General features: G+C 46.1%; 3 protein-coding genes across 3 annotated transcripts; 2 read left to right on the forward strand and 1 right to left on the reverse strand.

Moving 5' to 3' along the window:
• The first annotated feature begins 18,747 nt into the window (after positions 1–18,747).
• Positions 18,748–476,565, forward strand: CACNA1H (calcium voltage-gated channel subunit alpha1 H). Its single transcript, XM_065412515.1, has 35 exons — positions 18,748–18,833; positions 267,607–267,718; positions 270,541–270,674; positions 279,241–279,338; positions 294,028–294,187; positions 315,547–315,862; positions 334,076–334,168; positions 336,750–337,539; positions 343,817–344,226; positions 385,717–385,868; positions 387,178–387,363; positions 389,495–389,612; positions 391,982–392,137; positions 401,380–401,470; positions 404,417–404,625; positions 408,134–408,568; positions 409,985–410,085; positions 410,660–410,783; positions 410,924–410,992; positions 411,161–411,345; positions 416,465–416,591; positions 416,910–417,035; positions 418,768–418,857; positions 420,275–420,488; positions 432,450–432,601; positions 438,022–438,131; positions 439,237–439,370; positions 440,997–441,067; positions 451,555–451,633; positions 456,648–456,769; positions 457,267–457,605; positions 463,857–464,012; positions 469,054–469,240; positions 473,466–473,644; positions 475,375–476,565. The coding sequence occupies exons 2-35, from the start codon at positions 267,626–267,628 to the stop codon at positions 476,563–476,565; spliced, it is 7,197 nt and encodes a 2,398-aa protein (XP_065268587.1). The 5' UTR covers positions 18,748–18,833; positions 267,607–267,625.
• Positions 476,566–512,191: 35,626 nt separating this feature from the next.
• B9D1 (B9 domain containing 1) lies at positions 512,192–521,015 on the forward strand. Its single transcript, XM_065412455.1, has 7 exons — positions 512,192–512,266; positions 512,679–512,747; positions 514,307–514,418; positions 515,127–515,223; positions 515,861–515,923; positions 520,609–520,676; positions 520,870–521,015. The coding sequence occupies exons 1-7, from the start codon at positions 512,192–512,194 to the stop codon at positions 521,013–521,015; spliced, it is 630 nt and encodes a 209-aa protein (XP_065268527.1).
• A 5,250-nt stretch (positions 521,016–526,265) lies between these two features.
• Positions 526,266–534,901, reverse strand: LOC135884541 (melanin-concentrating hormone receptor 1-like). The gene is made up of 2 exons (XM_065411961.1): positions 534,823–534,901; positions 526,266–527,305 (listed from the first exon to the last, which is right to left on the reverse strand). Exons 1-2 carry the CDS (start codon positions 534,899–534,901, stop codon positions 526,266–526,268), a joined length of 1,119 nt encoding a protein of 372 aa, XP_065268033.1.
• Positions 534,902–558,833: the final 23,932 nt, after the last annotated feature.

The raw sequence follows: 558,833 nt of genomic DNA on the forward strand, positions 1-558,833 counted from the left end.
AGTATCATCTTTAATATCCTCATCCAGAAAGGCTCTGGAGACGTCATTAGGCACAGCTCTCTCTTTGTAGATCCAGGCTAACAACTGCTGAGTTGGTTGCCTTGTGTAAATCATTTGTCACTGGATGTGGGGCATAAGCTGAGGATGGTGCGTGGCACAAGGGTGAGTCAGAGGAAGAGATGAGGTTTCTAACTATTTCAGAGGGCACTAAGGAGCCATTATTCCTTTAAAGGCAAGCGCACGCTTACCGGCAGGGTGAAACTTGATTCCAGGTGTGCAAGGCCCAGGCTTGGCCCATCGTAACACGTTAGGCGCATACCAGCTAGGGAGTCATAAAGCAGAGGGGGGAAACCTCTTCCTACTCCCATCGAGGATAACCTCAAGAGTGAGCGAGCGGAAGCGTCCTATGATTGTGCAGAATGCAGTAGCTCTGGCACCGAAGTAGCCCAGAGGGACAGGGGCTGGAGAAGAGCTGATACTTCTACTGTCCTGCTCGTTGGGTTAAGCATTGGATTTGACCGACCCATCTCAGTGTATTAAACTGACGTTAAAGCTGATTACTCTGATCCTATGTGGAAAGGTGTCTTGCGCTGGCCCTTCCAGACGAGGACTGAGCTAGTTTTGGCAGGGCATCTTCAGGGAAGACTCACCGTCGCATACCTGTTCTGCGGCTAAATGGCTGGCTGAATTCCCCAGTGCTGGCAATGCAGCCAGCGCCTTTCTCTGAAGCTGGATTCTAATGGTGACAGGAGAGGGAGGCAATAAGGATGTTTGCAGCTTACCCAGATATCAGACCTACCCCGAAGATAATGCATGGTGTGCTCTTTAATGGAGACTTGGATTCATTCTCTGCAGTTAGTACAGTAAGTTCTGAGCAACAAAAAGACACCATGCTAGCGTAGTAATCAATTCCACAGCATCTTTCAGTGGAATAATTGGAACCCATTATTAACATTTGTTCTTTCCTTTATCAAGAATCTCTGAACATTTTTTTTTCTTTCCACCCTCTCCCCCTTTCCCATACATGTTGCATTATAAATTAATCTCATCAACTATGAGCAGAGAATAAGCCTGAAAAATTGCAACAACTTCTAAAGAAAAAAAAAAAGGAAAAAAAATCCTGCAAAGGGCCTTTATACCTGTTACCTGAAAAGAATAGTTGTGTGTGCAAATTAGCTTCCATTCACGCCCTAGGCCTTGCATAATAAATCCTAGTGGACAATAGCTGATTGGAAAAACTCTGGTCCTTTTGATAGATTGTTTTAAATAAGTGTGCTCTGTCTCAAGGGAACTGTTAATGCAAGAGGGGTCAGTGGTGGATCTCTTTTGGAATGAAATATGAGCGGGATTGGAAAAAACAGAGGCTTAATGTTTTGCATTAGGCCTCCGGGGACACGAAACACTGACTTATAGACCAAGTAGGAAGTGTTAACTAATAAAGATGTCTCCATCTGCAAATCTTCAGTCCTGCCTGCTCAAGGTGTCTTTTAAATTGCTCTAATATGAATGTGACACATGCTATCTGGAAAGATCACGCCGAAATCAGCAGACCAGGTGCTGTAGTTGCATGTTGTCACCTCACCATTAGCCCATCTCTCCAGCTTGGAACCAGATTCAGAGGTGATGTGTAAGGTGCTGGAAGGTGTTGGTCAGTGGATGTAAGTTTAAGGCTATGTCTACACTAGAAGATGTTTATCGGTACAGTAACACCGGTATATTGTAACAGCAAAGCACTCCTCATGCAAATATAGCACACCAGCAAAACTGTGTTTTTTACCAGAATAGTAAAATCTCTCACACACATCCCACAAGCAAAACAAGCTATACCAGTAAAAGTGCAGTTTTGCTGGTATGACTGCATCTACGTTAGGGGCTTCAACCAGCAGAGCCCTGTGGATCAGCATTCACACTTCTTCACAGCCCTGACCGGCATAGCTATGCCAGCAGAGGTATGTAGTGTAGACATGGTCTAATGGAGTTTTAACAGTGTAAAAGTGTTTAGTTGTGTTGGTTCACATGTTAAAACCCAATTATAAATTCAAGGGTAGACGCTTCACAAACATTCATTCCTAGTCGGGTTTAACTAAGATGCAGCAGACTAATTCCGGATTGGCCACAAACATTTATTTGTACGGTAGTATTCATAGTCATGCTACTTAACACATGTTCAGAAACATCTAAAACTCCAAGTTCTGCCGTACTCTCAGGGGAGTTAAAGCTGTTGTAACTCCCATGATGAGGGTCACAAAGTCGGTATCAACACAGAATGGGAGCTACTGTATTTGACTTTCATGACTGAACCAAGATCATTTTAGGTGGAAGCAAATGTAACATACAGACGCTCCTCGAGTTACGTAAACCCGACGTATGCAAATCCAAGCTTACGGAAAAAGTTCCGTAAGCTAGAAATAGGAGGGGGTTTTTTTCGTTTTGGTTTGTTTGTTTGTTTGTTTTGTGTAATGGTCGGAGATACATTTCTGACTTACACAAAATTCGAGTTACGCAAGGCATTCCAGAACAGAACGCTTGCATAAGTTGGGAAGCGTCTGTATAAAGATTAACAAATTTATTTGAGCGTAAGCTTTTGTGGGCTACAGCCCACTTCTTCGGATGCATAGAATGCTATTATGCTCAAATAAATTTGTTAGTCTCTAAGGTGCCACAAGTACTCCTGTTCTTTTTGCGGATACAGACTAACACGGCTGCTACTCTGAAACCTGTATAAAGATTAGCTTTGCAACCGTTTGTGAAATGATTTTTCCCCCCACAAAAAATGTCTATGACCATTTTTTTAATCAAAAAATGTATATGACACTTTTTGAATTTTTAATTTTTTGACAAACTGATTTTTTTTTTTTTTTTTAACAAAAGACTTTTTGGTGACGTTTCCATTTTGTCAAAGTCATTTTGTGCCAAGAAAAACCCACATCTATTTTTATGGAAAATCTTTGACCTGCTCCAGTTTGCTTATACAATCAGAGAATAGAAACACTAGCATGTGACCTGCATGACCAACTTCACACCGCAGATGTAGAATCACAGCTAGAAACGACCCAAAGGAATACTTGCAGCAAACTTTTTGCAAGCAATTTACAGACTGAGAGATGTTTGCAAACACTGTTCACTGAACAAATAAGAAGAACAAATGAATTTGGAAAAAGTCTGTTCATGGAAAATTTGTGAATGGGGAAAAATGAGTTAGTTGAAAATCAGCCACTTGCAGTTTAGTTAAATCCTTGGTTACTAGGAGTTCTGTGAGCCAAGGCTCTGAGACTCAACGGTGAGCTGTATTGATTGAGTAAAATTCTCAAGTGCTTGAGAATTTTTCCGATGTCTGTGCTGCAATAGCAAATAGTAATAACATTAAGTAAGGAACACCTCAGAACTAGAAGGTACAGCTGGTTGGTAATGCTTGAGAGAGAGAGATATTAGGGGAAAGCCACAATGACTTGTGGTGATTCAAGATGCAGCTATTTCCTGATGTCCTGACAGGAAGGCATCGGGGAAATAAACAGTGAGGTGGCAAAGTTTGAAGATAATTCAAAACTCCTGAAGATAGTTAAGTTCAAAGCTGACTGTGAAGAATTACAAAGGGATCTCACAAAACTGGGTGGCTGGGCAACAAAATGACAGATGAAATTCAGTATGGATAAATGCAAAGTAATGCACATTGGAAAACATAATCCCAACTATACCTACAAAATGAAGAAGTGTAAATTAGCTGTTAGTCAAGAAAGAGAGCTTGGAGGCATTGTGAATTGTTCTCTGAAAACATCTGCTCAATGTGCAGCGGCCGTCAAAAAAGCGAACAGAATGTTGGGAACCATTAAGGAAGGGACAGGTAATAAGACAGAAAATATCATAATGCCACTATATAAATCAGTTCAGTTCTGGTTGCCCCATCTCAAAAAGGATATGTTAGAATTGGAAAAAATATACAGAGAGGGAACAAAAATGATTAGAGGTATGGAACAGCTTCCATATGAGGAGAGATTAAAAAGACTTGGGACTGTTCTGCTTAGAAAAGAGCCAACTAAGAAGGGATATTATAGAGCTAAGAAATCATGAATGGTGTGGAGAAAGTGAATAGGGAAGTGTTATTAACTCTTTCACATAACACAAGAACCAGGGTTCACCCAATGAAATGTAAGGAAGTACTTCTTCACACAATGCACAGCCAACCTGTGGAACTCAGTGCCAGGGGATGTTGTGAAGGCCAATAGTATAACTGGGTTCAAAAAAGAATTAGCTAAGTCCATGGAGGATAGGCCCATCAATGGCTATTAGCCAAGATGGTCAGGGATGCAACCCTATGCTCTGAGTGTCCCTAAGCCTCTGATTGCCAGAAGCTGAGACAGGATGACAGGGGATGGATAAGTCAAATTGCCCTCTTCTGTTCATTCCTTCTGAAGCATCTGGCACCAACCACTGTCGGAAGACAGGATAATGAGCTAGATGGACCTTTGGTCGGACCCAGTGTGGCCATTTTTATGTTCTTATGAGGAAATTCACCTCAGCTTCTCCTGGCTTGGTGGAATATGCAGCCCAACCCTCAATTGTCTTTATCCTCTTCAGCCAATATTCGGTGCCTATTACTGGATATAGTGAGGCAGAGTGCCCTCCCTCTGGACGCGAGAGGGAGGAACCATTACATTCCCCTGATGGGCGCAACTAACCCCGCCCTGCCCTCCTCTCAGGAAGTGCAGGGGCAAGGCAGGAAGTATAAAAGTAGGGCTCTGCAGCTTAGTTGTTTGCTGACCAAGGAAGGAGACAGATGTTCCCACCAGAGAGCTGAGCCCTCCTGTTAAATCCAGGACTGGCTGTGGAGCAGCCCGCTGCCCTACTGGCCCAGAAAATGGAAGGCCCCACGGAGATACTGGAGGAAGCACCGCCCGACAGGGAGACTGTGAGCCAGAGCCCGGCGGCGATGGAGCAATGCCAGCAGAGTCAGGTAGGAAGTAGCCCAGGGAAACCAGACAGTTGTGCTTCCAGGACGTGAAGCAGTGACCTTACATTTCTTCACTGACCCAGGAGTGGAACCATCCGTCACTGCCAGGGCTCTGGGCTGGGGCACTGTGGAGTAGGGTGGGTCTGGGTCCCCCTGCCGCTGCCCCACACCTGAGGCTGGCTGCATATTTACTGTAGGCCAGAAGGCCTGCACCAGACTGTTTGTTGCTTGCCCCAGCAGGGAGGCTATGGGACAAAGACTGTGTGTAATAAAGCAGAGTGGCCTCCCTCCGGACCTGAGATGGAGAAACCATTACACTGGAGATAAATGCACCAACGTTAAACCATATTCATTGCTCCATACCTGTTAACATTGGTATGTACACTGTTGTTTTAAACTTTGCAGTCTCCTGTTCTCTACTTAGCTTCTTCCATCCACCTGTTCTCTGTCCTGAAGTCGTCATACTTAGCCTATTGCTGCTAGCTTACCTGGTCTTTTATTTACTTGCTTCTTAGGCCTTTAAATAAGTACAGCTTCATTTAGAGGTGTGGTGAAAGGGGACAAGGATGAGATGGAGCTAGATTTGTAATATTCATCTGTCTTGAATTTGCGGAAACTTATGGTATCTCTAAATCTTCAATGCAGATTCGGTTGCATGGGCTTCCATTCAAGTCAGTGGGAGTTGGCTATAAATATGTACAATGTTTCAGAATGTGTATCCCTGTTAGTGAACTGGCCTTCTCAGCTGTCTGAAAAGTTGTCACTGCAATGGCTATTCATAGCAATTAGATGGTGGAAAAGTCCAACTGCTCCAGCTCCTTCATGTGCTTTGCCAATGCGGGATTGTTCCTTTATAGGTATATTCTTGAGTGCTAGCTTCAATCTACTTCTAAATTACCCAAGCAATGGCACGTATGCAGCTTTCCCTGGGGGAGCTCTTCCACTGTCTAATACATCTCACCGGTAGCTAAGAGTAATGGGATGAAAGAGAGCAATGAATAATGCAGGCTCAGCAAAAGATCTCCGTTTCCACTTGGATCACCCTAAACAATTCCATTTTGCCAATGCGGTGCCATTCAAACACTGGTGAGATGGTCCTCCTTTCTCTCCATCCACTAGCTTAATAATTTTATAATTGTGTGGTCCAGTAGGAGATCTGTCTGGGTTTGGTCGAGCAGCATCTTCTAAGTCTGCTTAGCTCGCGTAGCCCTATCTTGCTTTTCCAAAAGCCAGGTTGCTATGAGTTAAGTGATCATTATACAGATGGAAATTTTGCAGACAGCAGACATGGATGGGGCAGCTTCAGAGCCAGTTCTATAGTTTTAGGTTTCCTTCATGGCAAGATTGTGCCTCACCCCACGTGGATGCACAAGTGGAAGGAGATAGTACGAGGGGCATCCTGCCATTTGTGCATGAGCTGATCACATGTTCAGTCCCGTTGGTGCAAGGACCACATCAGGCTAATGTTGCTGCTGGTGGCTGGCTCCCCAAAATGGAGTAGGGAGTGGCAGAGCTATTAGGAAATGCTATGTCTTTTTCTAGGGTGGCACAGAAATCCCACTTCCCCAGAACTCCCCAGAAGCCTGTGAGATCTGAACTTGGTTCAAGCACAATGTGTCCTAGAGCCTCCACTGGGATGGTCTATTGCTGCTGCAGGGCTATGCGTTAAACTCACAGTATGGCCCTAAAACTCCCCTCCATTCCATTTCTGGTGCAATAGGGATAGCTGTGACAGTCTATACTATTATGGTTACCACTTTTACAAGACTATGATAAATTTTGTACAAAATATGCCTCGTGAGGAATCATTTGGAAACTCATAATCTGCTGAATATTATTGTCATGGTAAAATATGTGTCTCAACATTGTATGTAAAGTAATAAGTTTCTGCTGTACGGCATCTCTGTAACATGTTCCAGAATTAGAAAGACAGGTTCAAACCAGTTTTTAAGAGACAAAGAGAATCCAGCACCCCAGCCATAAGTTAAAGAGTGATCACTAGCTTAAGCAGCCATTCTTCAGCACCCAGAAGGTGTAAACAAGAAATTTGGGGGAGGGATAGCTCAGTGGTTTAAGCATTGGCCTGCTAAATCCAGGGTTGTGAGTTCAATCCTTGACGGGGTCATTTAGGGATCTGGGGCAAAAATCTGTCAGGGATGGTACTTGGTCCTGCTAGTGAAGGCAGGGGACTAGACTCAATGACCTTTCAAGGTCCCCTCCAGTTCTATGAGATAGGTATATCTTCATATGTTATTTTTTACATTTCATCTCAGAGATGGCTCAAACCTCACGTACACAAGAGACTGTTTGTCTGCATCTCAGTAGGGGGTAATCCTCAAAGAGGAGGGAGGGTATAAGAATGAGAAACAATGACCTCTACTTTACCTCTCCTCCTCCCATCTCTCTGCTTATAACATCGACTCTCAAAGAACTGAACTAAGGCTGAAAGGAGACCTGCCTATGAAATTTACAACAACATATGGTGAGACAAAACCTTTGCTTTTAAGTTCACTTAGCTTGGTAAATTAGGTATTAACTTGCGTGTTTATCTTTTATTACTTTCGTAGCCAATTCTGACTTTTATGCCTTATCACTTGTAATCACTTAAAATCTATCTTTCTGTAGCTAATAAACTTTTCTTATCATTTTATCTTAACCAATGTGTCTGGATTAGAGTGTGTGGGGAAACTCCATCTGGGATAAAAAGGCTGGTGCATATATCATTTTCCTTTGTTGAAATGATGGACTTGCTATGAGCTTGTACTATCCAGGAGGGTACTTGTGCAGTACAAGATGCACATTTCCGGGGTCAAGGCTGGGACTAAGAACATGCGGGTGTTGCCCTCTAAGTAATTTATGAGTGGCTAGCTAGTAGCACTCCACACTGTGTAGCGGGGAGAAAGTTACATGCTGGAGGCTGTGTGCGTGAGCACAACCTGAAGAGGTGGCTGTTCAGCAGCTAAGCAGTATAAGAGGCATTCCCAGCTGCAGAGCTAAGAAGACACAGCTGTTCAACAGTCCAGCTTGTACCCTGGGGAACGGCACGATAGTCAAACAGTCTATTTTCATGTGTCTGTGTCCCCCCTCTCCACCCCTTTGTTCGGGGAATAGTTTTCCTAGGGTTTCTGTGACAGGATTCCCTTTGGACTTGCAATGCCAAGGGCGATGAGGGTTTTGCCTGGATGCTCTTCATCCTATTTCCCTTAGGATATGAACTAGATGAGAGTGAGATTGCACTGGGCGAGCGTTCTTCTGCGCCAGCTGTCGCAATCAAGCATGTCTTGTTTTTGCTGGTTTTCTAGATTGGGTATTTAATAGGGCTGGGCCAACAGGAGTCTAACCGAACTGAAGCAAATCACCCCTTTTGCGTTTGTGGGTTAGGGGATGTAGAGAAGTGTTGAGGTGTGTTGCCATATAATTATATTCGGGTCATGATACAAACAACATCACATGGCACTCAGAGGAGACACGGGTGGCTGAATCTGGCCCTAAGTGAGGTCTTAAATCTCTGCACCTGCCTCTCAGCCGTTTGTGTTGGAAATGGATAAAATGCTCCCGATGCACATGAAGCTCTAGAAATTGCATATGCAAAAGTAAGTGCACAAATGCACATGGGCCTCATGTCTTACTTTATGAATATCTGGCTTTTGATGGTCACTGAAAAGCAGTTTAGCTCCTGTTCAAATTCTGGGTTAGGGTGACCAGATGTCCTGATTTTATAGGGACAGTCCCTATTTTGGGGGCTTTTTCTTATATAGGCTCCTATTACCCCCCCACCTCCGTCCCGATTTTTTACACTTGCTATCTGGTCACCCTATTCTGGGTATATTCTGGTTCTTTATCCAGAAGCATTAAGATGGATAAGTAGTTATCTCACTGATTGATATGATCTGTTCTGGCCCAAGTTATGGCACCCTCTTCCCTGGATATATAAGTACCCTTGAGGGCTAGTTTTACAACCATTGTTCTTTCATCTTTGTGTTTAGTGAGTTAACACAGTTCTGTCAGAATGGTTCATATTATTGCTATATGCTTGGTATGACTCTTTCTAACAGTGCTAAACCAATTATTCATTTGACTACAACTGTATAAAAAGATTTTGATAGAATGAAGTATTGGTCTCACAATAATAAAATTCTTTTAAGTGCTAAGTTATTTATTTTTGTCTGAAGCGATGCAAGGATTCTTTGAGGTAGATGTTGCTGTATATCTTGTAGAGTCAGCTACTCCACTTGAAAACTGTCCACATGGCTTCCAAATGCTTTTCATGGGCTTGCTGTAGCTTAATACGCTCTTGCACTGAGGGAACCAGAAGCTGATGTAAATTTCACCAAGTCAGACTTCCTCAGACTCCCCTCTAAATATGTCACTGTGAATTAAGAGAGGAAGATTGTTCTTGTAATTAAAGATTGGGACTCAAGGGACCTGGGTTCCACTCCTGGCTTTGCCACAGATTCCCTATGCAACCTTGACCAAGTCACTTAATCTATGTCTACACTTTTGGCAGCATTTGGCGTACAGGCACTTAGTGAAAGGCTCTTGCAGCAGGGAGATGCTGGAGACTTTGACTGAAGTGAGGAAAGGCTCTGGCAGGGAGAGGTGGCAGGGAAAGGCAGCAGCAGGGAGATGCCAGAGCCTTTCCCCACTACTGGAGCCTTTCCCCACAGGGTCCACCCTGCCAGAGCCTTTCCCTATGTCAGGGAAAGGCTCCGTCAGTGGGACATTACACTGCTAAAAATAGCACTGTAGACATGGGAAACACTACTTGGGCATGTAGAGAGCTGTGCACAGTATAGACCCTGGGTGTTTAGGATTGTAGGGCACTGGGAAGCAGTTACTCTGAACAAGATTTGGGGGTCATGGTGGCTAATCAGCTGAACAGACTGGAAACAAGACATACATTTCTCCATCACTGACCATTTTAAAATCAGGATTCAATGTTTGTCTAACAGATCTACTCTAGGAATTATATTGGGGAAGTTCTCTGGCCTGTATTATACAGGAGGTCAGACTAGTTGATCACCAGGGTCTCTCTGGCATTGGAATCTATGAATAACACTACAGGGCAGGAATCCGATTGTGCTATTTAATGTGTTGGTAACTTTCCTAGTTCATTTTGTCATTAGTCTGATATTCTCTGTTTCTCAAAAGACAATCATTAGGAGTGTATAATATTCTACTTACCTGTCTGTGTGTATAATGACAACATAGAGAGCTCAAACAAAATTAATGGTTTCCTGTACAAAACATTATTTAATATAGTCAACCAGTCTGTTCCTTTTAACATCATCTTCCTAGGCAATTGGTTAAAACTAATAGCAGCTATTTAAAAGATTTTTCTCCCATAAGATTTTGTTCTTGGTACAACAAAGGTCAGCTCATCCAGCAAATATAATTGAACTGCACCATCAGCACTCTGCCTCAGTGATTTCAAATTCTCTCTGTGGCATCATAAATGCATTTACAAACAAGAATGAAATCAGTTACAATAATTTCTCCTCTAAAAGGGACTGACCCAGAATGAAAACCTTTGAAACACACAGCTAGGTTTAAAATTCTGTACAAGTAGCTTCTTTAATTTAATTTAATTTATTTCTCCTTAGAAAAGAGATGGAAAAGAGGAGTTGATAAATGTATATAAAATAATGAATGGTCTAGAGAAGGTTGATCAGGAGCTTCTGTTCTTCCTGTCTCATAACACAAGAACAAAGGGACAGGCAATGAAATTGAAAGGTGGGAAATTCAAAATTGATAAAAGGAAATACTTTCCCACACAATGCATAATTAGACTGCGGAACTCATTGCCACAGGAAGTTGTTGAGGCAAGGAATTTACGATTCCAAAAGAGATTGGATATTTGTATGGCTATCAAGAATATCCAGAATTATCATAATTATAACAAATGTTGTGGAAAGGCTATTAAACCTCTTAAACCAGTCTTTAACTATTAGAGATCAGGATGAAAGTTAATGTGGGTGGCAGAGTATCCCACATCTCTCTTCTTTTAAACCTTCTGTTGAAGCATTTGGTACTGGACACTGTCAGAAATAGGATACTGGACTACAGGGACCTCAGGTCTGATCCGGTTTGGCAGCTTGTGTTCTGATGTATTTGAAATGTTGAAATATTGTATGTTCAAATTAAAGAATATAAACAGGTCTTTTATGTGATGGGTGGATCCAGCTCTTAAAGATGGCATGGTTTGGGCTTTGCCAGCACACACCCCTGAAAATTGCTAGAGGAAGCCACCTAGTGAAGAAAGAACCTCTTCCACAAGATAGGAAACTCAAAACGGTGAAATTTGACCTCATGGATCACTTAAATCTCATTTAAGCCCTATTTTAGGGGTTCAGGTGGGACTTCAGGTCTCTGCACTGCTCATGTGAATTTCACACACTCTGCCTATTGAAGTCAAAGCTCCTGTCCCAGCAGTGTTAGCTGTCTGAAAATCGGTAAGCTGCTCCATAAGAGCATCAAAGACTAGGGTGACCAGATAGGAAGTATGAAAAATCGGGACAGAGTGTGGGGGGTAATAGGCACCTATATAAGAAAAATCCCCAAATATCAGGACTGTCCCTATAAAATCGGAACATCTGGTCACCGTATCAAAGACTGATATGAAACTTAATGAGGTGGAAAAAATTACTCACTAAAAATACTGTAGGTAAGGAAAAGGAGTCAGGTCTCCTGTTACCATTGGATATGGACATAAGTAGTCCTAAGTAGTCCTCTTCATTCCAAATGCTGGGACTACACAGTTAGGACAATGTTCAAAAGCACCTTAGAGTGAGCAGTCTGGTTAATTATGCTAGGAACTTTATTCCATGCCTACGGAATCAAGAATTTGGAAATAAATTATGAAGAAATCCTTCATAGAGGCAGTGAAGAGGCTGCAGGTCAAGGTGTCTCAGCCATGGAGAAGCAGATTCAACCACTCATCATTCAGTCTATGTGAGAGGAGAGTTTCTTCTGGGTGATTTTAACAGCAGTGAGAAGGATTTCTTGCTAACCACTATTACATGGGTTTCTACTTACTGCTGATTCATGTGTGCTAATGCTGCAAAGAGGGATAAACCATCCTGACAATTTGCAAGTGGCTACAGTATTTGCTGTTGTACAATCAGCTAAACTAGTCATGGCACAACGGGCAGAAAATCTAAACCACAGAGAGGTGAAAATGCAGAGTGTGGGGCTACATCAGTGAAGTGCATTTTGACGTTGCTGTGTGTTATTAAACAGCTACACCGTTCCTCACCAGAATAGGGAACATTTCCAGTAGTCCAACCATGACACTTGTACCCATCTATGGAGCAAAATTCTATGAGCTATCCTGTAGATCTATTTACCATAATGCAGACTATAACGCATAAATTAATCTGGGTGCACCTCTGTCACTCACATTGAAGGAAGTTCCACATAGGAGGGGTGGCGTAAATTGGTCTAGCTCCATTCAAATCAACACAGCTATGACAATTTACACCAGCTGAGAATCTTCCCCGTGGAATGAGTGGGGTATGTAATAGAAATCGGCTGTCTGGATAAGAAATCTACAGTGTAGATTGGAGAGGAGAGTTTTAGCCTCAGTTTGTAAAGCAGTCTGAGATCCTCCTGGGGAAAGGTTTTATATGTATGGAAGATTGTAACTCCACTGTGTTCAGAGGAGTTACTCTGGATTTAGGAAGCAAGGGGCACTTGGGACCTTGCAAAAATTGCTTCACTGACTATTGAAGTTCATCCACCTTTATTGGGCAGCTGTTAGAGAGGTGGTTTTGCCCAGTAGATAGAGCACTGGATTGGGACTCAGGATATCATGGTCCTATTCCTGGCTATGCCTCTGGCTTTCTGGGTGACCTTTGGCAAGTCACTTCCCTGCTCTGTGCCTCAGTTTCCCCATCTGTAAAATGGGGATAATGATGCTTACCTCGTTTGTAAAATGCTTTGAGATCTACTCAGAAAAAGTTGGATATAAGAGCTAAATATTAGTATTAATAATTACAGCAGCATTGAAATGTGCTCCTCCAGAATTCAAGGGCACTCAACATCTTATGAGACATGCTCAGCATCTTACAGGTTCAGTACCTAATTCTGTACAAAAGTCCTGCTCCTGCTTCTATTCAAGTCCATAGGTGGTTTGCCGTTGATTTCAAGGAGGAGGAGCAGAGTCTGAGTGAGAACAGAATTTACCCTGTTGTTATGCTAGTGGATATATGCAGTTTAGCTTATTGAAGTGATAGACAAGTTGTTCTTGATGGTATAGACAATACATTTAACGAAATCGAAGAAATATCCCTGAGGATATTTTAATCTTACAGAAGAAATGGAAGATTAGTGTTGAATCTGAAAAGTGAATGTCAGAGAAGTAAAAGTCTAACTTCTTCAGGGCACCTATTTATCTATCTATTTTTAAATGCATTTCAACATATTGTGTCGTTTAATTAAAAATACATTTTAGCACCAGAGCAGCCAAATTATCATGTTGCCTGCCAATCTTTTTAAAAAAAATTCTGCTCAACATTTTGAATTTATTACAAATTCATTGTTTCTAATAGAATTTTCCTTTCTCTCATCAATGTATTGTTTTGCATTTCCCTTCTCTTTTGATAATCTTTCCAAATAACTTTTAAGTGGTCCTCCATCTATTTAGCTAAATGAATTCATTCCACAGATACTCATTATTTTGAGAATGATTTATGCAAGCACTATTAGCTAGATTGTCCCTTGTTTGAAGGCTTTTCTGCAATCAGAAAAACCCAGATTTGAGTTAGCTAGAATTAGATCCAGTAAAAATAATATTACATAAAGCACTCAGGACCTTCTATCTGACTGAATATCTATAATGCCAGCTTAATAGGCATACAGATATAGAGAATCTTTCAAACTATGGGAATGGCCTAATGATCTCATTTTGGCTTCAGAAAAACGGCCGTGTCCAACCCTTGAAGTCAAATGCAGAATGGTTTTTCTTCAGATTTTTTGAATTCACCCTTGAAACTCTATGAGATGAGGTTGCGAAATCATGTGCATTCAAAGAACAAGGCATAAACTCCACTACATTGGTTGATTTGCTGTCTGGATTTCACTGGACAAAATCAATCTACTGGCACCCAGCATATTTTGTAGACTTAAGAAAATACTCCTTTTGTAACTGGTGTATAGTAGCAGAGGACAAGTGGTATAGTGGTAAGAACAGGGGATTGGGAATCAGAATGGTTTGGTCCAGTCCTCAGCTTGCTGTATGACCTTAGGGAAGTCAGCTTGATTCTTATCTGATCATGGTGTTAGTTCTGATTTAAATTATTGTAACAGATCAGAACTCAACCGTGTGTGCCTTAGCCTATCGGTCTGGATAGATTTCTTCTTACTTTCAAATCTGCAGGGTTGTTGTGAAACTCAGATGATGTTTAATAGCCTTGGATGAAAAGTGCTGGGCAAGGTCACAGCAGGGAAGCTAAATATGTTTTTTTCCTTAAGGAAAATCCCAGAGACAATTGACAATTCTGTTATAAAGTTCTACCCTATCCTTATCTTTAAAATGGGAAACATACTACTAAGCAAGCTTTAATTCCAAATAACTACAGTATATTGCAAGAGGTGGGGTTAAATGACCTCAACCAATATGTTGGATGTAGTTGTAGGAATAGAGGGCTGGATCCTTGGCTGTTGCAAATCAGCCCCCTTCCCCCCCCAGTTATGCCAATTTCTACCAGCTGAGCTTCTAGCCCAATATTTTTGCTGACAACTGTATCAAGTGCTGACTGCTTTGTTTCCCTGTGATGGTTTATTTTCCACATGGTGGAGCCTGGTGCCACTGTCTTCTTTACATTCATGCATCTCAGACATCAGCACGGACAGAATCCACCCAAACACTCTCTCAGAACAATGCTGCTTTTGCTGAGGTGCTTGTGTGCACGGGTGATAGTGATGTATATGTTTCGCATCCTCACTCTGCATTGCACACAGACTGAAACTGACTTGCATGAATGCCAGCCTGTGGCTGTTTATTAAGACCAGCTAAGAGCATTACACATCTCATTGAGTTCAACCATGATCTTGCAAGCCAAGTGCCCGTCCATTTTATACATGTGTATCCTAAATTCAGTATCAATCTGTACAAGCCTAGCAGTTCATTAATGAAACACCAGAAGCCAACCTCTGCTCTGAGTTGCACTGCTGTAAATCTGGAGTGATTTGATTGTAGTCAACAGTTACTGTGGGGGTAAATCTGGAGTAAATGAAGGGAGAATTTGGCCTACTCTTTCTCCCCACTGTGTGTGGATTAAAGTCTGAGGAAGCAAACAGTTTTGCCACCATCACCAAAAGATCTCTTTATATCAGCTACTGACTTTGGTACTTATCCTGCTTCCTTTTTGAGTCAAAGGCAAAAATCCCCTTTGGACCAGGATTGGGTCCATTATTCACAAGGCTTATTCAGATCCTCCAGGTACACATAATAGTACATAACCATTACCATTGGTGTATACAGTTTATTCATCTTTCAATAAGACGACGTTAAAACCTTTAAAATGACTAACACAAACATGCTCTGTCTGGCTATGGAAATGATTTCTAAAGGCTTGTGATAGTGATCTGACATGCAGTGCCTGCCTGGCAAAGGACAGGGGGAAGCTGTTTGGTCTGTGGACAGCTGGTTGGGGAATACCTTTGAAGATGGATTTGTGAGTTGCTGGAGCTGGCACTCATGCTTTCATAGAAGATGCACTTAAAGAAAAAGTCAATGAAATGGAAAAGGTTTTCTTGCGGGAGACCATCACGAATAGCTTGAGCTACTCCATCTCTTTAGAGTGGTCTTCGTTTCTCCATGTTTCCCCTTTAGTAAACCTCTTTGGCTTCAGGGGAGGCCGGTTTCTTGCACTAAAAGCACAGGGTGATTTACAACAGGAAAATCATTTGTTTAGGCTAGCAGCATCCAAATCAAATGCAACTCTTCCCTTCTAGGGGGTAGTTTGTTTGCCCTACTCAGCTTGTAAAAATGTGGGGAAACTCCAAGCGCAATTTCTTTCTCGCAGAGTTCATGTTTGTTTTCCAGACCGTGTTTGCTCAATAATAAAGTCGCCACATGCTGTTAATCACAACCTGCAAATGCCTAATAAAACAGCCCTTGAAAAGCAGGCATGTGTGTGTAAAAAACCAATTCTTGCTCTCGCCATTGCAGTTAGCTCTTTCTGCTTTGAAACCTTCGTGACCTCCCTTTTCAATCAATCCCCAGTTGTTAACCATGAAGAATAACACCGGGAACTGCATTTGCAAATTGAATGTGGTGGTATATAATGAACTCATCCTTTAAAAGATTCCAGCTGAGGGGAGTGCATCAGGCTAAGATCTTTTTATTTCTCCTGCCCCCTCCCCCTGCTTTACATCTATCTATTATTCATGCAATTTGAAATAACTCAAAAGACTAAAACTTCCTAGGCAGAGTGTATAAGGGACAGTGCCTCTAACAACTTTTTATCTGTTTATTCTGATCCCTGGAAGCTAAGCCCCTGGGGAAGATTAGCTTCTTAGCTAAAAGCACTGCAATTTATTAAAATGCCCAGTCCTCCAACTTCAGTTTATATATTTATTTCTTTAAAACATTTACTGAATTAATTCCCATCTTGGTATGAGAGCTGCAAAACAAGGGGCTGTGAATTCCTTGCATCTATTCAAATTACAGGTTTTTTTTTTTTTTTAAATAAAATACAAACCTTTTTTTTTTTTTTTTTATAAGCAATCACCCTCTCTAAGCGATGAAATGAATCAGGAACCATCCTTATGGAAACACAGACACTGATTAAAAACATGACGTGACCGAATGACCTCCTTCAGGGAGAAGATGCTGTGTTATGGGGCACAGATCTCAAGCCTAGCGTGCCAGGAAAGTCAAAAATCCCAACAGCCACCGTGCTGGAAATACCTCCTATGAATATCAGTAAGTAATATAAGGAACGAGTATAGCTTGATATAATTATAGCATGATTAATAGCACTATAGCTGTTGTCTCCTCTCCAGAAATGTGCTTGGCTTTCCAGGGACGGGGCCTGATTTTTCCTCTCCCTTGCATTGGTCCCGAGGGGGAGTAACTGTTCCGAAGTCAACCGAGTTACACGCCTGCGAAACTGGCCTAAGTCGGAGGAGAGGGACCGCAGGCGGGCTGAAGTTGAGCGTTATGAGGACCGGCTGAGGACCAGGCGGGAGCGCCCTGCAGCCAGCGGCTTGCCCCCGAACCGCGCTCTGAGGCCAGCCGCCGCGATGAACTGGGTGACCCGGCCGCCCCGAGGCATCGCCCGCTCCACGTGTTCCGGCGCCGGGGGAACAAAGGGCGGCGGCGAGGCGGGGATGGAGAGACGCGCGGAGCCGGGCGCACGGGGCCGCTAGCCGCGCCGCTCCGCTCCGCGCCCCACGGGCAGCCAGAGCCCGGGAGATCCCCGCTCCGCCGGATCATTGTCTCTCCCCGGCTGGAAGAGAGACGGTCCCCCCTCCACGCTGCCTGCCATCCCCGCCCCTCTGGGATCCCAGCCCCCGGCTCCCCTCCCCTCCTCCTTTCTCCTCCCTCCCCCCAGCTCAAGCCGAAGTTTCCTGTTCGCACGGGCGAAGCTTTGCAAAGAAGCGGCGGGGCTGGGCTGCTTTCTCCTTGGGATTATTCTTGCACGAGGATCCGCCCGGGAAGATCCCCCCGCCTGCACCCCGCTCCCCCGTCCCCCCCATCCATCCACCCCCTTTCGCCGAGGGGCTGCCAGGGGAGAGGGAGAACTCGCCCGCATCTGCCCAGGACCCAGCCCCCCGCCTTTCCCTGCCGCGGCCGGATTTACAAAGGTGCCGTCTCCCCAGGGCGAAGCCCCGCTCCTTCCAGCCGGAGTCCGGGGAAGTGGATTGCTGCCTGGTCTCATGTGAACTGGAAGTCCCGGCTATGCTGCTGGGAAACCAACCATCCGCGAAACAAAGGTGAGCAGCAGCCCCCTGCCCCCAAAGAGAGGCACCTGCGCCCCCCACCCCCATGAACAAGCCCCTCTGGCCCCCTCCCCGATCCGGCGCTGGTGGATGCTGGCCAAGTAGGGCTGAGTCCCCTGTGATGTGTCTGTCTTGGGGGGGGGGGGTCACTCCTCCGCTCAGGACCCTGACAAAGTTGGCTCCAGCAGGCTGGGGTGGGGATGGGAGCGGGGAAGCCCGTCTGGCCGCTGCTCCAGGTCCATCGCTGGGATCAGTCGCACCCCAGCCTGGGGGTGTCTTTAGCCCCCGCCGACCCTGCCCGGGCTGAGTTCAGTCGGGGGACCCCATTTCCCCCTTTCTTCTGTTTTCATCAGCGGGGAGGCTGAAACCATGGGCAGCCCAGATTTCCTGTAGCCTCCCCCTCCCTCCCTCCCTTTCTATCTTCTTTCTTCTCTCCCACTTCTCCTCTTTTTTCCTGTTCCTCCTTCTATCTATTTGCTCCCCCCTCCCTTTCTCTCCCTTGGATTTACCAGTGCTTGGAGACACCCCCCCCCCCGGCGCTTCTCTCATCCAGGTGGAGGGTGCGCCCCACCCTGGCCCTGGGGTCTCCAGCGATGCCCGAGTGACTTTGCCCCCTGCTCCTTGCCCTGCAGGTCCTGGCTGCTATCATGACTGATGGCGAGAGGAGAGAGCCCTTCCAGCCGCTGGCGAGCGACGAAGTCCGGGTGCCCATAGCCTCCCTCCCCAGCCAGGCAGCCCAGCCCGGGGAGGACGAGGATGCGCTCAGCCCTTGCAAGTCGATCCAGGGCAGCCTGGGCTCTGGAGGCTCCTCTGCCCGGGATCCAGCCCAGGAGGACGAGGAACAGGTCCCTTACCCGGCCCTGGCACCCACCGTCTTCTTCTGCCTCAAGCAAACCACCCGGCCACGCAGCTGGTGCCTCAGACTGGTCTGTAACCCATATCCTTTCCCAGGAGAGCTGCCCCATGCCCAGCTTGGGGCGTGGGGTGTCCTGCTGCTGGGTGCTTCCCCTCTGCCCCCCACCCCGAGGGCCATCTGTGTCCAGCACCTGGCGGTGGAGTTTCAGGCAGTGCTGGGGGAGCGCCGGTTGGTTTGGTTTGTTTCTCTGGATGGGTCAGGTTCCACCCTTGGAGTAACTCAGCTAAGTCCATGCAGTCAGGGATGATTATGGCAGACAGAGAAGCGTGGCAGGCTGCAGCCTTTAAAGCCACTTGGTTTGTGAATCCTTCAGGAAGAGACATGGTTGGTTCTAGCAGGAGTTGGTTTGAGGAGCAGGTCCTAGCCTCTTTGACCTAGAATTGAATGCAGCTGTTGTTAGGGGTGCACCTTTCAGAGCAAACTGATCCTACACCTTGTGCTAAACGGAGTGGTCTTTGCTACTTACAGAGAAAGATGAGCAGCAGTGGCTCGCATCAGCAGTGGGATTTTAGTGTCTCTTCTATTGTTCTGATTATTATTTATTGTACTGCCAGAGAACCCAAAAGCCTCCAGCAGGATCAGCATGTGTGTCCTGGTTAATAGGTCAGATATTCAGTTAAGGTTCTCCCAGTCCTGCTACTGTATAGGAAGCATTAAAGTATACTTCAAGCTACAAAGAAAGAAATAAAGCCCTGGTAAAATTCAAGAAGAAAAACCATAAAAAAAAACACACCTGGCCTTGTGCACATTAAGTCTTTTCTTGGATGCAAATAGAAACCAAGCATAATAGGGGGAAACGATTGAAAGCTAACTCATTTTAGGACCTGCAAAGAAACAACAAAATCAGAATTCCTTAAACTTTACCTATTTGTCCAGGGGAGTGGAAAAGAGTAAAGTTTAAAGATAGCTCCTTATTTGTGTTAAAAGCTGTGGGGAATTTGAGACCAGGAGTAACCCTTTAACTGTTTATATAAGAGATCTGTGAGTGCGTGTGTTACTTCACATTGGAAAATGAAACATATTAGAATTGGTTTTGAGAAGCTGAGTTCACGCCTGACTTTTCATTCTGGGTTCTGAAAGCTTCTGTTTGATTTTTTTTATTCTTTATTTTATTCACAACTAGGGATGGAGAAAGTGCAAACAGTCTTTCTAACTCCCCTTTTGTTCCCCAATTGCACCCCTCCAAATCCACCCCCCCTTCAAATAAAAAAAAAAGCAACGTGTTCTTAGTTGTGACAACTAGAAAACTGAATTTCAGGAAAATGCAAGAGACATCTTGTATGAAAGCAGAGTTGTTAGTTTGTCTTGATGATCTTCAGAATTGAGCTTTTAGCTTTGCTGCACATGTAAACGTGTCATGTAGGTGTAGCACTGACATTGTGCAGATAATTAATGCTTACATTTCCATTGATATCTGCCAGTAGGTTGCTGTCTGTATCCTGCCATTGCTATTATAAGCATTATTTATTAATATGGTTATTATTGATTTAGCTTTAGTTAACCAGTGTGCAATTGAGATCACTTTTTTTCCTAAGAATCAGCACCAACTTGTATGCTGTCATTCGAAGGAATTACACAATCCTCTTCAGAAAGCTGCTGTAATCCATTATTAAAAGAAATCCTTGGAGAGAAAACCCACAAACTTTATACCTCTGATTCTCCCCCTCACTTAAAGTAGCTTTACTCCAACTTTGAACCAGGCGGAGAGCAGAATTGGGCCATGTAGCTATTAAAATTGAATAGAGCAGAAAAGTGAAAATAAAACAAAGTAATGGCTCTTTTCATTGATGATTTTAGCTGCATAAATATTAAATATACATGATGATTCTACACCAAAAAATGTAATAAAACCAATGGTCAAGGGTAGCTTTTTATATCTAAGCAGTACAGTGAGTCAAGAGAGATTCTTCCCCATGTCCCCCGAGTAGGTTATCATGTTTCAATTTTATGGGGAGAAGAGGGGGGGAAGCCCCCTCTTCAGATTCAAGGACTATCCTTGTCCTTTATATTACCTATCGGGTTGATAATATCAAAATCCAAAAAATAGCCTTGACAAATTAACCTGCAGCTGTTTTAAAAAAAAAAAAAATGAGAGCGAGAAACCAACATCTGTCTTATGGGAGTGAGTCTTACGTAGCAGTGTTTTCTTTGGAACAGTAGTTGCATTCAAACCATTGTGTAGCATTACTGTACTTTATTCTTCAATGGAGCTTGATTATTTTTTTTGCAACTTTTCTCTAATCTTTCAATTGTATTTACAGGAAACAAAATTCCCTTAGCAAATTATCTGTGTGACATAAATGTAGACTTCGATGGATAATTGTGATGTTTGGTTACTAATGAGGCAGATCTAATCAAAACAATGTAAGCTTTATGCTGTAGTGGTATTGGCAGGTGAGTTGGTGTGGGGGGGGACTTTATTTTAACAGAACAGTGTTTGCAACATATAAAATGGTAACAAGTATCACTAGTATAAATCTGTACTGGAATTTCTCTAGTTTTCACTATTTCCAGTTGCTGGCAGTTTCATTCTATGTAGTGAAATTAATCTTTAAATCCTGACTGTAACTTTTTTAAAGACAGAGGGAGGAATAATATTTATTGATGACCATGTCTCTGAAGATATTTGGCTAGGCTTTGTCAAGCACCATAAAAGTTAGTAAAGAGATCTTCATCTTGCCCGTGAAACAATGCTCAGTCCAAATGACTGTACTGAAGTCTAAGGACTGCATGCATTTCAAATCACATTCAGTTGAAGGTCATCAGCTTTGGAAGGAATGCAACCAAAGCATTTTTGTGAAACTTAAAAAGCAGCCAGATGGAAAGACAGATAGATGAGGGGAGTGGATGGGTAGACAGAACAAGGGCCAGCACTCGATGAGCACCTGTCTTGGAAAAACTTAGCTTGAAAGAAATGTCAGATTCACAAAGGTGGTCTCTAACCAGTTATGCAATTTATGTGACTCTCCCTGCCTACCAAAGCATGAATCCATAAACCACAATACTGAGCAGCTTTGCATTAAAAGTTTCCTTTATTATGAAAAGAAGGGAAGCATCTTTACATTCTTTTTAATGGCCGAGTGAGAATATCTCTGTGGAAATGCCATGTCACCTGGGATGCACTATCCCCGTAAGCAAAGGAGTACGTTTCATAATTGTTATGCTTTTCCTTAAAGCAAACGTAGTTCTTTGTTCAATTTGACTTAGACAGTGATTTATTTGTAGGGAGGAAAACTAGGGAAGTCCTTTCCTGGCTAAATTATCTGTTTGTCGATTCTAAATATTTAATGACCCAGGGAATTTATGTGCCCATTGAAGCAGGCAGTCCACTTTCCTATCCTCTGTATTTTTATGTAGTTTGCATTATCATTTGATGAACATATTCTGCTAAGAGTTCTTTGTCCAGGCCTGCAGCTCGGAGACCTGTGTGTGGCTCCCCGCACTACTCAGCAAAGGAATTTCACCAACGTGCCACTGGCCTGTGAGGGATTTATACTCATCCAGCAACCCACAAAGTAGTTCTTATTAAATTGAAGGCATCTTATTATATTTTAATGGTCATTTCCTCTGCAAATGAACCACCTTCTTCTATTACAGAACAGACCTTTCCTTTCTTGCAGTGCAGGCTTGACTTCCTCTCAAAAGGCCCAGTATAGTGTCCATGAAAGCCAGTGGGAATCCTTCCACTAATATCAAGTGAGCGCTCGGTCAAGCACCATATGAACAGTGTATTCTATGTATATATTTGGATCTGTACTGAAAACACCAAATGCTTCTGCAGCTCAAGAAGATTTAATGAGTCCAAAGTGTGGGTAGGCTTCTGACTTATTGAAACCTTTGTCAGTCTAGCTCAATTTAGCTGTGAAACCACCCCAACAGCTCTAAATATTTGTGGATAGCATGGATCTAGGACTTACACCTGCTGTAGGTCATAAGTTATGGGCCAAAAGCATGGCTTGTTTCTGTGGCTTAAGCAGAGGGGGTTACCACAAGGCTTACCAATAGCTAAAAAAAGATTTTGCATGGTTTTCATGTCAGACAGGTGTGCACAGGATCAGTTACTGTAGGGATCGAAGGTCAGACATTCTGAACATGTCTGGCAGGAGGCATGTGCCCCCTGGAAATGTTTGTGAATTGTACAAAAATTGGGGTAATGTGTAGAGTACAGTTAACAGATGCCACATTTGTAGGCTTTTTTTTTTTTTCCAGTGGTTGCTCTTGATTCTGCAAGTAAACAGCAGCTAGGAAGACCCTGCATAGATTCCCCTAAAAGCTTGAATGTTTGTCTGTTAATACGTGCTTTGAAGCCTTACGAAATCATGGAATGCAAAAGGCCTGCAAATGAACTATGTTATTCCTATATGCAAGACTTAGTCAAACTGTTCTGTGCATTAAAGTTTCACCAAAAGTGGAAAAAACATCCCAACTAGATTTATGTTTGATTAATAGTGTGTTCCTATATGGTTGCTTTGTCAGGCTATTGCTTTATAGCATAATTCTTGTCCTATAGTTTAGTAAGTTATGTTTTGAATATAGGAGATAAGTCCTTTAAAAAAACTCCAGCGTTACCTTTCAACTCTATTTCAACAATAAATTCATCATATATGATAGCACAAAGCTAATAAGCAGCCTGAAAGTAACTGTTGTGAGTCTGAGCATTGGTTTAAATTTAATCCTTTACTATCAGGTCTAAAGAGTTTTTCCCCTCTGTCATTATTGATTTACTTAGTTTTGCTTTTTATTTAAAATATAATTGGAAGCAAACTTACTTATTTCTCTCAGTACTGGATCTCCTACACAGGTTTATTTATAGAGGTCTGTGGGTAGGACTTTGTGTATGGTAGCATGTTCTCTGGTATAGTGTTGGGTTTGCTTTTGAGTTTTTTTTTTCCTGGTTCTTATTTACAATAAATGACAGCTCTATAGAAATAATCCGAGTTTGCTTTTTAATGTAGATTTTACTACTGGTCCCATTTCAGTAAAAGATGGTCAATCTGTATCTGAGTTTGGATTTTGATTGTTTTGAGCTGTTGGCTGACAAACATGTAATAGATGGACCAGTTTGTGTTGCTAATTTGCAGTCAACATGGGCAAAGTATGCGATGGACAGCGGTTTAATTTGCTGGAATGTGGAACGCTGATTTTATGGCAATCGCTGTTGTGTATGCAACTGAACAGAATACTTGCTGTATCATTGGCTGTAGGAACATCCTGTCACTCAACGTATAATCCCCAGTAGTAATTAAATCTGTGAATTTTGACAGAAAACTGTCTCAGCTTTGTGGTTCATATGGGTCTGGTGAGATGAGAACAACTTTTGACAACTAAATAGCTACTGTAAAAGGCCCATTTCTGCATTCCTAAATCTGAGAAAACCCCCATTGACTTTCATCTCACAAGTGACTAGGAGTGTGATCTATAGCCCATTGAAGTCAAATGGACTTCAGTGGGCATTGGGTCAGTCTGTCTAGGGTAGCTATACGGGCCCATTACCTTCAAATCTGAGCACCCCACTATCTTTAATGTCTTTTCCCTCACAACACTTGGTTCAAGCCCTAAAAAGAACACCCAGAGGAGCTTTCCATATAGGCATTACAGGGTCTGGGCCAAAGACTGCAGTGCTGCTCTGCCTGTTATTTCAGAGCATCCCCTAGCATCTAGTTCCTAATGCTACTTGCAGGAGGGATGCAGATCAAATTACTTCAGGCACTTTGGCTAGATGCTTTGTTTGGTCTATTTTGAGAAAAGAAAAAGTGCCGGAATTAAGAACGTAATCAGTTCTGGATGGGGAAAAAGCATGTTTCATTCAACAAGGTTCAGTTCTTTCACTCATGAAAGACTCAAGGCTTGGCCTCCCCCATCCTCACAACAGCAGCCGATTGTTTGGGTTTGTTTAAGAAGTTTGCTGCTCGGCCAAGTTCACGAGTGTTGTCTGACAGGCGCCTTGAATTTGTGTTTCTTAGTTCCTTATCCCACTGTTACTATGAACAGTGGTTACTATGGACTCTGTGATATACAACCATATACACGTGTTCTAACTACGTAATTGTTTAGCCTATACGTCACATTTTAGTTGAGGCACGAAGAGAAAGAATTGTCAATTTCCAGGAGTTTAAGCCCAAACTTCAGTGGTGTGTGCATGTGTGTTTGATTTTTAGAGAATGTTGTATCAGCCTTGATGGGCCGTTTCATGAAATCTTTACTCCACTTTTAATCTGTGCTTGCTAAGTCTAAACTCCGGCTGACTCAATGGGCGTTCTGCCTGAGTAACACCTGAATCAGAATTTGCCTAATATAAATATTTACATGTCATTTAAATAAAATATTTAAGGTGCACTAGAAGAAACCATCATGTAACAAATGTATTGACGGGCCTAACCCTGAGAGCCGTTGAGCATCCACAGCTCCTGTTGAATTCAACAAGAGGCGCAGGTACCACACCCTTAGTTGAAATCTTCCGCTGGATTACAAGCAATTACAAAACACCAATTAAAAAAAAGAAATCCCATGTAAATTACAATTCTTCTAAAAATATGTTGGCCACATGAATCTCTGTTTTTTAAATTCATTAATTTCAGTGGGTTTTACATCAAGAAAGGATGGGCTCTAGATAACTAATCAAGTAACTTTTTTAATATCAAAGAGAAGTGCATTTTAATAGGGCTAAATGCAAATGTATACACCTGGGAACAAACAATATAGACCATACTTACAGGATGGGGGACTCTAGGGTGACCCGACAGCAAGTGTGAAAAATTGGGACGGGGGTGGGGGGTAATAGGCGCCTGTACAAGACATAGCCCCAAATATGGGGACTGTCCATCTAAAATCGGGACATCTGGTCACCCTAGGGCAGTGGTTTTCAAACTGCGGGTTGCAACCGAGTACTGGGTCGTGGAATGGAAGGCACTGGGTTGCGGCGGCTCTAGTCAGCACCGCCGACCAGGCCGTTGAAAGTCCTGTCGGCGGTGCTGCCCGGCTAAGGCACGCTAGTCCCTACCGGTTCTGACACCATGCTGCACCCCGGAAGCGGCCAGCAGTAGGTCCGGCTCCTAGGCGGGAGGGCCATGGGACTCCGCACACTGCCCCTACCCCGGGCACCAGCTCCACACTCGCAGTGGCCGGGAACTGGCCAATGGCAGCTGGGGGGCAGGTGCTGCATGGAACTGCTTGCGTGCCTCCGCCTTGGAGCTGGACCTGCTGCTGTCCGCTTCTGGGGCGCAGTGCTGTCCGCAGTGCCAGGAAGTCTGCCTTAGCACGCCCGCTGACTGGGAGCCGCCCAAGGTAAGCCCATGCCCCAACCCTGCGCCCTAATCCCCTGCCCCAGCCCTGAGGCCCCCCCAAACCCTGAGCCCCTTCCTGCACCCCAAACCCCTCATCCCTGGCACCACCCCAGAGTCTGCACCCCCAGCCCAGAGCCCTGACCCTCTCCCGCACCCCTACCCCAGCCCAGAGCCCCCTCCCACACTCTGAACCCTTCATTACTGGCCCTACCCCGCAGCCCTCACCCCTGCACCCCAACCCTCTGCCCCAGCCCTGAGCCCATCCCACACCCCAAACCCCTCATCCCCAGCTCTGTTGGATCACGGGCATCAACAATTTTCTTCAACTGGGTCGCCAGAAAAATTTTTTGAAAACCACTGCACTCGGGGACTCTATCCTGGGAAGCAGTGACTCTGAAAAAGATGTGGGGATTGTGGTGCATAGCACAAGCTCCCAGCGTGATGCTGTGGCCAAAATAGCTAATGCGATCCTGGGAAGCATAAGCAGGAGTACCTTGAATAGGTGTAGCTCTGTGTTTTGGTGCTTGTGTGACCACTGCTGAATCATTGTTCAGTCACCTCTCAGAGCCATTGTTTTAGGCTCTTTTCAGACTCGCACAGGCATCAGTTTAAGTTCAGCTCCTATTTTGAGGTGTTATTTGCACCCATAAGGGCTAGACACTTGTTTTTAAATGAAAGCTGAGATTCTGGATCATAGCTTTGCAGCAAAGAGTGAAATTCTGTGGTAAATTTTGTGATCATAGAATATGCTGGACCATATGTATGTAGTGAACCCAGATATAACCGTGTTTGTGCTGGTGCATAAGAATAAGAAAGTGAAATTTATTATTAAAAAAGGTGAAACTGACAAGACCGTTTTCATTATTTAAGCTGAGTGAAGCGCACAAAGTAAACCAAGAGCATAAATAATGAAAATTAAATGAGAGCTTTAATATTATTTTGGTGTTCAACATAAAAGTTGTTGTTAATGACACAAGTAAAGTTTTTTTTTTTTTTTTTCCTTTCAAATATATGGGCCCAAATTCATTCCTGGTAGAACCTCATTGATTTACACCAGTAATGAAGATGATCATGAATTTTATGACCTTGACTGTAGTCTCTTCTCTATCCCTAGTGGATGTTTAATTTAATTACACGGCCACTGTAATGCATAACTGTCCACCACAGTTATGCATCTTTGGTCAATAAAGGCCTAAACCCAAATTGCAAAAGGTGCTGCTGATTAGTATTCATTGGGAAATGCACATAAGAAACTTCTACGTATTTCCCCAGCATGCCTTAATCTAGTTACCACTGTTATTTCCATAAAGACCAATTCACCCAACGGTTAAAACGCACACACAATATTCCCAATTTATATGATCTCATCAGAGAAATTAAATTTAACCTTTTACATGTCTTTTTCATTATTGTCCTAGCATTTGAAATGGCTCTCTACTAAATTACCTACCAAAAGACGTTTTAAAGAGAATTGACTGTTACTCCAGTATCTTTTTCAAGGTTACGCCTAATCTCCTTGCTGTAATTGTTCCATATTTGTGCTTATTTTTTTTACAGTGCATCTGTAATATTTCACATCGCTAAAGCACAGAAAATTTAACTGGCTACTTGTCAGCCCACGTAGAAAACTAATCCTAAAAGATCTTGTTAAAGTTTTGCAATAGCCTTTGGTTTTTCTGCCTCTCTGACTTGGTAGGAACCAATAAATGCAATCAAGTTTGTTTACAACTGTCTCACATGTGTAGGACATGGGTATGTTTGCTTTTTCCATTGTGTCCCTGGGCCCGATCCTCAGATGGTATAAATTGGCACAGCATAGTCAATGGTGTCAAGTATCAGAGGGATAGCCGTGTTAGTCTGAATCTGTAAAAAGCAACAGAGGGTCCTGTGGCACCTTTAAGACTAACAGAAGTATTGGAGCATAAGCTTTCGTGGGTGAATGCCCACTTCATCAGACGGAGGTCTTGCGTCTGACGAAGTGGGCATTCACCCATGAAAGCTTATGCTCCAATACTTCTGTTAGTCTTAAAGGTGCCACAGGACCCTCTGCTGCTTTTTACATAGTCAATGGGACTACCCAGATTTATACCACCCATGGATCTGTACACATACATCTACTTTGTGTGTGTGTATAGTACGTATAGTTGTTATACCTTAAGAAGTTAAAGTCTAAATATTGCTTTTACAAATGGATTTTATGCAGTACTGTCCCAGGTTGGGTATAGATCTTTTCCCAAGCATCATATGTTAATTTAATTTAATTTTTCTTAAAGATTTGGTTGTCTTTTTTTTTTTTTTTTTTTTTTTGCAGGGTTGGGGAGAGTCACAGAGAATTTTTTAAAATGAGAATTAGTTTTCAAGTGATACTCATTGAACTTAGCCAAGGAATCATTAAGTCATCTAGCCACACAGATATTGTTATAGGTTTTATTGCACTATTTTACTCTGTATTTCACTATTTAAAGGCTGAAGTCAAAAAGCTGCGCCCATTGAGGTCAATTAGCAATGTTCTGATAGACCTTATTGGAAGCAGGACCTAAAATTCAGCTGCCGTGTGCTATCTAAACAGTAAGCCTGATTCGCTGCTCATGTTGGAATTATTCCACAGTGGTAACTGGAGTTATATTGGTTTACAATCTGCAGTGAGTTAGTGCTGAATCAGTCCTCTTGTTTTTAAACTATTCCAAAAGCCAAGGATCGTAGGCTACTCTCCATCTCCAGTGCCCAAGCTTGTTGGCTTTCTACTGGATTATAACGGTGACTCTTGCATCTCCATTCACTTACGCTGGCGCAAATCAGGAGTAGCCCCATTGAAATCAATGGGAGCTGTGGATGCTTAGTAACTTCCCCCCCCCCCACCACCACCACTAAAGAGAAGCCGTGACACATTCCAGGGCTGAATTCAAACCAGGAGTGCCTCCAAACCATGCAGCGAAAACCTTTGCCACTAGTATTAAAACTCATGTAAAAATATGTTAGCTCTATTTACACAGATGTTCTAAAAGAACATTGGTCCAGATTTTGCCATTAATTCTTAAGGTAGCATCTGGCATTACATCTAATCCTTTAATCCAGCTGTAGCAGCAGCCTTGTGTTTTTAAGTAAGATCATATTTGTCTTTACTTTTAAGTGAATATTTAGCTCCATGAGATGGAAGGGAATTTATCTTTCTCCCCTAATAGTTAATTTTGCGATAACTTGGAACAACTTAAAATCATCAGGGAACATACTGTATTTCTGAACCAGCAATTAGAAGTCACCAGCCTGAGTAGAGACAAATTTAAAGTGAATTATTTGCTGATTAGCTCTGTACAGTCTTCCCACAACTATTCAGAGACTCCCGTTGCATGAAATTTTATGCTGGTCACTCTAGAACTGGTCTTCCTTGGGTAGAGATTTGACAAGATGCAACTGTAGGAGACAATTTCTCTTTCTCCTTCTTAATAAAATCTGTTTTGAGCACTGTACCAGTCTGACTGGTTTGACAATGGTCTAAATGCACAGATTCAAGATCTAATTTTGCCCATTTCAATTGACAGATGGAAACTGTGTGCTTTTACAAAGCTAGTAGTGTCTAATAATTTCACTCAGAAGTAGTGCTGATGAAAGCAGTCCAAAAAGGATGTAATTGGATTTTTTTTAAGAAGGTGAATACAAGTTACATGTGCAAGTCTCGCCTCCTCTTTCCGTCATTGCCGTCCAAACGAGGAGAATGTTTGCTTGAATATCTAACATTCTGGCAAATTTTGCTGCAGGAAAAGTAAACTACAAGTTTTATGGTTCATGGTTGTTTGCAACATCTGTCAAGTTCCAGAAGGATGAAGATTTTGAGTAGCAATGATGTTTGATGAATGTTACAAATAGATAAGAGTAGGAAAATTCTTCTACCCTCCCACCCCCTTGCTCCCGAGAAGGTCCTGTGCTGAACCCTTTTGTTTCCACCACACTTGTCTTCATCCACACATTTGATATATTTGTTCAAATGGGCATAGATTAAACTCCAGGAGTTTCGGGACCCCCGACCAGGCCCACAGGTTACCTTACAAACCTAACAAAGCAGACCCCCACCTCTTGCACTAGCAGACAAAACCACTACTAACTCTGAGTTCAGATCCAAGGAACAGGTTTATTTCAGCATAGGCACAGAATGCCGCACTGCAGTGATCAAGTGGGATATGCCAGGCCAATGGTTTGGCTACATTGACATGGAATTAAATTTCAGTACACTCTTTTTATACCCAAGATGACACCATGCTTTTTATCAACACTCCCTCCTCTGATTCGTTACATAATAAATGTCTGTGCTCAAATATAAAATTCCACATTACAGACTGGATTATGTAACATGCTTACCTATTTCTTAGCAATAATAAAACTATTGGCAGGGACTTCTAGGACTTTTCTTGTTTATTCGGCTTATAGTTGGTGGGGTTCCCGTAACCTTTCATTGTAACTTTCTCCTTGTCCTGTACCCAAATCAGGGACATTTGAAGAATTGAATAACAGGATACTTATTAAACCAAATGGCTTTGTTTGCACGCCTTCCCAATAGGTTTATTCAAAGGCCACACTAAAAACTAGGGGCCAACCATTATATTGGTTATGTACTTGCTTGTCTGTTACTAGCTACTATGTTTATGTCTATGTAATCTATTCAATACATGATTAAATACACTTAGGCCCTTCCATTTTACATGAGATAAGTTCACCTAGTCACTGTCTCACCTAATTACACCCTGCTGCTCAGATTTCACCAGGATGGCATTTGGGAAGGAAAACATAAATTGACCCCTTTTTCATTGAAGATGACCGATTAGGAAAAGGCTGGAAAAGTAGCCGTGAAACGAACTAAACCCAGTGGTTTGAATATCGCGTCTGTCCCCAGGAGGACGAAAGAGGGACATTCCTTGGGGCTTGGGTTTCAAGCACAGCTGCCGAAAAGCAAACAGTAAAACATAGTACTATAGAGACACAGCCACCCTGCTCGCAGGGCCGTGGGGGTTTGTACCCCAGGGAGGCCCCCTCCCCAAGCAGCCTGGTATGTAAGGGGATTGCACCGCCTTCACTGGGATTCATTCTGTGGGCCAGTGTTGAGGGGGAGCGGCTGTGGTCCTAGCACAGTGAAGGGAGGAGCCCTTGTGTTCCTCAAGTCCTGACATGCTCCTTGGATGTTCCTTCCCCTTCACCTCTGCACACTCGTATCACATTCTGGCAATTTCTCTATCTTAGGGTTCTATACAGCCACACGTCACCGTGGTATCGGAGCACCTGCCACGTACAATTGATAGCAACAGCGCAGTCCCTCCTGCATTTCATGCAGTCTCTAGACCACCCTCCTTCCTGAGAGCACTGGACAACCTTGAACTCCGTGCAGGGGCATCCATCCTGCGAACCCTTACTTGTGAGGAGTCCTTCCTCCCTGGGTCATCTCAGTGATGTCAGCAAGATCAATGGGACAATTCAGTGAGGAAGGGCTACTCTCCCCATTGGCAGGTCTAGGCTGTAAACTAAAGAAGCAGCAACAGGTTTTGTTTTGCACCTGCCCTGATATTTCTGGAAACTCTCCCACCTAATAGGCTGGGTTGTTTGCACCTCACAGTTGTTGTATAAAGACGTCGAAGCACTTTTCACGCAGGAGGTTATCAACCAATTTTATTTCTTAGTGCACTTTTTAATTAAGGCTGCTAGTCCTAGGGTGACATCCTGGCCCTATTGAAGTCAGAGAATTTTGTCGTTGACTTCAGTGGAGCCAGGATTTCACCCCTGAAGTATAAGTTCTTGTACAGAGGTAATGAGCAGTTTTGATTTATTAAAATCAGGACCCTATTCTTCCTTTGGCTGCACATGCCTAGCTCCCGTTTACTTTAATACGACCCATGCCTATGGCTCCACGATCAGGATTTAGCCCTAAATACATTGTGTATCACCAACCTCTTATAAGTGTGTTTGTCTGGAGTCTCTAACTGTATATTGCACAGTGTAATTTTGTTTTTTAAGATAGATCAACTGTGCTGTCGTGAGGACTTGAAAGATTGGAGCATATCTGTTCATTAGGATTATTTAATTTCATAGCCTGGAGGCATCGGTGACACTGAACAACTGCTGGAAAAATTATCCCCTCTTCTTCTGCTCCTGATCCTCTTATTTTTAGGAGTATAACCATTTTGTTCTTGTTCAACAGCCTGAGACCTATAGACATATGCAGGGGGCTGGGGAAGGCTAGTAATGAGAAGAAGCACACCATGGACTAGTACCTTTAGTTTTATGTGTGTCTCCCTATTCAGAATTTCCTATCCATTTCCCAGAGGACCGGTTAAATGCCGGGGTCTGTAAAAGTGCTGGAAATTCCTTCGTCTCACTTTTCGATAAAGGATTCAATTTCGGCTCTCTCAAATCCAGTAACGGAAAAAATGAAGCCAAAAGGCCCTTTTGTTTGAAATATACGTGTGTCGTTTTTTCTCTATATCCACGATGTTGAACATGGTTTCTGCAATTTCAAGCGTATGCCTTTCCTGTAAACACGTTTATTAGAGTAGCTACAGCTCGCGTCGTTATGCTGTAGCTAAGGATCTCTCAGCCATTCCATTATAGACCTCTATTTCCTAATGGTTTTTAAGGCTGCAGTAAAAACTCACTCCACGCTGAATCATATTTCTTTTATGTGAATATAGAGTTTGTGAAAGGTACTGGATTAATGGCCCTGGAGAGTTAAAGCTCTTATGAAGACACAAAACAAGTGCAATATGCCAGTTTCACCACACTGCCCTGCCAGTGTTCCTCAGATCTACGCTTCAGTCACTATGGACCATTCAGTCCTTTGTGTCTGTGCTGAGGCCTCCAGCATCATGCCCTATTGTGATAATAGCATTTTTGTGGGGTGGTCCCTATCTGCCCTGTAGGAACTGGACTGAGAAACCAATTCATTTTGTGGATGCTGTTAAGTAGTTTTCTGATGGTAATAGCTTTTGGTCACTACTGACCAGGACAGTGTTTGAAGTGGTCACTTGGAAATCAGAGTGAAATCCTGGCCCCTTTAAAGTCCAATGGAAATTTTGCTGTTGCCTATAATGAGGCTAGAATTTCACCCTCTAATTCTGGGTGTGATTCTCCTCTTGTTTACACTGGTTTAACTCCGTTGACTTAGAATCATAGAATATCAGGGTTGGAAGGACCTCAGGAGGTCATCTAGTCCAACCCCCTGCTCAAAGCAGGACCAATCCCCAACTAAATCATCCCAGCCAGGGATTTGTCAAGCCAGGCCTTAAAAACCTCTAAGGAAGGAGATTCCACCACCTCCCTAGGGAACCCACTTCAACAGAGTCACTCCTGACTTACACCGATGTAAATGAGATAAGAATCAAGCCCTGGATATCACCATTCCCAACTCCCCGGCATGCATTTCGTACATCAAGCTACAACTTTGACGTACAAGGTTACAGGCTGGGATCCATTTTATGATATTTTGCGAAACTGGTGGAAGTGGGATGCATTGTGATGGGGAAAAAATCAGATTCTTCGCTAAGTTCAGTAAAATCAAAATATAGTGGTTTCCTACGGTTATTTTTTTGCATCATTATTGTTCAGTAATTTTGTTTCTCATTGACTGAAATTTCCCAGACGCTGCTGAGTCACAACGATACGACTCTCTCTGGGGTTTTCGTTTAGCTGAACAGTGCACTTGCTGCTGGAGTATTTGCTTCCCCACCCCCCAAATGCATATTGTAAAGGGATTTACTACATAGATTGGGTTCTCGTGTATGGACAATCAATTATGGAACTAATGAGCCTTTCATATTATTATTATTTATTTAGTTGTAATAGTGCCTAAGGCCCTACCCCAGATGAGAGCTCCGTTGTGCCAGGCACTGTAAAGGTACATTGTAAGACAATCCCAGCCCCAAAGAGTTTACAATCTGTATAGAGAAGACAGATTAAAAAAAGGGAAAGAAAGGCACAGAAGAGATGAAGAGACTTGCTCAAGCACACGGGATTAGAACCACGGTTGCCTGACGTCTAGCCTAGTGCACTATTCACTGGACCACAGTGCTGCTTTAATTTTTCTAGCTGTCTCCAATTCCCTGCACTTCCTGTAAGCTATTTTAAAATATTTTGTATCCATATGAGCAAAGAGAAATGTGGTCTTACAAATGGGCACCAGTTCTTACTATTATTTATTGGCAGTCGTATCTACTATGTTCCAGGCACTTTCCAAACGCTCGAGAAGGGCAGTCTGTACCTGGGAAGCTTACAGTCTGAAGCTGGACAAGCAGACAGAGGTTATGGACAAGGGAACAGAAACAACAATAGGCAAACTTTATATATAAATAGTATATGAACTATAGCTATTATATATTGTGTATAGCTAATGTGCCATCTTGACTCACTGCCAACTTATTGAACATCTTAGCATTGCCTTTCTGGGGACAGTTGTATGCCCACCTATTAGAGTTACATAATACTTCTGCCATCTTAAGACCAGATCCTTCTGCACGTCCTCGTTAGAACAGTACCACCGCGCGTCAAAGGGACTAATCAATTGAGTAAGGGGTGTGGGATCCGGCCTCCCCCAAGACAGGAAGGCAAACTAATGCAGATGCAGGTGCCTGCTTCTTATCACTTTGTTCTGATAGCTGTCGGTTTAGTTCTCAATAGTGGTGTCACAAAGATACATTTGAAGGCATCTGTAGTACGTTTCTGGTTATGCAGAATGGGACAGGAGGGGAAGGGTTAAAAGTCGGGAAACAGGGGAGCCCTCAGAAAACCCCTCTGGAATCTTATCTTGTGTAAAAGAGCAAATAGCAAACAATAAGTCATCCTGTCGAAGCCTGAGGTATTGCAGCAGACCTGGCATCTTAAGAACACATATCACCATGGGGTGACTTAAAGACCAAGTTCAAGTCAGCCTTAACCCTGCATTTCCTGGCTCTGACTGATATAAGCCAGACCCATCATGTTGTTTGAACACGGCCTTTGTGGTGCGGGTGATTAATTGAAACGTAAGCTTCCTCACCGTTCATCGCCGCTTCCTGCGCTCCTTCAGCCCGTTACATTTCATTCCGTCAGTTTATTATAAATAAAATTTAGATGCCGAGCTGAACCATCCATGGCACACGTCTTTTTCTTTGCAGTAGCCAAGCACGAATCAGCGTCGAGGCAATTGAGGTATTTTAATGTAACTTTTCAAACTCGTATCTCTACAAAATGTGACTTGTGTTTACAGGAGTGGGCATTTAACAGTCTTTTATCGAAACATGTGGAAATCTATCGTCCCAGTGATTGCTCTATGCAGGTGCATTCCTGCAGACAGGTATATATTGTACTGTCCTACAATGTCTGTAGATCTACTTAAGTCCCATTGTTCTGTAGACGTAGCCTTGTTTGTCTGTGTCTAGCGAGCTGCACTTTCATCATTTCCTCCAACCAGCTCTGCAAAGCTCTTTGCAACTTCTTATCACTTTGATTCCTCCTTTCACTAGCATATGTTCTTGGCAGGCAGACCAATTTCATGATACCGAAAAGTACATCATTTCAAACAGATAAGATGTTGGCGAAACAAAGTGACTGGGTTCGTTAGCTTTATGTTTGGGAGCAGCCAGTAGCAAATGGGATGGTTGAAACTCTAAAGGGATGGGCCAAATTCATCCCTGGTATACCTTACTGATTGGAAATTACTCCAGAAATTATTAGGTATTATGTTGCGGTAGTATCTGGAGGCCGCAATCAGGGATTCGGGCCTAGGCACAAATGCGATGACCCAAAGAGCTTACAATGTAAGTAAAGTGTGTATTTGGTTCATGGAGTGTGTCCTGAATCTGATCCAATCGTATGCTGGATCCTGTCCAGGTTTCATGCAATTTTTAGATGCCTCTTGGAGAACAACGCCTTATGAGAAGGACTGACTGAAATTGGAGTGGAAGGCCAAGGCACAAAATGAGATCAAACTAGCTAGAAACATAAAGGGTAACAAGAAATCATTCTACAAATACGTTAGCAGCAAGAGGAAGACCAAGGACAGGGTAGGCCCACTACTCAATAAGGGGGGAGGGAAATAACAACAGAAAATGTGGAAATGGCAGAGGTGCTTAATGGCTTCTTTGTTTCTGTTTTCACCAAGAAGGTTGGTGGTGATTGGACGGCTAACGTAGTGAATGCCAGTGAAAATGAGGTAGGATCAGAAGAGGCTAAAATAGGGAAAGAACAAGTTAAAAATTACTTAGACAAATTAGATGTCTTCAAGTCACCAGAGCCTGATGAAATGCATCCTAGACTACTGAAGGAGCTGACTGAGGAGATATCTGAGCCATTAGCAATTATCTTTGAGAAGTCATGGAAAACGGGAGAGATTCCAGAGGACTGGAAAAGGGCAAATATAGGGCCCATCTATAAAAAGGGAAATAAGGAAAACCCAGGGAATTACAGACCAGTCAGCTTAACTTCTGTACCCTGAAAGATAATGGAGCAAATAATTAAGCAATCAATTTGCAAACATCTAGAAGATAATAAGGTGATAAGTAACAACATGGATTTGTCAAAAACAAATCATGTCAAAACAACCTGATAGCTTTCTTTGATAGGGTAACAAGCTTTGTGGATAGGGGGGAAATGGTAGACGTGGTATATCTTGATTTTAGTAAAGCTTTTGATACTGTCCCGCATGACCTTCTCATAAATAAACTAGGGAAATGCAACCTAGATGGACCTACTATAAGGTGGGTGCAAAACTGGTTGGCAAACCATTCCCAGAGAATAGTTATCAGTGGTTCACAGTCATGCTGGAAGGACATAAGGAGTGTGGTCCCGCAGGGATCAGTTCTGGGTCCGGTTCTGTTCAATATCTTCATCAGTGATTTAGATAATGGCATACAGAGTACACTTATAAAGTTTATGGACGATACCAAGCTGGAAGGGGTTGCAAGTGCTTTGGAGGATAGGATTAAAATTCAAAATCATCTGGACAAACTGGAGAAATGGTCTAAAGTAAACAGGACGAAATTCAATAAGGACAAATGCAAAGTACTCCACTTAGGAAGGAACAATCAGTTGCACACGTACAAAATGGGAAATGACTGCCTAGGAAGGAGTACTGTGGAAAGGGATCTGGGGGTCATAGTGGACCACAAGCTAAATATGAGTCAACAGTGTAACACTGTTGCAAAAAAAAGCAAACATCATTCTGGGATGTATTAGCAGGAGTGTTGTAAGCAAGACACGAGAATTCTTCTGCTCTACTCTGCGCTGATTAGGCCTCAACTGGAGTATTGTGTCCAGTTCTGGGCACCACATTTCAGGAAGGATTTGGACAAATTGAAGAGAGTCCAGAGAAGAGCAACAAAAATGATTAAAGGTCTAGAAAACATGACTGATGAGGGAAGATTGAAAAAACTGGATTTGTTTAGTCTGGAAAAGAGAAGACAGAGAGGGGACATCATAACAGTTTTCAAGTATGTAAAAGGTTGTTACAAGGAGGAGGGAGAACAATTGTTCTACTTAACCTCTGAGGATAGGACTAGAAGTATTGGGCTTAAATTGCAGCAAGGGGATTTAGGTTCGACATTAGGAAAAACTTCCTAACTGTCAGGGTGGTTAAACACTGGTATAAATTGCCTAGGGAGGTTGTGGAATCTCCATCATTGGAGATTTTTAAGAGGAGGTTAAACAAACACCTGTCAGGAATAGTCTAGATAATTAGTCCTGCCACAAGTGCAGGGGACTGGACTAGATGACCTCTCGAAGTCCCTTCCAGTTCTATAATTCTAACAAGAACTTCTAATGAAAGCTCCAGTACTCTCCAGTACATTACGTTTAATGGTAATTTGGCGTTCAGCCCCCCTCCTAGGCAGCTTTGCAAATCTTAGCCCTTAGCTGGGTCTGAAATTATTCAAGCCTCAAAGAAGGTTCTTCATTTAGCCGGTTATCTGGGATGGCACTTTAAGTGCCTATTTTTATGTCATATTCCTTGTTTAGCTCTAGCATGACTGAGTGACTCGTTTATTTAAAAACGTTGTTTAGAGAGTATTGTGACTCGCTGAGGAGCGATATAGCTCTATGGCTAACCACTATCAACTAAATTAATACTCTGGTGGTTTTGACACTGGGCAGAATCCAGTTTGCCTTACTCATAAGAGTAGCCCTGTTGACACCAATGGGAATGACTCGTGTGAATTAGGGGATCAGGGTTTGGCCAATTTGCATTCATCACGGTCAGGATTTGGCACTAGTCACACATACCTTTTAAATGACTCTCAGGATCTGGGACCCAAACGTCCAGACCTTTTTGGGTCTGCTCAACCCCTACTCCATAGCATTTGGCGCTCTTTCATAAAGCCATGAAGAGATGATTCCAGCCTGTGATTATTTTTTGGCAGGAGGACCTATGAAATTATTCAGAAGGATGCTTCCCCTGATTTATGACAATACCCCAAGCGTCACCATGTAAATGGCTTTTAAATGGAATGTTTCAGCAGCTTTATAAGAATTCCTCATGCGAGGAAAATAAACACTTTGTCATTTTCCAGACTCTATTTGATTATCAGATTTGTTGCTATAAACATCAAGCTACGCTTCCGTAAAGCGAAGCCACCTGAGATGTATGACTTAGAGAACTGGACCGTTAAATAAAAACTAGCCCAACATGGGAAATCCGTGCATGATTGATCCTACCCATTCTCCCTTTGAGTAGATTCTTGATGGCCCACAATGAATGCCTGAAACTTTTGATTAATGTGGGGCTAGTTTTTCACATCTCATTCATAGCACCGAGGGGATGTGAAATGAAACACATGCAGGTTAGGCATTCTAGGTGCTTTTTATTAAAATGTGATGATGTTTCTATCTCAACAGTACTTAGCACTGTCATTCTCTTCCCTCCCGCATTCATGGACTTACTAATGAATAGTATTGGGGATCGAATTCATTCCTTAACGTGTCTATCTGGGGCACCAGTGATACTCCAAATGTATGGCTAGCAGCTAATCTATGTGGGCTGCTGATCTCTTCTGGTGCTTTCAACAGTCAGTGTGGAGTAAAACAACAATGAAATCAATAAACAGCGGGTGAAAATGTGAAACTTTTTGCTTGCATTCGTGGGGAAACAACGGGAAAGTGAAGGCCTGGCGCTGACTTATGCTGAGGCCCCTTTACATGGCTCCAGCGATGTAACGGGGTCTTAATTGGAGGATAAGTATAATTTATGCCCACTTCAGTGCATCTTTACATTGCCAGAGCAGTGGAAAGGGGTCTTGGTGTCAATGAGGATCAGGCCTTGAGAGTTGCACAGGCTACCACAAGGACAAGCAGGACAAGCTACTAGCAGGGGGATTGTAAGGATTTCCATTATCTGGGAGTTTGGCCTCATCTTCCTTCCTTCAGGCTAAAGTTATTAAGATTATGAAAGCTGAGAATGAGGTTAGAAGCGGTTCATGAGAGACAATAATGCCAAGGGATGCCTGGGTCATAAGAACCAGGAAAAACTGGCAGAAAGTGACTGAGCTGCTCATTTTGCTATGCAGGGGGTATTGCAATGAACAGCAAGTAATGAATGACAGTGGGGGGATGTTTGGTGGCTTTGAACGGCCGTGCACACAGCCTGACGCTCAATGCGCCAAAAGGACGACACCGTCGGACCTGCCAGTACCAGTGCTCGCGAATGAATGGCCTGGGGCGCTCTGCAGCACACTTGAAAGGAAATGGCTGGGGGTGCTGAGCAGAGCAAACTGCATGGGTATTTCCATCGTAATGAAGAAAGACCTTGTGTAGCTCGAGACTATTTCAAAGTCCCTGGCACAGCGTGCTCCTCTGCGGCACAGAGTATGGGAACAGGTGGGAAGACTATAGTTATAGGCAGAGAAGAGCAAAGAGAAAAATCAACCATGAAATTGGTAATTTTATGAGCTTCACAAGGGAGGGCAATGCTTGTTGGTAGACACCGTGTAATTGTGTCTCGGTGCCCTGGGTTATAGAATCCAGACGGTGTCAGTTTATCCAAGAAAAGTACTGAAGCTTTTTGACATAGATTTGCAAAGCATTTTGAAAGTCTATAGTTAATAGGAAGAGAGGCTCTGCCATCCTGGAACAGACCAATGGCCCACCTAGACAGGCATGTAGACGAAAGTCTGTTTCATTCTCCTCCTTATATGGTGATCAGTGTATACCCTGTAACCCAAGGACTGGTCACCTTTGAGATTGTTATCCTACCTGGTATCACTGCAGGGGTTTGTATTCATAGAATCATAGAGATGTCGGGCTGGAAAGGACCTTGAGAAGTCATCAAGTCCAGCCCCCTGTGCTGAGGCAGGACCAAGTAAACCTAGACCAGCCCTGACAGGTGTTTGTCCAACCTGTGCTTTAAAATTTCCCATTACGGGGATTCCACAACCTAGGTAGCCTGTTCCAGTGCTCAACTATGCTTATAGTTAGAAAGTTTTTCCTAATATCTAACCTCAATCTCCTTTGTTGCAGATTAAGCCCGTTCCTTCTTGTCCTACCTTCAGGGGACATGGAGAGCAGTTGATCACCATCCTCTTTATAACAGCCATTAACATATTTGAAGACTGTATTCAGGCCCCCCCCCCTCCCGTTTTCTTTTCTCAAGACTAAACATGCCCAGTTTTTTTAACCTTTTCTTATGTCAGGTTTTTTAAACCTTTCTATAAGGGTCTAGTTCTGTTCCCACACACACAACTGTAAAACTAGTTGAACCCTGTTGACTTCAGGGGTTGAATTGGGCTGTTTTGTAGTAGTTCCGGGAATTAATACTTTTTTTTTTATGGCAGCTGCCCTCTTGTTTTCCAGAATCTCAGCTTTAATAAAAATACACACAATGTCTTTAGCCCTTTTGGTTTCAAAGCAAACCTGTGAAATGTGACCCAAGTGTAAACTGATGCAGCCATGTCTGCCTGAGTCTGCCTACAGCCTGAAATAATCGCTCTGAATGGTGTGAAATGCCTGTTTTAATTTCAAGCCATTGTTAACACTTATGTGGGGTAGGGGCTGCCTTTTGTGGTGTGTTTGTACCGCACAAGGTGGCCTCCAGGGCAGTCGAGGCTTCTGGGCTTTATATTAATATAAATAATTATAATGGCGATGGGTTAAATGACAAAATGGCTGACTTTTGCTGCTGATTTAAGCACCCAAGGAAAGCGAGGGGTAGTCATCTGAAGAAGATGTAATCTGAAGAACATCTCATTTTGGTGCAGTTTGATTTATGGGTGGAGCTTGGCAGGATACCTTTGCTGGTTTTCTTTTCCAATTCAATGCCTGTTTTACTTCAATGGGGTTATCTGTGAATAAACCCATGTAAGGTAGACCTGAAGTCTAGGGCTGTAAGTATCTAATCCTTTCCCCCCACCTAACAATATATTGAGGATGGAAAGGGCATAAGCTAATATAGCATGTCATGTCTCTGATATGGGAATTACACCAGAATTAGTGGCAGAATTGAATGGTATCTGCTTTTTTGGATTCCCAAGGAAATTCTTCCCTGAATGCCTGGGGTGGGTCTGGAACTCTGCCCTGTGACTGTCACAGTGGTAGACCCATTGTATGGGTTGATCAGAGACAGGATTATTTGGCTCCAGAGTGAGACCCACACTGAAAGGAAAGCTGCTCTTCTATACCTTCTCTCTAGGAATAGGCAGGCTCAGGGGTGATCTGGGGGGAGCAGTGCCTCTGATACTGTTTTATAGAAATGGGAAGTCAAGAGGCACCTACTGCCTAAGGGTAGGTCTACCCAGAATTCCCATGCATCCTTCATCCCATGTGTTTGCTCAGCTTCTGTTACAGTAACGGGACTCTATACATGAAAGAACTGAAGCGCTTTTGTTGTCCACTATATCACTAAATGAGCACCTTCCCTCCCCAACTCTGAGAGGACTCTGCCACGTTACAGGGGTACGCTCATTTCGTGGGCTAGTTCTTATAGGAGGCAATGTGTCATAGTGGCTAGAGCACTGGACTGGGACTTGGGAGCCCTGGATTCCATTCCTGGCTCTGCCAGTGGACAAGGCACTTGCCTGCAATGTGCCTCAGTTTCCCTATCTTTAAAATCATTCCTCCTTTGTAAAGTGCTTTGAGATCTATGGATGAAAAGTGACACCGTATATAAGAGAGAGGTGTATTGTTAGCATTTGGACAGATAAGGATTCCCATCTTATGGAGCAGCACTATTGAGATGCACCTACAGCTGACATCTGGTCCCCCTAACATTCCCCTCCAACTACCGTGGGGATTTAGTCCCTGTTGACACAGGTCTGCTTGTGGGGATCAAGTGGGAGTATAAGTCCTGACTTTACAAGTTTGTTTTTTCTCCTTCATGTAGAGCCAACGCTGCCTGTGTTGTAAAATAAATCTGTGGCCTTTTGCTTTCTGAACAATGAAGGGCCAGCGTCTTAATATGAGTTCTGGAAGGGAAGGCGGGCGTGGCGGCTTGCCAGTACGATGTACTTATTCCCTGATGTTCTGCTTGCCAAAATAACGCAAGCCCAACTCCAATAAAGGTTTCCTATGGTTACAAATTATATCTTGACTGAGTTTAGTAGTCTCCAGTCAGTTGCAAGTTAATAACAAACAATCCTCTTCCCCAAACGCCGAATGAGTTATTGCAAGGAAGGTGACGTTTGCCCTGCGGCGCAAAGGAGGCAGTTAGTGCAGTAGTCTGTCTCTGTAGGGTGCTTGCAGTCCTGTTCGCATCCTGGTTGCAAATCAGAGACCACCTGCCTTTGCCCTGAGGCACTTCCCTGCGATATCCCAGCGATATCCCACCGATATCCCACCTGTCGCCCTCGCAAAAGAGATGGGTCGACCTAAGCTTACGGAGAGACTGATTCTGATGTGCATCAAGGAGGTTATTGACCCCTTTGTTCAGGCTGGCTTCAGGGGAGGATGGTGTACCCAAGATCAAGTCACCCACCGAACACAAGACATCGAAGATGCTTTTGAGGTGGGGAGAAAGGGCGGTGCCATTCTTGTCGATGTGTCAGCTGTATGTGACACTGTCTGGTACGTGTATGCTGACGACCTACCAACACCTCAGTACGTATATGCAGATGTGGTCACTCAGCCAGGACATGAACTCTCTGGCTGCTTACCTTTGTCAGTGGAGACTTAGACTCAGTGCAAGTCGGTGGCCCCAGGTTTTCACCTGGCCACTCAACCCCGACAGTCTGTGTTTGCCAGGGAGCCCGGTCAGTCTCCTAGCAACACACTGTGCATCAGTGGATGGTGGAGGGGCAGAGCTCAGCTACCACTTGACCCAGCAGCTGCTCAACACGTTCCACCCAATCCTGCTTCCTGCCCAGTCTGCTCTTGTGCCCACTTCAGTTCCCGCCTTCCCCTTCCTTGACGCCCCTGGCTCTGTGCCTGGTTCTGCTTCCCGACCCCAGCTCCAGCTCACTCGTTGGCTCTGGCATTCGGCTTCTGATCCCTGGCTCTGACCATCACCTCTGCTCTTGACTAAGCCCCGGGGTGTCCTGTGGTCCTGATTCTTGATTCCAGCTTGAATCAATAACGCTGCTCTTTAACCTTCAAGTCTGGCCACCCCCATGGCCCCGGCCATTAGACATGACTGCCCACATCCCAGTCATGATGCTGACAGCGTTGAGGACAATTAATTAATTTATGGAGATATACCTATCTCATAGAACTGGAAGGGACCCTGAAAGATCATTGAGTCCAGCCCCCTGCCTTCACTAGCAGGACCAAGTACTGATTTTGCCCCAGATCCCTAAGTGGCCCCCTCAAAGATTGAACTCACAACCCTGGGTTTAGCAGGCCAATGCTCAAACCACTGAGCTATCCCTCCCCCACAGGAGTGTCCATTCCCTTTCCAGACAGTTGTCACTTATTTAGGAATCAGACTGGCTCACAGTCTAACATACCGGTCCCATGTAGAATACTTAAAAAGATCACCTCCTACACTGTCTTGATCCAGAAGCAAGCAGGAGCCTCCAGGAGAGCAGAAACAAGTGTTGTGCAGTCCTGGTGGTGGTGGTCACTCCGGCGAAATATTATGCAGCAGTTTGGGGCAGAGAACGGCATGCATATCTCCTTGATTTGGAGGTGAACACAGCCACCTATATCATTAGTGGTTTCCTTAGCCACACATTAACCTTTAATTTATGTGTGTTGACTCAGAACTGCTCCCCTCCCCCAGACTTTGATGGGACGCCATGACCCTTGTAACTGCATGGAGGGCTGCGACGGATGAAAACAAGCTGCACGCAAGGCTGACAGTAGTTCCAATATGTGCAAATAAGTAGCTCACACTTCCTGCAGGAAGTTCTGCCCGCCTCCAGAAGAAAACACTTCCACCTGCACTTCCTGCTGCCTTGCCACAACTGACTGTATGATCCCCAGTGCCAATCTCGGGTGAACAGCGGCATCTCAGGCAGGGCCGCCCAGAGGATTCGGGGGGCCTGGGGCAAAGCAGTTTTGGGGGCCCCTTCCATAAAAAAAGTTGCAATACCATAGAATACTATATTCTCATGGGGGCCCCTGTGGGACCCGGGGTCTGGGGCAAATTGCCCCACTTGCCCCCCCCCCCTCTGGGTGGCCCTGATCTCAGGGGCAACAGCTATGTCCCCACAGCAGCTCTGGGATAGAGAGGCAGGCATGCTGATGAATTTCAGAAGCCCTAACTTACCTGCACCTGTTTGCAGCCTGGGACGCAGATCCTGGACTAGATTTAACAGGCTGCTGACCGGAATGGCAGAGCAGCTGCCCCAATGCGGAAATTTGGCCCATCTTCACAGTGTGACTGCGGGGCAGTGATGCGGATGATCTAACACGTGGTGGAGGCAATTAGAGTATTGAAGGGTGGACTGCAACCCCTTCCTACCCTCGATGAAGGAGCAGTCAGAGGGCTGAATGATCTAGTTATCGACTTGTGATGCATATGAAAGAAGTCGTCTTGCTAAGAAAGAAGAGGGCTTTTTTTTCTAACCACAATTTTATTTTTCAAAAATGAAAATTTTCATTGACCTTTTTCAATGTTTTCCATTTCTCAAAAAAAACAAAAAACCCCAAACCTGAAAACGGATTTTTAAAATTTGTTTCCATTTCTCTCCCTTCTTTTCCATTCATTTCCCCCCTGGTTTTCCATTTTTCCACTGAAAAGGGGGAGAGGGGGAAAAACCACAAACTGAAAAACATTTTTTTTCAGTTTTTTGAATTTTTTATTTTGTCAAACTGGAGAATTAAAAAAAAAGTGAATAAATTTAGAAAATGGATTATTTTCCCCACAAAACTTCCTTACCAGTTTTCAACTAACTCTCAACTTTCAGATCTGTTTTTAAGGCTTCCGGGACTGAGGGTCTTATTTAAAATCCATTGAAGTTAATGGGAGTCTTTCCATTCACTCTCATGCGTTTTGGATCAATCTCTGAAAGTGATTCCATTGCTGTTCAATGCCTCAAAAGACCTTCTGCAGACGTTGGTGGGTACATGCTTCATGATAAGCAGTTGTCCCATGAATTCATTCAGACGCATGTGAACACATTTGCAGAACTCTTCAAATTAATCTGTAATGACCCATTACAGGAGGGGATTATTAAATATTGGATTAACACAAACAACAAAGACGTTATAATCCTGCTAATGCCTCTTTAAGAGTAGTTCATTTCAACACCATTACTGCAGGGCTCAGATTAATCGTTATGCAGGTGGTAAAGTGGAAGGATGTTACCTGTTTTCACGGGGATGCATACAAATCACTTTTCACCTAGTTCATTTGCCGCTCAAAAAGGTGCTCTCCTAATTCTCCCAGACTTCAAGTGTTTTCTGAATTTCAAGCTGCATTTGCTCATGTTTTAACCCTGATCTGAGCAACTCTAACATTTCTAAACAAGATAAATCTTTGCAGTAACCTGAAGTGGAGCTTCTCTTTTCCCATAGGATACTTCTTGTGTAGTAGGCAGATTGCAATCGCTAGCCTTTACTCCCCTCCTGGGAGAGCACAACAGAAATAGGCCAGGGCCTCTTTTCAGATAGTTCCATTTGAACACACTTATCCTTTAGAAACTCTCTCTCGCCTCAAGAATAATGTTCCAGTGTGGGTATATTAAGAGATCCTCAGAAGTGGTCATTTACTGATTTGGGTCACTCTTACCCCTCATCCTCTTTGTCTGAGAATGTGTAACTGGTGTGTGAAGGACTACCAGGAAAATCTATATATTGACACTGGGAAAAAGATAAGGATAAAAGATGGAACCTATTTAATGCAGAGCTATCATCTGTTATCTCCTGTTCCCCAACTGTTTTAAAAACAAAATACAGAAGTTCTTATACTCCAAGGACCACTTTCTGCAACACAGCTGTGCCAGATATAAAATGCAGTACATGTTCATGCTCAGAAACCCAATAAAACTGGTAATTAGCCTCTGAAACAAATTAAAACAAAAGATACAATTTTATTCAGCGTAGTTTGTCTTTTCTGCAAACTGTACCTCGAAACATGTTGGAGAGTTAAGTAACGCAGAGCTTAAATAATAGGCGCGCAGGGAGAGCGAATTAAGTGGAAAAGATGTCTCGTGATGCAGTTAAGAAAGAACCAAAAGATTGTTAAAATGGGGAGGAGTAGAAGGAATGGTCTTGGTTATGGTCTTGGCTCTTCCACATGCTCCTTGTTTGTATTTGAACAGACCATTTAGCTTGTGTGTGCCTCAGTTTCCCCCACCTTTGGAAATCAGATACTGGGCCCATGGAAATGGGTGCGTGATAAATGCATACAGGCTGTTCTAAGTGATAGCCTCTTTCTCTGCAGGATCTTTCTCATCCAAAGACGCTAGACCATGTGAAGTGGTTCAGGAGTTCGACGCTGCGTAAGCAGAGCAGGTAGAGTCCAGGGTGAGACAAGGTCTGAAGGGACAGGCTATAGAAACCAGAAGGGCGATTTTGAACCAATCTGTTCCTCTTTCCCTTTTGTGGTTGGAAACAGGGTAGCTACTTCCCAAGGGCACTTCATTCCACTCTCGCTTCCCCCTCATCGATGCTCCAGTTCACTTTAGAGCTCAGCTGAAAGCATAACTCTTGGTTTCTCTCTCGCTTCCTCAGCTATTACTTCGAAACTCCAGAGCTGTGTTATTTAACTGTGGGCAGTACGGCGGGGATGCAGTGTGTGAGGGATAAATCTGTACTGCAGTGCCACGCGGCATTACAGGTGGAGCCACGGTGGGTGGTTTCAAATATTTCAGATGTTTCCTTACCTCCTTCCTTGCTGATGTGCCCACAAAACTGGGTGGGTCGCGAGGGCCATTTCTGAATCAATCAGTGGTTAATTTTAATGGCTCACAGAAACACGAATGCTGGGTGGAAAACCCGGGGCGCTTCACACGTTTTTGTTTGAGCTCTTGGGGGTCAAATCTGGCTCTCCTGCAAATCAGGGGAAGTTTTGTGCTCAAGAAGCATGATTGAAACTTGTGTTTCTAATAATAATGGCCCTGGTATAACCCAAAGATTAGGGTCCTTGCCACTAGCAACCCTGCTGGCCCCAGGAGGAGTGAGCAGAGGAATGTGGCTGTCACCCCTCCTCTCAGAGGTATCATAGAATCTCAGGGTTGGAAGGAACCTCAGGAGGTCATCTAGTCCAACCCCCTGCTCAAAGCAGGTCCAATCCCCAGACAGATTTTTCCCCCAGATTCCCTAAATGTCCCCCTCAAGGATTGAGCTCACAAGCCTGGGTTTAGCAGGCCAGTGCTCAAACCACTGAGCTATCCCTCCCCCCGTACCTAATTGGCTCTGGCTGGGGTGGGGGGCTATGACTTGAGTTTGTACTGTCATGGTGATCCCCCTTCATGTGGGTGGTTCCTACAGAGGCCCACACGGAAGCTGATGTCCCTTGGTGGAGTCCCCAAGGGAGGATTGCAGTGTAAACACCACCTGTCTCTCTAGGGGTGAATCCCATCTGCAGGGCAGTGGCATACATACACCAGGAGAGAATTTAGCCCAGAATATTTATTATTGAGTTTAATAATTGTGTGGGAGGCTCTGTAGGTGTAGAACCCAGATCTCCTAATTTCTGGGTAGCTGCCCTGTCCACACTGCCAAAGCAGGGAACAACAGCCTATGGGCCCTAAAGGTTCAAACACCACCGGCTGTCCCACTCACAGAGGTCCTGACTAGCAGAGCATACAGCATTCCCAGGTTGTCCCAAGCATGCTGTTTAAGGTGTGGGGAAAACACCTAGAGGTTGTCTGTGCAACTAGACGGGTCCCTGGCTTGATGTTTTAAACAGACCCTGCTGCACACTCCTGATACCTTCCCAGGCTCCTGGTTTCTGGCCCCAGCCCTGCTTTCATACCTGGCCTCTCCTGATCCTCTGCTCTGCTCCTGACTCTTCACCCTGCCTCAGTTCCACTAACTCGACTTTAACTGACTCACTTAGCGTTGGCCTGGTGTGGCTCATTGACCTTGACTCTGACCCGATCCTGTGGTGTGACACTAGTACGGACTGTTGCTCTTGGTCTTGACCCTCTAGACTGAACTTGGATCACGTCCCCTCCAACCTAGGCCCTGGCCTCGACCCGTGGTCCGTATGCCCTTCCTCTAGGATCACCAAGAGAGGCACTATTATGGCCATCTTACTGATGGGGAAACTGAACCATGAAGAACTGAAGTGACTTGCTTAAGGTCACACAGCGGGCTGGTGGCAGAGCCAGGAATGGACCCACATCTCCCAATTTGGCCAGGAGTAAATTCATCCCTGTTATATACAGGGTGGAACTCTCTTTGAAGCTTAAGTTGAACCTGCTTTTTATTAATCATATAATATCTATTTGTAAATTACTCTCCCTTACCATTTTGGAATTCAAGGGATCACTGAGAAAGAGCAAAGCCAATAGAAGACAGAAAGAAGCTCCAAACTCTAATGCCCATAATCCCATAGGGTGGAATAAAACTTTGTCAGAACTCCACCATTTTGGAGGTTATCGTGGCAGATTTCCCATAGGTCCTCCCTAATGGTCCACTAGGCTACTCTCCTCTTTGTGAGCACTCATATTCATAGTTCTATCAATGCCTGACATGAACTCGGAAGCCTTGAGTAAGTAGCAATACAGCAACCAGACTGAACCTAATCTGGATTGATGTGCTCTCTTTATAGCCTCATTACAGAGCAAATCAATGTAGAACAATGTTAAATGCAAAGCAACTAGGCTTAAAATAACTTCAAGGGATTGACTCGAATGGGAAAAAGGGCTGGGAAATCTAGCATAGATGCTGCTTCTTCCTTGTAACTTCACCATAAGGGGCCAGATTCTCTGTTATGCCCCTTTTCACTAGCACCAGTGGCTTAATCAGCCTGTAAAACAGGCCAGTTTCCGTGCTGAGAGAGAGGCCCTGGTACAGAGGGAACCCTCAGGCAGGGCCGCCCAGAGGATTCAGGGGGCCTGGGATCTTCGGCGGCGGGGGTCCTTCGGTGGCGGGTCCCGGAGCGAGTGAAGGACCCGCTGCCGAACTGCCGCCAAAGACCCGGAGCGGAAGGAGCTCCGGGTCTTCGGCAGCAGGTCCTTCACTGTGTTCAGCGGCAACGAAGGACCTGCTGCCGAAGACCCGCCGAAAACTCTCGTGGGGGCCCCTGAAAACTCTCATGGGGGCCTGGGGCAAATTGCCCCACTTGCCCCCCCCCCCATCAGCCCTCAGGTGATATACAGCCTATATACCACCTCTATGCCCCCGCCACAGCCCTCACAGCACCCTGTCAGGGTCTCCTGTTGCAGAAATGGCCATAGGCAGCCAGATTTAAATTTGAGTAGCCCTGACTCTTATTTAACTCACACTAGCGCCTGGGAGGAAGAGGTGGTCAAAACGTGCCATTTCAGAGAAAACCCAAACGTTTTGCAGAAAAGTGATCGGTTTCGATAAAAGTTTGGCTGGGCCGTTTCTCCAGGTTTCTGATGCAATTTCTAAGTGCAGGGGTGGGGATGAGAGCGAGCACCCATCTTAGAATAGCCAATCCCTGGTGATTAGGGCTCTCACCTGGGATTTGGAATCAGGTAGAGCAAGGACTTGAGCCTGGGTCTCCTGCATCCCAGATGAGTATCCTGGCTATTCTGGGGGTGCAGATCTGGCTCTCGCTTTTCACACAATATTTTGGAAGGCCTTGTGTTCGCTGAGCTTTAGAACGAAAACAACTTTGGAAAGCTCATTGGTATCCACGAAATGGAATTGTTTTCCGGTCAGTCCTGTTGGTGAGATCCCCGTCCAGCTTGCGAATCGGGCAAGATCAAAGGGGGTTTATTCACTGTACTGCTAGTTAAGGGTCCCAGGCTGAGAGGCACAGACAGTGGTAATCCCGACTTCCCCCACACTGCGCACTGCCAGTGTGTCTCTAGCCTTTCCTGGAGGAACTGCTGCATTGGGGATTGTCTGCTTTAGTGCAAAACCCGAGTGCAGACAGGCAAAGCTGTAATTTTCACCAGTTGAGAGAACCACTTGCTTGAAACCAGGGTAAGCTCAACTGGTACAAATTGCATCTGTCCTTGTCTACAGGAAGTGTTTTTATCAATGTAGCTATACCAGTTGCTGGCCACCAGTGGCTGAAATGGGGCTAATCCCAAGTGCAGTGAAAGCAAGAGGAAAGCTTTCATGAGGTTCAGAGCAGTGTATTCAGCCTGTCTGGTGGATGTGTTGGCAGAACCAAGCATGATACAATAATTGATTTTTCTTGAACAGTTAGTTATGCAAGGTGTTTAAAGCGGACACCAGCCAAACCGCAGAGCAATCTTCATTATAGCTTTGAGTTCCAAGCGCATCGTGTTACAGGCAGTTTTCTTTAACTATCACCGCATCTGCGAGTTTGTCGATTTAGAGTATAGTAAAAATGCATTGATTCAAATGTTGTTTGATACTTGGCGAGAGAAGCATGCAGTCGTTCATGGTGTCAGTTTTCATTTGAATAGGGTATGGTCTTCTTGCTTCTGAACAGAACGAGTGACCAATAACACAAAAGATTATAATTTTGTCTTGACGCTCGGGGAACGGTATGAGCTTGTGTATTTAAATTGGCAAGCATCCTTAGAATAAATATGCCTGGCACCTGAAGCTAACCCAGGTATTGCAGAATATTAAAAGCTTCATTCTGAGCCAATTTACAACAGGTGTAGACATCTTTGACAGCACTAGTGCATGGCTGTTCCATTCTTATGGCCAAACTCAGCTCTGTTTCACCCAGGACAAGGCTAGAGTGACTCCAGTTATTACTATTATTGCTTGTGTCAGTAGTGCCCAGAGGATGCAGTCATCAAGGGTCTATTGAACAAACACATTGGAAGAGACAGTCCCTGCCCCAAAGATCTGAACATCTCAGTTAAGACCAGGTGCAACAAGCTGGTGTAACAAGCAAGCAGGAGGAGAGAGAAAGTGGGTGATAGTAGGTACGTCTACACTGCGCAACTCTTCCAGTAGCATGTAGAAGACATACACTGCACATCCCCCTAGCACAGGTGGTGAGGCACTGATTAGGTAAGCAGAGTAACGACACGCCTGAACCCTGTGGGTATATACCCGACATGGCTCTCTACACACCCAAGCAGTGTCCCCCAAGTCTACCCTGCTGTTTTTAGCAATGTCATGTCCCATTGCCACAGGGAAAGATGCTGGGAGGGGAAGTGGCAGGAAACGACCCCAGCAGCGGAGAAAGGCTCTGGTAGCTCCCTGCTGCCAGAGCCTTTCCCCGCTGCCTCTCCTTTTGCCGGAGCCTTTCACTAATGTGTGTAGCTATGCACCCGCAATGTGGCCACAGCTTGCAGTGTGTAGCTACACATACCCTGTATGCCGCTGCTTGTGCTGTGCAGTTGTAGACATCGCCAGAGAAAGGAGCATATGATTATGGAGACTGGCTTTGTGCAGGTTTTGAAGGACCGAAGGATTTTTCTGGCTGTAAATAAGCCAGAGACAATAAAGCCAACATTTTCAATAGGGGCTGGTGACCTTTGGGTGTGTTTCTTGGGTGCCAGATTGATTCTTTTTCCCAGAAGTGCTGAACACCCACAGTTCCCATTGATTTCAGCAGAAGTTGGGCTGCTCAGGACTTCTGAAAATCAGGTGCAGGGTGTCTGAAACTGGGCACCTTAAAGTCACTGGTCACTTTTGAAAATTCTGGTCTAATGATGGTCAGTAATCCCGACGGGTTTAACTGGTTCAACCCTGTTTTTAGTGGGACTAGCTAAAGAGGTTCAGAGACCAATCCTACATTATCAGTAGCGTGAAATTCTGCCCTCGGTGCCAGTGGTGAGTGTCTTGAATCCCTCCTTTGTGCAATCAGTCCACCTGCATGATGAGTTGGGCCCTTGGAAGCAATTTATGAAATTGCATAAAGTGAAAGAGAAATGGGAATATTTGGTTTAAAACCTAAAAAGTTCAATCTTAAAGGTAATGCAATTCAGTGAACCAGTCTTTCCCTGGAGCAATCTTTATTCTTTGCATGGAGATAAGGAATCTTGCCAATTTTTTGAAACCTTATTTAAACTTAGTTGGTGTTGGTCCTGCTTTGAGCGGGGGATTGGACTAGATGACCTCCTGAGGTCTCTTCCTACCCTACCCTAATATTCTATGATTCCCATTGTTTTGGTGTTCTAAAAAAACCTCCGCAATACAGAGCAGTAACAAAGCCAGATACAAGACTGCTCATAAGGGGCCAAGCCCTGTCTCTGTTTTTGGCTGTGGATGTCTATAGACCTGTCAGATACTGAGCAATTAAACTGTCTCCTGAAGCCACCTGGTGGAGATACAGATTGGTTTGGGGAACATTGAGTTGTTTGCACAGCACTTTTAACTCTTGCTTTGGTCTGATGGGATTTCTTCCTCTCGTTAGATGGCAGATAAAATGCTGCCCTTGAGGAAAGAATAAGAAACCACTTTCTTAGACAAGGACTTAAAATACTTTGATTTTTCTTTTCTTTATAAGCAATTTGGCTCTGGTGCCAGGTGCCAGACTGACGGCCCTGGAGACGGAAATCCTTTACCTTACAGAACAAGTGCAGCCAAGGGCAAGCTGCCTCTACCCCACCCAGCCAACGTGCCTCAACCCTGCTTTGAGGGACCAGCTGAAGGGGTTCAGGGACCAATCCTGCTCCCGTTGCAGTTAGTGCCTGTTTTGTTATTGATGTCAATGGCAGCATAAGCGAGCTGTCATGCCAACTAAGGGCCTGACCCAGTGACTGACTGAGTACCTGGAGCTCCTGCTGAAGTCAGTGGGGGCTGAGCGTCTCTCTAAATCAGGGCCCGTCTCTCTCAGGCCTCAGCAACACTGCCAAAGAGGGTGCTAATTAATGCTGCGGCTCTGTTTTTAATGTTGAAAACCTATCCAGGGACAGAACTGTTACCACTAATTTATTTCACCAAGGTAACCAAATGGCCTTGAGATTAGAGCTGGTTGAAATTTTTGGTTCAAAACAGGGATTTTCTTTAAAAAATAAATAAATGAGTTAATCAAAATGGGCTTTTCCCCAGGAAACATCCACTTATGATATATTCTTTGGGGGTTTTGTCAAAAAATACCCTCCCCGGCCAAACTTTTTTGATTTTTCAGCTGCAGAGAACAGACACATTTTAGCTAAAACCTCCCCAAAATTCAAGGTTGTTTTTTGTTTTGTTTTTACAAAAACCTGAGAATGTTTGAAGAAAAAAATTCAACAAACACTAAAGCTCTTTTGTTTTCCTTGAAGTGATTTTACAAGAACAAAGATCAACCCATTTTACTTCGTCTCTGTCCATATTAGGTTCTGATCTGGTCCCTTTCGCTGTTGTATCTGAGCATGCTACAGTCATTTAATCTATGCACGTATCCTCACAACACCCCTGTGAGGCAGGACATGGCTGCTCTCCTCATTGTACAGACGGGGAACTGAGGCACAGAGAATCGAAGGCCCAAAGGTATTTAGATGTTGCTGGGCTCAGTACTGCAATGGCCGATGGATTTAGGAGCCTAAATCTCACTTTCAAAAGGGATTTAAGCGGTTAGGAGCCAAAATCCGACTGACAGTTGAGTGCTGGCACAGCAACACCTAAATACAGTCTAGGTCTAACTGACTTGTCCAAGGTCAAAGAGGAAGTCTTTGGCAGAACAAGAGAATTGAGTCTGGAGCTGCTGAGACCTAGGTTCATGTCCTAACCCCTGGACCAACCTTCCCCTCTGGTAGTAATGATATTCTGAAATTGGGTTGAATTTGTATCAGTAACCCTAAGGAGAAAAGACCCCATAATAATCTGTCCTGTCCATATAGTTATTTATTTATTGTCTTCAGATGTACCATGTGAAATCTGTCTCTGTGTCACACCCTCCCTTCAACCCACAAATTTCTTTGTTAAACCAAAAAGTGACTTTGGGGCCTTTGTCCTGCTCCTTTTAAAACAGTGGTCTAAAAATCAACATACTTCAGTTAGTTCAGGTCAGCATAACATTTCCCCTTTGAATTTAGTAAAGCAGGCCATTAAGGTAAATGATCATGTACGACAAATATTGCCTCCTAAAAAATTTAGCTCTCTAAAACCCTAGTTGCATAACGACAACATTTTTTAAAAGAAGGCCAGTATTAACCTAATAGCGGTGTTTAATGGGACATAATAAGTAGCGTTAATATATCCTAGTTTAATCCTACACAGGCTAAATTGTTTTTAATGCTGCTTGTTATACCAATTAAACATCCCTATTAGATTCATACTTTGGGCTAAGGCTGCCCTTTAAAAAAAAATGTGTCCTGCAATTACGGCGCTCATGCTTCTCTGAAGGCCACATTTTAGGAGACAATAGTTGCAATGCATCCATAATTGTACCAGTGTATGGGGAAGCTGAAGGAGACTCAGCAACTGACACTGATTTGTCACATCTTTATAGTTTCTTTTAAAAAACAGAATCTGGGCCTGATCCTGGGTAGCGTTTGGGAACCTCCCACAAAGTGGGATGCACACCCCTGTTGTCAGTGATGTCAAAAATAGTGATCTCCTTTCGTTCAGGTCTTTTAAAAATGGAACTATTTCAAAACAGCTCAGCACAAATCCAGGCCTATGTTTATTGGGCATAGGCGGGGTGTGACTCATAATAACCAAAAACACTGATTACTTTAAAGTAAAAAGTGTCAGTTTGAACAAAGTTTCCATGAAACTTTTTAACTTTGATATCCGTCTTCAAAAGCAGCCCTTTTCTGCACCCCTAAAGTTTAGAGAAGTTAGAGGTGGAACACGACTAACATCAAATCCTCCCTGCAAGTGTAGGATCTAACCCCTTGCAAGAGGATCTCTCTGGTACTGATTTGATCTTTAACAAGATGTTCTTTATGCTGAAATGTTTTGGCCACCACAACACGCTTTGGGATGCACCGTGTTACATTAAACTGGGTTGATGCTGTAATAATAAAAATAGCATCTTGCGCTTATCGAGTCAATGTGGATTTGTATGTTTAGAGAAATCAGTGGGATTCTGAAAGGGCTTTGCAGACCATACACCCTTGGTTATCAGAAGCTCTTGGGGGAGCAGGTGCCTAAAAACTCAGGCAATTGATGATCCACCCTGGCAGACTTTGGAATCCTGGTGAGCTGGCCAACCTTGACGAAGCCCAATGACTTACAAAACGCAGGTGCTTTTGCTAGATCCAGCGGTAGCAACCAAGCGCAGGAAGCAACCATCTCTAGAGCATCAGTAGAAAGCTGCGTGTGTAGGCATGAATATCCAGATCTCTGGGAACTTAACTGATGCCCCTGTTTGGTTAGAGGCAATTCAGAATCACTGTGCTGTTTCTGGGGTGGAACATGGCGCTATTTGATCGCAGCCAGGAACACACACAACAGAAAGGAGCGGACCATTGTACTCACATGTCACTATGTCGCCCTACCAGGGTGAAGACACTCTGCTTCAAGCTACCTCTTATCCCAGAGCCACTACTTCAAGGATGAGCTTATGAGGAGAGGCCAAATGAAAGGAAATTGGGATCCTCTTGGTTCTGACAAGTAGATTCTAATTATGGGTCTGTCCTGTGGCGTTGCCTCTCCCAGTAGAGTGGCGTGAGTACTGCATTGCAGGACAGCAAGTCAGCGTCTTTTCCTCACTTCCCCCACATCCCCCACACAGACACACAATTTTTCCAGACTCACCATTGGGAAACCCTGCAGTGCAGCTTGTAAAGGAGCAATAAATTAATTAATTAATTCAATCAATCAGGCTTAGGGGGCCTTCTGTAACTCTGCAGCTAATGGGATTGTGGGAGGTGCCCCAGGCCTTCTGGTAGGTGTTCCCCGTGCACAGAAGCTAAGGGCACTGAGCACTTTCCAGTGGTGCCTAGCGTCACCACAGGCTCAGCCCAGTGACTCACGCTTCCTACCTCTGAGCACAGTATGGAGGGGGCAGAACTCAGCGAGCTCTCTGACCATGCGCCTGTTCTTGCTAGGCATTGAGTGCCTCCAAGCAACTCCCTGCTGAGTACAGTTAATATCTTTCTGTTACGAGCTTCACAGGCTTATTATGGTGAATAATGAAAGCCTTTTCCCCAACCTTTGCCCTTTCTACCCAAATCACATTCTAACAAGTATATTCCCCCCCCCCCCCCCCCCCAAGGGTCACTTTCCCAAGGGCCCTCCTGTTAAAACAGTGAAAAATATAGGACTTCAGTATTTAATGACAAGAAGGATTTCCTGTTTGTGCCTTGGTCATTGGCTGAGTGTTCTCTCCCTTTCCTCTCCCTGTGTTCTATCGAGTAACATTATGAGCAGTCATAATAAAAGGTGGATCTGAAGATGTTTCTTTCCTTTGTCATCTAATTGCTAAATGGAAAAACAGTTAAGATGAAGCCAACTTTGATAGTGTCTGAGGTGATATTTATTTGCACCAAAATATCAAGCAATTAATTTCAAATTATATATTAGACTGTAAAATCTTTGGGGCAAGGACTGTGTATTTGTTCTGTGCTTGTGCAGCGCCTGGTACAATGGTGTCCTGGTCCGGGACTTGGGCTTCTCAGTGCCACTGCAATGTCAATAGTACATCACAATAATATATATACACAATATTACATAGAATTCAGTTAATTTGCTGGGGGCTGGTTTTGGTCATAGCAATTTAAACATTGTAATATAAAGATTTTTATTTAACATTTTGGAAACCTGGCAATACAGACAGGCATGCTCAACAGACAAACTCTCACAGCGTGAGCAGATATTGACACCATTGAGTTGAACATTAAGATGTATTGACTGTGTAACAGGGTTTGGCTGCCTCCATAGCACGCCCCCCCCCCCGTGGCCAGGGTCACTTTGCTATACCCTTCCTCAGTTTCCACCTCTTCAGGGCCCTTTAAGAACTGCACACGGGCTTCTCTCTGGGTTAACACCACCCCTGCCTGGGGCCAGTTTAATAACAGAAATATTTCTTACCAGTCCACAGGGTCCCAAAATGAAGTCCATCACCACACAACAGTCCATACTTAGCTCTGGTATCTTCTCTCATGCGCAGAGCTCATCTTCTGTCCTATTCTGTTCTCACAGCTCATCCTCCCAGCTCTTCCTAGCTGGAGCTTATCCTTCTGGCCTCTAGGCACCCAGATTTCTGGGCCCAAATTCTGTCTGGGTTTCCCCATAGGAGCCTCCTCTCTGTCACAGCTCCCTTGGTCTTAGCATCTTCCCTGCAGGAGACCTACACACACTCTGCAGTCTGCACAGTTATCTGAGCTTCCCCCACTTCATTGTAGCATCCTTCTGCTCTTTATAGGGCAATCACCCTGGTCTCTCTCAGGCGTGCCTCATTCTGTAATCAGGGTTGGCTAGCCCCAGCCCTTAAGGGACAAGCCACCTTGTTACAGACTTAATGGATGCATTTGTCAACCTTTACCTCAACAGCAACAAAATGTTGATATTTATGTAAACAAGAAGTCACTTTATCCATTTCAGATCCACATCGTGAATGATTGTCCATATTATTATTAATAGAGAGATTACATACCTCTCCCATGAATAATAATACGGACAATATTTTCAATAGTGTATGAGTTTTTCCACTTGGAACTTAAGTGGGAAGAGATTAGAGGTGCAGGAAATAAAATCCTTCTAATAGCCTTTACTGAGCTTGGTAGCACCCAATCAGGATGCAACATTTGCATATGGGCCAACCCTATATCAATTCCGTGCCACCTGTAAGGGCTCCAGGCATTGGTGCACCTGTTTGTGGCCTGTGATGCAATAGTTTAGTCTCCTGATGGCTGTAATACTTTGATCTGATTCTGGTTGTTGGTTTGGTGTACGGATGCTGGATGATGTTAAGTTGCCTGTGATACACAGGAGGTCAGACTAGATGATCTGGCAGGTGGTCCTTTCTGCCATAAGTTTTTCTGACTTCTTGAACAACACTCCAGGCTTTCATTGAACGTCAGAAAAGGAAAGCTGTAGAAGCATGTTGACTTGCTCCATGACTATTTTAGCTGATCATCAGAGACTATATCTCATGTATGTAAAAATCAAATATAGAATCCAAACACTTTTTTTCCATGGGGTGCTTTCTTGGGACAATTGTAGTTTGGCACAAACAGTTATAGTTTGCATAATACTCCAAAATGCTCTGAGCCCAATTTTTACTCTTGCTGAATAATACCTACATATTCCATGAAAACTCTCAATGAAATCAGTGAGTAAGGGTGGTAGAATCAGGCCCTGTTTTAACTTTATTGCAAACTGTAGTTTTCAGGCTATTACTCGAAGGCGATAGCAATCCACAACAGTATTCTCGCAGGGATTCTCGCAACAAATTTTTTGGTGGCCTCAGCGTGCGGTCACCAACTCTCTTAGTGGTTGCTCTGACAATTTTTTCCTAAAATACTTAATTAACTTTAGGAAAAACAAATACATATGCACATATCCATGTCAAAATCATTGTAATTTATTTAAGTAGGATTTTTTTTGCAGACTCAATAATAAAAATAATGTACAGTTGTCTCTAGTCTTTACTGAACCTAAACAGAATAGAAACACAAATAAGGTGATTTGCACATTCTTGTCTTTTTTCTTGTTGTTTCTTGGTTGCTTTTTTTTTTTTAAGATACTAAGTCTGTGAAAAGTGATACTAACAAACATACAAATATGACTTTTCACAATAGACTTACTCAGCCCTGGCAAGCCCTGGAGAGGGAGGTGGGTACGGAGGCAGCGGGGGCTAGGGGCGAAGGGGCACTGGGCGTGGCAGTGGGGGTCTGGGGTGATGGGGGGGCTGGTGAGCTTGGGGCCAGAGCCCACCACTGTGCATCCGGGGAATGGAGCCCGAAGCCCACCCGCCACCCCAGGGTGGAAGCCTGACCCCACCGCCCCCGGGAAGGTGGGGAACTCACTGGCTGCCTGCTCTTCCGCTTTTGTGTCTCCAGAGGGGGGCAGGGCCCAACCTCTGCTGGTGGCCCCAGGAGAGAGGCCGCTGCTTTGGCCCCACCCCCAAACACTGCCCAGGAGGCTGTGGCCGCAAGAAAAGCCCCTGGTGGCCGCATGTGGCCACGCTGGCTGCATTTGAGAAACGCTGTTCTAGAGTAGATGGAGGCCACAATGTTTCCTGCAGTGGAGGAAATAATTCTGCAATGTCTGATGTTTCTTCTTCTATGCAAAAGATCAAACCCGACATCTTGAGCCGAGCTGGTATGCAAATAGTGTTAAAGAAAGGATGTGCTTGACTTCTGAAAGAGTGTCCTCTCTATGCATGCTGCTCATCTGTAGCACTTCTCGGTTTTTCTGACCTAGTCTAAACACACTTGGCAAAAATAAGTTGCATGACTGATCAGTTTTTGCTCAAGATAAAATCTATTGTGACATTTGAAATGGCTCTCCATACTGGCAGGAAATGTAGGGTTTCATTTTGCCTTGAACTGAGAGGCAGTGTCATCCAGTGGTTACAGCAGGGGGTTGGGAGTTAAGTTTTCTGGGTTCTTTTATTTGCTGTGTGAATTAGTTGGGTCTTTATTTAGAAGTTGGATGTTTTGACTATTAAGGAGTTAGCTTTATTACCAGGACAGCAAAGAGGTCTTTTTAAAATATATACTCATCCATTTTACCATCCCCTCCCCCAAGGGGATTTTGACACCCACGCTCAGAGTTAAGTTGGAGTGTGGGGGGGGAATTATTAATGAGTTTAGAGCGGTTGCTATGGGAACTTCTTGCTAATGAATCTCTGGGGTTTCCTTTCTGCCTTGTCAGAGCTGCTAAAGGCTCCATGCCGGCAAGTTTCCAAGTAATAAGGTTTCCATGGTAACCAAAGTCACTAATACCCAGCCTGGCTCCTATGTCTCACCCACATATGGACAGATAAAACTCCTCGTTATGTTAGACAGGAAGATTTCCTTTTATTTAGGTTGGATTTGGAGCTTAAAACACATCACACACCCTTCCCCATGTAGGAGTTTGGAGACTTTTACCTCTCTTCCATCTCCCACAAAGAATCCCAGTCTTTCGCTCTCTCCCTAGTGTGGCACCTGAAGACCTATTGATGTGTTTTTGACACGGGCACCATTTACTGCCTACATCCGCACTTGTGACTTGGCTTCCCCACCCCCCGCTCACCCCTCCTCATCTCTTCTCCACTGAGGCAGTGCTTCGTTCTACTGACAAGACGGCTCTGTGAGCACTATGGCTTTGGGTGGAAAGCCTAGGAAACCTATGGGAATTTCCACTGAGTTCTTTGTGTCCGGCTCCACCTCGCAGAGTGAAGGAGCTGCCGGATAATTAGCCGCAAGTTAATTAATTCACTTCCTTGCGTTTTCAAAGGGCCCTATAACTAGCTCTGTGGCTACATTTCCCATCTGCGCTTCTTGAAGCATTGAGTGGAATCTTTCTGATACAGGTGGAAGAGTCAAAATATGCCTTGAATTAACGGTGGGCCAAACAGTTCTGGAGGAATATGGGGCCAGCTCCTCATCCTGGATAAACCAGCATAGCTCCATTGATTTCAGCCTGACCTCCCGGGAGGGTCCGGTACATGGGTTCTTCATTTCACACATGTGGGCTGAACCTGTGACTCCTAAGTTCACCATATTGAGCCTCCCTTTTCGTACTAGTGTCTCCTTATACATGCACAGGCCCCTTCTTTTTTTAAACCCGCGTTTGCATGACAGATCAAGGCACAAAATCGACAGGAAGCAGCTAGGGTCTGATCCTGTGAGGTGATATGCACCTCTTAGAAGGTCCTGGGCCCCTTCAACTCCCATTGTCTTTGCCTGGAGTCGAGGGCTCTCTACACCTTGGAAGTGTTCAGCGTCAAAGGACAGGGCACTTAGAATTGTGGGTATTATTTCGGTTTCAGACATTGGTAAACTGAGGCTTTGATTGGTTAAGTGACACAGCAAGGTGCTGGCAGAATCATTAGCAAACCACGTATCGCCTGACCTCCAGTCGTCTGCTTCCACTGACTCCTGGTCTGAATTCAGGGCCAGATTCACCAGTAAACTCTGGGTGCTTTGTGCTGTTCCAGTAAAGAAAAACTGGTTTAACTGGTCGAAATAAACAGGATTTTACAGCTGCTTTGGATCTTCGGTGGCTTCTGGTGAATATGGTCCACATTGTTTCTCCATGGACACAGACAGTAAAATTATGATAGGGTCATGGATAAATGAAACAGGTGCAAGTTGTCTGTATCTGTGAGGTTTCTCTTGCCCTCCAGGGCACCCCGTATACAGCAGTGGTCTTGAGTTGTAGGAAGGATTACAACTTTGTTTCCAGAACTGAAGTCTTTTCTGATGCACCATAACCATGGGCGGGTAGCGTCTGTAACAAAGTCACAAGCGGGAAGACCCATGTTCCTTTCTCATGGCTGACTTGTTATTCATAAGCATTGCAGTATACAGATCCTGTGTCAACATCTATAAATACATTTGGGGGGGGGGGAGCATATTGTATTGAGAGTCCACAAACTCCTACCGCCTGGTAAGTCTGAGCCCTTGTATAACAGATGGTTTCCGTATGGAACACAAAATCATGCGTCGAGTTCTTGCTTTTTATTTTTTTCCCAGTGTCCCCTTCTCCGATGCCTCGCTTGACTTCTGAAACCTTCCCGTTCCCCTTATGACATCAGCTGAGAGAGAACTAAAGCAGCTGGGAGCTGTATGGAGAAGCGTTGGGAGCAGTGGAAGAAAACGAGCTGGCGAGGAGGAACTGGCAGGAAAAGTCCCAACACTCTGGGCTCATCCTCCATTAATCGGACGTCCCTTTACACCACTCTGGCAGCATAAAGGGGGACACAAGCCCCAGGAGAATCCCCTCTGTTCCAGATGCTAGTACAGCAGTAAAAACCAGCCTTGCTCCCAGTTCCTGGGTCAGGGCAGAAGGAAGGGTTATGGGTGTGGGAGCGGGGTGGCCAGGGCCTACTGAGATATTGCTGTTTTCTGCTTTCCAGCACCCTGCTGTAGATATAGGAGCCAGTTGTTCAGATTCAGATTTGGACTCTACTTGCCTTGAGTTTTGGGGTGTGCTGATTTGGGGTTTTGATTGGGCTCATTTCTCATCCAATCTAAACCTCTTCATGTTTGCCTGGCTGTGCTGTTGGAAACATTTGTAACTGTAAGGTGTCTAAACTCCTTGGGTTAGGGATTGTCTTTTTGTTCTGTGTTTGTACAGCCCCTAGTACAATGGGATCCTGCTCCATGCCTGCGGCTCCTAGGGGCTACCACAATACAATTAATAATAATAATAATAGGCTATCAGTACTTGCCTCAAGCATCCCACTCTGTTAGCAGATATTGATCCTGTTGGTAAAGGGTTATGTTGACTCACTGGGGTAGGTGGTTCATTTACCCCAACGGGATATAAGGGAAGTGGGTGTGGCTCTCTGACTATAGAGGATCCCATGTGTGGGCTGAGCAGTCCTGAAGGAGGAGCTATGGGAACCGTTGTGCCCAGAGAGAAGGGTTGCATTGAACTTTATTATCTTTATGGTTAATTCTTTTGTTAATGTTAAACCCCAGGAAAGGCACAAGTCTGGCATCTGCATTGTGTGTGGAATGTGCTTCAGAGCAGATTTGGAAAGGCCACCTGCTCACACTGCCTTTGTCTCCGCTGTGCATTTCTGCAGTCTATTTTACTGTGTTGAACTTCCTCTAATTGAGAGAGGAAGTGACATTTGATTTATTTTCTATGCTGGGTTTCTGAAGCCTTTCCATCCTTATTGTCTGGCTCCTGCAGCATCATTTTCACAAGCCAGTTCCAATGTTGCTGGAGTCCTGCAAGGTTTCTTTTTGTTCTTGCTTTAGACAGCTCAAAACATATTTTTTCCTTCCAGAGGAGGAAAATGTTGAAGCGGGGACAAAGATTTTAAGTGGACCAAATGGTATATTTCTCCCCGCTTCTTTGGGATTCAAAGACATCCCTGGCCTTTAGATGATCAACTAGCCTTCACTATTCAAAGAGTACTGTGGTGTTAAAACAACTCTGTGTGTGTGGGTGGATGGATGTGTGTGGGTGTGTACACATCAGACATTTTATAGGTATATTTGTGTGAATTGTATGCAAGTGGTATTGTTTTACTCTAGATAAAACAGTTTTCTTTATAACCCCCCTGTTTTTATATGCTTTCAGCTTACCAATAAATAAATAAAATCCATATCTTGGCTGAAATTTTTCATGTTTTGGTCTCTGGCCAAAAAAATGCAGTCTTTCTAATCTTGAATAACAATTGTTCAGTAGAAAATGAGGCACTTTCCTTCCTGTTTTCAAAATGGATACATAAATAAAATGTGACCACATCCTCTTGGGGGTGTCTGTTAAACAAACAATCAAACAAACAATCGTTGCACTTTGACATGTCCCACTTGACACAGACGTAGTCCCCAAGGAAGAGTAATGTATGTCAGTTGAATAACTTTTTTGGGGGAAATGGTTTTAAAATAAGATTTAGAATCATTTGAATTAGCTGGAGAGTTGCTTTGTTAGAGGCGCTCTTAAGAGGGGGCAAGGTAGGAGCAGGTGTGCCCTGGGGTGAGGTGAGGTCAGGATAGTTCTTCAGATGAAGCCAGAGGATGTCATCTGTTATGCAGTGAGCCTTACTCTGAAAACTGCCACTCTAACCCACTGATGCGTGTGTTACAAGTCTCCTGCCAGTGTGTTACAATCCCAGCTAGGAGGCCCATTGTTTTGGCTACGTTTCCCCTCAGTTTGGATCCCTCCACTGTCTCCCACTTCTCTATAACATCAAACATAGGCTAATTGTCTTCACTTTCACGGCTCTTTATGGTCAGTCCCCACTCAACTTATAGTTTCTCATGTGCTATCAAAATGTCAACTCCTGCCTCTGATCAGCCCCCGACGCCAGCTTCCATTGCCCGCTGGTTACATTTTCAAACAAGCCCCTTAATGTTTTCTCCCATGCTGCCCCTCACGCTTGGGAGGCGCTCCCTGAAAATATCTGAAAAGCGACCTCAGTCTCCTCCTTCAGATCCATCCTTAAACCTCTCTCTTTTGTGGTGATGCCTACTTGAAATCGGCCAGGCTGCTGATGCTCTGCTCCCACTGCTTATCATGCTGTCCAGTATTGTCTCATTGTTTCTCTGGGCTCCCCTGTGGGCCTCTCTATATCCATCAAGATTGTAAACTCTTTGGGGCAGGGACTGTTTTTTCATTCTGGGTTTTTACAGTGCCTAGCACAGTCGGGACCTAGCTCACAACATGTTACAGTAATACAAATAATACATAATATAATAATAAAGAATTGACTCTCTAGCTCAAGTTGTAGCAGCGCATGCTTTTAGCACTTGGAGTCACTCGTTCAATCCCTGGTCTGTTGGCCAAAATAGGAGCCGTCATGCTGGAAAGTCAATAGAATCTCGAACCCTTGGAGCTGATGGGTCTTCTTTTCCCCTGCCATTTGTAAATGTTTTTTTCCTTTTCCCTTTTCTGAAAAACAACCCAGGAAGTTAAAAGAAGTAGCTGTTAATGCCTGTGTGTTACCGAGCAGGGCTTGAATGTGGGTCCTTCAGCACTTAAGGCCAGATTTTCAGAAGAGCTCAAAACTCTATTGTTCAGATGCTCAGCTCGCTCAGTTAAGATTTTCAAAAGATCTCAACCAACCTGCTGAATTCTTTTGAAAATACGGCCATTTATTTTGGTGCCTAAATGGGAGCTGAGAAGTTCTGAAAATCTGACCTTACTAGCATGTTTCTCTGCCTTTGAGCTAAAGGACTACTTGCGCTAGCTAGAACAATAATACTGTGGACCAGTTACTAAAGAGGGACAAAGACCAAACTATCCTAGTAAGGGTTATATGTATAGCATCTAACACCAGAAGGTTCCTGACCTAGTAGGGCTTTCTAGGTGCCATCGCAAATCAAATAATAACAAGGTTGCTCAGGTAAGCAATCAGATTAGAGAAAGGGAATGTTTTATGCATTACAATAGGAATTCATGGTCACATCTCATCCTAGATACATGTGTATGTAAGGTGGTAGGAAAAATGTTCTGTATTTATATGTGATTACCCAACTGAAGATAGTCATGATGCATGTACAGAAGGAGAAAAGGTTAAAGCTGTGCAGTTAGTCTTAACTTCCTTATATCTCATCTTCCGTTTTTAACTATGTAATATTAATGCAACGATACAGGCTTTTCTGCATTTAAAATACACACACACCATTACCATATAGTTCCTAAAAGAACGTATAAAGCACTTTTTTGTTTGTCAACTAATATTTATACACCTCTATCCTGATATAACGCGACCCGATATAACATGAATTCGGATATAACGCGGTAAAGCAGTGCTCCGGGCGGGCGGGGCTGCGCACTCCGGTGGATCAAAGCAAGTTCGATATAATGCGGTTTCACCTATAACGCGGTAAGATTTTTTGGCTCCCGAGGACAGCGTTATATCGAGGTAGAGGCGTATATATTTTAATTCGCAGAATCGTAGGACTGGACGGGATCTGTATTAGTAGAGATTGTAGTAGTCTGCAAATTTATGTAGCTGGCGTATAGTAGCAAGCTTAGTAATTAACTCTAGAGTCATTTTCAAGCAACACCATCTTTATACAGACTGTAGATTTGTGTTTAATACAAACTTTCTGGTAACAATGGTAAACAAAGTGCATTTCTTTAATAGGCAGTGTGCTTCTGTAGATGTTATAATTACCTTGCATCTTCTGTCCTATACAGAGAGCCAGCAAAGGCCAGAGCCATGAACACATGCAATGCGCGCTCATTAAGATAGGTCACCTCTTGTTCTGAGGCCGAGATATACGGTATTATTTTATGTGTCAGCCTTACGGCTGGTCCAAACTTTTCCACATAAAAAACATTTTTGATGGAAAATTGAGGGGGTTGATTGAACAAATTTTTCATGGAGAGTGTCTGCGTCCCATGGAAAAAATTGACTTTTTGTTAAAGAAACAAACACCGAAAAGTTTTTGTCCAAAAGCCAACACATTTTGTTTTTTGTTGGGAAACGTCGTGGTTTTCAGGGGAAAATTTTCCATGGCGGGCAGGGGAAAACAACCAGCGATAGTAAATATTCAATTCCCTCAAAAATGTAAAATCAAGAGCTTTCTCAGTTCAGTGTTACTGTTTATGAACAGGAAAGCAGCATCAGGTGAAGTTTAATCATGGGGGAGAAATGGGGTCAGTCAAGAGGATCCAATAATGAGACTGTAATGTGGCTTTCTCCCTCTCCCCCACCACTCCCCCGTATGATCAATACAACTGGGGGAAAATCTCAACAACACCAGCAATCTCTCATTGCCAAACAACAGAAGGATGTGTAATAGATTATTAGCTTCTTAGAGGGCTGGCAGTTGATCTACACCATGCCAGCTATAGCATAGCGATCAGTACTGATTGTAAACTGTTTACAAGCAGAGAAGCAGAATACCTAAGAACAGCTTCTGCTATTGCTGGCATAATGTACCGTGAAATCCATCAAACTGTATATTGTTTCACTGGGCAGCGTTTACAGATTGGTTAGAAAGCCAAGCCACCTCTAATCATGGAGTTTGGGTATGATAATATTTTCCCCTTCTATAGCAGCTCTGATCGGAGGATCTTGTAGCACTTTACAGACCTTAAGTATCAGACCTGATGTGCTGCAGGTATTATCCCCATTTTACAGATGAGATGGACTGAGTTACAGAGAAGTTAAGTAACTTACCCACAGTGAAACAATGGCAGTGCTAGGAATAGAACACAAGAGTCCAGAATCCTGGCTCTGTGATCTAAACTTTAGACTACAGCAACACCAGTGTAGCATAGCAATTCTCAAAGGACCCCTCATTTGCTGTGGTTTAGTTTAGTGAGAAGACATGAAATAATAATAATACCTGTCTCTTATATAGCACTCCTCATCAGCAGATCTCGAAGTGCTTTACAATCCTTAATGAGTTTATCCTCACACAACACCTTTATGAGGCAGGGGAGGGCTAGGCTGTTATCCCCCTCTTACAGCTGGGGAGCTGAGACACAGAGAAGCTAAGTGACTCACCCAAGGTCACACAGGAAGTCTGTGGCAGGGCAGGGAATTGACGTCTCCCAAATCCCAGGCTAGTGCCCCTAAGCAAGAAGGCTATCAAGCATTAATGCTGACTGTAGAAAAACCCTGTGTGTGTGTGTGTGTGTGTGTGTATACACACATGTCTGACATAGGGTGACTAATGCTGCCTTTGTGAAATAATTAATAATTTATCTGACACCTGTGGAGTAGGTACGAATTATTATACCCATCTTACAGACGAATAAACGAAAGCAAATCAAGTACTGAGGATCTCATAAAGTGAATGAGCTGTTATAAGCAATGAGTGGAATGTGGCGTTTAGCTGAAAAAAGTCTGACTCTCAGCTGTCTGAAATTGCTATGGCGCAGACTGCAATAAAAAAAAACAGATCTGAAGCCCAGCAGGTAACTGGCAGGATTCCCTTGACTTTGGTAGAAGTTCTTGAGCCAAAGGAAATCAATCCTTGCTCAAAGTCTTTCCAGATTCCCCAAATGAAGAGGACAGGAGTCTGCTTATGGTAGCTGTGTGACATGTAATTGTATGGTGACACGGTGTACAGATAATCCAAGAAAGTGAGAGACAAAAATGCCTTGTGGAAAAGGCACGTTCCATTTCAATGTTTGATCTATCCTAATTTGTACCCAGTTAAAACAATCATTTAAAAAATCATTTGCTGCCCATACCATCCACTACGAAACAGGTCTGGTTTTTTTCCCCTTGCATCCCTCGTACTGGTACATGAGACATCATCGGAATGATTCTCAGAGGTGCCGGCTGAGTACCTGTCACTCCCATTGTCTTCAGTGTGACTTGTAGGTGCTTAGCACTTCTGAAAACCGGGTCCTCAGCAAATTGAAAGTACATAGCAGTATTGGTTGAAAAGGCTTTTCTTTATGGGCCTAATCCTGCAAGATGCTGAGCCACTTCCTGGGAACTGCTGAGAGCTCACAGATCCCTTTGATGTCCCTAAGAATTGAGGGGCTCACAGGATCAGGCCCTGTCTGTATAGATGAGGTAGGCTTTAATCAGCTGCAGCGGGAAAGCCCTTAATCTTTCTTGACTTCAGCCTTGCGTGAAAGAAGCCTCATTCTCTACTGGGTTAGAGAGACCAGGCCCTGTGACCATTTGGCAAGCAGTGCCAAAGGTGAGAGAGACTGTGGAGGGTGCTGGCTTGTTGAGCTAAGAACAGGAAACTTGTGTCTAAGGGGACTGCGGAGGAACTAGCATGGCTGCTTTTTCCCCTCCCGTCAAGTCACTTTGTTGTTCTCCCCTTCACAATTTACATGAGGCTGTTTATCCTTGAAGATATCGCTTGGCTCATGTCGATTCTTTGAAGTACCAAAAATCTAATCCAATCTCATTGTTAAACAGATGTCAGGTTATTACGGGAGTCATCTCATCTGCTCTAATGTTCCCAATGAATACAACGCATTGGAAGAGATAAGAATCAGATTGGTAGCTCTCAAAACTGTCCCCAAACAAAACCTTCTGGCTTGCAATGAGAGTAGCGTATGTGATTGCTCTCTTTGCTGCACCAGACTTTCCCTTCAGTGTTTCCGCACGCTATCAGATATAGGCAACGACAGCTGTATATTCTTAATGAATGGGCTGGGCCACTGTTGACTGGCTCTCCATCTGTCTTCCCAACCACTCTTGTTCAATGTTGTCCTTTAAGGTGATTTTTGTTGTTGTTCCTCGGAGCTACCCCATGCCACAAAGCCCATTCAAAAACTCCTCCTTTTCCCCCCTTTTGTCTTGTGTGATAAATATTTCATCAAAGGCTGGTTTTCTGCTCTCTCGAGGCACTTTTCGGTGCAGTTTGTACAGTGGCTCTAAATTTATCATTTAGATTTGGAACCAATAGGGGAGTTAATAATCTTTCTCAAAGTAGCTTGGAGGTGAGTCCATCAGGATATACAGTAGCTTTCCCAGACCGGTAGAGAGGTGGCAAGTAAGTCCTAGAATCGTTTCATTGGGTAAAAGGTAATTTGGAGTCACGGTGCAGTGTTTTGATCTACAACATTCCTCCTCAGTAGATGCCTTGCTTTTCTAAGGGGCTTATTTTGAAATATACGCCTTTGCTAGTGAGCTTGGAATGTTTTGATTCTTAATTTAGAATGTTTATCTCAAGGGGTTCTAAAGTTCCAAGTATGAAAGATACAAAGACTTTCCCCCCCCCCTTTTCCCAGCAGCCTGTCTTTTCTGCAGCAGTAATCCATGCTACGCACTGTAATGTTATCGCTGGGGCACCCATCTGCACTGAATTATTTTACACCATTCACGATAGGCTAATGTTGTTCTTCCCGTACCATAAACCTATTTGATAAATGCCTATTTCTTTCTCTGCGGAAGAGCCTTCCACTGTATCGCTCGTGCGGCAAACGAGCTCCTTTAAAGATGCCCAAGCCAAAATGATGTTCCACTGGTGTAAATCTAGAGCAGAGTTGAACCTAATAGGCCAGATTTCCCCCTCATGGGTGCAGGGATTGCAAAAGGCACCCTGCAGCATCATTAATTTCTGAAGGCGGGCAGCTTTAAAATCCAATCAGGATCCATAAAAGCCTTGTCAATGGAGCCTCCCTGGGAGATTCGGAGTGCCTCTCCTGTCTCCCCCATTCCTGGGCCAGAACCATTCATTTTGGGGGATGCATCAGGTAGGCCAGCCCCCTCTCTGTGGAGCCAGGAATTGAGGGCAGTTGGCACTCCTGTAGCCCCACTCCAGGGTGGATTCACTACCTCCAGGGAACTGCAGTCTGGGTTGCACTGGCTTAGACCGATCCGATGAGTCAATCTGGCCCAAAGGAATCCCTCCAGATTTACACCAGCATAGCTGGGAGCCAGATTCTTCGCTAAAGGACTCCTAGAGAAAAGCACCCAAAACTACAGTTTGTGAATGATCTTCTGCATTTCTCAACCATTTCCATCAGGTATCTCACCATCCCAGCTAGCAATACACCTGGGACAAGCCTGCATTGGCAGGGTATAGACTCTACAGAGCCCTTTCCATCTCCAGTTTGGTGGGGTAGGTTTAACTCCCTTGTTCCTGCCCCCGCATTGAAACCTGCTGTGACACTCACCAGTCTTTGAAATCCAGAACCTGAGTCCATCCCCTAATGTCCAGAGAAAAGTAGGAAAACAGGACTACAGTTTGATTTTAGCTTCCTGATGGGGTTATTCAGAATGGCCTGATCCTGCTTTCCTTGCACAAACCGCTTCCATTGGTTTGGGGTGTCGTTGACATCCGTGGCCGCTCTGGGTGCATGAGAAGTGCAGCATGGATTTATCAAATACAAAATACCTTTCCCCAACGTTTCTGCTCTGATTCTGCCTCCCTTAGCCATATTGATTAACACCTGATTTAATGGAGTTAACTGTTATTCTACAGGGCTACTGAAGGTCACAGATTAGACCATAGGCGTGAAATCCTGACCCCATTGAAATCAATAGGAATTTTGCCATTGACTTCAGTGGCACCAGGATTTCTACACCAATGGGCTTGATCTCTTCTCACTTGCACTGTGGTAAATCAAGAGTAATGCCACTGATGTCGAGAGAATTATGTTACTATAAATGAGAGGACAATGAGGCCCAGATTTCTTTATCTTGGCAGAGGGTGGGGGGAGTTGAGTAGGCACCAATTTAGTTTTTTATTCCTGACTCCTTCTCTTATCACTTAAGTAAAAACCCCAAATTCTGCTAAATTAAAAGAGAATTCATATATTTCAGTTAGATCAAAGCCAGACTATTATTAAATACTTCAATGGTAAGAAATAGTCATTTCTGCAGCAAGATGTTAAATGGTCATCTTATGATAAATGCCACCTGTTATGAATTTAATTAGAAAACATGTAGTCTAATAATCTTTGACCAGTCTTTAGTCTAATACTGGACCACGATTCCTGTTGCTATGCCAACCCAATTTTTTTAACCTCTCGGATGTCATTTTTGATCACATCATTTTGAAAGGAGATTTTATTTTTTTTTAGGAATCCAGGCTACTCTGATCGGAGTGCAGGCTTTTAAGCTAATAGAGTTTGCACAGTTCTTGAAAAGCCCCTCTGCATTTCCATCTGCCCTCTGAAGAAAGTCACAGCATGGTGAATGGAGGACATCAGAGATAATGAAGACAAATGCTGTAAAATCACAGCAGAAACAAACAAGCTTCCAGTCTCTGTTTCTTCCTATGAATACACCTTTCCTGCAAATTTCAGTCTTGAAACCCTGAAAGACCTTGAGCTGTCTGCTCAGGTTAGTTTTGTGATATGTGATTATATAACAATGCTGCAAAGACAGTCAACATAGAGATTTCAGTGTGTGCCTTTGTTATTAAGGCCAGCTCTTTAGGCACAAAAGAACGAACCCCTTGAATTGCGGAACCAGGAAATGATAGACAATACTAACGCAGAACTAGAATAGTGTATTCTTGATTCAAGTCAGGCTTTGGGAGAATCTCTCTCTTCCTACATAATAGTCTGAATTTCAGGTGGCAATTTATTTTTAATTAGAATTTTCAGTGCAAAACACACAAAGCTTGGATTTCCTAATGAAATCTTATTAAGCCAAAACAGTTGTCTTACAGCAATTTGGTATTGCTCATAATGATAGCTCAAACCCATCTGAAATGCTAGATGTGGCAGTTCTCTGTGTAAAGGTCATGTGAAGTAGAGTAACTATGGGGTGGTTTGATAAAAGGTGCCCTTATAGATTAATTTTAAATCCACAGCACAGCTATTATAACCTATAGGTACAAGTCCTGACGTCTTCACTTAGTTCTTACTCAGACAAAACTTGTATTATATGTTTCATTCAATAATCTTGAATTTATAGAGTATCCCTTAGGATCTCTGCGTGCTTCACAAAAGATAGATTTGCCCATCAGTGAAATGCAGCCACCTCTAGGGTGAAGCTCAGCATCCTTTTAACAGCACACAGTCCCGCACATTAATTTCGGGCAAGAAGTGAAGAATATTGCATCCAATTGAACCCACCTGGGGAAGCCGGTAGCTGGGGTTACTTATGTTGGAATTTGGGCCGAACACTGGGGAGGACACCCCTACTCTTGTGAAAAAAGGCGTGTGAGGTCTTCATCAGGACATCTCTTTGCCTAACACTATGCCAGGGCATTAGTTCTGCTCTGACTTAGGGCCAGATCCTTCTTCAGCTGAAGCCAGTGGTAAAACTCCTCTTGATTTCAGTGGAACAGGATCAGACCCTTCAAAGGGCCGTCTTTTAAATCGCCAGCACTACATCCTTCAGTATCTACATTTCCCCTCTGAAGTCTCCCATTCCAGCACGGTCCCAGCCTTGAGACAGTAGCAGTGTCAGAAGAATTCCTCCCTTGCTGCAGGCAGTAGAAAACATGACATTAATATGCATGTGGTACGGTGTCAATGCTAATGATTTTTTATTTTAATGTGAAGTGCTCACACGCACCCATTTCAGGTGGAAATGTTCTAACTTTATTATAAATATATATAAATGCACCAACGTAGTGCATGGAGATTCCATTTTAGGTCTGTTCTTGTGATTTTTTTTTTTAATGTCACCTTGATGGAATTATTGCTTTGGGTTTCGTAGCTGCTTGTCAGTTGTTCTGTCTAGACAGCCAGAGAGAAAGGGAATAAGCTATAGAGTACATAAAAGAATTATAGCTGTGCTACAGTGATTTATAAAGAAATAATTCATCGATTGCTTTTGGTGATGCTCCCATGTTTTACAGTGTCCTCTGAATCCCTGGATGGGATCAGCTCAATGTTAGATTTGAGTTCCTTTTAAAGAATGTTTGGATTAAGTGGCTGAGTCTTCTGTAGCACCTTCAGCCACGCCCACCCCTTCCCCCGCCCAAATTCAGAGATTGGACTGGCATATTATTCAGGCATGGGATTTTAAAAAAGCACCTAAATCCATTGAAAGTCCATAGGAGTTAGGCACCTCACTCACTTAGCACTTTTGCAACTCTCACCCAAGCTCTCTTTTACACCTGTGTTACAATCTCTCTCTATCTTTCTGCCTCAATTCTGTTGGCACCAGCCATCTCAGTACAAAACAATGCTAACTGACCAGTGCGCCTTTCACCCTTCCAGTCAGCAGTTCATTCTGTGTAAACCATTAGCATTGTTGCATCATCTTCGATAATGAGACAGAGTTGTTGTGTTACAGGAACCCTGTCACCTCAAAGACCTTTATTTCCATCTGAATCATTTGTATTCACTATTGTTACAAGCAACACCTGAGATGACAATAGATGAAGGGGATTAGGGGGGGGGGGGAAATACCTGTTTGTTCACTTTCTGCATTTATTATTATTATTATTTATTCAGACATTTGGCATCTCTCTGTGTGTGGTCAGTTTCAGTGTTTTGCTTTGTCCATTACACATCCCGTATCACGCGTTAATTACAATGACATCGCTTTCCTGCTTTGAACTGCTTCTCTCCAGTTCCTGCAAGAGGGTGCTTACCAGTAGCGGCAGCAGCAAGGATGAAACTGAAGAGAGAGCAGGGGGAAGGAGATTGGTCTGAGCTGTTTTGTGGTTGCTCTCAGGCCCACCTGAAAGACCCTTCTAAACGTCATCTTTCTTTTGTGTGTGCCAAATAAATTAAATAATTTGTAAAAAGGAACTGGTAAAAAATCAGAACATAGGCCCTGATCCTCAAAAGTATTTAGGTGCCTATTGTCGGGGATGGCATGACCGGGATGGTAGGCAGTCAGGCCGAATGGTCAGAGCAAAAGGGGTGATCAGGTCTGTAAGCTGGAGTGGAGTCAAGAGAGTCAGAGCTATGGGACACCCGGGGGCGGAGTCGAGAGCAGAGCTGAGTGTCAGAACCAGGGATAAGAAGCCACGTGCCCCGGCCATGGGTGAGCCGGAGGCGTGGTTGGGAAGTGGAGCTGCAGGCCAGGGGTGTCAAGGATGGGAAGAGCGAGTGCAAGAGCTGGCTGTGCAGGAGCAGGTACAGGATCAAGCGCGGGTGCGGCGTGGAACGCATCGAGCAGCTGGCAGGATTGCCAGAAAACCGCCCAGCTGGTGAGCTCTGGCTGCTGCTGGGTCAAGTAGTAGCTTAGTTCTGCCCCCGCGCCCGTCAGGAAGTGCAGTCATTCAGGCAGCCCCTGCCAGGGTCAGCTACACCCATGGGGTTGCTAGGAGACTGACCCGGCTGCCGCTGGCTCCCTGATTTCAATGGGTGCCTAAATGCCATTTGAGGATCTGGCCCTGACTATTTAAAGGGCATGCTACCAAAAAATCTTTTTTTTTTTAGACAAACTTGGAAAGAAAAACAAAAACTCAAATTGGCAGAGTCCTTTTAAAATGCAAGGCCGTGCGACAGCCAGGTGTCCATGAATCATAGACACTAGTGATGGAAAAGACTGCGTATGATAGCAACGGGCTTTAGCCTTTAGAGCAGTGAACCAGGAGTCAGAAGACCTGAGTTTTCATCCTACTGCTGCCACAGACTTGCTGTATGATCTTGAGCAAGTCACTTACTAAACCTCTCTATACTTCAGCCTCCCCATCCATTAAAGTACTTTGAGATCTTCAGATACAAAGTATTAATAATTAGGATGATCATTGTTAAATTTGGCCATCTCCAAATGGACCAGTGCAAGACTACCCCCTCTGCTGCGTGATTATCTACGCTGCTTACTGTAGACCTAGCATCTTATCTGGGCAGTGCACAGATTCTATGAGAAACTATTTGAAAGCTCAGAGCCCTCCTGAAGCAGCAATGACCTGCTGGAGGAGAATGAGAGACTGGGGGTACGTCTTCACTACCAGCGGATCGGCGGGTAGTGATCGATCTATTGGGGATCGATTTATCGCGTCTAGTGTAGACGCGATAAATCGATCCCCGATCGCTCTGCTGTCAACTCCGGAACTCCACTGCGGCGAGAGGCGGAAGAGGAGTCGACGGGGGAGCCACAGCCGTCGATCCTGCGCCGTGAGGATGGGAGGGAAGTCGAACTAAGATACGTCGACTTCAGCTACGCTATTCTCGTAGCTGAAGTTGCGTATCTTAGGTCGATCCCCCCCCCCCTGCCCTGTAGACCAGGCCTTTGATAAGATAAGAGTTGCCACAGGAGACTGAATGACACTTGAAGAGCTGAAAGTGGTGGTGAAGGAGCTGAGGCTGGAAAGAGTTGACAGGCAGTGCAAGACCGTCAGGCATCAGGAGTGCTGAGGGATGAGATGGTGGTGAGATGCAGCTGGGCACAGATGAAAGGCAGTGGGCTGAATGGAGCCAACCAGCGGCGGTAGTGGGGGCTAAATATCCTGCCGTGGAAGTTGAGTGACGCTGGTCCAAGGCGCAGGGATGCTAGAAAGGGAACTGGAGCGGGAAGTGTAAGAAGCCAAAATCCCAAGCATGGCTTACGCAGCAGGAGGGATGGGGAGTCTCTGTGCAAAGAGACAAGTTGCACGCCAGGCTGATTAGTCCTGGGGAAAAACAGCAGGCGACCCCGCACCTGCTTTGGGAGTTAGGAATCTGAAGCTGTTAAAGGAACAGAACTCATGCAGATGAGCAACTTTTTTTTTTTGTTTATGGTTTTTGCTGAAGCCGCAAGGATTAATCCATAGTGTGTGGATGGTCCTGAAGTTAACGCACTGGGCTTGAAAGCAGTGGATTGGAGTTCAATTCCCAGTTTTGCCTCAGACTCCTTGTGTGACCTTGGGCAAGTTGCTTAAACTCGCTCTTCCTTATCTCTAAAATGGGGATGATGTGTGGTTTCCCACACACGTCCTTTATGTGGACTGATGGAAGGTGTGGTAGTATATGTATGTACAGCGTCTAACACAACTGGGCTTGGATCTCCGCAGATGTTGTAATACAAATAATAGAGACACTAGTTGGAAGCAGAAATACTCACTCTGTCACAGAAGAAGATACCTGATGTATTCAAATGGTATGAGCACAAGATGGATTTCCCCTCTCACCTTTACAAAGACCACCCCCCCCCCCCAGCTGGAAAGATCAACGCATTCAGCCATTGAAACACAAGATAGACTGATTGCATCATCAGAACAGCCACCTGGATTGATCAGTGATTTTTGCACTACTGAGCAACTTCTGACAACCGATTAACCCGTTTGTGGTGTCAGGTCAGGGCCAGCGCTTCCATTTAGGTGACCTAGGCGGTCACCTAGGGCACCAGGATTTGGGGGGGGGCAGCATTTTGCCGCCCTCGGCGGCAATTCGGTGGCGGGGGGTCCTTCCGTGCTCCAGGTCTCCAGCAGCAATTCTGCGGCGGGTCCTTCACTCGCTCCAGGACCCGCCGCCGAAGTACCCCGAAGACTGGGAGCGCGGAAGGACCCCCCCGCCGCAGAATTGCCGACGACGACCGGGAGCGCGGAAGGACCCCCGCCTAGGGCGCCAAAAACCCTGGTGCCGCTCCTGTGTCAGGTACATAGAATTTCTGCATTTGAGGTGAAACCCATTAGAAACCCTCCTGATGTAAATACTTAAGGATAGATTTTTTAAATCAGATTTGCACCAAGAACATCCAAAATGATCCATATACTGACTGCAGCTTTGAAAAGTCTTTCCGGAGGTGAGGTGGAATGGGGGACCCGTTAGCAGTATTCCCAAAAGCAAAGAGTACCTGTTCTCTCTGGTAGCTTGTCCCTAAAAATGTAGGGTTTCAGAGCAGGGCTAGATTTTGAGAGAATGCCAATAAACAGCCCAAGTCCCATGCTAATCGGAAGCAGAACCTGGGTTCCCCAAAGTCTAATCTCCAAAAACCAGGTTGTGATAGACTCACTCATACTGATTTCCATCTTACGTCATATGAAATCCCATTGAATCAATAGCACTATTCATGGAGTGAATTACCACCAATCTGGCCCCAAACCACTTAGAAGTTTCAGTTCATGTTCCTAGATTGAACATGTATTTCATTTGTGGGTCAACAAGATGGCCCGCGTCAATTTTGGTAAAAATAGTCCAGCTCTCACTGATCATTCAATGAAATAACCTCCTGTCAAAACATTTGAAATGAGTCCGAGCTCTGATCATTTCTCCCCAAATGTGGAAAATGAAAAGAATAAAGGTCTTTGCCTGTTTTTGTCAGAATATTGAAATTCTTCAGGCTTGTATGCATTTAATTTCAAAATTAATAGCACTGATTTGGTGAAATGAAAGATGTGTTTATTCCTTGATGAGGCAAACATGTTAATGGACTTCATAAATTGATTTTTGTATTATACTTTCTCTAATCAAACAAAAGTGTCTAGAAAACACTGTAATAAATTTCTGTCCAGCCAGGGTTTGCATTAGTGGCACACACTCATTTGTGCTAGACCCTAAACGTGTTATTAAATACGAGAAATAAATCATTAAACTGCTATTAATAAAAATTTGTTCTTGAAGTTGTAACTTCAATGAAACCTCCTTCCCCAGTAAAATCAAGGGTGTGGGTTTTTTTGAGGGGGTGGGGGGTAACAGCATGTTTTCAGCTGAAATATTGCAGCATTGTGCTGGGACATGAGATCTAGAAAGTGAAATTGAAGCTCTTTATTAATTATTATTATTATCTAAATTGTAATTGATTAGTTTATTTTTATTAATCACAATCAGTGGAATGGAAAAAGTAAAGTGCAAAAATGATGAACGGTGTGTTTGATTTTCTGTGTGCATGCGAGACATGGACCCTTACGGCAGAACTTGAACGGAAAATACAGGCCATAGAGATGAGATACTTCAGTAAAATCCTGGGCATCTCCTACTTTGATAATGTCACTAATGAAGAGATCCACAACATCATCACCAACACGCTGGGTCATATGAAGACCTTCTGACAACCGTGAAGAAGCACAAGCTGAAGTGGTACGGCCATGTAACAACATCATCTGGCCTATCCAAGATCATCCTCCAAGGGACAGTACAAGGGAAGAGAAGAAGAGGTAGACAGATGAAGAGATGGATTGACAACATAAAAGAGTGGACAGGAATGGACTTCGCGGAGACTCAAGCACTGACATTCGTCAGGGGTGGAGACAATTGGTTGATTGCTCATCAGTGATGGTGCCCCAACGACCAATGTGGTTATGGGAGTGATGATGATGATGATGGTGATGATGTTGGATTTAAAGTTCTTTTAGTTGTAATATTCCCAGATGTGACTTGTAAATGTGTTTACAGCACTTGAAAATCATGAGTCAGACCCCCCAAAATCACGAGATTAGTTTAAAAATCATGATATTAAAAAACCCCACCAATGTGGGGTTCTTATTATTTGGTTTCTGATTTCTAAGCCTATGGGATGCAATCAGATCACATTTTCAGGCTTTTCCTCTATACCTATGAGGACTAAAAATTTAAAAGAAAGAAAAGAAAAGAAACTTTCCAGAAGCGGGGTGTCACAAGCCTTTAAGGCTAGCCACGCTCAGCCTCGCCTGTGACTAGATCTAGTCTCACAGCCAGCTGTGATGGAGACTTCATTATATTGTCTCACCCCAGCTGAGGAGGATCAGAGAGAGGACCACTTAACCAGAGTGGTGAGCTCAGTCAAGGGCAAGAAGCCCTGGAGAGCAGAGTCAGGCAAGCTCCCGCTCTCTAGGACAGGTCTGGTGAAAGGCAGCTGGAGACAACCAGGGGGAGCAGGGCAGGTAGCTGTGGGTGGCCTGAGATAGGACTTATAGATAGGAGCAAGTTTCCCAAGAAAAGCTCCCGGAGTCTCCAGGGAGGGGAGCCAGTGGGGAAGCTCTGAGAAGGATCTGTGGGGAGAGGCACAAATAGCCCAAGAAGGGCAAAAGCAGGATTTGTTGTGGGATGTTTAGTTTGACTACTTGGACTTGTTACCCCAGAAGGGGACTGAACTGATCTTAGATGTGATCAGGCCGGAAGGCCAGGACACGGAAGATGCAGACAGAGACAAGCCATCATCGGGCTAAGGAAGTGACCACCAGCAGGAGCAAGAGCCAAGGAACCCTGCAACGCCATGACCGGACACAAGGAGGTGCTACGGCAGGGCGGGCAAGGGTTAACATCAAAAATGGTCAGACGTGATAAAATCGTGACCGGTGGCAGTGTCTGCTGTGATTTGTTGAAATCTCAGCCCATTGCAAGCAGGTACTGATCCTGCTGGAAAAAATATTCCATGTGTTTTGCTGATTCATTCTTGAAGGTGGCTCATTACTCCACCTGGATGTAAAGGAAGCAGGATTGTTATTTTAGAGAGAGGATCTAGGGTATGTGCTGAGCACTTCCCTTGGAGGAACCCTTGGGACACCAAAGCCTGGAGCACTGAAGCAGGCTGGATTTTATGGTCCACTTTTAGTTCCTTCTGTGCATAAGCCAAACCTCAGAAAGGAGGTAAGTTGTGACCTGATGCAACTTGTTGGGACACTCTGCTCACATATATGATGCTAAATGTGTATCCTTTCATAGAAATACCGACCAGAAGTGAATAAAGGGGAACTCAGATCTGCTTTCTGTGCAGGGAGAGGCTTGGAGGGCTGCTGAGAGGGCAGGGGCTATGTCATCCCTGGATCTGGAGGGGGAACATCGTGTTAGTCCTACTGAGGTCAGCCCTTCTCTTACTGTCCTCATTATAAGTAGCCTTCTAAGCCAGGAATGAACAAACCCACCTGTGGTTGGGATGGTTAGTAGGGTCCAGAGAATGAGGTGAAGTCCAGCAGAGGCAGAGAAATTCTTCCTCTCGCCTCCTGTTCAAACACTGTGCCCACCTGACAGTTCATGAGGTTTCTTTGCTTACTGGGGGAAGTTGAAGCTTCTAACGGCATCGGCACCTGATGGCCTTAGACCAGGTTTCTGGCCTTCAAGTGACCTGTTTTAGTAAGAGATCTCCGGGGGGGGGGGGCGGGACGACCAACTGGGATATATTTTATTCAACAGAGAACTGGCCGCCTATGGCTACCTAACATTGAAATGCGTACAGTTAACCAGCAGTGCCGCCCTCCAAACTGGCTGCAGAACCCAACTCCAGATGGTTCTTCCAAGCTTTCCAGCCTCTTGGGAGTCAAATTGGCTATTGATTTGCTAATTTTGCCGGCAATCAATTTTACCTCCGATTTGTTTACCGTTCCCTGCTGCTTGGGGTAGCGCTGACATGCTGTCTGTTCGGATGCTATCCGGCACCAGGCTATCCACTCTGTCATAGACCATTAGTTGGGGCTTCTTTTTTTTTAAATCTTTCCAGCAGCATAATCCCCATTTCAGTTGACTCAGCTGCTGCCGCAAAGAAAGGCAGTGGGCTCCTGTTTGTAGATGTCATCTAGTATTAAACATCCTCCTGCCTTGGACTTTATTTATCTGTTGATTCCTGTGCTGTAATCACTGGACTGAAGATATAGCAGTTGACATGTACGCTGATCTGACTCTAATGTTTCACTGTTTCCTCAGCTCCACCAGGGCAGTCGTTTATTATTAAAAGTTGGAGCTGTGTGTGGCTAGATCCCTGCAAACCTTGTACTGTGCCTTGCTTCTCCTCCCCTCCCTTTTATTTCCTTAGCCCTCCCCTCCCTAACTCCACTTCTCTGGGAAATAAGAAAAGGAAAAACAAGGGCGGGGGGGGAAATCAAAAGAGCTTCTGCTGCAGTCGTTAGCCAAATCTGAGAAACGGTAAGTAACAGAAAACAAGCAGCTGGCTGCTTTCCTGCCTGGGAGGTTTCCATCCACTCCAAGAAAACCATCTGGCCTGACAGTTCACCTTTAGCTATTCATCGTGCATACCGGCGGTAAGGAGAATCATCAACAAAGACGACCAGACACTGACTGACCTCCTCCTACAGACAGGAGCTTGGCATGAACAGAAAGAATCTAAGTCCTATTTGCACTAAGGCCATTTTAAGCCCCTTTTACGGGTAAAGCGGCCTTGAAGTCTTTTGGATCCCAGCGTCTGGCTGAGAGTATTGACAGCAAATCAGGTACCCAGGCCTATCGCAAAAGGCCATTGATTGGCAAAATGTGACTGAAGAACCTCACCCATGAGAGTGGGCCAGGCTAAGGAAGCTAGATCTTTGAGGTTCCCTCCACCAGCTTTCCTCGTATGGTTGTGATTGGGGGAGGGGAAGGAAGAGGGTTTGGGGGGCTCATTGCCTGCAGCAAATGCTCAGGGATCTCAGGAACCCTGCAAGTTCTGGGGTCCTGCTTCCCTCTTCATTCCACATGGGGCAGAGAAAGGGTTAAATCATAAACAAGGAAACAAAAAAACCCAACAACAATTAAATTATTCATACAAGGCTCTGTCATAGTGTGCCACACCCCTTCCTACCTCTTTCTTTTACAAAACCTCCACTTGGGGCCGAAATTATTTTGACACTGTCCATTCAGTCTTAACCTATGGAGCAGGCTTAGGGGGCAAATGGGGAAAAATAGAAGTTAGTTTTGGAAAGAAAGAAGATTAAAGTTCTGCTTCTTTATCCCTGGGAAATTCTAAGTGGCCTCGGTGCACATCAGGGTGACTGATAATGTGAAGTTCCTAAATAGCCGCAGATTTGATGCATATAATATATGGGATTACCTCTGTTTTCTGTTGCCCGTGTCTTTGAGTCAAAACTGAAGCATAAATCTTGTACCATAAATAAATCGTCCCTTGAAAAGCTACTTACACATTTCCCTGATTCTTCCCAAAGTTCTCCCAGGGGTTTCAGAAAAACACTGGCTTTTCAAACCTCAGTGGGGCTGCTTTGCCTTAAAGGTTCAGTGAGACTAAATAAATAAACTACCAACTACAGTGGCTGCAGGAGCAAGGTTCACTAGAGCTCTCAGAAATGAAATTGCATGCCGTGCCATTTGAACACTCCCCGTTCTAATGGCAGAATGCTGGGGGCATCCTATCTTCTGCAAGTCTGCTCCTGAATGCCCCTGTCAGAAAGAAACCCTGAGTAACTGCAATAGCCTAATATCTCTCCATATGCGCCCATGAGTCAGAGCCCAGCAGTCCAGTGGGGACAAACCCAGGACTCTGATCTTTGAAACAAAACATTCACGTTGTCACTGATGGGAGGGAGGACGCAGTAGGAATGGAAAAGATGAAGAGGTGAACATGAAAATTTTCTCTTCCACGATGGCAAGATTTTTTTGTTTTGTTTGATTCCCTAACTCGGAAGCTGATTGTCTGACTGACCCCAATTCAGACTCTGCCATAAAACTAGTTGTTAATCTTCTGCATTTCTGCGTTTCCTTTAGGAAACAAATAAAATAAAGACCAAGGGCCACCTCTGCAGCTGGTGCAAGTTAAGTTGATGGAGCCACATGGAGTTACACCGGCTATGGCTCAGACTGTAATGTCCAGAAGCACTGATCATCCTATTGTTAATCTGGAGAGACATTTAGTAGTTTTATTGTGAATTACTTATTTAATCAGCAGCTGGTTAGTGCGCTCTCTCTGTCTCTTCATCGTTTGCACTCGCCTCTTGAAGAGGCACCTTCTGAGTCTAGAGGGGAAAAAAATCTTTTGTATTTCATTTTTTTACTGAGAGTTGTTATCCAATTAAATTGTACAACACAGGCCGGCGACAGAGACGGGAAGCCTTCAGCGTGCTCAAAAGTAACGAAGAAGGTGGTAATGTTTTATAGCCTGCTTCAAATTAGATTAGCAATTCCTGCTGCTTTTTTTGCACTGACAGTTGCCCTTATATCTTAATCGATAGGATTGATTGGCTTGTAACGGTGCATGCAGTCACCTAGAGCATGATTATTTTGGCCAGAAAGACAGTGGTAGCAAACGCTGTGTTTTTTCCATCACTAATTTTTCCATGTGTTTGGGTGTGAGGGAGGGGGAGGTATAGAACAATGTTGCTCATAAAGGGATTGCAGAGCCTATTCCATATAATTGTGGAGATTATTAGATTTCCAGTGCATGGAAGGCAACAGGGAAAGGTGGGGGTGGAAGGGGCAGCTCTGACCTGAGTTTGTTTGGGTGGATATGCTGGAAGAGGTGTCCTGAGTGGATAGGCTGAGCATATCGACTACAAAAGGGGCTGAGGAAGGTGGAGACAGACAGAGGGTGACAGTCTGGGAACGTAATAATGATTTGATTAAGTGTTTGGATGCATATGAAGAGAGCGCAACCAACGGCTCTCCAGCTAGTCAGGTAACTCAATTGGCTGTACTCTGGCACCACTGTTATTGCTATCTTGTGGGAAAGCTTTGGATGCTGACGGTGCAAAGCCATATTCTGATAGCCTTTTGGGCTTGGTGAAATCATGCCCGTGCATTGTAGAAGTTAGAGATGGGAAGAGATCAGTTCCCAATGGGGCACGTACGTTGCAAATCCCAGCCATGGCAGAAATGCTTACTTCAGCATACTTTCTAATGTTGTTGTCCAGTCTAGTATCAGTGGCTTACTGCCAGTTCCTTTGGGAAGCTGTTCCGCAGCCTAATATATCTCGGTGTCAGGAATCTCTTCCAGGTATTTGTCCTAATAATTTTTGTTTGATTCCATCCCATTGCTCCTGTGGAACTCAATGCCACAGGATGGTCATTGGGGTCAATAATTTAGTAAGATTCAAAGAGATTTGGACTCTTTTATGGATAACAAGAATATCCAGAGTAAAAGCAGCTTGTGCAAAAGATTTTAAACTGCCTGCTTTATGTTTTAAACCAAGCTCTAATTATTAGGGATTAGGATGCGAATTTAAGGTTTTGACACCTTTCTTTGAGGCATCTGGTGCTGGCAACTGTTTGCCACAGGGTAATGGACTATATAGACATGGGTCTGATCCAGTCTAGTAGTTTCTATGCTCTTAGCTGTACCTCCTGAACCAACCTTAAGTAACTCCTCTCCTTTGGTGGTCATAACCTTCAGATGTTTGTGGACAGTTCCCACATCCTTAGTTGTCACTTAGCCAAACTATTTATTTTCTATAAAGCAGCACATGTGAATGGTGCTTTATAGACCAATGAATAAGGAAAAGGTCTCACACCTGAGGAGCTTAGTCTTTCAACTTATAACAGGGTTCAACTCACCGCCACGGCGCCTCCTGCTGGCCATCCTGGGAATTAGCTCTCATTTCACGAGAGCCCCCTTATCTAGTAGTGTCTTGCCCCTCATCACTCTCGCCTCTACCTCTAGGACCCACGTCGCTCCCCGGACTGCAGCGTCCTCTTCTGGACACAACCCTCCACTGTGCCCCACTCGGTTCTCTCCCCCCCTTCCGGGGGACCCAACAGTCCTCAGTGCAGCCACTTGCCTTGGTGGCAAACTGCAGTCTCTGGTCTAGCCACTCGCCTCGGTAGCAAACTGCAGGCCATGCACTGGCCACTCCCCTTGGTCACAAGTGGAGGGCAACTACTCCGGGTCCCGGCCCAGGGGCCCTATAGCCGGCAGCCACCTATTGCCCCTCCTCCTACTCCGCTCTTGTATCAGGGCCTCAGTCTGGCAGTCCTCAGGCTGGAGCTCCCTCTTGCTCCCCTGACCCTGCCCCAGCACTGCTCTGTCCATGGTTCTGTCTCACTCAACCCTCCTACAGGGCAGCCAGGCCTCCTCCCTCTGTTCTGCTCAGCAGCCCTTCTTATATGGGCCAGCCTGGCCCTGATTGGCTGCTCCACTAAGCCTTCTCCCCATTGGCTGGCTCAATAAGCCTTCTTCTAATTGGCTGGGTTCACACAGCTCGATCCTGCAAACCCTTGATTCACATGATTAAGCTTCACTCATGATTAGTTCCATTGATGTCACTGTGAGGTACTTGCATAAGGACCACGTGGTGTAAGTTCCTTGGGGCAGAGACTGTGTTTTCATTATACATGTACAGTACCTAGGTCAATGGGGCTCCGGTCCCTAATAGCATCTAGCCAATACTACAATTCAAATATTAAATAATATAATCAAGCAGGTGTGATCAGCTACCCAATTAGAATCAGTTCCACGGTGGATGGCAACCAGAACATGATGGAGAGGGGATATGAGAAGAGGAGGCACTGAGACTGTGTGCACATCTTTTAAAAATATTTAGTATATTAAAATTTGAGAAAATATCCGGATTTGAGTCTGGGGTGAAACAGCTCATGGCTGGGACCTTATCACTGAACAGAGACAATCCCTATATTTAACTCTTGGCAGTGGAATTAATGGGGTGGGGAGGGAGAGGTCAGAGGCAGAAAGATTTTAACACTGACATTTAATTGATAGTTGCATTGAATTGTATTGGCATTTTAGAAATTAATTTTATAGGTCTTAGTTGCAAATGCAGTCCTAGCCTCTGTCACTTCTCCCCCGGGCCTGGGCCTTGTTTTGTTTAGCTGAATGCTTCCCACTGAGAGATGCTTCTTGAACTACGTCTTGACTGTTGACAAGAAACCTTCCAGAGATCTGAATATCCGGTAACATGCCCATGTGCACCTTACATGTGCTTGTTTCTTCAATGGGGCTCGAAGGAGATTTTCTAATTAAATTATGATTAAAGAAGCGAGAACCTAGTGCACTTCCTATCTGTCCATAGCAACCAGTTGTTCCCATGGTTTGCTCTGTAACTGAGACATGGATGCATTTCTCTGATATCTCACAATGAAAGGGATAGCTCAGTGGTTTGAGCATTGGCCTCCTAAACCCAGGGTGGTGAGTTCAATCCTTGAGGGGGCCATTTAGGGATCTGGGGCAAAAATCTGTCTGGGGATTAGTCCTGCCCTGAGCAGGGGGTTGGACTAGATGACCTCCTGAGGTCCCTTCCAACCCTGATGTTCTATGAAAGTCCTTAAATAAGAGATTGTTTGTTAGCTACATACCTACTGAGGGTTGTATTGTGGGGTCCAGGAGGCCAAAGGCTTATAGTTCTGAAAGCAACTCCTAAAGCTATGTATAGCCAGGGACAACAGCTGGCCAAACATACCTTTCCCTGCCTCTTTGGTCCCTGCTTCCTCTTTCCCTCACTCCCGAATCCTGTATGTTCCTGAACTGGAACCACAGAGAAGAAGGCAATGAGGCCTAGAGTGTCTGCTTTGGTGCGGGGGCGTCTCAACCTTTTTTACTTTTGCGCTGCAGCAGGGTTTTTCCGACTGAACCAGAGCTTCTGAAGAAGTTGGCCAGAACTCAGGAGCATTTGGCAGAATGTGAAGTGCTGGAGGGCAGGGCTGGTCCAAACATTCCCAATTTTAATTTTTCTCAATGACAATGTGTCAATTTTTTTAATTCCATCAAAAAAAAAAGGAATTTTTTGACAAAATTTTCACAAATTTCCCTCATTTTTTTCCAACCAGTTCCATTTGTGAGGGGCATCCCCATAGCACGCTGCAACAGTCACAGTATCTGAACTTTAACTGGGCTAAAAAATGACCCAACCCTCAGCGTGAAACTGAAACCAAGACGGGCCCATTCCTGGGGGCCCCAACACCTCCCATTTTTAATTCTGTGCCTATTTGCTCTTTGTGGTTCTGTTCATCACTGGGATTGGAAGGGTTTGTAAGAAGAGATTTTCCTAAAAAAAGTTTGGCCTGTGTGGAAATTTCAAGAGAGCCTGTTCTTGTGAGATTTCCAGCCAAGCTTGCAGACTTGGGAAGTCTGGATAGGCAGCCAAACTTTCAGGTGTTTTACTTTAACTCTGAAGAGTTTAACGTTCGTTCAACTCATCAGTGTTTGTGTCTGTTTGTGGGCTGGTGTTCTTCATGTACATCTCCCCCAGCAGGGGTTGTGGGAGGAAGCTGTTGAATGCTAAGCAGCGTAAAACACTGAAATTCCCAGGGTGTCTCTATCCAAAGTAGTGGCAAGTGGCCCCACTCAGTGCTGTGTGGTCTCAGGGAGGGCTCACAAAATTAAGAGCCAAATGATACTGACTTTGAATCCCAGCTTTGCCACTGATTCCCTGAGTAGCCTCAGACGTGTTGCTCCATCTGTGTCTCAGTGACACCATCTGTTAAAAAAAACAGGTATAATGTTTAGTCCCCTCCTAGGGATCTTGTAAGTGTAATGACTATCTTCTTGGGACATCAGCAGGGATTGAACCCACGTCCCGTGAATCTAAAAGAGTGAACCTCTGTTTTGTCAGATAAAAGACCAAGCCCGTTCACTGGGGGAAGTAGTACGCATAAACCTCTTACATGGTTTAGACACTAGAAGGGGACAAAGACCCACACCAGATTAATGTGGATTACATGGGGATTGATTAGCTGACCTTTCCATATTACCTTTTGAATATAAGTGCTAAGTACTAAAGTGTTTCCAGAGTTCTCCAACTATGCTACTTGTGGCGCACATTGAACATATTGTACTTTTTGTGCTGAGAAAGGAGATAAATCTACTTATTTCATTCCAGTCTCTGATTCATTATTTATACCTCACCGTTTACTTTGTAAAATATCTTACTGTAGTCACTACATTGCCAACTGCCAGAAACAAACAGAGCTTTTGATCTACAATTTCAGTTTTGTCTGTTAACTTGATCTTTTGGAGGAGATGGGGGAGGAGGGGAAGAAATATTAAATTAACCAGCTCATCCTTACTTCATTTTCCACTGCTGTCAGTTGTTCCACTTTATGTAGGTGCTATCCTTACAAAGCGAGAGAAAGCGAGATCAAAACTAGAGGAAAAATAAATATATGCTTATATACATGGTGCTCCTGTGTAATTGACATTTGTTGGTTCTTCTCCTTTGAGATGTATAAATTGAAGCCTGTCTATTCTGCATACTAATTATCTATTGTTTAGCTATTTTCTGTAATAAGGAAAATAAGGCAGACTTCAAAAATACATTTAAAACTTTTTCATGGCACATTAAGTTGCTTAGCATAGCATGTACAATTCGTAGGCCTGACATCTCCATTGGGAAGGGCATAGCAGAGTCTTTCTGGAATGACATTGGCATGTTCATCCATCTACTAAATGGAAAAGTTTCTCATGGCTTTTGGCCCAAAGGCTAACTGCATAAAAAGATTCGGATGACTCATGCAGCAGGGTGTCTACTCTAGACTTTTCCCGCTGTAGCACAGATGTTGCTCTATGGGTGATAACAATAATGGAAGCGTTAGTGCAGCCAGCCCACGAGTGTTCTAACCAGTGTGTTGCCCGGCCCAGTGTCATGACACCTGACGTATATAATTATAGATGGTAAGATACTGCTGGGCTAACTGCATCTCATTCTGAAGAGCTTAAGCTGATCATTGCAGCGGTCAGGAGGGAATGTTTTCACCCATGTACCGGTATTGGCTTGGAACACTATGGGTGTTTTGATGGACCAATAATCTAATCTGGTGAGGCCATGTTTCTAACAACCAGCAGCCAGATAAATACTTAGAAGAATATAAGGAGTGTGTGTTAGGAATGTAGGACTGGAGGGATCTCCTGGGTTATCTCATCCAGTCCCCTGCTGTCGTAGGCAACCCCAGCATACAGTCCTGTTCAATCACTTTTCAAGTTCCATTTTAAAGTTAACTAGGTTGTTTCCCCCCCTGCTCTCCTATGGGGGGCACTGTTCCAGAACCTCACTCCCCTGATTGTCAGCAACTTTCTCATTTCCAGCCTAAATTTGCTGTTTGTTTGGCGCTTGATGCAGGAATTACTAGGTCAAATTCTACAGCTTTTATTATGTAGGAGGTTAGATTAGGTGATCATAATGGTCCCTTTTGGCCTTAAAATATGTGAATCTTTGAATCAATATACAGTATATAGATACATAGAGTAAAGATGGGCGAGTCCCATGGAATTTATTTTGCAGACCTCAAATGCTCTAGTTTGGATTTGCAAAACTAGAGTAATTCGATTTCACGTACTTCTATCATTTAAACGCAGGGAGTTTCCAGGATGATTCAGGAGTTTTGATCCCCCCCCCCCAAGCTAAAGTGTGGCCTGCATTATAAATTATGAATTAAAGCTCCCCAAAAGCCAGGCTGTAAATTGGAGACATATGCATCCTTTTTTTTCATTAGATTTTTGTTCTTTTCCACCCATCTTCCTTCCATTTTTCAGACTGTTTTTATTGGACTATTTATTTCTCTCCCTTTTTATTCTCTCTTCCCATCTCTCTCTCAAACAGACAACCCACCGCAGAGTGGCAAAATCCATTTGCAGACCGTAATGATCTGCAGAGGATTCCACTTCCTCTTTTCTGCTACCATGGGAATGAGCAAACAATCCAAACTCTCATCAGGCGTATTGTGTGATGGCACAGACTTCATCTGCATCCTGGAAGGAAGCGAAAAATCTGAAATGAATGCAGACACAGCCCTTCATGTCTCTATGCTCATCTGGGGATGCGACTCGCCATTTGTGGTGAATCAACAAAATATGAGCATGGACTGGAATATGCACAAGATTCACGATGTGCAGTTCCCATCAATAAAGTACCATTGGTTGAGATCATTTGGGAATTGTTCTGAGAGCCAAAGCACAAGTCCCGTGCCGCTTTGTATTACTTTTAGGTACCAACTTGGAATGTCTTGGATAGCCTCCAGTGGTATGTAGGTGTTGATCTTGAGTATCAATAGTTTCATATTAGTTGTATTTTGTGACAGCACCAATTGCCTCTTTTCACTGTATTAATTTAATTTACAGATCTATATTTTTGGTTCATGAATTTTTATGATTGCAACATACATTCTCTCGTGTAGCAAGCATGAAAGATTTATGTTGAAATAAATGGATTGGCTCAGGGTATACAGTGATTGTACAGATTGCTACTTTTTTAAACTACACGAAGAGAATTAAAAATAACCGCACACACATTATCAAAATAATGATCCAAATGCAGCGCCACTTGCGTTTGCTCAGTCCCATGGAATTCTCTGGGCCTGTGTTAGTGTCACAGAGCAGAATCGAATCCATTATATGAGCTCTTACTTCATACTAATTGTTCCAGTTATCCAACCCATGAAAGCACTTACAGATGTTACTGGAAAAATTAAGGCTGAAATTAAGGAAGAAGAATTTAAGGCTGAGATTCAGGTAAATTGTCCTGAGATAATTGAAGAGATCTTGAATGTTAAAATAGATATGGTGATCTAGGAGAAAATAAAAAGAATTAACGGGAAAGAAACAAAACAAAAGAAATTTTAACCTGAATGTTGGGCAAATTTCCTATCAGTGACAGCAGGGAAATGATGGAAACTGCAATTACTTGAAACGATTCTAACTAGACTGATCAAATCAATGGAGAATTAATGGAAAGGAACAATACAACATTGACTGTGGATAGACAAGATGGCATAACAGATCTCTTTCATCTCTGCTTCCTATAATTCTTGGAAATACAGACATAAATCATGAAAGACTGAAATAAAGTTTAGTGCCTTTCACTCTGAATTCAGATGTCACCTGGCTGTAAAATAGGTTTCTAAATCCCAGATTCCCTATATATAGTAAAATGTGAAATCTGAACAGGTTTGAACAAAAAGGTCCCCATGGCTTAATTCAGTCTGAAGTGAATGTTTTGTCTCTTCTTAACATCTGAACTCTTTCTATAATGTAAAACACCCCGCTCTCAAACAGTACTTTTGAATATTCCTTTGTTAGTTTTCTGGCCATGTTAATTGTCCAAAGGCTCTGCTCACATTCATTTCATACTGAAGAAAGTTCCATGTTAATATTCACCAACTTCTGCAGTGCTCTGGCTCGCAGCCACCTGGGGGCTATGCTGTAATAGAATCTAGCCTTGCCATCGGCGGGATGTAGCAATACACCAGTCACCCAGAAGGAGGTCAGGACATGCAATAAGCATTGTGCCTTACAACAATCAAAGGGGTATTTTAAATAAATATTCTACGTTTTTAACCATTGAACTAAAAAAAATCAGACAATTTCTTTTAAAATCTTTTTTCTATCGTTTTTAATTAGACTCCCAAGGGTTCTTTGCCTTAAGCACAGCATAAGCAAGTGATGGCAGATACCCTGCCCAACTCCAGGTGCAGCTCCCCCTCTGAGTCACAATTCTTCTCCTCTTTCCCCTTGCATGAAGAGGGTAGCAATTCGGTGCTGGTCTAGTACAGGGCTCTCACTGTTGCCTGCTAAACTGGTCCATATGGGGATTAAGTGTGCCTGCAAAAACTGCTTCCTCTTGTGTACCTGGCCTGGTAGCCCTTGCAGGAGTCTAAGGGGGAAGTCTTAGTCCCCCTTATTCCTTTGTACAGGAGTCACAGTTGCCATCTTTGCTGATAGAACTGGGGAACCTCTAGAGAGAAACATGCACTGCTACTACTTACGCTAAACTGTCCATACACTGCTATAAATGGGATCATTGATCTTGGCTTTGGCTGAGACCTATTCTGCCATGTCATCCATCCCGGACCAGTGTTTGAATGGACAAGCCTTGTACAGTTGCCGCACTTCAGAAACTTTTGAATTCCCCAGAGACTATGGGGAATGATACTTTCCTTTGGAATTATTCTTTGTCTTGCAATGTGGGTAGTACTTGTTCACTACACTGCCTTAAAGTGTTGACTTAATATAACCCAGGAATCATCCAAAAAAGTAAGAACCTTTCCCCTTATAATATGAACAATAAAAGTGAAGCTTATTTTTTAAAAAAGAAGGGACATAAATATTTATTTTTAAATGTTGTACCAGAGCTTTACCTTTGTAATAACTCACAGTACATTTTCAAATAAGTTTCCCTTTGAAATGAGGAGTTGCCTCATTTCGATGTGCAGACGATCAAGAGTCTTTTAAGAGCAAAGACTTTTCGTACAACTGGACTTTCTATTAATCAGTAGTAAGACTCAGCAGAGGTCATTTGATTTATCTGTTGTAGTGGCTGTGAAGTCACCTGCTTTAAGTTAAGGATGGGTGAACTGGTTTGGAGGTAAGAACTTACCCAAATGTTCACCTTGAAGCCAGACAAAAAAATTTGAGCTTCACAAAAAGTTGGTATAACTCCTGTGTTGTGTCTTTCCTTCCTTGAAACAGCCAGGGTGGGGAAAGGAAGTGGTGAAATACTGCTAATCATCATGGTATTTCTAGCAGTACAGAAAGCCAAGAAGTATAGAAAATCGGATGGGATCGGGATGCCTCTCTATTTCCTGCCCAGTTGTGAAGAATCAAGCAACCAAATCCTGGTTGCCTAAAGCACGGGTAATCCCATTGATTCAGTGGCACTATGTGCGTGAGTAAAGTAAGCAGGATTTGGCCGAAGGGGCTCATCTATCTTAAGGTTCTGTATAACACCTTTCACCATTGTACCTAAGCTCTTATCAGGAAGGAGATGAAATAAGGCAGTTGGAAAGAGTGAAATCTATATCCTTGGCTAGAACAACAGAAATAAGCTGGACTTGCAAAGTATCATAATTATTAAATCCTCCTTTTTTTGATGGCAGATTTGGGGATAGACTTATAAGTAGCACTTTCACTAAAGCTTTTCCTGAGGTCCCGCTGACCTTGAATTTTCTGAGATTGCTGTCATTTGAGTCCCCTGCGCTTAATGGATTCTAAATACTGTATTTTTTTTTTGGTTGCTTTTCTGCAAGTCTGATGGCATAATAACTCTGCAGGGATCCTCCAATAGGAGCTTAAAGTATTTCACCCCATTAAACAAAAATAGTATGGCGTTTGTAGTATTTGCACTGGCGCTGTTTGCACTAAACATTCAGATACTCAGAGCTGTAATTAACACCTGATTGGAAATGAGAATCAGTTGATTGAATGTCTTGTAAAATTAAAAGAGTTTTACTTAATCCTTTACCTCTGATGTTTCATGCTATGATCCTGGCAAACAGTCATCAAGATTGTAGAAGAGAGAGACTCCTTCTTAACACTAGACTTGAGAGGTGCATGTATCTTTGAGTGTTACTACTCTATACAATACAACTTTTTCTGCAAATGTAATGTGTCATATTAATTTAGGAGTGATTTGTGAACTACTTAAGGGCCAGCACTGGCTCCGTGACCTTCACAAGTCTGTTAACTTCCCTTATCTCAGTTAATCTATAAAATCGGTGGAATCAGTAGTGCCAAACCCAAGCATTCATAAACCCATGAGTCAATCCTGATAAAGATGTGATTATTAAAAATAAATTTGGATTCTTTTTATTTGCCTTCTGGCTTTTGAGCCCCTGAGGTTGACATTTTCAAGCTTCCCTCTACATATGACTCCAGAAGCTGGGGCTTTTACAAATAACACCACCAGTACCATCAGAGCTTCAATAAAATTGTGAGCGTTTGCAATGGCTCAAAGGAGGAGAAAGCTTAATATTTATCAAGTGCTTTCCTTTCATCCTATCCTGGGATGAATGGGTTCACATAAACAAAAGTATCATTATATAGTTTTTGTATTATTAAATCAGAAAGTTGCTGAGAAAGCCAGAGCGGAGAGTAGAATAGATCAGTGAGGACTGAACGGGACAAAAAAAACCCATCTTTGTTTCAGAGATATTTGAAGGGAGATCCCACTTTATTTTGCTGAGAAGCCTAGCACTTTAAAATTAAACGAGATAAAAGCAAAGCGAGCTCTAAAGAAACCGCTTGCGTTGAGCTCATGTGTCACAGCCAGTGGTGAAGCCTTGGACTTAGCTGTTGGTGCAGAACTGACAGTGTTCCTGCTACACCAATCCCCTTTCAGCTAATGAGCTGCGCCTCACACTGCTCTTTGTGTGACAGCAGCAGCTTCCACGTGTCCAGCTTGTTGACAAGCACATGCGGCAAACAAATCATACAAACAACTCCCCCAACGCCCAACTGATTTTAAGACCTCTGCTGAATTTTTGCAGGCACAGAAATCAGACAATGCACTTATCAGCTGTGGGCACACTGGAGCAAAAACAGTTTGGGAAGGATTGTCTTCTCAAGACTCTTACACCCCAGAGATGGAAGGGCCAGTTCCATTTGCTTGACCTTTTCTAACTGAGCAAATGCATAAATCAAGACGAGGAAGGTACATATAGCAGGAGACTAGAATATATGTAACAGCTAGAGAAAGAAAAGATTTATACAGTAGATGATTTTGTCCATGCCCTACAGCCAATAAAAGAATCCGTTGTACTTATCAAGAATAGGAGACTTTAATTTAAAAATCTCTGTAAATAAATAAAATTAACTTACAACATTTCAGCGGTAACGTTCATATGCTGTAAGTATTTTTCCTTAAGGCACAGTTTTATAGCCCCCATCACCATGGTACTGGAGTGTCTCACAGTCTTGAATCTTTGCAGCACCCATGGGAGGTAGGGAAGGGCTATTATTCCTATTTCGCAGATTGGGAGCTGGTTGACTAGGGTTTGAGCTACACTTGAACTATATATCAGCACAGCTGTGTTGGTCAGCAGGACTGCAGAGATTCAAGACTGTGATACACTCAGATGGTAATGGTGGCCATATAAGTAGTTGATGGGCTCTAATATGCTTAAAAATGGGGCTGAAGGAAGAGTACCTATAGCACAGGAATGTTATTACTGAACTATTCTTAGTTAAATTTATTTTATAGAGGTTTTTAAAGTAAGTCTCCTATTCTTGATAAGTACAATGGACCCTAAGCTGGCGTAGTCTTTGTAGTATAAGTGAAATCCAGGCCTGCTGGGTGTGGTGCTCTGTCTCCATCAATGAGTCTGCTGCAGCCTTAACTGAGAGCCATGTGGCTTTCACCTCATGCAGTAGAGGTTCATACATTTAGCTCCTGTGATCCCAGGTTTAATTCCACCTGCTGGCAACTGGGGGCTGTTGGCATTACCTAACCATACCCTACGTGATTTACCCAACGTCACACAGGCTGTCTGGGGCTAGGGACTGAACCGAGGTTTCCCCACTCTCACAACCAGATCATGTTTCCTTGCTAGGCTGAAGTGCAACCAGTATATAGTCCTCACCTGAACTAACCCATGGCTCTGGGAACTAGTTTTATAGTGCCTGGGCTCAATCTCCCTTTTGCCCCTGCCAATCAGCCTCAGATAATATATGGAGATATACCTATCTCATAGAGCTGGAAGGGACCCTAAAAGGTCAGTGAGTCCAGCCCCCTGCCTTCACTAGCAGGACCAAGTACTGATTTTGCCCCAGATCCCTAAGTGGTCCCCTCAAGGATTGAACTCACAACCCTGGGTTTAACAGGCCAATGCTCAAACCACTGAGCTATCCCTCCTCTGGTTTAGCATGCTGTTTGTCCCTCACATGATTTTGTTTTTTCATAGTTAAATTTGGCACCTTCCTGTAGCCAGGAGGAAGTAAGGGCTCACCACCATCTCTCGCCCAGGGAAGGCAGAACACACCAGATTTAGAACAAACCACCGCCATACTGAAACGTGGCAGATTCCTTGCGGGAAGTTGCAATGTTGCATGCCTAGCACTAGGTGACACTGGGTGAGGGTCTAAACAGGAGCATTCCCAAGCCCCATCACATGACCTAAAATGGGGTCTATCAGTAGTTACTGCTGGCTTCTCCTCTGGTTCAGTGGCAGACTCAACCCATGCATGGAGATATGGCTGAGGTAGGAACGCTCAGATCTCTGTGTTTTCTAAAATAAGTGCTTTTGGGAAAAGGGAGCAGGAAATCAGTTCTGCATCAGGATTCTCCTGCTCTGTCATTCCTCTGGAGGATTTAGACTCAACTCCAATGAAGGGTTTTGCTGTTTTGTTATTTGTGTTGCAGTGCTGCCTAGGATCGTTCTGTGCTATAAGCAGAATACCTTTGTGTATTAACCCTTTCGTAGCTCTGTCCCATGTATAATTCCCTTCCCTAGTAGCAGCTTGCTATGTAACAGAGACAAACATATCCTGCAATCCCTTGACTGTAATTTTCTCCGGGAGATTTCCTCAGCTGAAAGAGAAAACAGGAAACCCGCACCTAGCCTCAGCAGTTTGCAATGTCTCTGAATATTTTGTCTTGGCCAGTGTATGCATTGTAGTACCTATCATGCTATTGTTTGACTGCTATCATCCATTTGCACTGTTTGCTCTGACCATTACCCAGGGAAGAGTGGAGTGCAACCCTGACTAAACATTCAGGCATGGGGTGTATGGTTTGCTCTCTCTCTAGCCTATGTATCTGGGACCTGCTATGATCCAGAAGGGCTGGATCTAAACCAGCCCCAAATAGAGCAGAAGGACACCAGCCCATGTAGCACTGCTGAGAATACTATCAAACATGGGGAGCTGGTCAGGCACGCACTTTTGCTGTGTTTGTTGGTGCATTAGCAGGGAAAGAGAGAGTGTTTTCCATCGAGGCCAACCGCAAGGCACTAGAACAGGGATGTGCAAACTACGGCCCGAGGGTCGCATCCGGCCCTTCAGACATTTTAATCTGGCCCTCGAGCTCCCGCCAGGGCGCAGGGTCCAGGGCTTGCCCTGCTCCAGAGCTCCAATCGGGGAGCAGGGTCGGGGGCTTGCCCCACTCCGCATGTACCATGGCTCCGCGCAGCTCCTGGAAGCAGCAGCATGTCCCCCCTCTGGCTCCTAAGTGGATGGGCAGCCAAGGGGCTCCGCACCTCCCGTTGGCCGTGTGTCGGCTTGTGTCTGGTTTTGTCCCATTATTCATGTTGTTTTGGCAGCCTTGCTATGTTTTCTGAAGGCCTGTTGTGCTAACAGTTGAAGTCTGATAAGTCCCATCTTCCTAATCCAATAGACCTGAGGCACTTGGGGGGGGAAGGCGGTGGTGCATTTCGAATCATCCATTGGCTGAAGAGTGTGCTTCCATCCTTAGTGCTGAGTAACGCTTAAAGCCGCGATCTACTTAAAAGGCTGCCCACCAGACCTGCAGCCTGCTGTTCACCAGAGACTGAGGCTGGCACACAAGTCCCTCCATGTTAGTCTGGAAGAGCAGCTATGCAAACTGACTGTAGTTTGCCCAGTAGCCAGTGCATGAAAAGTCGGCCTAAAAGCGGCCACCATTTGTGTGTTTAGAGGGTCTGATTTTAAGTGGGTTTACCAAAAATAAAGACAGATGGCAATAAATTAACTAGGATGCTGCCTGATTGCAAATGCAGCCGTTCCTGACTTGTCTCCCCCATGCACTTGGACTGAAACGGAAAGGCCCAAAGAGCCAAATGCAGCTAGCAGAGTCCTGTCATGTATCCTGCAGCTGCCCTCTATCTCAGTGGCTCTTCTAGGGAAGGGTATGCACTGTAGCAGACTGTAGTCCAAGTCTGTTCTTCCCCCTTCTCATTGTTTTGGGGAATCCTTGATTTGGGTCTCATCACTAGTAAATTCAGCCATGAGTCAGTTTGGTTTTGTTAATCAAGAAAGAGATAAGAACAGGCAAATATTGTGGCTGTGCATTTATTTGGGGGTAGAAAGATCTGTAAATGCGACTTTAAGCTATGTACGACCTTTAGGCTACTGTCAAGCCGCCAGCGTGGTCATTGGTGTCGCTGACACTAGAATGACCCCCTACAGAATTGAGTTATGTCGCCTACTGATCCAGCAAGGGCTAATATATTAAATTAGTGGCATTAGTATTGTTAGTATTAGTTAGTGGCTGCCATTAAAATCTTTCAGGACTAACTTTGCAATTCATATCACCACAGTATTCTCAGCATTCCCCAGCTATAAGTATAGGGAATGCCGTGAATACTGCAGTAGCATTAACTTGTTGCAAAGGTAGCACTGAAAAGATTTTAATGGCACCCCCTGCATTGAGGATGCTTATGTTAGAAACTTAAAGAACACTTCTACTTAAAATTATTTGTGAGCAAGACCAGCCAGGGAAAAAAACCTTTCTAAGCACATGCAAATGAAGTTCAAGTAAGTGTTTCTTGTTTCCCTCCAATCAACTGCCTCCAATATCAAAGAGACTTTAATAAATTCCTCTCCATTAAAATAACTTGCTGTCCTTTACCTTTCCAGTTTGAGTTGCAGTGAGTTTTATTCTGTGGAAGAATGGGACACAGTCTGATATGCATCTGTGAAGAGTATGTAAATGTCAAGACTTCCTCTTATAGAAGGAGAAAAATATACTGAACGGTTAACTGTCGGAGATTTGTCGGGAGAATTTTCCAGTGACTTCACCCCACATCTTTGCCTTTTGCATGAAATGTAGATGATACAATGCGGAGAGGGGAGGACATCTCTGAAGATGAATAACAATGATAATTTAACAAGGAGTCCGGCCAATTTTACTTTTAAATCAAATTTCTACCAGGCATGCTGTGCTGCTGTAAATATCATGGCTATTTATAGTACAAGTGGAGGAAGGGACATAACAAAGATTTTGAAAACTTCAGTATTTCAACATCTCCTCACCAGAATACCATTTAATACAATGGAATCCACTTAGCGAGAACTAGGGCACAGTAAAACTCTGTTTATATTGAAGTATCTTACTTTAAAAGTTCAAAGTATTCAGTGCATTGCAACGCACAAACAGCCTTTTGGTTTGTGCTCAGTTTCCACTTACTGTGAATTCAAAGGAAAGACCCTGTAGTTAGATGGGGAAGTTTCTAAAGGGAATCAGACTTAATTCTAAGCCTGCATCTGCAGTTGCTTAGACAACATGTCAATAGGTGCCTTAGCGATTCCTAAGACAGGCAAGTCGATTTGTTCATTTCCCAGCTATTTTCCCAGCTCCAATACTGCAAAGGAGTCATCTGGGTATAGATCCCGTCTGCCGCTTGAAAGCAGTAGCATCCTGGGAGAAGAGGAGGTGGAGCTGCCGTAGTAACGAGAGATGGCGCCTTTCAGCTCTAGGTCAGTGGTTCCAATCAGCCAAGATCAATTGTGACTAAAAATTCCCACCATTTGGAGTGCTGCTCAGTGAGCTCTCTAAAACAGATCAGTGGGTGATCTCTCACCACAGTGCCAACAGTGCAAGAACCATCACAATTTACAGACTATTTGGCGTTCCTGTTAGCAACGTAAGTGTGGAGGTGTACCTCGCCTCCAGTTCAGGGCTGAGGGCAGAAGAAAGGATGAACTTTTACTGTACTTCCACCAGCTCTATGCATAAACAGGACAATTTCATTACTGCCAGCCTAAAGCTCTCATCAGCTCTCAGCTAACCCTGTTTTAAAAAGAGAAAAAACATGCGGCCATTGTTAGTTTCTTTTTGGCTGACCTTTGCATTCATGCACGTGAGCACATTTCCTGAACTTCTTAGCTACTGCCTTCTGCTGGGTGATGAAAGGGGAAGCTGGTTGTTAGACTCTTCAAATGCAGTTCAGAGTGGAGAAAAGGACCTACTAAAATCCATGCTGTGCAGGTAGCCACAAAACTCGTGTGTGTGTGTGTGTGTGTGTGTGTGTGTGTGTGTGTGTGTGTTCCGCACCTTGAAATTTCTAGCAACAGCGTCCACATGCAGAGTAGCCATTTTGTTCTTTGAGTTGCTTAGCATGTTAGAAGACATACAACATGCACCCTTTCCACCTGAGACTTTGATTGTGTTAATTTTTTGTTGTGTTTTTTTCCTTAATTGAAGCCATTTTAGACTGAAAGTACATGGCGGTTGTTAATGCTTGAAAGAAATGATTAACTTTGTGAAGCTTCATACTGTTCCCCCTTGGTGACTTCCTCCTCAGCCATGCTCATTTCACTACAAGTGAGAAGGTTACCAGCTCACAGCCAGCCGCACTGTAAAATCAGCATGGAATTGGGAAATCAGGCTGTGTTCTTTTCACCAATACATTAACACCAAGGATAAGGATTTTGCAACACAGCTTAGTCTGGATGATCTACATGGCAAAATAGAATCCTGCTTGCTCGCCCATAGCTACGTTAGCTTTTTAGTGCGAGAAGCAATATAAGTAGCTCTATGGTTTGATACGTAGATCTATGCTTAAAGAGTGTGTGTAGTAACATGGGGGTGTCACAAGGGGTCGTAGATCTGGTTAAAAAAAATGGAGCTGGGTCAGAGACGGATGGACTTTAACCACTGGCTAGCCAAAGCTGCGGCTTCTCAGATTCTGATAGCTACCCCCACTTGTTTTTTCAGGCTACTTCAAGCAATGCAGTAGACTAAACAAAAGGAAATAGCAGCATGGTCTAATGGGGTCTGAAACTGGTCCACTGAATTGGGACTTGGGAGATGTGGGCACGGTTCCCAGCTCATCCGCTAACTATGGTTTCAGGCAAGTCACTTCATTTCTCTGTGCCTCTGTCTCCCCTCCATCCATGGCCTGTCTTGGGGCAGGGACTGTCCCTCACTATGGGCATGTCTTCATTGCCAAAACTGTGGTTTTTTACGTTGGGGTGACTGATGCTGCGAGCAATCCTGAGGTAAAACACAGTGATGATGAGGCATTTTCATTTTATCGTGAGGTAAATGTTGCCTGTGGCAGCCCTAGACCCCATGTCTTCGGTTTACTATGCCTAGTTTACCTTGTGGTCAAACTAAAGTGCCTTGTCTTTGCTGGTTTTACCTCAGAATAGTTCAGGCACGTTAGTTGCCCCACAGTTAAAAAGGCAGCTTTTGTAGTAGTGAGGATGAGCTAATGGGTTTGTACCATGTCTAGTGCAATCTCAGTTACGCCTTGACTGCAATATCGATAATAAAAAAAATATTTCTAGACAGATAGCAAATATGTGGAGTGAGTAGCTGCTGTTTCTACTTTATTTTTCTGACTGCGTTTTATGGGCTTTTTAGGATGACAAACAGAGATCCTATTTTCCTCCACCCCAGTCATGGCCCGCCAAACTAATAGTAGACAGAGGACTCCAGAGGGAAAACTTATTTTAAGATTGATGGGCTTCTTTCAGCTCCATGCTCGTTTCCACAGAGCAGCCTCAGCCTGGGTCATTTGGGCTTATTGTTTCTTTTCCCTCCTCTGGATTGAGAAGGACACCATCTTGATTCCAAAGTGCTTGAGAGCATTGCCCCAATCAATCAATTCAACACTGTTTGTTCTTGGCAGGGATATTAAACAGCCTTGGTCTTAGGTTAAGGTTTGTAATAGATATTAAGCAATGTTCTGCCAAAGTGTTCAATGTCAGGTAGAAAGAGAGACTTCTCTTAGTTGAACTGAACACCTGGAGGTTCTGTAAATGGTCTTTCAGGAGCAATGGGAACACAGTTAAGGAGTTACACTGCAGGATTTGGCTCGAAGCAGCTTGAACTTATGGACCTTGCAAATAGGAATTTTTATACTCTTGTATCCATGCTGGTTTCAAATAAATGTCACATTTAAAAAGGGCAACATCTGTTCACTTATTTAAGAGTTGGTTTAAAAAGCAGAATGGCAAATGTTGACTTCTCCTTTCTAAGATCTAACCTGACGCAATGCAGCATAGCAAATTTACAGCATTTAACTACAGCCCAAGAAAGTTGGTGTCTTAAGCTTTGACTTTTAGAAGTAATCAAATTCATGGAGATGCAAGGAGAGCCAAGAAGAGGGGACAGGTTATAGGCATTTTATTAGACAGAGGGAAGAGAGGTTTCCATCCAGTCCAGTAATGGGCCGATAAGAAATAGCAAGCATTAGGAGGTTTATGTAATGTGAACCAAACCTTCATGTATCCTCTGTATATTTATTGCCTCAGGCTGCTAGGTAATCAAGCAAATACCTGGAAGAAGAGGAGAGGTAATGCATATTATCAAACAGATTTAAATTCCCCACATTTTCCTGGTTCCACTTATTTTAAAGAATTCTTCCAGACCTGTCCTACTCTGTCAGCCGCAATCACAGGAACTCACCTCAGACTGATGGCCCGTCTACACTACAATCAGGAAGTGGAATTGCATGCGTAGATAAACATCAGCTAATTTGTTCTAGGTAGATCGCACCTCCTGACTGCAGTGTGCACATACCTGGAGTGTTTCTGACAATGTCAGAGCTGCCCTACTCTCTCGCCTGCTCCTCCCTCAGAGACCAATCCTGGTGTCACCCTACAGTGCACTTATCTCCCACTCCAAACCATGATTCATGCCAGAACATGGGACTGGCAGCACAAAGCACTTCTGCAGCAGACAGATGTAAGTGCATTGAGCTCTCGATTTAGTCATCTGGAAGTGTGTGCTAGCAAATATGCAGTTATGGCTGCTGGGTTCCAAAACATTGCCCCTGGTTTTTTTTTCTCTTGGGGCTGTTGCAAAATCCATGTTATGGAGGAGTTTCAAAAGTAAAATAGTGTTTGTGACAGTTCTTGGGGTACCTGGGACCGTGGGGTACCTGGGACTGTGAGTCACCTTGTTACACCCTGCCTCCAGCGTGAGCATTGATTGTGCTTAGCTGGGTGTCAGCTCCCAGCTTTTCAGCCACTCAAGTACTCTCCTCTGGGCCATGCCAGCCCTTACTTTGCCTTGCAATTTAAGAATAGGTGCACCCTAGTCCCTTTGAAGTGCTCACCTCTGACATCCAGCCCCTGACACTGGCTGCTCACAGAACTGCCAGGCTCTCTGTTCCCAAAGGAACAGAATACACTGGCTTGTAAGATTCAAGTCATGATATAGCACTTTGCTTAATACAACAGCCTTGAGCTATATTTATAGTGAAAACAAGAATAAGATTATTATCAAAGATTCAAGTGATAGCGAGAAAGGATAATGGAAACAAATGGCTACATATAAAACACACTCTTTCAAGAGACTAAACTTAACTAATATGTTAACCTCCTGTCTAAAGAAATTTTATCTCATTCAAAGTCTTCTGCAGCGTTTTCTACCAAGGCTGGTTGTGATCCTGTTTTCATGAACGCAAACGCGCTATCTGTTTACTTCCTAGGTGCAGGATGAAGGGGTGTCGTCTTTGCCTTGCAGAGATATCTCCAAAATTCATTGTCCTTGCTCCCAGACAGGATAACAACCCGTGGCTTGTTTTTCCGTGTGCGGCTTGCCTGATGAAGTTACATCTCTTTGTTAACATTTGACTTTGTATGTAGATGGACATCCATTGTGTTAGCTTACAATGTTTAATTTACACCCTGACAGAGCGAGAGGGGAATAAGCATTTCTTGTCTGACGGAAAACCTGTTTTTCACCTCTGCTGGTGGCTAACACTTTGCTATAGAGTAAAAGAGCGTATTTTCAGTATACGTACAATAACTTCTTATATAGTTTCAGTACCCACCTTGTCTCTCTAATAGTATCTGTGTACACGTTTCACAATTATATTAATAACCAGTGTGATGCCAGCTTTCATTTGAGACCTCACATGACATTCTTTGGTAACCAGAATGTACATATCAGAATCTGGGAGGTACCTGTCACACTCTATACCCCCTTATCAGTTGGCATTAAGAAATTCTTGGGTCACTGTGTTCTGTTATAATCAGTGACAATATCCTAGTACTCCTGAGCAAGTATAAACGTGTGTACACAGTCATGGGAAGCCAATTTTGGTTGCAAAATAAGGGGTTATTAATAACCCGGGTTACATATTTTTTAAAAAAATATGAAAATGACCTTAGAAATTTTCTTTTGAGCTACTGTGGCATTATTAACAACATGAAAGTAAGAGAGCTCCGACCACTTGAAATACAGCTATGGTATTTGAGCTAAGACCCATTACATTAATTTTTAAAGTGTTTTCCATTTTTTCTTTGATTGCTCTACAAACCTCAGTGTCTGCTGCATAAGTGACACTAGATATACACACAGAACTGTATGCAATCTATCCAGCGTCAGGCAGTGCCATGTAGGCGCTAATGTTGCTATGTTTATAATAACCTCAGACTATGAATGTGCCTATTTTCCATGGTCTGGAACCAGGGAGAAAAATGGGGATGCTGTTTTCATTAATGCATGTGCTTCGGTGAGCTTCAAAACTTTTCTTCTCAGAGTTAGACAGGGATGGCCAACCACCCCCCCCCCACACACACACACACTTCAAAATGGGGAATTGGTTCCACTGCCCAAAATGGTGTAGATGAACAGAGGAAGAAAGAACCTTCTGAGAATATTTAGCAAAAGAGAAACCAGAGAAGGTGTTAGAAAGCTTGGTTCTGGTCATGGCTGTTGGACCTTTTCTGGACCCAGACAGTCCACCCAACTGTGGAGTGTGAAATGTACCCATGACATGGGCATATTGAGTTGGAGCAGGGACAGAGGAACCGGGGAGCGGGGCTAGCACCTCTGAAATGGAAATATGGCGGGCGGTGATCCATATCTTGCAAAGGGGTGGGACTGGGGCTGAGACGAGAGCGGGACCTGGAGGAGGGGCTGGAGGTTGCAGCACCACGAGATCAGGCCAGCTGCCAGGGAGCAAGCAGTCCTACCTTCCAGCCACATGGGTCCTGACAGAGACACCCAGCCTGGGGGAGGGGCAGGAGAACATGCGCCAGCTACCGAGGTGGAGTACTGAATTGGGCCCAGGCATCTGGATGTGGGCAAGGGGATATCAGTGCACAGGGTGTCAGCTACTGAAGAGGGAGGGGATGCTGTTGGAATGGCAGGAACTACTGGGACGCCAGCTTGTAGCCAGCTGCTCCTCCAGCTTCCTTCACTTGCCCTCTTATCCTTCCTTCCCACTCATAGGGAGCCCTACCCCCCCCCCCCAAATTGGCGCAATGGACAAATTCCAAAATCCTGGTGCAGTGTACGGAGTATTGTTCCACATTACGTCAGTTTCCATAGCTAGACGTCACAAGCCTTCCAGCTGGAAGGGAGGCTGGCAAGAATCAATGCCTTTGTTGGCAGTTCCATTAAAGAGATCGAGGACTCAAGCGTTTTTCTGCTGTAATTGAGATCCTTGGTGTCCCCAGACCATGGTATAAATTAGCAGGGCTTTTGGCATGGATATTGCAGGCAAAGAAAAGCAAGAACTAGCCAATAAAAATGACATGGTAAATATATTGGTTTGGAAATCTGGGCTCCCGTAGTTTTCTCATATAGCATAAAATGCCATTGATGTCATGCTAATACAACCATCTATGCAGCTATCTGCAGGGGTACAAAGCAGTTTGACCCTGGGACGTGCTCACAGTGCAGTTTCTGTCCATCAAAAGGTGATTTGTAGAGCTGGTCAGAAAAGATTTTTTTTTATTGTGGGAAATTTCAGTGTTTCATCAAAAAACTGAAAATGAACCCGGGGGAACGGGGTGTGTTTCTGTGACAAAAATTTAGACATTTTTGAGGAAAGCAGACCCTTTCTGTGGCAAATTTTCATTTAATCAAAACTCCAATATTCCATCTAAAAAGATTTGGGTGGAAAACTTTCAGTCAGCCCTAGAAATTTGCCATTTGCAAAATGACCTTGTTTGCTGGGTTTGTTTGGTTTGCACTGACAGTCTTCTGCATCGTGGTGAGAACGTCAAGGTGTTTTATGCTTTCACAGTCTATGTATTTGTGTGTCATGAATGAATTCATTCTTCTGGAAATGAATTGGTGGCAGCAACTGAAGAGGCTCCCTCGTCACTAATCTTGTTTTAACTGGCACAAATATTGCAGAGATGGGAACAAAGTCATGGCTGTAGCGTTTATAGAAAAAAAAGGTCAGTCATCACTGGTGTCCGTCTTTGCTATCTCAGGGACGTTCTTGGGGACATTATGTTTCAGATTAAGAGAGCCAACAGGCTGGCATCCGGTCTTTAAGCAGTAACGAATGACAAACTAACTGTGCATATAAGCAGGGCAGGGTTTTGACAGCAATCTGTGCCTCAGATTCGTGTCTGTAATAGTGCACTGGTTTGCATGTTCGTCACTTTCAGGAGCTTGTTTTCTCTTAATCTGGGAGGATCCGCAGGTGCATTGTTGTGTTTTGCATTTTTAGGATGGCTCATTCTTCCGTTCCTAATTAGTTTCTTTTTATCTGCTGCATACTAACCTCTTTCTCAAAAGAGCTGTAGGCCAAACTTGCATGAGATGGATATTATGCTTCATTGTTTCTCTTTTTCCCTGCTGTCAAAATGATCCAGCTCCAGCTTTTGCTGGGCAGAGTGCACATACGTACATATATTTGTATGGGTGTGTGGCTTTTGGCTATGGGGGCTGAGGGAATACTTCCCACAGGCAGTCTAGACTCATGAATCTCGGTGGCATCACAATGGGGAATTAGTTCCACTACTCAAGACATTGGCAACTCTTGAACATTAAAGACCTGGAGCTTCGGGGTTTAACTAATGTGGGTTAGGAAGATGCTTCTCTGTGGGCAGGTTTTTCCATAACTGCCTTCTGCAGAGGTGCTTATACCTTCCTCTGAGGCAGCTGGTGCCGGGCATTGCTGGAGACAGGCTATTGGACTGGATGGATCCTGTTCTGATCCAGTGTGACATTTCCTACCTACGAGAGGGGAAGGGTTCTTCAGTGACCCTGCAGCTCCATTGAGAGGAGCACTGCCCTGCCGTGTTGGCCCTTCTCCCTCTTGGTTGAGAGGATGGACCTAGCCCTTGCTGAGTACATCAGACATATCATGGCTGGAATGAGTGGAAAGCAGAATGTGTGAGTTGAGGGGACTGAACTTTTCATGGCTGATTGGGGAACAGAATTCTCCTCCTAGTCAGAAGCCCAGACAGGTGGCTCCATGCTCATTGCTAGGTGAATTTCCTAGTCACCCCCTCCGAACGGGACTTAATCTTGCAAGGCTGTAGTCGGATTCCACTCCTCCATCTCTTCAGCATGGGAGGATCAGCGCAATGTAGAAGGCAGGCAACCCCCAGGCACTGGAAGAAATTAGAACTGCTGGAGTCTTGTTTAGCCTCTGAAGTTTTTGAAAGCCGCTTGGTTAAGACAGCACAAAATGCACTGGTGGAGTTCAGAGTTGTTTCAGTCTGAGCCTTTCCCAGGGGGCTGCGAGATTGCTGAACAGACATAAAACAGGGCCAGGCTGTGAATAGGAAGAAACTATTCTGCACACAATGCACGAAAGGAGAAAAAAATCCATTGGGAAGACAATAGCAATCGTTCTGCTCCCTTGCATTCTTGTTTGTTGAGTTTTAATAATAACAAGGAAGGTTGGATATTAGTCATGGGGGTCCTGGATGCCAAGACTTCTGCCTATTTTCTAGGATCTCTGTGATTTCTTGCTACTTGGCCTCCTGTGGGGGTCTGAGGAATCTGCCTTCGCTCCTCCCATTGACCTGCCACCCCCTGCAGGAAATAAATTTGCAGCTGACCCAGAGGCTCTGCAGGAGGTTACTGATCTGTGCGCCCACTCTTTTTCTTTTGTTGCTGCTCCGTTGACTTGTTTGCATTAAATAATGTGACCTGGAACTTTATGCATTTATTTTAGCAAACTCATGATTTTTGTTGGTGTTTATTTTTTTGTTCTGTTTTTGCCCCCGTGGTACATTTTTGCCATGAAAAGCAAACGAGCAAACTCCAGTCTCAACAATGACGATACTTCGTGCTTAGTAATGATGCTTTTGGTCTCCTGCACTTATATGCCTCCTCTGATTGGTTGACTGTTCCAGGATGCAGTGTTGTTGCAGCCGTATTGGTCCCAGGACATTAGAGAGACAAGGTGGGTGGGCTTCTGGACCAGCTTCTGTTGGGGAGAGAGACAAGTTTTCGAGACACATGCAACTCTTCTTCAGGATCTCCCTCTCACCAACAGAAGTTGGCCCAATCAAAGTTGATTACCTTACCTCTCTTATTGTTCCAATGACAGGGAGCTGTCATGGGAGATCATTGTCGCAGAGAGAGAGGGAACCACGAAATACCACGAAGGGCTTAGACTATAGGACAGAAAGTTTGAACTGGATCATCTTCTTCGAGTGATGTTGAACTGGACCATGTATTCATTGAGGAGCTGGTGCAAAGAATGGAGCACTGAGGGGACATGTTCCTGGCAACTGATGTATCTGAGATACTTCTATATGGCCAGATTGGCCAGATCACCATAGTAACTTAGCATCTCACAATCTTTAATGCATTTATCCTCACAACACCCCTGTGAGGCAGGGCAGTGCTATTATCCCTATTGTACAGGTGGGGACTAAAGGCAATTAAGATGGGTTGTGAATCTTCCTTGCGCTAGCCTGCTGCGCTGTAACTGTCAATATGCACCCTGCTGACATGCGTTAACAGTTGATTAATGTGCTTCGAGCTAGTCCTACGTCAGCTGGGGTAGATCAAAATGTCTAATGAATGGCAGGCTAAAGTCACTCCCCAGCTTAATTGTTCATGTAGACAAGCCCTACACAACTTGCCCAAGGTCACACAAGAAGCCTGTAAAACGGCAGGGAATTGAACCTGGGTTTCCATAGACCCAAACTAGCATCCTAACAGCTGGACCTTGCTTCCTCCCAAAGGGCTCAGGATTTTACAGCTTCTCTGAGACAAGAGCCAGGATTTGAACCTGTGACTTCTTGTACATCAAGCTTTCCCCTACGTACACCACACTACCAAGCCTCTGCACAGTAGAAGCTTGGTTGCTAAGCAAGACAGGCTGCTGTGTTTTGTACCATTTGAAGCTTTTTCTGGGTATGTTGTTTTGTTTGTAGATACAAGATATAAAAGCCATTCTTTCAGCTCTCTCTAGGTGGTTACCTCACACTTGTCACCATGGTACCCTGCGTATAGCACTCTGATGAGCCACTAGGGAAGTACCGAATGGAATGTCTTGCTCTGTGGGGATGCTAATTACCAGGTGAGCTTTACTATCAGTGAGTTAGTTAACTCCTCTCTGGGGAAAATGTTGTGCAGTACTTGGGTCCAGATCTTAGTCCAAACTCATTGACCCTGGCCTTGTAGTCACTACATGGAGCCTAGGCCAGAGAGGTCTCTCTTTCCAAAGAATCTGCACCACTTCAGCAGACTAGCTACAGCTTCTTACTTGAGGCCATGATTTATGCCTGGCTAAGAATCTAGAGAGAGATTTTTAGACAGAGGAAAAGCTTCCAAGTAGATCTGACTTATACATCAATGCATTTCCCTTTCACGTAGTTTTCATCACTTTGCTTTATGTCTACAGATGCCTAGGGTGAAATCCTCGCTCTGCTGAAGTCAATGGCAGAACTTTCACTAACTTCAGGGATTTTATCCATAGATTTAAGGCCACACAGGACCATTGCAATCATCTAGTGTAACCTAACCCAGGCCAGAGAACTTCACCTAGTAATTCATACATCCAGTCAATAACTTCTGGTTGATATTTGCTAACTGCCAAGTATGTGCCAAAAATAGTTGTATTTTGACTCTTTTACAGCCTCCTCTTCTGCTACTAGTGGATCTTCCAGTCATTGTCATAGTCACAAATTTGGGATTATGACATCAGCGTTATCTTCATGACACCAGATTATGACTTGGGCAGGAGAAGCTGGCTAGGCGAGAAGCACCAATTGAAACCCTTTCCCTTCAACAATAGAAAAGGCACATTTCTTCCAGTGCAAATATTGTTTTTCTTTGCAGTTGTATTCAGCTTACAAATTCCCATTCATAATATGGTTTTGAATATTTCCTTTTTATGTGCTTTCTGAACAGTCTGTGCCCTGTTTGCATTAGAGAATATTAGTATAGAACTTCAGTGCAGAATGGATTGCATTAGTCTGTTCTCTGCACCTGGAGAAAAAATAACATCCTTCAATACCTTGAATAACAATACACCTCTACCTCGATATAACGCGACCCGATATAACACTAATACGGATATAACGTGATAAAGCAGTGCTCTGGGGGGGGGGGGCTGCGCACTCTGGTGGATCAAAGCAAGTTCAATATAACGCGGTTTCACCTATAACACGGTAAGATTTTGTGGCTCCCGAGGACAGCGTTATATCGAGGTAGAGGTGTACCAGTAAACCACACCAATACACTTTATGAAAACACGTGGTAGAAAGAGGCAATGTGATATAGTGGACTCAGTATGGGGTAGAGCGCTAAGAACACTAATCCCCTCATTGCCACCAATTCACTGCATAGGCTTGGGCGGTTCATGTAAATCTCTGTGCCTCAGTTTCCCCATCTGTAGCAGAGCGATTTTACCACTTGTTTCAGGCCTCCATAGGGATACTGTGAGGACTGACTGGATAAAGTCTGAGGTTTTTTTTTTCCTGAAAAAGTAGGGCTTGATCCAAAAACCCTTGAAGTCAATGGAATGCTTTCCAGTCTTTTCACACGCCTTTCGATCAGGCTCATGAAGTGATCAAGAAATAGATCCGTGCTAAGTATCAAAAGTTTTCAAATGAAAGTAGATTAAGACTCATTTGAGAAAGTAAAACTATTTATTTCTTCTAAGAGATCAGCTGCTCATATTTTTAAAGGACTGTCATGTGGGTGGACATTAGCCTTTATTTTTCAGTGTGCTGCAGGCGAAAAGAAGAACCTTTGGATGATTCTTTGTTTTGCAGAACTTTCCCTGTGACTAAAACAAAATGCTGCCGCCTCTACTACTGGGAGAAACTATGTAGTACAAACATTACCATCCAGCAGAAAGAGAGAGAGGAGGGGGACAGATTTGTTGTTTATTGAACTCTGTTGCCTGACAGACATGACATTCTTTGAGTGAACTGTGTAGGGATTTCTCTGGAGAGCAGCTGGGTTTTTTCCCCGTCTCTCTCTCTCTTGCTCGCTCTCTTTTTAAGTGCCTGGTTGCTAAGCAACCATTATGGGGATGGGGGGGCTCACAGTAGATTGCAGAACAGTGAATTTAAGCATGCTGCTGTTATTAATCATCAATGGTATTTGTTTCATATTGATGGTGTATGTCTGGTTACACATCAGACCCGCTGAAATTAGAAAGAGGAGGGTAAGGGGTGATGTGATTACCATCTGTAAGGATCTACATGGGGAACAAATATTTAATAAGGGGTTCTCCAGTCTAGCAGAGAAAGATATTATACAAGCTAACGGCTGGAAGTTAAAGCTAGACAAATTCAGACTGGAAATAAGGGGTAAATGCTTAACGGTGAGAGTAATGAACCATTGGAACAATTTACAAAGGTCATGGTGGATTCTCCATCACTGACCATATTAAAATCAAGATTGTATGTTCTCCTAAAAGATCTACTCTAGGAATTATTTTAGGGAAGTTTCTATGGCCTGTTTTATACAGGAGTGCCGACTTGAAGATCACAGTGGTCCCATCTGGCCTTGGGGTCTATGGATTGAGTTGATTTGTGTGGTCAACCTCTCCCCCACAAAAACAAAACAATAATAGCAAAGCTTGGGTAGAAATGGACCTTTTAAAAGACAGTATTTTCCTTCAGCCAGTTGCCTGGCAGAGAGAATGAACTCACTTTAACTAACAGTAAATAATGAGGTATTCCTGTTTCCTCCCCCCCACCCCCAGCTGGGTTTTTTTTTTTTTTTTTTAACTGAAGTAAACAATTTTTATGCTGTCTGGAGCTATCAAATTTAATAGCGTAGTATGTGTTAGCAAAAATAAATACATAAATAAACACATTAAAAACACCACTCTGTGCAACGTGATTGTGAGCATTAGAAGAAATGTTGACAATATAACGGGAGGTTGGTACCTTCCAGGATTTTCTAGCTCGGGAGCGAGTCAGATACGGGCAGGTGTCTGATACTGCTGCCTTCAGGGAAGGGGGGATACGTTGGTTAATATTGGTAAATCGGTTTGCAAATGAAAAGTAGTTTATGGACTTTGTCCAAAGCCCATTGAAGTCAGCAGCAAGACACTTGTTGACTTTCGTGGCCTTGGGATCCTACCTTATAAAAGTTAAGTGGGGCTTGGAACAAGGTGTGTTAATGTTTCCAGAATCATAAGTGCAGATGAGCTGATAAATTTCCTGGGCTCATATACTGCTGCTTTGCAATTTCAGAGCTCCACCAGCCATGATCTCAAAGCCCTTTAAAAATATTAGTGAATCAAGCCTTCCAGTTCCCCCGAAGTACGTTAATTATTATTATCCTCTCTTTGCAGATAGGGAGACTGGTCCTTTTTAAATACAGTATCGTGCAGCAATGATCCCAGTCACAGCAGTGGACCTTTACTGCAGAACGTTCTAGGGTTTTATTTTGTAATTGGAGGCTAAGAGAAATTAAATGGTCATGCAGCAATTCCATGTGACAGAAACAAGATCAGCTTCAATTCTGTTCTGGAGGGACCAGCTAAGGATCTTCCTCGTGCGTTCATTCCTCCGAACTACCACTTCCCACCTATTTAACTGGTGTCTTGCGTAACTTAGCCATGTCATTTAAATACTGTTTTCTGAAAAGGGCAACATGTCCAGTGAATTATGATGTTAAGTTGGGAGTCAGGAGACCTGGGTTCTAGTCTTGGCTGTGCCATTGAGTTGTTGGGAGACATCAGGCAAGTCTCTTAATCTCTCTGGATAAAGTTTTCAAAAGTGCCTAAGTGATTTAGGAGCCTTTAAAACCCTAGGACTTGTGAGAGTGAGTGTCTCTAGAATTCCTATGGGATTTTGGCTTCTAAGTCATTTAGATGCTTTTGAAAATGTTACCCTCTGTTTTCTCTCTGTTCAACAAGGAGTGATCTTTCTTAACCACCCTGAAAGTTCTTCAAAATCTACAGATAAATGCAAAGTTGTTGTTATTACTGCACAGGGACTATGGAATCTCTCAAAAGGTTGGGTTCCACCATTTCATATCCCAAAACATCAAGGGCCTTCAAAACCCACTTGACCATGGTTTCTCTTCATCTCTAGAAATCTCAGTAATAGAATCCTAGATGCTCTGACTCTCTCTGTAGAAAGGAAAGAAGAAATTAATTGAAATTACACTTCTGCATTTTCTGTATACATTATTGTTGCTGATGGCACCAGGTACATCAGGGAATTTTTGCCTGTCTCACCCACCTAGGACTAGTTACTTAGCAAATTTTTATTTCCTCTTCACCTTCTACAATGTCGGGACAGTGGAAGCAGTAGTTAGTAATTTCCTGTTTCCCAGTTTTATTAAAAGGTGCAAAAATGAATTGCCTCATAGACAAAAGCCAACCAGGTATAGCAGGGACAATGCAAACTTCCCACACGCCAGCCCACTGACACGCTTTGGCTTTTCTCTCGGGGGGACCATCTCTAGTAGTAAGGGGTATTTCATTCTTCATGGTCTGTACATTTCTTGCTTTAAAAATGCAAGCCACTGGCACCAAATATTGTCCGTTTTTGTGGCATGGACACCTACCCACCAAGAATTGGATAGTGATCCCCTGCTTGATTCACTATGGTAATGCTGTTTAGATGCAGATCCTGCAAAAGGACCCAACCAACTGGACTGCCCTTGACCAACAGGACTCCATAAGTGTCTACATGGACAGGTCTCTTTGCAAGATCGGGGTCTAACTAGGAAGCATTTAGAGGCTGTTAGCAACAAAATTGCCATCGTTCCAGTGAGTGGAGTGGAAAGTACCCTGGAAGTTAACAGTCTCGCCCAAGCCCGTAGTCTGTGCACTACCTAATGGCTTTTCAGCTTGTTGTCCTCATAAAAGCTGTGTCAGCCACCTGGTGCCGGTTGCAGCCGCTGTCTCGCGCGCTGGGGCTGCGAGCTAAACTGCGGTGAGAGTCCATTTTCTCGGCAGCTGTTGGGTGGGGAGAATTGGGGGGGGGGCATTCTAGTTGACTGCTTGGTGCTATGAAGGAGGCACTGATGAAGAGAGAACACAGAGGGTTGGGTTTCTGGAAGCAGAGGCTGGCGCTACTGCCTGAGAAGGAAGCGTTGACAGATCAGAGTGAGGGGAAAGAGAGCTGTTACCTACCACTGGCCATTTCCCAGCAGGGGTGTTACATTAGCTAAGGTGTGTTGGCGTTTAAAGCAGCTGATTAAAAATGAAGGAGCAGATGGTGAATTTGGTGTTAAGTTGTTGGTCTTTTTTTCCCTCTTGATGATGGGAAGAAAATAAGCACCAGGCTTGCGGGAAATGTCTGGGACAGAGGGGAGACCTCCACAGTGCTGAGATGTGTGTATTCTGGTTGGCTTTCTAGTCATTAGTAGCCCTGAGTAAAGCAGCATATTTGCCTCCATCAGAACGTTGGGCTGACTAGCGTCGAGTTCTTGTATGTGTTGATATGGTAGAGTTAAACTGCCGTTCTGCTGGGGCTATTTAAAAGTCAATACCGTCTTACTCAACCGATCTGTTCCCCATGCATAGTCGGAGTCATAGCTGCTTTGAGGAGGGTGAAATTCACCTGACCCAGCGCTAGTCCTATACCCCATTTCATCCCTCTGGATAGGGCTCAAGTGGAATTTCAGACTAGAGCTGTGCCAAGAACGGTCATTCCGTATTGCGGAGAATTTAGACATTTCCTTTCATTCCGATTTGGAACGAAACCCAAAAGTTTCCAATCCCTCCAAGAAACAGAATCCAAAAAAATGTCATTTTGAAACATCAAAATGCTTTTGTTTCTATAATTTCAAAAATGAATTTCCACCTGGCAGGCTGAGGGGGGAGTCTAGGGAGTGCCGGCCCATTGACTCTGAGGCTCGTGTCTTAACTGGGGCTTCCTGGCTGTCCATCAGCCAGGATGGCTGCCAACGAGCCGGGAAAGTAAGGATTCCATTGCACCCTCGCTGAAATTGAGCAGTCTCTATGAAATGAATCTACACTCTCTGATGGAGAATTTCTGACCGGCTCTACCGACGACCTCATGTACACGCTCTGCACTGGGGAGAATGTCACCACAGGTGACTAAAATGTTACTGCTTTCCGCCCATAAACTGAATGTACGCCCCTTGCTTTCTCCACCCAATCCCCCCACCCAAATAACAGATGAAATCCTGGCTCCATTGAGAGTTTGGCAATTCCCTGGACTGTTGGGAGTTTTTCAATGGCTTCACTGGGGCCCAGATTTCACTGATAGTCTTTTAATATTTACAGGCACTCATCTGTCATAGAAAACTGTGGTCAGGGGCATATCGCCACCTGATGATGTGTTATAGAGGTACAAGGGCACCATCTACATTATTCCAAGGCATCCTGGAAGAGGTGTTCAACCCATCTCGCCTCGGCCTGGGTCCAGGTGCTATGTAGGTACAAATGACCGATCTCCCAGCAAAGAGGCATTCTGCTCAATATTCTCAACCAATCAAGCTGCAGCAGGGGGTGCGTGAACTAGTGATAGGCGCAGAATTGCTACTCAATTTGTCTGCACCATTACCGGACAATAATATGGCTTCACAATACACTCTGCCATACCTTGGGTACGAAAGATGCTCTGTGGAACCCACGCTTATTCGAGCCAATTCTATCAGAATCTAGGATTGTAAGGCATGTGAATGCCCTTAAAGTGTTCTTTTTCGGGGGAATGGTTGGGGCTGTGGCAAGGCAAAGCCAGAATGTTAATAAGTGAAGATAAATTATAACATACAAAGATCAGCTTCTGTTGCCTAAACCAGAATACCTGTTTCAGTATATGGAGGATGTGAACTTTATTTAGGGATTTTTTGGTGGGTGGGTTTCTTACATTTACTGCTACTAAAAGCAGGATACTGGACTGGACAGACTTGATGCTTAGATCTTGTGTGGCTGCTCCTAATGTCCTAAGACAGGGGTTCTCGACCTTTTTCTTTCTGAGCCCCTCTCTGCCCCCCCCCCCAACATGTTATAAAAACTCCACTGCTCACCTATGCCACAGCAACTGTTTTTTGGCATATAAAAGCCAGGGCTGGTATTTCGGAGTAGCAAACAGCGCGATTGTCTGGGGCCCCATGCCACAGGGGGGCCCGCAAAGCTAAGTTGCTCAGGCTTCAGCTCCAGGTGGCAGGGCTCAGGGCCCTGGGCTTCAGCGCCCACATGGTGGAGCTTCGGCTTTCTGCCCTGGGCCCCAGTGAGTCTAATATTGGCCGTGCTTGGTGGACCTCCTGAAACCTGCTCACGGCCCCCCAGGGGGCCCTGGAGCCTGATTGAGAACTACTGTCCTAAGAGACAGGTTGAAAAGCTAGAAGAGAAGGGAGAATAAACTATGTTCTTAAATTCTAGTTTCTCTCTGTCTTCAAAGGTTGGTAATAACCTGCAGCCAAAATCATAAATATACTTTCTGGCCATTTGTACTGGAGAGTTTTCTCAGCCATGCGAAATGCAATTTCAGATGCTATGCACAATGCATAACCCGGCAACCCACCTACACACTGCAGGAGAACAAAGGCAAAGTTATCTAATAACAATTGAATATTTGGCTGGAAGCAGCTTACTTTGCAGCTTTGAACTATTGACTTGCTGGGGAACGTGAGAATTACAAAAATAAATTGTCAGTTTAAAATAGGGGACTGTGACCGGAAGAATCTGCTCCACTGAAATCAGTTTTCATCCTCTATTTCCTATACCTATTATGGCCCAAACAACCTGGGCTGGCAACCAATCAGTCTATTGTCAAGCAATAATGGTTACATTTATTATTATTTATTGCAGTAACGCTAAGAGGCCATGACCAAGTGCTGTATAAACATATAGGTGCTGAATAAACATATAATGAATGTCAATGCCTGCCTCAAATTGCTTACAAGCTATTTCTACAGAGCCTCTTATCTTGGAGGATTACAAAGCACTTTACAAACTCTTTATATCCACGAGTCACTTGTCACTGAAGTGCAGCCACCTCTGGGGTGTGGTAGCTGTTTCACAATGCACAGAAACAGTACACAAAATAAAGTTAAGAAAAATGTCCTCTCCCAATAAAACTGCAGCGGAGATTAAATGTAATTGCACAAAGTGGGATTTGGCCCAGGACTCCAGAGTTAACATCCCTAGTAATCAAGTATCAGAGGGGTAGCCGTGTTAGTCTGGATCTGTAAAAAGCAACAGAGAGTCCTGTGGCACCTTTAAGACTAACAGATGTGTTGGAGCATAAGCGTTCGTGGGTGAATACCCACTTCGTCAGAGGCATGTAATGGAAATTTCCAGAGGCCGGTATAAATATGCAGGCAAGAATCGGTATGGAGATAACGAGGTTAGCTCAATCAGGGAGGGTGAGGTGCTCTGCTAGCAGTTGAGGTGTGAACACCAAGGGAGGAGAAACTGCTTCTGCAGTTGGCTAGCCATTCACAGTCTTTGTTTAATCCTGAGCTGATGGTGTCAAATTTACAAATGAACTGAAGCTCAGCAGTTTCTCTTTGGAGTCTGGTCCTGACGTTTTTTTGCTGTAAGATGGCTACCTTTACATCTGCTATTGTGTGGCCAGGGAGGTTGAAGTGTTCTCCTACAGGTTTTTGTATATTGCCATTCCTGATATCTGACTTGTGTCCATTTATCCTTTTACGTAGTGACTGTCCAGTTTGGCCAATGTACATAGCAGAGGGGCATTGCTGGCACATGATGGCATATATAACATTGGTGGACGTGCAGGTGAATGAACCGGTGATGTTGTAGCTGATCTGGTTAGGTCCTGTGATGGTGTTGCTGGTGTAGATATGTGGGCAGAGTTGGCATCGAGGTTTGTTGCATGGATTGGTCCCTGAGTTAGAGTTGTTATGGTGCGGTGCGTGGCTGCTGGTGAGAATATGCTTAAGGTTGGCGAGTTGTCTGTGGGCGAGGACTGGCCTGCCTCCCAAGGTCTGTGAAAGCGAGGGATCATTGTCCAGGATGGGTTGTAGATCACTGATGATGCGTTGGAGAGGTTTAAGCTGAGGACTGTAGGTGATGGCCAGTGGGGTTCTGTTGGTTTCTTTCTTGGGCTTGTCTTGTAGCAGGAGGCTTCTGGGTACACGTCTGGCTCTGTTGATTTGTTTCCTTATTTCCTTGTGTGGGTATCGTAGTTTTGAGAATGCTTGGTGAAGATCTTGTAGGTGTTGGTCTCTGTTTGAGGGGTTGGAGCAGATGCGGTTGGTCTCCAATTCTTGCCTGCATATTTATACCTGCCTCTGGAAATTTCCATTACATGCGTCTGACAAAGTGGGTATTCACCCACGAAAGCTTATGCTCCAACACATCTGTTAGTCTTAAAGGTGCCACAGGACTCTCTGTTGCTTATCCCTAGTAATATCTGTTTTTCCTTCTTTGCTGGTGACCTAATACCTTCCAGAAGCTTCCAAGCTTCGTCTTTCATGTTAAATCTTTTCTTTGACTAAAGAAAACCAGAAAGCAATCCAAACGGCTTCATGCAGGCACATTGGGCAGTGTTTTGCCGACAGGTTCCAGCAGTGCGTAGTGTCAATGTGAATTCTCTGCTCAGGGCTACCTTACTGATCAGGAAATATTATATCCAGGAAAAACGTGTTCACTTGGAAACCTAGCTGCTAAGTAGACTATTGCAAGGTAGGAGGTAATGAGCATGATTAACTGCTCTCTTGCAGCACAGAAGATGATGGCTTGGTAAGTGAGCAGAGAGGTGAATTTCAAATGAAATGTTACCAATGGGGAATAGGCAAAAGTACCCCTTGCAATCAATGAGCTCCAGGACATTGTTGTAAAGAAAAATATACCAATTACGTGCACATAAAATATTGATGGTAATAATCATTATTATAACCATGACGCAATCTGTTAAAGTGAAAGGAATAAAAAGCAGGAGGAATGGGAAGCAGTGGAACAGTAGGTGGCCTAGCTGCCAGATCCTTAAACTTGCTGGCAGTGCTTATTAATAATCGTGTGAAACCATAATGAGTAAGCATGTAGCCCTTACCTGACTGAACAAGGGGAGGCTCTCAGCTGTGGGCACCAGAAGAACTGAAGAGACAGCAGCGCTGGGTGCGAGATCCCACTGTTGGTTCAAGGCACCGTTGCCTGTGGTTTACTCTGTACCTCGCTTGTTTCAGAAGGGTCCCCATTAGCCACCTCACGCGGTGGGCCTGAAGCTCCTGCCATGTACCCTGGTTGGACTCCTCTGGCCCCAATTCTCAGCTCTGGCCAAAGAGGGGTTAGCACAAATCAGGAGGAGGAAGGCTGCAAAAGTGCCCCTTTTCCCATACACCTTTTGTCCTGGGCTGTCCAGGAACTGGGCTACTTCTTGGTATAAATTAAAACAACCTGCTGGGGTCAACAGCCCCTGGAGGAGCCAGGGATATACCTATCTTGAGAACTGGAAGGGACCCTGGGGGTGATCTGCTGTCAGGTGGGGAATAGGCAGCAGGGGTGGCTGAACTCATAACTCAACCAGCTGGGGCCACCCCTCCGCCCAGCATCGCTCCCTGGATCCCAAACTGTGCAGGGAAGAAACACACACACATTCTGGGGAACCAAGACCCAGGTGAGGCCTCCATGTCTCTCCAACTCCCACCCCCATATGGCATTGGAGGGGGAAAACTACAAAGAGAAGGGTGCCACAGACTCCAGTCAGTATCTGTAGACTCCAGAGCAGAAGCAGCCAAGGTAGACATTCCCCCTGCACATTCAGAGACCTTTCCACAGTTTTGACTGGACTTTCTCTGTCCTGTGCTGACTGGTTGTTTGTGCCAACCCTTCCTCTTCTCCACAGTCTCTTCACCTCCGCTTCACTCCACACCTGCCCCTCTTCCCCTCCCTTTGCTTGTCCATTGAGCTGGTCCCCTCCTAACTAAACCCACCCCCCAAAAAAGTTTGTGGAACTAACCTGCTGGTTGTTGCCATCCCATTGTTCACTCTGCTTGTGTGTTACACCCCTTTCCCCCACCCTGTGTCTGTGTTTAGATTGTCAGCTTTTTGGGCAGCGTGGGGCACAAAGGGACCCATTCTTGGTTTGTCCTTCATAAATATCGTAATAAACACGACGATATGAAAAAAATACCCTCAGGTCCTGTTCCCCTCATAGGAAGAAGAATGGATAAAAACAAAGGGAAGAAAAAACTCGCAAAATGAGATGTAACATTGGAACCAGGTCTGAATCTCTTTTAGAGTTTTCTGGGAGGTGTCGATGACTCTTAAAGGTTGTTCTTTAGAGCAGTTGGGGTAACTGATAGGCCATGAAGAAAGTCAGATCAGGATTAACCCAGTAATTTTACTTGGGACTTTCTGTTTGGTGCAAAACAGGGTTCAGCTCCCGTTTGGATTTGAGTCCAACCATGAATCAAACCTACCAGATTTCTGAAATATGAAAATTTTGATTGGAGGGAAGGAAATTTCTCTTCCTGATATTCACATTTTGATCCAGGTCAGTAATGATTTAAAGTTACCATGGCTTTAGATAAAGTTAAAAGGAAAAAAAGGCATATCCTTCCAGTTTAATTTTGTGTCACTATTTTAGATAATAGAAAAGTTTTGGTTAGTAGAGGAGTATACACTGTGCCTTATTTTGCATGTGATACGAGAAAAATATTCGAGTAATACAATGCTGCAAGTAGTTAGTGCTAAATGAATTCCTGCATTTGCTTGTCAGAAAATTGGCAACACATTGCCTCATTGTAAACAGCAGGCTTAATGACCATATTCTTCAATATTAATCCAGTAATCAATTCTATTGAATCATAGTCTCTATACACGCTACAAAAACCACATTGTCTTGCTTTTGGAAAGATACAAAATTTGGTGGGCTGAAACAAACAGTTTTGTTCCCCTCTTTCTGTTTGTTTGAGGGCTTAAGCGATGTACAGGGCCTTGTCCTAGCCCTCTGGGCAGGGCTGAATTTCACCCTGAGTGGTTTGGGTCTGGGCGACATGGTATGTCCCATTGCTGATATGCTGATGCCTGTTTGGGCTATGGGATGTGTTTTGGAGGCCTTATTTTGGTTGTGACTGGATAGATGTCTACATCATAAAACAACCACGTCAACCGTACCCTTTCTTCAGCTGAAAGGCCATGGAGGGAATAGACAAGGGGTAGTCAATTATTTTTTGTCACGGTTCAAATTTCTTGGACAAGGTACAGTCAAGGTCCAGACTCCAGAGAAAATAATAATTTAAAAAACCTCCAGTAATGATAACAAGTAAATAAAAAGATTTCGGGGTCTATTCAAAAGTGTCTGGCGGTCCGAATTTGGTCTGCGGTTTGCCTATTGACTACCCCTGGAATAGACTTTTAGTCAGGCTGAACTCTCTTCTCATACCTGGTGGTCACTCCAGAACAGGCTTTGAAACACAATGTTAGGCACTTCCACTGCCTGTTCGGGGGCTAAGGGAATTCAGGTTCACAAAGCTTCATTCTGACGCCTTTCCCCAGCACTAAAATTCATTTCCAGAATTAGGGCTGGTCTACACTGGGGGGGGGGGGCGGGGAATCGATCCAAGATACGCAACTTCAGCTACGCGAATAGCGTAGCTGAAGTCGAAGTATCTTGGATCGAATTACCAGACGGCGCGGGGTCGATGGCCGCGGCTCCCCCGTCGACTGCGCTACCGCCGCTTGCTCTGGTGGAGTTCCGGAGTCGACGGTGAGCGCGTTCGGGGATCGATATATCGCGTCTTAACAAGACGCGATATATCGATCCCGGATAAATCGATTGCTACCCGCCGATACGGCGGGTAGTGAAGACATACCCTTAATATATTTGTTCACCTTGTCGTCAAGTAAAAAGCTTTCTGGAATTTTATAAGAATCTGTGTCTAACAACACAGACCATCTATGGTAGTTCCTGCCCAGCAGATCTGAGTTCTTTTGACAGCAATTCAGGTAGGGTGGTAAAACAGTTCCGCCTTCGGAAGATGATGTGCCTCTTTCATAGTAAATATTTATTCTTTCTCAAGTGGCAGTGCAAATTCATTACAATATAATGATGCTACAACCCGAAGAGCTTCCTTAATTAGGATTTGACATCAGTGGAAATTTTGCAGAGTGTGGTGCCCAGCATGAGCTCTGTACACATGGACACTTACATTCAAGCTCATTGTGGTATTTTTCCCATGAAGTGATCTTTAATATGCCCTGGGTCACCCAGCTTTAGTAGCTCACTGAGCAAAGTAATGTAAGCTGTAGTTATTTCTGGCCATAGCGAATTCCTATATATAAACAAGCCCAATAAATCCATTTCTCCCATGCAATCCTTTCACTTGTGCGTCTTGCTTTCCATGTTCATCCTCATGTTGGACCCAAATTTAGAAGTGGGCCTGGTGACACGGCTGTGTAGATTGACATGGATGAGAACGGCAGGTGACATGGCTCCGTCGTGCATGTATTGGAGAGGGGCAGGTGACACAGATGCATGTTACAATCAGATGAGCTTGATTTCCCCTCTCTTTCACATGGAGTTTTGCTGATATAGCGTTCCAAGGATAAATCCAGGAAGGAATCGGGAAGAAATTCACCTCTTTCTGCCGGCCATCTTCATTAGTGGGACCCATGCCCATGCTGCAGAGGTTCATTAAGCGAGCTTCCTGTTCGTAATGGTGCCTAACAACTGATTCACAACAGATACACAGTGTAAACCCATGAAGCTTCAATAGAAGAGAGCACCACACAGTCTAGTGGTTCAGGTGCTGATTTGGGAGCCAGGTGAGCTGGCTTCTTTTCCCAGCTCGGCCACTGACTTGTTGGGCAAGTCACTTTACCTCTGTGTTCCTGTTCCACCTGCCGCCTTGGTTTGTTCAGCCTGTAAGCTCTTCAGAGCACGGGCTGTCTTTTACTGTGCATGGGCATACAGCACCCAGTACAATGGGGCACTGATCTCAGGGGAGACCGCTAAGTGCTACTCTAATACAAACAGTCATCATGTGTGTCCTACCTGTGTGTCCCTGGAACATTCCTCCGCAGTGAAGCAGCCCGTCCCCTCAAGTGTTTGGTGGTGCTGTCTAGAAGCGTTGCTTCCTTCTGTGTTATGTGCCGTCCCTTTGACTATGTCTAGGGACTCCGTGTAAATCGCACCCTGGAAACTGGACCGCAAGAGGAAAAGCGGGCAACTTATACAAGGAAGTAAACAGAAACGGTGTTGAGCTTATAGGCCTCAGTATTTGCATGGTTCAATTTAAAAAGTTTTCTCTCTACCTTCGTAGATAAGCCCCCATCACAACGGAATGCCTTCTTGCTTCAGGGAAACTTGCTGTGTACTAGACTTCATGACAGAGAAGGCAGCTGCTTGTGCCAGCCTATATACGTTCTTGTTCTTTATCAGTCTCTCCCTGTCATTCACTCTGCTCCATTTTTCCCAGTCCCTCTTGAGTGGAATTCAAACACAACCACAGTCAAGTTTGAGTGGGTTTGAAATGAGGCCAAATGAATTCTCCACGCCTTGAGAGAGGGACATCTTTTTAATTAGGAAAATGCGTTGACGATGCCTGTTTAAGGTAGTATTAAACAAGACACAATAAAGTCGGTCTTGGATGGATAGGAGAGATTGCACAATAGACTAGTTTATTGTGTAAATACATCTTTTTATGCTTTCAAAATCATGTGAGGTACTCAATAGACTGTAAAAACTCCAAAGGAGCCATTCCAGCCTGATGTATTGTGTCAATCTGTTAGTATGGATATGCATATTAAAATGGGTATAAAAATGATTGCACATGATGTTGCACAGAAGGCAGTGTTCAGATCTTGAGCACTGAAGAAAGTTCCTAATCCTTATTTTCGGTTAGTGGCACTTAAAATTTCATGGAAAAATTGTAGATGGCCTAAAATCAAGGAGGAGAGAATAGCTTGGCTCAGAAGATTGGGATTGTGGTGCAGAACCTTTCGGGTCTTGGGTTCTTGGGGGTCATTGCCATCTGGCAGAGGTGTAATAATAGCTTATGTGAAAGAAGTTGGGGGCTGTTACTCTGTTCCTAATGGACCACCCCAAATAGCACTGATCTGCTTGCTTGTTGGCCATCTCAGTAGACAGGCCAAGCTCCAAAATGGGCATGAGGAATGAGCTCTTCTCCCATACAGCTGATTCTTTTCCAGGTCAGAATACAAAGTAGCTTTTCATGATGTGGCAGCGCTCTATATTTCATTTAATGGCTCCAGATCAAATGGGCCCTGTTTACAAGAAAAAAACTGTTCTTTTTTTCTAATGGCCAGCCTTGCAGATTTATCCTGGGATCTGAGAGTCAAGCTGGGTTTTTTTCCCGTCTCATGAATAATTGACTGCATAATTCTGCAGGCCAAATTATGGTGTCAGTCTTGCCTATACAATTCCTCTGTCCTCAGTGATACCTTCACAGTCACTGTTGCTTTTAGTGGCTTGGCACGGTTGTATCTGATGTGAACTTATAAGACAAGATGGGAGAGGTTGAATTTAGCAAACAATTCTATTGACGATGCACAAGAAAAGAGAGATTTTAGCACCCCCCATAGCTGCAGTGGCTCTGGATGGACAACAGGAGTGAAAAGCTGGAAAAATGTGTTTGTCACTGAAGTCAGCAGTTATGACTCTGAACATGCACTAGGGCAAATCTGTTGATTAAGAAGATGCCAGTTTTACAGGGTCATTTTTCAGCCTAGAACTACATGAAGTTAAACCAGTGTGTGGCAACTTGTGCTCCAACTGCCTGTCAAAGCTCCAGAAAAAAAATAGAAGACCCTTTCCCTGTTATAGAGAGCAGAGGAGTTGGTTTTAGGGCCTGATTCTCTACTCACAACAGTGTAACACCACTGGCTTCATTATAGTATAGTCCTGATTTACACCAGCGCATGTGAGAGGGGACTCGTGTGCCTTCTTCAAATCCTAGGGCCCACGCGTCAGACTGAAACTTTGATTTATTTCTTATGCAGCTGAAAATTGCCTCGTTTAATAGTTGGGGTGGGGTGGTAGTGTCAGAAGATGTCAGCCAAGAGGATGTGTTTATTGCAGAGTTATAAACTTCTTCAAAATAAGGACTTATAAGGCAACGCTTACCAGAAACCTCCTGACTCTCCCGGCATTCTAGGGGAGTAGGTCTATTTTAAAATAAATGCACAGCCCCAAAACTTCGCTGCTGTAGAACTGAGCAAAAAGAAAAGTATTTTGAGTAAGATCATCTTAAAGGAAGTGATACCAGTTTAGAAACGCTGCAGCTATTTGTCTAAAGTCACCCCCACCCCCTCTCTATCTAAACAAAATAATAAGTAATGAGATGACAGGAAGAAACTGATGAGCATGAAATATGTAATGACATGGATCAAGATCTATTGCTTTGCATTGGATGCAAGCTAAGCCTTGGATAAGTATTTCACAGTTATGGAATTAACAAAGAATAAATAGAAGACCCGTTGCCTGTGTTTCACTCAATAGAATGCTTTATTTACCGTGTCTTATTCAGTTGCTGGAAGTAGTAAATGTCCCATTTGGCTTCAGAATGGATTTTAAAAGGGGCGAGAAAAGCACAGGGGTTGGTCCCTGACATCTCTAGTGTCATATTCCTACTGAGGTGGCCAACATACTAATTTATTAGTAACGTGGCAGCAAAGGAACACCATAAATGTTCTGAGTCACCATCCTGGAAAAAAACATCGAGGCGTAGCATTTTCAGCATCAGTAGCCTGGAAGAGACCCCCCAGATGATGCAGTTTCTCTTTTCTTCTTGACTTTGAAAGCTGGGCTATATCTCACACAGAAGTTATGGACTTGATGCAGAAATTACTGAGTGAGGTTTTATTGTCATGTGTTGTGCATGAGATTAGACTAGATGATCATGATGGTTCCTTCTGGCCTTAGAATCTATACGTACATACATCAGTCATGCTTTCAGCCATTTAGATGTGTTTATTAATGTGTATGTATTCTCTGTATCTATCTCATCCTGTAAGGAAAGCACTTAAACATGTGCTTAATTTAAAGCATATACTTAACTCTCATTGATATGTTTTAAGTGTTTTACTGAATCAGGGACACAGCATTAATGAAGTGTGCTGGCTACATGTAAGGATTGTATCCATAGATCTTAAAGAAAAAGACCTCCTTCATCTTTCTGACCCCAACCCAGACCCTCAATCAACTGACTTCCCCAAACGGGCACCACATAACCCTCTCCAGGAAATGCCAGAGAAACTGGTTCTTGTTTTTGGATTAATTGGCACAAATTCACCTTCAAAGTCTCATGGGACTAGATTGCCCCTCCCGGTAGGAAAACCCTAGTTTAGGGTCAACACCAATGTTTGTGTCCTGGAAAAAGTGTGTGCAGAGTATCTAGATGAGCATTTACAGGGGTGTTAATTAACTGGAGTTAATTGGAAGCCAAGTAGCTCAAGTTACAAGAGGAGCAAAAACGGTAATCTCCGCAGACCCAAAGCATGGGTGAACTGATCTGGGCTAGTTTGGACTGGGATGGGGTAGAGATTTCTGTAGGAAATGAGCGCTCGTAGGGAATGCCTACCCTTCAATTAAACACCTGTGACCTCTGTCAGTTGACTGGGCTCGCTGGTTTTGGGCTGTGGGGCTGTACAACTGTGATGTAGTCATTCGGGATTGGGCTGGAGCCTGAGCTCCAGGGCCCTCCCACCTCCGAGGGGAGCTATTGAGACTGGAGGGGGCATGTGCAGCCCAGCGCCAAACTGGAAGGGACATCCTATTCCTGGGTGGCTGGTGCCCAGTGCCCTGTGCTTCTTTCCCCCTGCCCTCCAGCTTGGCAGCTGGTGCTCTGTGCACCAACATCCCCTTGCTCCACACCCAGATGCTGGTGCCCTGTCCAGTCCTCCACCCTAATGGCTGGTGCACAAGCTCCTACCCCTCCCCAGGGCTGGGGGTGTCTGCCTGGACCAGCAGAGGTTGAAAGGGAGGGCCAGGATGGGCTGGGGAGTCATCTCTGCCCCCAGCTGGCTGTCTTGACCTCCTGCACTGTGGCAGCCACTCCGGCCCCACCTCTGGGTCCCACTCTTGTCTCCACTCCCCCTCCCCTCCCACGTGTGTGCGTCTGGGCTGAACATAGCCGGGTTCCTCTCCACTCCCACCTCTGCGAGAGTAGTGGAGATGGAAAACATTGGGAGGGTGGAAACAGATCTGCCCTCCATCCCCCTGCCAGTATTTCCACTGGGGGGTGTGTGCTAGCCTGCCCCTGCCCCCCCTCCCCCGAGTTCCACCACAAACTATACAGCAGTGAGTCAGCCAAATAGATATTAGTGCCATATTTACATAGTCCTTTGTCTGACCGTAACCACACTTAAAATAAGCCCCACTTTTTATGGCATCTGGCACATGTGTCATACAATGCTGTAGTTTTACCCTTGTTATGATTCCAAGCTGATTTTTTTTTTGGGATGATTTCCAAGCTTTGCTTTCAGCAAGGAGAAACGTGGTTTTTGTAAAGAGTCGCAGAGCTGACTTTTATGATTTACTGTAAATCATTCAATTCTTTCTTTCTTCCCCCAATCAAACCTTTGTTGGACTAGTTCTGAAGGGAAAATATCACTGGAAGCTGTTTGGGGAACACAGACGCACAGAATTTTAAAATATCAGATATGGCTTTTTGTTTTGTCTTCTCAAGAGATCTTTTATGGCGGGGGGAGGGAGGGGAAGCCCCTTGATGTAACTTTGTTTTGCAGCTCTTCTGTTGTTGTTTTACGTGTCCTGATTTCAGAATTGCTGTAGAAACAGAGACATGAGCATTGTGGAAAGGGAAAGTCATATCTACAGCTGCTTATTTACAGCTTTGAGGCTGTTGAAACACCTGTGGATAATGAAACTGTCACCTGGAATCCGGAAGCCCGTGGGGGTCTGATTCTGGTCGGAACTTGCACTCGGAGCAACTTGGATTTTCCCCTGCCGCAGTTCAAGTGGAAAAGTGGAATGTTATGAATCGGTCTGGTTACAAATATGCCCTGATGGCAGTTGCTATGCTGGAAATCTTGATTTGCTGTGCAGCTTGGGACAAACTACCCTGCTGTTCGTACAGGGGCCATGTGGGGGAGACGGACAGGTCCGCAAGGGAGTCAGGAGGGCTGGGAGGGCAGGCAGGAGCGGGTCCATGAAAGCTCCCATCCTGTGGTGAGCAAGGAAAGGGATAACACTCCCCCTTGAACCAGGTCAATACCACAGCTGCCTGTTCTCCATGTGGAGATGGCCACGTAGCCTGTGTGTGTCAGACACACGGCAGGGCACAGCTGAAAGGTCGTGTGCCCTGGGGAGACTCCGTTTGACCTGTCTACCATTTTCAGATACAGTTCGGAACCCTGGATACCAGCAGTTTCCCCCCCACTTAGCGTAGGTGGGTTCCCCAGAAGCTCCCTTAGCTATCCGCTCCGCTGGATTTCCTGAGCTTCCACAGCTAGAATTTGAGACACCGACGCCCTTCCAGGCAAAGGAACTTGATCAGACGATTTAATCCTGGGCTGTGACAGTGGAAATATCAAGGTCAATCATGCACTGTCATAAAGGTTTTATTTCTCCCCCTCCCCCAATAAAACCTTCCCTTTTTATGGCATACATGTGTCAGCTGCCTTCAAACCCTCCTGATCTCTCTCTATCTGTTACTATTCAGTGGCGGGGAGGGTACCCCTTCTCTCCCGTACCACCACCACGCCCAAGAACTGGGTGCGGAAGCATTGCTTCGTCCTTCTGCAGACTGAGGGCACGGACAGGAGGGAGTTAGGCATCCAACGCCGACTGAAAGTCAGTAAGGGTCGGGAGCCTGGCTCCTGCTCTGTGCTTTTGAAAATCCCTTCCAGAGTCATATAATGTCTTGTAGGCTTACAAAGATGTCTTGCCACTAGGCGCACACAGATGGGTTCCATCAGGGTTAGAAACAATGCCGAATCCCAAATTAGCATGAAGGTTACAGCCTTGTTTAAAAATCCAGAGGCAGAAAAAGGTTTTGATATATTTGTGCAATTAGAAGAGAAAAGGTTAAGGGGAGATATGATAGCGGTCTATAAAGGTGTTATTCACCCTCTCCCACAATACAAAAACCAGGGGTCACCTGAAGAAATTAATAGGCAGCAAGTTTAATATGAAGAAGAGGAAGTACTTTTTCACACAATTAACCTGTGGAACTCATTGCCCTGGGATGTTGTGGTGGCCAAAAGAATAACTGGGTTCAAAAAGAACTAGGTAAGTTCATGAAGGATTGGTCAATGGCTATTAGCCAAGATGATCAGGGCAACCCTAAGCTTTCGACTGCCAGAAGGAGGAGGGGAAGACCGGTGGATGTCTCCAAAATTGTTCTGGTCGTACACGCCACCTGAAGCTCTGGTACTGGCCTCTGTCGGAGGCAAGACACTGGGCTAAATGGACCATTGATTTGAGCCAGTGTGGCAGTTGTTTTATTCCCTAAAAGATCATTTAAAAGCCATCGCTTTATAAAATTAAAGTTCACCTCCTTTCACAGGGCAAGGTTTATTACACAGGGACAGCTGCAAATTGTGGGATTTGGCATGTCCTTATCAGCGGATAGTGCACATTTTAATGAAGCTTTCTGTGGTAGCTGCGCTTAATGTTTGAGGACGAAAGAAGAGAAAACAGTGAAGTTGTATACTCGACTGATCCTTTCATATTAGTCTTTTGTGCAAGGGGAGTCGGGGATGATTTGTTCTGGTATTTACACCATTTTAAAGTAGAGACTTGGCTGTAATTTCTTCCTCGTTCAAGCCCTGATTCTGCAGTTGAATTTATTCAAGCCCATAGCACTGTTGACTAGAGCTAGCTGGGAATGTTTCAAGTTTTAAATTTCAGTTTTTATCGGAAAAAGCCAATTCTTTTAAACTTGCCAAAATACTTAACGGGAAAGGGTCACGTTCAACAAAATTTTCAACTCGAAAAATTGTGGGAAAAGGTGTTGAAATTGACATTTGAAAAATAATTTTAAAATAAAAAAAATCAAGGTTTCTGGTTTGAAATGACTTTTTAAAAGAAATGTAAGCTAATTATAATACAACGTATAAGATGCTTGAAAATGAAACATTTCAAAATTATCGTTAAGGTATTTTTTAAAATTTTCACTTTGAGAAAAGTTTTAAGATTTTGACTTTTTTTTTTTTGTCCTGGTTTGGGACAGGAAATTTTTCCAAAATCTCAAAATTTTATGGGACAGGAAAACTGTTTCCTGCACAGCTGTATTATTGACTTCACTGGGATTCTCCACACAGTGTTTATGCCAAGTAGGGTTGCCAGCTTTCTAATAGCAGAACACCAAACACCCTTGCCCCGCCCCTTCCCCGAGGCCCCGCCCCTGTTCACGCCATTCCCTTCTCTCTCCCACCCTTGCTCACTTTCACCGGGCTGAGGCAGAGGATTGGGGTATGGGAGGGGATGAGGGCTCGGGCTGGGGGTGCGGGCTCCAGGGTGGGGCCAGAAATGTGGGGTTTGGGGTGCAGGAGGAGGCTTCTGGCTGGGGCCGAGGGGTTTGGCGTGTAGGAGGGAGCTCCGGGCTGGGACAGGGGGTTGGGGTGTGGGAGGAGGTGAGGGGTGCGGGCTCTGGGAGGGCGTTTGGGTGTGGGAGGGGGATCAGGGCTGGGGCTGGGGGTTCGGGCACATGCGGGGTGGCGTGCTCTGGGCGGTGCTTACCTCAGGCAGCTTCCTAGGCAGAAGCATGTCCAGGAGGCTCTGCATGCTGCCCCTACTGGCAGGCACCGCTCCCACAGCTCCCATTGGCCACAGTTCCTGGCCAACAGGAGCTGCAGAGCTGGTGCCTTGGCTGGGGGCAGCGCACGGAAACTCCTCTCCCCCACACTTACTCGGACATGCTGGCCGCTTTCTGCTCTCCTGGGAACTGCTTGGAGCCAGGTAGGGAGCCTGCCTTAGCCCCTCTGCGCTGCCAACCGGACTTTTAACAGCCTGGTCAGCAGTGCTGACCGGAGCCCCCAGGTCCCTTTTCGACCGGGTGTTCTGGTGAAAAACTGGTCACCTGGCAGCCCTAATGCTAAGGTGGATCTGGCAACAGGCTCAGCATCTTAGAGACCAAAAACGAAGTCAAGATGGTGTTACTGATGGCAGCGAGGATATTAACAAAGTGTAAAAGTAGGGAGCAGTTCATAGGAAGGAACAGTGCTGTCTAGTGGTTAGAGAAGAGCCGTTGACTTGCTGTCTGATCTTAAACCTCACCAGTGAAAGAGATGTTGTAACTTTCAGGAGTGCTGGGGTTGTTAAAGTGCTTTGAGATACTCTGATGAGAGGTGCTATGCAAGTAGTAAACATTATATGATTATTTTATTGCCCATAGCTACAGTGTATCTGCTCTGGCCCATTGATAACATACAGCAATATTGTCTGGGACATTTCCATCCATAAGCATTTCACTGTCCTGTATGAGTCAGCTCCTTCTGCAAGAGATGCATTATAAACCACATTTGGGCATTACAGTTGGTTTCACTCACAGAACCCCTATGGAGACCTCTGAAGCAATCAAATCCCGACTTAAATGTACATTTTAACGAAGCTTTCCATAGTCGCTGTGCTGATTGTGTCAGGACGAAAGGCGAGAGAAGCAGTAAAGGTTTATACTTGGCTGATCCTCTAATCTTGGTCTTTCGGGCAAAGGGGTCAGTGAGATGTTTTGTTTGCACCATTTTAAAGTAGAGATTTGGCTGCAATTTCTTTGAATTAGAGAATGTTTGTGCCTGTTTCCTTTGTAAATCATAGCAGTGGCACATGCTGCTAAATCGCTGCTACAGCATTGTGTGCTCTTCTCCTCCCCTCCTGCCTAAAGTGCCATGGAGATGTGGGGTCTGATTGTCAGCAGAATGCAGATTAAAGGAAACACAGCTCAATTACAGCATTGGCTTTTCCACCGGAGAGTTCCTGCATTCCTGACTTCCTTATTAATGAAATGGAAATGGGCATTTCCACTGACAAAACAAGCCAAATACATTTGTAATGAAGTAGGGTTTAGAACGGGGGTGGAGCGTGTGTGCATGTGTGAGAAATATATTTTGATATTAAACTAGAGGAGATTTTATTTAGCAAACTTATGGCACTGAATCAGCATTACTACAGCAAAGGAAGTGAGAAAAGGATACAGAACATGAGGCTCAAGTTTCTCTCTTGCTATTGAGCATGAGAAAATTGCTGATGGTCTGTAACTGAAGAGAGTCCCCCAGGTAACCCAGAAGTATCGGTACGTGGGTAGCTGAAATGCAACTTCATTTCAGGAGCTGTTGCCCTCTGCAAAGCACTGCTTCCTGCAATACCACTTTTGCAGCAGCCTGGTGGCATTTCCAGCACCGTAGTGTCACCCTAGAATTAATGGGTGTGGGTGTAAACATTTATTTGTAAATGGCAAGTGAAAGTATGACACAAAGGATTGGCTAGCGGCTGTGTAACACCGTTCTCTAGTGAATGGACTCCAGTGATATAAAAGTCATACTTCTACTTCTGATAGATAGGTGAAGGTGAATATCACCAAACTCCTCCATTCTGCCCCCAAAGCTGCATTATTTCCTACCTGGTCATATTCCATAGCAAGGGTTCTATAATCAATATGTGGTTACAATTACAAGGTAAATACGCTACAGCTTTGCTTTTCATGCTACATTTACCAACCATTCAAATAACCAGAGCTACATTAAGGAACTATTTAATAGGATCCCTTTGCTGTACTATTTATTAAATAGATAATTAAAATCCAGGTGTACTAACTAAATTGCATTGACGTAATTATTCTCAGTCGTGCAGTGAACTTTCTGTTTATATGAATTAGTAATTACAAGTAACACAGTGTAGTTGCAATGTAATTACACAAATTACAATATCCTTATTAAGTGACTCTGTCATAGAAATCCTTTTTTTTTTTTTTAAATGTGAGACTTAGCTGTCAATAATGATGTCTATGTGTAACGCATTCGGTACATAGGTTTATTACGGTGGTGGATTCCTTCAGCTCCATCTCCTGTCGGGCCTGCTTCTAGTTAAGGTATTGCTAGATGCAATATTGTGGTTCATGATTCCGGCCATGCTTACTTATTGATTTGTTCTGATGGTAGAAAGAAGGCTAACTGCAGAATCTCGGAAACGTCTCTTATATATGTATATGTGTCTTTTCAGATCTGTGTGCATGTGAAATATGATCAGTTCCACCTCAGGGTGTAACAGTCATTACTTATGCAGGGCTTATCCTTAGGCAAAAAAATGTCCCGTGCTGTTGGCCTATTTTGATACACTTGCATTATGTTTTTGCACTGTAGGGTCGGGCTGTTGATTGAAACAGTTGAAAACAGATATAAGATACAATGGTTTCCCACCCAGTTCCCCAGAGCTGCACCCAGAGGATTAATTTCTTAATTAAACTCTCTCGTGCTTCCCCATGTCCTCCTCTCCACAAACTTGCCCTTGCTCCTGTCTTTTAGAAATTGCATTCTGAGTCCCATTGTATGTGTGATCAGGAAAGGGGACACTAATAGTTTTATGCTGGCTGATGTTCAGTGCTGGCTTTCCAGTTTACCAACTGGCCCAGTAGGAAAGGCAATAACTCAGATATAGTAAGGTAGTTTTGAGGGGATGTATGATGTCCTGTTCCTTTAAATGTCTGCGCACTCCGCACTCTCTCTGTCTGTCTCTATCTCCTTCTCTGCTGGGACCAAATATAACAAGGTGGATTATGTCCGTTGAAAGGCTTTTTGCTGAAGGCCCATCCTTCCGAGCTGTTTGTAGCCATGTTCCATACAAGGAGGACAACTTTTATGCCGTTTCACTGAGTGTACCCCAAGTGTCCATATGTCTATATTTTCTCTGATATTAAGTCCTTAATACAAGGAATGGGTGACCAGGGTGCCACAAGTACTCCTTGTTCTTTTTGCTGATACAGACTAACACGGCTACCACGCAGAAAAAAATGTTACAATAAGATCACTTGGGGAATTAACGAGTTTGCAGAATCCTGGCTGAATAGAAAAGTTTAGGTTGTAGGATAAAAATGTGTGTTCTGAAGCTATTATACTCTACTTCTGTGGTAAAGACATATCTTCAGCTTGCCACATACCATAACTACTTACATAGGTATTACACATTCCTGCAAATGACTTGGAAGCTAAGGGTCTGATTCTATAATCCTTACTCATTGTAAAGCACACAAAGAGAGGTTATTCTTGTCCATAGTGATTGAAGGCAGTGGTGATATGGACTGCAAGATTGGGCCCTGAATGTGGATGCAGAAGTCGATAGTTGAACTTGCTCTGTGGTTTTAGAAGTGTTTTATTTAAATGGCACTTAACATGGAAATACCCTGACGTGGTTAAGAAGACGAGTGGATTACCTCTCTGCCTTACAGTTGCCTCTCATATTGTAAATGAGCAACCACTCCAATACAGGTAAAACAGTGACACTCCCTTGAATTACAGAGGACTCCAATGACCCATAAATGAAAGCATTTCAGGGATTTTCTTTTCACTGTCATGCTTTGTAGCATTTCCAGCTGTATTTCCATGCACTGTTGGTGACCTCCAGTAGCTAGTGAGCTTAATTACGAGAAAATATTTTCTATAGATCTTCCAGAATATCTACTTCAGGCTGAATTTAAAACAAACATTGCCATGTTTGGAAATGTCCCTATTCCCTCCTCCCTCTACCCTCGCTGCCTGAGCTTTTGCTAAAGGGTGAGTCATCGTAATCCAGTCCCTAACAACTGAAATACCAGGCAGAGCTGCCTTTTGGTTGTTTAGGGTCTTCATTGAGGGCTACGGATATAAAAGAGAAAAGCAGTTCCTTTCCACTATCATACTAATTCTCTTCCACAAACCCCTTGTGCTCTAGCATCATTCTACCACTCCTATCCAGTGTCCTGTGTCTCATTATTGGTTCATGGCTGAAATGTTGGCTAATATGTTGCCCCAGTAAGATGTTAAACTCACTCTCTTACCACATGCACATGTTGGTTTGCCCTTTAATTACACCATGTCTGCTGGGTGTCTGGGTTTTGCTGGTCCTTCAAAACAGATTTCACTGCATAACGTTGCTTTATCCTTAGCAAAAAGCAGCAGTAAATGTTGACATGTAATTAACACATTAAAATGCTCGCATAAGAATGACACCATTTAGAAGACTCATGTTTCAGAGCCTAAACACAGATCCTAATACTTGCATATTCTTACCTACTGTGCGTAAGGATGACTATCAAGTTATTAGTCTGGAGGTGACTATGCTAACGATTTTGTTAAACCCCTAACATACCTGTTGTGAGCCAGTAACTTGCAGAAGTCTGAGCAGACTTGGGCTGAGCTGGGTGCTCGTGAAGTGAATAAGTTTTGTGCCTTTCCTCCTGAGTGCTCATTAAACATTGCATTAGGCAAAGCTGAAAGTTTCTTTTCCTCTTTGTGTCAGTGGATTTAAATGTAATTGTTAACTTACGTCTTTAATCCTCTTGGGCAGTGGATTTGGAAGGTGGATGAGAATAAAAATTAGTCAAGGCTATTATGTTGGATGCCCAGGCACTTTAATTAATGTTCTGTAAAATTACAATTGTATGAGAGATAACTTTAAAGGTATAATTATAGTGGTACAAGAATTAAACAAACTGATCTGGATGTGAGTGTTTCCAACTTACAGCCAACAAAATGCTCTTTCTCTGGCAATCAGTGGATAAAATCTATGAACTCCAACGCATGAAAGTGGACAGCACCAGTCAAATCAATCTCAATAATTCCTTGTTTGTTTTTCCATAAAAGGAGAAATAATATGATGGCAATGCAACACCGATGAAGATAAATTTCATTCAGCAGTGGACTTAATTAGGTTAAGCATATGTGAAGCATTAGAAAATCTTCAGTTTAAGACGCTAAATAAAACCACTTCAGAAAAGTGCTAGTTAATGTTTCACGGTGCCAATCCATGAAATCTTTTAAAATACAGGCATCAGGAAGAATTCCAAGGACTTATTTAGTTTTCGATAAAAGTCCCCAAAGATTACCCCCAAAGTCCAGAATGTTAGAGCAGGTCTGTTGTCTCTTGGGCGCTATGGGAGTGTAGTAAATCTTTTATTTTCCCTTCCTTCCGTATTCTGAGGAATTTTCATCAGAAAACTAGCAATTTTGAACTAACCTCCTTATTAAGGTTTGTGTGTGTACATTGCTAGCCGGCAGTAGCCCACAATGATTCATAATCATAACCTGCAGTCTGTTAGAGTTTAATTGTTTTGTAACTAAATTGGCCTCTTTGACAGATTTGTGCAGTTAGCTACATGGGCTTCAGTGCCCTTTTATGAATATGGGTATTCATATTGTGGTTAAAAATGCCACACATCTTTTTTTGAAAGGCAATTTTGCACATGTCCATGCACTCATGCACCCTTTCTCTCTCTCTCTCTCTCTCTCTCTCCTGGCTCAATGAGCAAATGCTACTTTTCTGCCCACTGGAAAACCTCCAGTAAGAAAAATGAAAATAATAAAGAGAAACAATGCCATTTTCACCAGTTCTTTTTTGAAAATTACCTATGGCCAAAGGTACCTGTGGAGATTCAAGCTGCCAAGGTTTTCTTTTTAATTGTGTCAGTAATCTTTTAAATTAAATTTCAACCAGATTCCGCCCCTCCAAATTGAAATTAAAATTTAACGATTTGCAAGAAAACTGGATGAAATTAAATGCATTTATATAATTGTAGTTAAACATTCGAGGCAATGACCTTTGACTGAAATAGTTTTGTGTCCATGTTCCCTATTCCTTGGTAGTTTTTGGTTAAAGGCTAAGAGTGAGTTCTTCAAAAATATCTAGAAGACTTAATAACGTTTGGAAATTCTTATCTCAAAAATATGCACCCTTATAATAATACGCAATCATATTTGCGAGTTTGCAATTATATATTCTAAATGAACAGTATCTTCGCAGTGGCCCATGTGACCACCGCCAGTTTATGTACACAATTGCATAATTTGTTAGCATGATTTACACCCATATTTAGGTACATAGGGTAAAATTTGCCACTGGAGAAAGAGCCATACAAAGCCTATAAACCGCTTAAATCCTTATATTGAGGGCTTAAGTGATTCACCTCATTATTGTAAATTTTAAAATGTCCCCTGGTTTCTGATACTGAGACAGGATGTGTTTGAAGAGAAAGGAGCACTTGAAAGACCATTAGGGGATTGGTTAACTCTGTTCTTTTTTATTATTTGTATTATCGTAGTTCCTAGGAGCTCTAGTCGTGGACCAGGAGCCCATTGTTCTAGGTGCTCTGCAAACACAGAACAAAAAGACACTCCCTGCCCCAAGGAGCCTACAATCTAAGTATAAGGCAAGAGACAACACATGGGTACAGACAGGGGAGTACAAGGAAACCATGAGATAATATTGCTCCATTTGATAGGCAGTGGTCTTTGCACCCCAGCGGCCTAGCCATTCTCACGATATTTGTATTTTAGCAGCAGATTATTTCCAGGTTTCATTCCAGCCGGGCACGAAGTAAGTCAACTGTGACCTCCAGGCAAGAGATTAGGAACCCTGAAGGGATGTATGTATGCCACTAAACAAGCTAGCATTAACCAAGCTTGGCCAAACACGCAGGTTACGACATTTGTTCAAACTAATGGACAGTTGCTGAAGGAATTCATAGGGGGATATTTTTATGCCGTTTTGAGGGACCTGAATGAGTTCTACCACTGCACAGTTAGTGAGGACGTGATTATTATTAAAATGGGAGCTGCTGGCTTGGGTGCGATATCTGTCAATGCGAGTCCGTGCTTTTTTCAATTGTAGAAGGCTACGGTGTCGCTTGCCAATAGACTTACCATTTGTATTGACAGGCCCTATGTCTTGTGCTAAATCTCCCTATGGTAACTGCATGCCTATAAATATGTGGGCTCTACACTAAAATACAAATATTTGAACTCATGTCCCTCCCTGATGGCAGCCAGGAAAACACCAAGGCCTACTTCACGTGTTCTGCATTCGTTGTCTGCATCGTTGCTGACAAAATTGTATTTTAAGGGTGCCCACTCCCTGCAAATATTGACACAACTGAAGAACTGTTGTTTCGTTTATTGTTTTAATGTCTCTCTCTGGCCTCAGTGCAGTGAACCATGTAAACCTGATGATTAAGGTTAAGCATGTGCTGAAGTGTTTTGTGGCATCGGGGCTTCTGCCCCTGGATTGGCATACACAATGTATTGGATGCCTGTTTTGTTAGTACCCCTCCTTGGGAAAATCCAGAACCCTAGTGCTAGAGGTGATAAGTGAGTTGGATGAATGTGCTTAGCTGCCCGCTGCTTCTCATGCGCTGACCCGTCTGCTCTCTGATGCAGCAAGTTTCAATCCCAGCAAGGGATTTCTAACAAATAATACCAAGGTGTAGTGGATTTCATCATCTCTGCTGGAGATGTTGTCAGTGAAGAACGGTTGCTGGGGCGGGGAGAAATAAGACATCTCGTTGACTGCGTCCAGCTTGCACTGTGTGAGCCGGAGGCTTGTTCCTGAGCTGACGGTATTTGCAGTTGTGCTATGGCAAGAAAATCAAGTGGTTCCGACATGCATCTTTGTAAAGGGCTGGTTTTGAGGGGAGCGAGGGAAAGGGCTTGGGATCAGGATGTGGGTAAAATAAAGAAAGGTGACAAATAAGTTGGTGTTCAGAGCACAAGACTGAAAGCCAGTCCTAGGTCCCCATCCTGCAAAAATGCTTAATTTTAAGCACCTGAATAGTCCCTTTGAATTCAAAGTGCTGCAGATCATAGAATCATAGAATATCAGGGTTGGAAGAGACCTCAGGAGGTCATCTAGTCCCACCTCCTGCTCAAAGCAGGACCAACACCAACTAAATCATCCCAGTCAGGGCTTTGTCAAGCAAATGAAGTGTGCAAGTCAGTCTTTGCAGGATCAGGGCCTTATATCGCTATATCCTCATGGCAAGGAACTTATCTTCCCTGTTAAATGCCTAATACACTATTGACATTATCCATAGCACTAATTTCCCAGCAGCGGGATGGGGTCCCTGCGTGCTTTTGAAGGAGCCATTACATTTCTCTGCCTTGGTTTCCAGATCTGCAGAGTGGGGGTAACAGAGGCCTACCTCTATCAGCTAATAAATGGCTTTCAAGATGAAAAGCACTATTCTAAATGTTGAGTTATTTGGATTATAAGCTCCTCTGGGCAGGTCAGCATCCGACTCCATGTCTTGTACAGCTAGAGCATCATAAGCTGTTAATCAAGAAGCAAATGGAATTTCGGAGTTACTCTATTAAAAAAAGACAAGACAAGGTGCATTTTAGGTCACTTTTCCCCACTCTACGCCCGCTTCTCTTAATTAATAAGAAAAAAAAAGTGTTTTCCAGTCCTTTATATTTTCTCAGCAAACCAAGATAGATGTGGCCAATGCATCTAGTTCGAAGCACAGTGCTTCTTATTTCCAGTGGATCAGCAGTCCTCTGAGGTTATGTCTACACATATGGTGGCATGTAGATTACATACGTTGCATGTCCCCCTAGCACGGGTATAAAGAGCAGTGTGGATGGTGAGGCATTGCTTAGGCAAGTAAAGACATATTAGACCGTTAGCGTATGTACCCCACCCAGCTCTCTACACGCCCAAGCCATGCCTCTCATATCTACGTTGCTGGTTTTAGCGGTGTAGTGTGCTGCTGAAGGCTCTGGCAGAGGGGAGGCAACGGGGAAAGGGTAAATTTCTTTTCCGGCCACTAGGAGCTGCCAAAGCCTTTCCCCGCCAGAGGGAAAAGCTCCAGCAGTCGGGAAAAGCTCTGGCAGGGGGAAGGCAGTGGGGAAAGGCTGGCGCTATTCACTGCCACATTCACTGAACGCAACCTGCTTTACACTGCACCCTACACACCCCCACTGGTGTAGACAAGGCAGCTGGCTGTTTTGGGTCAGGAACATTAAATCATAAACGATGCAATAAAGCAAGCAAGGGGTGGTGTGTGTTTTGTTTTTTAATCCTTGCTATTCGATCATTAGCATGGAGCAAACTTTAATACAAAGATGCAGCAATTATTAACTTGCGGAAGGGAGGGAAACAAAAGCATCCTTCTGAGCTTGCCTCTGGATTTTCTTGCAATGCTCTGGTAAGCTCTTTGGGACAGAAGCCGTCTATTCTTCTTTGTGCAGTGTCTTATTCTTGGCTGGCCCTCAGGTATGACTGCAATAGTAAACACGATTAATAGTAATGCTGAATCTGTCCATGCCAAGGAGCCCAGAACATGATTGTACATATCTTTCAGAGTGATTAGGGAATCACCTTCCGTAGAAATCTTTTGGAAACCTATTTAATTGGGCCCTAGGCAGCCAAGAGCAATAAAGAAGAATCTTCATAAATTGTTATGTACATGTGATTTTTTTTTATACCTTCTCAGCAGCTTGCAGCTATGGCAACAAATTCAAGGATAAAAAAAAGAGAAACTTTATTAAATCAATACATCAGACAGGCATCTAATATATACTGTCCTTCACCCCCAAAATATACAATTTGCTGCGAAGTTAGATTCTAGACAGATGAGATGTTTTTCCCTTCAGAAAAGGCAAATCATATGGAATAATTATATATTTTTTTCAAATATGACTAGTCCTTTTTAAAAAAAAACTCTGCTTGTTATTTAAATTGTAATATTTTGCATACTCACAAAGTTACACAAAAGAGAAGAAAAATGAGATGCATGAATTTATGGATTTCATTTGGGTAACTAGACTGTGGGACTAAAAGTAATTTAAATACATTTTCACAAAAATGCACACACAAGTATACATACATATATAGTAATTTTGTATCGTTTTCTGTTTGAGAGCTTTATATTATGTAATATTTAGGGTTGCCAACTTGGTCATATTTAAAAACCGGTCACTCCAGCAGGAGTGCAAGAACTTCCCCTGCCCCGCCTCTGCCCCACCTCTTCCCCTAAGGCCCCACCTCCAGCCACTCCTCTTCCCCACCTCCTCCCCGTCGCTCACTGCTTTTCCCCTTCCACCCCTCACTCCCGCACCTGGGTCAGGAGAGACAGGGCCGGCTCCAGCATTTCTGCCGCCCCAAGGGAAAAAAAAAAAAAAAGCCGCGATCGCGATTGGCGGCGGCAGGTCCTTCGATCCTAGAGGGAGTGAGGGACCTGCCGCCCCCGAATTGCCGCAGGTGCCGCCCCTCTCCCTTGGCCGCCCCAAGCACCTGCTTGTTAAGCTGGTGCCTGGAGCCGGCCCTGCCTGCAGAGCCGGGGCTGGGAGCTGCAGCCACCCGATGAATGTAGGTGGCGACCACGGTTGAGTAGGGGCTGGAGCTGGTGATGATCTGGAGCCTCCCCCACTCACAGTAATTGGACTTTAGGTGTCCAGTCAGTAGATCTGACCAGACACTGTCAGGTCCCCTTTTCAACTGGACTTTCCAGTCGAAAACTGGGCACCTGGCCACCCTAGTAATATCCCAAAAAATCCCTACCACCTAAATTCACAATTCTGCCTCTTATTATATTTCTCCAGCATGTTTGTACAAAGATTTCAAACAGCATTAAAATGTTAATTTAGCCTCACAGTGCCAGATAGGTCAATATTATATCCATTTTGCAGCTGGAGAAACTAAGATACTGAAACCCCAATCCTGCAGGCACTTACTGTTGTTAGTAGCTATTTGTATTGTGATCACACTTGGGGTTCCTAATCAGGGATTGGAGCCCCATTATGTGAGGCACTTTGCACATATGTAATGGAAAGACGGTCTCTGTCCAAAAGTTCTCTCAGACTAAGTACCTGAAATTCATTGAAATCAGAACTACTCAAATGCATAAGTGTTTCAAAAACTGGAGCTTACGGCTCCATAGTGACTATTCGTACGCAAAAGGGTTTGCAGCTTTGAAGCATAAGACATAGTCCTTCCAGTTCCCTATGATGAGTCACTGGCTGATGTGAGAATAGCACCCAGAAGCCCCTACTGCCCAGCCTGACAATGTGTGCAAATAAAAAATACAGTTTGAAAGACATTTTTTTTTATTCTTTAAAAATGTGTCTTGTTAGAATGCCTCTAGATTTTTTTGCAATGCTCTAGTAAGCTCCTTGGTGCAGTGCCTCATTCTTGACTGGTCCTTCGGCACAATTAATATTAAACACGATTAATAATAATGCTGAATCTGCCCATGCTCATGAGCCCAGAACATGACGACAGCTTGGAAGGACAAACTGTGAGGAATATGTTGTAAGGAGTAGAAGCTTGGTCCTGCATTCGCCATACACCTCAACTCACTGCTTTCAAAGGTATTATGGCAAAAGGATAAGTCTAAAAGAGTAACATTCCACCCTTAGGGTACGTCCAGACTACCTGCCGAATCGGCGGGTAGTAATCGATCTATCGGGGATTGATATATCGCGACTCGTCTAGACATGATATATCGATCCCCGAACGCGTTCCCGTCGACTCCGGAACTCCACCAGGGCGAGCAGCGGTAGCGGAGTCAACGGGGGAGCCGCGGCCGTCAATCCCCCGCCGTGAGGACCCGAGGTAAGTCGAAATAAGATACGTCGACTTCAGCTACGCTATTCCCGTAGCTGAAGTTGCATATCTTACATCGACCCCCCTCCCCAGTGTAGATCAGCCCTTAGAGTATGTTTGGGTACACAACGAATGCAGCAGCAGGTCCTTGGGACTGAAGAACAAAAGGTTGAACAGGACTTTGCCAAACCTCGAAAGCAAACAATTTCGGTGTGTGCAACACAACTTTCCTGTCATTAAAATGATCTTCATGTGGAAATTTTAATTAAAAAGAACATGGAACTAAATGCATCACCGTCAATTAAAATTCGTGGATCAATGTAATTCCTGCTCTGCTTCTAGGCTGAACAGGAGATTGAATAAAAATGCAGAAAACCAGAATTCTCATTTTTGCTAGAAACAAACAGAGCTAGGCCCCAGTTTGTTTAAAAAAGCACTTACGCGTGTGCTTAAAACCCTTTGGCATCCGTGGGACTTAGGTCTGATTCAAAGGCCATTGTAGTCAATGGAAAGACTCCTGCTGGCGTCACTGGACTTTGGGTGGGATTTTCAAAAGCACCTATGTGATTTAGGAGCACAAATCCCATTGAAAGTCATTCTTGGGGCACTTTAAAGGGGCCTGTTTTTCAGAGAGAGGGTGTTGAGTATTTTCTGACAATTGAGGCTCCTTTAAGTCTCAGTTTGGAGGAGTCCCAAGTCACGGGTCACTCTTGAAATTCTTGGTTATGCTCTTTTAAGCACTCTTAAAGATCTCACCCTTTGGACCAAGCACTTAAAGACATGTTAAAGTTAAGCACGTGTGTTGCTGCTTTGCTGAGTTGGGGATCTCAGGCCCAAATAAACTGAGCTCTGTTCTAAACCAAGAACTTCTGGTCCAAGGAGGTTCTAAATTTTGCAAAATGAGTTCTCTGATCCCTTGCTCTCTCATCCATCTTCTTGCAACCCTGGAAGAACTTGATAGTACCCTTCCATGTCTCTTCCGTGATTCAGCGACCTGTAGGTGTCTGCAACATTCAGGAGGTAAAAGAGAAAAATCTGGTGCTCACAGTAGACAAATATTTTTTTGAAATGCACGGCATTTTTAGCTGTGGGAGGAGGATTTGCATACTGCTGAGCTACCTGCTGTGATATCTGTGTTGTTGCTAGAAATTCAATGAAAGTGGGCAACACTGTAAAAGCTTATTGCTTTGCAACAGGAATACTGATTTCTCATACAGACTTGTTGGGTTGTTTTAAAAAAATATTGGCATACAGAGAAGGCACAAGCTCCATTTTCTTAGAAGTACCTGAAATAAATAGCCTAGGTATTTTTTATGACAGTACGGCAAGAGGCCTGATATTCTCGCTAATTTCCAATTTGATTAATGTACTTTATGTTGACCTGTAGATTGTCTGCAAATTCCATTATAGATGGTTGTCCTCTTCATTACAAATCTTAAAGCGTGGGGTAGTGTTGGCATATTAAAGAGCTGTTGAGGTACCCACATTTCAAGATGGGTTTATTGGGGGCTCTCTTCTTTGGATATGTATATAGATATACATGCACAAAACACTGAAGATCCTCGAGTTGCAAGACATTATACAGTATTTTTCTTGGTCTCATTTCGGTTTGATATCTAAATATCTCATGCTATTTTGCTAATGTGATCATTGGAATAAGAATTAAATCTGCTCCGTAGACTGTTATCTTCTGCATATTTGTGTTTCTTAAGAAACACAAGTTTTCAAAGTCTCTGTAAATGCATTAGGCCCGTTTCTTTAAATAACCAGAGATGATAAAATGTTATCACTTGAAAAGCCATCTGTTCCCCTTGTCAAAGTGGTGGAGGTGCAAATTCTTTTCGTGCTGCCCATCCTGCCTAAAGATTTCTTGGTGTCTCCTCAGTTCATTCACAGTCCAATTGTCACATTCATTTTCTGACCTCTCTCTTTGATGTGCTTTGTCTAGCTGTTCTTCTACCACCCTTGGTCCTCCCTTGCTGTCCAGTTTTTTATTTTGGAGTATGGATGGCTTTTTCTAGCAATTGGTTATCTGGAGTCTATAACCAAAGGCTGTTTTCCTTTTGAATTTTTCAGTTGCTTGATGCTTCTAAAGCATATATTTGTATGGTCCAGATTGGGGATACCAGCTGGTCTTAACCAAAAGAGGCAAATGAAATGCAGTGAAACAATTTTGCAGTGTTTAGATTTAAAGATCTGGCATTAGGAAAAGTGAGGTCAAATTGAGTTTAAACAAGACAATAATACATTAAGGGCCAAATTCATTGGTGGTATAAGCAGGTGCAAATCCATTTACTTCCTACAAAGAATTTGTCTGTTTGATTATAAATGCCAGATTCCTTTTCTTAATCACTATGCCTGATCAATTTCATTGCAACTTGTTAAATAATCCGCAGTCATTAGCCAGATTTGGATAATGCTGCATGCTACTCCCGTAGCCTGCCTTAGTCTGTAAGATTGTACACAACCATGTATGAGTGTGGTCAGTTCTTGTGGTTTAGCCATTAAGTTGTGTGCTCATTGGGAACTCTAGAGTTCTTTAACGACTTCTTTTCTCTTCCATCTGTCCCCCAACTCAGTCTAGTTTTTCTGTGCATTTTCCTCAGACCATTCTGGCATCTTTGGTTGTGGCTCTGTAGCCTGTCGACTCGCCTTTGCTCATTCTCCTGCATGTAGTGTTACCATCAGTGTAGGCTCCCTGCCCGTTTCCCCACTGATTTCCCCTCTGAGTTCAGCAGGACGCCTCTGACAAGCTCTAGTTTCACATTGTTCTCTCCCAGGCCCCTCTTGGCTCTGGCAGATGTGATGTGCTTTCTAATGAACAATAATAGCTTTTGGTATATTTGTTGTATTTGGGAAAAATTAATTAAAAATACAAATATAGGAAGAGTATTTTCTGATGTTGGTAGAGCCGCTTCCACCCTTGTGGATTCCAGAGCACTGTAGAAACTCCATGTGCAGTACCTACGGGAATCACTTAATCACTGAAAGACATCCACCGCTGGGGTGGGGAAGGCTGTGGCCAGGTGGTCCAGCTGGAACACAGTAGGCTGAACAACAGAGATGGAAAAGAGGATGTTTGCAAAAGATACGGGGAAATACCCACTCTTACTAAAATGACTGTGGAACATTCATACAGGACCTAAGTCCTTAAGGCTTCATCTACTAAGTCTCCACGTAATTAGCTCTATGGACTCAACGATCAAGATTTCAAAAGTGGCTAGTGCTTTGGGATGCCTAGATTTGACTGCCCAACTTCAGACATCTTAAAGGGGCCTGAGTTTTGGAGAATGCTGAGCACCTACCTTCTGAAAATCAGGCCTCTTTAATGCTGCATCAAGGTGTGCACCCAAAATGACTTGTCCCTTTTGAAAATCTTCCCCAATGTGTGCAACGTACATAGGAAGGATGAAGGGCTGCATTTGCCTTGCCAGGAATCAGAAATGCAGTTCCATTTTAGGTGTTTTAGATATAGAACCTTGAGGAACAGAGACCATAGTGCTTTGGCCATGAAGCTGTTACCTCCACTTCTTACTCTGAGGAACAAGAGGAGCCTGTCTTTTGAGTTCTAACATACCCATAGTGTGTGCGTGCTCTTGCTCTCTTCCCTGCAATTCATTAACTTATTAATATCAGACAAGCTAGAGATCTCTGTAAAATACAAGTCTGATCATGAAGGCCCTCTGACTGAAGCAACTTCTCTACTGAATACAGCAGAGGAAACATGGAAATGTTCCCTTTCTGGAAGTGTATTGAGGTTCTAAACCTATCCATGTTCTTCCTCTCTGGTCCTTCCTTATGATGTGAATGCCATACCCAGGAAGTGACATGTGATCATCTCATGATTGAGTAGAGATGTAGTTAGCATCCTCATGCCCTCTTGTTCTGAGAAGCTGCTGGATAGATGATCAAATGATGGGAAAACTCGTTTGGCTTGGTGAATGTGTGTTCTTTTGACGTGCGCTTAAATATGAGGTCTTCTAATGAGGATAAACGATGCTTGTGTTACCTGGGATAGAAAAGCCGAGCTCGTAATTATCGTTCATGAAGATAACTATATTGTTAATTATAGGCCCTAACAAAGTACCTGAAACTATCAGGATCATAAAGTTTACATCCACTTCACATGCCGCTAGATTACTTCCCCGGGCTATTGATTCAAAAACTGACCAGAATTACCCTACTCATATAATTTAACTTTAGACAAGAGAGAACCCTTTGAAGGCAGCCTTCATAGAATCATAGAAAATGAGCATAGTTAAGTTAAGCATCCTTAGTATTCCATGGATCGTAAATGCAGAGGATCACCCTGGAAAAGAACATTAATTAAGACTGCTTATGAAGTAATTGACATTAAACATCAATAAAAGTCTTGCTGAATAGTTGTAATTATTCTAGAACGTGGGGGCTTGAGGCTATATGCAAAATGCATTATCAAAAAGCCCGAGCTCAGCTCAGAGAAATAACATATGGGTCATTTGTCTGGTAGAAGGAGAAGTGTGAAGGATAATTAATTGGTGTCCTGGATGCTCTCCTGACCATTATCACTGCTCCACAGTCTGGTCTTCGGGCCTTATGAATTTGGATGTGTATCATACCGTGTGTTAAATAGTAGGGCTATTCCTCCAAAGAGCAAGTATACTAATACATTAAATTTTAGTAGGGAATGAATTCTGGTATGTGCGGAGGCATAGGAGCAGGGATGTAATTGCCCCTCTCAATACTGATATGACCTGGATTGTTGCGTTCACTTCTGGGCATCCCGTTATAAGAAAGATCTTGACAAATCGGAGGAAGCTCAGAAAAGAGCAACAAAAACTAGCAGGGGATGGAGGGATTGAAAAATCGAGAGCTAAATATGTCAAGCTTGGCTAAGCAGTGACAAAAAACATGTATGAAAACATTATGCAAGTATTGGAAAGGCATAAATACCAGGGGAGAGGAATCTTTAAGTGTGGTTCACAGGGATAATTGGATAAAATTAAGATGTAATGGCATGGCTTTTTAATCTAGTAGTCAAAGGCATAACAAGATCCAGTTGCTGGACGTTGAAGCTAGACAGATTCATACTGTAAATAAGTAGCAAATTTTTAACAGTGAGAGTAAATAGCCATTTGAACAACTTGCCAAGGGATGTTGTGGATTCTCTATCACTTTAAAGCAAGCCTGGATGTCTTTTTAAAAGATCTGATCTACCTCAACCCAGAGTTATGGTCTTGATTCTGGAAAGACGGTGAAATTCTATGGGCTTTGTTATGCCAGGGATCCGCATAGAGTGATTGTAAAGACCTTTTAAAACCTATGAATGTGTGAAATAAAGAGAATATTTAGTCTGAATAAACGGGGGACAAGAGAGAGAGAGTCTTACCAGTGGGCCAGATTCTGATACCCTTAACTCTGGCTTAGTAGCACCTTGCCCCCATGAGACTTGACTTCCTGGGGGTTACTTACGGAGTAAAATGTTACCCAGTGTAAAGGTATCAGAATCTGGCCTAGTGCATTAGGCTTTGGAAGCTTACCATTTTGAATGACATAATATATTGACATTCGTATATTCTTGTGTGAGAAGCATTCACATAAGACTGTCCGTAGGCTGAGAATGCCTATAGTCTCTCTTCTGTATAAAACTGTATTGTGAGCACGTGGCTGTATTCCAGGTTTTCTTGTCTAGCGCCCTGCCTCTAGTCACATTTCTTCTCCCAACGACCACTATTCCGACCACTATTCCGGCAATTACTCCGCTGTTTCTCAGCTGTTTCCTTTAACCTGCTGCCATCAGAGAGAGACAAGACACGAAAGCTGCTCTACACAGGGAGGTATTTTTTCTTTTTATTGGTGGGAGTCAGCTACCCCAGGGCCTGCAGGGAACAGCTGCTCGTCTGGGATATCCGAATGTCTGGCATAACAATGCCCCGGATCACGAGGGAGCAGTGAATCAAGAGAGCTTGGTTACTTGTATTTAATTATCTTGACATTTTCACATTTTCTGGAAACGACTCCCCGGCCTTTCAAATTTGGAAATGTAGTAGTTTTTCCCTTAGTGCTCCCTGGGGAAGGAAAGGTGATTAAACATGATCCTTATTAACTTGAGTTTGAACAAGCTTCTGACACTTTATCTATTATATAGGGATGGTCAGTATGGATCCAGATCTTATCAATGAAGACTCGCCCAACCCCTACACTTCAGGTTTCAGAGTAGCAGCCGTGTTAGTCTGTATCCGCAAAAAGAACAGGAGTACTTGTGGCACCTTAGAGACTAACAAATTTATTAGAGCATAAGCTTTCGTGGGCTACAGCCCACTTCTTCGGATGCATATAGAATGGAACATATATTGAGGAGATATATATACACACATACAGAGAGCATGAACAGGTGGGAGTTGTCTTACCAACTCTGAGAGGCCAATTAAGTAAGAGAAAAAAAACTTTTGAAGTGATAATCAAGATAGCCCAGTGCAGACAGTTTGATAAGAAGTGTGAGAATACTTACAAGGGGAGATAGATTCAATGTTTGTAATGGCTCAGCCATTCCCAGTCCTTATTCAATCCTAAGTTGATTGTATCTAGTTTGCATATCAATTCCAGCTCAGCAGTCTCTCGTTGGAGTCTGTTTTTGAAGTTTTTCTGTTGTAAAATAGCCACCCGCAGGTCTGTCATTGAATGACCAGACAGGTTAAAGTGTTCTCCCTCTGGTTTTTGAGTATTATGATTCCTGATCTCAGATTTGTGTCCATTAATTCTTTTGCGTAGACTGTCCGGTTTGGCCAATGTACATGGCAGAGGGGCATTGCTGGCACATGATGGCATATATCACATTGGTAGATGTGCAGGTGAACGAGCCCCTGATGGTATGGCTGATGTGATTAGGTCCTATGATGATGTCACTTGAATAGATATGTGGACAGAGTTGGCATCGGGCTTTGTTACAAGGATAGGTCCCTGGGTCAGTGTTTTTGTTCAGTGATGTGTTGTTGCTGGTGAGTATTTGCTTTAGGTTGGGGGGTTGTCTGTAAGCGAGGACAGGTCTGTAGATGGGGATTCTACAACCTCCCTTGGAAGCCTGTCCCAGTCCTTAACTATTCTTATCGTTCGAAAGTTTTTCCTAATATCTAACCTAAATCTCCCTTGAGGATTTCTTCTTGTCCTACTTTCAATCGGCAGGGAGAACAATTGATGCCCGTCCTTTGCGTGACCCATTGAGTGATAGGGGTCCTTATATCTGTGCACGCCTCACTTCCCAGCGTAAAGCATCGGATAACAAATCTCTGAGCACCAGTGGGGAAATAACAGGAATAATACAGAGAACCAGAGAAAGGCAGGTACCCTCTTTAGGTCCCATACCATGATACAAGTTATGTCACCTTCCCACAGTCCTAAAAAAGAATCCATCACTGGTTAGCCAGTGCTGGGTCTTGTTGGGGATTTTAAATTCTATTTTGATGCACTAGGTGGCTCATTTAAATACAAAGAGAGAAGTAGCAAATAATCATTTTCATCTGGCTGCTTGTGAGGTTTTAATTAAACACCCAGCATTGTTTCTATTAACCTTTTAAAAAGCTGCCACCTTTTGTTCTGCTAAGCCGGGGGGGCACAGCTTAAGAAGTTCAGCCTTGCCTTTCCCATTGGCTTCTCTGTGTTCTTTTCTTTGTCCTAAGTGGAAGCAGTCAGGGCTTTTCCTTAAATGCATGCTACACTCTTTGTACTTAGAGTTAGGAAAGCTACAGGCTTTATCGTCCTTGGAGCCCAAAGTCTTGCAAACAAGGCAGAACAGTCCTTTCACAGCCATTCTGTGGCATTTGACCAGATGTCTTTTATTCCCCCTACCCACACTGAGCTTCTGCTCGTGTCAATGGACATTTAGGGCCAGGTCTTTCCCGCTTCATAAGTGGCTGAGGTGGAGGCAGTGGAGTGATTTCAGGAGACCAGGGGAAATGCAATCCCCCCCACCTTAGGCTGGGCCCAGGCCAACACCACAGCCAAGAGCACGACTTTCTCTTGCTTCACACCTACACAGTTCTATGCACCAACTCCCCGAGTCTTGCTGCCCTCCACAGAAGACCTGCACTGGTGAGTTCAGGGTTAGTGCTCTCATGGTCATAGAAGTGATGGTAGGATATAGTCCTTAGGCAGACCTAACACTGGAATAAAATTCCACCAGGGATATCTGAGACAGGAATTTTGCTCTTCAGCCTTTCTTTGGGTTTTTACATGTCCATACTGGCTAAGGATAGTGTGTTCCTATATTAAGACTAAACTGGGATCAAATGCCCTTTGGGCAGTGTTCCCAAATATGTTTCACTCAGATGCACCTGTCACAGATAGACTGTGCACACACATAAGAACAGCCACACTGGGTCGGACCAAAGGTCCATCTAGCCCAGTATCCTGTCTTCCAACAGTGGCCAATGCCAGGTGCCCCAGAGGGAATAAATAGAACAGGTAATCATCAAGTGATCCATCCCCTGTCGCCCATTCCCAGTTTCTGGCAAACAGAGGCTAGGGACACCATTCCTGCCCATTCTGGCTAATAGCCATTGATGAACCTATCCTCCATGAACTTATCTAGTTCTTTTTTGAACCCTGTTATAGTCTTGGCCTTCACAACATACGTGATTATTATGTCGGTGTCATGGGAGAACATTTAAATCTAAGCTCAGGACCCAACCAATAAATAAGCAACAGTTTAATGTTGGATGATTTTTAAGAAAAGGCTTGTGTGGCCAAGAAAGCAAATTTGCTGATGTTTCCTAATTTTGCTCGTAATGTTCCCCCTCTCCCTGGAAAATTCCAAATCCCAGTGTCCTGTACTTCTAGTCCTTCTCCTGCTTTAAAAGAACGATGCTCATCCATCCAGAGACCAGACACAATACCACTTGCCTTGTGTGACCAGTCACAGCTGACCAGTGCAGCCTGTGTTTCTTACATAGAGTATCGAATCCTCACGCTCAACCATTTGCAATTCGCTCGTAGGGTATAAAAAAGCAAACCCTGAAAAAATATTTGAGTAAATTCAAACAACAAATGAATTTGGGAAAATTGCGATCCATTTGTGGCATGTTCTGAAACCAGAAAGAGAAGCTAAGCGTACTGAATAAACTGTTTGCCTTGAATTAGGAGCTCTACTCTACTGAGTACTTATAGTTACAGAAAATAAGAGAGAGAGAGAGAGAGAGAGTCTATGTGGGTATAAAGAGAGCACCATCTGATGACTGTGTTGCCATTTTCCGTACTTTTCACAAATGTAGCCTTTTGTTGATTATTGCAAGAGCTATTTGTCATCTCACTTTTCTGTGTTGAGTTGGGGGAGCAAATGGCTTGTCTCTTTGGCATGGAGTTATAACATTCCCAATTTTCTTGGTTACGAGGCTGGGAATTGTGCAGTTAACTGTCCGTGAACCGTGTTATAGGTTTGTCTCAATTTTATCCAGCCATGACATATGTTGAGGAACTCGCTCTTTTCTCTGTGTGTGTGTGTGTGTGTGGGATGCAGGACGCATTTCTATTACTATCCATGCCCCAGGGGTGAAACATAATGTATTGGGTGCAAATAGAGGGGAATCTTTCATCGTTGCTTTCCGTGATAGAGAATTAAACTAGCAGTCTTTCTGTTTATCCAGATTGTGATAAATCAGATTCCATTTAATATGCACAACTGAGGGGGAACAAAGTCAGTGAGATATGGCTCAGTGACCCTAAACAATGGCTAAATGGGGCATCTAGTCCACTTAAGTTGCACATCTCGTATTGACTACAAACTTCTTCACTGTGACTTACCGGTGTGACAGATATAACCCACTGAATCCATTTCCCAAGCGCCAGGAGGACTGCTAAATGAGTTGCTCTTGCTCTAATAGAGTTATTTCCCCCAATATACAATTGTTTTGTACAGTGCATATTTTTTTCATGAAATAGAGGGGAAATATCTCTGCCAGTATAGTGTGTTCCTGGGAATCTCTGAACAGGACAGCTGCTGAACAGGCATTCTTGAAATGGACTACAGCTAGTTGGAATTTTTTTATCCATTAAAAGTGTAAATTAAAATGCAAAACAAAATCTATTGATATTATTAGTAGAAAATTTTGACTTTTCATTGAAACACTAATCCCCCAAAATTTTCAGCAAAAACTGCTGATTTTTTCATTTTGTGTGTGTGTGTGTGTGTGTGTTAGAGAGAGAGAGAGAGAGGCAAACATTTCCTGAAAGCATTTTTTGTTCAGTGGAAAATCCACTAAATTTTCTGTAGGGGGGAGAAGGGGGGAAGTTTCACTGGAAAATTTCTGACCATCCCTGTAATGTGATCTGTGCCATCCAAGAGTGGACTTGTTGTACCAGGGAAAGGGGAAAGATAAGGAGACAAAATAGAAATATGTGAATTATTTCATAAACTTAAGACAGCCGGAAGAACTCCATTCTATGATTGAGATATATATATACGTATTATTATATATATAATGTAAGTTTATTGCCCACTACAGCAACTCCAGCTGAAATGCAGACTCATAAAGTGACTCTATACCCTGCACCTGCTCTGAGTTATCTTAGGGTGACATTTCAAAGGGGAAAACTATGGCTAAATCATTTCTCCTTTACTGCTGCCTCTCTTCTGCCATCGAGCAAATTCACATTCCGAGCGTCACACACCGAGATAACTGCAAAGCTGTTCTGGGCTTGTTTAGCAAAATGAAATTATATCTCCTTCAGCCTTTAAGGAAAAGCCATGTCAGTAGTCAAGTATAAAGAATCACTGACCCTTGTTACAGAGATAAGGGCTATAATATCAGGGCTGTTTTTTTCTTCCTCCTCCTCTTGATAGAAGTAAAAAAGTGTATCCGCCTGAAGTCACAAATCAAAGAAAACATCATTTTTATCTCATATAAGGGAAGGTTGTCAGGAGCAAAAAGTCCCTCAGACAGGTGCTCTTTTCAGCCAAAAGAAAAGTGTCAATATGGCTGCAGTACAAGGGGAGCCAATACGAGATCGCTGGGGTCAGTCTGAACGCAGACCAACTCTCCGACACTTGCTTTCCCCTCTTTGATAGACTTGACTGTTTACCTGCTATTTTGTCTTGTTTCTGGCTATCGTATGGATTGTGTCGGGTATTTATGGTCAGGGACGAATGCTGAATGATTAGGGTTGTCAACTTGGTAATATTTAAAAACCAGCAGGAGTGCCGGAAGCTCCCCTGCCCCTCCTCTTCCCCCCAAAGCCCCGCCTCTTCCCCCCGAGGCCCCGCCCCTACATCCACTCCTCTTCCCCCATCCCTCCTATCACTCACTGCTTTTCCCCTCCCGCCCAGGTCAGGAGGGACTCTCCTGCAGAGCTGGGGTGGGGAGCTGCAGCCTCCAGACACTGGTAGGAGATGCCCCGGCTGAGTAGGGGCTGGTGTGCTTGATGACCTGGCACCTCCCTGCCTCTTCCGCCCACAGTAACCGGACATTGGGTGTCTGGTCAGTAGATCTGACTGGACACTGTCAGGTCCCCTTTTCGACTTGATTTTCCAGTGGAAAACCGGGCACCTGGCCACCCTATGAATGATAGTCATTCCAAAAGCAATATAGCGTCTTTAACCATTTGATGGGTGTAGAGTGCTCTGATGGTTTGCATCTCCCTGGGGTGGGCAGGCTGGGAAGTGAACAGCTGGTGGTGTGCAAAAGCAATATGGACACCATTCTTCTTGGAAAAATCCTGCCCCGTGAGGGTAACCTACAGTACCTACACCGTGCGTCTCTGCTGTGAAGAGGCTGGGGGGTGGGGAGGAGAGACTATTTGACCTTCAGTTTCCTGGAACAGAATCCATGCGCACAATGCAAAAAATGAGGCAAGACTTCTCAAGAGGGGCTGGTGCCCAGCCACTCCCAGCCCCTTATGGAGGATTCCTCAAGCCAAATACCACAGAAAGGGCCTTAGCGGGGGTTGCGGTGACATTCAGAACGAAGCCCAGCACTCTGTAGCAGGCTGAACGGATCCATCTCCCATTCCAAACCGTGGAAAGACTCTCATGAACTCCAGTGGGGGGTTGAATCAGGCTGCGCTGTCTGTTAATAGACACAAGGATCTCTCTTGTGAAGCCCTGTCTGAGGAGAGGAATGTAAGGGATGTAATATAAGCTATTTCTTTCTCACAGCCAATGAGTATTGGCAACAAATGATAGCTAGGAATGGAGAAAGATATGACAGGGGTGGGTAGTTCCCATCTCTTTGCCCAGGGAAGTTTTTGACCGTTAACATTAATAGGAGCCGGGTGTGAGTTCCAGACAGCCCTCTGGTATGGAGAGTTTAGTCTGCTGTAAAATATGCTATCCGGAATGATAGGCTTGCATCGCAGCTCTGTGATCACAGACAGATATGGATGTTCCAGCCTATTTCACTCACTCACTTTGAGGCATAGTCCAGTGTGTTTCTGGTTGTCGCAGCTGAAATGGGATGTACTGGACCAAATTCTCCCTTTAGTAACACACGCTCCACTTTACTGACCTCAACCCCATTGACTCACCTTTATTTTCAGAAAAGTTAATTAACGGGACAGCAAGCTGAGAGGGGGCTATGTTTCCTCCCAGAGTGCAATCTGGCAGGGGCGGGGCGTTGGATGTACAAAGGGATTAGCAATCGACCTAGGATGTAAAGCCCTTCAGGTTAAGTTCACATGCTTCAATTCAACCCGCCTTCGTAGCTAGCAAACGTTACCATCTGATAGTTCTTCAGCAGCCTGTGTGAAAAGAGTTGGTGGCTTCAGGCCACTTCTAGCAGACAAGTGTCTACAGAACACACACACCCTTCTTACTGAGCACTCTTGTGGTTATTTAGTAGAGGTTAGAGACAGTGTTGGCCATAGAAACTGAATTTCCCTCTCCACATTCATAAATGGTCCTTCTGACTGAGGTGAGGCAGTGGTGTGCCGAAGTCTGTGGGAGAAGCTTGCATATTTGCTCCCTGGGTACTTATTCTGTGGATAATAGGCTTCAAGACAGTCAATTCAGCATCTTCCGTGAGCACTAAATGCACTCATAAAGAGAACTCGAAATGCAGCATTTTAATCCAGTCCCAGCCTTTATAAAGAGCACTGGAAAAAACTGCTCTGTAATGTGAACTGAAAGATCTGTGTGGGTTTATTGTTAAATTCACCTGTAAACGTAGAGCTCAATAAATTAGCAAGAGAGTTCCACATACACACACGTGCAGGCCCTCCATGGCGCTCATCAGCCAGACTTTTGCCAGCACTGAAAAATTTTTAATAATGCAGCTGGGCAGGATGGTTGTAAAATCATTCAGAGACGAAAGCCCTGGAAGGACTAAAAAAAACCAGCAGGAAGACCTTTTTGTGTTACAGCAGCTTAGAATGAGAATCTATTGACTAAAGAACTTAGGTGGGGAAATGCAGCTGATGAAGGGAGAAAGCCACCAGGAGTTTGAGATGTTCATTGAAAGATCTGAAGCTACCAATTCATATTTGTCTTCTCGTTTCGATGTGGCTCTGCTGTAGGACTGGAGTAGAAATGGGGAGAGGGACTTGGTTCCTCTTTATGAATTAAAAATAAACTAGATCAGAGATGGAGAGGCAGCCCCTTAAAAACTGGCCTGCTATATGAGCCCTGCTCCACGGAAGGCTTGGTTTTCTCCTCTTGGCGTCAGTAGCTAATCTCCCACGATCTAAATGCAGGAAGGCCACAGTGAATTACTTTTCTGAGTATTAAATTAATAAGAACCAAGAAGGAAGATACAGGACAGGCAGTTTCTTACAATGCACCTGAGTCTTGATTGGCAACACCAGTGACACCTCTCCTGAGCAGAAATTGACAGTCCATGTAATCATCTTGTGATGCGAACAAATAGCCACTCAAGACTAGCGTAAGACTCACCTGAAACCTTTTCACTTGTCATCTAATGCTGGATTTGTACCCAGGCTTCCAGGAGAGGCTAGCATGTTAATTACTCGCTCCACCTAACTTCTAACATGCGCACAGGTTATCCTTTCCAATTTGTCAGCTGCCAGGTATGTTTTTAATGTTTCAGCACTGTTTCCTTGGTAACGCTTTAGGATACGGATCACCAAGTATGTAGGGGAAACACTGAACTCTACATCCAACCTCTTAATGATACGGCAAGCACCGTCCAGTCATCGCATTAAATGCATGGCTATTTCTGTCTCCCAAATGTGAGTGCAGGCGACCTGGCTGTTATTTTTAGACCTGACACGTTGTACGTATCAAGTGATTTGCAGGATTGTATACTCGCTATATAGTTACAGGGGATTTACTACGGGGAACCCTTGGGAGTTACCATGTAAATTAAGAAGCTGGCACAACTGCCAAGAACTAGCGTGGATTTCAGCAGTCATCCCAATCCATGGCTGCACTAGGGAAGGGCTATCATGGTCAGCAAACCTACCAGCTGATCCAAAAGAGAGCCCTCCCCAGTAGCAGCTGCGCTTTCCCTTGGCTACCCTTAGACCCCCGTGAAGTGTCAGCCTGAAGAAGACTTGCACGTTAGCTTTTATTTGGTTGGTTGGTTTGAAAGCTTGCTGCTGTGACTTCTGGGGGGACCGAATTATTTCCACTCCTGCTCTCCCCACTGGTAGCAATTTTTCCAACTCGGATTGCGACCTGGTACAAGTGTCTGCACAGCCAGCATGAACAGAAAGAATGTTACAACTGTGATCTCGACGAGAGAGGAGCAGCCTAGACAAATGTATGGGCTAGTACAGTTCATGGGGAGACATGGACAGGAAACTGCGCTAGGGATGAGCTAAAATAGTGGTCATTGTATCTGAATGCACGTGGCCACCGTTATTCTGACAGAACGGTGCTTGGCACACAGCTGTGAATATACTTGGTTACTAGAATGGCTCTTCCCTTGACAGAGACTTTGTTGCTGGCAGTATTAACATTGTCGATCTTTTCTTCCTTTGAATTGGACAACACCGTATGTGCCTCGATTGGGGGTTATGGATTTTTTATTTTTTTTACATCCTTCCTAACCAAAAACATAAGCTAAGTGAATGTATTTTGCAGTTTCCAGCTAGAAAGGTTGGATCAGATCTCCCAGCTGGAAGAAATCGAGGTCGCTCCATTTGTAATAGCAGAGGGTCTGGCCCAGTGTCACTCATGGATGGGCCTTTTCTCGCTTTTCTGTGCCTTGCTTAAAGCCCTTCAAAATCACTGACTGAAACACAGATGCAAAGGGCTAGATCCTCAGTCCTCTTCTGGCTGCTTTGTACTGCTGAGCATTTGGGGAAAGAATCTGCAGTTTCCTGTTCGCAAAAATGACTCTCTGGTATTGTTCTTGAAATTGTAGATGCAGAAGAATTTAAAAGTGAAGGGGAAAAATGAAGCTAGCGTTCAGTTCCATGGTAATCTAGGTTTATTATAGCTTCCTGCCAGCTCCGTCCTCCGATCCACCACTCATTTGATTAATTTGTCAGTCTGCGTTCATGGAAAGTGAGAGAAATCACACTGGGGGTTTTCTTTTTTCCGTCTAGGAGACTGCAAAAATGTCTTGGAAATCTAGGGCATTCCATTGTGGTATAACCTGCATCTTGAAACAATCAAGCTGGATTTGTCTGCAAATATCTGGCCATCTCTCGTTCTCATACACACACTGGTTTTTCAGTCCTTTGGAACAATCCGCCACAGAGGGTGGATGAAAGCAGTGCAAGAGGCAAAAGCACACTGATAATAGCTGTTCAGCAGCAGGTGGTTCATAAAATGGCTTCATCTGCGGGTTTTGTCCTTGGGGGGGGGGGGCTCCCTCTCTTATCAGTTTAAACAGATTTGCAAATGAAATAAAAAGTCAGTGGTTCTCTCGGATGATCAAATATCCTGGCGCTGGGTAGAAGGATTGCCCTTTTGTGAGGTGTGTGTGGTGCAAACCAAGCGGCCAGCTCTGCTTGGTAGATAGGTCATTGGAGAGATCTAATCATACTTGATTTTTAACAAATGTGGTCAGCAGAGGATAACGATGAGGTCCTTTGGAAGAACCAGCTGCGCTCTAGACACTGCTACTGTTCTGACTTGATTGTTGCTCTCCTCCAGTTTTTACGTTGCCTCTACACTTGGGCGTTAACATTAGCTCTCACTGTATTGAAGAATTATTAACTAGAATGGTGAGAATTTTTTCAGGAAAACGTTTTTTGGTGGGAAAATGCCGAGTTGTCAAATCAAAACTTTTCAAGGGTCGGCTTGGACAAATTTCTGGACTAAAAAAAATTTGTAACAATAGTTTCAGAATTGTTGAAACAAAAAATATTGGTTTTCTGGATTGAAAGAATGTTCTTTTTTGAAATGCGAGGTAGTTATAGTACAACTTTAAAACAAAAATTAGTTGACAACAAAACCCTTTGAAACTGTCAAAATGAAACGTATCAATTGTCCTGAGCCAGACAATTTTTGCTTGTTTTGGTTTCCGAAAATTTTTGGAATTGACTTTTGGATCCAGTTCAGGATGGGAAAAAATTCCAAAATGTTGAACATTTTTGTGAGACAGGTAAACCACTTCCTGCTTTGGTGTATTATGAACTTCTGAAGGCCTGCTCCCAGTGAAGTCAGTGGAAGTTTTCCCATTCTCAGGATGAAAACATTATTAAATTGAAACCCTGTATCCTTAAAACAGTGTTTGTGCACACCTCAGCTTGTAGTTTATGATCAGACTCTGACTTGTCTTTTTATCCATCGTCTTTGCCACTTAGTGCCATCATGTATCTGTCTTAGCTATAATGCTCAAACTCCCTCCCATAATGCAAGCAGTGCAGTTTTACTTCCATAGATCTCTCAAAGCTTTACTGTAGCTAATTTTAAGGTTCATGTGTTTCACTTATATTGACCCTGTTCTGTATTAGGAGGCTGCGCTTTGTTATTGATGTAAAGTGCCTACCATATAAATATATCTGCTCCCGATGAGTCATGAAAGTGGTAGACCTGCTGGTTTTAGCGTGACTCTGAGTCTCCTTTATAGTACCGGCTTACTACTTTCTTCTCTCATCTGTGCAGCTGGGACCACCTCTAAATCCACAGCCTGGCTTTTCCCCTTTCCCTACCTAGTGGTAACCTGGATTGGGATAGTCACTGTTAACATCAATTCTTCATCAGTTCCAAAGGTTCCAGAAATATTTACGGAAGCGATTTACTTTTCGGGGCAGTAGGCACTGATGTAAAGCTGTCACTCCAGAAGTATCACATAGGTATCGCCCTGTGACACAGAGCATTCTAACCTAAGGTGGGCTTGAACCAGGGAATTCCCACCCAGATTTCAGAGCTCACAAAGTTTGGAGGTCCAGGGGTTTTCTTGTCCCATAGCAGAGCTTGGGTTTTGGTTTGGGAACATTTATAATTTTAACAAAATAGCTGTCCTAATTGCTCCAGGTATCTTAGACCATCACTGAACATCTTCCAGCACATATTAATCTCATGTGATTTTTACAAAGCAGCTCTTTAGGGACCCTGCCCCCTGTACCTGTTATGTCTTTAAGGTGCCACAAGGTGGCAGCGTTATTGCTGTGCCACCATTCTGTTGTTTAGCTGTTCAGCATTGCATCCTGATAGTATACATGGGTGCTAAAGGTCATCTCTGGTACTGGCTTAAATACTTACAAGATAAGTGAGAACTACTAATAGTGTGTGTGTGTGTGTGTGTGTGTGTGTGTGTGTGTGTGTGTGTGTGTGTGTGTGTGTGTGTGTGTGTGTGTGTGAAAGAGAGAGTCCTTGAAAACAAAGGTATCTGTGACACGAGTTCTCCATCAGGGAATTTTGCCACCTGGAAAAGGACTCCCCAGTAGCAAAACAAAATCATGTCTACGTAGATGTGCAAAAAAAAATCATCCAAAAGCAACATATTTTTCATTGTTACCTTCAGTTTCTTTTTGCAAAGGGGCTTTGCAGGCAGAAAAGTGCAACTCTGCATGAAAAGGAAACCTGTTTATTAAAACCAGTTTTGCCTGGGGCAGAAATGTTGCTGTTTTTTCTCCATTGGAAAAGCAGGGTTTGGTAGAAATAATAATAATAATAAAAAATCATGGCTGTAGATGAAGTTCGCTAACAGGAAGGGAAAGATACTTATCTTCGTGTCACTCTAACACTGAATGCTGTGTGGGTCTTGCATAATTCTTTCCAAAGCAGCCTCTCTGGGTATGATATTGGCTGCTTACTGAGAGGAGGGATAGCTCAGTGGTTTGAGCACTGGCCTGCTAAACCCAAGGTTGTGAGCTCAATCCTTGAGGGGGCCACTTAGGGATCTGGGGCAAAAATCGGTCTGGGGATTGGTCCTGCTTTGAGCAGGGGGGCTGGACTAGATACCTCCTGAGGTCCCTTCCAACCCTGACATTCTATGTCTAGGTTAGTACTGTGACGTTCCCATAAGCATTCTGTCTCTCTGTGTGTGTGTCCGATGCACTCATGCTGTCAGCGTTTACTGCCTTCTGAGACGTTACTCAGAATAGTGACCTGACACCATCAGTATGCCCAGGGCTTGTGAGCATTTGGAGGACTTCCCATCGGAGTCAGGAAGTGGATATTCCCTGGCTGTCACTCTCACCCTCAACCAAGACACTGCGGCTTGTGCACCGCAATGTGGTGGGTCCGGGATCTACTAAAGCGGGACAATCTGAGATAACTGGCCCATATTGGGGAAGCGTTGTTCTTCTGAAAGCACCATGGCATTTGGCACTGACGCCCTCGTTGGCAGTTTAGGCAGAGAGATCAGGAACTGATTGGGTCTGGGATGTTACCCCTTTGGCGGTGAGGTGCATCGGTGGGAGAGGGCATCCCGGGGTTATTCGAATGACTGCACAAGATGTAGGCTCTTGGTGTGGGGAGGTTGGGGAGCTATTGTAAAGTTAGAACTTGGCCTTATCGTCCACGAACAGGCATATTTTCCCCAACCCTTCAAAGCAGAGTCTTGGAATAAGGGACAAATATGGGGAGCCCAGAATGAAGCATTTTCATATAAGCAGTGTTTTCCTGCACTGATCTGCTGCGTCTCTGCCTCCTACGTTACTGTCTTGTGAATGCTTGAACTTCCTATTGTGTGGGCGTATGGGAACGCGGCGCGCTAAGGCCCTCGGTGCCAAAGACGTCAAGAATGCCAAGTGATTGAATGGGTGACGTACGGTTGCGGGGTGTGTGGGGCGGGGGGTGGAGAAATTAGGGCATATTAAATTAAGGAGCTGCTTTTCTCAGTGACTGCGGAAGGAAGGAGTGTTGTCAGAGCAGGGAATGGGAAGCAGGATTGCTGGAGTCTCTTCTGGCTCTGACACTGAGTCAGTGTGTGGCGTTGGGCAAATCACCTAACCTCCTTATGCTTCATTGTATGCATCTGTAAAACAGCAGTCAGAAGAACAATTTACCGGCCTACCAGAAGTCCTGGTTTTGGATGGCTTCCACAGCTGCAGATGTCATTGCAGTACTCAACTGACTCCTGCAGGAACTAGTAATTAGGGTGACCACCCATCCCAAATTGGGCAGGATGGTCCCAAAATGCAGAGTTCAAGTCCCAGTCCCGGGCTGAATGACTCCGGGAAAGCATTTGTCCTGGATTCCCTGCACCACTGCTCTGTGCCTCCCCAAGTGGCTGAGGTGGGCCTTAGTCCCTCCTCACAATGAGGCCCCATCCCTGCTCCTCCTTCCCCTGCCCCTCCGAGGTCCTTCCCCCTGGCCAGGGAGTCTGGGCCACTGTGAGGAGCCCTGGACCCTCCACCTGCCCTAGGTGGCACAGCCTGGGGACAGGGATATGGGCTGGGGGCTGTTCTTGGGCACCCCGATCCCCCTGTCCAGGGCAGGTGGAGGGTCTGGGGCTCCCCACAGTGGCCCAGGCTCTCTGGGCAGCTCTTACCATGACCGAGCTCCAGGTTCTGGCCTGGCCAGGGGGCGGGGCCTCAGGGGAAGAGGTGAGCCGGGGGCGGGGCCTCAGGGAAGAGGAGGGGCACATGCGGGGCCGTGCGGTGGGGCTCCTGCATCTGCCTCACTTTTGCCTTTTGAAAAGGTGGTCCCCCTCCTTGTAATTTCCTTTACCAGTTGAGGGTAGATAATCATAGAGCACCTAGAATTCATTGAAGGCACTCTATGCATGTCCAGCATTAAAAGTTAGAGGCGGGATTTTTAAAACACTTACGTGATAGGAGTAAAAGTCTGATTGACTTTCAATGCAGGCCCATTGGACTTATGCTCCTAACTCGCACCGGCCCTGGGTGCATCTAGAGAGCCATTTGATAATACAGCTCAGTGTGTTTGTCATGGGACAGCAACCGTATGTCAACAATATATGGAATGTATTTTGAAAATAACATGAGTTAAATTCTGTTCAATTCAGCAGGATTTCCAGTGGGGCCCATTGACTTTCCATGAGGCCCCTTTAAGAAGCCCAACCCTAGGCTTTTGGTTCCTGTTTAAAAATCCTAAATGTTCATTTGCCATAAAACTGTGAGGCCAGCTTTGTAAGTTCCACTTGCACTAGTTAACATCTGTTGGAGCAGATTTACTGTTCTCATACCCCAGACGTGTGTGAAGAGGGGAATCTCGAGTGTTTTTCCTAACGGATAGTCCTCCTTCTACCTCTTATTTCCTACCCGCTCTCTCTGCTTTCTCTCCCTCCTCATTCCCGCCCCCCTCTGACTCTGCTTTGGGAATCTGGGAGCAGAGGCATCTGGCAGCGTCTCCTAGCTGAGCCTGTCGTTTCCGTTGGAGTCAGTCCCTAGCTCCTGGCACCAACTGTATTCCAAATAAATAAATAAGTGCATGTCCTTTCCCATCACGAGAGAGGACTTCCACAGTTCAGGGCACCCGCACCTGTCTTCCCCCTCCGGTGGTCCAGCAAGGGGACCCCCTTTTCAGCTCCCCTGCTGTTGCCTCTCTTGAGAGGAGACACTCATCCATCACCCTGCTGACTGACGGCACAGTTCCTTGCTTTCACTGTGTATTTCCCAGCACACACAGATTGTCCAAGAACACCTGCTAGCTTTCCCTTCAGAGACTGATAACAGAGTGAGTGGTCAACAGCTCTCAGGTACCACACGGCACAGCCTGCTTTATTCCTGTGGTTAAAAGCATCACAGAGCAAACATTTAAAAACAATAAAAGAACCTACATGCCTGCTAATTGGGCCCTCCCTGGACTGAGGTCCTGTCTCTTTACTGGGCCCAAGTCCGTTTAAACTCAGGCTACTCATCCAAAAGTCTTTATTTGTCTGAGAGTCTTTGGAGAATCCACTTTGAACTAGTATATACGTATCTCTGTTGGAGGGGGGACGAGGGGGGGGAAGAGTAGGGTGACCAGATACCAAATGTGAAAATTTGGGACACTTTTTTTTTCCGGGGAAGGAGTATAGTTGCCTATTATAAGAGACAGCCCCAAATATCGGGACATCTGATCACCCCAGGAAGGGAGCAGCTTCAAAGGCTGACAATGGAGGACATGCATGGATATCCCCCTCCCTCAACAGCAGGTTCACAACTGCATTGTCTGTGCAATGCACTCCCAAGGTGTCAACCCTAATTCAATAAAGTTTAACTTTAATTCAATAAAGTTAATCCTAATTCCATGAGGTTTGTTCAGGATAATGCAGGATGTTGTCAGTCCTGCCGCAAGGTCATCCTCCACCTCCTAACAGACACCAACGCTCACCTGTATCTTCCTTCATCCTCCCTGGGATCCTGCCTTTGGCAGAAACAAACTGGCTCCAGACCTTACGCTTCTATAGGGCCACCAAAGCAAACCATTGGAACAATACCAGTGAAACCATGACACCTCACTCTTTTTCTGTAGCCTTCTAGACTGCTACATCTAACTCCATGATGTAGAATCCTCCAGGGAGATGAGATAGGAGGTGCTGCATCTGCGACCATGACCATGGCTTATTAGTTGGGTCAGGCTTTAAATGCTAGAGATCCTGCCACATCAGGTGAGCTCTCACACCTTATTAAGGAAGCCATATCCAGCTGTTTTGATTGACAGGGTGATAAGAAAATGCTGCTCTATACAAGGTTGAAGGATTTAAGGAGTTCAAGAGGTGGAAGACTAGAGAAGCCGTCAAGTCCCCAAGCTCCGCTCCAGTCTGCAAGTGAAGTGATAGGTTTCAATCTCATATAAGCTGTTGGTGACTCAAACGACCCCACTGGAAAGGAGAGCAGATGAAGAATTCAATTTAAGCAACTAGTGGGACGAGCACTCCACAGCCGCTGGTGGCTGGCTGGAGGCGATGAGTGCCAGCCAGCTGCTAATAGTGAAGCAATCCATGACCCGGAAGCCTGCATTGCTCTTAACAACCGTGCAAACATAAAAATATGTTTGCTTCTGGAGTATCAAGAAGTTTAAAGTTGAGCTGCATGTTGACCACAAATACACTTCACTGTTCGCAGCACAGGCTGCTCCTAGCAGTCAAAGACAGGGGCCTGGACTGAGTTCTCATATGCGCCTGTGACACTAAGGTCAGAATCTAGCCCAAGGACAGGAACCAACAGGACATCAGGCCTTCAACCTCGGCGCTCATTTAAGGTTATCATATTTCTTCAGGTGATGGCTAAATGTAGGGCTAAGAAACGTGACGGCCACACCACCCGCCAATCCATCAATTTGCTTAAAGGATCACAGGAGAGGTAACTGGGCAACTGCTCTATTTACTTTATTGATAAGCATTTCTGAGGCTCTGTTGCCATAATATCTGTGAGCTATGGCCCCGATAAGCACTTTTACTCATGTTTATCTTTAAGCATATGAGCAGTCCCATTTATATGATTTGCTGGGTCAGGGCCCATATGCCCATGTGTGCCAGACTGTATTTTATGTAGAAATTATAACATGAGCTCTCAGCCCGATCTTTTAACCCTCATTGACTTAATGAATTTACCTGTGTAAGTAAACGTTGCAGGATCAAGCATATGGTAGTGCCAAGGGTCCATCAGAATGGCTCATGGTTAGTCTGTTAGTTACATAGAGAATCTTACCTCCATTAGTGACTGAAGAACTGAGATAGAAAGTGGCCACTGGAGACTCCAACTCAGCCTACCAGGGTCCAGTAAGGGGAGGAGCCCACAATGGGGGAGCGAAGGATAGCAGCAGTGCTGGAAGGATCACAATGATCTGGGATTCAACTTCACTTTCCTACAACTTCCCCAATTCAGAACTTCTGTTGTCACTGACTGACTGTAATAAAAACAGAAGGGTCTAGTTTGAGCCCAGAGTTAAATTTGGGTCTGAAATCCGAGAGGCCCTTGTGAAGAGGGACAACTCAAATCCTGGTTCCTCTGAAGTCAGTAGGAAATTTCCCATTGACTTCAATGAGATCAGGATTTGGTGCTTACTGTCGTTGGACTAGATTCCAAATATTTGCTATGGGGCCCTGCCCTCCTGTAACTTCTGCATGTGTGTGTGAGCGCGCGCATGCGCACACACACATATCCACACACATGCACACCCCACACACATGCACACCCCTTGCAGACACTCCAAGTGGGTGGCAGAAGTAAGCACCATGCATGGAAGAATGACTTGGGGCGGATGTTACCTTTGGGAAGGGTGTTGCAGTGTTAACCAATCAGCATTCCCCCCTGCTGTAAGATTATTCCTGGAATGAACAGCTTCAGGGGAGAGAGAGGAAAGTAATTCCCTAGGAAATGAATTAAAAATAAATGTCTGTCAGGTTCAGGGGTGGCATAAGGCATTAAACTCCATGACCTTAAACATGAACCCTTCTGCAATGCAGAATCTTTGATTTGATTCATCTCTATGTTTCTGGGGTTTTTTTCTTCTTCGGGGTACACCTATCACTTGAGCCCTTTAAGATGCCTTGTAAATTAGCGGCGATGAGACCATTTAAACAGTGATTATGATGAGCAAAGGAAATGAAGAGCCGTATTCTGCATTTCCCTGCACCTTGCCCAGTCGTTTAAACCTGTGCAAAGTGGATATAAAATGCTATTAAATGAAAGTAACAATGATTTACATTCACTTTGCACTGGGGTAAATGACCACATGTGGGGTAAGGAATGGAGCTTCAGGACCAATGTGTTTACATAGAGGAATGTAATACCTTTTTCCTTTCACACTGGAGAATTTTTTTAAAAATCCAGCTTTCTGCTAGTTTCCATCATTTCGCAGCATCGGGTTTTATGTTTCAAAAGAAAAACTCTCGCCTATGGCATTATGTTGGCAATGGACCAATACTGAAATAATTCTGGGTAAGCTCTGTATTCATGGAACTTTCTAATGACGATGCCCAGCTGCAGCGCAGACTGGAACAATTTAACTTTTAATGGCAATGCAGCATAAGCAATTGGAGATCTGGACCATTGTATGAAATCGTAATGGAACTGGTGCTTCTCCAATCTCCAGAGTTAGGGTTAGTTTCCAGACATGGGGCAAAGATTTTGATTTTCTTCACCAAGTAAAGATCCAAAGAGTCTTGTTAACATTTCCCTAATTAGTCTGTTTAAATAATTTTTTTCCGTATACATGCATTATTTTACTACTGCATTAGACCAGTTAGCCTCATTACATTCATCACTCATCAAAATAATACCTTGTATTGATGTAGGACTGTTCAGCTGAGAACCTTAAAATGCTTTAGAAAGGCCGATGAATTACACCTCACAACCGGAGCTGGTTGACGAATCCAACGATTTTCATTCAGCTGCACAAGTGCAGGCTGAGTCACCTTTTGAGCTAAAGAATAACTCCAATGGCTGCAGGTAGCAACAGATTCCTTTAGTAGGGCTAGCTGGGAAACGAGAATCCCGTTTTCACAAAAAACGTCGGCATTTTGAAATGTATTCTCATTCCGCATCGGAACAATGAGACCTTTTGGAAATAAATATATATATATATAGTGTGTGTGTGTGTGTGTGTGTGTGTGTGTGTGTGTGTGTGTGTGTGTGTGTGTGTGTGAAAAAACATGAGACAGACACCCCCACCCCGGAATAGCCAGTGGTTGTCTTGTCTAAATGAGAGAGGTCCACCTTAGAATAGGAAGAGCAGGGACTTGAAACCCGGGTCTCCCATATCTCAGGTGAATGCCCTACCCACTGCGTTCGTCTGGGGTGCGTTTCACTCTCTCCCAACCAGACGTTCCATCCTGGAGCTGAGTGAGCTTAGTCGAAACCGATACGTTTCTGCAGAAAGTTTTCAGGTTCAACAAATTGGCATTTTTCCAACAACAAAAAAGTTGAAAAATTCCCAACGAACTCTGCTCCTTATCCTTGGGGTAGGCCAGCTGTCAGGAGCAGGAGCAGAATAGGCTTTATGGGGTACAAGCAGGTAGCTGAGATAGTGGTGTTTAGTTTAATTATGCTTGAATTTAAATCGAGGAAATACCTAACAAAGACATGAAGCAGCCATGAACAGTGCAGTGTAGCTAGGAGTTTGGGTTTGTCCTTTGCTTTAAGCTTAGATGGCTAGAAAAGCGATTGGACGCACTTCTAAAGTGCCTTACAACAAGCAGGAACCAGCATTTTTTTGCTTGGAGACTGACTGGTGTTTCACCGGAGTGACAGGAGCAGCTTTGCTGGCCAATATAAAAGTACTTCACAGTGTGACAAGCACAAGCAACTGAGCGCTTTTGAAGAGTATTTTCAGTTCTGCTTTTGAACTGGGGCCAGAAATGCCAAAATGCCACAAAAAAGGCTTTTTCGCCCAGTGCATCCCTTTCCTCATGGCTCTTCATACTGTGAATGGATGTGGATGCAACAGGAATCCTCATCAGAAAGCCTTTTCTCCCAAGATTTCCATCCCAAATATTCAGGTCAATTGGAGAGAGAAAGTTAAATATTTGGCTCATTGTACATACACCTTTTGGGGTTGGCTGATCCCTGGGTAGTGCATCCTAGATGATAAAAGGCTTGCTGCACCGTGGAAAGAGGAAATCTGGAGAGTTACAGCAATGGTATTCGATTTCTGTTTAAAAATTAATCCCTTTTGCTCAAAGTCTAGTTCTTGTCTTTAAAATTACCATAAAAAGATGGCTTGGTGAGGCTTCATGTTCGTGTTTTGTACAGCTCGGTCCCACCATTTGCCCAGTGTTTAGAGATGTTTTACTACTCATATTTATTTGTATTACAGTAGCACACATTGAGGCTGCAACCAAGATCCTAACTCCAGTGTGCTAGGCGCTGTACAAATAAGAGTCAGTCCCTGTACTGAAAAGCTTACAGTTTAAATAGACAAGACAGACAAAAAGTGGGAGGAAGGATTTCCCCATTTTATAGATGGAGAAATGAGGAAGAGAGAGAGAGAGATTAAGTGACTCGCATAAAGTCACACAGGAAGTCAGTGACAAAGCCAGAAATTAAACCCACGTATCTGAGGTCCCTAACTCAGTGCGGTACCCACTAGATCATCTTTTCCCCCTAAATTGGTAGGGTATTTCAGAAGGATGAGCCTGTCTTCATAATGGGGAAATCATAAATGTGACCTGTGATTAAATACAGTGGAATCTGAATAAAAACAGGAAATTGCAAACAGATTAAGGCAGAGAGAAGCTTCACAAATACAGGGGACTGAATGTTTTAATGAAGATTAAACCAATATCAACTGCATTAGCTTTCATGGGATTGCAGGAGAGCAATCTTATTATTAGAATATAGACTTAATAGCCCAGTTTGCATAGTTCTATTATTCTGCAATATTAAATGACAAAAAACTCCTGTTGTGTTTTTGTATCTAAAGTAACTCTCTATACCTGCCTTAAGAGGCCTTGTAGTGTTGCTGGAGCAAAAAATATTCAAAGCATTCCCCTTCCTCCTCCCACCTCCCAGAGGAGGCTGTGTTTCAGTGGTGGGATAAGTTCGCTCTCGGATTTCTGTAATTTAAGGGAATCTAGGAAATGTCAGACTAGATCAGACCCAGGGTCCATCTAGTCCAGTAGCCTGTGTTTTGACAATGGCCAGTACCAGCTGCTTCAGAGAATGGGGCAAGAAATCCTATCGAAGATAGTTCTGGGGAAATCTACCAATGAGGAAAGTCCCTTCCCAAGCCCCTTCAGTTAATGGTCGGCTTACATTCTTTCCAGATCTCTTGATTTTTATTATTTTTTAAAATCCTTACTAGTATACATCTGGCTACTCAATCCTATTAAGAACTGGGCCTCAATAATATCCGGTGGTAATGAGTTCCAGAGGCTAATTTGACATTTTGTTTGGGGGGAGGAGATAGCACGTTCTTTTATCAATTTCAAATAATCAATTCCCACAGGGGAAAATATGTCAAAAATGAGATTTTGCATTATAGCTGATGTAATCAACTGGAGTATAAAGTATGTGAGGATGCTGTATGTATTTCAGTAAGGAAATGACAGTGGTTAGTTATCAGTTTCACAGTGGGGATGGTTACAGCATGATACTATCATGCGCTTTGTCCACGGCCAGGAATGCTCTGGGCCATATAGGGTATGTCTTCACTACCTGCCGGATAGGCGGGCAGCGATCAATCCAGCAGGGATCGATTTATTGTGTCTAGTCTAGACGCGATAAATCGATCCCCGAGTGCTCTCCCGTCGACTCCTGTACTCCAGCTCGGCGAGAGGAGCAGGTGGAGTCGACAGGGGAGCGGCAGCAGTCGACTCACCATAGTGAAGACACCGCAGTAAGTAGATCTAAGTACGTCGACTTCAGCTATGTTGTTCACGTAGCTGAAGTTTCGTAACTTAGATCGATCCCGCCCCCCGACCCAGTGTAGACCAGGCCTTAGAGATCTGGTGTATGTAGGTGTAGCCAGTCTTTTCATTCCATGACAGCCTAATCCAAGCCAGATCTTTAGGGAGAACCTGTATTGTTATTTTAGGCAGTACAGGTCATGTTAGTCTAGGAGCCAGAGAGAACCACAGGGTCTGTTTATACCCAGCAGCCTCCCTAAAGAACCTCCTTGATAGTCATTTGTTACACCCAAGCTCCATCTCTTTCCTGTGACGAGCCTCTTTAGTGTAAATAGAGTGTAACAACTTGAGGTCAAAGTCAGAATCGCATTCAATGCCATTGGCTCCAGGTGTAAGTCCATTATAGATTCATAGATTCTAGGACTGGAAGGGACCTCGAGAGGTCATCGAGTCCAGTCCCCTGCCCTCATGGCAGGACCAAATACTGTCTAGACCATCCCTGATAGACATTTATCTAACCTACTCTTAAATATCTCCAGAGATGGAGATTCCACAACCTCCCTAGGGAACCTACCTGGCACCATTGTCCTTTGACTGGCATGAGATCTGAATTTGGCCCTCTTTGCATCTAGAGCCACAACCAGAGCATGCCTTAGCCCTGGTTCCCATGTAGCCACCTCTTGTGTCAAGCACTCTGAAAGAATTTCAGCCCTGTCCTAAGAATCCCTGAAAAGGCTGTGATGGAGTGAGCCATCATCCGAATTTTGGAAGGAGCCAAAGGAATATTGCTTTGCTGATTAATGGACAGGGATAATGAGTGGAAAAAACCTGTTATGCAAACTCTATAGTATGTTATTTAGAGTATCAATTTCCCTACTGAGAGACTTATAACAGGATGTTCAGAGAGGAATATTGCTGCTCTTTCATAATCATTTTAATGTCTTTTGTCAGACACATGCTGTGGCTGGATTTGAAAAAGGATGGGGGTATGTTTTGACTGTGGCTAATCTTTGCAACGTGCAAGTGAGACAGTGAGCCGTACTGGCGCGCTGAACCTCCAGTAAGAGACAGGGGCCCAGAGAACTCCAAAAAGTTTGCCTCAGTGTTTCCTACCTAGTGTTCCCTTTCTGGAGGGAGGTGCTGAACGGGCTGTGGAATGGGTAAAGGGCATGGCCTCGTGAAAGCTGGGGATCTATGGGAACCTCTCCCAGCTGTACCAAATCCACGTGCTGTAGATATAGTTACTAACTAAATTCGCTTTGGATTCCTGAGCCTTCAGCTTCTACCACTTGAGCTTAAAGGGGTGAGTTCCTTTAGCTGTTAACAATAGTAGGTTCCTTATCCTCTTCATGAATTGGCACTAGAGGGCAGTACCTCTCACTCACAGATGCGCAAAGCCAATACATTACACAACTCTGCACTCACCAGGCTCTCTCCACTGCTTTGTACCTCTCCTGGAAGGGAGGAGGGAAAGAGCTATGGCTGGCTGAAGAGATGGTCTTTGGTTCACTGGATTTTCAACAAGATGTGTCCGTAGCATATGATTCAGTGTTTAGCGGGTTGACCTGAGAAGTAAAGTGGTGAATGGGAGGAGTAAGTCCGGGGAGCCAGAGCGGTTGGGTTTTGTAGTAGGCTGCGCTGTGTGACCGCGGAAAAGTTCCTTAGCACCTCTTTGACTCGCTTTTGCCATCTTTACAATAGAGACAATACTTTCTTGCCTCATTTGCTCTTTGTCAATGAGCTAGCGGAGATGCCTTTTACAAAAGCTATAGTATGTGATTGAAAGTAACCCCCAGCCACCTGGAGATTGGCAGAAACCCTCCTCCTCTTTCCTTCATTGCTTGAAAGGATTTTTCTGAGTAGCACAGCTGAAACCAAAGTATTCAACTGACGAAAGTTTCTTCCCTAAGCCAACTTTCTATGCCCCCACAATATCACTCGCGGAGGCGTGTGGTCACCTGCTTTCAGCAGAAGAAAGAGCTTTCAGCACAGCATCCGAAATGTATTTAACAAAAACCGTTTCTCTCCCACACTTCTCACCTAGAGATTCTTTGAGATGTTACATTTTTCCTTTAAACCCATGATTGTTCCAGGGGTTGGATTAATGTGGAAAATGCACAAAGCTTGCTGTTTAAAAAAAAAAAAATCGTAGTCCTGCGTAGGAAACATGCTTTAAAATACAGGTCGCCCTCAGTGTATTTATTATTCACTGGGACAGGCAGAAAAGCAAACCCACCAGAGTCAGCCCATAGAATAAGCTTCCTCTAGGAACATTCCTGTTTAACTGACTGTCTGTGAAACAAGAGTGACGTTTCGAAAAATGCCAATATGACTTAGGAGCCTAAATCCCATTTTCAGAAGCGACTTAGGCATTTAGAAGCCTAAGTCTCATTGAAAGTCAGTGGGATTTGGGCGCTTTTGAAACTTTTACCCGTGTGGATTGGAAAGCACCATTTATCAAGGATCCTAACAACAAAGGGAAGCCATCTTTCCAAGGATGCATAGCAGTTTGTTCTGGCCCAGGTGATATTTGATTTTAAAATCACATCCTTCTGCTTCCCATGTTGCTCCTCCCCACACAAGCTTTAACTAAGCCGGACTTTTCTTGAGAGCAGAGTTCCAGCAGCACTGCACACCTGCACCGGCATTTAAGGTGGATGTAATACTTGAACCGGTGAGGAGATATCTACTGTAGTGTGTGTTTATCTAGCATCCTGGCCTGTGATCCAGACTGCCTACCCCTGAGTCTGACCTACTATTACACAAGGTGCATGGGGTATAAACCATTTATGAAAAATCTTGTATTCTGTGAGCCTGCTTCTGCTCCCATTGAAATCAATAGCAAAACTCTCAGTGACACCAATGGGTATATCTAAAGAAGAACCTCTAAGGTTCTATTTTAGCTAATGTATCATATCACCAGAAATCTACTTTTCCCTACAGTGTATTTTGTATATAAGCTTTATTTCAGATTCAGATGATGAGTCTCTCTCTTACTTTTACCCACAAAGCTTGTCATCCATAATGTTTGTAATGTGATTTTATGTATTCAGCTTTGAACCCAGTTATCTGTTATCTGTCCAAGAGTGCTTGGCAATGCAGTAGCTCTGGAAAAGGTCTCGCTGGTACTTTTGATGCGGTACTATTGCCTGGCACTTCTAGGTTTACATGTTTTATTGGTTTAGACTGTATTTAACAGTAACGATTTGATTTGACTTATCGTAATGCTGTTTTGTAAGCAGATTGACTTGGTTTGGTTTGAGTTTGTTTTATAAAAGCCCTATTCATCTCTAATCCATCATAATACTATCTCTGCAGCTTTTAACATGATTAAGTGCAGCTTGTGACGACATTGTCCTGTTCAGCTTCCCAAAGTGTATTGGATTAAACATTAAGTAAGGTACATGCTACTGGACCATGAAAACAATGCTTTTTAATGGTACATTTTGGGACAATCCTTAGTTTTCACTAAATGTCACCCTAGCACAGTTTTCCATAATTCGAGCATGAGAAGGGTAGTTTCAATCAATTTTAGCTTTCTATCCAGACCTCTAATTCTTTAGAGCGGTTGGTAACCTTGTATGGAGCACTTCCATGTTTCCATGCCTTATTGCATGATCTCTAAATATCACAATATCAAATATACAATATGTATGTGCTTAATGGCTCATTGGTGACCTATAGATTTGGTTCTCACCCTCTGTGCTAGAGACCGTGGCTTCATGACCCATGAGAATCCTGACTGGTGAAGTGAAAATTGTACAGGAGGTCAAAGTAGATGATCATTGTGGTTCCTTCCAGCATTGGAATCTATGAACAGGAGAAGAAATGAAATGACCATAGGGGCCGCAGATTCATTGGTTATTAAATGATTATTAACTAGAACTGGTCAAGACTTTAAATGCAGAAAGGTTTTTTTCCTGCCACACATTCTGATTTAGAATGTCAGGTTTTGGGCAAGAAATATTGAAACATATTGGTTTGGTTTTGAATCAACATTTCAAAAAAAATCATTTTTGTTGATCGAAAATGTGGACATTTTTCAATATTTCTGGTTTAGAACTTGCTCGGAATTTTCCTTTCAAGTGAATGTTTTTGATGTGGTTTAGTTTCCATTCGTATTCAGACTAGAAACTAATTTTGAAATGTCACGAGATGAAACTTCTATTTTCCAAACAACTCTATTAACCACATGCTGTCTAGACATAAACCATGGTTTCAATCAATTACACGCCTACCCAGTTGGGACAGAAGAAATTTGCCATGTGGATGGGGTCCCTAAGTTGTTAGCATCTGGCTGTTGGGTGGCCTAATTGGAATGAGTTGGTGGATTTAAGTTCAGTTACTAGTAGATATGAAACTGAGCTGCAAAATTGAGATGCAAAGCTCTCCTAAACGCTCAGGAGTGTTTGGAGCTGGCATTTTAATTTGGTCTATTTTGGAGATGGACCAAGTGAGAAAATCAGATCTGGTTCGGGATTTGGATTCCAAGCAACACCTTCTATAAAGTTTGCAGGGTGTATTGCTGTGGCATATTGCTTCAACTAGAGCTCTAGTTCTCTGTGCCATAGTGTCATCCACATCCCAACTGGAACTCAGCCCAGACACCAAAGATAATATGGGCAGGGTTACTGAACGCTCCACTCACCCCTCTGTTGCATTGCCTCTGTGCATTTCCCCATGACTAAGGGTGGAAGGATGGTCTTGTGCTTAAGGCAGTGAGCTAGGTTCTCAGGAGTTCCTGGTTTTATCCTAGACCTTGTGCAAATTGTTTAACCTCTCTGTGCCTCAGTTCTACCATGTGTGAAATAGGGATAATATTTCTCATAGCTTGTATCCTCACGGGAGTTATAAGGATTAACTTGTTAATGCCAATGAGATGCTCAGATATTATGGCTAGGAGGCCAGATCAGTAGAGAGAATAAATAGATGCTCTGTTAATCAAGGATTTTAGTAATCAGGGTTCTCAATGCAGCATCTTTCACCATCAAAAAATTTACTTGAAAAACAAATTAGTTACTTATTATTGTTACTACCAATGATGATAATTCAGTTCTCTAAAATTACATAACACTCTACAGACGAATGAAATCTCTGGGGCCAGTTCCTTGGTTGATGTAAATCAGTGTAGTGATGTGGCCCATGGTCTCTGCTCCCACAGACCCTACATTTCTCTGAAGATCTTCCAGATGTTTTTGAAACTCAAAATACCATCTAATTTGGGGACAATTTTTGTTTTGCACTGAGTCTTATTTTATCCAATCCATTTCACCCAACCCCCCAAAACAACGTCACTCGTTTCAGGTAGCAAAGAGTTGGGATGATTTTGCATCTATCCCACAGGTGGGAAATAGAAATGACTTTCACTGCTGGGCCTGAAAGGCTTTTCGCAGATCAGATGTTCACTGTCCATTTGGAAAGCAAGACAAAGCTTGAATCAAACTGGGTGTCGTTGCCACCTCTGGCATTACCTTACAAAAGCAAACAGGGTTGTTATGGGATGGCTCCTGTTTCACGTTTTTCCTTACCTCTCAGAATTATGGGGCAGCTTCTCTGTGTCCATAGCATCATTAATACCTGTCAGAGATAATGGAACATGACGACAGCAGGATGAAGGCAGAGCCACGTCTTTTGCCTTTTTGAGTGTAGTTGCCCTTTAGGTGAAGGATAGTCTCTTCCATAACAATTAGCACTTGTGAAATGGATTTGATTAAATTAGTTATCCCTCTTCCAAAAGGAGGAGTAATTAATCTACCAAATTACTTGTGTGCGGGGGACTTTTTGTATTGTGAACTTCCTAATGAGTTTTTTTTAAAGGGTGGAACTTACATGGAAACTGGAGTTTATTGCTTTATTTTGTGAGTACTCATAAGGCTAACGATTCTATGAAGCACCTAGGCACATGCTTTACTTTTAAAATTTCACTTAACTGGAAGCTGGTTGTGCTTAAACGCTTTGTTGAATCAGGACTATGGTGTATGATTGGTGGTCCCAGACACCAAATTCCTCTGTTTACTGATAGCACACGTACAACAGAGGCATCAGCAATGCAAGGTTTCCTAGTCAGGGTCATCACTGAAATGTAGAAGCCACCTCTAGGGGGGTTGAGGGGGCAGTTGAATCTCCTTGCCTGTTCATCCCTTGGCCTTTCTGATGAGACTGCCAATAAAGATGCCAATTAGCACCAGTTCTGGTGGTGTATCTTTTGTCATGTGGATTCCTGTTGTCAGGGAGCACCGGTCTCAAACCCTAGTCTACAGGGCTCTTAGGAGCCCATATGTTCCAACTTGCCACCCAGTGATCTGCTAGCAGTCACCAGAACTAGAAGCTGAACTCTGACAGAGCACTGCCGTCCTGGATCTGATTGCGGAACTCTGGGCATCCAGATTAGTTCCCTGCTTCAATTTAAACCAAAAGCAGGAACAGGAAGTTGTCCATGCAGCTGGGTTTCCCCTGCTTCAGACTGCTTCCTTGGCACTTCCTGTTCCTACTGCCTGACTCTGATCTCCTGGTATGTTGACCCTACTTGCCTCCTGACACATGGGCTGGTCTCTGGCATATCTCAGCCTCTGATCTTCTGGTATCTGACCACCAGGTAGGACTACCTCTGCTCCAGTCCTGACACCTGTCCACTGGGGACCAGACTGATCACACCAGCTGATTTAAAAGTATTTGTCTTTGTTGGCCTGTTTTATTAGAGGAGAGATTGCAGGGGAGGTTAACTCATGACACACAAATGTGCTAACAATGAGGGAAGCATGTATGAAGTATAATTAAATCAAAAGCATATTTAAACTGTTTTCTAAGCACTACTTATGAAGGAGCAAGAATATTCAGAGCATATTAAACTGTCAGATTTAATAAATCTTAAGAAGCATGGCCTTGGGCCAATACCAACGCATATTTCTCCAGCACCATTTAATTAAGAATGAGCATTGTTCTTTAAGCCTATTCATTGTTCAGAGTGTACGGTAAGAGCCTTGGAAATGAGCTGATTCAATGAAGACCCAGGCGCCTTCTTTTTCATATGCGATCCCTGAATCTTAACTTCCTAGAAAAAGGAAAAACATGCAAAATATAAGCCATTAGAGAGAGAAAATAGCCTCGGTAGAGTGATGGGTGGAATACAACAGCCCTGCTCAATGTGAAAGTGGCGTGTAAACAAAGGATACATTTAATACATTCGCTGAAATTAGTTCAAATGGCAGTGAGCCAGTCTTTCTATGTCCAGGATGGAGTTTGGCTTTGTTTTGGGTAGCACTGATTTGGGCGATTTAATACAAATTACTTCCCTAGTGTTTCTCTCCTCCACACCCAATGGATGCAGAGATGTGCTTCTTGAACTGGAGTTTCAGATGGGCAGATTTGACAGCCATTACATTGCATTAGTGAAAACACTCGCTTTTTCCATTGGTTACAGGTTTCCTGTATCCTGTCTCGTTGATCAAATATTTAGTAGCAATGGCAAATAGCAGCCAAGAGACCTCAAAGCTGCTAGCCATGGTTTGCTGGCCATCAAAAATCTTGTCTGTTCCCACTTAACCTTGTTAAATGTATTCCCCATTATAGCATAGTGCAGAGGTCCCTTAAATTGGTCAGTCTGCAGAAAACTAGGGGAAATGAGGTACTGTTTAAAATAATTTTATTTTTAAAATGTTATGCTTTTTAATACCCTTCTCTGATAAACGTATATGATGAATGAGTCATTAAGCTACTCTTCTGCTGGACTCAAGTTTACATTAGAGAGATTGCTATTGAGCAGTTATTTCCAGGGGCACATATTAAGTATTCTTTCCACTAGGCAAGCACCATAAACTGTTTTAGGTATAAATATCTATCAGGGTGGTTTTTCCTTACATAAAATCTTATCTATTGCCTCTTGCTTAATTAATTTCTCCCCCCGAAGGCATAAAGCCTGATTAGGACTAGGCACTGAATGGCACCGACTCCCATTGAAATCAATCAGATGGGCTGTAGTGATCAAAATAATGGAGTATTCATGGCATTCATAATGAAAGAGAAGTATCCCGGAGCCAATGCAGGGCCTGATTCTCCACTGCCTTGCAGTTTGTGGAGTCACACTCATGCAAAGTGGGTGTAAATCTGATTAAATCAGAATGGTGGCATTTTACCTCTCGCTTTTCACACATATTGCAAAGGGTGTAATGAATGACACAAGCGTCAAGGGCCTTTTAGAGAAACAGGTTCTTAGAACTGCTCTTTCCCATTCCAAAGGCCTTTGTTTCAGCACCAGGGACAGCTACTCTTTGCAATGTACTGCTCATACTAGAGCTGGTTGAATTATGTATTGCAAACAATGTATCCATTGAATTTAGCCCACTTGCTTTCAAAGGCATTTAGACATCTGTCTGGACCATTGGTGGGTTTATATCTTTCACATCCAAATGTTAAAGTGGAAATAATATTTGAATTGACGTTTCATAGTTTGGTTTTTAAGTCAGAGATTTTCGGTGACCAAATCTTGTTTAAGTTAGTGCATGCACCCTGCCACCTTGCCAACTGGTGACATTATTTGCTTATGGAGATCCCCATTGGCTTGCACATTACTGCCAATGTGTGTGAATTGACTCACCTCTTATATTCCTTTACCTTCTAATGTAATGCTTGAATTGGGAATGGCTGTGGTTCTCATTAGATTACGAACCCCTTCTTGCTGGCTGGACAGTCTTTCGGTCTTTGCTTGCATGTTGGTTGAGTTGTTACTTAGAAAAGCCACATCATCAGCATAATCTAAATCTTTTACTGTAGTGTTGCTAAACTGCTAAACCATGCAATGCCTTTGTTACATCCATCTACGTTTTTTCTCATAATGAAGTCAGTGGAAATGCCACAAAGGAGAAGTGAGAAAATGCGTCCTCGTCTGACACCAGTGTTTATATTAAACCATTCACTCACATCTGCATTTGCTTTAACTGTGCATGTTGCCCCTTGATATAAAACATGGATGATAAGTATTTTTGTTGGCTTACCATAACACTTCAGGATGTTCCAGAGTGAATTGTGATGGAGGCTGTCAAATGCTTTCTTAAAATCTATGATGTTTACGAGTGGTTTTTGCCATTCAGTGGTCTCTTCTATGACTATTCTTAGGGTGAAAATCTGTTTGACAAGTGATCTTCCAGGTTCAAATCTAGCCTGCTGTTCCCTTACCTTTGCCTCAACTGCTTCCTTTATTCTATTTAATATGATACTTCAGAAGACTTGCCTATCACTGAAAGGAATGTAACCCTTTGCCAGGTATTGCAGTGACTTGGGTCACCTTTCTTTGGTATTTTGACCATAATGCTATTTTCCCATTGTTTTGGAGGCTTTTCCTGGTCCCCTACTCTGTTGAAAAGTTTGGAGATTTTAACAATGGTCTCATCACACCTTTTCAACATTTTCCCAGTGACTTACTGTCCACTGTAGCTTCCCGGGTTTTAACTTTTTTATTGTGTCTTTCACTTCCGTTTGGTGTGAGATGTTACAATGTCTAGTTCTCGGGGTTTCATTTCTTTGTCAAAGTCTATAATTTCTTATAGTGTTGGTCTGTTTAGCATCTCTTGGAAGTGCTCTGCCCAGCACTCTTTTGCAGGTTATTAACCTGATTATGACATCATCTGCTCCAGTGGGATCTGTTGTGTTAATGTGGCATTCACACAGATGCATTGAGCCTGATTCAGTTTTCCTTTCAACTGGTGTGAATCAGGCATAACTGCACCGAAGTCAGTGGAGTTACATTGGTGTAACAACTGCATTCGTGAGAGGACAGTCAGGCCACGTGTGTCAAATTTTGCAAACCCTAATAAAATTTGGGTGCAAACAAATTACTGTGGAGTGGTTGGGGGGGAAGGGTTGGCAGTGGGGATAAGGGAACACACTTCTATACAGAATAATTCAACGGTTTTACATTTGTTTCAAATGTTTTCATCTAAAATATTCAAAGGCACTGATACAAATAGTGGATGTTGGATGGAATGGCCACTCAGTATAAGCTCAGTTCCTGGGCATTATACTGCTGCTTTTTGAGCGTACCTCCTCAGACTATTCCCATAGTTTGCATCTGATTATTTTTGTACTTCTGTTTTATTTACGAGTATTTAAACAAATTTTGGAAACTCAACAATGTAATAACAGTGGAGGAAAGCTGCTGTATGAGCTGGTTGTGTAATAATAATAATAAATAATAACCTACACTTTTCTACTGCTTCTGCCATCCTGATGGATCTCAATGCACTTTTACTTAATGTATCTAGTAGTGTGGTTCACCCGCCACTGAAATGTAGCCACCTGTAGACTGTAATGTAGCAGCCAGCAACACTGTGCAGCAGTTTTCTGTGTTCTGATAGAAAGCCCATTGAAATCAATGGAAAATCTCTTATTTATGTCACTGCACTTTGGACCAGGCCATAGGAGAAGTGAAAAATAACTTCCCAGGACACAGCAGGTAACTCGTGCAAAAATTGCCCTGGGGTCTTGAATTACCATGTAGAGCCAGGACATACTTTTCTGTAGGATACCAAACGAGGATGCAAAGTCTGGAGTAAATCTTACACTCATGCTAATCCAGAATAACTCTAAAATTACTCTGGAATTTACACAAGTGTAAATGAAAATTGAATTTGTCCCCTTCCCTTACAGACCACGCCGGTGTCCTGTTAGTGGATTACTGTCCCTCCATGATCTTGATGGAATTTCAGAATCTAGTCAGGGTTTCTTTTCAAAAACCCTGATTAGGATTAGCCTACAAATGTGTCTCTGATTTCTGTTGATGCACAGTCCCTGCACGGAATCCAGTATGCAGGGAGACACAGGGCTGTGATCCTGTCATTTAGGCTACACTGAGTGGGAACAGAACTCTTGAGTGAATTGCAGGCGACTCTTACAGGTTGACAGTACTTCTGTCCATAACAGGGTTTGGCTGAGAAATGCATTACAGGTAATGACACGGGATAGTGACAGTTGTCTAAATAATGCTTGCAATGAATCATTTCTCTGCCAAAATAAGAGTGAGTTAGAATAACTGAGAGCAGAGCTGAGGCCTGTGTGATGCCTTTTGTGGTAGCTGGTGAACATAAGTGCCGCTTGAGTTAATATCTTAAGGGCTACATCTAAATAGGCCGCATGCTGCCCTGTATACTCGTGGCAAATTCTCTAGGCAGCTAAATCTTTGCAAGCCGTTTTGAAGCACGGGCTATGTGGTGTTGCTGTAACATTTTTGAACTGTACGTGTAAACCTAAAATGGAAATTCCCTTAGATTCTGCAGAAATGGGTTTAAAACTTTAATGAATTTTAAAGCTCCACAGTTTGATCCCTCTAGTGTAGAAAATCCATCCATTCATTAAGCTTCACAAATGTACATGGCATAAAGTTGATAAGCTTCTAAGTCTATTGACTATGGTAGGAATCTTCCTTCCTACTGTTAAAATATGACTTGAAAAACTAAACTTCCTTCCCCCTCCACCTCCCCATGGGTCTATTTCTCAGTCTTAGGTAGTGGGTAGAGCTGGAGAATGAGAGTTCCTGGATTCTACTCTGAACTCAAACAGTAACTTTTGGACAAATTATTTACCTTTGTATGCCTCAGTTTACCCATGTGTGTAATAGAAACAATACCCTTTTGAGCTGTGAAGCTTAAGTAATGTTTGGAAAGCACTTTGGGGCTCCTCTGAATTAGTTCTATGGAAGTGCAAAACATTTTATAATGACATTAATGATCTGGATGATGGGATGGATTGCACCCTTAGCAAGTTCATGGATGACACTAAGCTGGGGGGAGAGGTAGATACGCTGGAAGGTAGGGATAGGGTCCAGAATGACCTGGAAAAATTGGAGGATTGGGCCAAAAGAAATCTGATGAGGTTCAACAAGGACAAGTGCAGAGTCCTGCACTTAGGATGGAAGAATCCCATGCACTGCTACAGGCTGGGGACCGACTGGCTAAGCGGCAGTACTCCAGAAAAGGACCTGGGGATTACAGTGGACAAGAAGCTGGATATGAGTCAGCAGCGTGCCCTTGTTGCCATGACGGCTAATGGCATATTGGGCTGCATTAGTAGGAGTGTTTCCAGCAGATAGAGGGAAGTGATTATTCCCCTCTATTCGGCACTGGTGAGGCCACATCTGGAGTACTGCATCCAGTTTTGGACCACCAACTACAGAAAGGACGTGGACGAATTGGAGAGAGTCCAGCGGAGGGCAACGAAAATGATTAGTGGGCTGAGGCACATGACTTACGAGGAGAGGCTGAGGGAACTGGGCTTGTTTAGTCTGCAGAAGAGAAGAGTGAGGGGGGACTTGATAGCCGCCTTCAACTATCTGAAGGGGGGTTCCAAAGAGGATGGAGCTCGTCTGGTCTCAGTGGTGGCAGATGACAGAACAAGGAGCAATGGTCTCAAGTTGCAGTGGGGGAGGTCTAGGTTGGATATTAGGAAACACTATTTCACCAGGAGGGTGGTGAAGCACTGGAATGGGTTACCTAGGGAGGTGGTGGAATCTCCTTCCTTAGAGGTTTTTAAGCCCAGCTGGACAAAGCCCTGGCTGGGATGATTTAGTTGGGGATTGGTCCTACTTTGAGCAGGGGGTTGAACTGGATGACCTCCTGAGGTCCCTTCCAACCCTAATCTTCTATGATTCTATGACACTGAATTCTTCATAAGAATGCTGATAATGGATTTCAGTGAGACTGGAAAGAAGACTACATTGGCTTTTGAGGGGTGGGGGGGGGTTTTCTAGCACTGTCATTCTATGTCTCTCTCTGTGTTTTTGAAGCACCTGGTATACTTTAGTTACAACAGAAATCTAAATAAAGTATAATGATTATTGTAACACCCCAGATCTTTGTCAATGTCAGAGCGAGAACGAGAAAACTCTAGTAATTTACTAAGGAACTTCAAAAGCAAACTAGCCAGATTTCCCCAAGATTAAACAACAGAAAGCTTAAAATTCACAACCACCCCTTACCTTTTTGTAGGCTCTGACCAGCAGGGTTCTAACAGCATCCCATGTTGATAGTTCTGGTTAGGAGCTGTTTAACTTCAATTTAGGGGAAAAAATGAAGCCCCCCCCACACACAAACACACTTTTCTTTCTCATTGCTGCTCCATAACAGACCAACAGAGGTTACTTCCCTTTATTCCTTTACAAACCTCAGCGGATCATGATTCTGGGAGGTGTAGAGAGGTACAGTGGCTCTGGCTGCGATCTGCAGCTATGCCTAATCTCTTTTGTCTTAGGTCTACAGTGTTTTAAAAGAGATCCAGGTCAGTGGAAGGTCTTCCTAGCATGGAGGTGTGCCTATAGGCTTTGGACTAACGCTCTCTTCCCCGCCTTCCCCGCTGTGTGATTATGTTGCCCCCTTCCATAATTTCAGTCTAATGTCTTCTTCGGTCCATAACAGACAAACTGGACATCTACCAGTGCTGTTTGTTGTGTTCGGCACCTGGGAGGCTAAATGCTACAGTCCATCAAGTGATTCCATGATTGTTTACAAAAGCAGGTTGTAGCATTACCATTTGTAACAAGAAGAAACACCGTATGCTGTATAACGTGTTCCTACTTGGCAAAGCATAATGCTACACACTCTGTCTGAGCTGTTTTCATAACAGCAAACCAGAGGCATTTACGGTTCTATAAAAAATCTGCCATTTATGATTGTATATGTGGAGAAAACCAATAAAATACAATCATTCTCCCAGTGTTTTCCGAAAGCTGGCTTGGCAATTCTGAGATGAAAGTACTCCTACTACATCAGATCTTCCCCATCTCCTTTAGCAGTGCTGGAATTAATCTCACAGGCCTAACAGCTGAGCATTCATTAAGTTGGTGACGCACCAAAAAAAAAAAAAAAGAGAGAGAGAAAAGAGTGTCATTTTAAGATGACAAATGATTAGAGAGTTATGGGTAGATTGTCAGAAGCAATTAGACGAAAGATCGACTATACCACACACACACAAGACATCACAAGCCTTGGGAAATGGAGTGTGATGCACCGGGTGGGTGAATACTCTTCATTTATGAACCCAAATGAGGGAACTGGGGAAATCCCTCTCTTGCTCTCTTGCACTTAGTCATTTTTAATTGCTAACATGTCTCTGGAATTATATGTTCTATTGCCAGTAACCAACTCGGAATTTTGCAACATGCTATTTTAAAGAACATTCTCCCCTCCCCGCCCCCCAGTTTTTAAGAAGACCTTGAAATGGAGCAGGGAATACTCTTCCCTTATTATTGCTACATATTTCATCAGTGTCTTTCTTGCACCATCTACATTCCTCCAAATGCTCTGGGATATTTTTAAGAATGAGCCGCGCATGCTGAACCACGTCCGTAAGCTGACACAAGGTGTTCCCTGAAGGGCGTTGTGGTCTCGGTTCTGATCTCACCATGGCGTCATTCAGGAGTCGCTCCGCTTTAATCAGTGAATGTACGCTGGTGCAAAGCCAGGGTGAGTTCAGAAGCAGACTCTGTGAATCCAGTGCATGGGGGTTGAACTGTGCCTTTCGGTCCTACAAGTGTATTGAGGCGCCGCAGTGCAAAGCCGGCTGGTGGAGTGAGCATTAAGGGAATACCGGGGGGTGATTGAAGGCACAGCTCTGAGCAAAGGGTGGACGTAACTGCTGCCCCCTGGGGGTAGCCCTGCCAGGATTGTGACTCAGGCCTCGTCTGCTCTGTGAGCTAGGAGTGTAGACATACTCATGCTAGCTCAACGAGAGCCAGCACGCGTATAAATCGCGGTGTAGCCACGGGAGCATGGGCAGCGGCGGCACGGCTTAGCTGTGCCACGTATGTGCCCACGGGGTTCAGCAGGGTTGTACCCAGCATGGCTAAGTGGTGCCGCTGCTATCCCTGCCCGTGCTGCCGCAGCTACGCTACTGTTTGTACCCGCGTTAGCTCTCCTCCAGCTAGTGCACACGAGCTGGAAATCACACCCCGAGCTCCTAGTGTAGCTGCAACCTTGCTCCAAAAGGGGTGGCACTTTACTGCTGGCCTAGACCCCACCCCCACCTCTACTACCCTGGCCAGCTCGGCCCACTTCCCCCACGCCTGCTCCAGGGAGTGAGTTAAATAGGCCAGTAGTTGCATTTACTTTCGCTCCTGGACTCAAAGTCTAGGTAACCCCTGTAAAGGATTCAAGCAGGTTCTTACCCACTCTTGGAGTCCAAATCAGAGTCTGGACCCAGAGGATTTTAGTGCCTTTAGTGTTAATTTGGGGTCTTTCAGCAGTGCGACAATTCACTTGCCTGCAGCTTGCTGCTTCTGGACTAGTGCCTGCACGTAGCATCAGTTCCCGTGGCGGGAATCTCCTGAAAGCACTTTGCCCATGTTCAGGCTCAGTCACACCTTTCTTAGCACACTCGGCTCCCCGGCTTTCACACCCCTGTCAGCCGTGCTCAGGGGCGCCGACGGCAGAGCATGATGAAATGAGACGCCCCTTTCCTGTGCAGGCAGGCAAAGGACCAGAGCTGCACTGTGAGAAAAGGAGGGTGCTGTAAAAGTAACCGCCGCAGCACTACGACTGGAGAGGTCAAATGGGCCCCATTGCTTACAGCGAGAATACATGTCTGAGGGGGAAAGCCAAGGAAAATATCTCACCATTGATGGTGCCGATTTCTGACTCTTCTTTTATAAGCTGAACGTGTGTCCAGACAAGCGAAAATCACATCGCAGCCCCTTGAGTCAGAATAGCATCAATAGTCCCTTTCTCTTGTGCCTGGTTCCATAAGCCATGTGGCACCTGCAGGAGTGGCTTATATCTTGTTTCTTTTTCATATGGTCAGATCTTCAATGCAAAGATTTTCCATACAATTAGGACTGAAAACTCTACAGCTGTGGCAATGACTTTGAACTGGAACACAAATATTTAAGGCAAATATTCCGGCCTTTGAGAGCAAGAAGGGGAGGAAAACAAACAGATTAAAGCAATGCAACGGCTAGATGAAGGAATCCCTGAGCAGAGAGACCAGACTCATTCCACACCGAAGATAAAATGTTTTAAGTGGAGTGACTCAGTAGCATCTAATTCCAGTGAACTGCAGCCGTCATCTGAGAACTGTCTCAGGTTCTGGCAGTCCTGGGGATTTTGAATGCAGGCTTTTCTGTTTTGTGTAGCTAGATCCACTGTCTTTCAGCATAGAGCGAATAGGCTTTCCTAAAGCAATTTTAAATGAACAGCGTGTATTTAATTCTTGTTTTATTATTTGAAAGGTGGTAGTGCCCGGGAGTCCCAGTCATAGAACAGGACCCCATTGTGCAAGCCGCTGTACAAATCCACAACAAAAAGTCTCTGCCCAAACAGTTTGCAATCTAAGTATAAGACAAGAGACAACAGGTGAATACAGACAGACAAATAGGGGAGAACAAGGAGCAGTTAGAACATATTGGACATCATCATGAGCAGTGGCCTTGGCATACCAGCTGCCTAACCACTGTCACGTTTTTTTGTAGGCATGGCAGTTTTCTAAGGAAGCATGACAAGCCATGGGCAACCCAAAAAAACTGCAGCACCAAAACGTGGCCGTGTAACCACAGCTTCCCCGAACCTCCTGTGCCTATGTCATCAGAAATCTCATGGCTGTCAGATTCCTTGTGAAATTCCTGGTGCATCCTTCCATGAGAAGAGCATTTGGCCTCACCTACATGAGAAAATGGCACTGATATAAGTAAATTGGTTTAGAAACTGATGTAGTTAAATCAGTGTCCTTGTATGGACGCTTTCATTTACATGTAAGAGTGCCATTTAGAGACTTCCCTTAAGTCCGTTCCTTACAGACTTGAGCTAAGCCTGGTCTACAATAAAAAGTTAGGTTACCCAGCTACGTAACTCAGAGGAGTGAAAAATCCACACTGCTGAGAGACGTAGTTAAGCTGATCTAACCCCCATCTTCCATCGACCTAGCTGCCACCTCTTGGGGAGGTGGATTACCTACACCCACGGGAAAACCCCTGTCTGGGATGGTCTAGATAATACTTAGTCCTGCCATGAGTGCAGGGGACTGGACTAGATGACCTCTCGAGGTCCCTTCCAGTCCTACGATTCTATGATTCCATTGGCATATATCGTGTCTACACTGAAGTGCAACAGTGGCATAGTAGCATTTCCAGTGTAGACAAGCCCCTATTCTTAATAGAAAGTTAAAGCAAAAACAAACAAACAAATAAACCCACCCTCTGCTACCTCCCTTGTTTTGCTCTTTTCTGTAACCTGAAGAATCTGCCTCCCCCCACCCCCATCTGAATCACTGACTTAAATTTCGTATGCTGAGTTAGGTGGGTTGGGGGAATCTTAAGCGAGTTTCTATCTTCTCCTTTATTTTTAAACCTTCAGTAAACATTGCATTCAAGATTCCACCCACCTCTCTGTGGAAATTAACTCAGATTTCTGTATATTCTGCAAGACAATATACTTCTGTCATCATTCATAACGTGATTGTAGGAAAAAACGTAAAAGCAGAATAAATCATGAGACGGGGAAAGGAAATGGGGTGTGAAAATATTTTTTTTATTTATTTACTTCATCGTTGTCCCTGGGTATTAACATTTTATGCCACTCAAATTCACTTCCAAATCTGAGAGACAGGGAAGTCGCATGGAGGGTTTTATGAAGAGATGCTGCCGTGAAGCTTTGTTTATTATTAATATTAATCATTCAGAAGAGTTTGCAGTGACTTTGGTGAATTCAGGACGCGCGTGTGTGCATACTTAGTTGGGTGCAGTACTTAGTTTTCTGCTGGGAGCCTGCAAGCCACTTGGCGCGAGGCAACAAGTTTGCATCGCTGACTGCTGAAAAATACTGCGCAGCTGGGTTCCATTTGGAACATCCTTCAGATGAGCAAACTTGTTCCACAGGAGCTGGAGAAAATGAGCTACAGGTGACTAGATTTGAACTGGAGATTTTTAATGAGCCCCAAAGAGAACTTGTACTTGTTGCGAAAGAGACATATGATCTTGTCTGCTGCAGAAACTGACTCAGAAATGCTTAAGTAGCTCCTGAAGGCTGTGGGGACCCCGGTGTTCCCCTCAGCAGCACCTCCCGTTGTGCTGGGTCATTTCAGTGCCCGAGTTTGTGCTTGGGGCTGGTCAGGACACAAGTTCAGAGGCTTAGTCCAAGCAGTTAAAGTTCTTAAAGGTGAGATGCAAGGGGAGAAGAGGGGAGGCATTTGCCCATGCTTCTTTCTTCTTGATGAATTAAAGGGGGGCTGAAAGGTTGGGATGTGGTGGGGCGGGGGAGGGGAGGGCGTGTCTCATTGGTTATTTTACATCCAAAACTCAGCTCTTGCCTACCAGAGCTCGTACTGGTGACTGGAGACGTGGTGAGACAATGACGTAACCTCTCGGGAGAGTGAAAGCTGCAGGAATTTGGCAGAGAACGGAATTTCAGCCAGACTGTTTTATTTTCTGTGTGTGACAGCTTTTGGTTAACGGTTATTTTACTTCAACGACTGACTAACTTCGGAGAAGGGAAACCTCCGTTGAAGAGTTTATGGCCCCTTCCCTTTCAGTTGTGATGCGAGAACTCATGCTCTGAGTCATCCCATCAGCCCTCCAGCATGTTGGTATTTCTGAGGTGCAAAGAATGCAGCATCCCCCAGCCCACTCCTGGGGGAGGCGAAGGAGCAGGAGAGGGGAAAAGAGAACTAATTAGAAACAATTTTCAGGCCCTCTTTCTATATCAGACACAGAGAGAGGCTGCAGTCCCACTTTATTAAAAATCCTTGGTCACATCAAAGCCCCTGATTCAGCACATAGGTCAGCCAGGACATGCCTCATGTAGTTCTGGTGCTGCTGATGGAGTTCTTCACAGGTCTACATGTCTGTGCTGGCAGGCTCGGGGCCTTAGCCCACTATGTATGGCTGGGGATGTCCTGGGAGCAGGCTTTATTATTGCTATAGAGCCCTCAAGCCTGCTAGATTCATCACACGAAATTCACAGAAGACTGATTCCTGCTCCAAAGAGCTGAAAATCTGGGGCTTTGATCCAACAATTTACTCTGGGGGCGGTGGGGGTGGCGGGGAGGATCCCTGCATTTGTTTGGAGACCCACTGAAGTCAATGGGGCACTGCCTGGGCTCAGTTGAACACAAGTTGCAGGACCAGGGTGGCAGAATCTGCCTCGTCACGCCGGTTGAGTAGTGCCTCACTCGCATTACTCAAAGTACCGCGCGGTCTAAGTAAGAGTGGCCAAATACGTGCCAGACAAGTGAGGAATAAAACATCCACTGGAGAGGGAAGAGGGGAGGAAAGGACATGAGTTTTATGGGAATATGTGTTTGCTCAATTTTAATATATGTCCAGCTACGTGGTGCCCACATAAAATGATCATGTCTATAGGCAGTTGGTGCAGAGATCAGGGTCTTTCTAGGGATGCTGTGAAATTCCCCTGGAAGACTTCCACAGCCATGGTACCAAAAGTAACACAGAGAAGGATCAACATAGGAGTTTCCTTATAGCATAAAGGTTCACTTTTCCCTTCCCCAAGTCTGAATAATGGGAAAGGACCCAGCCCTCCACCCCTGACTTAAAATAATATAAAATGGTCAAGAAAAGGAGGCGGCTCATATGTCTAAATCTGGACTTTCCAAACTGATGGTCAGATCCTTAGCTGGTGTAAATTGGCAGTAGTTCTACTGAAGGTCTGAGGATCTGGCCCTGGAAGTCCCAGATAAATCAATTATCCCACCTCTCTCCTATCCTCTGCCCCTCCCCGTTGTAAACTTCTACTGAAATTCAAGTAGTATGCAAAGGTATCGAGGTTTAATTGGTACTGTCTATATGCTGAGCTCACACTGAACCTAGTCACTTACCCCTCTGGCAATCTTATCAAGAACAGAGTTCTGTTATTAAGGCTCAGCTTCTGGAGACTTTGATAAACTTATCTCAGATTGTTACAGTGAAATGAGAAAAGGATACACATGCACCTCCATATACTCACGCTGCCACAATGGAAATGCAATTTTATAAAGTCTTATTTCATTCGTTTTATGACAGTTTGATTTAGCTGAATTGCAGCGCGGTCCAGGTGCCGGAACATTCATGTGGGTTAATATAGGTTTGGCAATGTTTCCTCATTTCCAATTCAGCAGAACTGACGGCTTTTGCTGTGAATGGAAATGAAATGGGTGCTGCTGTATTATTTTCCCACAGGGACCAGTCCCCAGTCTCCATAGCATTTAACTTCAAAAAGGCGGTAGGTTTAATTCACCTCTGCAGTACCCCAGCTTAAGGATGATGTAACTCCATTGTTTTCATAGCAGAGGTTAGAGCAGAGCCAGGCAGCAGTGAATCAGCATCTGTATCTGGATAAGAACCAAAAGTCTGGAACCCTTACAATGGGTAATTAGGCCCCGATCCTGCAAACACATATGCCCTTCCTTAACTTTACTCACCTGAGTAATCCAACTGACATCAATAGTGATTGCAAGATCAGAGACCTTACTTACATTTTTGTTGTCTTTAAAATGCCCCTATCCATCGTCCTTGGCAAATGCAGATTAGTTAACAAAACGTGTGCAAAAACCTGTCCCTTTTCCACGCAAACTGGGCTCTCCTCTTTCGACCACTCCCACCTATTCCACTCAACCCACCACAGACACATCTGCCACCAATAAAGCCTGAGAGAACACAGAAGCTTTGCAACACGCCCTGGACATCAAGACCTTTTGGCTGTGGTGGGTTACAAGGAGAAAGAAATTCCATAGCGGCAAAAACCTCACCGCTTCCCCCCGCCGCCACCACCACCTTACAATAGCCTTCTCCCATTGTTCATAGCATTTCTATGTAAGGTGCCAACCAGAAATGCTATGAGAACACTCATTCTTATAAGAGAACTATAAGCTTTACTTGTATCTAAGGGATTTTAAGGTGATGTGCACGTTAATTTAGCCTCTCCACACCCTTGTGAGGGTAGATTGATATAATTATCCTGTCATATAGCAGGACTATATGAGGCAAGGCAGGTCAAGCAGCTTGCCCAAGGTCTCATAGCCGGCCGAGGGTAGAGCTGGGAGCACAACCCAAGTTTCCAGATCTCCAGTGCAGTGTGTCACCGTAAGATCTCCCTTGTGATTACGGTCTTGGCAAGCAGCCTTTCCATCAGCCATTGGTCACCTTCACCTTTGGTCCTGGCCGGAACTAGGAAGTGCAAAGATAAAGCAACTTTGACTGAATGATTCTACAACTCACAGGTTTGGGGAGCATTTTGTTGTCTGTATCAGAATCCATGGGTTATTTTTCAAGCCAAAGAGGAATGTAGATTGAACAATTGGCCTCACTTGCTTTTATTTATTTATTTTAAGATGCAAAATGACCAGGAATGACATCTGTCCCATCTCCCACTCCCATGCTATCGGTCAGGGCACATTGCCATGGTACACAGTGTACTGGCACAACTTAATTGGCTCTATTATCCCCTTCAGCTACTGTTATGACTGGAGCTGACACAGGTCCCTTCATCTCTCAGCGGTAGTCAATATCACAATTATGGGCTAGGGTTGAAGTCAATTATATCCATTATATCCTTCAAATACAGCTCATATTGCCACTCTGTCTTTTGGAGAGTGCTGTCCTTCCAGCCCTCCGTTTATTATTGTTTTCTTTAACATCAAAATTACACACCACAGCTACTTTCCATCAAAGTAAATTCCTCCCCCTCTCCCCTGATTGGCAGTGGTTGCTTTTCGTTCACGCGTCCCGTTATTAACTGCATCGGTGGAGACACTGATAGCTGACAACTTTACCTCCATGCAGATGCTTGGGGCCTCACTAAGGTTCCCTTTTTCATTAACAAATCTAGCAAATAGGCTCAGCGTGTTACAGCAACACCTATGGAATAAATATAGCCGCATTGCTAGGTTCCCAGTTCAGCCAGGGAACAGAGAAAAACATGTAAAGGGATTTTGATATTTAAAGCACAGTAGAATCCCAAGGTGAGTGGATGAGCTTCTTTCAGTGTAGCACATGTGCTTGTGATTCTAACTCAGGCCTCGGGTTATGCTTATTTGAAAGGCTGTGGTACAGAATCTCTTTTGATACCTCATCCCCATGAGGTAATACCTTCCCCCTATTGAGCCTTAGGAATATAAGAGTAGCCCCCACACCTGCTGCTGTTGAATACATTCCTACCAATTACCAGAGTGCTACTTTGCAGAGGCAGCCCTTCCATTAAATCTAAAAGACCCTGTAAGGCTGCACATGAGTGGTTGTTCTCCCCCTGTAAATCATGGGGGAAGGGATAGCTCAGTGGTTTGAGCATTGGCCTGTTAAACCCAGGGTTGGGAGTTCAATCCTTGAGGGGGCCACCTAGGGATCTGGGGCGAAATCAGTACTTGGTCCTGCTAGTGAAGGCAGGGGGCTGGACTCGATGACTTTTCAGGGTCCCTTCCAATTCTATGAGATAGGTATATCTCCATAATTTTTTTATTTTTATTTTTGCATAGGTGTTCCATTAAAATCAGAGCTCACATGCACTCTTTACTGGAGTAGTGTTGGCTGGAGCAGGGTTCTGCTGGAGATCCCTTTCCAAAGGGGAAACCACTTGATTTGTAGTGCCCGAAATGAGGGGATGAAGTAACAGAAACTCATTGCTGGAGTATTTCATAGCTTCATTGATTTTTCAGGTGAGAAATGACCATTAGCTCATCTTTGGGATAAACAGTGCTCTTTCAATGTTGCCACTGGGTCTGGCTTTGCTCATGTATAGGAGCCATTGTAAATAAAGCCACCTCTAGGGTGGAACGCAGCGGCTGTTTGTTCTCTTCTGTGGTGTTGCTGTGTGCTGTTAAGAGGGCAAAGACATGAAGTCTAGCTAGTGGTGGTCAGAGGGAAAAAGCAAGGAGGAATAATTTAGAAGGAGAAATGCTAACAAAAATGTTCCAGGCTGTTATGAAAATGTATAGTCTTCTGTTTGAGTCTAGGATCTGAAATGCTCCTGGGAAAGTGCAGTCAAAATGTAGTTTGTTTCTCTACTTGAAAGGTGAGCAAACCTGCTGCTCCTCGGAAGAAATTCCCATTAATTTTACTTAGCATTTTCAGGAAGAATAGTCCAGTCAGTAGAGCAGTAGCCTAGGAGCTGGGAGATATGGACTCAGTCCATGCTCTGCCATAGACTTCCTGTGTACCCTTAATCTTAATCTGTACAATAGCACTGCCTTACCTCGCAGGGGTGTTGTGAAGATAAATATCTTAGCATCTGCTCAAACACTATGGCAACAGGGGCCATATAATTACCATCTATCTATTTTTTCATAACCCCTCTAGAAAATTGAAAATTAAATCTCTTGCCTTGTGCCTCAGCAGATATAGAGAAAAAAAATACAAAACACTTCCATGCTGGTTCATTATTGTAGGGTTGCTCATGAGAGCCCGAGACAGTCCACAGCAATGTGTTGTCTGGTTGTGTGGGGCAATGGACTTTTCACACTGCTTTGTTATTGCAGGCGTGTTGAGGACCCCTAATGTACGCACACTGGCTGGTTACTGTAGTATTGCTCATGGTTGCTAGACTGGGCACTAATGTGTGTTGGAAGAACAAAAATATAACCAGTATGTGTGAAGGGAGAATGTCTATACCTGGTCTTGGCAAATGGAAGGAACAAGAACTAAGAAACGTTTGGAGTTTCTTAACCCACTCTTGATAGTAGGATATATGTCTAAGTGACAGTATAGCCCCATTCTGTCTGGGGAGAAATTAATCTGTTTTTGAGGAGAGGATGACACTTGAAGATGATCAGCGAACGAATACCACCTCCTTGCAGGTACCGTTCTGTTTGTCTCAATTACTTATGTAGCTGGGGGATTGCCAAGTGGCTCCAGAAGATGATTCATTCTGCGACTATCATTGTTGTGCCTGGCCAGTCAAGATGCATGATTGTGCAGTACCATTCCTGGAGCTCCCTCTTGGAGCAGGGCAGCTCTTCTAGGAGATGACCATGACAATTGCGTGCTTGAGGGCACAACGTAGCAAAAGCAGTAAATGTAGGGGACCGTTCACAAATACCTGAATTCCACCAAACTGACCTCACATACAGGTCTGGACCTTTAAAATTAACCCTTGTCCTGCTGCAAGGAAGTATCTTGTTACAGGAAGTAAGAGTTTTTCAGTGGCATTCCCCAGCAAGACAGGTAGAATGGGAAAGAGCCATGATGTAAGAACTCCTTTTTCAAAACAATTCTCTATTGAAAGCTGAAAACACCTTCAAAGCTTCCAGCAGAAAATTATGACCCTTTCCGAGCCACTCCATCTCCGAAATGCTGTGCTGTTAGTGCTGCAAAGCCTTTCTTGAGGACTCTGTTATTAGGGCCAAATTACAAGTTCTGTTTCAGTCAACATTGCTTTGGGAGCCAAGGATATAATCAAAATCCAATTCAGCACCCTTCCTACGACAGTGTCAGCGCATCAAGAGAGGGTTCCGTATGCAGACACCTGATTGAAATAAAAGTATTTTCATAACATGAAAGCAACTCTGATGAGCCACCTATATTGAAAATTCACTTTGCTTTAATGAATCAGGTCTATTACCTGGCTCGCGAGCTCTCATTGAGAGCATTTATTGTGAACTAATCACCCTAGAATCTAGCTGTTCCGCCGCTGTATTTTTTAACTGGTAAGCAGGGCCACCGAGAGCGGATTTGGGCCCCGGTGAAAAAAAATTTGGGGGCCCCCCAGCAAGGGCGGACCGGCTAAACAGGGCCAACGAGGGGGGGGGGAAGCCAGGCTCCGGGCCCCCTTCCGGACCGCCAGGCCCCGGTAATTTGTATCGGCTCTCGTCGGCCCTGCTGGTAAGCCAGTTGTCATTGCTAGGCCAGATCCTCAGCGGATGGGTAAATCATAGGGTGACCAGATGTCCCGATTTTATAGGGACAGTCCTGATTTTTGAGTCTTTTTCTTATATAGGCTCCTATTACCCCCCACCCCCTGTCCTGATTTTTCACACTTGCTGTCTGGTCACCCTAGTAAATCAGGGTAGCTCCATTGGTCTGTTTTGGCAGGAGCAGGTATCAAAGAAACACAGAAATTAGAGATGCAACATACGAGTTAAGTTGGCTTAGCCATCTCCCGCCCCAGCCAAAACAAGATTCTGCTTTTGCAGCATGTTTGCCAATGATCTGGTCAGTCTAATTGACAATGTCCCATGCACTGGGACTTCCCCTACTTTCCCGGGAGGCAGTTCCATAGTCTAAACGTCAGAGTTAAGAAATGGTTCCTGCTATTCTGCTTAGCCCATAACTCACTTTTCTTGCAAAACCCCATTGATACACCCTGAAAACAATTGTTCACCCTTCAAAAGAGTGTACAAAGAGAAAACAGGGACTTGAGGCTTGCTGGGTTACATTGTGTTCCTTTAATGAATGAATGCTGCAGCCTCACCAGACAATTTAACAGTCTGGTTATCTACAGGCCCTGCCATTTAAAGGTGAAGAATTTACCACACAACAGTTTCTATGATAACAATTAGAACTAGTCAGGAAACTGTTACTTTTTGGTAGGTTTTCTGTGAAAAACCAAGAACCTGAAACTGAATCTTTGGGGGGAACCCAAACTGGAAAATGTTGGCCTGTTGGGAACATGTTTTGGGTTTTATTGAAAACTTTTGCCCAGATGCCTGAAATTTTCCAATTTTAGGCTGATTACAATTTTTCAGTTGTTTTGTTTTTTGGCAATGAAGAACCTGACTGTTTTGATTGACAATGGACATTTCCCATGGAAAAATTCCATTTTGAATGAAAAATTTCAGCGAGCATTACTCAGTGCTCCCCTTTGCTCAGAATAGGAAGTGAGTGCACTCACAATAGGTGCAAACACAGTTATAGAAAAAGTAGGGGATGAGAATGAGTGAGAACTTGATGCAGACAGTAACAGAAGGGCATAAAGCTAGGGAAACATGTCCCCTTGATGGAGGTGCTTCTCACCAGTAGATGCTCCTATCTTTCTCCCTGGGATACACCCAATACCCCTATTGATTATGTTTCTCATTGAACAATAGAAATGGAAACCCTGAGAGATACCCTGTGTTTCTGGGAATCTGTGTGACTTTGTGTACCACTCTGCTAGCATCTGAGAAGACAAGCTTCATCTCTCACCGTTTTCTGGTGCCCTGTGGTACCTCAGCATCCAGTCTGTGGCTCAGTACCATTCTGGACATCTGGATAAATATTGCCAGTTGCCTTGGAAGCTGCAGGACCTCACAGTCTACCATAAATCACTACATGCCCTAATTGGCTCCTTGTTGGCAGTCTCACGCAGTGAGGCTAAGAGCTGGCTGGCCTCTTGAGGATGACCTGCCCTGGAGCTGCTTCCTCCAGATCACGGTTGAGTCATGTTGGCAGGTGGAAGTGTGAGAGAAGCTTGCATAATTCCTCCTGTGAGCGCAAAACCCCCTTCTGGAGGAATGTGCAGGGAACTTAATCAGGCCACATAGACTCCTCTAGCAGATCCTGCAGCTAGGAATAAACATGCAGTTGAAATCCCTTATTCTTTGGAGAAATAGAAGATGTGAGTCTGCAAATTGAATGCTCCCTTATTACCAGTCCCAGCCCTTTTATTTTGCATGGTAAATACATGGCTATGAAAGGTTGGCACATCCAGGAGTTGTCCTACAGTGCAGCGTGGGATTAGTATCCTGCTTCCTTGACAGGTTGGAAAATGTTCACCCTAATGGGAGGCATCTCTTCCACTTCATCAGGTTACAGTGGCAGCCGTGAAGGCTGCTGTGTGGCCCTTTACTCCCCTAAAGCCATATTTTGTAGGTTGTGTATTTGCTCCACCCGCGTACAAAGCAGACGTAGTGTTTCTAAAACATTCTGTGGCTTGGTCTGTGGAAGAGGAGTCTACTGCTCTTGAGTGAGGCTCAGCGAGAGGTTGGCTAAATGGATCCTTCTTCCGCTGTGATGGCTGGGGACTATCTGTCTTGGACAGATAACTCATACGCATTATTGTTGTTGAAGGCATGTCATGATGATATTACATCTAACCCCATTAGCTGAATTGCAGGTGTCTGCCTCCGACCTACCGCTGCTGGAGTGCATAGCCCTCTTTGCTAAGAACTGCTTGCTGTGTAATATTCTGCTTCTTAACAGTCCATGACACTGCACGTTATCAGGGGCTGCACCCATTGCGTGGCTCTCTCGCTTCGGGGCTGAGGGGAATTTACAACCCAGCAGAGCCCATGTTGTACGGTACAGACACAGCTGGTCTCTCAGCTCAGTTTCTTCATGTCATATCCAGTGATAGATTAAAGCCTATAACGTCCAGCCTATATCAAAATCACCCAACCCCAGCTGGGTCTCTTAACTCTTTGGGGAGCTATTTCCTCCCACAGAGGAGCCCTGATTGCTCCTGGCTTGGGGCTCACTACCTATCTATATATGATAACCAGGCCAGAGGCTCCAGTGTCCTCGGGCTCATTGAACCAAGGGGGCAGATTTTTAAAGGTATTTAGGCACCTATCTGCAATGTTAGGCACCTAACTATCTGTTAAAAGCTGGCTCCAAGTGACTAAAGGATCCACCTCTCACTTCCCATGCCAGCCGACATCCAACTCCAACGGGAACCTCACGGCATCAGCCACGCTAGCCGCCACACTCGGTGTTTTCCCCAGCTCGGGTCCGGTCTCCCTATTTCGATAGTGTCAGCGTCCTCCCAACTGTACCTGGAGAGATGTGGAGGTGGCAGAGGGCTCACTGCATCTCACCACTGATAGCTCAGCCTGGGCCTGATTTTATTTTGATCCCAGAACAGATTTTAATGATTTGGTCTGGGAGGGCAAAAAGGAGGACGGTGCAGGGGTCAGGGGGCTACCCTGGGACTCGGGAGACCCAGGTTCAATTCTTTGTTCCATCACAGACTTCCTGTGTGGCCATGAACAAGTTGCTTAGTTGCTCTGTGCCTCAGTTTCCCCTCTATAAAATGGGGATAATAGCACTGCCTTATATCACGGAGGTGTTGCGAGTGAATACAGTAAAGATGGTGAGGTGCTCAGATACTAGCAATGGGATGAGTAACGGTAGGCTGTGTGAGTACCATAAGTAGATAAGAGAGAGGCTGGGAGCTGCCCAGATATTCCCTGCATTCTGGTCACGACTTCAGAGCTAGACAAGGTTAGGCAGCTGGTGTGCTGTGACTGCTGCTTATCATGCTGTTGTAATTGTCTTGTTGGATCGTCCAGTTTCTAGTCTTTGCTGGTAAGCTCTGCGGGGCAGAGACTATGTCTCTTTGTTATATAACTGTACACGGCCTGGGGCAGCGGGGCTGGGCTTTGCGGCACTAGCACAATACAAATAATTAATACTCTTAATCTGATGTCCATCACCTTAGCATCTGGGCCCCTGCACAGTCTTAATGCATTTATCCTCACCGCCCCTCCTTTTTGAGGTAGGGAAGTGCTATTGTATCCCCATTGCATAGAGGTAAAGAGAAACTGTCTGATATGACCAAGGGAAGTCTGTGATGGAGCAGGGCACTGAACCCAGAATGCCTAAGTCTTAGGCTATTGGCCTAACCACTGAATTTCAGTGACAGAAATTACACCCGGGGGGGGGAAAAATAACCCTCTGCCCATTCAAAGCTGGATTGTTCCATTTTAGGTGGTAAGGAGCCTCTCTTTTGTGGATAGCATCGTTTCTGGAGGCGGATGAAACGTCCCCTAAGCAATGTGGTGTGGTTATTTTAAAGAACTTGAACAAAGTTGTAAATTCCCAGAAGAAGAACCATTGAGGGGAGATTGAGATCATAATATATACACACCCATAGCCACACTACCTGCACACACAAGGCCTACAGACAAAGCAATGAAAGGCACCTATTTTCCAGCACAGCCAAAAAGATAACAAGCTGCAGCTAAACATTTAGATTTACAATAGACAGCCCTGCTTTCTCCGATAAAAAGGCAATGGAGATCTTTTACGTAAAATAAAACCATTTGTTCCCAAAGCTTGCAGCAGAAAGTGCTATAAAATGTCAACTATTGTCAACAATAAAGCAAAAGGCCAGAATTGGATAAATGGGAGATTGGGCCAGAAACTGATGGGAATACACAATCAAGAGGGCTCTTTTTGTGAGGAGGATAAAACCAGGGACAGGAGCAGTGCCTAGAACAGAGGTACCCAAGTAGCAACTTGCTAGGAGAATGAGGGAGGCACCTAATTTGCACATATTTGCATATTTTTAAATAAACCAGACAAATTGCTTTCCTTGTGCTTGTACCTGCCTTTATAGGCAGAAATTGTCGGTTGGTTGCATTCACTGGGAATAGAATCCTGCAGACGATCAGATTTGCCCTCATACATGGGAAGGGTGGCCACCAGCTGCTTTGCAGGTTGCCTTCTGTTGTTACAAGTCCTCAGGCTACAGTTTGGGCTTGCTTGCAGTAGAGGAACCCTTTGCATTTGTTTTCTGAGACTCTGCCTTTCCTGTTTGGGCAGAGCTGGTCTAGTATCTAGGCACCAAAGATGGGAGAGTTTAAGTATTAGCATGGTCCTGGTTGAGCTGTGTTCTTTGCTCCACCATTGGGAGGGGTTACACAGATTCATAGGCATTCGTGTGTGCACTTCCGTCTCTGCAGAGGGAAGGCACATGCACATGGATGCATCTTTTGAGAAAATGACCACCTGCAACCCGCAATACTCTGTTTTCTGTCAAAAAAAATTTAAAATACTGATTTGTAAATGTCACTGCAGTGCTTCCAGAGAGTTGTAGTTCATCTGCCTCATGCCCCCATTTGCCTCTGTGGAGCAGGTTTCCCAGCTGGACTTTATCTCCCATGATGCTCTGTGGTCAGGGTCTCCCATTGTGCATTATGGTGGCTCAGCAAGAGGGGAAACCATGGTGCATCATGGGAGATGTAGTATGGCTAGGGAGTCCAGCTCGTATTGGAGAATTGGGGGGGACATGAAGAAACCAAACTACAACTCCCTCAGTGGTGACATTTACAAATCAAAGGTTTTGTTTGGGATTTTTCACTTAAGAAGTTGAAATTTCCAACGCCGCTTTCCAGCCAGCTCTACTCATTGTTGGGGGCTTTTTCCTGCCATTCATCCTTCATGAAACAGAGTCTGATTTCCAGCTGAATTAAACCCTGCAAAACTTAGACCTGCCAAACCTTTTAAACAAAACATCTGCATTGTTTCAGCTTCTGACTGCTCTTCTCTCCACCACGGTCTTATTGTAACACCGCTTGGGCATGGGGATAGCTAATGTCATTGCTGGCTCCAATTCCTTTCCCTGTGAGGACTTTACACTCCCTGCCCCTGAGTCAAACAGCAAAAGCCTCTTGTCATTTCCTTTTCTGTGATCCCCCTCCTCCAAATTCCTTTTCTCCCCCACTCGCGCATTCTTTCAGCAGGCCAGGTGCTTCCTGATCCAAACACCCACTTCAGACAGTGTGCCCCGGGATTCCTGATGTGTGCGCTCCAGAGGTGTAAATCATGCTGCAGCTTCTCCGCCATTCCAGGCTCCTCCAGACACATTCCTCGCCTCTGTGCATGCTCGTCCAGACGTGCCTGCCTTCGCACTCTGCTCCATTGGCTGGGAGAGCCTGGCATTTGCAAGGGTGGAGAGCCTAGGAAGGAGGATGGTGTTACAAAAACAGGGAAAGAAACTAAAATCCCACAGATGCTCAGAGTGGGAGAGGGCGAGTGAACTACATTATTGGCTTTAATAGAAACCTGAATGATGGGGTGTCTGTTACTATGCTGTCTGCACAATATTTCAAGGGTGGGTTGCAAATGGCCCCAAATATTTCAGTAATCCCAAGTGACACCGGCAATTTCAAGTCACTGATGGAGCTGGAAGCAGACAAGTTCTGGACTCCAGCTTCTCACAGTTGCTCAGTAATTCTTGGTGTAACGCTAAGGCATCCGTCAATGTTTGCTCTGTATTCTCTCCCACCCCCAGCACCCATTCCTGGGGGAATCCTGCCCTGTTTCTCAGGGACTTTCCTGTTTCATGTCATGTTGTTTGTTGAGGACAGAGCTCCAAAGAAAGGAATGTGTCGGATCCTGATTCAGTGGGGAAATACGGACTCCACTCTATTTGTAGGGCTGTGTTCAGCATATATTAAATATTTTATTTCAACAACTGCAATTGGTGGCACACCTGGGTAGACCTGGTGCCTTGGTGGGGGTGGTATCTTGGTTGGCTAGGTAACCTTGAAAAGGGATTGGGTCCCTCTAGGAGGCATATGTATTGGGGGTGGATGTACTATGAATGAGGAGCTCCCATGTTTCAATGATTGATGGGATCACATGGGAGGACATATGTGGGGCTTCAAGGTAGCACATAAGGGAGGTGCATGCAGGGTGAGGCAGGTATCTGTGGGAAGTATTGGAGGATCAGGTATATCAGTGAGCAAGTGGGGAGCGTGTATGGGAACTGGCTATGCCACAAAAGGATGGGAGCATGTGTATTTGGTGGGGGAAGGGAAGGAGGCAGGACACATGCTAAAGAGGAGCATGGCAGGAGCACAACAGACATGTCTCTCCTAGAGGGAGAAGAGCACTGAGCCAGGGGATGGGGAGAGAAGGAGCGTGGGGGGGGGGGAAGCAGTATTTCAGAAGCACAGAGGGGAGTTGTCTCCAACAGAAGACTCCCCTTTACAATCAGGCAGTTTCTGGAGAGAGAAAGGGGGGAAAAGACATCCAACAGCAGCCTGCCCTCTAACTATCCCTGAGATCGGAGCCTGGTGGCCCACTTCACCAGATCCTCAGGCGTAGCTTGTCTGGAAATGCCTCAGTCAGAGGAGAAACAGAACAGGCCATTTTCTCGAGTGAACCCACGTTCGTCCACAACGTGCACGGCGAGATACAACCCCCTGAACATTCTCCAAGTTGCTCCTGCAGCTCCTGGCTTCTAGACTCTCTAATGTATGACTGATGATTGGGGGCTTCTTATTATTTTTTTTTAACTTCTTTCCTTGCCAACTCTTTGCAATTCCTGGGAGGAGTCTCCCTTGATTTCCCTCCCCACAGTCGGTGAACATTCTTTCTCTCTGGCTCAGACAAATCCCCTGGCCTCTGGTGTAGCGTGTCTGCAGGAGGAGAGAGCCCCTCTCTCTGCATTCTCCAGCTCCGACAAAGTTTACGAGGAGCAGTTAGAGAGGTCTGCAACACTTCAGGCAAGCTACTCGCCTTTGTTTAGTTCCAGGCACTGGATCAGTCATCTAGCCCAAAGCAAGCCCTGCCAAAATGTGCAGGTACGATGGTAAAAATGAAGCAGGGCGGCTCGCTTTCTCTGTGCGTGTCTCACGCAGTTAACTTTAGGTAGTGTTTTCTGGCCCCGACTATGTCAAAGTCAAAGAGGATTGCTTTCTTTTTATAGCAGACCTGCCGAAATAATCTGCTTGGAAACGAGCCTCTTTTTGCCTGGCTTATGGCTGATTCACAGAACAAGAGAGATTGTTTGGGTTGCTAGCTGGTTACTCATGCGGTTTTTGGTGACATCCCCTGAACCTTAGATTTCTAGAGCATCTTTCTTTCCAAATTCCTTTGTTTGCTCTAGACCTCCTTTTCAGCCAACCACCTTCTGGTCTCTGATTTTGCCCACACAACTGACTGCACCTGGGAAATCAGGCATGGGGGGGAGGGGGTTGTGCGTGTGAATTGGGACAGCTAGTCATCAAGCTGCTGAATTTTCACATGGAATGGCTGTGTGCGTGCAGAATGTGGTTTTCTGCACTCTCACTTTTACAGGCACTATTGGCTGAGCCTGCAAAAGTGGACACCAGGGATGACAATTTGGTCGTCTTAGTATGGGCATTACTTTGCCTGCCTGCAAATAAAATGCGGCACTTCTAGGATGGTAACTAATCATGGGGAAAAAATGTTTGTGCAAGACGAGAGCCTGACCAAATTTTCACCCCTTTGTCTAATTAAATGCACACTATATTTGTCAAGCTCAATTTGGTTTAGCTAAAGAGGCCCTCTCCAGCCCCGCCCCCGGCTTGCTATGAATCCTTTCACCCCTCCATCCACTGACTATTGTCTGCCTTTACATGCCTTTACAGGCTAGGGCCCAGATTTTTAAACGTAATTAGGTGTAAAAAAAAAAAAAATTAAGGGAGATATCTTATCTTCTAGAACTGGAAGGTCATCGAGTCCAGCCCCCTGCCTTCACGAGCAGGACCAAGTACTGATTTTGCCCCAGATCCCTAAGTGGCCCTCTCAAGGATTGAACTCACAACCCTGGGATTAGCAGGCCAATGTTCAAACCACTGAGCTATCCCTCCCCCCTAAGCTACCTTCAGTGTTGCCACACCTAACTGGTTTAGGAGCCTAAATATTTTCAAAAGGGATTTAGGTACTTGGGAGCCTAAATCCTAATGAAAGTTGACAGGATTTTGGCTCCTAAGTTCCTAAATCAGTTAGGTGTTGCAACGCTGAGTGCAGCAACGTCTAAATTTAAAAATCTGGGCCTAGGTAACTCTGCGCCTGGCCCCAGTGTCTCTGCTTCGAATTCTCACATGCAACAGGATCTGAAAGATCCAGGATTCATGTGTGAACCAGAAAGCCCAAGCTTAGTACAGAGTCAGCTTGCTTCTGCTACTCATCGGTAAGACTAGTGGAGAATGGGATCCACAGCGTGTCATGGACGGCTGGGTGGGACGGAGCCTTCTCTAAAGATGTCCACCTGGGGGAAGAAGCCACCCAGAGACTCCAGCTTAAGACTAACAATGAGAGCGGCTGCTTAGACCACCTTGAAAAGGTCCTGAACCAGGAGGAGGGTACATGAAGCAGGGCAGAGAAAGCATCAGCAATATTAAGAAGGGGCAGAAGGGAGGTTGGTAGGAGCATGAGAGACTTAAGATGCTCATTTTATGCGGTTTATCCAAGAGAAGGTTAAGAGGAGACTTGATCATGGTCTAAAAGTATCTACCTGAGGAGAAAATTTCCAGTAGTAGAGGGTTCCTTAATCCAACAGACAGTGGCATAGCAAGATCCAAAGTCTAGAAACTTTGAAGTTTGATCAATTCAGACCAGAAAAATATGCAAACTTAACAGGGAGAATCTGACACATCCTTCCTTAAATTCTTCCAGTGATTAATTACTCTATATCTTTAAATCAAGACTGGATGTCTTTCCAAAAGATAGGCGCTAGCTCAACCAGAAATCATAGGCTTGATGTAGGAACTATAGGGGGAAATTCTACAGCCTGTGTTATTCAGCAGTTTGTTTGATGATCCCTTCTGGAGTTAAAATCTATGAATCTAGTAGGGAGGAGCCCTTCTAGCCCTTGGGATAAATGTTATTTAGATTATTTGTAAAAGAGGGCATACTTTTATCAACTCAGCCCAACTGCTGATACTGGGAATGTGGAAGCTATTGCATGCCATCATCACTGCACACCCTCATTAATGGGAAGGGCATGTGAAGAATAATGTCCATGGGAATAAAAGAAGGAATGTAGATGGGCACAAAGACATTGCTTTGGGAATTTTTCCAGGACGATGGTACAACAACTTTCGATTAAGATTCTAGGGATAGCCATTCCAATTGCCTCCCCAACTGGCTTTAAATCCACTTAAATTTGTGCCTTAAACCTGGTCTGTACCTAGGTTTAGCAACATCTACAAGCTATGATCTGTTTTTATAGTGGCCTATTAGAGCCTCAATGGTTGAGAATTTATTGCTAATGTACTTTATTGCATGATGATTTGCAATAAGCCCTTAAAGAATGTGCAGCCATTGCTTCTAATAACCATTTAATAAATATTCATAACGCACTTCTAAATGGCACCTTCATTTATAGATTCATAGATTCTAGGGCCAGAAGGGACTCTGTGATCTTCTAGGCTGACCTCCTGCATAACACAGTTCTGAGAACTTCCCCAAAATAATCCCTAGAGCAGATCTTTTAGAAAAACATCCAGTCTTGATTTAAAAATTGGCAGCGATTGAGAATCCAACATCAGCCTTGGTAAATTGTTCCAGTGGTTAATTACTCTCACTGTTCAAAAAAATTACACCTCATTTCCAGGCTGAATTTGTCTAGCTTTAACTTAGTCACTGGAATATGTTAATACCTTTCTCTGCTAGATAGAAGAGCCCATTATTAAATACTTGTTCCCCAGGTAGTTACTTATAGACTGCAATCAACTCACCCCTTAGCCTTCTCTTTCTTAAGCTAAATAGATCGCGCTCCTCGAGTCTCTCCTTATAAAGCCTGTTTTCTAATCCTTTAATCATTCTCATGACTCTTCCCTGAACTCTCTCCAATTTAGCAACATCTTTCTTGAATTGTGGACACCAGAACTGGACATGTAAAATGTTCCCCTTATTGCGCTTTGTTGAAATGACACAAAGGCTGCAGTCTTGTTCTAAGTTTGTTTTGGCGGTAACATTGTGTGGCTCTAGCATAAGGATTGGTGGTTTTTCTGATACCCCTTCCCCCATAGTGTAACACTATGGACCCGCATGTAACCCTCAACATCCTCAAAGATGCCCAGTTCTTGAGCCCTATAGAAAACTGGGTCTAGTTTATATGGGTTCAGAATTCAGGCAGTTTCAGGCTTTCTGTTCCATTGAGATTAGAGCCAGCTGAATAATGGCAAAAACACCAGGGTATGTAACACAAGCGACTCCCTGCTATTCAAGTATATTAATGAATGAGCTAAAGCAAGTTCGCTGCATTACTGTTCAGAGGGTCATTTGGTTTGCTGTGGAAGTATTTTGCCAATTGTGGGGTATTTGCGAAAACATTATCAGATCCCAATAGTTTCACGTGTTTTGGCACAAATGATTATTCATCTGGAAACAGATACCATCATGATATCTAGAATCCCAGATCTTCTCTAACAAGAGACATTTATTAAAGAAAACAACTTCAACTACAGACACAAATAGTTTTCCACAGGGCTCAATTTCCAGCTTCTTCTCCCTTGTTTACCAGGGGCCATGCTTTGCCTGGAACTCTAAAGAATGCACAAAGACATCTGGTGGCTGAATACTATACTGCAAGTAAACATTTTGTTACACATACTAGAAGTGTTTGCCATTGTTGGTGTATTCTTGTTTGCTGTTGAAAGTGTGCTACATAGGTAATTTTGTTAGCATCTATATACATTCATTGTGTTACCTTGATATGTAGAAATCTTCGGGTTTCATTTATAATGTGGCCCTTACCTTTGTTCAGTAAGTGTGTTTGATAGGCTGCTTCTCTTTCCTAGATGTGCTAATAAGGGTTTCCTCAAAACTTATAATTAAATTTCATGGCAGGATTTCATCCGGGAGTCCCCAAAGCTATATATGAGACTCTAAGGCTGAGACTTTTTCTTTTGCTAGTATTTATTTAGGCATGGGTGGAAGGTGTAGATTTATTGGGTATTAGTTGGGGGCCCGAGCCAAATCCCTTAACTCTCTCCTGCCCAAACTTAGTTTTTGACTCAAACTTTGCATCTAGCCCCTATCTCTGTAAAGCGCCAACTTAAAATCCAGCATCAGAACACCAGCATCTATCTTTCCTCCCTAACCTTGGGGGGCAGTGTGAACCAAAATTTGCAGCTCTGGCCCACACTCTATTGAACTGCCAGTCCTCATTAGTGAACAGATTCAGCCTTTCCTCTTTTTCTTTTCTCTCCTAAACCTATTGATAAAAGAAAGGAGAGTGAGAGAGAGAAACTACCATTGCTAATTAGAATGAAGTGGGTTCACACCTACAACAGTGAGGCGGTTGTATGTAAATATTGTTGACAGACTCTCCAAACTCTCTGTAGTGTTGATTCATCAACATTTAGGAAACTGTGAATACTTAAGAAAAAGAATAAGATAAATCAGCATATTTTTAGCCTCCTTATTAAATGTCCGGCTTGGAATGCCGTGGAAGGGCTTCATGTAAGGGGAGTATCAAGTGCTATCTGAAGCAGGCAGCTCTTGGGTAGTAAATCACAAAGGCAAGGCAGTAATTGTCTGTCATACTGCTTTCTTTCTTCTTTTAATTCCCATTATTCATCACCCAGAAGGAGAGAGTGAGGCGACAGCGCGATAGAATAAGAGCAAACACTGCTCTGGGGCTCTCTCAGAGACAACGCAGGTTTCCATAGAATCATCGCCTCCAATTGTTCTTCCTTATGGCTTGGTGCCACGGACGGAAACTGCGGTTACTAGGTAACTGCACCGTATCAAAGAAAATAGTTACTTGTGTATTGTGTGCGTGCACGTGTTTGTAGGACGGGCATGAAATACTTTCCTCATCTGTTGTTTGATTAAATACTTTCCTATGCAGTTTGTCAGTAGATAATGAAGCAAGCTGACTGCATTCTGCATTCATGTCTATTGCAATGAAACAATATTAGGCCGCATGCAAATTTTAGGTGACTTTTCTAATTCCGTTTAAGAAACATTGTTAAATATAACAGGAGTACTTGTGGCACCTTAGAGACTAACAAATGTATTTGAGCATAAGCTTTCGTGGGCTACAGTCCACTTCATTGGATGCATAGAATGGAACATATAGTAAGGAGATATATATACACATACAGAGAACATGAAAAGGTGGGAGTTGCCCTACCAACTCTAAGAGGCTAATTAATTAAGATGAGCAATTATCAGCAGGAGAAAAAAAACTTTTGTAGTGATAACCAAGATGGCCCATTTCAGACAGTTTGACAAGAAGCTGTGAGGATACTTAACATGGGGAAATAGATTCAATGTGTATAATTAGCCTCTTAGAGTTGGTAGGGCAACTCCCACCTTTTCATGTTCTCTGTATATGTATATATATATCCTTACTATATGTTCCATTCTATGCATCTGAAGAAGTGGGCTGTAGCCCACGAAAGCTTATGCTCAAATAAATTTGTTAGTCTCTAAGTTGCCACAAGTACTCCTGTTCTTTTTGTGGATACAGACTAACACGGCTGCTACTCTGAAACCTATTGTTAAATATGTTAGGCCACATGTCTGGCGTGACTTAGAAGCGCAGAAAGTTATGTAGAGAAACTTTCTGAATTTCATTTTATTCTTTTCAAATTCACTCCATTATCACAAATGAAATGTATGGGTTTGTGGGCACATAAATAGCCATTGTCTACTACTGTTGCAGACAGCCATCCCAGCAGAGGGGGAGCACAATGTAACCAACAGAGCTTATTTCTCTTGCTATGTTGACAATGCTGGAATACGCACGTAAGGAGGTAATAGCATTATTGTCTGGTAGTCCGTAAACTCACCCAGAAAAACATCAAATGGAAAAGAACTAAGGCAGAAGGGAAAGAAACTTGAATCATTTAGGATCCTGAGAGGCTTTTACAAACACCGATCCATGCCTTAATCTTCAACCACCTCGATTGTTGTGATTGCCTTCTCTTTGGCATCTCGCAGTCTACACAAAATATCACAGCAAAGTCTATTTTCCTTCCCCCATACTCTGATCAATTCAGTTCAGTTCAACAAGACTTTATACAAGTGTTGCCAAAGTGTAAGAAAAAGACCGATCCTGCAGGTGTCTGTCAGAGGGTACGACCCACCCAGGACAGGGTTACACACTGGCTTTGGGGTAGGGTGACCAGACAGCAAATGTGAAAAATCGGGACAGGGGGTGGGGGGTAATAGGAGCCTATATAAGAAAAAGACCCAAAAATCGGGACTGTCCCTATAAAATCAGGACATCTGGCCACCCTACTTTGGGGATGCCATTTAGTATTACTGTCCCTCTTTGATCTGGTGGCAGGTTGCTACATAGCATGATGCCATCTCCATATCATGTTGCCACCTCTTTGAGCCTCTCCACTGACTGCCTCTCCAGTTCTTCCGCATAGTCCAACTCGTCGTCTTCACCTTTGGTACAGCTACCTGTTTTACATCTCGTCTCTCTTCTCCTCCTCCTGCCCTTACACTCCTCCTTGTCCTACTTTAATCGATCCCTTTATCATCTGCCTCCACCCTCAGCTTTGCACCCTTTTGATTCATGTCAACAAGACCTTCTTTGTCTTCAAATCCCTCCTTAAAAACCTGTGGATCTAAAGGCTCCCAAAGCTTTATTCCTCCAGAGAACGTCTCCACTTGCTATTGACCTATTATTCCAAGAACTTTGCCTTGCTGGGTTAGACGGTAAGCCTAGGAACCTTGTCTTTGTGCACTGCAATCATCATTAAAAAGTCAGGTTACCACGCAGGATTGTCTGAAATGCTGCGGTTTTTCCCTTTCCTTAGAATAGGAAATAACTGTGGGATATCTTGGATTACCACCATGCAGTGACTGTCGGTAAATGCCTAAGTGCTGACTTGGAGCAAGGGCATTTGCAGGTCTCTGATGTTATAATAAATAACAAACAAGTTTTAGAAACTTAAACCTCAGTGAAAGTAGTTGGCAGCATCCTGTTAACATCTTAGTCCCAGGTTCTCAGAGCCAGTGCAGATAGTGACCGACCCAGGGACACAGCACTACAGACCTCTGCTGGACTCTGTCCCTAAAGCCAGTTTACCCGGCAATGGGAGGATCATCCCCACATATGGAGACCATCCAGTGGCAAAGAGTGGAGCAGCTCGTACAGCCACCCCTCCTCCCCGCTGTCAGGGCTTCCTTATACTCCCTGGATGTTACATCAACCCTTCCACACCAAGGGAAGCCAACCATAATTTAGGGGGACTGGCTCAGCCTGAAATTAGGGGAATTGTAGTAAAGTAGAGTGGCCTCCCTCCAAGCCTGAGATGGAGGGACCACTACATTATCCCTGGTGGGCAGAGCCAAACCGGCTCCACTGTCCCCCCCTGCCCCATGCTGGAAGCAAAGGGGAGGGACAAGAAGTATAAGAGGCAGACCCTTCAGCACAGTTGGGCCATAGCCAGCAAAGAAGGCAGACGTCTCTAGCCTGCTGTAGGACTTCGGACCAGACCCCGAGCCACGCAGCGCAATGCCTCCGGAGGAGACCGAGAGTGGAGAGGAGCTGCTTGGACTGCCGTCCGCCACTTAGCACAAAGAGACCAAGGATCCACATGCTACGGAGCCACATCAATGGGCTGGGGCAGGAAGTAGCCATGGGGAACCAGACGTTAGTCAAGTCGTGCTGTCGCAGGATGAGTCCGCGTGTTTTGGCAGGATCCCTGCTGACCCAGTGGCAGGGGATCCCACCACTGCGAGGGCCTTGGGACGGTGGAGTAGGGTGGGCCCGGGTCCCCCGCCCTCTCTCCTGCTGCAAGCCCCCAGACTGTGTTTGCTGTCTGCCTTAGCCAGAAGACTCAGGCAAAAGACTGCCCTTTGCTCTGTCCTACCCGAGGGACAGAGCCCTAAACTGGGATTACTGTTTGCCTTAACCAGGGGGCTTGGGCCAGAAACCTCTAACTAGCTTCTGTTTATTGCTGACACAGCGAGTCAGAGTAGCCTCCCTCTGAACCTGACATGGAGGGACCACTGCAGGAATGCATAAGCCACCTCTGTTATAGATCAGGATCTGGAATTATCTGAGGTGAGAAAATAATAGCAAGATCCACATTTCAGTTCTTTGACCTTTTGTCTCATGAGAAGGGAAAAGTTACTTTTCTTGATGCAGGATTTGGGGCCAGCAAGGTATTCTTTTCTTCTAGATACGGTGTTTTTGTTTTTTTAACGTGGCCAAGACCAGCAAGTGCAAGAAGGAAACAGTAATAAAAATTACAGTTCTAAGCACAAAAACATGCCCTCCTACCCAGTGGAAAGGTATCATTTTCATTAGTTAGGAAACAAGATTTTCTCCTGCCGTCATCGCCAAGGGGACAAGTGACTGCGTGGAGTTTGTATATTCAGCATCGCTGTGTTCAAAAGCACAAAATCATACTGCAATATCCTAGACTAAGCAAGCTGGATAACTGGATCGAACAGTTTGGTAGAAAAAACAACCAGCTGAGTTTCTCATGAAGGTTAAGGAATTGGTAACGCTTGGTATTAAAGAACAGCAGATAATTTTACTGAGGAATTTTTTCCTTGTTTTCTGCTTGCAAATAGATTGTGAAAGTCCCTGATAGGCTTGTTGTTCACAACAATTCATTAATTTCTTTAGTGACTAATTCTCGGTTTGCAGATTGCCTGCAAATGGCAAATGTTCACGATTCAGAAAGTGCTGTAAGTCACATGGTATTGTTTCTGTTCCCTGACTGGAGGAGTTATGTAAGTAACCAACATATTGAGAATTTCACATTCTATAAACATTTTGAAAACTGCTTTCAGCGACTGTTCGGGCTTATAATTTGCATTTGTGAGGATGCGTGCCAGGCAAATTTGTGAAAAGCAAACATGAAAGGATAGTGAATAGAACTGGCTGAGGGGAAACATTCTGATTTGGAACAAACCTCCAAAATTTCATAATTCTCCTGCAAGGGAGTGGAGTTCCAGCCCTGTGGCGGTCTGCCTGGTGGGCTGTCCTGGAGCTGCAGACCCTGGAAGCTTTGGGTTCTCCAGCAGCTCGCCAGTCAAGCTGTCAAGAAAACCAGACAGATGCCAATTAGGAACCTGCCTGTCAGGCAAGGTTCTGTCAGAATCCTGTCTGGTTTCTGCAGGAACTTCATTTAAATCCCTCCACTTCACTGAAGTATTTTGATTTCAACAAATCAGTGAATTCCAACAAAAAAAGTCCTTCACTGGAATTTTTCTGACCAGCTCTACTGGAAGTCATGGCAGGCTCTAAAATTGAGTGGGTAAATGTCATCAAAATATTGTTACATTTCCCCCATTTTTTTAAATTTGAAAATTTTAAAGTTTGAAATGTCATCAAAATTTGAAAATTTTTGACCCACTACTGATACAAACACAGTAGAACCAACACTCAATTTCAATCTCAAACAAATATTCACCCCCAAAATGTCCCACAATTCATGCAACTCTGCTCAGAAGAAAAGTGTTTTAAGGAGAGATTCTGAAGGGTCTTGAAGGAGGAGATGTGAAGCTAGTAGTTGAGGGAAGAGATGAGAGGAAATATTGGAGAGATTTAGAAGAATGGGGGCAGTCTGGTGTGGGCAGCAGAAGAGACTATTTTGGCAGCAGCATTTTAGCTTGACTGAAAGGGGGTGCAGTGGGAGGCCAGAGATGAGTCGGTTGGAGTAGAAAAGATGAGAAGTGATCAAGGCGTTGAGTAAAAGGACAGATCTTTGAGAAGCTGCGGAGGAAGAAAAGATGTTCCAATATCCTGATGGAACTTTCATTGACCAATTGCAAGCAAGAAGTAGGGTGTCAAAAAGTCCAAATATGGAGCTACGTGGTGCTTAGGACCATCTTCCCTGAAGTTACTTCCTGGAGCGATGCTACCATGCCAGGCAATGAGGTGCATCCTACAAGTATCAAATTTTGGGGCACTACTTGCAGTAGCAATCTCAAACTAGCTGACAGATGCAGCAGGCAACCAACACCCTCATGGGTATCTCCAGGGGTTGAGAGGTGTCCTCAGGAAGCCAGGAGAGTCACTCCCGAGCCATCTCATGCAGGCAATGTGACATCAATAGCTACAGCATAATATACATGCTGTTCTTTGGCATTCCTGTGTTGCTGGCTATCAGACCAGCTAGATGACTAGATATGGGTCACTTTATAATTATAGGAGCTCAGTGTTAGCTGATGTTAGAGATGCTAACGGGCTAAATGTCAGAGTTTAATCTGGGCTTGTTACATGGACTCAATGCGGTAACAGTACCTGGCCCAGGTTAGGAGCCAAGCTCACATCAGGTAGCTCTCTGGAACTGCCTATATTGCCAAGAGATGACTCGTTTTCTTAGTATTGTTCCAAATAGAAAAACAGAGAGTCTGTTCTCAATAGAATCTGATCTGGATTCTGCAACGCTTTCCCTCTCCCCAGTGGTGTAATTGGGGGAAGGTGTGTGGGCGTTGTTGAACAGGCATGGGAGACGGAGGCGTTGGGACTCGCCGCTTGAGCTCAGACGTGAGGGAAAGGTAATTCGCCATCTCCCTGCAGCAGCCCTCGTTAGCATAAATCCTATTTCATCAGTCCGGCTCTGCGATACTGAATATACGCACTTTCTCCAAGCAACAGGAAAAAGAAAAGGTGAAAAGCTTAGCTGTGTGAAGCACAAACTTCAATGGCTGCTGGATATTATTTGTGTTCTCTGTGTGTGCTTGTGCGGTATGTCTGAGCTCCAGCTTCATTCGATGGCACTGCACTGCAGGGTGTTGGGACGTAGGTGAAAGCACATATGCATTAACATTTTGCCTCAGCCCTTTGGGTTTAGTCTCCATGCTGAAGTATGCATGTACCATCCCTGTCCCATTTAACTCCCGGGGGAGTCTCTGGCATATACCAATGGGAGAATGAGACCCCTTTATATTATCACATCCATTCTGCAATCCAAGTCTCTTGCTCTTGGGTCAAGTACACACCAGGACGGAGCATCTTTTCAGAATCACATAAAGAACACAGGAGGAGAAAGCAGGCAAGTCAAAGCCACATGAGGTGCAAGCTCCATATTCATTAAGGCTGCCGATAACTAGACTAAATGAGCTTTGGGTACCATCAGGTCATGAGGGTTTTCAGCAGGTCAAGTGCACTGTCGCTTGGTGTCCTAATTAGATTGAATGCAAGCATTTTTTGGTGACCCCTTTTCTGACATGTCTGCTACTGGAAAAGACAACCCCCCCCCCCCCAACCCCACTGTACAAGTGGTTTTGAAAATCCACCTCGTCAGTTAACAAGATGGCAGTCAGCAGGTTAGTGCTTCAGTGTAAAGACAGGAACAGCTCTCCTGAGAGAAGCAACCACTACAGTATATAGGGTTACCCATTTCAGCAACTTTCCAGGGTCACTTTTTAGTTGGTTTATCAACTGGGAATGGAAACCTGTCTTCCTTTCCCTCTTACTCTGTTTTCACTGCAGACAAAACAGAAATGAGATCAAACTGCAGGAACCATTGGCTGGCGATCTCTGGTTGGTGTTACGGAGGAGGCCAGACTAGATGACCATAACGGTCCCTCTGGCCATATAAAATCTGTGAATCCATGAAAATTAAGGTTTAAATTAAATAATGAGTGCGGCTGGCTCAGGGGATCGGTCACTGGAATACGGAACTCTTTTTATAGACTTTGGGAGAAGGGGATGGGATCGGGACTTAAATCTAGGTCACCGGTTTATATCTGGCCTGGACTGGTAGTGGCTGAAAACTCATCACCGTCCGATGGCTTAGATATGAAATCTGTCTACCTCAGTACTTAGATAATGAATTCACCTGGTTTACTAGGGCGCTCCAGGAAGCATTTGTGTCCCCGTGAGTCCATCTGGAGATCTGGTCTGTTCCAGTCTGGCTAATTCTCTGTTCCTAGTAATTGTGTCACTCTCTGGCCCTAAAAGTCTGCTTCAAATTGATGTAAACCTGGAAATCCAGAGCTCTGAGTGACTTTCTCTCCTCTTGACCTTCCCTGTTGCATTCCCAAGTATTATCGTTGCCTGAGATCACACACTGTCCTGAGGCCCAGACCCTGCCCCACACAGGCAAAATACATGCCAAGTCCCTGTTCTTTGCTGCTGAGATCAAGCCGTAACATTATGTGAAAGCCAGGTTTGGGGGCCGAATTTTTGGATCTTTAATCCTCTTGCACAGCAGCAATAAAGGAGAGATTGATTTCCTCCCTATTTCCGTTCGAATCTTTGTCACCCTGATGAATCCCCGTGGAACCACTGTTTGTCATTTACTTCCCTCTTTTGTTTGAAAGCTCTCTTTCTTTCTCATTACACTTGGTATCAGATGGGCAGGGATCACTAGGCCTGCTAACACTTTCCAGGTTTATACTCTCTCTCTCTCAGAGGTTTTTAAGGTCAGGCTTGACAAAGCCCTGGCTGGGATGATTTAGTTGGGAATTGGTCCTGCTTTGAGCAGGGGGTGGGACTAGATGACCTCCTGAGGTCCCTTCCAACCCTGAGATTCTATGATTCTCTCTCTCTCTCTTTCTCACATATGTCTCATCGATTTCACTCCGAATGACAAAACCTGACATGAGAGATAAATCCACAACTGCCTCCGCCTTGGGAAACTCTGAACTGCCTCTCTTTCCCTCTTTTAGGGCCATACTCTACAAATCATTGTGGCTTTAGTCTACTTGCTATAGATAGTCGGGCATTTGGTCCAACTGTCTTCTTTCCACTGAACCGCTAAGAATCAGGCACCACTGTATAGTTACAGTGCTCAGTACACGTATGCGTTCACCAAATGAGCCAATATATTCCAGATAGCTAGAGAGAGAGAGATAATGAATTTCAGCTGTTTACCTCTTTAAACTCATTTCTGTGTAGATGTAATTATCCTGCCTCTTCTAAGAAAGGTACCATTGATTGCAGAGCTGAATTAGCATTTTGTTGCAGTTGCTCCGACAGTCGCCTGCGCTGGTACGAGAACACTTCATAAATATTAACTCGTTCCAGGCGTAAATTACCACCTTTCCACTCCCCAATGTGGCACCTGTATAAGCAAAGACTTGGGTCACATTCTGGCCTGTGCTCAGAGTTCTGTGAGCCACTCCCGCGGTGCAAACTACCTGAAAGCCAACCTAACTGGCTACCTTGGGAGTCCCTCTGTGTAAGGGGACCCCCAGGCGGCGTAGAGCCAGCGTAACTTCTGTGATCCAGCTGTCCCTGATTACTGGTACTTGGCCCCAAGATGTGGGGATTGCAGTGTAACACAGAGCCACCACTGTCCTCCCACTCCTCTAGGCCCTGAGCCAAGCACAACTTGACTGGCACAGAGATCTGGTCTTACATCTGCATCGGCAAGTAAGGTTCCAGGCACATCCTTGTCAGGAGAGCTTCAGTAAGTCAGCACGAACATGGAGAAAGGCATTGACAGAAATTCGTGAGTGGCAGGGGAGTGTGGGAAAATGGGAAAGAACTAAGGATATGTAGCTGGGCTAAATAATGCCTGGATTAGATTGGCGTGAGGGAAGCACAGCCAGGTCTGAGGGGTATTCTGGATATTTTGTGGGCGTGTTTATATTTTGTGGGGGAAAGTGGGTGGCTGTTTTGTTTTAGGCTACAGAGGCCTATTGAGCAGAAATCTCTTTAATTCTCTGCTTTTCATGTGTTTGATTCAGTATAGGTGGCTTACGAAAAATGGTAAGCCATTTAGGGGGAAGTTTTTCAAAGTCACACAGGGCAACTCTTCACCCAACAGAGATCCACTTTCAATATGATCTGGGCACCTACCTGCCATTTGTGCCTGTGCCCATCTCCCCGTTGCAGGTTTTCGGTAAGTTCAATACAACGAAATCAAAATCAAATTGTTTAGTATGGTCCAAGAGGGAGTAAATTGGCCAAAATTCAGCCAAGGTTCATTTAAGCTGCATGCCAGGAAAATTTTCCTAACGTGAAGGCTCTGTCTATGCTGGGGGATTTTGCACTTTAATAGCTCTGCCAGCGTAACGATGCTGGTGCAACACCCCAGTGTAGGTGCACGGCACCGCTATTGCGTGTACCAGTGCAACTTACCCCATAAGACACATCGGTCCCGTGTGTCTGCAATCGGGGTTTGTACTGGTGTAATTCATACATATAGAAATTCTCAGTGTGACTTTCTGTATTACAGACAAGCTGTAAGATCTGTTAGAACATAAGAACGGCCATTCTGGGTCAGACCAAAGGCCCATCCATCCCAGTATCCTGTCTTCTGACAGTGGCCAATGCCAGGTGCCCCAGAGGGAATGAACAGAATAGGTAATCATCCAGTGATCCATCCCGTCACCCATTCCCAGCTTCTGGACTCTGTTGGACTCTGGAAGTGCCTTATAATAGAATGGTGTTAGCCCCACTATAGAAGGCATTGAAAACTGGATTGACGAAGCAGTAGGAAGTATGCTGGACAGCTCTGCTCAACATGGGCTGGAGGTTGTGTGGCCCAGTGGATACGGTATTGGGCTGGGAACCAGAAGACCTGGGCTCTGCCACAGTCCTGCTGGATAGTCGCTTCGCCTTATGGCTAATGTTTCTCACCGCCTTTTCAAAACATTTTGTGGTCTAAGGATGACAAGGACTGTGTAAGAGTGAGATATTGCTTCTGTTAAAAGCAGTCAAGTTTTTAATAAAAGCCAAACCTCTCCTCTTAGACCCAGCTGCCTGTACTAACCTACAACAGCCAATTAGGTGAAATGACAGGGGTGACCTGAGTTAATTATACCTGCTCTGACACCCAGACATGGGCCACTCTGCCGTGAACTATTATTTCCATTGAGGAGACCCGTTGTGACCTGTGACATGCAGCACCTGTTCTGAGATACTGTGAGTAAAGTAAATTGATTTCCTGCCACCTCTGGCTCTCTGCGGAAGCCCTCCATCAGGTGTTGCTATGCAATCAATGAGGTATCTTGCATCTCTGTCTCAGGGTTATTTCCCATGTTGCCCCAGCCAGGGAGCATAGATGATGTATCCAAGTGGATTTTCCTCTGGCAGAACGTATCCTAGATTCTGTATCCTCTCCATGGAGCAGCAAGTAGCCGTTCTGGCTAGGTTTACAACTTAGCAACCTTCTCTCCCTCATCATTGCAAACTTTATGACCTGTGAAATTGGCTTAAGTATTGATCGGTTGCCCTTGTTTATAAGGCAGAGGAAGGAATGAAAGTGTTTCCACTTTACTGCACTGTGAGTATGAACTCCATGTTGTATCTATTCTCAACAGTCACCCTCCTTGCATGTTTCTTTGTCTTGATTTACCAAGGTGTCAGAGGGGTAGGAAGAGAGAAGGAGGGTTTTAAGCAGACTCAGGCACAGAGAAATGTTTAATGTACACAGCCTACCGGCATTAGTTATGTGGCTTTACTCAGGCTGAAACCCTAATAATAAACATGCTGCTCTACCATCTTACAAAGATTGTTCTTCATTATGCAGCATGATCCTCTTTAGCTTTGTACTCCATATGGTCTGGAATTTTTACCCATTAACTTTGTAGGTATATAAGGCATGGATCAGGAAGGACTCTCCCATGGAAAACGCAAGCTTCTACATACATCACTTGGCATCTCCGATGAATAGGAAGAAAAACTGCAATCTCAGTGCTTTGAGGTTCCTTTGATTTTCATCAGCTGTCATAGAAATTGGATTCCATCTCAGCCATTCACAAGATGTTTTCTTGAGCGGAGAAATAGCTCCAGCAGGAATATGATAGGCCATGCAATGATAGTCAAGCATGTTGTATTGAAATAGTATTTAGGAGCTCCAGTCAGAATCTGGGACCCACCCTTGAAGTCCCAGGCTTCATAGATTCCAAACCCAAAGGTGTATTGGCCTTGGCTATTAACTAAGATCGTCAGGGATGCAACCCCATGCTCTGCGTGTCCCTAATCCTCTGGCTGCCAGAAGCCAGCACTGGATGACGGGATGGATCACTCAATAAATTGCCCTGTTCTGTTCACTCCTCTGAAGCATCTGGCACCAGCCACTGTCAGAAGACAGGATACTGGGCTGGATGGCCCATTGGTCTGACCCAGTGTGGCCGTTCTTTATGACCATTGTGATCATCTAGTCTGACCTCCTGTATAAAACAGGCCATAGAACTTCCCCGAAATAATTCCTGGAGCAGGTCTTTTAGAAAATCATCCCATTTTAATTTTAAAATGGCCAGTGATAGAAAATCTGCCATGACCCTTGGTAAGCTGTTCCAATGATTAATTACTCTCATTGTTAAAAATGTACCCTTATTTCCAGTCTGGATTTGTCTAGCTTGAACTTCCAGTCATTGCATTGTGTTAGACCTTTCTCTGCTAGATTGAAGAGCCTGTTATTAAAGATTTGTTCTCCATGTAGGTACTGATTGACTGTAATCAAGTAACTCCTTCATCTTCTCTTTGTTAAGCTAAATAGATTGGACTCTTTGAGTCTAGCACTATAAGGCAAGGGTTTTTTTATCACTTAATCATTCTCGGGCCTCTTCTCTTAACCCTCTCCAGTTTATCAACATCCTTCTTGAATTGCGGGCACCAGAATTGGACACAGTCTTCCAGCAGCAGTGGTGCCACTCCCCTTCCCCTTTTGCCCACATAATCCTTCCTAAATAGGTTATATTCATTGATTGTAACATTTGAATCATGCGACTCATCCCTTCAGGTTTCAGTAATACCAGCTAGATTGAATTTATGCTCATAAATGAGCAATTCCAGTTCCTCGTCTTTGTTACCCACCCAGGCTCCTAGCACTGGTGTAGAGGCAGCAAAATAATTCCTTCTCTTCATGTCCTTTGGTTCCTTGATTTATTTTGTTCTCAACATCTGCATCTTGTGTTAAATAAGTGCGTGTGTCCTTAGAACACAGGGATGCTGGTGAATTCTCATCACTTTTGTGCCATGGTTGCAATGCATGGAATCTCGTTGTGGGGAATCTTGCTGTTCTAAAACCCAGCACTGCTCGCGAGGCCACTGACAAACTTCCCATTGACTTCAAAGGAAGCAGGAGTTAATGGTCTCTGCCTGTGTGTCTGCCAAATCCTGAGATGCACAGGACATCTGCAGCTCCTACTGAGTTCAGAGGGAGTTGCAAGTGCTTAGGACTGCTTAGGACTTGACTCATCATGTTTGTGTGTCTTTTGCCTTGCTGACTCTGTGTGACAACAGGTGTAAGCGATCTCCCATCTTACTGGACACAGCAGTAGAAGGACTGGTAGGATACAGCAGCACCCTAAATTAACAGAAGTAGCAGGGATGCTACCATGCCGCAAATGCTGTGTGCACCCAGATTGAGTGTCATCCTCCCCCACCTCTCATTCCCCCTTTCTTCTGGGAGCTGCATGCTAAGCGGGTAGATTCTTCTGCTTGGAAACACAGAGGTCACTTACTGACACTTCGGTGCTGATTACATAATCGTGTCAGCCCTGTGCTGTCTGATGAATTTATTTCCCTGCTAGAACCCACTAGCCCTGTACGTGGATAATCCATCATTTTAATTGCTCTCAGAAAACCCAGCTGATGGGCACTTGCAGCTGCTAGCTTACCACCCAGTGGGGCTGGAATTCCTAGGCTTTAGAATATTCATGAGCTCATCGGGTTCCTATTTGCATTTTGCATTGAGTGCATTCGTCAGGCCTGGCCTGAGCTGCTTGTCAGTGCTCTGAAAAGTTCTGCACACACCCTCCCCAGTCAGTTGCTTGTGTGTCTAGCTCTGTGAAGTGGAACTTTTGGGGTGGTTTGTTTCTTTTGGGAATGGATCAATTTTGTGTCTTGGGGGGCTGGGGGCAGAGGGAATTCAGTGGTGCTCTCAGGTGAGGAGGGAGAATGGCCCAGTGGTTAGGGCACTACCCTGGGACTTGAGAGATCTGGATCCAATCCCCTGCTCTGCCAGTGGGACCTTGGGTATGTCACTTGGGGAACCAGGCACAGAGAGGCCATCTGTACAATGGGGATAGCCCTGCCCTACCTTAGCTGGAAGTTGCCTTTGGCTTATGACCGTCATTTCTGGTGCACACTATATTCCTCTGGCCTTGGCTGTTTGCTGTAAAACGAGAAAAGGCCCATTCATCAGAGCTCAGATCTGCAATAGGATTTAGTGGTGTCCTGCAGGGGTCTGTCATGGCTCTGGTACTATTCTGTATTTCATTAATGACTTGGATAATGGAGTGCAGAGTATGCTTATAAACCCATGCTGGGAGGGGTTACACGCCCTTTGGAGGACAGGATTAGACTTCAAAACAACCTTGACAAATTGGAGAATTGGTCTGAAATCAACCAGATGAAATTCAGTAAAGACAAGTGCCAAATACTACTCTCCGGAAGGAGAAATCAAACACAAATACAAAATGGGAAATACCAGAGTTGGGGTAATAATGCAGAAAAGGATCTGGGCATTATGGAATCATAGGGTCAGATGGGACCGTAAGGGTCATCAAGTCTAACCACCACTACCCCCCTCTTAAGGCTAAGATTTTGTCATGGATATTTTTAGCAAAAGTCACGGGCAACACAGAAAAATTCATGGAAGCCGTGAACTGTCCCTAACTTTTACTAAAAATATCCCTGACAAAATGGGGATCTACAGTTCCCCACACTACGTCAAGCGGGGCAGCTGCAGGGACTAAGGGCTGCCCGTAGCAGCTGGGGGCTGTGGGGTACCCCTGCCGTCTGCAGCCCCAGGTGTCCCATGGGGGCTGCAAGCTTGGGGGTTCCCTGCCTCCCACGGGGGCCAGGAACTGCCGCAGCGGCAGGGAGCTTGGGGGTTTCCCCGCTGCCACCAGCAGGAAGCTACAGGGTTCCCCGCAGGGCCGGCTCCAGGCACCTGCTTACCAAGCAGGTGCTTGGGGCGGCCACTCCAGAGAGGGGCGGCACGTCCAGCTGTTCGGCGGCAATTCGGCGGACGGTCCCTCACTCCTGCTCGGAGCGAAGGACCTCCCGCCAAATTGCTGCCGCAGATCGCGATCGCGGATTTTTTTTTCTTTTCTTTTTTTTTTTTTTGGCTGCTTGGGGCAGCCAAAACCCTGGAGCCAGCCCTGGTTCCCCGCCGTCGCTGCCAGCAGGGAGCTGCAGGGTACCTCCACCACCTGTTGTGGCTGGGAGCTGCGGGGGCCACCAGAGGTGGCGAGGATACCCCACAGCTTCCTGCCCCAGCAGGCGGCGCGGGACCCTGCAGCTCCCGACCACCGTAGGCTGAAGTCACGGAGGCTGCTGGAAGTCACTGATTCCGTAACTTCTGCGACCTCTGTGACTAAATCGCAGCCTTAGTTATAATGGATCACAAATTGAATATGAGCCAACAATGTGAAGCAGTTGCAAAAAAAGGCTAATATCATTCTGGGCTGTATTAACAAGCGTGTCATATGTCAGACATGGGAAGTCATTGTCCCACTTTACCTGACACTGGTGAGGCCTCATCTGGAGTATTGTGTCCAATTCTGGGCACCACACTTTAGGAAAGATGGGGACAAATTGGAAAGATTTCAGAGGACAGCCACAAAAATGATAAAAGGTTTAGAAAACCTGATCTACGAGGAAAGATTAAAAAACCTGGGCATGTTTAGTTTGGACAAAAGAGGATTGAAGGGTGACCTGATAAGGCTTCAAATATGTTGAGGGCTGTTATAAAGAGGTCTGTGATCAATTGCTCTCCCTGTCCATTGGAGGTAGGACACAAAGTAATGGGCTTAATCTACAGCAAGAGAGGGTTTTAAGAAGAGGTTGGACAAACACAGGGCTGGTCTCTACTGAGTGGCACAAAATACTCCTCATCTGCCGCTGAAGTTCTTTGCCTCTGCTTCTCATCAGTTTCACATTCTCATTTCTCATCAGTCAGGACAGTGCTGTTTTCTCTGGGTTGCAACTGCTGCAGAGGGATTTAAAAAAAAAAAAAGAAACATCTTTTTTTTTTTTTAGTTTAGTTTTTAAAAAAGCCCAATAACATTTCTATTAACATTAGGCTTTGTAAATCTTTTGTTTGTTTACAAAACCATACATTTTGGGCCTAAAACTGCTGGAGAGCATCCCTTTGAATATATGTTCAAATCAATCTTGGTTTCATTCCATATTTTTTGGCGGGGGGGTGGGGGGGATATGAAGCAATTTTACTTGTCATCTGTAACCAGGAGATGGATGGCTTGTTCCCCAAATGGCAGTGATCATGAGGTGGTGGTGGGGGGAAGGGGGGGGGAATTGGAATCACGGAGCAGAGGGGCATTTATCAATAGCTGCAATATAGCTCGGTCTTTGATTCCTTTCTTTCAGCTGTTTGTGGTGTTTAGTCATGAGGATCTGACTGTGGTAACAGACTTTAAATGGAAAAATAACGCAGGGGGAGGAACCCTGTAGAGATGCTAAATTATTTATGTACAGACCAGAATCCTTGCAGGTCACCCTATATATTTCATTTATTGCCTCCCAAGATCTTGGGCCCTGTCCAACCCATAGAGGTATTTGGAACTTGCAAGGCAGGGCTGAGTGAAAATCGGAATGGAAAACGTTCACAAAATAAAAATATGCATTTCTCTGGGTTCCCCGCTACAGTAAAAATGGGGATCCCCCCCCCACCCCTCCACCCACACTCACCCACTCCGCATGCTTTGGCACTAGCATCCAGAATGTCTGTCTCTCTCTCTCTCACTCACATACTCACTCACTCACTCACTCTCTCTCTCACACACACACACACACACCTCTTTCCACAACCCAGCTGCCTGCCTCTTTAAGTCAGGGTCCTGTTTTGCACCCGTTGATGTCAAAGGGACTTTTACCGCCCCCTCAGTGGGAGCTGAATCTAGCCATAAAAGTGCTTGTTAACTTGGATTTGTGCTGGCAACTCAGTAGAAGGGTGCTTCCCTTCGCTGTCCTTCCTCCGGGGCATGGGCTGTGACTGCTGCAGACTAAGAACCCTTCCCTAGTAACCTTGGCCATTCCCCACCCCCACCCCCGCCTTTCCTTTCAGGCTGAGATCAAACCAGAAGTTGTCTGCACAAACGCAGGTCCAACCCAGTTTGCTTGGCAGAGTTCCAACAGCCGACTTCACACCCTGCTACAATTTGAGCACTGTGGACCGGCCAAGCATGAGCGCTCAGGTTACACAGCTGCATGGTGCCTCTCAAGGGGCATGCCCTCACTGGCTTCATCCTTCCTGTTGTAAATGTGACGGTAGTACTAAGCGCCAAAACCCATTTAACAGGGCCGTCTGCCCCGTGAAGGGCCAGGGAGGTAGGGAAAGTCCATTAATTGTGAGGCACTCAGATACTGTGGTGATGAGGGCCATATCTAAAAGTAGATATGTTGTCTTTTGTCTCACACTCAAATTGTAAACTCCTTGGGGCAGGTACTGTCTTTTGGTTCTGTGTTTGTACAGCACCTAGCATAATGGGCTCCTGGTCCATGACTGAAGCTCCTAGGTGCTAAAGTAATACAATAGATAGATACCTACCTGCCTCGTTTGTAGATAATCAGAGGACTTCAGTGCCCAGGGCTGTCAACCCAGAGTATATACCCCATGAAATTCACTTTATCAAAGAATATTTTAAACAAAGGGGGGGAAACTCCAATATGCAAATATAAACCAGGGAGGAAAGAGTTGACAAGCAGTCTGAAAATCAACATAGTCAGCACCAGCCAGTCGCTCAGCACCTTCCTGCAGTGTCCTACGCTCCGGCTGAGAACAACCTTTCCATGCACGGCACGTTGCAAGTGTCTTGTCAAGGCAGATCCCATCTGATTAAGGTTTCGTCACCTGACAAAACTGTCATTGCATAAAAGCCTGATGTAGCATTACCACATGCATCAAATATATCATCTAGGAAAGACTTGTTGTTCTGTAGCAGAAGGTCACAGGAATGGCAGGTCCTAGGACTTCCATGTAGTACAGCTAATGAAATGTGCATGTGCCTATCCATGCAGGTGCCCTTGAAGTGAGAGCTATCCAAACAAGGTGACCTTCAAGGTGCTGGGGGCCTGCACCTACTTTGCATAAAATAGAGTCAACCTCATGGCTAATAAAGGGTGTGGCCATACAGGTCCTGTGTTCCAGCTTGATCCAAGCAGCCTGGCCCTGCCTGCTGAGATTTAGGGTCTCTACCGGCAATTGAATGGTGTGGAGGTGGATGGCCATGGGACATGTTGCTAAACTCCATGGGCTGCTTCTGGTTCATGGTCTGTACTTTGGCCACTCCTAATGTAAATGAAAATGTATCCAGGGCACAAAGCCCTTTTGCAGGACGGTCCTGGCCCTGATGTCTCTCCATAAGGCAGGCCAAGACACGTGAACAAGAACACGTGCGGTCGGGAGCAAGGAGCCCACAGGGACTCCTGTAGTCGCTACTAGAACTGGAAGAAATTTTCAGCGAACACATTTTCCTCATAAAAACAGCCAATTTGGGTCAACCGAAATGTTTTGTGAATTTAGGTAAAATTTTCCAACTTGTTTCTGCTGCAAAAACACCAGGAAAAAAAATTCGGAGAAAAATTGAAACGTTTCATTTGAACATTTTCTAAACACAACGTTTCAATGGTTCTATTCGACATGCCTTCTCCGACAGTGTTTAGGTTCCTCCTCCAGCACACAGCCAAATGGGTGCTGCATGCACTGTCCATCCGCTGTACAAATCCTGCATTTTGGCAGAGCGTTAGGCTAGATGACCTTTGCCGTCCCTTCTAACCCTGTGGTTCTATGATTCAATGGTTCTATGATTCAACTGTCTCTGCTCCCACTTTATTTTCAGCACCTCGGCATTTGAGATGACTTAATAAATGAGACGCTACTGAAGGTAGCTAAATGGGCCTACAAGTAGTCCCCGAGCCCAGTGAAGTCCCAGGCCAATGGGGGCTGCGGAAAGTGGCAGCCAGCCCATCCCTCAGCCCGCGCCGCTTCCCGCAGCCCCCGTTGGCCTGGGACAGCGAACTGCGGCCAGTGGGAGCCGCGGTCGGCCGAACCTGAGGACGTGGCAAGTAAACAAACCGGCCCAGCCCACCAGGGTGCTTACCCTGGCAAGCCGCGTGCCAAAGGTTGCCAATCCCTGGTAGAAGGCTTTTATGTCTCTGCTGCATTCTGTCATTTTCCCAGCTGCAATTTCTTTTACCCCTTACAGCTAAATGACCTTATGCAGTAGCAATCATTTCCCCTTCCTTCAGCATGTCGTTAGAGCCAGAGGGCTGTCTCTTTTTCAGGATTTCCCTTGCTCACCTCCAACTCTCCCCCCCCCCCATGCACATGCTCTCTTATTTTGCTTTTTCCCATCTTTTCCTTTTCTCTCTGTTCCTCATGACCCTGCTCCTTCATTATCAGCAGAGGTGTTAATCAGCATTACCTTAATTAGGAGCCTGGATAAACAGTGCATTCAGCAGTCCTGATGGTGCTTGCATTCAAAGCACTCGCCAGCCCCAAACTGAACCAACACACTGCTTTCCTCCCTGTGGAGAATAGCAGAAAGAAGAGGTAATTAGCAACTGCAATAACCAGTTTTGCTGATCAACACATGGAGCAAAAGAGGGAGAGAGGAAAACAAAAATCTCTGTAGTTGCACAAATTGGAGTTCTTTCCGTTTCAGAATTAGTAAATACATCCCTGCACCAAAGGTCTGTTGGTGAACAGCAAACTTCTTGAAGGTGTGGATATCTGAATCTTAGGGATAAACAGAATAGTCTAGAAATCTCATGAGAACAGGTTCACGTCCAGCGCTGCTTTCCCTTGTTGCCCTGAACATATGAGCTTTGATTTTTCAGCACTTCCAATCACAGCCAGAAGCAAGAGAGAACAAAGGGGAGCAGAAATGAAAAAAATGGGGGAGTGTGTGTTACTCAGATGGATTTTGGTCTCAGAAAAGGTTTGGGTCCGTTTCTGTTCATGCTCCTGTGGGTTGGCTGATTCTTGTTGTATTGTCACTGGGTAACTGAACCCTAATTATGGGCATTTTTACCAAGCCGTCAGCTTTTCAGGTACTAAGCAGCCAGTCGTGTCCTTTCCATATTGCTTGCCTTGCACCTGTCTCTCCTGTATTTGTAATGACAGGGAGGGCATTTGGCAATGCAGCTCTTTTAAAGGTGCAGCCAAGTGGCTCAAGAAGGGGTCTGGGGGTAAGAACCCCTGGCTTCTACTCCTGGAACCGACACTGACTTTATGTGACCTGAGTCACGTCAGCTCTCTAATACCTCAGGTTTTCTAATACCTCAGTAAAAAAAGGTTAATATTCCTCAACTAATGCCCTTAAGTCAGAGGAGGGCAAACTATGGCCTGCGGGTCGGATCCGGCCCGTCAGGGCTTTTAGTCTGGCCCATGGGATTGCCAGCCCCATGGGGCAGCGGGGCTAAGGCAGGCTCCCTGCCTGCCCTAGCCCTGCGCTGCTCCGGGAAGCGTCTGGCACCACATCCCTGCAGCCCCCGGGGTAGGGGGGCAGAGGGCTCCATGCTCTGCCCTTGCCTGCAGGTACCGCCCTCCGCAGCTCCCATTGGCTAGGAACGGGGAACTGCGGCCAATGGGAGCTTCGGGGGTGGTACCCGCAGGTGAGGGCAGTGCGTGGCAGAGCCGCCTACCCCAGCCCACCCCCAGGAGCCACTGCCGGACATGCTGGCCACTTCTGGGAGACGGTGCAGAGCCAGGGCAGGCAGGGAGCCTGCCTTAGCCCCACTGCGCGCTGCTGCCACCCCAGAGCTGCTCGAGGTAAGTGGTGCTGGGCCGGAGCCCGAACCCCTCCTGCACCCCGCATCCCAAACCCCTGCCCTGAGCCCCCTAAACCCCTGCCTTGAGCCCCCTTCCCTGCACCCCCTCCTGAATCTCAACCGCCTGCTGCACCCCGCACCCCTCCTGCACCCCAACCCCTTGCCCATAGCCTCTTCCTGCACACCGCACCCCCTCCCACACCCCGCACTCCTTCCCACACCCCAACCCCCTGCCCCAGCCCTACATTCATGGCCCTGCATACAACTTCCTCACCCAGATGTGGCCCTCGGGCCAAAAAGTTTGCCCATCCCTGCCTTAAGTTGTCAGGACCTGTTTTCTGACTTCTCCAGAGATGGCGTAGTGCCCGCTAATGCCATTCAGAGTGACTATGCCATCTGCCAACTACTGCCCGAGAAGGAAGGATCATCACCTGGTGGAAAGTCAACATCACTTCTTGCATCATTTGAGTTTTTCTAAGATGACTTCTATGGAAGTATTGGCCAGCTCTGCCCATGGTGAGCGAGGGTTTTGGCGACCTCACAGTCTGCAGCATGGTTCAGTGGAGAGGAAGACTCTACTACATATAGGCAACATGGTCAGGAAATTACCAGAAGCCACCCAACTTCTCACAGCTATTTGATTTTCCCATCTATGGGATTGTGCTTACAAGGCGTTAAAAACCAGAACAAATTGTATTCTGGTGCTCGCCCACCCCCTTCCATTTAGGGTAAGGTTGCCAATTTGGGTTGGATGTATTCCTGGAGGTTTCATCACATGACATAGCCTTTAATTAAAGATTCGTCTTTAAGTCCTGGAGTCTCCAGGACAATGCTGGAGGGTTGGCAACCCTAATTTAGGGTAGCTGGATGGGATCAAATTACTCTCAAGAGGGAAACCTTGAGAGACAGTTTTCCTCTCAGGCTGGGCAAGGAATGGAAAGCGAAAGCAAAATGCCATTGGCAAATCTCCTCCACGGAGCAGACTTTGTGAAGCATGGAACTGGTGAAATCCACAGGCTTTTTCAAGTGAACGTATTTGGTAATTGCATATGCAACTGGTTAGCTATGCATGGTTGACGCTATCTGGACTGGAGGACTCAGGCCTGGAGGGAGATGCTCTCCCCCACCCCTGACAGTAGTTACTGGTGTAAAACTAACGGAGCTCATCTGTGAGCTCAAATAAACTCACCTAGTGTGTATCATTATAAAGCTTAATGAAGCTGAACGCACAGTTTTATTTCTGTGGAATCATAACAATTAAAGCAGCCTCAGCTATCTCTCTGCCAAGGGACTCTATCATCTAGTGGTTGTCTCGTCCTGACTTCTCTCAATGATCTGTGCTGGGGCGCTGCTCCCTTAGAGTATTCTACGGGTGAATGCGTGTCACACTTAGGCATCTTTTCTGATATCCAGTTTAAATTTACCTGTGAGTATTTGCAATGTAAGTTGTGCTAAGGGGCATAATGAGAGTGAAGGAAGGATTCTTCTCTGTGAAAAATATGTAACTGCATTAGACGTGTAAAGAATCCTTGAATGATTCTGAGGTACTTGGGTACGACAGTAAAGAAGCTCATCAGTACCTAGATAGAAAAGCCACTTAGAACATTTTTATGGAGGGGGAAAATATATACATTTCAACTATAACTGTTGGACAGTTAATGAGCCACTGTTTAGAATGAAGCATCTCCCAAATCTCAGACTAGTGCTGGGTGAGTCTCTGAAGGGGTAAGATATTGGAATTTGGCCCTGAGAAGCATCCAGAAGTTTAGATGTTTGACCAGGCTTCTTGAGACTGTAAAGCTAAGCTGGAAATCACCGAAGAGCAAGCTAGTGCTGTCTCCTCCCAGTGGGCTAGAAGAATGATTTCTTTCTGGTATTTTGGTGCTCTGGCTCTGTGTAAAGCACTTTGATTCAGTGGCCACAGTGGAAATCTTAAAGATCAGAGTGGAAAGTCAGCGGAACTTTTTCACATCACAGAGAAAGTTTGATTCGGGTTCATTTTAAGTTTTGGGCAAAGGTTCAGGGTTGAGTTGGTCTCGTACTTCATGTTGGCTTAACTCAACTGGCTTACTGCCCACCTATACTCAGAACTAGTCTGGGATGTCAAAGTTGAGAGGAAGCATGGAGGCTTAGGCCTGGTCCACACTAATCCCCCACTTCGAACTAAGATACGCAACTTCAGCTACGTGAATAACGTAGCTGAAGTCGAAGTATCTTAGTTCGAACTTACCGCGGGTCCACACGCGGCAGGCAGGCTCCCCCGTCGACTCCGCGTACTCCTCTCGCGGAGCAGGAGTACCAGCGTCGACGGCGAGCACTTCCGGGATCGATCCGGGATCGATGTATCGCGTCTAGACAAGAAGCGATAAATCAATCTCAGAAGATCGATTGCTTACCGCCGGACCCGGAGGTAAGTATAGACGTACCCTTTATGTTCAAGAGGAATTTGTCAGCGGAAAGCATGAATTGGCCCTTACATCTAAGGACCTTATATCTGGCTCCTATGTCAATGGTGCTACTGACTTCGGTGGAAGCAGGATCAGCCCCTAAGTGCCAAAGTCTCCATCAAAGCCATACCTTGCAGCCTTTCCAATGAGGAGTATTTGATGTATTATGTAAGTGTTGTGGGGTTTGCCTGTATATTCCTGGAAGATGTTGCAATGTCTCTACTGGCAACCAAATGCACTTGATTGTGCAGGCTTGTTTTCCTGCACCACTGAATACCGTTCCTGTCAGCCTTTTTAAATGAAGAGCTCCTCCAATGACAAAATGGGTCACTAAATCATTAAGGTCCATTGCCTCCTCAGATTATTGTAATTTGGGGAGTTATTACATTGCGAACGTGGGGAACGGAGCTATTTAAACCAGTAAGTAGGAAATCACCAGCTGATAATAAAGCCTGGGTCAATCGGAGCTCATTTAAATGTTGATCTAAACTGCCCTTTGAATCAAAGCTGCTTAAAGTATTCTGAAAAATAATTGCCTCTATTCATCAGAAGAATGTTCAGTGATCCCAAGTCTAACATGGGAAATTTGGTTGAGGAATCATTTCCCCCCCTTTTCAATTTTGTATTCAGAAAAAGCCATCTTTCCTGGTGCCACTTTCTTTTAATCGAGGGGTCAATCCATCAACCTGTACTATGGAGATGGGTCCCTTTTACCTGTCAGTGATGGATGCTGTTCCCTAGGCAAATATATCATGACGTTCCTACTGTAATGGCATTCTGCTCTTCGGGGAATAGGCCTTCAGCCTCCTGCTGGTGAATTAAAATGCATGGCCAAGCTCAGTGAGAAAAGTAGGCACCCGAGCTGCTTGGAACACGACTAGCAATACCGTGTTTCCAAAATAGTATTGATGCCTTCCCTGGGACTCTGGTGCGTTAGCAAAGATGCCTTTGGCTTGACTAAACAATGTAAATTTGCTCTGAGTGGGAAATGACTGAAAGAACTTGGAACCCAGCTGACTTTTCTTTTTGTAGTTACTATTTGTTTTGTTACCTCCATGGTTCCTTGAGTCGTTAGAGCTATCCGCAGCCTAGATCAATGTCTGTCCTGGGTCCTGCTGAGGGCTAAGCAGCAAACAAATGACAAGCCCATCTGGCTTAAATATTACCAGCTAACATCCTCCTTCCCCTTTGCAGCCACCATGACACAGTTCTGAAAAAGGCCCTCATGGACAGTGACTGAGAGAAGGAGACAGGCGAGGGCCGAGGATGTGTTTGGCACGAAGATTCCACCACCATGCAGAGCTTAGTCCACATTCCAGCGAGGTTACTGTGAGATGAGAAATGAAGTAACAAATGGCATTTGAATGTGATCTGCCAGGTTGAGGACGTTGCCTAAATCAATCAGCCAGAGGAAATCCCAGATGTTGTAGACGATAAATCCAATATCTCACTGCACCGACCACCAAGTCCACAACTGGAGAATGCTGCAGTTTGCCAGCCTGTCAGACTGATTTCCCATTTCTCAGCCAGTCTCTGTTAAACACAGTGCCAGACAGTTGTTACGTTTCATTTTAATTCAGTCTGAGGTGTGATTAGTTTTCTTCCCCTTAACTTCCCACGTACCCGTGGAAAGATCATTAGAACTGTCATGTGATAAATACATCTTCAAGCGGCATCCAGGAATAGAAGGCTTGCCATCAGCCCGGCCCTTTCTTGAATTGCTGTATTAAACTAACAATGAAATCGAATGGATCCCTGTGCCCCATTCTCCTTTCTGTCAAAGCATGTAGAAAACGTTCATCAGGGAAACTTTCAGAGGTCGTGTCCTGGCAAGAAAAGCTTTTAATGCCATCCTCGTGCGACGGCTGCATGTACCGTAAAAGCAGCGATGGCGGGGATAGATGCTTCTGCAAAGGCAGCATGGGTGACATGAAGTTCAAGGGCACAGCTATTGCTGGCAGGGCGCAAAGTAGAAGGGGAAGCTGAAGCACGTGCCCCATGTTGGCTGGAAGGGAGAGCAAATTCCACGAGTTGGCAGCAACTGCTTAGAGAGGATAACTTTTCCCACTCATTTCCAGGCTGCCCAGAGTCTAACATGCTGATGTGCTCCTCAAACCCTCCACCCCTTCTACTTGTAAAATGCAATCAGACATATTAGTCTGTTTTCCACTTGTTCATCTCCCTGGTCTGGAGACCCCTGTACTGAATCTGTGTTCCCTGGTTTTAGCCTGATTAGCTTCAATCCAAAGCACTTGTTACTTCACAGGTTTCCTCAATATATGTTTCACTCTATATGCATCCGAAGAAGTGGGTTGTAGCCCACGAAAGCTTATGCTCTAATAAATTTGTTAGTCTCTAAGGTGCCACAAGTACTCCTGTTATTTTTGCTGTTACTTCACAATGCATCATTGCTCTCCTCTCAGTCCTGGGGGTAAGAGAGAACAAAGGGTGTTTCAGCTGCTGTTGCTTCTGGTGCAGAGAACCAATGTTCTTGCACAGCAGGGGGCCTGCGGCAGAGTATTTTGGCCAAGATCAGTTTAATTCTTGATGCATTTTCCTATATTTCTGTGAAGTGTCTGGCACAAACCAGGACTAAGTAGCAGAGATTGGCATCTGCTCAGCCTGTATCGAATGCATGTTGCTGCCTCTTTGATGAAGGTTTTTTTTTTTTATTTTATTTTATGTAAAGTAGAGATGGACCAGAAGCTGACCAACCCTCAGACATTGGGAAATTCAGATTCTTCCCCAGGCCTATCCCTGATTTAAAACTGTTATTGCATTTCCCAGCTATGCAACACATGTTCATGCGGGGCAACGTTTTAGATCACTGCTTATTGGTCCGGAGGGCTCTGGTGATGACGTCTCTAGCAATCAAGTGACATTTACGTGGACACCAACATAATATCGGCATTGACAACAACAGCCGAATTTCTAACACAGCACTAGCTTTACAAGCCAATCATGATGCGGAGGCAGGAAAGGCAGCTTATGTGATTAATACTGATATATTTAAAAAACAAAGTTGGTATTAAAATCCAGTGTCACTATTTCCAACAAATTGACGAGCGGGTCACGTAGATCTGAACTCTTAATAGTTCATACAACCAACCATTCTGGGTTTTGAGAACTTGAGGGGAAATGGTTCAAACAGCCACATAGCTACAAATGCACACAGCCCGGTCTGAGTAATGCTTGATACCTCTATTCATGTCAGACCCTCCTCCCCTGGCATGGACTGACTTGATTTCTGTGGTGCATTAACTGAGAACCAGGCATTTTTTCTGGTGTATCTGTGGCATTTTCTAGTCGTTAGTATTGTTTGTTTGATGACTCATCACACATTCTCAGTATATACTGTATCACAGATTGCAGAAGTCTGTTTTAGCAATCACTCCTTGTAATGACTGCTCAGCTGCATGGGTCAGAGATTACTGTCCAAAAGATATTTTCCATTGGTGAGGGTCCCTTGCTTATTCTGGACAATGGAACATTTAATTATTTCTTCTCTTTTTCTTTCTCTGAGGTAGGAAAATTTCTGCACCATTGAGTGTCACTTGGCTGCAAACCAGACAATACTAGTAGTTTCAAAGGCCTGGGAATGCCTGCACCTATCTTAACAGCAGGTCCAAGTTGCTGGGAGGTAATGCTACTGAGTCTCCGATCTCAAGGTGGCAGCCATTTAAATCAGTTTGCAATTGAAGTGTGTGGGGTAAGGGAAACAAGATGGGAATCAGAATGATGTGATTTTTAAGGTCTGCTGTCTCTCAAGTCATCAGTGCTAGAACAAATAATATACCGCAAAACTATAGATTAAATGATAAATTATAGAACGTTGGAAATATGGGACCCTGTCTTTTCTATATTTTATTGCATTAGTTGTTGTCTCTGGTAGCTTATGAGATGTCACAACTTTTAAATGATGGCTGGTTCCTCAGACTGGGCAAGGACGCAGGCCATTGACTAAACAGGCCAGGATGCTTTCAGCCTCCCCAGGATCCTGGCCCAGTCTGTTTCTGGCTTCAGGTAAAGAATTTGACAGCTTGTGGAAGTGCCAATTAGAGCCAATTTTAAACTGATGAACGGTTTTGGCACTCAAGTACCTGGCAGAAATTGTTCTGTCCTTGCACGATGGAGATTTTGTTTTTCTGTGTTTTATGGAACAGGATGTTGTGAGTGTTCAGAGAGCTGGAACTGCCCAAATGGCATTCTGTTTCATTTTAATTTATACCATATCGCAAGAGGTACCACTAGAGGCAGCTGGGAACGTAGGCGTTGCCAGACTGGATCAGAACCAAGGTCCATCTAGTCCAGTATCCTATCTCCATTCTGCTGTAGCCCCGACCCCTAGCCATAGATGTCTCCGAGGATGTTGTAAGAACCCCTCAGTAACAGATATGGGATAATTACCCCCACGTTGGATCTCATCCTGATCTCAAAGAGTTAGAGATTGGCTTAAACCCTGAAGCATGAGATTTAATATCCCTGCCAAAATTTTTGTTAGCATTAACCGTTATAACTCTGGATATTCTTGTTATCCATTAAACATGCCCAGTCCCTTTTTGAATCTTGCTAAATTCTTGGCCTCAGCAAACAATATTGTTTTGTTACAGCCACACACCAACCTACTTGCATTTTATCTGTAGCAGTGCCGGTATTATATTATTTAAATGATATTCTTTATTTCACCATGGGATGCCATAAACGTGTAAAGATGAGGCTAATGTCAGCCCAGAACTCGGTAAGTGTAATTCCCCTGGAGTTTAATGGGAATTGTAACCATTTTCATCAGGGCTGAATTTATTTTGCTGTAATATTTAGAAATGCTGCCTAAGAATTAGTGAGAACATTATACTTAAAAATGCAACGAAGACTCTGCTTTCAATCTAGGTGACCCAGTTTACATGTGAAACACCCATATGCCCACGTATAATCAAGTCGAGTGAAACTTTGCTGTCTCTGCCGGCAGCTTGACTCATTCGAATGGGGATCAATGCTGATCTGAAATTAAATATTTAAGAATTTTGAAGCTGCCTCGGGCTACTTCTAAACTCTGACAAGATCATTTCTGGCTGTCGGCCGCTGGGGTGAGAGTCCATCTCCTGGGCTGATGGTGTCAGCACTCTTCAGCTGTGACATGGACAGCAGAACCTGTGGGCGTTTGAAAGGGATTTTGTCGCTGCGATAGCCTGATGATGTGCCAGCTGAAATGAGGTGGAGATCAAAGGGTTGTTTCTCCAGTGAGGGAGGGTATTTGTGTGGGTGCCACTTTCAAAATCCAGGACAGCTGTGAAGTTGGTTTTGAAAGCTCAATCTCCAAGTCAGGGTTGTCTGTTAACGTCTCTGCCATGTCAGCTCCTCTTTTACATGCATCGTGAGTAGCGGGCTGCTTTAGCCCAGGAATTTGGGCTGCAGCAAGGTGCTCCCAGTTCCCTGAGGCAGCTGTTCACTTGGGTAGTGGTCTGGGAACCCCAAACCCTCCAATTCTCTTTCCTGCTGCAGAATCGACTCCCTCTTCCACCCTGGACAAGTCACGTGGGTTCTCTGAGTCAAATCCAGCTGTAAACTGCAGCAGAGCCTCTGCTCTGAGATCACCGCCGTTGTGGGTAGTGGAACAGAATTTGACCTTGTGTCTGTCTCCTCCCTCTGTAAAACGGGTTTGAGGATTAACTCATTAGAGCCAAATTTTGTCCACTTCTGCGGAGGTGCCCAAGTGGGGAGTGATGGCACCAGGAGCTCCCGCATTGACACTCCTCCATAGGAGCCAGGCTCAGTTTGATTGGTGAGTACCGACATGGCACTGGGCTAGGACTGCTGGTGCTAGCTGCCTGAAATGCCAACTGAGCTGGTGGGATGACCCCCATTTTGGCTGAGACACCAGGGTTTGAACCGGGGGCTTCTAGAACTCGAAACATAAGCTGCGGTAGCTTGAGCGAAAGGACTAAGACTCGCTAGTAGAAGCTCTAGGAGTCTCATATCCTCTGTGGATCAGGCACAGAGCGCCCTCCTGGAATGCTCCCGTCCGGTTCACGTTCGCTCTGCCCATTTTGCCATCACTGGGTATCATACAACCATGCAATCGCTGGCTAACCACATGGGCAGGAGAGAGAGCTGTATCTGGGAGCAATAATGCACACATTACCGGCAATAGAACCTCTGAGTAGTCCAGAGGGAAATCACCTTCGCTCTCCCTTGTAATCTGCTCAGTTCCAGCTGCCTCTATGTTCTCAACCTTCCGGAGAGAGAAGGGGGAATTTAGTTTTCCATTTAAGTGACCATGTGACCCTAATGCGGGCTGATAGAATTCAGGACAAATGTGGCCTCAGCTTGATCCTTTTTAACTGGTGTAATAGTACATGCTGTTTCCGAGGGAGGAGCTGTCGGCTCCAATGAGTACATTTCGTTCTCTCTGTTGTGCAGCTGGTGAGGAAGGCAAAGTAGGCCTGAGAATAGAAGCTTGCTTCTAAAACCTGGTTTTCTTGACACTGATGCCCACCTGGTGTTAAACTGCAAGTCTCTGCCTAGGACTTCATTCCTGCAACTCCCATCGGACACCCGTAATGGCAGCTGTTCAGAACAGCAGGGAGGTCATTCCACAGGCAGTAACTCCAGGGAGGACACTGCTGTGTCCAGTCTGGTAGTCATAAAGCTTTCGGAGGCCTGGTCTTTGTCTGCTGCTCTCAGCACACATTGTTCTGGAGGCCTGTCTGCAAACTGTACTACCACCAGGATTTTTCTCAATACTGACGGTGTCTTAGTTCAGATGGACCGAGGGCACCAACCGTCCTTTGGCCAGTTACATATCAAGTACTCATATCTTTAATCTAGTCAGGCATTCCGTCATAATTTTTGCCACAACAGCAACGATAGACTCCATGGTGAAAAGCTGTGATAGGCTAGGGAGCTCGGGTGTGTACTACAGGGCGATAACCTGATGTAGCAGTCTGCCCAAAGGTATGTTCACTATGCAAATTCCTAGCTAAGCTAAGTGTGGGACACTTGTTCTGCTTCTTTTGACCTGTTAAAATTCAATGCACAGAATTATAGTTTGACCACACACACACACACACACACACACACACACACACCACCCTATGTTAAAAGACCATTATAACGTTCTCGGAAACAAAAGAACTGTTCTGGCTGAAATTTTCCAAACAAATTCAGCCTGAGGCAGACATCCGGTACAGAAAACTTCAGCCCAAGTGGCTAAAGTTTGGCAAAGTTTATAAGCAACAGAAAACAGGGGAGTGTCACGCAACCTTCATAATAGGTGGTGCTACCAGCCCCACCTCTGATAAGAATATGTATGTGCGGTTGGATACCACATTGATACATGTTTAATAAATACGTAGGAGCAATATCCATGTGATAAATAGTAGAACCATGTGATAAACTGCATGCATCATGCACTTTTTGACTGGCTACTCATCCATCTCCTCAGGGATTATTTGCAGCATTCCAAAACAACTGAGCTGCTGCAGTTCCCATTCTAAAAGAAAACTTGACAAATATTTCTTCAGCTGCCCCTCCTCCCTCATGGGAAATTTCACCCTAAAAATTGCACTCTTATCTGGTCCAGGATGAGCAATGTTCAGATCAGCACCAGTGATGGGGATGAAGTCCAACATCTCGTGCTGTATGAGGGCAGGAACCAGGAGCATTATATCATGGGGAAGGGGAGAGTCACAGCCTTTCGGTGCAATATGCAGCATTTTTCTTTCACCTTTGCTAAATTCCAAGGGAGCCAAACTTAAAATTGCAGCATCGTATGGGAAATTTCTTGGGTAATTTTTTAATGTTTTCTCCAATGTGCTAGTTAATCCTCTGCCTTACTAGGCTTGTGCAGCTGAGTCCAGTTAATGAGAGAACATAGGATCTGAACAATAGCACCAGTAATATGGCATGTAGAGAATGTGTGATGAAGTGGCATGCTATAATGTCCTGACGGGCATTCCATTGGGAAAACCTGAATGACTGTCCACCCAAAATGCCTGTCAATAAAACCTCTTTGTATTACTCCTCACCATTGTGTGTTTGTTCTGTGCATTCAAATGCAGCTGCCCTGGATCTATGATGTAGAGCATTAGTTTCATTATAAACTCTCAAGTAAATTTCTCTCCTGCTCACCGTGCATGCATGACCTACAGTTTCACTCCTGCGGAAGGTTTGTTTGGGTCCTCAGAACCAGGCAGTCAATGATAGTGTTGCAGAACTGAGAGAAAAGCCCTTAGAGGAGGTATCTCCTGAGTCTGAGAAGGTCAAAAGCTGCTTTCTTCTCGTGGTTTTAAAATATGTCTCTAAGCACCTGGTATTACATCAGACCAGAATCACTTGCATGTGTTTTTCCCTCCTTACTGTGTCCCAGTCTGATGGGCTTTGGGTATGAAACACAAACAGAATTAACCACTTCATTCTTTCTCTTCTGAGACTGTGGAATTCAGTGGTTTGATTTTGCTAGCAATGGAGGAGCTCCGCGTGGCCGGGTGTTCGCAGCTGCTCAGTCAGGAGATTGGAGCACAGAGATGAGCTGGTTTAGTACACGCCAATCTAAAGCACAGTGAGGAACAGAGACGCTGCCAGGCTGTATCAGACCAGTGTGTCCATCTGTTCCAGTACCCTCTCTCTCACCTTCCTACCAGCTGCAGGAAGGTGCATGAAGCCCTGCAATAGGCAGTTATGGAATAATCTGTCCAATGGGAAAGTTTCCTCCTTATCCCATCAATCAGAGTTTGGTTTATGCCTTGAAGCTTGAAAGTTCATAACCTTTGCAATACGCTTCATGTGTTGTTGGAGGTTTTTTAACATCCTTACGATTGTAACTGGATGAAGGCTACGGAGAGGGACAGGGAATATATAGCCATTATTCTTTTAGCCATCTTTTACCTTTTGTCCTTGAAGTTGTCATTTGGAATCTGCAAACTTGTGCGGATTAAATCAGAACTGACCCATCCTTTCACCTGTGCTGTAGGTAGCCAATTAATTGTAGGGGGACGTATTATTCACAAGGAAACCTGTTCTTATGAGATTTGCAGACAACTTTTGTGAATAGAAGAGATTCAGGGGCATTGGAAAAAGAACCAAAATGTAGGGGGTGCTTATCCAAGATGAATTAATAACCATTTGAGCTTGATCCACTACAGTTCAGTGAGTATAGCACACTTGTGGGAAATATTAACTATCACCGTCATAAGAATATACACTGTTCCTTAGTCCTGACATTCCTGCTTGAACTCAGACCTGAGATCTTCCACTGTACCACTTAGCTGAAGACCTCCAAACGGGGATAGGAGCTAGGTATGGGAGAGTTACTCAAACAGAAAACTCCTCAATAAACTTAGGCGTGTCGGATGCACACCACTACTGTGGCTTAAGCCAAATGATCTTCTGTTTTACCTGATTTATGGCCCATAACCAGCGTTGGTTTAACTGTAATTCTGAGTCATAGCATGGCTGAGAAGTTTACGGTACAGGATTTAGGCGCAAGTCGTTCTGAAGGTGTGCGTTCACTTTGCCTTACTGCCAAAAAAGGTTTTGTTTGAACAAGAGTGGTCTAAGTTAAGGCAAAGGACTGGGCACGAGAGCTGGGTTGATCTTTCCCAGCTAGACATGCTGCATGACTAAGATGCTGAGGGGGGGTACACTTTTGGAAGGGTGCCCCCCTTTTTGGATGTGCAATTTGTGTCTGCACAATCTACACCTGCATTTTTACATCTCCAGCTGAATTGTGGATACAAATCTGTGCATTTTACACCTCCTAACTCTTTGACCGCTGATGCGAATCCGATAGAATTGCACTTCCTCCGATTTACACCTGCAATTCGTTTGGTGGATGCAAATTGCAGTTGGAAACCAGAACGAGAGGTCTCAGCCCAGCAGAAAACTTACCCCTTAACTTCTCTGTGCATCGGTTTTCCCATGTGTAAAATGGGGAGAACATAAGAATGGCCCTACTGGGTCAGACCAAAGGTCCATCTAGGTCAGTATCCTGTCTTCTGACAGTGGCCAATGCCAGGTGCCCCAGAGGGAATGACCAGAACAGGTAATCATCAAGTGATCCATCCCCTGTTGCCCATTTCCAGCTTCTGGCAAACAGAGGCTAGGGACACCATCCCTGCCCATCCTGACTAATAGCCATTGATGGACCTATCCTCCATGAATTTATCTAGTTCTTTTTTGAACCCTGTTATAATCTTGGCCTTCACAACATCCTCTGGCAAGGAGTTCCACAGGTTGACTGTGCGTTGTGTGAAGAAATACTTCCTTTTGTTTGTTTTAAACCTGCTGCCTATTAATTTCATTTGGTGACCCCTAGTTCTTGTGTTATCAGAAGGAGTAAATAACACTTCTTTATTTACTTTCTCCACACTAGTCATGATTTTATAAACCTCAATCATATCCCCCCTGAGTCGTCTCCTTTTGAAGCTGAAAAGTCCCAGTCTTATTAATCTCTCCTCATACGGAAGCTGTTCCATACCCCTAATCATTTTTGTTGCCCTTCTCTGAACCTTTTCCAATTCCAATATATCTTTTTTGAGATGGGCGACCACATCTACATGCAGTATTCAAGGTGTGGGCGTACCATGCATTTATATAGAGGCAATATGATATTTTCTGTCTTATTATCTATCCCTTTCTTAATGATTCCCAACATTCTGTTCATTTTTTTGACTGCCGCTGCACGTTGAGTGGATGTTTTCAGAGAACTCTCCACAATGACTCCAAGATCTCTCTCTCTCTCGAGTGGTAACAGCTAATTTAGACCCCATCATTTGATATGTATAGTTGGGATTATGTTTTCCAATGTGCATTACTTTGCAATACTTACCTGTAGCACAACAGTTTTGCAAAGTTGAATTTACTCCCTTTTATAAAGCACTTTTGCTGGTTGGATGGAAGACGCAGAGAAAGGCAAAGCATTGCTCTTTTCTTTACGCTTATTGTGATTTCAGTGCTTCTAGGTAAGTTCAGCTTCCTTGGGTACGTACCACTTGGCAGGCAGCCAGTACAGTAATTCAGCAGAGCTCAGTCTAGCAACTCCATGTGTTTTGCTAGTGGAGCATGTAGGGAAGAGGAAGTTAAGATTCATTGATGAGCTGTTTCTGTGTGAATTTTCAGCTCCAGAGCTGCTTCATTTACCGTTGACCTGGCTGCTCATTACAAACGGAGAAATAGCTTCCCCTTAGCCCATGGCTCCTATGTTGTCCCTTATTTATCACAGCTCTGATTCATTTTACTCTGGTCCCTAATGGCCCTCGTGTTGAGACTATGGCAGGGGGGGGGGATGGCTTTCTGTGCCCACTCCAAGTTATTTAATTAACTGAAACAAACAAAAAAAGGACTAATATTTATACTCTCGTTCCATGAAAAGGGTGGGTCAAGTCCCAGAACTGAGGGCTTATAAATTGCATCCCGCTACTAAGTCACGGGATAGCTAGTTATTATGAAATACTCAGCACGGGGCAGATAAAAGCAATAACATTTAACTACCCAGAATAAAAACATTTAACTACATGCGATAAAAATAAGTGGCACTGTATGTGTGTGGCGCCTAGGGACTCTTTGGTGCACATGCTGCCGTGTGGATGTACGGCAAACACAGCCCTTTCGAGCGTCCCTTGCTGAGGAACACCCGGAGAACGACGGTCTACCCATCAGTTCCCTGGGTTCCCCTGCCGTTCTCTTTGCCCCGGCAAAACTGGATAAATCATGAGAGCCATGGTGAGTACTCTCTCTGGACTCAGTGAAGCCCCTTGCCTGAGAAAGACATGAAAGATTTGGCCCTATGTTACCTTACATCATGTATAGAGACCATAAATCTGGGTGAGGTCCATGACCAAAAGAGGGCCTGGTGATGAAGAATGAACTCCCATCCATCCTGCCGCCCTTCTCCCCAACCCCTGAACTTGTGTCCTGGCCAATCTGCCAGGGTTTCCAACGATAACCGTAAAGTTGCTGTGCATACAAATAATCAGCTTCTCCAGCAGGTGCCATTTCAGACCTTGGAGGGGGTAGAGCTATTTATCAGACTCGCTCACTAAAACCCCAGTGCCGCCTTCAAACAGCATTTGAGCAGCTCACACTGATGCGTTAAGGATGAAGCCTTCAGTTGCCATGACACCAAACCATCCTCAAGGATACAGTGATGTGTCTGTTTCATTTTGCCCTTGCTGACCCTATTCCCAGACAATGTGGTCTCTCGCCTACGTTCCAGTCTCTTTCAAGTAATTATCTGCTCTGATTGCTCATCTGGTGCTGTCGTCAGATATACATGTATGTATATTAATCAGATGAGTCACAGAAGGCACAAGGCAATTCATCTCTGTTTTTGCCCAGTTTCTGGGTAAGGAGTGGCTTTGAAATGAGTGAGCATGACATGTATTTATTTTAATTCGATGGCTGAATGGTTTGTGGTGTATTTAAGGATCCATTGGGTTTATTCTGGGTAAAGCTGCAGTTAAGGTGATCTCTGACATTATGATCTCCATTTGGATCTTACTTACACCCCTGTAAATCAGGAACAGCTCGACTGAAGTCAATGGTGTTTCACTGGTGTAAGAGAAGTCAGAATCAGGCCCTATGTGTGTTTCTCTTTTGGACCAACTTTTCAGACAACTTCCTAATTTGTGTCCACAGATATTTCAGATCATTTGTTTAATGCTCACAAAACCCAGGTTTGTGTGCACATCGTTGAGATTTGCACATACAAATGTCCATTTAGCATATGCAAGTGTAGGTTTTGCATGCACCAAATGGGAAAGTTGAGAAGGCCACTTGAAAATGGCTCTCTGTTTCTTGTGATATTTAGCGTGGAGTGGCAGGAGTAGAGGTATTCATGGATGACTTTCCATGGAAGTTCGCGTCTGTCCTGAGAGACTCATGGAAATATGTTCAGCTTCACTTCTTGATCTCAAATGCAATATTTGTATAATTTCCTAAATAAATTCTTCTCCTCTGTGCTTGCTTGATCCCCACTGACCTGAATGGAGAGATGCACAGGTTTAGGAAGAATCAACCTCAAGTTCTGGCACAGAATGTCGTTCTGGGGAGTCAGAGCATGATCTGGGCTGTAGCAAGGGAGAGACCAGGGAGATTGGATTGATAATGGGGTAGGAAGCCTTACCCTCTAGATCACAGGTAGAAACCTAGCCCAGTGACTGGCCGTTCTTACTGTTCAATGACCATTCAAATGGCCTGTGTGAAATGAGACTGATCTCAGCTTCCAGAAAACACCAGCACAAAGGACAGTAATTGGCATTGTTCTGAGTCCTCTCAAAAAGAGCTTGGGCTATTGTGACTGGACTCTCGCCCCATGTCTAGCTACAGTAGTCACCGCAGGATAAGGTTAAGCTATCCTGCTTGGTGTCCCCATCAGGTTCCCTTCATTTGACCCTTTGACCGCATTCCTGTCCCTGTTATTTCATTAGTTGTCCCCTGTAATCACTTGGCTTCCAGGTCCTGTGGATCCTCCCCTTAGGCTGGGGGGAGGTCCTTTAGCATTGGGCTCCGCCCACCCACTTCCTGGATCTCAATAGGATAAGGTTAAGCTATCTTGGTAGGGCTTCATAGCCGCTCCCGGCCATGTCATACCTGTCCATCGGATAAATAAAAGACTTTGGTTTCCCGGTCTGTCAGTCCAGCTCCAAATTAATTTTCCGTATTTTTTTAAAAAAAGGAAATAAGTGTGTTAGGAGATTGAAGGCTGAGTGACTCCACCCGGCAGGACGGTTTCTCAAGGCTGTGTGTTGTGATACAGATTTTTATCAAAAACTGGGCTACGGGTGATGAGGGGAGGGGACTCTTAGGGCATAGAGATTAATTCCAGGATAAAAGAATTAACATCATGCCGGAGGCAAGCAACAACAATAAATGTAAGTACAGCTGTATCGCTTTCTGTGGAAACCGATACCATCATTGTGTCGAAGGAATCCTAGGCATTCAGTCATGTCACACTTTCCGACGATGCCCCGACTGCTCTGTTTAAAAACATTCATCTATCCCTGACTCAGTGACAGACAGATGCTGACAGGAATGTTCGCTATGGGCCCAATCCTGTAAAGTACTGAGCACTTCCTGGAAGGTGCCAAGTGCCCTTAATCTCACTGAGCTAAGGGCATTCAGCCCCTTGCAGGATTGGACCTTTTGTATCAATGTACGATTTACAGTTCTGAATGATGATGCTCTTAATTTAAGTCTCCGAACCAGCAGAGTAGGAATATTTTGTGTCTGCGTTTGACCTTTCAATCCAATCTGATTCTGTTCCCTGTGATCTAAGCTACTACTTTGCAAGCTTTAATTCTCGAGAGCTAGAACAGGAATGTGTCACACACTGGCTAGCGTGCACGTCGGCGTGTCACCATTGCCATCTAATGGGTGCCCAAGAGTACAAGTACGGTGCCCCCTTGTGGCAAGGCCACAAAGAGAACATAAGTCCTGCTACTCTTCCTGTGAGTAAGGGGAACAATACTCCATTTGTGCGACTGGTACAAGCTTGTTCTTCTGGAGCAGAAGGATGATCTCAGTTCTAGCCCTCCTCCGATTGTGAAGTTCTGGGTGGTCATTGATTCATTCCAGCTGCTACAGTACATTGCACTGAGTTTGAAAAACCATAAATAACAAACCATTCTGTGATTCAGACCAAAGACTGGCAATGTTTATTCTGTGGCTTTTGAGGGGAGCGGGAAAAGTCGTGAAATAGAAACTAAATAGCCGGAGATGCAGTTTAGTGGAAAAGCTTTAGTGGAGGAAACTTCTTGTCTTCAGTGGAATTAAATTGAAATAGCTGTATTTTATCTCAGCCTTCATAATAATGCTTGCTGCTTATGTAATACTGTGTACCCATATATCTCGAAGCACTTTACAAAGGTGGGTATTTTATCCCCATTTTACAGATGGGCAAACTGAGGTATACAGAGGTGAGGTGACTTGCCCAAGGTCATGCAGCAAGTCAGTAGCAGAGCCTAGAATCTAGGACTCCTGACTCCCAGCCAGATGTCTTGATGTCTTGGCCACTTGACCACACTAGAAGAACTTAAACCACCCAATGTGGAGCCTTCCGTAAAGTAATTGGTTCTGAAATTCATGGGCCAGATCCTCAACTGGTGTAAATCAGTGTAGCTTCTCAGAATCATTAGTGATTATCTTCAAGAAATCGTGGGTGAGATCCCAGGGGAAGGGCAAACATAGGTACCTACCTTTAAAAGGGGAGGAAAGGAGGACCTGGGGAATTATAGATCCATCCGCCTAGCTTAAATTCTTGGAGGATACTGGAACATGAGCCAACAATGTGATGCAATTGCCAAAAAAGGCAAATATCATTTTGAGTGTATTAACAGGCGTGTTGAATGTAGGAGACGAGGTAATTGCCCCGCTCTGTTCAGCACTGGTGAGGCCTCAGCTGGAGGATTATGTCCAGTTTTGGGTGCAGCATTTTAAGAAGGATGTGGACAGACTGGAGAGAATCTGAAGGAAAGCAACGAAGATGATAAAAGATTTAGAAAACCGGATCTATGAGGAAAGGTTAAAAAACCTGGGCATGTGCAGTCTGGAGAAAAGAAGACGGGGTGGCAGAGGGACCCTGATAACAGTCTTCAAATGTGTTAAGGGCTGTTATAAAGAGACAGTGATCAATTGCTCTCCATGTCCAGTGAAGGTAGGACAAGTAGACAGGGGTTTAATCTGCAGCAAGGGAGATTTAGGTTAGATAGGTGGGAAAACTTTCTAACTCTAAGGATAAAGTACAGTACTAGAACAGGCTCCCAAAGGAGGTTGTGGAATGCCCATCACAGGAGGGTTTTAAGAACATGTTGGACAGACACTTGTCAGGGATGGTCTAGATATGCTTAATCCTGCTTTAGCACAGGGGGGCTGGACTTGGTGACCTCTCGAGGTCCCGTCCAGCACGACATTTCTGTGATTCTACTGAGGTGAATTGAACTATGCCTGTTTACGCCAGTTGAGGATCTGGCCCCTAAGTTGTATTGGTCTAGCCCATTCACTCTCTGCCTCCTTTTTCTAAGCTGCTTATCACAATTCTTTAAGTTTGCAATCAGCAGGATGACATATTTTAGGAGATTGGTAACCGAATATAGACCCTTTTGCTGCTAGATTGCTGGTTCAAATCCAGGTTGGCTAGGGATTGAAGCCGATCAAAAAATGGAGTGAAAATTTTCTCAGAATCTCTCTTCTATCTTTCATCAAAATTTCCAAACTCTCAGAGCAGCCTTGCCGGTTATTATCCACTGGTGGCTTTTCATTGGCCCATTTTGGGTGAGTTAACGGTCAAACAAAATCCATTTACTACAATCCAATTTGGCACTAATGTTCCCCACGTTGGCAATTGCAACTGTGTGCAAGGAGTGAGTGGACCAAGAGACGGAACTATTCTCTTACTATGGCGGTGGTCTTTTCAAGTCCTGGAAGATGCTCATTGGCAATCCAGTGTGGGGAAGCTTCCAGAGCAGTTACTTGCTCTCTGAAAGAGAGATGTTCAAACTCCTTTGACTTTTCACCTCTTGACCTCTCTTCTGAGACTACCAGCAAGAGTGCCAGTTGTACTGGAAAAACTGAAAAGGTGTAAGGTGCGATTCAGCAGAAAACACTCCAGTGTATGCAAGCCTATTCTTCAAGGCTTCCAAAGCGCAATGACCTGAACAGATTATTGTTTCACTGACTCAGGGTCATCATGAGCAAGAGAGAATATAATGTATCGCTTGAGGTGCTTTAGAACCTGTGTTTATCCTTTTAGTTTGAAGTTTAATCCAAAAAAAGCTGTGACTTGCTACGCTATCTGTCTTCTCCCTTAACAGTTTTACAAAACTCTGACAACAGGCAGAATAAATGAAGCCGCATGAAGAGCGGCACAGGACAGGGACTTGCAGTAGGGTTACCATACGTCCGGATTTTCCCGGACATGTCCGGATTTTTGGTCCTCAAATCCCCGTCTGGGAGGAAATCCCAAATAGCCGGACATGTCCGGGAAAATAGGGAGGGAGGGGTCGTGGGGCTTGGGTCTGGGCTGGAGCCACTGGGGCCACCGGTGCTCGGCCGCCGGCCCGCGGTGCTCGGCCAGGGCCGGTGCCGGTGCCGGGCCGGAGCCGCTCGGCTGGAACTGGGGCCCGAGCCGAGCTGGGCCGGAGCCGTTGGGACCGGGGCCGGGGGTGCTCGGCTGGAGCTGCTCGGCTGGAACTGGGACCGGGGGTGCCTGAGCCACTGGGGCCGGCGGTGCTCGGCCGGAGCCGGGACCGGGGCTGGGGGTGCCCGAGCCGCTGGGGCCGGTGATGCTCGGCCGGAGCCGCTCGGCTCGAACCGGGACCGGGGCCGCTGGGGCCGGCGGTGCTCAGCCAGGGCCGGAGCCGCCGGCCGGCGGTGCTTGGCCAGGGCCGGTGCCGGGCCCGAGCCAAGCTGGGCCGGAGCCGCCGGAGCCAGGGCGGGCCGGAACCGCTTGGCCAGAAACAGGGCCGGCGCCCCAGGGCCCAAGCCGAGCTGGGCGGGAGACGCTGGGGCCAGAGCCTCTTGGCCGGGGCCGGAGCCGCCGGAGGGAGCCGCTCGGCCGGGGGGGCCCGGACTGGGCCGCGCCTCCTCGCCCCCCGCAACAGCCCCAGCCCCAGCTTACCTGCTGCCTCCCTGTTTCAGGCTTCCCGCGAACATTTGATTCGCGGGAAGCAGGGGAGGGGGAGGAGCAGGGGGCGGAGCGTTCAGGGGGCGGGGCGGAGTTGGGGCAGGGCCGGGGCCCCGTGGAGTGTCCTCCTTTTTTTAAATTAAAATATGGTAACCCTAACTTGCAGTCACCTTCTTTTAAATTCCATATGGTTTTCAAAGGTTGTGTAGAGTGAGGTGAGATATTGAGCAATGGATTTAGCCCCTTTTTCTGTTGGTGACATATCTGTGGACAGACTTTGATCTTTAAAATGTGCTTATTGCCCAATATTTGCCGACAAATGGTTGGGTTACTTGAGGCCTAGTCATTGTGACTACTGTGTCAGTTATTTGCTACAGGCACTGATGGGTCAAAAAGGTCACATGGTATTGTTTCTTTTTCCTGATTGGATGAATCCCAGACCCTGTAAAAGCTTGCAAAACAAACACCTCTAGTGCTAATATTCCTCATTTACTTAGTCCCACAGGTACCGATGCACATTGAAAACAAGTCAAAGGAGTTGAAATGTTGCATGTGCAAGCCCGGCAGCGCCGGCTCCAGGCACCAGCCTGGCAAGCAGGTGCTTGGGGCGGCCACTCCGGAGGGGGGCGGCACGTCCAGCTATTCGGTGGCAATTCGGCGGACGGTCCCTCACTCCCGCTCGGAGCGAAGGACCTCCCACCGAATTGCCGCCACAGATCGCGATCGCGGCTTTTTTTTTTTTTTTTTTTTTTTCTGGCTGCTTGGGGCGGCCAAAACCCTGGAGCCGGCCCTGAAGCCAGGTGCCTGTGAATGAAGATTATTTTAGTGCAACACACAGTTCTCTGGTTTGCACCTGTAATAACGGTAACTGTGCACTCAGATTTCGCCCATAATTCACTCTGTGTTTTAGTGCCTAATATGTTTGAAAATCTGGCTGTAAATCTTGTTAAAATGTTAGCAAGTTCCACTAAGGTGCATGCGCAAACTCTCTTCTAGCTAGCTGCTTGCCAGACAACTGCTCTGACATGGTCTTGCCCCATTATGTGGTGTGAATGGATTGCAACAGATTGGAGCCAGCTAACGAACCACAATCTCTATTCTCCCTTCCACTTCCCATCGTTGCATGTATTCTATTAAAAGAAAAGTGAGCACGTATGTGGAGAGAGAGCGGGGAAGCTGAGAAAAACTTACTCAAATTAAAATCAGGCGTTCCTTCTAGTGCATGGATATATTTTGACCAAACAGTCACATTCTAGTCAACTCCTTCCCTTTACGGAGTTCATCCCATCACATGAGCGGCAGTGATGTAAGTGATTATAAAAAACCTCCTTCTTTGAGCCGGAACATAATCTAGTGGTTAGAGCAACTTGGGGGTCAGGACTCTAAATTCTAATCCTGACTCTGGCATTGCCTAGGTTAGCATGTGTAAACTGCTTACCTGCTTTGTGACTCATTTCCCCCATCTGTTAAATACTTCAACATGCTCCAATGCAAGGAGCTATACAAGCTGCTGTGATCAAGGAGTCTCAAGGTGGACTTGCCAAAAGTTAGCATGCTGAGGGCCTGGTTTTGATTTGGTACCTTGATCAAGATGCGGCTCAGCCATGACATTCAGATCACCGGTGCAGATTCCGAAGTCACACCTGGGCAAGTGGAGAAATCGGCCCTTACTCCTCTGAGTTATAATGTATGGCGGAAAAGGAGCTTGGTTTAGAGAAGCTCTGGAGAGCCAAGGCCCCGATTCAGTAAAAAACACTTAGGGCTTGTCTACACTTGAAATGCTATAGTGACACAACTGCAGCGCTGCTGCAGTGCTTCAGCGTAGGCACTACCTATGCCCATGAGCGGGGTTCTTCCATCGGCGTAGGTAATTCACCTCCCAGAGAGGCACTAGTTAGGTCAACAGAAGAATTCTTTCAGCGACCTAGCACTGTCTACACCAGGCTTCGGTCAGCTTAATACATTGTTCCGGGGCGTGGATTTTTCACATCCCTGAGTGCCGTAGCTGGGTCGGCCTCACTTTTTTCGTATAGACTAGGCATAAGGCACAGGCTTTAATGACATGCAAAAGTCCGTCCTTCCTCAGCAAAAAGAAGGAACGCATTCAATGGTGCTTGATGATGTGCTTAAAGTGAAGCTTGAATAAAGCTGGACTTGGGCTTGTCATTGAAATTCATAGACTTGCTGATTTTAAAGCTAGAAGAGACCGCAGAGTCATTTAGTCTAACACAGGCCATAGGACTTCAGCCACTTCCCCCTGCACTGAGCCCAAGCAAAGAACGTGCTTTAGTGCTTTGCTGAATCAGGGCCTGCTTTTGCAAGACGCGGAGCATATTCGGCTCCGGCTGATCTCAGGGGTGTTCAGCTGTTCAGTTTCCAGCCCATATTTTAAGATGACTGATGCCAGTAAGCTATCCCTCTAGATGAATAACCCCTTTCTTGTCTCTTCGAGGCTCTCTGGTTTGCAATCAAGCACAGTTGTGGCAAAGGGAGCTTCCATTGCAATGCATGCTTAGTGTGAGGCCGATATGCCATCCCATTGATTCCAGCAGTTCCTGGGAAACCTGTGTAACAGCCCCATGCTGGCTCTCCAGCGATGGACTTGCAAAGGGACAAAAGCCATGCGCTGTTGATCAGAATTGACTCAGGCGTGCTGCCGCCTGCAGAGTAGCTTTTAAGGATGCTCCATTCACAAACCACAAATGCCAGCTCCAGCATTTCTCCATGGACCACAGACATCCCACCTCCCCTGCCTTTCCTTAATAGCAAGAGGGTGCAGGCACTGCTTTATGTTAGAAATTCCTAGAAAGGCTGCAGATGAATCATAGAATCATAGAATATCAGGGTTGCAAGGGACCTCAGGAGGTCATCTAGTCCCACCCCCAGCTCAAAGCAGGACCAATTCCCAACTAAATCATCCCAGCCAGGGCTTTGTCAATCCTGACCTTAAAAACCTCTAAGGAAGGAGATTCCACCACCTCCCTATGTAACCCATTCCAGTGCTTCAGATGGAGGAGAGGCATCTCAGAGCAGAGGACGGAGCATCCTATGGTAACTAAAACCATTGACAATGCAAGGCATAGAGAAGGAAGGGGGAAATAAATTACACAGCTGAGAAGATAGGGAGCCTGATCCTATGCGGCGCTGAGCTCCCTCCTCTCCCCAAGTCCATAATAAGTGTTCAGAGCCAGGGGACAAAGAACATGGTGGGGGTGGGTTCAGAAATCCTTAGCCTGATTTAGATGTCCTTATGAATAAATCACTGACTGAACAGCAGTGCACGGCAAAATGAGTTGTTTATGCTTTTGGAAAAATAAGACACATCCTTAGTGTTAGCTTATCTTTTGCACAACTGCCAGCGGAATGAGAATGTTGTATAAAGTGCATTTGGGTTTGGGTGGTGGTGGTGGTGGGGTGTGTGCGTGTGTGTGTGTGTGTATTTTTCAAACTAGTGGAATGTAATTATCAAGTAACTCAGGCTAATCCTTCCTTTAACAAGATTTCTCTGCAATCAGCCTAATCTCCATCTTTCTTTCTTTCTTTCTTTCTTTCTTTCTTTCTTTCTTTCTTTCTTTCTTTCTTTCTCAGAAATGTTGTTTCTGCCCTGTGTGTTTATGATAGTATTTGGGGAAAGCATATATTTCTGAAACTGATTTAAAAAAAAATCACAAACCAATGAACCCAAATTAATTTTAGTTTTATTTAAATGATCCTGTTCGGTGAGTTAAAAATAGCTTTAATCCGTCAACTTTTTAAAAATAAAAATCTCCCTTACGTTATTCAAGAACACTAGCACCAAGTGCCTCTTGGGAATTTTATTCTGACTGTTTTCCTAACTTCTTTCCTGCAGGGTTGTTTTTTTTTTTTCCATTTAATATTGTTGAGGGTTGAGTATTTTTTCACTCATTTAGCAGCTAATATTAAACATCTAGAAAGTGGACCTTTTCAATCATCCTGTTTTTTTCCTATCATCATGCTGGTAGGTAAGGGACGTTGTTACTATCATAATGTATGCACGTACGTATGTGTATTAAGGCAGCACCCAGATGCCCCAATGAAATAAGTGCTGTACATTCATACAGTTCTGTCTACTCAAGAGCTTACAATCTTAATACACCAAAGGGTGGAAGAAAGGAAGTATTATTATCCCCATTTTACAGACGGGGAAACTGAGACACAGAGAGATTAAGTGGCTTGCCCAAGGTTATATAGGAAGTCAGTGGCAGAGGCAGGAATCTCATCCATGCCTTCTAGGTCCCAGTCCAATGGTATCATGTTTATCTATCTCTAGGTGTTTATATTACGCCAAGTTCCTCATGGCATCTGACCTCCATGCAAAAATTATAATGAGCCCAGTTCTGCACCTATATAAGTCAGTGGCCTAGCTCCCAATGACTTCATTGGTCAGGATCAACAAAGAGCTTAAACACGGTGGATGTACAGTTCGCCTGCCTCTTTTTCCCATTATTGACCAGTGCCCTGGGACAAAAGCTTCAGAAACTGGCCACTGACTCGGGGAGCCTCGGTGTTGTGGTGACTGACTTGATGCCTCTGGCCTGAATTTCAGAGGGCCAAGCCCCATCTACCTCAGCTGGATCTGCGGATGCGGAGCACCTTTTGCAAAGCAGGCCCTCGCTATCCCAAGCTGGGCACACGAACTCAATGGCCACTTTTAGAATGGGCGGCCATGGTTCCCCGGCTCGGGGGCGGTTGCTAAGAAACTACGGCAAAGAGGCAGGTCTTACGCTTTGTCAGGAAAGTAGGGAGCTTCCTGGTTATTCTGATCCCTTGGGGAAGGGAGCTCTAGCTTTGGGCCGGCAGCTGTGAACGTTCCGCTTCCTGGTACTCCAGGCCTCATCCTTGTTCTTGACAGTTCCATGTTTCCTGACGGTAGCTGCCATGGCAGACTCTGAGGATGGAGGAAATTTGTGGGGGAGAGATTGAAACTTTAGGGAGGGATAATTAGAGGAAAGCAGAAAGAGATCTTCCCTTACTGTTCTCTCACTAATGTATTCTCCCATCTCTCCTAATCCTCCCTAAACCAAAGCAAATGGCATGTGTGGGGCTGTTCTGCAGATGGATCAGCAGTGGCATGCACACACAGCTGTGCACATCTGGCATGCAGCTCTTTGATTCTCTGTTTCCTAGCTGGCCAGGGGCAGCCAGATTCTTAGATGGCTCACAAAGAAAGAGAGAGAAATCCAGTGGCACTAGTCCTGCCTCACAAGAACCTCCATGTCTGAGGCCGAGCTGCTGCTCTCAGTTTGTCTCTCTCCTTTCCCCTCTGTCCCCCACTCGGATCCGGATTCTGAGTTACTCACATCCTCTCTGAAATAGGTTAGGGGCAGTTGCACATAGGCACAGAAAATGCACAAGTGACATCTGCTACAAATTAGCTCTTCGGCAGTCAGAACTGGAACCTGATCTAATGTACACTGGCTTCAATCTGGAGTGACTCCATTGCAGTCAGTGAAGTCGTGCGATTTTGGTGGCTTCAGAATCTGCCAAAGCGCTACGGTTAAAGGTCCATTTCTCCCCTCTTCCCCACTCCATGCCTTATATTTCTAATTCAGGCCTTGATCCTGGTAGAACCACTTGGGTGCAGGGATCTGTAAATCTTATTCTTATAATGGGAGCTGGGCACCTGACTCCCTTACACCTCTTTGAAAATCCAGGCGTAGGCCTGGTCTACACTGGGCGAGGGGGGGAATTGATCTAAGTTACGCAACTTCAGCTACATGAATAACGTAGCTGAAGTCAACGTACTTAGATCGACTTACCGTGGTGTCTTCACCGCCGTGAGTTGACAGCTGCTGCTCCCCCATCAACTCCACCTGCGCCTCTCACGGCGGTGGAGTACAGGAGTCGACGGGAGAGCACTCAGGGATTGATTTATCACGTCTAGCCTAGACGCGATAAATCGACCCCTGCTGGATCGATCGCTGCCCACCAATCCGGTGGGTAGTGTAGACATACCCTTACTCAAATAAGAATAATATATTTTTTTTAAAAGTCCACTCCTTTTGTGTCGTGTGTTAGTAACATCATAGACTCTAAAAACTGAAAGTTCCCCTGACTGCTTCTTCTGTAAACACATGTAATTATAACTTGGCTTTTATTCCTTGTTCTTCTATTCCTTAAAGACTTATGCACAGTGTGTCACAGTACAGTAAAGCTACAATATGATTAAGTTTTGCCAGTGCCAAGCATTTAAAAACCATGAGTCAGTCCTCCCCCCAAAAACTAAGAGATTGGCTTAAAAATAATAAGTTTAGGGTCTTTTTCTTTGCCTTCTGTTTTATGAGCCTATAGGTCACATTTTCAAGCTTTTCTCCCCAACCTGAGGGGGGCTAGAAACTTACTCTTTTCTTTTAATGAAAGCAGAGATTCTCACCTATTGATGGGGCATTGCAAAACAAACCCACTATCATGAGACTTGCAATGATATCACAAGAGTTGGCAACACTGTACACAATTCTAGCACTTTTAATGTGTTTATTTCAAAAATCTTTGTCAAATTACAGATATGGGTAATACTGATTATTCCCATAAGTATTATTCCCATATTAGAAATGGGAAGCCTGACGTGACGTGCGGGAACAGGACTTACCCGAGGTTACAGCATTAGAGTCAACCTATAAGCCATTTTTCCTGACACCCAGTCCTATGTTCTCCACACCTAGCTCTGTCTGGAGTTCCATAATGTTCCCCCCATGGAGTCTGAACGGTGAACAGTGCAATGACAGACAGCCAAAAGCAGGGATTACAGGGACAACAGTCAGAGTTTAAATACAAAAAGGAGGTTTGGCAGGGTAGTTACAAAAAGCCACCCTCCAAACACAAATACAAATATTTTTGTGGATTTTAAATGTAGGGTGGATTTCAACATTTAGATAGATGGCTAGACCTTAAACCTGAATCTGCAGCCTTGAAACCCCAAACATCATGACACTAATCTAATGCATGAGACACTGGGACAGTGAAACTGACTGGAAACAGGAAGTGAAACTGAGCCATCTAGTTTTGCTGGCCAAAGATGAATGAAACATGGAATTGGGCCACATCCTTGTAGAAAATTGCCTTTGAATTTTACAGTTCTTTCTGAGATGAGAATCAAACGTTGGTTAGTGTCAGAGATAGGGAACATCTTGTTTTTTGTTAGTTTTTAAATACTAATAATACCCAGCTCTTAGCTAGCACTTTTCACAAGTAGATCTCAAAGCGCTTTACAAAGCAGGTCAGTATCATTATCCCCATTTTGCAGATGGAGAAACTGAAGCACGGAGAGCTAAAGTAACTTGCCCAAGGTCACCCAGCAGGCCAGTGGCTGAGCCATGAATAGAACCCGGGTCTCATGAGTCCAAATCGACTAGACAACACTGCCTATGTGATTTTGTTTTTTCTTTTGTTTTGTTTTGATTGCATCCCTTTCAGTGTCACAATGTAAAACAATATTGACCATCTCAAAAATTTGTCCATATGGGAAAGTTGCACCAGTTTAACTTAAATCAGTTTGGCTAAACTGGTGCAAATCCTAGTGTGGACACTTATTTCGATTTAAGAGCAGCTTATTTCTGGTTAGCCTATGTGTTCCCAAGCAACTTAAGCTAAACTGAAATAAATGTGTCCACACATGACTTTGCACCTGTTTGACCATATTGCTTTAAATTCACACCTTAGGTTACAACAGTGTAACTTTCTCATGTAGGCAAGTCAAGGTCTCATTAACCCTAGCACCAGAAGGAGTAGATATAACAGCCCCCAGCTTGGTTTGGTGGGGGAGGACGGGAAACATCACACACAGCAGCTGCACGACTTTTTTTTTATTTTTTTATTTTTCTGTTTCAGTCAAATCAAGGACCAATAAATCTATGAATTAGAAGAAAAATGAGACCCCTCTTCTGGAAACACTTGCGGCATTAAGAAAAATGCATGTAAAATCTCTGCTGTACACCATAAAAAGTAAAGTGTTGGTGACAATCAATTTTGCTCCAGCTCCAATTAGGTCAATTTCAAAGACTAAAATGATCTCTGCTAGTTGTTAGCCTGATCTCCTAATTAATCAATAATGTCCCTTACACAAGAAATGAGAGACTTGTTGACAAGTAAGCCTTGTCAGAACTCGTTCCATTTGAATAAGACAATGGCTGCTATCACAACCACCATATGCCAAGACACACTCTGCCTGCATTCAAGACAAATACACACTGGTGCTAGGCAGTTTATTATTTTGGGTTGTATAAGCCTCTCTGAGCATATTCCAGAAACACAATGAATCCCCCTAAAATTAATTGCTAGACCATGCTGAACTGAAATCCAACCCAATTTATTTTCTTTTGGCTACTTTAACTTAAAATAAGCTAATATTTCCAGAAGTAAAGTTGCCTTGTGCTAGTTGGAAAGTTGAGATTAAATGGACCTATATTATTAGTGTATATTATTAGGATGGAAGATCAACTCGTTACAAAATGTGTTTGCCAAGGAATGCTGCTACATGGTCAGCAGATCACGTGGGCACCAAAAGCTTTGATGGTGTGATAAGTTCACCAATGATGGACATAGATGAAACATCCAGCAAGATCATCTCCAGGACCTAACTAGATTGATCTGGGTGGTGCTTGTTCTGCAATGAGGCTACATCCTTTTGGGATTTACCATGATGTTGGCGATTAGTACAAATGAGTCCTTAGTATCAAGTCAGATCCTTGCCAGATAAGTTGACACGGCTGAGGCCAGAGTGGAAAGATGATCTTGGTCATTGTACAGCAGTTCTTGGCAACTGCTGTTCTTGATCTTCAGAACCAAGAGTCTTTCTTTGAGGTAATTCTGATTTTAATTAAGAAATGTTAAAACCTTTGTTTCCGTGACTGAGCATGTCAGTTTAGCAACTGCCCTACCAGCCTGTGCACTGACATAATTTCCTGGAAGTAGCTGGTTTTAAAGCCTATTGCTTCTAAGCTCTGGACCAAATCCGGAAGTGGAAGTTACATTTCAGCAAGTGAGTTTAAGTTGGTGACATTTACACACTGAGGTAGGAATGCTGGACTGTTGCAGAATGTATAAAACTGTCTAGGTAAAATCAGACCCTTCATGCTTCAACTTACAACTTCATATCCCCTCTAGCCTTTGGCATGCAAGTTTCATTAACTTAGACTCTCTTATTTAGATTCAGGTGCCCTTACCAACATATAACTTTCACATCACCTCTGAATTTGGCATTGAGTGTGGAAACGGAAGTCTTGCTATGGAGATGCATTCATGCATTAATGATAATTAGCACTCGATAGCGCTTTCTCATCTGGAAAGTACTGGAGGTCTGGCTAATTTAATACTTGCTACCTGGCCTTGGAACATGATGGTTCTTGGAAACCCATCAGGTGGAAACATCTCAATCTAGCCAGGACAAAGCTCTCAGTAGTACACTGTAGAGACCAATCTTGCCTGGGATGGACAAGGTGACCCAATGGATCTTTTCCAACACCAGTCTCTCTGAGTCTAACAGCCTTGTGTTTGCAAGTTTAGGTGGGAATTGGAGATTGGCCTAGTTCTGGTTCAGATGCCATTACCCTGGAATTTGCTGTGCAGACAAAAAGATTAAGCAAATTTCTTATACTTATCATTCCCTCTAGTGACAGATGACAGCAGATCTCTCTAGTGTGTCTTTTTATTTTTAAATCTCTGCTTAATCACTGACTCAGCTGCTTTTAAACTGGGTGGCGCTTCATAGGCCTTTGAGAGCAATAGTTTCCATGGTAACTAAAATTTACAGGCTTTTGCACGGTGATACTGTTAATGAGTCAGCAGCCATTACAAGTGGGTTGTGATGACATTAGCAAACTGAAGGGGGAGCTGAAGAATTCCAATCAAGCAAGAAGTATCCGCACATGGGGGCAAATCGAGACCTGGCAAATCCAGCCATGGCATCTGTTCTGGTGAGGCTCTGCTGTGCAGAGAGAGCTGGATTTGGGATGGCGATGAAGCTGTGATAAAACAGGAGTGCTGGTAAGAGATTGAACTTCCTTTCCTGGCGCCAGTCACCTGACATGGTTAAAGGTTACTGCCCCTGTTGCATCTTCCCTCCCATCATTGCCAGCTCTCATGATTTTAACATTAGTTTAGTGGTATTTGTTGTTTTTTCTTTTTGCCTGAGCTCCTGGAGTCATGTGAATACATGAGACTCTTGTGCTTATGTTGTTGTTGTTGTTTTTTTAATTTTGTCTCCAACCCTTATGGGTGCAGACTGAAGTTTGAAATGTGGCCTCTAATTGCTCAGAAGAAAGCCCACAAAAAGAATTTCTACAATTTGTTTAAAAATCTCATGATGGCTAAGCCTCCCTCGTGATTCTGAAGGCCTGCTCTGTGATATTTGAACCTGTTGGGTAGGCAATTCTGAAAACACAGTATCATCCGAACATGCCAACTGCAGCCTGATACATCCAGTGACTAACATGCACAATGGAGATGTATGAGATGGAGGGCATGGCAGGCGATCTGAACCCCTTGACACATGACTGCATTACCCTGCCTCTTGCGGGAAAGTTACTATCTCCGATCACGCAGACATTTCTTATTCTGAGGCCTGTCCCTTCTGCCGTATCTTGTTTGGCCATTGAAGTGGATCCATCACTGGGAGGCTGTCTTTGCGGCTTCTTGTTTCTTTCATAGCCAGTGACTTTGTCTTGTGTGCTGTTCTGACTGCATGGTACGCCGCTTTCTGTAATCCACTGGGAATGTAGTTTCCTCTCCTCTTTGTTTGTTTTAAAAATGGTGGTTTTATTACTTTTATTCTCATTAGCGCAGTCTCACTTTCTCAGTTAACATTGTGTTGGTGCATGTCATTGTGCTACTTAATGTATGGTTTTAATAGTAAAGAATCACAGAAAATAATAAGGGATGCTAGTAGCAATCACATCTCGTAGTGTTTTCTTGTATAACTTCTTCTGTTTCCATTGATCCATTGTGTGTTACTGCTGTCATGCACGGGCACTGTCTGCAGCATTCTGGATGTCTTCAAGAAACAGAGAGTCAGTGAATTATGTCCTCCAGTAGCACTCTCCCTCGGGGGTAGTTATCGTGTATGACAATAGCACGGATGGCATAGGTGTCACCTGGGTAAATTGTCAGCCACTTTCTGTATGGACTCTGATAATCTGTCCCATGTGCCGTGAGGGTAACTATATGGCATTTAGTATTCCTTCTAGTCTCCTGACTTGTTGCTTTTTTGCAACTACTTCGGGGTAAATTCACTTTGAATCAAGAAGCTTGTTATAGTAGATGGCAGCACTAAGATTTTTGTCTTTCCACAAGTCTCTGATCTGGTAGTCCCAGGCTCCCATTGTGACGTATGTTACAATATTCCAGTAATGCTACGTATGAATTACTTGTACCCAGTAGGGCTTTTATTTTTATCAACTCCTTTGCTATTTGCACTGACCCAGACCTACTATTGGCTGGCACATTTGACTGTGCACAGTAAGGGATTGATGAGGTGCTTTAACTGATACACCAGAAAGAATGGCTGGAATGAACCATTTATGTGTTGTGCACCATTAGCTGTTATTAAGTCATCTGGAATCTCACAGCAAGCAAACTGTTATTTACAATGTGTTATTACGTTGCCACTCAATGTGTTGTGCAACAGCTTGGGTTTAAAAGAGTAGTAGCCCACTAACAAGATGTAATCTTTCTCATTTATTTCAAATAAATCTGACACAACCTAAATTCCAGAGTGTTCAGAAATCACACTTGGTTTTAATGATTCTTTTGCATTGTATTCTGCCTTCCACTCATGGAGAACTTTTCTTGGATGGCAGCATTCATGCCTGGCCAGAATAGGCAATCTTGGGCTTTGCTTTTACCCAGTTGGGCACGATGGGTTATGCTTAGCGTTTCCAGCTTGTGCTGTCACACGATGCCGGAATCCCACCATCTGCAGCAATGTCTGTCGACCCAGTACGGGCTCTTATGAGAGTTTCGGCACTGCTCCCAAAGCCTGACGCTACTTTGAGGACACTTTTTTTTTTACAAAATCAGCAGGCTATGGGTTAAACCTGATCCCCAGAGCAGTTCATCTACCAGGAAGCAAACCAATTTTCATTCCGATTGGAACATGGCCCAGTGCAAACTACCCTCGCTTGGAGCAAGGGACATAGCGTTCTCAGTTTAGCTCATTGTCAAGAGAAATTGAGAATGAACTGAAATTGCCTCTGTCTGGAATTTCTGGGCACACAGGGAAGGCGGATTAGTTCCGTTAGACCACAGCTCTCAGGGTAATCCCACTTTTGAATTATGGAACAAATCACTGTCATTAATCTGATGTGAAAATAAATAGGCCAGGCGCTTAATGCATTTGTACAAAACCCCAGTTGCAGAGAGAGAACACTGTCTGGTGAGACAGGACAACAGCATCAAACCTCCCTCCACCACGCTGGAGTTTAAATTCAGAGTGCTTCTTCAAGAGGGTATCAGTCATTAGTCTTTTTAAGATAGGAGTAAAGAGAGAGGAGGAAGGAATATGCTCGCATGGAAATTTCATAGCACTGCAGATGGGGAAAATTCCTTGGGGGTCCTACAGTGAATTCTCTACTGCTTTCCCAATCTGGGTTAAGCATCCCAAGTCGTAAGACGCCCACCACTTCTCGTTCAGGTGTCCACAGCCTAAAATCTCTCAACATTAGGAAACGCTTATTCATATTCAGCCTACATTTTCCTTTTCCTAATTTCTTTCCATGCTCTACTGTTATGCTCCTCTGCTCATCTTGGGAATTTCCAGGAATGCCTTTTGCTGGACACGGCTACAGCTCTCTAATTTGCACGACTCGAGCTTTCTGTGCCACCGCGTGGTAGGTGTTCCTTCCAAAAATCTTCTGACTTACTGCAAAATACCGAGTTCAGCTTTGGCATGGGATAAATGAGGGCCAGTAGTGCCTCCAACTTCCAGGACTCGCTTGAGCTTATTTCAACTCTATGGACAAAATTTCAAATGTAGGGGGAGGATAGCTTGGGCGGGGAGGATAGCTCAGTGGTTTGAGCATTGGCCTGCTAAACCCAGGGCTGTGAGTTCAATCCTTAAGGGGGCCATTTAGAGATCTGAGGCAAAAATCTGTCTGGGGATTGGTCCTGCTTTGAGCAGGAGGTTGGACTAGATGACCTCCTGAGGTCCCTTCCAACCCTGATATTCTTTGATTCTATGAAAATGAGGCACCTAAATCCATATTTAAATGAAAGTGGCCAGGTTTTTAGCGATAGTGAACTTCCTCATCAACCAGTGAAGTCAATGGGAACTTCTGGGCTCTCAGCTTATCTGAAAATCAAGCCACTGATTTAGGTGTCGAAATATTGATTGGGGTGAAATTCTGACCCCATTGACATAAGTGGCAAACTCCCATTGATTTCAGTGGGGCTGTGGTTTCATCTTAGATGCCTAATTTTTAGATACCTATGTTCAGGCATTCGACGGCAATAAAAAATTCCTGATTGAGATATAGGGCATTGGAAACTCATATGAATTTATTTGTCATGAGAGGAAGAGCATGAAAGATGTTGCTTTCATTGATGTGCATGGGAGAGGAGCCAGAGAAGGATGAAAGCCCATGTTCGTCAATAGAGCGTAGAGAATTCACTGTAGGAAACAAACCTGAGCTAGCCAGATATATGGACAAAATAATCTACTGGATATTTTTCCACCTCTTAAACAGCATCTATTATTCTATTGTGGCCACAGAATCTATTACAGGGAAACGCTGGAAGCTGTTAGGTTGCTGCTCCAGGAAGCTAGATGGAGTAAGTTAAACCTTGGGCAACCTTTGTGCTAGTCTGATAAATTAGTGCAATCTATCTACCGTTTTTATGCTGTGCTCATTACTGAAGTGTGGGCCAATGTTCCCTCTAATTTTTTTCCATCCATGTGCGGAATGAATTTTATGATGTGCACCAATATGGAGGTCATGTTTGGCGGGGGTGGGGCTGAGGGGTTTGGAGTGTGGGAGGGGGCTCAGGGCTGGGGCAGAGGGTTGAGGCGTGGGGGGTGGGCTACCGGTGAAATTTATGAGCAGACCTTCCTGCTTAAAACTAGGTGCTGAAAGTGGTTATCCCTAGTGATGGTGGTTGGTCTGAAGGGCCAAGTTCCATGCTATGATACAATGTCCCATTGATATTTCCTCCTCAGCAAGGCAGGATTTGCTTGGCTGAGTATAAAAGGGATTAGAGCTTTCAAACAGGGGAGTGGTAATCTCTATAGGATTGCTCTGAAATCCAACAGAAGACCGCAGTTAGCTTTAAAATGGTCATGAGCATCCGATTTGCTACCACATCATTCATCACGTGTTAGACCTCGGTATCTTTCTTTTCTGAAGGCACCGCCTTTCCAGGTCAGAGGGCAGTTCACAATCCGCGGGCCCATTTAGCTCTTGGCCTGTCTGTCGAGGCTGCCGACAATTGGGCAGCTGAGTGCCAGTTGTGGTGGTGGCTTTCATGGTGTGGTCACTTGTCTGGTGAGAGCTGGCGTGAGACTCACCAATGCACATCACAAAGACCACCCAGTACACCTCCTCGCATCCTCTCCTGAGCTCTCCAGAGAGTGACCCCAGAAGGAATGTGGGGTCAAATGTTTTGTTCAAGCAAGGGTGGGAAATTGCGTAATGGGCAAATCCACGTCATAAAATCCACCCCAGCTGACACTAACCAGAACATTGAGACCGAGGATGAACGGGGCCACGGAGAGAGAATTTCCCCTGTAGTCCCCTAGATGGCCTCTCTAGGAAAGGGCTGAGGCACGTTGGCAGGGGGGAGCATGCACTATGTTGCTTGTTCTGAATCTTCTCAGTGGGGAAACAAGAGGCGCTATCTCTACAGCCCCTTTCACCAGCAGTAAATCTACCCACTATTACTGTTTTTCAAGGAAAATACAATATAAAGAGTGAAACAAATGTGAATGCAGGCATCTGGGAGTAACCCAGGAGCTATGTTAACACCGAGTTCTACATGAAGCCCATCAAGCTAAGCAAACGTTGCAAGCAGACTGCAGCAGTGGCTTGGTTTTTGTTTCGGTCTGACATGATCTGTTTTCTTTATGGAACAGGATTCTAACTCTGCTTCTAATTAGCCCAAAGATGAGGCTGAGGTGGAGCCAAACATGCCTAAAATATGCCCCAAATCAAAACCTAATGGCATCTGGGGGGATAAAACCAAAATAAACTCAAGCTGGTATTTCAGCAACAGGCAAGTTCCTTGAGACTGTGGCCAGTAGCTGCAGTATGGGGCCCTTCATACCGCTCTGTAGGAGACATTGGCATCTCCAGTCTCATTGATTGATTGGATTTTTATTTGTTTATTTCTATTGAAGCTCTTCCATTAAAAATCAAACACGTTCAACACAAAATGTTAGTTGGGCAATTCTCCCAGGCGCAGATTGTTCCGATTCAACGCTCTCTCATCAAACCAAAGGCGCTGTACCCAGCCACTGATATCATCCTTCCGCCCCCAGCCTTTCCTCTGTGGACCTCCTGACTTTCTGAACTGCCTGATTCAAATCCCATTTAAATCAATAGAAAGGCTCAGGCAGGAACATGTCCAGGCAAAATATCTTAAATGTACCAGTAGGTGGCAATGTTTCAGATTATTGCTTTGATTTGCGCTTGTTTTCTCCCAGAGGGCCCTGTCTCTATGTTCTCCAGCTGTTGTCGGTGGGGCAGTCGGACAGTTCGGCCATGGGTTGGGCAGGGCTGCAAGGAGCCTGGAGCTACAGAAGAAGCCGGCAAACACACTGCCAACCCCAAGCATTCAAAAATTATGAGTCAGCCCTCTCCCCGTCAAATCAGGAGATCAGTTTACAAAGCAAGAGCTTTTAAAAATAATACAACTGGGGGGTTGGTTTTTTGTCTTCTGATTTCTGAGCCATTAGGATGCTCCAGGGGGCACATTTTCAAGTGTCTCGCTGCAGCCATTAGGGCTACAAATGTAGTCATTGTTTTAACTGAAAGCTGACGTTCCAATGTAATCACCTGACTCCAGGACCTGGGGCTTTAAAAAATACACCAAATGTCGTGACTTGTGCCTAAAACTGCAAAAGTTGGCCCCGGGGCAGAAAGAGACGGCATGGGGCTGTCTTCTTTTAAAGACACTAAGAACTTGTACTCAACAACATTAATGCTACTTAAACAGTACATACCACTGATACAGTAGCAACCAAGCCTGGTGTTGACTGTAGCCTGCAGTTCCCGGATATCCAGCACCCCACCTCCCAAACTGGAGGATGACCTTTGACCTCTGCAGCCATACTCCATCCTTGCATCATGCTATCAGTAGTTACGCCAGGCAGGCAGCGCACACAAACTTCGTGGCCAATGACTCATACAAACAAGGTGCACATTCACTGAGAGATTTACCAGTTTGGTTTGCCTCTGTTCTCATTCCACCCGAGTGCCTTAACCTGTTGGCTGTCAAACCCTGCTCCAAGTACCAGTTTTGTATGGTGCTTTAGTCTTTTGTGACTTCTGTTGCAGGCCACCATTCTCTCTTTATGCTGAGGTTCCACACTGGACCTGAGGTGCCGACGCTGCATGAATCCATTCAGTGGTGCTGACCCTAACTCTCCATGTGTCCTAGCTAGCCCATGTTTTCTAGTTGCTGAGGGTGATCATAACTAACAGGCAGGTGGCAGCCACTGCCTGCCACAGCTGTGGTGAGTGGTGGTTGTTTTTCTGGATAAACTGGTACATTTGTTTCATAAGGTTGGAAACCCTAGCTCTGCCATTGCCAGTTCATTTGCTATGATTCTGTGACTTCGAAAGCTGTGGAAACTGACAGATTTGACCGCCTGGGCGGTGTGTCCTGGTGGGTGTAGCTGGAATATCGGGCTGTTAAAGATCTCCTCCACACTGGCTCCATTAGATTGCATTACAAATCACTACTGAGATCACGCCATTGAAACCAGTGGTGTTTCGCCTGTAGAGACGTTAACCAATCATGTTTGTATTACGCTCTTAACCAAGCTTAACCAATCATGTTTGTATTATGCTCTTCTGCAGAAAAGGACCTAGGGGTCACAGTGGACGAGAAGCTGGATATGAGTCCAACAGTGTGCTCTTGTTGCCAAGAAGGCTAACGGCATTTTGGGCTGTATAAGTAGGGGCATTGCCAGCAGATCGAGGGACGTGATCGTTCCCCTTTATTCAACATTGGTGAGGCCTCATCTGGAGTATTGTGTCCAGTTTTGGGCCCCACACTACAAGGAGGATGTGGAAAAATTGGAAAGAGTCCAGCGGAGGGCAACAAAAATGATTAGGAGTCTGGAGCACATGACTTATGAGGAGAGGCTGAGGGAACTGGGATTGTTTAGTCTCCAGAAGAGAAGAATGAGGGGGGATTTGATAGCTGCTTTCAACTACCTGAAAGGGGGTTCCAAAGAGGATGGATCTAGACTGTTCTCAGTGGTACCAGATAACAGAACAAGGAGCAATGGTCTCAAGTTGCAGTGGGGGAGGTTTAGGTTGGATATTAGGAAAAACTTTTTCACTAGGAGGGTGGTGAAGCACTGGAATGGGTTAGCTAGGGAGGTGGTGGAATCTCCTTCCTTAGAGGTTTTTAAGGCCCCGCTTGACAAAGCCCTGGCTGGGATGATTTAGTTGGGGACTGGTCCTGCTTTGAGCAGGGGGTTGGACTAGATGACCTCCTGAGGTCCCTTCCAACCCTGATATTCTATGATTCTACGATTCTTAGGAGCAAGGGCAGTCTCTTGAGGTATGTCGACAGTGGCGGTGTAATTCTTAGTTAAGATACACCTACCCGCGCTAGCTCTGATTAAGCCAGCACTGTAAAAATAGCCGTGTAGGCTGGCTATACGGGCAGCGAGATAGGCTTGCGGCAATGCTCCAAGTACAATCCCGTCTGAATCCCTATGTACGCACTCAGAGATTAGCCTGCGCCGCTGCCTGTGCAGCTGCGACTACACTGTTTTTATTGTGTTAGTGTAACGCCGACAGACCCCGGTTGTCGGCGGGCAGGATCGAACCTGGGACAGAGCTTAGTGCATGAGCCTCTACTGCATGAGCTAAAAGCCAATGGGCTCTTAGCTAAGACTGTAGAGCAGACTCATTTAACTCTCCCTAAGTCGGGTCTCAAAGTCCCGGCCCGCTTGCCACACTGCGGCCCACGGAAACGTTTTAAAAAGTTATTTCATCTGGCCCTCGTGGCTGCCAGCTGAAGGGGGAAGGGGTCAGAGGGAAGCGGGCAGGAGAGATTCACATGCCCTTCCCCCCGAAGGAGAGACCCATGCTGCCACACTGCTGGCTCTGTCTGCTGCAGGCACCGCCCCCCCCCACAGCTCCCATTGGCTGGGGGAGAAGGACAGAGATACCATCACTAGTCGCTGGGCAGAGTCAGCCATGGAGGAAGCATCATTAGTTGCCGGGCAGAGTCAGCTGGGGCGGCATGCGGCCAAGGGAGTGGGGTGACATTATTGGCCCGCTGGGAGGATTTGGGGACTGGCACTGGCCCTAAGGTAAATTGAGTTTGAGACCCCTGCCCTAAGTGGTCTCAGTGCCACTAGATGGGACAGAACACCACACCCAGGAGATGTGTGAGTTACACGAGCTTGGTCAGAGCTAGCGCAGGTAATTCCACCCGAGCTAGAAATCTCACCTCCAGCTCCAGTGTCTATTTACCCTTCGATGCTCAGATACCAGATTGATGAGCAGTGTGGACACCTTGGGCCAGACCCTCGATTGTTGTCACTCAGTCGAAATCAATGGGCCTCTGACAGTTTACACTGGCCGAGGACCTGGCCTCCAGGCTGCCTCTGAGCTTTGCAGAGCAGAGCTCGCTCGGCTGTGATTTCAATGATAGTGCTCTCCGTTATGGCTTCATTTCGCCCTCGCTCTGGCCTGGGAGGGTGTCTGTGGCTGGGCTTTATCAGAAACAGCTTGACAAGCACTTAGTGGAAACCAAGTTCTCCTTCCTTTCTGGTGCACGGGCTCTCTTTGTTTTGTGGCTTTTAGGGAGGCTGTTGGTCGTTACGGCTGGAATGCTGCTGAGTTTGATTGAGCAATCCGGATGGTAGCGGGATTCCAGCTGCCTCCCGGGTGCATGGTTTCCATCCTGTCGGACACACACTCACACCGCCCGGCAACCCAGATTCCAGGCAAACCCAGGGAACGTTTTCAAAAAAGCATCTTCGGGGACAATAACAACAAGACACAATCATGGGTGGTATAAATAAAGGATAAAACATGGGGCCACCAGGGCAAACTGACAGACCCATTTCTCAAGAGATGAGAAGCCCCGATAACTCAAGCTCTAGTTTTTGTTGGATGGTTTTCATGAACCTTAGTTGATCTTCAGATTATAAACACTGGATTTATTACCCAGGCAGCTCTTGCAAACACGGAGCAGTCAGGCAGCCTGGGAGGGGGGTTGAGTTAGGGATGTTGTATAATGAACAAACCACTTACTGTATAGTAATGAATAGGACAAGACATGGGAGGGTATTTTTTCTGAAATTATTGATGCAAATAGGATCGTTTTCTACAGGGTTGTCTGAGGTAGAAGTGGTGTTGGGTTTTTTTGCATGGGAATATAAAATAATCCTCATCCTCTTCCTCTGCCACATTCTCTTGTGGTCACATTTATTTTCTAATATACAGTTCTTTCACACACACTTGTGAAACCCAAGATTTTTTCCCCAAAAAATCTTTTTTTTTTTTTTTTAAATCATCCCAATAGTAGTAATGAAACCCTCTGAATCCAATTGCATTCTCATTTACATTGGTGTAAATCGGCAGTTACTACACTGGAGTTACTCTGGATTTATATCACTGTAACCTAAATCAGAATCTGGCCCTCTGGTGTGGTTGAACTATCAGTTAGAAGAAAATCAAAGTTCTCTAACCAAGAGCCTTTTGCTTTCCTGTGACTGTGAATCAGACATTTGGAAGAAACTTGGTAGTTCCATGGTACCAGCTGTGCATCCGAAATACAGCTCAGCAGGCCCAAATTACATATTCTCCCTCTGTTATCGCCCTGTGATTTATAGCCTAACTCCCAACCTGGCATCCCCTCTTCCGACCAGCATCTGCTGCTGACTTCAGTTTGCTTTTGCCTTCGTTCACCTTGCCCGTGCTGTGGAGCTTGCATGGAAGTTCCCATCTCCCAGGGCCTCCGACATCACCCTGATGAGGAGTTGTAGAAATCCTTGGATTTGCAGCATTTGGTGATCGCTCCGAGAACCTCACATGGGAACAAAGGGAATATGTCAGTTTAATTTGGAAAATTATTAAATGTAAATGGAACCACTAGTCAAGTCTTAGGCGCATCCAAGGCACAGAAGAGGCCCACGACTCAGGAAAGTAATGAGGTAAGATGCGGTATAGTTGGAGCAGGCAGGATTTCTGGGCTCTAATCCACACTCTGTTACTGACTCACCACGTGACCTTGGCTAAGTTACTTGACTGTTCCTTCCTCAGTTTCCCTATCTTTGTAATGCAGAAATTATTACCACTAGCCTGTCTTGTGGAGGGGGGTTTGAGGATTTGGGTGATTTATGCTGATAAAGAGCTTTGAGATGAAGGTTGCTATGGACGGACAAAGAATTATTGTTGTGCCCTTGGCTGCTCTCACACCTGTATGAAATGTGGAAATTGATGACAAGGCGTGGAACTTCACCTGTGAAATCTACTAATTCATCTCATTGCACTGTTCTGAAGCCCCTACTGTCCTTTCATCTCAGCAGGAGTCCCCTTTGCAGGGACCCTTTCCCCTCAGTTCCCAGAAACTTCAGCTGTCAGCGTATCTTTGGGGTGGTTTTTGTTGTTTGGATCTGGAGTGCTGGTTCTTTTGATGTGTAAACGGTGCCGTGTTTTTGCTGACACTCTCCATGTCTTTGCCCATTGCTGACCAAGTGCCTCCTCCTTAACTCGCTGCTCTCACCTGGTTCGAGCATGTCAGCATGCTGGTCATCCTGCTGAACTGTGTCACCTTGGGCATGTTCCAGCCCTGCGAGGACGTGGACTGCAAGTCGGAGCGATGTACCATCCTGGAGGTAGGAAAGGGAGCCTGATGCACTTTCACAGCTGGGTGGTAAAACATTAGCCAAAGGAGGACAGCGAGCCTTGTAGGCTAGTGATTCATTCAGGAGCCAGTGCCCTGAGGTTCTATTCCCAGTCATGAGCCCAAGGATCTGGCTAGAGTGTACTAAGAGCCCATGCCTGCTCTGTTCTTCAGCTGAGGCTACCAGCTGCATCCAAACGAGCTGCAGATTATTGCCCACTGAGGACGGTGTACAAGTCCTGGGCTCATAAACCCTTTTCCTGGAACCTTAATAGCCTCCCAGAGCTCCAGGGGGCAGCACGTGAGCCTGGCAATCACATAGCTGACCTATGCCACTGGGCTGCTCGTCTCTAAGCCCCTGTGTAATGTCCTGGGTATGCTTGACTCTTTAACACACGTGTAGCTTTAATACCCTGCAAACCCTTCCGCGGTAAGGAAATGTCATTGGGACCCCTAGTAGATCATCACATGCATCCACCTCTAAGGACTGGTCATGGATCACATGCAAATGTCAACAACCAGGGGTCCTCTCATCCCAGACCCTTCCAGCCTAAAGTTATGAGATGTTAGGTGCAGAACTGAACTGACCAGAGCAATAGAGAAACCACCAGAGATTGGTTACAGAATAAATTGTAGAACTGAGCTGAGAAAATACTGCAAATGGTTATCCACCGTAGGAATTGCCACACCGGATTAGGGTAGGATCTGGTCCCAGCTGCTTCAGAGAAAGGTGCAAAAAATTGTGGTAGGCAATCATGGAATACCCTGCCCATGGGGAAAGCAGCTTCCTAGACCCCATCAGATGGCAGCTGGTCTGAAGCATCGGGTTTCCATTCCTCCCAACCATGTTCCTGCCTTTTGTTGTATGCAGTCGTTCACACAAATGGATCTTGGCTTGGTGGATGTCTGTCATTCTTACAAATACCCAAATCCGCATGCAAACAGAGGGATTCCTGCATGAGCAAGAGTCATTGTTATTGATTATTCACTATTTATTCTCTTCAGAGAATCTCATCAAATCGATTAGCAGAAACCATATTATGGGTACGTCTACACAGCCCACGGTGGCAAGCCTTCCCATCCCAAGTTGACAGACTCAGGTTGGGGGGGACTTATGCTAGTGTTCTTATGCTAGTGTCGACAGCACTTCGGAATTATGGTTCGGGCTGGAGCTAGGGCTCTGAAGCCCATCCTCCTTCCTAGCTTCAGAATCCGCATCACTACGTCTACACAGTTATTTTTAGTGTGGTAGCATGAGCCCTGGGAGCCCGAGTCTGTTGATCCAAGCTGGGAGGCTCGCTGCTCCGGGCTGTGTAGATCATAACCTTTGTGACTTAAATGAATCTAAGTGAACAATTCACGAGGAGCCCGTACAATGACCATTGTTTGCATTGAGCGTTGAATGATTACAACATGTCAGATATATTTGTAAAAATCAGAGCATGTTGTGAACAGTTAGCAGACGGAAAAAGAGCGAAACATGCAAAGAACAATCAACCAACTTTCACCCCTGCCCCACTCCAGCTTGCAGGAAGAATGGAAGCCAAAAGATGATGTAGGAAGCATTGAGCTCCCTTGCGGAGACAACACGGATGCCAATTATCAAATGAACTGAGACTGCTGGAACAAATTCAGTATAGTTTGTAAAGGAGAAGTGTTGGTATGTAAGCAGACAGCTAGAGTAGATAGCTCTCTTTCACCTGCACAGGTGCACACCCAATAGGTATATGCAAAGGAAGCCAGTTTGCAGCTGCCTGTTTTGTTACGTTTGGCAATAAACCATTCAGGCCTCAAAATGAACGTACCAGAGACACAACGTAGGAGGCTCTGCTGACTGTTATGATCACAAAGAAAGTGGTTGGAGGCAGGGGCGGCTCTAGCTTTTTTGCCGCCCCAAGCACGGCAGTCAGGCAGCCTTCGGCGGCATGCCTGCGGGAGGTCCGCCGATCCCACGGCTTCGGAGTACCCGCCACCGAATTGCCGCCGAAGCCGCAGGACCGGCGGACCTCCCGCAGGCAAGCCGCCAAAGGCTGCCTGACTGCCGCCCTTGCAGGGACCGGCAGGGCACCCCCCGCGGCTTGCTGCCCCAGGCACGCGCTTGGAGTGCTGGTGCCTGGAGCCGCCGCTGGTTGGAGGGGTAGATCTGTCCACGTTCACGTGTGTGGATCAAGAAGCTGCTGTAACTTTCCCGAGGACGTTTTTTCAAAACAGAAAAGCTTTTTCCGTGTGACTAATAATGATCAATACATCCCACTGCAGAGTCATAATTTATGGGGCAACGTGTATTTAGCATTGAGTCCATTCCGTAATATTTCAGTTCCTTACCTGCAGCACATGTGGTCTGCCTGATCGATATTTCCTTCAGCCTGTGCATGATACAAAGCCTGGGCACCCCAAATGCACAGCACGTGTATCTCGGAGTTTCTCAATGGCAACTTGCCAGGACCCTGAGGGCCGCGCGGCATTTGCATATCGATTTGCATATGCTTTAAATGCAAAAGTAAATGTACAACAAGCATAACACCTTTGTGTGCTTGTATCTTTGTCACTAGATGAATAGAAATAGCTTATTGTTCCTCAGCAATAAAAACCCAACAGTTGCATTTCAGTCAGTGTTATCACCCAGCAGGCAATCCAGGATGTGTTTTGGGTTTTATAGCTGACACTTCAGTACTCCATGAGCCATGGTTTGATCACCTCAGTTGTAGATACACAATATCCATACAGTAAAAATATACATATGCCTGTTTTTTTTTTATCCCTGCTATACAGAACCACAGTAGAACTCACTGCAATCATCTTTTTATGACCTAGGCATTTGACCATTTCATTTTCGCCTTCTTCGCTGTGGAGATGGTCCTTAAGATGGTAGCTCTGGGGATCTTCGGGCAGAAGTGTTACCTAGGAGACACATGGAATCGCCTGGACTTCTTCATCGTAATGGCCGGGTGAGTAGCCAAAGCTCATAAATTAATCATGTGCACTGGAGGCATAAACAAATCCACCAGTCGCCCAGGCGGCTTTTGGGTATTTCTTCAGGAAGCTGCCAAGTGCGAGCCAAAGAAAAGTCATGTAAAACCTGATCTCGGAGGCAATAAAACGCTGTTGAGTTCAGCTGTAATTGATTTTGCAAAAGCATCTGCAAAATATGAAATGGGAAACTGCTGTTCATCAGCCCAGCCTGAACCTGAGGGTTGGGAGGAAGGGAAGGGGTTAGAGAAGGCGTTCTGCAGCAGGACATCCACCTGAGACGGCTGCGTTCTATGGGTGTGTCCACACAGCAACTAGACACCCGCGGCTGGCCTGTGCCAGCCAATGCGGGCTCATGGAGCTGGGGCTGCAGGACTCTTCCATTGCTGTGTAGACTTCCGGGCTCAGATTGGAGCCTGAGCTCTGGGACCCTCGCACCTCACAGGGTCCTAGAGGCCGAGTTCCAGCCCGAGCCCAGAAGTCTACATAGAAATGAAACAGCCCCACAGCCCGAGCCCAAGTCAGCTGGCACAGGTCAGCCATGGGTTTTTCTTTCCTATGTAGACATACCATGACGTTCTCTAGCCCTTGAAAGTTTGGGGTACGAAGGGATGGGGGCTAAACGATCATTTAAACCACTTGATTTTGTCCTGCCACAAACTCTACATCATGTATCTTTCTGTGGATGTCGAAGCTTCTTCACCAGCAGGCACAGGGGAGGTCTGAGCAGCAGTGGAGGGTTGCAGGGAAAGTGCCAACTGGAATGCTGGCAACCCGGGTGCTTCAGTACCAAAGGCATGTGCCTAAGCCCCTGGCAACCATTGATGTGAACCTGTGTACCAAAATAAGAGCTGTCAAGCGCCTTCTATAGCAATCTTTGCCGGCTTCATTTCAGTCAAATCAAATCCATTCAGATCTGGGCACTGTAATAACCAGCATGTTCCCAAAGCTCGCAGTTAAGGCTCAAGGACAGATGACCGGGTCCCTTCTGTGTCTCTTGCAGCACGCGTTGCTGGAACATTGCAACCTGTGCTGGTGCTTGAGCACCTGAAAGGGACACTGATTAGAAAACCACCGCAAGCAAAGGTGAAACCAACTGGCTTTCTCCTTGCCCAAGCTCAGAGACATGCAAAAGTAAAGAGCAAAAACAGGGGAAAACAAATCTGTTCCTTAAGAGTTCTGTCCATGCTAATAATCTAAGATGTTAGCAACATAGATACAGGATTTAAATTAACGTATGAGATTTTCAACTTGACACTGTCCCTACCTGGAAAGCGACCATGCTGCTGTAACCCACTGGCCTCAGTGGGTGCTGTTAGGGCGAACGGAGACAGCGGATTTCAACTGAGCAGGAAGAATCTGGCTCAGGAAGGTTAAAGCATCAGCGGGGCTAGCCGTGGGGGGAAGGGCAGGGAGCTGGCTGTCTGGCACACTTTCTAATCCTCATAAATTATAAACACATGGTAATTTCTGCTTTAAATTTATGTTTGTTGACATTTGAACACACCTCGACCAACAGCTGCTTATTCTCCTGAGACAAGTTTATGGAGATGGTTATTTTACACTCCCAAACACCCTTGGAAGAGCTGATTCCTTTAAACTTCAGGTTCCCAGTGACCTGTGGAGAAATATTGAGCAGGTTTAAAAAATGTCCTACAAATAAACTAAATAGGTCCTAAGACTGGACAATACCTACTCAAAGCAATTTTACCTGCTTGGTGTACAATTAGGAATGGAAAATGTTTGGATATTGCGTGTAATCTTACCTTTAAAAATATATATATATATGGAGATATGCCTATTTCACAGAGCTGGAAGGGACGCTGAAAGGTCATTGAGTCCAGCCCCCTGCCTTTACTAGTAGGACCAAGTACTGATTTTGCCCCAGATTCCTAAGTGGCCCCCTTAAGGATTGAACTCACAACCCTGGATTTAGCAGGCCAATACTCAAACCACTGAGCTATCCCTCCCCCGCAATATGCAATATCCTTTGAATATCCTGGGTTTATAGTACTTGGTTTGGGAGTAATTACAACATCCCTGCAATGTGTTTTACCCTTAAAGTAGTGATGCTCAACCTTAACTCCATCTTAATGTAGTTTTTTGTCCGGGAATACAATTAGGAATGGATTTACTGGTATGAATAAAACATAAAACGGTCTGAGCTGAGCCTCCTTTGAACCAGCCTTTGGCTACAGTTTAAGAAAAATCCAGTTAACTTCGTTTTAGCCCCACCATGTATTTTTTTAGGCTATAGTCAGGAACCAGGTGCACAAGCATAGTTCTGTGTAAGACCATCAATCCAGGAGCCATTCGATCTGGAATCTATACCCAGCTGTGCTGCCACTGTCTCTCTGTGTGAGTTCAGGTAAATCACTGTTAGAATACAAATGATAACGCCCACTCCTCTTATCCTGGGAGCAGTGGAGCTTCTGCATTCCATTAACATTTGGGAGGTTCTCAGATGTTATCACGATGAGCATCAGAGCAATGCATATTAAAATGCCACACACGCACGAAGGGAGAGTCCTCTACTGCTGCTTAACAATCAGACTTTCCTTGGCTACGGTATTTGTATCTCAGTAAGCTGGAAAAGTAGGAACGCTATGGGGGGAGGGATAGTTCACTGGTTTGTGCATTGGCCTGCTAAACCCAGGGTTGTGAGTTCAATCCTTGAGGGGGCCACTTAGGGAGCTGGGGCAAAATCAGTACTTGGTCCTGTTAGTGAAAGCAGGGGGCTGGACTCAATGACCTTTCAAGGTCCCTTCCAGTTCTAGGAGATAGGATATCTCCATTTAATTTATTTACAATTTAAGTCTGTTAGAGGTAGTTTTCCAGCCCCATTTTATAGACATAAAAGGCTGGTGGAGGAGAGAAGGGAAAATCAAACCACTATTAACACAAGAAACCCTTCTGGTGAGAGGCTGTTAATGCTGAGGACTGACATGCAGAACAATCCATTTGCAAGCCAGTCCCAAGGGCCTGTCAAGCAGCTGGAAGGTGCAATGTGGCCTATGACCATTGTACCTTTGGCGCACACCTGTGGGAATTCTAACTTTGTCGCACACAGGAGAGACTTGAACTTGGGGTCCAAACATGAACCATTTCTCCTCTTAATTTGCCTTGTCGTTCTCTGCTTGGCTAACAAGCCCTTGCATCCCCGCCCTGTTCCCCAACCCGGCCTGGGTTTTCACCTTCGGATCTAAAGAAAGGAGAGCCTTGGAGGGTGACTTGAATTACAAAGTACTTTGGAAACTTATTGCTGATGTTCCTGGGCAACAAGCAGCAGTTTTACCGGGCAGCGTGTGACATAATAAGTGGGTTGTTTTTCTTGGCAAGCGGACCTGGAAGCGATGGAGCCTATTAAGGGGCCCTTCTGATAAGCAGGGAAGTGAGTGACAAATGGGCAATGCCCGCCATTCCATTTGCCCTATTCAGTTTCCTTAAGCGAGCTGATTTACACTAATAGCACAGTTATCGAGGAAAGCCGACAGTAAGCGGGAAGACTACAAAATAAACAGATCTTCTGCTGACAGCAACAGATTGCATCTGGAGGCCGCTCCAGCAGTGAATACTCGCTGTCTCTGCTTGCCTAAGAAAAGTACCATGGGAAGTTTCAGCCTGGAGAAAGCTGGCTCCGTTTCCTCTGAGGGCATGTCTATACAGCAATCAGGAGGCGTGACTGCGGCAGATGTAGGCATTCCCAGCCTAGATTGGAACAAAAAAGCTCCCTACAAATAGTGGTGAAGCCATGGCAGTGTGGACTAGCTGCCCAAATGTAGAGTCAGGATCTCAGGCAGGCGTTTACTTGGGCAGCTAGGCTCACATATCTCCACTTCTACCGCTGCAGCATCACTCCTGTTTTTAGTGAGGAAGCTCGATCATACCTACCCGTGCTGCAGTCATACCTCCCGACTGCAATGCAGACATACCCTGAGTCTGACCACGAGCCTTGTCCAAGCAGCAAAAATGTGATCTGCCATTTGACCCCTCATGACTGCTAATGTCAAGTGGGTCATTTACGTCTCTGCTCATTGGAGCGGCCCCTGTGTCGTGAGAAATGCATTAGATGCCATTAATCTAATTGCTCTCCAGACCAAGAGAGCACTTGCCTTTCTTGGGAGAGCAGATATCATGGCATATTGAGGCCATGATAATAGTCCAATCTGTACAAATGAATGATGATGCTGCAGGACAGGACACGTGACATGCATGTGAGGCCGTGACTGTTTCTCCCTGGATGCTCAGGGTCTTTGCACGCCTATGGTCTTCCGTGGCTTTATACCCCACGGGCTGTGTGTGCCATCCTCCTCTATTATGCATCAGTGCATAATGGTTTGTATTTCCAACGCATCCCATCTAAAGCATCATTAAAGGCTACACAGAGAGAGACTAGAGCCAGACTAGAGGAAGAGTTGGGTGTAGCAATTGTCCTGACAACAAGAGAAATAAGACTTGGGGAAATAAATACAAGAGGAGGGGGCAAGGGAAGGGCTGACGTGTGAAAGCAGCCATGGGGGAGAGGGGGTGTAACACGGAAGGGAGAGTGGCAGGAGGTGGGACGAAGGGGCAAGATCACTGAAGATGAGTGCAGCAGTGCAGGGAGAATGGTAAGAAGGGGGAAGCTATGTGGGGAGCATGGGCTAGTTAAAATAAGGGCAGATTAGATAATCCCCCGCCGAACTGACGATGGATTTCCCAGCCAATACCCACCCCACATTGCATGCTTTTAAATGTGATTCTCTCTTCTTGCTTACCTAGAGCTGGGAGCAGAATTCTGGTTATTCCAGTCAATGGCTTTTTTTACCCTAGACAGAGTCCAATGGTTCCGTCTCCCATTGGATTCCCAGCCAAGGGTGCCTTTTCTCCCAGACAAATGCTCTGAGGGAGTTTCTGGGTTCCACCCTCTATCACATAAAGGAAGGAAAACCCCAAACAGTGAAACGCATTTATGGGGTAGGGGTTGCTAAGTTCACAAGGTTTGTTAATTAAGCCAATTATTTTCCGCAAACCGTTAGGAAACAAATCCCTGACTTAATCCAGGAATCAGTGGTATTCATTTCAGTGACTTTAAACAGAGGTTTGTCTATTCCTGAAAGGTCTGTTTGAAGTGCACACCTGGTGCTGGCTACAGGCCTAGTTACTGTAACTAGCAGGTGCAAACTGATGTTTGTTATCAATTTCCCACTGTGTGGTCCTTGCTTCTGCTAAGCGCCACATCCCTGATATTCTGTGATCTGGCTGCTTAATGCATCCAGGTTAGTTTTCAGAACTGTTTTAGTGCAGTGCTAAATTTTAAAGCTATCCCTCTAATGTAAATTTAATTCCTAGAGGCAGACTTTAAGGTAAAGTTAGGGTTGCAAAGATTTATTAAATGCTTCAGGAAAAAAAGTTATTAAAAACAACAGCAAAAAAGTCCAAAAAATGCTAAATTAAGGCTAAAGGGCCAATTTCATACCTGCTGTACTATTAGTTAAGTTAATGGATGTATAGCAGGAATAACTCCAGCCAAAGGTGTGGAAAAATCAAATATCGGAAATTCTTGAAGTTCCAAATTCAACTTCCCAAATAGCCTTAACTCTGCCCTATGCTGTATCACCAATCACGTGGAACAGATGTATACCCACACTTACCTCTGTCAGACAGACAGACAGATTTACTCCCACTGGCAGAATGTATAAAGTATGCTGAGTCCTTGGCAGAACTTTCAGATATTCAAAATTACTGGTGCAAATCAGGCAAAGTGTTGCACTGCAGACTTCTCCGTGGTCAAAGGTGCCAGTATGCTTGGAGAACAAATGAATAAGCAACACTTTCAGTGTGTAGACCAAGCCAATTTTGTGTTCGCTTTGCACGAAAGTTTTAGATATTGAGTGTACGTGGACACACGTCCGTGTTCTTTATGAAAATGTTTATGTGAGTTAAACTCCGCTATTCAAATGATTGTGGAAAGTGAACAGATGGGAGCATAAGCCAAAGTGAATGCATTGTTAAATCTGAGCAAGCACTCTAAGAAATGGGTGCAAATCTGTCATCCAGTTCTCCTATGCAGTCATGATCACAGCTTCATAATAACCCTCTGCACAATGCCTTCCTGTGACTCCATGATAACGGGACCACCACAATGTTGCCATACTTCTCTTTCCATCTGGATGTTCCAAAGAAGAGGATTCCACTATATTGTAGCTTATCAGACTGTCGTTGCAAAACATGACCTTGTCCTCCCACATTTGTGCTAGCATAAAAATACCAATTAGAATCCTTGGGTTAATTTGCTGAAAGATGTGCTGTCATCATAATGTGGGGATATTTTAAAAATAGAAATCCCATATCTGTTACTGTATTGTACCTTTAGAGTATTGAAAGTACCGAATTTTTTAAATCTCAGTCCAGGTCCTGGGCTAGTCTAAATCAGCATAGCTCAATGGAACGACACGGATTTACATCCGCTGAGAATCTGGCTTCATGTTTGTTGCATTTCACTCGACCTGGAAACCAAAATCAGTGTGCAGTTAAAACTAGGCTAAAATGAGATTTCTAAAGCCCTGATGCAGCCAACCTTATTCTCGTGAGTAATCCACTGACGTCAGTGGGACCACTTGCATGAGTAAAAACTACTCTCAAACAAGCAAGCTTAGCTATTGTTTCTAGTCGGTTTCGATTTCACTTTCACTCCCTGGTTGTGTCATGGGCAATCTCAGTGCCTATGTCCTTAACACGACTGTGGAATGTTTACAATAAAAATGATTTCTGCTGAAATTTTAAAATATTGGATGGAAACATTTCTGGGTATTTGCTTTTGTCAGGCCTCCCACCTTCCCACTCCACTTTTTAATTTGTGTATTCTTTTAAATAATAATAATAATAATAATAATAATAAAAAGGCTTTCTGGTACCAAAAGCTGGTTCACAGTCTTGCTCTTGATGCATTGTGGTATCTGAACAGGAGTAGTGAGAGAGATGTGACATATTTACAAGTGCTTCCCTGTAGTCAGTTCAAATGCTATAAATTGTCATTACAACCAAGCTAACAAGCCAGAACCCTATTTAAGAAAAAAAAAATAAAGCCTGACACATGTTTACCACTCCTTGTTATAAAAGACCAATGAAACTGACTAAATTTAACATCTTTCTCAGGCCAGGAGAGAAACACGCGTGTGAAATGGCAACAGGATGTGAAAAATAAAATGTTCCTTCTTTTTAATAATGTAATGCAGCCCAAACTACCTGAATGTTATTCCCCAGCTCTCTTCTGTAAATTTTTGTGGTAGGAGAAAAAGCCAAGCTTTTCATGAAAATACACAGGGGTAGTACAGGGAGGTATCACAGGAGTAGTGAGAAAGGAATATCAGGAAAATCTTCTTGTCTGTGAGCTGTGCGGAGCTGTGGAATAATCTCCCAAGCGAAGGGATTAAGCATTGGAACAATTTACCAAGGGTCACAGTCTGTCTCAGTTACTGACGAGTTTTAAATCAAGACGAGATGTTTTTCTAAAGGGAACTATTTTGGGGGGAAAGAACAGGAGTACTTGTGGCACCTTAGAGACTAACAAATCTATTTGAGCATAAGCTTTCGTGGGCTACAGCCCACTTCATCGGATGCATGTAGTGGAAAATACAGTAGGAAGATAAATATATACGCAGAGAACATGAAACAATGGGTGTTACCATACACACTGTAAGGAGAGTGATCAGTTAAGGTGAGCTTTTATCAGCAGGAGAGAAAAAGAACTGTTTGTAGTGGTAATGAAAATGGCCCATTTCCAGCAATTGACAAGAAGATATGAGGAACTGTGGGGGGGGGGGGAAATAATTCCCCATTTCCCCATGCTTATCCCCCCCCCACCCTACTACTGCACCCAGTAGTCATGGTGGTTAGCCCCAGTGACTTCAGCAGGATGACTTCAGTAAGTAGCTGCAGCTCAGGGTAATGCACCATGGCGGGTGCTTTTAGAGGATGCCAGATCACTCATAGACACCAGGGAGTGACACTTTGGCCTGGTCTGCACTGGGAGGGGAGGGGCGCGGGAATCGATCTAAGTTACGCAACTTCAGCTACATGAATAACAAATGTGAAAAATCGGGACGGGGGTGGGGGGTAATAGGAGCCTACATAAGAAAAAAAACAAAAATTGGGACTGTCCCTATAAAATTGGGACAGCTGGTCACCCTATCCAGGAGGCACTACCTCCAGCAGGTAAATCACAGCCTTAGCTAGGCAAAAATAACAGGAGTACTTGTGGCACCTTAGAGACTAACAAATTTATTAGAGCATAAGCTTTCGTGGGCTACAACCCACTTCTTAGCTAGGCAGCTTCCTCTGGTGCTGCAACAATCCCACGCTGCAATAGCCTTCTGCTAATCCTGCAGATCATGATGGTGCCCATTGTCTCGCTTAATCCTGAGATAGCCAGGGCACATACTGTCCGGCTAACTGACCCACCTGACAAGCTAGGAACTGCCCCTTTTCAGCCTGCCCACACACTTGTAAGGCCTAGGAGATGAGACACCTCTGTTCTGATTTCTTTCTCTCTTTCTTCCTTAGGATGATGGAATATTCTCTGGATGGGCACAATGTAAGCTTATCTGCCATCCGTACTGTCCGGGTACTCAGGCCTCTACGAGCCATTAACAGGGTCCCAAGTAAGTAAAATCCTTTTTTTCCCAGCGTGATGAACACAAATGTATATGTGATTCAGAACCTGCCTGGGGAAAGTGGCACAGCACCAGGGAGCTAAGCAGGTGTGGCTCCTACTGACGTCCATGCAAATTTGATCCCTCCTGGGTGCTTTGTTTATCCCATTGTCACAAGGTGTCTGACCCCTTAAGAGGAGGTGGGCCTCAGTCCAGCTGTGACCAGCTTAACTCAGCTCCCCAGGTGGGGCGAATGAAGATCATGTGACTTATAAAGGAGAGGTCTGGAGAGCGAGCAGCTGGTAACACTCTAGCTAGGAAGCCCAGGCAAGGCAGAAGCCGAGGGAGCTGTAGCTGGCATGAGGAAGCAGCTGGAGGGAGCAAGACTGGCTCTTGCAGGGAATAACGGGATTGTTTGCATTATAACCCAGCCCTGGGAAGGGGCACTGGGGGCTCCTGGCTCAAGGGGAGAGAGATTGAACTGAACTCTGGAAAGGAAGGCTGAGGGTCCGGCTGGAGCCTATGCTCTGAGACCCTGTGACTGGTCATGGCCCCTCAGTGATGATGGCAGTGTGTGTCAGTGAGATCCTTGCCCCGCTGGTCACTGGGAGGGGCCGTGTCCCTGGCTTTGGGGCTCTGTGATGGGTGAGGAGCTTTGACCAGAGACACCACTGTGGAGACAACAAATTGCTTGGCCACAGTGCTACCGCCATGAAACCCCACTGGGAGTGAATATGGCGTTGCCCTGGTGGTGCTTGAATTAGACACGTTTTCTTTAAGGGGAAGGTTATCGCTGCTGTATTCTGTCCTTGTGAAGGTATGTAGTGATTTTTAGGGCTATGTGGGGGACACACGGTGGAGCCAGATAACTAGGGATTTCGGGTAAGTGGCTGTGTGATGTATTTATATGATCGTAGCACCCAAAGGCCCCTCTCAGAATTGTACCCCGTGAGGCTGGGGGCTGAACTAACACAGGAAGATCCAGTCCCTGCCCTGGAGAGCTGAAGCAAATCTACATGTAGACACCAAAGGCTCTGTCGGTGCCACTTGCATCCCCCACTGCAGAGACCACAGAAGCTGCCGAGTCGTGCAGCTATGAAGGCGTTCCAAGGATCTGGGTCACTCACAGTCATAGCAGTTTTCTGCCGTATGTGGCTTGTCACCTCTGCCTGCCCCCTTTTGGGGTGGTAAAGACTCTGGCTCCTCCCACCCAGTGACCATCCATGGCAATCAAGCAATGTTGTTGCAACACAATTCAGTGAATCCCCCAGAGTCTGAACGGGGGGGGGGGAGAAGGGGGGTTTGTGTTCTTCCTTGTCTGACTGATAGCTGGGCTGAGGCCTCAAGAGTGGGCAAAGCAAAGGCCTAGAATCTCCTGGGCAGAGTACATAGATTGTAAACCGTGCAAAAATATACTCCCCTGCTTCCCTAGGGCAAGTCATATTTTTATGGGTGAGCAAAATATCATTACTTTTAGCATTATCATCAATCCTGGTGAAGGGCAGGGGTGTAGATTTTGTATCTAGGCTGGTAAATGTTCGTATCTTGATTTTAGTAAAGTTTTGGACGCAGTCCCCCATGACATTCTCATAAGCAAAGGAGGGGAATGTGAACTATAGAAATTACTATAAGGTGGGTGCAGAACTGATTGAAAGATGTACTCAGAGCATAGTTATCAATGATTTGCTGTTGAAATGGGAGGGCGTAGCTAGTGGGGTCTGCAGGGGTCAGTCCTGGGTCCAGTCTATTCAGTATTTTCATTGATGACTTCAATAATGGAGTGGAGAGTATGCTTATAAAATTTGTGGATGACGCCACGCTGGGAGGGTTTGCAAGCACTGTAGAGGACAAGACTGGAATTCAAAATGACCTTGACAAATGAAAAAATTAGTCTGAAATCAACAAGATGAAATTCAGTAAAGACAAGTGCAAAGAACAGCACTAGCAAAGGAAAAATCAAATGCACAACTACAACATGTGGAATAACTAGCTAGGTTGTAGTACCACTGAAAAGCATCTGGAGGTTACGAGTGGATCACAAATTGAGTATGAGCCAACTGTGTGATACAGTTGCAAAAAAGGCTAATATCATTCGGGAGTGTATTAACAGGAGTGTTGTATGTAAGAGATAGGAGGTAATTGTCCCGCTCTGTTCAGTACTGGTGAAGCCACAGCTGGAGTACTGTATCTGTTTCTGTGCACCATGCTTTCGAAAAGAGGGGAATAAATTGGAGAGAGCCCAGAGGAGAGCAACAAAAATGATAGAAGGTTTAGAAAACCTGACCTATGAGGAAAGGTTAAAAAAACAGGGCATGTTTAGTCTGGAGAAAAGACTGGGAGGGACCTGATAAGTCTTCAAATATGTTAAGGGCTGTTCTAGAGAGGACTGTGATCAATTGTTCTCCGTGCCCATGAAGGTAGGAGAAATAGTAATGGGCTGATTTACAGAAAGGGAGATTTAGATTAGGTAGCAGGGAAAAGTTTCTGATTAAAAGAGTAGTTAGGCTCTGGGATAGGGGCATCCCCGTCACTGAAGCTTTTTAAGAACAGGCTGGACAAACACCTCTCTGGGATGGTCTAGGTTTATTTGTCCCTGCCTCAGTGCAGGGGGCTGGACTTGGTGAATTCTCAAGGTCCTTTCCAGCCTGATATCTCTGATTCTATGGATATTTTCCAAGACTGTTTTAAACTCTTTGGGGCAGGGAAGATTGTCTCCATTCCTGGCTATAAAGTTCCCAGCACACTGGTATCTCAAGGCAAATCAAAATGTTCCTTTCAGGGGGGAAAAAAACTCAAGGCTAAGAAGATCCCGATTTTGTAGATAGGCTCATTGCTCCTCTCAGATGTATAAGGTCTTGCCATTTCTTTGTGCTCAGGATTAGTGGCACAACAGTCTGTGCTTCTGGTGAAATACCAAAGAGCGTTCATTGCAATGTGGGACAAAATTGGGTTCACCCACTGTAGAAAGTTCAAGTGGTCCCTAAGCCCATTTTCAAGTGGATTCAGCTGTTTGTCACCTAAATCCAATTTGAAAGATGAGCCAACCAGTTGAAATTGTTTCCCCATTGCTACCATCCCTCTTCTGAGTGATCCTTCACTGATATGCTAATTCTATATCCCTTTCATCACTCTTTAACTGAATTCTCTCTTTTTGGAGAGGCAGTGTAATTGTTTGCAAATCCTCAGGTTCCCTCCAGAAATTGCTTTTCCAGCTCCTTTTTAAAAATGCATTTGAATTATATGGCATTATCACTGAGCATCCCACTTAGATTAATTGCCCATAATGTCGGCACAGCTACAGACAGCAAAACAAACTCTCACTAAATTGTTCCGATTCCAATACCTTACATGAGCGGGCAAGAGAACAGATGATGTTTGCCTGCAGGAATATTCTTTGAAGTTTCTCTCGGCTCTTGCAGTTTTTAGACTTTCTTTTTAAAAAAAAAATTCCATGATGGCATTTTGTCAAGTCAGAAAAAACTTTGGAGGGCACACACAAGGAATGAGGGGACTTCAGAGGCTTTGGATTCAGAATTTAATTTTTTTATCACGATTTCTCATCAGGCCAGAAATATCCCAGGGAGTAGCCTTTCTCATGGGTTTTTGGCTCAGTTGTTTCTAGTCCCAGCTGGGAGTGGGAAAAGTGCAGAGTGGAACAAAAATATGAGCTAGTTGGTAAGGGAGTTCTCTGAACTTCTTTGAACCACAAGAAAGGTTCAGGTTTTGGGGTAAAGGTTCAAATTGGTTCTTATTTTTTTCTGCATCCATTGAGCCACCCCTAGCTGCCTTTTGAATTAGAGGGTGTTTTAGGCTGTAATTCAGGAGAGCATTTAAACCTGTGCCTAATTTAACTTGAAGTCAATCGAACTTAGGCACATGCTTAAGTGCTTGGTTGAATTGGGGCCATAAGGACAATCATTTTATTCTAAGAGCTTGTCTGCACGACAGAGCCTTTGCCAGTACAGCTATGCCAGCATAATTATGCGGAGACGCAGCGTATTCTGGCATAGCTACACTACTTCCCCAAACAACATTAGCTGTGCCAGCAAAAGCACTCTTCTGTCGATATAGTTGTGTATACATGGGAGGGGTTATCTGGCATAGTTCTATCAGCTGGGGGGAGATGGTTTTTTTAGCACTCCCAGCTAACAGAGCTATGTTGGCACAACTTTGTATTGTAGACTAAACCTAAGTATAAGTAAATGGGTTTGAACCAACACCCCGTCTCTAAACGCCTCCACAACTTTGGGAAAATACTGATCCGGGTCCAAAGTTTATGGCTCTGCCCCATTTCTCGGCTCTCTGGTTCTGCTTTATGAGTTTGCAACTGAGGCTTTGAAGTGGGATTTTTTGGGCACTTTGTGCCATAATCCCTGTTTTGATTTTTCTTCAGAAGAGGGGTAATAGAAATTCATCTTTTTTTTTTTCATTAATAGACGATGAGATTAAATTCAAAGAGCTAAACCCATGTTTTGAGTTGGTTGGCCTGATGAGCCGCTGGGACAGCCTCCTAGTGTTAATAGCATCTTGAATTAGTGCCAAAGTAGGATTAGTATTCTTAGAAGTATCTCAATTCCTGGAGGGTAGATAAGCACAGACTGTTTCTTGTTTATAAGGCACTAACTCTGTCCCCTTTTGACTTTGGTATTTTTAGTGCTCCAGCCTGATGTCTGATACAATCCAGGATCTGCTCTGAATGGACCGTGATAACCCCCCATTTTTATTTTTTCAGAGCAACTGACGACCTTTATAATAATGATGACTTAGGTTTGTACAGTCAGGCAGCTTTGATCCAGGGGGATTCCAAAGCTTAACACAGAGGGAAATTCACCCCCTGCTGAAACCCTGAATAAGGCGACTCATCCCATAAATCAGTATAACAATTGGCACTAATCAGCCATAGAGACGAAGCCACTCTCCAGCCATAGAACGGAATTGAGCTGTATGAGCAAAGGGGTGGAGAAGGTGGGACAGGAACCTTGCCCTGCGACTGCCCATTCCTGCTCTGTGATTGATGAGGGTCATTGCACAACTTTCCTGAACATAATTCAACCCGCAAAACCCCCTTCCTGTGCCTCCCTGAGATGCAGCATGTTGGCTTCGCCTCATTTGTCTCCGCTTGGAGTATGTTAAAATCAGCCTTGCCAAATTGCCATAAATTGGGGGTTGTGGAGGGAGGGCATAAAATATCTACCTGCCCATCAGAAAAAGGGACTTCCCCTGAGTGAGTGGCGTGGGATAGACCTTTGCAAAGCTGATCTAAATAGAGTAGTGTAGGAATAGCGGTTCTCAGACTTCCCCCTACTGGGACCCAGGGCTGGATTAGGTCAGTCTGGAACATACCAGGCTACAGGACTCCCCTTGCCCACACCCCATACTGTGGTCCCATCCATCCATTAAGGGATGGGGAATATGTTCCTTTCAAGAGAGATGGGGCAGTAACATGGTTCCCCCCCACCCCCAGGGACATATGGTGCTTGGACCCTTCCCTTGGGGCAGCAGGCTCACATCCCCTGCACAGAGGCAGGAGAGCAGTGAGGGGGACCCCCATATTTAACCAGCAGTTGGAGTGCATCTGTTTGGGTGAGTGGACCAGGCCTGCTGTACATGTCTTCTAGCACACACACAGCCCTCTGTTGGAGTAGTGCTGGTCATAGCTTCTGAGTAGAGTTAACACCCCGTTGAGATGTATGGTGCAGTTTTCCCCCTTGCAACTTTTGTTTCAGGCTCTCTGCAGATTCAGGCAGAGGTTACTGTGCCAGTTGCAATGGGGTCACATTTTTCAAGCTTTTCTTTGCAATCATGAAAGGTAGAGACTTACTTAAAAAAAAACTGGATTCTAACAGTCACATGATTCCAGAACCTGGCACAATTTCCCTTTGCCTTGATCCAGCCTTTTTGAGACCTCCCTCCATTACTTTTTCCAAACCAGGTCCCCCTCCCATTTATCACATGGGAAGGCAGGGTGGTCGCAAGAACCCCTGATGTAGGAAATCTAGAGGGAGTGATCTAATAGGAAAGTTTGGTACTGAGATCCATTTTACCTCCCCCTAGATCCTCCAGTTCGGATGGAATAAGAAAGCAGGTAAGAATTCTTTTCTAGCTAGGCTGATCCCAAGGCCCTTTTGGAAAGAAACCCAAGTTGTATGTAGAGCTAGTATCATTTCACAGCATTGCAGCAGTGCCTGTAATTAAAGACAAGTGATGTATAAAGAGAGAGGTGGAGGGATTCATGCACACACAATTTGGGCACCTTTTTTATAGATGCATAGATTCTAAGGCCGGAAGGGCCCATTGTGATCATCTGGTCTGACCTCCTGGATAACACAGAGCATAGGACTTTGCTGAATTAATTCCTTTGTGACCTGGGGCAGATCTTTTAGAAAAACATCCCATCTTGATTTTAAAATGACCGGTGATGGAGAATCCACCACAACCCTTGGTAAGTTGTTCCAGTGGTTAATTACATTCACTGTTAAAAATTTGCCCCTTATTTCCAGTCTGAATTTGTCTAGTTTAACTTCCAGCCATTGGAGCTTGTTACACATTTGCCTGATAGATTGAAGCGCCCTCTATTATCATTTTTTTGTTCCCCACAGGGGTGCTGGAACAACTGGCATAGTGGGGGTGCTGAAAGCCATTGAACCAAACTGTAAGCCCTATATATTATGGAAACCACTTCAAACCAGGGGTTACAGCAGCACCCCCAGCACCTCTAGTTCCAGCACCTATGGTCCTCCATTTATTTAATTTTAAAAAATGAATTAAAAACACCTCCGTTGTACCTGGCTATGCCTGAATTTATCCTTTCTTGTAGGCATAACAAAGGAAGTGTCTCTTGGTTCTGTCTGACAAGCTCTCTGTCTTCACAGTTATATGTGGTTTTCAATAATCATTAAGGGCCCCAAAATTGATGATGAGTTGCCTTGTTTGTTAGCGTCAGAAAGACAGCTTGACCCAAAGCCCACTGACCTCAAAGGGGGTCTTGCTACTGACTTCAGTGGGCTTTGGATCAGGCCCTAAAGGAGTAAATTGAGGAGATACAGAGGAGACGGAGGAGGGGGCGTTCATGGGTCAGTTCAGGGAAGGTGGATGGCTGAATGGGAGAGGATGAGGGCAATGAGAACAGAGACCAACGTGCAAAAGTACAGAAGGGCACAGCTGTGATGGTCCTTGATGACCAGAACAAAAAGCTTGATGTTGATGAGCCAGCGAGGAGGAAGCCAGCGGAGGAATCCAGTGCAAGGAGAGGCGACCTGGTGAAAATGGTGGGGCCGGAAAATGGTCTTGGCAGCTGGTGTTTCAAAGAGACTGGTGGAAGCCAAATTGGGTATTGAGGGCTAACTGCATTGAGAGTTCAGCTTTGCAAGAACAATCGTCAACACAGATTTTAACGGCAGTTATTGCACAGTAGATAGAACTGTCCTCTAATTCCTTCCAACGGGGAACCAAAAGCCTCCAAAGTGGAGATCTGTCAAAAATAGCACAGCAACTTATCCACACGACAACCTTGCACTTTGCCTGGCCCCATCCAATTCTATTACCCCTTCGCTTTCATGTGCAATAAATTCATCCACAAGATATTTTTTCAAAGAAAAGAAAGAAAGGAGGAACCCAGCCAATAAAAACATCATCTGTATTAGAAATTATTCCTTGGAAATGACTGGGAAAAAAGATAATTCCATGATTTATGTTTTTGGCACGGGCTGTAAGGTTTTTAATAGTGGTCACTGTTTTCAAGCTCATTTAGTTGCTGGGTTGTTGTTGTTGTTGTTTTTTAAATATGTGGTTTAAAATGGGCACCACATGTAATGAAATTGAAAAGAAATCATGAGGCTTGTTTTCAGCCTAACTGATGCTAATCCTCTTTTTCCATGCCACACTTGGCATTTTACTAAGAGGGTCCAAAGTGCCTTGCGTAGATAGCTAACAGATGGGATCAATCTCTAGAGCGGTGCCACTAAACAACCAAGTTGTCTGGCAGAGGAACATAGATATTAACCATTTTGGGGGAAAAGAAGGTAAGATGGAGGAAAGAGAATCGGATAAGGGCAAAACTTCTTCCTACCACTGGGAATTACATGAGCCTTTTGCTTTTCCAAAGATAGATTTGTTAGTCAAGTCTGAAGGGCAGTGCTATGGAATGTGTTCCTTGGGTTTAGAATTACTGAGTGCATTGGGAAGGAGAATGCTATGAAATAAAAACTCATTGTGCTCTCAAGTTAGTCTCCTACTGTATTTTAAAAATATATATATTTGTTGTGACATTGCAGCTCCTCAAGCTTGTGCTCTTGAGTGACCTTAGGGAAGCAACACGTTGAATGGTTAACGCACACGACAGAGAGTTGGGGAAGACCGAGTTTTACTCTTAGCTCTTCCACTGACTCATTCAGTGACCTTTGACGAGTTATTTATGCTGTCTGTCCATCCGTTTCTCCATTTGTATAGGGAGTAACATCTACGTCACAAGACATTGTGAGATTAGTTATTACTGCTGAGGTTTATCTTACTGGTAAGGATTCTCTCTTCCTGATCCAGCCACTTTGCACCACTCGGACAGGGTAAAGTGATGGACTCTGGCCCTAACTAGTATAGGTTCCCCTACAGTTCTCTTGCCAACAGTGGAGTTCTCAGATGGTGTAAAGTACCATAGCCATCTGCTACGCTAACCGCCCCCCTACATCCTGCTATGGGGGTGGGAGGACATGCGTTGGGGGTGGTGTGGAGCATGTCTGCACTAGGCTAACTCACAGCTGATAGAAGCTCCCACAAGGACCAGAACCCGTCTGTGTACATTGTTGTAGCCTCCAACCTCTTGTAACTTATGCCAAAAGGCCTGGGATGGTGCAAATGCAGTTGGGGAATTAGGGAGGCGTAACTTGCCCTGCTACTCATCCCCTTCCCCCCGCATCAAGCTTGTCTCCGTATAGGAGAAGAGATGAGCTATTGTTTGTAGCTGATGCTCTCACAGTGCTTTGAGATCCTGGGATGGAATGTGCCATACTGTAGCAGCACATACATCTCTATATGCTGCATATAAATCAGTGCAGCGCCGTTGACTTCAATGCAGCTGCATCGATTTCCACGAGCTGAGGGTCTGGTCCCGTTATGCCAAAAAAGGTGGCACTGCCTGGGCGACATGGGCTGATGTTCTTAGCCCATATGCAGACGAAACTCCCTCTGAAGTCAAAGGACATTGAGCTGCAGCTCTGTGTAATTAAGAACTACTCGGAGATGCATTAGACATGACTTGGGAGTTGGCTGGAAGAAGCAGCAACCTGAAAATTAAGAGGGTAAGAGAGAAAATACATCAGAATTTAAATGCCATTCTCTATCCAAATGGGATAACTAATGGAGGGTAACATCTTGCAGGGGCGGGGAAATTAAGGGAGAAATAGCTCTACACAGACAGGGAGAGCACTTTGCAGAGCAGCCTCTTAACAGGATAAAATGCCCCTGAAGACTGCACTGTCGCCAGCATTATCTGTCAGACCGACTGATGTGCACCACGCAGTAATCACGCGCCATGTTTTCTGTCGGAATGTTCAGTGCCTAAAGCTCTTTCCTTTTTTGGAACTTAGCACTGTTGGGGTTTTTTTAGTTCTCCTTTTCTTTCTCTCAAAGCTACAATTATCAGCTGTTCAAATTATGGTTGGTTGGCTTTGCAAAGACTCATTTAACCTTTATTGAACCACTAATTTGCATGTCATTATTCCTCAGGATGGGTTTTTTTTCTTGCTTTAACTTAAACTTGGAAGTCACCCTGACCTCTAACTACAAAGCACAGAGCGAAGGCAGAGTTTGACCCTTCATTTCTGAGCATCTCAGGTTTGACGGGTAAGCCCCATCCATAAGTCCTTGACCAGTACAGTTAGGTTTAGAAGACTACGTTTTTTAATGGTGAATGTCAATCAACCTCGATATCACCATACACACACAAGCTGATGAAAAAGTATTCTAATCCAGAATAATCGAAATTTACAGATAGGCAAAGTAAGGAAAATGCCGCTTGAAAACTACTTAGAGTTGATTTAGGGACATTTAGTTTGTGCATTTTGACAAGTGATGTTGACAATTTGTGTTGTAACAGTTATAAAGCTTTACCTTTTTTTTGAATTTCAACATCTACTGTCATTGAACAATTATTGTCTAACCCACACACCCAGCCCATAATTTCCTGCAACTGTGAAAATTTAATTGGATAAAAACCAGGAAAACATGCTTAAAAATAAACAGCGATATTATCAGTCGAAATCATAAAAAAACCTTAAAATCTAATTCTGCCAAGCCTAAGAATATTAGAGAGACAAGGTGGGTGAGGTAATTTCTTTGATTGGACCAACTTCTGTTGGTGAGAGAGACAAGCTTTTGAGCTTACACTGAGCTCTTCTTCAGGTCTGTATAAGCGCAAAAACTAGTCTCTTTCGGAAGCTGGTCCAATAAAAGAGATTACATTAACCACCTTGTCTCTCTAATATCTTGAGACTAACCTGGTTACAACAAGGTTGCAAAGCCTACGTATAGTCAAGGAAACCATGCTAGCAACAGTCATTTTTAAACATGGTTCCTTCCACGGGGCCAAGAAGGACAAACCCCTTAATGGTACTAGTTTGCCATGGCTTCTTTAGGTGACAGGCTCAGTGTTATTAGGGAAGCTTTGTGCATCAATGTGTAAATGAACGGTCATCACACACATACGCTTAGCGTGGGACCGTCAGACAGCACCAAACTCCATGCATTAGGAGAACTAGGCCTTGAAGAAGTATATACGCCTCTACCCCGATATAACGTGACCCGATATAACACAAATTCAGATATAACGCGGTAAAGCAGTGCTCCAGGGGGGCAGGGCTGTGCACTCCGGCAGATCAAAGCAAGTTCAATATAACGCGGTTTCACCTATAATGCGGTAAGATTTTTTGGCTCCCGAGGATAGCATTATATCGGGGTAGAGGTGTATTATGACTGAGGTTTCTTTCCCTCTCCCTGCTGGACTGCTGCACCGTTTCCACAGAGCAGTCTTTCCCCTAATTGATTCTGCTCCAGTTGTCAGTCTCTGGCTCACCAGCTTCCTCTGCAATATTACCAGGGCAGTGGGAGGAATAAACAGCAGGAGGAGAAAAGCTCACTTGCTGCTTTTTTACTTCCATTTACTGAAGCTATGGTACCATGAGACACCGTCATGGTGTCCAGAGGGTTTCTCTGCTGTCTGGCGCTCCAGCACAGCTGACATGACATTTCCCCTGCTTTGGGGTTGTGGATTGGTTTGCATGGACGCCGGTTCACTGTCTGGCCCTATTTCATCAGGTGAGGAATAAATGGTATTAGTAAGAGGTAGCAATTTTACAATTGTCCATGCTCTTTGCAGAATTCTAAACCATATCCAAGTAGGGATGGGTTCCGTCACTCACCCCCCCCCCAAATGCAGCCACCTCTAGGGTGGGACACATCAGCCACTAAAATGACACCAGCAATATCATACAACAATTTAGTGCAGGAAATGGGGAAGAACCTTGTATTCAGATTAGATTGCCAACTCTTTGGGGCGCAGTCTAGATCTTAATGCTACTTGTACTGTCAAGTACCAAGCCCATTTCTGGATGTCATAAATATATAATTACTACTACACCTCTACCCCGATAGAACGCGACCCGATATAACACGAATTTGGATATAACGCGGTAAAGCAGCGGGGAGCCCCGGACCCTTTAAAGCGCCACCCGAGCCCCGCTGCTTTACCACGTTATATCCGAATCATGTGGAGCCCCAGGCCCTTTAAATCCCCACCCAAGCCCGGCTGCCGGAGCTCCAGTGGTGATTTAAAGGGCCCGGGGCTCCCCGCAGCGGCTGGAGCACCGGGCCCTTTAAATCACCGCCAGAGAAGCCGGTCCAGCCCGGCACGGCGTACCGGCTCTTGCCGGTACGCCCTACTGGACTGAATCCGATATAACGCGGTCTCACCTATCTCAGGCGGTGAGATTTTTTGGCTCCCGAGGACCGCGTTATATCGGGGTAGAGGTGTAATAATGATTCATTTCAAGAGAATTCATTTTCATTTTAGGCAGGCAAAATATAATAACCCATACTGGTATTTGGCCCCAAAGCAGGTCGCATACCCCTAATTTTGTGAAAAACAACAGGAGTAGCCCAGTATTTCCCCCTAGCTGCCTTATCTGGGTATTTAAGAATAACAATTCTATTTAACTACCTTAGGAACGGATATCCCCTCCCCCACCCCGTTACCAAGGCATCTGAGTGCATCACAGTCTTTACTGAATTTATCCTCCCAACTCCCCTGTGAGGTCAGGCAGGTCTCTTATCTGCATTTGACAGATGGAGAACGGAGACACAGAGAGACTAAGGGCTTGTCCCCGCTGCAGTGTTCGCTCCAGGTATAACTCAAGTGCTGCCCCAACCTGACTCTCATCCACACACAAAAGTGTTGAGCTCGAGTTCAGTGGTGCTTTAAACGCCAGCGGGCCGGCCTGGCAGGATGTGGGTTGAGGGTAGCGTGGCATTTGAGCTAGTGATGCAGTGGGGACTCCAGCTGCTCTGGGCTGCTCATACAACCAGCCTGCGCAGCTCAGGGATTGTGTTGTCCTCGTTCGACCCAGGCTAGGTCAAGAGGAGTCAACTCGAGTTGACGCTTGCAGTGAAGGCAAGCCCTCAGTGACTTGCCCTAGGGCACACAGGATGACTCTGATGAAATGAGGTCTCCCACTTCCAGGGCTAGTGCCCTAACTTAGTGACCCGTGTCTGGGAGATCTTCCAAAGGACTTTCCTATTGCCATGGCTACTAGAAAAGAATTATAGTCTAACTACGGCTAACCAGTCATAGGAAGTGTGGTGTAGAAGTGGTGATAGGTTCTTTATGCTGTACAGCAGTCCGGTTAATCCCCTCTGTCTCCACGATTCACAGGCACGCTCTTGACATCCGCCTGCTTTCTTCCTTTTCCCGTCCTTGTAAATTGCATTGAAATCCTGGTTTGCCCCTTGGAGGACTCTACGGATCTGTCCTTTTACTTCTGGAACAGTTAGTGCCTTTTGAAAATGCTCGATATGGACGTCCCAGAATCCCCACCTCCAGCCTCCTAATAGTTCAATACCAATCAGCCAAAGGGATTACAGTGCTGTTTCCCTGAGGCAGCCAGACAATCAGTCAGGCATTGTGAAAGGACTGGCAGTCTGACAGCAGCACAGTCTGACAGCACTTGAGAGCACTCCGGGAGAACGGTGGTGGGCATGAGGGGCTTAAAGTGTTGTCAGCAAAGCTCCTGTATCGTTCAGGTAATGTTCACCCATCTTGTTCATAGTTTGCACCCTCTGGGATCTTCATGTTCCCGCCATTTTTCTCTCCTATCACATAAATATTGCACAGAAACTAAAGTTTCCTCTGGCTGCGAAGAGCAGGTTTTGACACATCCATTGGCACCAGTGATGAAATCTTGGGCCCATTGTAAAGAACTGACATAGTGTGTATATCAGAGTGATGTCACCCTCTGGGGGCTGGTTCAGAAAGAGGATAAAAGACCTACTGCTACCATCAAGTAGGGAGGTTCTTCTTTAGCTTCAGTGGCAGAGGTCTGTGTTTTGGAGTAGAAGGGACAGATTTCTAGCCCTGCTCCCTACATGAGTGTGATTGTTGTCTGTAGGCCAAGAATTTGTTACACCGCAGCTGGGGCACTGACAGGTTGTGGATATTATTAAAATGCTTCTGCCCAGATGAATTTTGGGTAGGAAAGGATTCCTCAGGGCATCGGGTGAGTTACTTGTTGGCATGTGATGATTTCCCAGAAGGTAGTTTTTGAATAGAAGATGATGCTGGCAGGTGAGCTGAAGAGTAGGGACATTTCTTTAGAAAGTTTATTGAGCCCGTAGTCCATCAGAGAGGCACAGCCTTTGGCCTCACACATCCTCCTGCCCTGCAGGGTGAATTCCATTGAATAACACTGCGTTCCTGAGTCGGGAGGGGGAACTCCCAGCCTGTAAGATGCAGCTTCAGTGGAGATGAGCCTTGGCAGCCCAGATTTTTAAAACTTTAAGTCTTGATTCAGCCACACCCAGAGCATGCTGGGAAGCCGCCTCGCAAGCATCCAATTCCATGATTTATATGCAGTCCCGAGATGTAGAGTCTGTCTTTTATCCTACTCTCCTCATTTCCGTTGACTTCACCGACTCGTGCAGGGAGTGCCCCTTCCCCGCCCTGCAGTACTGATCTTGGACTTGGGTCCATCTTCCATTGAAAAGGGAATACACTGCAGAAGATAACTTCACTTCGTTTGCCACCGTACACACTATGGGTACGTCTATACTTACCTCCGGGTCCGGCGGTAAGCAATCGATCTTCTGGGATCAATCCCGGAAGTGCTCGCCGTTGACGCCGGTACTCCTGCTCCGCGAGAGGAGTACGCGGAGTCGACGGGGGAGCCTGCCTGCCGCGTCTGGACCCGTGGTAAGTTCGAACTAAGGTACTTCGACTTCAGCTACGTTATTAACGTAGCTGAAGTTGCATATCTTAGTTCGAAGTGGGGGGTTAGTGTGGACCGGGCCTTAGAAGCTGCGAGCTTGCTTCTGAAGCTGCAGAAGTGATGAGAAAGCTTCTCCTAAATGTGTGGAGCTCATCATAACACCTGCTCCTGTGTCTAGCTGTGTCCTGCTCAAAGGGCTCACATAACCTGTTTTCTCCTTCTCCCCACAGGTATGCGAATACTCGTTACCCTGCTGTTAGATACTCTGCCTATGTTAGGCAACGTCCTTCTCTTGTGCTTCTTTGTCTTTTTCATCTTTGGGATTGTCGGCGTGCAGCTCTGGGCAGGGCTGCTCAGAAACAGGTGTTTCGTAGACAGCAACTTTGCAATGTAAGTACAGCGGAAAACTCACTGTTTCGTCTTTTCTCTCTCCAGCTACAGGAGAAACGTGTCTATGTATCTAGCTAGCAGGGTTAGCATAAGTTGTGGCTTCCATACCAATATCTCCTCCTTCGCCCTGCCCCAGGCAGGAAAAGGAAGGTTGCCCCATTAGGAATAGGTGTGGCTAGCCGAACTGAACTGAACCGGTCCATTTGTTCAGTTCTCCTCCCAGGATTTAGCCCTGTGTCTGTTCCTCAGCTGCTGTAAACTGGCGTTGTGTCACTGAAGTCAACTAGAGCAGTGCTTCTCAAAGCCGGTCCGCCGCTTGTTCAGGGAAAGCCCCTGGCGGTCCGGGCCGGTTTGTTTACCTGCCGTGTCCACAGGTTCAGCCGATCGTGGCTCCCACTGGCCGCGGTTCGCCGCTCCAGGCCAATGGGGGCTGCAGGAAGCGGCACAGGCCGAGGGATATGATGGCCGCCCTTCCCGCAGACCCCATTGGCCTGGGAGGGCAAACCGCAGCAAGTGGGAACCACGATCGGCTGAACCTGCGGACGCGGCAGGTAAACAAACCGGCCCGGCCCGCCAGGAGCTTTCCCTGAACAAGTGGCGGCCCGCTTTGAGAAGCACCGAACTAGAGCAGGGCAAAAAAATTTCAACAACAGATTTTATTTTTTTTTCATTGAAAATGCATTTTTCATTGCTCTGAAACTATTTGCAAAACTTGGGTTGAATTCAACCAACAGTTTCGCCCAGGAACAAAACGATTTTTTTTTTTTTTTTTCAAAAAACCTCAGATCATTTTGTTTTGACCATTGTAAATGTCTCATTTTGACTTTTATGGTTCACAATGGCATTTTGAATTCAAATTTGACTATTTTAAAAAGAAAAAAAAGGTGGAAGAGACCCCAAAATAGCAAATCGCAATGAAGAAGTCAAAACAAAATTGATCGTTGTCTGAAACTTTTCGGTTGACTCTAAATGAATCAAAAAACCATTCTATTTCTGTCTGAGCTGACCCAAAATATTTTGATCCATTAGCAGTGAGTTTTTTTCGAGATGTTTGATTCGATGAAAAAATTGGTTTTGGTTCAAATCGAACTGGATTTTTTCCCTTGGTTTTTCAGATTGGTCCCAAACAATGTCAATATGAGTGCTACCAATAGCAGTATTATTAACCTCAAGCACTGAAAAATCATGAGTCACCCCCCCCCCCATCATGAAATTGGCCTAAAAATCACGAGATTTAAAATAATAAGTATACATTTGGGATTTTTTTTTAATATTTGCCTTCTGGTTTCTGCACCTTTAGAGTTCACGTTTCCAAGCTTTTTTTTTTTTTTTTACAAGCACAGGAGACAGGCTCTTACATTTTATTTTAATGAAAGCTGAGATTCACCACTCCGGGAGCTGAAGGTTTAAGATAAACATCAAATCGTGCGAGACTCCAGAGTTGGCAACACTGCAATAGCAAATGCAGAAATGTCAGAGGGGTGTGTTTGTGTGCGTGTGTGTGTTCTGAAACATGTGTTGCAGTTTATTCCTGGTGGGAAGTGCTGGTTACCCTGCTAGGCTGTCTGACTCTGAATCACATAGGGCCATTTTCCCTGTAAAGCATGTGATGACGATGTGTGTTCTGTTTCTTTAAAACTCCCATCAGGAATCCAGCCAGGAGGGGCTGGACCCAGAAGGATCTAGGTAGCAGTTCTGCAGTGAAAGAGAGGCATAGTAGTTTGAAGGATAAAAGTATTCTCCTTTTTCTTTCATCTAGCTCATTGTTCAGTGCTAGATAAAAGCTACTTCTGAGATGCTTTACCATTGTCACATGCCAATGTCATCTATAGCATCACAGGTTCCTTCCGCCTCACTGGTTCCCCAAGTTTCTCTCCTGATCGGAGCAATTAAGCTTTAGCCTGAAGTGTGCTTGTGTAGGGTGCTTGTTCGGCATCCTGATTGACTCTAGGATGCTAGCACTTGTTCTGGTGGGTTGGCTTCAAGAATATCCCAAACACAAACTAAAGAAACCCAGTCAATTCCTTGAAAATGATAATTGCAGGTATCCTTCCCAATATGTGACACATTCCCCCTCGACTCCTGCCAGGAGTTGTGCTGCATGTAGGTCATTTTCCCTAGATGGGCAATAAGGCCTCCGTTTTGTCCTATGTCCTGGATGACACAATAATTTCAGTCTTCTGAATGAACCCATTCTTTGGACAGATATCTTGACTATTAAACGCATTTTGGTAAACTCCACTAATTTTTAGCCCCCTCTCCCCCAGAATGAGTAAACCCTTGTGCTCCATGAGGAAAGAGAGGGGGAGGGGAAGTGCAGATTGTTGGGATAGGGCCTCCCAAAACAAGCCTCTGTGTTGCCCCAAAACACGAAAGCTAGAGGTGATTCCAGTCAGGCCTTAATCACATATTATCATATTTTACTAAAGGGCTCAGAAGATGCTTTAATGCGAATGCACAGGCACCCTGGGATGAGTATCTGCTCAGGCACTGGTAGCATTCTGGGTAGTTTTGGAGAATGCCCTGGTGGAACCCTATGAATAGACCAAAATCGGACCCTGCTCTCTTCACATAGAGAGTGCAAAAGCAATTCGCTGTGGGATTAGCTCTGTGGAAAATATACATTTTCTGTGCTGTACCAGTAGATCTGTTATAGAATGTGTTTGCAAATACATGTTTCACGCGGTGTAAAAAGTGGACACCATGCACTGTAGCGCAAGGAGGATGAGGTTGGCAGCCAGGAACCTGAGAGCTCCCCTCTCAGTTTTGGCAATGACAGTGCAGTTTTGGGGTAGGTCACTTAGCTTTTCTGTGCCTCCGTTTGCCTGTCTGTAACATGAGAATAATGTTCTGCAAAGCTCCCTTACAGCCGCACGGTTCGTTGGTGCTTGCGCAATGCTATGAACACGTAGAGTGTCATTTTATAAGGCAGTAGAGAGGAACAGCAGGGGCGCTGGAACAGCTATGCCCTTCCACTTTTTCCAGCCATATGGGCGAGCGACGGGGGTAGCGGGTGGAGAGAAGTGAGCGGGGGTGGGGGAGAAGAGGCGGGGGGGGCATGGAAGAGGCGGCGCGAGAGTGGGGCCTCAGGGGGGGCGTGGAAGAGGCGGCGCGGGAGCGGGGCCTCGGGGGGAGGCGTGGAAGAGGTGGCGCAGGAGTGGGGCCTCGGGGGGGGCGTGGAAGAGGCGGCGTGGGAACGGGGCTTGGGTGGGGGGGAACGGTTCGGTCACCTCTGGCCCCACTCCACTTTTCGGGCGCTTCCACCGCTCCTGATAGACATCCTATTGCCACATGCAAAGGGGGCTTCGTTCTTATAATTAGTTAAAATAAGAGGCATGGCACGGCATGTATTGGGCATGTTTGGATGTGTCCCTTGTGTCGGGGACATAGGAATAGCGTCAGGGTTGTGGAGCACATGCGGTCCCTCTGCCACCTTTGACACCACTTGTGACTAAGAAGCACTGGAGAATCGCAGGGTGGAAGAGCCCAGCCTGACGCTAGGCTCAGTCACGGAACGGCAGTGGGAAGAAACACATCTGCGGGCCCTACGGTACTTAACAAAGGGAAGAGAGATGGATGTTCGAGGATCAGATCTTTCTGGGCGGATCAAAATCTCTCACCGTAAATGGATTTAACTTTGATCTAAGGCTTTTTTTCCCCCTCTTTGTGCAGCAACATGTCAGGGGGAAAAGTGAGAGCTTGAATGCCGTCGAAATCCATGTTGTCTTAGAGCTGGAATAGCTGGTGTTTTCATGCAAGTAGCTGTCTCCTATTCAAAGAAGGAGAACACCAATGAGAAACCAGGAAGGCCTAGAAAGAAGGGGAAATCTGGCTGGGGCGGGGGAGAGACATGGAGAGAACTGTTAGGAAAAAGTCAAAAATCAGGGTGTAGGGAATAGACAGCTGGAGCCCCTAAGAGAACAAAACTGTCCCTTGCTAAGACGAGTAAATGGGAGCAGCAGCGATTATAAAGGGAACTCAGGATATGAGTGCTGTGTCTGAGAGCCAGGATCTCCCCCGGCCACTCAGGTCAATGCCACTGCTCCTCTTATAAGTGGTGCATATCACAGCTGGTATCTTGAAATATGGCTCTACAAATGCAGTTGCTTGTTTCCAAAGCTATTCAGCGTATCAAAGGGAAAACTCCGAGCCTCTACACCTAGGCCTGAACCAACCGCCCCGAAATTTGGGGCATTCAGGATCTGGATTTGAATCTGAGCGTTACGGATTGAACCCATATTCATGTCATGTATGTCCTAGCACCCACCTTAACAGCCACACCAACCGGGATCCAGACTGAATGCATGAAGATTTCTGGAAACTCCCAGATGAATATGAACTGTAGTTTGGATTCATAATGAAAATCCTGTAGAAAAATCTCACTTCCGAGACCGCTAAAGATGGACGTTGACCACACAGCAGTGAGGAAGTGCCTGAGTTCAGCCTGCATGTGCAACTTTAACTCTGTCCCCTTATGTGTATGGATTATGACACCCCCTAATTACCGCATCATATCCTATTTGTGACTGCCTAGTATTCGCAGCATGTGTCGCATCTTACCCAGTGTGCAGAGACCATCCCTCAGTTCTGATGCAGGATTCCTGGGGCCTATCTCACTCTGATTCGGTGACTGCCTTGTTGCGTGATCTTGGACAAGTCACTTTACATCTCTGGGCCTCTGTTTATTATATAAAACGGGCATTGCAACATTTATTCAACTGGCCAGCGATGCTGAGCGACATGATGCTAGGAAGCCTTTTTAGAACCTCAAATAAAAACTATTATGCGTGTTCAGATCTCTCTGTAGCTATCAGCTGCCCTCTGACTCTGAGATGTCACTTTCCCCCTCCTACGTCTTATTGCTCTGATACCGATGACCCAGAGTTCTCTAGCCAGTGCCAATCAAAGACCGCGCAGCGTACTTCGGGACTTTCCATCAGTCATAAGATAATCACACAGTTGTCATTTAAAAGCTCACGAAGCTGTGTTAACACTGCGCTCTGAGAGGTTGCATTTCCATTTTACAGTGGGCAAGCACAGTATGAGTGCAGTGTTTTGGGCGCCTGGAGCAGAGCGCCGTAATTGACATAGGCGGGTCTCTCTAATCTCTTTGACCGGTTTGCGTCCCCGTAGTCAAAATTATGTATGGGGTGGTTTTTTTGTTTTTTGTTTTTTGCTGCAAAGTGGAGCCTTTAAAAATTAACCACACGGGGATCACTTGCTAAGTACAAAAACTAACCAGCACAAAGGAACAGGCTGTTACATAATATCCATTAGCCGCATCAAAGGCACTGCAGGCTTTTCTAATCAAGGGCTCAATCCTTATCGTTAAGAGCTAAATTGGGTTCCCTGTGTCACCGGACTTGGTGCCGAGGGAGGGAGTCCTCGGCTCCAGGCATGGCAGCACTTCTGTGGCTACTACTGTAGCCCACACTTTCCCTACACGCCTAGTCTACAGGGAACAGTAGCAGGTGGATCCAAGTTGCTGTGGATCAACTTTCCCATGTCTGCCACCTAAAAATCCAGTTGCTTAGGGATGTACAGGGAGTCACTAGCAGCTGGGCTCCAGAAGGCTTAGGGGGGTGCAAATGCTCTGGATTTGATTCTGCTGTTAGTTACACTGGAGTAATAGTGTAAGGCCTTGCACCTGTTCCATTGCGTCTGGGGCCCTCTGCAGCCCTGAAGGAAGGGATGGGGCTCGTATGTTTCCCCTTATGTCCAAATGTTACAACAGAACTCCCACTTTGACTCTTGTTCTCTATGGAGTGAGAGATCACTCCTAAAACTGCATTTGGTTTGTGTAAAATAGCCCCACTCACCACCACCACCCCAAAGCTTGGCCCCAAACTGGGAGTGAATAATTTCTGAGGCTTGATCAAAGTTTGTACCTTATCATCTGTCTTTGTCATTCCCCTGAGTCTGTGCTTCTGGGTGCCAGGAAAACATTCACAAAGGCAGACGCAGTGAAATCCCACAGGAAGGGATGTTTCTGGGCGATTTTTTACTTGACTGCAAATCTCAGAAGAAAGCTTGTTCTTCCAAGAATCCAGTGCAGCTTTTCAGTCCCAAAGAATCCAATCCAGCACCTGTTAAAATTCATGGCAGCACCCACATTAACTTCAGTGGGAGCAGGGTCAAGACCAACAGTTCTGAAATCATCTTCTGGATTTTTGGGAGCATAGAAGAATGGAATAGAACCCCCAAACCTTTTGAGGTTTGCCCTGCTAGACAGAGAACAAATCCCAGTGGAAATATTCATTGTGGTCACCCTGCTGATGGAATAATTGTCCCCTCGGGCATCCTGAAAGGCTCTTGGAGGGCTAGATTCTGCTCTCATTTTTACAAATACCACCCCATGTATTTCAGCACGGCCCCAATAACTTCAGTGCCACCCGTGCTACTGTGGTAGACGTTGGCATAAGTGCAGTATTCAGTGCCACCCCACTGAATAGCAGAAACAAATGTGGTGGCTCAGACGGGCTTGTGACAGAGGAAGTTCCTACATCATTGAAGTAAATAGGGCTGCATGGGTGAAACGGATGGGAGAATTTGGCCCATTTGCTTTAGTGCCCTTGGTAGATTTTTCCCCTTGCTGCTGTGAACTAGATGTGTCTGGCCCTCAGTCATGCCTTTCAGCTCCAGGGAGAGCAGTCAAAAGGAAGAAAAAACCCTTATGCATTGGACATAGGATTAAAATTAAGCCATGGCTTTAAACAGAGGCAAAGAGAATAGACGTCTGTACTGAAAGGGGAATGAGATTCTGGTCATTAGTGTCGTTTGCCAAACATTCCATGTCCCTAATGCCCATTGTTGTTCTCCTCAGCCTAAGATAATGGTTGCTAGACCTTTGACTGCCCTTTGGGCAGAAGGACACACCACAGCTTTCCTCCCATCTGGGCCTGCTGCTGGAGGCCAAGACAAAAGAGACGGGCATGAACTTTTCCCATTCCGTTTAGCTGCCAGAGGGGGACAACAGTCCAGAATAAGAGAAGGGGGCAGGTGGGGCTTGGGTAGTCGGCAAAGACTAGAATCCTGGTTCTGATTTCCCGAGCACCCCTGTAAATTGGGAGTGACTCCCGTGCAATCACAGATCCCGATTCTCTGCAACCCTGCTATCATTACACCAGTGCGATGTAAAATGCTACCCAATGAGAATGATGGTGTTTTAAACCCACTTTGCGCTGGTGTAAATGACTATACAAGGGGCAGGGAAGAATCAGACCCATGACATTTAACTGGAGTAACCAGTCTAAGTGAGATCTGCCTCTGGCCCTTTGACTACAGTTTCTAGTTAATTTCCTCCCTTTGAGGTCTTCATTGCCAGAACGGTGCTTTGTCATTGGCAGAAGATGTCTGGACAGTTTGACTTTCTACAAGAAACTTCAACGATTACCGTACCTAGGAGGCCAAGGTCAGAGGTTCTTACACAGATCAGACTCCCTGAGACTGTTTTCCTGAGGAGAAGTGCCCTGGATGAATAAAAATAGCATGGGGGACAAAGGTGTACCCTGAACAGCTCCATAGTGATCTCCCCACTCCCAAATGAGATCCATGTGGTGGGAGGGAGCTGAGCAGTGGGGGACCTTCCCCTGAGGTGTCATACCCAGGGCTTCTTGTGTGGTGTGTCAGATCTGGCATCACTGCGATAAGCACCCGAAGGAGAGAGAGAGAGAGAGAGAGAGAGAGAGAGAGAGAGAGAGAGAGTGTGTGTGTGTGTGTGTGTGCGCAACAGGCTCAACCCAGCAGCCTATCCAGATGCTTGCCCCTGCCACCCATCAATCCAGAATGAATCTTTAACTCTAGAAATAAAAAGAATCCAGGTCACCTCCGGCTTGCCCAGGCTGCTGGCGGGCTGTTCCTCGCATGCCAAAGAGCATTTTTCTCCTCCTTAGAGCCTTTGAAGAAATTCGGCGAAAGAACTGTGATGTGTCGTATTTAGCTCACGCTGCCGGACAGGTAGAACACGAGCACTTCAGTCTTAATTAACTCCGGAGCCGCTCCACGCCGCAGTGCCTTTGGCTGCTTGGCTTTTTCAAAGCATTGAGGAAGTAGGTATAGGGCATTGCAGACAGCTCTGTGGGTTTGTGTGAAAGGTGCTTGTGAGTGTAGTTTAACTGGCCCTTCTGGCTTTCCTTAAGCCAGTGGATTTGTCAGTCTGATTTCCCCTGGAGAGGAATTTCCTCTTGAAAGGCCCAATCCCGCAAAGTGCTGAGTGCTCTCAACTCCCCCTGGCTTCATGGGACATCCAGGGCACTCAGCACCTGGCAGGAGCGTGCTCATCGTGAGCTCCAAAGCCTGTAGATGAAGATAAACTACTGCCTTCCTTCCTGGAGGATAGTTCCTCTGAGCCGGCACTGAGGATGCTTGCACGGCAGTGGGCGGGGAGTTTGGACTGCCACTGCCTGTGTTAGAACTGGACAGCGTTGTTAATCCTACATCTCCACTAGACATACAACTGCAGCAAGCACGACAGACAGACAGGCCAGCTGGCAGAGAAAGAGGTGCTAATCCACTCTTCATCTCTGGTGCGTTTGTCCTCCCAGCCCAGGGGTCTAGTGATGAGTGGATTCACAGCCATTAGCAAGTTATGCAAAGGATGTCTATTTGCAAATAACAATATAACCAGCTGGCCTGTCCCTGCCTGAACAAGGTAGGCGGTTTCAGATGAGTAGCTTCCATTTGGTGCATGGATCTCACCGGCGCTTTACCATTGGATGATGGTTTTGCTTTGCATTTTTTTTACCCATTTGGAATCGCTGACAGGCCACTCGGTACAACTGGACACCAAGAAAGGATCTTAATTTTGCTACATTGCTACCATGACATGGGATTTTTTCTTATGGCCACTACAGTAAACGTAGAGAGCAGCCATTGTTCAGTGAGCAGCCACAGTGCCAGCTTTTTGTAATGGGATGGGAAGGGGGGAAAGTGGAGTCTCAATTCTGTGGTCCCTTAGCAGCACAGACCCAAAGGAGCAGCACTGGTTACTCAGAGCCAGCAAAGACTCTCTGTAGAAATCAGTCCTGGCATAAGTGGACACAACGCTGTGGCTGCCCATTGGCTGCGTTTGGCCCTCTGTGGAGGATGTTCATTTTTTTAAAAGTGATTTTAGTGCAGGTGCAAAATTGAGCAAAAGAGGCAGAAAAAAACAGGCCTGATAATGTAAGAACGAAGCCAAACTTCCCTCCAAACCTCACACGCAAACCTTTTTCCACTTCAAAAATCATTAGTTAACCGGGCTTCCCCCAGAAGTCTCCCGCCAACACGCTGACCAGATCTGACCCTACCTAGCTTGTTAGATCACCGCCCAAGGTGGTACAGCTGCAGACAACATTTAACCTCTAGCAGAAATGTCTGGCATGGTGCCCATCTCTCTGCCCTCACCAACCTTTTGTTTCACTAGCCATATTTACCATCCTTCTGCCTAGTTTTAATGTACAGGGGGGAGTGTATCAAATCAAGAGGTTAAATATAACCCAGGAGGGAGAGAGGGTGCAATGGAAAAGATTGATTTGGGAAGACAAACATGTATTAACTGACTTGCAGCTGGGAGGACAGATAGCTACAAACGCGTGTGTGCCATAGAGCATTGCACTGTGTCTGATTACACTGGACTGGGATGGACAGTTTTCATAATAACCAGGGTGGAAGATTATGGGGTTGGCATCACACGCATGCATCGGTCACACCTGCCTGGATCGCTCTTGAATCCTTTGTCCATGCTCAGTGATTATGGCATGTGTCTCTGTCCGCACATTTAAACATGAAACAACCGCCAGCAAGTGGGCTTTGGCATCCATCAGCTGCTAATTGTCCAATCATCAATCCAGCTGGTCTCTCCCCCTTTGAAAATCCAGCTCTGCTCTGGGTGGAATCCTAATTATAATTACCCATGAGAGATGGAGCCCTGACCCGACCCCGCAGCCATTAGCAACCAGTGTGCTCCTGGTTCCAGAGTTGGGGAAGGAGGTTGCGTGTGGGCCACTGAAGGTAATGAGCCTCTGCTTAGTTTGACATCTGTCTGGCTCATTACAGTGGTTCATCTACTGCACTCCTGCCTGGGCTGGTTTTCCTGGGTGAGCAATTAGAGGCTGCGTTGAAGAGCATGTCATCTGAAATGCCACGAATGGATCAAAACAGATTCTGGTCAAAATTGCCTTCTTTTTTTTTAAGCTGGTGCCCAGAGAGGGCAAGTGTCTTGTTCCAAGGACACAGTCAGCAGAACTGGCAACTGAACCCAAATCTTCCAGGTCCCCTGCCAACGCCTAAGCCACAAGATCATCCTTCTTCTCATGGTGGCTCTCCCTGCAGCAGTACGCACACCTATGGACTGAGCACACCTGCTAGGATCCAAGACGCAGGTTTCCAACTCCCCATCACTCTGGGGGATTTTATGTTTCTCCTCTGCTTAATAGTTTTAACTCCAGAGGAGGACACATGAGGAGTCTGAAGAGTAACACACTGCCTGGACCTCACTGGGTGGAACTATCTTGCTTAGCCCAAGCCACTTTTGTTCTGTTTGCTGCTATAGTCTTGTCAGCAAACCCAGGAATTGGAGCATGTGGGGCTCCAATGCCCTTGTCTTCGCCTGGTTAAGACCAAAGGCTGCTGTAATTCCAGGAACTCTCTGGATAACCGGGACTGCAAGATGAGAGAGCACCTAATGGCAGAAACTTCTCTCTTGCCGACGTGGGAACATGTAGATTTTCCTTACAGGTTCGAAGGCCTTTGCAAAACAGTACTTGCCCTGTAACTGAACTCAGGAGACCCGGGTAACAAGGATGAGCTTGTTAACTACTGAGGAAAACTAGGCAGTTGCTAGGCGTCCCCATGGTTTGTTACTGTCAGAGGCGGTGCTAGCCCATTGGGGGCCCTAAGCAGAAATATTTTGGGGGCCCCCTACACACAACACATAATAGACAGCAAATAGAGGGACCCATTGAGCTGCTCAGGGCCCTAAGGAATTGCTTAGTCTGCTGATGCCTTGTGCCGGAGCTGATTACTGTTGCGCTTTCTAACACCGTCAAGCAGCTGAGGGTATCTTCCTGCAGCCCCAGAGTGAGACTGGGGGATAAAGTCTCTTTATTAGATATATAACAAGCTGGCTCCTACGGACTCTGACCATGCAGACCATGGGTGTGTCTGCATCAGGTGAGAGACCCCTTCCAATGGGAGGCGCTCTGGTGATAGCACAGGACTGATTTTAAAGAGACATTACCAAACTGTACTACAGTTACCTTGCTGCAAAGTCAGCCAACGCACAGCACAATGCAAAGTGGGAAAGGTTTGGGGGTTGGCTCCATGTTAGCCACGCCCGGTTGACACAAACCACAGGTTGCTGAGTCTCATTTGCAAGACTCCGGCAGTAGAAGCTGCATGTTGTTGTCTCCCTTGGACGGCTGAGGGTGCTGAGTCACTGCTAGTGGGTTTCAGACGTGTGGCTCTATGGCATTTATGGTCTTTCATACCTATGGGCTGGAAGAGGAAAAGCCGTCCCCTCCAGCACAGCGCTTGGAAACGCTGCTTTGCATCGCGTTGTCAAAGGGAACATTTGGGCCAGAAATGTCGCGGTCTCAAACAGTAAATGAGAACGGCAGGAGGCAGGGGAGCTCCGGGTCTATTTCCATGCAGTAGCTGGAACTGCTGTTACATCGGGTTTGGTTTTTCTCCATACGCTGCATCTAAAAGGTCACGGCAAGGAAGTCAAATGGAATTTATGGAGCATTACCTGGAGCTCCTTGGAACGCAGCGCGCTGCATGCTGAGCCACCAGGACTGGGAAAGTGCAGCCATCAATAACAGATTTACTACGGCCGCATGTGGATGCTGCTTCCCAGGGTGAGCGTATCGTGCGAAGAGTGCTGACTAATAAGAAAGTGAGGCCAAAATGGGGCTCTTCATGTCGCCCTCAGCTGCTGCTGCTCCCAGACCTCCCTCTGTGTCGTGCAGAGAGGCCCTACGATTGCTCCCTCAGGCCTGAGAGCCATGGCTGGCTTAATCAGCCCCCGCAGCCTTTGTTCTGCGATGGCGCTGCAGATTCAGCATGCATCCCCCCACGCTGAACAGCCTTTTGCTTGACAAAGTGGCTCTCCGACTTGCTCTGCCCTAGCGTAAGCGTGAGCAGTTCCCAGTGCGTTCACTGGGGGTTGGACCCATTTGTGCTAGAGCTGCGTTTAAATCCAGTGTTTTGCAGGAACAAGCCAGCTGCTGCCCCAGCGGTGCCGTGACCGCGCTGAGACCGCCAGTGTGTTTCACCCAGAGCCTCTGAGGCAATGCCTCTCACTCCCTATCAGTCTGGGCTCCGACCAGCCAGCGACTGACTGACACAGCCCATTAGCAACCCCCCTAGCTGTCTGTCTTCTCTCTCCCCCGGTCACCGCTTCCTGTATTACAGTCATTCTCTCCCTGGTTATTTTGTAGCCTAGCGGGCTGCTGAAAATCAAACTCTCTGAGAAGGCCACGTTGAAGAGACAATTGGCACAGGATGTAACACGCCCACGGCTTCCACCCACACGCAGCCTCCAGCATATGTCAGGTGCATTCCTGTGCCTTTTGTTCCTCTAAGGCCCAACTGCAGACAGTGGGGATGTCTGCTGATTATGTTCCAAGCAAACTTTCTTCTGGTGTGTGGGGTTTTGGTTTTTTTTACTCTTCCTTCTTCCTCTCCCCTCCCCCAAATCTTTCAGCTACCTCCATGCGCTCTGCTCTCTCTCTCTCCCCTGAAAACCTCCACACACTTATACACGTGTGCCACGGCACATTTTAATCCTTCACAAGAATCTCCCTCTCTCAGTGTGACGACATAGCATTCAGTCGCATAACAAGAACAGCAGGAATACAGCACTCGGACTGTTCTTCAGCCTGGTTTTGGATGGAAATTTCCCTCGGAACAAAAGAGGCTTGTGGGTGGGCAGGAGGAATTCGGGCAGGCCAGGAAGATGCAATATTTTAATGTGCCATCTCTGTCTCTTCAACTCAAGATGCAGACGCTCTGTATACTGTGGCACGTCCTGTGGGCCGGATATGGGGCCCAGTGTGAGGCCCTGAGACAGGGCACGGAGAGCTCGCCTTGGCCTTGGCAAATAAGGAGTTAATAGCAATCCGCATTCACTCCGGCTCTCCAGTGAAGGGGCCATAAAACCAGCTGCTTCAAGAACAGGAAGGGAGAGCCTGGGGTGGGGGAAGACTGATATCTCACCTTGGGGGTGATGGCTAGACCCCTCCCTTGAGACAGGAAACAGGGATCTGATGCATTGGGCCCGAGCTGGAAGGAGAGGGAGATCCTCAGCTGCTGTGAGTTGTCCTAGCTCCATTGTGGAGCTGTTCTAAGGTTGTCCCTGGAAAAAGGGATCTGAACGGCTGAGCTTGTGTGTTTGCTATTTCTCCACGGAAAAAGTGAATTATACAGGACGAAGAAAACCCAGAGTTTTGTGCTGAATGGTTTCATCGGTGTACAGGCCCCATAAATCTCTACCAAACGCAATAGGCAGCTGGATTTTCAGAGGTGCTGAGCCTTTGTACCCCCATTTGACTTCAGCTAGTGTTGCATCTGCCTGTGCCATCCTGAAGCAAATCCGATAAGGGAGAGATCCCTGCCCCCACGCTTCTGTCTATTTCCAGGTCCTGGATTCCATATAAATAAGATGTCATTTATTTCCCCTGGGCCTCTTCAGCTCAGAGAAGCAGACTCCAGTTTTTTATTGCGGTTTTGGTAGCAATTTCCCAGCTTGGTTTACTGATGCTTCTCTCAAAAATGCCTGGGTGGATGAATAAGATAAACTGCACAGGAGCCATTGGTTTAGCTGGGACTTCCCACGTGCTTGCTTCCTTGAGTTTTAACTGCTAAACCGTGCAATCTCCGACAAGATTATGGCTGGTGCAGGCTCAGAGATTTGGTGAGTGGATAGCCCCTGTCTTGAAGCAATCATTTAATTGCAGGGATGAATGTTAGGGGCGCATCTTCCTACACACCCCTTCTCAACCGGGCCTTAGATCTAACTGCTGAGTCTCAGTTTCCACACCTGTACAATGGGGATAACGCTACTGTCTGCCTGTGTAAAGAGCTTTGAGAACTACTGAGGAAAAGTGCCAGAGAAGAGCTAGCTATTTTTTGTTATTTTATAACAGAAAAATCTATTCTTTCTCCACTCCTGCCCCCAGATAATCTCACATTATTGCTTGCTTAGCTAATGGCTCCACTAGGCCCCTGAAATCTGGAATCATGAGGAGATGGAGCTGAAATTGCGGTTCTGCTACTCTAGTTGCAATATGCTCGTTACCTCAGGCCTCCATCTTAGAAGCTTTGCTGTGACTTCCGCTGCACTTAGGGATTCCATAAGTAAATATACCCAGAGTTGCTGAAAACCTCACAAACATGTGTTCTCAGTTGCCCTCTGGTCCGATTTTGTTATTTAAGATGTTCCCACCAGTCCTCCGCTTCCACACCCAAAGGTCAGTCTGGCCGGCAAGGATTTTCGTGCTGGAGATGGCAGATGGACGGACATTACTCACAGAGCTAGCAGGGTTGTGGAAGGAGTCAAAAGCAGAACGCCACTTTCCAAGCAACAATAGCAGCAGTAGAGCGGAAAAATCATAGAATCCCATCTAGAGCAGGGTGACCCGTGGGTGGCTGGGTGGGAAATGACATGTATCTAGCTCAGTTCGCCATTAAATAGCAAATTATCCATTTGACTCGCTCCATTTCCCAATCCATGGAGCTGATTGGATGTTGGTTTGAGAAGTGTTTCAATTACCGGGGGGCAGAGGAGACGAACTTCACAGTGAATGATGTTCACAGCAACTCCTACCGTCAGCGCTGCCCTACGAAGTTTGTGCTGGAACACAGTTACTGAGTGCCGTAACTTTTTAGAAGGACTTAGGTGAAGGCTTAAAGCGATAGGTTAAAAGTAAAGCAGTATGGCCGTGTTTGCGGGATTTAATTAAATTCTCATTAGCGAGTACCTAGAAGTTCACTATGCACTTCACAGAAACAAGGACTCGGCCCCTGCCCTGAATGTGGGGACTGGTCCTGCTTGGAGCAGGGGATTGGACTAGATGACCTCCTGAGGTCCCTTCCAACCCTGATAGTCTATGATTCTATGAAAGTTAAATCTAAGTTCTATCTGAGCCCTATGGCTTTTTTCCTTATCTATTGATTGGTTTTATTTAATTATTACATTGCACCTTAGATGTGCATGGTGCTGTACAGAGCAGATCGCGTGTCTGCACTAGCACTTTTCACGCTAAACCTTTTTATCCCACCGTGGTGTTTACCAGTGGTAAAGTATCTGTGCTTGCTCTACACTAGCACTTCAACATTACTGGTACTAGTGGATCTGCACGAGTGCTAGACAAACAGTGTGAAAAGTCCAAGGCTCTGACACTCCATTGCTTTGCCCCAGAAATTACAGGTGTAAGTAAAGATTAGTGAAAAGGCACACACCAGCCATGCAGCAATTAAAGCTCCCAGTTATCTTAGCCTTCCAGAACCATAAACTGAATCCCAGACTAATTAAATCAGATTGGAGATAAGCATACAGCCCTTGGTAATGTGCTTTTGGTTTTTTTAAAATTCTGCAACAACAGAAAGAGTTTGAGATGGCTGATTCACTCCTTGTTAATGCTCGGCTTGCTCTTCCCAGGGACATGCCTGGAGATGGATTTATTGAAAAGCCAAATTGCTTTTAATTGGAAATTGGGTTTGTCTGAAGTTTGTTCTGTGCACCAAGGGGGAGTTGCTTTTAGTGAGGCAAACTTGACTTTTTCAGCAAGAAAAAGGGACTCCAGAGGAACCACAGAATGGCTGCTCTTGGCCATGCTTCTCTCTAGTTTGCTAATTAGTTAATTTCTGCTGTAGGCCACTTCTGGAGGTGGACCCATGCCATGAAGTTTGGAGCCAGGGTTTTGTTTCGGACCTGTTGCTAGCTGACACCTATTGAAAATTGATCCTGCAGGGGGAAAAATGAGTGATGTTGTGGGACTGTGTCGTGAGCCTGATGCTGCAATACCTGCACCTGCAGGAAACGTGGTGGTGATCTGTCAGCATGTGGCATTGTTGGGGCTTTGTATTGTGCTGTTGCAGCAGTGCGGGATGACGTTGCACCATAGTGCAGCAACAAAATAACTTGGCTGCGTTGACATGAAGCTGTGATGAACTAATGGACTGGCCCAACTTCCTGACCTGGCAATGTTGGGCTTGTGACGCACCGACATGACATCACAGTGGTGTGGCCACCCTTATTAGCAGGATGCAGCATAAAACTGAAGTTAACTAGCAGGCCTTATGGTAGAACTATCCTAACCCCATTTGTGATGCTATTGGGAACAAAGAACACGGCCAGTCCTAGATTTTTGTGGGGCTCTATGCTGCACCTATAACTGGGTTCTCCTACCTGCATGTATCCACATCTTGCCTCCTGCCCACCTGCGAAACGTCTTAGCCTTTGGCAAACTCCCAACACTTAATTATGAGACCATTGGAGCCTCACCACAGAAAGGCATGCAGTGGAGAGCAGAAGCAGACTTTTGTAGGCAGAATGGGGAAGGACTGGGAATTGCATCTCTGCTGTGGCTTCCTGGTGCCAGAGCTGGATGGGACAAAAGGACTGGGAATTGGAGACAGTGCTGTGGGGGGGTGGGTCATGTGAGGGGAGTGGAACCCCTGGAAGAGCCGTTTGGGCAATCTCATAAGCCTCAGACTTCCTCTAACAGGTCAGCGCCATTGAGCTCCCCCACAATTCTCAGGGCCTTCTTTCTGAGGTGGAAGTAGGTAGCCCTGGCAAAATCATGTTGGTCTGTGGTCCTTAAGAAACAAAGGAAAGCAAGCTGAGGTTTCCCCACAGAGAAGGATGGGGAGAGACACATTGTTTGGTGTTCCTCTTGGTTTCCTTCCTCCATGCTTGCTCCCCTCAGAGCTGCTGTGCTGCCGGAGAACAGCTGTTACCTCAAGAGACAGTTGCAATGGTCAGGTTGACAAACGGGCATCTTCCAAAAGTAGTACCAGTGGAAGGGCCTTCACTGGAGGGCAGCCCACTCCTTTTCCAGGGGTATGTATTCTTAGACCCTTAAAAGCATAGCTGTGGAGGTGGGAGGAGTCCAGCACCTGATCTGCCATGTTTGACAGTCTGTTCTAGAGGGACCTAGGGGTGACATAGCAGGGGGGCTGCGAGGTGGGAATGAGGCGCTTTGGCAGAGCTGAGGGAGAGGGGAGACTCAGGGCATATGGCTACAGGCTGAGATTGAGGGGCATCAGCAGAGCTCGGGGGACAAGCCCAGGACTGGAAGCAGGGGGGTTGCAGGTCTGAGTTCAGGGACATTGATCAAGCTCTGTGGGTGTGAAGAGGCCAGGATTGGGGGCTGCCTGTCAGGTTGAGGTGTGTGGGGGACAGCAGGAAGCTACAGCCACTCTCCTCCCTATGCCTGACTGCAATTTGCGTTGTTAAACTTTCCATTTCAACAACTGATTCAAACACAGCGTTTAAACTTATTAAAAAAAAAAAGCAGCATAGACAAGTGGGCAGCAGAGCTGGATCCCTTCCACGGCCAGTAATGATCAGAGAGCAGCAAGGAATAAATATTTCATTAAAGCCAAGCTGCTGTGGGCCAGCTTTTCAGGTGATAACTTGCCGCAGTATGCAAGGCAATCCCCCTGCTTCTTGCCCAGACCTGACCTGCTGAATGGCAGCTGGGAACATTTCAGTGTCGAGCTTGAAAGGGAAAAATGTGAGGGCTTCTCTAACAAAAGGAGGTGACGCGGGAAGGGGAGGACCCTGTGTGTGCAAGAGTTCAAGCAGCCGAGCGTTAGGGAACGTTCTGTTCCCGCCTGCAGCCAGGGATAGGGTGGCGGGGCAGCTGTAGACCTGCGGCGGAGAGAACCTTTGGCGCTGGTTCCAGCTCTTTAAAAACGTTATCTCCCAAGCTGTAGACTAATGAGTCTGGTTCAGAGATGAGTTCCACGGCCTGCCAGGCGGGAGACGGACACGGGGTCGCTGCTTAATTGAGGCAAAGGGCGGTGCTTCGGGGAAGCTAGTCTAGTCTTAACAAGCCCGCTGAGTGAACAGGAGAGAGCCCCTCAGCCGTCGCCTCTCTCTGTGAGACCTGCAGCCTCTTCCCTCACAGGGCGCGTGTGGGGGGGGGCACTCCCACCGAACGCTGCGCTGGCTCCCAGGTGGGGACCCGCCAATTTGGGAGAGGGATGAGAGGGTTGTTATAGTGCCGGCAGCCTTCCCAGCAGTGTTTACGCTGCGTGAGCAGCATTCGCCGTGGCGGCTCGCCTCCGCACCTGCTGTGCTGCAAAGGGTCTCCACGCCAGCCCTGCATAAGCCAGCGCAGAGAGCAATGACGGGGCAAGCCCAGGGCAGGGACCGCAGGTTCTGCATGGATATGGATGCAGCAAGCTGCAGGCCTCCCCCCTGCAGCTGCTATTCCTACCCATAGCTCAGAGGGGTCCTGTCCGGGGAGCTGTGCTTCAGCCCCATAGCCTGGCCCTGGGTGTGGGGGATGGAATTCAACTCTCCAAGCTACTAGAATTCAGAGTTTCGCCCCATCCAGCTTCTATGCTTGGACTCAATTCCTCCTGACTCCAAGGCGGTTCCCTGGCTGGCTGAGTCTGTGGTCCCTAGACAGCTGGTGAGTGAGGAACTGAAGGCACGTCTACCCACTGGCTAAAACGATGGCAAAACGGTGGGATTATGCATTTGTATGGGTGCATTTCAGGGTCAGGACATCACACCATTTACATGCAGCTTTTTCACTTCTCTAAGAAGGTAAATAAACAGATCTTCAAGCATTCATCCTCCTTTGATGTTTGCCAGCTAGCGTGATAAATCCACTGCCCTCCCTGTTTGCAGACTCCAGCCTGGCTGGTTTCCGTAATGCCACTGTTCCTTGGTCATGGCAACACTCTTTCTCTCTGCCAACGAATAAGTATAATCAGGGTAACCCGTAACACCTTCTGGCCCTGAGGATACTCCAAGGAATGGAACCATAGGGTGGGCAGGGCATGTGTGATAGCCCTGTAGCTGGTTGGTAGTTTGGATAAAAAGCGGATCCAACTATTGAAATGCTGGAGGTGGGATGGAGTATGGAGGGGGCAGGAACAAACCCAGCTGGGGCAGGGAAGTGACTTAAGTTCTGATCTAGGAACAGTGCCGCCGGTTTAGGGCTTGATCCAGCTCCCCTGGAAATGAATGGTATAACTCCCTCTAGCTTCAATGGAAGTTGTATCAGGCTCATTGAATAGGCCTACACTCAACATAGTCACACGCATATTAGCCAGGGTAGTGGCCAAAGCTCTTCCCTGATCCCAGCATTTTCCTGTGTTCTTAAGGACCACAAAACATAAGCTTCCTCTTCAGCTTAGTTCTTTGTAGGGTTGCAGAACCTCCCGGCCCCTGCTCTGAGTTGCCTCTGCCCAAGAGGGAGACTCCAAGCCTTTTTACACTTCTGGGCTCCTGCAACTAATAGGACCCACCTGGTCTGGCGGTGAGGGTGCATCAGCAGATTTAACTACATCTCTGTGCAGGATCCCAGAATTGACACTCTGTAAGAGGCCGTTGCTGAGGGAGAGCTGTACGCTGTTTAATCCCTGTTCTCCTACGTCTTTCTAAGTTAATTACTGACTTCTGCACTTTAATAAGCACGGAAGTGTTTGAAAGATGAGCACTGGATGAAAGGGGCTAGGCCAGGATGGCATAACTGTTTCCTAACCTCAAACTTTGAGCACTAAATTCAGACTTTTGGGGGATTTCACAGGCCAACGGGACAGTCACTAAAATCTCAGGGCATCCAGCAGGGCAGCCAGTGAATAGAACAGAGAATGAACAGGAAGACAGCTGCAAAGAAGACCGTTGTGGAGACCCAGTTATTGTCTGGGTTCATAGATAGGAGGAGTTAAGAAATCTGGATGTAATTAATGTCCATTGTCTGTCTAATTCCAAAGAAAAACTCTGTGTCTGGGCGGTTGGGCATGGAGTGGCTGAGATGGAAATCTCAGGTTTTTCAGTTTCCTGTTATAGGCAAGAATTCAGGCCCTGCCCTTCTCCTCAGGTTTTCAGAGCAGACTTTTAGAGTTCCCCATCTATTAGTCATCCATATTTGGCAGTGGACTGTCAGACTGTCAGTGTGCAAGGTCCGATCCACTATGGGTATCTAATAAAATCCAGTCATAAAAAACTAGGGATGGAGAAGACTTATTGGGTCTTCTAGTTCACCCCCACCTCCAGGGTACGTTCTCCAGTGCTTTGAGCCTTTCCCCAGAGAGATGATTCCGGGATCAACTAGCCCTCCCTCCCAGGAATGCTGTTTGTCGGCTTGTCTCCGTGAGGTTGCTCCTGATGATGTCTGTGGCAAGGTTCCCACTGATTTCAGTAGGAGCAAGATTGAGCCCATACACATCTGAGAACTTGGAAATGCTTGTAAGCATTTTGTGCTTTTTTTTTTTTTTTTTTTTTTTCATTCTTTCCTCCATCATTACGGTGTTGTTGTCCTGGTCTGTCGGTCAGTTTCTGCTATTCCAAGAAATGACTCAGCCCTAGACACTTTTCCCTATCATCTGGCATTAGGGTACGTCCACACTGCAGTGTAAGCCCAGGGTTCAAACTCAGGCTCAAGCCAAACCCTGTTTTAATCTACACACACATCGTGTTAACCCAGGGCTTGGTCCCAGGATCCCACGGGGAGGGTCTGAGCCTGAATCAAGCCAGGACCCAGGGTTCAAGCCCTATTGCTTTGCAATGTTGATGCAACCCCATCGGATTGGCGCTCTGGGAGTCCGCCAAAAGTATCCACAATCCTATCGCTGACTTTCTTTGTCCTCTGGAAAGTCAATTTGGTGGACATTCAGGTTTAGCTATATTGCACGATGGACAAAGGGCTAGAGCGGCCACATTTTGGGAGGGTGCTAGGAAGCCTGGAATATGAGTGGTTGGACTCGGGCCTGCAGAATGTAGTGTAGACACTGGAACCCCAGGTTGGGACCCAGGGTTCAACAATTCCTAACCTGGGTTTACAAATGCGTGTAGACACTCAAGCCCTAGGTTAACAGGGTCTGCTAACTCGAGTTCTACTAACCCTAGGCTTACACTCCCTTTTCTCACTGTATTCGGTACAGTTCCAAGACTGCTGGTTTAGAATAACACTCTTAACTCCAGTCCACTCAGATCTTTTTTTAGGTGAGGTTCTGCCACTCTTTCCCTGTGCTCCATCCATACCATGTTTTAACCCACTTTGGGAGTCTGATGAGAAAAGCAATTCTAAATCCCGTGTCAAAATCAGCATCTACCAGGCCACGGCATCTCCTTCTGATTAAACAAATGATGGTATAAGACACTGACTCTCTCTCATCTGCTTTTTTCCCGTTAGGACATACAACTTTACTCTCCCGCAGCCGTATTACCAGCCGGAAGAAGGGGAGGAGAATCCATTCATCTGCTCGTCCCATCGGGATAACGGCATGCAGAAATGCTCCAATATCCCAAACAGGAAGGAGTACAGGGTGGAGTGCACCTTGAGCATGGACTCCTACAACCAAAATTTGTATAATCCAGATTTCAGCAACAGGAACGCCTGCATAAACTGGAACCAATATTACAACGTATGCAAGGCAGGGGATGTAAACCCGCACAATGGAGCTATTAATTTTGATAACATTGGCTATGCCTGGATAGCTATTTTTCAGGTAGGATTTTGCAACTGTTTGCTTTATCTTGTTTTTTCCCATGTTGCTTGAAGGGGTTTTGACAGTTGTTAGTTGAAAAAGGAATATGCTTGCAATAGAATGAAACTGGTAAATAGATGGGACGTGTCAGGTAAATGAACCAAAGAATAAACTCTGTGCTGTTTGGAGAGAGGCAAACTATGATATTTATCAATACATTTTAGAAAAGGGAGTGAAGATTTCTGATAGTAGAAGGGTTTTTCATCTAGCAGACAGAGGCATAACAAGGTTGAGTGGCTGCAAACTGAAACTCAATAAATTCAGGCTAGAAATAAGATACATTTTTAATAGTTAAGGCCGTTAACCATTGGAACAACTTACCAAGGGGATGTGGTGGATTCTCCATCACTTGAAGCCTTTAAATCAAGAGTGAACATCTTTCTAAAAAAAATATGCTCTAGCTCAACCACAAGATATGGGCTTGATGCAAGTATTACTGGGTTAAACTCTCTGGCCTGTGTTATACAGGTGGTCAGATGGGATGATCCTAATGGTCTTCTCTAGCCTTAAAATCTATGAACAGCTGTATATTTAGATGTTCTCCTTGTGCAGTCATTTATACCAGTGCAAAGTGCAATCAGGTCAGAATGGGAGTGTGTTATATTCACCAGAGATGTTTAAATGGTTCCCAAGGTGTAATGTATCAGATAATCAAGTCCTTGGTGCACTGTTCCCTGAGGTCAAGAGCAATGGATAGTAAAGTTTATGGTCTGGAGGCCATTGTGGCTTAGGGATTGTCTACACACCAACTTTAACTTTTAATTCCAACCTTGTGTCATTTCAGGGCACATCCGTGCATGGGCATTGATTTTTCCCAAATGAGTGTTTTGTTTTGATTTAGGAATATCAAACTATAATATACATTTATTCTGAAACAAGAAATAGGTTAGTTCTTTGGTGCGAGTTTCTACGAAGACCAGCCCAGAGTAATACAAACCTGGGGAATAAGGTCAGAAGAGTCTGGCTGAAGCTGTTCCCTATATAAAAGGTATGGAAGGAACATGGTTTTTCTACACATAAGTTGCACTGCTGTAACTAAAGTGGTGCAACTTTGTGTGTGGACAGAGTACATCAGTGTAAACTTGGCTTACATGTGCAACCTGAACTGAGGCAAGTCCGGTTTAAACCAAAGTATATGTGCCGTGTGCCTTCTGGCTGGCCTGGCCAGGATTGTACCGGGGACCTCCAGAGCTAAAAACATGAGCTTGCTACAATTTGAGGGGCCGTAGCAACTCTTCTTCTCCGTGCATCAGCACACAAGCAGACTTTGAACACACACTTGTGAGTGCATTACGTGTGCACAAAGTTACACCAGTTTAACGGAACTGAACCTTTAGTTAAACTGGTGCAGCTTTGCGTGTAGATCAGCCCAAAGGAGGAGTCACTTCCGATCCCAACAGCAGTGACTTCTAAGTAGATTACCGTGCAGGAATCATCTGATCAGCTTACCATAGAGGCCTTGTCTTCCCTAGGAAAAATGGTGTGTGCTTATCTTGTGTTAGCTAATGTGTAACTAACACAAGGTAAAATCCTACTTTGTAGTTTTCACATGTTAGCAGGTTAAGATGAACCCCAAACTCCCCCATAGTTTTTGACTTGACCTGCTAACCCATAACAAAGCTACAAACTGTTTTCTCTTCAATGGGATTTGACCTAGTGTTAGTTACCACACATGAGCTAACACACCATTTTTCCTAGCGAAAACTTACCTAGAAAGCAGTTGCTGTGCTGTCCTTTGAAAGTCTCCAGAGCTCTAAGCCTACAGAGTTGTAGCAGTGACGTCTTCACAGCTTTTGCTCTTCCCCTTTTGAGGACTTTACTCAGGGCTGGCCCACAACATTTTGGCACCTGAGGCAGGGAGCTCAAATGATGCCCCCATGCCCCCTTGCTTGGGCCAAAACTTTGAAAGGTCTCCATTCTGCCTTCTTCCTGTTCTACTCCTCTCATGGTACTGCTCTGCTACCTACCCCAATAAAGGAGAACTAACAACTTAAAATGCCTTGTTCAAAAATTTTAAGTAACACTTAACTTTCAAACGCCTGAACAGCAAATGTAACTTTTCTTGTCTGCATAGTAAACACTGGCATTTTTATCTGTTTGAATAATCAAAGTGGTGCTTTCTGTGCCTTCTTGATTGCAAAGATTTGAACTGCTTCCTGAAGGACCACAGTCTGGGCCAGCTCATGCTCTATTGAGATGGTTGCAAGGCCGACCAGCCTCTCCTGTGTCATTGGGGAGCGTAGATGTGTTTTTATTAACTTCAGCTTGGAGAAGCTGCGTTCTCCACTGGCAAGTGTTACAGGAAGTGTTAGAAGTATGCGCAGAGCAACAAAAGCATTTGGAAAGAGGGTGGTCATCTGATTTGTGCACATATATTCCAGAACAGCCTTTGGAGTTGATCCTGCTTAAATGTATCTTGAAAGGGCCTCAGTTCGCCTCATGGTAAGGCCAGCCCTGAACTGCCATGTTTTGCTCCCCTTCACTGTGTGTAGCATGTTGGCATATATATTACACGGTTATGCAATGTGTGGTAAATAACACGTATGTATTGCCGAAGGGGGGAGATTGTTGCAGTGAGACCTGCAATGAAGACGAGCATGACATGCCGTTGTTTTTAGCCGCTGCTTTGTAGTTTGGTGAATTACGTAAGAGAAGGTTAAATTGGAGAGTAGTAAGAAGAGAGGGAGAAGCACAGAGAGAGAGAAGGAAGAGTAGGGAAAAGGTAAGGCTGGCGGGGTGAAGGACTGACCCAAATATTCATTGATAGGTGAACTTTGTTGCAAAGTTTGTACTTTCCTTTCTCACATGATCTGGTCCTTCCACTTTCTGATATGCAGGAATGTCCTGATCGTACGGTCTTAATTCCCATCATCAGTGCTCTTCAGCTTCTGCCACCAGTTATTTCTTCCTTTTAATTATGTTAATTACTAATAATTACCTGTTGGCATTTGTAATTGGTGTGATTTTCTTTTCTAAATTTCCCTCTATTCTTCTATTCCCTTAGCATTCTAAGAAGCCCCGCTCCCAAGGAAGATAGGCCGATGCGCATATTTTCTTTGCTTTCAAATGCTGTCCCAGTGGCACATCTTGAGTTATGTTGCTGCTGCTATCTATTGCTCTAAAATGCATCCAGAAAGGTTTAGATAAGTCCCAGGCATCCACTATTTTAAAAATGCATTGGTACCCGCCTGGAATTAATGAGTCAAAATAGGAGCAGCCTCCGTGACTTTTAATATTCCTGATTGGTGCTGCCGGTTTGTCTCCTGGGGCTGGGAATCACCCCCCAACCTCAAAGCGTAGATGTGCCCCAAGTCTCTTGGCTACGTCTACTGCACACCACTGGCGGCAGCGTATAGGGTATGTGCAGCTACATGCCACAGTGAAAAGCCAGCTGCATCCACGCTGCGGCGTGTAGCTACATGTGCCAGCGAAAGGCTGTGGCAGGGGGGAGGCAGAGGGAAAGGGGGGAGGCTGCAGGAACCTTTCCCCACTGCTTCCTTCCTGCTGGAGCCTTTCCCTGTGGCAGGGAAAGCCTCTAGCAGCAGGGAGGCAGCAAGACACTACACTGCTAAAAATGCAGTGTAAACGTGGGAGACGCTGCTTGGGGACGTAGAGTGCCATGTAGGGTATATACCCACAGGGTTCAGGTGTGTCTTTACTCACCTAGCCAGAGCCTCACTGTCTCAACTGTTATATAAACCCATGCTAGGGGGGCGTGCAGCGTACGTAGTCTGCACGCAGCCGTCAGGAGCGTGCCGGGTAGACGTACCATGGAAAGTCAGTGGGATGTAGGCTCCCAAGACCTAGTTACCAAGAGGTGTTCATGGTTAGGGTGCTGAATCTCTTGGAGGATCTAGGTCCCAGTGCCTAAAGCCATTTTTTGAAAATGAGCCTCAAGCTCCTAAATCAGTCAGGTCAGACTTTGCAACATGGAGAACAAGGAGCAATGGTCTCAAGTTGCAGTGGGGGAGGTTTAGGTTGGATATTAGGAAAAACTTTTTCACTAGGAGGGTGGTGAAGCACTGGAATGGGTTCCCTAGGGAGGTGGTGGAATCTCCTTCCTTAGAGGTTTTTAAGGTCAGGCTTGGCAAAGCCCTGGCTGGGATGATTTAGTTGGGGTTGGTCCTGATTTGAGCAGGGGGTTGGACTAGATGACCTCCTGAGGTCCCTTGCAAACCTGATATTCTATGATTCTATGAAGCCTAAACGCCGTTAAAAATCTGGGCCCAAGGAACTCCAGCAAGGAGACTCAAGACCATGCTGATAATAAATTCACAAACGACATAATAAGGATTATGGCTGCATCCATGTGTATGCGAGGATAATAATTCCTTATGTAATCCTACAAATTATTCATGTTTTGATTCCCTTCATTTGTTCTGTAATAGGCTAATTCATGTATGTATTTGTTACGAAGGCACGTTCAATGGCGAATTATGTGATCTAATTATCTTACTACAAAATAAATGAAAGGAGATGCAACCTAAATTAACTGTGAGGTTTGGCATGATATTAAGATCCCTTTATTGCACATGAATTTCAGTAGCAACAATAAGAGTTGTAATTATGGGTATTGTCGTACTACAAATGATGAATTACCCACCTAAGCAAAGTCTAATGTAATCTGAATTACAGATCCTGTTTCACAGGACATCAAAACACTGCCACCATCTACACCAGAAATTACAGTACTGCAGGGCCTAAGCTAAATAAAAGCCTGCTGTGTCAAGGGGGCCGGAGTGTTGCTATGAGATACTGTGCAGGGAGAGGAGAGGTGATTCAGGCTGCTTTGTTTGTATCATTTCATTTTCCATCTCAAGCTATGAAGGGCAGGGTCCACAATGGATCCTTCTGACAGAAGGTATACTCTGGGCAAAATTATACAGGCAGTTTTTGGGGTGACCGTGACATCAGTTCTAGGTAGGAACTGATGAAGGAATGTAGGGACAATCTGTTTCAATATGTCCTTGAATCTCTGATGAAACTGGAAAGGGTAAATTTTTCAAGCATCATTGTAGGGATTTAGTTCAACACAGAAAGGGAGTGTTGTGTCTAAGCAGTTAAGGAAGGGCACTGGGAGGCCACTCTCTCACTGTTGTTTGTGACTTTCTCTATGCCCTCTTACGTGATATGTTCCACCCCAGAGGTGGCTGCATTTCAGTCCTGGGAGAAGTTTACATGCCATTTAAGGGCTTTTAGGGTTGGAAGGCCCTATGGAAATTAGTCAGGCTGCCAGATTGGGGTGCAGACCTTAAACTTCGGGAGGGTTTTGGTTTCAGGCCCATCTCAAACACAAGGGCATATTGCTTTTCATGCGCCATTTCTCCAAGAAGAAGAGTTAATCAAGTCGGATAAGCAGTGCGTATCTGGTCCTTCGTCAGAAGGCTCCAGTGAGGGAATTCTCTGTGGAGGCTGTTATGTACACTGCTGCTGTCACTGAAAAAACCCGGTAGTGTGCAAGAGAGGCTTGGCAAGCAAGCAGCATGACAAGAATGCCCAAGAAAGGAAATGCAGAATCACCTTCTCAGAGAAAAATGCCTGAAATACTGAGTAGTTTTAAAGGAGCGGTCAGTGACCACGAGAGTTCTATGTGTTATCTTGATCACCCGCCTAGGCAGTGGAGAACTTCTGGCTGCCGCTGGTCCTACTGCACCCAGCAGTATGTTACAGCAAGGAAGGTGAACGTGATAAACGCACCCAATAAATATCGCCCTGCTCAGGAAAACACGTTATAAGAGGGAGCTGATTTGGAGGGGGGAATGTGACGCCAGCTGCACCTCATTCATTCCTGTGTGGAGGAGAGTTCTCTGAATGAAATACACAGGCGGGAGGAAGTAGATTTTCAATGGAAAGGGCATTTGTGCAAAGGAAGAATGTACTCCTGCCATTTAGTCCTCCTGTTGCGCCTTTCATCTGAAGACCTCCGAGCACCCTGCAAATGTGAAGTGGGTCACCAAATGCCCCTTTAAGGCAGATATTGTTATCCCCCTGTTGCACATGGGGAAACTGAGGCATGACATGGTTGAATGACGTGAGTCTCAAAGATACGAAGCACCTGCTGCTCCCGTAGGATTCACAGCTCAAAAATCAGCTCATAAATAACCTGCCCAGGACCCACAGCAAGTCAGTGGCAAAGCAAGGAATAGAACCCGGAAGTCCTGCCTCCCAACTCCCTGCTCTGACTACTAAGGCAACATTCTCTGAGTCCATTGTAAAAGAGGCCACCTTCCCTTAGTGCACCCTAATAAACCCCTGTCAGGACGGAGGGGAGTTAACTGCAGGGGTTAAATAAGGCCATTTACACTGCCCAATCCTGTTTCGCTTGAAGCGAATGGGAGTTTTGGCACTGACTGGAGTCAGAGCAGCGTCAGGCCCATATAGTGGGAGGCTTTTTGCTCCTTTTCAGCTGGCTGATGATGTTTTCCTCTGCTACATAGCTGCTGGTGCCTTCTCCTGCATTTCTCACTGAGCAATTAGCTGCGTCAGGCACAGTCCCAGCATGCTGGCATAGTGCCCAAGCAAGTGTGACAGCAAAAGGCAGCCAAAGCTTCTTTCCAGAGCCAGAAAGTTATATGTGGAATTCTACCTTCTGAATTCCCTCTCTGTTTGCAAGTGGAGAAGTTACCTGTGTCCTCTGGCTTGTCTGGAAAGCAGCTGGGACATTTTGTGAGCTATTAAAATGTAAAGAATTATTAATTCTTTATATCACTTCCAATAAATTCTGATGGGAAGCCCAAGAGGCACAGTTCAGCTCTGGAATGCAAACACCTCTGGATCTGACTGGGTTTGGATCCAGGATATTTGGGACAGTGTGTTAAATGGGTCAGCCAAGAAAATTCGGAGTCAGATCTGGGTTCAGATTTCAGACACCTCCCGAAGCTGGGGGCAGAAGGGTTCACTTGCTCCATCATTGCAAAAGTTTTTGTGTAGTGTACAGCTGGGCGAATAATGGATTTTCAGCCTGTTGGCAACATTGAAAAGTCAAAAAAAAAAAAAGCGTGTGTTGGGTCAGAACAAAATAAAAAATGTTCACATTTTTCAGTAAATCAAAAAGTTGGGAAAAAATCAGTTTGGGGTGAACAAAATGGTTCATTTCCACAAAATTGAATTGTTCTGATTTCAACCAATTTTAAATGGTTCTGAATTTTTAAAATAACATTAAAGGAAAGTTTGGAATGAAAAGTCATTTCAAACCAAAAAATCAAAACATTTAGTTTCAAAAATGTTGTAGCAAAATGTTTACGGTGTTGGATTTTTTTTTGGGGGGGGGGGGGAACAAATGATTTCATGAAACCAACTTAAATTTTCAATTTTGATTTCTGCATTTTTTGCCAAAACTTTTTGACCAAAAACTTTCACCCAGTTCTAATGTAGTGTTCCCACTTGATTTGAGTGTCCCTGCTGCCCACATCAAAGGGAAACCAACATGGGTTATACACACGCTGGCTTAAAAAGTTCCTTGAGAAACTTTTCTCTTGCTTGGGGATCCTTCCAGTTACGCTGGAGTGTAAGCAACATAGACTCATAGAAATGGAAGGCTGGAAGGGACCTCAAGAGGTCATCTCGTTCATCACCCCTCTCCCCCCATGCTGAGGCAGGATTCAGTATACCTAGGCTATCCCTGACAGATGTTTGTCTAACTTCTTAAACACGTCCATCATCATCCCATCCCGTTCAAAGCAAAACCTGCAGCAAGTCTGATGCACGCTTCTAGAGCCATTCTCAAGAAGATCCAAAAGTCCCTCATGCTAGTCCGTGTTAATGATTTTCAGCCTAGTTGAGCTCCAGTTGAGGACATGGTGTGCAGAGTTTTGAGCACTGTCCTCCTTGGAAGTAATAAAGGCTGCACTAGAATCTACCAGTAATCAGAGTAATTTTGCAGGCATCCCACTTGTCATGCATTGTGGGGGAGGAGTTAATTCAGAGTTAGGGGAGTATTCTAGCCCATGCGGCATGCACAGTTTTTTCTGTGTGTAGCTGTAGTCAAAGTGAGGATCTTCTGTGGGTTCCATATTGGCTTGGATTCCATTTTTCTTGGTAAGGGAATTGCTCTGTGAACGCTTTGCCTTTCAGCTTTGATACCTTTTCAGACTCGTTTATGGTTCTCAGTTAAATACATTCCCCGTGCATAAAGTACTTTACAAAAACAATGAAGACCAAGGATAATTATCATGGTAAATCAAACCTCATTAATATGTACTGAGATATGATTTGTTGTTATAGCCAGCATTCATCTAAAATTGGTGATACTTGGGAGATAAGGATTTTGCATTATTTAGTGCAGAATGGATAGGCAGTCAGATAACATCCTCCTCACTACAGAAGTATCAGAGGGGTAGCCATGTTAGTCTGGAACTGTAAAAGCAGCAAAGAGTCCTGTGGCACCTTATAGACTAACAGACGTATTGGAGCATGAGCTTTTGTGGGTGAATACCCACTTCGTCGGATGCTGTTGGGATTAGATAATTTCATTCAAAGACATCATTTTCTGCTCCTTGCCACCAAAGTTGATAGGTCCTCAGATTCGCTGACCATGGCTGCTATCAGGTTCAACAGCAAAAGGAGAGTAAGGGCATTCATTTTAAAGGGACAGGATCTGCTATTTTGAAATCAAAATGTACAGGCTAAAATCCTGCCCTTAGTGGTAGAAACCACCTGGAAAGGAGGGAGTGGTGTTGGTTGTCTTCATGCAAAAAAAGGGGGGAAAGTGTGTCCTTAACTTATGTGTCCTTAACTCGGACCATGGTAAATTGACCTGATAACCACTTGTTTATCAGAGAAAGCCGGCAGTGTATGAACCATATTTGCTGGAGCCATGGCTGTATACATCAAACACCAAGGTCTTCGGCAGGCATCAAACTCAGGGCTTTCAACAGTAGAAGCACAAGCCTCTATAGCTTCAATTTAAGGGGTGACTCTGTTCGCTGGCACTGCATAGCAGACTCGGATCCTCACTGGGACCAAGAGTGAGAGGGAAGCTTGATCAAATGTACCCATTGAAGTCAATGGGAGTCTTTCCATAGACTGCAATAGGCTTTGAATCAGGCCCTAAGGCAGCATATTAATTTCTTGCTTTCTTTTTCTCCAGAGTAGTTCCCCAGTTTTGCTTTTAAACTGAGTTCACATTGAAATTAGAAACTCCTTTTCCATGGGGAGCCACTCACTGGAGTAGAATCAAGAAAGAGAAGGTGCGGGGAGGTGCTCATAAGCTTTCAGGAACTTTTGAATATTTAGGTGCAAATTCTGCCCTCTGGGGTAAGCTTGCATTTCTCATTGAGCTCAGTAGGATTGCATGGTTATTGGCCACAGAACCAGGTGGATGATCAGGAAAACAGCTGGGTAAATAAGAGATTTTTGGTTAAATGGTCATTCTGAAAAATCAGTTGTTTCGTGTCAAAGCTGAAAATGAAGTTTTTTAGAAATGTTGTGTTTAAAAAAGTAAAAGTTTTAGGTCAAACAAAACATTCTGTTCCAATTTTGAGCATGTTTTAACATTTCTTATTTTTTAAAATAAAACAAAAGGAAATTTTGAAAAGAAAAGCCATTTTGAATAAAAAAATAGAAACTTTTTGTTTTGGAAAAAGTCAAAATGAAACACTTCAATTTTTTTCTAAAAGTTTGGGGCTTTCTCCCCCTAAATGAATGATTTGCTAAATATTTTGGTGTCACCACATTTGCATTTTTCACTGGAAAAAAAAGTTTTGGTTGAAAAATATCACTCAGCTCTAAGAGGGAGCCTTTCTTTGAACAGGGCTATGGGAAAAAATGACTGATGTTTGAAACTTGCTAGAGAAGCGATCTGTGTTTAGCAAGGGGAGGGAAAAAGTTACAGATGTCCCAAATCACTTCTGAGCACCTCTGGATAGCTAATACGTTTTTAATATTCCCTTTGTGACAACATTGCGCCATTTTACTGTCCTTCCTGAGAGTCCCAGTGATAAGAATTGCTGGGGCCCTGTGCTAGAACAGAGGCTGCTAGACCACTCCTGGGACAGTTTATTTTTTGGTTGGGGGGGGGGGTTTCCACAAGGGGACTGAGTCTCATGGATCTGAGAGTCAAGCTGGGTTTTTTCTATTTTGTGCATTCTTCTGTATTATCGCCAGTCCTAGACCCAACTAAATGTGTTAGAGATCTGGTAAGAGTATTATTGAGCTGTCCAACGATATAATACATGTCTATTTGGGGTAGAATTCCATTGGCAGTGGGAGGGAGAAAGAGAACCCAGCTTAATTTTCAGATCCCACTGTGACTTTGCAATGCTGGATATTGGTGGGGAAAGAATGACGGCATCCTTTTATTTGTAAATGGAGCAAATTTTGTCCAGAGCCATTGAAAGAGAATGAACATGAGGCTCCACAATGCTGATTTTTTTGCAATCACTTTTCAGAGTAAATTGACGCTTTGCAAGCCTCCCAAGTTCTAACGAGAAGGTTAAATATGCTTTGCAAAGTCAGACGAGCCTCAAAGTGCAGGAAGAAATACCTATTCAAAGGATATTACTCAAAGTAATAAAAGCTGTTTTTCTGCCCATAGAGATTACTTAACAGCGTGTGTCATGAGGAAATAATTAAAATTATGAAATGAACTTGAAAAATTTAGTTTGTGATTTGATTAGCTGCCAAGCACTCTGCATCGGAAAAGTAATACTCCATTATTCACTGGTCAGAGCTTGTTAGCCAAATCAATATGCCCATGAAAGGGCAAAATACATAGAAAAAGGGCCTTCAAAAATGCATGCTAAAGGCCTTGTAAATTTACTGAGAGCATTGTGGTAATTAATTAGCTCCCACAGTTTATGATATCATCGGAACTCGTCTTGACAAGGTTCATAAAATCCTCCTAGTGGGGCCAGCGAAATTGAGAGATAAGCAGTGTGAAAAACAGAGCAGATCACAGAGTCTCTGTCCAATCAGCATAATGGATGTTGATCCAGATAGTCTCCATCTTACGCAAAAAGAACCCTTGAGTAGATAGGCTGAGTGGAAATGTGTATATTTGAATATATATGTAAATGTTGACTGATATATCAATTAAGATGATCCTGACATGCAAGGATCTCAAAACGTTTTGCAACCGTTTAGGATTCAATCCTGCATTAGACCCTGATTCAGAAAGGCAACGGTATGCTTAAGTGCTTTGCTGAATCAGGTCCTAAACTTTTGAAATGAACAAGCAAGGGACTTGACTAAGGTGTCAGAGCTGGAAATAGAACCCAGGAGCGCAGGCTTCTAGTTCCTTGATCTAACTATTAGGCAACATTTTCCTCCCACACATCGTAAGAACAGCTCTACAAGTCAAGCTAGCTCAAGTGATTACAAAAGCAGAGTTTCCCGGTGTTTAAGGTCTAGTGTCAGGGATGAGGCCAGAATTTAGTAGGCCGGGCATGTAGTACTTAGCTTGTATGCTTCCCTTCACAAGGTAGTTTTTGCCAACTTCTCCATTGATTAGCAGGACTTCAAGGTTCATTTCTATCTGCAGCAGTCCGTCTGGCACTCACCGTTAGTGCTTTATAATATACAGAGAAGACTTAAGTGTTTCAAAAGTAACATTGACTTTCCTAATTAAAGGAGTTTATGGGGTTTGGGTTTTTTTCCCCTCTTTCAAAAAGTGACACTAAAGAGAAGAAAAACCTGACCTCGAGCTGGGCTGTGGCCAAGTCTCTGCATACACTTTGGCAGAGCTTGGAGACAATGCTTTTATGGTGAAAACTTGTAGACGCGCAGTAAGAAATAATTCCGGAAAGAGAGTTAAAGTGGTCTGGGGACTGACAGACAAAAACTAGGTAAACTGTCTCCCATTGAACAGCGAGGATGCCTGAGTTAATAGCTACTGGCTTTAATCTACATCTCTGCCTTATGACTTTAGATCTAAAATCTTAGGCTGATTCTGATTGACTCGAACAGAAGGCCTGATTCTGCTCCCAATTACACTGCTATAAATCAATGGCATTAGGACAGTGTAAATATAACAGGAGATTCAGTCCCAGGATAACTGAGATTTCGTCTTCACTACAAAGTTTTGCCGGCCTAGCTATGTCAGGAAGGGGTGTGAAAAACTCATAACCCCTAGCAAAAACCCTAGTGTAGACACAAAGAATCCTTTTGCCAGTATATCTTACGTTGTTCAAGGAGGTGATTTAACTGCACCACCAACTCCTCCTTTTGTCGGTATAACCTGCCTCTCCACTAGAGGCTTTGCCGGCATAGTTTATATCAGTATGCCTATGCCAGCAGATCATTTGTAGTGTAGACGAGCCCTAAGGGAGGGCTTGTGTACGCATTGCGTTAGTCTGCACCAGAAGGATACACATTTTAATCCGCACTAGCATATTGTGCGCTAAGTGGCCCATATGACCCCTGGTGGCACCCACGAAACGTTTCCCTACTGCACGGTAACACAGGTCTGTTTGAAACTGGGCTACATTCGTGCATACTAGGGAGCTTTTAGTGCATGCCAGCAGGATCCACATGGGCCAGTTATTGTGTGACACGCTAGTGTGGACTAAAATGTATACCCCACTGGTGCGCACTAAAGCACTGTGTAATCAGGCCCAGAGAGACTTTGTTGTTGTGATTCTCTTCTCTCGCCCATTGCGCACCAGTATAATGCCATTGAGTAACTCCTGATATAGGGCCTGATGCAAAGCTAAATGAAGTCAAAGCATGTCTTTCCATTAGCTCCAGTGAGCTTTGGGCCAAGACCGTGCACTGATGTGAGCAGAGAATCAGGCCCTAGCATGTCAATTGCTGGGACAAGATGCAGGGTTTTAGCACCCACTTCTGTTGGGGTTGGGTGGTTTAATCCACCCCTCACCAAGCTGAAAACATACAGATGAGAGTTAAGGGAGTGGTGAAAGCAGGCAGGGATAACCCAGTGTCTGTCCTATAGGACCTTCATCTGCCTTCCATGACAGCCCCATTTTCTGCCCAGGTCTTCATAAACCAAATCCCTTCCTGATGCTAAGGGGGCAGCTTTTCTTTCCCTCTCCATCTCCAGCATGTTATTGCAATTGGCAGTGCCCTAGCTTGTCAATCATCTTAATTGAATCTTTCAGCTATTTCCCTCCAGCTGCCGTTTTTGGTTTGCCGCGTATCTTGCACAAATCTTTTTCATCAGAGCAGAATTAGGAAACGTGTTTCTTGCTGCCTTATCTCTGTTGATAAATAATTGCATGTTGCATCTATGGGAGGCTTTGAACTGGTACATTTTGGAGGGGCTGTTTAATACGTCTGTCTGTGAACGATTCTGATTTGAACTGAATTTAATTATTGAGCATGAATTGACATGATTGCAAAGCACAGGGAAAGGTGCTTTGGGTCCTTGGAAGATATTTAAAAGGGGCTTGGAGGAACAAATGGGGCTAGTGTCAACTGGATTAATCGCACTGGAGACTGGAAGTGGGAGGGGAGTAATTTCCATTTAATAGAGTAGGTGATATTACATTCAGGCAGGGCCGGCTCTAGGCACCAGCAAAACAAGCTGGTGCTTGGGGCGGCACATTTTTAGGGGCGGCATGGCCGGCGCCAGAATGCCGCCCCTAAAAATGTGCCCCGGCCACCCTAGCTCACCTCCGCTGCCGCTCGCGCGCCGCTACTCGCCCTCCCTCCCAGGCTCTCAAGCCTGGGAGGGAGGGGGAGCAGCGGCGCGCGAATCAGCTGTTTCGCGTGCCACGGACGCTCGGGGTCTCCCCTCCCTCCCAGGCTCTCAAACCTGGGAGGGAGGGGGAGATCCCGAGCGGCCGCGGCGCGCAAAACAGCCGTTTCGCGCGCCACTGCCACTCGGAGTCTCCCCCTCCCAGGCTCTCAAACCTGGGAGGGAGGGGGAGACTCCGAGTGGCAGCGGCGCGCAAAAAACAGCCGTTTCGCGCACCGCTGCTCCCCCTCCCTCCCAGGCTTGAGAGCCTGGGCGGGAGGGGGAGACTCCAAGGGGCCGTGGCGCGGGTGCCGCTTCTCCCCCTCCCTCCCTCCTAGGCTTGAGAGCCTGGGGGGAGGAGGCAGGGCTGGGGATTTGGGGAAGGGGCGGAGTTGAGGCGGGGCCGGGGGTGGGGTAATTAAAAAACGGGAGGGGCGGCCAAAATTGTTTTTGCTTTGGGCGGCAAAAATCCTTGAGCCGGCCCTGCATTCAGGGTGCCGGAAGGGGGAGTCACAAGCAATACAGTGCTGAAAAAAATATCAGATTTTTACAGGCAATATAGAGTATTCTTGACCTAATCGCCAACTGTTTTTGGTCTGGGGACATAAATAAGGGATCAAATTCTGTTTTCCAATGGGCACCGTCAATCCAGAGCAATCCCATGAAAGTGAATAGAGTTACTCTGGATTTATAGCAGTGTACTCTGGAATTTCACTACGGGCAGCTGAGTTTGTTCCTAAGAATCAACCTGTGTAGTTCATTTTATCTAAACCAGTGATGGACAAAAGCCTTGGGGCCTGATTCTCCCTATAAAGGGGCATTAAAACAGGTGAAAAATCTATTTCAACTCACTTCGAGCTTTTACACTGCCAGTGTCGCCTAAGGGGGCCTTAATGTAAATGAGAGGCTCTAAAAGTATAGAGGCTTCTTTCAGCTCAGACAAGCATCCATGTGGTGGACTTTGCCCTACCTATATGATTAGAAAAAGTAGCTGGACATCTTGTGAGGATCAACCTTGCTGTTGAGATTTCCAGTGGTTCCTGGTTCCAGCCACCTTCGAAATCCCTCAGGAATAAACTTTCCAAGGGTATTTCTGCATTTGACATTGTGTGTGCATTGTAAGAATGAATCCACCAGGAGCCAGTCACACCTATCGGTCTGCATCACTTTGTTTTGCAAACGACTCAGCAATGCGAGTCCTAATGACCTGTTGAATATTCTGGGAGCTGGGTGAGTGTTTTCGGCCCCTTGCAGCAGAAATCTGGTGTGTCGATTGACAGCAATTGGAAATGATGTGTAATGCACGAGAAAAAAAAACCCTCTATTAATGTAAAGATTCAGTTCTCCCTCCACGCACACTCCCGAGTTCCTGAAGCTGTTTCTCAGCCACTGCACTTCATAGCGCCTCAAGACCACAGAGCGGCCCTCATTGAGATGCCTCTGCCATTTAATCATTTTACTACATTCGATTTGAGGTTTGCCAGCCAAACTCCAATTCAGTGAAGAGGTATATCCAATATGTTTTGGGTCCCTGGGCTCATTTTTCATCACCAAGTGTAAACGGATAGAACACCTGTTACCACAGCTGTTACAGCGCGACTCCAAAAGACTCACTGAAAGAAGGGAGAGAGGGTATAAAATAAAATCTTGAGCACTACAGGGAAGCCCGCCTTCTTGGGTAACTGGCAGCAGTTCGATATACAGTAAAAACTGTGTTCTCTGGCACTTCATCAACGAAAAAACTCTAGAAACCAGCATTTCTGATATCTCCCAATACAAATCTTCAATAAGGTTGCCAGGTGTCCAGTTTTCGACTGGAACACCTGGTCGCAAAGGGACCCTAGTGGTTCCAGTCAGCACTGCTGACTGGGCCGTTAAAAGTCCGGTTGGCGCAGGGCCAGCAGGCTCCCTGCTTGGCTCCTTATGGTTCTCCGGAAGTGGCAACATGTCTACTGCTCCTAGGCAGAGAAACAGCCCCGCCCCGAGTGCTGGCTCCGCAGCTCCCATTGGCCAGGAGCCGTGGCCAATGGGAGCTGTGGAGGTGGTGCCTCCAGGCGGAGGCAGCGTGTAGAGGCGCCTGACCACACCTGTGCCTAGGAGCTTAGGGACATGTCACTGCTTGTGGGAGCTGCCCGAGGTGAGTGCCGACCGGATCCAGCACCCCAAAACCCCTCCCGTGCCCTAACCCCTGCCCTGAGCCCCCTCCCGGACCCAAACTCCCTCCCAGAGCCCACGCCCCGCACCCCCCTCCCGCACCCCAGCCCTAAGCCCCCTCCCGCACTCAACTTCCCTCCCTCCATTGGTAAATATAACACTTAGTTAACCAGAATTTTTGACTAACCAGAACCCCTCATGCCCCCAACATGCCGGATAACAAAGCTTTTACTGTACTACCATGCTGCCTGCCAACTTGATCTCCTTGGATTCCCTGTGAAACCACACAAGTAATTAGTGCTGGAGACAATCCTCTCCCTGGCATGGCACATGCCTGCCAGGGACTCGGATGAAAGAAATTTTGTTCTGTGCAAACGTTTCGACCACATTCAACACAAGGCAGAAAACAGCAGATTCAGAGCCTGAGCCTGCTGTCATGTCAGTTTTACACCATTGAATCGGATAGAGGTATTCTTGACTTCCAGTGACTGAAGCGAGAGGAGAATCAGGTGCGTGTAGTTTTCTGTCTCTTTAAACGATCTCCCCTTCAGCACATGTGTAAACCAAGGGCGAGAGATGTGATGGGGCAAGATGATCAAAACTTTCTATTCCACCAGGTTTGGGGTGATCCTGGGAACAGTGTTGTGAGAACACTGACAGTCATGCTGTTGCATAGAAAATCAAACAACAAGGACCCATGTTTATTTCAGCTCCAGTAGAAAAACAAAGGAGGAAAGGAGCTACATACCAATGGGTATGTCTACATTGCAATGTAATCTTAGGGTTAGTGGAACTCGAGTGAGCGGACTCTGGGTTAGAGAACCCAGGGCTTGAGCATCTACGTTGATTGTCAGACCTAGGTTAAGAATTTTCTAACCCAGGCCTGAACCCGGGGCCCCAGCGTCCACACTACAGTACGCAGACCTGAATCCAACCAACTATCCCAGATTTCCTTGCGCCCTCCCAAAATGTGGCCACTCTAGCCCTTTGTTCGTGGTGCAGCATGGGAAAACTTGACTGTCCACCAAACGTAACTGTCCAGAAGACAAAGAAAGTTGGCCCATAGGATTGTGGGATACTTTTGACAGGCTCCCAAAACACAAGTCCAGTGGGGCTGCGTCTACACTGCAAAGCAATAGGGTTTGAACCCCATAGCCTGGCTTGACTCAGGCTCAGAACCTTCATCCCTTTGGGGTGCTGAGACCCTGGGTCCAAGCCCTGGGTTAGCGCGATTTGTGTGTGGACAGAAGGAAGGTTAGGCTTGAGCTTGAGTTTGAACCCTGGGCTTACATTGCAGTGTAGACAGACCCTATATTCCTTGCACATGCAGTTCTCCCACTTTAAGGCTACTTATGCAATACCAACTAAAGTGGAAGAAGTCAGACTGACTCTCTCTCAATGGCTGTAACCAGAACTTTGCATAGAGTCCTTTTATAATCTACCTGCCGATATGCCTATACGCGTATTAGGCCTGATTCTGATCTCATTCACACCAGTGTCAATCAAGAGTAACTGTATGGCTATCGAGGATCTCAGTTACCCCGTTTCAAATGTGGTGTAAATCTGGAGGAATGTCATCAAAGTCAATGGCGCCAGTCCAAGTATGTGCTGGTGTGTAACCGAGGCCAGAATTTGGCCCTGTGCCTAGTTTACTGCCAGGAAATTCATAATCAGGTGTATTGGTTGTGCAAAGAAGGCAGGATCAGACCTAGCACAGGGTGTGAAATGTTGCAAAATGAATGTTAGGCTTCATTTTAATTAAATAAATAGCTTGGATGATGCAGCGGCTGTTACTTTGCTCTGAACACTGGCTGTTAGTGTTAATTAAATCCTCAGCTCCTTTCCTAAGCAACAGGAGATTGAAAACACAAGGATGTAAGTGATTCACAATTTAATTTAAGTAACTTTCTTTCGTTCCAACAGTTTGCCTCAGCACCAACAATAATACAATTTTAATATTAGGCTTTGGAGTAGATATTACAAAGAACGGAGTTAAAAATATAGAACCTCTTTAAAATCAGGAGCTTCTCACTTTAAGTGTAATGGAACCAACAGACCCAGGTAGATTTCATGTCCCTGTCTGTATCTTTGCAGCAGCTCCTTCTGTAAGTTCTGCTTTGCACTGGCTCTGAACCAGTCCTTCAGCTGTTTCATTGTGTTGTTTTATCAATTTGAATCATGCTCGGTTCCTTTGAAACCTTAGGCCAGTCTCTTGGCCACATGTGTAGCACTTATTACTGTGATGCTAAGCCAGCTAGGAAAGAATTACTGCGAGAACATTGACAGGCTTTGCAAAGTGATAAGTAACAGGCGTCGGCAGAAGTTTGACATTAACTTTGATCCTAATTGTAACTTGTTCTTTTTTCCTCTTCTTTCTCTCCGTGTAGGTTATAACCCTGGAAGGATGGGTTGACATCATGTATTATGTTATGGATGCACATTCTTTTTACAATTTTATATATTTTATATTGCTTATAATAGTAAGTATAACTCACTGGCCATGCGCACTCCCCCGCCCCTCCATGTTAAAGTTGTGTATGGGCCCTTTCCTGGAGAAGAGCCAGGTGCTGTGATGATGACCCTGTCAGCATGTCATTCGGGCCACGAGGACACTCTACAAACCCTGGGTGTCGTCATAAAGGTGGTTTTACTGCTGCGGGTGGGAGATTATGCCACTAAAAGCTTTGTCCTTCTTAGCAACATAAATATGATGTATTGCTGCAGCTTGTCAAACCATATAGGCCCCTCCCCTCCCTCTCTCTCGCTCTCCGAATCTTGATCTTATAACCTTGACTTCTCCTAGCTGTTGTGCCTTGTTGCCAGGACTGCTAACGAGAATAAGCAGCACACGTCTCGCTTTCCACTCCCCAGCCTCCTTGACATTCCAGAAGGCAATTTGTTTATATTAGAAAGGAACTACTTGTGTAGAACCCTAGATGCCGGATTATCCTTTATTAGCAGAAATGTCTCCTGCAAGACATCTCCGCAGCGGCTATAGGTGTAATTTCCAGCACTTATAGAAATACATGCACTTGCTTTGCAGCTACTGTGCTCTAGTGGTTAGTGCATAGGGCTGGGAACAGGAGACCTGGGCTTCTAGTCGGGACTCCCTCGAACATTTCTGCATATTCATAGCCCTTCAGAAAAACCCAGAAAGTGACTAATTGCGGCTGAGGGTGGCACCCTTAGTTCTTCCCAGAGAGCGCCCAGGCTGATGCTAAAGATTGGAGATTATCACTGCATATCAGTAACCCAGTGATTTCTCCAGAGGAGGCATGGAACAATGGCCCAAATTAAATCCATAGATTTACTGCTGAGCCCAGCACACAGGTAACGGCACCTTGAGTCTATCTCTCGACATCAATCACGTTTAAGTCTCGGTGCATTGGTTCTCGTAACAGGAATGCTGGACGTTTCCCTGAGGTTGATCTTTTGCAATGTGCTAACCAGGGAAATGAGAGGGAAAGGCAGGGAGAGAAGGGGCGAAGCCAGAATGACATCATACCCACCGGCATGGCCTTCAGCAAAGCAAAGAGAGTGGGGGGGTCAGTTGTGTCCTGTCCTTTTGGAGAACCTCACAATCCCTTATGAGCTCCACTACCCTTGATTAGCCCTGTCTCCCTCCTCTTAGAAGGGTACTATGTTCCCGTCAGGCAGTGTGACCTGAATAGAAGACAACTAATCCTTCGTTCTTGCCCATGAAATGTAAGGCCCATCCTGGTCCCAGTCACCGGACTGGAGAAGGGTCTTAGGATAGTAGCTAGGATGCAGACTAACTCAGACAGTAAGATGCTTCATTCGGACACACGTACATGGAAAGCCCAGACATCAAGTGGTGCTTTTAGTTACTGATTTCATTTTGGTGAATGGACTGATTTCAGTGCACCCGTGGCAGTGTCTCTGGGCACCTATGAAAACCACGCCCAACGTAGATGAATATGCATATACAGCTCCGAGTGGGGGTAGGACTCACTGGCTGGGGTGGGGCCAGTAAAGATCCCAACTCTACATGTTATGTCACATCCCTTTCCTCAGGCCTTGCTTTATTTCCAGCAACAAACCGCATCAACTCAAACCACACAAGGACTTTCCAGCATCAGCCAGCTGGGAGGAGAGTGGGTGATGTCTACACTGCAGCTGTAAGTGTAATTCCCAGCACAGGTAGATGTATGTGCACTAGCTTTGCACACTAACAATAGCAGTGTAGCCACCGTGGCACAAGCAAAAGGATGGGCTAGACACCTGACTACATACCGAGGGTTTGGGTGGGATTGCACTGGGGCCGCTGCCCTTCCCGCTGCCCGCACCACCGCAGCTACACTGTATTTTTAGTGTGCCACCTCGATCAGAGCTAGCGCAGGTATGTCTCCCCAAGCTGGAAATTACAGCTCCAGTGTAGACATTCCCTTTGTCTCCTTAGCACCAGCTTCCCCTTTCCTTGTATGACCCTGCTCGGATCAGCTATGTGATCGGCAGGCATTTATTAACTGCTGCTACGCTGGAGCACCCTTACTCTTTGTTATGAGGGGCTAAACCTGAAAGGACTCTCCAAATGGGGGTTTGAATCCTGGCTGGTGTCTCAGAAATCAGAGTACATCATGCCTATGGGTAAGTGAGTTAAAAGGAAGAGGGGACATATTGGCAGTTCCAGTACAAGAGAGCGCGTGAAACACAAACTACTGAACTTCCTCTCTGCACATTGGCCAGCTGCTTGCTAGTTAAATGATGTATTTCTCAGCAGTACTTTGGTTAAATTTTGGTTTGTAAGTCCCACTATAACCGATGTCAGTCTTGGGTTTGAGGGGCGGGCGTTTAAAAGTAAAGATCTCCCTTGTTGCCGCTGAAATAGCTTAAAAGAGCGTAAGTGCAAATCTAAAACCTTTAGTGTAATTAATACAGCACTTGGTTCTCCAACAGCAGACCTGAGTATTCGGCATGATGGGCAAATCCTGATCTTAAAATGAGCCCAGCAAATATTGTGACTTCCCTGGGGGCAATTCGGTGTATTTGGTGGGTGCCTCTTGGTAAAATTGCTGATTCCTCTCTTCTTGGCTTCCCCAGGTGGGTTCTTTCTTCATGATTAACTTGTGCCTGGTTGTGATAGCAACACAGTTTTCTGAAACAAAGCAGCGGGAGAACCAGCTGATGAAGGAGCAGCGTGCCCGCTACCTCTCCAATGACAGCACAATCGCTAGCTTCTCGGAGCCGGGCAGCTGCTACGATGAGCTTCTCAAATATATCTGCCACATCTTCAGGAAGGTAAAGCGGCGGACGTTACGTCTGTACAACAACTGGCAGAGCAAGCGCCGGAAAAAGGTCAACCCCAACAGCGCCCCCAACGGGCAAAGCCGCAGAAGCAAAAAACGCATCACCTCCATCCACCACCTCATCCACCACCATCACCACCACCACCACCACTACCACATCAGCAATGGGAGCCCTCGGGGGCTACGTTCCAACCCTGAGATCTGTGACCTGGAGCTGAAGGTCATGAAGTCTGGGAGCCAACTGATGCTTCCATCTCCATCCCCCAACCTGCATAGCCCTCCTCCTCATCTGGATTCAGAGTCTGTCCATAGCATTTACCATGCTGACTGCCACGTCGAAGGACCCCAGGTGAAATGCAAGTCTTCCAATGCCACTGCAAGTATTAAACTGACCGCTGGGCTCACCACCAACCATGGAAATATGAATTATCCAACCATCTTGCCTTCTCCAGCTAGCAAAGCCAGTTCTGCCCCGGTACCCAAAGGGAAGAAAAGTGGCAGCAGCCCTATGGCCATGGTTAATAGCCCAGTGAGTTTGAATGCAGCTCCTTTTGAGAAGCTCCGTCAACTGATGGGAGAACATGGTAAGGAGAAAGGACTTGATGTCCTGCTTGGAATCAGTGGGCAAAGGGCAAATGGTCAGATGGGATTTGTAGGAAAGGGTCTTCAAGGGCTAACTAGAGCCCAATTTCATATCTTCATGGGAGCTCTGACCTTCCTTGTAACTGGGGATGGGTGAACCTCACAGGGGTCGGAGTTCAGGTTCAGGGTAGCCAAGCGCCCAAGAGTTTGCATGCTTGTCTAAAGCCCATCAGAATTAGCCCAATTTCTTGGTTCTGCAAAATGGAGCCTGAAGAGAGAGAACAGGCTTTGTATGGGGCCCTATTGAAACACAGAGGAAAATAAAAATCCTGGGGAGAAAAAGTGAAGCCAGCGCTTAGCTGTGGGCGAAGGGTCAGACTGGTTCTTCGTCGGTCAGAATCAGTTTGACCATTTCTCATGATGAGCCACAGTCCTCACGTAAGCTAGTGGGGAATCCTGGGCGGACTGCAGGGTTTGGGTCAATGAGATTGCATCAGGCTCTAGTGCAGCTGTAAACTTGAAGCCTTTCTCACCTGTCCCTCTCCCCTCTGATTTCCAGAAACTTGTGCCCGCAAAATTGGGTTCAAGGCAGGATGTACTTTGGGCTCCTATTTTATATTTGCTTGTTTGTGTTTTGACATATAAAATGCCCCCTTGCCCGCACTGAGACCTGCGGCAAATAAATGAAAAAATCAGGGATTGTTAATCATGGAGGCTGTATTGGGACAGGGGAGGGAATGGATGAAATCTCCGGAGCAGTGACATGAGGACAAAGCCATTAAAGGTGAGGGGCACTAACTGGAGAGCAGATGAGCGCACACAGGAGATTTCCTGAACAGTGTAAGCGGAGAAGCCAGGAATAAGGCAAGTTCTGGGCTGTACACTTTGTTATGCCCTGCCTTCTGCTGGCTGGCTGGTTTGAAGTATGCAGTGTGAATGCGCAGACAGCGAGCCCTAAGCAAGACTGACCGCCTCTTTCTCACTGCTACGAAACAAACAGCTTGTCGCTTTGCACCCAGAGAACAGTGTTTCCTGGAGTTTCCCTCTTCGCTCCCACCCAAAATGAAAATCCACTGCCTGGAATCTGGTCTCCAGGGTGGGAGTGATGAATGAGGATAGAATGGGCCTGGTGGCTTCATTTATTTCTGATCTCCGATCTTTTGTCCCTGACGTTACAAGCCGAATGCGAAACCCTCAGTCTCGCTCCTTGTCAGCCTCTGATGAACTGATTTATCAAAGTAAACCACTGCCTTTGGAGTAGTTTCTTTTGCTGTTCTGTGCATATCCCCCTGGGCAGCTGGCTTCCAAGGAAAGCTTGGATGTCAGCTGTCTACGCTGCATGAGTTTCGCCCTGTGTGCAGACTGTATTGCACCTCTTTGGGCATGTTTCTCGAGGCTTTGGTTCGCAAGCCCAAAAGGGGACAGGAAAATGAATCTCCATACATGAAAAATAAAGATGGAAAGAGAAGAGACCCCAAACCCTGCTCTTGTTCCACAGGGGATCCCCTGGCAGCAGAACCTGTGGGGTTCTGCTGTGCAGTGGGGAGCAGTATGGTTGCTATATGCTAGTACTCAACAGAGGGATGTGGGAGCAGCAGAGCCACATAAGTCTGGATCCTCTAGTCTTCCCCTGTCTTCCGTTTTTCCCTGCACAGGGGAATGTGCTAGACCTGCAAAGCTACTGCAGGCTCAGAGCTCTTTTAAATCAGGGAAACGACGGCATTAACGTTGAACATGCACATATCTTATGAACTCTTTCAACATATGTATCACTAATTGTACATTGTGTGTGGCCGCATTCAGCAGTGCTGACTCTCACGGTTTTATTGTGAGTTTCATAATATTTGTTGCTTTTCTTAAAACCCCAGCTGCTGGAATCATGGGATTATGAGAGACTTTTAGTTTCCTTTTTTTTAAAAAAAAACTGTGTCTAGCCCTCATCGTGGCAGAGAAAAGATGGAAAACGTGAACTCTAAAGTCTAAAATGACAAAAAGTAAATAAAAAGACCCCACGTTATTGTTTTTAAAATCTCGTGATTTCTAAGGCAGTCTCGTGATTTTTAATGTTTGTGGTTGTCAATACAGTTTATATTCATCCACGCATGTACACACGCAACTATTTAAACTAGTGATGTAGATGTTAAAAGAGTTCTAAGTATGTCTTGTGGGTCAGATTTAAGGTTGTTTGTGAAATATGTTGGGTGACTTTTTCCATGTCAACATTGTCTTTAACTGAATGCACAAATGGGTAAAGCTCATGAAATTATTTATATAAATTACCTTCACTGGACATTGGACACTTCCTCCCTTTTAAAATGCTCAGTGGCGGGAAGGGTTCATTGTAATATTCTTGTTGCTTATGCAAGGGTTTTATATTCATCATCGGCATGGCCTTAACTCTATAAGTTAACGAAGGCTATAGTGTGAGCAGGGCCGGCTCCAGGTTTTCTGCCGCCCCAATCGCGCCACTGCATTCTTCGGCGGCAGTTCGGCGGCGGGTCCTTCACTCCCTCTCTTCCTCTTTGGAGGCACTTCGGTGGCAGCACAAAGAGGAAGAGAGGGACTGAGGGACCCGCCGCCGAATTCCCGCCAAAGACCCGGACGTGCCGCCCCAATAGCGGACGGAATGCCGCCCCTTTGTATTGGCCGCCCCAAGCACCTGCTTCCTTAGCTGGTGCCTGGAGCCGGCACTGAGTGTGAGAATATGTATTTACTTTGTGATAAAAACCCACGCTCCTGGAAGTTGAAAGCAAAGAAACTGTTCCACGGCTGTTGCTTGAAACTCACAGTTCAAGCCGGAGGTTGGTCCTGCTGATGTGCACAAAGAGCCCGGTTCTCTGCTTTTATGTGAGATAAGGCAGTGCCGGATTCATCTTTCACTTACACCCATGTGAATTCAGTGACTTCACTGGATTTTAATTTGGCTCAGCATCCTTCAAAGACCTTGCTCTTAATAAGGCCATTAATAATAGTACCCTGTGTTTATAGAGGCCCTTTCAACCCTAAGGATACCAAAGCACTTTATAAACTCGATCAGAATCATATCGTCTCTCGCTGAAGTGCAGCCCCTACAGGGTGGAATGCAGCAGCTGCTTGTCAGTGAACTGCAGAACAGTTGACAATAGGAAGTAAAGAAGAGGGTTATCAGGCATCTCTTGGTCACTTGGAAGGAGGGTGTTTCTAGGGGGAAGGAAAGTCGAGTGGAATTCCCGGTGGAAATCCCTGTGACTCAAAGCCACCCAGTTGAGCGCATATCTACTCTTGCCTCCTCGGGTTCTAAATCTGATTTCCAGCTTGACCAGTCTAACGTCCAATCCCTATCCCATTGGTAGGGCGGCCACTCATGCAGCCCCAGAACACCGGACATTTTAGTACTTCCAGGAATGGTGTCGGCCTTCCCCCCCCTCCTCCCAGAGTGACCCCACCCCTACCAGTGTGAGGTCACACCACATGAGGGCGCCATTTTGAAGAGCACGCTGCCCAATCCCTCACATGCATGGCATCCTCCAGCTGTGACACTGGACAAACCATTAAAAATGGGATTGTCCGGCTTAAAACTGGCTGAATGGCTTGCCTTACACAGTGGGGGTGGAGGAGAGTAAGTGACAGAGGGAGGGGGGATGGAGTGAGCAGGGGCGGGGCTTCATGCCAGGGGTGGAGTCTTGGGGAAGGGGCAGAAAAGGGGGCGGGACAAGGGTATTCGATTGTGTGCGATTAGAAAGTTGGCAACCCTACTTGAAGGTGGAGGCAGACAGCAGTTGTGTGGGTTTGGAGAGGCCTTGAAATGGGAAGAAAGGGAGGTGACCCCCTTCTACACCATCACCCCAAAAAATATTTGCAGGGACACTAAAACGGCTGGAGAGGCACCTTAGCAAGGCAGGGAAAGGAGTATTTAAATTGATCCATTTAAGCAAGAGCTTCATAGCCCCTAGTTGCCTCTACTAGCCACTGCTGGAGACTAATAATTCCACCACTGCTGGTCCTTGCTTCAAAAAACAGAGCGTGGCGCTACGCCGCGGTGTCTCACGCCTGCTGAGAAGTGGCTCCAGCCTGTGCTCAGCGGCGGACCCACGCTAGATTCCTGCCCCATGCTGGAGGGATTAGACACTGAAGCCAGTTGGTGAGCTCCATCTGGCATTCCTGGCTTCCAGCTCAATCGGAATAGTCCAAAGGGCTGCCTCCCCCTGCACCTTCCCAGCCGGGAAGAAGGAGCAGAGTGGAATCCAATCCTGGCAAGCGATGTGCAAAACAGAAACACTTGAAGGATAATTGCATGCATCAGCAAGGCATTAAGGGCTGGGGAGCTCACAGTCCTGTCTGAGAAAGGGGCCTGGTGTCTCGAGAAGGGATGTGATTGGGGGAGCGTAGTCTCTCTTTTTGTGCTGTGGAATTGAGCAAAATGAAGTACAGCCTGTTCCTAAGAGTGCTTGTGCCCTGCAATGCCGTGAGGTTGTTCGAGCAGGCAGCCAAGGAGACTCTGGTGCTCTGAAGACATCTGCGGCACCAGTGTTGTTTGTATCATTTTTAACACTTTGATAGCATTTAGGAGGTACAAGCCATGTGCTCTAGCATTCGTACTTCTGAAGCAGCTGCTTAGTCATTTCTCCTTGGATCTGCTTGTGCATTTCTACATCATTGTGTAAATTAGCAAAGAGAGGAGCTGACGTGGCCTAGTGTGTGGAGTCGGGGGGAGAGGGAAAATACCTCTGACCTCTTGGGATCTTTGGCATGATGACCAGAAATCTCCAGAGAACCCATTCTCCTGAGGTGATCAGCCCAGTTTTGCAGGCCTGTAATTTCAGTGAAGCAACCAGTCTTTCAATTTCTCATTGTAACCCAACTTTCAGACCTTGTGAGTGAAGCGATGGCTTTTTCTGTAACCTCCTGGAGTATTAGACAGCAGGGGTCTAAATCATGACTGTAATACTGCTGTGATGCTCTTGTCTTTTAGGCCCACAGCCATTATTATCTGATGGCTCTTGGGTGGCTTCTGTGAAATGAGTTGGTGGGTCGCAGTCTTTTTCCCAGTGGAGAAGGCCAAGCTCTTCAAACATGACTAGTGACTTTGGTGCCCAACTTGAGGGACTTCACAAGGGCCTTGAAGAAAGGGCCCTTGAAGATCAGGCTCCTTTATGGTGTCTCCAGGCAGGCACCCAAAATCACTAGACGCTGCTGAAAGTCTCATCTGCATCTCCAAAACCCTTTCTTGGCAGACTCAGCACACAGGCCACTGTCTGAGCATGCTCAGGAGCTCAACTACCCTCTTCCCTCCAAGCTGATCCCTTCCCACCAAGCACGATGTGGAGGAGGGGAGCGTTACCGTGCAGTTGCCTGCCCTGTATGTATTTGACTCTTGCACAGGAGTCTGGATCAGGTTCCATTCGGGTGAAGGTTCAGGTCAATTCTCAATTCATCTCCGTTGGCTCATTGCGTTGGTCTGTAAAGACCTCCTGGCTGGGCACATCCTCTCGATGCTGGGTAGGCAGCACCGCCACCGTGCCCAGCTTCTGGAAGGGCTGCCAACTTTTCTCCCCACACCAGCAAACACTGTTACAGATTGGATTAAAAAATCCAGCCCCGGCGTGCCTGTTCGAGATAGCCACAATTCCCGCTGTGCCGTGACTGCAAGAAATTCAAATGAACGTTTCAAAAAAGCTTGAAAGGCAAGGAGGGGTGAGGAGACATCAAAGCAGCCACTGCTGAGATGTTTAATCTATAGCCGTCCTGGTTCCCCCGGTGCCCTTCCCCCCACCTTGTTATCGGAATTGAAGGGTCCTCTAAATCTGGCATAACTTTCAGGCAGCACTAGGATCGCCATTAATGATGATAGACCATTGGGTTTAATCAAAGTGAATGGAACGTGTGCACTGTGCCACTCAATTGCAGCAAAGTGCAAAGAGATCACCGTGTGCTGGGGGAGGATGGCCCTATCTAGGGCTAGATAGTTGAAGCAAGGAAGCTAAGGGATACTTGTGGAACTTGAAGGAGGGGAGACAGGGATAAAAGGGGAGACTATGGAAAAAATTGGACCAAATTAGAGGCAGTTATAGATTGGAAGGCCAGAAGGAACCATTATGAGCACCCAGTCTGACCTCCTGAATGGCACAGGCTGAAGAACCTTCCCAAGTGAGTCTAGCATCAAGCCCGTGATGTCTGGTGGAGCTAGAGCAGATCCATCACGTTTGTTATAAGATGACATGTCCATGGAAAATAGGAGATTTGGGGAGTAAGGTGGGAGTTAATTCCGCTGCTGATCCTGTGCGTGTCCCTTGGTTGTAGGTCTGTGTAGGACTTCCAGCAGGCTGTCGGGTTTGAACGTGCCGTGCCCTCTGCCCAGCCCCCAGCCCAGCATCCTGACCTGCGAACTCCAGAACTGCCCCTACTGTGCTAACATTCTGGAGGATCCCGAGTTTGAGTTCAGTGAGTCCGACAGCTACGACTCTGACAACAACGGCGTCTACGAATTCACGCAGGACCTGAGGCACGGAGACCAGAGAGATCAGATCCAGCAGCAGAGGAATAAGAAGAGGAAGAAGAAGAAACCAAAGGAGAGGAATAAAGTCGCTAGACTTTGGGTGGCTTTTGGCAACAAGCTGAAAAGGATTGTGGAGAGCAAGTATTTCAACCGTGGGATTATGATCGCCATTCTGATCAACACGCTGAGCATGGGAATCGAGTATCACGAACAGGTGAGTAAACACACCCCAGTGACCACTGCTTTCCTTTTCTTTGTTGGGTTGTGTGTGCTGCTTTGCATAGAAAGGAAACGAACTCACACAGCTGGGATTTTGAGTTTGAGTCTGAGCGTGAACGGCTCACGTGATCTAGATCAAGCGCTGCTTACAGACAGTGGTAACGGGAATGGTTTCTGAATAGTGAATACATGCAAGGGAATTGTCAGCTGGGAACAGAAAATAAGGGCACGGGTCAAAGCCATCAAACCATGGGCAGCAGGTATCAAAGGCCAGGGCAGGCTAAGCCTCCCCTAGACCAGGCCGTGGCCCCACCCATGTTCCGCCCCAAGGCCCCACCTCTCGACCCGGAAGCCGGTGAGGGCTCAGCTCCAGCCGGCGGCCTGGAGGTTGAGCCCGCCAGCAACCAGGAGCTGGGGCTGCCCTAGGCAGCTCAGGCCAGCCCAGGGGTTGGGCCATAGGGTCAGGCTGGTGCTGGGGCCAACGGCTCGGCCTGGAGCTCAGTGGCAGGGGGGTATTGGGCTCCTCCAGTGGTGTGGGGGGGATTGGGCTCCTCCAGTGGCAGGGCCGGCGGGGTTAGCCTTCCTGAATTGGGGATTAACCCACCGCCCATGCTTCAAACCATTATGCAGGCGCTTAACTTCCTGCATATGAGTCAACTTGCCGATGGCAAGTGTATACACGTGTACAGTGGTTTGCAGGATCGGGGTCTGAATTCATGGAATAAATTATCTTGTTCCTCAAATGCATGAATTGTTCCACTGCAAAGTGTCACCTATCCCTGGCCGAGATGGTATGCTTTGAAAGACCGTGTGCTTTTGAAACGTGACTCTGGGTTTTTCTAGTGGATGATAGAATCTGGGAGAAATTCATTTTGTAACACGACTCACCAGTGCACAAGTTTGCTTCTGTGCATTGAACTAAAAAACAAAACTCCGAAGCCCACTGTTATGCCAGGCCAAAACCAAGGAAGAAAGTTTCTACTTTGTTCGTTGCGGGAGGACTCTTTGTTCAACCCCACGAGTTGAATTTGATCTCCTAGGGCACAAGATGATGTCTTTTAGGCGTTTGGAGGCAGGAAGAAAATTCATTCTGTTCAGACTAACCCTGGGAACAGCATGATGTCAAGAAACAGCATTTGCCACTGAGGGTGGTGTGTCGTCCTCACTGTAGCTTGGCTGGAGCTGAAGGACAGTGAGATGAGAGAGATGAGTCATCTAAAGATCCTTCAGTCAGGTCACTGTATGGGGAGCTGCTCTTTTCTGAGTCTTCTTGGAAAAACTGGTTAACCAGCTATTTTACAAATGACGTGCTCTGAATTTTCTCGGCAAAGTGCAGAAAACGCCACCCTGTGATTTGGAGAGGAATTTTAGTGCTAATTTTCTAAGTGGCAAATGATTCACAGTGTTCCATCGAAAGCTCTCCCATACTGCATGCTGCAGAACCATGAACATATTCTGCAGCCCAAGGTTATTAACTGGGGAATTATCCCTGTCACCACTAAAATCTGCTCACTCAGAAATGACGAGGAGAGGCAGTACAGGGTAGGGGTGGAGCTTTGTGGTGGGGGCACTTAAGCGTATGCACACAATGGGGGGGCAAGGTTCTTTGTGTTCTCTTCTCCATCACTGCCCCTTGTTTGTGGTCCCACATAGAGCCAGAACCCATCAGTCCCTACAAGTTCCGCCTTGTTATTTTTTTCACCTATGTCTGTTTGCAAAACCCATGTCATTTATTGTGTGTTACTGTGTATGATTTCCCCCATCTCTTTTTGCAAAGCCCGTGTCATGATTTAGGTGTCTTTTCTCTTAAGATCAATTCTTAACTAAAACAACCTGTCTAGCAACCCTACAATAATAAACCAATTCATGTCTGCAACAGAGGAAGGCCAAAATAAAAAAAAAGGGGGCAAAGAAATGAATATCAAGGGCAGATTTTTGTCTGATGAATTGTTCAACAAGAAGTTTTAAAATTAGGAAATATACCTAGTCAGTCTCCTTTGAATAGAGCCGTTTATTCATTGGGAAGGCTGTGTTGCAGCAGGGATACTTTGTCAGGCAGATAAAACTTTCAGTCCTTAGATACTCTGGTGACGGGTGCTAGGGGATAATCTAAGCTAGACAGGCTATGGTGAGCAAGCACAGAGTTTCCATGGAGCCTGTACCCCATCAATTATAAAAGGTAGATTGTGATAATTATGTCCTTGTTCCTAAGAAAGTAAATCTCTGTGGGTTTATTTTGGATTCCAGATTTGCTTAATCTGTCTTAAAGCCAATGGTAATAAAATATTTTTAAGTTTTTGGCTAAAGATCTCCAGACTACAGCCAGTTTTGCTCCTAGCCACTGGCCAACTTGGGTGCAATAAAAAGGAAGAATTTTGAAGGAAAACCCTATAAAGTTCCTGCACATGCCTGACTGTGAAAAGCCTAATGCCTCTGGTGCACTGCAAGGATGACAGATGGTTGAGCTGTCAGACCAAGCTTCTAAGCACCTCAACCAGGCAGTCTGATATCAACAGGCTGGGCCCTGGGCCTTGCCTGGGGCCGGTACATGATGCTAAAGCAATAGGAAACAAAGTCAGACTCCTAAACTACCTGGCATAAAAGCCTTGGACTTTTGTTAGCAAGGCGTGGGTGATTTCAGAACCCAAGCCCTGTGAAAATTGGCTGTAGGATTCAGGACCAGAGAAGCGTGTTTGGTGCAGAGACAAAGAGCAGTTGCCTTAGTGGAACTGACCATGGCTTTGGGCTGGGAGGAGATCTGGGAACGGATCGTTCTGGCTACCCCTCCCCCCGCTGCCATGAAAAATCAGTTCAATCCCAACTTGCTTGATTGCTGAGTGAAAAGGTGCTGGCCCGGTGGCCCTGAGTGGCAGAACAGCTACGGCATTGGAGGCAGCGGCAGCAGCAGCGTGAGTTTTCCCCAGGTTGCTACTGGGCCTCTGCCGTAAGCCGAAGATGCCAAGACTGCTATCCCACCCCCACTAGAGCACAGGAGAGGAGGACAGTCTGCATATAAAACTACTCTATAGAATCTGCTGCCGAGCATCTCCTCTGCTGGGGAGTGCTGGAACACAGTGGCAATTATGGGGGGCAAGGTCTCCTAGCCCTGGGGATGCAGGAGGAAGGGGGGTACAGTTATCGGGCGCAGGAGCAGTCTACCTGGATAGCTCCTGCCTACGCTCTGCTCTGCTGATTTCCCTCCAGGTTACATGGTTGCAGCTGGGTCCCAGTGCCGCTGCACCGAAGCATGAGCCACAGAAGGGGCTTGGGAGAGCAACTGTGGCTTTGAACAGTGGTCACTCCCCGTTAGATCACTGCATGGGACCCCCAAGTGTCTCCAGGGGACAGTGCCATAGAGTCCAGCCGCTCCCGGCCCTGAAACTCGACAGAGCCCTTCAGGGCCACCCAGAGGGGGGGGCAAGTGGGGCAATTTGCCCCGGGCCCCGCAGGGGCCCCCACGAGAGTTTTTCGGGGCCCCTGGAGCAAGGTCCTTCACTCGCTCCGGGGGCCCCGGAAAACTCTCATGGTGCCCGGGCCCCCGGAGCTTCTTCCGCTCCGGGTCTTCGGCGGCAGTTCAGCGGCGGGGGGTCCTTCCGCCCCGGGACCCGCCGCCGAGTGCCCTGAAGACCCGAGGCGGGGGGTCCTTCCGCCCTGGGACCCGCCGCCGAAGCGCCGGGTCTTCAGCAGCAATTTGGCGGCGGGAAGACCCCAGGCCCCCTGAATCCTCTGGGCGGCCCTGGAGCCCTTTCCAGGCAAAGCGCAAGATGGAAGGGATTGTGCTGTGGGGAGAGAGGAGCGCTAGAGACACCAAATTCCCACACACCATCCTTTCAGCACAGACAGGGAGATCCACAGACCGAGTGATGCTCCAGGCCTAAGGGAAATCCCCCATCCTGAAGTGGCTTTCATGTTCAGGATGGACTCCTGGAAGAAGGCACTAGCCATCTGTGAACATGCAGCAAGGCTCCAGGATCACCTCCAAGAACCCTATTTGAAGGGCTTTTCCCTCACCATGAAGGCCGGCACCTCTAGCTGAAACATCCTGTCTGAAGGACTTTTCAGTCAATGGTCTTGAATTCTGGATGTCACCTTCTCAGATTTCCTTAATGTGGACAGAGCTCTGACCAGCTCAGCCTCTAAGATCTCTTCAGCACACGGCTGCTTTGTTGAGACAGCAGCTTATGTTAACCAGGTTCTGTGACACCCGGTGACAGTTGTCCACCAGGAACTGCTCTGAAACTAACTTCATTTGAACAGCCGTTGCCTTGACCTGGCTGGAGTTCAGGCAGTGACCACCTCTAAGTCCCATTGCTCATGTTACAAACCATCCATCCCCTTCACTGGTCTTTGTTTTTAACATCATTAAAGAGCGTGTTAGCTTTCATTTCCTGGCATTTCGGTTCTGTGAAAACGATCAGAGGCTTTGCAGATGGATCGACAGGCGGTCCATGTTTTTATTGCACAATTATTCAAAGCCAAAGAATCGAGTCCTCTCGTTTGTACGTCCTGAAGAACATATGGCATGCAAGATAAAACAATAATAGTCCTTTGCACTTCTGTAGTGCCTTTCATCCAAGGACTTCAAAGCACTCTGCAAACAGCTAAAGTCTCACAGCAGCCCCTGGAAGTTAGCAACTATTACTGTGCCGATTTTACAGATGTGGACATTGAGGCATGGAGAGGTTGTGATCTGCAGGGCTGGGACTAGAACCCAGGAGTCCTGACCCCTATTCTAATTACTATAAAAATGCCTCAAGTGCCACGATCATCCTGGGCGGTGACTGGACAGGACAAGAATTTGACTGGTTCTCTTGCTTTGTGTCTCAACCCTAACTATACATCATATCCATTAGGGATCAGCCTGGACAAAAAACCCACATCCAAATGGCCCCCAACTTTGGGAAGGTGTTCAGATTTGAAACCTACCCCAAACTTCATCACACGCACTCCTCGCCAGTGTTAATATGGTTGTTTTGCTACCTGTATTGGAACTAGCCTCGTGAATGTACTGCAGGCAGTTTCAATGTCTTCTAGTGCCAGAATTCCACCTTTCAGCTGGAATAGCCCTCGCTTAATAGACCCACTCTTCTTGAAAGCAGTGTAAGATTTAATGGCAGGATGGCCTCTTTAAGAAAGACATTGTTGGCCTTGAAGACTGTTAGAACTGGAGCTATTTGAGAGCCAAATAATAGAAACCAGCACGCAGCAGATAATTGGCAGAGTGTTTCTCTGGAACTTTAGTCATTATTTTGAATCAGATACTATGGCATAGCACATTCATGGGACTGGCTGACCCAGTTCTGTCCCTGCCTGTCTTATAACATGTGAATACTAATTAGGAGGTTACAGGATGCTGCTAGTTAGTGGCAACATGACTTGTATTTTACAGGTTAATTGGCTGCTTTGGATTTTATTCTATTTTTTTCACGCTTTATTTATTTATTTTTCTGCCTCCACCCTGAATAGGGACTCCGCCAGGTAGGGAAAGCAAGCACAGAGAAGATGGCAATCCTTGTATTATTATTATTACCAGCGTTTTCAATAAGATGAATGCTTTGACTTGTATATTCTTCGTGACAGACAGCTCTTTGGTATACCCGAGCGCGTGCCTTTTTAAGCTGAAGTGCCAGTTCTGTCTCCAAAGCAACTAAGTACCCATGTAGTTTGCACGACCCCTTCCCCAGGTCATTGTGGGGGATGACGAAGGGATGCACAGAACAAGTATGGCAGGTTCCAGGGTCTGTCTCTTAAAGTGTGTGTCTGCTCTGGAAAGTGACTGTGGAACTGTGAACACCCTCTTACTCAATAGATATGCTCCCCATGAGGACCCAGAGTCCAGTATCTGCTGACTTGAGTGGCCAATACAACTGATTACTCCGCTATTCCTGCAGGGCTAGCGAACCAATGGGAGAGTGAGCCGGACTCTATTCCTTCTCTTGGACCATCAACGCAATTGTGAATGAAATTCCCATTTCAGGGGCAAGCTCTGTCCTCAGTTACACCTCTAAACCCGCAATGAAAACAGCCTGCTGTGGATGGTCCATGAGAAGGAATAGGCTCATTCATCCATTCAGCCCCACTGAGTTGCTCACCATAGAAAACGGAGCGCAGAATTTGCCTCCAGGACCTTTTATTGCTGCTGATGACAAGTGGGCAGCAAAGAACCCAGCTGGACTTCAAAGACCCAAGGTGAGTTTGCAGGGGTGAGAATGCTAAACTGAGCCCATTTGATGTGGAGCCAGGGCACTTTTCAGAGCAGAACTGCAAATTAATACTTGTTCCAAGCTTTTGCTCTTCCTCATGATCCTTTCGGTTGGCTTTATGAATTCTTGCTCTCATGGTGTGTTTCATTCAGAGAAGCTTGGTTTGGAGTAGTCAAGAGCCAGTCTTTAGTAAACATTCAACAGTCCATGTTCATTGCTATAGGCCAAATGTTAATTCAAAGCACCAGGCTAACTCAGGTCTGTCTCCAGGAGCAGCAGTCACACCTCCTGACTGCCGTGTAGACATACCCATAGAGGCAGGGCCATTGTTCCTGCTTTGTGGGTCCAGTTGTAATTGGCCTTGATGGAGCTCCTTCTCACCCACTCTCTGACCGTTCTTTCTATATTAAGCAGCCTTCTGCACTCACCCACTTTCCACCCTCGGCGTTTTATGTTGTCGGTATAGTCTTTTTATTATTTTCTGTAAGAGTAATGGACCCTTCCATGCCTTGTGCCAGAAGGGAACAGCACCTCCGCTGTGCAATTAAGCATCCAAGGGTTGGCATTCTGAAAGGTGACCAAGGAGAGCGTGTGTGTGAGGGGCCAATACCACCGAGCGCATTGTGGGTGGGCCTATGGAAGTTCAATTTGCAAATTGTCACTGGTTTCTACAAATGTATTCGTTATTCTTAATGATTCCCTGCAGCCTCCTCATTGTTAGCCAGCTGTTCCCTTCAGCTATGCCTTGTTCGTAGTGTGTGATTGGTCGCATAAGTCACATGGTATTGTTTCTGCGCTCCGATTGGATGACAGAAACTTTTTAAGCAAAAATATATTGAAGGGTGAATAATGCACTTCCTAGTACGAATTTTCAGGTGGGTCTATAATCGGTGGCTCTCCGATACGCTCCAGTTTAATCTGAAGCTGTTGGGTTTGACGCAGGAGGTACTGAGTGATGTTCTCTGGGCTGTGTTATGCAGGAGGTCAGACTAGATGAATAAATGACAGAATGAATCCATCAAACACTCATGCTCTATAAACAGAGGTTACGGCAATGGGAGTCCTGTGAGAACCTAGCCTGTAGGTAAAATAGCCAAACACTCACAAACAAAGAATACTATAACCCTGCAAATCACAGCAGAGTGAGCTTGCCAGCTGCATTTCGTCATGTAATCAGTGTATTATTCAGGGGGACTGGACTCGATGACCTCTCGAGGTCCCTTCCAGTCCTAGAATCTTTGAAACTTCAGACATCGGTGTGACAGGGGGTTACGAGGCAGAGAGGTTTAGTGTAGTGGGTGGTGAGATGCTACTTTTATACTAGAGGAAATGTAAGATGACGGCAGGCCTTTAGTGAAGGTGGATCATACAAACGAAGAACATGGTGTTGCATCTAATCCGCTGCTTATTGCACGTTGTCCACGAATAGATTTCACAGGCGGGTGGCGTTTGGGTCAATTAAGGAGGCCCCAGGGAGAGCACACTCCACCATCCAGAACAGATGTACCTGGTGCTCGTGTGTCTGAGAAATGAAGAAAAATGAGTCGAGGCTAGGAAAGGTTACAGCCCATTGTTCAGGGCTTGTAGCATCTCTGAGCGGCACCGGAGAGATCACACCGCCTTCAGGCAGCCCGCAAAGCCTCCTGCCGTGCAGTGGGAGACCGGCACACAACTCCTTCTGTATCTCCTGCCAGCCATGTGGCTTTTTTTTTTTTAAACTTCACACTAAAGCAAATTACCCTCATTCCACATTCCTCCTTGTGTCTATGAAATGCAATCTGGCTGTATGGAATAGTAATGTAATTACCTGAAGGCTTTGGGGAGGAAATGCAAATGAGCAAGGCAATCAACAAATGACTGGTGAAAATAATGCTTGCAACATACCAGCACTAGTAGGAATGCAAGGACAGTGTGTACATGGCTTTAAAGTGCTGGGGAACTTGGAAAGGTATTTGGGGATCTAGCTGCCTCAGGAGCCTGGTAACTGAAAAATGCAAATTATCTAAATTGTCCAGGGTTGTTTGTTTGTTTTCCTACAAAAAACCCTGAAAGTTTTCAAAGAAAAGTAAAAAGCTTTGATTTCGTTGAAATTTTTCACTGAGGGGAAAAAAATATTTTTCTGCTTATCTCAGAGGAGAAGCCAAATGCAAAATACGCCCCAAAGATGGAGATACTCTCTTGCATCTCCCAATGGTTCCTCCAGCTAGTGATGCTGGTGGTGCTAGCCTATCCTATTCCGATTCTTAGACTGTTCCTTTCCTCCTGGCACCCAGGTGCTGTACAGAGTTAGCCTAATCTGCCCCTATACAGGTAGAGGATTTGAGTCTCCAAGACTATCAGTCTAGCACCTTTCATCAGCAAGAAATTCACTCCAGAAAAATAAACCAGTGTATCTACTGCTGCCTCCACCTTGACTCATGACTCATGATTTTTGCTCAGGGTTTTATCCACATTTCTCCAGCTGTGACAATTTCAGTGACTGAGATTTCCCAGAATTATGAATGAGGTTTTAAATGTCTCATTGAAACCTCCTTCAGAATCCTTCATCACAAGACTGAGATGCTTTTATAAATGATCTAGGTAAAAATGCATCTGAAATAAGTGAGACTTTGGCTTGACAATGAATGAGACTTGGCACATCTGCTTCAACTCTTTAAACCTCTTTTTGTTTTCTCTGTCTGGCTGCTTAACTTTACTCTCCTAAAGGCGGATTGACACCCTATTTGGGAACATTACAGTGGGCACTGGATTAATAGCATCCACAATAACCAACACTGAAGCAGAGAATCTGCCACCAATGTTGCCGGGATGGGAGGCAGGGGGGAGGAAAGGTGACTTGGCCTTTTATCCAAATTGAGTGCATCTCTGAGTCATCTTCTCTCCTGCCTAATTGTCTTTGGGACTAAGAACCCTGCAAAATGAGATTAGCAGAATGAATCGGGAAGTCTTTACTGTAGTATCCCCTGATACCGAAAAGAGACAGGACTTGGGTGTAATTAACAAAGTGAACGGAGTCTGCTGGACACAGACAAACCCTGTAGTTCTCTCTGGCTCAAGTTCCCCAAGTGATGCACAGCTCGTGCTGTCTAGTGTAATTGTCAGTTTCCTTAATTCCTGGTCTGGACTCTGCAGTCATAGAATACGTCATATAGGTGGACACCTTCCCCTCCCCCCCCCCCCCCCAAAAAAAAAGAATCCTGGATCCAAACTTCCCAGACACCTTCCTCCTCCACTTCCTCCCCTCCCACGCAATCAGGTGCAGGTCCAGCCCATCTCAAAGCCAAATGAAAACCATAGAGAACTGCTCAATAGGGACGAAAATCAAAGTTACGATTTGCCCCTAAAGAGTTTGGCGCCAAAACGCCCACGGTCCCAGCCTCACTTATCCCTGATCTGGGTGTACAACAGTGGGGCAGTAACTCATAGGCAAGAGCAGCTTGAAGTGGTTGGTTTAAAGCAATTTCTTCCAGAGCTTCAGAAAGCAGAATATGTTGCTGGGCAATTTGAGTCTTATTTAGAATGGCCTGTGGTATGTGGCCCAAACATTGTGCTGAATAATCCTCGTTGCGCTGAAGTCTGGGTTGCACAGGGGATAGATGGGTGCCCTGAATGTCCCAGAGCCGGGATGCTATCCTGTCCCTTTAACAGAAGCATGCTTATCGGACACTGTATTGCAGAGCAGCTGGGGTGTGCCTGGGAGCAAAGAGCTGGGCCAGACGGATGCCAGAAATAAAATAGATAACAGAGAACGTTTAGGAGGTGGTGATTCCACTGAGAGCAACATGAGCCAAACGTGAGCGCTGTGGGCAGGCACCGGAATCCCTTGGTCGATGTCTAGCCCATCCCAAAATAGACGGCAAAGACATCCAAAGGCTTGAATAACCATCCCCTCCCCCTTTCTCCTGCACCTCTCTCTCCCAGCCCACTCCTCTGTCCTTGCTCCAGGCCCTGCTCCTTTTTCCGGCTCCCGCTAGAATCTGCAGGGACTTCAGCCAGAAGTCCACCAGAGTTACATTCCAGGCAGATATTACTGGCATAGCAGTAGGGTCGCCCGCATGCTGTAGCGGTGGGAATGCATCATTCTAGGATTTCAGGCTGCCCCTGCAGCTCTGGTAGGTGGGTTCCCACCATTCCCAGGAGTGAATTTATGACAGTGATGGACAGACTGAGATCGACAGACAGACATCAAGCCCATGACTTGTGGCTGGGGGAGGGGAGAAGACTTCTCTGTGGATTATGAAGGTCCTTTTAGTGTTGCCCTCTGAGCTATCTGTAAAGCAAAAACTTTCTAACGCTGTTAATTTCCCCCTTTCTCTCCTTGTTTGTTTGTGTGTAATAGCAGGGGGATTAGTGTGTGTAATTTTTTTAATATAATATGAAAGCTAAATGCAATATTTATGGTTGCATCTGTCACTCCTCTGAAAACATGGAGCAAAATAAAGGTTAACAAGTTTGGGCTCTCGGAAAAGCATGTACAACAGAGTTTTGTGGAGGAGTTTGTGTGTCACCACATAGCAAGGAACAACACGACTGCATTTTCCAAGCGTTCGCTCACTTTCCCTGGTGCAGGGTTATTTATCATACTCTGTAGCAAACTGTCTTCTGATTGTATGTCCTCATTTCAGATTCTCAAAACCCCAAATCACATTCCTTCCCCGTGTACAGCATAAGCAGGTTGTACAGTATAAATAGCCAGAGGGGATTGCTTAAGCATCAGGTTGGAAATAACTATACTCTCTGCAACCATATGTTCAAGTCCCTCTGGCATCAGCTCATTGGGAGGTAAATGGTGCTCCATATAATTTGTGTTTCCTTAGAAACAGAGGTCGCATGTGACCGGCATGGACACGCAAGATCCTGGGCTAGTTTTTGGAAGAGGAGGGGTTTTCCCTGGCATCTGTGGTTAAAATCCCCCCTCCCCATATTGTTGTGCACCTCTTCTACCCCTCGCTGCCATTCTCTCCCCACCCCAGAAGTAGTTGAATTCAGATCCATACCTTGAGGCCCTTACTCAATTCTCACTTGTTGATTTCAATACGAATTTTTCCAGAATAAGGACTACAGGATTTGACCTACTGTTGTTTTAGCAGTCCTCTGGAATGAAAGGTACTAGATCTAAGACGACGATTGTTCTCACCTTGGAATTCATCTGATACCAAAACTTCCCCAGCTCTTCACCGGTTGATGCAAAAGGTGACGCCATGAAGGGAGAGCAAGAGGGTGGCGAGTCATTTCTAATAATGACATCCCTGTTTAGAAAAAAAACAAAACACACACACACACAATCTCCTCTAAAGTTATTTTTTAAGATGTGAGATTTAGACTCATCTGCCCAGGTTTTCAGATTCAAAAGATGCAGCTTGTTCTGGAAGCAGCCAGACTTCTCATAACCAAGCCTCTGAAATCAGTGATGTTCACTCATGCCTAAAAAATATTCCCTCACGCCCTCTTCCCTTTAATGTTCATGTTGTGAGGAAATTGAGCAGGCTATCCTCTTGCCGTATTAATACTCCATCTACTGCAGTTAATCAAACATCTAGATGACACTAAATGCAGCATGTCAATTTTGTTAACGCCTGTCATCCGGAGCAGTAATTTACTCCCATTATCCACAGCCCTGAATAAGCAATCATATTCTGTCTCTCTAATTCAGTTCTCTCACTCTCGCTGCTCCCCACACACACACATTCGCTGCTCACACAAGTTCTCTCCATGCACAATCCAGTGCTCAGAAGGTGCTGTTCCATTTTCCATCATCACCATAGAAACAGCTTTGGAGTTCCAGGGTGCATGTGCTTTAACAAGCCTTTTAAAAAAAATAAATAAAAAGGTAACAGTTCGGTTCAATTGAGTTGCAAGCTGCATTTTATAGGAGAGAAGGTGTGTTTCCATGATAAAGCCAAGGAGACAAATGGCAGAGATTGTCAAAGGCAGAGTGGTAATAGAAACTTCTGTGAAATCTGCCATGGAGGCACTTTTTCCAACAGCAAAACATTTATCTCCAGGCTTGATTTTTTTTTTCCTCTTTAAAATACCAGACAAACAAAAATCCAGGTAAATTATTTCCTAGGATCAGACCTATTTGTATGCAGAGCTTTGTAATATTTTACCGCCATCCTCCATTGATTCAGTTTTTCTTAACAGGCACATGTTGTTGTGCACTTGAGATCTGATCCTGTGAGGTCTTGAGTTCTCATTACCCTTACTGGTCTCTTCAGGAATTGAGGGCTCGGCACTACGCCGGGGTGCTCAGCTCTTCTGAGGCGTGGGCCCTTAGTCAGTTTCCAGCCGACTGACATGAGAGGCCATCAGGATTGATGTCAATTAACTTGAGGGTTGAGAGGCTGGTGGGAGCAAAGGATGCCTGTTTCTGTAGTAATTCCAACTTTTTCTCTCTCACATCCATATTGTGCCTGACTGTCCAAAGGTTGTGTCAATAGAACGGTAACATTCCAGGGTCCAGAGTCACCTAGGCAATGGAATTCATGGCCTTGGTAACATCCACTACCTCGACCAAGAGGGTGTCAAGCAAGCCCTGGTGATTAGCAAATAATGATCGGGAGTCCCGTTGGAATCCTGCTCCTTGATACATTTTGGGACTAAACACTAAAAGAACATGACAGCTCTGACAGGGGTCTAGCCGTTTGGGAGGCACTGTGGCAGGATTGCCACTAGGGTAAACGTTTCCAGGCTCAGTTGCTTTCTTAGACCATCATGATTTCTTGGGGATTATTTTAGTTTTGGTGGCTACTCAATACACTGCACTGGTATCTCCATGCTCCTAAGATTGCTCAGAAATTCTCTTCCCCTCCCACCCAGCATGGAAATAAAACCTCCGGTTGACTGACTGAATGTTTCATATGAAGACTGACTTAGCCAATGAGAGGATTAGGAATTGCTCCTTCTGGCAGTGAGGTTTATTTCAGGGGTGTCCCTCTTGTATATGGATCAGTTTTCATTATCCTTCTACTGATCATGGGACCACTTGGGCAATGTGTTAGACCAAGGGGTGGCAAATGCTGGCGCAATACTGAGAATCGATAAGACCAGGCTTTCAAGTAGCTCCAAGCTCCATCCACTGCAACCCCTGCTGTTTCTGCTGCCCGGATTGTGGGCAGCAGCTTCTTGCAGTTTGAGGCAGCTTGGCTTTGATATTCAGAGGACAAACAAGAGGCTGGGGGAGGAAAGATCATGACATGAAGTGTCATGGGGGGGGGGGAAATTGAATGTATAAATAATGTTTGGATCTAGGATTCTTTGTGCTTTTCATCTGTCACCATCTTTGCCTCTGACAGGTTTTTTTTTACTAGATGAATGGGGGATCAGCTGGCTAAGAGTGCATTGCTATTGAGTAGGGCTGGACGCCGCTCTGTCACAGTGCCACGCTCTTACCATAGGTGATCAGAGATGTAGTGGGTTTGATTCTGATCTCATTTTTGCTGGCATGACTCCACTGACTTCCATGGAGTTACTCCTTATTTGCACCGGCATGAGATGAGAATCAGGACCACTGGCTCTGTTCTTGCCATGGAACAATGGGCTACCCAGAGCATCCTGTCAAGATCCTTGGCCTCCCTTCTCTTTGGCTGGAGGTTCAGTAAAACGTTGGCATTTGTTTCCAGCATAGGCCAAAGCAGATAGTGGGTAGTTCTGTCTTCTGTCCAGTGCCTCTGACTCAGCTATTCCCCACCACTGAGTCAACCATGCTGCCAGTGGCAGAATCTTTATCATTGGTTGTCATGTAAGAGGCAGAAGGAACCCAGCCAGAATTCTGGATTCCCGTTTGGGTTTGTAACTTATCACCTGCAGCCCAATCGTCTTCTGGCTTATAAACCAAACACGTTAGATATAGAATCTGCTGACAGAGAATAAACCAGGAGTAATGTGTTGCCATTTTTACCGTCCCTTTTCTCCCAGTATAGCCCCACTTGAATTTATGGCAGTATGGGATCGTATCACTTTGCCATTCGAAGCATAAGTGCTTCGAACTGATGCTTTAATATGTATTATTATTGCTGCTATTAGTGTAATTAGCATTGGCATAATTAGTGGTGTTGTTATGAGTGTGAATATTGATACTATTATTTTAATAGTAATTTATTTTATTAACAAATTAAATTACAATGGTTAACATGTTCTTGTTATTGTATGATTTTCCTGTTATAACAAAAGGAACACACCAGACCTTCATATCTTCAAGCCTGGAGGGTGCACTTTTTTCTTAAAGGAATAAGAAAATGTAGCTAAAAGCATTCTCCGTATTTTTAAAGCATAATTTTCTGCATATTTTTCTCTTCTGATCTTAGATGCCAGTGCTTTCTAAGAAGCACATATGAAAATAGATTTGCAGTATAAGAGGGAACATGAAGGAGGATTTTGCTCACGTGCAGCCTAAATCTAAATAATTCTGATGCAACTCAGCTGGTCAAAAAAATCCAAACATTTTCATTGAAAACCAGTGATGCTTCCTCCATTTAAAAACTGAATTTTTAAAAAAAAAATGTTGGAAACTTGGAAAATTTTGACCAGCTGGGAACTCAGTGGTGGCTCCATCGAGGTCACTTACATGGGTACAAATAAGATATATCTAGATATTTATCTATTCCCAACACCAGAGTGTCAAGACACCTGATCTTCGCACTAGCAAAATGAGAATGAATTGAGGAGATCCAGTCTGTGGAATTCCTGGGTTGGTATGTTCCTTAGTACTGATGTTTCTCCACAAACAACATGTCTCATGTCTGGGCACCAGGTGTCTCAGCTAAATATTGGCTATACTGCTATGCAGCCATGTTCTTGTCCAATGCACAGATAGCTGATGTTTTTATCCGATGGCAGTTGCTACACTTAAGGGCAGTTTGCTATTTCTTTATTAGCGGTTTGCATTCATTGTTGCCTTAGAAAACCAAAGTCATGGCCCTTTGGGATTATTGGGGGATCAACATGTCTGATGATAGCCCTTATTTGTATATTTGCAGCTTTGCATGTGCAGATCACTTGCGTGTCTATTTTTGGTGTGTGCGCTGGAAGCATCAAGGCTAGGTCTACACTACAGCGGGGGTCCGACCTAAGATACGCAACTTCAGCTACGTGAATACCGTAGCTGAAGTTGCATATTTTAGGTCGGCTTACCTGGCTGTGAGGACGGGGGAAAGTCGACCGCTGCCGCGCTGCCACCGACTCCGCTGCCGCCTCTTGCCGTGGTGGATTTCCGGAGTCGACGGCAGAGCGATCAGGGATCGATTTTATCGCGTCTTCACTAGACGCGGTAAGTCGATCCCCGATAGACCGATTGCTACCCGCCGGATCGGCGGGTAGTGAAGACAAGCCCCAAGTCTCAAGCTTGGTTTCTGAACAGGTTGTGAACATGCCCTATCCTGGTCTATGCTTGCAGTTCAAGCATGTGCAGCTGATGGTAGGCAGTGGGTGATCTTTCCATTGTAGACCAGACCAGAGAGGCTCCAGAAGCCTGTGATGAATCAGAATCCAGTGTCTGCTTACTTTTTGATGTATTTGAAATGATCTGGCGAACATCAGCCCCTCTGCGAGCCACCATTGTTCAAACCCTTCTTTTCACACACACACACAGTCTTCATCCTTCTCGGAATACCAAAAAAAGCCATTTAATTAAAATGCTATAGAAGGGGTGAGTTTAATGAGAAAAAAAAAATCTCACCAGTCACTTTTCACAACCTAAATCAGATCATCTTGGATTCTGTTTTGGAACATTTTGAAGATGCAACTGTGAGATTTCATAGGGTGCTGCTTGCAATGGTTTGGGTTGGGTGATCAGTTGCCGATGTACAAGATAGACACATCTGTTAGGAAAGAATGTGAGCAAAGGGGTCTGTGTTTTAAATCTCCTGCATTTTGGAGCACAAAAGAGAGACTAGCTTTGTTGGCTTAATTTATCTGTAGATCTTGTTAACTGCATCTGCAGAGGAGAAAATTTTGACAGTAGGGACACTTGTTAGTAATATTACACCAAATTCAGCATTGGAATAAACAGAGAAGGCTAACGGGTGACTTGATGACAGTCTATAAGTACAGTAACTCCTCACTTAACGTCCTCCCGCTTAACGTTGTTTCGAAGTTATGTCGCTGCTCCATTAGGGAACATGCTCGTTTAAAGTTGTGCAATGCTCCCTTATAACGTCGTTTGGCTGACTTTACAAGGGAGCATTGCACAAGTTCCTCCTCCCTCTCCCTTCCTCCCTCCCTCTGAGTGCTTCCCCCACTGCCAAACAGCTGTTTGGCTGAGCTTAGGACTTTCTGGGAGGGAGAGAGTGACTGAGCAGGGAAGCTGCCCCCTCCCCTCTGGCAGGCAGGGCCACGCGGAACACAGGGGCTTTAGGGGCTGCAGGGCCCTGGGCTAAGGAGGCCCCGGGGCCCTGGCCTGCAGCTCTAAAGCCCCTTTCGGAAGGTGGCCCTGCGAGGACTCAGGAGGAGCAGGGGCAGCCGCGCAGCCAGCGGCTGGAGAGAAGCGGCGCTTTCCCCTTCAAAGCCGGCCAGAGAGAAGAGAGACAGGCATGTTCTAGTTCTCTGAACATGAGATTGAGAACCAGAAACCCTGAGTTCTAAACCCAGCCCTAATGCCGACCCCTCCCTTTGGCCTTGTGCTTGGTGGTTAATGTCTGCCTCAGTTTCCCCAGCTGTAAATAAAGGAAATAATACCTCCCCTGTGAGACTCATGGTTAACATTTGCAAAGTGCTCTGAAAAAGAAAAGCATTAGCTTATCTCTTTGCATATAGCTACCCTTTGAAATTCCTCGTGTGTTCCTCTTTCCAGCTGTATATTCTGCTATGTGACAGTAATTTCCATGGCTTGGAGTCTTTGTTCTTTTGCATCTGTCATCTTTCATTCAAACCTCTGGGGTGAGGTGTCCATGGGGACTGGTGCTGCCATGACAGTGTTACTAATCGTGCACACTGAGACTGACAGGCAGAAAGCAAGCAATAGCCATCCTCTTCCGTAGTCTAGACCCTTTTTATGCCAGTAATTATTTGATTACCTTGCTCTCCCCCTGGGGTAAGGGAGACACACAGAACGTATCGGTGTTGCGGTTCCCCTCACTGTAGTTTCGGCCATCGGTTCCAACTTAGGAAGAGGCTCTGCTGCAGATGGACTTATCACGTGCTGGTTTGACCAGTGATGGTGAGCCTAGGTAGGATTCAGCCTGTGGTTGATCATGTGCGTCCTGCTACCAGACCGTCCCAAAGAAGCTGGGTTCGGTGTGGGCGTTGTTGTATTTGTTAACGAGCAGCCAGCCAATGACTGAGTACAGAGGTAAATGTTCTCAGCTCGCCAAAGTGCTGTGTGTTTTTCGCACTGAACATTCAGCAGGGGGTGAGTATTATTTGTTTTTTCACGATTTGTCATTCTCGTGTTTAAATCTTTCACTGATCCAGTCAAAGAAACAGCACCGTGTGATGCTGATGACCAACCACAGACCAGGAATAGCAAACAGCCCAACCCATATCCTGAAAATTTTTCACTCCAACGCTTCGGTAAATACTTGTGCATTATCACCATGTCAGTTACAAGGGGCCAAATGTGTAGTGAACGTTTTGCAACAGATTGTTCCGCCAGCCCTAGATGGGAGGGTGAGACTGGCGTGAATCTCCTTATTTCACACCTTCCTTTGAGGCACATGTTACAGGCCATTATGTGAGACAGGATACTGAACAGGGACCACTGTGGCGATTCCTACATTCCTCGACGTAGCCTAGCACCTGCAGTTGGCTGCTTTGAAATACAAACCCTAGTTTATTTTACCCTCCACCTTTCATTGTAGCCAATTTCAATCACCATTGGAATGTGGCGTGCACAGCTGTGACAAGTTTATCAATAATTCAGTTCCAGGAACTGCATGGCGCTTCGGGACCTAACCATCTGCCCGTTTCAGTGGCAGGGCTCAGCACCCCAGGCGATTTGCTACATTGTGTACCTTGGGAGAGAGGGCGAAGTGTTAGTGTTTGATTTGTGGTTTTTTGAACAGGCGGAAAGGGCGGTTTCCCTAGATCCTAACTTATGTCTTACAAAGCATAGGCAGAGAGGAGAAGAGATGAGGTGTGCGTTTCTGGACGTAGAGTTTTCCAGATAATTGTACCCGTGCTGATGAAGCTGTAGGGTCCAGACGCTTTGTGAGAGCGTTTCTGTGAGACAGCTGAGTTGTGCCCTAACCTCATTGCAACAGCGGTAAGCCTACAATGTGCAGCCAGGCCCAAGCCCGTCTCTGAGGGAGAAAAGCTGGAGATGTGCCATCTGTATTGTTGGGGCATCCCAGTGTGACCATGTTCATCGCTGTACTCATTGGAGTGGGAGGACCAGCCTCAGTGGTGGGAGGCGGAAAAGTGGTTCTGGATTCTGACTGGTGAACTGAGGGGTATTAATTGCCAACCTGGCCTTTGCAATGTGCAGCCCATCGTAACGCTGCTCCTCAAACCTACCCTGTTCAGAATGTTTCCTCCGGCACCGAAGTGTGGTGGTGAGAGGTGGCTCTGCTTCCAGAGGTGGTGGTAGTTGTGGGCCGCTCTGAAGAGCGTGATATTTCAGGCAACAGGCCTTGAACATCATTAATTTCCAGAGTGATCCAAGGTTCCCAATTATGGGCCAAATTACAGCCCATGTGTAAAAAAGATGAAAACTCCATTGAAGTCAGTGGAACAGCACTTGCTTTTACCAGGGCTCTGCTGGGTCAGGGTGCCTGATTTGCGAAAATAATTTGAGCAATGCAGAAGCCTTCACTGAGCTTCTTTTCCACATGCTCTAGTGGCTGTTAGACAGTGCCACCTGATTTACAGCCTTCGTTAAAGAGAGAATCTTCATTTCTAATGGATGGAGACAAGATGTCCCTGTCCTTTTCCCTCCCCTTCCATTCCTTCACCTTTCTGTTCTTCTGCCTTTTCCCTCTGTTCTGTCTTATATTCGGGGTGGGGGTAGGGGGGTGGGAATTGTTTTCAATAAAATACAGACTTGCGAAAAAAGACAGCATCTAATGCATGTGTAACCCACACACCTCCGGGTGTGGCGTTCTGTCCCATCTAGTGGCACCGACACCACGTAGAGAGAGATTAATGAGTCTGCTCTACAGCCTTAGCTAAGGGCCATATGGCTTTTAGCTCATGCAGTAGAGGCTCATGCACTAAGATCCAGATCTCCCAGGTTCCATCCCACCCGCCGACAACTGGGGTCTGTCAGTGTTACACATGCTCCAGAAGTTTGCTCTAAATCGGTGGTCCCCAAACTTTAACAACGCGTGAACCCCTTTCACTAAAATGTCAAGTCTCGCAAACCCCCTTCTAAAAATGAATATTTCCAGGGATTTTCACCTTTACCTGAGTATAAATTATAAAAGCCGTGATCTTGGAAATATAAAATTTGGTTTTTTGACATGCTTATTACACACTATTTATTATTAATTATTATTTATCATTATAGTATTGTTATTACATTATGAAAATGGCAACACTCTTCCAATGTCTCACTTTCGTAGCTTGTATCACTTTGAATAAGCCTGTTATAAGACCAGGCTCCTATGTTTCATCAAGGAGTATCAGATGTGAAACAGCATGAAGATATTTAAGAAGCCAACTCAAAGAGTTCTTCCTACACAAGCATTCAGGTCTTGAGCAGTCCAGGCAAACAACGCACGTTACAGCAAAGCTTAAACTTGTTCTTCATCATAATTTTAAAAACAATACTAGCTGCCTATTTAATTTAAGAAACAGCAAAAAGTATCCACCTCCCTTTCCATTTCTTATAAGGAGTCTTGAAGTTTAAATCTCCTCAGTGTGATAAATATGCTTGCTTTGATCTGCTTAGCTCTTGGAAGTCGAGGGGCTGCAGGCTGCTGGCCCCGTGCCGGGGTCCCTAGGGACAGCTCTGTCCGCCATTAGGGAATTTTTTCCCTGAGAACCCCCTGTAATATTTCATGAACCCCCAGGGGTTCACTAACCCCTGTTTGGGAACCACTGTTCTAAATGAATTTGCTTCTGAGAAAAGATGTTGAATTCAAACCACCAGAGGCTAGCATCCTCCGATTTATCCCTGGAGAAGGCAGGGCAGGGCAGTCCTCTCCAGTGGGTTAATCTTCATTCCTTTTTAGCTGTTGGCTTCACTCACAGCAGAGAGCCTGATTCCAACCGCCCTTACCCTGGTTGTGCACCAGTGAAACTCCACGGGCTTCAGCAGGGACACTCCTGCTATACACCAGCGTGCGTGAGGTCAGAACCAGCCCCAGATAGTCCAAGTACTGCCATTTCTGAGGGTGACTGTCTGTGATGTAAATACTTGTCCAGTAGGAGAACATCATGTCACATGTTACTGACATTTGGTCTCCTGTGGCCTGAGATGCATCTGAATTGGTGAGGGAGACGTGAACAGTTCCATATTTTCTAGGACATCCAGGCCCTCACCCCTCTTCATGACATTAGGGAACTTGAGAGGCGCTCTCCTATACCTGATCTTTGAGTGGATGATGGCAAAAGCTGGCTGGCTGCTTTTGAGTCAGTTGTCTAATTATCTATGGAGCATTGGAACATAAAGTCTGTTCACATCCCAAATAAAAACCTATTAAAATGGAAGCATCAGAACCTTAGCAGGAGGACTTAGAACAAATTGTAACTGAAGAGAGGCAGCATGAAAATCAGCAAATATCAGATTTAAAATTTTTAACAGGAGGCAGGCATGCAGATCCCATCTGTTCTGATGGGAATTTCCAGGTTTGCAGAAAGCAGTTCCGTTCCGTAGCCCTTCATCTCCCTGATCCCTCGCTGCTCGGTTGGGCAATCAGGCCTTCCCTGGAGGCATGTTAGAAAGGTAAAAGCGGACAGCGTTAGAAGATGGAATTTTGGAGTCACCGTATAGGCATTGCTACATCTCTTGTGGGAGAGATTATGCTGAGAGTCTGGCACCTGGTTGTTAGGAGTTTGTGTCTCGCAGCGTAGAGCTTCCCAGTTACAGTTTGGGTGTTTATTTTGTACTCTTATCCAGCACAGAGGAGATCGAAACCAACACAGAGATCTGAAAGTTGTGGTTCTCAAGAACCCAGGGGCAGCTCTAGCTTTTTTGCCGCCCCAAGCACGGCAGGCAGGCTGCCTTCGGAGGCATTCCTGTGGGAGGTCTGCCGGTCCCACGGATTCGGCGGCATGCCTGCAGGAGGTCCGCCGGTCCCGTGGCTTTGGCGTACCCACCGCCGAATCCGCGGGACCGGCGGACCTCCCGCAGGCAAGCCACCGAAGGCTGCCTGACTGCCGCCCTCGCAGGGACTGGCAGGGCGCCCCCCGGGGCTTGCAGTCCCCAGGCACGCGCTTGGTGCGCTGGTGCCTGGAGCCGCCACTGCAAGAACCAGTCTCAGGGTCTATCTCTGACACTTATAGGGATTCCCTAACCATAGTATCTGAACTCCCCACCATCTTTTATGTCTTTCTCCTCATAACACCTATTATCCCCACTTTACTGAGGGGGAACTGAGACACAGAGAGGCCAAATAATTTGTCCAAGGTCACACAGGAAGTCTGTGGTAGAGCAGGGAATTGAGACTGGGTTTCCTGAGGCCTAGCACTCTAACCTCTAGGCTGTTCTTCCTCCCCTGTTCTTCCTCACTGAAAAAATCTCAGAAACCCCTTGATTTAGATTATGGGAATAAATGACACAAGTTGTAATTCAGAAGAAAATTCTCCCAAGAAACCCTGCCTTCCTTCCTCTGGGCATTCAAACCAGCTAAGTACATAAATATGGCCCGCAACTCTCACTACCTTTTACACAAAGGTCTTGGTGCCTGGGAAGTTGTGTTGGCAATGCTGATTCACTTCATTTTATCAGGTGAGCCTTGTGTTTGAGTCCCAGTGCACCTTAAACCCCATAGATAGATAGATCACTTAGATGAGGTTGGCACTACCTCAGGGATGGCATGCAGGCTGGGATCACTGAGGCTTACTGAATGCTCGTTAGAAGAATAACCTCCTCTGTGCAAATTACACTCCTCTTTCCAGACTGTATAATTTAGCTGAGTTTTCACCATAGGAGTCATGATGTTTGTAAGCAAAACAAACATCTGTTGGGGGAAAACTTCACAGGCACCACCAAGGAACACAGGACCAAAACCATAGGGTATTCTAATGCAGAAATGATCATGCTTGTAAACTAGGAGGCAGGAGAAAATGAGGTAGCAATCACCATGAAAGCTGATCAACAGCTGTGAGTGTCCAAATCTCCACGCCTGAGGGGTCCGCCAACTATAGCTGATGGTTCACAGGCTGCAAAAGAATAGTTTTGCCGTGACTTGCCCGCATGCCTCTCTCTCTTCCATCCCTGTGGTGGCATTCACACAATCTCTCTCTGAATCCTTTCCTGGCATTTGCATTCTGGAGGCTGAGAGCATGCCTGGCCGGGAATTCAGAGCAACCTGGAATTACAGTCATCACTCTTCAAACGCTGTCTGATCCAGTCTTTGGAGGGCTACAGAATTTAGGAGATTTATCTCCCACGCCCCACAGAAGACCCGAGGCCAAATTTATCCCAGCTGTGACTCCTTTGATTTTTACACTGGAGGTGGAGGTGGCCCATTGCTGCTGTTCAACTAATGACAGAAACTCTTTGATCCAATCCCTCTATGCTAATGCAGGATTGTTATCCAGAGCTGCCTTATCCACCTTCCTGATGATCACTGTTCTGCTCCTAAAGCTTTCACGTGAGGATCGCGTTTCATAAGTGCCATTGTGATGTTTGTATTATCCCCATGTTAGAGATAGGGACATAGAGGTGAACTGATTTGCCCACAGGGGTAGGAAGGGTGGTCCAGTGGAGTAGGGCATGGACTGGGTTCAAGTCCTGGCTTGGCCACAAACTTGCTGTGGGACCTTGGGCAAGTCACTCGGTCTACCAGTGCCTGAGGTCTTCATCTGTAAAATAGGGAACATACTTTCCTACCTCAGATGTGTGCAGAGGATATAATCTGCTCATGATGGTGAGGCATGTGGATACTCCAATGAAAAGTACCTAGGTAGGCGTGGTCACATTGCAATCAGTGGCAGAGCTGAGAAAAGAACCCAGGAGTCCTGACACCCAGGGCCCTGCTACAGTCACTAGGCCACACTCCCTCCCTAGTTGTAAATGATTGAAGCAGTGGGGAGCCCATCTCGTGCCGGGGGGACGGTATCCCATTATCTCAACCTCACCTGAAGGAAGTTTCTTCTAATATTCACCCTACATTTTTGCTGGCGTCAGTTCATCCCCATTAATGATAGTCACCTTGAAACACCCTGTGCAACCTCTGTCTCGTGGGTCTTTTTCGCCTTCATCACAGAGCTTGCAGGCCGATTATGGCTGATTGTTCAGTCTCTCCTGAAAGATTTCCTCCTTCTTGCACTTATTTCCCCATCATCCCATCCCTGCCTTCCCTCCAAGGGCCTGAAAGATGACGGAGCCGGCGTGTTTGTGAGCTGTTGGACAGATGCATTCCACGTCCAGTAATACAGATGAGCTCCCCCAGCCAGGAGGCTGGTTTTCTTTGTTGCGGTTTTCTTTCTTGCTTTCTTCTCCTAATACCGGCATGCGGCCCACAAGCATTTGTCAAAGGGACTTTCCATAAAAGTCTATTAGTTGGGATGAGGAACGGCTTGACAAAATAGATTTAAGTGGCCCCTTGTGAATCATCCTGGCAGTATTGGAAACTGTGTCCATTTTTTTGATTAAACATTTCCAACGCCATTAGTGGGGGAGAAGTAAACAACTTCAATTGAGTTTGGCTGTTTAATGGCAGCAAAATGGCCTTTGATCTCTCTGTTATCAGGGAGCAGTCCATTGCCTGGATGTGGAGAAAGCTCACGTAATCGCGGCAAGGGGCATCGTCAGCAGAGCAACAAAGAACCCAGAAAGAGCTCTTTATTCTCTTGCTCCTTTATGGAAATGACCAGATCCTTCTGTGATTGGCTCCTTATACATCTGTGGAGTCTATAAAGGCAGTACTGAATAAACTAGCAGTTTGGCTCTGGAACGGTTCAGACACAATACCAGGGAGCGGAGTTGGGGGAAACTTCCCAGCTACTGTACCCACTGTCCATGCTCTGTGGATAAAGACACTACTTTGCTCTCCAGGGCTGACCGATCCAGCACTATACTCACCTTTGTTTTATCTAACATTTGTTAGATTTCATGGAATTTCAAATCTAGCAGGCAGGGCTGATGGATTTGCAAAATTACTGGCAGCTGCAGTTTTTTCCACAAGATTGTTGCACAGCAAAATCAGCCTTGTGTAGGTAAAGGATCTATTTTGTTGGTAAACTCCTTGGGACAGGAAAACCCTGTGCCTGTTGTTCAGTGTGGAACATGTTTCAATGTTACCAACTCTCTCAGTTTTTTCCAAGTCTTATAGTAGTTGGTGTTTTTTCTTAAATCCCCAGCTCCTGGAGTCCTGTGACGATGAGAGACTCTCGGCTTATTTTTTCAAATGTAAGTGTCTAGCCTTTGTGGTTGCAGAGAAACACATGGAAATGTGACCCGAGTGCATCCTAAAGGCTCAAAAAATCATAAGGCAAAGAAGAAGAACCCAAAATGTATTATTTTTAGAAATCTCATGAGTTTCAAGCCAAAAAAAGCTAATTGTGGGGGGCTTGGTTCCTGAGTTTTGAACACTTGTGGTTGGCAACGCTGTGTTCATGTGACTGGTTCCCTGTGTGAGCATGGACATTTCTGATGAAGTTCATGTTCATTATTTCCATATGTTCTTTGCCCCCAGTTCTTCTTTGGGTGGGAATCAGCATGGGGATTAGAGCAGATAGGAAATCAATTGCCCTTTCTAAAAAAGTCTGGGATGTGGCGACAGTTTCCCTGGCAGCTAGGAATAAGTAGGGGGGTTGCGATAGACCATTCCTGGATGTCTCCCAGTACCTGGCTGGTGACAGGCAGCCTTTGGCCTGAATATACAGTCCCTTTGGTTTTGGTTGCCTAGTGTTTTGTTTGTGCACAGGCACTGTAGAAGCGACTGGGTGCTCTCCCCCGAGAGGAGTGCTGGCATCCTCTGCGTCCTCCTTTTCTCCATAAAACTAATCAGTACATCAGCAATGACAGACTGAACCAGTTCATACAGAGTACACGCTCGAGCATCTGCCCCGAAACAAATCATTACTGTTCTCGTGGTGCATTGCTGCCCTGCCTCGTCCTTGCTTCTTATCTGGAGACTTGACTTTTTCTTTCCCTGAGACCTCTTTGTTTAATAACTACACCTAGGCTCTTCACAAGCTTTTTCTGTGGCCATCTGTCAGATTAAGCGAGTGTCCGTGGAGATATAATCTGGCTGATTGGCCCAGCTTTCAAGAATAATAGCTTTAGATTTGCATGCTGCTGATAGGAGTATTTCAGATTTCTTACCCGGCTTCTTTTCTCCCGTGGGGGAGCCAGGAATTGATCTAATCTAGCTTGGCATTTATGCCATTTGAAATGAGATTGCATGTTGCTGAGCAAAGCTGAGAAATAGGAAACTAATGCGACAAAGCACAGATATGTGATGTCACGCAAGAGACTGGAGGGTCTCCTGAGAAGCTCTTGGCTGGGAAGTTTCCTCAGGAAGCTAAAAGGAAGGGAATCGTATTAGTTGATACTAAAAAGCAAACTTGCAGATGTTTAACATTGGAGTCTCAGGTGTGGAGGCTCTGCTTTCTGCTGGAAATGTGAGCTCCGAGGTTTCACCTATTGAGTGGGCCCAAAATCAGCAATCGGCAAACCTCAACAGACTCTGATACCCCACCCCTTTAGCTGTCAAGCTTTTGTTACGCATGGTGGATTGCTGGGTAATGTTGGCTCTGATTGCAACTTTCAAACTTCTGAGCAAGGCTAATGGCACCTGTTTGCTTTCCTCTGATCTCTGCCTCTGTGGACAGCCTGTTTGCCATTCAGAATAAAGGAGGGGAGCGTTTGCATGTGGTTGGCCTTGTCACTCGTATCCATTTGGGTGAGTAATTATTAGCAGTGACTTTCATGCCACAGAACAGACAGGTAAAAGCAATTCTGTGGAGCATTAGGGGATCTTTAGTTCAAATGGAAGTAAGAGGATAATAATTTTCCTATCTTCAATTAAACCATTATCACTTCACATGAAGGAGCCTATATAGTTAAAGGGGAGGCATAAAGCCACAGAATAGAGTTGGCTTAGAGAATGATGTGTCCAATTTTAATTCCAAAAGCAGAAGGGAGAGCAGCCATCCAATATTCTTCCAGCCTGGTAGTATTTCCTTGTCAGATTTAATATAATGGAGTGTTTATTGAACCAGACTCCAAAGGAAGTTGTTTGTTGGTATCTGTGACTCTCTCAAAGAACAAAGAGAGAGTGAGCCCTGGTCTACACTGGGGGGAGAGGGGGGGGGATCGATCTAAGTTACGCAACTTCAGCTATGTGAATAACGTAGCTGAAGTCGACGTACTTAGATCGACTTACCGTAGTATCTTCACTACGGTGAGTCGACTGCTGCCCCTCCCCTGTCGACTCCGCCTGCGCCTCTCGCGGCGCTGGAGTACAGGAGTCAACGGCAGAGGGCTCGGGGTTGATTTATTGCATCTAGACTAGACGCGATAAATCGATCCCCGCTGGATTGATCGCTGCCCGCCAATCTGGCGGGTGGTATAGACATACCCTTAGATTCAGATTGTACAGACCTTGTCTACATGGCAAAGTTTCACTGGTATAACTTTAATTTTCCGGCAGAAACTGCCCTGTGTCCATATACAAATCATCATATAATGATTTATCTCGCACCTGAATTCAGAATAATTAAACTGCTGTGGAATTGACTTAAGACAACAAGGACCCGCTATGGATAACAGGCTTGATCTGAGTCATTTACAAAAGATTTATCTTAAAGGTGACCTTGCAAGGATTTGATTTAAAATTGCATTTATGTATCTTCATATTATATAGGAGAAAATGGCCAGATTTTCTTTGTTTTTAAATTGCTTGTCTTTTTACTTTAGAAATATCAGGAATGTCAGGTCTAGTCTGTGATCTCAAAGTCAAGTCTTTTGTTTGCTGGAAATCTCCTTGAGGAGATCACTGATGTTAACTGTGAGCTCTCACACCACAACTGCAAGGGTCTGGGTGTTGAAGCTTTAACAAAGATGTCCTTTCTCCTAAATGTTCAGTGGATCTTGGAATTAAATAGGTGTTCAGAATACAGAGTTTTTAACAGTCTGGGTAAAAAATCCCTTCCTTTCTCAGGTTTGTTAGTCTCTAAGGTGCCACAAGTACTCCTGTTCTTCTTCCTTTCTCAGTTGCTGCAGCTTTCAGTCTTTGTTTTTAAATTGGCACTATTTCACCAGTTCTCTAGTTACCATAGTCTCCCAGGGTACTTTTAATTGGAATTTCTAATTAAAAAAAAAAAAAAAAAAAAAAGCCAAAAAATTTCATTTCATTTTTTTGGCAGGGGGAGGGGTTAAAAAAATTAGACTGCCTTTATAAATCATAGCAAGGTGCATAATCCCAAATTTCCCCCCTTTCCATCTTAATATTAAAATAAACAGAGATTTTGTTCGTGATGTTGAACCCTGTAATGTATGTAATCATGTGACACTCTTTCAAATCCAGGGTAAAACTGAGACCCTGACCACTTGTGATAATTTAAGATCCCACTTGACTTTTTGCAGTAACAGCAGCATTAACGCTGGCGCCCAGTCATTCTCCTGCTATAAATTATTGCTGCAGATTCAACTGGATACAGGATTTTGTGTAGTGTTGCAGTACACTATTAAATAGTTACTTAGTTCCAACCCAGAAATGGATACATCTTAGTGATGGATGAAGACATTTATCTTGGCATATACAGGCCCCAAAATGCTGATGTCCTTACTCGGACTTAGCTCCCATTGGACCTGAGATGCACTGAAAACCTACTGAGCTTTTGCAATATCTGAAGTGGCAGGCACACAGCAACTTTCAATGGGAGTTTTGTGAGAGTACAAACTAAATAAGGACTTGGTCACTTCATCCCACATATAGAAAGAGCTTTGGAAATCAAAGCTCCCTCTAAGGAACCATTCTCATTTCTCCATTCCAAAATATAAATGCTGCAGAGGCTTTCAACAGGAAGGACCTTTTCTAAGTATCAGACTTGAGTTCTCTTGGACTTTCTCGTATTATTATTTTAAGTCGCTCCCAATTTTAATTGACGCGGATTGTGTCTCTTTGCCTGAGACACAAATGTTTGGTGGAGTTCTGCGTGGCAGAAGGCCAGGGGATAGCCCAAAGCTGCGGCAGCCCAAACAATCAGCCATTCATGCCGAGGTCTGATCACTTTGCACTGGACAGGCTAATAACATAACACCCCCATCAGCTCTGGCAGTGACACCTGAAGGAGCTTTAGTTTGGGCCTTGACAAGCAGATCAGGTTGCAGCACTGGCTTTTGAGCAATCTCTGGTTGTACACACAGTGATCCAAGCCAAACTGCTTTGCATGTCATTCAGCCAGCTTAGGTCACGGGCTCATCAAGCAGTTACAGACTCATTGCACGTTTGGGGTCATTGAACCATAATGGGAAATAAAGGCTGATCCTTTGCAGCAAATGTCTCTTACATGCTTGTTGCTGACATTGCCCAGCCTGTGAATGGACTTGAGGTGCTGACATGAGAAAACAAGGGTTCCTTTATGACCAACCCTACTGTGGACTAAATGCTAAGGGCCAGATGCACAGGTGTGCAAGGAAACCTCCCCTCCACAAGATGACCTGTCACATTTCTAGTCCTCGAGCTCACTTGAACACAAGAACTTTGTGGGAGATTGGCACTAGCCAACCCAAAAGGACTAGGAGGGAGGGGAAAGTCAGAACCATGGAGTCACCCACACCTCCTGTGCCTGCCACACAGAGGAAATGGTCCCAATCTGTTGCCCTTAGGGCCTGGAGGAGTTCTGGTGGCAGCATAGCCAATACACGTTGCAAGGAGGGAGTGAAACAGCAATGCACTACTCAGCAGCGACTCCTCTTGCCACTTCAGCAGCACCATTTCTAGGCTCCAAAGGAAGATCTGGCTTGAGGAAAATGAGGACCACATCAGTCACATTCGAGCTGGGAATGAACCCCGCCACCCTTAAGGAAATAAATTAAACCAATGCTGCTCTCTGGGCCACCGCCAGTGCTTTGCTGGCCAGAGATGGCCCTCAGGGTAGAGCTAGAAATACCCACCACATTAACGCGGGGAAGTCAGAAGCAGCAACAGAACAAACTATCTTCCCAACCATTAGACCACATTCTACCTCCAGCTCTGGGACTAGAACCCAGGAGTCCTGGCTTCCAGTCTGACAAGTGAATTCCCATCACTGTTTGAGAGCATGGCATGATGTTGGTTGCCAATAATGTGCATGTTTTTTAAGGTGATGGTTAAAAATTAAAGGAGTATTTTGTAGCATTGAGCTCCCTTTAACAACTTTATTGATTCGCTCCCTTCTTGAGGTGCCAGCATTTTAAATGGCATTTTAAAACCATTTAAGCTAGTTTCTGCAATTTTGAACAACTCTTTTTAGATACTACTCCTACCCAAACCATCACTTCTGTCTCCCCCAAAAAGCCGGCTTTCATCTAGCAATTGCTTTCACATTGACACGTAAACCCTAGAAATCTAATATGGAGATGAAGCCCCATAATCCATCCATCGTTAAACAGATTAGTTGCGCAGGAGGCTGCATAGCTTACTGGGGAAAGCAATAGGCTATAATCCCTCCCCACGCACACACAACCAACTCAAGTATAGCTCATGGGAGGCCGTAAGTGAAGTCAGTTTGTTCCTTTTGTTTACAGCTCCCCCTGCAAGGGTGGACGAGGGATGTGCTGGCCCATGTCACGCGGTGTTCCGTTATGGATGAGTGAGTGTGAACGTGCTCAGCTGGGCCAGCCATTGAGACTAAGAAAGCGGGGGGAATCTCAGTCCCAACCCCTACCAGTGCCATTGGGGAGTGCAGTGAGGAGAGGAGAAGATTGGCCACTGATGACTGCCCTCTTGGTGCCTTATAATGACACGGTTTCTCCCCTGTAGAGCAGCAAAGTCTACTTGTGACAGTCTGACATTAATACTGAGGGGACTGCCAGTCAGAGAACAAATGCTTCCAAAGACTTTAACTCTGTCATGAATAAATGTCTCTCAGAGCAGTACCATGGTCTAGTGCATTGAGCACAAGTCTAGAAGCGAGGCGTTCTTGAGTTCTGCCACTGATCCTCTATGTGGACTTGGGGAAATCTCTTAACTTCTCCATTTCTGTATCAGTACAATGGGGAAATGCCTTTCTACCCCAAGGGGGGGGGGGCTGGGAAGAGCAATTAGTTAATGCTTGCAAGGTGCCAGGAAGAGGTAGAGTATTGCATAGACGCTTTAGTACTGTGGGTACAGAACAATGAATAACTTCTTGTGAATAAGTGGAATGCATCAGAATTGGCATAAGCATCTGTGATGGAGAAGCTAGGGTTCAGATGGATGAAGATGCAGAAGCTTGGATGCTGATCTGAAATACAACCATCCAGAGACCTTTAATCTAGAGATCCATCAAGAGGCCCCTAAGAGAGCCTGCAATGCTGATGCTTCCAGGTTCTGATGATCAACACCATCAGAGCAGGCTAGCTCATGGTCTTCACATCCCTGCTAGGGCTAGGAAATGCAGAGCCGCCTCAAAGTCAGAAATAAGAATTTTAAAGATTAAGCAAAAGAGTGTAGCGCCTCAGAAGAGCTCCTGGCCAAAAGTGGCCACTAATTTGGGGTGCCTCCCTTTTGAACAAGCCAACTTGAGAGGCCTGGGGCCTGACTTTCAGAGGCGGTGAGCACCTGTATGCCAGCTAAAGTTACGGAGAGTGGCGGTTGCTCAACACATCTGAAAATCTGGCCCTGGGTGTGTCTCGTTAGGCTCCCAAATGGGGAGATACTGAAAATTAGTAGCCACTATTGCCAATTTGGCTGCTGAGTTTGTATTGGGGGAAGGTTCAGGCTGATGTTAAGCTCTCCAGGTCATCCTGTGCAACTGAAGTGAGTGGGACTCCTGGGCACAGGATCAAGACCTTAGATACAAAACACCTTAGACTAGAACCTATTTAACTCAGGTATGTTTCTATCCTCAGTAATTACTGTATCATTACCACACAGTATCACACACTGCTACGCAGTCCCTCCCATAACCACTGTACACCGCTTGCAAATGCTTCTGCAACCTATGGACATACTGCAAAGTAAAGCTTCTTAGCCCAGGGTGGATTTATCCCATATTGCGCTAATTGTCTTGGCTCAGGTTTAATAATTCAAACAGCTGTGAAAGCTGGATTCCCTTCCCCCCCCCCCCCCAGTTGTAATTAGCATGAAAGGGCTTTTTTTTCCTCTCTCCCTCTCTCTTCTGCATTTGCTTCTTTTTAAATTCCATGAAATGACTTTGCTGTAGGGCTCCCTAGCCAGGTGAAATATATTGCAAGGAAATAGTCACAACCCAGAAAAAAAAATTGGGGGAGGGAGAAAATGTCCAGAAGCAAAGCACAAGTTGATGGTTCATTGTGGGAGAATATTACTTCCCATCTTTATGGTCAGCGTCCCTGCAGGCTGAGCTTAAAATATAAAACAAAACCCCCCCACGTATGCACACAAAATCTCATTGACAGCTTTAGGCCAGGAATTCAAAATAAAGAAGAACCCAACAACAAAAATGAAAGGAATGTTTGTGAAACTAAATGTTCTGAATTTGTTTACAATTCCCCGGTGTTGGTGCCAGGCCTGGCTTTCGTTGTTCCACAGGATTAAATCAACTGCCTGTGGGAGGGGGCGGAATTTCTGACGTGAGTCACATTTTTTTAAATTTGCAAATGTCACCCAAACACATGGAAGAATCCATGTGTCGGCTTTATCCCCCTGCTGGATTATAATTATTTATTTCACAGTAGCATCTATGCGCCCAAGCTAAGTTTAGGGCCTCATTCTGCTGGATGCTAAACATACGCATAGTAAGACAGTCCCTTCCCTGAAAAGCTTGCAATTGAAATAGACTAGGGAGAAAAAGGGTGGGAGGGGAAACCAGTGCAGTGCGATGAAGTGACTTGCCCAAGGCCACGCAGTTGATCAGTGGCGGAGCCAGGAATAAATCCAGATCTTCAGACTCCTACTCCACTGCCCCTCCATCATTAATCTTAGCCACACCCATGCTGGACTGTGATTGGATTTTTCATTACTTTTTGATGGTTCAATTTCTCCCAACTTCCTGGTGGCTAACAGGCTGTAAAAGGAGACTCTCCCTTGGTGAAACATTAAGTGTAAGATTTTTTCTGAGAGAGCGCCTGTTCTTCCAAGATTTCCAGACCCAAGCTAACTAGAAAACTAGTCCCATCTTTGGCTGTTCATTTCACCCTGAAATGAACCTCTGAATCTTCTGGGATTCACTCATTGCTAATAAAAAATCACTGAAATATCCTGTAGACACGTGTGGTACAAATATGGACCTTCCACATGAACAAAGGTGGTGGTGATTGCATCTGAGTTAGGTTTTGGCTGGAATCAGGGCTAGTGAGGGTAGCAGCTGCAGATTCAAGGTGCTGGAGGGTGGGAAACTTGCTCTCTACTATTCAACAGAAGCCTCCTCTAAACCAGCAATAGACAGACAGTGGTCCCATGAGGGTTGAAACCCTTCTGTAAGAATGGGTTTGGATCAAGTGCAAACACTTCTTAAATTCGAAGGGGTTCTGACTTGAGGGGGGTGGGGGTTGAGTCTTTTGTCATGGTGACCGCCTTGACAGCCCCACGGGAAAATCTTCACTCTGTCCCGGAGTTTAGGCTGCTCCTGCAGGCGTGACAGTTTCCAGAAAGTCACCCAGGATGATGCTTTGTTTGGGGTTTGCTTAAACCCATTACCCTTAGGGCAGGTGGCATGTAACAGGCAGACACTGCATGCCCCCTAGCACAGGTATAAATAGCAGTGTAGACAGGGAGGCACTGCTTAGACAAGCAGAGCATAGACCTGGGCAAACACTCAGTATACACCCTACACAGCTCTTCACATCCCCAAGCTGTGCCGCCCCGAGCTACGCTGCTCTTTTTAGCAGCACGGTGTCCCGCTAAAAGGCTCCAGCAGCCCTGCCACTGCCACGTGTAGCTGCACAGCGGAGTGTGGACGCAGCCTGCTGATCACTGTGGTGTGTGGCTACGCGTACCCCGCACGCTGCCGCCAGGATAGAGGCGGCTTCATGTAACAGCCTCATGGAGCTGAGGGCCACTTGCTCGCCGACAGGAGTTGTTGGGATCTGTGTGGGCCACAACGAGGTGTGCCATGCAACAGCAGGACATCCCACTATGATCCGTTTGTGCCTCTGCTCTTCCATCTGACGCCTCCCTCTGGTCTCTCCTCGTTGCTAGGAGTGGGGAGGTGTTGTTCCCCCCCCTTCCTGACTCTAGGGATCCCTACCATTCCAATCTCTTTGGTTAGCACCATGCTGTAAATGGGTCATGTGGCATTAGGGTTACCACCTCTGAGATGCAAAAAAAAAAAAGGCACCCCCCCCCACCACACACAAGGCAAGCCCACCACAACCCCCAATCATAAGGCAAATCCGCAACTCCCTACTTATAGTATCTAGAGAGGTAACACACACAGATAAGATTGACCACATTTCACGTCTCCTCACTCTCGCGTGACTCAAACCCTCTCTCACACACACACCGTGCGCTTGTGTGCTGGTGGGCAGACAGCTGCTGGATTTTCAACAGGTTTGATCTGTTGTCGCTTAAACTGCGGAAGGTGGGAACACTGCAGCATCTTTAGCTGGACCCAGAGACTTTTAACATTCGATTTCCCCGTGTATGGTGGTGATAGTGCAAATCTTTAGACCCACATAAAAACCCAGCAGATTCAAGTAGCTTTCTGACAACTGACAAATCCATTTTTAAAAAACTACCTGGCCAGGCCAGACAAATACCGGCCAGGTGGTAACCCTGTGTTGCATTAAGGGCTGCATTGCTCCGCTCACGCCACTTGAGAACTCAACATGTCCACCAGAGCTGCCTGCAGAGCCTCAAAGTATATCTGTTTCTAGAGTATCACTCATTTTGAGTTTCCCTTTCCTGTGTCTGAAAGATTGCAGAGCTGGACAGCTTAAATGTCACAGCAGGAAAAATGTGACAAGGTATCCAAAGCTAACAGAGTTGAACCATCTCTTTTGAGGAGCATTTTGGTGTCCTACAAATGGCAATTCAGTAGGGCTTTTGGGGGGGGGGGGACTTTTTCCTGTCCCACATGAATGTTTGAGATTTTTTTTTAAAAAAAAGTTCTGTCCCAAATCAGGACAAAAAGTCCATCTCAAAAATGTTTGGGATCCTACAAACCAAAATAAAAAAACCATTTCAGCTTGGGTCAATCAAAATGTTTAGTCTCAATCATTTTGAACCATTGCATTTTGATTCTTTTGGTCTTTTTTCCACCTTTTAAAAAATATCACTCAAGTTCCATTTCTAATCAAAAAGCCATTTCGAACCAAAAAACCAAAACTTTTCATTTCAAAAAAGGGCAAGTTTTGACAATATGGAAACTTTTTGTAATGTTTTTGAGTCAGGAAATTCAGCAGAACTGATCCAAAACCACCAAAAAAAGAGATTCGGTTTGGGTTCATCAGCATTTTTTGGTGAAAAAAAGTTTTGTCAAAAATGTCCCAAATGGTTCTACAGTTCAGCTGAATTTGAGCGATGCAACAGTGACTTCTAGTGGCTGGTTCAGTTAGTCTGGTGTCTGACCTAGAAGATGATTGAAGGAGGCAAGCCAAATTGGTGTTGGTTTTGTATATCTCTGCCTTAACCTTACTCCTTGATCTTTGCTCGTCAGGGGATATGAGAAGTGGGAGATGAACGACACTGTAAGCCACAAACCATTTCATAAGACATAAAAATACCTCTGTCAGGCTGTTTCCTAGACTCCAGTTGGTGCTGAAAGGGAGTAATTACGTTTGAAGGCAATATCACTGGTGCTTGACTGTGCTGTACAACTTCCACTCTGTGATACAAAAACTCACATGAGCCGCGTTAGCTAGCTTTCAGGGCCATCCAGCCTTGTCTTTGCCTGCTGGTTCCTGTGTCCATGTCATTGTGGGACTGCAACCGAAATGTCTCTCATTACAGTAGTCCTTATCACCACATTAGTTCTGCCTCACACCAAATATGAGTAATAAAGGATAATGAAGATCTCTGGTTTGAAGCATAGTGGCTTTGCAATGTCAGCTAGGCTGAGGCATTGCTGCTTTGTCTGTAGCTATCTGCTAGAAGATCCGCTTCTAATTACAGCTATTGATGGTCTCATTGGTGCTAGTTTCCCCTCCTGCCCCCCCCCCCCCCGTTCCCTTGAGATACCATGGCATCTTTCATTGTGCAATCTCTGCACTGATATTTCAAGCAAAGGTTACAGTGCTTGAGAATAAGAAGCGATGGCACCAAAATGTTGACATGAATTGGCAAGTGAGTTCAAACAGCAGTGTTAGCATATTAATCTGTGCAGTGCTGCCTGCTCCAAGCTTTTGGAAATCAAGAGTCAGGTTACAAAAAAGTATGAGGTTGGCTTCAAAATTATGGGATTTTTTTTTTAAATGGGTTCTCTTTGTTCGCCTTTTGTTTTGTTTTTGGTTTTTGAGACCATCTAGGTTTCAACGTTTTCAAGCTTTTCTCCACAACCATGAAGCCTAGAACCTTACTTTTTCTTAATGTATGCTGAGATTTTTCTTGTATTCACATGACTCCAAGAGCTGGGGCTTTGCGAAAACAACAAATGTTATGAGATGCATGATAAATTCATGAGAGTTGGCATCTCTTGTAATAGTGACAAGGAGACCACAGAGAATTTTTGGTTAGGCTTGGTTTTAGCTAGAAAGACTCCTTCTATCTTACTCTCCCTGTTAAATGTTCAGTTCCCATCTGAAGGTACCTTGAGATCCTGGAAAGATGCTCTCCCTGTGCAGAGAAGTAAGACCATGAGTGCACAACATTCTTGATGCTCTGTGTGTGTGATGTGCTATCAAGTTCCAGAGATGCCACCACGTCTTTACTCTCCTTACATGAATTTACCTAGAGTTGAGATCTAAGCCGGGGTCCGCATTGGGAGGAAAGAGAAGAAGAGGCAAAGATGGAGAGGAAAGAGAGAAAATATGATTTTACATTTAGTGTTCGTGCTCAGCAGTGAGCTGTTCATAAGATAGCGAAGCAACCCTGGAACAGGCTACTGGTGCTAGAATGAGGATGCTGTGTGTATGCAGACAAATAACTCAGCAATAGCCAGCCAAACACATATGCCCCAAGAAGTTGAGGAGACATTCCTAATGGTTTGTATGATTTAACCAACACCTGGACACGTGTATAGCTTTATCTGCAGGAGCTGGACTGGGGGCTTCATTTCTGCAAGAGGCCACAGTACGCAATACTGTGTCTGGATCCCTAAAAATTGCTGGGTAATTTCATGACCCCCTAACACTTGTAGATATGCAAGTTACGATCAATCTCAAGCTGCTACAGGTCACTTGATGTCCTGAAAGGGTCAGGGCAGAACTCACACGCTGATGCCATTAGGGGGGTTTTCACCTCCTGCTGCTGCTGCTGCAGCGGGGCCTGGCTTGGATCAATGATCTGACCCACTGTGACAAATCTAGTGGTCTTGGAAGGTCTGACTTCACTGTAAACACACGCTGCTGGTCGGAGCTGGGCCAGGATGAGACCTTGTCAGGATAGCCCATCACTAACCATGATTACAGCTAGCCAAGGTGTGGGGAGCAGTGGTTAATATTGGGGATTCCCAGCTTCTGGTGCATAAGGGTATGTCTACCCTGCAATCGGAGGTGCGACTGCAGCTACCACCAGTGACAATAGCAGTGAGGCGGTGGCAGCACATGCAGCAGTGTGGGGTATCCAAGCCTTCCCGAGATCCTGGGTATGCACTCAAGGGCTAGCCTATGCTGCCAGGGCTTCATTGCTATTGTTATTCAGGCTAGCTAGCTCAAAGCTAGCTCCGGGATGTCTACACACGCAGCAGTCAAGCTACGGATTGCAGCATTGGCGTCCCCAAAGAGTTAGAGGGGTGGAACCCTGGAGAAGTCTAGGCTCACTGCGGTGTGTACCCCAGTCACGTGAACCAGCACGCCGACTACTCAGAGCAAATCAGGCCCGTCCTTCTCTCTGCTCCTTGGGAAAGAAGGGCGCGCTGGCAGCCTGGTAGTTGTTCCCCAGGGGAAGCTCCCTTACAGGAGGGGGAAGGAGCCTGGGTTGATGAACACCGTTTTTGTGTAACTAAACTAGACACACGTGTTTATTTCTCCAGTGGCAGGTGACAAACGCAACCTAGCAAGTGTGATTCTGTAACTGAGCTGAGTGTCGTTGGCACTTGGTAGCTGAACGCCCTCGGGCGGGGGAAGCTGCTTCCTTTAGATGGTAGCATGGTCCCGTGAGGAATGCTCATGTGGTGTTCAGTCCCTTCTGGTGGCCGTCCTAATGGGGTTACCCCGTCGTACCGGAAATGCCTGTGTTGGACTGCGCTGCCCAGCACCCTTAGGAGGAAGTTGGGCTTGACTCCATTTGGAGAGTGCTGATAAAGCATGCTGGGTGGATAGCTGCAAACCTTCTCCCCACAAATAAATAGCTCACGTGTCCAGCATACCACACGTGCCATGGGCCATGGCTGGACAATCAGCTGCTTTAATAACCTGGCCTCTTTCAGATTAGCTTCGCTATTACTGTTAATTTATTAATATTGCAGTAGCATCTAGAGGCCCCAGTCTGGGATTAGGGTCCCACTGTGCTCGGCATTGTACGGACATAGAGGGGAAGATGGTCCATGCCCTAAAGAACTTACAGCTGGCGACTGCACACAAGATGAGAGGGAGCCCATTATGAGTAGTGCACTGAGCAGCAGTCACCCCCCACCAGATGTCAAGCTATTGTCCAAATCAAATTCAATCTCAGGGGCAATTGCTGCCCTTGGTTGGGTTTCTACCCAAGCCAAATGTAAGGGCCATCTGTCCCCTCTTGGGGGTGTTCCCTTTTCCTTGGGACATTTACTTCGGTGGAAAGGGCCTATGTGCCACTCAAGTCCCATTTAAAACCTATTTGGAGGGGTTAAGTGATGCACAGGCCTTGCATTCTTCCCTCGGCTTGGGACAATTTCACCCTTTGTGCATTTATATCACCCACTGATAACAGATGTTATTGTGAAGAGAAGGGACATTTCCTGTTAAAGTCCCACTTCATAGCCCTGGGGCAGACTCTGTTTCCATGGACATCAGTGGCAAAAATCTCATTGACTTGAGTGAAAGCAAAATCAAGCTCCTGTAATGTGTGGGAGTTTTAGCAGATGCTCTGGTGTTTTCTTACTGCCGTGTTAAGGCTTTCCCTTTTCCTTACTCCTTCCGGGGCTGTGCAGCCTGTCTCTCTCTCTCTCTCTCTTATCCCTTTTATTCTTTCCTTGGCAGGGTTTCCCTGAGGTTCCCCGCAAAATGGAGAGTACAGAACAGAAATGGTGTTACTGGAGGCCCCATCCCTTTAAAGCGCTCTGAGCTGCAGCTTTCATCTGAAGATGATGCTGTTAATTCTCCTCTGGCCAGCAATGTGCTGCCAATGACTTGACTTTAAGAAGATAGCACAAACATTTTCTCCCGTAATCTGCAGTAAACACCGTATCCCAGGGAGGCTAGAGAGACCAAGGAACGTAACCCCTAGTTTCGCCTGTCCTCAAGAATGCTCCCTCTTAACCCTGACCAAGGAGAGAGGCAGTAAACACGCCATCTGATCTCTGTTCCTGCACAGTGTCTTGAATACACTGAGAAGTCTGGCACAATGTTCAGTTTGTGTCACGTGATGGGGAGGGGAGGACCCGTGGAGCTGCCTAAGGGTGGCCTCTCCCCCGGGAATGGATGGAATCTGGTACGATCCTAAGGCAAAGTCTTCTACAGCCGTGTTCTTATGAACCCCAAAGATAAGTCATCTCTGGGCAGGATGGTGTAGCAGCATCCATGGGCAATGGGGCTGGGGAGAACACAACTTCGTTATATGCAGGGAAGCCATCCCAACCGTCCCCCTTCAATTTAGTCACAAAGTTTTAACAAGGGGCACCAGAGAAGCCCATCCAATATAATCTCAGCTTCTGGCCCAAGGTGGTGTTCAGGCAACTGAGTGCTAAATGGGGTTGTTCTTTTATAGGGGCTTGAGAGCAAGGAGGTATGGTATGAGTAGTTGTATCTCTAATGTATTTTAGCAATCAGGGTGTGCACTGATGATGATTAGGAGGTTGCTTGGAAACACTAAGCGCAGTTAGTACTGTCTCTGGGATAAATGGTTGAGCCCATAGTAGGTTATTGCACAGAATGGTTTGGCCTGTGCAAGGTGGTTTCATAGACTCATAGATGATAAAGGCAGAAAGGACCCCTGTGATCATGTAGTTGACCTCCTTTTGCATAGAACTTCCTGAATTATCATCTGTTTGACCTCGAGCCGATCTGTTAGAAAAACATCCTATCTTGATTTTAAAACTGCCAGTGATGGAGAATCCACCATGACTCTTGGTAAGTTGTTCTAGGGGTTAATTTGCAGCAGCCTGATGGTATAACCAGCCTAGACAGGATGGGATCTCCTTGGTTACCACTGAATCCAACTTAACCGCTGCCATTCCTGGCTGTTTGCTGAGTATTTGATATACGGTGCATTGAATTCAAAGTGTCTTTTCTATGCTGCACCATGGTACCACAAGCATCTCCTGTCTTCAGAAGTTCAGATAATGCAATAACCACCTCAAGTGCTTCCCAGCTGTTAACATACCATGAAAAATAAAGGAAGCTATTACCAGACAGGAGATGAGTTGGATATGAAAATAGCCCCTTTTCCTAGGCAAGATTATTGCACTGAGAAAATGGAAAAGACTAATTTTCTTTTGCAAGGCAACTGGTATTTAGCATTAGAAATGTATGTTGCAGTTCCTTGAACTGTTTGTTAGATTTTCTCACTGGAGTTACTTCAAACGCGGTCCCTTCTTTCTCATTAGGTTTGGTGAGAGAGGAACTTGTAAAGGTTTCACACGAAAGGCTGTAACTTGGAGCGAGTGTTGGTTTATTTGGGAAGGTCAATTTTCTATGTCATGGATCTGAGTTCACGCACAAGGTCTGCTCCAACTCCAGTTGGAGCGAATGGAGATCTTGCCATCAGCTTTAAGGGCCATAGTTAGGACATCCTAGAAAGATCCCCTCCAGGTTTCTGATCAGAACTTTGGATCAATCAAAACAGAGACAATCCACAAAGAAACCTTCCTAGATTTTTAGTGTGGTATTTTCAAAGGCAGCTAAGAACACAAATCCCACTGACTTTCAGTGGCACTTGTACTTGTTAACTCTCTTGGGTGTTTTTGAAAAGCCCACCTTACACTCAGAGCATTTAGTCTGCTACAGATAGACCTCTAGCCTGGCTAGGCACATCCCACAAAGCTGCTGACTTTTTGCCTTAATGCTTCATTTTAGTGCATTGCTTAAAGATCTTGTTATGCTAGGACACAACATGAGGGTCATTATGGTGTGTGCTACAGAAATGGGCATTCGCTCTATTACAAGACCTGATAGAATGTCCTTCTAATGCACTGCCTCTCTCTTCTGTCCCCTCTCCAGTTTTTTAACGTACTTTTTGAAATGTGGACACCAGAACCGGATGCAGTATTCCAGGATTAGTCATAGAAATCATAGAATATCAGGGTTGGAAGGGACCTTAGAGGGTCATCTAGTCCAACCCCCTGCTCAAAGGGGGACCAATCCCCAGACAGATTTTTGCCCCAGATCCCTAAATGGCCTCCTCAAGGATTGAACTCACAACCCTGGGTTTAGCAGGCCAATGTTCAAACCACTGAGCTATCCCTCCCCCCCCGAAAGTGTTTAACCACAGAAACATGTAACTGCCTACATCCTAAGTTTGTCTATGAAGTCTCACCACCGCTGAATCACCTCCCTTTCCTCACTTCTCCATTTATCTATCCATGGATGGCATTAGCCCTTTTTACCACAGCTTCATATTGAGAGCTCATGTTGTGCGGTTTGTCCACTAGGGCCCCGAAATCCTTTTCCGAGTCGCTGCTTTCCTGGGGACAGTCCCCCATTCTGTAGGTGCTGCCTGCCTCCTTTGTTCCCAGATGTACGGATTTGCATAGGGTTTTATTATGTGCAAAGTGAAACAGTGCAATAAATCCCTTGAGGAAATGAGTGTGTTTACCATGCGGAATAATAAAAAAAAATTCCATGTTTCTCCTTATGTATCAGCTTGATTATGTGTCTTTCTGTCTCGTAGCCGGATGAACTGACCAACGCTTTGGAGATCAGTAACATTGTCTTCACCAGCATGTTTGCCCTGGAGATGGTCCTTAAGCTCCTTGCCTTTGGGATCTTCGGTTATATCAAGAACCCATACAACATCTTCGACGGGATCATAGTCATCATCAGGTCACTGCACGCTGCATGATACTTTCCACTATTCGCCTCCAAGTAGCTCCAGGAAACTTTAGACAAGTCATGTCATGCAGGGGGTAGGAGTGATGTGGCTTAGTCTGAATTTAGAGCTCAGTGGGATTAAGAGCATATTGGCCTTTTAGAGTCGTATCTTTAGAAGTGCTGTCCAAACGAAATGGACGTGACAGACGAGGAGTTCTATTTCTGCCACACATCTGGCGGCGTGGTGAATTTTCCACTGAAACCCAGCAGAACTAGTTCTGGGGAAAGAAGTGTAACGACCCCAAGTTGCAGCAGTACAGTGTTTTCCCAGAACAAATACATGAATACGTGACCCGGAAAGGCAGGAACAGGGCAACGCTGTGAGAAGGTGGGATACAATAGGTAATGGGTGTGGTGCCCACTACAGAGGGCTCCCAACAAGTGGTAGGGATGCTGCAGATCTGGGGTGGGTTGTGCTGGCCCATGTGCGTAGGAAAGGCTTCTTCTGCGTCTGTCCATGCTGTAACTGGCTTGGCCCACACCAGTCATCCCCCGAGCTTCGTGGCTGCTAAATTCACTCGAATTTTGAGAAAGAAAAATGTCAGGCCAGATCCTCAGTCGGTGTAAATCAGCACAGGGTCGTTGACGTCCATGGTGGGATGCCGTTTTATACAAGCTGATGGCTGGGCCCCTGGCGTTGAAATATGTCATGACAATTAGAGAGGGATCCAGACCAAAGTCCCAGATCCAAACAACTCCAAACTCTGAGATTGTTCAAACTCCAAACCCAATTTTACACCTGGCTCCATCTCTTTATAATAATAATCTGAACTAAAACCCCCATGTTTGAACCCTCTGGAATTTCAGGGCCTTCCAAAATCCTGATCTAAATTTTGTGGCTGGAGCCCAGCTCTGATTTGCAATGGTCCAGACCAACAATGCATATAGAACACCATTAAGTCATTTACTTTATCGCTAGATGCCATAGAAAACAAGCAGGTTAAACAACACTAAACTGGCTATAGAGGAAATAGATTAAGCATATATATTGAAGGGGGCTAATTCTGAGAACTTTCCAAAGTCAAGAAGGAGGCAGAGCAGCAGAGGCAAATATACAAGTTGACCTCCCCCCACCCACACTACCTTTGTAAGTCCTATCTGTTCCTACAGCGCTCTCTGATCCCAGGTCACAGGCTGGGCCAGACCCCCTGTGAGCTACCCACAATCCAGTTAGCTACGGGTTTTGTTGTACTGTACATCAAACTGCTACGAGTCAGACAAGGACAGTGAGTTTGTTGTTTTCCCTCTTGTGCTCCCGTAGTGTCTGGGAGATCATTGGCCAATCCGATGGAGGCCTTTCTGTGCTAAGAACTTTTCGGCTGCTCAGGGTCCTCAAGCTGGTACGCTTCATGCCCGCCCTTCGCCGCCAGCTGGTGGTCCTGATGAAGACGATGGATAACGTGGCCACCTTCTGCATGCTGCTCATGCTCTTCATCTTTATTTTCAGGTACCAGCGGCTGCTGCTTTTCTTCTTGGATTAATTGTTTGGCTTGCTTAAATAATATGTAAATTAGAATGACAATAGAGCATGTTTGCCATGCAGCCTAGATGACAGAAGTGCTCACAATAGACTGACAGGCAGATATTCAACAGATGATTTACCTCTTTGAGGTCTCAGTGTTTCATGCAATCCTTGTAATTGTGTAGACAAATGAAGAACACAAACCGACAACAACAGAAAAACAATCACACCAGAGTTCCTGAGAGGCACAGGACAGGAGCGGCAGAAGCTTCCTAAAACTGCGGGGGGGGACGCACTGGCACCTGCCCCCTCTGTGCCACCCCTCTCCCCTGACGCCCTGCCCCCGCACCGCCTCTTCCCCTGAGGCCCTGCCCCTGCACCGCCTCTCCCTTCCCCCCCCCCCAAGAGTTCCCCCTCTGTTCCAGGATTCCTGACCCAGGAAGTTGTCCACAAATGGAACTTGATGGCTTCATGTTTTAGAGGGAGGAAGTATGGGGTCCAGGAATTACTTTTTTAACACTAGTCTGCAGCTGAATGGCTCAGGGGGTTGATAACAGGGCATGCAGCCGGTCACCAGCTCCACCCCCCTGAGTTCTGGGTTTGACTCTGACCGAGGTCAATAGTGAGGATACGTGATCCAGAGAAGCAAGAAGAACTATGGAGGGAGAGTGGGGACAAAGCGGGCAGTTGACCTGATGTTCTTTCTGATGTTACCCCACCTTGTAGAGAATAGCAGGGGTCATTTCCAGTGCCTGTTTAGTAGCCAAAATGAAATGAATTGTTGGTCTTAGTTAATTTGGTAGTGGACAACTATCTGTAGCACCAGCAGTCACTTCCCAGCAACTCCATGGGATCATCTGTCCATGTCAAATAGAAGACTTTCGAAATAATAGTCCAGATTCTCAGATGGTTCAAATTCGCTTATTTCCATGGATGTGGGCCTACTGGCTTCAGTGTAAATTAGCTGAGAATTTGCCCCAATACCTATGGCAAACATCTTGGAAGATGGTATTTTTTATTAAATACTCAGAAAGCGCAAGCAATTTATGTCAACTGTTAAATCTTCTGAATGTTTCTCCTGGTTTGTGTAATTCCAAGCTGTTTTCTCTATTCTTTCTCTGTTTGATGTCATTCATACTTGTATATTTGTCATGCATATTGTATATTTGTCATGCTTACGTCATACGGAATAGTTCCTGACCATTACGCTGTTTGATAGAAGGAACTCAAAAGTGGGGGAACAGCTACCATTGCAGCTGCCACTAATTGGCCGCTTTGTTGGCATTATCAGCAAAGAGTATGAGGACTGAATGGTTAATGAAGATTGAGTGACCCTCTCAAGATCCTGGAAGTGGTCAAATCAGCTGTAAGGTCCATTTTTCATAGAAGCTCCCTTTCTGGGAAAATTTCTGGGACCTGGTTGGCCTGAGCCGTGACAGGTCAAATGTGCTTTGTTACACTCACATTTAGCAAAGGTATCCGCTTTTTGCCTGAGTCCTATATAATGAACGGAAAGTAGCCCCTCCAGCACCCACAGCCCTCTCCAGAAATTCCTCAGAGAGGATACTGGAGATGGAGATGGATTGTTTGAAGAGTCTTCAGCCATGTCACCCATAATTCCTTGGACCAGTAACATCCATTCCCAGTCAAAGGCTGCATAAGGTGTAGAAAGCTCACCAACTAGTATTACAGCTGGGTCAATGGAACCCAGAGGCCATCAGGCTCTGAAATGGTGGGTCATCTGTAGGCATCTGGACTGAAATAGCAAGTAGAGCCTGGGGGCCTCAAGAGCCAGTACATTTGGTGATGGTTCACCAGGGAGTTAGTGCAGGAACATAAGGAAAAAGGTTATATCTAAGTCATGCTATTCTGCTTTCACCTTCTGGAAAGGCTCTTTTGTTGCATATAGCAAACCCGTGCTCTGATTCACCTTGTAGTTGGTGTCCTCCTCTAAGGAGGTCTCATTTCCTGCCTGCAGGAGCACAGATAGCACTCTCAATAGACCCACAATGTGCAGCTGTGAAAAGAAAGTGACCCCCAAAAGCCCTAAGTTGCTCCCTAAAACCATGTGTCTCATGCAGTGATGTCTTCTATGTCGCTTCCTTTCCCTCTCCAGCATTCTCGGCATGCATCTTTTTGGATGCAAGTTTAGCTTGAAAACTGATACGGGGGACACAGTTCCAGACAGAAAGAATTTTGATTCCTTGCTCTGGGCCATTGTGACCGTGTTTCAGGTAAGATCTGGGACCGCTGATGAGTTTTATTCTCTACCAAGCAGACAAATGTTGTTGCCTTTCAAAAAAACTTCATTAACAGCATCACAGAGTTAATTGGACAAACTTACCACGAAAGAGGTTTGTTTCAGTTCTTCCCAATGAATCGACTGGTCTCAGGCTAGCTCTGAGTGGGCAGATGCCCTTGTCACAAACCCCACCACTATAATGATCTCGCTTCTTAGCAAAGGCCAAAGCCTGAGAAGGAATAGAGATTGAGCAGCACTTTCATATCATTACACTTGTGCAAATAATAGCAGATTTTCTCAGTTCAGTTTTGATTAAACTAAAAAGTAGGAAAAAAATTCTGGTCGCTCAAAACAGATAGAATATTTTGACTTTGAGGGAATTTTTTTTTCCCAGACAGAAACATTTCAGCAGATTCAACATGAATGCATTAAATGTTTCAGTTGACCCAAATCTGCATTTTTTTGCCCCAAATTCAAGAAATTTTGCCCAGCTGCAATCATTATACAAGTCAGGTTGAAACATATCGGTCATTGTGAAGGAGGCTTCTAAAACCATTCAGTGCTGTACCTGTTCCATGAATAAACAGAAGACTTCTGTCTCCAAGGATACCAATCCAACACCTTCCTCCAGCACTGAAATTCACTTTTTTAAAATACTGTGTTTTAGAATTGGGGGAAGAACAGACTGTCTCAGGTCAATCTAGCTCAGCAAATTTTGTAGGTGCTGGCTACACAAACAGTGGATTTGGGATGAGGATTGCTGGACTGGTAAAGACTGTGACACAAAAGAAAAGCAAGGCAGAGGACTGGAAAATCTCTATGTAAACTAGCCGACTTTCCAGTGTAGACAAGATCTAAGGTATCATTGGAATGACTCATATATTTCATAACAGAGCAATAAAGCAGCAATTTCCAGGAAGGTATCTCTCCGTAACATTAGCTGTCTTTCTGCTTAAGAAATCAGCCCTTATAATGGGAAGCAGAGTGAGTATATTAATGGCCCCCTTACAACCACCAACAGACGTATATTGCATATAGTGGAGGAGAGCTTGGGAATGTTAAGCAGGATTCCTCGGTACAGGACAGATGCACCTCAATAAATGAGTTGCAGTTAGGGTGACCAGATGTCCCGATTTTATAGGGACAGTCCTGGTTTTGGGGTCTTTTTCTTATATAGGCTCCTATTACCCCCCATCTCCGTCCTGATTTTTCACATTTGCTGTCTGGTCACCCTAGTTGCAGTCCATGTGCAAACTGATCCAAACTCTCCATAATGCAGAATGTTAGCTCTCCCCTATATAAACAAAGACGGATTTTAGTTCATTGCGAGGGGAAACTGACATCACTTCCATGAGGCTCATACTGTTTTAATAGCGGCTCATGTATTTATTTTTAACATTCGAAGTCGTGTGTGTAACTAGATTCAGCGTGATGCACAAGGACATAACCTTAAGGGGAGGCACAGAACTAATGGGAGGCACAGGACTAAATGCAGCCGAATATGCTTTCCCACCCCCAGATGCCGCCAACTCGTTGTTCCTGTTTTACAGCAGTGCTAGAGGACATCTTCATTGTAGAGTCTGGATTAAAGAAGGGCAAGAAACCATCGTCTTATTTTTTTTTTAAATCCCTGGGTTTTTCAGCTATGGAAAAATTGGCAGGCTAGGAATATCTTGAGTGACTCTTATGAAGGCTCCTTATAGACAGACTAGTCTTTTCAAAGAAAATATGTTTTCCTGCCAGTTTATCATCTTTTTTCCACCCAACAAGCAGTTGTTTCCTTTCCTGAGTTGCTGGAGATCCCTCGTGTCAATGACTGTGAGGAAAACCTGGGTTGTTTTTCCCCAACTCCAGTTAACTCATAATGAGAAAAAATATTCTGATGAAAGGAAAACGTGGCCCTGAAAAAGGGTGACTATCTCTTAGCACAAAACTGATGGTGCCATGGCAGGCCTATCAACTGGTAGCCGATCACCAGAGAACACCTAATCATTTGGGAACTTCCCCACCACGTAGTAGAACTCGCTGCTTGTGCACCCGATACATTACCAGAGTGGAGATTTGAACTAGCAACCTTTGTGGGTCATAATGCTACTAGGTGAGCTGACAGGGGACCTAGTGCAGAAGAGTATCTCAGGGGGAAGCCGCAGCTTGCAGATCTATCTCATGTGCTGAGATCTAAATAAAGGGATCCTTTGCGGTCTCATCTGGTTAGATCTCTAGGAGGTCAGAAAGGAGAGCGGGTGCTGCCTCTGTAAAGGAGAAAGGGATAAATCAGTGATTCAATGTGCATTTTAAACCAGCTGCTCCCGGCGAGCAGAGAGGAGTAATCGGAAAGCGTTTCCTCCCCACTCCACGCAGATCCTCACCCAGGAAGACTGGAACGTGGTGCTCTATAATGGCATGGCATCCACCTCCTCGTGGGCGGCACTCTACTTCGTGGCCCTGATGACCTTTGGCAACTACGTGCTCTTCAACCTCCTAGTTGCCATCCTGGTAGAAGGCTTCCAAGCAGAGGTAAGGGGGCTTAGCAAAGTGCTGGGGCAGGGAACTGGCAGCTGCACGTAGGGAATGGGTGAGGGGTTCAGTCTCATGAGCTCTTCATCAGTAGGGAAATAGCAGCTTATCTCTAAATGATCCTCCAAGGACCACAACAGGACCTGGCCTCCCAGACCCTCCAGTAAATCCCACCTGGTACAAGATAGGACGTTGATAATCCAATGCTCATGGGGGAAAGGGCCAAACTGAATTAAGCCTGGTCTACACTTCAAAGTTGGTGTCGCTGTGATGGCTAGTTGGGGGTGGGGGCAGTTACTGACATAGCTATGTTGGCATAAGTCCTCGGGTGGATGCAGTTATACCGGTATAAGCAGAGTAGGAGTGATAAAGCTTGTGATGAGGTGCCCTTGTGATGCCTGGCTAGCTCTGCTGGGTCCATCCTTGAGAGGATGATCCAGTGATTAGAGCACTTGCGTGGCATTCACAAGAGCACGCGCCACCTGGTTTCCAGTGTGACCCTGGGCAAGTCACTAAGGGGACGTCTACCGTTTGTGCTGGAGATGTAAACTGAATCATCCAGAGCATGGTCCCAGCCGAGACGTGAGGCACGGACTTGGGCGACTGGCTGCTTGCACCACTGTGACTATTCTTCTGCTAGTGTGGGTATGTCCTCTCGCTGAAATTTACACCTGCCGCACCTGCACAGACGTGTCTACTCTGGGAGTTGGGGATGTAGATTCCCAGCTCGAGGAGACATTTTCTAGCTAGCTCTCATGGAGCTAGCATGCTAAAAATAGGATGTGCCCGGTGGGACGGGCTCGCCACTCTGAGTATGAACCTATGGTCTCTGGTGGCAAGTACTGGGGACAGGACCACTGGTCTGACCCAGTAGGGCTGTTCTTATGTACCCCCACCTGAAAATGAGTGCTATAACCGTATATGTGGCCAGGGGACTGGATAATGTCCAATCACCTTATCTTGGGTAAGGAAGTTTAAAGAAATGACTATTTCTCAGTCTGCTTTGAGAAGTTTCCAAGTGTCGATCCTGGAACCCTCTGACCTAGTCTGCTCTTCTCCGTTTTTTCCTTCGGAGCAGGACAGATCCATATGTAGCATGGAGTTTTAAATGAGAATTATGATCCCATTTCTGGTTTAATATATTCTCAAGAAGCTTTTGTGAAGTCGGTAGGGCACGGACATGATTTTGAGACTCACCTAAAATCATCCAGCCTCCGTTCAAGTTGAAAATAATGATCCAAAAGGCTTGAATCACATTTTTGGATTTTTTTTGGTATCCCAAGGCATGCAAGAACAGAGAGGCTGCTTGGCGCTTTGGAATATTGAACCAGCGCTAAGCACATGGGAACTCAGAAACAAAATGAGGAATGGTTTTCAATTTTCATTCTCTAAATTCCCAGGGTGTGAAGAGGGAAAGAAAATCTTTGATTTATTCATTATTTTTGATAACTTTTCATCTTGTCCCCAGAAATCTCATCATTTTCATATTTATTCTGCTTACATTACACTGAGGCAACACTGCGGTTCACTGTGAAGTACCATTGAAATATGCATGCACCAGAAACACCCTTCTCCTAAACTGTCACAACTACATTTTTCCCCTTTAAGGTGATCTGTATGGTTTCCATTATTAAAATGTCCCTTCCCAGCTTCCTGATAAGTACCAGGACAGGCAAATTAATAGAAACAGCTGGAACAGAGCCCTAGTTTGAAAATGATTTTATCTTCATTGTTTATTCCCAGACTCACAAAGCAGCTTTCTCGGGATCACGGATCTGTGTGATACGTGTACGTTGCTGGAGATGCTACAACTCTTTGCATCCTTGCCTCTTAGGGCTGGTCTACACTGGGGGGGGGGGGATCGATCCAAGATACGCAACTTCAGCTACGCGAATAGCGTAGCTGAAGTCGAAGTATCTTGGATCGAATTACCTGGGGTCCAGACGGCGCGGGATCGACGGCCGCGGCTCCCCCGTCGACTGCACTACCGCCGCTCGCTCTGGTGGAGTTCCGGAGTCGACGGTGAGCGCGTTCAGGGATCGATATATCGCATCTTAACGAGACGCGATATATCGATCCCGGATAAATCGATTGCTACCCGCCGATACGGGAAGACGTACCCTTGGTACAACTGGCACGACCCTGCTTCTATTGAAGTCTGTGGAAATTTTGCCACAGACTTTAGTAGAAGCAAGATCAGCCCAAAAAGAAGGAATTACCAGTGTTCATGGAGAATCTGGCTGCTGTGTCCCAGCAGGTTGGCGTTTTGCTCTGCGGTGTTAGTTGTCTTCAAAGTCACACGTGCCGTGCCGCAAGCTGGACCCAAAGCCTGTTGCAAAGTGCCTGGACTCTGATACAGCCCGCTGACAAGTCTGAGGCCAATTCATTTACATTTTAAAATGGTAGCTTTTCATGGATTAAACATAAAAATGAATAACCCAATCAGTGCAGTAACCCTGGTGGTGGTGATTTTTATATTGAACTCCATTCATTTGAAGCTGTTCCCCATGTTATCCGTTTTCAGTGTGCTACAGATTTTTTGCACGGACGGCTACAGCATAGAAGTAGCCAGTTGAAGAGGGTTTGAAAACTGGCAACTGATCGGGGACAGTTTGAGTGCGAGGCACCTAAGAAAGTGGGGGAGGCAGTCTGAGATAATTGGCTGAACACATTAGCTGTAAGAACAAATTTAAAAATTTTATTAAGATGATGTTAAAAAAAGTGAACAGAGTTTGAGCATAGAAGTTTCTGGTTATCAGGGAATAACGTAGAGATTATCGAGGGTGCAAAGTTTGGTTTAAGATCAGGTGGCATAAGGAATACATAATCTGCAATATCCCCGATTGGGGGTAAAAGGTTTACTACTGCTAAAACGATCCACGGTGACATAGTTAACAACACTGGACCCAGAACATTCATTAGGAGGTTTCAGAGATACCAGCCAAATAGAAATGAATGAAAGTTTCAATCTAGACTTTCCCATAGCTTGGATGTGTTTTGAGGCGGGAGTGTAATATATGAAAAGGAGCTGAGTACCTAGACTGTAAGTTCTTTGGGGCAGAGATTGTCTTTTTGTTCTGTTCATACAGGACCTAGCACAGTGGAGTCCAGGGGCCCCTAGATGCTGTAGGAATACAAATAATAATACTGTTATGTGTGTGTATCACTGCCCACTGTTAGATGGAATCAGAATAGCTCAAATGTGTTTCATAGGCCCTGTATTGCTAATGAGGCTCTCCTTGAACTCAAGAGGCAAGGACTGTTCTTTTTTGGAGCTGAAGGATCTAAGTTTTATCTTTTGCATCTACCACCAAGTCCTAAGCCGCTATAAATTTGTTACAATAGGTAGAATTTGAGTGATATGTGTTTGCATTTGCCTTTGCCTAAATCATTCTTCACCTTGGTTCGTTCCTGCAATGTTGCCCATATTTCATGACTCGTGCTGCTTTTGAAGCTCCTGTCTCTCAGGGTCCATTAGCGTGTCTCAGCCCCACATCTCCCGGCCCTCGGAGAAGACGCTTGAGGATATTATAAGAATGCTGAATGTGTGTGCCAGCCGTCTATGCTGGGGAAGGGCCACCGGTATCAGCCTTTTGATCTTCAGCAGGTTCCAGAAACAAGAGGTCATACACATTCCAGATGAAGCTCACAGGCTGTGCCAAAAATTGTAACAGCTAATTGAAATCCAGGAGTCTGCTGAGCAGTGCTCCTTTGTGTTCTGCTTGGGGTGTAGAGTAGATGCAGCTGTTTGATGTTGCCAGGCAGACCCAGCCAGTCATACTTTGCACTTTTCACCTGTTTTTTTCTAAGTGCAAGTCCACATTCACGCTCCGTACCCAGGCAGGCAGGAGAGAGGCCTTCCTTGCCCATTCAACTTTATCAGCTACACTATTGCTGTTTCATTGACACCCTTTAATCCCTGTGTGCTGGGCCCTGGCTCCCCGTCTTTGATAAGACACTTGTCTTTAAATTTGTTGTCATTGACGAAAACAAACAATGGAAGAGGACCTGGAGAATGGGCCCTGAATTATTCACGAGCTAGTCTTGGTGTGTGTGTGGGGGGGGGGGGGGGGAATCGGTGCTTTCGTTAGCCACTCTGCCTGGGAACGTTTTTAACTGTCTTGGGGATTTATGGTACTTCTGCTTATTCCAAGCTGTTTCATTCAATATGAGAGAGCAAGCAGAGAAAAATCATATTTGCCCCATATATTTTTCTGTGATGACTTCAGTGAATAAATAATGATGCATTAAGCGAGTCTGGTAAGGGTCCCAGCCAAATGCCTGGCTGTAGACAGAGAGTTCTAGTTTGTAACTTAGAGTTAAGCTAAAGGATACTCCTCTTCTCCCTTGGATTATACTAGGGCAGCTCACTAAAGCTCCCTTCACATGCCCATGGCTCCAGCTCCACTTCAAATATATTTTCTGGTTTCCCCTTTCCTCCTGAAGCAAATGTAACCACCTTCCCCTTTTCTCCAAAGCCCTACACAATCAATCTCCTACGTAGAATCATAGAAGTGTAGGACTGGAAGGGACCTCAGTAGGTCATCTAGTCCAGTCCCCTGCACTCAAGGCAGGACTAAGTAATATATAATACTGTACATATAATGCTCTGGCTCTCGCCTCTATTCATTTGTCCCCTCAGCATGACCGACAACCCCCTTGGTTTACCATCTTGTGTTCTTACTTCCAAATATAACACTCATTTACACACCGGCTCTCTGTCCCACTCTAGTAGCTGAAATACTCTGAGTCCACTGCAGCCTGGGCTAACAGCTAACAGCTACTGTGTCTTCTAGCTCAGGTCGTCAAAACTCATGTTTTTTAGCTCCAGAGGTCACGGGTTGAATCCTTGCTGTGGAAATAATGTGGGGTTTGCGTTGGAAAAAAGAAAATTCTCTCCATTCAGCAAACCTGTTTGTTGCAAAAGCCACCCTGACCTTTCCACAATGTTCTGTCTCCTGCTTGTTCTCTAAACGGCTGAATCGTGCTAATATGAAGAAAGAAATTGGTAGCCTTGTGCAATATTCTCTATAAATATGTAATTACAGTCTTAGCAAAATGGACCCTGTTTTCTTGCTAGTGTTTAATAGCTCCTTTTGGAGCTGTTACAGACTGTGATTTAAATGTGTAAGAGACAGTCTTTAAAGCCAGCATCAGAACAGCCCAACCACCCCAGGAATTAAATTTGTAGCGTGCATTTTTCTTTCTGGTTTCCTTCATTGGGGGCTTGGCAAAGCTTATGGCTATAGGCTTGTCAATTGTCTCTTAGCTAGGTACAGTATGCACTAGAGAAATCCCACCAGAGCCATATTTCAGCCACGAGGCCCTGTATCAAACTGCGTGCTTATAAATGAATAACTTAGCTCTAGTTTTTATACAGCAAAGACTGGCAAATCTTCCTTGGCTGCAACTCGCAGGGAGAAGCATTCAGCAGAGCTGAGGATTTTTTATTTTCCTGCGGCTTTATTCTTTGATTCGTTGACTAGCTGTTGATGCCAAAATATGAAAAGTCGTTTAAACAGGAATCCACATAAAGTCACATACTGCAGAGGAACTTGTCTGAGATCTTTTGCCTTGCTCTTCTTCTTTGACACTGCTTGTGAGTACGGTCAGAAAGGTGGTTATGTACAAATGGGCCCTTCTTAGTCATCCGATCACTCCAAGCAGGGCCGGCTTCAGGCACCAGCTTACCAAGCAGGTACTTCGGAGAGGGGCGGCACGTCCAGCTGTTCGGCGGCAATTCGGCGGACGGTCCCTCACTCCCGCTCGGAGCGAAGGACCTCCCGCCGAATTGCCACCGCAGATCGCAATCGCGGCTTTTTTTATTTATTTATTTTGTTTGTTTGGCTGCTTGGGGCAGCCAAAACCCTGGAGCCGGCACTGACTCCAAGTCACGAGGGCTGACTTTACTGATAGAATTGTGGGGGGGTTGCTATTGTTGGCCCTCCCCTACAGCTAAGGAAACAAGCTGAGTTCTGTTCTATCCTATGTATCATTGACAAAATTGCCAACTGAATTTGATTGAGGGATTCCTTTATTGATGATGCTGTCAGAGGCAGAAAAAACCCAGCTTGATCTTCAGATCTTGACTTACGAATGGTGCAAATTTGATAGGGACATCAAAGAAAGAGAATAGAAACGGAAATCCACAAGGTCATGCTTCGTGTAGAGCATCCCTGACTTGCATGTATGACTGCAGAACTACGAGCAAAAGGGCAAAACTTAAGCTTGTGTAGCTGAGTCACGCAGAGGTTCCAGATTGACTGACTGGAAAACGATCTCAAATCTGCTGTACAACACCACCCAGAGCTTCCAAAATTATGCAGATCTAACAGCTATTGTATGTTAATTCTTCATCCATGAAACAAAAAAGATGAACAAAGGAACTCAATCCCCTCTCTTAACCTGTTGCTTTGGCTGCACCACTTAGCAACACACTGCCAAAGAAATCAAGTTCATCACCACCTTGGGGAGAGCCATGTGTGTCTGCTGAGACCGTGGTGGATTTGTACAGGCATCAGTTAAGAAACTGTGCTCCTTACAGAGACCAATTTGCACAACTTCTCTGTAGCCTTGATGGGTCAGTTGGACAGCCTGCCAGAGCAATTCTGTCCTGCTGACCACACACAGGATAAAATTGTTTAGGAGAACTTTACAAGACAAGCATTTGTACTCCAGCCTTTTAAATGAATTTAGGTTAGTCTCTTTGGTAGCATACCTGGATATAAGAAAGCAAAGAACCCGTGTTCAAATCTGGTAAAGACATTTCAAAGAGGATTGTGTGGCTGAGGGCTCGGCTTTGGCGTGCCAAACCTCTCAACAACATCATCTTCCGGTTGCTGGTCAGGCCCCTGTGTGTAAAAGGAATCAAGGGTCTTCTCCCAAATCCCAAACTCACTGTCACCATTGGCCCTCCTGCTGGCGGTCTAGAAGGAGACACTAGAGACTGAATCAGCTGTGAAGACTGAATTATTCTTCCACGCTAGAGGTGGTCCATGATGGGGTAGCGTGTGCGTGCGTGTCCATTCACCACTTGTGCTGTAGCACTTCTGTGGATACCGAAGTGTCTAATCTGGGGTCTGTTCATGACTATATTGGGGAGGATGTACAAAAGCACTCAGTACTGGCCTAACTGCTCCCACTGAACTCAATGGTGAAACTTCCATCCACTTCAATGGGCACAGAGCTGGGCCAGTGCTGAGGTACAGATCACCAGCACAGTTCCCAGGAGTCCTCTTGGGTTAGGGTGACCAGATGTCCCGATTTCATAGGGACAGTCACGATATTTGGGGCTTTGTCTTATATAGGTGCCTATTACCCTCTCTCACCCCCGTCCCAATTTTTCACACTTGCTGTCTGGTCACCCTATCTGGGGTAGTGCTCTGTGGAGCTACGACCTTCTATCAACTGAGTTTCAGCCCTGAGTGCGTCTGAAAATCCCACCCTACCTGTTATGGTAATAAATGATTGTTCATTTGTTTCCTCCAAGGATTGCATGGTTTTCCATGTGGCGTTTGTATAATATTCCAGTATAGAGATGTGTAACAAAAAGCAACATGACTCGACAGAATTGTTAAGTAGGCCCCCTGCATGAGATGCACCATAGGCAAGAAAGATGTTACAGCATGAAGGATAAAGACAAGATCGTTTTCCAAACCGCTGGGGAGCCCAGCCTGATTCACAGAGATAACAGACTGACAGCACAGAGATGAAAATCACTGACTGCTGCTCAGAGGTTTCCTCACGAGGCACAGACCCCCTGCTCTCCAGCGTGAAATGCCATGATCTGTATTTGTTTGCTGAAGATATTGAGGCAAGAGTCAGCCAACAAACTGGCTGTCATTAAATACTGAGCTTTTTAAAAAAAAAATAGATGGGCAGATGTTTTGGAAGGAGAGAGTGTTTTAACTGCACAGCCTGAGTGGAAATAGGCTGGAGGAAGGTGGTTACTCAGTTGTCATAAAGCCCCCAAGTCTTAAGTCTCCAGTTGTGGTTATCATCTTCACTTTCAACCCTCTCTCTCTGTCTTCAAGCCACATCTGCTGACTTTACTGACATAAATAAGCTCCCAGGACTATCTCAGCCCTGCAGAGCAGGTGCAGTTATGGAAGAGCAAGCGAGGTTCTATTCTACCTCATCCTACAATGCTGCCAGGTGGCTTCTGATTGCAGAATCTTTATAACGAGGCAGGATGAAAGACAGGGTATGGCTTGATTTTTCAGATCCCTGGGTTGAGTTTTTCAGCACTGGCAGCTAGAAAAATACCCTTTTGACATCTAAACCCAGCAGCTTGTGAGTTGGGATCATGGAGAGAGAGGCTAGATACGGAACCCCGTGATGCCAGATTTTCAAAGTCACGTCTCTGATGGTAACAGCACTTTTACATTTTGCGATGGGACTCATTGTTCAGTTAGGCTAGACACTGAGGTGAATGCAGCAGCACTGGCAGTAGCTATATCTTGTATAAGGGCATTTCAAAGCAGTTCTAATACACATCATAATGCTTAGCGCATATAGTATGATAGTGCCCAAAGGCCCCAATCACTGTACAAACACAGTCGAAGAGAGAGTCCCTGCCCCAGCTTTCAAAACATTACTTGATTAATACCCACAACAGGTAAGTATCATGGTCCCCATTTTAGTGAACAATCCAACAGCTGCAAACGTCAAGTTAGGGAAAGTGAGGCACAGCCGGGTCGAGAGATTTGCCAGCGGTCGCTCAACAAGTCAGTGTAGGAGCTAGAACTTGAAGCATACTCTTCCATGGCCCAGGTCTATGCTCTACCCACGAGATGACATGGCCTTTCTGATGGGATGAAGTATGTGGGCAGCCATTGGTCTGGCATTAGTAACTTAGGCTTTGTCTTCACTACCCGCCGATCCGGCGGGTAGCAATCGGTTTTTCGGGGATCGACTTACCGCGTCTAGTGAAGACGCGGTAAAATCGATCCCTGATCGCTCTGCCGTCGACTCCGGAAATCCACCTCGGCAGGAGGCGGCAGCGGAGGCGGCGGCAGCGCGGCAGCGGTCGACTTTCCCGCGTCCTCACCGCTAGGTAAGCCGACCTAAAATACGCAACTTCAGCTACGGTATTCACGTAGCTGAAGTTGCGTATCTTAGGTCGGACCCCCGCTGCAGTGTAGACCTAGCCTAAGGGATCTGGGGAATTTTATTCGAAAACTTCTCTTGGTCAAGGGCAAAACACTAATCAAACATTAAATTCACCCATCACCTCCCTGCAGGGTGACGCCAACAAGTCAGACACGGATGAGGACAAGACCTCTGCCAACTTTGATGAGGATATTGAGAAGCTGAAAGACCTCTGCGCAACAGGTAGGAATAAGCTTGAATTTCCTTCTGCAGTGTGCACAGCTAGGCTATAAGTCTGCTTCCAGAGGCCCTGTAGAATGGTTTAGGTCAGTGTTTCCCACACGGTGGGTCCCAACCCACCAGGGGGGCCTGGTGGCACTCCCTCTCCCCAGCCACCTTCCACCCCCCTCTCTGGTGCTGTGACATCCCCAGGCAGAGGCATGGAGAGGGGGTGGGATCTCCGTGGCAAGTGCAGTGCGAAGGAAGCTGCCGAAACCAGCGAGCAGACAGCCAGCAGCCTGGTAGCGATTGCAGCCCGGCTGTGGGGAGAGAGGGGCTGGCTGGGGCACAGAAGGGGGAGCCAACCAGGAGGCTTGGGCTTGGGACTAGAGGGCTGGGGAGGGGGAGGAGCAGGTGCAATGGGTCCCCAAAAGAGACAAAATACAACTTAGTGAAAAGTTTGGGAATCTCCAATTTGGGAGCTCTATACCTGTTATCTCCCCTTGGGGGCAGTACGTTTCACGTGGTGACTCACCTGGCTGTTATGCCTGCGGGGCGGTAGTTTTGCATTTTCAACTATTCAAAAAGTGTTTCGACTATGAAAAAGACTTTCCAGTCTTCACAAATACGAAGAGAGAACGTGTGTTGCTTTTCAATATATCCTTGCCTCAGATGTTAAACTGTATTGGCTATTTGGTCACATTACATCTCGTCCCCTTTTAATTTTCAGTGTGGGGTTTTGTTAGGAGAATTTTAAAGTGTCTTTTGGGACTGTAGCCAAAATTCATTTGACTCAATGAAATGACAGTCATTTGGCGACCAAATGGAATTAATTTCAGGTAGAAACAGAAGTATTTGAATGGTTGGGGTCACCAGTTGAGAGAGCTGGAGCAATACTAGGTGATTTAACTGCCCAGTCATTCAGCTCAACTGGAAAATTCCAAATATTGGGTTATCAAATTCAGCTTCCCTGCGGACGGTTGGCGAACAATCCACAGGCTGAAATTCCTTTGTATAAACTGTTTGCAGAACCACTTCGAATAACAGGCTCATTCCAGGGCAGGAAGGAAATTGCCACTTATTCTCAGGGAGCTCACAAATAGAATCATAGAATATCAGGGTTGGAAGGGACCTCAGGAGGTCATCTAGTCCAACCCCTTGCTCAAAGCAGGACCAATTCCCAACTAAATCATCCCAGCCAGGGCTTTGTCAAGCCGGGCCTTAAAAACCTCCAAGGAAGGAGATTCCACCATCTCCCTAGGTAACCCATTCCAGTGCTTCACCACCCTCCTAGTGAAATAGTGTTTCCTAATATCCAACCTAAACCTCCCCCACTGCAACTTGAGACCATTGCTCCTTGTTCTGTCAGCGAAGGGCTGAATTCTCAGAATAAACTGTGGACAAGGAATAACGTGACCATTTCCAGTCTCCATAAACCTCCTAAATGCCATCATGTGTACAAACAACATAAGGGCATTAATGATCCCATTACAAACCCATTGGCCTGTAAAATGTGTATAGACAGAAGGATCTTGTGTGGTGCAGATTAGCAGATTTGGGACTTGATCTTCCACCCCTTGAAGTGATTGGCAAAGCTTCTATTGACTTCAGTGGTTTATGCTCAGGCTCTTTGTGCATAAGCAAATAAGCAAACTAATGCTAAAAAGACAAGGGCACTGCAGGACAAAAGCAGGCATCAGAGGAGAATTAGCAGGGGTAATAAAACCCTTGGCTTTCTCAGCGCAGTGGAGGTGGAATCATTTCCTGAACTACCTGTACCAGTGTAAAATTGTTCTTCTCTCCTACGTATGGCAGATGGTCCCATCCTCTCCCCTCCCCCAGACAGCAGATTCTGCAATCATTAAACCGAAATCCACTGAGACAGAATAAATTAAGAGTTGCTCTCGACTCCAGCCCTTGTATTTGAATCTAGGCTTTTGATGACAGAGTATTACTGCACTCAGTAGTGCAGAAGGAGTTTTGTTATATAGATTCTTGTTTATCTTCATCATGAATACAGTTTCTGCAATTTTTAACGAGTACATTCTGTTGCTTTCTGAAAAGATCTGATGCTGTGTTGCCATGTCTCAAGGAGAGGTCCATTTTCCCTTGCCATAGAGCTGAAACAATATGATGTAATTGCTCCCTTTCTTTTTATTAACTAGCAGCAATTATCAGGGAAAAGTAGTTCATGAGATTATTCTGTTGTATAAGGATTGCTCCTATAGATTAATGCATGTTTAGAAACCCTTAGCATTTCCTGTCCCTGGAATGGATGACTAACGATCACAGGGCACATTTGTACAGTGCCTTCAGCCCCGAAGGAATCCAAAGCCCTTTACAAATCATGAAATCTCCGCACCACAGGAAGAGAAGAATAATTTATCCAGATTGTAATTTGGCCAACACATGAGGACTAACAGCCGTTTCTCTTAGGGGAAAAATAATAGCCATACAATCCACAACTCCAATCCTGATTGCTCCTGAGCGCCTGAACCTCCTTTTGTAGTCCAGGATGAGTTTCTAACTCAGCAAATGCTGATGGCCTAGCGGACAGAGCACTGGACTGGACCTCAGGACACCTGGGTCCTATTCCTGGCTCTGCTGCTATCCTGCTAGGTTACCTTGGACAAGTCACTTCGCCTCACCATGCCTCAGCTTCCTCCATCTGTTAAGTGGGGATAATGAGACCAACCCCTTTTTAAAGCCGTTTGAGATCTACTGATAGAGTGCTAGGTAAGAGATAGGGATTATTATTAAGATTGGGCCTTCTGAATGCTCCTGTCCTTGGCCTTCTATCTCCTATGAAAGACCAACCCGGCATTGGTGGCACCAAGGAATTTCAATTTGATCTTCCATTCAGTGAAGTCAATAGGAGACAAACGGGGGTTGCCCATTTTAAAAGTGCTGGTTGCAGTCCTCAGCTAAGCTCCTGAGCGGAGACCTAACTGCCGCTCGCCTTCTTTCCAGAGATGAAGATGTACTCCCTTGCCATCACCCCAAACGGTCACGTGGAGGGCAGGGCGAGCATACCCCCTCCCATCATCATGCGCACTGCTGCTACTCCCATGCCAACGCCAAAGTGCTCGCCGCACATGGATTCGGTGCACACCTTCGTGGACTCAAGGAGAGGGAGCAATGCTTCAGTTGATCCACTGAGCTACGATCAAAAGTCCTTGGTATGTTACCAGTATTAGCAGTTTCCCCCTATTATCTGCCTTTTATATAACACAGAGGGAGATATAAATGTATAATATTATAAGCAGGGCTGGTAGCACTGCCTCTGATTAAGGTTGCCCAATATTTCCCATTATAAGACCCTGTTTTCAATTGCATATAACTTTGAAAAACTCTAACCATTTGGGCTGAAATTTTCCATGCTGTGTATCTGTCTCAGGCTGAATTGTTTTGAGAAATTGCAGGCAAAACAGTTTAGCCATTTCTGAGAGGGAGGCTGGGAAAAACATTATTTCTTCCCATGTTAAAAAATTCGGGTGACCTTTTCTTTGGCCAGCTTTAGTGTCCCCGTGCTTTGGAGCTAGGATTTTAAATTTAGCAGGGGGTGGGTCATGGACTTGCCCTTTGCCATCCTTGTGAAAAGGCTTTCCCACAGACAGCAACCTCCTGGTAGCCCTGACTCATCCCCAGAGCAGGTCCAGCCTGTGCACTGAATGAGGCAGGGGTCCTGTGGGAAAAAATAGTAAGTGATCATGTAATTAAAGACGGTATCGTAATGCATACACACAAAAAGACATAATTAAGGTTGCACACTGGCAATCTTCATTTTGGCATTTACTAATTTTTGAGTACTTGATTTTGCAACCTTTAATGCTCTTTTAACATTTTGGGTGAGTTTGGTAACGTATCTAGGTTGTGTACGGAGCTGATCGCGAATCGGAATTGCCATTCTGTGGGAAATTCTCAAATTTGTTTTCAGACAAAAATTCAAAGTATCTAAACCTATCACAGAATGAGAAGATGTGAAAAATTTTGATTTGGAAATGTCATAATGTTTTGTTTCAGGTAGACATTAATCTCTGCACGGCCTGACCTATCACGGTGTTTGATGGGATTTATAGTTCTGGGTCCCTCAGTCCCCATTCCCCTCTATTGGCCCAGCTCCCTGGTTGGACTACATCTCCCATGATACATCGTGGTGACTTCCTATCCCATGATGCACTGCGACTCAGCAGTAATTTTTCCTACCCTGGGTTGGGTGGTGGAAATGAAGTGATTGGTGGGAAGATGAGATCAGACAGCAGGGGGCATGATGAAATAGGGCAGGATGGTCATAACAGTGGATTCGGGCTGCAGAGAAGCAGTGGGGAATCCAGAGTCGCAGACTGGACTGTCAGGTGCAGCACTGGATAGCGTGTGGTCTGTCATCAGGAGGGCTGACGTGACAGGGAATGCCTAGAGCAGTCAAGGTGAGTTGCTGGTGCTGTAGTCACTGGAGAAACTAGGGTCTGGGGGCTTTGCTGCTTCATCCGCAGAAGGCTTAAGGAAGAAGAGGTTACTGGGTGCTGCACAGGTGGGGCACTGGGACTCAGTGCCCCTGAACAGTTTCCCTTGTTTACGATGGAGGTGTGTCAGGAGAGGGAATGAGCTGACTGGATGCAGGCAGCCCCAAACATTACACCTGGGCACTCTCTTTGAGGGGTTTCATTTGGCTTTTGCACAGGCAAACCACTATGGTAAGAAACACGTTCTTCCTGGAATGACTGCACAGCCCCCGGGCGTCTCAGAGATGAGCAAAGCATCTGTCAAGCGGAACTAAGGGGTGGTGGCTCTGCAGGGCCCTAATTCCTTGTGGCAGTTTAATGATTGGCTAGATGTGAAGCCCACCTGTGAGGCCGGAATAAACCGTCTTGGAATGACTGCGAAGGACTCTGAATGCTTGTTCACCCCTCGTACGGCTGCTCTGCTCTGTTCTTGTTTATTATACAGTGGCCCCTTCTTGAGGGGAACAAACAGAAACCAAGAGCTGAAATAATGGATTATCCTTAGGGAATAACCATCTGAGGGGAGAGAGATGGCTGGAATTACTGAACAGGCAGGAGGTTTTGTTGCACTCACAACAGGGCAGTGGGTGGGAAGGCGTGAATACAGAAGGACCAGAGTTAATGGACAAAAACGGGTTTCTATCTCTGCTTATTGGCCCTGTTTTTCACTATGTAACTTCAATATCACGTTGAAATCAAAGCAGTGGAGTATGAATGCACTTCATGCAACGTGCTGAGGTAGAACCGTTATCACCTTTGGTAAGCTGCTTAGCCAAGGTAATGCTTCTGAAAAGAAAACAGAGATGACTCTATAGTTTGTCTTGGGTTTACATGGGATTGCTGGCTCATGGCTCGAATCAGGACACAAGCAGCTACCCAATGGAACAGCACTGAGATGAACCTTAATCGAAACCCATGCGAACGCTTAAAGCAGCCAGCTCTGTTTCTGTGCCGGAAGGAAAACGTTAAAAGAAAAGATTTCTTTCTAGGCTTCGCTGCTCTGACTTTGAACGCTTTCGTCCCAGGAACTATTCAGCAATGCAAATTGCAGTTACAAAATAATCATCATCAGAAATTTACTGGGGGGGCGGAATCCATTTGAGTACATATTTAAAGAAAAATAAGGCTACTGTCTGGGTAAAATTTTCAAAAGCACTTAGGTGCCTAAGACCCATTGAAAGCCAATGTGATTTAGACACCTAAATCACTTAGGTGTTTAAAAAAATATTAGGTGGTGGGAATAGAGTCTTAGGAGTGGACACATTTTTGCTGCCAGAGTGGTGTACCGGGGTCTTAGTTAGGGTAAATGAGAGGCAAGCCCTTAGGAACCAGTTGTGTGATTTTTACGGACACACACAAGAATGTATCTCCGGTGACTGATCCCTGCCCTGCCATCAGGTTGGTGTGGAGCAGTCCCACTGTAACTGATTTCTCTGAAAAACAGGACTACATCAAGTGTTCTATAAAAGGGCTCTGTGACCCCAAGAGGGGATTCCATAAAATCCTCCTTGGCTGGGCTCCTCCGCTTGCCGTGAGACGCATGGATCTGGAGCAGATGCGGCGCCGGCCTTGAGTTTTCATTAGTTGTGCCCAGTTTACATGGGGAATGTTTTAAGACAGGTGTTGAGTCAGGTATGTGGACTCAGACCCCAGGCCATAGTGCGTTGAGTGTAATTTCAGGCGGGGGGGGGGGGGAAATCAATAGCTTTTGTCATTCTGGAAAAGGGGAAGTCCTATGGAAGCCTTCTTGGAGCCTTTCTAATGTGGCTGGCCTGCACAGGCAGGACCCTGGGTGCTTAAAACCTACATGGGATTCAAGAATCCTGCACTGCGAAGGGTTCTAGCCATGCAGAGGGTGCACTTTAAAGGAACACCTTCGATGTGGGTTCACCTGGGTACCCAGGTATATGGGAGTCAAGGAGATGAGAGAGATTGCAGAAAAGCACTCAACTGGAACTCCAGCCTTCCCAGTGTGGGGCCCCATCCAGCAGCATGAACTTACCTTCTTAGCCCTTAACAACACCTGCAATGTTCCCTGTCTGTTCTTAACTGAATGACTGTCTTGTCTCTGGAGCCGCCTGGCAGTTTGTGCCATAAAGGCTGGGCTAAATTCCTTTCCCTCTGAGCCGTTTCCTTCCCTCTTCTGCTTGAGGGTGAAATCTCATGTGTTGTTCCCATCTCTCAGTCCAGCCTCCGCAGCTCGCCGTGTGCAAACTGGGGACCCAACAGCAACTGGGGAAGCCGACGCTCAAGCTGGAACAGCCTCGGCAGGGCCCCAAGCCTCAAAAAGAAGAACCAGTCTGGGGAAAGAGAGTCCTTGCTCTCTGGGGAGGGGAAAGGGAGCACGGATGATGACTCTGATGATGCCAAGTCCAGCACTGTCAGCAGAGCCACCCTGCACCGCCGGGCAGAGTCCCTGGATTACAGAAGCTCCTTGGACTTGCCTGAGCTTCTCCAGCTCCCCACCATGCGCCACTCCCTCAGCATCAACCCCATCGCCGTGCTGCCCACAGAGTACCAGGACTGCAATGGCAAAATGGTGCATGTGCCCAGCGAGTTCTTCCTGCGCATCGACAGCCACAAGGACGACCTCTTGGACTACGACGACGACATGGACGATGTAAGTTGCCGTGGGAATCGGGCAGCTCTGGGGGTAAGGGAGCCTTTCTCCTGTAAGGTGCTTGTTCAAATCCTGGGCAGAGATGTTACCACCTACTGACTCGTGTAGATGAAAGAGTCCAGTTCCTCGTGAATTGGCATCCACTTCCCAAAGAGTTTTGTTTGCGAACAGGGGGGTTCTGTTACTGTCTGATCTGTAGGCAAGGTTAAGTGTCCAGGTGATGGGCACCCACCTGGGTGAGCTACAATCCCTGGCTGTGGTTGAGACCCATCTCAACCAAATTTCACCCCAGGCACCCTTGGGCGCCCAGAGCAGCTTGCAATGCCCTTTGCAAGAGCAGCATTAACCCAGCTGCTCTCCAGCACCAAGCTGGACATTGTTAACCGTCCACTGTGACCTCTCCAGGACCTGATTCCTGTTTCAGGGACTTTGCTCCAGAGCTTCTGTGAAGGGAGGATAAAGCTCAAAGGATTCCAGTCACTGCTGACACCCGGTTTGAGTTTTCAGATTGGAGTCGCAATGCTACAGTCAGACTCATCTCTGAAATAGAAAAACTGGCCTCACGTCAGCCAGCATGGCGGGTCAGCACGTAAACCGGTGTCGATGTAATTACAGTGACGCGGTTAGGTAGCTTAGGCACAACATTTTGGTATTGCAAAAAAACAAAACAGGATTTTCAGTGAGTTTAGGCGGATGCTCAAAAAATTCATAGCCCTGGGGGATTAAATTCATTAATTAATAAGCACTTAGTGCAACACCATGAAGCTTGGAAGCCCCTCAGTCCTTCTGTCTGGTGGGAAGATGAAGAGACAAAATATGACTGGATTGGTTTCAAGTGCAGCGAGCACCCCGCGGCTCCCGCTCACTTTGGGGGAAGCTTTGAGGGAGTAAGGGCTTCAAGGTTTGGCCATGTATGTAGGGTTCATGGAAGCTTCCCTTCCTCATGCAGAGAAAGAGCATTAGATCTTTACCAGCCTGCGTCAGTCCCAATCCCAGCTGCTGGTCTGAGCGTCAGATTGCCCTGTAACAAGGTTTCTATTCTACCTTGGGCTGCATGTGTACAGTACTTCCGTTGTGTGGGGCTCTTATTCATTTCCCTGCGAGCCTGATGGGACGGTAGGAAAGATGGTGTTTTGGATAGGGCTTTGGATTGGGACACGGGGAAACCTGAGCGCAATTCCTGGCTTGGCCACAGGCTCCATTTGGACCTTTGGTACGTCACTTTACTGTGGTGATGGGGGCCAGATAAGGACACAGATAGAATTTGGCTGTGAAAATGAAGACCTAACACTGCCTTGTCCAGAAACCACCTATAGAGCAAAGAATTCAGAGGGTCGTTTGAGAAGGGCAGAGGGACCCCGTGGGCTAAAGAGCCGGGAAAACTAAAGAAAAGAGCAATTTCTTTGTTCTCTCCAGAGTTACTGCTACAGGATTCGTAAAGCCCTGGAGCCCTACAAACCGGAATGGTGCAAGAATCACGAAGACTGGTCTCTCTACTTGTTTTCTCCTCAGAATCGGTAAGAAACCCCGGTCCACTGGGTGGGCAGGCAGCTGAAAACTGGGGCTTGGGAGAAGCTCATTCCGTTGGGCAGGACAAACCCAGCCCCAACTGAGGGGGAAGAATTCTGTGAGGGAATCCTCACAGGGCTTGTGTTTCTCTCTCCTAGCCATTCGAGTGGGTTTTACCACAGGAGGGGCTGTAAAAGACTCCAGTTTTAGTCAGCCCTTCCGTAGGCAAAACTCTTGGATGGGGAAGGACTGAGTGAGAACGTCCGAAGTCGGCCCCTTGTGCTCTAAGTAACGTTTCTGTGATAGGCAGAATCACTGGACAGGGCCGTCGGCACCTTGGCAGGACGCTGAGGTGACTTATTAATACAGTTAAAATTATGATTGTTATTTCTTTCATTGATAACGAGTGCAGCAAACTGTGCACAGGAAGGACCTATCTCAGCACGCTGAGGTAGTTACCATCGAAGGATTTAAAGGAGTCTCTCAGGAAAGGAAATCCCAATCAGAGGGGTGAGTTCCAAGCTTGCTGACCCAGACTGGCTTCTGGCCATGACCTCTTCCTTTCTGCCCCTTTTCCCCCAGGATTCGAGCGATGTGCCAGAAGGTTATAGCCCACAAAATGTTTGACCATGTGGTTCTGGTCTTCATCTTTCTCAACTGCATCACCATTGCACTGGAGAGGCCCGATATTGACCCCCACAGCACGGTGAGCAGCCCCCCATCCCTTTTCCTGCACCCACAATAACTTTTCCCCAGCCACATCGGGGAAGGAACCTGCAGGATGGAGGATGCTGGGTTTCTGCTGTTTAAATGACTTGCCTCCTGCTGTTGATTTCTGTTTTACAGGAGAGGATATTTCTGAGTGTCTCCAATTACATCTTCACTGCAATCTTTGTTGCTGAGATGATGGTGAAGGTAATTATGTGTCTGCGCTAAACCTGCCAACCCACAATGAGGTCTGGCCTCTGTGGTCTGAGAGCTAAGATGAGCTGTATTTCACTGCACGTCAGTGTCCGTCATGTACAGCAAATAAGCAAAAGGCATGAGGCCACAGCTTAAATAATTTTCTCCTACTGGTTCTAGGTGGTGGCCCTTGGCTTCTTCTCTGGGGAAAATACCTATCTCCAAAGCAGCTGGAATGTCCTGGATGGGGTCCTGGTCTTTGTATCCATCATTGATATTATCGTCTCCATGGCATCAGCAGGCGGGGCTAAGATTTTGGGTATCCTTCGAGTCTTAAGATTGCTGCGGACCTTGAGGCCTCTCCGGTACTTTCACACTGGGCAAAATGGATGTGTGGGGTTTGGGCTTGTCTTCATGGCAAGCTATTAAGCGTCAAGCCATGGTCTGAATCTACAGTGGAAGTCCAAGTACACAGCTTGGCTACTGCTACTTGAAAGCACAGTAAGCTAAGCTCCATTCCAGGACTTTCACTGTGTTGTAGCAGTGTCCACCTGGGACGTTACTGTGTAGCTAGCTGGTGTGCGGTAAATTCACACCCGGACTTGTCACGCAGTAACTTGCCATGTAGGTGAGCCCTTTGTTTTGTTTTGATGAATCAAGAACTTTGAAGGGAAAGACTTGATTCCTTAAGCGACTGAAACTCTTCTGAAGCAAAATATCCTCTTGAAGCTAGCGCTCATATAGCACGTTTCATCCAAAGACCTCAAAGCGCTTCACAAAGGTGGTGAACATTGTTCCTCCTTTACAGGTGGGGAGAATGAGGCACAGGTTGATGAAGTGACTCACCCACCAACAATAGGCCAGGCCTCCTGAGTCCCAGTAATCTATCCACTGGGACACACTAAAAATACCGAATGTTTTCACTGCAATGCATGCACCGTGTCAATTGGAATCGTCATGATAGCGCATCTCACTTTATGGCATCCTTGCAAATTCATGATGAAAATGCTCTGATAGAACAATAGCTGATAATGATGGGAAAACTAATGGTATTTTACTGGGCCATAAAAAATTATTCTCACTACAAATGAGTGTTAACAGAAATTGGCAACGCTGATTGTAGTGAATCTGCTCTGGGATGGAAAAACAAGTAATTGCTCTAGTAGAGGGGTTCTTCCAAAGTTGTAAAACGTCAGTCACATTTCTGGATTAACACCAAGCCAGGATCCTTCTCTGTTTCAGCATCAGAGTCATAAGAAGTTATGAAAAGGGCAAGGTTGTGTTTTTGTGAAGATTTCCGGGCCAGCTTTGCAGTCTCCAGCCTGGTTTACACACAAGGTTGAACCAATTTAGCTAACGGTATGATTTTAAACCACTTTAGTTAAACTGGTACAGCCTCCTGTGTGGACTCTTATATTGCTGTGTGAGCTTGGCTTTGATCTGTTTATCTGGCATTGATCAATTTACAGACCCAAGCTAACCCAGTATAATCAGTCTGAAACCAATAAGAGTGTGTCTGCACAGTAATTTAACTAACTTGTTTTTTAAACCAATTTAAAATAATCCAGTGTAGACAAGCCCTCAGCAGCGATGGAGAAATATCTGAGCTTTCAATTGCTTATTATCAGAAGTGAATAAATGTGAACACCAAATGGGTTTCGGTCCATCTGTTGTTTATGCACGCACTCAGCACCTATGAGGAAGACCAAAATGACTGGTACTTTATCTTCACCACTATCTAGAAGAGCTGATCTGGTTTGGGGCAGGAAGTTTTTATCGGACTCGCACTGTGTGTCTGATGAATGCCTTCCTCACGCTGCCTTTTTATCATAATTTTACATATCAGGCTGGCTCCCTAATCAAAGTGACATGTTACACTGCACAACCTTACAGCCATTCCCAAGTGAGAAGGTCGCATTGGCTGAGAGTGAATTGGCAATTAAACAGGTGCTGGCAATAATTTGATAAGCTCCAGCTTCTGTAGTCTTTCTCCTGTGTGTGTATATCTAATACCACCTAGACACAATGTAGCTGTTGGCTAGGAAGAGGAAAGGTCATGTTTTCAATATTTGAAAGAGGAATAAAGGGAATTTGCATTTTGTTTGATAGCACAGTAATAAAGGGTCAAGGAGAGTATAAATACTTGGGGAATTCTTATCAGCTCACTTTGCCCGTGCCCATTTTGCATCATGCCCCACAAAAACACATTCACTTTCCCATGAAATTTCTTTGGAAACAAGATAGGTGGCTCCAGAAACGTGTGGTCCTTAGGAAAAAGAGCCGTTTGCCTCTTCCCATCACACTAGTAAGCCAGAAACAATCTGGCCCGTTCCTACCTAAGCAATGGCTTTTGTGTATTTGCTAGTTATTTCCTAGGTGACAAAGAGGTGGCATTAATGTTTCCATCTAATTTGTTGCTTCGGTCTCCCGGTCTGTTGTCTGAATTTGTCTTTACTGCTGCCCTCTTAGACTGCAATCTCTTCAGAATAGGGACCATCTCTTTCTTTGTGTATTTACAGGGCCTAGTGCAATGGGGCACTATCTTGGCTTGGCCTTTTTAGGCAGTACCGTATTTCACAATGGTTGTGGTGGATTCTCCATCATTGGCCATTTTAAACAGGAATGATTTGGGGGAAGTTCTACGGTCTGTGTCATGCAGGAGCTCAGACTGGATGACCACAATGGTCACTTCTGGCCTTGGAACCTATGAAGAATAATGGAAATCATGGCACAAATGATGTATGAACAAATACAAGGGACAGAATTGGGAAGCATTAGTTCCAGAGAATAATTCAACCTGCTGTATTCCTGAAGAGCCCACCATTGACTCTGGTGTTACTTACATAAGCCTTGTGCACTATTATTCCAGAGACCATTCAGTTTCTCTGTCACATTATTCATTTCTAGCTTGAGAGAACAAGAAGCTACTTAAACACTCCTCACTTAGAGGAAGTATAAACCTTCTGATGTTACCTATTCATTGGGCAGCCCCAGGCTTACAACATCTACCTTTTATCCTCCGTCCCTTCTTCACACATCTCTGCTTGCCTAAATTATCAGCCTCCTGGGCATTAAAGTGTTAACTTAGCCATGCAAAATGAAGCTACCAACAAGGATCCTGCAACCCCCTCTCTTAAAAAGTTTTGACATTTCTCAATTGAGACATCCAGCCTCCTGGAAAAACTCCCCGGGGCTTGTGGTGCTGTTTGGGCACAAACACATTTCTCAGACCCAACAGGAGATCCTTTCTCTAGGCACTCACATGGAAAAGAAAAACACCCAAACTTTCTGTGCTGCTGTAAACCATGCCTCTGGATCCATGGCTGCGCTCCTCTGCAAATAGAAGGCAGTCGGTGCTGCCCATTAATGACCCCTTCTTGTTACGGAGCTGTCAGCCACAAATCCCTTTTGTCTCTGAGCCAGTTCCCGGACCGTTTAGGTAGGAAACAACCTCCCTCGTATGATAAAACACCCCTCCCCTTTATAAATGGTGTCTTGCGGTTCAATCCCGCAAAAGGGGCCGAGCACCATGGGCCCGAGGCAGCCAAGCACTTATGCCTGTGCTTAACTAAGTGCTTGAGGGATCCCACTGACAGCAAGTTGAACATGTGCTTAAGTGCCTGGCTGGATTGGGGCCAGGGTGCTCAGTACATTGCAGGATTGAGCCCTTGGTTCATTAGCCTTCCTGAGCATTTCCAAAGATGGAACATCTGAGTAACGTGTGTTCTAAAGGTCTGAGCCCAAGACTGCGAGCCACAACTGCAGTGCTCTAAACCTGCCTCTGCCTTCAGAAATCCACCAGAAACAGACTCTCTGTGGCCTCGCTTAACCACCCTGCGCTTGAGCTTCTCCAGCTATAAAATGGAGGCTAAGACTGCTGTGAGTTACTGTCTATATGCTGCTAGAAAGATTTTACATGCTTGGTATTTGGGGGCAAAGTTCAGGCTTGGTATAAGGCCACTGAACGCAACATCTGCCGTTCCAGATCAGATGAGTGGTTCAGTATCCTGTCTCTGAGAGTGGCCAATATTTCAGAGGAAGGTGCTAGAAACCCTTTAGTGGACAATTGTGAGAGAGTCCAGCGGAGGGCAACGAAAATGATCAGAGGGATGGGGGCACATTACTTATGAGGAGAGGCTGAGGGAACTGGGCTTCTTTAGGCTGCAAAAGAGAAGAGTGAGAGGGGATTTGATAGCAGCCTTCAACTACCTTAAGGGGGGTTCCAAAGAGGATGGAGCTCGGCTGGTCTTAGTGGTGGCAGATGACCGAACAAGGAGCAATGGTCTCAAGTTGCAGTGGGGGAGGTCTAGGTTGGATATTAGGAAACACTATTTCATTAGGAGGGTGGTGAAGCACTGGAATGGGTTACCTAGGGAGGTGGTGGAATCTCCTTCCTTAGAGGTTTTTAAGGCCCGGCTTGACAAAGCCCTGGCTGGGATGATTTAGTTGGGGTTGGTCCTGCTTTGAGCAGGGGGTTGGACTAGATGACCTCCTGAGGTCCCTTCCAACCCTAATCTTCTATGATTCTATGAAACAACCTGCCCATAGGAAATATTCCTTCCTAACCTTCATCAGCTAGTGAGACTGGCTTGTGCCCTGCAGCAGGAGGGTTTATATCCCTTATACATTTTTATCCTATCTAATGTAACTGTGAATGTTCTCATTGTCTATAAAAACGTCTAATCTGCTCTGAGGCCCTGCTACATATTTGATCTCAGTGAAATCTCACGGCAGTGAGTCCCACGGGTTTAATTAGGCATTGTGTAAACTAAGTCTTTCCTTTTTGGTTTTCAATTTCAACTTCACCCCCTCTCTGTCTGTTACGAGAGGGTAAATTGGAGCATGCAACTGACTCTATACCCAGGGCACCGTGCATAATGTTGTTATGCAGCCTCGTTATTTTTTTTTTAATTGCCGCACAACTGTATTCTAAGTTGTGATTTAAAAACAAAGGCCCGATTCGCATCTATACTACGGCCCTTTAAAGCACACATGCACTCCCGAATGGTGGGAGATGGCCTTGGCGTAAATGAACACCAGGCCCAATGTTTCCAGCTCTCACACGTGCAAAGAGAACTTTCAAAATGTGAGCCAAGTGCAGCCAATGCAGAGACAGCTGCCTGAGTGTCCAAAGAGCCTTAAACACTAGCCCTGAGAGAAGGGCAGGTCCGTGAACACTTACCTCTTTCACAGGGGTGTGGTGAGGCTTAATTCATTAACACCTGTACAGCGCTTTGAAATCAACTGATGAAAGGAGCTATGGAATAGTATAGCGTAATATACTATATGATAGGGTACCATACCAGTACGTATGGGGGATAAAGAAGGGTTATATCAGCCTGACTGCCCACAAGGAGGAGGAGGCGGAAGAATAAAGATGGGATCATGGGGGCTAGACTAGATGGCCCTGGCGGTCCCTTTTAATTCTATGGTTGTATGAGTCTAGGATGAGTGCCAAGCTTTGTTCCGCTGCTTTCCCCCCAGAGTCATCAGCAGAGCCCCAGGTCTAAAACTGGTGGTGGAGACCTTGATATCATCCCTGAGGCCTATTGGAAATATTGTGCTTATCTGCTGTGCTTTCTTCATTATCTTCGGGATCTTAGGGGTTCAGGTAAGACTCTCCCTCTGTAACCAAGCGCTCATTCAGATAGTCCCTTCTCGCCCGCCAGCAAGACAGAGAGGCCATTCAGAATAGGCTTTCCCCTGCTGTGTGAGGCAAGCCAGTCCAATCCCTCCAGGGACCCGAAATCCTCTTACCTCAACAGAGGGGCTTCAGGCTTTGTGCCTGAAGAGGGGTACCTCAGCTGCGGGGACAAGGGAAGGAATCCCAAATTCCAACCAAGGCAAACAATGATCTGTCATTGGAACAGAACCAGGTGCCCCTGCCAGGCTTCCTGAGATATTTTTCCCCCCTCCTCTTCAATTTCAGCTTTTTAAGGGCAAGTTCTACTGCTGCGAAGGACCAGACACCAAAAACATCTCCACTAAAGCCGACTGCACTAGCATGCACTACAGATGGGTCCGGCGGAAGTACAACTTCGACAATTTAGGGCAGGTAAAGTAGTTCTTGTTCCGAGAGGTTTGTGTGTCATTGTCTGATGGGCTCTTCCGAACGGGTCCCTCTCCAGCATTGGCCTTCCAGCCATCTCATCGGCAGGTCCCCCGTTTAGGCCCTGGTCTACGTGAGGGGGGTGGGGGCGGTCAACCTAAGATACGGAACTTCAGCTACGTGAATAGCGTAGCTGAAGTCGGCGTATCTTAGGTCGACTTACCTGGCCGTGAGGATGGCGGCGAGTCGACCGCGTCCACTCCCCCGTCGACTCCACTCCCGCCTCTCGTGAGCTGGAGTTCCGGAGTTGACGGGGAGCACATTCGGCGATCGATTTATCCCCGTCTAGACGTGATAAATTGACCCCCGATAGGTCGATCACTACCTGCCGATCCAGTGAAGACCTGCCCTTAGTTTCATTTATTTAAAGGTTTAACAAAACCCAGGAGCTGAGAGTCTGGTCCCATTATTCACCCTGAGTAGTGCCATTACTTCAGGGCATCACTCCTGGTGTAAGGTACCGTTCAGCAGGAATACGGGGATTGCAATCTGGCCCCCAGTATGAAATAATACCTTGATTTTAAAAAAATAATAATAATTTAATCCGATTTTATGTGTTTCAGTGGCATGTATAAATAAATAACAGCACTGAGCAACACTACACCTAACCCACAGGTCAATCCGTTATGTAGCCCCCGGTGGGATCCACCGAGGATGTTTCACCCCTGGGCTCTTTAACTCAAGCATTAGCAGTTGATGCTTTAGCTCTGGAGGTCCCTCGTTCTCTCCCCACTGAGTTGAGCCAAATGATGGCTGTCACATGCTCTGAGCAGAATCAATAGCATGACCTCACATTTTCACTCATGCAGCATTGCCAACTCCTGTGATTTTTAGCATGAGTCTCGTTCTGGAACAGCCTTCCAATGGGAACAGTGGGGGCAAACAACCTCACTCACTTCAAGATGGCACTTGACAAAATTATGAACGGGACTATATTACAGGTTTGCCTGTAATAGGAGGGGACTGTATTCAGTGACTTAGGGGTCTCTTCCAGTCTTATGTCCTATATCCTATGTTCCTATTTTCTCCCTTAAAGCCCCAGTACCTGGAGTCAGTTAATTGTGTGAGAATCTCAGCTTTCATTTTTTAGAATATTTAGTTTCTAACCTTCGTGTTTGCAAAGAAAAACTTGAAAAAAGTTACCCCTCCAGATTTTTGTACACTGGGTATGGGCGATGCTGCCAATGTCGCTGAGCAGAACCTGGCCCTTGTTTATAAGTTCATGAATGAATCTCAGTGGAACTAAAAATGAAGCTAACCAGTCAGCTTTCATTGTCCAAGCTCCGTTAAATGCAAAAACCAAACCAACAGCTTAAATGGTTAAAATCACAGTAAATTCCATTTTAAAAAATTATCTCCATTGGGTTATGAATTGTTTTAGCGGGTCATTTGACTCTTCTTGGTTTCATTCCCTCTTTGAGGCTTGAAATTCATTGTGTTCCCCCGTCAACGTCGTCTGCAAATGTTGATTGTTTTTCTCCCCTATGTACTGAAGGCAGAGGAAACTGATATGACTAAGTAATTCTGCCATTTCTCTTTGGTCCCTATGGCCCTACCTTTCCACTGCTAGTCTGAGAAACTCAAAGAGCAAATGAGTCCACCCCTTCCTCCTTTAAAAAGACCAAGAGGAGGTGAATAGCAGCAGGGCTGATCTTTATATTATTTCTTTTCCTTGCAGGCTCTGATGTCCTTGTTTGTCCTCTCATCCAAAGACGGCTGGGTGAACATCATGTATGATGGCCTGGATGCTGTGGGCATTGACCAGCAGGTAGAAACAAAAGACCTCAAAAAGTTTTACAAGTTTAGTGTTCGTGGTCCGGATCACTATGCACAGATCACAGCTGTTATGAGTAACCCTCCCAGGCGCTCTGCTATGGCGCCGATTCCAGTAGGGGCGTCCAAAGCAGCAGCATGGACCTGAACAGCCTGAGAACCACAGCTGAGCACTGACGGGCACTTCAATCAGGGCTCAGTTATCCCTTGGATGCCGTCTGGGTGTGATGGGTGTAATGGGGCCCCAGTTCAACAGATGTCTCCAGAAGGAATTCTGGGAATCTCACCTGGAATTCTTCCTAGAGGTCCCAACCTCCCCAACATGGCAGCTACCCATCCCTTTAAAAAGCTACAGCAAACTCCTCACTCTATGCCTGGACAGCTTGGGTGCCTGGAGTACAGCCCTGGCCCCACCATCACCGCAACCTTCCCTACCCTCTTTCAGGCCCTGAGTGTCCATGGAGCCACTAAGAGGGAGCAGGGGCTACGTCCTCCAGTGGGACTCTGAGCAGCCCCTATGCAGCAAGGTTGGGAAGGATGCTCTTTGTGTACCTATGCAGGGGCTGATCAGAATCTTGCTCCTACTCAGAAATGGTTGCAATGGCCCATCTAGTGCAACTTTCACGAGTGACATGGAGCCTGTCAAAATAGGCATGTTTTTGACACATGAATATGCAGAAGATAGAACCCACTGCCCACAGGCAGCTCTGAGTCAGCCCTCTTCCTCCCCCGGCATCGCTGAACTGCTGAAGAAAACACCATGCAGTGAAAGCTACAAATCATGTCCTAAGGACAGATATCTTGGGACCTGAACACCAGCTCCAAGGGGCCCTGAAAACATGTTCCATTCCACTGTTGCTTTAAGGAATGCATGGTGAACATGAATGTATTGACATGAAATAGAAAATAATTGGGGATGTTAAAAAGAGGTGCTACCGAATTTGGGTGTTGGGAGGCTTAAAGCATTAGCAAAATTGTCTCGAGGTCCTTAGGTGAATGGTGCCATGTCGTAACAGCGATAACCCTTTGTACTTAGCATCTGCAGTGCCCAAGGATCTCAGAACAATGGACAAACATCAGTTAAGCATTAATGTCCCCCTGCAAATAATAAATTTGAGCCTCTCTTCAATTAAAACTATTTCCATGCCAAAAATTGTGATCTTGCGAGAGATTTTTTTTTTCCAGCCAAATTATGGTTTTCACAAAAGAAGGTAAAATTTCAGCAGGGGAGAAAATGGGTGAAAGGAAAACTTGCTGAGAAACAGCCCATGGGTCCTCCAAGCCCTATTCTCCTACCCATGGGAATCCACCACTGACTTCCCACTGCTGCTGGACACTTGATATGTCTGTTTTACAATGACACACACTTTTCTCCTCTTCTCTCTTGCCCTCTCCTGCCTCCCATCTCTCAGCCCGTCCAGAACCACAACCCATGGATGCTTCTCTACTTCATCTCCTTCCTGCTCATCGTGAGCTTTTTCGTGCTCAACATGTTCGTGGGGGTGGTGGTGGAGAATTTCCACAAGTGTCGGCAGCACCAGGAGGCAGAAGAGGCCCGTCGGCGGGAGGAGAAGCGGCTGAGGCGCCTGGAGAAAAAGCGCAGGAGTAAGGAGCTATACGTGTCTGGTCGGTAGACTGCATTACAAACCAAAATCTTTCTGAGCTCTGCCTGCTTCCAAAGCAAGACTTTCGTTTTCCTTTGGTTTGGTTGACATGGGACTAAAAAGGCCGCTTTGTTTATTTACTACTTTGGCGACGCCTTAAGTCTCAGGGCTACACAGTCCCTGGACGTGTTCTCTATGAGCTTGATAAATGTTGCCCCTTTATGTAGACGGTAGGCAGAGTAAAGGCCAGCATGCCTGGAAAGCAGCGTCCTAGCTGAATTACTAGTGAGCCCCTCAAGACATGATTCTTGCATTGTCTTCAGGAAGCGGGAAGAAGGCCGTTGGGCGAGCGAGGGCTTTACTGAGTAAACGCGAGCGACGTTTGCCACGTGTGCGAAGGCAACTCACAAAGGCATCCCAGTGCCCTGGGGCTTAAAGTGTCGCCTGCATTTTTAAATTACGATGGTGGTGGTTTGATTTTTTTTTTTTCCTTAGATCAAATAGTTGCGATGCTTTTTAGGATCTCGGCGCATGGCCCCGCATGCCACGCACATGCTGCATGAGGGCATGAGCAAAACAGGCTTGGGGAGAGGAACGGAGCCCCAGTGCGGGGAAGTCGAGACAAGTCTTCTTGAATGGAATCCATTAGACAGGATGCTTGCCTAGCCACCTATTGCAGGAGACCTTTAGCACGGAGTCATGATGTAGGTCTTGGACAGGCCTTCTAAACACGTTGGATGGAAACAGTAGCCACTGGAGAGTCATTAGGGACCTACATAGCTTTGATAAATTCTGACCGTGGATTTCTTTTAGGGATGGCCAAACCAGACCAGAGAACATCAGAACCTGCCTGATTCTTTGCCCATTTCTAGAACTGAACCTCCTTGAAAGATCCCCAATGTTTCAGCTCATTTTCCCTGTCGTAATTTTTCACTTTCACTGTCCCTGCCAGGTTCCAGCTGCAGGTAGGAACTAGCAGGGAGTTGTTTGGGTATTCCCAGCATGCCAGAAGCAATAGAAACGTCCCCAAGAACCTGTCACACATGATTCCCAGCCACATGAGCAGACCCAGGAGACTAGTTTTGAGCTGGTTGAAATTTGTCATACCTGAGTGGAGGGATACGCCCCAAGCTGCAGTTTCTTAGTGGAGCACAGACGGATCTAAGAGGCAAGGTGCTTTCAGCTCCACCAGGATCTCTAGCACTTTGTCACGTGGATTGTACCCTTATCATTATTCTGCCTCACATAACCTCCTGCAATGGCCGAGTGCCCCTTAATGACAAACTGCCAGCAGTCTCCTAAAACATAGAGCAATAGGCATCAGTTTTCAGCAGGGAGAGCTGCTGTTAAATCAAAAAGTTATGTCTCCGCTGTAATGACATGGCAAGCAGGTGGCTGTGCTCATTGAAACCTCCGCCCCAAACAGTTTCCTCCTTCCATCCCTGAATCTGATCTGCACTTGAGCCAAAAGGCGGTCTGCCTACATCTCCGACAAAAATTTCCACTTTCCCCATTGCCTCTCTATTACTTTGTCACAGGAGGTTTCAGTGCGAAATAGCTACACAATGAACTCGTGCTGGGCCTTAATCAATGGCAGATTGACCTGAAACCAAAGCAAAGGCTGCGTACTTTGGATTTGTAGCTAGTCGTGGGTCAAGTGGCGTGGCTAAAATAAAACCCAGCCCAGCTCAAACCTTCCAGCCCCAAATGCCAACTGCACCTCTTTTGAGATCTGAAAAAGTTCAAAAGCAATCCAGCTTTTCTTGTTCACGCATCTGAGCTTCCAGGTCCAAGCTGGGGTTAAAAGCGGAAACCTGGGGATCCCAGAAGGCTGTTCTTGCAGTATTTGTAGCACAACAGGAGCCGTAGGTGATAAAAGTGTTGGGGGACAGCTAGCTTCCATGAGACTTCCAACCCAGTCACCAAACTCCCGAGCTTTAGAGGTTGCTCATCATGCTATGGGGCCAGGTCCTGAGAACTAACAAACATGTACAATTCCCATTGAAGTCACCTGCAGTGCAACTCCTCTCCCAGGAAGTCACCTGCACTACCCAAAGAAATCAGCGCCACTCCGGATTTAGCCCACCGTATTTTGCAATTTACTGCAAGAAATCTTTGAGTCCAAGAACACACCCAGTAGGATTGCCAGTCCACATGCAAATACAGCCAGCTGTTTCCCAAAGAAATCCATAAATAATCAAATGTACCTCACTCTATGATGTTCAGGAAGATAAACTTCAGCTAAAGGAAGATGAAGTGAGGAAAAAGCAGATACTCCCTTTGTAAACTTCTCCTCCTAGACACTATATCTTTAGTAGGCTGAGACACTCTGGAGATAACGCCACCTACCTTTAAACTCTGGGATTAAGGTCTGATGTGTAATGAGTTTGGTCTCAGCGCTGTTCCCACTGGAGAAGAGTCCATGTCATGAAACTCCTATGGCACAATGGACAGCAGAGAGCTTCTTATGCTCTAGGAATTATTTTGGGGAAGTTCTGTGGCCTGTGCTGTACAGGAGGTCAGACTAGGTGTTCACAGTGGTCCCATCTGGCCTTAGACTCTATGAAACTGAAAGTTGAATCACCTCCCTGCTCCAGAGGGTATGGTTGTGCTAAGTCATTGTTAATTGCACTGGCAAAGTAAATTGGGGTATGATCACCCAACAGTTTCCTAACTCTACCCGGTCTCTGGATTTGGGGTTTTTAGCTTCAATTCCTGCTAGCCCCGTAATCATGAGGACGACGGACAGTTCACCTATGTTTGCAGTTATTTTTTGGAAGGCTGACAGTGTATTTTCCTTGCTAGTAGTGTCGCTGTTCTCACACCTAGCTTATCTCCTGCGAGGCAGTCCCTCATGCAAACTGACATGAGCTTGAAAACAAATGTGGCTGTGGAATGGGAGGCAGTTTGGGAAACCACAGAATCCATGATAAATTTGTGCAGCTGGATGCCTCTCTCTCTTTCAAGATGCAGAGAAGACTTGGCCCTTTCCCAACAGCAGCTGAAGGATTATTAAGGACTTTGAGTTTCCCTTTTAAGTATCTGCAACACTGCACTGCATGGCGAAAAGTATTGGACTGAAATCCCTGGGGACTCATGGCCAGACCAAGCCTCGCCGCAGGACTACAGAATAAAACAAGTTTCACCTACATTTACTAACATGCTTTGACCCTGACCTAGACACAGCACATTTGGGGGTAAGAGGGATGCTTAGCCTCCAGGGCCCATTCCGGTCATGCAGCTCTCTGCTGAGATGCCAGGATGGGGTTGGGTTTTTTTGTGAGGTGCACACTTCTCCATTAGGAACTGGCCTGAGACCCACCAAACTCATTTCACAGGGCCCACTACACAATCATCGGATCTCAGCAACTTGCAGTCAGTATTGGCTCAGGCTGGATTCGATATGACCCCCTAGAAGTCAAAGCCAAATCACCTGAACCAGGCCGTCCCCATTATTCACCAAAGTTCACTTGAGGCTCCCTCGATTGATACTCATTAGAACATAAGAACAGCCATCCTGGGTCAGACCAGTGGTCCATCTCACCCAGTGTCCTGTCTTCTGATAGAGGCTGGTGCCAGATGCTTCATGAGGAATGAACAGAGCAGGGCAATTATCAAGTGATCCACCCCCTGTCGTCCAGTCCCAGCTTCTGGAAGTCAGAAGCTTAACCATCTTGGCTAATAGCCATTGAAGCACCTAACCTCCATGAACTTATCTAATTTTTCCTTTGTACCCGGTTATACTTTTGGCCCTCACAACATCTCCTGGCAATGAGTTCCACAGATTGACCATGTGTTATGTAAAGAAGTATTTCCCTTTGTTTGTTGTAAAGCTGCTGCCTATTAATTTCATTGGGTGACCCCTGGTTCTTGTGTTATGTGAAGGGGTAAATAACACTTCCCTATTCTCTTTCTCCACATCTCCTGCTTCAAAACATCAATTCCTTTATTCCTACCCTTGGAACAGAGATCATGCAAGGTCCTGAAGCCCCCTCAACTCCCAGTGAGAGTTTGGGTTGCTCAGCACTTCCCGAGGGGCCCTTGGCAGCTCACACAGTTGGTCCAGAAGAAGCCTCCAAACCATAACAAGTGGAACTTGTAAGCAAAGAGTAGAACTCACCAGTAGTCTGTAGAGAAAATGGGCTACAGCACAGGCAAATGAGAACTATCCTAATCATAGGTGGTTGCTGTGTCTGGTGGTGGGTTAGGTTGATAACAGGTTGTCCCTGGCTCCCTGCTCTGAGGCCGAGCAGAGCCAGTCCCTGTCTATGTGAAGGACGCTGTTGAGTTGCTTTCCCAGAGAACTCCACAACCCATCTTAAGTCATATAGAAGCCTGGAAAGGGCAGCAAGGAAAAAGCCTAGGAGATATTTGTAGACCGAGGGCCCAGGCGCTGCACAGATGTGGAGTGTAACATTTCCACCAAGCGTGTGCAGTGAGGAAGACAGCTCTCTGGAAGGGAATCAAGGCAGACGGAGCAGGCAAGTTGAGCCTAAGTGTTTCATCACATGCAGGGCCTACAAGAGGTTACCTCAGATCAGCTCATTCTCGCGCGCGTGCTTGGAGGATCCCTTCCTGACCGTGTTCGGACTGGCGAGCTTTGGCTCGGGAAATGTTTTTTTAACCAAGTGAAATCAAACAACGGTCACTTTTTAAATTATCATTTCAATTTAAACTCCGATTTAAACAGCCAAAATCCCACCCATGTTATGTCGGTTAATTTAGAAGACTATGGGTTTGGCTCAAAACGTGGCAGACTCAGAAAGATGTGATGTGTGGCTGGTGCCGTGTGGACTTTCTGTGTGTGTACGTGGCGTACCGTGCCTGTGAGGTGATGCAGTGACCGTCTTGGCCTGCACAGTGCTGTGTGCTGTTGCCGTTTTGTACCAGGAGGGGGGGGGGAGAAGAAAATGGGTAGCTTGGCATTGGAAGGAAGGTATACGGCAAATCCAGCCATGCGGGCGAGGGAGCGCAAGCCCGAGTCAAGATGGTTCAGCAGCCAGCCACAGCTTCCCCTGGGGCTCAGCTGGGCTGCAGGGGCCGTAAAAACAGGATGAGTATGAGAAGTATTGAGATGTATCCTCTTCCCAGGAGGCCAAGGGGTGACCCGCGTAACATACTGTGGGCAGCAAAAGGAGGCTGTCGCTGGCAAATATACAGTCTGGCCACCTGTCTGTCTGGGACTAGCTTCCGACTTGTGTCTGTCTAGTTCTCTGTCTGTGTATGTAAAGCAAGCCATATGTTGCGTGTCCTTAAGTGCCTGTGTATATGTACATAGGGATGTGTATGTACACAAATGTAAGGTAGAAGCACAGCAGGCTTTGGCCTACGTCTGGGAAATGATTAGCAGTCTGGGAAGGGGCAGCTTGCTCACAGCCTGCCTATGGCACAGACAGAGCTGGCTCTGTGGGTGAATGTTAGATAATTATTGTCTAGCTCCAAGGGCCGTATCAGGGCAACATCTGCCAAGGGTTACGATAGTTTGGAGACTGTGCACCATTGCTACAGATCCTGCCCATACACTGCCACACCCCAGAAGGGGTTACGTGAACCCAAGGCCCAGCGCCGACCCCCACCCCCAAGCCAGTGGGGATTTGGATGCAAGATGGTCTCTTTTCTTCTCCCCAGACCCCTTTCCCTTCCCCCCCCCCCGTAATGAGGCCCCCCCATCAATCTCTTGCTGCCTTAGATTATCTAATCCCCTGCTCTCCTCCCCTGCTGCCAGTCCTTTTGGAGCTGGCCCTCTGCCTGTGAAATCCCTGCACTAAGCACTTCCCTGGTCCCTGTTGAACATCGGCAATGGCGGCCTGCTGCCTGCGTCGCTTCCTCACCCGGCCGCCCCGTTGCACGCAGCCCGGCTGGGATCTTCCTCAGCTGGGTTGGGCTGCAGAGATTCAACAGACAGTCTCTCTGCCTCCCCCCTCGCTATTCCCACAGCAGGATCCCAGCCAGGGATGGGCGGACGCGGGTCATGATACCTTCCCTCCAGCCCTCTGAGCCAGGGCCCTAAGCACCACGCTCCCCCTTGCTACTATTCACCGTCAGCTAGTGTGGCACCCTACCCCTATCCAGCAGCCTCCCCCACCCTTCCTCGAGTTAGAATGCCTGGGGGAGTGGGAGGATGTTGGGGTGCCTGTAGTAGGTGCTGGGGCAGCTGGCTGCTTGTGGGGGGGATAGACAGCCAGATTGCCCCTCTCCTCCCCTTTCAGTGCTCCCTACCCAGCCCCCCATGCCAGCGGGGGGAGAGGAGTTGGTGGCTAGCAGGAGGGGAGCGCCATTCCTCCCATTTGCCCCAGCACCTTAACAAAAAACTTCCTCCTGTGACCAGTGTCACTCGAGAAGCACCTCGTGACTTGGCAGCGGGGCTAGTGGGTCTTATGGAGGCAACATTCCCAGTGAGATCAATGGGCGCTGGGCCTGACCGAGATGCAGTAGCGACTGCAGGGACTGGCGGTGATGATTTGTATGCAGCATACTCAGCTGTGAGAGGCTGATATTGACCGGGAGAGTGCCAGGCAGGCAGTGACTGATATTTAATGAGTTTATTGTAAGCAGGAGAGAAAGAGGTTTAGAATTCAGGACCAGCAAGTCCTGCACACAGCTGGCCTACCAAACACTGTTACCCTTGTCCACACTCTCCCCGTTATTTCTGTTCCCTTGTTACATCTTGTGTTACATTAGTGTCTTCCTGTGTATTTGTGCAGCGCCTAACACAACAGGGCCCCGATCCTGACTCGGGCTGCTGGGCTTCACTGTCATATAACTAATACTAAGTGTGAATGAGCTCTTAGGTATCTTTGCATACAGGTGACGCTGGTGGACTGGGGGGTTCTAGCTTTATTTCTGCCACTGTTGCTGAATAACCTTGGGCTAGTCACTTCCTTCTTCGTGCCTTTGTTTCTCCACCTGTGACAGTGGGGATACAGATGCCACCCTTTATAAAGTTCTTTGAGATCTATGGACTAAAGGCACTACTTAAGTGTTAAATATAATCGTGCTGTATATTTGCCGGCTAACTGCCCTGGAATGAAAAAGAGGGAGGGAGATTGAATAAATAGGCTTTAAAAATAAAATGTGGTGGCTTTTTTTCAAAGCAGAACTATGTTGTGCCACGATGTAATTGTTAATGTGAAGGTAAAACTTCAAGATAAGCTAACGTATTCCTCCTGACACGATCACGGCCTCCATCAGATATAGCCACTGTATAAATAAAAGTGCTGTAATTTTATAATCCTGCGGCTCCTAACCTTTTGATGAGGCTTTCCGAAGACATAAAGTGAAACTCTCCTCCCCAGATTAAAAGCTTTGATTAAAAACAAATGGATCAGTTTGATCTCTTCTGTGTTCAGGACACTGGGCCAATTTCAACCCTGTTGTAATGGCTGAAAAGCCAGTGCACTTGAAGCTGGGAGGCATTTGGTCCATCAAATACAATCTGATGCCAGGTTAAAACTGAGTGGTGCTCCGCCCCTTCAAAGGCTAAACACAAGTACTTAAGACATCGCATACAGAAAGGAGAGAGCAAGCTGGACTGAAAACCAAACCAGTTGGCAGCAGCACTGGGATGGCCCTCGGTCTAATGATGAAAAGTTGGAGTTCGGTTTTTAATACTGTGGCTAGTTCAGTGAACCATAGAAAGATCAACTACTGCTGTGGACAGCCTGGTTCTCAGTGCCAGAGAGTACACGATCGCAGCTGACCTTTAATTGATGTCCATTCCCTTAGGGATCCTGGATGGACAAATTAACATCTAGACGTTTGTGGCATGTAGAAGGAAGAGGTTGGTTTGTTGAACAGATGCCAAAGCTGTTCCCTAATAAGACCTGCACTTCAACGTGCTGATCGCAGACAATTCTCCCTGAGGGTGATGAGGCGTTGGGGATGCTAAGCAGCATTCAGGATCATGTCCATTCTTTCTAATCCATGTGGTGTGTGAGCTCCGTAGTCTATAGCCTATTTGAGCTGTAACTAAAACTTGTGCACTGTGCATTTGTATGTTTCACGTATGCCTAGGAACTTAAAAACATTTTGCTTATTTTTCCAGGCACCTTTCTTAATATAGGTATAAAACCAGCCTATGGGAAGCATGCACGTAAACCCACTTGGCTTTCTAATGTTTCTTGCAGAGGAGACTCATGGAGCAGCTTTTTAGGTAGCACTTGTAATGCCAACCTGAATGCCTTTTAAATAGGAGATGGTGCTTCATTAATTCTCATGTCAGCAAAATCTCAAGCAGAGCAGTCTAAATATTCCCCAGGGAAGGTGAGATTCTAACTCATGCGATTATTAGTCAATGTCAGGAAGCTGGGGGAGAGAGATGAGAACGGTTCGCCTCTTGTATACCTTTCATGGTCTCTCTCTTCCCTCCCGCGTTTCCACCAAGTCAAACCTTCAGCAATAATTGATAGAGGTAATAAGACTGCTTTTGACATTTGGTCACAGTCTTTTTTGGCTGCAATATCATCAGAGAAACCATTTCTATGGAAAAACCAAGGGAGGCTTGCATTCTGCCTGATGGAGTAATTAATGAAGAGCTTGACATTTTCCCACCCCAGCAATCCAGCGTTCTCCTCATCTAGGCTCTTCTGTAGATTCCTCTGTCTCCAAACTTTAGCAGCCTGTACAGTAAGTGTGGGCAGCGAACCTTCAGCTGAAACGCACGGTAGCCTGGAGACTATGACGGCATATTCTCCTTGGGTATTGGTAATACACACACATGCATGTCTTTGATTGGACCGAAACCAAGCATGCAAATGACAAGCTGTCACTCTTTGTGCAGATGACTTAAAAATACTATATCTAAAGGAAATTGGAATAGACCGTGATTCGGCAAAGCTTTGAGCCCACGTGATTGGTGACTTTTCAGGAACTCTTGGTGTGTTCCTACTGCACCGTTACATCAAAATACAAGCCTCATCATTGGTCAAAAAGAAATAGAAATGCAACAAAAACCATGGGACTGATTTTTCTCTCTTGTTTCACACTGGTGTCAGTGGGGTTACTCCTGATTTATGGCAGCAAACCCGAGAGCAGAATCTGGCCTGTTGTCCCCTCTGCTCACCCCTGCATGCCACATTTAGCAGTGCATGAGTAGCATCTCCTCAAATGGCCATTGCCTGGGTAACTGCACTCAGCATGATGTTGCTGCATGTGTTTCCAAGTGTCATCAAATTTTACCCTTGGTTTGTCTTTGTATGTGTCTCAAAGTTAAAGTTCTTTTCCATCCATTAATTGGCTTAAAGAAGCTAGGGAACTCCAGTAGATTAGGAGTTTTCAAGAGCTTTTTCTGTCTCTCTGCCCACCTCACATTAAATATCTCCCAGACTTCCAAGCAACCAGCTAATCCTTCGTGTCATCTTCCCACAATGCAGAACAGCACTACACATCTGCTGAGCATATCAGATCTATTGTACATACTGTACATGGCACCTTCATGCTGTCCAACATTTATACACATACTGTACATCGTAGAGAGGATCCTGTATACTATACCTATAGCTTATCATGTATATAGAGAAAGGTCTTTTTCAATAGTGGGACAAGAAGCACTCCTGTGCGGTAGCAATTTCCTGGTAGAGTATTTAACTCTGGACTCACACTTTATATTAAGGTGCATTATATAAATAGTTGATAAAGGGTTAATAAATGATAATCAGCTCTTTTAATAAATTGCTAATCAGTTGTTATAGATTGTTATAGTCCAAAAGGTCAATAGATGATCATCTGTAGTACCTTTTACTGATGTACTTATAACCATCTATAGCACATACTATTCATGTCTGTCACATGCTTGTAAGAGCTATTAATCATTTATTAACAATAAATGTACCTTTAGTATAAAGTTTGACCAATTTGGGTAAACCTTAGCCCTTCCTGCAAGCTGATTTTGCACATTCCCCAAGAAGGCAGTTCCAAATTTCCACATGTGATAAGCCTGAACGCGCAATGTGCTTCCATGCACAAACTTAAATAAATATTTTTTTAATTTCAATTAATGCTTTTTATAGATATACTATAGGATTAGCCAAACTCAGCTATTCACAGCAAAGACCATCGCTCCAGTTCAACAAAATTTATGGGATTTATACCCGTAATCAAAAACAAAACACACAGAAAAATAATTGTGTTTGCTTTTGTGTTGTTTTTCCACCTCCACGGGCATTAAAATTAAGTCTAGGTGACCTTGATAAAAAAAAAAAGTTCAATATGTCCCCATTCCACATGTAACCACCAAGAAAAAATAGTAGCTAAAGGATATGGGTGGATCCAGTTCCTTTGAACCAAATTATTTCAGTTTTTGCGTTCTGATTCTGGCATCATCCATATTACCAAAAAATAATATTACAAGTGCCACTCCAGCTGGAAGATATTAGCAAGGATGGGAAGATGAGCTCCTGGAGCCTTCTGAGTGTAGTTGTTCCATATTTCCCTTCTTTTAAAATAAACTCTCTCCTGCTTTCAACTCTTGAGACATTTAAAACTAGATTGGGCAAAGCATTAACAAAAACACTGTCAGAAACAATCCCGCTCTGGCTTGGATATATGGCCTAATAGGTCCCTAGATTTGGCCCTGATTTAGTTATTTGTATTTTTATGCTTATTAACTTTGAAACAGAATCAATTGGAAAGACCACAGTCAAAATCGATTACTACACACACAGTAAGATTACTACACAATCACGGGGTTGTATCCAGAAACTAGTTACAGTGGCTGTGCTCAGGCTTGTTCTGTGCAATAAGTTTCTCAGTTTAAAAAGTTCTTGACCGAAGGCACAGATATTAAGTTCACGTGGCCACAGTCCAGCTATTTTCCTGGTTACTCCCCTGCCCTGGTTCTTAAATTTCAAAAGAACCTTGCGCTGCATAACGTTAGAATTAATGTTTTAATCATGTTTCACTTATAGCATGTTTCCTTTGGGTGACCTTCACTCCTGGGCAGTGGGACTTGAGTGTCGTCCTGCACCGGGTGAATTTCACCCCACTGGAGGCATACAGCAGAAGATGTCACACCTCCAAGCACCTGTCTAGATACAAAAGAGAGAAGGAACTAACACTATTACAGAGCCGACAGTCTGCACTATTTGATGTGCTAAGCCGCAGTCTTTGAATCATGGCTGCTTTCCGTTTGCAATTCTGAGTTACTTACAACAAAGTCATTGTAGGGATATTGTACAGAACATTCCACCCTACCTCCTGGGGATAGTTGCCCTTAACCTGGTCCCCTATGCTAATAACCATCCACCAATATGTGTTCCTCAGCTGCCTCATCCATCCTTGCATTCCCTCAGAGACCATGCCTAGCTGGTAAATTCCCTTTCTCGTCGAAGATGAGTCCAGGTTCCCATTCTCATTCCCATTGACCTGCAAGTTGTCTGACTCTAGCTGAGTGAAAAGTAGAGATGCTCAGCCTGGTCCAGATAAAACAAAAACTGCCCTGGCTCTTTGCCCCAAACTGGAATTGAACCTGTTGTGGGTGTGAAGACTTTTTCTTCCTTAATTTCTGTTTCCAATCCTGCCTCTTGCACTCCCTGCTTCCAACCAGAGGGGGAAGTGCCTGGGATAATATGAGTGAGGAGGCTGGTCTCTGGTCTTACTAGAAGTGGTAAGTACAATGAAATCTTGCAAGAGAGAACCTGGCCTTCCAAGTTATCCAGTACAGTTCTGTGGGCCCAAGAAGCCTGGATTGTTCTGATAAGGTATCTGATCCTTTTGCGTGCTTAGCTGAACTGAGTCTCTGAAGGGCCGTTGTCGCTAGTTGGGAGGCCTTTGTTCATTCTGTGTGAAGCTCGGTGCGTTGTGTCTGCTCAAAACTCTTTGGAAGCCTCTGATCCCAGTCGGTTCTTAGGAGCAGCCCACCCAGTGCCCAATTGTGTGTAAGAGACAACAGTCAGGAAAGGATGTTGGGTGATACCTGCCAACGTGCCTCACCCTGGTAGGAGGGAAACATGGTCATTACCTTGCGTTTGCTTGTCTCTTTCTGCAGAAGCCCAGCGCAGACCCTACTATGCTGACTATTCCCCGACGCGGAGGTATATCCACACCCTCTGTACCAGCCACTATCTGGACCTGTTCATTACTTTCATCATTGGGGTCAATGTCATCACCATGTCAATGGAGCACTATAACCAGCCCAAGGTAAGAGCCACGTGCCCTCCTTGGAGTGCAATCGGACGGCATGTCAGAGCAATTAAGGACCGTATCCTGTTCCCTGAATATCATGGTGAATATCATGGCCTAACATAGTGAATGCTAATGGGAAGGGGGTAGGTTTAGCAGATAAAATAAAAAAAGAACAAGTTAAAAATCACTTAGAAAAGTTAGATGCCTGCAAGTCACCAGGGCCTGATGAAATGCATCCTAGAATACTCAAGGAGCTAATAGAGGAGGTATCTGAGCCTCTAGCTATTATCTTTGGAAAATCATGGGAGACAGGAGAGATTCCAGAAGACTGGAAAAGGGCAAATATAGTGCCCATCTATAAAAAGGGAAATAAAAACAACCCAGGAAACTACAGACCAGTTAGTTTAACTTCTGTGCCAGGGAAGATAATGGAGCAAGTAATTAAGGAAATCATCTGCAAACACTTGGAAGGTGGTAAGGTGATAGGGAACAGCCAGCATGGATTTGTAAAGAACAAATCATGTCAAACCAATCTGATAGCTTTCTTTGATAGGATAACAAGTCTTGTGGATAAGGGAGAAGCTGTGGATGTGGTATATCTAGACTTTAGTAAGGCATTTGATACGGTCTCGCATGATATTCTTATCGATAAACTAGGCAAATACAATTTAGATGGGGCTACTATAAGGTGGGTGCATAACTGGCTGGATAACCGTACTCAGAGAGTTGTTATTAATGGTTCCCAATCCTGCTGGAAAGGCATAACGAGTGGGGTTCCGCAGGGGTCTGTTTTGGGACCGGCTCTGTTCAACATCTTCATTAACGACTTAGATATTGGCATAGAAAGTACGCTTATTAAGTTTGCGGATGATACCAAACTGGGAGGGATTGCAACTGCTTTGGAGGACAGGGTCATAATTCAAAATGATCTGGACAAATTGGAGAAATGGTCTGAGTTAAACAGGATGAAGTTTAACAAAGACAAATGCAAAGTGCTCCACTTAGGAAGAAAAAATCAGTTTCACACATACAGAATGGGAAGAGACTGTCTAGGAAGGAGTACGGCAGAAAGGGATCTAGGGGTTATAGTGGACCACAAGCTAAATATGAGTCAACAGTGTGATGCTGTTGCAAAAAAAGCAAACATGATTCTGGGATGTATTAACAGGTGTGTTGTGAGCAAGACACGAGAAGTCATTCTTCCGCTCTACTCTGCTCTGGTTAGGCCTCAGCTGGAGTATTGTGTCCAGTTTTGGGCACCGCATTTCAAGAAAGATGTGGAGAAATTGGAAAGGGTCCAGAGAAGAGCAACAAGAATGATTAAAGGTCTTGAGAACATGACCTATGAAGGAAGACTGAAAGAATTGGGTTTGTTTAGTTTGGAAAAGAGAAGACTGAGAGGGGACATGATAGCAGTTTTCAGGTATCTAAAAGGGTGTCATAAGGAGGAGGGAGAAAACTTGTTCACCTTAGCCTCTAAGGATAGAACAAGAAGCAATGGGCTTAAACTGCAGCAAGGGAGGTCTAGGTTGGACATTAGGAAAAAGTTCCTAACTGTCAGGGTGGTTAAACACTGGAATAAATTGCCTAGGGAGGTTGTGGAATCTCCATCTCTGGAGATATTTAAGAGTAGGTTAGATAAATGTCTATCAGGGATGGTCTAGACAGTATTTGGTCCTGCCATGCGGGCAGGGGACTGGACTCGATGACCTCTCGAGGTCCCTTCCAGTCCTAGAATCTATGAATCTATGGGAGTATGACCATTGATGTCAATAGTATCTGAATATGGCCCTAAGCGAAAACTGACACGAGAGCGTTCCATGTTCTTTGAGATGCTTCTGAGGACATCAAGTATTTGGTACAATGCATTCATCAGCTGTAGCCCCATTTCTGCCAGAAAAGAGTCACCTCTTGAAGCAAAGGGCTTGATTCTCCTCTCGTGTAAACGGGTGTAAATCAGGAGTAATGCCTTTGAAGTCAGTGGAGTTACACTTGCGTAGGGGTGAGATCAGAATCAGGCCCACAGAGTATTAAGTGGACTTTTGCCTCAAGAGCGATGAAAGAAAAATTGCCCAAATAATTAGTCTCCTGATTTTAGCAGTGTCCTATTGACATTTGCCATGTAGTTTTTCATGACCGGGTAGAGTAAAATATGCCAATGTTCTAGAATATTCCATTAACTGATGTTAATATGCAATGAGTGAGCTCAGGGTGGCTTTCTTTCCTCACTGAATTTGGAAAAAGAACAGGAGTACTTGTGGCACCTTAGAGACTAACAAATTTATTTGAGCATAAGCTTTCGTGGGCTACAGCCCACTTCTTCGGATGCATGTAGTGGAAAATACAGTAGGAAGATATATATATACACAGAGAACATGAAACAATGGGTGTTACCATACACACTATAAGGAGAGTGAATTTGGAGTAAATCAGCTCTGTTTACATGTAGTGCTTTTGCCTCAGACACCATAAAATCCCTTTCTCTTGATGAAGCCTTAGGCATATGTGGCAGAGCACCTCCTGTGTCTCATTGGCTTTCTCCCTCGGGCGGTAGGAGGACTGGAATAAACCCACCTGACTCCAGAGGTTTTTCTCTTCACTCGGGTTGTTTTTTCCTTTATTTACCTGGTGGGCCTCAGAGTAGGCCCAAGAAGTTCTCTTAAGCAAAGCGAAAGATGAGACGCGATAAATCGATCCCCGATAGATCGATTACTACCCGCCGATCTGGTGGGTAGTGTAGACGTGGCCTTAGTTTCTTTCCCTATAGGGAGGGGAGACAGCCTGTCTCTCATCTCTCCCCTCCCCTCTCTCACCAGAAGAGGGTTTTTTAAAAGTCACTGGCAGCCCTTAACTGGCCTCCCGTGTCTCTAGTTAACCTGAGTTAACCCTTTTTCAGCTCCTAGGACAGTGGTCCCCAAACATTTTTGTCTATGCCCCCCCCTTACCTCGTTGGTCGTTTCCCCAACCCCCCCCACCCCAGGAGACACAGTCGGGAGCCAGGACCGGGGCCGACCCTGCAGCTGTGGCCTTGGCTGGGAGTGGGGCCACAGTCAGAGCCAGGGACTGTGGCAAGGAGCAGGCCCGTGGTCGGGGTTGGGAGTAGGGTTGCCAACCCTCCAGAATTGTCCTGGAGTCTCCAGGAATTTAAGATTCATCTGTATTAAAGATTATATCCTGTGATGAAACCTCCAGGAATACATCCAAACAAAATTGGCAACCCTAGCTGGGAGCTAGGGGCCATGGCCGGGAGTAGGCCCACGGTCAGGGCCAGGAGTTGGGGGCTGCGGCCGGGAGCGGGGCCAGACCTGCAGCTGGGGCCGGGGGTGGGGCCGGAGTGGAGCTGGAGGCAGAGCGGGGCTAGGTATTGCTCTCTCTCCCCTCCATCCCCCTGTGGGAGCTGGTCTGGGTCCCGCCGCACCTCCCCGAATGTTCCTCCATGGCCTCCTAGGGGGACATGTCACACAGTCTGGGGACCAGTGTCCTAGGGAACAGGGCCTTCACCAGTCTAGGGCTGATGTATTTGCCCTTCACCATTCTCTTAGGACTTGTCAGAACTGACTTTGTCACACATAAATCTTTTGGCTTGTCCATCTGTATTACAGGAACATTACATAGTATTATCCCTCACAGGTCTCCTGAGTCTGTGTTTGCTTTTTAATAATGTAAGGTTTGACATGTCACCTGAAAATGATTCTCTGGGAAGCTACGCCAAGATACACCAAGCCAGAGGGTAGTGTGTGTGTGTGTGTGTTTTATGCCACCTGTACTTTTCTGCTCCTGTAATTCCTTTACACAGCAGCCTCTGTTTTATTTCTCCTGAATCCGATCTCACTTACACGTGTGTTACATGAGTGTAAATCAGTGGAGTTCTTCTGGGTGTACACCAGTGTACATGATACAAGAACTGGACCCAGAGCGAGAGAGATCTTAAGTTAAATAATAAATGGCCACATTATAAAAAACAAAGGTGTCTATTTTATTTTAGGCAATATAATTAGAATCAAAATAGAGCAAGGCAGGCGTTCAGAAATGCCAGCCCTATTACATCTGTACAACTTTCAGATCACATTTCCAAAAATCAACAGAAGTCTATCCCACGCATCGGGGGAGAGCAGTCGCACAGATGTCAGTAGGAGAATTTTGCCCTGAAATTAAGCCATCTCTGAAGTTCTGTGTTCCCCTGTCACCAAAGCAAATGAGCTTTTCTTTTCTCTCATACTTCCATTGCCTTTTTGTTACCTATTGTGTCTGGTTTTGTTGTTCATTTTTCTGATTTGTAAGAAACCTATGGCCACATTTGACCAGAAAACAACCTCAGTCAGAAAAAAAAAAAAAAAAAAAAGCTCTTTTACTCCAGGGCACTCTATTTTAAGATTTGAGCAGTGTGGTTTTTTGCTATTGTTGGCCTCCAACTCCAATGAAATCCATTATAAACAGTCATCATCTTAGAGTATAAACACTCTGGATTCCTGACTTCCGAGAGCGGCTTTATAGAGGGAGCGAACATTACACCAAATATGGAGATACTTTGCCCATCACTGGAGATGTAACATTTCGAGAAGGCAAGATTTCATCTGTCTCCATTATTATTTATTTTGCTGAATGTATTAAACTAAGCTGAATTCCTAGGAATAGCCACACCGGAATAAAGCAGTGATCCATCTAGTCCAGTATTCTGTCTCTTATCATAGCCAACTCTAGATATCTCAGAAGATGGTGTAAGATATTCATAATGCACCTTATAACAAAATTATAGTAAGTGGGAAAGGGGTTGAATTTCCTCTTTTTCCTCATGTGTTCAGCAGTTTATGCCCTGAAGTCTGAGGATTGATAGATAGCCATTGTAATTTTTGGACTACCTAGTATCACTGCTGATGATGTTCTTATTCAGCTCAACGTCTAGTTGTTTTTCAAGTTTTGCTATGGTATTTGATGCAATAATATTTCATAGCAATGATTCCACGGGCTCATTCTACTTTGGGTTAAAAATAGAGGGCAGATCAACCCAAACAATGCAGATCTGGATCTTGAAAACTCCCAAAGACTGGGGGGTCTGGAGGCCTGGTTTTGATTAGGGTCCATCTTTAGTTAAAATTTAACTATTTTTAAGCAGCATAGAAACTTGTCTTCTCAATTTCCATGTCAGAGTGGTTCTTTTAGGGCCTAATTCTGATCTCACACTGGGGCAAATCAATAGTAACTCTTATGAAGTTATTGGAGTTATACTGATGTGAGTTGCAAATCAGGCCTTTAAAGTCTTATTCATTCATATGCAGAGCACCTGATTCTAAGTTTCCAAGCATCAGCTGCTTTATCCCTCCATTTGTGCTTGGCCCTTTCTTTTATCTCTACCTCTACCATCCTCCTACCTGCCAAGTGCTTTGTGGTGGGACAAATGCAGCCTGTATAGAACTAACGAATGCCTTTCCTTTCAGTCCCTGGATGAAGCTCTGAAGTACTGCAACTACGTGTTCACCATCGTTTTTGTGTTTGAAGCTGTTCTGAAGTTGGTGGCATTTGGTTTTCGAAGATTCTTTAAAGACAGGTGAGATTATTTTCAACTCCTTTGTGTTTGGCCCAGGGTCTAAACCAGAAATCAGGTAATTGAAGCATTGTTGTAAAAATAACATAGTTGGATACAAGAATCTCTATGCTGACTAGCTACCGGAGATGTCTCTCAGGAGTCAAGACGTTAACAAAAATGATGATTGACACCACTGGTCACGCTTTGTAAAGGGAATAGGAAATGAATACAAAGGGTTTAAGTTTGTTCTTAGCCCCTTTCACTGACTCCACCAAAGAATGTATCACTGCTTAGTTATGCTTGGCCTTGAGGTGACTGTCAAGCCACTACCCTTAATACATGCATGGAAAAGACTATTCTTAATAACCCAACGGCACCATTTCCTGCAGAACTGATGTCCTATCCAATCTAGACTAGTCCGTGGGCAGCCTGCAGGATGCTAGCTAAGTAAACCCACCAGCAATGGGCAAAGGAAGACGCCCTCAGCACTGTTGTTCTCTGACCGCAGCTACCCAGAAGCATAACTTCACATTTTGCTGCTCACTCGACCGGATACAAACGTATGTGACAGTGGGCTGCAATTTGGAGACCTGCTGAAGAGTCAGATATGTCAAAGAGCCTTATTTCATGCTCCACTTCACACAGATAGGTCAGATGCTGTTCCATTTATTCCTGGGAACAGTTTGTGTCCCTCGTTTATCCATGCTGATACATGGTTCTAGGCTGCCATGAGCAAGCCTACTTATCAGGAAAACTCCTTAGGAAAGTAGCTTGATCTCTTTTAGCTAAAACAAGTATGAGTTTTTAAGTTGCACGTTGCTCTATTTCTGGGGAAGGTAGGGATACCAGGAACAGTGTAGCATAGTATGGTTCCAACTTTCCTCTCTAAACTTTGGGCCTGAGCTGGAGTAAATCAGTTGAAATAAATGGTGTTTTGCCAATTAACACCAGCTGAGGTTCTGTTCCATCAATCCTGGATCTGAGAGGGGATGGGGTTCTGGCCTTGCCCACAGTCCTTTCTATAGGAGAATACAATGCCACTGTTACTGGGCATCATCCTAACAACTCTGTCCATGACGCTCCTTTGAAGTGTGTGTTTTTGTCTTTCCCACCTGCACCCTGCTAGGTGGAACCAGCTGGACCTGGCCATAGTTCTCCTCTCAATCATGGGCATCACGCTGGAGGAAATTGAAATGAATGCCGCGCTGCCTATCAATCCCACGATCATACGCATCATGCGGGTGCTACGCATAGCAAGAGGTAAGACTTGCCTTTCCAGCCTGGAGCCTCTTCAGCGACAATGCCTGATCTCCGGGGTGATTCCATAGAAGCCAGTAGGGTTGCATCAGGGATGAATTCGGCCCATTGTTTCATTTCTAGGTCATTTGAGTTTGATTCAGACCTAGGGATGGAGCCGGGCTGCAGGGTTTTGATTCAAAACTGTAGCCTGATCTATAGATCATGGATAAATATTCCCAGTTATCACTTTGAGGGATGACAGGTTCTTGTCCCAAGATCTGGCCCAGTATTATTAAAATTATTATATAGTTGGGACCCCCGATATGCACAGGTGCAACATGCACACTATAGAAACTTTTTTATATTTACAAATAAATAATTTATTAATACATTTAGCAAATAATTTATTAATACATTTACACACACTCTAACTCAGTAAGGTAGATGGAGATAATACAGAAAGTACATCGGAATATCCATACTCACACCATCCTTTGCAGAACAACTGAAATGTTAGCCATTATCTTCCTCATCCCCGTCACCCTCCTCATCTTCACCAGTGGCCATCATTCTGGCCCCTCCCAAGGGCTCCATCTCTCCCTCCTACTGCCCCAGGTTGGGGTGCCACTTTTATAATATGTTACGCTGATGTTACCATGTCTAATGCATATTCAATAGGGGTTTCTCCCCTCTTCCTTATTTGTATTTCCTCCCCTTACCAATGTTAAGGTGTCCTTCTTCTATAGGTTAGTCTATTTATGATTTCACCCCATTATCATATACGTCAATTCATTGCCATGGCACTCTTGCGGTCGGATGTTTCGTCCAAAACCTGCCAGAAGCCGGTATTAGTTCATGTTCTGTGGTTGACTGAGGTCTTTATGGACAAAATTCCCCCCTACACTCTACTTCCAATTCCCCCAAACTCATAAGTTACCTAAGTTTGTCTATGCCAAAGTTCATAGGCCTCAAGCCTCATGCTAACTGCTGAAGCCAGTGACTTACAGGATACAAGCCTGTAGGTTCCTTGCATTGCTGCTGAATATAATAAAGCGGACTATAATGCAAAGCAGTGAATATAATAGAGGTAAGCTGATCCACTGGGCTACAAAACCCAACATGCCCAGATTTCATGGCCCATCTCTAATTCAAACCCAGGGTCCTAGACCTCTTGTGGGAAAAGATCTGCAGTGGGAGCACACAAGAGGAAGAACTGGTAGATTTCCCCCATCCTAGTCTCCTCCTTAGAAGAGGGGGATCATACCAAAAGTGAGGCACCTTTCCTAGACTTCAGCTGCAATGGGGCAAGGAGGAGAATTGACTTTGAAGGTTACTGTCTGCTCCCATTCGCTTAGGAAAGGACACGAGGGAGTAGGCCCAGAAGTTCCCCCATTCTCTTGTACGTACCATGGAAGGGAATATACTTAGATCCCTGTCCCTGCATGCCATATTTATAAACGTAGGGCCTGATCCTCCTCCTTAATGGGTGTAAATGTGGAGTCACTCCACTGACATTAATGAAGTGGCTAGAGAGAGGAGAACTCACCCCACAGCGTCTGTTCCACTCTTCTTCCTTGAATAGGTTTGTGGTGTTTACATAAAAAATGTTTCCCAGTCCTGGTGCTTCAGCTTTGTTTCTCGTTGTAGTGTTGAAACTGCTCAAAATGGCCACGGGGATGCGAGCTCTCTTGGACACAGTGGTGCAGGCGCTACCCCAGGTAAGTCCGGGGACTTGATCCACGCCAAACAGGTACAGAAGAGTTTGATTTCTCTTGTGGATTCAGTTTTTGTGCTGCACCTTGTAGGAGATGCTGGTCCTGGTGATAGTCTTCATATTCTACATTGATACAAATGGTTCTGCTGAGAACCGCAGGCAAACATTCTGCCCTCGGAGACTGCAGGGTAGATCTTGCTCCCCGATGTTCTAGCCCCTTGCGTGCATGCAATCCCCAGGAGTTCTGGGCTTGGCGACAAAAGCAGAGTGTTGGCGTTAGAGGTCAACTGTGCAGATCTAAGAGCAAAATCTACCCCTCAATCTTTGTAGGCAAAGTTCTTATAAAATACAGAATTGGGGAGTCAAGGGTGGACCAGTGCTTCTCAACTGATGCATCACAACTCCCGGTTCGGGCGTAGGGCGCTGAACGTTTCATTACAATTACAAAAGAAAAGAAAATTTCCAGAATAACTGCAGGGCAACCAAAATCTTCCATGTTTGTGAGATCAGATGTTGTGATTATCGTAGTACCTCTGCCCCTTTCATGTCTGCAAAGGTCACCCAGACCCACCACTCTCTCCCCTACTCCCCACACCCCCATATCCTGGAAGGTCAAATATTCTGCCAACTCTCAAAATGCACACCCCAATAATTACATAGGCTTAGCATCATTATCACTGATCATAGAATCATAGAATCTCAGGGTGGGAAGGGACCTCAGGAGGTCATCTAGTCCCACCCCCTGCTCAAAGCAGGACCAATCCCCAACTAAATCATCCCAGCCAGGGCTTTGTCAAGCCGGGCCTTAAAAACCTCTAAGGAAGGAGATTCCACCACCTCCCTAGGTAACCCATTCCAGTGCTTCACCACCCTCCTAGTGAAAAAGTTTTTCCTAATATCCAACCTAAACCTCCCCCACTGCAACTTGAGACCATTACTCCTTGTTCTGTCATCTGGTACCACTGAGAACAGTCTAGATCCATCCTCTTTGGAACCCCCTTTCAGGTAGTTGAAAGCAGCTATCAAATCCCCCCTCATTCTTCTCGATGCATGGTTTGCTCTTACTTCTGTCATAAATGGGAGGGGTCACAAACGTTTTTGACTTGGAATAAAGGGAGACAACCTGAAAAGACTGAGAGAGATTGGGGTAGACCGAGGAACCTGCTGATGAAAGCATTGGAGTTAAAGGACTCTAAATGTGCACTAGATTGACTGTCAATATATGATGATTTCCTTAAAATCCTGAGCTCCTTTATGGGAGAATCTCCGCTTTCATTTTTAAAAGAGCAAGTGTCTAGCTCTCATGGTTGTTGAGGAAAGCTTGAAAGCATGATCCCTAAAAGGTCAAAATCCAGAAGGCAAATAAAAAGAACCCAACATTTTGTGTTAGGGGTTTTTTTTAGTTTTTTTTTTCCCCAAAAAAAATCTCATTATTTTTAAGCCAATCTCATGATTTTTTTTTTTATTTTTTTTTTTTTTTGGTCACCTGGCTCCTGATTTTTGAATGCCTGCGGTTGACAATCCTGCCAGTGCTGTAGAGGAACGTGTGATTTTCCACTGCCCTGTGCCTTGTGCTCTCATATACACCTGAGCAAAGTGGGTTTAAAATGCTCCCAGATCAGAATGACAGCGTCTTGCACCCACTTTATTACAGGCATTAAGTGCTGGTACAAGCCTGTGGAGAACTGGGCCTGGGTAACTCATACAACTTTGTTAGGGCTTATCTACACAGGGAAATTTACCAGTGGAACTATACCAGTGTAATGATACTGTATATCTATTGTATCTACTCTGGTATAACATCCTATGTGCCTGCTGCTTTTAGAATAAGTGTGTCTACATGGGAGTTGTACCGGCTAGCTACAGAGGTTTAATTGTACTGGGATAGTAATAGAGGTATAATGGTACCGGCATCCGGTACATTTCTCCATATAGACAAACCCACAGTCTCTCCAACCTGAACTGAAAAACAGAAGTTTCTTTTTCTTGGAAAGCTCTGTTTATCCTTCACCGCTGCCTCAAAAGATGTTCTTAATCTAAGCCAATTGCTCTTTGGTATTCAGACTTTGCTTTCAACAATGGGCTTTGGCTGAGAAGAAAGCCTGGACTTTACAAACCCGACCCCTGCGTTGGCATTTCAAAAAAGCAATTTATTTGTGTATATTCTTTTTCTTTTGAAAGCCCATGTGATTACAGAACTTTCTTTAAAAAAACAAAAGGGGGGCTTGAGGCCGGGCTTTTTGCTTGTGACACGCAAACCAAATTTTGTGCTAATGTGAAATCCCTGGGAACCTTGCTGATAAAACCGCCACCTGTCATTAAAGTAAAAGTTGGGGAAAGGAGGAAGGGGACTTGGAAAATCTTTCTCCCCATCTTCAACCCTAATAATGTTGCACTGCTTAAAGCTGCACCCAGGATCTGAAGCGCAAAGAGACATTTCTGACCCTAATGTATCAGTCTGCGTAACTCTTTGGCGCCTGCTTGTTAAATGACTAGAGAGGGGAATTCCATTTGTATGGGTGCTGCTGCAGGTTTTGAAGACGTCTGTCTTGGAGTTGGTTGAATTAGCCCTTTCCAGCATTCTCATGCAGTACTAATTACAATTAATTACCAAATGTTGGCATTACAATCGATTTTGTTTCCTTTTTCGAGGGTGATTTTCGTCCATTTCCTATTCGTTTGTATTACTTATCGGGAGAGCTGAGCTTGATCTCCCCCTGCAGAACAAAGCACCCCTGAACTTTGGGGATGCTGGCCTTTGAATCCACATTTCGTAGCTGGCCCACTGAGACGGGGAGTCATCAGGATCCAAATGCATGGACTCAGCCTGTGCCAAAATCCACAATCCCAGTTCATTAATATTAATGAACGTCAGAATAAGTGAGCGGGGAAGAGAAATCCTGCTGCCACCATAAAATACCTTTCTCCTCCACTAGAACTTCCAGACTGAGCATCTAATGAAAACACTCTGCCTTAAATCCAGGAAGAGTTCCCATCATGCACTGTTCTTAAAGTGGTAGTCTAGGAGAAGTGAGGCAAAAAAGCAGTGGTCAGGGGAAAGACCTTGAAAAGGTGGCGGTCCCCCACCCCCTTGCCCAGTCACAGCTCCAATATTCATAATGGGTCAAACCCCCAGCAAACATTTTGGAGGTTCAAATCTAGATCCAACTCTGTGGCTTGGGCCTGTCCTTGTCTGTCTGTTTTGTGGTGGTTTTACCTAAGGCATCATCTCTTTTTCAGTGATGAACCTGTGTTTTCCAATTTCACAGCTCGGTTGACCAATCAATAAAGATATCTAGTGACGTGGCCAGGGTCACCACAAAGACAATATCGATCTTTGCCCCGCTGCGCTATGAGCATCCTAGGAGAAGAGGAATTTTTAAAAATGCAGAATGAGCAAATCATACAGTGGAGGAGAGTTAAAAAAAACCCAGTGAAATAGCCTCATTGGCAGGGGAAGAATCCCTACTGTGGACTTGCAGCTTTTACATATATAGAGCCAAATTCTGCTCCCAGGTATGCTAATGCAGATCCCAAAGCGACAGTGTTACTCCAGGTTAACGTGAGTTAAACTGACATCATTCACGAGACATTACTAACCATAGCTCAAGTTTTCCATCATGATCATTTAGTCGGACCTCCTGCATGAGCCAGGGCAAAGAACTTCACGACGCAGTATCTGCATCAAGCCCATAACTTCTGTCGGTGATATAACATCTCTTGTAGAAAGATATCTTAGTCTTGATTTATAGATTGAAAGTGATGGAGAATCCACCACATCCTTAGGTAACTTTTTCCCATGGAGAGTTAAATACCCTCATTGTTAAAAATGTGCACCTTATTTCTCTGAATGTGTCTAGCTTCTGCTTCCATTGGATCTCATTATGCCTTTTTCTGCTAAATTAACGAGCTGTCTTCTGTCAGAAATCTCTTCCTTATGTAGGTACTTGTTGACTGTGGTCAAGCCACCTCTTAACCTGCTTTTGAATCAGCTAAATAGATTGAGTTTCTTATCTCGCACTGTGTGAGGCGGGTTCTCCAGACCTTGAGTTCTTCTTGTAGCTTTTTTTCTGAACCCTTCCCAGTTTTTCCACATCCTTTTTCGAGTGTGGACATCACCCCTGTACACCCCCTCCCAGTAATGATGTAACTAATACCGTATACAGAGGTAATACCACTGCCCTACCCCTGCTTTGAAATTCCCCTGAGTATATATGCAAAGATTGCTTTTGCCCCCTTAGCTACAGCATCACACTGGGAACTCACATTCACCCCAATTCCTTTTCAGAGTCACTGCTTTCCAGGCTACAATAACCCATCTTATAAGTGAGACCTCATTTGGAGTACTGTGTGCAGTTCTGGTCTCCTATGTTTAAAAAGGATGAACTCAAACTGGAACGGGTACAGAGAAGGGCCACTAGGATGATCCGAGGAATGGAAAACCTTTCCTATGAAAACCTTTCCGGTGGGGGCAAAGGACCTCTCTGGCTTCAAGATTAGGCTTGATAAGTTTATGGAGGGAATGGTTTGATGGGATAATGTGATTTTAGTCAAATAGGCATTAACGGGGCATCGCGGGTAAAATGAGAGTCCGGCTGTAGAATCTTGCCTGTATGCTCGGGGTTCTGCTGATCGCCATATTTGGGGTCGGGAAGGAATTTTCCTCCAGGGTAGATTGGCAGAGGCCCTGGAGGTTTTTCGCCTTCCTCCGCAGCATAGGGCAGGGGTCGCAGGCTGGAAGATTCTGTTGTGGGTGAGTCAGCTTTTGTGGCCTGCATCATGCGGGAGGTCAGACTAGATGACCATATTGGTCCCTTCTGACCTTAAAGTCTATGAGTCTATGAGTCTAAGTGTGACCTACATTCTTTGTTCCTAGATGTATGACCTTGCATTTGGCTGTGTTAAAACCCATGTTGTTTGAGTGAGCCCAGCTTACCCAGGTCAGTCTGTATAACTGTTCTCATATAAATCGCTGGTCAGAAAGCGTTTGCAATCAGTTGCCAGCGTTGCTCCTGATGGAGGAGGCAAAACGAAATTCAGCCCTAGCAGTGCTATCGGTAGCACAATGTGGGGCCTTTGCTGTCAAAAACACAAACAGAAACAGCTGACAAATACATAGGGCGCAACGGATGCCATTTTTACATACTCACTTTTCGGGCCAGAACCACAATTTACTAAATACCATTAAAGAATCTACTGTGGAAGTGAGACATTTGCAGAAACATGAGGCACAATAGCGCAGCTAAAAGAGATCATTTGTTGCAAGTTGAACTGTTTGATTTTCCTTTGTATCCCCCACGGTGGGTTAGATTCTGCTCAGTCACGCAACTCTAATTCCGTTGGAGTGACTCTAGATTTTCACTTCTGTGGCTGAGAGCAAAATCTGGTCCAATCTGTCTAGAAGATCTGGGTTCTTTTTTTTACTTCATCTGTGGAATGCACATTAATTAAACCCAGGATTGGACAACATACCCCCTTCTTCTCTTCAAAGCTTGGAACTCCGTACAACAGAGATTCTGTGCCAAGAAAAATGTGAAGAACTCCCTGTTCCATGCCTCTTGCTGCTGAAGGACAGAGCCTACAGTTTGCTGCTGTCTGGGAGTTTAACTCTTCTAGGGGCAGCAGCTCCCATGGTGATTTTGGGTGCAGCTTTTAAAGGCATTACTACTGTTGTCTAAAGGGGATTATATGATCTAAACAATAGTCGAGTGTTACCATACCCTGGAAATATACGGCGATCGTAAAGGCCCAGAGAAGGGGAACAAAAATGGCTTGAGGGTGGGACCTGCAGCTGACAACAGCTGGGAGAGGTTAAATACTCAGTGCTGATGTGGAGCCCCATTGAAGTCAATGGAGTTGTTCCTAAGTCAGGTCCATGCTTGGCCCTTAAATTTATTTAGCCAAAAAAAAAAAGAGGGGGAGGGAGTCTTGACTGAATTATTCCAAATGATACAGGCTGCAGTGAAAAATGACCAGTCCCTCTTTTTTAACCCTGTCCCATAATAGGGGAACAAAGGGGCTCTTTTGCACCTCAGGCCATTCTTGGCCACCCATTCTGAAAAGAACTGTTGGCTTATTGGCACTAGACGAGATCAGTGGTTAGCTCCCAGCCGGAAGGAAAGAAAAGCGAGAAGAAAAAGAAAGGAGGAAAAGTCGGGGGCGGGGGGGACAGGGAAGGGAAGCAAAAATGTAAGTGAGTCTAGAACTGGGCCAAGAGACATTGGCGAAGCAATGCTTGGGGGGGCTTTGGTGGAGCAATGCAATGCAGTTGACTGCCCTGAAGTAATCGTGTAGATACGCAGAGCACTGCAGCCTCCCAGGCTGTCGATCTGGCACCTTCGCCTAGGACTGGATCTCACACAGATGATGTCCCCTTTCCAGGCTGGCAAATGTGTCCATTTCGTCCTCTGTCTAGTGCGTAAATTAGCTGGCATTTCCCTAATTCCGGAGTTATTGCTTTGCATGGCGGGAGCTGGCAGGAAAAGATCAGGACCCATTGTCCTGGGAAAGGATTGGCAGAGGCTTAGCTTTGTGAGACATTGCTCGTCACAGGCATCCCGGGGTGCCCCTGGGCGTTGTCTGCAAGGACGGCCGAAATGCCAAGGGGTGGGCTGGCAGGGTGGAAATAATTGAGTCAGAGCAGCGAGAGGTCCTGGAGGTGCTGAAGCAGGTTTCAGGAGCAGGAGAGAGGAGGCCCTTGAACGCCTCTCACGGAGCCGACCGGCAGAGGGTGGAGAGGAGGAGGTCAGTCACAACGCTCTGTAGGGCTTGGTTTTGACTCTACATCCTGACAGCTGTGGGCCAGGAGCTAGCATCCTGCTCTAATAACGATCATATTCGCACTTCTGGAGCACTTTCCATCTGAGTCTCCCAAAGTGCTTCGCCCAGGAAGGTATGTACCAGTCACCCCATTAGATACAGAGGGGGAATTGACACACAACGGGCCTAATCCACAGCCCATTGAAGACATCGTGAGACCACCCTTTGACGTCACTGGGCTTTGGATCAGGCCCAGAGAGAGGTTATAAGACCCACTTGCTCCAGATTCACACAGCAAGTCAGTGGCCTCGGAGGGAGCAGAATATGGGCATGAGTCTCAGCCTCGACATCCTTTCACCAACAGGGTGGGCCCAGCTCAGAGGAGACAACGCTGCCACCTCAGCATAGCCCCTGCGCTGCCTGGGAGGCACTGGGCCTCCCCATGGCTCCCGGTGCAGGGCTCACCTTCAGGGCACAGCTGAGCCTTTAACGAAAACAGCCTCCGAAAACTCCTGTGAGGTAGCGCGCAGCTGTAGCCTCGTTCAGTGGGTGGGGAAACTGAGGCACGCCGCGGTTTAAGGTCATCCAAAGGTCTGTGGCACCACCGGGAACAGAACCCTGATCCCCAGCCCACTGGTGCTTAGCTACCACAGCAACTAGATTTGATTAAATCGAATAGCTGGAACCAAAAGACGCCCCTCACTGCAGTACTAAGGACGGTGATGTCCTGAGCAGCCAAAGCAGAGCGAGGCCCCAAGCCATCCATCCCAGTGCATGCTAAGCCCATGCCTTTGGGTGACGTACTCCGTTCTATGGAGTCCTCCTGGATGTGCTCAGTAAAGCTGCTGGGCTTCCCCCTCGCTGCTCACCCTTAGCATGTTAGTTCAAGGCTCCCAGTGGTTGGAGATACAAACGGGAGGCGAATAGGGTGTCAAGTGACCTGCCAGAGCCATCCGTGCTTGGGTCTCCCTTGACTGTGTGGAACAGCAGCATCCCGCTCCCTGTCCCCCAGCCCCACGCTGGGGAAGGGACCAGCCAGGGGGATGTGTGCGCTCTGCGGACTGTCCCCCGTAGTGCCATGGGGAATCCACTGAAAAGGCCAGGCAAGTTTAGGCTGAATTACCCTGTCTGGGAGCCTCTCTGTGCCCAGCAAAGTCCCTCTCCGAGATGTTCCCCAGCTAGGGAGGTGGGACTGGGCTGCTGGGGAGAGAGAATCTGGGGGGGAGATCAGATGGCCCTCTCCTGCCCTGATCTGCGGGCTCTGTGGCTGCATCCCCTGTTCGTTTCATAGGGAGCAGCTCCACAAGACAGCCTCCTGGGGCTTCCCTTCCCTGGGCTCCTCCCCACTCTGACTGCTCCCTGGCAGCGCGTGGCCTCTGCCCATTGACATTGGAGCCGCAGCGAATGACTGATGACGCACTGGCTGCCAGCGGGGGCAGACGGGTGGGTTATTTGTTGCTTTTTACACCGGGTTCAGACAGGCCCAGCACAGGTCAGGGGGAGGCCGGCGGATAAACAGAGCCTGTGCTGAACTGCCAGGGCAGAACCGCCTTCAGTAACCCTGCCTCAGGTCACTGGCTGCCAGGCCAATGATTGCTGGCTGTTGTTAGAAGATTAGCTGGATCAGGAGTGTCTGTTGCTCCTGGAGAGCCCAGTGAAGGCATCCCAGGCCCTGCCTGCTGTAGAAGAGTTTCTGGACGCGATCTCACCTGCCTTGTTCATCACAACAACAACAACAACGATTCATATTTAGCCCTTCTCTAGTGCCTGTCCTCTCTGGCTCTCCCGAGTGCTGGGCTGACCTCAATTACCTCCCGACAAAGGGACTGTAGACGGGTATGTTTAGTTACAGAGGTGAAATGACTCACCCAAGGCCATGTACACAGTCCCCCTCCTATGCTGTTCTGCAGCTTTCTTTGGCCAACTTCCCCACTCCCTCCCTCCCCCACCTCCTCAGCTGGAATGGGCCTCTGATTTCTTCTTCAGACTTCAGCATCTGCAGGGGCAATGGATCACCGAAGCCCCCTCTTTCCAATAGCTTGAGGCACGCTCCTGTTTAACACAGCGCCGTGATGTAACACACAGACAAGCTCAGGAGTAAGGGGGAGCCAGCAGCCATCAGCCAGACACATCTCTGCACGTCGGGAAGGCTGCGCGGCCACATCAGGCAGTTTTTACTGGCAAAGTCTCGGCTGGAGTCGAGCCGTTTCTTGGCTCTCCTCTTTTGCGAGCCGGGTGTCGTCGGGGTAGTGAAGCCAGGGCTCGCTGTTAGAGATAATATCCACACGTCTTCTTCAAAGCTCATCAACTGGTGACCACAAAACATGACTTGGCTAATTGCGCTGGCATTACACTGGGAGATTTTCCGGGCTGCAGTTCTGGTGTTTGTGAGGAACACTGTTATTCATCTTTCAATTGACACATCACTGAAGCTACAGGCCGATATGTATATGGAGGGGTAGGATACGGGAACTACCAGTAGGCTATCTTGGATTTGTAACCCTCTTCCTTATTCCCCTTCCCTACCTCTGCTTTGTTTTCCGTCATCACATCATGTCTCTACTTAGACTGTGAGCTGGGTAAGCCAGGGGCTGCCTCTTTTGCCTGTTTTATGGTACCTAGCACACTTTTAAGCACCATAATTAATAACAGCAGCAGAGCCGTGAAAAATGATTGAGAATCTGCCACCTTATAACCGATATATAAAATATAAAAAATCCTATATATAAAACCGATCTAGGAAATACAGAGCAATTTTTAAGGCTTCGTGTGCATTAAGATTCAGGGTAGTTCCTACTAAGTCACACTTACAGATGGGTTCAGTGAGCTCCAGCAAGCCCAGAGGGAACTTGCAATGGAAGATCTTGTGGGGAAGCCCCAGGAACAGCCAAGCTCAGGTAGGAATCCTTTTGAGTCTGAGTTACCAGTTAAACCCGTGAACAGGACAGGGATAAGTTTGGACACCGATTCAGGGTCTGTGTTTCTTCTTGAGGAAGAGATAGGGACCCTGCCCATTCTCAGTTGGCAATGAAACCCAAAGCTGGATTCACAGACTGCTTGCTTAGGCTGGGGACCCTGGTTTTTTATTTTCCATGAGAAGAAACGCTGCAAATGAGATTTAACCCAGAGGGTTTTACCCATTGGCTGGCGATTTAACCATTGATTGCAATAACAGGACACAGCCAGGAAACATTAAAGGTCACGGTTGACCCTCCCCTGGGGTCAGAGGGAGCTTTTGAAATAAGGCAGGTGCCTGCGTAGGAATTGAGGCGCCTCACTTCAGTGTCTTATTTTTGAAACTCTTGCCCTTAATCACCATAAAAGAAACTTTATCAAACCACTAAAGGGCTAAAAATCCAAACCAAGGCCTCGATTCAGCCCAGCACTTCAGCACATGCTGAACCAAAAGCACATGCTTAAGTCCCATTCTGTGCTTGGTGGAATTGGGCCCTAAAGCCGCACACTGAGCAGGTGGGGGTAGGAGGGTCCTACGCAGACACCGACAGTAGCTAAGACACAAAACACCTGTGGGTGGGGGTGGCTGAAGTGGACAAAACCACCTGAAAGAGAGAGGGTACCCGGAAGGCTTCTCTAGAGAGCGGCCCAACGATTAACCACTGGCCATTTTGTTTCCCTTTTTTTTTTTTTTTTTTTTGTATTTAAAATGTAATGGAGCAATTATGGTTGTGACCTCAACTTGCCTGACCCTTGTTCTGCTTTCTTCTTATGTAGGTAGGGAACCTTGGCCTACTTTTTATGCTCCTGTTTTTTATCTATGCTGCCCTGGGAGTGGAGCTGTTTGGAAAGCTAGGTGAGTAATGTGCTTGACACTGTTTATTTCATCCAGTCGATATTTATTTGTCTCTCTCCGTTTCCTTTGTTTTCTCCCTCTCTCTCTCTCTGGTCCTTTATAGCTCTGTAGCTCTGAAGATTAAAGCTTTCTCTTGATCTTGGGGTCACAGCTGACACATGAGGATGTAACACAGACCCTTTCCACACCACACATACACACACGCAGAGAGTTCTGACCCTGCTTCCAGCTGCAGAGGAACTGTTTACTGCCTAAATATAATAATCTTGCAGGGATATAGTCACTAAGGCGGAAGTTCGCTGCTTACAGAGTTGGCTTAGAACCAGGTTTATGTTGGAGTAGCACCACAGTGAACCTCTCGCTCTTCAGATCTTCCGCTGCCCTTAATTATTTCCTTTTCCGATAGGTTTTGGGATTCTGTCTTGTTTATAGATTGTTCTCTAAGAGCCATTTCCCCCTTTCTCAATCATCACAAAGCATCAGCCGTCTTAGCGACTTACGCCACCGACATCGTTTATTTACCCTGCTCAAGGGAGGTCTCTGACACTGCAGAAGAAATGGCTAAATAGTCACATACGTACTGCCGGCCAGAAGAAGAGCAGGAGGCGTTAGACAGGAAAGGCAGCATAGTCCTGCTTTGCTCCCAGCTTCCTGGGTCCTGTTAAGAGAGAATACCCCCATTCGCTCTCCTGGTTGGTGACTTCCCCATAGGATGACCAGATGTCCCTATTTTATAGGGACAGTCCCGATATTTGGGGCTTTTTCTTATATAGGCTCCTATTACCCCCCACCCTCTGTCCTGATTTTTCACACTTGCTGTCTGATCACCCTATCTTGTTGACCAAGTTCAGGAGACACTGCGATCAGAGGTGTAACTGCAGCGCCTAGTTTTGATTGAACTAGCTCAAATCACAAGAGTAGTGAAGCCGTGGCAGCACGGGTTATACGACACCGCCCGGGCCCCTCGAGAAGCTAGCTCACGCTGTTGTGGCTTTGCTGCTAGAGCTGAGCTAGCTCGGGCGTGTCCGCACATGCTCCAGTCACCCTTCTGACTGCAGTGTAGACATAACGTACTTTCACAATGTGGCTCTCTGGCTCCCTCTACTGGATGGACCACGTAGAGGTCTGTGGGTCCGTGAACGCTGCAGCTGGAAGCATGTTTCCCAGCTCGGGTAGACAGACACATCCGCATGCTAGCTTGCTAAAAATAGCAAAGTAGCCATGGGGACAGCGTAGGCGAGCCACCCAAGTATATACCATGGGGTCCAGGGTTTATACTCGGGCAGGTAAGTCAGGCTGCTACCCATGAGTTGCTGACAGAACAAGGAGCAATGGTCTCAAGTTGCAGTAGGGGAGGTCTAGGTTGGCTATTAGGAAAAACTATTTCACTGGGAGGGTGGTGAAGCACTGGAATGGGTTACCTAGGGAGATGGTGGAATCTCCTTCCTTAGAGGTTTTTAAGGCCCGGCTTGACAAAGCCCTGGCCGGGATGATTTAGTTGGGGATTGGTCCTGCTTTGAGCAGGGGGTGGGACTAGATGACCTCCTGAGGTCCCTTCCAACCTTGAGATTCTATGATTCTATGATATCCCCGCTATTTAGCATGCTAGCATGACACCTGTCTGTCTGCCTGGGTTGGGACACATGCTCCCAGCTGCAATGTCGACATACCCTATAAGTCAGGTGATTGCTTCATGCTAACAGCGCTGCATCTTTTAGCTCAGGAGGGAAAGACAATGCTTTTAGAAGTGTGCAGGCTTTTAGGCCCCGTGTTCAATCCTCCCAGGTTACAACCCATCTAAGGGCATCACCAGCCTTCCATTAAGCAAGTCCAGGAACGCAACAGAGAGACTCTCTCCTAGCCAGCTCCACAGCACTGTCCTCTTTCAAGTGTGACAGGGCCAGGGGGCAAAATGTAAGAGTCACATCCCGAGTGTACCCTCGGTATCACAGTCACTGATTGGGAGTCCCACACACATTGTTTGGCAAGCCTTTAAAGCTTTGATTTAGGACTCACTTTTGCATGTTATGATTCTAACAAAGCTTCAGAAAAGTCCAGAGCAGCTGCTTCCTCAGCCCGTAGGGATGGAGAGGAGGGGCTGATCATTTTCAGATGGGCTTGATAGGGTTACAACCGTGCTTAGGGCCCGACTGTGGTATTTATATGAAACAGCAGGAGCTTCAGAAAGCTATGCAGTTAATGATGCTGTTACTCCAAAAGCAACATATTTTGCACTACTGTGATGCTTTTCAGTGTATGGATTTCAATGTACTTTACATATATGTATTCCCCATAATCCTGACTGGGAGATCGGGAAGTGTTAGTAGCTCCATTTTACAGAGGGGGAAACTGAGGCACAGAGAAGGGAAGTGACTTTCCCAAGGTCACCCGACAAGTCACTGGCACAGCTGTGAAAGGATCCCTAAGTCTTCTGACTCCAAGTCCCATGTTTTAGCTATTAGACAATGCCTCTTGGGGCGTTATGTGATCATTCGCATCATTGCTCTCTACTGATATGTCTAAATGACGGTTGTTTTTTTTAAAAATGGCATTACGGTAGCAGCTAGGGATCCACCTGAGATCCAGGCCCCCTTGTGCTAGATGCCGGACACATACAAAGTGAAGAGGGTCACTGCCTGGAAGGGTTTCCAATTTAAATAGACAAGACAGACAAAAGGAATATTTTTATATTCCCATTTTACAGCTGGAAAAACTGAGGCCCAGAGCAGGTAAGTGACTCGTCACACAGTCTGCATGTGGCAGAGTCACTAATAGAACCCAGATCTCCTAGGTCAAGGATCAGTGCGTTACAACATCTATGCTTGTGCAGCAACTCTCCAGAGAGCATCATTGAAAATGTGGTGATTCCTGTGCCAGGTATCTCTGGTAGTGGCAGTATTTATTCACCTATCCTTAGACAGAAGATACCTGAATACCTTAAAGACTATGCAGCCCTCTGCAGTTCTAAATCCATGCTGTGTTTCTATGCACACTCCATGCCAGCCCTGTGCAATAAACAATTGCTGTGTGTGGTTTGAGATTGAGACTTGATCCCAGCTGTGACAAGCACCCAGCCAGCCAGCAGACCACTTCCACTTCCTGACTTTTATTGGGAACAGTTTGATTTTCCTTTTCTCAAGCACGGCTGGTCCATGTCTGCCACAAAAAAGCCCTGCTCCCTCCTCAGTGAGGTTGGTGGCCGGGCTTTTTTTTTTTTTTAATGCACTTCAGAAATAAATGACTAATAATGAAAGGCTCTTGCAAGAAGGATTGCTGCCTGTCCTAATGAAAACTTAATGAGCCTATGTTTTATGTACAAGAGGATGTTTGGTGTGTGCAATTTACATTCATTAGGATATTAAATCTCAGGGAAAAAAATATCAAAATTGCTCATGTTATTCCAGTAAAATATCCCTTATGGGAAATGTGCTCTGTTTAAAAAAAATAAAACAAGATAATGAACACAATGGAGAGAGTAATAGTCAAGCAGACGGTGCAGAGCAGCAAAGAGGGAAAGTCGTGTTCGTAGCCATTTGGGGAGAGTTAGCTTACACGTTCTGACTTCTTTCCACTTCATTTTCAGCGTGGTATATAGTTAGCGCTGCCTGTTAAGTGGGGGGCGGGGGAGCGAAAATGCAATCAGGTTTGTACCTAAGGCAAGTTACTTAATCTGCAGGAGGTCTTCGGAGATTTTACACACGTGCCCAGCAAGCCGGACTACTCCTAGGGGCACGTCTTCGCTACCCGCCGGATCGGCGGGTAGCAATCGATCTATTGGGGATCGACTTATCGCGTCTAGTGAAGACGCGATCAAATCGATCCCCGATGGCTCTGCCGTCGACTCCGGAAATCCACCGCGGCAAGAGGCGGAAGCGGAGTCGACGGCGGCGCGGCAGCGGTTGACTCGCCGCCGTCCTCACAGCCAGGTAAGTCGACCTAAAATACGCAACTTCAGCTACGCTATTCACGTAGCTGAAGTTGCGTATCTTAGGTCGACCCCCCCCGTAGTGTAGACCTAGCCCTAGTCATAGACTCGGCTCTTCCATAGCACGTTTCACCAGTAGAGCCCATAGCTCCTTACACGAGGGGGCAGTATCATTATCCCTCTTTGTGCAGATGGAGAGACTGAGGTGAAGGCCACACTGACTAGAGTGCGACAGAAATGTTGGATCTCCAAACCAGGACGATTGCTTGGGGGAGATTAGGGCGAGGAGAAAATCTGCTGCAAAAGAGCTTGTTGCCTCTGAGAACAGAGGAAGGTAGAACCGTCCCCGACGATCGGCTTGCGCTGCAACTACGAGCTACGGACAACATCCGGGGGCATGTGAATGTGCCCTTCTGAGCTCCAGGAGCACCCACAAAGCTAGGCTCCGATTCCAAGGCTGCAGATTGTAAGCTCCTTGGGGCAGATGCCATCTTTGTGTCCTGTTTGTACAGCGCCTAGCACAGCGGCGGTCCCGGTGATACAAACCGTAACAACATCCTGTACAAGATGAAATCATGGAATTGAATGAAAGAAAGAAACACTCCATGTAGGGTAAAGTCCCAAGAAGCTTAGTGAAGGTAGGGGTCTGGCAAGGGAGATGCCCCTACAGATGAAACCCATATGGTTCATCTTCCTCTTGGAAATCCCGCACCCTGCAGTGCTATTAACCCATGCTTCCAAAGCTCTCTCCCTCCCCTCCACCTTGACAATGAAGTTGGCAAAGCACTAAATAATAATAATACCTAGCTCTTATATAGAATCTTTAATGAGTAGATCCCAAAGCACAGTCAGTATCATTTATCCCCGTTGTACTGATGGGGAAACTGAGGCACCAAGCGAGGAAGCGATTTTCCCATGGTCACGCAGCAGGCCAAGGGCAGAGCTGAGACTAGAACCCAGGTTTCCTGCGTCTCAGGCCTGTGCTGTAGCTGCTTGGCCACACTGCTGTATTGTCAGTTGGAGCTGTTTGTGAACCAGCCCTGTTAAGAACTATCTTCATTGTGTTGCTTTTGCTTCTGTTCTGTGCAGACTGCAGCGAAGACAATCCCTGCGAAGGTCTGAGCCGGCACGCAACCTTCACCAACTTCGGCATGGCCTTTCTCACCCTCTTCAGGGTGTCGACTGGGGACAACTGGAATGGGATCATGAAGGTACGTGCGCTCTCTGGCCACGCTGCTGCCAGCTTCTCCACGCTCCAGCTGTTCTCTGCCCCCTTTCCGCCACGGAACTGGCCAGTGTGAGTTTACACCACTGCCCTCTATGGGAGGAATCCATTGTGTGGAACAGGCCCTGTGCTTCTAAAAGATACCAGAGCTCCCCCTTTAGCTCATGTGGCGGGGTTGTGGCCTTAGACAGCTGATCCCACTGCACCCACTTACCCCATCTCTATTCTGTTTACTGCAGTAGCTCAGCTGGGTGTCTGGGGCATATTGGTGTGTCTCTAACGTCAGAACAAAATAAAAGGAGCTAAAACTCCACCCTGCATATGGAGTGCTGATTCCTCAGCCTGTGTCTGGAATAATCTTCCCATTAGCTGCACAGTTCTGAACAGGCCGGCTTTGGAGTCTGTCTGTGGTTTAATGCTTGTTAGCAAAGCTCAGTCTGCTTCAAAGCCCTCCCTCCCTCCCTCCCTCTCTCTGAATCTCAGGACACGCTGCGGGAATGCACCAGGGAGGACAAGCACTGCCTGAGTTACCTGCCCATCATCTCCCCCGTCTACTTCGTCACCTTCGTCCTCATCGCCCAGTTTGTCCTCGTCAACGTGGTGGTGGCCGTGCTGATGAAGCACCTGGAGGAGAGCAACAAGGAAGCCAAGGAGGACGCGGAGATGGACGCGGAGATAGAGCTAGAAATGTCCAGAGGAGGGAGCACCCCGGCCAACAGCGGAGGTGGAAGTGGCACCTCTGCCTCGGACGTCAGGGCCCCCTACGGGAGCCAGGAGGCCATGAAGCCAGAGTCCCCCATGCGAGTGAAACATCAAGCCCTGGTAATGATTGACTCAAGGCCTGTGGTGTCTTCTAATGAGCGGGGTAGGGAGCTTCTGGTCAGGATCTGTTGACCAGCAGAGGCTCCAGAGTCTGTCAGAACCAGGGCCGCCCAGAGGATTCAGGGGGCCTGGGGTCTTCATAGAATCATAGAATCATAGAATCTCAGGGTTGGAAGGGACCTCAGGAGATCATCTAGTCCAACCCCCTGCTCAAAGCAGGACCAATTCCCAACTAAATCATCCCAGCCAGGGCTTTGTCAAGCCGGGCCTTAAAAACCTCCAAGGAAGGAGACTCCACCACCTCCCTAGGTAACGCATTCCAGTGCTTCACCACCCTCCTAGTGAAATAGTGTTTCCTAATATCCAACCTAGACCTCCCCCACTGCAACTTGAGACCATTGCTCCTTGTTCTGTCATCTGCCACCATTGAGAACAGCCGAGTTCCATCCTCTTTGGAACCCCCCTTCAGGTAGTTGAAGGCTGCTATCAAATCCCCCCTCATTCTTCTCTTCTGGAGACTAAACAATCCCAGTTCCCTCAGCCTCTCCTCATAAGTCATGCGCTCCAGACCCCTAATCATTTTTGTTGCCCTCCGCTGGACTCTTTCCAATTTTTCCACATCCTTCTTGTAGTGTGGGGCCCAAAACTGGACACAGTACTCCAGATGAGGCCTCACCAATGTCGAATAAAGGGGAACGATCACGTCCCTCGATCTGCTGGCAATGCCCCTACTTATACAGCCCAAAATGCCGTTAGCCTTCTTGGCAACAAGGGCACACTGTTGACTCATATCCAGCTTCTCGTCCACTGTGACCCCTAGGTCCTTTTCTGCAGAACTGCTACCTAGCCATTCGGTCCCTAGTCTGTAGCTGTGCATGGGATTCTTCCGTCCTAAGTGCAGGACTCTGCACTTGTCCTTGTTGAACCTCATCAGGTTTCTTTTGGCCCAATCCTCTAATTTGTCTAGGTCCCTCTGTATCCGATCCCTACCCTCCAGTGTATCTACCACACCTCCCAGTTTAGTGTCATCTGCAAACTTGCTGAGAGTGCAGTCCACACCATCCTCCAGGTCATTAATAAAGATATTAAACAAAACCGGCCCCAGGACCGACCCCTGGGGCACTCCGCTTGAAACTGGCTGCCAACTAGACATGGAGCCATTGATCACTACCCGTTGAGCCCGACGAGCTAGCCAGCTTTCTATCCACCTTACAGTCCATTCATCCAGCCCATACTTCTTTAACTTGGCAGCAAGAATACTGTGGGAGACCGTATCAAAAGCTTTGCTAAAGTCAAGGAATAACACATCCACTGCTTTCCCCTCATCCACAGAGCCAGTTATCTCATCATAGAAGGCAATTAGGTTAGTCAGGCACGACTTCCCCTTGGTGAATCCATGCTGACTGTTCCTGATCACTTTCCTCTCCTCTAAGTGTTTCATAATTGATTCCTTGAGGACCTGCTCCATGATTTTTCCAGGGACTGAGGTGAGGCTGACTGGCCTGTAGTTCCCCGGATCCTCCTTCTTCCCTTTTTTAAAGATGGGCACTACATTAGCCTTTTTCCAGTCATCTGGGACCTCCCCCAATCGCCATGAGTTTTCAAAAATAATGGCTAATGGCTCTGCAATCTCATCCGCCAACTCCTTTAGCACCCTCGGATGCAGCGCATCCGGCCCCATGGACTTGTGCACGTCCAGTTTTTCTAAATAGTCCCGAACCACTTCTTTCTCCACAGAGGGCTGGTCACCTTCTCCCCATATTGTGCTGCCCAGTGCAGCAGTCTGGGAGCTGACCTTGTTTGTGAAGACAGAGGCAAAAAAATCATTGAGTACATTAGCTTTTTCCACATCCTCGGTCACTAGGTTGCCTCCCTCATTCAGTAAGGGGCCCACACTTTCCTTGACTTTCTTCTTGTTGCTAACATACCTGAAGAAACCCTTCTTGTTACTCTTAACATCTCTTGCTAGCTGCAACTCCAAGTGTGATTTGGCCTTCCTGATTTCACTCCTGCATGCCTGAGCAATATTTTTATACTCCTCCCTGGTCATTTGTCCAATCTTCCACTTCTTGTAAGCTTCTTCTTTGCGTTTAAGATCAGCAAGGATTTCACAGTTTAGCCAAGCTGGTCGCCTGCCATATTTACTATTCTTTCTACACATCGGGATGGTTTGTTCCTGCAACCGCAATAAGGATTCTTTAAAATACAGCCAGCTCTCCTGGACCCCTTTGCCCTTCATGTTATTCTCCCAGGGCATCCTGCCCATCTGTTCCCTGAGGGAGTCAAAGTCTGCTTTTCTGAAGTCCAGGGTCCGTATTCTGCTGCTCTCCTTTCTTCCTTGTGTCAGGATCCTGAACTCGACCATCTCATGGTCACTGCCTCCCAGGTTCCCATCCACTTTTGCTTCCCCTACTAATTCTTCCCTGTTTGTGAGCAGCAGGTCAAGAAAAGCTCTGCCCCTAGTTGGTTCCTCCAGCACTTGCACCAGGAAATTGTCCCCTACACTTTCCAAAAACTTCCTGGATTGTCTGTGCACCGCTGTATTGCTCTCCCAGCAGATATCAGGGTGATTAAAGTCTCCCATGAGAACCAGGGCCTGCGATCTAGCAACTTCTGCTAGTTGCCAGAAGAAAGCCTCGTCCACCTCATCCCCCTGGTCTGGTGGTCTATAGCAGACTCCAACCACGACATCACCCTTGTTGCTCACACTTCTCAACTTTATCCAGAGACACTCAGGTTTTTCTGCAGTTTCATACCGGAGCTCTGAGCAGTCATACTCCTCTCTTACATACAACGCAACTCCCCCACCTTTTCTGCCCTGCCTGTCCTTCCTGAACAGTTTATATCCATCCATGATAGTACTCCAGTCATGTGAGTTATCCCGCCAAGTCTCTGTTATTCCAATCGCATCATAGTTCCCTGACTGTGCCAGGACTTCCAGTTCTCCCTGCTTGTTTCCCAGGCTTCTTGCATTTGTGTATAGGCACTTAAGATAACTCACTGATCGTCCCTCTTTCTCAGTATGAGACAGGAGTCCTCCCCTCTTGCGCTCTCCTGCTTGTGCTTCCTCCCAGGATCCCATTTCCCCACTTACCTCAGGGCTTTGGTATCCTTCCCCCGGTGAACCTAGTTTAAAGCCCTCCTCACTAGGTTAGCCAGCCTGCTGGCGAAGATGCTCTTCCCTCTCTTCGTTAGGTGGAGCCCGTCCCTGGCCAGCACTCCTCCTTCTTGAAACACCATCCCATGGTCGAAGAATCCAAAGCCTTCTCTCCGACACCACCTGCGTAGCCATTCGTTGACTTCCACGATTCGACGGTCTCTACCCAGGCCTTTTCCTTGCACAGGGAGGATGGACGAGAACACCACTTGCGCCTCAAACTCCTTTATCCTTCTTCCCAGAGCCACGTAGTCTGCAGTGATCCGCCCCCGCCACCGAATTGCCGCCAAAGACCCGGCGCTTCGGCGGCGGGTCCCGGGGCGGAAGGACCCCCCCGCCGCGGGTCTTCAGGGCACTTCGGCGGCGGGTCCCGGGGCGGAAGGACCCCCCGCCGCCGAATTGCCGCCGAAGACCTCGAGCGGAAGAAGCTCCGGGGGCCCGGGCCCCACGAGAGTTTTCTGGGGGCCCCAGAGCGAGTGAAGGACCCCGCTCCAGGGGCCCCTAAAAACTCTCGTGGGGGCCCCTGCAGGGCCCGGGGCCTGGGGCAAATTGCCCCACTTGCCCCCCCCCCAGGCGGCCCTGGTCAGAACCCCAGTTATATCAAGCTAAAGGGATGTGCCACGAGGCAGTTCAAAAGGAAGGCAGCTTTTCCCGTGTCCCCCAGGAACTTAGGGCTTGGGAGTAGTTTCCACCCCCATCTTCGAGTCTTCCGACAAGTTGAGAGGCTCCCCAGGATGAAGGGGAATCTGGCTCTTTGACCTCCGCATGTGACCTTTCACCACCCAGCATTCCAGGGGGAGTTTTAACATCCATTTATAGTAGGCATCAGCAATGGAGGAGCATCCCCGGTGAATTTGGGCTCAGAGAAGTAACAGCCCAAGTCGCATTTTATATGCACCGCTCCCCTCTTTGTACATCATTTTATCGTGAACAGCAGCTGCGGGGCCATTGGTAGCATAGGAGACTTTGCCCTGAGCAATCCCAGTTCGTGGGCTAAGCGGATGGCAGGAATTTCTTCCATGCAGGTGCAGAAATCCAGCTCAGGTTGTTTTTAGTCTTAGCACATCAGCCTCTTGGCAGGATTTACAAAGGAGCCGATCGGAGTGAGGTGCCCGAATCACTTGAAATTCAGTGGGGGTTGTGCTCCAGTTTGAAAACCACCGTGCTTGACATTAGGGCGCAAATCCAGTTCTGACCGAAGCTCTCGCAACTCTCACTGACTTCAGCAGGACTTATGCTCTGCTTAAGCCAGGCTGAATTTGGTCCTGGGCCTTTTCAAAGTCCACAGCAAACAGCTGATGCCGACTTCCTTGGTTAGTGTGGAGACATCCCCAGCTCCCAAGCAAGCGGCACTTTGAACTCTTTGACTCCTATTTACCCTCCAGAAAAACAGGGCAATCAAAATTCAGGTAGGAGGGGGGTGAGATTTGTCCCATCTCATGGCAGACAGTATATTGAAAAGAGAAAAATACAGGCTTGCTTTGCTCATATCATGAAAAATTAATCTACCATAAAATCAACAGGGGATTTTAGACTAAATAGTATTTTTTTTATCCCTCAGACTCTAACAAGACAGATAAAAAGTAACTTGGTTAGACAGTAGCAGGGGAGACAGCATTTTGAATCTAGAGTTAATAAAAGTTTCTACCGGCAAATGAAGCACAATAGAATTGGTCGAATTTCTCCTTGGGCTTTGAGATCTCTGTGCTGGTCACACATTGAACACAGACTGATCACACTTTTTATAAACGTGGTCATGATCTGTCAATAGTCACTGAACAAATTGCAGCCCGTGGGTTGTTCCCAAAACTGCTCATCTCACCTGCTCATGGTGCGTGATTGGACAGCTGAAACTTTTTAGAATGACAACTGGGAAATAACCAATCACATGTTTCCTGGGAGGGGTTTTCACATGACTAATTGTCAGTGCAAAAATTTGGATAACTTTCAGGCTTCAAAAACATTTCCATGAATAAACTGGTGGCCATCCAGTTATTTGGGACTAGCCAGTAGTACAGTCCCAGCAAAGCAGACTTGCCATGTTGTTCAGTGTATTGGTAAAACACCCTTCCATCAGCTGGAAAACCCTCCATACAGCATGGTGTTAGCAGGGTGAGTTCCCACCGTGACCTACATCTCAGGTGCCTCGGGTTGGAACAGATGCCTCATGGAGTTCCTGCTCCAGGTACCTACAGGAATAGGCCAGAGGCCTGTCTGAATCCAGGTCAAGAAGTTGCAAGCTAATGCTTTAACCCCCACCCATTTCAGCCCTCGGAACCCTAACTGGATTACCGTGTCCATCTGGTGTGGAATTTGGCTCCCCGTTTAGCTAGGTTCTCTGACATTCAGTAACTTTGCCCTGGGCTGGGTTGCATGCACGCCTAGGAGATATGAAACCCCTGAGGCCAACGGTCCCATTCCCAATATCGCGGAAGCCAGGCTAGTGGCACATGGGATTAGACGTTTATAGTCCACTCTGGCTGCACTGGGGATACAACAGGGAAGGAATGATCCAAGGAGCCTCCTCAACCCCCAGGCAGAGCCCAGACACAGTATAGTTTGGAGTCGAGCCGCTGTTCCCTGCTAGAAATGCCCCTGGTGCTGGGCTGTCCAAACGTGGAAAGGGTGGTGAGAGCCCAGCCCTTCCGTGCGAGTTAGTGGAGTTGGCCAGGCCCAGGGGGCAGTGCCTGCTCAAGGCTGGCGGAGCTGCTCCTCCAATGGGTATTATCTGGGGAGCCCCCGGAGGGATCGGGAGGAGTCAGTCAGAGTTCCTCAAGCTGCTACAGGGCAAGGGGGTGTGGAGTTCAAGGAAATACTGTTCTTAGGGTAACGAGGCAGGAGACTCTCACACCTGGAGTGGAAGGGGCTTTTACAGTGTCTGGGCGTGATGGGACAGATGCCTTTGCAAGAGGTAATAAGACACTCCAGACTTTCTTACCATTTGGACCCTTTTCTGCCTTCCTTTTCTCTTCCTTCCCGTTTCACACGGAGGGGGCAGGTGTGGGGAGAGCGTGTGTGAGCTCAGGGTTGAAGTGTGAACCCCATCCTTGCCCCGCTACTGATACCTTTTATCTTCCTAATTTTGTCCCCGAAGGAGGCACTGAGCTGTGAGAATGTGTCTTTAGCCATCCCAGACTCAGACCCGCTGGAGGGCAGAGAGACTCCCCGGATGGAAAACACGTCCTTCCGCTCTGTTCCTCACCACCATGTCCTGACACCTTCCCACAAAACCCCAGGCCGCGAGTCAGAGGTGAATGAACGACGGGCCGTTGCTTCTGCGTTGTGCCAGCATGCTTTAGTGCCGTGCAGCTGGCTGATGGTGTATTCATGTCTGCCTAGCGTTGTCCTCTTCCTGTCGCTTCACAGCTAGAACAGCCTGTTTCCGTCCTCTGTCTTCCATGCTGCCTTTGCATCTGCTGAAGCTGGGCACGTTCTAAATCATTCCGCTGGGGCAGGCCAAGGAGCCTGCATGGATTGCGTGTGACATGCTCTTTTTAGCCAAGAGAGCCCTGCACTTATTAGACAGAGGGGGGGATAGATTGTTAAATAAACAGCGAGTCCTGCAAGTAACACTGTTATGTGTCTCACGCATGGAAAAGCTGCTCCCCACTGCCTCAATATGGACGCGACATAGATCATCCACAGCTGTTAAAATTGGCTTTGATTTTTCAAGTCGGTCAGCTGGTAACCTGTGGATTTTCGACCTAGCAGGCAGGTTCCACTGTGCGGCTCACGTGAGCATATTTTCTTGGTTAAGCTGGAGGGGGGCAGCAGGTAGAGATTTCTATCGATTTCCTGCTTTTGGTTGAATGCCGAAATTGATTTTCTTGCAATTACTGGGAACTCTTTAAATCTGTGCTGAGAAGGTGGAACGGCACAACAAAAGCAACACATGGTACGTAACAGTCTGGGCCCTGGCATAGAAAAGGGACATGACAGAAAAACTCCACAACTACTCCATGATTGATTGGTTGCACCTCATCTTATGATGGGCTCTCAGCGGATAACTGACCGTATAGGAAATGGCCACGTTTCAGTGTGTCTTGGGGAAGTGACCCATGGACATCCCTGGGTGAGGTCGTGCAATAAGAAAGGCAGGAGTGAGTCTATTGCTGTTGAGAGCCATTCCTGTGTTTTGCAACTGAAATGACCTTTGTGGGATATAAGGGGGGGAGGTGTTTTCCCACACTGACCCTTCTTGCTTCTAATCGTTTTTCAAAACAGTGTTCAGGCTGGGTCCTGTACCAGATGAGAGCTCTTCTTAACCCCAAAGCAGGACTAGCTCTAGACCCCTTCAGCACCCATGACCAGGGACGGTGCTGTCTGCTAACTCTGTTCTGGATGCCAATGGACTCCTAACTGAAGTTCAGTGTACTAATCATTGCTGGCCTAAATTACCTTAAACTCTGCCTCTCCGTCTCTGACCCTCTGGCATCCTGGGAGTCGCTAATGCCAGGGTGATTGCAGGACATCTTTCTCGTGGGTCCTGCACCTCTGGAACTCCCTCCCACTGGAACCACATTGAAGTGTATACCTGTTTCAAAGAGAGTTAGTCTTTGCCCAGACTTTCAGCTGATTGAGGGCTGTGAAATTCTGGGCTCTTAGCCAAATGGCCAGAACTCTCTCGTCTCTCAATCTTAAATCAGTAGGCTATTGGGTTTGCTCCTGTCATTTGGAATTGTTAATGACTGGCCATGGAAAAGGGACCCAAACACCATTTGTAACAGGTGCCTTAGGATCGTGTGTGACAATTACCGTGTTGTGGCAGCCTCGCAACATGACGATGTTTTGAGACATAACACCACACGGCATGGGAATCCCCAAGTCTAGACTTGCATGGACCTCCCAAAATCAAGCCATCCTGGCCTCATTAGGGCCATGCTGTCTCTACGTTCACTGCTCTACTGATGTCTGTAATTAGAGTGACAAAAAAGGCAAGCGGCAAACATCTCTGGAAATCTCTGGGCATCCCGTGGGTCAGTGGCATCTCCAAGCAAGTTCTGGGCTAAGACTGAGTTATTGATTGGAGGGTGAGTTCTCAGTGGGTAAGGCAGGAAACAATCTGTATGAAGAGAAGCCACTCTGAGAAGCGTCTCTTGCTCTCTGCAGGGCTTCTGCTTCCTTGTCTCCTTTAACCTTGGCCACCTGGAAGCTAAGCTTTGATTTGCATCAAAGGGAGAATGCAGCAAGGGCATGTTGCAAAGAGAGGCAATAATTGGCACGTTGAATGTGTGCCACAAAAGGTTGAGGGTTCCTGCTGCTGTGCGGATAAGGTCCTGGCCGGTCCTAGGGCAGACAGCTTGTTAGCTCGGAGGAGAGTTAGAAAAAATGTCACCTTGTTAAGCTGCGAGAGTTTGAGAATTTTAAGTGGCTCCCGGTTCTGGCATGTACAGGCAGGAGTATTTGTTTTTCGCTCTTGCTTTCCTCCTCCCTTCCTCACTGTGGAGCCTGGAGTTGTCTGTGTGGGAAGTGGCTGAACTAGCTCTGAGAGTGAGCTACATTTATTTAGCAGGACAAGCGAGAGAGAACAAAAAGAGCAAAAGCCACTTATGTGCCTTCCCAGGAGCCCCCCTGGGGAGTTCTGCCATTGCTTGCTTGCAGGAACCGTGCTCCAAACTCCAGGCCCACGTCTCCTGCCACAGTCTCCTTTGCTTGTGGAGTATTTCTTTTTGTTTAAAAAAACATGGAGTCGGTTTAGGACTGGGGAAGAGGCTAAGCTGACAGGGAGCCGGTGAAGGGTAGGAAGAATGGGTGCGGCACACTGGTTACATACAGATTCCCTACTTGATCTACCCGTCCCTGCCACTGCATGTGCAACTAACATTAATGTTCTTTATTTAAGGCTAGATTATACCTTTGTCTCCTCTGGCTGTGCAGGGGATCAGGCAGCAGCACTGGGGTCTCCCAATACCACCGACCACAAGCCAGGCTGCAGGGAGCAGGAGGTCTCTCTCTCTCTCTCTCTCTCTCTCTCTCTCACACACACACACACACACACACACACACACACACACACAGAGGCAGACTCTTCCTGGGACAGCGCACCTGGACACTGCCCTGTCTCACGAAGACACGGTGGCATGGATTTAAGCATGGGCTGTACAAGCTTGCTCAGAACCCTGGGTACATACTCACAGTGCTAGTCAGTGCCAGGGTCTGGGCCACCCCATCTTCACTTCCATTTCCAGCTGGGATCGCTGGATTGAAGCTCGTGTGTGTATGCCTACCTGAGCTGCAGTCACAGCTCAGACAGCAGTGTAAGCTCTTGGGGTGAAATCCTAACCCTATTGAAGTTGGTGGGAGTTGTGCTGTTAACTTCAATGGGGCCGGGATTTCACCCTCAATCTGGCCCTTATCCAGCACCAAAGACATGATCCAAAGCCCACTGAAGTCAATGGAGGGACTCCGGTAGACTTCAGCGGGCACTGGATCAGACCCAGCGGAGTGCTAACTAGACACTTTAAAAACAAATTTGAAGACAAAGGGAGCTTTTGTTCAAGTGTCATCAGATGTCACCATTTCTTAGAGTGGCATTACACCCTGGTTGGGCCAAAGTACATATCAGGTGTGTAAATTTAATATGTTCATATTTAAAACTTCCTTATAAATGGATCTCTTCTGTTCCCATTGAAAAGGTCACGCATTGGCCCAGTGCCCAATGGCCTCCGTTATTGCAGTCTTTTCCGTTAGGAAGTGTTCTTTGCAACCAACAGTCCATTTTAAAGAATTTTAAACAAGAGCTTAGTTTCTATAGACAATATTGTGACCATTCTTCAGAAAATGGCTTCATGAGCCACTGTTTAAAACTATTGATAAAGGGAAACGACTCCTTTCTTGCCAGCACTTTTCTTCGTAAATGACCTTATGCATGCAGCTCAGGTGTTCACATGCTATATTATTAACTACAGTGACTCTGCTCTGGCCAGAATTGGCACAAACCTGATGCATTGACAGATTAGAACTGAAGGCCTGGGTTCCCTAGCGCTGTTGATCAAATCAGTATTTTGTTCCTGATGCCAGCTACCCATAAATAATTGCTGCTTGATCCACTGTATTCTCAGCCAAGTTCAACAGTGTAAAAGCACAGAAGTAAGTTGTCTCAAGGATTTGTCCTAAGAGGAGAAAAATTCATGAGCTGGGGATATGGAAAATACAGATTTAACCAGATCCTCAATGATATGTGGACAATTCAACTTTGAGACTTAAGCCCAGACTTTTCTAGCATGACTGAGGGAAACCCTACAGCTGGGAAGTAAAATGAGTTAATTTAACATGCATAACTGGGAAAATGTTTTCAGTCAACCTCTTGGAGGCTGACATTAAAGGAAAAGTGATGTCATTAGTTGTATTTTAAATAATTAAATAAATGGTGAGGGAACGTGTCTAGTAGTTAAAACAGGGAGTCAGAACTCCCACCTCCGACACTGACTCACTGTATGATCCTGGGCAAGTCACATAAACTTGTCTCAGTTCTTCCCTCTGGGAGTGGCATAACAATTAGGTAAGTAAAGAAATTTAAGTCCCTTGGATAAAAGTTGCTAAATAAGGACAGAGTACAAGTGGTGTTATATAAATACATATTTGCAATATCAAGCCGTGATCCTGCAATGTGTAGCAGAGTCACTGGGATTCAGCATGGGCTATAGGATACACATCGCATAGGACTGAGGTCTTAGTGTATCTATAGGAGGTGGGCTATGTGTATTTATATGCATGATAAATGAATGACCAGAGACTTGTCACTGCTTGTCAGCATGGGTTTGAGTGTCTCTGAGTGGGAGCGGCCATTTTACCCATCTGTCATCAGACTAGACCCGAAGCTGGGGTGTAGGTTAAGACGTAGGTAATGCTTATCACTGTGGAAATTCCTAAGAATTGCAGGACACTTTCCGAGTTATTATTAAATTAACCGCACAATAAAAGATTAGAACTTGGCCACTTGGAAAGCCTCTTTCTCGTGCGTTCCCATGATGATCTGTGTTTCCTGTGATGTCAGATGCGTGTCAAGGTGGTGGCTTCCTGGCTGATTGTTAATTGTTGTTCTGTTATATTTCAGACACATTTTGAGTGATTTACTTATCAATAGAGCCAGTGCTGAGTAGAGCCTCTTTCACGTCTCACTGGAGCTTTCTTTTACCCAGGGGCACCAGAGACATCAAGCGAGAGGCATATCTGCCTAGGGTTTTAAGCCTCAGTGCTGTTTCCAAGGGTGGCTAACAAAAAGGAGCTCACTGCAGCCTCACTGCCAGGGTGCAGAATAACCCAGTTTTCCTTCTCTTGCTAATTTGCAGGAAGGCGCTGCCTGCGTGAGAGCAAAGAGAGAGCCTCAGAACTTCCTAACGGTTCGCAAGATCTCAGTGTCCCGGATGCACTCCTTGCCCAACGACAGCTACATGTTCCGCCCTGTGATGCCGGCCAAGGCCCCGTTCCCTCTCCATGAGGTGGAGATGGAGACCTATCCCTGCAAATCACAAAGAGGTACCACGGGGAGGGGATGCATTCTCTGTGCTCTTTGTTCCTCCTCATATTGTATTTGCTAGGAACTGGGAGGATGTCAGGCAAACTATGCAAGGAACCAGAATCAGTTCATGTGGTGGTGTGATAGGAAGCCAAATAATGCAGTCAGTACAGAATAAATCCTTTTTAATGTCATTTGCTACTAAATTTACTTTATTTTATGCTACGTCTAGAATTTTCAGGGTGCTGTAGGATTTTGTATTTAAAATGCATAACTGCCTTGTTGAAGTTATCTGGAGGAAACTGGAAGTTTGTGTGCCTAGATAGGGGACCAATGGGCACCAGAGAGGTTGCAGGGTGCAGGTTGTGTGTCATGGAATAGCATATTATATGTATGTTTCTTCTTATATGATCAGCAGTGAAATAGTTAACAAGGGTGCCATTTGTATTGCGATTACCAGTTTTCAGAGTCAACACAGTATTGAGATGAATGGGGCAGTTCCAACTTCTCAGAGCTATAGTTTCAGACTGTCTGTAGACTCCAGAAGCTGTCACTCTACTAGATTACATTTAGGTCACGTTAGGAAGGTTTTTGTTATAAAGGCTAGAAACCATTTTTCCCCCTAGGAAAAACTGAGATTGCATAGCACAGCTCTGTGATGAGAAGTTGTTTGTGTGGTAGATTCTATGGAATCAGAAGCTACATGGGGGTTCTGACAACACATTGAGACAACCACATCCAAATATTTTTGCCCTAAGATTCCATTTTCTCTCCAGTTATTCCTGTCCTGCAGGTTGGTTTAAAAGGGGAATGGGAGTGAGAAAGAACGTCTATCTCCCTAAAAACATGTGCATCTTGAATTATTGTTTTTTGGCTCCCAAGAACTGATCCAGACTGGCTTCCTCTGACCCAACAGTATTTTAATGCAAGAACGACATGGACAGATGGGTGGTGGGATTACCTGGTGGGGCTGGCCAGGACTAGCCGATCTGTTCTGATTTCTCCGGGTAAAGTAACTCTCTGTTTGTTAAAAAGCTCTGGACACAGCTCAATGTTCTCTGTTCAGTATTTATGGTTGTTCCACCTGCCCTGGAAAGGAAAGTGCAAGAGCTTTGCTAAGCAAAGTGAGTGGTTGTTGGATTTCACTGCCGACTGACTGGGGCTGACTCGCCAATCTCTGACGCTGATGTGAACGAGGAAGAATTCCACTGGTATCAGTGAAAAACTGGCATGAGGGGAGAATCTGGTCCACTATTTTGTAATCTTTTCCAGCTGGATTCCTCAGAAAATCACAAGAAATATCCCTACGCCTCACAGAGGGACTATTTTCCCTCCTCCAGTGACCGAATCCTACCAGTGTCCCCTCATGCTGTGCTGATCAGCCTACTGGGGGTGTACGCTGGGACTAGTGTTTGTTTCATGCATTTTTGTGGGCTTTTTGGAGGTCTTAGGAAGCCAGTTATCAGACCAGAATCAGCGAGAGCTGCTCTTCTTCTAGTGGTTTGGTTACTAGATGGGGAAAATGCCATGAAGTGGCCAGATCGTGTGTTCTTTCGGCCCCATAAACGGCTCCCTGACTCATTAAGAAAGCAAATGAAAAACATTTGAGCAATTTTGGTTTTATTCAGCTCTCCAGAATACCGCAGTTTAGGGCTTTCTTGGTCTCTCGTCTAGGAGAGCGAGTTGGGAAAATTTCCATCAGAAGGCTAGTCCAAGAAAAGATGGTGGGGGAGGGGGAATGTCGTGAAAATGTTCACTGTGTTTATTTGGTTTGCCCACCAGCTTCAAAAGCCCCGCCATAACGCTTGCCTAAGAAAGGAAAGATTGGTAATAGGGTGTCAGCCAACTCGTTGGAAAGGTGTTAGCGGTGCATCCGGCGTGGGTATTTATGGTCCCTATCCAAGAGGACTAGATTAGCAAGTGCAAACCAAAATTGAAGGGTATTGGCAAAGTTTTGTGGGATCCCAGGACGGGTCTAGCCAGAGGGGCTACGGGTCATGACTTTCTTGCAGTCACAGAGCTGTGGAGGAGCGAAGGACAGTCATGGGACCGCCTGCTACACTCCAGAACTGAGGAGCGCAAACAGAGCTATGCCTGGTTCTTTCAGTCCCTCTGAGGATGGATAAAATTCATTAAAATATTCCGTGCATATTCTGGGAAAAGGTCCAACCCCCCACAAAAAAAAGTGTCCAAAAAGCCTATTTTTCTCAACGCAATCAGCTAGCCGAGAGGCAACTGCAGACTGTCTAAATGGGTCTTGTCACAGGTCCAAGGTCACTGACCTCTGGGTGAGATCCCTTAGTGTGATGGATACTGTGTTTGTATGTGGAGCAGTGATGTAAAAACAGACGCTGGCGCGTGCGCTAATAAGGAACAGTAAATCCTGCTGCCAAAAAGCAGGCGATTCTTAAAACAAACGGGGAAACTCTGGTAAAGCAGCAGAAGTTGAGAGGAGGAGGTTGCTTTGCAGAATGAGCTGGGGAAGCAGGAACTGTGAGTGGGAAACTAATGACTCGAGGTTGATACCTGAGATTAGGGGGTCGCTTTTCAAAGGGACTGGCTTGTAGGTGCAGACAGAGAGAATATCTGCATATTCATCAAGGGCCACTGAGCCAGGGCTCAGTAGTCTCCGTGCTGTTGATGTCATAGAGTTTTAGTCCAGAAGGGACCACCTGTCAGACCATCTAGTTCAGGGGTGGCCAACCTGAGCCTGAGAAGGAGCCAGAATTTACCAATGTACATTGCCAAAGAGCTACAGTAATACATCAGCAGCCTCCCATCAGTTCCCCCCTGCTCCCAGCGCCTCCTGCCCGCCGGCAGCCCCACCGATCAGCACCTCCCTCTCCCTCCCCGCACCTCCTGATCAGCTGTTTCGTGGCGTGCAGGAGGCTCTGGCGGCGAGGGGGAGGAGCAAGGGCATGGCAGGCTCAGGGGAGGGGGCGGGAAGGGGTGGAGTGGGGGCAGGGCCTGTGGCAGAGCAAGGGGTTGATCAATGAGCACCCCCCCCACGGCACATTGGAAAGTTGGCGCCTGTAGCTCCAGCCCTGGAGTCGGTGCCTATACAAGGAGCCACATATTAACTTCTGAAGAGCCGCATGTGGCTCCGGAGCCACTGGTTGGCCACTCCTGGTCTAGTTTGACCTCCTGTAATATCATAGGCCACAAAACATCACCAAGCCAACCACTGAATTAGACCAAAATATTACAGCCCTCAGGAGACTAAACTATTGTGTGTCACAGGCAGAGAACAGGACGGACCGATGCCTGAATCCCCTGCAATGGTAGCAGATTGGTTAAGTGTGACCAGGGTCAGCTGAGCAGGATCTCCTGAATCAGTAACCATAGCGATAGATCATGTTTTGAGCTTATGTAACCGTTAGCTGAGGATCTCAAAGCTCTTCTCGTACATTGGGTCTAAAGTCAATGGCGAAACTCTCCTTGACTTCGCGAGGCACTGGATGGGACCATGAATGAAGCCACGTAGCAGCACCCCTCTGGGCATTTAAGTGGTGGTGTCTCCAATTTACAGATGGTTAAGGGGCCGTAAGCAAGTCGTTGGCAGCCCAAGGAATAGAGCCCAGGTGTCCTGACTTACAGTATCCTGATCTAACCGCTAGTCTCCATCTGATCCAAATTCTGAAACTAGGCCGCTTCCCTATTCAGATCCAACCCACAGCCACATGCGGAGGTTGCAAGTATGGAGCTTCAACCCACTCTCCCTCTCCCTCCCAAATAAGCCCCTAGCACATGAAGTGACGAAGAGTCTCTGCTAACAGCTTAGGGCCTAGGACACACCAACTGAGCAGTATGCAATAGGGGGCAGGCCCACATATGAGACAGTTATCATTGGAAAAACCACATGCATTTAGACTGGGGTCCTGGTCCGTCACTAGGGCTTCTACACGCAACAGTAATACAAATAATAAACAATAATCACAAGCTTTTCACAGGCCCACCTAGGAGACGTGTTTATCCAGATGCGTTCTACAGTTGCACTACCCTAGTAGTGTGGTCTAGTGGTTAGAGCAGAATGGGAGTCAGGACCCCTAGGCTCTACTCCGACTCTGCCCGTGAGATATTGTGTGGCTTGATTTGGCTTGTCACTGAATTAACTTGTGTTTCCTTACCCCATGTCTGTGTGCTTTGAAATGCTTGGCGCCTGGTTCTGCAGCGAAAGCTCTCACAAACCCACACGTTACAACTCTTGTCCGGCAGCCGTGGCTAGTGTTCTCTCTCCTTCTGTAGGGTCTGTCACCTCCATCCGTTCCCAGCCCATGGAAACATGCTCCTCTCTGAGAGTCCCAAGGGCGTCGCTTCAGGTGACTGCTGTATCTTCTCACCGCGACAGCTGTGACGCATGGAAGATCCTTTCTCCACAGTCCACGTCGCGATCTCCCAGTCTCAACAGGCTGCTGTGTAGACAGGTAGGAGGCGATGAACTCTCCTCTCCCATCAGACTTTTTCCCTCTTTCTTTTTCCTCCCTCCCCTTCATCATCTTTGGAGTGACAGCGTTGTAAAACAAGAACAAATGGAGTTTCCCAAAGGCTGCGAGCAGACCAGGATGGGACAGAGTAGCTATTTGAGCACAATATAATCCTGGCAACATTTCCTATCAGTTTGGATGCCTTTATGATTTTGTATTTTTCAAATCAATTTCCCGTCTCGGTGCCCTGAGTATGTCAGACTCAGTACACACAGACAGATTCCAATTTCAGATCGGCCATGTCGGAGAGGCTGTGTTGAATGGGCATTTGAGGAACATGCTTCCATGTTGTGCAAAGCTTCTGTTAACCCCCCATTAGTCAAAATAATTGCGGAGGTTGTTTGTTGGGCCACCTCCAGGCCTCAGATGCACACTGATCGCTCTAGTTGAACAGAGAACAGAGCTTGCAGTGACTGATTTAGAGCAGAATGTTTCTAATTCAGGTGCCGTATGGCTAAATACACTTGGGTGACATAAAGTCATTCAGCTGGTTTCCCGTTTTGCATGCAAGAGATCTAATGGGCTCGCTCTGTCAATGATTGGGATTGTATTAGTCAAAGCTGCTGGTGTTTTACTCGAGGCATTGCCTTTCAGTATTTGCTAATGGTGGTGCCATAAAAGAGTACTGACTCTGTATAAGAACATGAGAACGGCCACACTGGGTCAGACCAATGGTCCAGCAGGCCCAGTGTCCTGTCTTCCGACAGTGACCAGTGCCAGGTGCTTCAGAGGGAATGAACAGAACAGGGCAATTGTTGAGAGAACCATCTCCTGTTGTCCAGTCCCAGCTTCTGGCAGTTGGAAGTTTAGGGACACTCAGAGGATGGGAAGTATCAGAGGGGTAGCCGTGTTAGTCTGGGTCTGTAAAAAGCAACAGAGAGTCCTGTGGCACCTTTAAGACTAACAGATGTATTGGAGCATAAGCTTTTGTGGGTGAATGCCCACTTCGTCGGATGCATGCCCAGAGGATGGGGTTGCATCCCTCACCATCTTGGCTATAGCCATTGATGGACCTGTCCTCCGTGAACTTATCTAATTCTTTTTTGAACCCAGTTATACTTTTGGCCTTCACAACATCCCCTGGCAACGAGTTCCACAGGTTGACTGTGTGTTGTGTGAAGAAGTAGTATACCCATATTAGAACAGAGACCGATGTTCAATCTGGTTTGGTACCTTAGCTCTGACAGTGGCCAAGCGCAGATGCTTCAAACCCAAGCTGTGTAGCTTGCATAATGTACCAAATAGTGCAATATTGTCCTCTGAAGAGAAATTCCTTCCTGACCCCCAGCTGACTCTGGTGCCTGTAGCATGAGACTTGATAGCATGTATTGGTACAGGACTTTATGCTGATTTACAGATAAAACAGGAAGGTTCAGAAGGCCTGGGAAGATCAGAGGCCTGCACTTACAGGCAACGCTGGAATATACCTGAGATATGACCTACCCACCATGGGTCTGTCTGTTAGCACAGTTGTTACCACCTTATACCAAATGAACCTCCACTAATGATAATTAGTCAGTGTGGCAGCTGCGGTGATGTTACCAGCTCTGAAACTCACTGGGCATAGGTTGATTCTGTCACATGCCACGTCCACGGCTAATAGCGTGTCTTGTTAGCGCCCCTGAGAGAACGTTGTGCTCTTGTCCCATCTGTCTCTGCTTGCATTGCAGGAGGCCATTAGAACGGATTCCATGGATGGGCAGAATACAGATTCCAAGGACAGTCTGCAAGCTGAGTCCAGTGAGAGCCTGCAGCCGAAGAAGCAGTCCCAGAGCAGCTTAGGTCCAGCTTTGCTCCATCCTAGCCCACTCTCCCAGCCGGGCACTCCCCCACATTCCCCGACGTCATCCTCACACCATCGACGTTCGAGCGTTCGTACCCGCAAGCACACTTACAGCCAGCACAGTATTCCGAGCAGGCCTTCCAGTCAAAACAGCAACCCAGCCAGCCCCGAGAACTCGCTGTTTGAATCCTCAGACCTGGCTGACGAAGAAGTCAGCCACATAAACAGCTCGGTAAAAGACTGGCAAGAGCAGCCGGAAATCAGGACCCGCTCGGTCTCTCCTTTCATCTCCCCGGCTTCATCTCTGGTCCCCCTCAAGAACTGCAGCACAGCCAGCCTGGCCGGGAGCAATGGCAGAGAGAGAGACTTGAAGAAGTTTTACAGTGTTGATACTAAAGGGTTCCTGGACAAGCCCAACTGGGCAGACGACCAAAGAAGGCACTCCATCGAGATCTGCCCTTCCATTGACAATGGAGATGGTAGCTTGGAACAGCCTGCGGAAGAGAAGCAAAGGTCTCCTGTCCACGTTCAGTCTGAGTCGGAGTATATCCACGGGGCTCGGAGGAAGAAGAAGATGAGCCCACCTTGCATTTCTATAGATCCTCCCATGGAGGATGAAAGCAGCGCGGCTTCACGTACCAAAGCCTCTGAGAACAGCATGCTGAGGAGAAGGACACCGTCGTGCGAATCCACCGCGTACAGGGACTCCTTGGACCTGGCCGACAATCAGCCCGGGGAGCAGGCTTCTAAAGCAGAAAGGCGGGTCCAGCCCACGTGTCGAGGGGAACACCTGACAATCCCAAACTTCTCCTTCGAGCAGTCCGACCCCAGCTCCTCGAGCAGCCTCTCGGATCTCCTTTCAGACAGCGGCCAGGGCGCGCCCTCCAGCGGGGTGTCTGTGGACTCCCGGCCAGACACCGCGGCGCTAGAACTGAAAAAGCTGGATCACTTAAAAACTCAGTGCAACAACCCTGAGAAAAACAAAGAGCTTCTAGGCGTTACTAAGAGCCCCATAAGGCGGCACGGACTGGTCCCTATGACTGTTGCAACAGATGAAGACATAGACGAACCAGTATAGCTTTGTAGGGGCGGGAGAGGGAAGTCTCAAGGGCTTGACACCGATGTGGTTTTGAAACAGCACCCCTGTGCGGAAGGGACTGCAAAGCCACATGTTCGTGGCTGATTCTTCTTCCCCCCAGTCACTCGCTCCTAAGCGCTATCGGGGGATGGGTTTGCAAAAAGTAATACAGAAACGACACAAGGTGTAGGGCGGGGGAGGGGAATATGCAAGTGTGTTTCTTTTCTAAAGGGAAGATGGAGTTGCGTTTTTTTTTTCCCCAGGTGGCCTCAATCACATTGATTTGGGTTCGGGCTGTGTTCGTTTGTTTTCTTTTTGTTTTTTAACCGTTCTCGACTTTTAAACCGGCACCATTTATTGTGTGGAGACGCCACAGTATGCAGACGTGCCCAGGAGACGGGAGCTGTACATTGTCTGTCTATCGGCAGTGATATAAATAGAAATAATGTATTTGTGAGATACAAAAGCTACAAAAAAACCACAAAAAAATACCCACAAAAAACTCTCTCTTCATAATGCACATATTTTTATAGAGAAGCGATACTGTTTTTTGCATTACGTCCGACTCCCCAAACAGGAGGTGTTTTCTTGGGTTTTATGTGGAAGTAATTATTAAGGCTGTTTTTTTTCCCCAAATGTTTCTCTTCTTTCTTTGCTTTCATTCTTCTTTTCTCTCCTTCCTCTTTTCTCCCTCCACAATCATCCTGCTGGCTTCTATTCACAGCTGATGCTTTTTTGAAGTCTCTCTTTCTTTCCATTTATTTTACTTTGGTACTTTAGAGGATGTCCGCTCTAAAGAAAAAAAATAACCAAATCACTACTGAATTGTAGCCAGTGCAATAATAAGTTATTCATTCTTGTCTGTACAAACTGTCCTTTTTATTTTTATTTTTTTTTGCTTTTACTGAATTCAGGTTAAATGTTGCAATAATCTGAACTAATGTGCACAAGCAAAGCTTCTTGAGTTTAAAAAAGAAAAGGGAAAAAAAAGAAATTTACAACGAGATAAAGGAAAAAAGAAAACAAATAAATAGTAAATTATTTAAGAAATGTATTTTGTTTACTGCAGTCAAAGTAAATTATTGATACAGTATGTAAAGGTTTTAAGAGTCGTCTTAGATGATGTTCTTTGTAAGCATTTAAGCTAATGATTTGTTTTCTTCATAGCATAATGCCTTTGAAAAGAAGGTGAGATCAGTAATTGTATCATTTGCACTCTTTGTGTTCCTTTTCCCTACACACACACACACACACACACACAGAGCCACACAAGCCCACTAGCACTCTCAATCCATGTGGAAAGGCCTCTTTTCACTAGCAGCATAGGATCAACAGGAAGCCACTAGCAGAATTAAAGTCATTTATTAACACCCCCAACTCGTATTTTTATTTTTCCTTTTTTAATCTTCTTTCCTCCCCCACTCTCCATCCCAAACCCCTTTCTCCATGCGACGGCTCTGCCAATGGAAAGCTGCTGCTGCTTAATGAAAACAATAAACCACACCAACACCGTGCGAGGGTGCGGGGCAAAATCGAGCGCCAGACGGCCACGACGGTGACAGCAGCAGCAAAATAATAATTCTCTCTTTTTTTTTTCCGTTCCACGCCGCCTCATATTTATGCATTCACGTATATCTTCTGTTATTTATGCATTCATTACTCAGAAAAAATGTATCTTGTTTCACATGTATTAAACTGTATAAACTGGACGCGTGGCTTGACTTTCTGCTACACGGTCAGATTTAGCTGTTCTGCCAAATCCGGACATGTGCCAATCCTGCAACCCTCACTCTAGTGAGTAGTCCTGTTGACCTCCTTATCAATGAGGATTGTGGGACAGTGGTGGCTGAAGACACAGGTGCTCCCCTGGTTGTGTCCGGGTCCCCATCTCTCTGGTTCCCAAATTTTTGCCGGCAAAACCCCATTTGGATGAAGTATTTCCAGGGGACCCCGGACTGCATGGAGAATGCCGTTCAGAAGAGCAAAATGGCATCCTCCGTGTCTAGTGACCTCACATGCACCCTATGTGCGAGGTCATGCTGTGTGAAGCAAAATGGCATCCTCCGTGTCTAGTGACCTCGTACGCACCCTACGTGCGAGGTCACGCTGTGCGACGCAAAATGGCATCCTCCGGACAGGAGGGATTGCCACCACCCCATCTGCTGATGGCACGATCCCATTTGAGGTCACGACCCACAGTTTGGGAACCGCTGCCCCAGTGCATGGTTGCTCTAGAATAGGAGCGTCTTTCCCAGCATGCCTTTCAGGTGCTGGCCCTTTCAGGTTGGCAGCTCCAAGCAGCTGCAGCTCGAAAGGGCCCATTTTGCCACTGGCAGCTGCCTCCATCTCTCCTGCACCTAGTAGGAACCTGTCACGTTTCCTTTTTCTGATGGCTGAGAAGACAGCATGTTTGCACAGGACTGCTAGCTAGGGTCTACTCATGTGAGTAAGGTTTGCAGGACCCGGTTCCAAATTGCCTTTCCCCCAGCTGTCACCGGCATCAAGTATTCTTAAACCATTTCCAAGTTGCACTCATCTATAGCAACGCTGAACCAATGCGCAAATCCCTTACCTAGCGGGAGGAGCCTTTCCATATGTTCCGGCGCCTCCGTGCCATCGTTACACAGAGGCTGCCTCTGAGCACCTGTGTTGTGTAATTAAAAAGCAGTTAGGATTAGAGTAAATAATGATCCCAGCTCAGCGGGATGGCGAGGACTTCCAAAAATGCACCATAAAAGTAATTATTAATAGCACTTTGGGGACAGTGGCACACTCCCTTGATTGCAAATTAACCAACAGACTGGAAAAGCAAAAGCTCTCTGTTTTGAAGTGAATTCGGCTTTAAGGCAAACGCCACGTCCCGGTATATCCCACGTTTTTCCCTCCGCGCAGCTGTGCATTACAGCCTTTGGCTGTAATGATTGGGCTTTGTTGTAAAAGACAATATTCCCCCTCTGACGCTCCCCCTAAAAACAAATGTGAGGAAAGAATCTCCCCCCTTGTGTTTTCTGTGGATTTGTAATTACAGCTCTGCATCATTAGAAGACTAAGAGGTTTGCTTGTAAAACGAGGCAAACAGATCAATTCCCCACACTGCTCGTGTTCCGGCATGACAGCTGGCACCTGAGCGCCGCATACTAAAGTTAGCGATGCAGGGCCAGCTTCTGCCGCGGTGCGGCAGCCCAAATTGCTGCTACTGCTGAGACCAGCTCATGTGTGACGGGCAGGAGGGGAAACTGGGGGACGTGGAGGGAGGAAGAGAAAAGGAGGAGGACTGGGGAGGGCAACTAATGGATGGGGAAGTGGGATCTGGGGGGAACTGACAGATTTGGATACGGGGGAGCTATAGGGAGCACCCACATTTCAGATTTTATACAAATTTCATGCCGAGTTGACACTACAAGAAGGATGTGGAAAAATTGGAAAGAGTCCAACGGAGGGCAACAAAAATGATTAGGGGGCTGGAGCACATGACTTATGAGGAGAGCCTGAGGGAACTGGGATTGTTTAGTCTGCAGAAGAGAAGAATGAGGGGGGATTTGATAGCTGCTTTCAACTACCTGAAAGGGGGTTCCAAAGAGGATGGATCTAGACTGTTCTCAGTGGTACCTGATGACAGAACAAGGAGTAATGGTCTCAAGTTGCAGTGGGGGAGGTTTAGGTTGGATATTAGGAAAAACTTTTTCACTAGGAGGGTGGTGAAGCACTGGAATGGGTTACCTAGGGAGGTGGTGGAATCTCCTTCCTTAGAGGTTTTTAAGGCCCGGCTTGACAAAGCCTTGGCTGAGATGATTTAGTTGGGAATTGGTCCTGCTTTGAGCAGGGGGTTGGACTAGATGACCTCCTGAGGTCCCTTCCAACCCTGAGATTCTATGATTCTTTTATATTGCTGCGAAGTTTCCTCAGGCGACTTGCCTCATCAGTGTAGATGGGGCCAGGCCGGAGCCCTGAAAAGCAACTGGAGTTGAGGAGGGGGAGCCAGCCTAGCTGCCTCTATAGGGGCTGCTGCTCCATCAGAGGGTATGTCTACACGGCAGTCACGGAGCAGTGAAGCTGTGGCAGTGTGGACTAGCCGCCTGAGTCATGACCCCGGGTCTGGTGCAGGCTGCTCTGAAGGCCGGCTGCTGCAGCTTCACGGGGCTGGTACCCGAGCTGGCTGGATTAACGCTAGCTCGGGCAAGGCTCCACCAGCTGCAATCATAGACAGACCCACCGAAGGCAGGGTGGAAACGGGAGCCCATCAGTGGAGTTGGAGCTGCCAGCCGCTGTGGCAGGGGATCAACCTCTCCAGGCAAGAAGGGAGAGTCAGCCAGGAGATATAGGCAAGGGGAGAGACAGAGACGGGGTAGGGGGAAGAACAGGTGTGTGGGAGGGGAGACTTGGGGTGCTCTTTTACAGATTCTAGCCATAATGTGCAGCGACGCTGATCCCAAACCCCAGGGCCCGGGGCAGACACCCCCATGAAGGCATCAATGCCGCGGTGCAGGTGTGACACCATGTCTGCCTGACTCACTGAAGTTGCAGAATCAGATAACTCACCTCAAATGCAGCCCTTTGCTCAGACCCAGATTCCCCCTTGGCGGGTCCCTGCCCTGAAAATCCACCCGTAGAGCTGGGGCACAGCAGGGCAAGCAGCCCAGCGTCCCCACTCCGCCAGGGGCAGGGTTAAGGTCCACCAGGAGGAGGGCTGATGTGTGTACCATGTAGAATGGCTTTCTGGCAGTGAGCTCCCGAGCCCCACAGTTTCCCATCTATGGGGTCTCTGCTGTATGCTGAAATAGAGTTTGCATGTGTCTGTTGGAAACTACATTGACTGCTTTTAACTGCCCTGTTCCTTATTGTATCATCTGGCCTGGGGCACTCTCTCCTTTGTCTCGTTAATGAGTTGATTCCATTACTGAGTAATTCACAAGGAACGGGTGGTCCATTGACCCAAAGGCTATTACAGCAGGTGTGTTCCTAGGACAGGGGTGCATGTGTTTCTTTTTCCCCCATACAACTTCTGCGCTGGCCTGAAGGATCTGAAACCAGGCCAGTAGTTATCAGCTGTGGATGAGGTGTTCATTGTTATTTTCTTGTTATTATTTGCATTGCGATCATGCCTGTACAATCGCCGAACAAAAAAGGCAGTCCCTGTCCTGTGTTTAGAACTCGCTCAGGGATACTGTTAGCAGTGGCCAAAAGCTACGTTGGAAACGCTCACTGCTGGGTATTAAAGGCACCGTGTCAAGGTTGACAATGCCCCCCCAAACCCTTAACCCTCGCTACACTCGTTCCTAGGTGGGTGACGCTGGGGTCATTATACCTAAGTTAAAGCCAGGGAAACTGAGGCACGTAAGCCCTATGTTTTCAAAAGTGTCCACTCATTTTAGGTGGCTCCATTTTTGGGAGTCCAGCTTGAGACACCGAGGGCCTGATGCTTCACAGGTTGCAGTTCTGATTGACTTCACGGGGAGCTGTGGGCTCTCCACAGAGCTGAAAGTCAGACCCTGGTTGTATCAAGTTTGGGGCTCCCAATGTTAGTGGACACTTATGAAAAGATATAAGCCCAAGTCACTTACCCAGGGCCACCCTGCATCAGTGGCAGAACGAGGACTAGTAGCCAGGAATCCCGTCTCCCACTTCTCTGCTCTGTCCCCTAAGCCCCGCTCTACAAAATGTAGAGAGCAGGTTGGTGTGTTTGAAATTCCAGTTCCTCGGTTTGGTGAGTTTGGCTAGACTGCAGTTCTGTTAATAAATGCTGTGGGCTTTGAAGCAGATGTAGGAAGCTGTAAGCACCAACTTGACACGTGGCTCATGTTACATAGTGTCACCCTATAGAGGTGAACAAAAACTTGTGAACATGTTATGACTACAAGAAGAAAGAAGGTAAAAACACTGGGAACGGAACAGGAGCAAAGTATTTTGAAATTGATTGAGATCATCTGAAATAGAGATGGCAAAAAGGCCTACAAACCTCCCTTCTGCCCTACGCCTTTCCCAAAACATTTTCCCTGTGACTAATGATGATCAATGTATGGTAACCAGCTAGAACAACACTGGAGGAAAGAGAAAATGAAGTCACAGGAGATACCAAGGCAGCTTAATGATGTGGAGGCATGAATGATGCATCTGAAACCGGTATAGGACAGATTGGGGGAGAAATGGTAAAGGTCAGTGATAGCCTTTATCTTGGCTAACTCTCAGCTTGTGGAGCAGAGGCATTTCTTTAGGCTCACCCAGGTTTTGCTGGTAACTTCTTCTTACCAGAGTTTTATCGCTGGGTTATAAAAGTCCACTCAAAGCAGGAACTTCTGGCATTATAAGGTCTTGGCCCAGAAAGGAAAATGTTGTTAGGCTTTTTTAGAAAAAAAAAAAGAAGTAAATAAATAAAAATAAATCTTGCCATTTAACCACCAAGCTGTAAGAACGTGAAGCAAAACAGGTTTCTAAGGCCATGTCTATACGTACAGCTGGGCTGCTGCCGCGCGTGTGGTGAAGACACCGTATGTACTGAGGAGAGAGAGCTTTCCCGTCAGCATAAAAAACCCACCTCCACAAGCGGCAGAAGCTATGTCAGCGGGAGACGCTCCCCCGCCGACAGCGCTGTGCACATGGGCACTCATGTTGGTGAAACTTATGTCGCTCGAGGGGTGGTTTAGTCGCACACCTGAGCGACGTAAGTTATGCCGACATAGGCTGTGGGATAGACAGAGCCTAAAAGTTCGCTATCCCTTCCCACTTGTATAACTTTTCAATGGTTTTTATGAGTGTGTTTAAGCTGAAACCCTTGTGACCGATGAAGATTCACCAGCCAGTCTAGCTGAGTGGTTTCTTTTCTCAAAAGCAAAACCAAGAATGAAATACTCTGAATTCGTTAACTGAACAGACCATCCACTATCGCCAGTCCAATAAGGACTGTTAAGGACTACTTATGGGGCCAACGTTCTACTGATCCTTAATGGGTTGATCAACACGACTATAGGAGTCCTGAATGCGGATTTATTACATTTGCTTATTAAAACTGCTGACTTACTACATTTGGAAACCAAACCTGGTGGGGTCTTTTCTTTGGGTCTTGTGCAGATGTGACTGAGAGTCTTTGGTTAGTGTGATGAGCCATGGGACAATTTACCTGGGGGGGGGGTAGATTCTCCATCCCTTAAGTCTTTCAATCAACATTGGATGTCCTTGGGGAAGTTGGGCAGGAGGTCAGCCAGATGTTATGAGCTTGATACCGGAATCGCTGGCTGGATCTCAGGCCTGTGCTATGCAGGAGGTCAGACTGGATGATCATAGAAATTTCTTCTGGCCTTAAAACTTAGGTCACAAACAAAATATAGGTTCCTTTCTTACACACACAATGACAAATCATATCAAAACTGGACCTGGAGGGACAAATTTTCCACCTGGATTTCAGCAGATCTCCATTCTTTATTTATTTTTGCAGGCCCAGTTATTTGCATCCTCACTTTCAGCCAATCGACACTGGGCAAATAATTTTAACCAGTTCAGCTAAACCAATTCTAAAACCAGACCGAGACATAGCATGGGCCTGGTTTGACTCTCTTCCCACGGAACAGATGTCTCTGAGTGACACAGCTGGAAATCTGGCTTCCACCTGAATCCAGGAGCCAACAGAGTTTGTTGAAATCATTTTGGGAGGGAAAAAATTACCCACGTGTTTTTGAACCTCCGGGAAAGTTTGGTTTGGATGGAGGGTCAGACTGGGTCGGGGGAGGGGTTAATCTCAGCCTGCTTGTCCAGCCAAAGGATTAAATCTTGCCATGCAAGCATAGTGGACCCTTCTTCTTGTTTCTGGGCAGTTTATTAGCATGCTAAGGGTACATCCACACTGCAGCTGGGAGCCTGCTTCCCAGGTTGGGTAGACACACACACTGCTCTGGCTAGCGCACTACAAACAGCTGTGTGGCTGGGTGTAGTACAGGTGGCAGCTGGGTTGCTGGGTGTAGTACAGGCGGGAACTGAGGCTATCCGCCCGAGTACAGACCTGCCCTGGCCCCTGGGTATGTACTCAGGTAGCTAGCCCAAGCCACCGCTTGTGCCACCCCTAGCTACACTGCTATTTGTAGTGCACTAGCTCGAACGGAGCTAGCACGTGTCTGTCTGGCCATGCTCCCAGCATAGACATCCCCTAAGATACTCCTCCAATGGGGACTCTTGTTGTTGACAAGGCCTCAGCACCTAAGACATCCCACAGCAATAGAATATCAGCTAGACGCTCCGGTACCAATTCTTCACCTGCACCCGCCATTTCCATTCGTCAGCTGCTTTAACTCCCCGAGGGAAATGCTCCAGGCCGTGAAAGTTGAGCTCCAAGAGGGAGACTTGGCTCCTGGCTTTGTGCAGCACAATTGGCAACCTGCCGCTGTCTCCTAAAGCTCTGTGTTGTTCAGATGGCTCATCAGCTTCGAAGCACTTAATTCACCAGGCTGCGCTGAGAGCCCCTGACACAGGAGTATTTAATCCAGAAGTGAAGAGGTGTTTAATTGAACTCTAGCGCCAGTGGGAAAGCTTCACAAGGATGAAATTGCTTAGTTACATGTTCCGTTGGCTTTAGCATCTGTCAGAGCGAGTTGACAAACAGGCTTTCCACCAATGCTCCAGCTACCTGCCTTTCCGAGGCCTGCCTTGACCACAACAGACGCCGGCGAGTGAAGCTGTCGAGTCCGCTCGCACGTCCGCCGCGGCCTCTCTCGGAGCTTCACTGCTTCCCGTGGCCCCAGCCAGAGGAGGTGGGTCTGATTTTAGGAGCGTTGTCATGAGAGAAAAACAAAGCGTCTGAAAGAAGGTTGCAGGAGCTGCTTTTGTGACCCAAAGAACTACTGTGAGAGCGAGTCCGTTTGATTGCAAGGAGAGAAGTAATTTTAAACCAGATTTGGTTCAAATGCGATTCGAAGATACTTATAGGGTCCCTCATTACTGTAGTATCAGAACACCTCGTGATCTTCAGTGTGTTTAGCCTCAACATCCCTGGGAGGTAGGGAATTGCTGTTATCCCCATTCTACATAGTGGCTCCGTGCCTCAGTTTCCCTGAGTGACTTGCCTCAGGTGAAGCATATAGCAGACCAGGGACTTGAACCCAGTTTGCACTGGTGCCTAACCACTGGACCATTCTTCCTCTCTGAGCATGGCTTTGTTTTCCAGAAGTCACAGCTAATTTCTGGTCAAGTAACAGACTAGGGGGGAGGGATAGCTCAGTGGTTTGAGCATTGGCCTGCTAAACCCACGGTTGCGAGTTCAATCCTTGAGGGGGCTGTTTAGGGATCTGGGGCAAAAATCTGTCTAGGGATTGGACCTGCTTTGAGCAGGAGGTTGGACTAGATGACCTCTTGAGGTCCCTTCCAACCCTGATATTCTATGAAAATAACACCCAGGCCCAGCACTAGTGAAGCGGCTACTAGGGATGCAGCTAGAGAGCCCCCTAGCCTGTGCTCTGTAGTCCCAGCCCTTTTCGTTGTTTTCTCTCAACGCAGGAAAAGCGTCTCGTACGCTCCCAGGGCAAGGATGCTATCCCGTCACAGTCTGAACCTTGGTGGATCCAGTCATCTCACAACAGAGGCTGTGGGAAATGACCTTGCCAGCACTGTTTCTTGCCTGCTGTTTTCTCAGGAGGGTTGAAGCATCTTGAAGGAGACAGATGCAAGTATGGGAAAAAAATATGCCTAGTTTTGCCTTTGACCTCTGCATCCTCTGAGAGCTGAAATCAGGATGCAGAACTGTCACCGCCCAGGAATCTGCTGTTGCGCAGGGCTGTTTTTAAAGCCGCTGTCGCTAATTGATTCACCTTTCTATGTGATTTGGCTTTTATTTCATATACAAAGCAGTTCCAGTCACGATGCCACTGGGAACCCATTTTTGTTGGGCGGGAGGTAACATGCTGAATATCCACCACTGGCTACTTTAGGGTCCTCTAGGCAGAAAATACCTCCACTTGCAACTCGGAGGATAAACGGGTAGGGCTGCGGCTACTAGTTGGTTTAACTACATGGTCTACTTGTACCCCACCGATCTGTGCTCAAACACCCCGTTGCTATTGTGGCTTCAGCGTCCCTCCCCTGGTACCTGCTTGTTTTGTCTTCGCATCGGCTATGTCTTGACTTTTTGCCTCTGATCTGCTTGGGGAATTGACACTATCTGTACAGAACCTAGCATGACGGGGACCAGCCTGGCCGATGCCTCTAGGTGCTACCGTCGTATAAACACTGAATAACTAACCTTTCCCCACAACATGAACACAACCAAATCGGACACCTTTATTTATTTATTTTTTTCGACATCCCCGAAAGTTTGACTCGTGCCTGGCTTGGTTGTTCACTGTGATTTCTCAAGCCACTCTGAACTGCTTTACACTGGAAATGGAAATACCCCAAGACAAGTTCTTGTGACTCACTGAAGCCAGGAAGTCCTAATGCTCTAATATTAGCACTTGGCTGAATGATTTCTCCAGCCCCAATTCTTGCTCCAGCAGTTCAGGTAACTCCATAAAAGTTCCAGATAACCAGCCAAGCTTTCGGTCAGTTATCTGATCCAGTCCAAACCTTCTGAGCCTGTCTCTCTCACATGTGCAGCTGGAGATGAAACTTTATGGTCATGTTTAGAATTTAGGTCACCATCTGACCTACTATTGATACTCCCCTTCTGTGAATGAAACAATACCCAGCATTCCAGAACGAAGGACCCAGCTTTGGACAAAAATGATTGTCTGATTAGGGTGACCAGATAGTAAGTATGAAAAATCGGGACAGGAGGTGGAGGGTAATAGGTGCCCATATAAGACAAAGCCCCGAATATCGGGACTGTCCCCATAAAATCAGGACATCTGCTCACCCTATGTCTGATAGTCTGAGAAAAGGTGGCAAACCCCATGATTTGGAGTGTCCAGGGCAATCAAAGGTATTTCAAGCCGAGATATCATTATTTAATATTCTATAGCACCCCAAATGCATGCAAGGAGCTTCACCGCAGACCTAGTTTCAGGGACATGGGCAGTGACACCTAGTGGTTGGAGCAGGAGTCGGTAGCCAGGAATTGGAGTCTAGGGTCAGAGTCAGGTTCCCGGGAGGGTTCTACCCAAAGAACCCTACTCACATCGGGGGGGAGGGATAGCTCAGTGGTTTGAGCATTGGCCTGCTAAACCCAGGGTTGTGAGTTCAGTTCTTGAGGGGGCCACTTAGGGATCTGGGGCAAAATCAGTACTTGGTCCTGCTAGTGAAGGCAGGGGGCTGGATTCGACTCAATAACATTTCAAGGTCCCTTCCAGTTCTAGGAGATAGGATATCTCCATTAATTTAAGATGCAAGCCACAGGCAGAGTTGGGAACAAGCAGCTGTGGGTAAATGCTTTGAGCAGCTACTGAACAACTGCTGCTGCTGTACTTAAGATACAGTCTGCTGACTTTTCCCACCAATCAGGCAGCCTACTACAGACCAGCTGCATGTGTGCATTAGGTTGCCCAGAGACTGGCTCTGCCTTCAGGCCCTGATTCCTGACACCTAGAAAGGCACGGTCCCTGACCCAAAGAGCTTTCAATCTGAACGTTACTAGTGATGGAACGGGGGGGGATGGGGTAGGAAGGTCAAAGGACACAGCAATGAGATCACATGCTTGTGTGTACGTTTTGGTGGGTCTCTTGGGCTGCTTCTATTGGTTTGTTGCATTTATATAAACCCGGAGGGAATCTAAAGACATCGGATGGTGAAAATGGTTGCTACCTGCTACCTGGCCCTGTTTCACTCACGATAAAGATGCACCAAAGCATTTTAAAGACCTTCATTTCCAGCTGCTTCTCTGGCCTTTTGATTGGGGGGATAGGGGTTAGCACAGTTTTATCCCAAAGCTGGAACTTCCGGAGTGTCTTCCTAGTGTTACTGGCATACAGCCATGCGCTTCACCCTCACAACATACTCCTGCATGCTGCCGGTGTCCTTTACACACCCGGAGAGAACAGATCTGCACAGAAATGGCTAAATCCCCTTGAAGGGAAAGCCTCATTTCCCAAACTAAAGTGTAATCGTTTCGTTGTGCTCTCAATGAGAGACCCACGGCTGTAGCTAACTCCTGGGCATGAAGGCTGCAGCAGCTCGGCTATTTGCACGGCTCCCCGGAGTGCTGTCACCTAGCCCTGTACCGGGAACCACTCAATTAAGGCGAAACAGGAAGGATGTCGTATTGATTTTAGCGCAACCCTCATCAGTAAGTCACCACGATTGCAATTGCAGTGCTCCTGGAAGACCTTTTACTCGGCTGCCCTTGATGCTGTCTGCTGCTCAGAAAGCGCGTGAGTGCCCTGGGTCAGGTACCGTAAGTTCAGAAAGGATATTTTAAAAGCACTCAAAAAATATGAGGCTTGAGAATTTGCTTTGGTGTTTTTAGGACTGAGCAATTCCAGCCGAGCTCTGCAAATAGTGGTCAAGAATTAATCTCGGTAGCAAAGGACAAGTTGCCATTCACAGAAGGGATTTTGAAACCACAGTGCCGTCGAGGGCACCGTCTGTTACATTTCAGAGCTTCGTTGTCATATCTTAAAGGATCAGGAGTGGCAGGCCTAAAAACAGCATCTCGCCACATGGCTCTGGTTTGTTTTTCCCCTGAGCCATCCTACAATTCTGCCCCCCTGCTTGGATCAGAACAGGGTTGAAAACGTGCTCCTACATCACTCAGACTGGAACACTTTTAAAATACCAGGCTATGCCAAATCAACTGAAGCCATAAGAGCGTCTGTAAAAACAACTGGTCTACAGGAAAAAAAAAAAAAAAAGCACACTGTATGTATAATAAATTTTGCAGTGTAGATTACTGTGCACCGTGGCATAACTCACTGGTAACATTTCGCAGCACAGTGGCCTGCAAAATAGGAAAGCCGGAGCTGGGCAAAAGCTGCAGTAAAATGTCTGTAAATAGCTGTTCAAACTGTGAATCGTTTTTATTTCACTCGTGTTTGTGCCCTTTTGCATTCGCCTGCCACGAACAGCCCCACAAAGCAGTTCATTGGCTGGAGCTTATGTCAAACCAGCACATTTTCAGTGACTATTCAGAATGATGAGAATCTCAGCTTGAAACCGAAGGTGCACTCATTGTATCAGGATCGTTTTGATTTATGAATAAATTGGAGAAGATCGTGAGCGAGTTGCAGCCATAAAAGGAGGTGACATTAATCAAATCCATTATTTCTTCCTTTCACGCTTTTGATGCTGTGACAATTCTACACCTGGACCACACTTTCTAATGCCTTCATGATTTTACTTCCCCGTGATCCTCCCTTCTGAGTCACAAACAAATTGAAAAATCTTTTGGCAAGAAGTACAACTGAAGATTCAGCACCACCATTTATAGCCCAAGCTCATTAAGAGAGTAATTTAATTGAACACTTAATCACTGGAGGCCTAGGAGGAAGACAGTAGACTTCTCCCATGTAAGGGAAGTTTTCAGCCTATGCAACTTTCAGGCATCCTGTCAGTGCAGCGAGAACATACATCATGCGGCAGATGGAGCGTTAACTCTTGAGATAACAGTTTGTCAATGTCCAGCCAAGGTCTTTCCCAGGGACAGTCATGTTCCCTTTCCCTTCCAGTGACTGTGACTTCCTCCTGCATGCTCACCGCGTATTGATTTCGCAAAGCACTCGCAAAGTGCAGCAAAACAGACTGTCATTCCCACAGCAAGACAGCCCACCTGAGCCCCAAACTCATCAAGTAGCTTTGCAAGGATTCCTACGATCTGCCAGTCCACAGGGCTTTTCTCTGAGGTCTTTCTCGTGATCACACCCCAGTCACACGGGTCGGACACCTTTTGAATGCTGTTTGGCATCAACTGTAAAAAATACGTTAATTGGAATCATCCTCATCATGGCAAATCCCAAAGGAACGTGACCTCCTTGCAGCTCAAGCGCCACCTAGGTGAATCTCGAATATTAATTGGAAGCAATGGCCTAATTGGCTTTTGTTTCCTGGTTGTGGCCTAAGACCTAGTCTAACCACACAAAGTTGCATTAGTTTGACGAAGGATGTGATGTTAATCTAGTGTCTCTTTGTATGGCAACCTCTGTTTAAATAATATGCGTGTCCACACACCCAGTTGCACTGGTTTAATTCAGGCTAGGTCTACACTACAGCGGGGGTCCGACCTAAGATACGCAACTTCAGCTACGTGAATACTGTAGCTGAAGTTGCGTATTTTAGGTCGGCTTACCTGGCTGTGAGGACGGGGGAAAGTCGACCGCTGCCGCGCTGCCGCCGACTCCGCTGCCGCCTCTTGCCGTGGTGGATTTCCGGAGTCGACGGCAGAGCAATCAGGGATCGATTTTATCGCGTCTTCACTAGACACGGTAAGTCGATCCCCGATAGACCGATTGCTACCCGCCGGATCGGCGGGTAGTGAAGACAAAGCCTTAGTTTAACGTGACACCTTTAGTTAAACCAGTGCTTATTCTGTGCGTAGGCCAGGCCCTAACTATTATGATTCGTGACTTCGGTTTGCGTCGCTCTCTTTCCGTTTCTTTAGAAGAAAGCTGATCTCCTTTGTTGTGTGTGCAGATGTAAAATGTCCCCCTGCATTTTGGTTGCATGAACAAAGAGCACTGGCAGTTGAAGTGCAGAGCTCAGGCTGAGCGCTTGTGCCTCTCGCAACATGCGGGCAGGGTGCAGATGGGTAGCTGGAGGTACACGTATCCAGATTTGCACTCGTAGCTTATTTGTCCAGGTCCAAAATGGGGGGGGGCAAGTTTTTCAGGTACCCAAGGCCTTCTGACATACCCTAGGGTAGTGATAATTTTCATTCTGAGCCTGCCATTGTCCTTGCTAGTAGAGAAACTGTCTCTCTCTCTCCAGAAGTGAGTCTCTGAGCTCTTAGACCATAACTACTGCAAAGAAAACCTTATTTGGAATTTCAGAGGAAGCGCCGTCTAATGGTTTGAGCACAGCTAGGAATTCCTGTGTTCTAATCCCAGGTCAGTCACTGACTTGCTGTGTGAGCAAATCACTTCACTTCTCTGTGTGGCAGGTTCCCCGCTGGTAAAATGGGGATAACACTGAGCTATCGCAGGGGTTGTTGTAAGGTTTAAGTTAATTAAGATCCCAAATGCAAAGCTCTGAGTAACTGCAGAACATTATTATTTAATTATTTGATTAATTTCAGCTTTATGGGGGCTTTTTACACTCCATTCCTGTCGATGCATCACTCAAAGGTGCGTTTTAATAAATGCAGTGAATGCAGGAGGGTCATAATCCCTTCGTCCTATGCTCGACTGGAGCCTTCTTAGAAGCCTTGAGAAATGAAGAATAAACAATACTTAGAAAACCCATTTTGTAGGGGAAGGAGGTGGGAGAAGACCTCATGACAATTACTGGTTGAGGCTGCTCTACAGCTGTTCCATGCTTCAAGGTTAAACCTTTGACTGTATCGATTTTAATTCTCTTTGCTAGGGTGGAAAATATCCCCCACAGAAATCTGAATCCATCCCCAATGCAATTAGATGCAGCCTTTAATCTGTCATTATTACAAGATGGTACCGGCTGCATGAATACTAATAAACGTGTTTGATATTTGTACAAGCTTTTTTAGGATGAATAATTAAATTGACTTTATCCATTAAACCTTGCCTATTAAGCTTTTAATGCAGGGATGTATTTTAATGACTCAGGGCCATCTCTCTTCCTTTATGGGGGGGTCTTAATTAGGATTTTTAATGCATCCTGTTACAAGCCTTTTGCCAAAGTATCATTCATCGGTAGCATGGTCTGAATGGCTGGAATCTACATCTTTGAGCGTTTAGAGTATGTCTGCTGTTTTCTCTCTGATCCCCAAGGATCATGTGCAGTAGCAGCAGTGATCAGGGTCTTGAGTGAGAGTTCTTTTCTCAGGTGACTGGGACCCTTGGCCCATAGATAATAATAGCTGTATAAGAGATCCCAGATTCCATAACAAATACACCTGCAGATACTAACTAGTGGCGGGTGACTGTTCATGGAGTCAAGGGGGGAAAGCACCCAAACACATTGGGTTTTACAAACCCCTCTAGCCCTCCTTTCGTTTTGGGTTTCGGGAAACTCACAAACTCCCTGCTCCACTAAAATAACAGGGTTGGGTTTTGTCTCCTTCAATGGCAATTTTGAATTTAAAATAGATACATAGACTTTTAAGGCCAGAAGGGCCCGTTCTGCTCATCGAGTCTGACCTCCTGCACAACTCAGGCCAGAGCCTTTCAAGCTGTGTTCCTAAGTAACCGGAAGCCTGCAGTAAGCAAACAGTACAGACTCTCACTGCAAAGTTATTCTGGCCCTGCTCCTGGCATGCCCGGGAGAATAAAATAGACACAAAAAACAAACCATGTGGCAGCTCAGAACGTGCCGTGTGACAGAACCAAATAGAACTCGGACCTTGGATTTTTGTTCTCTGTCTAGAAAGTTTGGGGCCAGATTCCCATGTCCCTGCAGAACGGAAAAGGAGCCAAGAAGCCAGCTTAACGGGCAGGCCCATGCATATGTCTCTATGCCTTGTCTCTTTGCAACCCCTGTTGGAGTGGCTGTGGCCAGGGAAAGGGGTGTGGCCAGAGCATGCTCCAGCTAATCTCAGCTGTTGGAATGGCCTCCTGGGTGCAAATTAGAGTAACCTTCGGGCTATCCTACTTTATAGACTCATAGACTTTAAGGTCAAAAGGGACCATTATGATCATCTAGTCTGACCTCCTGCACAACGCAGGCCACAGAATCTCACCCACCCACTCCTGTAACAAACCCCTAACCTATGCCTAAGTTACTGAAGTCCTCAAATCATGGTTTAAAGACCTCAAGGTGCAGAGAATCCTCCAGCAAGTGACCCGTGCCCCACGCTGCAGAGGAAGGCGAAAAACCTCCATGATGGAGGCTAGTCCAACAAATTACAAAGGTGCGGTCAAAAGCCATCTCCCTCCCCCCGCCTCTCCCCCTGTGAATTCTGTATCTCGCTCAGCAAGCGAGACCCAAGGATCAGGGCCAGGGGGGTGCTACTCTGACAGAATGAATTGTCCCATGGCGAGATTTAACCCTTTGTGTGACCATAGCTATGCAGGGCTCATCCACCCTGGCAGTGCCCCTAGCCTGCCCTGGGAAGGGTGAGATGGGAGTTCGGTTTCCCCAGCCCATTCAGTAGGCTACTAACAAGTGGGACAGTTGTCATGGTGGGTTTTGCGATGCGTGGCTCTGCATCTCATTTCCTGCCCATCAGAACCACGTAGGGTGGGTTCCTCCACCCCTATTCAAATAGGTGGCCTTGGCCAGAAGCTAGTGGTTGCTAGGCAGGGTTGGCTGAAGGTTGGCCGGATTTCTGGTTGACCTCTTCTAGCCTGAGTCCGTACATGCCTGTGAGCACTTCAGATGCTTTTCCATGCAGGGAGGTGAGCCATGAAGAATGCTGGGTGGACCCCTGGTCAGAGCACTAGCCTCTGACTTGGGAGACTTTGCTTCAATTCCCTACTCTGCCCCAGACTTCCTGTGTGACCTCAGCGAGTCAGTTTTCCTCTCTGTGCCTCAGTTTCCCATCTGGGGAGAATAACACTGCCGTGCCTCACGGGGTGTTGTGAGGTTAAAGAGTGGGGTGCACTTTGAAAAGTGCTTTGTAGGAGGCAGGTATTATTCCCAATGAGCCTTGTGTCACCATGAGAATCTGCACAGAAGCAGCCAGACTAGTAAGCTCCCACCAGCAGCAGTCTCAGCCTTATCCTGGGGGCTCATGGGAACTCACTTCCCTGCTGCACCCAGGTGTTATGACACGGTATCTTGAGCCAGGAAGCTATCCCGTCCAGAGAGCGGGCGGGTGCTAGCTGGCTTCCTCATCTGGCTGGTACCATTCCCATCTCCCAGGCTAAGCAGAGCATGAAGGGCAGCAGAGTTTTGCTTTTTTGCCATTATCTTGTCAATCAACCCAGATTCTCATTATGAAAACACCTCTCTGCCAGGTGCTGCCTGTAATGGAACACACGCTGCGCTTCTAGGCTGCACCACCATGTGTCCAGCAGAACGGGACCTACTCTGTACAGCAGATCGGTGAAATAAGGTAACGTAGCATTGCACAGGATCTGAGGACCATGCACAATCTCTCCCTTGTCCCTCCTTTCTTAAGGAGAGTGGCTCATTTTAGACTCAGATGCACTCCCAGACTTGGTGTTACCTTATTTAAAAAAAATGCATGAAGCAAAGCTCTGTGGTATTCAATAGTAATCCAAATGCAGTAGTAATAGTAGAGTAAGCTGTACGGTCTGCATTTACTATACAACACTCTAGTATTCATTGAAAAAACAAGGTGTGTATGTTGGTTTGTCTTGTAATCATTACCTGTATTCATGGCAAAAATTCTTCATGATGACACTGAGAAAATGTTAGTGAGTCTAATATTATTTCTTTCATATCTCAATATCATTAATTATATGAAATACATTTAATATCAATTTAAAATTCCCTGAGCTGCTTATTTTTCTCATGTCCCTCCTGTTTTGTATTTGTCCCACTTCTAGGCATTAGTGGACTAAAGCCTGTGACAATGAATTCTAACACTATTTACAATATTACGTATATACAGCACCTTTCATCCCATCAGATTCCCCAGCGCTACAAATCCTGGCCATTGAAATGCAGCCAGCTCTGGGGAGGAACGCTGCAGTGGTGGAACGGTGTACAGCAACACTGCTCAGTATCTTAAGGGCCCCCGTCCATAAAAACACTTCAACATGTACTTAACTCCTATTAAATCAATGAGACGTAAGCTCTTGTTTAGAGTTAAGCACATGTCTAAGTGCTGTGCTGAATAGGGTGACCAGATGTCCCGATAAAATCGGGACTGTCCCGATATTTAACCTTTTGTCCCGCATCCGATCAATGTACGATTGGGACGCCATTTGTCCCGATATTCAGGTAAGGAGGCGAGCGGGAGGGAGGCGCTGACCCCATGGGTGCTCTGGGGCTAGAGCACCCACGGAGGAAAATTGCAGCCAAGCTCCACTCTCCTCACCTCCTTCTCCCCTCCACCCCCCAGCACACCGCTTCCATGCTTCTCCTCCACTTCCTGCCGCCTAACAGCTGTTTGGCAGCGCTTAGCGCTTTCCAGGAGGGAGTGGGGAGGAGCGAGTACGAGCGGGTACGCAGCACGGCACGCTCAGGGGAGGAGGCAAAGAAGAGGCAGGCCAGGGGCGGGGACTTGGGGGAAGGGGGTGGAATGAGGGCGGGGTGAGGGCGGTGCAGAGGCGGGAAGATGCGGGGTGTGGGCGAGCACCCACCTAGCAGAGGAGAAGTCGGTGCCGTAGGGGTGAGTAGCAGGCAGGCGAGGAGGCGAGCGGTGGATGGGGGACTGAGGAGGGACGCAGCAAGCCAGCAGCAGGCCGGGGGATGAGGAAGGGCGCGGTGGGGGGCAGAGCGGGAAGGGGGCGGGACCTGGGGCAGAGTGGGGGCAGAGCCTAGGAGGAGTGGGGGTGGACTGTGGGCGGGGCTGATGGCACCCCAATGTGTCCCGATATTTTAGTGTGGTGATCTGGTCACCCTAGTGCTGAAGCAGGGCCTAGAACAGGTAGTAAGGAAGCCTGTATCCACCTGAAACTGTAGGGTCATTTGGTGGGCAATATTATAGGGCAGGCACTGTCTTTTTGTTCTGACTTTGTACATGCCTAGCACAATGGGTCCATGACTGGAGCGTCTAAGTGTTCTGGTAATACAAATAATAAATAATAATAATATATTCTACCTGACACCCACCTTGAAAGCTCCATTCATTCTTGAACTGAGATTTCAGCCCCCCGGTGCTTAAGATGTAAAGCTGCAACAGACCTAAGGCATGATCCAAATTAAAACCAACTGAATGGTAATGAGAAACAGGGAGTGTTGTCAAGTGCTCGGTCCTAATTGGTTCCTGAACCCAGCTGGGTTAGGAACACACCTTATATAAACGTTTCTTCTTTGTAAGGAAAAGCTCCCAAATCACAAAGGCATGGGCTTGAATTGGACTGAATGGAAGCTCATCTCTGCCTACCCCACTGCTCCGGAGCGCTGGCCTGGCGAAACTCATCACTTATATTTCCTAGCTTCAGTCGCTTTGTTTTGTGTTAGGCTGACCTGCAGCACACACAAAACTGTACAGCACCTGCTACCAGGATGGGAGTTTTGGTGGAACCGCAGGCTTCCATGGAGATGTGACCGAGTCCAACTGATGGTGGAAACATCTGTGAGAAAGGTCTCACCCCCAATGCAAGACTCTTCTCCATCTGGACCTAGTGAGAGGTAAGTGGTAGTGTTTTGGGGAGATCAAGCCATGGGAAAGGACCCTCTTCCCCCAACATTCAGGTAGGAATCTCTCTCCTGGAGACTCAGTTGATACATAGCACCTCACCTCTGGTTCTAACCATGTGGGAGATAACAGCTGTGCAAGCTGAAGGAGCTAAGCTGAGTTGTCGTCTTAGGTATCTGTTGTAAATATTTCTAAGATGCCCATCACCTGGGTGTCTAAGCACTGACTTCCATGGTATGATGGAATGGGGTGGGATGGAGGTTCCATCCGAGGCCATGTTTGTTGTTACAATACATGCAGTGTTGCTCTGGTTATTGGTGACCACATACAGGTACCACAGCTATCAGCCATCCGCAGAAGTGTGGTATCTGTGAGCTTTAGTTCAAAACCCACCTTCTCTGCTGGCCCAGGGAGCTGAGGGAATGGAGGACCACTTTCCAATGCACTCATAGAATCATAGAATATCAGGGTTGGAAGGGACCTTAGGAGGTCATCTAGTCCCACCCCCTGCTCAAAGCAGGACCAATCCCAACTAAATCATCCCAGCCAGGGCTTCGTCAAGCCTGACCTTAAAAACCTCATAAGCCAGTGAGGAGCATCTGGGCAGTGCAAATCAAGACGGGGCACATTTCAGCCTGGGAATTGCAGCCTCCAGGAGCTGAGAGACATTTATCCATCGGGGGAACTCTAAGTGACAGAGCGTGCATTTCCCAATGTCCTTCCAGACACAGCATGCCACAGCCACCCCTCATCGGCAGCTGCTCCTTGCTGCATTGGCTTTATAGGCGTGGCCCATTTCCCATGCCCTCTGGGAGCGACCGGATGGTGCCCACAGCTCTGCGTCCAACGTGCTACAGGACTTTGTGTCTGATTGGCACATGTCTATCACTGCTGCCCCGCCCTCCTGTGACACGGTGGATGGAGGGCGATCCCATTTCTCTCTGTATCATCCTTGTTACCGATCCACTTACAGAAGTCGACTGCCCAGCTGGGATCCAGTATCTCAGCTACCTCTCGCCCTGCCCAGCATCCCTGGCTTCCGAGAGGTGGTGTGTAATTTATTCTGACTGGCTCCGATGGAGACACTAATTAATTTTCCTCATTTAAAAAAAATTAAACAAACGGTCGCAAATTCTAATACAAATTAATTCTTCATGGAGCACCAGGCATTTCACAAATCACTGGCAATAACTCTTCCTGGAAGCCTGAGTGCTCTGACTGGGTTAATATATTCCAACAAGCTGCATAGCGGCACTGCAGTTCTGTCGCTCTGCTGACTTGCTAGCCAGCTTTCCACTCTTAACCCAGAGTCACGTCACCTTTAAAACATTCATTCTCTGCACTTGTGGTGTTAAAGAGCATTCTGTGTCCTTCAACATACAAACCCTGGGAACTCGTGTAAGATGCACAAATTTTCCCGGGAAAGTACCATGGAATTTAACTGAAACCACATGTGCATCCCAGGTGAGGCATATAAAACTCATCCATGCTATTGGAATGTGAATGCCAGGCAATCCCAATAGCCTCTTCTGTTAACCCACCCTGCCAGCAAGTATTAGAATCCTGCATAAACTGTGGTGTATGCAGAATTCTAATACTTGCTGGCAGGGTGGGTTAACAGAAGAGGCTATTGGGATTGCCTGGCATAAACTGTGGTGTGTTTAAAAACTGTCTTAAAATTACAAGCTACCACTTTAAGTTCTAAGGGGTTTCCTGGTTCTGCTTGCAGGGTAGGGGGATCTTTAAGGAAGGGAGTAATCTGGGTTGGGCAGTGTGACAAAAGCCAGCCTGGAGCAAGGTGGGTTGAGTTGTGCCTCTCTGCCTTAGGGAGCAGCCTGCTTTGTCTCTCTCTGTTCTGGGTTCTTGTGTATTAGAATTCTGGGGTCTATGAAATAAAAGAGTGTTATGTGGCAACCTTCCTGCGAGTGCATGTAATGTCTTTTTTATCTAACTTTTCTGTGTTCATGCCGTGAATATAACAGCAACCTGCTGACTCACTGCACCAGGCATGACTCATTAACTGTGTCTGAAATATATGCAAGGTGGGAGTAGCTCTCCAGGCAGAAGAAACTAGCAAGCTAGGACATAGGTGCTGGAGGGAAACCCTAGCTGGGGGATAGCCAGGAAGCTGAGGCTGAAGTTTATGTTTTGTCCTTGTTTGTGTGTTACCATGCCCGACACAAGGAAGGGGATGATTTTGAAGCTCTCTCAGACTGACGATGGGGTGGAGTCTCATCACGTTCACACACTTCAGTAAGTGACCCGATTGTAGAGATGCGGAACATTCTCATTGCTCAGGGATGCCAAGGGCCATTGGAGGTGCTCAGCACGTCGGAAACCAGGCCACGTAAGCGCCCGATTTTCCCCAACCAACTTGAACTTGTTGGCCTAACTGCCCATGGAAGCGCACCAGGCCTTCTGCCCTGCCATGCAGTCTTCCCGCTTGATTTCTGATGAAGGCTCCGGTACGTGGTGAAGGCAGGACCGTAAGGAAAATGGCCACAGTGGCTGATTTTCAAGGAACTCCAATTGTCATTTTAGATTTCATTTTGCACATCATATATTATAAGTTCAATCAAGTATTGCTTGCCTATTGAGCTCACTTTGCAATACCCATCAGATGGTAGTTAACCTTCTATTATCACCAGTGTAGTGCACCTTGGGTTTTGAAAGAGTTTTTACTAATCCCCCGATCCACCTACCCTAATTCTTGCTTGTGTTTCCTTAATCGCCCATCAAGCTCAGGCAGATAATGCAGACAAATTCCAGCTGCCTTCGTTTGGTTCTTTGCCCTTCTTACCCATCAAAAATCTAAGAGCAAATATATTCATCTAGCAAGTATATGCCTCCCAAAGTTCAATCCTTTCAGCATACTTCCTTGTAAATTGGTTTCAACAGCAGGGGGAGAGAGTTCTAAGAACAGAAGTTAAAAGGCCATTAAATAAAAGGGCAAGGAATATCTTTGTATCTCTCTATTAGCGATAAAGCCTGGGCTGGGCTGAGTCAAACTCCCAGCTCTGTGCAAACAGACTCCAAATAAAACAACTTTATTGCAGGTTAATGACGCCATAAAAATGTATTTCACTGTCCATTTAGCAGATGTTGATCATAAATATTTTGGATTAAAAATAAACTCTCCAATGTGCCACTGTATTGTGATTTCTGTCTCTCCTGCCTCCCCTTGAGTGCTTTATCGGCAGCCATGAATCACCCCGGGGGTTAGTTTAATCATAGTTTAAAATACGAAGGCGACAGAGTCTCCAACTTTCCAGGCATCGGTCTCCGATTCAGAGGCTCTCTCGTTCAGGTAACAGCATGTAGCAATCATCATAACTGCCGCTCAGAGACCAATTTGTCCCTGGTATTTGATACTTCAGGGTAGGTTTTAGTCCCCTTTACTCACACTGAGTAATACATAAAAATGGCCAGACTGGGTCAGACTAAAGGTCCATCTAGCTCAGTATCCTCTCTTCTGACAGTGGCCAATGCCAGGTGCCCCAGAGGGAATGAACAGAACAGGGAATCATCAAGTGATCCATCCGCTGTTGCCCATTCCCAGCTTCTGGCAAACAGAGGCTAGGGACACCATCCCTGCCCATCCTGGCTAATAGCCATTAATGGACCTATCCTCCATGAACTTATCTAGTTCTTTTTTGAACCCTGTTATAGTCTTGGCCTTCACAATATCCTCTGGCAAAGAGTTCCACAGGTTGACTGTGCGTTGTGTGAAGAAATACTTCCCTTTGTTTGTTTTAAACCTGCTGCCTATTAGTTTAATTTGGTGACCCTAGTTCTTGTGTTACGAGAAGGAGTAAATAACGCTTCCTTATTTACTTTCTCCACACCAGTCATGAGCGATCATATCCCCCCCTTAGTCATCTCTTTTCCAAGCTGAAAAGTCCCAGTTCCTCACAATTTAGGCCCACCAACCCCTCTGGGCCTTGGAGCAAAGGTGTGGGAAGGCAGGGTTTGCTGGATATGCACCAAATGGCGCACCCAGATTTCGTAGAGTGAAAAGGTTACATGTAACGTACACCATGAGCAACAGAGCTGCCTTTTTGAAAAGGAATGCCATTCACAGGAATGCCTGGCACGCCTTTCTTCCCCAAACCCCCTGAGCAACCAAAAAAACCCAACCCCCAACCTCTGAAACAAATCAATCGAACGCCCCCCACCCCGTGAAATAAATTAATATTTTAAATCAAAACAAAAACCCTCCCCCAAGTACAGTTTTCACCCAAAAGAGGGAGATGTGCCAGAGATTCTCTGAAGGCCACTAGGGTCTTCATTATCGCTGGTGCCTTTACATGGAAGGCACCCAGGGACTATAGCCATGGGCATCACACTAAAAGCCCCAGACAGATAGGTGTGCATTATGACACATCTAATGACATAGCATCTGCTATCCCCATAGAATCACAGGGCCAGATTCTGATACCTTTACTCACAGTGAGTAGCACCTTAAGCTACTCCATGTGACTTCAGTGGGACCACTCCATAGAGCGGGGGGGTCAGCAATGGAGCTGGATGGGCAACTGTGCCCCATCCTGCCTCAACTCACTCAGGCAAATTTCTCCATTTCTTAATTGATTCCTTTCCCCCAGGTTCTCCCCCGTGTTTCGCACGACTAATTCCTCTCCCTCTTTGGTGTTTACATCCTCGCTCAGACTGCTCTCACGGCTGGCTTAACCAAGCAGTACAGCTTCAGCTCTTTGGCTAAGTCAGTGCCCTCCAGCACCTGGCTCCCTCTAGCTGCTCCTCCCTGATGTTCAAAGCTCTTTGCAAACATCAACTAATCGAGCCGCCGGGGAGGGCAGTGCCTTCTTTCTGCATATTGACCGGGCCGTAAAAGAAATGGGGGGTTTCTCCTCTGTGGGCCGAAGCTGGAAATACTTAATTTCAACTCAGCACGTCCGTAGGCGGAACCCGCACTCAGACCAATGGCAGCTCTGGCCCAGTAAGGGCTGTGTAAAACAGGAGGGAGTGCCTCTGGGTTTGGCCCACTGGGCTGAGTGAGAACTGCTGTTATTACCATCCACATTCAGGGGGTTGCATATCATAGTGCAGAGGTTTAACGCTGTGTCATACTTTTTTTTTTCCCCCCCCTGAAAAGCTAGAACTCTGGCCGATGCTTCAGCCGAGTGTTAAACTGCGGTGCAGGATGAAGGGGACTTTATCAGCATGTTTTGTGTTCTCGCAGGCCCTGTTACATACAGACCAGCACAGCCTGTGGCCTAAGAATTCTCCTGGCTTTGGTGTATAGTATCCACGGTCAGGGTCTGATTCTGTCACCCTTATTCATGCTTACCTCACAAGAGCAATCCCGCTGAGCTCATGTTTCAGGCTGTGGGATAGTCTCCGAGGGGAAGGCCTTCCTCTGGAAAACTAGAGCCCTAAAACATCCTGCAAGGGCACAATCCTGCATTAGCCACAAGGAGATGGGCTGAGCTTTCCCAGCTCTAACCTCTCTGATTCCGTGACCATGAAAAGTGCAAGTCACTATGGGTTTGCTAACACGTACCGCGCACAGGTGTCAATTACATGCAATAATAGATGGGAGTTTATTACAAAAGCTTGTGTGGATTTTTTAGTGTTAATGGTGGGGAGGCCCACCCCTGCCTTCCCTTTCCCCACACCAGGGTGGCCCTAAAAGGCCACCCTCGTGCGTGCTGGAATGCTCAGCTTTGCAGAGGGGATCCCTTTGCAGAACCACAGACAGGTTGTGCACAGAGAGAACCATTATCGAGCCAGCCAAAATTGTCCAGCCCTTGAGCATTATCCATCCCTGTAGCCCATCTGTGACTGACGAGCAGAGCAAATTGTATTTTAATCGCGTTTCCAGAAAAATGGTACTTGCCCAGGACTGGGAGAAGTTTGCAAATCTGCGCTTCCTGGAGCTCAAAAGCTCTGTGACGGCCGCACTCAGTTCGGAACAGGCCAGCTCTCTTTGTATAGCGTTTGTTGGTAGTTGTTGTTCTCCATTAGCGTGTCCTCTTCCAGAGAGTAATTGACTGGACCGCTGCTGCACGGTACACACCTGACAAGCTCCTGCCTTTGATGCAGGAATGAGTCATTCATTAACCGCTGGGACATGCAAACACCAAAGCCGATTGTTCTGCAAAAGGGGAAAAGTCAGACCTCAACAAACGGGTCTCCTTTGTTCATGATGTAGGAATTAGGATTGATACAGCTCCCCTTTACCCAAGGGATGCCTTGATTTATTTCTTTTACAAGAGGCAACATCACATCACTGTAGGGAGAAGAGGGAGAGTAATATTTTACCTTGGCCAAAAAGCAATACCAGCATCATTAAATAACGGGCATGGAATCGCAGTGATGCACAATTTTTCATTAAAGCCAGAGATCAAACTCCCTGCTGAATTGTTATTTGAGTTTTCTGTCAAGGTAAAAACCGTTTCTGCTTGGGATTTCATTATATTCATAAAGATTAAAAATGAAGCTAATTAGAGCGAGGTTGGCAAGAAGAATCGCTCACTGAGACCGGGAGGGGACGGAAGCCAGACATGAAGCATTTACAAATGACTCCGCTTCAGAACTGATTGCATCCCCTAGCGAGTGAATAACCCTGACACCACATCGCTGCTATGGGGCAGAATCACAGTTCTGGTTTTAACTCCTCCGGTGGCCTGCTGATTTGAACAGTATCTTGACAAGGGCGAGGCTGCTGAGGTCACTGTCTGTCATGCTGATTGCTATTGTCTTCTCGTTTCCTTGTACTCCTTCATCTGTCTGTACCCATCTGTTGATTCTTGTCTTGTACTTAGATTGGAAGCTCTTTGGGGAAGTGCCTGGCACAATGGGATCCTGGCCCGTGACTGGGGCTCTGAGGTACTCTGATAACACAAATAATCAGTAACAATAATCTGCTGGATCTTCGAGCTTGCTCTCAGCTAGATCTGCTGTAGCTGATGGACAAAACAGCCAGTGCTAACGAAAGGCCATCGCGTGCCGCATCACAGCTGTAGCTGTTTAGGAAATCTTTTCTTTTTCCCTGGGAAAAATGTGGATTGAAAATGGAATTTCATTTTCTTTGACTTTTTTTGGTTTTTTGTCGGGAAAAAAATGTTTTGGCTTCGGCGACTGAAAGTTGAGAAGAGGTTGGGGGGGTTTTCGACCCAATCCTGGAAAATGTAGTTGAAAATTTAAATTTCCTGTGGAAATGCCCATTTGGACGCACCCGCTATTTTCCACCAAAAAAGCCTTTTTCAATGGGAAATTTTCAACCAGGTCTAAGCACAACCCTCACAGCACATTTGCTCCCTTGCACAGCTGTAGCTGGATGTGCCAATGAGACCCATCCTGCCAAGTACTGGCAGCCCTTGGCTTCTAGTGAAGTGCTCAGCAACCCTGGATCAGACCCACATTGGGAAAATGAGGCCCAGATCCTTCAAGGGAGTTAGTACTCGCTTGGAGGATCTGGGCCCAAGTGACTAACTCCTATTTGCATACCTGGTGCCTGGTTTCTCTCCATGCCATTGGGGGTGTCTGCACAGCCAGGTTCACAATATTTGCAGCACCTGTTATTACTACATGAAGCGTTCTGGAGTGGCCAGGTCCTAAACAGGCAATAGAGAAGCACCAGCTGGGTCCTTAGCAACTCATGCCCCGACTGGGATGTGGAAGGAGTGAGCTTAGCTTGCTGCCCATCTTTCTCCCAACACTGTGGGTAAAGGAAGAGGCCAGCTGTGCCACCTGTAGAGACCATACGGGGGAGCCAGCAAGCCACTCTCCACCAAAACTCAACTCTCCCACCTTCACCTCCAGACAGAAGATGTTGGTTCAATCCCACAGAGGTAAGAGAACCAGGTAACTGAGACTCCTGAGGCTTGTGAGGAGGGCAGATCCAGGTGAGTGTCACTACTATGGGCCAATGAACAGGCCTTTGAGCCTCCAAAAGATTTTTTAAAAACTAATGGATACAGCAGCCTACCCAAAATGCCATGTTTCTGAGCCACCCGTATTCCAGAAACTGTTGCCTACACATGATCATTGCGGTAGGAGGGGAAAGGGAATCACAGCAACTAGCCAATTGCTTAGGTGGGCCTAACCCAAGCCCCCAGGCCTGATCACCCCGAAAGCGGGGAAAGTTTGGATCCAAATCAGAACTGCTGGGAATTAGGCACTGACCCAGCCCACAGGCAAAGGATTCAACTGCTCAGAAAAGGCCAAGCACCTCGGAAGAGGAAAGTCACTAGAAATAAACTGCTGAACGATTTAGAGTGAAGCCAGCAACTTCTTCAATCAGGATCAATCTGACACCATACAAGACAATGCAAAGTACAAATCCCCACCTGACAGAGTAGAGGCCTAGCAGGGAGTGGTCTCCTGCAATGATAGATAGCACATCATCCGGCAGCACAGGTGACATGTACCCAACTGCCTTTAATTACAGCAGGTAAGGGCTGAGCAAATGTCCAGTTCCCTGAGAACCAGCAGCCCTTCCAGAGAGAGTTTGGGGTCAAGACTTCATTCAGATTCCTCAATATTGCTTGCAACTACCGTCTGCTCTCTGGAGCTGTGGGGGCGGCTAGAGAGGTGAGACTCAGCAAGGGACTTGCTAGATCTTATTGGATTTTGACCGCAGTCGAAATTGCTAAGCCTCCCATTGTGTTCTGTGACATTTACACAGATAGGAGCGTAGGAGTGAGGGATTCCCGTGGCTAAAGGCTGCATATGCATATTGCTGCTGGCATCACCAGTGCACAGAGCGCTTGCCCATCAGAGCCCAAAGGCTGTGTTCAATTCTGTATCGCTATAGAGAAATGGTAAAGCACAGCCGGGGTGCATAGATTTCAATAGGATTCATTCTTTAAAAGATTGCTTTACCTAAGAAATTAAAGCACACGGAATATCCATTAAAAAGTCCCTTGGGGTTTATCTATATATTAAAGTTGTACGTCTTTAATTATCCTGGTATAATTAAAGTGGTACAATCCCCCCTAATATGGATGCAGGTATACCGGAATAAAAGTGCTTATACAGGTATTGCTTATTCCCTTAGGCTTTGTCTTCACTACCCGCCGATCCGGCGGGTAGCAATCGGTTTATCGGGGATCGGCTTACCGCGTCTAGTGAAGACGCGGTAAAATCGATCCCTGATCGCTCTGCCGTCGACTCCGGAAATCCACCTCGGCAGGAGGCGGCAGCGGAGTCGGCGGCAGCGCGGCAGCGGTCGACTTTCCCGCGTCCTCACCGCTAGGTAAGCCGACCTAAAATACGCAACTTCAGCTACGGTATTCACGTAGCTGAAGTTGCGTATCTTAGGTCGGACCCCCGCTGTAGTGTAGACCTAGCCTTATAGGAAGGGGCATAAGCTATACTGGTATAAGGCACCGTTATTCTGGTATAACTGCACACACACTAGAGATTGTACCAAGATAACAATACAAATAAAAAGCGACAAAGAGTCCTGTGGCACAGATCCAGACTAACACGGCTACCCCCGATACAATACAAATAAAACCCACACTCCTAACCAAAAGAGTTATACCAGTACAAAATCGCGTGTGGATCAAACCAGACAGCCATATGGGAGTCAATGCAGTGAGATAACCATGCACTGATACATTCCCCCATGACATTTGCATAAGTACACTAGGGAAATGTGGTCTAGCTGAAATCAAAAAAAGGTGGGTGCAAAACTGGTTGAAAAAGTGTACTCGGAGTAGTTGTCAGTGGTTTGCTGTCAAACTGGGAGGATGTATCTAGTGGGATCAGGTCTGGTTCTGGTACTATTCAATATTTTCACTGACTTTGATAGTGGAATGGAGGGTATGCTTATAAAATTTGCAGATGACACCAATGTGGGAGGGGTTGAAAGCACTTTGGAGGTTAGAGTTAGAATTCAAAACAACCTTGATAAATTAGAGAACTGGTCTGAAATTAACAAGATGAAATTCAGTAAAGATAAGTGCAAATAACTTCACTTAGGAAGGAAAAATCACATGCACAGCTACAAAATGGAGAATAACTGGCTAGGTGGTCGTACTGCTGAAAAGGATCCGGGGGGTATAGTGGATCACAAATTGAATATGAGTCAACCATGTGATGCAGGTGCAAAAAAGGCGAATATCATTCTAGGGTGTATTAACAGGAGTATTTTATTTAAGAGTGGGAGGTAAATGTCTGGCTCCACTTGGCGCTGGTGAGGCCTCAGCTGGAGTATTTTGTCCATTCTGGGCCTCACACTTTAGGGGAGTTGTGGGCAAAGAGTCTGGAGGAGAGCAATAAAAATGCTGCAAGGTTTAGAAACTCTGACATGTGAGGAAAGGTTAAAAAAAAAACCTGTCATGTTTAGTCTTGAAAAAAGGAGGGGGGGGGGGAACAACACCTGATAACAGACTTCAAATATGGTAAGGGCTAAGGTAAAGAGGATGGGGATCAGTTGTTCTGCATAACCAGTGAAGGTAGGACACAAAATAATGAGCTTAATCTGCAACAAGGGAGATTTAGGTTAAATATTAGGAAAAACGTTCTAACTGTAAGGATGGTTAAGCTCTGGAACAGGTTTCCAAGGGAGGCTGTGGAATTCCTGTCCCTGGAGGTTTTTAGGAACAGGTTGGACATGCACTGGTCTAGGTTTACTTGGTCCTGCCTAGTGCGGGGTGCTGAACTTGATAACATTCCTGCCTGACATTTCTATGATTCTGTGACTACCGCGATCAACCAAAGCTCAGATGCTCAAAGGCATTTAAGCTCCTAACTCCCATTCAAAATGAGTTGCTGAGCCCCAAGTATAGATCTCGGTATTTATAGGTGCTCATCACCACTGATATCAATGAAAGTGCAGAGCAAAGGGTATCTGCAACTGCACTGATTTGGGCCCCTGAGAAGCACTGCTTTAGGGATGGATAATGGCTCAGCCATGACAGGCTGTCCCGTGCCCTGTCTGTGCAAGGCTCTTTGTTAGGAGACCTTGGGTGAGACCTCAAAGCTAGTCTGCGCTCTATGGACATTAACAATCCTGTGCATCAGAGCAGTAGTTTGCCCTGGGGTGCTGCTGAAAGTCACTGATCAGGGTGTGTTGTATGTCCCCAGTCCATAGAAGATGTGGAGATGTTCCAACTCCCCTACAGAGCATGGTTCTATAGCTCAGACTGTAAAGACTCAGGCTTTGTCTACATTAGAAAGGGTTTACCAGTCTAGTTATACCGGTAACATTATAGCAGCAAACCCTCCTAGTGGAGACGCAGTTTATTCTGGCCAAAGAGTGCTTCTGCCAGCAGCTTATACCAGGTACCCAAATGAAATAAGCAATACCAGCAAAAGGACTTTTTTTGCTGGAGTAACTGTCTATGCTCGGGTTTTTCTGGCAGAGCTATGTTTCGAGGGGCGGGGGTGATTTTTTTTTTCACACTCCTAACTGACATAGTTATGCCAGCAAAACTTTGACATATAGACCAGGCTTTTAGCACTGGACAATCCCGAATTCAGTCCCTGCTGTATCAGCCAAGTGGGCATGCATTACCCTTAGGCAAAATTTCCCTTCTCCCCACAGTTCCAGGTTAGCTGGATACCTCACTACACCCCTAAGATGGCTGTGTTGCAGTGGGATTGTAGGCAGAGCAATTGTGAAGCCATTTTAGCTTCTTCAGATGATAGGCAATACATTAAATACTATCATTATGTTAATTTTATTATGCAGTAAAATGCACTGTAAACCCTTTCTTTATAATAATATGCACCTCGTCGTAATTCCCATTTTATAACACAACCTGCAAGAGTGATCCTGTAATGACAGAGCTCCTTAGATATCATGAGCTTATGGGTTTAACAATTACTGTGTAGAAACTATATGGTTATTTTTGCCATGTAAAATATTGTGCTGCCTTTAAACTTTATTTCAACATTAGTATGTAACATATTTCCTTTTAACGGTTCTGGCTGTTTGAATCTCATTTCTGTACTGCAACTGGTACAGCACTGGTGATATCTAGTGGCCATTAGCAGCGCTACATGTTTATACAGTCATATAGTTTGATTTAAGTGCTGGAGGACCAACAGAGACAATTGTAGACTTTGATCATTTATATTTAATGTAAAAAGGAAGCAGAAGAATCTTTAGTTTGGAATAAAGCAAACTTTGAGGCTGTCTTTACACAACCATAAAGTATACAATTTTTTTCATTTGCAATTCATCTGTACAATGACTGCTAGAATCTGCACAGTATATGTAAGATGATGTGAATAGTTCACTGTTTCGTGGATCTGGTTGTAGTGATTATTTGGATATTCGAGAATAAAATGGAATTTGCTTGAACTGATTTTTGTACTGGGAATATACTCTATGGTTAATAAATATTTATGGTAAGCTTGAAACCTTGTCTTTCACCAACAGAAGTCAGTCCAGTAAAAGATATTACCTTACCAACATGGCTCCAACAACACTGCAAATAATAAATAGAAGTGAGGCCCTGTCCAGCTTCTATTAAAGTCAATGGGAAAACTTCCATGCAAGTTGGATTGGACCTGTGGTACCTAAATGCGAGTGTGATTCTACATACTGGATAGGGTGACTAGCTGTCCTTTATTTTAAGGGACATCCCTTGACCATTTTAAACGTTAAATTGAAGCTTGTGATAATTGCATAGTATACATGGGGGCAGAGGAAATGTACACGTGAGAGAAAATTCATGATATGCTAAGGGAAGTGGTATTTACTAAAATGTCCCCTAAAATAAAGTGTTGTCCCTGATTTTTCATGTGGTTTTCCCTTATTTCCATCCAGCAAGGTGGTCACCTTACTACAGGATAAATTAAATAAACTAAAATCAGAGCTGATTGGCATGTTCGCGTGGCTACATCGTGGTCTAAGCACTCAATGGCATTAAGGGGTGAGGTCAGTTTATTAAATGATCAGATTTCTACACATCAAATCCAGGCTGCCAAGCAGGAATCCTGATGTACCATGCTGTCAGTGGTTAATAGCAGGATGGATTTTGGGGGCCTGGTGAGATAAGGGTCACCTCACTTTCAAGCATGCCACATTTCCGATACCTGGGCCCCAACCTGCAAACTTTCTCTTTCTCCTCCTCCCCCAGCCGACATCCTCCCTCCCATGACACCCACTTTGGTCCATCCCATGTGGTGCACCAGCTTGTTCGGACTGGGGGAGATCTATCACTGCAGCGTGGGGATGACCCCCAAACCTTCTTTTCTGACTAGCTTATGGATGGGACTAGACTGGCTGTACATGGAGAGGAGGAGACAATCCAACAACTACAGTACTACCACCTAGAGCCTGCTGTGCTGATTCAACTTCTCCACTGGCCACCAGGCAGCTCAAGAAGTGGGAAACCATCGCAGAGAACTGGTTTGGTTTACAGAACTAGAGAAAACACTTTTTTAAAGTTCTGACCAAAAGGCTAAGACAGATCCCAGAAACCAAGAGATTCCCAGTTGTCTGGGGTCTCTAAAACAGCTCCTCAGTGCTTACCACGTATAAAATCACTCCATGAGCTTTGTAAATATTTTATACAGGGCTGGATATTTCTCAATGTCACAGGATCTTTCCTGAAATGTTCAGCTGCAAAAAGTTTTGTTCAGATGAAGAATTAAGCCTCTTCCCTGCCTCAGCTGTGATTTTTTTTGAAGAAGAGGGAAGGCCAGGAACATGCAGGATCAGATTCATGCCCCACCTAACCCAGTATCCTGTCTCTGACAGTGCACCAGTACCAAATACTTCAGAACAAGATGCAAGAAACCCTGCAACAGATGATTATGGAATAAATCTCTTCCTAACCCCTGACAGTGGCTGACTAATGCATGATTGGAATTTGCCCACACGTGGGGTAAGGCAGTTTGAGGTATAAAAAACACAGTGCAGGTCAGTGATTTTAAAATCAGGTCATGCCCCTGATAGATAGGGTTGCATTTCAAACTTGTGTGGGGTAACTGTGACATCTAGTGGCCTCCAAGGCTCATCACACATGTGCGTCCCCATGGCTCTGCTAGCCACCTGAGTGGAGCCAGGGTCCCAGGCAGGCTTGGTCAGCCCGTGCTGTCTGGACTTCACTGCTATTGTTATTCAAGATAGCTAGATGAAAGCTAGCTCTAGTATATCTACATAGGCTGCAGTCACACCTGTGACTGCAGCATACATATACTCTATCTCACTGCTGTGGAAATCGCTTGGGCGAAAGGTACCCTGTTGATTGGAATTTTCCTGGGCAGAGAAGCACTGCACCCAAAGTCAGAGGTGAGATGAATGACAGGGACTCCGAGGTCCATGGAACACAAGGCCCTGGCTGTGGTAGAGTAATTGGCACTAGCATAGTGAGGTGTATGGATCTGGTGCAAAATCTCCTGATGCAGATGTACCACACCCTTGTAAATCAGGTTGGAAGGATTCGATTTTTATCGGTAAAGGTCAGTACCCGTCAATTTCACCTAACACACACAAACAAACCCATGAAAAATATTTCCATCGATAACAATAGAAATTTACACATAGGCAAAGTGAGAGAAATGCTGCTTGAGAACTTATCAGAGTTTGAGTTAAGAATATTTATATGTTGTATATTCTGACGCGCAACGTTGACAATTTGTGGTTTTAACGGCTATAAAGCTTTAACCTTTTCAATCCCAGCATCTACCTCATTAAATAATTACTCTCTGACACCCCCCGATAATTTCCTGCAATTGTGAACATTTAAATAGATAAAAATAAAAGCTTAAACCCCATAATTTTGCGCAACCATGAAAATTGAAATGGTTTAAAAATAGAAGAAAATGCTTAAAAAGAAACATCAGTTTTATGAAACCAAAAAAATGAATTTCTGCTAAGTCAGCCTGTAGAGTAGGGATCGCGCTGGGGCCCTTTTGGTGCGTTTGCAGTGGCGGTGTCACCGTGTGGGTCCCAGGATGCTAGAGAGACACAGTGGGTAAGATAATATCTTTTATTGGACCGACTTCTGCTGGTGAAAGAGAGGCAGACACGCTTATGCTGAGTGACAGCCGGGGGGGGGGGGTGTGGGGGGGGTGCATCAGTGCAGATTGCCCTGCTGTAGCCAGGGCCCCCGCCTGGCACCACCTCCCCCATGCACCCCCCTCACTGGGCAGGGGAAAGGGCCCCCCCTTCTGTTTGGGGTGAGGGACTGGGGGGGCTCTCCTCGTAGGGGTAACACCCCCGTTCTCCTGGGGAGGGATCCCTCCCTTTGGGGAGTAATTGAGGTGGGGGATGGGAGACCCCTCCCCCTTTCTGGAGAGGCAGGGTTCTACCCCTTGACCTCCCGCCCCCTTCGCGCTGCGCTCCGTGGCAGGAAGTTTGGCCCGGCCGCCTCGCCGTCCGCTGGGCCGGTATCCAAGGCGGGCCGGGAGAGCGGCCCTTAGCAACGGGCCGGGATCGGCCCCGGCGCCATGGCAGCAGCCGCCGCCGCCGCAGCCCCCACCGTCTTCCTGCTCATGGTGAACGGGCAGATCGAGAGCGCCCAGGTAAGCGGGGGCCGGCCGGGCCCTCGGGGTCTCCGAGGTCCTTTCCCCCGGGCGAGGCTCAGCGCGCTCCCCCGCCCCGCCCCGCTTCTCGCCCGGCTGGCGGGATCCTGGCAGCCCCCCGGGTGCCCGCGGAACGAGGCTCTGTGGGCGAGAGCGCGGCCGGGGGCCACGGTGAGGGGCGCGCTGGAGAAGCCTCGAACCAGGGTCTCCAGGGTGGATCGGGGGCTTTGGGGGGCATCTCCCGGTGCCATTGCCCGGCGCCCCCTCCCCTGCCTGTCCCGGCTCTGCTCCTGGCCAGGGCGAGCCCACGGGAAGTCCCCAGCACAGCGGCTCAGCAGGCTGCCAGGGTAGGGGGCAGCAAAAGGACGGGGCTCCCCCAGGCCAGTAACCTTGTCTTCCCTTTCTTCTCCAGTTCCCAGCGTTTGACGATCTCTACTGCAAGTACTGCTTCGTCTACGGCCACGACTGGGCCCCCACCACGGTAAGTGCCCCTCGAGCGCCCGCTGCAGCCGCCCTTGGCTGTGCCTCATGGAGCCGTGGCCCCAAATCCCCTACAGCGCGGCTGCGTTGAGTTCAATAGGTTAGGCTTGTGGGTATTGGACATGGAAGCTCCCTGGGGCAGGGACTCTGTTCTGTGTTTGTACAGCACCTAGCACAGTGGAGTCTGGGTCCATGACTGGGGCTCCTAGATGCTACACTAATACGAATAATACAAATAACTCAGAAAATACACACAATAGGATTTGAGGGAGGGGGATGACTACAAGTGCCTTTCCCTTTATTGTCTTGGAAAGGTGGAGTGGTCTAGTGCAGGGGTTCTCAACCTTTTTCTTTCTGAGGCCCCCCCAACATGTTATAAAAACTCCACAGCCCAGTTGTGACTCAACTACTTTTTTTCTACATATAAAAGCCAGGGCCGGCGTTAGGGGGTAGCAAGCAAGGCTATTGCCCAGGGCCCTACACCACAGGGGGCCCTACAAAGCTAAGTTGCTCAGGCTTCAACTTCAGCCCCAGGTGGCAGGGTTCAGGGCCCTGGGCTTCAGCCCCACATGGCAGGGCTTCGGCTTTCTGACCTGCAGGGCCGGCACCAGCCCAGCAAGCAGGTGCTTGGGGCAGCCAACGGAGAGGGGTGGCACATCCGGTTCTTCGGCGGCAATTCGGCAACGGGTCCCTTACTCCCTCTCAGAGCGAAGGACCAGCTGCCGAATTGCCGCCGAAGACTGAAGCAGCAGCGGTGGAGCTGATCAGATCGCGGCTCTTTTTTTTTCCTGCTTGGGGCGGCAAAAACCCTGGAGCCGGCCCTGCTGACCTGGGCCCCAGCGAGTCTAACACTGGGCCTGCTTGGCAGACCCTCTGAAACCTGTTCGCAGCCCACCAGGGGGCCCCAGACCCCTGGTTGAGAACCACTGGTCTAGTGAACTGAGAACAGCCCTGGGAATATATCCTGAACTCTAATACCATCTCTGCTTCTGAATTTTGAGCAAGTCATTTCACTTTTCTGTGTTTTATTATTCCCTCATTTAGAAATTGAGATGAATTATTCCTTCCCCACTTCACAGAGGAAGTGCAGAGATCTATTAATGTTGGTACAGTGCTTTGAAAAACTAGAATGCTGTGTATGTGCTGTGTGTTGTTGGTTTAGTTATACTTATCCCTTGTTTTGTAGTTTACATATTCAAAACACTTCTGTGAGTTATTATGAATCCAGTCAATGCTTTTCATAAATGCTGATAAGATTAGCTACTTGCAAATTAGTAGGAATAAGGGTCAGATTTTAAATGGGTTTAATTTTGCATCAATTTGTATGCCCAACCCTGCATTTGCACATGCAAAATATTGTATGTACAAATTGAAGGGAAGGCGCTTTGGTTATTAAAAATGTAAGCTCTTTGGGGCAGGGACTGGAACTTGGCCCTGATGGTCTGTCTGTAAACAGGCAGAGAAGTTTTATATTCGCTATAAGCATATGCACTTTCCACTCTGTAATGTGAGTAAATAGCAGCAGCTTGTATTTGTACAATATATAAGCTCTTGTTTTAGGGTTTGGAAGAGGGAATATCTCAGATCACCTCTAAAAACAGAGATGCACAGCAAGCCCTTGTGTGGAATTTTCCAATTGACATCACCTTTAAAAGTACCAACCCCTCTGGCTGTAAGTAAACCACAAAGATGATGTATGGCTGAATACAGGTATTTGGTACATGAAGATTGTAGTTCTGGAATGGTAGGCTGAGAGTCCTTTGATGCATCTTCATAGCATATGCTGGCATGGCCTTCTGAATAAGGGAGACTATGGCCAGCAATTGTTGGAGAGTCACAAATATGCATGGTTCTGCATGTCACCTTTTGCCTTGTGAATGAAGGAAAGCCCAACATTACAGATTAATTTTTGACTTTTGTTCTATTGAGTCCAGTTTGTGTTTTCTCTTGATGGTGCTTTTAGGCAATTCATTTTTGAAGTTTCCCAAGATGAAATTACTGTGGGCTCCCGCTTTATCATTTCTGGCAATTAAACTTGCTTGGGGTAGATTCTGTGCACTTTGAGGGGTACCATATTTCTTTTAATCTTTTAAAATTACCTTTCCTGGATGAGAATATTTCTTAGAAACCAGAAAGCTTTACACTAATTCAGTAATACAGTTAACACTGTTTGCTTTCTTATACCCACTGGCTTTTAGTTCCCTAATACAGGTAAATAAATACATTTTTGGACCTGCAGTTCTTGACACTTTATAGTTGCTTTCAGGTAATGACAGTAATTTAATAACAGTAAATTTGGAATGAGTTTAAGAAATTATAGGGCCATATCCATCCCCTTCCTTGTCCTTGCCCTTATATTAACTCCTATTTTCTTTTTAAGGGCCACAAATAGTGGTAAGTGTCTATGGACCTGATCTTTTTGGAAATGATGTCATCCGAGGTTATGGAGCTGTTCATGTTCCGTTCACACCTGGAAGGTGGGTTAATGATGGTTATTGTTTTGGTTTCAAATGTTCCTCCCAAATACAATTTGATCTCAGCTCCCTCTTGTTGTATTTTCTAATGTAAAATAATCCGAGCCAAAATAAGTGCCGCCCAAGTGTCTCTATAACTTGCTTACACCATAGGTATGGAATCTATTCTTGGCACAAGCCTTGGTCATTGGACCTGAGTCTTGTTGCTTTTTATTCAGTGCAGGTTTAGTTTTAATTTGTGGATGGGGGAGGGCAGTTGAACAAACTGGTCCAGATCCTCAAAGCGATTGAGGCACCAAACCCCCATTGCTTTCAGTGGGAGCTAGGCACCTAAATGCCTTGGAGGATCTGGGCCTGCAAGTCTTCACTTCAGCACTGTCATGTGTGTCGGGGGGACTGCACCACTTTGGGTTTGAAGGTGCTCCCCTAGCTGGCCTCTCTCTTGTGCCCTCTGCAAGTTCCCCATGTAAGCTGTACATAGGAAAGTTTGAGTTCATTACTTACAAGTTACTTGTGGATGTCTCACATTTTTTAAATCTGTATTTGGACTTTCATTATCATAATAAATACAGGAGTATTGGAAATTGGCATTAGGTGTATTTCATCAATAAGTTCTCTCTCTTTATCAATTCCATTTCAGTCATAGAAGAACCATTCCTATGTTTGTTCCAGAATCCACGTCTAAGCTGCAAAAAATTACAAGGTAATAATCAAAGGTGTTGTTAGTAACATGGGAAAGGACATTTTTGTTTTAATTGATGGTGTCTGACTACTCAGTATGTGCACGCACTTATGAGTTTTTGTAAGCTTAAAGACATTCCTATGAGTTTCATGGACAATGTGGCTTTATCCATCAAAGCCTTACTCTAAAATTTAACATTAGCAATCTGCTTGGAATAATGCTTTGTAACTTCATCCTTTTTGTTATCCATGCATTTGAGAGTGTGAATTTGAAAAGCACTTGCTGTCTTGCTGCCAAGATAGAGCTGTGTCTTTTTGAAAAGTAGCCACCAAATGATAGCAAAGGCAAACAACCACACGTTCCCTTCTATTCTCTGAAGCTTCCAAAAGAAAAAACATTGACACTGATGAAATTGTGCGCGTAAGAGTTCAAAGCAAACTGGCTTCCTATGTAGAACTGAAGTAAACACGTTCATTTCTTTCTAGAATAGATTTCACTAGTATTACACTTATTTTTCTTCCTGTAATTCAGCAACATCTGCTGCAGGGATTACTCCATAATGAAAACAATCATTATGAGGATACAGAATGTTAAGTACAGCATAATATGTTTTAAAAATATAATTGGACTGTTCCACAAGGGACATTTTTACATTGTAAGAATGAGTGTCTGAATTGATTGGTTGTAATCAGTTCTTTTTCTTGAACAGTAACTGCCTCTTTTACCTATATACATTAATTTTTATTGTTTTTCTCCATCATTTTTCCCCTCCATCCTGTCATAAAATCTCAGTATTTAAGAGCCAGAACTGATGGACACCTTGGGCTTCACAGGAAACGCTTGTAGAAAATAGGACATCCCATATCCAGCTGCAATGGGCACGTGGTTAAGGTGTTAGTCCTGAAACCCATTGGAATGTTTTTGTGCACGTCTGAGTCCTGTCCACAGTAGCTCTGGTTTAGGGAGCAGTGTGCCCTAGTGGGTAGAGCACTGGACTGGGACTCAGGAACCTGGGTTCTATTCCTGACTTGGCCACTGGAGTGCTGGGTGACCTTGGGCATAGGCGCCGACTCCGTGGGTGCTGCAGGGCTGGAGCACCCACAGGGAAAAATTAGCAGGTGCTCCGCACCCATCGGCAGCCAAGCTCCCCCGGCACCCACCCCCTCCTCACCACCTCCTCCCCTGAGCATGCCGCGTCCCTGCTTCTCCCCCTCCTAGCGCTTCCCTCCCACTACCTAACAGCTGTTTGGTGGCGCTTAGGGCTTTCCGCGGGGGAGGGGAGGGGGAGAAGTGGGGACGTGGCACACTCAGGGGAGGAGGCGGTTAAGAGGAGGGGTGGGGACATGGGGGAAGGGGGTGGAATTGGGGCAGGGCGAGGGTGGGGCAGGGGCGGGGCCAGGGGCGGGGGGGGAGTCGAGCACCCACAGGGCAGACGGGAAGTCGGCGCCTATGACTTTGGGCAAGTCATTTCACCTCTGTGTTTCAATTTCCCCATCTATAAAATTGGAGTAATGATACTTATCTCCTTTGTAAAGCACTTTGAGATCTATTCATGACAAGTGGTGATAAAATTATGATGATGAGAGCTAGGAATTATTATTTAATTGAAGGGGACCTGGGCATTGAAATCCATTAGGCAGCTATGGAAATCAGCCTCCATGTGTAAAGAATAGGTTTAATTTTAAAAAATCTCTTGAGTTACTTGGAAGTACAAGTCTCATTGACAGTCACTTACGTGCGTTTGAAAATTCCATGCAATGGCAATAATTTGCCCCATTTTACAGTTGTGGAAATCTAAGACACGGGGACTACAAGACTTGTCCTTCATTGTGCAGCAAATTAGGGTCAAGACTGTCATTAGAATCCAAATTTTCTCTCTCCCAATGGGGGCTGTGGGAAGGGTGGGCCGAGGGATGTGCTGGCCGCCCTTCCCGCAGCCCCCATTTGCCTGGGACGGCGAACCACAGCCAGTGAGAGCTGCGATCTGCTGAACCTGTGGATGCTGCAGATAAACAAACCGGCCCGGCCCGCCAGCGGCTTTCCCTGGCGGACCACATGCCAAAGGTTGCCGACCCCTGCACTAGACCTAACAGTATACATGCTGTAAGAATCTACAATATGCTTGGCTACTGTGCACCTTGTCCACTTAAAAATCTAATCTGTTTTAGTAACTATATTACGTTTTGTGCAATAAAATCAGAAGGCAAGATGCATTCAGTCAGTAGCCATTGATCTTGCACTGCAGGTGGCTCTTTTATTGGTTTTTAGTAAAGTGTCAGGTGACATCCTGATAATGATGCATTGATTGCTGGAAAAACTCATATTCACTCTCACTCCAACTGGTTAATTCTGAATTTCTGCTACTGACCAGCTGTGGTGGGTGGAAATTACACATTGAAACAAGCTGTAGATGATTAGTACATTAACAGAATTTGGCTTCTTGAAACTGGTGATGAAGTGGGACTGTTAGAGGTTTCTTGAGCCCCAATACTACTGCTCCTGTTATAAACTTTATCTGTTCTGATTAACTTATATTAACTATTGCATGGTACATGTAATTTGGTATGGCTTTTTGCAACTCTGTTAAAGGAATGGCTCTTTGAGGTTATGTGCAGCTGGTCTAGACACTGCATTGTGCAGTGAATCCAGATTTGGTCTGTCTGTTCTTCAGAATTGTTCTAAACTGAATTGTCCACTAGTCCCTTCCTCCTTGTGCGGGAAAGGGCCACACACATTGGCGGAATACCCTCTAGTCTGTCTTAGTGAAGATTCCATCATTCATACTCCAGAAGTAACTGTTTTCTCTGAGCTAATTGAACATTTCAGAGAGATTTGTCCATCTGTATTAAAAGCAGTGGTCCAGAGGGGAAACATTTTATAGAGTCCCAGAGTTCGTTTGTGAAATATCACAGGGTCCTGGGTTAAATTCAGCTGTTGTAATGTCTCTGACAATAGAGCTTGAAATATACTGGCCATGCAGGATAGAAACACCTTGTGGAATGATTTGGGCTATTTGTTGAATAGGCTAGTAGTGCATAACGTGGAGTTAGGATGTAAAGTAGCTGAGTTTAAAGAGAGAGAGTTGTAATCAGGTAAGGCAGGTTAGCCTCTGTATGTTTTAATAAACACATCAATGTAGTATAATCATGACAGCACTGCAACTACTTCTCTTTTTGCCAGATGAAAACTTCTGGCACCAGAGAACAAACTGTACTGCCTCAGATATGTATATTAAAGAAATTAAAAACCGGAATTCTTCCCAAAGGCTGGGCAGCTTTTTAACCTTCTATTGGCCTATTATGGCACTGTCAGTATATTGTGTTAGAAATTGCATTATGGTAGAGTAGTGTAGAAATGCGATAGATAATGAGGATTTTAAAATATGAGTGAAAGGATCAGGAGGGGAGGCAGGAAAGCATTTCATAATATTTCGATGGCTGAGCGTTTCCTTTATGGGGCAGCTAGAATAGAACCAGCGGTGTGAGGACTTACATTATTTTAATTTGTGATCTGTGGGCAAATTTAAACCCTGGTTTACTGTGGTTATTCAAAGAACTTCCACTGAGAGTAAACACTTGCTAGTTTTAGCATGCTAATCTTTAATGATCAGATTGTGATAGAATCATAGACACCTCAACATTAGTGGTACTGTACTCCACAAGTAAGTAGTCCCATTCATTTCAATGGGACTTCTTGCAGCATAAGATATTACTCAATGTGCCTGATCCAATGCTCAATGAAGTCAACAGAAGGACTTGCATTGCATTCAGTATACAGTGTGGGCAGGTGTATCGCAATCTGTCCTTAAATTAGTCTTAAAATACTGCTGTAAATAAGTTAGCCAAAGGCTTTTATTTTCTATAGGCCACCCACCCACCCAAAGGACGATCTATAAAGGAATGATGCAGCATATACTTGCACAAATTTCTCCTGAATGAGGACTCATGGACATAACTTTTTCCCTGTCCAATGTGTATTTGTTATAGCTGTTAGGTCCGTTTCCCCCCCCCCCCCCGATCCTTAAAATTAGGTGTTATTAAAATATCTTTGACATAAACTGACCCTCCCTAACCCAGAAATAACTTAAACTTAACGTCTGACGAAGTGGGTATTCACCCACGAAAGCTTATGCTCCAATATTTCTGTTAGTCTATAACAGGGGTCGGCAACGTTTGGCACGCGTCTCGCCAGGGTAAGCACCCTGGCGTCCCGGGCCAATGGGGGCAGCGGGAAGCGGCGCGGGCGAGCGATGTGCTGGCCACGGCTTCTCGCCGCCCCCATTGGCCCGGGACGGTGAACCACGGCCAGTGGGGGCCGCGATCGGCCGAACCTGCCGCGTCAGCAGGTAAATAAAACTGGCCCGGCCCGCCAGGGTGCTTACCCTGGCGAGCTGTGTGCCAAACGTTGCCGACCCCTGGTCTATAAGGTGCCACAGGACTCTTTGTCGCTTTTTAAATTTAATAGAATGTAGGTGAAATTAGGAAAAAAGGAAAACTGGTCAATAATCCAGAGGTGACATTTATCTTTGATCAAAGTAGATAAGTAGCAAGGGGAAAAAAATGTATCAAGCTTTAAAAATTCCTACTATGAACAGGGGGAAACATTTTTTTTTATTTCGGTGCATACAATGATCCTTTCTTATAACAATTCTAAATGCTACCAAGTATGACACATCATTGAGTTGTTTTCTTTTCTCCTTCTCCAAGTTGGCTTATGGGAAGACATCCAGAGTTCACTGACCCAAAAGTGGTAGCGCAGGGAGAAGGCCGAGAAGGTAAATGATCAGGAATTACTGTCTCTAACTCCTCTATGACTATGGACCAGATCTTGGCCAGTCCGTTTCTTTGTTAATGCTTTAGGAGGTTAATTGAGCGTATTAAGAACAACCACATCCTGGTATTCTGTGGGACATCTAATGACTGTTCAACCAGCTTTACTGGCTAATGGTGTTGTCCTCCTATTTCTAGTGATCACGGTGCGATCCCAAGGCTTCGTGACCATTTCCTTCAATGTGGTGACTAAAGACATGAAGAAACTGGGCTATGACGTAAGCCCATCAGACATGCAGAACCCTTCAGTGGTGTCTCTTACAGATGGGATTCATAACCATTGAAAATCTCCCCCCTGCCCTCCCCAATCATTTAAAGGCACACATGGGAGGCGAGCACCATACTTGTACTGATTTTCTATTTTCATATGACAGCTCAAGCCGTAAGGTGTGTTGCAAAATACCTTTCTATCATAACCTTTTGTACATTTTTTAGTTAATGAATAGCCAGTTTACATTTGTTTTTAAAAAATGATTTCATGTGTTCCAAACATCAGTGCAGGCCTAAAATTGTTTACTAATGGTATTGAAGTGGTAGTGGGAAATTCAGATTGCAATACCGTCCAAAAGGAAGGGAATCGGAGACTATTTCAGTGGCACATTCATGCACGTTCTTCTGCAAAAGCAACAAAAAAGTGGTTTGTTTTAGGGGGAGGGGGAAATTCACAGAGAGTTAAGTGTATAATATCCCCTTGATTCATGCATTTACCTCTCATTGGCACCATTGAGATTTAAGTGCAGCTGTTGAGGGAGAAATAGATCTCAGTGTGAGGATCTGGAAAAGAGCACACAGCCTGAGTAAACAGGACGTGCACTCAGCCATAAGCAATGGGGAATCCGCTGGCCCACCCTGTTACAGATCCCCTCTGCTGTAAGGGATTGCCAGGAGTAGCAGTCAGGGCCACCTCTTCCTGGTTATGCAACTTTCTGGAATTTGTGCATTTTCTTTGTTATTGCTGAAGGTACTTCTCGCCTTGTCCTCTTAGCCCAGCTCTTCCATTTGCTTCATTCCACAATAAGCTAAAGTAATAACTCTGTGATGATGGCAATGAAATGAGTGTGCTGTCACAAATCCAGCGTTCTAATGACAGTCCAGGATAGGCTGTGAGGCAGGTAATTGTTTATATGGGTCCTATGCCATGGCTTTCAGTAACCAACAAACATGGTAAGGAAAACAACGTGCTGAATTTCAAGTTTGATTCATGAAGGTTTTCCTCACTGTTTGTATAACCTTAGAAATTGTCATCATGTTGTTTCTTGTTACAGTACAGGGCAACAGCTCCAAAGCTAACACACTGTTCTGAGCTGGCTGCAGTTTGAGGGTACAAAGAAAGGCCTTCATTCCGAGGATATGTCTACACTGCAATAAAAGAGCAGTGGGCAAGGCTGCAGTTGGCCTAGGTCAGCTGACTTGTGCCGCGGGTCTATAAGATTGCTGCGTAGATGTTTGGGCTCGGGCTGGAGTCCTGGTTCTGAGACCCTGCAAGGGGGGTGGGTCTCAAAGCCCAGGTGCCAGACTGAGCCCAAACATCTACGCTGCCAATGTTAGCCCTGCAGCCCAAGCCTGAGTCAGCCGACCCGGCCGCTGAGACTCGGTGCCGCGGGTTTTTTACTGCAGTGTAGACATACCCTGAATGTCCTCCCTTCCCTGACCTTTCACATGACTGTCTGCTAAGCTGATATTGGAGCTCTGCATTTGGATTGAATAAACCCAAATAGCTAAATATTTATCTTTTCTGTGCTTTTTTTTCCTTAAGGGAACCATTTATTAGTCCAAAGTAACACAAGCTCTAGTCTTCTAATGATCTTTCCACCATCCTTTGTGTCCAAACTACAGAACTTAAATCCATAGCGAGACATGATTATTTAGTCAATTTGAGAGACTATATTTGGGTACATGGTTTGCAAATTTGACTTCAAATACCATGAGAAGACCAGACTTAATATTATTTCACCCTATTTATAAGTCACTGAAACATTAAAAAGCCTTTGGAAAAACAAGCACAAAGAAAAACAAATTTTGAACCACTGCACATCCATAGTAATATTAAATAAAGCGTGCTATTTATAGTACTAGAATTCCTTATGCACGTAAACCTGTACACTATGAACACTGTGTTTTGTAAATATAAATGATGAAGATCTTGTAAAGCACCTTGGAATTTTGCTCTGTTCCTTAATCATTTTGTACTTTTATAAATGATTTTACAAATGTATGGTGTACAAATTATTTTTCATACATTAGCTCTTGTTCTCTATCTTCATTGTGCTTTTTGAATTATAACACTAACACCCATTATAATTAGCTGTTCTACAACAAAACCACAACCGAGCTCAAATTAATCAGACTATTTTTCCTGTTTATTGGCTGCTGTAGGAGAAAGAGAGATTGGTTTGTTTTTTTTAAATAGCTAGTCGGTTACAATGGTGAGGGTAGCCATATAAGTACCTTGATGGACCAGATTTGAAATGTATGAAAAGCAGAGATAAATAATGTAGCACAAGTGAAATATAATACACTGGAGATTTTTACTCACTTGAGATGATTTAACATCCCTGTCCAATTAGAGCAAAACTGCATGATGATTCCATGCATGGTACCCTATTAAACTGAGGGAAAAAGTCCAAACTTCACTGCCACAGTGATACAAGGAGTTTATTCACATCCAACACTATAGGGCATTGTGGATACATGAGCTTGTATAGTTAAAAATTTTAAGGGGATTTCACATACAAATTTTACATATTAGTTTGGAAGTTGCCATTTATGTTGTTCATTGTTCCTTCCTCCTGTTTCCATCTTCCGCTGTCTTTTCTTGGCTGAGATAGATGAGGGCTCCTTCGGCTAAGGCAATAAGAACGTGCCTTGTTGGCCATGCTCTCCAGGTAAAATCATGACCTGATGGATTGAAATAATTCTCGCTTGGCATTAATGACACGCAGGAGTTAACCACTCTAAACTGCGGGGAGGGAGAAATATTTTCCAATTCAATGTATTTTCAAAAAAATAATCTAATCACAATACCTCAGAGACAATGTCTGCATTTCAGATGATACTGTAAGTGAGTGTCACATTTGTCAGCTACATTTTTATTACGTTCTCTATTAATCTTTGTGCTTCTTGAGGGTCCCTCAGTGTCCTGGTAGACTCTTTAAGATCATCCCATTCTTTTAATCCTTTCTTCAAGATTGGTGTCCTGTGCCTTTAGTAGGTAAGCACTTCAGAGCAGGGACGTTTCAATGTCTGGCAGTTTGCCTGTTGTGCAGCACCATGTACGTGTCTTGTGCTATCAAAATACCAGTTACAATGACTCCTGGCAAAGCCTAGAACGGCTACTCCTGGGGGCATTCTGCACCAAAAAAATTAAAATTCTGTGCACAATATTTTAAAATTCTGCAACTTTTATTTGTCAAAATAATACGACATAATCAAACAAGTTTTCAATTATTTTGGTAATTTATTTCAAAATACCTGTCAGCAAGTATGCTTGTAACAATACAGACACACACAAAAATTCCCCCAGGAGTAGAGTTAAAGAAACACCTATGACGACCCAGTTCCTGTTTCTCTGTCCCCTTCCCCCACCCCCAGAGCCTAGCTGGGGGGCCAGACACCCAGAACCCCTCTCCCCCCAGAGCCCAGCCACAGGGCGCCCCCTTGCCCAGATAACTGCACCCCCTCTCCTGCCACAGAGCCCAGACACCCCCCTTCCCCCTCCCAGAGCCCAGACATGGTTCTCCCAGCCCAGGGATCCAGAGGGAGAAACAGCCTGATGCTTGGTCCCACGCTTGCATGGAGTTTCCTGTGCACTGCCATCACCTTTTCTCAGGGCATGCTGGGAACTGCAGCTGCCAGAAACCCTCTAGCTCCCTTTCCCCCCCCCGGTGTCTTCTATGTGCAAGCTGGGCTCTGCCGGGTCCAGTGGCCTCTAGTGGCGGCCAGCAGCACTGCAGCCCATTTGGGGGGGGGGGGGCGGAGGGAATTCTGCACGCACAATGTTCATTTCTGCAAAATTCTGCATTGCGCAGTGGTGCAGAATTCCCCCACGAGTAACTGGCAATCAGTGTCACTCCTTCATTACCTGTAGGGGGGTCAATACACTTGTCTCCAGAGACTATGTCCATTACCTCCCCAACTCCCTCAGCCTTAAGCCCTGGAAATCAAACCAAGATCGCCTGCATGCATATACTAAGGCTACGTCTACACTACACTACACACCAGCTGTTGGTGCGTAGTGTACATCTCGCTACACGCCGCAGTGAAAAGCAGGCTGCGTCCACACTGCAGTGTGTAGCTACATGTGTCAGTGAAGTGTGGAAAGGCTTCAGCAGCTCCCCGCTCCCTTCTCTTCCCCCACTCCCCCCCCCCCCCCCGGCCACCAGAGCCTTTCCCTGCAGGTGTGGGAGGTGTGGCTTAGGCAAGTAGGGAGCCATGTAGGTATGTACTCAGGTACGCATCTGCACCCTTCAGGTGTGTCTTTACTCTTCCCACCTACACAGCTCCTCACCATCTCCACTCCTGTTTATCCCTATGCCAGGAGGACTACCCATGTTTGTTCTGTACACACTGCCGAACGAAGTCTCAATGTAGACATACTTTGTGAAAGAAGGGTACATGCTCCACTGAGGACAGGGAGAGAGGCTTTGTTCTGATAACATAATGAGGATAAGGAAGAGAAGAGACCACACCCCAATGCCCAGAGGGTGACAGAACAGAGTCCTAGACACACAAGCATTATATTTAATAAGATAGTTACAGTTTGCGAGAAATCTATTGAGATTTCATCTTTGCAACTAGTACAAATTTACTAAATATTAAAAAAGTCTTGTTATAAAAAGGTCACCGTACTATAATAGATACCTAAAGCCATTTCGTTCTGCTCCCTCCTTAGTGAGTTGGAACAATGCCAGTGGTTTTATCTATTAGATCTGCATTCTCTCTGTCCCAATGGGCTGGTCACCTTACTACCACCAACTGTGGCTGTAACCCTAAGCTTACAGACTGATGTCATCCAGACAGTCAACGTGCAGGATTGCTAATTGTTAACCACCCACAAGGTTAAAAATACACATAGCTCGAGCCAATCAGAAACCAGCATGTCCACCCTGCCACCAATGGGAGCAGCATTAGAAAAATACACTTTTCCCAAAGCCAGGTGGGTGTTCAATGAGCTTCAGCTCCATAACAACCGAACCAGAGACCTTAAAGGTGGATAAGAGCGATGTTGGCCAGTGCTGAATCCTTCCCTTCAATGTACTCTTGAGTGCTTTGTCAAGTCAGGTTTTAGTGGCAGTGACTCAAGCAATGGGGTTTCCAGTACATCCCTTACACAATTATCATTCCACCCTGGAGCAGGTCTCGCTGTAAGGAATTCTTTATAGTCAGCCTAAATGATGTTCTCCAGTTCACCCCATTACTCCTGGATGTGTGCCTTAAGACAAGGCTAACCCCTTCTTTTTGTCTACAACCTCAAAAAGTTTTTACACCTATTTGTACCACCTAGCCATCACTCAGCTAAATCATGCAGGTTACCTCTAAGGAACCATGACCGAGAGAGCGATACAATTGTCTATATTATGAGCGTATGTCATGCTAAGATCGGTCTCCTGATTTGGCCCAGGACTTATTTTCGCAGAGGGACTGACTTTCTCAGGGGCATGTCTGTCACCTCTTCTGGCCTGCTGGCCTGGGCAGATTGCCTTCACCAGGTTCCTTTGGAAAGTGTCACTCAACACAATGTATATGAATGGGTTGATGCAGCTGCTTGCGTAACCCAAGCTGATAGCTACATTATAGGCATAGAGGAACATAATGGAGGGCTGGGTGACTTTGAGATGGACCAACTGCAGGATGTAATAGGGCGCCCAGCAGATAAAAAAGGCAGAGCAGATGGTTATTGCCATCCGCATGATCTTCTTAGTCCTGGCTCGGAAGTTTCTCTGGGGCAGCGGCAGCACCTTGCATGAAATGTGCTTCTGTATCTTCAGGTACACAATGCAGATGACTGAAAGCGGGATGACAAATGCCAGGAAGAACTGGTACAGCGTGTACCAATAGATATCAACTGAGAGGTTGGGTAGGATGATGCCACACCCAGCTTTGCTGCCAGGCAGAGCAATGGGCTGGGTGTACATGAACACCGGCACAATGGTTAGGAGAGACAGCAGGTAGAGCAGCAAGATCACCAGGGCGGCTGTGCAGGGGGTGCGCATGTAGGCAGAGCGGATGGGGTGTACTGTGGCCAGGTAGCGGTCGATGGCCATTGCCGTGAGGATGTACGTGCTGGCGAACTGGCTGTTGGCATCTAAAGCAGTGATGATGGTGCACATGGTCGCACCGAAAAGCCAGACCCCATTCCCTAGGAGCTGGTGGATAAGCAAGGGCATGCCCAGCAGGAACAGGAGGTCTGTGATGGAGAGGCTCACGATGAAGACATCTGCAGTGTTGTGGTTTCTCTTGGGTCTTTTGGTGATGGTGTAGATCACAATGCTGTTCCCTACAGTGCCCACCAGGCAAATTATGCCAAAAATGACAGGGAGGACGATGCTACTGTGGTCTTCCATTTCCCTGGTGCCTGCAGAGAAAAAGCACAACATATCATTTGGCCACACGCCTTCCAGGTAGAAGACGGAAGGGTTGTGAGCCATTCCTCTGTGGATCCATCCCGCTACACATACATTACTGGGAATTAACTAGCGAAAGGCAGAATAAATAAGAACCAACCTCAGCTTCCCCCCAAGAATCAAACCAACCCTGCTTTGCGGTCGGAAAATGTTTAGGTAGCCTTTTAACATTATTACTTCTTAGCTGTATGGTATAGCAGGCCCAGAAGCAGCAGATACTATTATTTTGGGGTATTTCCAGCCCTATAGAAAGCAGGCCCTGTTGGCAATTGCATGAGAAAAATTGTTCTTCCTGTCTCCTACCTGGAAAATGGACCTTTTCAAAGGTCACTGCAAGGCAGCTCTCCTGCCCTTCCCCTGCCGCCCCGGGATGATCATCTGCCCAGCTCCCTAAGATACTAACTGTGAGAGCACTTTGGAACTACCTCTGTCCTGGCATAGAACTGCAAAAGTCTATGAGGGCTGTTGGTAAAGTCTCAGCATCGCGCCATAAGCGTCCAAGATAAATCTTCCAAGGGTGTTCTCGAGGGAGGGGAATATTCAAGGTCAACTCCTCATCCTTCTAGCCTGAAATTGTTCCTCCTGTCCCGATTCCTGCTGGCAGGCAGCAGCAGCAGTAGCAGTAGCCTTAATGGATGGGCTTTTGTTCATCCCCCCACGCCATGCGCTACTTGTTGGCCACGCTAAGGCACAGCCTGCCTTCTCTGGCTTAGCACAGCAAACGCAAAGTGACGTCGTAGCCTGCAGACCCAGGGAGCTAATTGGGCACATCAAGGAGATGCCGCCTTTGAAAAATGAACTTTTGACCAGAGCCAAAATGTCAAGTTAATTAAAAATAAAATGCAAGCCGCATCTGTCAGAGCAGACCAACCTCCAGCCCCGTGTGCTCGGTGCAGGCAACACTTCCTGCTCATCAGCCTGACTCATGCTAATCAATCGCTGGTTATTCCAAAAGTGCATGATAGCTTTGTGCCCAAAGGCCAGACCCAACTGCCATTGGAAGTAGCTCCCCAGCCTTTGCTAGGAGCTGGATTGGGCCGTAAACCTGGGTTCTTTTGGTCCTGACTGATTAGCATCTCAAGGAGACTGCACTGTCATCATTTAATGCCTTTCACAGCATCCGTGTTTAATCAGCCAGTAATTATCCTCCATCTGAGAACATTGTTACTTCAGAATGGCTAAAGATCAAAACAAACAAAAAACCATAGCTGCTTTTCCTTTTGAGGTGCAGGAGATTAGCGTAAAATGGGCCCTCAAGTATTCTGTTGGGTTTTGTTTTTTTTTAATAGAAGAAACAAATTGTACTTTCCTTCATAAGTCAAGTATAGTCCTCCTTTAGCTATGGTTTTGCTAATTGGGCAGCTGACGTTCACAGACGACACTAAGGAAGGGGCGTCAAGCAAAGGAAACAAAGAGGCTTAGGCGAAGATAAACCTAAGAAGCAGGAAAGAGATGAGTTTACGAACCTGCCCTCTTTTATTAGCCAACCGGCACAGCATATCTGGGGCCAAATGTTCAGGCAAGCGCTAACCCCTGTGCACTCAGATGACGAGCTTCTAACACCCATGAGACAACTTACACATGCAAATCCATCTGGGGTCAGTGCATGTCAATCCTATGTCCTGTGTGCACAGAAAGGTGTTATGGTGACATGTGTTTTGGGCATAGGGATTAAGATGACCCGCTCTACTGCCACCAAGAGGGCATGAAAAAAAAAGCCCTCAAGGGCCACTCTGACTGACGTGATGCACTTTAAAGGGCCTGCTCCAAAGCCCATTAAAGTCAATGGAACTTCAGTGGGTTTGGGATTAGGCCCAAAATACAGGGTCAAATTCTTACGGGACATCCTGAAGCGTTCCCCTTTAGCCTGCATCAACTAAAAACACCGAAAGTCTGGAGCCCACACCGGTAGGAGTGCAAAGCTAGCATTCTAATGCCAGGGGATCCTTCTCCCAGGGGAGCACCATCTCCCTCTGCACCCCAGAGCTTTCAAGGGCAACTCCTGCTTGCTGTGGTTCAAAGCCCCCCTGCCAATAAACAGCAGCTTTCTAATCCTCTGTTCCATCAGCCAGTTAAAAGCCTGAATTGTGCCATGAAAAAAAGTCACCAACGCATGGATTTGTTCAGTGATTGGGGATGGGGAAATCAACTGCCAACTCATTGGCTACAGCACTTTGCTTTTAAAAGGTCTTTTACACATTAGCTGCCTGGCAGGGAGGAGAAGGGTATACTGGAAATTTACATTGGCCTAGCGATGTCTGGCAGGGGCGTGAAAAATCCACACCCCCTGACACGCAGTTAAGTCAACCTAACCCTGGGTGTAGACAGTACAGTGTAGACAGAATTCTTCCATCAACCTAGGGGAGGTGGATTAACTACAGCAATTGGAGAACCCCGCCCACCACTGTCCCGCGTGTCTACACTGCAGCACTCCAGTTCTGCAGCACCGAAACAGAAGCACAGGGAGGGTAAGGGCCAAGTCTTCAAAAGTGGCACTCTTTGAAATTCTGCCCTAGGTCTCCAAAGCTGAGTCCCCATCCCCCACCCCAAAAAACCTGAGACACCCCCAAATTAAGGGCCACTTTGGAAAACATGGGCCTAAAGGACACTGCAAGTCAGGGCCAGAGCCAGCTGCAGGCCCCAGGAGTCCTGCTGCCCAGTCCTTGTATGTCTATCGGTGAGTGTTGTGAGATGGTGAACCAGACCCCCAAAAGCCCCTGAATCTGTAAAATGGGTGAATCTCTCCCTTCAGCCATTGTCTGAGCCAGGACACTTGGGCAGGCCAGGAGCTAACTTGTGGTGTCAAACACCAGGCCCTGTCCATGCAGCAGAGCATTTTCAGAGGTGCAGCCAGCTGTTTGTGACATGATTCATCACCCTAGTTACAGAATTGTTTTTCTTAGTTAGTAGAAACTAATTACATGGTTTAGTTCCGTAATGCCATCAACACTTGTACTAATTACATTGCTGGGCGGTGCAATTTGGGCCACGAACACTCTGTGAAATGCACACACACACACACACACACACACACACACACACACACACACACACACACACACACACCCTGCTTTAATGACTCTTCAAGAGCTGGAAGGTCGGACGTTTCTGTATGTTTCCCTCTTTGTGCCCTAACCTCAAAGCTGTTGTGATGCCAAGTTTGCTTCCATGGAACTGATGTCAGCCTTGTCTGGGGTGGTGGTCCACGTCTGTGACAGCTTGGGCTTAAACATTTGGAGTCTGAGCCAACACCCATTGATGTCAGTGGAAAGTTTCCCATTGACCCTAATGAGCGTTGGATTGGACCCTTGGCGAGAATGTGTATTTACCGTTGGACTATACAAGAGGACCTAGGGTTGCCAACCCTCCAAACTTGTCCTGGAGTCTCCAGGAAGTAAAGCAGTGGTTCCCAAACTGTGGAGCGTGGCTCTCTTGGGTGGGGGGGCACAGAGGATCGTTTGGGGGGAGTGTGGCAGGTCCTAGGCCAGCCCCCACGGGGGGGGGGAGGGCGGGAGCAGGGAGGGAGCACCACCCAGCCCTGCTCTGCCCCCAGCTCTGGTCTGGCCCTGGCCTCAGTTCCCAGCTGCAGCTGTGCTCCCAGTCCCACCCCCCACCCCCTGGCTCCCAATCCGGCCGAGGCTCAGCACCTGGCTGCAGACCTGGCTGCCAGCCCCGACCATGGCCCAGCCAGGAACTGCAGCCAATGGGAGCTGCAGGGGCGGTGCCTCCAGGCAGGGGCAGTGCGCGGAGACCTCTGCTCCCGCCCAGGGATGTGCCAGCCGCTTCCGTGAACGGCGCGGGGCCAGGGCAGGCAGGGAGGCTGCCTTAGCCCTATTGCGGTACCAACCGGGAGCCGCCCGAGATAAGTGCCGCCCAGACGGAGCCCTCAACCCTCACCCTCTCCCACAGCCCAACCCCCTGCCGCAGCCCTGAGCCCCCTCTCGGAGCCAGAACCCCAAACCCTCCACACATCCCAACCCCCAGCCCTGAGCCCCCTCCTGGAGCCATCACCCCAACCCCCCCCACACACACACACAACACTCCCCTGCCCCAGCCCTGAGCCCCCTCCAGCACCCAAACTCCCTCCCAGACCTTGCACCCCACACCCCCTCCCACACCCCAACCCCCTGCCCCAGCCCTGAGCCCCCTCTCGGAGCCAGCACCCCAAACCCTCCACACACCCCAACCCCCAGCCCTGAGCCCCCTCCTGGAGCCATCACCCCAACCCCCCCCACACACAACACTCCCCTGCCCCAGCCCTAAGCCCCCTCCAGCACCCAAACCTTGCACCCCACACCCCTTCCTGCACCCCAACACTCTTCCCCAGGCTTAGCTCAGAGCCCCCTCCCTCATGCCGAATCCCTCAGCCCCAGCCCAGAGCCCACACCTCCTCCCAAACCTCAAGCCCCTGCCCAGTGAAAGTGAGTGAGGGCGGGGGCAAGTGAATGACAGAGGAAGGGGGGGATGGAGTGAGCAGGGCCTCGGAGAAGGGGTGGGGCCTTGGGGAAGGGGGCAGGTCAGGGGCAGGGCTAGGGTGTTCGGGTTTGTGTGATTAGACAGTTGGCAACCCTACTCCCAGCCCCAGGCCCACTCCCAGCTGTGGCCCCAACCTCAGCCCCTGGCTCCCAACCCAGCCACGGCTCCAGTCCCAGCCTTGGCCCCCTCATCCCTGTCCGTGCTCCCTCTTCCACCCCTCCCCCGGGAGCCACGGCCCTGCACCCGGCCCCAGTTCCCGACTGTGGCTCCCAGGGGTGCATTGTGACAAGTTTGGGAACCACTGAATTAAAGTGTAACCTTTAATTAAAGATTAGTTCACGTGACAAAACCTCCAGGAACACAGCCAACCAAAACTGGCAACCCGATGCGGCAGACGCTCTTGTCTGCACGCCCTAGGAGGGGAAAGCAGCCCTGTGGCATGCAGCCCCCTGGAGTACAATTTGTAATATCCTGTGGCACAGCATTTCCTACGGTGAGTAGATGGCAGAACCAAGCTAGGGTAACAGGTCAGACTCTGAATCCTGGAGCCAACCCACCCCCTCAAAAACAACATTAGGGGTGTTTGACATGCCAGCCCACTTACAGATGGAAATTAACACCCTCCTTGATATTTTCAAAGGCTGCTACTGTGAATAACGCTGGTAGCTGGGTCCGGGTGAACGGCTTGGCCAGGATATGTGCACATTTCTCATGGCAAGCGAGGCCCCTGGCTTTGACAAATAGGCAGAGGCAGGGCTGGTGCAAGGAAGTTTTGCGCCCTAGGCAAAACTTCCACCTTGCACCCTCCCTCCCCCCAGCCCTGTGGCAACTCCCCGCCCCCCCCCCCCCGAGGCGCTCCCCCGCCCGGCCCAGGGAGCCGTGCGGCAGCTCCCCCCCCCCGCCCTGAGGCACCCCCCGCCCGCGGCAGCTCCCCACCCCCCGGCCCGGGGATCCATGCGGCACCTCTGACCCAGGGGTTCCCCTGGGCTGCCTGCCGGTGGCTCAGACTCCCTCTCCCTCCCAGCGCAGCAGCCGCTGTTAAAAAAAAAAAAAAAATTGGGGGCGCCGCTTTTTGGCGCCCTAGGCAACCGCCTAGTTGGCCTAAATGGTAGCACCGGCCCTGGGCAGAGGAGAATGGCTGCGTGGCAAGCTCAGGGCTTGTTTAGCAGGGGGGCTGCAGGGCAGGCTTGAGGGATATCAGCAGAGCAGGATGTGGGGAGACCAGGGGGCTCCATGTCCGGGTTAAAGCGCCCTGGCAGAACTGTTGAGGCGGGGAGCCCAGCACTGGAAACCCGGGGGTTCAGATTGAGGAGCATCAGCAGAGCTGTGTGTGGGGAGCCCAGAACTTGGTTCCTTGCATTCCTGAAACACCCTTAAATATCAGTTAACAGCCACATCAGAACAGTGTTTCCATTCAGCCCCTGTACTAGCCCACAAATAGAATGAAACGGGAGATGCAGGAAAATGCATGGTCACCTTACCTGAGCCTACTTCAGTAAAGCAACTTCTATTGCTGGTTCCTTGTACCTGATGATTTTGCCAGAGGTAGTGTGTAACCCTTGACTGAGATGACCTGCCCTTCCCCATATGGGTGCACACAGCTTTCCTGTGCCTCCGGAAGGCTTGTGGCTGCTAAAGAAGTAACAACCTGCCAAGCCAGTTGTTTCAGGTCAGGGTATGTGACTTCCAAGTTCCAACAGCAAAACAAGCCCTGATATTGTTGCATGAGAGTGGCAGCTGGTTATAGTCAAAGGGTGAACTTCACTCCTTTGCAGAGGGCCTGCAGAAAGACTAGGCACCACTTCACTCCCGCTTTATTGCCCAGGACTAGCACAAATGTAGAGGTTGGATTAGATGTAGCTAGCGCGAGACCAAACAAATACAAACAGACTGGGATCTTTGCCTGACATCCCAGGGTTACTTCGGAATGAGTTGAATTCACAATATTTCGCCGGTTGTTTTCCACTCCTCCAGCTGCCTCCGCATTTCCTGCCTTTGGCTGGGGCTGGGAGCACAAGACACCCCCAAACTACCATGAGAATGTCTCAAACATTTCCCCCTCTCCATTGGGAGGTTTGGATGAGGTTTCAGGAGCATCTGATCATTTGGCCCTTCTCCCAACCAGCCCCGCACCTCTAGGTTCAACTCCATTTACTTAACTCCTCCGCAGTGTTTGGGCAAGGAAAGACAGCACCTGTGTGATTTGCAAGCAACCCCTGCTTTACCTGCGGGGGGAGGAATCCATACCCCTGAGCGTTGCAGTTAAACTACCCGAATTCCCATTGTAGACAATGCTATGGCAATGGGAGGGCTTCTCCTATCGCTATAGCTACCATCGCTCGTGGAGGTGGAGTACCTATGCTGCCAACAGGTGACGCTCTCCCGTCAGCGTAGGTAGCATCTTCACTGATGCTACAGCGGGGCAGCTGCATCAGTGCAGGCGTTGTAAGTGTAGACAAGCCCTAAGTCTGCGCCTACACAGACAGATGTTATTTGTGGGTGTGTACCTAAACTCATATGGGCCTCCTGGCTGCCCTTGAACAAGTCACTTCACTGCTCTGTGCCTCGGTTTCCCCAGCTGTAATATAGGGATAATGAAACTGACCTGCTTTGGGAAGTGCTTTGAGATCTCCTAATGAAAAGTGCTAGATAAGAGCTGGGTCATGATAGCCAGGGACTAAATGGCGTTAAACGTGTGACTTAAAATGCCAAATGTCAGGCCACACGAAGTGTTGAATACAGAATGGTAGTTCTGAGGCAACATTCTGATGCCAGTGATTGTGTGGCTGCAGGCAGAGTGTGGCTGTGCGTGGACAGCGCACGCGTGTGCAGATAACGTAGCCGATACACGGCAATCTCACTGGGACAGCAGGTAGCCGTGTGAGTGACAGGCTGCAGCACAACATCCCGCACACGGTGACATGTCAGATATAGAGCCTGGGGGCAGGACAGGAAAGGGAAAGAAACACAAAGCGAAAGGAAGGCCCTTTACCTGTCCAAGGTGCAGCTGTCACGTTGGACTCATTCGAACCCCACAGGTTGCTGAAGAAATCGCTCTTCGGCTCAGCCATCTCCCTAGGATTCAAGAACAAGCAGCCATAGATGAGTCCTGGAGCTGGGAGTCTCTCAGTAACACTACAGGCTGTGGTCTAACATAAGTGCCTGGTCCTTACTCTTCATGCCACTTTCCCCAGAGGATGCCAGACGACTCGGCCAGGATCTATACACGCAGCGATAGTACCCGAGCCATGGTTGACAAGGTGATCGCACCATTCACGATGGCTTTGTCTACACTAGCACTTGTGTCGCTCACGGGTGTGAAAAAAACACACACCCCGACCAGCGTACGTTTGACCGACAAAAGCGCCGGTGCAGCCAGCACTATGTCGGCGGGAGATATACCTACTGCCGCTTGTTGGGGGTGGTTTAATTATGCCGGCAGGAGAGCCGGGCTACACGGGAGACCTTACTGTAGTGCAACCATAGCCTAATAGACACTTACTTTGGAGTAACATCGCCATAGAAAAATCTAAGCACACTAGAGCAAGCCACCTACATAGAAAACAGAGCCTGCTAATAATCCATTAGCTCTTTCATATTTAACTGTCTCACTGCGCACCATTTAAACCTCTGTATGTGTGTGTGTTCTTTCTTACTCTGAGCTATTGGTTTAAGGTACTTTGAGTCATCACATGAGCCCAGAAACATACTTAGTCATCTTTCCCAGTGATTAAAGGCTATTCTTCGGTATAAAATATATTCTCAACTATAGGGAAGCTTACAAAAGATGGGGTGGAAGGCTACTCGCAAAGAACCAAAGCCACAGTGACCTTCTCATTTAGAATAGAGCTTTTGTCTGCAGATCTATTTGCGCTGAGCTATGCTTTCATTTCAACATATGTAAATAGCTGAAGAACGGATTGATCAGTCAGAAATGATTTGGCCTGGAATATACACTGTGCTTCGCAGCGGTGAGTGCCTGGGGTATCTGCGGTGTGTGGCGTCGGTGATTTAAATGGAATAGATGTTACGGTTGGCATGGGCGCTACGTGATGGTTAGCACCAGTGCTTAAATGAACTCTGCGTGGTGGTTAGCACTGGTGATGACCACGGGTGATTACATGGGCTATACATCATAGTTAGTGTTGGTGTTCGCGTGGGATGGATGAGCATCAGGCACAGGACAAACTCAAAATGTTACAAACTGCACTCGGATCCCACCCCGTTCCTAATCTGCCCTCTCTAACATTGGTCTGTTATCGGCGAGCAAGGCCTTGATTGTAAAGAAAAGAAAGCAATTAGCAATACCTGGGAAGCTGCTTGGTGCGTCCTCCGTTTCTTCTCATCAGTGGCCACGGATGCTGCTCCTCTCCCGATGCCTTGCAGCTGAACCGAGCTGCTTTACTAGCGCTCCACCAGCCAATAAACTAACAGTTCAGCCAGAGCGATGCAGAAAGCTCGGTTCCCACTAATCCGGCAGTGGTTTGCCCCCAGGTAAAAACCTTTGGGCTTGAAAAACCCACAGGCCGGGGGTGTTTTCATTAGAGATCTTTAAAGCAACAGGCATAATTGCTGTACACAGGCGTCACCGGCAGATCGAGGTAGGCCCATGGGATGCATCCACTTTCTAGCCCCCCAGGCTGCGCTCGGAGCCAGGGCGATACAGCAGCTGGGATGGGGTGGAATACCGTCCGGTAACAGCGCCTCCTCGCCAAGGATGCGAACATGCTTTAAGGGACAGCCCCATCGCCATGCCCTGGGGGGGAGGCATGCAGGCCACCAGCACACCGCACAGCACCTGGGGTTTAAGAACAACGCATCCAAACGAGCCCCACCCAGCGCTGCGTGGCTCCCGACGCGCCCTGAAGGGACCCTCTGGAGCTGGCTCTGGGAGGATCCTTTGGTCCCAGGCCACATGACATCACAGGGTCTGTGAGGCCGGTCTCCACCCTCAGAGCGTGGCAAAGCAGCCCCCAATTCAAATCCCTGCTGTGCATGGCCTGGGAGCAGAGACTTGACGCCAGGTGTTCCCTATCCCAGGGGAGGGCTGTGACCACCAGGCTGCTGGGTGTTTGGGGGGGAGGGAGGGGGCCTCTCTTGTTGGAGCTGTTCTGCTTTGTATTAACCGCTCCTTGCGCTGGAACGAGAGCGGGTGACTACAGGCCAGCAGTTTGGGTGCTCCCGCAGGAGAATCAGGGTCATGTGCCTGCTCCATGGAATAGTTACGTATTTATAGCAAGTGGAACAGCTCAGATGGAGAGGAACCTGCCCCAGGCTTACCCGGAGGTGCCAGCCCTTGCTTCTGCTCAGGGAGGCTTCAGCCCTGGCTCGCCCAGCTGAGTGGCCTAACCCCTGGGCTATTGGTTTCCAGGCTACGCACACCAGCCAACCCCAGAAATCCTCACTCCGTGCAGAGCCCAACCTGGGAAACTTGCTCTGAGACCACCTGCTGGCTCGGCCCTGCTGTGGAGACAGGGAGGGGACCACCAGCTCTGAGAAGCCCAGCAGTGCGTAGGCATGAGCTAGGGCTCTGAGCCGCTCGTTAGTGGCAGGACGGCATCAGGACATCAAGCGGCTTTGCACGCTCCTGCCAGCGGAAACGGGCACCTAGGGGTCTCTTTAGGCACCTACAGGGCCAGGCAGCCGCTGAGCAATGGGTTTGAGAACATCGGTGGCCCCTAAATGGTGATTTAGGCGCCTGAAAAGGATCTAGCCCTAGGAGCCGTAACGCTGCAGCCTTTCTGGCCAATGCGGGCCTGTGGCTGGCATGAGAAGAAGGCTGTTGTTGTGGTAGCCGTCTTGAGAGGTGTATTTGTAAGCCCTCCATCTCTCCATCACCTGGGGGTGGACTCGCCCCCACAGGAGCTGATGCATGTGTCAGAATGGGCCCCAAGGAGCTGTAAGCAGAGAGTCCAGTCTGGGGCCAGAACGTGTGAGTGGCAGCTCATCCCAAGCCACAGGTCAAACACTGCAATACCTCAGCAATAGTCTGGCCTCATCTCACGCTGCAGGACAATGCTGTACGGCTCCAGTTAAGGCATGTGTATGGTGCACGCCGGGGAGGTGGGGGGCTGTTTGAGAAGCCCCACGCCTGGGACTCAGAGGGTATTGAAGGGAGACCGTCCTTCCTGCCGCTCGTCAGGGGTGGGAGCTGCTGGTGGGTGTTGGTTCGTTTCTATCGCTGGCCTCTCAAAGCCAGGGCAACCTGCCGGCTGGCGCATTCCTCAGCGAGCTCAGGTGCAGCAAACAGGACTCCAAGCTAGTCTCACATTAGCAGCACTAGCCACTGGCACTAGGATTTAGTCCATGTAATGTTCGGTGGAAGAAGGGGCTCGTAGTGAACGCATGGGCCCAGGAGCCTGGGGTTGTGCCACCGACGCGTTATGTGAGCGTGGGCAAATCACGTCCCCTTTCTCTGTGCAATGAGCCCCGTGATAATTACCTGGCTCGGGGTGATGCATTTAAAACCCTGGGTGAGATTTTCCCCAAATGTTTCCTACCAGCCCCGGTAGCAGCCCCTCCCAGCAGAGGTTATGAATTTAAATACCTGTTCCACTCTGCGTGCCCACAGCTGTTTGCAAACCTGCCGTTGGGCTCACCGCAAACCTCACCGTCGCCTCTTGCTTATCCAGCTGCTTTGCACTAGCTAGTGGCAGAAAGCCGGTGTAGCTGGCTCAGTTTGACTCGCTGCCAGCCCCAGCTCACGCTGACCCTTCATTCCCTGGGCCACGCTGGCCCTGAGGATCCGGCCCATGGCGCCCTCTGGATCCGCTAAGCACGTCTTGCTATGGCAGTGAAAACAAGCTGTGCTGAACTCTAGCTGCACAATCCTCCCGCCACCTGAATGGCCTTCGAAGGAGTGACAGGGTTCAGGGCAAACCACAAGCTCTAGGACCTCTGCTGTGCCAAGCTGACGGTGGCCTGTGAGAGGAACTAGCGACACTGATCCACCTCACAAACACACACATGCCAGAGAGACACGTCTCAGCCTGGGTCACGTTCACAAGCAAACGCGGCAAATGTCTATAACTGAGGCACTTAGAGCTTCGCTGGCTACGACGTCCTTCTCCAAAGATCGTCCAGATGACGTGTCAAGTGCTCCAAAGGTCTACACGGGGCTTATCACCCATCGTTCGATGGGTCCCGCTCACATGCTGCATGTGCAAGGACGCACCGAGCCGGGATTTAAGGCTGAAGCTGGGCACTTGTCGGGTACATAGGGTGGCCGTGGCAGAGTTAAGGTTGGTTGGGTGACTTTAGCTGTACTTTGCCCTGCTTTCCAAGGGTTGTTTTTTTAAGGGGAGCCTTGATTTTTAATTTCCTGTGTTTCTAACATGCTCGTTAACTACAAGCTACATTTAAGGCAGTGGTTACAAGCTGAACACTGCATTAACGCCAGCATACAGAGCTGCCCGTAACCCGTTCCTCCAGCCTCTCGAACGCACAGATTGAGGGCAAGCGAGGCTCTGGAGTCTTTGCAGTCCCAGCCTAACCCAGGTGCCCATTACAGCTCCTCAGTCTGGCTTGTGTGGCAGGAGGGAGTGGGTGGTAATTTTCATTGACGGCGCGTCGTTAGTCTCACACGTCGCTGCCCAGACTCTGCAAAGGCTCTGAGCTGCGTGGAACCCTGGAGAGCGAGGCCACGAGTGTCCACTGGGAAGACGGCCCAATTCCCGGGCTGGGTTTGCCAACTTTAGTGCGTAGCAGGGCCCGAGACCCGGTGCATTTTCAGGTTTCTCTTGGGACGTTGGGTCAGTGTCCGAAGCTCGGTTCTTGCTTGGGCAAAGTTCCCAGGGATGTCAAAGGGGCTTTTGCCTGCACAAGGACGAATTGAAAACTGAGCAAGACTTCGTAGCAAGGGTTGGCCTAGCTCTTTGCACACCCCAGGGGCTCCTTGCATCCCCCCCCCATGGGATCCCTGGGTGCCACCCTCCCTTCTCCCTCTATTTCAGGAACTCACTGCAACGCCTCCCCCCCTCCCTCATGCCAGTGGCTGTGTGTGGACCTCAGTTCCCTTACCCCGATGGCTAGGGCTCCATATGACTCTCTCCTTCCCCCATACCAAGTTCCCCCTGTTTCCCTGCACCAGGAGCCGTGTGTACCCCCCATAGCAGGGGCTCTTTGTTCACCCCCATACCAGGGTCCCCCAGTTGTCTCCCCTGCCAGAGGTTCTGGCTGCACCAATCCCCCAGTCCCCTCACCTCCATGCCACGGGCTCTGCATGGTCGCCTGTCCCAAGGTCCCCAGTTTTCCCTTCATGGCAGGGGCTCTGTGTGTGCCCCCATTCCCCCCTACTCTCCATATCAGGCTCCCTCATTCTCCCCACACACACACACACCGCTGCCAGGAGCTGTCTGCTGAGTTGCTAGTAGAATTCAGGCCCCCTGAGGTGCAGTGTCCTACCCACTAGGTCATGCTGCCTCTATGATTAGCAGACCAGGCCCTACAGTGAGACTGGCCGGTGCAGTCATGGCAGCCCTGCGTACCGACCCAGGAGCGCCGTGGTAACAAAGCTGGGCGCTGTGGGGCAGGAGTGTTGCCACTGGCCATGTTCTCCTAGGATCATCCCCTCTTTTGGGTTGCAGAACTGGGAAATCTGAGAGGGTGTGAGTCCGCCCTGCCTGCTGCTCAGTTTGATGCGCTCAGGCTCAACCCAGAGGACCTGTTTTTTGTATCTCAGAGGTGGCAGCCCCATGCTACAGTTAGTTACTGAGAGCTCCTGGAAACCGGGTCAGTAGCTGGCCGGGAGCCCAGCAAAGCACCAGATCCGTGGCCCTTTTATAACAGGTGGTTGCAAGGGGCTGTCGGCCCTTTCCAAACATTAATGGACTGTCCCGTCAGCTAGGTCAGGAGGAGCAGAACACAGCTGTCCTGGCTCCTGGGCCTACGCTCCAGCCAGCCAGGGTGCTGCAGGAAGTGACGTGGGAGGCTCAGGAGGGGGCAGGCTTCCCTCGGAGACCCTCCCAAGCCATGGCGCTAGGGGGCATTGCACAGAAAGAGGAGCTCTCTTTCAGCCCCCCTGCAATGTTCTGCCACTTCCCGGGATAAAACTGGATTCAGCAGCCTGTCCAGATCTGCCTGGCTCTGTGTCCTTCTCCAGGCTGCTTCCTGGGAGATACGGGCCCACAGGATCTCTCTCTCTCTCACACACACACATTCTCTCTCTCTCTCTCTCTCTCTTCCCCCCCCCCCCCGAACTGGCATTTACTTGGCAGCTGATGAGCACTGTGAAGAACAGCGACGACATCTCCGTGTCTTCCCCCAGCGCGCGGGGGCCTGGGCTTTGGCTCCTGTGATCCGCCTCCTTTGCAAACCCTCAGTGACAACAACAGAGCTGAGTTTTGAATGACTGGCTTCCCGGACAGACAGTGGCCGGGGTCCCTCTCTTGCTGCTCTGATGCCCTCGCAATGGACGGCTGGGGGAGTCCCCGGGGCTCCAGGATACTTTCTCACGGTCCCCAGCACCATCTGTCTCGGGCAACCACCCACTGACAGCATCAGTTGGAAAACTTCATCTCCCAGGGCCCCAGCAGCTGGTGTGGAGTGAGCCCTCCCCATCTAGCCCATGACAGAGGGACCAGGCAGTGGTGACTCCTGAGGGGAGCTGTTCATCTGCCTTGGTTATTTCTATTCGGCGGGAGCAAGGCCAATAGCGCACAGACTAGGGGCTGCTGATAAAGTGGATTCCCAGCCAGACCTGGCACAAGGGCACTTGCAAGCAGCTGCAGCTGGGTCTCACACTAGCCAGAGCTGGGGTGGGCTCAAGCTGCGAAGCACGGGCGCCAGCGGTGAGTTTGCATTTCTAATCAAGCCAACTGCCAGGGCTGGTGGGCTCTGGGTCATTGTATCAATAACACAAAGGGGTCTGACCTGGGAGAGGGCCTGGGGGAAGGGGCTAGAAACAGATTCCAAAAATGGAGAGAGGCAGAGCGGAGGGCAGATCTATGGCCATCTTCCCATGCCACGGCCACGTCACAGCAGCGGCAGGCTCCAAGATACCAGGCCCCGAGCGCCTGAGCTGAAGGCGAATCACCGTTAGCAGTACGGAGCCTGTGACACACAGCGGAGCAGCTCTAGTTCCATGCAGCAGGGGGCAGTGCTGCACCTACCCATTGCTAGATAATCAGATTCAGCAGCCCTCGAGGCTGCGGCTTTCCCTCCCACCTCTCTTTCATCTGCCTGTGCGTCCCCTCTTCGTCAATCCAGCCCCTTCGGTCTTTGCGCGCTCTGCCCGCCCGGCCAGCACCCACGGCTGGCTGTGTTTGCCCCCCTCACTGCACCATCGGGGCTGGTACTGGGGCTGGGGTGCTGCCCCTGGTTGTGTTGTTCCCTTGCCGCTTATGAAAAAGCCGCCTGCTAAAATTGTTCCAGCCCATTCAATTATGCACGGCCCTAGCAACCCCCGTTTCCATGGCGAGGAGAACATCAGAGGGGCTGCTTGTTGATTTCAACCCTTGGCTCTATTCGGCTGACACCGAGCACCTGCTGCTCCGCGCCATGGAAGCCTGGGGACGAGGAGTGAGGGAGAAAGGCTCAGACCGCTAGGGAGGGCTGCAGCCTGGCCCGGGTGGCGGGGGGTGAGTGCAGGCCAGGAGCAGAGCAAGGACGGGGCTGGCCCTTAGAGGTGAACACGCGGTCCCCGAACACACGCTACAGCCAGGGCTAAGAGCCCCAGCCCAGAGAGCGCTCCTGTCGTCCAGCCGGCACCGAGCCCCTGAGCTCTCCATAGCAACTAACTGCTTTAACCTGCTCTGCCTGCAGCCAGCCCCGGGGCTGAGCACGTGTGCGCGGCCGGTGCAGCCCGGCTCCCGGCAAAGCCTCCTTCAGCGAGCGCCACGGCCTCGTGCTCAGGGCCCTGCCTCTGCGGCCAAACTCAGGTCACGGTCTCAGGCCTGGGAGCAGCAAGGGGACAGAGCTGGACTTAGCCGTCTGCTTGTAAAGCCCCCGAGGGATGAGCCAAACCACGGAGGGCCCTGCTCGCGGCTGAGGAGACAGTGTCCCATCCAGACACCTTCGCGGTAACACGAGACAGGCTCGTGGGCAAGGCGGCTGCTTCTGAGTTAATCACTGGCTTGTGCTGCCTGGCCTAGCCTGGCCCCTCACCTGCCTCCAAGCAGCCCCACGCCCCGAGAACTGAGGGGCACCCGGTAAAGCCACCAGCGCGTCAGCTTCTTGGCAGGCAGGGCTGGAGGAGCCCTCCGGGGGGCAGCGAGGGACACGCTGGAGCTCGCCAAAGCTGGGCGAAGAATTCAGAACCGAGCCGGAACTTGCTTTGAATCACAGCCCCGTTGAGTCCCAGCTATGTCTACAGCTGGCCTCAACCTAGCCGCGCTACCTCTGCTCGGTCAAGCGTGCTTAGAACAGGCGGTGACTTGGGAGAGCCGGTTCGGCGCCTGTACCCACCCCCAGACCCAGTGGGTACACACTCAGGTGGCTACCCTGCCTCCACTGCTGTTCTTAGCATGCTGGCTTGAGCAAACTGGAACCTGCCCTGCAGCTCCAGTGTCCATGGGACCCAGCCGTCAGGCTTTGTACAGGATCATGCACATCTACACATTGCTCCTGTTGACCATGGTGGGTGTCCTATATCTGCTTATGAATGGCAATCTGTGCTACATTTAAATGAGTTTTAAAAAACCCACCTTAGCCCTTTCCCCTAGCTGCGGCCTTACATGTCAAATCCCAGCCTGGGACTGACTGTCACTGCACTGGGATAACCCTCAAGTCAGATCTCCCTATGGAAACCCTGCCAGGCCCTTAATGACTGGACTTTTCCTGCTTTGCGAGATTTCTGCCTCATTTCCCTTCACACTAATGGATGGCTTCCAAGCCAGCCACATTCGCCCTGCTCCAGTAACTAGCACAACAGCCTACAAAAGTGATATTGAAAAACAAAGGGACAGAGTAAAGTTCTTTTCAATGGCTTGAGTTCTATTCCTCTCCAGTATTGGTACCATTTCCTTCAACGCTTGATGGCAGCTCTCTCCCTATGGATTGCAGCCGTTACTTTTATTATTCAGCATCAGCTCGACACCAGTTTGCCTTCTTGGGTTTCAAGGCACAGCAAAGTCAGGCTCCTTTTAGAGATTCCCTTGTTTGTGCAGGGTTGGATGGAGGGAGTTAGTTTCTGGTTCCTAGCTAGAATAGCACAAGGTACGGCCATGTAGGACTGGCCGTACTGCGCTAGAGACTAAGTGCATCAAGTCAGGTAGCCTGTCTTGAGGAGTGATCAGTAACTGGTGCTGCAGAGAAAGCCTACACCAAGAACCAACGATCCATAATGCACCTGTTCAGGCAGACACCAGGGAATATTCCCTCCTGATGCCTTCAAGGCAAGCCATTTAGATTATGAAGCATTCAAAACTAACAGAGCTATTATTGGCCATAAAGTTATCTGAACCTTTGGGGGAAAAAATCCAGCCTTAGCATTTTAAGTCCTGCAGCAAACAGTTCCACAGATTAACTTTGTAACATTCCCTTTCATTTATATTTGCTTTAGTAACTGTCAGGGGTGAGGAATAGCTCAGTGGTTTGAGCATTGGCCTCCTAAACCCAGAGTTGTGAGTTCAATCCTTGGGGGGGCCATTTAGGGAACTGTGATAAAAATCTGTCTGGGGATTGGTCCTGCTTTGAGCAGGGGGTTGGACTAGATGACCTCCTGATATTCTATGAAATGTGTGAACAGTTGTTCCAGTAACATGGGACAGGTTAAAAAAAACAAGAGGGCCTGATCTATTTTCATTGCATTGGTGTAGCAGAAACAGTAGCAGTTGTAGTGTTTGGTTTTCACACCAACATTCTCCACACACAGGATGGGACAGACCATTTGGGATCTGAAGGAAACCACCCAAGCTGATCATTTTTTAAACGGAGGCCACATATCAAGCAGCATAAAGTACATGCTCTTAAAGGGACACTTTAAAAATGACATGGATGTGAACAGAATCAAAGGCCTGCTCCAATTCACCTTGCCTTTAACGAATGCTGGCTCACGGCCCTGCAGAGCACCAGAGGCAATGCTATTGTACCCAGAGCGCTCTGAAGACGAGGCTGTAGTCACCCCGCAGCCAGTAAGAAAACGTGATTTAATGCCAGTTCATCGCTCCCCTTCTTGGTTCTGAGCCTTCACTGATTGCTGGAGCAGGCTGACTTTCCAGAGCCTGCGTGGAGCCATCAGAGACGATGCATCAGGTTGCGTTGTGAGAGGATTCAATGGGTCAGTGGCTTGCTGCCACATCATTAGGGGTGTTTGCACAACAGACTCTGCTGGTGGATTTCAGGATCAGGTGCTGGCTCAGAACCTGGCCAGTAGCCTGCTGCATAGATGGAGGCCTCCAGGTATTACAGGTACAGAGCCCGTGGGCATTTACAAGCAGGAGGTGGGAGGGTAACGGGATGACTGTGTGGCTCAGGCACTGGCCCGGCCACCAGGAGACCTGCATTCAATTTCCAACTGTAATCCTGAGAGTCACTTCATCCCTGCACCTGTTCCCAAGCTGTAAAATAGGGGTGACTATGCTTTCTTCCTCTGTCTACTGCAAGCTCTTTGGGGCAGGGGCTGTCTGTCACCATGTATATGTACAGCACCTAGCACAATGGGGCCGTGATCTTAGTTGGAGCCTCTAAGGGGTAAGTACTGCTCCCTTGTCCTTAGAGTGATTCATCTGAGGCTCTCCAGCCCTCTCCAAACCTTCATTAGCTGAGTCCCAGCAGCACCTGGAGTTCCCATTTTACAGAAGGATACACTGAGGTGCAGAGCAAATCAGTTCCACAGGCCAGAACAGAGCCCAGAAGTCTTTGCGCCACTGCCCATGCTCTAACCACTAGACCTCTCCCGCCCCACTTCATTTCTGCAGGAGCATCGGCAATTTGCAGGTCGCCATGGCATCTTAGGAGGTGGTAGGAACCCCATCCGTGGGGCCTGTGCCATGGGAAAGTGGGTGGAAATCTCTCTCTGCACCACGAACGCTTGTTTCATCCAAAGCCACGCTAGGCTCTTGACAGGAGATACAGCCACGGCCCCTGCCCTCGAGAACTCCCAGTCGAGACCGCAGGCGTGACCCACCCAAGGGTCCTTTGCAGACCTGAGATCATGGCCCCGACGAGCAGACCCTTTGAACCAGCGAGAAATCCCACAGCTCAGGTTTGCCACAGTGTTTTTCAAGACAAAACGGGAATGTTCCTGTCATGGCTAGGGGGGATCCAACGGTTCAGTTTTCCATTTGCAATGTCTGGATTAGGGATTTTTTCTTCGCCACCTTGTTCCTTCTTATCTTTTCCCACCTATTTTGCCCATTGGAAAAAGGATGGGCCATCAAAAATATCTCACCATGGAGAACGTCCCTTTTCACCCTTATTCACTGCTCCCCGTCCCCCGCTACAGGAAGGTTGTACTGTTAGAGTTGCCAACTTTCTGATTGCAGAAAACTGAACACCCTTGCCCCATCCCTGTCCCACCCCTTCTCTGAGGCCCCGCCCCCTCTCACTCCATCCCCCCTCTGCTGCTCGCTCCCCCTCACCCTTGCTCACTCACTCATTTTCACTGGGCTGGGGCAAGGGGTTGGGGTGCAGGAGGGGGTGAGGGCTCCAGCGGAGAGGTTTGGGGTGGGCTCCGGGCTGGGGCCAAGGGGTTTGGAGTGCAGGGCATGGGCTCCAGGAGGGAGTTTGGGTGTGGGAGGGCGCTGAGGGCTGGGGCAGGGGGTTGGGGCATGGGAGGGGGTGTGGGGAGCAGGCTCTGGGCAGCACTTTCCTCAGGCGGCTCCTGGAAGTGGCCGGCGTTCTCCTCTGGCTCATATTCAGCAGTGCAGCCCCTGCCCCGGGCACCAGCTCCCCAGCTCCCATTAGCCAGGAACCACAGCCAATGAGAGCTGGGGAGCCAACACCCGGGGCAACACACGGAGCTCCCTGGCTGCCCCTGCCCCTAGGAGCCGGAAGGGACATGCCAGCGGCAGGGTCCCTTTTTGACCGGGCATTCCGGTAGAAAACAGCACGCCTGGCAACCCTACGTGCTGTGCATCTCTCTCTTTCCTTAGCAATGGGGTGATTGGGGAAGATATGTTCACCCCCCTCCAAACCGCTGAGCCTGCTAATATAGGGCCTGATCCTGAACCCTTCAGGATCAGGTCCCACAGACATCTGGGCCATGCAGGACGCAGTCTAGGACCACATTCCTTCGTGGGTTACGCCACAGGCCACAGCAAGTAGTGCCAATTTGCACAGTTCTGCTGCCCAGAACTCTTTAGAATGGTTGCTTCTCCCGTCCGGATACCGTTCAACGGCCCTAAAACCACCACCTCGGCCCCCTGGGCTAGGATCAATGCATTGTGAGCTGTCTTTTCTCCCCGCCCTCTCACACACCCGTGAATCCTTCCTAGCTGCTAACTCAGAGGTAGGCAAACTACGGCCCGCAGGACCCTCCTGCCCGGCCCCTCCCCTAGTGTTCCCCCTCCCCTGCAGCCTCAGCGTGCCGCGCTGCCGGTGCAAATGCTCTGGGCGGCCAGGCTGTGAGCTCCTAGGGCAGCACAGCTGCCGAGCCCGTCCTGACCCGGTCTCTGTGCTGCACGGTGGTGTGGCTGGCTCCAGCACCGCCAGCCACCGGTGCTCCAGGCAGCAGTAATGGGGGAGGGAGCAGGTGGGGTTGGATAGCGGGCAGGGGAGTGTGGGGGTGGGTGGATAGGAGTCGGGGCAGTCAGAGGGCGGGGAACAGGGGGGTTGAATGGGTGCAGGGGTCCCAGGGGGCAATCAGGAAGGAGGGGGAGTGGGATGGGGCAGTAGGGGGCAGTCAGGGGCAGGGGTTCTGGGGTGCCATCAGGGAACAGGGGGGGTTGGATGGGGCAGGAGTCCCATGGGGGGCTGAGAAGCAGCGGGGGGGGAAGGGGGAATAGAGAGCAGGGGCCAGGCCACCCCTGGCTGTTTGGGGAGAACCTAAGGCTTTGTATCAGAGGCCTGGGCTAAAGTAATGGTCAAAACTTGCTAAAATAAAATGAAGTTAAGTTGTGAGCAAGAGGCAGGCCCTGCTCACAGAATCTAGCAAGAATGGGACTGATATTGTAGAAACACACATTCCTAAGTAGTGCTGGGCATAAGAATATATACGCAAACACATTGCAGAAAGGTGGCACCAGAACAACCAGCACATTCCCCAAAGATAACAGGAACACACTGACCCATCCTAAAGGTAAGGTCAGGCTGACAGGGTGATGGATAGAAATGTTTTGATGGAACCAGCAGGTACAAGGTAACGAGTGGTGGTTAGCCACGTCAGAGGGAGGCACCTAACTACGGCAGAGGGGTGATAAGTAATTTGTTGGTATCTGTGTATAAAGATGTATCTCAGAGGGAGTGTTTTTGTCCAGCCGAGGGGGCAGTGGAAAGTCCCCCCACTGACTGAGCTGCATCCATTGTCACAGGCATACATGTGTTAGTGTCCCTATAACCATTAAGCCGGGGCATTAGCTCCGTGCTTCGTTGGCAATAAACCTGACCATGAGCCTTTGCACCTTAACGGATCTTGTGGTCATTGAGCAGTTCGCTCGAGACCTGCTGTGCCGGCCGTCTGCACAGAGCTAGGGCAGCACACAGGGAGAACAAACATCTGACGACAGTTAGGAACTCCCGCCAAGCGTTAATGCTCTCAAACTCTCTAAAGCCCTCGGGGCAGAAAACAAAGAGAAAGGAACTTAGACACACAAGCTCTAACTAAAGCCTCATCCGCAGAATCTGCCAAGGCTTCTTGCTGATTATTTTAAATAACTAACACGGCTAAAATGAAATCAATCCTTTTGGCTAGAACTTCTCAAAAGGGCAAGTGAAGTGTTGCCTGGATAGTGTAACAGTTAAATCCACCTTTCTAAGACAGATCTCAGCAGTAACTGTGTTCCGTCCCTACGTTATTTTCACATTTGATTTTCTTTTTAGGACGGTGGGTCTTCATGAAATGTGGAGCCCAGGTTCTGGAGAGGCTTCAGCTATATTCATTTACTCCACTAGGGGGAGATCATTGTCTCTGGAAAACAAGACAGGACAGTTTTAGGGAAGGCCGTTCCAGATCTCAAGCCTTCAGAACAAAGTGGGCCACGCAGGTTAACAAATACCAGAAACTACTTAATTTAGGCCAAGATTTCCAAACCTTGGGGCCCAACGTTAGGCTCCGTAATCTTTATTCTCCACCCCCCCAGGAATTAAGGCAATGCTATTTTCCCCATTTCACCGCTGGGGAACTGGAACCCAAGACTCAGCCCTGGTCTACACTGCAGAGTTAGGCCAACATAAGGCAGCTTCCATCGACCTCTCTCTCTAAGCGTCTACACTAAAATGTCACCCATGTAACTCGCCCACTACACCGACTTAACTCCACCTCCGCGAGAGGCGTAGAGTCAACGTCGACGCAGCTTCTTCAATGCAGCGTCCACGTAGACCAGTGGTTCTCAACCTATTTACCATCATGGGCCGCACATGCAGCTGTGTGTGTGTGTGTGTTATGTGGGCCACATCCACATGATATACATACTACCTGTAGGGCCCTGAGGATGTCACATGGGCGGCAGCTGTGTGCTGATTGGGCCGCAGGTTGAGAACCACTGCGTTGCTTACATGGACGGGCACTGCCTGTCAGAAGCCATCCCACAATGCTCCACACTGACAGTTCAAGCGCGCCTGGTGAGGACCCGCACCGCCCACACGAGGAGCAGAGTGTGGAGCTGCACAAGCAATGGAATTACTGCGGCGGCTGTACGTCAACGTAACTTAAGTCCACAATCTTGCAGCGTAGACTTGCCCTTCGGTCCAGCTCCTCAAAGGATTGACTCCAGTGGAAGTTAGGAGGCTGAGCAGCTTGGAGGGACTGTGCCCAACTGGCTTGCCCAAAGTCACACAGGAAATCTGTGGCGGAGCAGGGAACTGAGCCCTGGGGTCCCAACTCCCAGGCCAGCGCTCTAACCACCGGGCCGTGTTTCCTCTCCAGGAGCAGGGCTGGGTTCTGTTCCTAGCTCTGCCGCAGATCTCCTGTGTAGCCCAAGCTATTCAGGCTGCTCCCTGCCTCAGTTTCCCCATCTGTCAAATAAGTTCTAGATTCTGGACTGAAGCAAAGGAAGGGCCCCCTCCTATGCTGCAAACACAACAGCCAGGGTGCCCAGTTAAAACATGGCTGTCCCCTGACCTATTCAGGCACAGTTAATATCTCGAATCCAGACAGGACCCAGCCATGCTGCAAGCAGGAACCATAACCAAGGTATTGCCTAGTTATGGAGTGCTGCTGAGGTCCCATTTGCACTGCAAAATTTTACCTGTGCTCCAACTGGACCCGGGCTTGGCTGTTTTTGTAGTGTTGATGGGCACTGTTGCTAATCATATTATTCTGCACTATGAGGCATGAATAGAGAGTTCAAGACAGTCAACGCCTTGTAATATTGCTGTAGCATTATGTGCTTTATACCATGTCTCAGCATTATCCACAGAGGAATGACAATTGGTGGTTCTCATCCATGGATCCCAATCCTCTTTCCTTTTGAGTCAGCGCAGAGCCAATACCCAAGCACGGCACCCGGAGGCACTGTCTTGCTAGACATACTGGATTTAGGTGAGATTTCAAAGCAAGGTCCTCACACAAAAGTTAAAGTTCCCATAGCTTTATCCGTCAGAGCAGAGGTGCTAACACTGGTCACATTTCAGGCCAAGCTGGGCTGGGAGCTCAGAATGCTAATCCTGACTCTAGCACTGACTTGTTGTGGCCTTGAATAAATCAAGTTCTCTGCTGAGTTTTCCATCTGAGAATGGGAAATCACTTACCTCAGGCACTGAGAAATTATTGAATGTTTCCAGTGCTTTTAAAATACCTAATGCTAAAATAGCATCAGGTAATTATTTCCTGACTACCTGGTTTTCCCCCCGCAGTTTCATCTGTATACAGTACTATACTCTACTTCCTGTCCCAAACGTGCTGTGCATTGGTAAATAGCTGCGGCATTCTACTCTAGAGGTGGACGTTACCATACTTAATTGCTTCTAAAGTATTAGACTACTCCACTCAAATGTGCTATACAGAAGTGCAAAGCATTACATGGTTAGCCAAGATTTCAGTAATACATTTGGTTTACAAGTGAAGTGAACCTGGCTCATTCACTTATGAGAGAGACAGTGGGTGAGGTACTAACTTTTATTGGACCAACTTCTTTTGGTGGAAAATACAAGCTTTTGAGGTACACAGAACTCTTCTTTAGTTCTGGGGAAGGAAGCAGCATGTCTGAGCTAAATACAAGTTGGCACAGACTATTAAGCAGAAGGGGTCACGCACATGGGAGGCAGGCACTTAAAACGAAGTATGATCGAGTTTGTACCATCGCAGCTTCAGTACACACACCCGGTAATTGATGCACATCAGCCAGGAAAACTTTTTTCCTGCATCACTTAAAAGCTCTGAAGTTACTCCTCAAACATTCCCTTGAAACTGTGAGGCACAAGAAATCACAAATTGCTTTTTCATCAAATGAGATTTAAGGATTTATTTGGATAAAATATTACAGAAAAGTTATAATTTTGAAGAGGTGGTCACTTGTGCCATGAAAAATGGTCCATAACACACTGTTCTATTAAAATTATACCAGTGGGAGAAAATCATGTCAATTACATCATTGTGTGAAAGTTACTAGTGACCCCCGCCCCCCTTAACAGCTATGTCAGCCAGCGGCCATTAGGGGGAAGCAGACACTTCAAGTACACAGTAGCCTGAACTTTTCAACTGTCTTCCCTTTCAAGGCCTTAAGGTAGTTGGAGCTGGTCCCAAGCCGGTTTTCACTGACCAGATAGCAAAAGCACGGGTCTGACAACCACCAATCAAGTGTTAACACGGCAAGGGCCTTTGACTGAATGTGTATAAAGGATCTGTAAAATGTGTGTAAGACAGAGTTTTTGTACTAAGGTGCAAAGCTCTCCTTTCTTCTGCAGAATAAAGCAACTCTTCCTTATCCCTGTCTGGCTGTTATTGGCTCTCAGCTAGGTGGACCCGATATTTCGGTGACAATTGCATATCTCTAGCAGTTTGTTTCTTCTAGCCTTCCTGGGCCCACCTCTGTTGGAGCTAGAAGATGCCCCATTCCAGTAGCCTCATCTCAGAACTGCTTCCACATTCCCACTCAGGTAACTTGAGAGCAAAAAGTTAAAGTTATATTGTTGCATCTTTGTGATTATAGTTGTTTTAAAAAAACATCCAGGGAATTGGAGATCTGCACAGCTTTTACATTCGCGTTATCGGAACCGGATTGCTCTGTACATGTCATTTCCAATTCCCCTAGCCACTTACAATTTACCATTTTGACCTTTGCAGAAAACTCAGCTGGATTACACTGGTTGATTGCCAATCCCCTATCGATCCCAGACTGCTGCCTATTAACCAATGTAATGGGTAATTGCCAGGGATTTTTAAAGCACCAAAGGGAATGGGGACAGGGTATTTAAATTCATTGAAATGCCACGTCTCCAGCAATTACAGTTTACAATCGATTGACAGTCGTGCATTACGAGCTGGGATCGTTACAACCATGTACAATGTTGGCGGTTAGCTATTTATAATCCTTAGCTCTAAAATAAACTTCCTGTATTTATTAGATCAATAGTGTCTGAATTCAAAGATGTGACAGTGAAGTATACCTGGAAGGAGGCTGGCAGCCTACTTCAGAATAAGAAGCTTTTAATCTCAGTGATGCATGTGAACTCGGTTCAATGGTCTCAATGTAGATTGCAATCAGCTGTGAAAGTCTTGCCAAAATATTAGCTCACACAGTCCTAAGGCATTTTCGGTTAGCTCAATGCATCCGGACATAAGGATAGGATACCGAATGCAGCAATGCGTCAAATCCAATTTTAAAATCAACAGAACAATGATGCTAATGTAACTGTGAGGGAGGAAGATATTTTAAGCAAGAGAAGTGTTAATGAGGGGGGAGCTTTATGATAGCTCAGGGTGTGCCCACACAGCAAAGAAAAACCCAGGGCTGGCCCGTGCCAGCCGACTCAGGGCTCGGGCTGCAGGGCGGTTTCATTGCTGTGTAGATTCCAGGCTCAGGGACCCTCCCATCCCGCAGGGTTCCGCACAGCCCCAGTCGTCTAGTTGCTGTGTAGACAGACCCTCAGCGCTTTTCTTCCATTGATAAAAACATTTTTCATTGGCTTGGGCCTCCGAGGTGCTACAATACACGTGATCAAACACCCCCATTTAAAGAAGGAGAAATGGAAACAGTGGGCAAGTGCCTTGCCCATGGTCTAAGAGCTGGAAACAGAACAAAACTGACCTCCGTTCCATTGCCTTAGCCATTCAATCATGCTGTCCCCAGCAGCCCCTTTGGCTTACAAAGGACTGTGGTGCTCAGTTGCTTTTTTTAAAATGCTATAAGCCGTCATCAAATTTCCAGTTCAAGCCCTTCCTAAATAACTGGGACATCTCGCCTGTTGGAGGAAAGATTTAACAAACAATTTAAATAGACCCAATTCCTAGCTGATGTGCATCTAAAATGTATTCCCACGGTAGAGCACATGACAGAAGTATCAGGGGCTGGGATGGGCACCAAAGCAAAACAGCAAACAGTATTCACAAGAAGGGGAAAATGGCCGGAGGAATTATTATGAACACACAGAAGAATCACTGTCCATAGGAGCAGAAGGTAAGTGACATGTGAGAACAAGCAGCACCAGAAGTGAAAGCTTTCTGGGCTGTAATCTTTGGTAGCAGATAGCTTGTTCATCGGTTCATTTCACATGCAGAGACTGAAGTCAAATGAATCAAAAAGGTAAGCAGAGGTGCCACAGGGGAATTGGAATGTCACTGTAGTGATGGATTTGTGGAATATTCACATCTACAGGCACAGGTGACAGCGGCTTTTAATGGCCTACCCTCTACAAATGTGAGACAAGATGTTACATAGAAAGCTGACATTTCTTCCTCCCCGCCCCCGCCCCTTCCTGACAAGAGAATTCCTGACACAACAGCAATTTTAACATTAGCTGATTGCTGCTGATCAGTCTGATCAGCAAACAGCGACTACAGGAAACCTGGAGGGTTTCCTGCCAAAGAGCTCTTGAAACGGCCTGGTAATGAAGTATACTTCCATTTAGAACATCCCGCATTAGAAACTGAAATCACCAGCCAAATGGAGGCAGGCTCGGGGCTCACCAGCCAAATGGAGGCAGGCTCGGGGCTAACAGGTTTGCCAGGCCACTTCAATTAAGGTCATCAATGGGCAAGGCCAACACTAAAGACAGGCTAAATACAAAGGACTGCAAACATGGGAAGCACAGGTTCACAAGGAATTGCAGAGCTTTCGACAGCCGCCGATGGGAGTGCGCGCCTCATGCCCACCCTTAAATCTCCATGCATTTCTTGCACATTACGGAGTCCAGTACAAAGTTCTCCTTTGCAGCCTTCAAGATGCTGCATAGACTCATGCTGAACTTTCCCTCCCTCCTCTACATCCCTCTTGATTTTGCATCTACCTTGGCTTCAACATACACCCTTATTACCCGACCTCCGGGCCTGCTTGATAATACTCCTTTTAATCGCACATCGTGTGTACAGTGCACGCACGGGGAGACTCGGGAAATTTTCTAGGCTATCAGTAAAGTCTCTGACAAATCCAGCAGTTTGCCTCTCTAACTTACTGGTGCCATATCAATCACACCAGTACTCCATCCAAGTCCCGCACCCATCCTCAGCCACAAGGATATGGTACTGGCCACTGAGAAAGGTGCATAGTGTCCCATAGTGGACAATTATGGACTAGCCTGCCCAATACGGGCAGTTTTTTCCTACTGCATGTGGGCTTGTGCCCCTGAAAGATCCCTGGCCCCAATTCTGTGAAAACAGATGGGCCTGAACAAGGCTTCACCAGACTTAACATTTCACCCTTGGTATATGAAGAACTATTCAGGCCTCTTCTGATGTAACAGGTAAATATCTCTTTGAAAATGTTCTTTAAAAGATGGTGCAATTTAGAATAGCATTTTAGCCACATGGCTGGGGCCAGGCTACCAATATTTCTGTTTTACTGGATTGCCAAGGACTCCACTGAATCTGAACTAAAGGAGGCTGGTCTCTTTAAAAAAATACCCATTTTCCCAGGGCTTGCTGCTTCTGACCATGAGAGAGACCAAAACCTGCAAGGGAAGCCAGACTCACAAATCTGAGAACTATTACTCTAAACCATTGTTCGATTTAGCTTGGGATCCGGATTTTTACCTTAGGCCTTTCAAGGTCAGCTCCAACCCATTGACTTCCATGAATACTGGAGCACATCCTAAAATGACATCCTTTTAAAAATGTATCCCTTTTAAATAGGATGTGAATGCTACACTTGAGTAGAAAAGGAACGCAACTCTAGGATATAAGCAATACAATTTTAATTCTGACCAGTCACCTACAAACCCCTTGTCTTTCCACTGTTCTGATGGCATTATTAAATATCACATTTGTGTGACGTCGCTAGGGGGGAAAAAATGACACGAAGATACAGAATATTATGATACAATAGTACAAATGATAAATTATATTTATACAGTAAATAATGTCAATAGTCAGCACAAATTCATAAAAAGCAGCCTGCTCCCAGTATTATGAAAACAGTTTGGTAAATATTTCAGTTGTAACACCTGTAAAGAAAGCGAGTTTTGTGAGATTCTGCTGTGAAAAATAAACCGTATATTTCTCCACAATTTGTGCAATATTAATACATACAGTACACATTAGAAACGGCAACAGTAAAGGGAAGATGGATAACAAAAGCGGTCTTAGCTATGGGACTTCAAAGAGACTGTAAACAGCACAATCCACTATGGTCTCCCTTCCCGGTCCCCTCAAGACATTTTAGTTTTTACATAGTATAAAACTGAATAAATAACTGAGCTTATTTTTGGGCTTAAAATTATACCAAGATGCTTTTACAAAATAATTAACACTACTTATCTTTGGTCAATTTGACCAGTAAGGCTATTTTGGGATACTAACATTTTAAATCAAAAGCACCGTATTATCTGGGAGAGAAGGGGGTGTCTGGAGAAATGAGAGTGTGAATGCGATCAGGTTCACATGATGTGCTCCATCAAAGAAAGAAAGAAAGAAAGAAAGAAAGAAAGAAAGAAAGAAAGAAAGAAAGAAAGAAAGAAAGAAAGAAAGAAAGAAAGAAAGAAAGAAAGAAAGAAAGAAAGAAAGAAAGAAAGAAAGAAAGAAAGAAAGAAAGAAAGAAAGAAAGAAAGAAAGAAAGAAAGAAAGAAAGAAAGAAAGAAAGAAAGAAAGAAAGAAAGAAAGAAAGAAAGAAAGAAAGAAAGAAAGAAAGAAAGAAAGAAAGAAAGAAAGAAAGAAAGAAAGAAAGAAAATCAGTTTAACCACTATTCAGAATATGACCATGAAATGGATTTAACATTCTGGACACAACCGATGCTTTGATTGGCAAGGGCAGAAACAACCTTTCATTGTTGTTTATATGCCACCGGTCTGTATGAGATCTTTGCACACACAGGTATGCCTGCTATCTAAGAAACAAAAAGATATTTACCAAACCATCTGCGTGTTCTCATTTGTATTTGATTTCGTATCCCAACACACACTTCAGGCTGGGGATCTTAAGGTCGTTAACTTCCTTGGCTGAGTGCTCTGTAGCACCATGAGACGTGCTTACCACTGCTCAGACACAGTGTGCCTTGTCATGGTTTCTTGTGCAATGTATGTAAAAAGTAGCATCGCTCTTACAAAAGTGGGCTGGTAAAATCTACAATTTGCCACTCAGCAGCTTCATTCAACCAGGGCATGTAAGTTCCCTACCAGACCAATAGTAAATTTTTATCACTCCATGAGGATAGCTCATTACTCTGAGCTGCAGAGGATTTTAAAAGAATTACAAGTATGACCAGCTCCATCCTGCCTCCAAATGAAGCTATCTAAAGTCTTTCAGAGGTTGCAGTCAGAACCTGTTGGCTGAATGGATAATGACCTCATTTACATTTTGCGCATACAAGCAACTGACTGACTAAAGTCTGGGAAAATATCAAATGAACTAACTCCATAGTTGAGAAAATTAAACTGAAAACAACATGGAGTGATCTTGCCACAGACCAACTGGAAATTATTTTTTTTATTTGCTTATATCACAACCCGTAAAAGTGCCTTCTGCTAGCAATAATTATGCTCTTCCTGGCCTATATTGATTAATAACGTCCAAAAAGTCTTTTCTTCCTTATTTTGAAAGACAACATGGATGATTTGGTTTTTGAAGACTTTCCGGGCGTGGACAGTCATTTTTCCTCCTATATAAAATACGAGCAGGTTAATATTCTGAATCCTACTTGTAAACCCAATAGCAACAAGAGGACAGAACAATCTGCATAGAAACACCCATGCATTTAGCTTTCCATACACTGAGGAGATCTACTCCAACGTACACATCTAAAATGTGTGACTGTACCCTAGTTAGGATGGTTTTTTAGCCAGTTTTACTGTGGCAAAAGCATACAAATCCAGTTCCTTTCACACCAATCAGTCCTTCCTTTTTATGGCACACTAATGGGGGCTGTTACAATCCACATAGTATCATTACACCAGAATGCCATTAATTTGTTTCAGCTTTTTCGTAATCCAGGGAAAGGCCACCAAAAAGTACATCAGTTCATATGCAGAGATGCCCCAATTGAAGAAGTTACAAGCTCTAGGACATTCCCCTAAATGTGTCCGGTGTATGTTTGCATACCATGTGAAAGCAGAGCTTTTAAAATGTTGCCATCTTCGAGAAGGTCAGGTTTATACCAGTAACACTGACTGAAACCTGCACACGGTTTAGTGCTGATGAATCCAAGACATGCGAGTTAAAACTGTATAATTCAGTTTAAATTAACAGTTGTAAATGGAACCAGTCATTGACATGGAGTGCACCTTTAATTAAAAAAAAAAAAAAATCAGATTAATGAGCCACTTTCATAGATTTAAAATTTTTAAAATTTCAAGAAGTCACTATTACAAAAAGAAGAACAGCCTCATGATTTTCTTAAAGAGGCTAACAGTTTGTCCATTTTGGTAATTATCAGACAATGGGGAGGGAATTAAAGAAAAGGCAGCATTAGTGTTTTCTAAATGTAGTCTTAAGTAATATGTTCAAATTCATTTCCTCTAAAAAGTAATTAGTCATGAGAATTCATTTTAAATTTCATTACAAAGTCTTAATTCAAAAATAAAATATTTTAGTGTTAAACTTCCCTTTTAAATTTTCTTTACAGAAACAAAGAGCTAAAACCATAAATAAAAGGAGGGCATTCAACCATAAAAATGACATTGGCCAATATCTTAATTTTTCAGCCTGACCTGATAAAAGTCTATCAAAACTAGACAGTTAAATAAGAACCACATTATAAAAATTAGCAAAAAAAAAAAAAGACTTAGGTTATTCTGCAAACTCAAATATGAAACTGTACTAAAAACAAAATATGTGCAAAAGTGTACAAGAGTAACTGCATATAGCAAGGTTAAGCCTGAATTAGTTTTAAAGCTTGCCCTGGTGAAACTGAATTCAAAGTTGTCCCACTGTATTTTGTTTTTCTTTCATCTCACATTGTAAGTCAAATAAAAATAAAATACACACAATCACTTCCAAACGGAGTCACTACTGGACAAGCACAGAGCAGAACACTCATTGAGCACGAGTGCAGCATGCCACTCACAGGAAGTTCCTTTACAGTCCTTAGATAGTAGTGTACAAATTCAACACTGCATACAACAGCACACATTATACTTGACAACTTGAGAATTTTCTTCAGCTTTTTTTTCCTTTCGAGACAAGCTTGCTTTCTCAGTCAAACCGCCGATAAAGCGGTGAGATTTTGTGTTGCAATGCTGAATGCGTAAAACCAGCCTTCTGGGCTCTCTTCTAAGAATAAGGACTATGGGTGAACCAACAGTCTAGAACTGTATATAGTGATGTGCAAAACCATTCACTAGCACTCCGAGTCTCAGGTCTATCATATGAACAGGGGAAA

This window comes from Emys orbicularis, chromosome 10 (assembly GCF_028017835.1).
Source record: "Emys orbicularis isolate rEmyOrb1 chromosome 10, rEmyOrb1.hap1, whole genome shotgun sequence".
In the NCBI taxonomy this organism is placed as follows: domain Eukaryota; kingdom Metazoa; phylum Chordata; order Testudines; family Emydidae; genus Emys; species Emys orbicularis.

Bases quoted from the DNA above. Each gene is read 5' to 3' on its own strand.
- CACNA1H (XM_065412515.1), top strand. From the start codon at position 267,626: ATGCTGGTCATCCTGCTGAACTGTGTCACCTTGGGCATGTTCCAGCCC. The intron at 315,863-334,075 runs GTAGGATTTTGC...CTCTCCGTGTAG, and splicing joins CCTGGATAGCTATTTTTCAG to GTTATAACCCTGGAAGGATG. The intron at 441,068-451,554 runs GTAAGTCCGGGG...CTTCTTATGTAG, and splicing joins TGGTGCAGGCGCTACCCCAG to GTAGGGAACCTTGGCCTACT.
- B9D1 (XM_065412455.1), top strand. From the start codon at position 512,192: ATGGCAGCAGCCGCCGCCGCCGCAGCCCCCACCGTCTTCCTGCTCATG. The intron at 512,748-514,306 runs GTAAGTGCCCCT...CTCTTGTTTTAG, and splicing joins ACGACTGGGCCCCCACCACG to GGTTTGGAAGAGGGAATATC. The intron at 514,419-515,126 runs GTAAGTAAACCA...TTTCTTTTTAAG, and splicing joins AAGTACCAACCCCTCTGGCT to GGCCACAAATAGTGGTAAGT.
- LOC135884541 (XM_065411961.1), bottom strand. From the start codon at position 534,901: ATGGCTGAGCCGAAGAGCGATTTCTTCAGCAACCTGTGGGGTTCGAAT. The intron at 527,306-534,822 runs GTAAAGGGCCTT...TTTTCTCTGCAG, and splicing joins GACAGCTGCACCTTGGACAG to GCACCAGGGAAATGGAAGAC.